This window comes from Balaenoptera ricei, chromosome 8 (genome assembly GCF_028023285.1).
Source record: "Balaenoptera ricei isolate mBalRic1 chromosome 8, mBalRic1.hap2, whole genome shotgun sequence".
NCBI lineage: Eukaryota > Metazoa > Chordata > Mammalia > Artiodactyla > Balaenopteridae > Balaenoptera > Balaenoptera ricei.
Window position 1 is genome coordinate 87679669 of NC_082646.1, and position 554678 is coordinate 88234346.

At 38.5% G+C, this 554678-nt stretch overlaps 7 protein-coding genes, 2 long non-coding RNA genes, 1 other non-coding gene and 1 pseudogene across 22 annotated transcripts; 6 read left to right on the top strand and 5 right to left on the bottom strand.

Annotated features, from left to right (window-relative positions):
* Positions 1 to 12367: 12367 nt before the first annotated feature.
* Positions 12368 to 26230, top strand: PRRG4 (proline rich and Gla domain 4). 2 transcript variants are annotated; one of them, XM_059929635.1, is made up of 6 exons: positions 12368 to 12531; positions 13193 to 13305; positions 18613 to 18776; positions 20172 to 20220; positions 21232 to 21364; positions 25532 to 26230. In XM_059929635.1, the coding sequence occupies exons 2-6, from the start codon at positions 13203 to 13205 to the stop codon at positions 25764 to 25766; spliced, it is 684 nt and encodes a 227-aa protein (XP_059785618.1). In that variant the 5' UTR covers positions 12368 to 12531; positions 13193 to 13202; the 3' UTR covers positions 25767 to 26230. The 2 variants fall into 2 exon arrangements, with proteins under 2 accessions (XP_059785618.1, XP_059785617.1); XM_059929634.1 differs by lacking the exon at positions 12368 to 12531 and adding an exon at positions 12538 to 12799.
* Positions 26231 to 38255: 12025 nt separating this feature from the next.
* QSER1 (glutamine and serine rich 1) lies at positions 38256 to 123290 on the top strand. Of its 5 annotated transcripts, none has more exons than XM_059931343.1 (14): positions 45387 to 45455; positions 47224 to 47322; positions 78647 to 78759; positions 79159 to 79320; positions 82538 to 86236; positions 102866 to 103194; positions 104144 to 104260; positions 104854 to 104987; positions 106371 to 106588; positions 111525 to 111662; positions 113940 to 114037; positions 116950 to 117102; positions 118338 to 118433; positions 119677 to 123290. In XM_059931343.1, exons 4-14 carry the CDS (start codon positions 79224 to 79226, stop codon positions 119815 to 119817), a joined length of 5220 nt encoding a protein of 1739 aa, XP_059787326.1. In that variant the 5' UTR covers positions 45387 to 45455; positions 47224 to 47322; positions 78647 to 78759; positions 79159 to 79223; the 3' UTR covers positions 119818 to 123290. The 5 variants fall into 5 exon arrangements, with proteins under 5 accessions (XP_059787328.1, XP_059787324.1, XP_059787325.1 ...); XM_059931344.1 differs by lacking the exon at positions 45387 to 45455 and adding an exon at positions 46220 to 46505 and having other exon boundaries at positions 47221 to 47322; XM_059931345.1 differs by lacking the exons at positions 45387 to 45455; positions 47224 to 47322 and adding an exon at positions 38256 to 38293.
* Positions 40848 to 41135, bottom strand: LOC132369922 (copper transport protein ATOX1-like). The gene has a single exon (XM_059929637.1). It carries the CDS (start codon positions 41117 to 41119, stop codon positions 40913 to 40915), a length of 207 nt encoding a protein of 68 aa, XP_059785620.1. The 5' UTR covers positions 41120 to 41135; the 3' UTR covers positions 40848 to 40912.
* LOC132369522 (large ribosomal subunit protein eL20-like) lies at positions 67089 to 67607 on the bottom strand (annotated as a pseudogene).
* Positions 123291 to 126551: 3261 nt separating the features above from the next.
* On the bottom strand, positions 126552 to 166013 carry LOC132370742 (uncharacterized). The gene is made up of 3 exons (XR_009504697.1): positions 165849 to 166013; positions 165459 to 165558; positions 126552 to 126615 (listed from the first exon to the last, which is right to left on the bottom strand). It is a non-coding gene; the product is annotated as an uncharacterized LOC132370742 (long non-coding RNA).
* A 151-nt stretch (positions 166014 to 166164) lies between these two features.
* On the top strand, positions 166165 to 184441 carry DEPDC7 (DEP domain containing 7). Its single transcript, XM_059929638.1, has 9 exons — positions 166165 to 166265; positions 175740 to 176130; positions 177740 to 177867; positions 178690 to 178879; positions 181902 to 182113; positions 183208 to 183350; positions 183529 to 183654; positions 183761 to 183839; positions 184159 to 184441. Exons 1-9 carry the CDS (start codon positions 166193 to 166195, stop codon positions 184350 to 184352), a joined length of 1536 nt encoding a protein of 511 aa, XP_059785621.1. The 5' UTR covers positions 166165 to 166192; the 3' UTR covers positions 184353 to 184441.
* Positions 184442 to 189536: 5095 nt separating this feature from the next.
* TCP11L1 (t-complex 11 like 1) lies at positions 189537 to 221460 on the top strand. 8 transcript variants are annotated; one of them, XM_059931350.1, is made up of 11 exons: positions 189540 to 189909; positions 191241 to 191394; positions 192799 to 192982; positions 201342 to 201474; positions 202669 to 202789; positions 203536 to 203756; positions 207340 to 207476; positions 210195 to 210391; positions 214324 to 214505; positions 216217 to 216389; positions 219805 to 221460. In XM_059931350.1, exons 3-11 carry the CDS (start codon positions 192823 to 192825, stop codon positions 220005 to 220007), a joined length of 1527 nt encoding a protein of 508 aa, XP_059787333.1. In that variant the 5' UTR covers positions 189540 to 189909; positions 191241 to 191394; positions 192799 to 192822; the 3' UTR covers positions 220008 to 221460. The 8 variants fall into 8 exon arrangements, with proteins under 8 accessions (XP_059787337.1, XP_059787333.1, XP_059787335.1 ...); XM_059931352.1 differs by having other exon boundaries at positions 191241 to 191354; XM_059931353.1 differs by having other exon boundaries at positions 189540 to 189851.
* On the top strand, positions 203885 to 203988 carry LOC132371198 (U6 spliceosomal RNA). The gene has a single exon (XR_009504818.1). It is a non-coding gene; the product is annotated as a U6 spliceosomal RNA (small nuclear RNA).
* A 5013-nt stretch (positions 221461 to 226473) lies between the features above and the next one.
* CSTF3 (cleavage stimulation factor subunit 3) lies at positions 226474 to 294832 on the bottom strand. The gene is made up of 21 exons (XM_059931347.1): positions 294634 to 294832; positions 281060 to 281161; positions 280842 to 280937; positions 247469 to 247501; positions 246636 to 246733; positions 245388 to 245454; positions 245270 to 245304; positions 245059 to 245185; positions 242820 to 242897; positions 241863 to 242025; positions 239883 to 239992; positions 239152 to 239268; positions 238815 to 238889; positions 237269 to 237412; positions 236748 to 236850; positions 233855 to 233924; positions 230925 to 231120; positions 228613 to 228766; positions 227787 to 227881; positions 227583 to 227643; positions 226474 to 227130 (listed from the first exon to the last, which is right to left on the bottom strand). The coding sequence occupies exons 1-21, from the start codon at positions 294658 to 294660 to the stop codon at positions 226928 to 226930; spliced, it is 2154 nt and encodes a 717-aa protein (XP_059787330.1). The 5' UTR covers positions 294661 to 294832; the 3' UTR covers positions 226474 to 226927.
* A 77452-nt stretch (positions 294833 to 372284) lies between these two features.
* LOC132370746 (uncharacterized) lies at positions 372285 to 375825 on the bottom strand. The gene is made up of 2 exons (XR_009504698.1): positions 375505 to 375825; positions 372285 to 372569 (listed from the first exon to the last, which is right to left on the bottom strand). It is a non-coding gene; the product is annotated as an uncharacterized LOC132370746 (long non-coding RNA).
* Positions 375541 to 470036, top strand: HIPK3 (homeodomain interacting protein kinase 3). Its single transcript, XM_059931357.1, has 17 exons — positions 375541 to 375905; positions 403958 to 405053; positions 442232 to 442355; positions 452437 to 452556; positions 453478 to 453564; positions 454057 to 454241; positions 455313 to 455472; positions 455883 to 456006; positions 460718 to 460839; positions 461480 to 461604; positions 461696 to 461857; positions 462015 to 462077; positions 462375 to 462671; positions 462982 to 463122; positions 464624 to 464859; positions 465143 to 465270; positions 466126 to 470036. Exons 2-17 carry the CDS (start codon positions 403960 to 403962, stop codon positions 466600 to 466602), a joined length of 3645 nt encoding a protein of 1214 aa, XP_059787340.1. The 5' UTR covers positions 375541 to 375905; positions 403958 to 403959; the 3' UTR covers positions 466603 to 470036.
* The last annotated feature ends 84642 nt before the right edge of the window (positions 470037 to 554678 follow it).

Here is a 554678-nt window from a genome sequence, read left to right on the forward strand (position 1 = left end):
GACACTTTTTGTTTCTAATAGAAACCAGCTTTTAAAAAAAGAGGCCCAAAAAAAAAAAAAAGAGGCCCACTTGGAATAGACTTTGATTCCCAAAATCAAGCAGAAAAAGTAATTTGGAAGAGTAAAAGAGAGGAGGGGCAGCAGGGCTAAGTTCTGTGTAGCGAAGGGGCAGAGAGATGAGGATCCCTGCTCAGCACTGTGGAGGAAGCAGAAATGTCTAAGGAATATTTATCAAGTTTACTGAATTTTTTAAAAATTTATTTATTTAATTTAGGCTGCGTTGGGTCTTCATTGCTGTGCATGGGCTTTCTCTAGTTGCGACGAGCGGGGGCTGCTCTTAGTTGCAGTGCGCGGTCTTCTCATTGCAGTGGCTCTTGTTGTGGAGCACGGGCTATAGGTACGCGGGGTTCAGTAGTTGTGGCACTCAGCCTCAGTAGTTGTGGCTTGCAGGCTCTAGAGCTCAGGCTCAGTAGTTGTGGCGCACGGGCTTAGCTGCTCCGCGGCATGTGGGATCTTCCCGGACCAGGGATCGAACCCGTGTCCCCGGCATTGGCAGGCGGATTCTTAACCACCGTGCCACCAGGGAAGCCCCCTCCTGAATGTTTTTCAATTTTTTTTAAAGCCTTTTTTCCATGTCCCCTACATAATCTTCAGTAAACTCAACATTGCTAACTAAATGCTTTTCATGCAGTGTGTTCTCCATGGTGAATTAAATGCCAAGTCCTGGGCTTCCCTGGTGGCGCAGTGGTTGAGAGTCTGCCTGCCAATGCAGGGGACACGGGTTCGAGCCCTGGTCTGGGAAGATCCCACATGCCGCGGAGCAACTAGGCCCGTGAGCCACAACTACTGAGCCTGCGCGTCTGGAGCCTGTGCTCCGCGACAAGAGAGGCCGCAATAGTGAGAGGCCCGCGCACCGCGATGAAGAGTGGCCCCTGCTTGCCGCAACCAGAGAAAGCCCTCGCACAGAGGCGAAAGCCCAACACAGCCATAAATAAATAAATAAATAAAAATTAAACTTTAAAAAAAAAAAAAAAAATGCCAAGTCCTGACTCAGATGGGCTGGTGACAAGAGAAACTGCCCAGCCAGTAACTGGGCTACATTTGTTTTCTAAAATGGCAATGCAATGAACACCTTTGGAGCTACATCTCTGCATATGTTCAGAATTACTCCCTTGGCATAAATTTACAGATACTTAATTAAAAAGAATAAACCATTATTAAGGCTTTTTATACACATTGCCAAAATGTCCTTCAGAAAAGTTGAACCAATGTATCACCATCAGAGTATTAGAGTGTTCATTTCCTCACACCTACATTTTAATCTTTAAGGAATTAATGGGGGAAAAAATGGTAGTTCCTTGTTTTAACATGACTTTATCACCATCTACTAAATTTTTTAGCATTACCCTAACTGGCCTCCTTGTTTCTAACCTTTCTCCATGTCAATGCATTCTGTATGCCACCAGATTAATCTTCTTATAGTAGGATTCCTATGACAATATTCCCCTGTTTGAAAATCTTCAGTGACTCTCGCTGTCTGCTGAATTAAGTACAAACTCATCAGCCTGTCATCTAAAACACTGTGCAATATGGCCTCATCACATATTTCCAATCTTATTTTGGCCTCCACTTTCTTACACATACCCTATGATCCAGTCAAAATCATATAGTCATTGTTTTCCAGAACATGACCCATAATTTCTCATCTCCATAGCGTAATAGTCCAGCGATGAAAATTCGTATCACGAGGTCTTCAAATCTCCCCTCCCTCACCCATGGCAGATTTTGCTAATTACTCATCATACTCTTTCCCACTGAGCTGGCATACAGTATCTCCACACAGTGCTATAGACAGTCACTACCAATGAACTGGAATTGGCACTTGATGTAAAACTAACTTGCCATGCCTGTAATAGTCCTTTCACCTAGTTGGCTTTCACCCCAGCTCCTCTTCTTGAACTTGTTCCCATAAATTAAGTTTCCCTTCAAATATTCCCTTTAGAAAGCCTTTCCTGAATCTACTCTGCAGCTCTATAATCCTCTTAACACATTACATGGGACTTACACTTCTTACTCCATTTCACCTTGTTTCATTATTGTGAGCTATCTTCTGCCCATTCGAACCATATGTGTCAAGGCAATAAGTATTAAAGAGTTCAGATTCTGTAACCAGACTGCCATAGTTCAAATCCTGGATCTGTCCCAACTAGCTGTGGGTATTTGAGCAAGTTTTCTAACATCTCTGAGTTGCTCTCTTCTGTAAAATGGACATAATAATTGGACCAACCACAGAAAGTTGTGAGGATTCAATGAGAAAATGCAAGTCAAGTGCTTACTAAGTGTCACACACATATTAAGTCTTCAGAAATGTTATGTATCTCTCAAAAATTTAAACGTAGTGTTACCATATGACTTAGCAATTCCAATTCTAGGTTGAAATCCAAGAGAATTTTGTTCACATATGTTCACACAAAAACATATACAGTACATGAATGTTCATAGCAGCATTATTTATGAGTCAAAAAATAGAAGCAGCCCAAATGTCCATCAACTGATAAATAAATAAAATGTGGTATATCCACGCAATGGAATATTATTCAGCCATAAAATTGAATGAGGTGCTGATGCATACTACAACATGCGTGAACCTTGAAAACATGCTAAGTGAAAGAAGTCAGTCACAAAAGACCATTATATGAAATATTCAGAATAAGCAAATCCATAGAGACAGAAGTAGATTAGTGGTTGCCAGGGGTGAGGATGAGGGGGAGTGGAGAGTGACTGATTAGGGGTATGAGGCTTCTTCTTTTTTTTTTTTTAACATCTTTATTGGAGTATAATTGCTTTACAATGGTGTGTTAGTTTCTGCTTTATAACAAAGTGAATCAGTTATACAAATACATATGTTCCCATATCTCTTCCCTCTTGCATCTCCCTCCCTCCCACCCTCCCTATCCCACTCCTCTAGGTGGTCACAAAGCACAGAGCTGATCTCCCTGTGCTATGAGGCTTCTTTTTTGAGTGATGAAAATGTTCTAGAATTCGTTAGTGGTGATGGTTGTACAATATTGTGAATATACTAAAACCCACTGAATTGTGCATTTTAACATGGTTAAAATGATAAATTTTATGTTACGTGACTATTATCTCAATTTTAAAAAATGTTATTTATATTACTATTCATCTTTGTATCCCCTAGAGTGCCTAAAGAGACATCATTAAGGAAGTGTGGTTTTTTTTAAGGGAGAGAGATTGAATATGACCTTAAATGCAAAGGTGAAATGATTTGAGCAACTTCTATAAATTACAGTGATTACAATTTGCATGTAGAACAAATCATAGATAAAAGGTAATTTATTGATCTGTAGAAATTCCAAGAATCGACTGGGCCCAACTAAAACAAAACAGTTCCAACAATCTTGGGATTACACTTGGCTAAAATACAATCCAGCAAAAAATATTAATAGGGAACTCAAAAAAAGAAGATCTATAAATATTCACTGAGTATGTTTAAAAAAAAAACACAACTAATTAAAACAAAAAAACTATTTTTAAACCATTTAAAAATCATTTTTAAAAACATTAATATCGGGCTTCCCTGGTGGCACAGTGGTTGAGAATCTGCCTGCCAATGCAGGGGACACGGGTTCAAGCCCTGGTCTGGGAAGATCCCACATGCCGCGGAGCAAGTAGGCCTGTGAGCCACAACTACTGAGCCTGCGCGTCTGGAGCCTGTGCTCCGCAACAAGAGAGGCCACGATAGTGAGAGGCCCGCGCACCGCGATGAAGAGTGGCCCCACCTGCCGCAACTAGAGAAAGCCCTCGCACAGAAACGAAGACCCAACACAGCCATAAATAAAAATAAATAAATAATTTAAAAAAAGAAAACATCAATATCCACTGTTGACAAGGGAAAATTATGATCTTGCTTGTCATTTCCCACTGCATGTAGGTGGGCATATACATTTATAAGCTTTCTGGAGGTTAATTTGACAATGTGTATACTACATACATATATTTATGGCTAGAAAAAGGTCTAAGAATTATGTCCTCCAAGTGGTACACTTGGAGGTGGAATGAGGCAACTTTCTCCCTTGTCCTTATCCCCTAAATTTTTCTACAATAAACATAAATATTGCTTTTGTAACAGAAAATAATAAAAGTATATCTTAAATTTTTGAAAAGTAATGGAGGCAGGAGAAACCAGTTCACTTTGTTGAAGTCAACTTGTTAATTTTTTTAAACTTTTATGAATAAACTAGAACTTTATTGAGGTTGTTAGTGGTATACCTAGAAAATGATAAATAGGTAAAATATAGAAATAACTGAGGAGACATTAGATCTACAATTAGATAGATAACCCATGAGATATTATCTTTACAAACCATCAGTACAAAAGTGCAATAGTTAGGTTGATGAAAATGGACAAGGCAATAATCTCTCATGATGTTTAAGAGCAGAATCTCCACATTAATTGAAGTGAATTACTAAATTGCCTTCTAAAATGGTTATTTCAGTAGTGAACAAAGAATGTCCTTTTTACCACACCCTTCTCAGTACAGGATGTAACTAACAAAAAAGGAATCTCATTTACTTTTCATCTCTTCAATTATTAGTGAAACTGAACATTTTCTAAGGTTTATTTATTGGCTATTCATATTTCTTCTTCTGTGAGTTGTCTGTTCATGTGTATTTTTTAAGTTTTTTTTCAAGTCTTTTTTGAATTTGTTACAATACTACTTCTGTTTTATGGTGCTTTTGTTTTGTTTTGTTTTATTTTGTTTTTTGGTTTTTTGGCCATGAAGCATGTACGTGGGATCTTAGATCCCCAACCAGGAATAGAACCAGCACCACCTGAATTGGAAGGTGAAGTCTTAACCACTGGACTGCCAGGGAAGCCCTGTCATCTCTGTTTTTAGGTGATCTTTTTTTTAAATATAAATTTATTTATTTTTATTTATCTATTTTTGGCTGCATTGGGTCTTTGTTGCTGCATGCGGGTTTTCTCTAGTTGTGGCGAGCGGGGGCTACTCTTCATTGTGGTGCGCAGGCTTCTCATTGCAGTGGCTTCTCTTGTTGCAGAGCACGGACTCTAGGCGTGCAGGCTTCAGTAGTTGTAGCTTGCGGGCTGTAGAGCTCAGGCTCAGTAGTTGTGGCGCACGGGCTTAATTGCTCTACGGCATGTGCGATCTTCCTGGACCAGGGCTCGAACCTGTGTCCCTTGCTTTGGCAGGCAGATTCTTAACCATTGCACCACCAGGGAAGCCAGATCTTTTTTCTTGTTGATTTGTTACAGTACTTTAAAGGGTAAAGATCTTAACTCCTTGTCTGTCATGTATGTTTCAAATATTTTTCCCAGTTTGTCATTTGCTTTTTAACTTTAATGGTGTCTTATAACATCTAAAAATGTTTAATTTTTATGAGGTCAAATATATCAATCTTTTCCTTTATCATTTTTCCTTTGCTTTTATTATTAGAGAGTTCTTCACTCTAGGAGAAGATATTCTCCACCTGTATTTTCTTCCAATTCTTTTATGGGGTCATTTTTTTTCATTTTATTCTTAAAGCCATCTGGAGTTTATTTTGGAATAAGATGTGAGAGAGACAACTCTTAAAAACACATTTTTAAAACATTACACATTATAAAAGAGTCTGTGCAAAGAAAATATTTGCAGTATTAAATGTGCCCAAGGAGTCATCACTTAACATAAAAAAAATTTCCTATGACATAGCATTTAAACAGTTCTTCAGAGTTCACTAAAAAAGGATTGGGCTGTGTTGAAACCTACTATAACAGTTTTCTTTTGGAGCAGTTGTCTTTTTACTAATTAACTTTTATATTATTTGGATGTTTTACAAAGCGTACATATTGCTTTCTTAAAAAAGAAAGAAAAAGTATGCGCTTCATTGCATGAGAAGTTGATGCCACATGTCAGAGACAGATCTTGAATTTCACCTTTTCGTGACTAAAAGAAAACAAAAGAAACTCTTCATGATTCATAGGGCATGAATCATAAACGAAATTACTGAATGATTAAGTAAGTCTAATGACAACGGGGTGAAGTGGAAATCCTATTGGGTAGAAACCACAAACCCTAGTTTCAGTGCTCCCCTTGATTCACTTGCTAAATTTCCTTAAATTTCTTAAAATATCTGCACCTGTTTGTCAGTGCATGAAACAAAGATCTTAGTTGTCAGAAAAGATGGGCTTATGAGTTAACATGTTAAAGTATTAAAAGCATCTTGAACTAAATATCTTCATGAACAAGGTCAGCAATTCTAGTCATCAGCAACTCAGGAAACCTAAAAATTTCCTTATTTAATGTCTCCTCTTCAAGGCTCAGCTGTTCTTTCAGTGTGCATAAATTCTCAAAGGCTCACTGAGGGTAGCGGAATATCAGAGGTGAATGTTTTGGGAATAACAGATATTTCTTGTTACTGTTAATGAGGCTGAAATAGTATTTTAAGAAATCTAGCCTTCCTTTCTATTTCTGCTACTTCTCTTTCAACAGATTTCAGCTTTTTGAGATGCTAATCATATAGATGTCCACAAAAGCTCACAAAAAGACACATGCTCCAGAAATTTACGTTTACTAACATTCATGCAAATATGTATATAATAACACTGATGTGGGTAACCACATGCTTGTGCATAAGCATATCCTCAGGTTTACCCTGAGCACATTAATGAAAAGAACTAATAAGACCAGGTAATGAGCAAATCAGTAAGATTATTGATGATGAAAAATTTCTGACTCCACAACTGGTAAAGAGTTCTCTGCTTAATGTTATCCAGGCCCTCAGAGAAACCAGCGAAAAGAATTTATTTATTAATTCATTCAGCAAATATTAATTGAGCATCTGCCAAGCGCTGTGCTAAGCACTGAGGAAAACTATTAGGTTGAACCACATGAAATTGCTGATAGTCAAGCATTTTTTTTAACTTACAACAATGGCAATTTCATGTAGTTCAACCTAAGAAAATTACAGAAATTCCTTAGAGAGGGAAAGAAGACAGAGTTGAAAATCATGAGAAAAAACAAAATTTTCCAAAATAGCAACTTAGAAGAAATAAGAGGGAATAAAAGGAAAAAGAAAAAAATAGGATTGGGAAACAGGAAAAAGGGAACATGTAAACAAAAATAGAATAGAACAATAAAAACATATGGAGGGCTTCCCTGGTGGCACAGTGGTTAAGAATTCTGCAGGGGACATGGGTTCAAGCCCTGGTCCAGGAAGATGCTGCAGAGAAACTAAGCCCATGTGCCACAACTAGTGAGCCTGCGCTCTAGAGCCCGTGTGCCACAACTACTGAAGCCCACGTGCCTAGAGCCTATGCTCTGCAACAAGAGAAGCCACCACCATGAGAAGCCCGAGCACCGAAACGAAGAGTAGCCCCCGCTCGTTGCAACTAGAGAAAGCCCACGCACAGCAACGAAGACCCAACCCAGCCAAAAATAAATAAATTTCTTTAAAAAAATATGGCAATAAAAACTAATAAATTACTTTTTATTTTTTAAATTGAAATATAATTGACACACAGCAATTAGTTTCAGGTATACAACATAATGATTCAATATTTGTATATACTGTTGTGAAATGATTACCATGATAAGTCTAGTTAACATCCATCGCCATACATATTTACAGAAAAAATTTTTTTCCTTATGATGAGGACTTTTAAGATCTACTCAGCAATTTTCAAATTTGCAATACAGTATTATTAACTATAGTCACCATGCTGTACATTACATCCCCATGACTTATTTATTTTAGAACTGGAAGTTTGCGCCTTTTGACCCCCTTCACCCATTTCACCTACTCCCCACCCGCTACCTCTGGCAACCACCAATCTGTTCCCTGTGTCTATGAGCTTAGGTTTCTGTTTGTTTGTTAGTTTGTTTGTTGAAAACTAATAAATTCTTTCTTTCTTTCTTTCTTTCTTTATCTTTGGCTACACTGGGTCTTCGTTTCTGTGTGTGGGCTTTCTCTAGTTGCGGTGAGCACGGGCTACTCTTCGTTTTGTGGTGCGCAGGCTTCTGATTGCAGTGGCTTCTCTTGTTGCAGAGCACGGGCTCTAGGCACGTGGGCTTCAATAGTTGTGGCACATGGGCTTAAGTAGTTGTGGTTTGCGGGCTCTAGAGCGCAGGCTCAGTAGTTGTGGCGCACGGGCTTAGTTTCTCCATGGCATGTGGGACCTTCCTGGCCCAGGGCTCGAACCTGAGTCCCCTGCATTGGCAGGTGGATTCTTAACCACTGCGCCACCAGGGAAGCCCAATAAATTTGAAATAATTTAATTCATCCAATGTATATTGTGTCCAACACTATGTAGATAATCTCATGGTAGGCACAACGTGTACCTCAAAAGAAAGAGAAAACATTATTCTCCTTAGAGAAGAAAGACAGATCAATGTGCCCCATATTTTAAAATTCTAAATTCTGAGGATAAAAGAGAAAATGAAAAAAATATTGAGGCAGTTGGAGAGCCAAAACAGGGAAAATGGTAGTAGAAATACAAAAAAAAAAATAGATATAAATTCAATATAAATCCAAGAAAAAGCAAAGTTGAAAAGAAATAAAATAGGAGTCCTGATAATAGGAAAAAGATTCTGCAGCAATGTCTCCTGATAACACAAGAATGAAAAGTGTAAATCAAGTTATCAGAGAAGCCAAAGAAAGTAAATTTTAAAATGTTTTACTATCTCTTTTGCCATGTAGAAAATTATATTAACTTCCCATTTTGTACAATTAAGGGTGAACAAATAATAAAATAGGTAATTTGTGTATATAGATAAATTCCAAATTTTATATTTTGATATAATGACTTCATTTGAAATAACATAAATTATATAAAAGCAAATAATCCAAAACTATCCAGACAGGAAAGAATAAATTAGAAAATTACTTAAATAGAGCCCTCTTTATACTTTCATGATTAAGAATGGTCAAAGACCCATACAATTTTAGCATAAGAAGGAGTCTTAGAGTTCATTCACACCAAACCCTCAATGTCTCAGAAGAGGCAGAGAGAGTGATGAGAAGTGATTTGTTCAAAGCTAGAGAGAAGCGGACTTAGGACTAGAACTTATTCCTTCTTTCATTCACTTAGTGGTCAGGAAATCCTGCCATGTGCCCGACAAGGTACAAAAATTGGTGAACTTTGTTCCTGGCTCTCAAGTTGCTGTCAGAGTGGCAGTGTTGAGGGTGGGTAAAAGAGACCCATAAACTCTACTAAAGCTATTAGTGTGCATCAGTAAAATAAACAGTGCTTTAAAACCCACATTTTATATGTCAAAACTCAGTCATTGAGAACTCTCATTTTGAGAGCTTCAAACCAGGGTGGTACATAAAATAACAAAGGAGAATCCTTCACCAAAGAAGGATAAATAGGATCCTAGGTTGTAGATTTCCTAACAGGTCTTCCATATAATGTATGTCTTTAATCAGTACCAGCAACATCAGCACTCCATTATTACCCTTCTTTGATGCAGAATAAATGAATGATTCTCTTTTTCTTTAATATTTATTTATATATTTGGCCATAATGGGTCTTCCTTGTGGCACACGGGCTCTTAGTTTCGGCGTGCAAGATCTAGTTCCCCGACCAGGGATCGAACCCGGGTTCCCTGCATTTGGAGGGCAGAATCTTAACCACTGGACCACCAGGGAAGTCCCTGAATGATTCTTAAACACTGTCAGTTGTATAGCTAAAAATACATGATTTGTCTAAACTCTCTTTTCAAACATTGTGCATGAAAGTATGGTTTTGCAATTGATGCCAAATAAACTTGTGTATGAAAAACAACAACAACAACAACTGTTTACTTAGCACATTATTACCTGAACTTGGGTTTACAAAAAAGAGGCCAAAAAAAATTGTGCGGGGCTTCCCTGGTGGCGCAGTGGTTGAGAATCTGCCTGCCAATGCAGGGGACACGGGCTCGAGCCCTGGTCTGGGAAGATCCCACATGCCGCGGGGCAACGAAGCCCATGCGCCACAACTACTGAGCCTGCGCGTCTGGAGCCTGTGCTCCGCAAGGGGAGAGGCCGCGATAGTGAGAGGCCCGCGCACCCCGATGAAGAGTGGCCCCCGCTTGCCTCAACTAGAGAAAGCCCTCGCACAGAAACGAAGACCCAACACAGCCAAAAATAAATAAATAAATAACTATGCCCTACGGAAAAAAAAAAAAAAAAACACATTAAAAAAAAAAAAAAAAAGGAAAGCACAAAAAAAAAATTGTGCGGCAATCACAGAGTAAGATTATGATGATAAAATGAGTCCAATGAGTGAAAGAACTAATCATAGCTGTCAAAATGCCAAGGTCTGAACAAACAGTGAGAGTTTTGTGACCAGCTATGACACAGGTCCTTGTCACAGGCCCCAGAGGGCAGCTCAGAACCACACTGACTCAGGTTCCTATGTGCCCTGTAAGGACTCTAAGGATTACTCTAAGGATTACTATTTTTTTTTAACATGACATGTAGTTCTCGTTACTAACCACAGCATGGCATAAAATCAGGTGACCAGGAAACCAGATAACCTCTCACACTGTTTTTTATTTTATTTTGTTATTAACAATCATTGTTCTTAAATGATAGAATTAAATGTGAGCTCTAGTCAAAAGTTCCTTTAGAGGGCTTTAAGCAAATGTTTAAAGTAAAAACTTTAACCCCTCTGCCTATTTGTTGAATCTGAAAATACCTGCATAGAGATATATAATCAGCCTTGAACAGTAGGAGTCTTTCATTTTCCACCTACTGATTTTACGGGGATAAATTAAAACAGCAAACAGCCAATGTTGAAATGTCAAGGCTAAAATGTCACAGAAACATAAGTTCAGTAAAGTAGCATCTTCTGTTCTGAGTAGTCTGATGACACAGTTATCGCTGTGCCTTTAAGGATGTGGATGTGACCTTAACATCCCCGAGCTTCGTGGCTGCAACCTTAACATTTCCTGTCACAGTCTTTGAGTCAATCCTCATGCCCACACAATAGAGCGAGTTTCCATTTCATTCTTGAGTTCACACAGGTAGGTGGGTGGGTATGTGCTCAAACTCAGAGATGCATTATCATACTAATCCAAGTCCATTAATCTCATTGCTCTGATTTTTTTTTCTTTCTTTTGAAATGAAATAATTCTTTCTCTCCTGCCCTCCACTGCTTGGTAATAACTCAAAAAAGCACTGGAAAGAGTCAAGAGCTGGGCTACTACTTGACCAGTGACTCTCCAAGATCCTTTACTTCTTCATGCTTCAGTATCCTTTGTAAAATGAGATTCATAATATCTGGCCCAATTCTACAGATGGCCAGAATAAAAGCATTTAAAATGTTTTGGGAGAAAAGCGTAAGAATACTGTGACGTTAAAAAAGCAAATGATACAAAATAAGAAGATGAATACAGCAAATAAATAACAGAAGAAATTGACAATCTTGAACAATGTTGTTACTGACTCTCTCTCTTCTCTCTTTGCTACCTAATCTCAAAATATCTTGCAGCTCCATAGTGGTTGAAGTTTGTGTTCATACTGCCAAATGCTCTAAGTCATTATAGGTGGTGGACCCCAAAGAGCTTTTACTTATGTGAATTCTATCTAATGGTATTTATCATATTACCTGTTAAACTGAGAAATTTTCAAAATATTATTTCAAATCAAGACAACAAAGTGTACTTAGTTTTTGTTGTGTTCCTGCCTAGGCTCAAAGAAAAGCTCAAGATTTCAGATGACTACTTGTTTGAAAAAATGATGTTACAGCTATCCTGCCAGGTATGACTAAAGATAGCGAATAACAGTACAGAAAGCACTAAGAACAAGCAAATTTTATTAATCTCTTTGAATCTCTATAAAAATGTACATATTGATACTTAAACCTACTACCATAGAAAATACTGGAAAACACAATACACATGCAGGCGCCCTGTTAGCTGAGTGATAACATCATTACACGTCAAACAGCCTCTGGAAATTTCCGCTGTATATTCATGAGAGAATGAAAGTGAAAAAGGCACATCATGTCTTTGTACCATAAAGGAAATCATTTTGACCTCGGAGACCCCTTGAAAGGATCTTGGAGATGACCCAGACCTGGGGGACCACGATTTGAGAACCAACGTAATCGATTAATTTTTAAGGTCACTTCCCATTTCACAGTACTTCTCCGATGAATGTTTTGTTCTCCTTCGCGGACCACCCTTTGAGACCTAAGGTGTCAAGACAGAGCCCCTAGCCTAGTGGAACCCAAAGCGAAAAGCCGCGGACGCTCCGTGGGGCGCTCTGCTTAGCTACTGGGAGCCGAACACGCTCCCCTGAGTCGGCGGAGGACGCGGGATCTAGAAACTAGTCCCAAACCTGACCCCGGCGCGCCAAGGCGGGGCCAGAACTGGCTGCGGGCGGCCGGGCTCGCCCAGGGCTCAGGGCAGAAGCTGCGGCGGCAACGGCGACAGCGACAGCGAGGGGCGGCTCCCCGGAGACGCCTGCCAACTGCCCGCCCGCCGCAGGTGGGCCGGCCCCCGGGAGGAGGAGTGCGGCCAGGTACTTCCAAGGAGCTGCTTCCTCCTTTTCCCACAGCTCCGCGGCTTCCCGGGATCAAGGCTGGGCCTGCGCCGCGCGTCCCCGTGCCGGCCAGGGCGGCGCTCCGCGGACCCCAGGCGCTTCCTCGAGCGTGCGGGCCACTCCGGCCCTGTGGAGAGCAAGGCGAGGGTTTTGGGGGCGCCGAGACGGAGGGTCTGGCGGCCGCAGGGACTACCCAAGCACGGGGCTCCGGCCCGGGAGCTGCTGGAACATGCGCCCGGAGCTGCAGGTGCGGGGTCCGGCGGCTCGGCCCCGACGGGGAGTGGGTGACTCGAAGGGGGCCACCTCGGCGGACCGGGTTCGATTCCATCGGAAAGCAGAGGGAGGCCGCGGCGATAGGTGCCCGCTCTGCCGTCGGCGGAGTCCGGAGGGTGGGGTGGGGAGGCGAGGGGTAGGGCGGAGGCGGCATTTGTCCCCGGGCACGCTCTCGGGGCCGCTTTCCGGGCGCGGGTCGGACGCCGGCGACCGAAACCGCGCGCGGGGCGCAGTCGCGCGGTGGCTTTGAGCACAACAGGTAGGTGACTCAGTTCCCACAGGAACTCAAAGTGCTGAGCCGGGGGCTTTTTTGACGTGTTTTTTGTTGGTTGGTTGGTTATTTTGTTTGTTTCGGTTTGTTTGACAGTTGCCAGACTATGTTTACACTCCTGCTGCTACTCAGCCAGCTGCGCATAGTTACCTTCGCGTTTCCTCATGGCACAGGAGGTCCAGAGGAGTCTAGGCATGCAGGAGAAGAAGGTAAGCCTGGCTTCCGGCTCCAAGAAAACCCTCCTGGAAACCCGAGTCGGATTGCAGAGCTCAAACCAGAAAGTGCAGTCTTTGAAATTACATGCCCCCATCAATCATAGAAGCACTAGAATGTCCTTTAATTTGTGGTTTATTTGGTAATGTTGTGGTTTGTTATGTTAAGTGCAATTTATACACATTCATTTCTGTGAGTTACTTTTGGTAAGTATATATTTAAGACCAGGTTGGTGGTTAACTGAATGGAAAACCTATTTCAACTTCTGAAAATCAGTGAGTGCCATTTTTCTAGATGAAGCTATGTGGTAATTATAATGAGCATAATTCTTCCAGTTCTTCCTGGAAAGATGGACAGGGAGACCAGGATCTAGTCCGGATGTGTTAGGAGACTCTGGGCAAGTTACTTAACCCCTTTCAGCTTGTAAAATGATGGGGGGTGGGGAGTGGAATGATCTCTGAGGTCCTTTTTTACTTTTAAATGCCTGGTTATCTGGGTAAAGTCAGAAGGTGTGAGAAGATTAGGTTTGGGGCTTGCTAACCTAGAATTCCATACCTTGTGGACTCCAGGTCTTAGACTGATTCCTGCCCATATTTTGAAAGCCTAACCAGAAAAAACAGAAAAGAAAAAAAAATTGGCTTTCATTTCTCCCTGCCTAGTCATTGTACTTCCCTACTCAGTGCCAGTGCTTTGGATCTACCTCTCCACACATTCCTGTCCCTTATTCATTCTCATCAGATCCTACCCTTTGTTTTCTTTTGGGAAGGATCCGTTACACTAATACTCCTGGATGACTTATTAATGATTAATACAGCTTAGTGTCTCAGACCTTTTAGGAGGGTGTGTGTGTGTGTGTGTGTGTGTGTGTTAAGATAGGGCAATTTCTTAACCTGAAGGAATCAAACACTGACAGCAGAATTCTAGGCAATTGGATAGGCTAGCCAGTGGGATGGGGGAGATTTGGAAGGAAATCCTTCTTGGTGCCTCCCAAGTTGCACCATATATGTAAGTCCACTCATATATAAGGTGGATGATCCATACTCAGCAGGACCAGATGCTGATCTCCAGAATGGTTGTGAGTGTATTCATTCATTCACACGATACAGCATAAAAGACAGTCTCAAGGACATCACAAACTATGGAAGGAATTTAGAGATCATACTTGAGTGCAGAAGGCTGGAGATATCTGTGGGAAACGTAAATGAAGAATCCTGTATATTTAAAAAGCTGATTTGTTCAATAATAACCTCTTTATTAACATATACTATGTGCCAAGCCCTCTGCTAGGCACTGGAGATGTAGAAATGAAAGACTGTAATCCCTGACCGGGAGGACTACTTCATCTAGTGGGAGAGGCAGGGTGTAAACTGATAATCTCCATAAACTCTATGACAGAAGTAAAAACAGAGTTTCAAGAGCAGAGGAAAGAGTGAGTTAGCAGTAACTCTGTCTCCGGAGAGTTGTATGGCACAGAAGCCAGTGCTCTCTATCTGCAAATGAGATATAATAAATGTAGATATGAAAAATAATTAGGGAAATAGAGGACCTTCAGCTGCATTCTGATAAAGCCCAAAGGTGGGGTTGAAATGACCTAAAAAGAATTTATTTAGAAAGCATGGGGAGACAGGAGAGAGGAGGAAAATAGAATATCTCAGTTGGTGGGCTTAAAATAGGGGAATGCACAGGCAACTTCCTAGGATGGTCTAAGACAGGAGACATAGAGATGGAAAGACAATCTGAGGAGGCAGATGCAAAAGTGCAAAGGCCAGTACATCCTCCAGCAATGGCCAGAGGGAAAATAGGAACTCTCACTGGAAGTTCGGGATGCTCCAGGGGCAAGGAAGTTTGCCTCTTTCAATTAAAAGCAAACCCAGGGCTACTTAGAACCCAAATAACAAAGGACAGTATTTCTCCTAAGATCATAAGGGAGGCAGGAAGATGTTTGATAAGGCACTGAAAGTCTAAGGTCAACCACGGACTGATTCAGAACTTTCACACTCAGGGAAGTGGTAAACAGCAGCCCTTCCTGGAGGGCATGTTTTATACACCAGTGAAGACTTTCATTGGCATAAATATCATTTCAGGAACAATAAAAATATTTATGACTCGCTTTTTTATTTTCCTTTTAAGTTGAAAGTCCCATTTGGAGGGCAGGGGCATTTTATAACTCAGATAACTGACTTGAATAGGAGACCGACAATGAGAAATTTGGCACTCCTTTTCTAGCCAATAAAATGTAAAGATCTGGGCGTGTCTGAGAAGTAGCAATACAGAGGCAGATTTCTAATTCTCCATTCTGAAATTAGATTTCATGTAGTAAGTACAATATAGCTAAGTTAGGCAGGCTCAGAGTTACTTCATCACTGGTTTAATATTTTAAACCTATGCCAAGCTGAGTAACGGACTATACCTCTGAATTGCTTCAACTGGTAGAATTTAGGTCCAAGAGTTCCTTCCCACTATAGGAAAGTCAAGTTCATTCATTTATTTTTATAAGTAATTTTTTGGGCACCTCTATGTGTCAACATCCCTGCTTTAATGGAATTTTCCTTCTAGCTAGCGGAACAGAGTGGTAACAAGTAAGTAAAGCATACAGAACACCAGATGGTGATAAGTGCTATGAAGAAAAACAAAGTATAGTAGGAGATGGGGATTGCCAGAGGTGGGTGAGTGGGGATGGGGTTCAAGGTAACATTGAACAAAATCCTGAAGAAAGTGAGAGAGCAGAGTGAAAGAAGAAAGTTCTATTTAGAGGAAACAGCAAGTTCAAAGGCAGGAGAGAACCAGGCACATTGGAAACCGGTGTAGCTGTAGGGGACAAGGAGAGCCCTTAGAGCAGTGGTCCCCAACCATTTTGGCACCAGCGACCGGTTTCGTGGAAGACTATTTTTCCACGGATGTTGCCGGGGGATGGTTCAAGCAGTAATGCCAGTGATGGGGAGCGATGGGGAGCGGAGCGGCAGATGAAGCTTCGCTCGCTGGCCCGCTGCTCACCTCCTGCTGTGCCGCCCGGATCCTAAGAGGCCTCAGACCGATAGTGGTCCGTGGCCCGGGAGTTGGGGACCCCTGCCTTAGAGGGCCATTGCAAGATTCCCAATGAGAGATGATGGAGACTTGGAAAATTTTTCATTCTGTCTCCATTAGGTGGTAGTGTAAAATCTACAAGAAGACTAAGAAGAAGAAAGAACAAAAATATTTTATCACACTGGTCTACCTTTTAGAATATTTCTCAAAACAACTATCACCAATGATCCCATTCTAGCTTCCCCCTTGGTTCAAATAGCTCATATGTGTTATTTCTAACATAGAAATGAATACACTAGAATAGCACTGGCCAATAGAAATAAAATATGAACCACATAAAAAATTAAAAATTTTCTAGAGCCATATTTTAAAAAGTAAAAAAAAAAAGGTGAAATTAATTTTAATAATGTAGTTAATTTAACCTAATATATCCAAAATATTTAACCCAGTATTTCCAAATATAAGCAATAGAAAACATTGAGATATTTCATATTTTTTTAAACCATGTCTTTGAAGTCCCCTGTATATTTACACTTACAGCACATCTCAATTCACACTTGCCACATTTCAAGTGCTCAATAGCCATATGTGGCTAGTGGCTACTGTATTGGACAAATCCAGCTCTGTTAAGATTCAGACCTGCTTGGAAAGGTGATTGATTAGTAGGGAAAATATCTTGGCCAAGGTGTGACTGTTCTCAAAGGCTAAGAATAAATGGCCAACCTGAGGTCACTCTCAAATCAGTATTAGTCTTCCAGACCATGCACTGTCGTCAGTCATTTTTTTTGGCTGCATTGGGTCTTATTTTTGGCTGCACGCGGGCTTTCTCTAGTTGCGGTGAGCGGGGGCTACTCTTCATTGCGGTGTGCAGGATTCTCATTGCAGTGGTTTCTCTTGTTGCACAGCCCGGGCTCTAGGTGCGTGGGCTTCAGTAGTTGTGGTGCGTGGGCTCTAGAACACAGGCTCTGTAGTTGTGGCACAGGCTTAGTTGCTCTGCGGCACGTGGGATCTTCCCGGACCAGGGATCAAACCCATGTCCCCTGCACTGGCAGGCGGATTCTTAACCACTGCGCCACCAGGGAAATCCCTGTCATCAGTCTTGATCCATCTTTCAGTTGCCCACTTTAATATATTCTTCCTTTAGTAATGGTTAGCAGTGAGAAATACCAACACTTTTATTAAATTCTTATAAGCATTTGGGGTAGTTCTCAGAGAGTTTCTGAGTTCCAGTCTCAGTAATATGATCTGGAGCAAGATCGCTTCAGCTTTGTGTGACACCAGAACGAGTTTGAAGTTTTCAGGTTTTGAAAATACTGCCTTGGTAGGATATTTTGGTTTTGTGTCAACCTGTGCTTAGCTATGGTGTTTACCATTTACCTTCCCTACATGCGCATGTAGACGGAGTCTTATAAAGCTTTGTAGACACATGTTTAGGGGCTGAGTGGAGGGAGCTAGTCCTTTGGGAGGGACTGAATGGCTTTTAATTAATCTTATAATTAACTTATGATTTTATTAGCTTAGAAGTTTAAAAATTTTTGGTATAAACCTGATAGAACAATTTTAATATAAATGTATGAATTTATAATTTTAAAACATAAAGAGATCTTAGTTATTATTTAGTTCATATTCCCATTTTCCAAATGAGGAAATGGCAACCCAGGGACTTCCCTGGAGGTCCAATGGTTAAGACTCCATGCTCCCAGTGCAGGGGGCATGGGTTCGATCCCTGGTCAGGGAATTAAGATCCCGCATGCCACACGGTGAAGCCAAAAAAAAAAAAAAACTGTTTCAGGAAATGGCAACCCAGAGATATAAGTGACTTATCCCAGGATATAGCTGATAGCTAAGCCAAATCAAAAAGAAGAGTCTCTGTCTTCTAACTCTTAGTCCAGTACTCTGTCCATTACACCAGACTAATTTTTCTCAGTCAAGATAATAGGAAACCAACGCTTTAGAAATAGAATAATCTGGCCTGTCATTTATTGGAAAAATAATTGTCTAGAGGGAAAAGTGGTACTCAAATAATTTTTATTTATGCTGATAATTTTGGACATAATCTACTCAAGTATGTTCTGGAATTTTGTTAATATCTGTATTTCATAGTTAGCAGGAATTATTTTTACTGATGATATTTCTTTTTGTCAGATTTTAAAACCACACAAGAAAGTTTGGTATAATTTAACCACATCAAAAGAACTATATGCTTTTACCATAATTAAAACAGGAATTTTCTGCCTTATTTTTTATCAGTGTTTGAAATCTTTCTATTTCTTTGCTAGTCTTTACATCAAAAGAAGAAGCAAACTTGTTCATACGTAGACACCTCCTATATAATCGATTTGATTTGGAGCTCTTCACTCCCAGTGACCTAGAAAGAGAATGCAGAGAAGAACTTTGTAATTATGAGGAAGCCAGAGAAATTTTTGTGGATGAAGATAAAACGGTAATTTGGTTGATGATGTTAATTGGCTAGACATCTATTAAATTGTACTTAAGAAAGTGGCACTTTCAGTCAGTAGAGATTATGTGCCTTAAATAAAATTCAGATTGTATACCTGTTATCTCTTTCTACTTTCTTATATTGTAATTAGCCCATTTAGACTTGGCTTTATACTTAACTGGGCTTATAGTAATTAGCAAATTATCAATTATGTCGTGATTTTCTGTGTGTAACATTATGATATTCAAAGACAGTCATGAAGCAGAGCGAATTAAACTTCAGGATATTGTTTGAGTTAGCTCTCTGACTCAGGCTTCAATCATTCAAGACTCAGAGCAATTTTTTCTATTAGGACTTAACCATTTTTGATTACTGTATTTATATTTCAAGTACTTATTGACGACCTACTATGTGCCAAGTGCTCTGCTAGAGACTGAAGATAAGATATATAGTCCCTGCATTCAGGATTTTATTGCTTGGCAATAAACTTTTAGAAGTTCTCCCTTAAAATATAATTAAATCCTATCTGTTAATCCTGAAAAGGTACAAAACAAACAGCCAGCACTGTCCCTGTTATAATCTGGCATATTCTTTAAGAATGACAAGTGACCCAGATTTTTCACTTTTGTAGATTAAATAACCCCAGCTCCTTTTCCCCTTCCTCAAGAATCCCATTTTACTCTTTGGTCAATAAGAACCTCTTTAGGTATCCTTTAAATTCAGGTGTTACTGAAACTTAGTTCTTTTTTCTTCCAAAACTTTGCCCAGATTCCATTCCCTGCTATTATCTGCTGCATCTATTAGAGAAGGGAAAGGAAGTCTACTCTGCTTTGTAGTTGTGCCTGTTGAAATTCTATTGTTTTTCACAAACCCATCTTCTAATTTTATCACAGTTCCTTAAAAATGGCTTCCATTCTCTCAAGTAACACTGAATTTAAACAGTCTCAGGGATGTCTTTCCAAATCAATAAATAACTTTCAATAAAATCTCCTAGGAAACTGAGGGCTCACCTAATGTAGAAAAAAATCAGACTCCTTTTCAAACATGATAATGAGTCCTCTGCTTCAACTTCCACCTCTGCTACTTTCATCGACTCTCTAATGCGATAGCGTCCCCGGATGCCTGAGCGAGGGCTCTGGGCAGGTGAAGGGAGACTATCAGCACACAGTAGTAGAGAGCTAGTGCTGGCAATAATCCCCTGACCAATTCCAGAGTTGGAAGAAACAGTGGTGGGTGGCAGTACTTTATTAGAGTGAGCCACGCCCTCCAGCATGAATGGACTGGTATCTTACCCGTGGCACATGCCAAGCATTTACCACCCCTAGTCTAGGTCATTGAGACCAAATGAAATGACAATAAAGAAATTAAATAAACTTGGAAATTTTACCTTTCTCTTAGATGACATTTTGGCAAGAATATTCAATTAAAGGACCAACCACAAAATCAGGTAAGACAAGAATTGATCAATTTTCATGTTTTTTCCCACCCTCTATCATAGTACATTTTTAGTTTCATTGTTTGAATTTGGTTGTTGCACAACATACATACCTTGTAAAGCCAAGGGAGATTTCTCAGTTATACACTGGGCTATCTAAGACAGAGAAGGCCACATTCATCTATTTACACACTGAAAATCAAGTTTGGTGAGATAGTAAGGAAATGAGATAATAGGCTTAATGCTATTTTAAACAGTTCAGCTAAGTCAAGACTTGCACAGAATAAAAGTAGGACTCTATTAGTTTAAAATAGTAAACTATTTTAATTTTTTTTTCTTTTTTACCATTACAAGTGAATGGAATACTTATGCTAGTAGGTAAATTAGGATTGTTAGGTAGAATTAAGTATCTCCTAGAGAGAGGAGATCCTTTATTTTATCTACATTTATCATCTCTAGCTGCTTTTTAGTCAGGTTTGTTTTGTTTTGTTTTGTTTGTGTTTGCCAGCTCGTTTTTCATTCCCCCTAGGTCGGGCCCCAGCTATAGGGAGACTGTATTACATAGCTACACTGGAATTGCTTACTACATTTATCTTAGTAGTTAATACCAAAATGTGTATAGTTGAACAAAGAACATGTTTATCCCACTTAGTCTTGACTTTCATCCATTTAATATAACATTTAAAATAAATGAAGCTAGGGACTTCCCTGGTGGTCCAGTGGTTAAGACTCCACGCTTCCAAGGCAGAGGACGCATGTTTGATCCCTGGTTGGGGATCCTGCATGCTGCACAGTGTGGTCAAAAACTTTAAAAAATTAAAAATAAATGAAGTCAGAACTAGGGCTTTTAGGAAGTGTATCTAAATTTTTTCTGGTCGTGTCTCTAGCACAGACTTTTAAAAGTAATCTGTATTAATTATTAGATGCTTAATAGCATGCTTACACCCAGCATTAAATTTATTGAAATCATAAGTGGTGCTTTTCAGTTGTTATATTCATGTTATTTTAATGATTTATCTTAAGATGCTAACAGAGAGAAAATCGATGTTATGGGCCTTCTGACTGGACTAATTGCTGCTGGAGTATTTTTGGTTATTTTTGGATTACTTGGTTACTATCTTTGTATCACTAAGTGTAACAGGCAACGACATCCAGGGTAAGTACCAAATAAAAATATTTAATTCACTATTATACGTTCTATACTGTCATTTTTAAATGGCTAAAAAAAATGGCTGCCTTTTTTTAAAAATACACTTTTGATTTTGGAATAATTTTAGATACACAGGAAAGTTACAAAGATAGCACAGAGAGTTCCCTTATATCCTTCACCCAGCTCCCTTGTTGCTAACATCTTATGTTACCATAGTACATTTGTAAAACTAACAAACCAACATTGGTACATTACTATTAACTGAGTTCCAACACATTAGTAAAGCTTCATAAAGGCCATAATTGTTTGCATAATAGAATCTCAGCATCCTTATTAGAATAAAAAGTTATTATCTTCTCTATTATCTGTAAGTATAGATGAGAAAGTGTAGAACTAACCTTATTCGACAAAAAGTACCACATGCGAAACAGGCTATCGAAATTAATGCTTATATATCCCTATGTACACTTTCAAATTCTATGAAGAAGCTAATGATGGTAACCAGGTGATGAAATGATTATGGAAATAGATAGTGGTGATGGTTGTACAACATTGTGAATATAATTAATACCATTGAATTGTACACTTGAAAATGGTTATAACGACAAATTTTATGTTATACGTATTTTACCATAATAAAAACTTTTTCTTTATTGTTAAGGTAAGAGTTTAGGGTAACAGATACGGAATTAAGATAACTCCATTGGAGGATAAAAGCTGAAGCCATGAGAGTAGGCAAGTTCTCTGAGTGTGATGAAAGGACAGAAGGCAAGTGACGGAGTCTTAAAGGATGCCCACAGTAAGGGTGCAGAGGAGGACATGCCAGCAAAGGGGGCAGAGGACAGGGGCAAAGTATAGTGTAATTCTATCCCCAAGCTGGCATTCCTGAGCAACTCCCTGAGGCATTAATATGATCGTGGGCAGGGACTAAGGAGATTGTCTGAGACTTCTGTAAATCCTATAAAATTTTGAAAAGTGAGAGAAGATAAGGAAAATTTTGTGCAATTTTTCTTAAGCCACTATGTTTTAAGCTGAGAGGTTTCCCTTACTTAACAGACAGGAAATGAGCAAGTTCTTCCTGTTTTCTAGGGCTTTTGACTAAGATTTTATTCAGTATGTCTTTCCCCACAAGCTGTAGCATACCTGGAAACTCACAGGTTAATGAAGAAATCGGAAAATATGTCTTTAAAGACTCTCCTTGCCTTTTATCTTTCCGTCTTTTCCACCCCATTTATAGTATTTTCCCCAAGAAGTCCCTGTGTGCCCTCACATTTAATAATTTCCTTCAAGGTCTGTGAGCACAGCCATTGTTCAGTGTCCTCATGCTCGACATTGTCTTCTCTCTTCTTTCCGGTTTTTCTTCATTTTTCTACTTTTCTGCACCACTACACCTTCTTACCTTATGCTTTTTTTCTCTGAAACCTTCTAGCTTCTTTCCTGCATGAGGTTAGAAGCAGAATTCAAAGACACAGGGAATAAAGAGGTGCCATTATTATGCATATTTTCTATGTATGTTATTATAAAATTTTGAAAACCTGGGTATCTCTTATTTTAAAAGTTTTTAAAAAAATTTTAAAAAATAAAAATAAAAGTTATACTTAATGTTAGTACAGTATAATGCTGTACTGTTTACAGGTCACTTTTACATCTACTGTCTCACTTTGATTCTCACAGAAACCCTTTATAGGGGACATTTCAAACTAGGTTAACCAGACATTCACTTGTGTTAAGATTAACTTTTAAATACTTAGTAAAGTACCGTTCAGCAATTGTCCCAAGAAATTCTTGCGGCAGAGTTACGTGTTCTTTTTCTACATTTTGCAAGTCTGGAAGTGGGGGAAGGGTGAGGAATATTTGAAAAAGAAAAGAGTAAAAAATAAGATCATTGTTAGAATAGTTTGTCTCATTCCTCTGTAAAAACATGCCAAGAAATGGGAAACAGGATCTTTTCATTTCTTAGTCCCTATATTTTATGGAGGAAAATAGGCATAATATAATGCTGTCAGCTTATTTGAGATGTTCCTGGTGCATACTTTCTGATTTCAATCATGTAAGAAATCACTGTGGAGACACTTAATGACTTTAATATAATTATAGTGTTCCTGTAACTTAAATTTTGAAGGTCAACATGGAAAAATTCATTTCTTCAAATAAAACATCTGTCTCTCCTGTTTCCTATAAACAAACAAGTAGAACTTTTCGTCACAAGCTAATGAATGTGGCAAGTGACAAGCCTACCGTGAATACATTCCAGATTTCTGACAGAGGAGGAATTGTGTTGACTCCTCTAAGTAAACTTCTGAGGCTATCAGTCACCTCTCAACTATTGAAGGGCTGATTATCCAGTTCCTAGATTTACACAGATTTTTTTCTTTTCTTCTCTCTGCAATTTTCCTCTCTCCTCCCGTCCAATTCCAGATATCATTATAACCTCCAAAGGAAAAGGCATTCTAAGGGGCAAATTGATTGATTTAGTTTGCAAAAGTTTGCAGTATTTTGGGTCTGCTAAGCTGTCTTTTATTGGGAAGAATACTGTAAATATTGACTAGAGGTTGGGGATTACCTATACATTTTAATTATCTTATTAGTCATAACGATAAGAGGTTAATTTATGCATAGATGCTTCATAGGCAGCCAACTTCACAGTCTAAACAGATCAATTTACTAATGTCTAAATTTTAATTTGTAATTCACAAGTGAGAAGGGAAAATGTAGTTTCAAAACACCAGACCTGTGTTGCATTTCAAATTTCATTGGCTGGTGGTGTAGGTGACAGAGTTTTTGGTTTCTGTTTTTTTATTTTACTTTATTTATTTATTTACTTATTTATTTATTTTTGGCTGTGTTGGGTCTTCGTTTCTGTGCGTGGGCTTTCTCTAGTTGCAACGAGCGGGGGCCCCTCTTTATCGCGGTGCGCGGGCCTCTCGCTATCACGGCCTCTCTTGTTGCGGGGCACAGGCTCCAGACGCGCCGGCTCAGTAGCTGTGGCTCACGGGCCTAGTTGCTCCGTGGCATGTGGGATCTTCCCAGACCGGGGCTCGAACCCGTGTCCCCTGCATTGGCAGGCAGATTCTCAACCACTGCGCCACCAGGGAAGCCCGGTGACAGAGTTTTGTGAAAACAGTGGCCATATTGAACTAGGCCATATTTTTTTTTTTAATTAAAAAAAATTTTTTTGTAATTGTTGGACTTAAATCAATGGAGATCAATGGGGAAAAGATAATAATCTGAGAAAGGGAACAATACAGGTGAAACCACAGAGGTAGACCAGAGAATTCATTGCACATACAGAGGAGAGTAAAGAGGCTACCTTGGCAAGAGCAGAGAGCTATAAAATAAAGTGAGGCCAGAATAAGGGAGGCTTTGAAAAGGGAGGCACAGGAGTTAGAACTTGATTCAGTGGAAAGTAGGCTGCAGGTTAGACTTTGCGGAGAAGAATGATATGATAGAAGTCCTGTTTAGAAGGGATGACCAAGGCAGCAGGGATTCAGTGGGGAACAGAGGAGAGAGAGACGGGCATCGCTGTTCTGACTATCTCTGTGGCATCAATTTCCTAGGCTTGGAGTTATGCTGCCTTTCAACAAAGCCTGGATTTGGTTTCACACCATACTTTGAGAAAATTTTAATTCAGGAGCAGGAGAAAAAGGGAATTCACGTGTTTTGAGTCCTTGTTACAGTGTTCCAGACATTGCTTAGATGCTTTACATAAGACATCTTTCTCAATCCACACAAAACATCTCTGTTGAGGTATCTATTATCCCCATTTTATAGAGGAGGAAAGCTGAGTTACGTTACCTTGCCTCTGGTCACATAGCTATGAAATGACAAGATCCTGTTTCTTACCCGTGACTGACTTCAAAGTTCTTGATCTTTCCATTATATCAAGATTCTTTCAGAGTTTATGGGTAAAATAAAACTGTTGTTATATTAATAAGTCAGGTTCAGGGACTTCCCTGGTGGTCTGGTGGTTAGGATTCAGTGCTTTCACTGCCATGGACCGGGTTCAGTTCCTGGTTGGGGAACTGAGATCCCACAAGCCACGCAGCATGGCCAAAAAAATTAAAACTAAAAATAAATTGGGTTCACCTTTATCAAAATGGTTGGATTTTTTAATATTACCATCTTAACCTAAAAATGCTGCTTTTCCTAGACCTCAATGCTGTCTCTGTTTAGTTCTTCAGCCACCTACGCAAGAAGGGGCAGACACACTCCCTCCATCATTTTCAGAAGACCTGAGGAGCCTGTCTTGTCTCCATTGCCACCTTCAGTGGAGGACACAGGATTACCTTCTTATGAACAGGCAATGGCACTGACCAGAAAACACAATGTTTCACCGCCACCACCATATTCTGGGCCAGCAAAAGGGTTTAGGGTATTTAAAAAATCTATGTCACTCCCATCTCACTAAGCCCACCTTGTTGTCTTGGTGATATAGGACATTCACATTATTTAAATGGTTTGTTTTCCCTGAACCAAAAAGACATGTCAATTCAGCCCTTTATGACAAACTGCAGAGAGGAAAGGAGGAATAAGCACGTGTACTATGCCACTGGAGATCTGTCAGCATCCTGGACCTGAACTTGATCATAATCAGCTGGATAAGGAACTTTGTATCTTTGCAGTTAAGAAGAGAACACTTTTTTGTTCCTTTTAATGGTTCAAAAAATCTGTTATGGATGCCACAGCTACAACTGGGGAACTATCTGTATCCTTTGTACAGAAAAAGTTTGTAGATTTGTTGTATTGAATACTAAAAAGGTAAGAATTTCTAATTGTTAGATTATCCCAAGTCATAATATTTGACCTACTCTTTTTTTAGGATTTCTTTTTGGTTGGAAATACTTCACAGAATTTTGCATTTAAATATAAATTGGTGGTCTTTATATAATCACTTGTTTTTTTATTTTAAATTATTGCATAGCATTCACCATATTTTGCACGTTTTTATTGTGAACTCTTGCTATCAGTCATGTTTTATTATGGGGAGTGGGGTCAATAGTTTTCTTTTAAAAAAAAACAAAACAAACACTTGCTAGAGAGTTAGTTCTTCAGAGGAAACAGTGTTGCAATGTTACGGATTTGCAAGGGTTGTTATACCACCAAATAAAGATACAGGCCTCAAATCTAGGAGTGACTAGAACTTGATAAGTTGTACATATTAATGATGAGTAGACACACCCATTTTCATTGCTACATTATCTGTATCCGGCTATAACTATTAATCTGGAAAATTTGTTGAATTTTATAAATAATAGTTTGAGAACCTGGAAGAAGTAACTTACTTTTCTGCTATCAAAATAATATTGATTAAAGTTACCAGCAACCCCCTGTATCTCTTAATGTCTAGACACAGAACACCACAGGTAATCATTTTGACCTATATTTTGTATTTTCTTCTAATTGTATATATGACCAGTCTTCCCTTAAGAACATAGTAGAGTATAAGCTATAAACTACTGGAATGAATGTTTGTGCACAAATTTATTTGAGTGGGTGTGTACGTATATGTGAATTTGTTTCCTCTTTGCAGGAGCTCAAAAAAAAAATACTCCTTGAGAAATAGAAAATTCTGTTCTTTATGTTTTTTGCCAGGCATTGCTTTTTTCCTATTTAAGACCATTTATAAAATTGTATTTTGTTTTGTAATTTTTACAGAGGTGAGATTAAAACTTACATGCATTTGATAATTCCTTCCAAATTAAATGTTTAGAAAATATAAATCATATTATACTGTGTTTGAGTGTATGTCTCTCTTTTAAGACAGCATGATCTTAATGCAGATAAAAGAAAGATCTTAATCATTATAGACTGCTGAAGACTTTACCTTTTATATTTTCAGAGTCTCTTTGGTTGCGTGTTACAAAGAAATCATCTGGCAACATTTAGATATAATTAGGAAGAAGTCTTTTTAAAGCCACCTACATTACCTATAAAAAATTTACTGTTTGTCATACCTTGGCTTACATAAGCACTTCTCCTCATGTAACTTTGCACTTTGCCCTTATTTTAATCCTCTTTAAAGGTCGGAGGCAAACTCTACTCACTTTAGCAATCACACTAAGGCATAGAAGGATAGCTTGACCAAAATCTAACATGTTGGTGAGAGTTAGGTTTAGAATGAGCAAGCACACTTTTCTAGGCCCATCTCATACCTATAGAATTACACTGTCTCAAATTATGAAATTATAAAATAGAGACAATTCTAAGTCTGTATGAGAAATGTATAAACATTTGTCATATATACATAAATGTATATGGGTGCATATATTACATATCTGTATATGTATTCTCACACATGTGTTTCTTAGGATGAATAAAAATACAAGATACGATATATCTTTTATTGAATCACAATTTGAAATATTCCATGAACTTGTTTACTCCCATTGACTCACAAGAATCTAACTGCAAATCTAGCTTCAGAGCCTGTGACAACCCCGTCACCCCCGCAGTAGCCTAGATTTGTCATGTGCCATCATTAAGTGTGAAACTGTTGCTCTGACTTGAACAAATCTAGAATTTATCATTAAGATTATGAAATAACTGGTATTTGTAGAGCATCCAATGTTGAGCTCATATTACTTTAAATATAAAAAAGAAAATGTGATAGAACCATAATCAACAAATACTTATAATAATTAAAAGGAAAATATCAATATAAAATTATTGACACATATTTCTGTCCCATTCACGCTTTTCTATTCTTTGTATACTTTTGGTGGTGGGTTTTCTGGTTTGATTAATTTGTTTGTGCCCTCTGAGTGATTATACAGAGCTGGGTGAAAATTCTCAGAACAATTAAAAACTAGAGCAACAGCGTCCTCTGTGTCTGGTTTCCCGTTTGCCTGTAAAATTCTAATCATTTTTTCCTATTTCTCCGAGAAGTTATGTATGTGTGTACTTTTCCTATATGTGCAAGAGAATTTTTTAGTGAGAAAAAGTTTGTTAGTGCTGTTTAAAAGCTTAATTTCATATTATTCATTTTGCTTTTGTTCTAACTGAATGTGAAATAAATTAGTTACCAGTTTGATTTGAAATGTTGTATGTGACATTTATACTACTAGAAGAGTGTCTAGAATTTCTGTAGTTTTTAAAAAAACTAGATTCTTTTGCAGATCCTGCCTGTGTAGCATTTTGGAACACATATGACATATAATGATGCCTTCAATCTTCTGTATTGTGTGTTTCCTTCAACATTTTTTTGTTGTTTACAAATGTTTCCCTAACAGTTCAAGAATTTAAGGCAATTCAGTACAAATTTATCAGCATTTTCATTATCTGGAAAAAGCAACCCATTTTTGAATGCATATTTTTCCTACAGGTTTGATTATATTTTGGTTTTAACGGATTTGTTATCACAGACACTTTTTATACATGTGAATAAACTTTACGCTAAGTAAATTTTTGTTGCTTGTTTCAATTAAACATTCTTCTTCATATAGTGGCATACAATTATATGAGTTAAATGTGAACAACATGTTGCATGTTTTCAAAACAATGTTTACAGCATGGTATTGCTGTATGTATCTTTCACCCAGTGGTGCTAGCTTTCTATTTAAACAGTTTAGTTGCAGTTGTGAAAGTGCAATATTCCTTAACACAGTTTTAATATTTAATATATTGTTTGAGGCAAATTTATAATATATTACTCCTTAAAACTGAATTTACTTCTGTGACGTATATCTATACATAAATTAAAAATCAAAAAAATATAGTAATGTTATACTAAATTATAGGAGTAATAGTACCTCCAACTTAAGAGAAACACATTAAGTAATACTATGTATCATACACATAAACTCTGATTATTATTAAACATAACTTCATGTTCAACATTTAGACCACCTTCAATTTTTTTATCCAATTGAATAATCCATAAATGTTAATACTTATACTCCTTAAAATTACTTTAATCAAGGAAATGAGAAGACAAGGTAGTGACTAGGAGAAAACATTTGCAAAAGACACATCTGATAAAAGGACTGTTATCCAAATTATACAAAGAAGTCTCAAAATTCAACAGTAAGAAAACCAACAACCCGATTTAAAAAATGGGCAGAAGGGGGCTTCCCTGGTGGCGCAGTGGTTGAGAATCTGCCTGCTAATGCAGGGGACACGGGTTCGAGCCCTGGTCTGGGAGGATCCTACATGCCGCGGAGCGACTAGGCCCGTGAGCCACAACTACTGAGCCTGCGCGTCTGGAGCCTGTGCTCCGCAACAAGAGAGGCCATGATGGTGAGAGGCCCGCGCACTGCGATGAAGAGTGGCCCCCGCTTGCCACAACTGGAGAAAGCCCTCGCACAGAAACAAAGACCCAACATAGCCAAAAATAAATTAATTAATTAATTTAAAAAAAAAAAATGGGCAGAAGACTTGAACAAATACCTCACCCAAAAAGATATTTGGGTGACAAGTAAGCATATGAAAACATGTCCAACAGAGTGTCATTAGGGAATTGCAAATCAAAACAACAAAGAGATACACACCTATTAAAATGGCCAAAATCCAGAACTGACAACATTAAATGTTGGTGAGGATGTGGAGCAAAATGAACTCTCATTCACTGCTGGTTGGAATGCAAAATGGTACAGCCACTTTGGAAGACAGTTTGGCAGTTTCTTATAAAACTAAACATACTTTTACCATTTGATCCAGCAATGATGCTCCCTGGTACTGACCCAAATGGGTTGAAAACTTATGTCCACACAGAAACCTGCATATGGATGTTTATAACAGCCTTACTTATAATTGCCAGAACTTGAAAGCAACCAAGTTGTCCTTCAGTAGGTGAATAAACTGTGGTACATTCAGATCATGGAATATTATTCATTGCTAAAAAGAAATGAGCTATCAAGACATGAAAAGACCATAGTGGAAACTTAGATGAATGTTACTAAGAGAAAAAAGCCAATCTCAAAAGGCGACAAACTGTATGATTCCAACTATATGACATTCTAGAATTGGCTAAACTATAGAGATATAAAAAGATCAGTGGTTGTCAGGGATTGGGTGAGGGGGTGGGCGTGGAGGATGAATAGGTAGAGAACAGAGGATTTTTAGGACAGTGAAACTACTCTGTATGATACTGTAATGGTGGATGCATGTCATTATATATTTGTCCAAACCCATAGAATGTACAACATGAAGAGGGAACCATAATGGACTTTAGGTGATAATGATGTGTCAATGTAGGTTTATCAATTATAATGAATGTACCACTATGATGTGTGGAATATTGATAGTGGGAGAGGTTGTTCATGTGTGGGGATGGGGTATATGTGAACTCTCTACACTTCCCACTCAATGTTGCTCTGAACTGCTCTAAAAAGTAAAGTTTATTAATAAAAAAAATTACTTTTAAGACGAAAAGTTTTCTTAGGACCAACTGAAAGTTTTTTTTTAAATACTTCCTTATATTCTGTTGAAGAGTAGGAAAAAAGAGTGTATTGTTTTAGTTATTATTTTTATGTAATATTTAACTAGGTGAAGTCTATAAGTAAAATTTCAAGAAATTCAAAAATATATCCTCGGACTTCCCTGGTGGCACAGTGGTTAAGAATCTGCCTGCCAATGCAGGGGACATGGGTTCGAGCCATGGTCTGGGAAGATCCCACATGCCGCAGAGCAACTAAACCCATGTGCCACAACTACTGAGCCTGTGCTCTAGAACCCACAAGCCACAACTACGGAGCCTGTGTGCCACAACTACTGAAGCCCACGCGCCTAGAGCCTGTGTTCCACAGCAAAGAGAAGCCACCACAGTGAAGAGCCCGCGCACCACAACAAAGAGTAGACCCCACTCGCCGCAACTAGAGAAAGCCCGCACGCAGCAATTAAGACCCAGCGCAGCCAAAAAAAAAAAAAAACCAATATATGAATCTCTAAAAAAATGTTATAAAATATATGTATATATCTCCTAGATTTTGATTGCTGTGACAAGATAATGAAACACAGACACAAACTCTAAAAAGCTAGGTGGAATAGCCACATTTCATCTAAAGATAGAACTTGTCCTAACAACAGCTTATTAAATATGCTTAAGAAGGAGAATTTTGAGGGCTAAAACCACAGAGATTTGGAAGGTGAGGGTGATTAGAAATGTCCTTACAAAGTTAATGCAGGAGTGTCAAGTCCATTGCTGACTCAGCGTATTTTTCTCACTCAGGGACCAGAAGAAATGATGTCAGGGGCACTGGTAAATAGATTAGGAGGCAGAGTCTAAAAGATGCTATATAAGTCGGAACTCTAGTTGAAAGTCACAAAAACTTAATTCAAACTGGGAAGTCTACAGTTGGAACAGTCCTCAGGGACTTAATATCTCAAGTTCTAAAATTTGCTTCTTTGTGTTAACGCTGTCCTGCTGCCCACAGGCTTTCTCCATTTTCAGGGGAAGGCACAGCCACAGGCTTACATTATACCTGCTTAGTGACTGCAGAGAAGCAATTTTCTCCCATCCAAAGCCCACAGGTTACCACCAAGATTCTAATTGGCCATGCTTGGGTCACATGACCTTAGCTGGGCCAATGAGTGGGCAGGCCTGGTTCATGTGCCCACCCTGTATCCAGAGGATAGCATACCATGATTGGAAGTTGGAGAAAGACAGTTCCCTAAAAGAAGATGATGCTGTTACTAAATCAGGGGTAAGTGGATATTGGGCAGAAAAACTAGCAGCTCTCTACTTCAGACATCAAGAATCATCCCAAGGCAGGCAGCAAGATCAATCAGAATCTCTTGTCACAAACCAGATGATGTGGGGCAGGGGTTAAACAATGCAGAACCAAGAGGATGGTCAGAAAGAAGGTGATTAGACAGTAGACCTAACCTCATTTACATTTCAAATCAATTAACATTTGTTGAGCACTGTAGTAGTTTTCTTTCGCTGCATAACAAATTACCACAAATCTAACGGCTTCAAACAAACACACATTTATTTTCCCACAGTTTCTGTGAGTCAAGAGTCCAGGCACCACTTAGCAAGTCCTCTTCTCAGGATCTGACAAGGCTGCACTCAAGGTGTTGGCCAGGCTGTGTTCTCATCTGCAGGCTGTATCGTGGAAGAATCCACTTTAAGGCTCAGTCAGGTTGTTGGCAAAATTCATCTCCTTGCATCTGTAGAATTGAAGGCCTTTATGGGCTGGAGGCTAGAGGCCAACCTTAGCTCCAGAAGCCACTTGCAGTTCCTAGAAGCCGCCCGCAGTTCCCGGCCACATGGGATTCCTCTATACTGCTGCTTATTTCATCAAGCCAAGAGATAGATTGCTAGAGTGTGTCTGCTAGCAAAATAAAGCCTTATATAATGTAACATAATCACAAGGGAGACATCCCATTATCTTTGCTATATTCTGTTGGTTAGAACAAAGTCGCAGTTTCCACCTGCACTTAAGGAAGGAGATTCTACAAAGCTTTGAATACAAGAGGTGAGAGATCATTGGGGATCACCTTAGGGTGTGTCCACCATAAGGATCTATCATGTGCCAGTCCCTAGGCCAAACGCTTACTTTACAGCAGGGGTCCCCAACCCCTGGGCGGCGGACCAGAACACGAACCTGTTAGGAACGGGCCGCTCAGCAGAAGGTGAGTGGCGGGCGAGTGATTGAAGTTTCATCTACTGTTCCCCGTCGCTCCCCATCACTTGCTTTACTGCCTGAACCATCCCCCCACCCCGCCCCCGACCACCACCATCCGAGGAAGAATTGTCTTCCACGAAACCACTGGTCCCTGGTGCCAAAAATGTTGGGGACCGCTGCTCTACAGGATCTTTCATTTCTTCTGACCATGTTAAAAGTCTTTCAATTGTAAAGTTTTATGTAAACGTGAGTTAACACCTAATAGTATTATTACAGCTTTTGAAAACTTTGTAATGTCTCATTATTTACCATTTTCATTTCATTTCATTCTTGTTCATTTTCCAACAATTCCTAGCATTAAACAGATTAAAGTACTTATATCAGAGATTATAATATTGAGAACAATTTGAGAAATTGGTCCTATTCCTTAGCAGGCCAAGGCACGCCCAAAGGAAAAGTAGTTGAAAAGAGTGGATCAAATCCCTCATCCTTGCATGCCCTTGAATGTTTTCTTTACTCTCACACTTGATTTATAATTTAGCTAAGTGTAGTGTTCTAGGTTAAAAAATCATTTTACTTGGCATAATGTGGATATTGCTCTAACATCTTCTAGCATCTAATCGCCATTAAGAACTTTAACAGTGTTCTGATTCCATTCCTTGACATATTTATTTCCCTCTGAAACCTTTTTTTTTTTTTTCTTAAACGATGGAAATTTATTTTCTTACAATTCTGGAGGCTAGAAGTCTGAGATTAAAGTGTCGGCAGGGTTGATTTCTTCTGAGGCCTCTCTAGCTGGCCTGTGGATTAGCCATCTTCTCTCTGTTTTTGCACGGTCTTCTCTCTCTGCGTCTGTCTTAATATCCTCTTCTTGTAAGGATACCAGTCATATTTGATTAGGGCCCATCCTAAAGACTTCATTTTAACTTAATTACCTCTTTAAAGACCCTATTTCCAAATTCAGTCACTTCTGAGATACTAAGGGTTAGGATTTTGACATCTAAAATTTTAGGAGGACACAATTCACTCATAACACTGGTCTCCCTGTTTTTGTTCTTGTCTCCTGAGGTCTAGTTTCCATCCTCTGGTAACTTGCAAATTTTCTTATCCCTGGTGATCTCAAATTCACAATTCTGGGCCTTGGTTTTCATTTATTGTTCATGGCAACCAGTGCCTCCTTTTAATGTGAAGATCTGTGCCCCGTAATTCTAGAAAACTTTCTTGTATAATTTTTTGCCACTTTCTTCTCCTCAGTTTTCTCTACTTTTTGTATGATTCCTAATGGTTGAATATTGGACTTTCTGGATTGAGCCACTATTTCCAATTTCTTTCTCCAGCCATTCTTCTTTCTGCATAAGTTCTTATACTTTAACTTCTAACTCTATTAAATGAAAAATTTTTAGATTGTCATGTTTTTAATTTCCAAGAGCACTTTTGTATTCTCTGATTTTATTTTTACACATATAACAACTTCATTCGTGTATAATTTACATGCCATAAAATGGAGCCATCTTCACCGAGCAGTTCCACGAGTTTTAACAAATGTAGACACCCAGGTAGCAATCATCCCAACTGAAGAAATTTCCCATCTGCCCCTTTACTATCAATTCCCTGACTCTCCAGCCTCAGGCTACCACCAACCTATTTTCTGTCACTATAGATTAATTTTGCCTATACTAGAATTTTATATACTAAATCAAATAATATGACATATATACTTTAGTGTCTGGTTTCTTTTACTCAGCAGAATGTTGTTGCATATACCAGTAGTTTATTCCTATTTATTGCTGAATAGTATTTCATTGTATTGGTATATCACAATTTGTTTATTCACCTGTTGGTAAGTATTTGTGAATAGAGCTACTATAAACATTCATCTACAAGTCTTTGTGTGGACATATAATTTCAGTTCTTTTGGGTAAGTGCCTCAGAGTAGTACTGCTGGTAATAGATGGGTGTATGTTTAACTTTATAAGAAACTACCAAATTATTTTTCAAGGTGGTTGAACCATTTCACATTCCCAACAGGAACGTATGAAGGTTCAAGTGGCTCCCACATCCTTGCCAACACTGGCTGTTACAGTCTTTTAATTTTATCCACGCTGGTGGAATGTAGTGGTATCTCATTGTGGTTTTAATTTGCATTTCCCTGATGACTGATGATATTGAGTATCTTTTTTTAAAAATTTTATTTTTGTATCTTTTTACATGCTTATTATCCATTTGCATATCTTCTTTTTATCAAGTGTTCATTCAAATCTGTGGCCATTTTTTAATTGGTTAGTTTCTCTTCTTACTTTTGAGTTACAAGTGTTCTTTGTATAGTCTTGATACAAGTCCGTTGTCAGATATGTGTTTGGCAAATATTTTCTCCTGGTCATAGCTTGCCTTTTCATTTTCTTAGCAGTGTCTTTCAAAATGCAGAAGTTTCCATTTTTGATGGAGTCCAATTTATCTGCTTTTCTTTTATGTTCATTATTTTGTGTGTCCTGTCAAGAAATCATTGCCCCAAGATTGTGAAGATTTCCCTCTGTTTTCTTCTAGACATTTGACAGTTTCAGCTTTAACATGTAAGTCTAATTTTTGTGTATATATGAAGTTAGGATTGAAATTCATTTTCCTCCATTCAACTATGCAATTGTTTTAGCAAGATTTGTTTAAAAAGCTATCCTTTCCCCACCTAATTATCTGAATTATCTTGGAATCTTTGTTGAAAATCAATTGATGATATACCTGGGGCCCTCTTTTATGTTTCATTCATCTCTGTCTATCCTTATGCCAGTACTGTACTGTTTTGCTCACTGAAGCTTTGTAGTAAGTCTTGAAAAGAAGTAGTGTAAGTCCTACAACGTTATTCTTTCCCAAAATTATTTTGGCTATTCAAAGCACTTTGCATTTCCATGTATATTTTAGAATTAACTTGTCAACTTCTAAATCAAAATACTTTTGGGAATTTAGAGTTGCATTAAATTTATAGAAAAATTTGAAGAGAATCACCCTCAACAATTATGAGTCCTCCAATCCATAATATATTTTTCAAGATATTGAAAATATCTCTCAGCAATGTTCATAGATTTCTGTATACAAGGATTGCATATATTTTGTTAAATTCATCCTTAAGCAGTTCATGTCTTTTTATGCTATTCAAAATGCTATTTTTAAAATTTAATTTTCCAACTCTTAGGTATACCCAACAGAATTAAAAACACATATTCACATAAAAACTTGTGTACAAATATTCATAGTAGCATTATTCATAATAGCCAAAAAGTGGAAAACCCAAATGTCTACCAACCTATGAATGAATATACAAAATGTGGTATATCCATATAATGGAATATTATTCTGCTGTAAAAAGGAATGAAGTACTGATAGATGCTACAACATGGATGAACCTTGGAAACATTATGCTAAGTGAAAGAAGTCAGACACAAATGTCCACACATACTGTATGATTCCATTTATATGAAAAGTCCAGAACAGGCAAATCCATAAAGAAAGTAGATTAATGGTTGTCAAAGGCTAGGGGGAGGAGGGAATGAGAAGTGTTTGCTATTAGACATGAGGTTTCTTTCTGAGGTGTTATAAGTGTTCTAGAATTAGATAGTGGCGATGGTTGTACAACCTTATGAATATACTAAAAGCCACTGGACTGAATACTTTGAAATTAAGAATTTGTGAATATCTCAATTTTTAGAAATTGTATTTTCCAACTGTTTACTGTTACTATGTAGAAATACAATTGTTTTTTACTTATTGACCTTGTATCCTGTGATCTTGCTAAATTCAATTATTAGTTCTACTTTTTAAAATAGATTCCTTAGGATTTCCTATGACATAAACATGACATTCACAAATAAAGAGAGTTTTATTTTTTTCTTTCTGTTTTCCTCACCTTATTGCTCTGGCCAAACCTCCAGTATGATGTTGAGAAGAATGGTGTGCCTGAGAGTTTGAAAGCAAATGTAGTAAATGTTAGCATTTATGAAATGTTAATGAATGATATAGGATATGCTTTGTATTATTCTTTATTCTACTCCATGTCAAAATAAAAAGTTAAAAAAAAAATTGAAAACTATGTGCCAAGCACTGTTCCAAGCACATACTGTTATTTAATTCTCTTAATACCTCTATGAGGCAAGTATTATTACTAAGTAATAATTTTACAGGCAGGTATTTTACAGAAAAGGAGACTGAGGCACAGAGAAGTAAGTAGTCTACCCAAGTTCACACAGTAAGCAGCAGAAGCAGTATTTGAGTGAATGTAGCCTGGCTTCAGAGTCTATGCTCTTAAGCATTATGCTATTCTGTCTCTCCAAAGAGTATATCTTTAGTTTTTATTTGGGGGGTGGGGGAGGGCATATAAGCTTTTGTTCGGAAGGACTACAGTTTTGTTTTGTTTTGTTTTTTTAAAGACCCCAGCCCACTTGTTTCACCCTTGTATCCATAACTTCTTTGGAATTGTCCCAGTTCTGACCTCTTGAACATGTTTTCAAGATGTAGCTTCTAGCACTTTTAGCAACATTCTTTCCTTCACTCTGCCTTGTCCCCTTAGCCAATCCATAGCTGATAGGAGAAGATTCAATAACTAAGGCTTGGGACAGCTCATACATATAAATTTAAATCACAACACTAAAATTAAGTAGTTATATCAAACACTAGTATAAGACATGTTCTCCCAAAAGCAGAGCAATTTGGGCGCAGGTAGTTTAATTGGGAGGGAGCAAGAATGACAGTGAAGGGAGAAAGGCAGGACAGGAGAACAAACCAAAGGGCATATTATCAAAGTTGCTGTTGTCGGCAGCAGGGGCTCACTTCTGTAAGGACCACTCTCTGAGAAGGATGAAAAATGCCTCCCATAACAGCCCACCTGGAAGCTGGGAGGCTGGACATCCATTCTCCATTGATTGAGGATTTCTCCTGATGGGGAAATACAAACTCCCCCGCATTCTGGGGAGCTCCAGTGAGGCCCAAGAAAGCAGAATGCAGGAAGATGCATGGCAGGGTCGTGGGGTAGGCTGCTATGCACACAAGGTAAGTCAGCACTGTCTCAGAGGTGAGCCAAGGGATGTGATGTGGGCGCCAGAGGAGTCTGCTACAACATGTCATGACCAATGCTTCCTCTGAGTTTTTAACGTTGTGAGCAAGCAGCCACGTTACATGAGTAGCAAAACAAATGAGTATGCATAAAAATAATAAAACTAGTATAATGAATAGTCTGTGCTTTGTTACTTTCAAAAAATGTTCTCTATGAGTAGAGTGTGTATGTGCGTAACTCTATAAAGAGACTGAATTTCGATTTCTCCCTTGAACAGAGAAACAACTCATGGAAGCAGAAGAAACTTGAAGACACGTTGAGCAAGAGACTGTAAGTTTCCCTAGACTTTGCAGAAAATTGTTAGAGGGTTTTGGACTTCCACATGATGTTTGAGCCTACTATATCTGGATCTTAAGTAACGGAGAAATCCCATTTGACAAAATTGAATCTGATACCAGGTAATGATACGCTTAGTAGTTAATATACATATACTAACATTAACATGCACGACAATTAGGTGAAGCCTAGATCTCTCCCAACAAGCTTCCTTTACCACCACCATATCTGGGGCTTTGTGATAAAGGGAACAGAGAAGCAACAAGAGAAGGGAGAGGATATAAACCAGCTATGCAGGGGGATTTCTGCTCAGGCAGAGTGTGCTTTAGTGCCCTACTCTTAGGCCGTAGATGAGAAACTGGAGGCTTGAGAACACATGCTCTACCACCCTTGGTTTGAGGTTCAATCCTCCAGCAGCAAAACCTCTGGAAGATATTTGCCTCAAGTTGTGTTTGCAAACAACCAGAACAGGAGTATAATAGGACTGTCCAAAGTAGTGGAATATTGTTTTCTTTTCTTTTTGTTATTGTTGTTGTTGGTGGTGGTGGTATGTACGTGTGTAAACCTATGAAGGGACTGTACTTCTCATGTTGATACGCTGATGTTCCATCCAGGCTGAAGATGTGGAATGGGGTGGGACTTTGGGAAGAGCAAGGGAATGTTGTCCATAGCTTTGATCATTTACTCCCTGTTTAAGAGATTCACATGGCTCCTTATTGTGAGGAAGTATACTAAAGTAATTAAATGTTTGGGTATTGGGCCAAATATGGCACTATTTGAACATCAAAATAAATAAATATGGTAACAGACTATAATCCTGTGTTCAAGGACTCCCAAGACCACCCTGTATTCAATGATTTGCTATAAGAACTCACAAGGCAGTCAAGTTGTTATACTGATGGTTACAGTTTGTTGCAATGAAAGGATACAGATTAAAATCAATAATGGAAAAAGGCACAGAGTGTAGAGTCTAAGGGAGACGAGGTGCAGCTTGAAGTTGTGTTCTCCCAGTGGAGTCCTGTGGACATTCATCACATGATGTGTTGCCAACCAGGGAAGCTCACCTGAGCCTTGGTGTCCAGGGTTTTTTTTTTTTTGTGGGGAGGTTGATCACATAGGCATGGCTGACTCCCTGGTGGCTGACCTTAATTCTCTAACCCCTCCAGCGGTCAAGCTGATACTGTGTGGTCCAAAGCCCCCACCATAAATCACATTGTTAGCGTAGCTATCTAGTGTGGTCCAAGGCCTCAGGTAAACAAAACCACTCTTAACAGGCAGGATATCCCAAGTGCTTAGAAGTTATGGCCCTGGAGCCTGGCAAGGGCCAAACCTTTCTCTGGAATACACAGGGTTTGGACAACCTGAACCTGCTAAGTTATTTCTATTCTGCACAAATCCATTGAATAAAAAAATTCATGAATCTATACTGAAATAAATAGATAGGTAGATAAATAGGAGATAAAGAAAAGTTCCTTCTTGTAGAAGAATGATAACTAATTATTATAGAAGAAAGGATGGAGTTACAAAAATTACAATTTGGCAACCATAATAATAATTGATTTCATCAAGAATCATCAGTGGATATGCTGTAGTGAGCTGATTTGTGGTTCCCCAAAAGCCATGTCCATCTCCTAATCCATAGAACATGTGAATAAGACCTTATTTGGAAAAAGGGTCTTTGCAGATGTCATTAAGTTAAGGGTCTTGAGATGAGATCATCCTGGATTACCCGGGGGGACTCTAAATCCAGTGACAAGTGTTCTTATAAAGGACAGATGAGAAAGATACCTGGAGGAGAAGGCAATGTGAAGACAGAGGCAGAAACTGGAGTGAGGTAGCTGATCCAAGGAATGCCGCCAAAAGCTGGAAGAGGCAAGGAAGAATTCTCCCCTAGAGCCTCCAGAGGGAGCACACAGAGCCCTGCAGACATCTTGATTTCGGGCTTCTGTCCTCCAGAATTTTGAGACAATAAATTTCTATGGTTTTAAGCCACCCAGTTTGTGATAATTTGTTGCTGCAGCCACAGGAAACTAATACAGATACTAAAACCAGTGGTGAAGGAATGATGCTTCAGGAGTTTACAGTCTTAAAGTACCCACAAAACATTCATCAATTATAAAAGAAAACATAGCAACTCTTTAGTGGAGATACCTGGCAGTAGCACTTTAAACAAGCCTATTGGGTTCTGGAGTCAAACATAGCTGGTTTGAAGCTCCACTTGCACTCTTAACAATTTATATTAGTTTATATGATTTGGGCAGTTAATGTCATTAAGCCTCAATTTCCTATAAAATGGAAATAATAGTGACCAACACCCACATTGTAAGGATATTTTGAAGATTAAATGAGATAAACCATGCAAAGCCCATAGCACAGGACCTAGCACATATGTATTCGATACATATTGGTTATTCTTGCCCACCCACCTCCCCCAGCAAAAGCAGCTGGACTTTATTGCAGGGAAGTTACAGAGGAGCAGGGCAAGTGAAGGTCTCTGCAGGAACTCCCATCACTGAGCAGGATTGCCAGGTCTTAGATCTGTCTGGAAGGCAGGAGAGGATCAGAGTTGTGTCTACGTTGGTCCATCCTGCAGGCTGGAGGCCCAGGCCCTCACTACTTGGAGCCAGGGGAGGAAACAGCCTTTCCTGTTTTCCCCAGGGTCTCCAGCAGAGTGTCCACGCTGTGCTCAGAGTTGATGCAGACCTTCTTGTTGGGCAGGTCAATGTCAAACTGAACTCCTCCCAGCTCACTGAGAACCTGAGTGACTGCATTAGAGCAGCCTTCACAGGTCATGTCCACGGAGAACTCGTGCTTTGGCATGACTGAGGAAGTGATGGCAGTAGCGTTGGTGACACCTCCCCCGCTCTGCATATTGGTTATTCTGATGAGAAGAGCTATCATCCACAGAAACATGTGTAAATTTCCTGTAATCTATTCAGGGAGATAAAAGATATCACTCAGTGATAGACTTCATGATCAGGCCACACCCCTGTCTTTCCAGCTCATACTTAAACTGTGCTTTGGTCTCTGGTCATTCAACCTGGCTTCTTCCAGACCCCTATCAGCTAAGCCAGTCACCAGAGTTCAAGAGATCATCCATATCCGTAGTTAGACCCTTCCTCTACATACAAAATTGATGATCAAGTATGTTTCTTGAAGTTCTCCTCACTGGGAGGAATGTGACTCATCACTGTCTTTCAGTGACACCTGTGGCTTCCAAAGAAGCAGGCTTAAATGCAGCTCTTCTGACTCCATTGCTGTCACCCTGGAGGGTATGATGGGCAACAGAGAGAGCAGCCAAATATGACTGGTATGGTCAAGCCTCAGAGAAAATGATAGTGGGACTTACTTCATTTCTGATGTTTTAATTTAATTTCTGATGTTGACCTAAGAGACTGAAATGAGTTCTCCCCTGGCAAAGACAGGGCTTATAGTTCCCCCTCCCAATGCCAGAAGAGAAAGGAAAAATGGAAAATTAAGGCCCCCTCCCTTAATCAACCCACTTCCCACAAAACTTGACCTTCTTGTATCTTTCTAATTAATGGTTGGTCTATTTGTAACATTGGAATATATAGAGTTACTGACTACATTTCTCATCAGTTAACCCTAAACTCTGCATTTCCCCACAAGCTAATAAACAAGGCTGCCTCAGTGGAGATAGAGTTCCATTACTCCCTCCCCCAACTGATTGCCTCCATCACCTTAAAACAAGCTGAACCCTGGGCTTCAGTTTCATCAACAACAGAATGAGGGTGATGAACTACTCCAAGCTTCCTACCAGTTGAAATACTCAGTGATTTTCTAATGGGATGGAAGGAAGGTTGGGAAATGCGGGGAGAGTGTTCATGGACATTTTCTAAGGCATCACTAACTTCCAGTCAATAAACTCAGAAGGAAGTGAAGATGAGAGTAGGGGAGGAGGAAAGACTCTTTTAAGTGGAGGGTCCCAATTCATCTTGCAACCAAATTGTCTTTGTTTGTTTGTTTCTAGAAAGGAGTATGTAAATGATTAAATGGAATTTCTGAATGGGTATTTAAAAAATAGTATTTGTATTTATTCATTCAATAAATATGTATTTAGAGCCTAATATAATGTCAGGAGTAGTGGTAAGTACTGAGGATACAAGGATGAATTAAACACAACTCCTGCCTTTAAGGAACTCATGATCTGTGAGGGAAAGGGGCAAATACACAACGAATTGCAATGCAACAAGATGGTGTTAAATATAATAAATATAATAAGCACCATAGAGCAATTGAAAAGGAAGCAATTGGTTTTGCCTTGGAAAGTTGGGGAAATGTCATGGAAGACATAACAGTTGACCTGGATCTTAAGTTCCGCAGGCAAAGACTGGAATGAACATTTTTACTTAAAACAAGAACAACAAAGCTCACTGTAGACTTTTGAGGAGGTCTAGATCAGACTTAAACAGTGTGGTTGGGGATTATTTGAAAGAGAACATGAAAAGTTTGCAGTGTTGGGAGTATATTTTCAGTAGGGAAGAAACATTCTTCAGATAATGCCATCAATTTTACCAAAAAGATTTTATGATGTTATTTTGTAGACATGTTGTAACATTGGAAATATACTTGCATTGACTTAGGGTAAACTAGGGAAATTTCACTTAGTGGGCAAAGGAACATCATATATGGTGACAGAGTAATATTATTTATAAAATACTCACTACTTCGCTGTACAGTAGAAACTAACGCAACATTGTAAAACTATACCCCAATAAAAAAATAAAAATAAAATTTACTGTTAAATAAATAAATAAATAAAATACTAAAATTCCCCCTTAATATCTTTTCTCTGATTTATGTGACATAAACTACATAATGGTGTGAGGGACTATAAAGGTTTTATTGCCACTTGTTTGGTATTGCCTGCATAACTCATTCTGAGTACCAGTTGTGGGTATCAAACTAAGTGCCATAAAACATTTATAGCATGCCACTCCACTTCCTACACCTTCCATACAGACAAAACTTTAGTGCTCACAAAAATACTTATAAATGAATAGTTAGTAGTGAAAAAAATTTTTTTGTTTTATTTGGATTACAGATCTCCAGTCTGCAATAAGAAAAGTAAATGTTGTAAGGAAGATTTATGTTACTTCTCTGCAGGATCTCATATTATCTGGCAAATTCCTTCCCCAAAGAAAACCACTTTTCAAAGATATCCTCAGTAAATGCATACTGGGATTAACATAAAATTGGCAAAGTCACTTGGGTCCACACATTTGAATTCATTTGTAAATAACGACTACTCACTTCCTTGCTTCCCCACCCCGGACCAGACTCCAAGCATCACAGGTGCCGAAAGACTTACCAAAAGGAATGAATAGGAACAAAAGGATGTAGGCGTCAGGAGAAAAACAGAATCTCCCAGAACAAAATTAATCTCAGAAGGAAAAGCAGATCCAATACCAGGTATTACCGAAGTTTAAACTGCTTTTTAAATGGTGAGATAATGTATCAAATTTATTACTTCTACTATGCCTGTCTGATTTGCTTAACCTTTATGTCAGGCTTATCTTGAGGGATAGATTTCTCTGCTAAGCACATAAATAGGTGTTAAACCTGTATTGATTTTTTAAGGGTGGTGGTCAATAAACTTTACGGTTTTTTTAAACTTTTACTTTATGCCTTAAGGACCAAATGATGATTTCTATGATCCCTAAGTTTCACTACTCGTGAGTTACTAAAGAAACACAGCTCTGACATACACTAGAAGAACCGCAAATAATCTTTAATTTACCCCCCACCAAACAGCTTGGAGGTCTGACCGGAAATGTCTGGGTAGAGTCCTGCTGAAGTTCCAAGTCTCAAACAAAAAGTCCAACACAACGTGTGCACAGTGAGTTTAAATTTATAGTAATTAAAGTCATCCAGATGGTAGCTGCATTAATCAATGAAGAGGCAGTATTTATCTTGGGACAGACGATTCTGAAACCCAGAATGAGAAAAATCCCCAAGGAGGGGGTGGGGACAGTTAATAAGAGCCCCTGGGAAAAGTCCTTCAACGAGGATTGGCAAATAATACGTTTGAATTGGAATCTCTTTGAATGTAAATCTCCCCTAACAGCAGGAAAAGGGTCCTCTAGCCCACCAAGCTTTGGGCAGGAAGGGAGTAAACGGAACTGTAAAACAGCCCGCTCAGCTGTTTCTGGTTTGGGACGAGGCGCAGAGAAAGGAATCGCGATGTGGGAACTGAGTATTTGAGTCGCTCAAAATAACTAGAAGGGTCAAATAACGAACTGCAGGCAAAGCGCTGACAAGCCTCCCCCTCTGCAGCACCCTGCGCTGGGTTTCCGTTCAACTTCCCCTCCCTCGCGAGGACTAACGGCAGGCGCGGCCCCTTCCCACGCGGGGCGCGGCGAGCGCGGACAGCTCCCCTTGGAGCAGACGAGGGCGGGAAGTCCGCGGCCCGTTGGGCTAGGGCTGGCGGGCGCCCCTCCGCGTTCCCGGAGCCGGCTGGGCCGGACAGGCCTCAAGCCTTCTCCGCCCCGGCTGGCCTTCCAGAGGCGGCGGTGGCGGCGGAGGCCTCTCGGGCTGTCCGCCTGGCCCGCGAGCCGCGGGCGCGGGGCGCCGAGGGGAGGCGGGGCGAGGCCGCGGGGCGGAGGGGGGCGGGAGGTGCATCCTGGGAAATCCACCAACATGGGGCGCAGCGACCGCCGCCGCCGCCGCCGCCGCCGCCGTGAGTCCCGGCCGCGGATGCCGCCGCTTCCCTGACGCCCAGCTGGGGCCTCGCCGCGCACCGCGGCCCGGGTTCCCCCGACACAGACCGGCCAGCGCGCCCTTCGCCCGTCCGCCCGCCGGGGCCATGTGAGGGGGCCAGCTCCCTTCGCCGCCGCCGCCGCCTCCTCCTCCTCCTCTTCCTCCCCCCGCCCCCTCCCTCCCCTCCCGCCCCCCTCTCGCTGGGCCCTAGAGGAGCCCCCGCTGCTGCCCGCCCTCCCTACGCAACCCCCACGATGGACAGGAACTACGCGACCTCCGGCTTCGCCGACCCGCCGCCGCCGTCCGCACCCCCCGTCGCCCCCGCCAACGCCACCGCACAACCCCCCGCCCCCGCCTGGGCCTACGAACCCCGAGCCGCGGCCGCCGCCTCCAGCAGCAGCTGCAGCAGCGGCAGCAGCCCCAGCCTCAAGGCCAGGTAGGGAGGGTGGGCGGCGGGGTCGTGGTGAGCCAGGAAAGGCCAGGGATGCGTTTGGGGCCTTCGCTCCTGTGCAGCCCCGCCCAGGGGTCCGGGCCGGCTGGGAGCCCTCCGCTCGTCTCCTCGCCCTAGCTCTGGCCGGGAGAGACGGCTCATGACTCCTGTGGGGTGGTCTCGGGGTGGGTGCGGGCGCCCAGTGCGGGACTCGCAGCCAGGGCTGGTCGGGGACCGTGGGTAAAAGGGAGGGTTGGGCGGGAGTCGTGGGTCCCCGTCACCTCCCGGGTCCGGGCTCTCACATGGTGAAGTTTGGGTTCGTGGCTGAACTCGGCGATCAGGGAGACTCGGGACTGGTTCCGGGGGTACGAGGGGGGCGCCGAGGGGTTCGGGGCAGTGACATTCCATTGTATTGGAACCGACAATGTGGTCTTGGGGGCCCCGGCGTTGAGTGTGAGGGTGGGGGAGGCGGGAGAGGAAGAGGCGCGGAGCCGCGTCCCTGACATTGGGGGACCCGGGAGGGCTGTGCTGCGGGGGAACCCGGGGGGCGTGGGCCCTAGGAGGGGGCCCGTTGGGGCGCGAACGCTGCGCCGTGGCTGGGTGACATATGTTTGCAGTGGTGGCCAAGATGAAGCTATTTCTCGTATACGCGTTCAAAGTTACTCTTGGGTGTCCTCCTCTTTTAACAACAGCAGGAAGTATGGAATCTCTCTTTGCCTTGGGGTGACTAAAGTTGGGAAGAAATTGGAGGTGAGGGGCGGTCGGTGAAGGCCATAAAGGTTGAAGAACAGAAGCATGCTTCTCCATCTCGGTTTCTGAAGCCCCGGTTCATTATGTAGCGTGGGGTTCAAGAGTTCATCTTTGCTCCAGCATGACCAAGGGAATCTAAAATGTTGACTCTTACTAGATATTTAAGCTCGCGGGAAACGTGTAGTAGTGCCACACTGTGAAACGTGAAACGGTCCATTTGAATGATAACTGGAAGGCGTGGTTTGGTTTGGACCATTCGGGAGCGGGGTGTTTTAAAGACACCTCTGTCGAACAATGAAGAATCTGGTAGGTGCAGCTTCTGATTACAAGGACCAGGGAATCCTGGGTTGCTAATGACTTCATCCTCAGCTACCAACAGGAAGCTTCGTGGTTTTATGATCTCATCAGATTTCTTTATTATTGTCACAACAGAAATGAACTTTTTTTTTTTTTTTACTTTATATATTACAGTATTCTAGGTTATCTTCTTTGTTTTCATAAAAGTTCCACGTTCATGATTTGGAAAATATGTGCGAAGAGTAGCTGGTCTTTGTCTTAGATAGTACCTTGGGGTGATTGTGAGAGAATGAGAAAAAATTTGTTCAAGAAAAGGGAAGTACGCTTTCTTAGAAAATTTTAGGTCCTTTGTTTAAAAGAGATGGGGTTAAAAAAATAATAATGTGATGTGCCAATTTGGAGCTAAATAATTAAATGCTGAGACTTTTCAGAAATAGTCATAACTTTGTATTATATACAGTTAAGACATTTTAAGGAGTTTTATGAAAAATGTATGGCACTTTTCCCTTTTTTTGTTTTTTTTGTGGTTTTTTTTGGTGGTAATTTGACTATCATTTTTCAAGTATCTTTCATCAAATACCATAATTTACAAATTAAAATTACTTTCTCTTCAGGGAACAGCAGTGATAGGTATTTGTGCAGCGTATTTTATGTTTTAAATGACAACTGTTTTATTAGGTACATGAAACAAATGCTATCTAGTTATTTCTGTTATTTCTTTTAGCAGAATACTTCTGAGTCAAGAAACTAAAATCTACTTGTCATATTTTCCAAATGTTATTTATCAAAGTAACAAAGAATGACTTCCCAAACACATTTGAAAACAGTAAGTAGATTTATTTGGAACACATAATCTAAAAGGGATTTATTTTCTGTTTATTGGAAATTACTGATTCTTAAATGCTAAGCCCCTCCCCTCTTAAAATTTATTTTGGGGGTGGAGTTAGCTAAATTATAGCATAGAAAATGCAGGCTTTCCCCCTCCCCCATCAACTTGCTTTGTTAACATCTTGTGTTAGGATCAGGCCATCTGTACAGGGCTACACACACTTCTTAATTGTACCTCATTTTATTCCTCAAACTGTGATGTGCTCGCTCATTTCAGTTCTATAAAAAATACTGAATCTGAAATATGCCCTTTAAGTATTCTGTGCTTTCAGGAGCCTATTCATATTTTTGTAACATTTTAAAAAGCTGTTTCATAATTCGTGTATCAGTTGAATATTTTTGTTCCCCCTTTTGGCAGTTTTTCTTGAAGGTGGAAATGAATACTAGTTGTGATGATGTAGTATGGAAACTTATCCATAAGGAGTTAGCCTGTCACCTTGTTTCCAGTAACATATTCAGAAGCTAACAGATGGTAATGACATTCAGTTGTTACTGACATGGGATCTTACATCCTACCTTATGTCTTTACTTGGTCCTGAAATGAAACATTTTCATCAGTTGATAGGAAACAGCATAGTAAACAATTTTTTGGTATAACAGCTCCATAAGATATTAGGTATTTCCATTGTTTTAACAATTGAAAAATAAAGCGCTAATGGGAAAACTCAAGCATTTTATTGATACCTTAAATAGAGTGTACAGAGAGATTTCTGAATGTTTCTAAAATAGTGCTTGGTACGTATATGGGAAGTTCAGAGATAGGACCTGGTCATATATTGATAAATCTTCATTTATTTGGGATCTTCTCAGTTTCAGGGACCAAATGAGCATACCTTTGCCTATCACCATGTGGTTGGAAATACTCTTTGTGGCGCTAGTTTGGATACTATAAATACCTTTCCATGCTTTTGGAAATAAGATGATCATCAGGAAGCTACAGACCTGCGCCTTTTCTCTCCCTGACATTTATATCTTGTACAGAACAGGAAGAGACAGACTGTTTCATCATGGTGATGATAGATGTTGTGTTTAGTCACACCAGAAAGTGACTAAATGGAAATATTTTGTTTTAAAATAGAATTATATTTGTTTTTTGCCTTTTTGACTTGAAACAGCCTTTTTTTTTTTGCCACCAATTTTTAGAATTTCCTAATATATAAGTTCCTTCTGATTATAGTATGAATGTGCAGTGAGTGTGAGAGGTACCCTTCTGTAAAAGAAAACAATGATTAGCTTCTCTAAAAATGGTCAGCCACTATATTGAGGACTTTTTGAGTAAGTTTTGAATCTAACGTTTCCCTCAAGGCTTTTGTAATGAGACCTGTAAGATCACAATTTATAAGGAGTAGAGACAATCCCAAATTAGTGAAAGGTTATAAACTTCTGTTGTTCAGAAAGTATTTTCCCATAAAAACAATGTTGTAAGTAATAGTAGCTATCATAAACTGACAACTTATTTGTGCTAGCTACTGTTTTAAGTGATAAACACCCACACTAGTTTATTTAATCCTCACAATAGTCTTTTAAGGTAGGTATTATTTTTACCTTCTCTTTTAAGAATTGGAAACTGAGGCATAGTGACATTAATAAACTTAGACCCACATAGCAAGTAAGTAGTGGAGCTGGGATTTAAACCTGGGCATTGTGGATCTAAAGCCTGCATGCTTCATTACTGTACTGCACTGCGTCATGGTAAGATAGTCTAATGCTGTAATCTACCTATGTAATGTGTTAATGACGTTTTTTAACTGGCCTGGAAACCTAACCGTCATTAATATCCTTATTTCAGTGTTCTTTATCACCATTGTCCGTTTGTTTTCCTAATTGAAACATGCTTCCTTTCACTTCCATACCACTGTATATTCTGGTTTTCCTCCCTTCTGGCCCACTGCTTTTTCCTGTTCTTCACTAGTTCATACTCTTCTAATCTCCACATGTTGTTTCCTGGGGGTTGGGATTGATAGGATTTCTTGTCCATTCTGTGCTTTCTCCTGAGGATATCATATCCATGCCCGTTACTTTAAATACCATCTCTGGAGATGCCCATATATGTGTCTAAAGCCCAGACCTCTTCTGAGCACCTAATCGCATATCCATCTACCTCTTTGAGCTTTTACTTGGGTGTATAGCGAGAATCATTAGTGATGCTCATGCTTTCCCCATCCACCCCACCTCTGCTTGTCTAGTGAATCCTTTCTCAGTAAGTCACACCTCTGTCCACCTAGCTGCTCAGGCCAGAACCTGAGAGTTGTGTGTGCTCAGTCACCAAGCCTTGCTATTTTTTTTTTTTATCTCTCAAATATATCTTGAAATTGTCTACTGTCTGTTTTTACTGCTCCACCCTGATCCAAGCCATTATTTTTCACTTGGATAACTAAGTAATCTTAAACCTTTTCTTTCCTTCCTTCAATTCATTGTTTTATTTTTTTATTCTTTATTTTTTGATTGAAGTCGAGTTGATTTACAAAGTTGTGGCAATCTCTGCTGTACAGCAAGGTCACTCAGTTCTACACACACACACATATATATATATATATATATATATATTCTTTTTTAAAATACGGATTGGATATAGTTCCCTGTGCTTTACAGTAGGACCTTATTGTTTATCCATTCTAAATGTAATATTTTGCATCTACCAACCCCAAATTCCCAGTCCCTCCCTCTTCCTCCCCCCCTTCAATTCATTCTCTTCATAGCATTCAGAGTGATTTTTAAAAACACAAATCTGCCAGTTTGATAGTGTTGCTTCTTTGCTTGAAACCTTTCCATTGCTACTCCTACACCTTAAGGTCAAGTTTTTAAAAATCTGGAATGTGCTGTGTATGGCCCTGCATTTACTGGCCAGTCTAAAATTCCTTGAATCATCCTAAATTCCTTTCTACCTTAAAACCCTGATACATGCTGTTACCTCCACCTAACTAATTCTCACCCCTTCCCTACCTCCCAACCTGACTTCTTAAGGTATTTCATGTTAGAAACCTCCTGCCTTCCACCCTCGGCCCCCTGTTATTTTGAGTAATGGTATATGTTTACTGTGCTTCCACAAAATTCTTAGAAATATAACTACATACCTATATGCTATGTATGTAATAGATACCTTCCTCTTTAGAATGGAAGTTCTTTGAAGGACACTATCTGTTTTGCCTGCTGCTGTATACCTGGTACTTACTCTAGTGTCTGGCACATAATAGGTGCTTAATACATACTTATGACATGAAAGCCAGAACTCTGCTTTAGTGTGGGAATTGAAAGCCCTTCTTTTCCTTGCTGCAGTCTCTAGTACCATTCCCCATCTTCCCCCGCTACCCTGTAGTAGGGACCAGGATGAAGGGTTTAGGGCATTTGTGATGGTCATTGGTTGGAAGTATGGAGATGTAGGCTGCTGCTTGCTTGCTACCTTTCCTTGCCATGCTCTCTGGGACAATTTGAGTACTAAAATGTGTATAGCAAAACACAGTCCAGGATTTTTCTTTCATTCATTAAACAAATATTTGAGTGTCCGCTATATGCAAGGCACTGTTGCCTTTATCAAGTATTATATTTCTTCAGTGAAAGCTTGAGAAATCAAATGGCAAACATTCATTCACTCATTAGAATGTACTGAGCATCTCTGAGTTTCTGTTACTAAGCTAAGTTCTCCAGGGTACCATAAAGATGAAGGAGACACTGTCCTGCCTCTGAAAGAACTTGTGATCCAATAGATGGAATGTAACCTTTAAAAATTGTGAATCACTATATTATACACCTGTAACATATAGGTATAATATAATATTGTACATCAACTATACTTCAATTAAAAAAACAACAACAGGGGCTTCCCTGGTGGTGCAGTGGTTGAGAGTCTGCCTGCTGGTGCAGGGGACACGGGTTCGAGCCCTGGTGTGGGAAGATCCCACATGCTGCGGAGCAACTAGGCCCGTGAGCCACAACTACTGAGCCTGCGCATCTGGAGCCTGTGCTCCGCAACAAGAGAGGCGGCGATAGTGAGAGGCCCGCGCACCGCGATGAAGAGTGGCCCCTGCACCGCGATGAAGAGTGGCCCCTGCTTGCTGCAACTAGAGAAAGCCCTAGCACAGAAACAAAGACCCAACATAACAATCAATCAATCAATCAATCAATCTTTAAAACAACAACAACAACAACAAAACTTGTAATCCAGAAGGGTGACAGGATGATATACTTGCTGCCTCTCTACTTGGCTTCTAAATGTTGGAGTGCCCTTCAACAAGCGACACTTGGACCTCCATCCTTTTTCTTCTCTTTCAACTCACCCTCGGTGAGTTGCCATATATATTAAAAGATTTTCAAATTTATATCTCTAGAGTCATCTCTAGGTATCTTCCTGTCATCTGCATTTGGATATTGAATAAGTATTTCAAACATAATATGTCCAAAACATGATTATCACCCTAACCCCCCAACCAAGTCCTCCTTTAATCTTCCCTACCTCAGTAAATAATACTACCGTTTACTTTGTAGCTCATGCCTAAGAGTTTGGAGCCATCTATGATTCATTTCTTTCCTCTCATATCCACTCCCTCAGTAAATCCTGTTGGTTTGATCTCCATATATATAATTTCCCACATGGACAATTGCAGTTGCCTCCTTGTTTCTTGCTTTCCTTGTTTCTACTTTAGCCTTTCTAGAGTTTATTAAACATGCAACAGCCAGAGTTAACATTTCAAAATATAAATCAGGTAATGTCATTACCCTCCTTAAAACCTGCTAGTGTTACTCAGAGGAAAATACAAAGTCCTTATCGTGGCCTACAAGGCCTTGGCTAATTCTCCAACCTCATCATTCCGCTCCCACCACCATCCTTTAGCCACATGGGCCTTATTTCTGTTCCTGAAACATGCTAAGATTATTTGTGTCTTAGGAATTTTGCACTAGTTGTTCTTTTTATCTGAACTTCCTTTACAGGTCTTTGCTTTGCTGCTTCTTCTGGACATTTAGATCTTCTCCCACATGTTACCTCCTCAGCAAGGCCTTCTCTGGCTGCCCTATCTAGAGTAACTTCTCGTCACTGTATTACAGCACAGAGTTTTATTTTCTTCATAGCATTATCACTCTCTGTAGTAATTTTATGGATTTATATGTATCATTTATCACTACCCTTTCCCCATACCACTAACCACCACTAGTAGAATGCATGTTCCATGAGAACAGGAAGCTGTCTTGTTCATATCTGTAGAAGGCAGTTTAGAGAAATGGTTGATAGCATAAGCTCTGAAGTCAGAATTTGGGGGGGTTTATATTTTGACTCCAACACTTGCAGTATGATCTTAAACAAGTTTCTTAATTTCCCTGGGCCTGAAGTTCCCTGTGTGAAAGGAGGAAGCTTTTTTGAAGATTAAATGAGAACACAGAAAAGTGTTTAGAATGGTGTCTAGCATATAGAATAGCGTATAGACTATTAGCAGTATTGGGACTTCCCTGGTGGCGCAGTGGTTAAGAATCCACCTGCCAATGCAGGGGACACGGGTTCGAGCCCTGGTCCTGGAAGATCCCATATGCCGCGGAGCAGCTGAGCCCTCATGCCACAACTACTGAGCCTGTGCTCTAGAGCCCACAAGCCACAACTACTGAAGCCTGCGCGCCTAGCGCCCGTGCTCCGCAATAAGAGAAGCCACTGCAATGAGAAGCCCGCGCACCGCAATTAAGAGTAGCCCCCGCTCGTTGCAACTAGAGAAAGCCGGCGCGCAGCAATGAAGACCCAATGCAGCCAAAAATTTAAATAAATAAATTAATTAATTAATTTAAAAAAATAGAATATTAGTGATATTCTCAGCACTTAGAACAATGGCACATTGTAAGTGCCCGTTAAACATTCAGTGAATGAATGAAATAACTATAGTACTAGGCAGAATATTTGTTTTTTTTTTTTTTAATTAATTTATTTTTATTTTTGGCTGTGTTGGGTCTTCATTTCTGTGCGAGGGCTTTCTCTAGTTACGGCAAGCGGGGGCCACTCTTCATCGCGGTGCGCGGGCCTCTCACTATCGTGGCCTCTCTTGTTGCGGAGCACAGGCTCCAGACGCGCAGGCTCAGTAGTTGTGGCTCACGGGCCTAGTTGCTCCGCGGCATGTGGGATCTTCCCACACCAGGGCTCGAACCCGTGTCCCCTGCATTAGCAGGCAGATTCTCAACCACTGCGCCACCAGGGAAGCCCTATTTGTTTCTTTTTAAGAAGTATGAAAATGTTTGGGGACTTCGAAGGAAAAATTATAATCGAATTCAAGGGGATCAAGGAAGCATTTTTCAGGTGTATTGCATACAAACTGATCTGAATTATTGTTAACGTTGAGTAAATGGAATAAAGTATTCGCAGAAAGAGGGAGCTTCCAACAGCAGGTGTTCCAAAGAGGGAGGAAGTGGAATCTGCTGGACTAGTTAGGGCTGGTGCTTGAACTGGCACAGCATCACTTCTGTCGCAGTCTGCTGGTCAAAGCAGTCTTGGGCCTGGTGAAGAGTTATGGGAGGGAGACTACACAAAGGTGTGTTTCATTGGGGAGGTCACCAGAGTAATATTCTTGCACAGTGTACCAGTACTAGATTTTGGAGGGCTTTTTTTAAAAAATTTATTTAATTTATTTACTTTTGGCTGCATTGAATCTTTGTTGCTGAGCGCAGGCTTTCTCTAGTTGCGGCGAGCAGGGGCTACTCTTTGTTGCGGTGCGTAAGCTTCTCATTGGGTAGCTTCTCTTGTTGCAGAGCACGGGCTCTAGGCTCGCCGGCTTCAGTAGTTGTGGCTCGCAGGCTCTAGAGCGCAGGCTCAGTAGTTGCGGCGCACAGGCTTAGTTGCTCCACAGCATGTGGGATCTTCCCGGACCAGGGCTTGAACCCATGTCCCCTGCATTGGCAGGCGGATTCTTAACCACTGCGCCACCAGGGAAGCCCCTGGAGGGCTTTTGATGACAGGACATGGAGTTCAGTCTCTACAGCCTAGTAGGGAGCTTTGAAATTCAGGTTTTTGAGAAGAATGATGATGATGATGACAATGATGATGATATTAGCAAGAAAAGTGTTTTAATAAGATTAATTTGGCAGTCAAGTACAGAATGGATTAAAATTGGCAGAGGTAGAAAACAGGACACCAAATGAGAGGCAATTCATCAGACCAGACAGGAGGGAGATGGTATCAGGGTTCTCCAGAGAAGCACAACCAATAGGGGATATATAATATAAATATGTCTGCTCTCTGAAGCCTTGAAACCAGGGAAGCCTGTGGTGTAATTCAGTCTGAGTTCTAAGACTTGAGAACCAGGGGAGCTCATGATGTAAATCCTAGTCCAGGGGTGGGAGAAAATGAGATGAGGTGTCCCAGCTCAAACTGAGAGACAGGCAAAAGAGGACAGATTCCTCCAGCCCCTTCATGGATTGGATGATGCTGGCCCACACTGGGGAGGGCAGTCTATTTTACTGACTTCACTGATTCAAATGCTAACTCATCCAGAAACACTCTCACAGACACACCCAGAAACAGTGGTTAATCTGGGCTTCCCATGGCCAATCAAGGTGACACGTAAAATTAATCATCACAGAGGGGATAGGAGACTGGTGGTATATAGAAAGGAAGGAATGGATGTGAGAGACATTAAAGATCAAATTGCCTGAGATTGTTGACAAGGGTACATGTTAAAAAGTAAGAAAAAGGGAAATATCGTTGACCTTTTTCTGGTGACTGGAGAATGATGCAGTGAAGAAAAATACCTAAAATGTTCATTCATTTTGGTCAACAGATATTCCATGTACCTCTTCTAGGCATTGGGGATTCGATGGTAATTAAGATAGACAACATCTGTTGTTGTGGAGTTTACTTTCTTGCGGGGAGTGGGAGTCAGAAAGTAGACAAACAAGAAAATTTCCTGCTTGAAGAAGTAGCATTTCCCTGAAATGTGAGGAAAGAGCACGTGCAGATGTCCTAAGGCTAAAGCAAGTCTGGTAATTCCCTTCTCTGACACAATCTAACCCTAGATCAGTGGTTGTCAAATTTAAGAGTCCTTCAGAATCACCCAGCAGGCTTGTTGAAACACAGGTTTCTGGGTCTAACTCCAGAGTTTCTGAACTAGTAGGTCTGAGGCAGAGCCCAATAATTTGCATTTCTAACTAGTTCTTAGGTGATGCTAATGCTGTTTGTCATCTTATCAGTCTCTTTTTGCCATTATTATCTCTGCTTAAAAATCATCTCTTCATAAAGGTCTTTCCTTACTGCCAAGTCTAAGTAGCCCCACCAAGTTTTCTTTTATAACACTTGTATATTCTTTGAAATATTTGTCCTCAGCCGACAAGACCAGAAAGGTGAATTTAGGGAGTCTGAATAGACATTTGTATAGAGACAACAGTGGAATCTCAGAGGTTAAGGTTTCTGGGAAGGAAGGGTAGAGGACTGAGACCTGAGCCTTAGCTGTTAGTGATAACTAGCAGATCCTGAATGCCTACCATGTGCCAGGCACTGGTCTAATATTATATGCGTTATCTCATTTAATTCTCACAACTCTGTGAGATGGGTAGTGTTGTTAGCCAGTTCACAGACAAGGAAACTGAAACAGAGAGCTCTTACGTGTTCAAGGTCACTGCTAGGCAGTGGCAGAGGCAGGATTTGCCCATGAAGTGTGACTTCAGAGACTGTTGTTAGTCAAGGTGTCCTGGCTCTCGGGGAAAACTTTTGGCTGTGGGGATTTAGAATGAAGTAGAATTGGCAGATGAAAAAAGTCAAAGTCATTCGTGATGGGAAACTTTTCAGAAGGGTGTTGGGGGGGAAAAAAATGTTGGGTCTCTTGGGTGTTAATGTTTGTGCTGGAAGGTTGTACTTTCTCAGTTACTTTAAAAATTAGAATTATTTTCCCAGAGCATACTTTGACCAAAAGTTTTTGGAGAAAACTTGGGAACATGGGCTTACACCAGTTTGAATGGTTGCCATAAGGTATGGGAGTTTTAGAGATGTTTACTGAGCACCTCTCATGTATTAAACACTGCTTTGGGAGCTTGGAATACATCAGCGAACAAAACCAAGATCCCTGCCCTGGTGGAATTTAAACTGGGTATGTGGAGTGAGACAGATGATAAATAATAAACATAACTTTGTGAATTATCTAGTATGTTGGTAGGTGATATGAGAAAACTCAGGGTTACAAAGAATGGAAGGTGGATGGGGGAGGCATTGTAGATTTAAATAGCAGGCTAATTGAAATAGTGATATTTGAACAAAGATTTGATGGTGGTAATCTTCAATAAGAGTATTTTTTTTTCCAGTGATTCAAATGAGACTGCAGGTTTTGTTTAAAAACATATTGCCTGCTCTTTTGCTAAACTTGCTTACAAAAAATCTTAATTCTTTGTTAACTGTTTATGCTTTGTTGCTGCTACTGCGGTTTTAAATTTTAGGAACATGCTAGATAACTTGTTACCAGGCTGCTGCCAACACACAGTTTCTGAATTTTCACTTGGGCCAATCTAGCTAGGCCTTTTCCAGCCTGGGCCTTTTCGCAATCAGTTTTTCTTTTTGATCAGTAGTAAGTATTTGTTAATCATTGTGCCAGCTGTGTTAGAAAATGTGTGAAGATATTATATAATGTGAAGAGGTAAATGGGAGGACATGGACCTGGTTTTAGCATATCCACTCATTTTTCTTTCATTTTTTTCTAGAATCATGACCACAGATTCTCCCTTGCCCTCTGTCTCTTTTATCTCTGAGTGAAACATGCCATTTTTCCATTGTTTCTTGAACAGCAGCGGGAATGCTCTTATCTCGGGGTCTTTGAGCTATTTCCTCTACTAGGACCACTCTTCCCTCTGATTATCTACATGGCTTTCTTCCTCACTGCGTTCAGTTCAAAATGTCACATTGTTAGAGAGGCCTCTCCTTAGTACCCCTGCCCCCATCAATACCCTGCTTTATCACTGTGTTGCCTAGTATCCTGCTTTACGTTTCTTCATAGCACTTATCAGTCCTTGATATTAAATATTTCTTTATTCTTGTTTATTGTCAGTCCCTGTCCATTAACCCTTGGATGTTTCTTAACAATCTAACTTGAGCTGCTTAGTCCTCCCCTCCCACCTTCCCCCTCCCCAAGATATGTCACATAATAGTCTTCAATAGATATTGATTTTAATAAAGAATATATTTAATACTAGAGTATATTCTGCTTTGACTTATTATCTAATATTTCAGAGTTTAAATTTGCCCTCCATAAGTTTAAGGTTCTTTAGGGATCCTGACCATGTAGCCTAACCTATGTTGGTAAGCCTGTAGGCATTTATGGGATATAACTAAACATAAAATAAGGAAATTTTCATATGATTTAATGCCATCATTCTCATTACTGTGTGATCACTGATCTTATTTAAATAACTTGAGACCAGATTTGTCTGACCCAATGAAGCTTGGCAAACACAAAAATGTGGATAAGCTAAAGTACTTTTGCTTGGATCTGCTTAAAAAGATGGCTTAACATTTTAAAACATATCTCATATTGAGCAAACTGCAAAAATGAATATTAATCTGGTAAAAACAGCTGATACTATCCCCACTTAAACAGTAAACTATTGAAGTCAGAGTTTGATTTGGCCAGAGCCACAAAAGGTCTAGTGGTATAGTGCCAAAATAAAAGTGAGCCATTTGGAAGGATGGGATTTAAGTAGAACTGTGGCTATACAAAAATAAAAACTAGAGAGGGTCTTTTGCTGTTAGTTAATATCTTTGTATTTTTTCATTTTTAACAAGATCAAGTTTGGGCTGAATATGATCCTCTTTAACTTCCCGTATTTTTAATATGGCAGAGAAGATGATGGTTCCAAACTTGCTATTAACAGCTAATGTAGTATACCAGCTAATTAACATTTATGTATTGTGCACCTTTTTATGGACATTTTAGCATCCTCCTCCTAAAATATACTTTGGAATGAGTATGTCTGTTATTCACGCTTAACGGACATGTTTATTAAGAAATTTTAAGGTACTTCAGCTTGTAAATTATGGCACTTGAATAACATTTTATGAAATCTTCTTTAACTGTTGTTTCAAAATATATACCTTTTCTCTAATGTTCATTATAATTTCTTCCTCTGCATTAACCTTTGTTGTGGACCAACAACAAATCTAGAACACGAATTAGCCACTTAGAAGTTGATTTTCTCTACTATAAACAACAGCAACATTTTTATTATGGGAAATTTCAAAACAAACACATTTAGAGAGTACTGGTATAATGAATCCCTATGTATCCATTAGCCAGCTTCGACAGTTTCAGCACATGGTCAGTCTTGTTTCATATATGTCCCTACCAGCTTTGTCTCCCTACTTTGTATTTGCTTTGTTTTATTTCAAAGCAGATTTCATGCCATGTATGTGCCTTTTTCAACCATAGTATGTCTCTGAAAGATAAAGGCTTTAAAAATTTTTTTAACGTAACCACAACATGTAGGATATTTTAAGGCAATCTATAAATATTCTACCTGCTTTGGTATCTGAAGTCAGTCTTTTTTTAAAATATATATATAATTAATTTTTTTTAATACATTTCTTTATTTTTTGCCTGTGTTGGGTTTTTGTTGCTGGGGCAGGCTTTCTCTAGTTGCGGCGAGCGGGGGCTACTCTTCTTTGCGGTGCGTGGGCTTCTCATTGCAGTGGCTTCTCTTGTTGCAGAGCACGGGCTCTATGCACGCGGGCTTCAGTAGTTGTGGCACATGGGCTCAGTAGTTGTGGCTCGCCGGCTCTAGAGTGCAGGCTCAATAGTTGTGGTGCACGGGCTTAGTTGCTCTGCGGCATGTGGGATCTTCCTGGACCAGGGTTCAAACCCGTGTTCCCTGCGTTGGCAGGCGGATTCTTAACCACTGCGCCACCAGGGAAGTCCCTGAAGTCAATCTTAAAATAGTATGAATAATATAATACAATTACAATTGTATAAAATACTAGTGGTTTTATTATAAGTCTTTGGTTAATGGGCTTATAGATTTCTGGAAATTTCCTTAGGAAAGCCTTTTGAGCATCTGGAAAATTTCTGATTAATTTTTATTAAAATTTATAGGGAACACCTGAAACTAACACAACATTGTAAATCAACTATACTCCAACAAAAAAATTTTTTTAAAAGTTTATAGGGGATATATAATGGAATATTACTCAGCCATAAAAAGGAATGAAATTGGGTCGTTTGTAGAGACGTGGATGGACCTAGAGAGTGTCATACAGAGTAAAGTTAGTCAGAAAGAGAAAAGCAAATATCATATAATAACGCATATTATTTGGAATCTAGAAAAATGGTATAGATGATCTTAGTTGCAAAGCAGAAATAGAGACACAGATGTAGAGAACAAATGTATGGGTACCAAGGGGGAAAAGGGTGGGGTGGGAGGAATTGGGAGACTGGGATTGACACATACACATTATTGATACTATGTATAAAATGGACAACTGATGGGAACATGCTGTATAGCACAGGGAACTCACCTAGTGCACTGTGGTAACGTAAATGGGAGGGAAGTCCAAAAGGAAGGGGATATCTATATGTGTATGGCTGATTCATTTTGTTGTGCAGTGGAAGCTAACACAACATTGTAAAGCTAACACAACATTGTAAAGCAACCATACTCCAATAAAAATTAATTTTAAAAAATTTATAGGGAAAGAAGAAATAGTACATTGAGTATCAAAATGAATATTAAGCTTTGGATTTTGATTCTCCTGAAAATCTTTTTCCTTATTCTAAAATGTTATTTATTAAGTTCTTATATTAAACCAAAGATGTATAAATGTTTGTCTACAAAACTATTCACAAGTGTGAATTATTGTGATAAGTGTATATCTTTAGAAAGACTTCCTTCCTTAATGCCAGAAATCCTAGACCATGTTAATATTAGTGAACAAAATTGTGATGACTAAAAATTCAGCTCTACTAGTTTCTCAAACAAGGAAGAAATTTAATTTGGTAAGGGAAAGACTAAGCCACAAACAATAAGATGCATTGAAGAAACTAAACTAAAATATTTCATAGCACCTATACATTTGAATCATGGAAATATGGACTCTATTGTGTATTGTAAGAAGTAACCAGCTATGTATTAATTCATTTTCAATAATCTCTTCATAGCCTGAAATGAGAGAGAATCATCCAGGGCCCACGTGACTATTTTTGTCTACCTGTTAAATGAATGTTAATGTCTGGACATTACAGATAGTTAATACATTACTGCAGCAGTTCAAATCACAAAATAATTTGCTTTGACAGACATGTTTCTTTTAAAAGAAAAGTGTTCTAGAAAAATAGTGGGGTTGGGAAAAACTGGACCTGAAATGTTTTCTTTGTTCAATGGAAAGGTCAGTAATACAGGTGATGACAGAAATAAAAAAGGAAGATGAGATGGAACTTTGGAATTGTGTCCAATCCAGGTCTTGGAGACTCTTGTTATCATGCATATAGCCAAGCATATGCCACATCACCAACACATTTCATTTATTTTCTGACAGAACAACAGACGGAAACTCTGAGTAGCCTTGACTTTGGCATTGTCTTTCTTGGGCATCTGTTACAAATGCCAAAATCTCTCTCTCTTTGTTGTGGATAATGTTTGGAACTGGTAGATTGGTTTTTGAATATGTTCTACTGCTCCACTAGGCAGGAAATACCATACTACTCATTTCACCTTGTTAGTGAAAACAAAAACACCTTCTGTTTAATAAACTTAAATGTGTTGTTTACACAAAATGAAGTAGGATTTTTTTTATAAAGATCATTAATGATGTATATAAAATTAAAATACATTTACTTATCTCAAGAAATCATACTTGATTTAACAGTAACTTGTTGGTACAAAATACCAATTGTACCTCCTTTATACTGATTGTCAGTTGGGGGCCTGCATGAAACATAATTTCTCTTAGATGATCCATTTACGGTTACTTTGGTGAAGGGCTCAGTATTATGGTTGGGAGCAGAGTTAAGGGAACCAAAAAGGGATACTGAGACACTGAGTGAGTAGCAGCAGTGTGAAGCCACTTCTGGGCCTGTGAAGGGCCACTTCTGGGCACCAGTTATTGGAGCCCAGAAGGAACTGTAGTTGTGTAGAGATGCAGCATGGCTGGAACCATGGTTGTGATACAGGGAGGGAATGGACAAATAATACTCAGGCTCCTCTCTTCTGCCTTCTGATCTCCTGCAGAACCTACCCCGAATGGCCCCTGAAGCGCCAAGGTGATGCAGTATATAGAAGTTACCTGTGCTGTGAGGTAGTCTTTAAAAAAAAAAAAATGAAGGCCCAAAGAAGCTGTAAGTTGCTGAGGTCCCATTAGAGATAGTGATTCCAGGCCATTTGACTCCTCCGGCACTTTTTTTTAATTAACAGCTTTATTGAGATTTAATTTACATACCATAAAATTCTCCTGTATTAAGTGTACAATTCAATAATTTTTAGTATGTTTATGTCACCACAGTGTCACCACAGTCTAATCTTCAAACATTTTCATTACTCCTGAAAGAAACCTCACTCCCCATTCTCCCTAGGCAACCATAAATCCATTTTCTGTCTCTATAGATTTGCCTTTCCTGGACATCTAATATAAATGGAATCAAAAAATGTGTTTGGCTTCCTTGCCTAGGCATAACGTTTTTGAGATTTATCCATGTTGTAGCATGTATCAGTACTTATAAATACTTATAATGGAATAATATTCCATTGTTTAGATATAGCTCATTTGTTTATCTGTTCACTAGTTGATGGACATTTGGGTTGTTTTCACCATTTGGCTCTTGTGAATAATGCTGCTGTGAACATTTTCATAAAAGTATTTAAATGAAAACATGTTTCACTTTTCTTGTGCACGTACTTAGGAGTAGAATTGTTGGGTCATATGATAATGGTGTTTAACATTTTGAGGAACTGCCAGACTTTTCTAAAGTGACTGTATCATTTTATTTTACATTCCCACCAGCAGTGTATGAGGATTCTAGTTTCTCCACATCCTTGTCAACACTTGTGATTATAGCCTTTTTTTTTTTTTTTTTACTATAGCCGTTAATCTCCTGAAAGGTTCACTATTTTTAACACAGAGTTGTCTCTTCTCACATGATATTCTGCAATCAGGTTCAAGAGAAGGGAGGTATCTTTTACCATCGACAACTTTATTATTTTCACTGTTTTTTAAACTACAGGACATCACAGTGGAATTACTCAGCAGTTGGTAGCCAAGTTCATTAAGCTCTACATCCCTTAACACTTGCTTTTAAAGCAATTTTTAGTGAAACTTGGAGCTACTTACATAGTAATGCTTGTATGAAAGGGCTGTTATGACAATGAAAGGCCTGTTTGAGTTTAAGATTCCCTTTGCTTTCAATTTTAGTTTGGGAACTGAGGGTAAGTTTTGTAGCACATAGCAACTACAGTCACCTTTTAAAAATGTATTTAGTCACTCCCTTGCTTAAAAATCCTTCAGTTGTTTTCCATTGAGCATGGAATAGAATCCAGACTCCTTACTGTACCCCCATAGGTTTTTCATGTTTGCCCCTTGCCTACTACTTTACAGGTGAATGGGTCTCCTGCCATTCCCCCCTTCCCTCGGTACATTTGAAGCATGTTAGTCTTCTTTCAGCTGCTCTATATAGCAGGCTTTCCAACCTCAGGCCATGCATAACTCTTTCCTCTCCTCTTCCTGTGGTTTGGCACAGGGTTAGCTTAATATCCCCTTTCCATGGAGATTTTCGCTGATTGCTGTGTCTTCCAAAAGTAATGTCTCAATCGCTTCTGCCCTCAGCCCCATTTCTCAGGGAGGACACTCTTTTGGCAATTCCATCCATTTCATGACTTCACAAATAACCCAACTGGTAATGATACCCAACTTTTAATTTCCAGCTCTAAGTGGGAATGTTCACTAGCCCTCTTTTGAGTATTTCCCACTTTATCTCTTATGAACACCTTTTAAGAGTTCTCAAATGTCTAACTATTGCCACTGTTCGGTCCTTATAATTTTTTACCTGGATTTCTGCAGTAGGATCTTGGCCTTCCAACTTTTAGGCTTGCTCTTCTTCACAGTGCTTATCAGATTATCCTTCTAAGAGTGATTCTCTCCTCTTGGTATATGGCAGAATTGCTTTAAGAGCTTTTTCAAAGTGACTTACAGGGTCCCATCTTAGAATTACTAATAAAGAACTTCTGAAAGTGAGAACTGGGAGTGTACAGTTTGAAAAAACCCACCGGATGATGCTGATGAGCACCTCTGGTTAAAAACCATTCTTTTAAAATACAATTTAATCATTTAACACTGATTAAAACTCTTTAGAGGCTCTTGATTCCCTTGAATATAAATGTGATTTTGGCATATAATTTTCTATAATCTGGGTCCTGTCTGACTCATAGCCCTATCCCTAGTGCACCCATACAGAATTACTGAAAGGTCTACTAATGTACCATCTTATTTACATTTCTAGGCCTTTACATATGGTAGTACACCCATACAGAATTACTGAAAGGTCTACTAATGTACCATCTTATTTACATTTCTAGGTCTTTACATATGGTATTATCTCTTCCTGAAATAATTTCTTTTTCTTTCCTTGAATACTTTCTCCTCTTTCTTTCAGTACTCAGCTGCATTTCCTAGAGGTAAGCCTCTTATACTATGTAATGTTTGTTTATTTACTTATGCCTTTTTATTTCTGTGCCTTCTAGTGCCTAGCATAATGCTTGGCAGTCAGTAAATGTCAGTTGTATAAATTCAGACCTCACCTTTAGGTGCAGTAATAATAGCACTGATTGAACATTATGTGCCAAACATAGTACTGCGCTAAATGCTATATATATATATATATATATATATATATATATATATATATATATATATATATATATGCCTTATTGTTTACTCTCACTTTATGAATGTGCATGTTACTATTCACCATATTTTACAGTTGAGGAAACTGAGACAGAGAGAGACTATGTGGTTAGCCTCAAGTTGCAAAATTTGTAAAGTACAGAGCTGGATTTGAATCCTGTGGCTTATTTGCAAAGCTTGTGTGTTTTTTTTTTTTTTTTACAGCTGTTACATAGTTGTTTCATGATTCATTAGTTTATTTTTTCAAACTCACAATAAATAATTCCTTAATAAGACCTGATTCTTCTTATGCTTCAGGGGTATTTTTTGTTTTTAATCCTCAGACTACAATTAGCTAAAATAAAATAAAGATTTATATTACTTGACATTTAGGTATGAGTAGGACAGACATGCTAGACAGAGTTCTACATGCAAAGTTAATTCAGTGAACTTGGTGTTACCACTGTACTCATTTTGAAGACAGATTTTATACTGAAGAATACTGTGTGATAGATGAAGTAAAAATATTTAGCTTAACTCAGAATAGTAGAAATATGCAGAACATTAGGCTTCATAAAGAGGAAAACTAGGACTCCCTGTGCTTTGCTAAAAGTCTCGAAGTACGTACATTTGCAGAATCAGGACTGGAATCTGGGCCTTCTAACTTCCAATCCAGGGTTATCTTTCTCAACTCTGAAAAGCTGATAATACCCTAAGACTAAAACAATATTTTCCAAATTTAAAGAAAATTCTGTTTTTATTATAGAATATATATTTTTTCAGTGACCAAGTTCTTTAACAGAGAAGAAAATAATATGACTACTTAAGGCAAAATCATTCATTCAATCTTGGGTAACTTATTACTTGTGTGCAAGTACTGGCTTGTTTACCTGGGATTTAACATATTTCATGGAATTTTTGCTGATTGATTTTAAAACTTGGAATGTGTTTTATTTCTTAAGTATTATGGAAATAAGAGTATGCTACCCAAGGAGAAGATCTGTACATGTTATTAATATCTGGATATAAACCATAAGACAGCTTATTCTCAGTAATACACTCAAAGCATTTTTTCTTATGATCATATGCCATCTTCACTGCACAAATTTGCCATTTTAGATGAGATTTTTGTCACAGCTTTCTCATCTGCCTTAAAACTTAATTTTCTTTGTTAAACAAATTAGATTAAAATTAGGAAAGAAGCTTACGGAAAGAATGTCATACTTACAGTAAACAAGGTAGAGAGTGGTAACTGAATAATCTCTTTTGGTTTGTTTTAATTTTTAGGAAAACATCAGTTTTTAAATTTGGAATTTAAGTAACAGCAGTTGAAGGAAAATGTTACATCCCCCTGCAAAATTCTGACCCTTCTTATCCTCAAGATTCAGTCTGTACCCCACTTTGAAAGTATGGGGAGGGGATGGAAGATGGAAGTTTTGTGCTTGGTTGGGAATCTGAAGATCGACACAACTGTGACTGTTAACCCTTGGCTCCTTCCTCTTCCCTAGACCTTAGCTCCTGTAGTGCTTGGAGTGTGTAGGGGTAGTAAAAGTCCTCTCTCTCACCCTACCACCCATCCAGGCCTTGGGGGCTAGAAAGGGCTATACTACGGTAGGTACTATTATATTAAATAAATGTACATTTATTCAAAGGAGCTCATATTTAGGTATAGGAATTAGAAACAAAGACCATGTTTTGAGGCCTTTTTTTTTTTCCAGGATAAATTTTTATTTTCTTAATCTGGCTTTTGTTTGAAAAAAATAAACAACTTCAGCAAGCCAGTGACCATCAGATTATTTTGAAACTTATTTTAAAACCATAAAAAAAATATATTTTTGAAACTTGTTTTAAAGCCTTAAAAATATTATATACAGATTAACAAAAAAAAAATCCTTATTATATGGTATATGGAGATGGGCCAACCACAGGAGGGAGATTAAATACATGCATGACAGCAAGCCTATCTATAACCACCTTCTTGTTTGATGATGTTGCACACTTCATGAAAAATTACCCATAATCACTAAGTTTGGATGATTGTAACTTTTATTGAGCTATAGTTCACAAATCATATAATTCACTATTTTATTTTATTTTTATTTTTTAAAATTATGTTGTTTGCGAATAAAGACTGTTTTGTTTTTGGCCGTGCCGCATGGCTTATGGGATTTTAGTTCCCCGACCAGGGATCAAACCTGGGCCCTCGGCAGTGAGAACACGGAGTCCTAACCACTGGACCACCAGGGAATTCCCATAATTCACTATTTTAAAATGTACGGTTCAGTAGTAGTTACATGAGACTGTGTAACCATCACCACTATCTAGTTCTAGAACATTTTCCATCACCCCATAAGGAAACACATGCTCATAAGCAGTCTCTTCCTATTCTCCCCTCTCCCTAAACCCTGGCAACCACAGTATCTACTTTGTGTCTCCAGGGATTTGCTCATTCAGTACATTTCATAGAAATGGAATCATACTATATGTGGACTTTTGTATTTGGCTTCTTTCACTTAGCATAGTATTTTCAAGGTTCATCCATGTTGTAGCATGTATTCGTGTTTCATTTCTTTTTATGGCTGAGTAATATTCCATTGTATGGCTGTATCACACTTACCCATTTATTGTTGGACATTTGGATTGTTTCTGCCTTTTGACTGTCATGATTAATGCTGCTTAATTAATGCTGCTGATTAATGAACATTTATGTACGAGTTTTTGTGTGAACATATATGTACTTCCAGTTCTCTTGAGTATATATACCTAGAAATGGGACTCCTGGGCCATATGGTGACTATGTTTAATTTTTTGAGGGAAGCATGGAATTTTTTTTTTTTCCTTCTGGTTTTCCCAATGAGCTTTATTTGGGCAGACCTGGGGATGGGGAGGGCCTGCATTTAAATGAAGGTGTTGGGCCTCTTGGTGGTGAAGTGTGGCTTGTGCTGGTGACAGAGGACCCCGTGGGGCAGTGGGAACTTGATCTTGGAGTCGTGGAACTGCTCGGCTGCTGCTCGGCGGCACTTGTTGGCTGCGATCTCCTCTACCTCCATGATCTGGATCCAGTGGGCCCGGGCAAGGTGCCGGGTGCCCATGTCTCGGTAGCACTGGGTGGTGGTGCCAGCTGCGGTCAGGTCCCGGTACTGCCGGTACATGTTGTGGGGGCCTCTGCAGGAGTCATAGTGCAGCCAGATGCGGAAGTTCTTCAGCCTTGGGAGATTTCTTGAACACCTGTCCACAGTGGACAGTTTCCCCTGAAGACTTCTTCATCTTCTTCAGCTGAGACACAAAGTACCAGAAGTGGGACTTGGCAGCATGATTAGGTGCAAAGATTTGCATGGGACAGAGAGGCGGTGTGGGCCGTTTGGCGGGCAGCACCCCACCACCTTGTACTCTCGAAGTGTGCCCGAGGCCTTCATGGCGCTCCATCTGCGCTCGCTGCCACCCTTGAAAATGCGGGAAGCGTGGAATTTTAACTGGTTTTTAAAAATTCATTGAACTACTGTTTCACTCAAAGCTAATTTTTATATCACGTATAATCTTTATCCCATTGTGCTTTATATATAAGTTATTTTTTTAAGAAAAGCCAATTTATTTTTATATAATTATTGAGAGGATATTTATCTGTTTTGCTCCCTCTATGACGTATGGTGTAGAACATTCTTAATTTGGGCTTCAATAATTAAATCCATTGAATAGTGGCCCAGTTAGAGCTCTACTTTATATTGAAAACTCTTGTACAATGCCTAAAATTGATAGAAGTCTACACGTATTCAGTTTTCTAGAAAGGGCTGACCTACTAGCTTGATCCTTCATTTTTTTATTTTCCAATTCTTATCAGGATGTCTGGCAATCAGGTTAGGTACTCAGTACATATTTGCTTGAGAGGTGATTGAGCTGTAACTTAAAGGTGATTTCTCTTCTGAAACTGAACATAGATTGTAATTATTTATGAGTATCTACAATGTGCCAGATACTATTGGGTTGCCCAAAAAGTTCGTTTGGTGTTTTCCGTAAGACGGCTCTAGCCTAGTTGTCTTCAACTTCATTTAAAACAATTTTGTTCGATTGTATTGTGACAGCTGTCATATCAGCGTGCATTTAAAAAAAAACATCAGGCTTCCCTGGTGGCGCAGTGGTTGAGAATCCGCCTGCCAATGCAGGGGACACGGGTTCGAGCCCTGGTCTGGGAGGATCCCACATGCCGCGGAGCGACTAGGCCCGTGAGCCACAATTGCTGAGCCTGCGCATCTGGAGCCTGTGCTCCGCAACAAGAGAGGCCGCGATAGTGAGAGGCCCGCACACCGCGATGAAGAGTGGCCCCCACTTGCCGCAACTAGAGAAAGCCCTAGCACAGAAACGAAGACCCAACACAGTCATAAATAAATAAATAAATAAAATTAAAAAAAAAAATCAAAATTGGTGAATTTTTGTGTAGCCATTTTAATATTGAAGATGGAAGAAAAAAGGCAACATTTTCGGCATATTATGCTTTATTATTTCAAGAAAGGTAAAAACGCAACTGAAATGCAAAAAAAGATTTGTGCGGTGTATGGAGAAGGTGCTGTGACTGACTGAATGTGTCAGAAGTGGTTTGTGATGTTTCATACTGGCGATTTCTCGCTGGACAATGCTTCACGGTTGGGTAGACCAGTTGAAGTTGATAGCCATCAAATCGGGACATTAACTGAGAACAATCAACGTTATACCGCGCGAGAGGTAGCCGACATACTCAAAATATCCAAATCAAGCGTTGAAAATCACTTGCACCAGCCTGGTTATGTTAATCGCTTTGATGTTTGGGTTCCACACAAGTTAAGCGAAAAAAACCTTCTTGACCGTATTTCCACATGCGATTCTCTACTGAAACGTAACGAAAACATTCTGTTTTTAAAACAAATTGTGACAGGCGATGAAAAGTGGATACTGTACAATAAAGTGGAACGGAAGAGATCGTGGGGCAAGCGAAATACACCACCACCAACCACACCAATGGCCGGTCTTCATTCAAAGAAGGTGATGTTGTGTACATGGTGGGATTGGAAAGAAGTCCTCTGTTATGAGCTCCTTCCAGAAAAACGATTAATTCCAACAAGTACTTCTTCCAGTTGACCAACTGAAAGCAACACTCGAGGAAAAGCGTCCGGAATTAGTCAACAGAAAATGCATAATCTTCCATGAAGATAACACAAGACCGCACGTTTCTTTGATGACCAGGCAAAAACTGTTACAGTTTGGCTGGGAAGTTCTGATTCATCAGCCATATTCACCAGACGTTGCACCTTTGGATTTCCATTTATTTCGGTCTTTACAAAATTCTCTTAATGGAAAAAATTTCAATTCTCTGGAAGACTGTAAAAGGCACTTGGAACAGTTCTTTGCTCAAAAATATAAAAAGTTTTGAGAAGATGGAATTAATGAAGTTGCCTGAAAAATGGCAGAAGGTAGTGGAACAAAACAGTGAATACGTTGTTCAATAAAGTTCTTGGTGAAAATGGAAAATGTGCCTTTTTTTTAAACTTAAAAACTGAAGGAACTTTTTGGCCAACCCAATATTTTGGGTGATGGGGTTATAGCAGTGATGAAAGCAAAGACCCTGTCCTAATGGAGTTTTCATTTCAGTGGCTAATAGGCAAACTAGTAAATAATGTTGAATGTTTATTAGTGCTATGGAGAAAAATAAAGCAAGAAAAGAGGATTAGGCAATGTGTAGGGAGGATAGAGGAAGGATGTTATTTTATATCAGGTGGTCAGGGAAGTCTTCAGTGAGATGAAATTTGAGCAGAGACCTGAGGGGAAATGAGGTGAACCAACTTAGTATGTTTGAGGAAAGAGCCAGGAGACCTGTGTGGCTAGAGTGGAAAATAGATAAAATTGGAGGTTTAAGGGGGCAGCAGTTAGGTCACTTAGTACATTGAGGATTATTGTAAGAACTTTGGCTTTTACTAGGGTGAGATGGGAAGCCATTGGAAGGATTTGAGCAGAAGAGTTTCATGATTTGGCTTTACGTTTTTTTTTTTTTTTAAACATAATTGACCTTACAACACTGTGTTAGTTCCAGGTGCACAACATAGTGATTCAGTATTTCTGTACATTACGAAATAGTTACCATCTGTCACCATACAAAATTATTACAACATTATTGACTATATTCCTCATGCTGTACATTTCATCCCTATGACTGATTTATTTTGTAACTGGGAGTCTGTACTTCTTAATCTCCCTTACCTATTGTGCTCATCCCCCCACCTACCACCTGTTTATTCTCTGTATCTATGAGTCTGTTTTTGTTTCGTTATGTTTGTTCATTTATTTGGTCTTTTAGAGTCCGCATATTTGTCTCTCTGACTTATTTCACTTAGCATATAGTACCCTCTAAGTCCATCCATGTTGCCTCAAATGGCAAGATTTCATATTTTTAATGGCTGAGTAATATTCCATTTTATTTATATATTTGTGTGTGATACACACATTATATGTGTAATATATACACACACACACCCCACATCTTTATCAATTCATCTATCAATGGACATTCAGGTTGCTTCTATATCTTGGCTATTGTAAATAATGCTGCAGTGAACATAGGGGTGCATAGATCTTTTCGAATTAGTGTTTTTAATTTTCAGAAAAATACCCAGAAGTGGAATTGCCAGTTAGTATGGTAGTTCAATTTTTTAAATTTAATTTTTAATTTTAATTCTATTGATAAGGGGTTAAAATCCAAAATATACAAAGAACTCATATAGCTCAATTTTTTAAAAAAAAAATCAACCAGTTTTTAAAAAATGGACAGAGGACCTGAATACACATTTTTCCAAAGAAGACATATAGATGGCCAACAGACGCATGAAAAGATGTTCAGTAACACTCATCAATGAAATGCAAATCAAAAGCACAATAAGATACCACCTCACACCTGTCAGAATGGCCATTATCAAAAAGACAACAAATAACAAGTGTTGAAGAGGGTATGGAGGAAAGGGAGCCCTTGTACCCTGTTGGAGGGAGTGTAAATTGGTGCAGCTACTATGGAAAACAGTATGGAGATTCCTCAAAATACTAAAAATTGAACTATCATATGACTTCATTTTTTAAGAGAGTGACTCAGGCTGAGAATAGGGGGTGGGAGGGGTTAGGGCAGAAGCAGAGAGACCAGTTAGGAGGTTATAATTATTCCTTGCCTGTTAAAGAAGTGGAGTTAGCATGGATTTCTAAGAAGCAAGACAAAACAAAAAACCACCCCTAGAACCTCCTGATATTTACAGTTTATCTTGATCATTATTCTTACTCTTAAAGAGGTTTCAAGATTTGACATGGCTTACAAATTTTTCTTAGTGTAGATTGTATTTTTGAGAGCCTCTTTTGTTTTTTGTGGGGTTTTGGGGGGTTTTTTGGCCATGCCACGTGGCTTATGGGATCTTAGTTCCCCAGCCAGGGATTGAACCCCAGCCCTCAGCAGCGAAAGCATGGAGTCTTAACCACTGGACCACCAGGGAATTCCCTGAGAGCTGTTTTAGATTTACAGATAGTACAGGGTTCCCATATACACCCTCACCCACTTTCCCCTATTATTAAGTTCTTATATTCTTATGGTACATTTGTTACTAGTAATTAACTGATACATTGTAGTCAACTGAAATATGTAGTCAACTGAAATCTGTAGTTTATTCAAATTTCCTTAGTTTTTACTTAATGTCTTTTTTTGGTCTCTCCAGGGATACCCCTTTACATTTGTTTATCTTGTCTCAGTAGATTCCTCTTTGCCATCACAATTTCTCAGACTTTTCTTGTTTCTGATGACCTTTATATTTTTGAGCAGTGCTTGTCAAGTATTTTGTAGAATGCCCTTCTCTTGGAATTTGCCTGATGTTTTTTTTCTCATAATCAGACTGGAGTTATGGGTTCTCCAGAGGGAGATCACAGAGGTAAAGTGTTACTTTCATTACATCATATTAAGGGTATATCTTATCAATGTGATTTATCACTGTTGATTTTGATTTTTACCACCTGGCTGAGGTAGTGTTTGTCAGGTTTCTGCACTGTAAAGTTACTCTTCTGTTGTTTTTTTCCTCCTTTCAGTACTATCCTCTTTGGAAGAAAGTTGCTATGTGCAGCCCATTAAGGAGTGGGGAGTTATGGTCCACCTCCTTCAATGTAGAGTTGCTACGTAAATTATTTAGAATTCTTCAGGGAGATTTGTGTTTCCTCCTCTATTTATTTATTAGTCATTTAATTTTATCAGTATGGACTCACAGATATATACTACTAAGTTTTTTTTGCTCAAAATGTTCCAGTTTTGGTCATTGGGAGCTCTTTCAATTTGCCTCTTTGTCCCTGTGACATATCCCCATAAGTGTAAGGTTTTTCCCCCTCTCTCTTTCTGTTTGTTTGGTCAGGAAGAAAATGCAAAGATGCTCAACATCATTAGATAACTGAAAAAATCAAAACCACAATGAGATACCACTTCACACCTACTAGGATGGGTATTATAATAAAAGTAAAGACATAGGCAATAACAAGTATTGGTAAAGATGTTGAGAAATTGTAACCCATTAAACATTGTTGGTGGGAATGTAGAATGATACAGCCAGTTTGGTTGGCCATTCCTCAAAATGTGAAACATGGAGTTATCATAAGACCCAGCAATTCCACTCCTAGGTATATACCCAAGAGAATTTAAAATATACATCCACACAAAAACTTGTATGTGCATGTTCATCACAGCATAATTCATAATAGCCAAAAAGTGGAAACAACCCAGTGTCCATCAGTTGATGAATGGCTAAACAAAATGTGATATATCTATACAATGGAATGTTATTCAGCCGTGAAATGAAGTACTGATATATCCATGTTTGTAACATGGATGACCATTGAAAACATTATGCTAAGTGAAAGAAGCCAGTCACAAAAGCCTGCATATAATATAATATGATTCCATTTATATGAAATGTTGCGAGTGGGCAAATGCATAGAGACAGAAAAATTAGTGATTGCCAGGGGCTGGGTAGAGGAGGATATATGGGGTGTGATGCTAATGGGTACAGGTTTATTTTTGAGGCAGTTAAGTGTTCTAAAATTAGGTTATGTTGATGGTTGCACAACCCTGAGTATTCTAAAAGAGCTCTGATTTGTACACTTTAAAAGGGTGACCTTTATGGTATGTGAATTACATATCATTTAAAAAAATTTAGAACAAAACAAAAATGAGATACCTAGGGATTTATACTTGTAAGAATCATACACTAAACACTACAAAAGATTGCTGACAGGAATTAAAGACCCAAATAAATAGATATACTCATGGATTAGAAGACTCAATACTCTTTAAGATGGTAGTTTTCCCCAGTTGATGTATAGAGTCATTGCAGTGTTTTTGTAGAAATTGACCGGCTGACTGTAAAATTTATATGGGAATACCTGGCATAGACAAAATAATTTTGAAAAAGAACAAAATTAGAAAATCTGTACAACCTGAATCATTTATCAGACTGTGTGTTATTGGCCTAAGAACAGACATTGATCAATGTAACACAGTAGTTAAGAACAGAACCACAAATATATGGCTAGTTGACTTTTTTGGACATAGGTTCAGATAGTTTCAATAGGTAAAGATTCAGTAGATAGAGAATAATCTTTTTGATAAGTAGTACTGGGATAATTGCATATCCAAATTAAAAAAAAAAAAAAGAATCCCAAGCCTTGCATCACACCATGTACAAAAAGTGCATTCCAAATGAATCATAGACCTAAGTGGAAAAATTAATACTATAAAACTTCTAGAAGAAAACATAAGAAGAAATCTATGAGATGTTGGATTAGGCAAAGATTTCTTAGCTACAACATCAAAAGTACAATTCATAAAATAAAAAATTATTTTGCTCTTCTAAATACATTGTTAGGAGAATGAAAGCCACAGATTGGGAGAAAATGTTTACAAAATATGTATCTGTCCAAGGATTTGGTTCCAGAGTATATAGGCAACTCCTAAAACATTAATAAGAAAACAAACAACCCAATAAAATATGGGCAAAAGATTTGAGTGGATACTTTACCAAAGAAGATTTCTGCATGGTAGATAAACAAATGATGCTCAACATTTTAGTTATTAAGGAAATGCTTATTAAAACCACAGTGAGATACCACTGCACACCAATTAGAATAGCTCAAATTTTTTAAAAGAAAAGGAAAAGAAACAACTTACAAACTTAAAATACTTGGTGCCAGTGAGGATGTAGAGTAACCAGACGAGACGTACATTATTGGTGGGAATGCAAAGAGGTATAGCCACTTTGGAAAACAAGCAGTTTCTCTAAAGTTAACATATTACCATAGAACTCAGCCGTCCCCCTCCTAAGTTATTTACTCAAGTGAAATGAAAACTTATGTTCAGACTAAACCTTAGGCATGTGTTTATAGCAGCTTTATTCATAATTGCCAAAACAGGAAAGAACCCAAAGGTCCTTTGACTGATGAACGGATTTAAAACAACCATCAACCTTTGGTACATCTATATAATGGAGTGCTACTCCACAATAAAAAATAATGAATTACTGGAAGTGGGCACGCTCCACGCCTTGAGGGCATTGGTCTTTTCCCACCTGCCTTGCGCCGCTGTGGGAGATTCTGAGAGTCAAGAGGAAGTCATCTGGGACATCGCCAGGCAGCTCGTCCAAGTAGCAGACAGGATGGAGTGCAGCGTCCGGCCAGGGCTGGTGGGCAACCTGGCCGCGCAGTTTATGAATGGGAGCCTGTCAGAGGAGGACAGGCGTATCTATTTGTTCAACAGATACAAAGGTTTGGTTAATGCAAGATGAGTAAGCTCTTCATCGTTCATGAACAGATCTGCGGTACAACATGGTGCACATAGTTAACAATACTGTATTGTATTCTTTAAGTGGGTGGATATCATGTTAAGTGCTCTTACCACAATTAAATTAATTGGTTAGAACTTCGGCCTGGAAGAAAACATTCACAATACATCTATCTGACCAAAGAAAATGTGGATCCAGACTGTATTTATTTATTTATTTTTAAACATTTTATTATTTTTTTTTAATTTTTATTTATTTTTTGGCTGCATTGGGTCTTCGTTTGTGCACGGGCTTTAGTTGCGGCGAGCGGGGGCTATTCTTCGTTGCGGTGCGCGGGCCTTTCATTGTGGTGGCTTCTCTTGTTGCAGAGCATGGGCTCTAGGTGCGCGGGCTTCAGTAGTTGTGGTGCACGGGCTCAGTAGTTGTGGCTCGCGGGCTCTAGAGCACAGGCTCAGTAGTCGTGGCGCATGGCCTTAGTTGCTCCGTGGCATGTGGGATCTTCCCGGACCAGGGATTGAACCCGTGTCCCCTGCATAAGCAGGAGGATTCTTAACCAGTGCCCCACCAGGGAAGTCCCAGACTGTATTTTAAAAACTTTTTACAACCCAGTAAGATGGCTAACAACCCAATTTTTTTTAAAGGGCAAAATCTTTGAACAAACTTCACAAGAGAAGCTACAAGAATAGTCTATAAGCATATAAGAAGATGCTCCTCATCATTTGTTATTAGGGAAATGCAAATTAAACCACAGTGAGATACCACTTAACCTACCTAGAATAGCTAAAATTAAGAAGACTGAAAAGATCATGTGGTGACAAGGATGTAAAGCAAAACGGAATGTTGATTAATTACTGATGCTAATGTAAAATGGTACATGCGCCTACCTTATCACCCAGTAATTCCATTCCTGGATATTTAACTTAGAGAAATGAAAGTATATGTCCACAAAAGACTCGTATACAAAATGTTCGTAGTACATTTATTCATAGTAGCTTCTAACTAGAAACAATCCAAATGTTCATCAGTAAATGAATGGATAAACATAATTGTGATAAATTCATATAATTCAATGAAAAGGAATGACCTACTTATGTATGCAACAACATGGATGTATCTCAGAAACATTATGCTGAAATGAAAAAAAGCCAGACACAAAAGAGTACAGACTGTATGATTCCATTTATATGAAATTCTAGGACAAGCAAGCCTAAATTTTCATAACATTAGGTTTCTCAGTGGTTGTCTGGGGCGAGGGGTGAGATGAAAAAGATATTGACTGCAAAGGGGCATGAGAAGCCTTCTGTTGTGATGGAAATGTTCTGCAAGTTGGTTGGGATTATGGTTATACTGGTGTGTACATTTATCGAAAAATGTGTACACATTGAACTGTACACTTAAAATGGGTGCACTTTACTGTATGTAACTTACACCTTAAGTTGATTTATAAAGTTTAAAATAGATTTTAAATTAATCCTAAAATTGAATCTTCAAACTAAAACAATCATTTACTTAACTTTCACATCAGTATTCTAACTGTATATACTTAATGGGACATGATCTTGAGACAGAAAGTACTGTGAAGAAATACTTAACTTTACTTGATGGTTTTGTTTTTGAAAGAGGTTGTGTTACAGTATTTTCGGATAGAGCTAATGAGTAAATATGTTGATGTATCAGTAGTTGTGAACTGGGATTCTGACTGTAGGAAAAGGGAAATACATGTGAAATGGAGGAAGGTGAGGAATACTACATTGGATTTGAGTTAGAGTTGTCATTATGAACTCATGTTTTTAAAAAGACATGTATTTCCTAGCTTTGTCCACTTAAAGGGCCTAGAAGCAGTGACACCTCAGGCATTGAATACACCTGACACCCAGATCTTGGTTTCAAAATGCCATTGCCCACTAAAAAACTCCGAGTAGAAATGGTTGATTTCAGGTGTGGTACAGGGTTAAAAAACCAAGGTGAACCTGAAGCATCTTGTGCTAGGAGGTAAGAATGTGTCTGAGCACCAAGGAGGATATGTCAAAAGGAAACAAGATTGAAGGGACACTATAAATTAAATATGAAGAGTCTACAATGATATTTTTTTTAAGCACAACGTATACACATTAAAAAACATATTAGTATATTTTTTATATATTATATTTAAGTATGTATATAGATAAGAGAGAGAAAAGGGGAAAAAATCTAATTTTTATTTTATAGAAGAATGCTAACTTTTAAATATGGAAGGTAGTGTAATTAGAAGACTACTGTTTCTAATCTTCAGTGCAGTAATTGAAATGAAGATCATGAATGCAGGGCGTCTGAAACCATTAGCTGTTGGGACAAGATACTGACACTGTCTTAAGTAACACCTCACAATTGCATACTTATTTCAAAGAGAAGAAATAACTACATTGAGAGATCTGACAGTACCTTAACCACTTCAAGTTTAGCATCACCAGTGAGACAGACTGACATTATGTGTGTCCTCATGAGTGCAATAAGAATTACGAAGCATCATTATGTACTTCTCATGAAGTAGCAATCAGACAAATCCAGAATTTGGGATAGCTTACGTTCAGCTGACTTGGATTCCTCAAAATAAAAAGTCCATGTCATGAAGTCAAGGCAAAAGGGGTCTGGCATTAGAGGCAGAGTGGAGGCACTGTTCTAAATGTAAAGAGACATAACCAAATATAATTGTTGAATTTTGATTGCATCCTACAGAGAGCTTTAAAATATCAAACATTTTGACAACAATTGAGGAAAATTGGAATGTGACCTCTGTATTACATGTTATAATGACAGTGTTGAATTTCTTCAAGTCTAATAATGATACTTGGTTATACAGCTGAATGTCCTATTCCTAGGAGATGCAACTGAATTATTTAAGGATACAGTTTCTTGATGTCCACAAGTTATTTTCAAATAGATTAAAAGAAAGTAGTATATATGTCTGTGTATAAAGATAAAACAAATATAACAAAATGTTAACAGTTGTTGAAACTTAAGTGATGGGTATACAGGTTATTCATTGTACTGTTTCAGTTTTTCTGTGGGTTTAAAATATTCAGAATAAAAATCAAGGGGAGAAAAATATCTCGTTCTGAATTACTCTCAAGATGTATAAGCTTGAAATTTTCTAGGAGAGTTATTGGGAAATAGTGTTAATTATCAATTCATTTGAACTATCTACTATATTCCAGAGACTGTTAGAATTAGAGGGACTTTAGAGATTATCCTATCTGGGTCCCTTATTCATACAGGTGAGGAGATAAGTCCAACAGTAATAGAGTCACTTATTGAAATCACATGGTAAGCCAGTAATAGCACTTGGACAGTGAATTCAGCTCTCCTATTTTCCAGGATATTGCTCTTCCCAATGTACCATGTTACCTCTTCCAGTAAAAGGACTTTGTTTTAGGTAAAGTTGAACTAAGAAAAATGCTGTGTATTACTTTTCTTCCCAGTGTATCTTCAATATGTTCCCCCACATTTTGACAGTATTGTCAGACTGTGTTTGATCTCTTGATCTGTAGGTCAGGAATTTAGTCAAAGACTTATGCTACTTTTCATAATTGCTCTCCTAGAAATTTTTTGATCATCTGGTTTGAGCTGTGTGTTTTTTGTCATTTATTTTTATCATCCTCTAGTTTAAGCTATGAAGAAGGACATCCTTCTCACTCTGAAACAGATCTCCTTCAGAGACAGACTTTTGCAGCCTCTCATCAGCTTCCTGGATATGCTGCCACACCTCAGCCAACCGGTAAAAATTCTCTTGTGAAATATACCACAAATCTGGGTACATTTAGTGAATAAGCAGAAAAATCAATTTTCACATGTTGGGTTATGAAAGTATACAGACATAACAGTTTCATGGGAAATGTTAAAATGAAAATGAGATTAAAAGCTTTGTCTTTTACTGCTAGGGAATATCTGTATAACTAATTAGTAGGGAGATCTTTTTTTCATGCATCTCTGTAGATTTTAAATTATAATTATGCTTGAGCAAATTAATATTTGTTGCTATTCATAATAAAACAGTTTAGGATTGTAGAACTTCTGGCCTCAAATGTCAGAGATTCCTTTTTAAAATAGGATCCAGAATATCATTTTATATTAACATATATTTTTACTTTGGGATACATTTTATCTTCAAATGTAGGTCTTTCTGGAATATTTGATACTAGTGTGAACAATGCCAGCACTAACACTAAAGAATCTTCAGTGATGAATTTTCTCTCTGCTGTTGAATCCCGAACTGCTCAGGCTGCTTCTTCAGGAACTACTCTTTTACCACAATTCAGGGCCCCATCCTGGCAGACAGGTGATTCTTTGTTTTCAGAATTTTTAAGTCCTTTAAAAATATGGATAAAATTTCACTTTTGATAGTCTTGTCATTATAGTAGTGTGGCTGAGAGTGATGTTAATTACTGATTTTCCAGTGAACTTTAAAACCTGGAATTTTTCACTATTTTAAGGTGGACAAAATTCAAGAAATTGTTACTAGCAGAAATTCAGTTTTAGCACTCTGATGAAAACTAGCAAGTTGAAGAAGGCAGGTAATTGTTAAAGATAAATCCTAGATATAAAGTTTTTATCTAGCAATTTAAGTAGTTACTTGTTTACTTGAGAGGAGGAAAGATTAAATTTTTATTTTTATCTTTTTTTCCTATTTCACCTTTATAGAGGTGTAATTGACATATAAAACTGTAAGATATTTAAAGTGTACATTGTGGTGATTTGATATACATTTACATTGTGAAAGAATCCCCACATCTGGTTAATTAACACAGCTATCACTTCACATATTTATCTTTTGTGGGGGGCGGTTGGTGAAAGATTAAATTTCATTTCTTTTAGTGACTTTGGGCTGGATAGGTGTGGTACAGTAAAAAAAACAGTCTTGGAACTGATTTCATCATTAGAGTTATGTAAAGTTATCCTTAACTGAACAGAGTAAGTCAGTCTTTAATAAAAGCCATTAAAAGTTGATATATTATGTACTTTTCTTTTTAAATTTTATTTATTTATTTTTATTTTTGGCTGCGTTGGGTCTTCGTTGCTGTGCACGGGCTTTTTCTCTGGTTGGGGTGAGCGGGGGCTACTCTTTGTTGCGGTGCGCGGGCTTCTCATTGCGGTGGCTTCTCTTGTTGTGGAGCACGGGCTCCAGGTGTGTGGGCTTCAGTAGTTGCGGCGCACAGGCTTAGTTGCTCTGTGGCATGTGGGATCTTCCCCGGACCGGGGCTCGAACTATGTCCCCTGCACTGGCAGGCGGATTCTCAACCACTGTACCACCAGGGAAGTCCTATTATGTAGTTTTCTATTTTATTTTTCTTATTTCATTTTTCAACTGTTTCCCCCCTGCCAAAATTGTTTGTATATTTTTTTATTCTTTGCAGGATGACAGAAAGGTTAGGTTTTTTTTAAGGTTTCATTTTAAAGAATATATTTTTAAGTAATAGCTATAGGAAATAATATTTTACATTCTGATGTAAACTCCATTAATAGAGCTTCTCCGTATGTCTTAGAAACATTTTTTCTGCTTCCAAAGAAACAATGTTTTAGTATGAAATAAAGCAATATTAAAAAACACAATAAGGGACTTCCCTGGTGGTCCAATGGTTAAGAATCCGCCTTCCAACGCAGGGGATGCGGGTTCAATCCCTGCTTGGGCAACTAAGCCCGCACACCACAACTAGAGAGCCCGCGGGCCACAACTGCTGAGCCTGCACGCTCTGGAGCCCACGTGCCACAACTAGAGAGAAGCCCATGCGCCACAACAAAAGATCCCATGTGCTGCAACTAAGACCCAATGCAGCCAAATAAATAAATAAATATTAAAAAAATAAAACTACACAATAGCTTTAATTTTTGCTTCCTGGAATAATTTTACATTACATGTATTTAGTTAGACTTTCTATCTCAGTTTCTATAATTACATTATTTTAAACATTAATTCTAAGCACTATTTATTCCTTCAAGAGTAGCTAGATATTTTCTGTCCTTGTAACGGTAATCCTTTTTCTGTCTGCATTGCGAGGCTTGTGGGATCTCAGTTACCTGACCAGGGATTGAACCTGGGCCCCAGCAGTGAAAGTGCCGAGTCCTAACCACTGGACCTCCAGGGAATTCCCACTTTTTTGACATTTAATGGAAAGAGGTGAAAGAAGAATATTTTTGAAAAGGGCCAGAGAATCTTTTTTCCCCAATTTTGCCAAAATGAAAAAGAATTTTTTTTAATGGAAATTCACTAAAAAATGTGTAAACAGACTTAGAGAACGAACTTATGGTTACCGGGGGGAAGAGTAGAGGGGAGGGATAGACTTGGAGTTTGGGATTGACATGTACACACTGCTATATTTAAAATAGATAACCAACAAGGACCTACTGTATAGCAAAGGGAATGCTGCTCAATGTTCTGTTAATAACCTAAATAGGAACAGAATTTGAAAAAGAATAGCTACATGTATATGTATAATTGAATCATTTTGTTGTACACCTGAAACTAACACAACATTGTTAATCAATGGTGCTCCAATATAAGATAAAATTTTTTTAATGTAAACAATAAAAAAGTGTATAAAATGGAAAGTGATAGTTCCTAATTACAGTCCCCCTTTTTAGAGAAGAGTTAACAGTTTGGTATTTACTCTTCTTTAATATCTTTGTACATCAAAACTTTTTTTGTATATCCACCTAAGCAATGTTTATAGCATCAGTATTATTAGGATATGCCATAATTATTTTACCAGTCTCCTGTTGATGGATATTTAGGTTGTTTCTATCTGTTATTCACAGTAACTATAATGAATATCTTGTTTGAATCTTTGTGTCCACTTATTTCCATAGGGTAAATTTCTAGAAGTGGAACTTTTGGATCGCAAGGGTATAACATGTTTTTACTTTTGCTGTATGTGGCAAGAATGCTGTCCTGAAATGTTAATACTCTCTTCTTGACAGTGCTTTATTAATTTCTGATTAGCTTTTTTTGATAAGCATGCATCTATTGTTATTAGAAGTTGTTCATAGGAAGTCAAAACTTGAAATGCAAGGAATTTTTTAAATGCATTTATTTTGATAAAAGAAACTTTGCACTGTTAATCTCACTATTTCAGATTTATTACGTTAAATGTAGGCAGTTCAGTTTCAGTTTTAATGTTATGAACATTTTAGTTTGTCCATTGGTATTTTGCATTGGGATTTCAAGGGAAATTAATCATTAGAGATTATGTACATTTTTACTGTTTTCTTAATTATCAAATGACCTTATCTGACTATATATATGTATAATCTCATATTTATGTAACAATCATACATATGAATTGCTGATACCTTTGTAATTTTGTTCCTGCCTTATGAAAGCTAGCTATTTTGAAATGTATTTTTGAAAATTTATGTGCAGAACTAATTTGTCAGGCTTTTCAGTTTTAAAGAGATTTTGATGGATTGAAGGTCATATAAGTTTTATAAGTCTGTATTATGAAAGCAGATATAAGTGTTTGTGCTGTAACTGCATGAGCATATTTGTTTTCTTTTCGTAGGTATGCATTCCTCAGCAGCAACTGAGCTGTTTGTTACTGGACCTTTGCCAACCACTGGAGCACTTCCACCCTCTGCCCTCTCTGCTTATCAGCATCCCACCACCTTCAGCAATAGAAACTTTGCCACCACCTCACCTTTGGTGCTTCAGGATTCAACTTTTAACACTACATCAAATGGAATTTTAAATCCTCATGATCCTTTGCTGCAAATCAAGACTTCCCAGGGAACTGTTCCAACCGCTTTGGCATTTGAGCGCCTGGGCAGTTCTGCGATAAGTAACAGCATACCACCTCAGTCTTCAACATACCGCTCAGCTCAAGAGTCTGCACCCCATCTTCTACAACCTCAATTTAGTTTGTTGCCTTCAGCACTTGGAGGAGCCCAGCAAACTCCTCAAGCCTACGGTTCAACTCTCTTTACTAGTTCTACTGCTTCCATTGAAAGAGCTCTTCTTCGAGAATGTAGTGTTATTAAACACCATCAGCGGCCTTCAGGTACCCAGTCTATTCAGGCACAACTGACTGGTTCACAGCATTCCTTACACGGTTATCTATCAAATGCAAGTGTGGTTAATTTTCAGGAAACAAGCAGGCAGTCATCTTTATCCTGTAACCCAATTGGAGATTCTACTCAGGTGAGCAATGGAGGATTGCAACAGAAGACCTCCCAGGTCTCAGTGGAACTTGCTCAGTCCTATTCATCTGCAATTCCATCATCAGGGTATCCTCCTTCTACTACAAAAGTAAAAAGCTGTTCTACAAAACAACCACTAACATCAACCAAGTCCCCCAAACCTCAAAGTATAATTCCTCCTGTGCAAACACTAAGCTATTCCAAACCTTTACATAACCAGAGTTCTGTAATATCAGGCCAAGCACAAATTTATTCTACAGCGCAGCTACCAAGCCTTTTATCAGTTAGTCAGTCTCAAAATTATGGTTTAGTACAGCCACATAATGTGCCATCTATTGTTCATTCACATGTTTATAGGTCCAGCAAAGTTGAGAAGTTGCCATCCTTATATAAAACATTGACTTTTTCTGGGTCATCTCAGACTATAACTTCTGAAAATCCAACACTTAATTATTCTTCTGATCAGCAAGAGGTATTATCTTCAGTTACAAATGAGAATTACCCTGCTCAAACAAGAGATCTATCTTCAGTTAGCCAGTCTCAGAGTTACTCATCTGGTCACTCTCAGGGTTTATCACCAGTTAGTCAGACACAGGTTAGTTATTCATCTCAGTCACAAGTTTTGTCAGTTGTTAGTCCTTCAGAAAGCTATGCTTCAGGGCAGACCCTAACATTAACAGCCCCTTCTCTTTCTTATTCTTCTGCCTCTCGGGCTCAGAATATGCCAGATTCTAGCCCAACTCAGAATTATATTTCTATGCATTCTTCCCAAAATGCTCAGACTCAAGGGTCATCATCTCCCCAGTCCCAAAAGTTTTTGCCTGTTGTCCAGTCATCATCTTTTGCGTCCTCTACTCATTGTCAGACATTACAGAATAACATACCTTCCCCTGATCCAAAGTCTTACGCTGAAAGAAAACTTGACTCAAATGTGTATACATCTTCAAAGCAAGAGGATGATTTTCCAATGCAAGAGTTACAGGTATTACAGCCGCAAGTATCTCTTGAGTCATCAACCCAAAGGCTATCTGATGGGGAAATTAATGTTCCAGAGTCAGCTTATAAGGTGTCAAAGACAGATGACAGATATTCCCAGAGCATAATCAGAAGTAATTCCCATCTTGAAGATCAAGTTGTTGGGATTGTTCTACAAGGGCCAAAAAAAGAAGAAAACATAGTTGGTTCAGTGGCACAGCTTAACCAACAAGTTGGCCAAGTCAATAATGCAGCAACCCTTGATATAAAGAAGACAACTAATTTAATGCAAACTCCACAAATAAGGCTGAATACTAAAGACCTAAACCAGCAGCATTCTCTTATACAGAAGGTACATGAAGCCAAGGTCCAGGAGCAGCATGATCAAATAATTAATGCCTCATCTCAGATTCAAATTCCAAATAATGCTTTAGGGCATGGCCATCAGGCATCTCTTCCTAATACACAGGTCCTTTTAGATTCTGCCTGTGATTTACAAATTCTTCAGCAGTCAATACTACAGGCTGGTTTAGGACAAGTAAAGGCATCTCTACAAGTACAGCGTGTTCAAAGTCCTCAACAAATAGTACATCCTTTCCTTCAAATGGATGGTCATATTATTCAGAGCAATGGCGATCATTCTCAGCAGCAACTCCATCCTCAAAATTCTGAAATTATGAAAATGGACCTCTCTGAGTCTTCAAAACCATTACAACAACATCTAACAACAAAGGGCCATTTTAGTGAAACAAATCAACATGATTCAAAGAATCATTTTGTTTCTCTTGGATCAATATGTTTCCCAGAGGCAATGCTCCTCAGTGATGAAAGAAATATTTTATCAAATGTAGATGATATCTTAGCAGCTACAGCAGCAGCTTGTGGGGTCACACCTTCTGATTTTTCCAAGTCAACTTCAAATGAAACCATTCCTGCTGTTGAAGATGGTGATTCTAAATCTCATTTTCAGCAATCATTAGATGTCAGGCATGTGACGTCAGATTTTAACTCCATAGCTGCTACAGTAGGAAAGCCACCGAATATAAATGATATTTCCTTAAATGGAAATCAAGTTACTGTAAACCTTTCACCAGTACCTACTCTTCAGTCAAAGATGACTCTTGATCCACAGCACATTGAAACACCTGGTCAAAATAAAGCTTCTAAAGTAACTTCACCAGTGGTTGGGCCAGGTCATGAAGTCCAGGAGCAAAGTTCTGGCCCATTCAAGAAACAGTCTGCTACCAATCATGAACCTGAAGAAGATAGTGAAGTACCTGTTGATAGTATATTAAATAATAACAGAAATCAAGAGTTTGTTTCTAGTAGTAGAAGTATAAGTGGAGAGAGTGCTACATCGGAGAGTGAATTCACTTTAGGGGGTGATGACAGTGGTGTGTCAATGAACCCGACTAGGAGTACACTTGCACTGTTGGCCATGGCCCAACCTGGGGAGCCAATCAGCGTCAAGATTGAAGAGGAAAACCAAGATTTAATGCATTTTAACCTTCAGAAGAAGAAAACTAAAGGAAAAGGGCAAACTAAAGAGGAAGACAACAGTAATCAAAAACAGCTGAAAAGACCTGCCCAAGGCAAACGACAGAATCCAAGGGGAGCAGATATATATTTGCCGTATACTCCCCCTTCCTCGGAAAGCTGCCATGATGGTTATCAGCATCAAGAAAAAATGAGACAGAAGATCAAAGAAGTAGAGGAAAAACAGCCAGAAGTCAAAACCGGATTCATTGCCTCTTTCTTAGATTTTTTGAAATCTGGGCCCAAGCAGCAGTTTTCCACTCTTGCTGTACGGATGCCTAACAGGACTAGACGACCAGGAACCCAGACTGTTCGTACATTTTGTCCCCCACCACTTCCAAAGACTGCATCTGCAACATCCACAACTTTAGTGTCTGAAACTGGGGGTAACAGTCCGTCAGAAAAAGCTGATAACGAGCTTAAAAACTCGGAACATTTATCTTCACTTTCTTCTGATGAAGATGATCCTGGAGTATGCAGTCGTGATATTTATAAAAGCACCTCTACTACCTTAAATACTTCGGATGCCACTTCTGATAAAAAGAAGAAAACAGGTAAAGTTTTAAAATTTAGATTCATAATTATGGCTTTCCACTTTAATTTTTCTGGCTCTATACCAAGTTTTATGCTTTCTTAGCTTGAAGCAGGCCAAAATGCAAGGGTAGGTATCTTAGAGACTTAATTTTTTAAATGTTCCTTGCCTATAGGAAAGTTCTGAGTTTTAGGCTGAGTAGTTCTGGTTTTTCTCAGCTTTTTACCACATGCAACATAATTTACATAGTGCACTATCCACACTTTTCTAACCTGAGACATTTTGAAGTGGCTCATGGATATGAGGCATTGTATTGAGGGCCATGTTGTTATATAAACTGGCATATTTTCTTGATATGCTAATTTTACCTAAAGATCAACATTTTACTATTAAATATGGTTCTTTTGTGTGCAGCATGCAGATTAATATAATTAAGTTAAAACTTCTAAAATTTTGTGCTGGTTCCGACGTATATGCCCAAATCCTTGGGTGTGTGTTTCACTTTACTCTGTAGTTAAGGGAACATTTCAAGGAACTGTTTTGAGAAGCACTGCCTCATGTAAATGATTGACAAGTAGTATAAAAGTTACCATTTTAAAGAACATGCTGGGCTTCCCTGGTGGTGTGGTGGTTAGGAATCCGCCTGCCAATGCAGGAGACACGAGTTCGAGCCCTCGTCCGGGAGGATCCCACATGCTGCAGAGTGACTGGGCCCGTGTGCCACAAGTACTGAGCTTACACTCTAGAGCCCACGAGCAACAACTACTGAAGCCCGCGCACCTAGAGCCCATGCTTCACAACAAGAGAAGCCACCGCAATGAAAAGCCTGTGCACTGCAACGCAGAGTAGCCCCCGGTTGCCACAACTAGAGAAAGCCTGCCCACAGCAACAAAGACCCAACAGCCAAAAATAAATAAAAATAAAATAAATAAATTTGAAAAAACAAAAGCTTTAAAAAAAAAATAATGCTAAGGAAAAAAGTACTTATAACAGTAAAATAGCTACCACCTCTGTGCCAGGAACTATTAGCAGTGCTGTAAGATGTGCTTTGTTATCTCCAATATACAGATGATATAACAGACTAAATGAATTTTCCAGGTCTATACAGTCAGTAAATGACAGAGCTGAAATCCAAACTCAGGTTTATCTAGTTCTAGAACCTGTATTCCTGCCTACCTCTTTTTTTTTTTTTTTTTTTTTAATTTATTTTTTGGCTGTGTTGGGTCTTTGTTGCTGCATGCGGGCTTTTCTCTAGTTGCGGTGAGCGGGGGCTACCGTTCGTTGCGGTGCACGGGCTTCTCATTGCGGTGGCTTGTCTTTGTTGCGGAGCACACCTGTGCAGGCTTCAGTAGTTGTGGCATGTGGCCTCAGTAGTTGTGGCTCCCGGGCTCTAGAGTGCAGGCTCAGTAGTTGTGGCGCACGGGCTTAATCGCTCCATGGCATGTGGGATCTTCTCAGACCAGGACTTGAACCCATGTTCCCTGCATTGGCAGGCGGATTCTTAACCACTGCACCACCAGGGAAGCCCCTGCCTACCTCTTTTGTATGAATAGAGTGGTGCTTTATGAGTAAAACCTTGTTTTGTGATGTACTTTTCAGCTACTCTCCAGATTTGAGACTACCTTTTTAACTACTAAAGTAATATGAAACAGCTGGTATCCCAAATATTCTATTAGCATAAATTTCTGCTAAAACATTTGTAAAGAATTCTCATTTTGTTATACAAGGAAATTAGCATAATGGAAAATCATTGTTAGAGTCAAAACATTACAGATGTGGCTAATCCTAGTAAGGTTTTACACTCTATTCCCCCAATTCAGAGTTCTTTGCAATTACTGTTATATTCCCTCCTATGTTCCTAGAGCAAACATTTTATAATCTCTGTTATAAAACATGAATCTAGAACTAGTTTCTTCCAGACAACAGTTATTATCTCATTTTTAGTTAAAAATCACCACCATCAACCCGATCCTTACTAATAGGTCTTTGAAGTTCTCCCTTTACCATCCCCATTGCCTCCTCATCTGTGAGAACTCATCATCTCTTGCTTGGACTATTGCAACAGACTTCTCATTAGAATCCTTCCCATCAGTCTCTACACTAGTCCGTCCTCCACATTGTCATCACACTTATCTTTATAAAAAAGGAAAACCAATTGTTACTTCTCTGCTTTGAAATGCTTCTTGTTGCTCCATGGGAAAAAATTAAAATAATGTGTAAAAATTCTCCCTTTCCATGTTTCACTCTTGCTCCACCCTTTGCACTCCCCCTCTTCTGTGACAACTGAATTTCTCATTGTTCCTTGGACCTGTGAGCCCCTGTCACAATTGTGCTCCTTTTGGGCAGGTTTTTCTCTACCTAGGCCTTCCTCTTGATTTTTTAGCCCAGCAGACACTTAGTTATCTTTGAAGACCATCTTCAAAGTCACTTTGTGGAAGTTACTCCTGGCAGAATTAGTGCTTATATCCTCTAAATTCCCACAGCCCTTAAATATTTCTGAAGGGCAGAAGTTTTAAATTGCAGCAAGGTCTAGTTTATCCATTTTTCCTTTTATGATTTGCACTTTTTGTATCCTAAGAAATCTTTGCCTAGCCCATAGTCACAAAAATTTTCTCCTGTTTTCTTCTAGGAATTTTAGAGTTTTGCATTTTACATTTAAGTCTAGGGTCCCTTTTGAATTTTTTTTTTTTTTTTTTTTTTGGTATAAGATATGTGGTATGGGTTGAAGTTAATTTTTTTGCACATAGAAGTCCAGCTTTTCCAACACATTTGTTGAAAAGACAGTCCTTTCTCCATTGAGTGCTTTTTGCACCTTTGTCAAAAATTAATTGTATGAATTCATATTTGTATGAATCTATTTCTGGACTCTCAATTCTGTCACATTGATCTATGTGTTTATGCTTTCACCAGTACCACACTGTCTTAATTGCTATAGCTTTACAGTAAATCTTGAATGAAATAAGGCAGTGTGAGTCTTCCAAATTTGTTCTTTTTCAAAATTGTTTTGCCTATTCTAGTTCCTTTCCTTTTCCATTTAAATGTTCAAGTCAGCTGTTGGTATCTACAAAAAAATCCTTCTGGGATTTTGATTTCCTTGAATCTGTGGCAATTTGAGGAACACTAAACTGTTAACAATATATTGAGCCTTAATTCATGCACACATGTGATTTCTCTCACTAGTCTTGTGTAGTTTTTGGCATATAGATCCTGCTTTGTTAGATTTATTCCTAAGTTTTTTGGGGTGCTATTTATTGTAAGTGACACTTTCTAAAATTTTCAAATTCCAATTATGCATTAGTAGATTATAAAAATAGTTATTTTTTATACATTGATCTTAAATCCGCACAACTGATTTATTTTAAGATTTTTTTAATGGGAATTCCCTGGCGGTCTAGTGGTTGGGACTCCGCGATTCCACTGCAGGGGGCACAGGTTCGATCCCTGGTTGGGGAACTAAGATCCCATAAGCAATGTGGCATGGCCAAAAAAAAAAATGGTTTTTAAAAATTAGATTCCATAGGATTTTCTATGTAGAAAATGATGTCATCTGCAAATAAGGATAGTTTTATTTCTTCTTTTCCAGTCTAATGCCTTTTTCATTCCTGTCTTAATATACAGGACTTCCTATACAGTGTTTAATAAGAGTGCTGAATGTGGACATCCTGAACATGTTCTTGATCTTTGGGAGAAAGAAATCAATCTTTCACCATTAACTATGATGTTCACTGTAGGTTTTTGTAGATGCCTTTTTTTATTGCATTAAAGAAGTTCCTTATATTTTATAGTTTGCCAACAGTTTTTATAATAGAATGGAGGTTGAATTTTGTCAAATGCTTTTTCTTCATCTATTTAAATGATCATGTAGTTTTCTTCTGTAGTCTGTCAGTATGGTAAATTACATTGATTGTTAAATGTATCTGTGGCCTTGCATTCTCAGGATAAACTCCACTGACTGTGATGTATTATCTCATTTATACATTGATGGATTCAATTTTCTAATTTTTTTGCATCTGTGTTCACAATGAATATTAGTCTGTAGTATTCTTTTTGTAATGACTTTGTCTGGTTTTGGTATCTGGTTATTGCTGACCTCATAAGTGAGTTGGAGAGTATTCCCTTCTCTATTTTCTGCAAGAGATTGGGTAGTATTGTTTCTTCCCCAAATGTTTGGTTGAATTTGCTAGTGAAACCATCTGGACCTGGAGTTTTCTATGAATTAAATTTCTCTGACAGAACTATTCAACTAGTCTATTTCTTCTTGACTGTGTTTCGTATCTTTGAAGGAATTGGTCCATTTCATTAAGTTGTCAAATTTATGAATATAGAGTTGTTAGTAGCATTTCCTTGTTATCTTTTTAATTTCTGTAGGTCCTGTAGTGACTCCCACTCTTAGTCTTTTTTTTTTTAATAAAATATGGCCTTTTTAAAAAAATGTTTATTTATTTATTTTTGGCTGCACTGGGTCTTTGTTGGTGCACGTGGGCTTTCTCTAGTTGCAGCGAGTGGGGGGGCTACTCTTCATTGCGGTGCATGGGCTTCTCATTGCAGTGGCTTCTCGTGTTGCGGAGCATGGGCTCTAGGCATGCGGGCTTCGGTAGTTGTGGCACACAGGCTCAGTAGTTGTAGTGCACGGGTCCCACTCTTACAGTCTTGATGTTGGTCATTTGTGTCTTCTCTCTTCATCTTCGTTAGTCTAGATAGAAGTTTATTAATTTTATTGATCTCTTCAAAAGACCAGCTTTTAGTGTCATTGATTTTTCTCCTTTGTTGACAATTTCACTGATTTCTGCTATTTTCATTAATTCCTTTTTCTGTTTGATTTTGGTTTATTATACGCTAGTACTTTTTTTCTAGTTTCATATGGTAGAAGCCTAAATTGCTGATTTCAGACCTCTATTCTTTTCTGCTTTAAGCATTTAATGTTACAAACTTCTCTCTAAGCCCTGCTTTAGCTATATCCCACAGATTTTATTTTTATTATTTGTTTTTATTTTCTTTTGTTCCAAAAGTTTTAAAAATTCCATTTGGTGCTTTCTTTTTGATCTATGAGTTATTTAGAATCATATTTAAAGATATTCAAATATTTGGGAATTTTCCAGACATCTGTCCTTTATTGATTTCTACTTTGTGTAATTTCAATTCTTTAAAATTTTTAAGGTTAGCTTTATAGCCCAGAATATGGTTGATCTTGATAAATGTTCCAGTGCACTTTAAAAGAATGTGTATTCTGCTGTTGTGTGGATTGTTGTATAAATGTCAATTAGATCAAGTTGGTTGTTAATGCTGTTCAGATTCTTCTCCTTGCTGATTATCTGTTTACTTGTTCTGTCAATTACTGCGAGAGGATTTCCAAAGCTTCCAAGTATGCTTGTAGATTTGTCTGTTTTGCTTTTCATTTCTATCTGTTATTGCTTTGTGTATTTTGACCTCTGTTTTTAGATATGTACACAGTTAGGATTGTTAAGTCTAGCAAATTGACCCTTTTATCAGTATATAATATCCTTCTTTATCCTTGGTAATAATCTTTATTCTGAAGTCTACTTTGTCTGTTATCAGTGTAGCCTCTCCAGGTTTCTTTTGATGAATTGCATGTATATCTTTTTCCATCCTTTACCTTTAACCTATCTGTGACGTTATATTTAATGTGGGTATTTTGTAGACAGTATATAGTTCAATTTTGTCTTTTTTTAAAAAACTGTAATCTCATAATCTCTGTCTTTCAGCTAGTATGTTTAGACCATTTACATTTAATGTAATTATTGATATAGTTCAATCTTCCATTTTATCATTTTCTGTTTCCCCCCTTTTTTGTTCCTGTCTCCTCTTTCCTATCTTTAAAAAAAAATTATTTGAACTTTTTACCATTTTATTTTTAAATTTATCTCTTTTTTTTTTGGCTATATCTTTTTGTATTATGTTTTTAGTGGTTGACATAGTGATTACAATCCACTTAGTTAATATTTTTGCTACTTAAAATGTAAAAACCTAAAAATCATAGAGATCTCTTTACCCTTGCCCTTATGTTATATATATCTGTCCTATATATTACCTCTACATAAGAAGTAATTTTTGCTTTCAACAGTCATATATATTCTAAATAACTTAACAGGAGCAAAATAGTCTATTATATTTACCCAGATAGTTATAATTGCTGTTGCACTTCCTTTATTCCTGATGTTCCAGGTTTCCCTCTGGTATCATTTCCTTTCAACACAAAGAAGTTTTCCATTTTTAAGACTTTTTCTTTGATTTTCAGGATTGTAATTATTTGTCTGGATAAGGTTTATCCTGTTTGGAGTTCATTGAGCTTTTTGATTCTGTAAAATGTATATCTTTTTCCAAATTAGAGAAGTTTGGGGGCGTTATTTTTTTCTGCACCCATCTCTTTCTCTCCTATGGGACTCCAATGACATAAATGTAAAATATTTTTATATTGTTACTCAGGTTCCTGAGGTTCTGTTTATTTCTTTTTCAATCTTTTTTTCCCCCTCTGTTCTTCAGATTGTATAATTTCTGTTGGTCTGTCTTCAAGTTCATTGACTTTTTTGCCTTCTCAATTCTGATACTGAGCCTATCCAGTGAATTTTTTATTTCAGATTTTTTTTCAATTCTAAAATTTATATTTGGTTCTTTTTTCTAGTTCCAGTTTCTCTGCTGAGAACTTACATATTTCCATTCATTTCAAAAGTATGTTCACCTTACCTCAGGGAGCATGATTATGATAGCTGCCTTCAAGTCTTTGATAATTTTAACATCTGAGTCACCTTAGAGTGGCATCTGCCAATTATCTTTTCCCTTTGAAGATTGGTCACATTTTTCTGGTTCTTAATATATTGAGCAGTCTTGGATTATATCCTGGACATTTTGAGTACAATACTGTAAGACTCTGGGTTCTATTAAAATCCTCTGCAGAATGTTGATTTGTTTTGTTTTAGCAAGCAGTCAGACCATAAGTTCTGTCTCACCTTTTGAGTGATGGTCTGAAGTTAGTTCAGTTTTCAAAGCCTTTGCTCTGGTGCTTTGGATCTGTCGGAGCAGTTAGTCTGGAACTTGGGTGGATGGTAGAGTTTGTTATAGTTTAGATCTCAAAGACTTTGCTATACTAGTTTGGGTCTATTCTGCATATGTGCAGTTTAGGCATGAAACTAAGATTTGTGTGGGTTCATGCACAGAATTAGAGGATACCACTCTCCAGTTCTCTCTTCCTTGGGAATTTCCCTACATGCCCAGCTCTCAGGGTTCCCTTTCCCAGACATTTGGCTAGAAAGCTGGAATTTTCCTTGGATTTTTTTTTAGCTGATTATGCTTTAACACAGTTCTGTACAACTAGGACTGCCCTTGGGGCAGCACATTGAGAGAAGAGAAAAAAGGACAGGGAATCCTCCTACATGTTTTCCCCCAACTTTATTGAGATATAATTGACATACAACATTTTCTACTCTCTTCATGCCATAGGAGCCCATGCCCCATCCAGGTGCCTCTGGTACACCAAAAAGACAGGTCTTCTGTTCGGGTTTAAAATGTCAGGTTTACTGCCTCTGCGTTGCAGCTCTGTGACTTGGGTTGCCCTTGGGGCAGGGCTGGGAGAAAGAAAGAGAAGAAAAAAGAAATGACAGTGGCCCCCCACATTCTCACTTTGCATGGGGCTCCTTTCCCCACTCCTCTGTCCAGAAAGACAGATTTTCTTGGAGTTTATGTTGTCTGTGTCCTGTGTAGTTCTGCATAGGGGCCACCCTCTAGTCAATGCTAGGTGATAAGAGAGGAAGGAAAGTGAGGAAACACCTCTATATAAAGATTATTTCAGTTTGGGCTTCCCTCCCCAGTCTGCCTGCAGTTACTAACTTTGCAGAGTCTTCACGTAGTTGCATTTTATGTTTTGTCCAGAGTTTTTATTTGTAATAAGTAGGTCTAGTGGACTTAACTTCATCTTGGTTGGCACCAGAAGCCTTTCATGAATTTTTAAAAATTTATTGTCTTACAGGTTACAGTCGTTATTTCTGATGCTCAAACTGTCCTGTAACGGGCCAGTAGGAGCCTCTTCAATGTTTTGAGATTTTGATTGTGATTACATTGAATTCATAAATTAATTTTAAGGGAGAATTGTTATCTTTACAATATTGTCTTCTCATCCACTTATGGAATGTAGTGTTTTTCTACTTATTCAGATCTCATTTTATGTCTTTTAATATCTTATCATTTTTTCCACATAGATATTCTATATTATAGTTTTACTAGTATTTTAAATATAATTTTCCCCATACTGTTCTCTCATTGGTTACTGATAATATATGGCAATGATTGATTTTTGTGTCTCCATCGTGGGTTTCGCATTTTTGTTGAATTTCTATTTTAACAGTTTTTCCACCTGATTCTCTTGCACTCTTAAGCAGATAATTATATCTTCTAAAAATAATGGTAACTTATCTGTTTCTTTTTTTTTTTTTTTGGTAACTTATCTTATTGGCTCAGGCCTCTGTTGTTTAATAGTAGCAATGATAGCAAGCATCCTGGCCTCCTTCTTGATATTTAGTAAAATATGTAGTGTTTGACTATGAAATATATTTGTCAGTTTCTAGTATACATACTCTTTAAGAAGATATCCTTATGTTTTGAAGTTCTTAAGATTTTTTAAAAATTAACAGTGAGCATTGAATTTTGTCAGATGCTTTTTTGAGCTGTTTCTGATAAATCTGCTTTCTTTTACCCCCACATTCATCTATTACTTGATTTCTTAATGCTAAACCTCTTTGTAAAAATTTCTACCATGAACTCTGCTAGGTCATGATGAATTGCTTTAGTCCACTGTAAGATTTAAGTTGCTAGTATTTTATTTGGGATTTTTACACCTAGATTCATAAATGAAGTGAATGTATAGTATTTTTTGTCTTAATCTTGTTCACTTTTGTATTCAGGAATATGGTGACCTTACAAATTGAATTAGGAAAGTTTTTATATTTGTTTAAATTTGAAAAAGCTTATTATATATAATTGGGATTTCTAAGAATATATCTGGGACTTTCTACTTTTTTCCTGATAGTTTGATCTATCTGGGTCAATTTAAGAATGGCATATTTTCTAGTAAAATCATCTCTTTCATTTAGATTTTAAAATTTGTTGTTATAAAGTTGTACATACTGTTACCTCATAAGTTTGTAGTCTCCTCTGTTTCTGTAGGTATGTTCTCTTTCTTGTTCCAAGTGATTATTTGAATCTTTTTCCTTATCAATTTTTGGAAGATTTGCCTATTTAATGGTTCTTTTCAAAGAACCAATGTACTTTTGTTTTTGTTTTTGTTTTTTTTGCTCCTATCATTTTTTACTCACTTTTTCTTAATTTCTGCTTTTATCAGTTCTTTTTCCCTATCTTCCCTGGGTTGAATATTCTCTTGCTGGCTAGTTTGTTATTTGTTTGCTGTCTAATGAATGGCATTCAAGTTGTAAGTTTCCTTTTTTTTTCACCACACTCTGGCTCTATCCCTCTGGTTTCAATTTTTAATGCTCCCACTGTCCTTTCTAAATGGTTTGTCATTTCATTTGATTTCCTTTTAACCCAAGAGTTATTAAGAATAGTGGGGTTTTGCCTGTTTCCCAGTAGATTTTTGGTTTTTTTGTTGTTTTTGGTATTCCTTTAGTACTAACTTATGGCCCTGTTGTATTGTGGTCAAAGGTATATGGCTTAAGTAATATCTACATTTTGAAATTTGTGGAAATTGTGTTAGTAGCTTGGTAAATGGTCAATTTTTATAAATATCCCATGAGTACCAAGTGCTAATAGGTTTTATTTGTAATATTGTTCAAGTCCTTTATATCTTTTTATTTTTTGTGTAATGTAATAAATGATATTAGGTTATTTAAGAAAATGTATATGTACATGTTACAAGTAAATGATAGGTCTGGAATTTGCCTTAAACTATCCCAGCAAATATAAAAGAGATGACAGAAAGATAAATTTATCAAAATGTTTGTGCTTGTTACAGTTGGGTTATGGTATGTGAGGGTTTGTATACTCTACTTTTATGTATGTTTTAAATCTTTAATAAAAAGGTTTTTTTAAATCCTCCCTATCCTTATTTGTTTTTAGATTGCTTCATCTGTTGATTCTTGAAAACGGTGTGTTAAAGTATACAACTATGTTTTATTGTTTTTCTAATACTGTGTAGTTGATGTTTTGAACCCATGTAATTGGGTGTTTAAAATTTTACTACAGTTAAATTTCCTTTTAGCATAATAAAATCTCTCTTTTTCACATTTAATTTCTCATTTCGGTTTTTAATATTGCCATACTAATCTTTTTGTTATTGTTAGCATTTTTAGTATATTTTCCATATCTCTTCTTTCACATTTTTTTCTTGTGAGATATAACTCACATATGGAAATATGATACACATAAGGAAAACACACAGAAAATTCCCATAAATTTGTAAATGCAGATATTAGTTAAGATATATTCCCTGACCACAGTGCAGTAATTTCATAAAAGAATAGCAGAAAGGAAAAAAGAGACAAAGAAATAAAAGTAAGTTTTTCTTTCTAAAACTTCTAAATAACTTCTGCTAACTTCTAAATAACTCATGGCTTTAAAAGGAAACCAAAGCTGAAATGACAATTCACTTAGGACAGTGGAGCATTATATTTTGGAACCAAGGGGATGTGCCAGGAATGTGTGGGGCAAAGAAGAAAATTTATGGTGTTAAATGCTACTCATTAGAAAGCAAGAAAGTTCAAAAATAAATTGAGTGTTAAAGTAAATCCAGCTCATAATCTGTAGAACTAACCACTGTCTGAGTTGGCTGGTAATCACTTCCTTGCTTTTCTTTTATAAATTTTACCACCTGTGTATGTATCCCTATACTTTTGTTTGGCTCATTTTAAAACTTCTCATAAAGAGCATCATACAGTATTGATAAGTTTTTCCTTCCGCTAATTTGGAAGCTATTCTTTTTATAAAATATTTCCTTAACTTTTTATTATGGAAATTTCAAACATAAAGTTACAAAGATTGGTATAATTAACCGATTTATGAATCACTCAGTTTCAGTAATCATCAATACATGGTCAGTCTTATTTCATTCTTATCTTTACCTACCCTCTCACCCGCCCTGATGATTTTGATGAAATATTTCTGTTCTTTACCTGGAGATAATAGGGATTACAATATGCATTTTCACTTTTCTCAAAATCTATTAGTATCTTACTCTCCTCCTGAATAACATAAAGACTCTGAGCACTAAAACTCCATTTTACCCCCTCCTAACTTTAATGTTACCATGTATTTTAATATTTGCTTTTTTTTCTTTCTGGCCGTGCCACGTGGCTTGCGGGATCTTAGTTCCCCAACCAGGAATCAAACCCTGTCTCCCGGCAGTAGAGGTACGGAGTCCTAACCACTGGACCACCAGGGAATTCCCCCACGTATTTTAATTCTATTCTGTTTTCTAATACTCAACAAGAAATTGTGTATTAAATAGTCAGTGTTTGCTTAGGTTTATTTATATATTTACCATATTGCCCTCCATTCTTTCTTGCACCTCACATCTCCTTGGGATGACAAGCTTATGACTAAAGCATGTCCCTTACAATTTTCCTTTTCTGAGGGTCTGCTGGTGGCCGTATCTCTGTTTTTGTTCATAGATAGCTATGTGATTTGTTTTGCCATGTAACTTAGAGTGTATTTTCAAAATTCAGTGACATTGCTATAATAAAATCCCTTTTATTCCTTCATTCATCCATTATTTATAAGAACAATGTTTCCCAGTTCCTTTATCAATAAAAATGAAGGACAGAAATAAAATTGGTTGTAAAACCTATCTCCATAAGTAATATTCACCCATGAGTCCATAAACGAGTAAGTTTTAAATGCCACATCCACTCAAAAGAAGCATTCTTTTTACATTTACATTTGTTTTACATTAAATTTGAAAAAATATTAATTTAGATCTACGGTATTATAATGTATTATAAGTATTATCATGTTAGAAGTGTTTAATATATAGAGCCTTCCAGTCACAAGACATAAAAAATTGATTTCCATTTATATACATTTTTGAGGCAGAAAGTATGATGTATAGTTATAGTAGCATAAAAATATATTACATTAGGATAAAATTCTGTAATCTAATCTTGAATGATTAGATTATTTTCTCATTCTTACTGAGATATGATTGACGTACAAGCTGTATAAGTTCAAGATACACAGCAGAGTGACTTGATAATTAGATTATTCATTTGTATTTCCTCAACAGGCCTCTCCCTTTGATTGGGAGGAGTCATATAAATGTATGAGGATAGTTTTAATTTGGGATACAGATCAGGTAGGCTGGCTGGTGACAGCTCCTATACCCTCCCCCCCAGCCCCTCCTCCCCCCTAATTAGCTAGAATACGGGAGAGATGTACTCTAGTTGCCAAGCACTGTAGTTCACTCATTTCCCTTGCCTATCTGCTTTTCCATTTTCTTCTGTGTTTCATAGGTCTGGATTTGTGTTGGGCTCTGCTTTGATTCCCTCTCAACCCCTCCTGTAGGCAGGTAGAGTTCACTTTCTTCAGGGAACAGTTTTTCCATTTTGGCCTGTGATCAAGCCACCCCTGCTGCCTACAGCTCAGCATAAGCAAGGGGATCACTGCCCTTCCTGTTTTATTTACTTATTATTGTATATGTTATTATTTTAGTTCATCAGCACTACTCAAAATTACCGCTGCAGTGCTACATGTTCTTTATATTTGTTTCTCAACCTGGAGCTTCTCTATCAGCTCTAGGCTTCAAAGTCCTTTTATAACAGCTTTGTTAAATAATAATTCACATATCATAACATCCACCCATTTAAAGTGTACAATTCAGTGGTTTTGTGGAGTTGTATAACCGTGACCACAATCTAATTTTAGAATATTTTCATCATCCAAAAAGAAACCTATTATTAGTCAGTCCCCACACCCACGCTCACACCCAATGATAGGCAACCACTAATCTATCTTCTCTATAGATTTGCCCTTTTTTGGACATTTCATGTAAAAGAAATCATATAATATTTGACCTTTTGTGACTAGCTTCTTTCATTTAATGTAATGTTTTCAGTGTTTATTCATGTTGAAGCATATATCAGTACTTCATTCCTTTTTATTCCCTAATAATGTGGATATACCACATTTTGTGTATCCATTCATCAGTTGATGGACATTTGGGTTTTTTCCACTTTTTGGCCATTAGGAATAATGCTGCTGTCAACACTCATACAGGTATTTGTGTGGATTTATTTATTTAGAAAGTGGAATTTAGAAGTGGAATTCCTTGGTCACATGGTAACTTCATGCTTAACATTTTGAGGAATGGCCGAACTGTTTTCCATAGTGGCTGTACCATTTTACATTCTCTGCAGCAAGGTACAGGGGTTCTAGTTTCTCCTCACACCTGCTAGCATGTTATTGCCTGTATTTTTTGTAGCTATCCTAATAGCTGTGAGATTGCAATTATCTACTGAAGTTGCGTTGAGCTAAGGACTTATAGTGTTGAACGGCCTTTCATGTGCTTATTGACAATTTTTATATCTTTGGACAAATAGGTCCCTAACTCACTTTCTTTTTTTAAAAAATAAATTTTATTTATTTATTTATTTAGGCTGTGTTGGGTCTTTGTTGCTGCGCGCGGGCTTTCTCTAGTTGCGGGGAGTGGGAGCTACTCTTCGTTGTGGTGCGCGGGCTTCTCATTGCAGTGGCTTCTCTTGTTGTGGAGCACGGGCTCTAGGCCCACGGGCTTCAGTAGCTGTGGCACGTGGGCTCAGTAGTTTTGGCACACGGGCCCTAGAGCACAGGCTCAGTAGTTGTGGCGCACGGGCTTAGTTGCTCCGCGGCATGTGGGATCTTCCCAGACCAGGGTTCGAACCGTGTCCCCTGCATTGGCAGGTGGGTTCTTAACCACTGCGCCACCAGGGAAGCCCTCGCTCACTTTCTAAATTGGGTTATTTGTCTTTTTTATCATTGAGTTGTAAGAGTTCTTTATATATCCTGGATACAAATCTCTGGCAAGTACATGATTTGTAAGCAGTGTTTCCCATTCTGTAGGTTATCTTTCCACTTTTGTGATGGCATCTAATTGCAGCACAAGTTTTTTTTTAATATATAAATTTATTTATTTATTTATTTTTGGCTGTGTTGGGTCTCGTTGCTGCACGCAGGCTTTCTCTAGCTGTGGCGAACGGGGGCTACTCTTCGTCATGGTGTGCGGGCTTCTCATTGCGGTGGCTTCTCTTGTTGCAGAGCACAGGCTCTACTCGCCCGGGCTTCAGTAGTTGTGGCACGCAGGCTCAGTAGTTGTGGCTCGCGGGCTCTAGAGCGCAGGCTAAGTAGTTGTGGCACACGGGCTTAGTTCCTCTGCAGCATGTGGGATCTTCCCAGACCAGGGCTCGAACCCGTGTCCCCTGCATTGGCAGGCAGATTCTTAACCACTGTGCCACCAGGGAAGCCCGCAGCACAAGTTTTAAATTTTGATGAAGTCCAGCTTATTTTTTTCTTTTGTTACTTTGTAGGGTCATGAAAATTTACACCTATTTTTCTTTTAAGAGTTTCATGATTTTAACTTCCACATTTATGTCTATGATCCACTTTCAGTTAATTTTTGTATATGGTGTGAGGTAGACATCCAACTTGATTCTTCATTCCTATCCAGTTGTCCCAGCACCATTTGTTAAAAAGCGTTTTCATTCTTCCCCCATTGAATGGTTTTGGTACCCTTGTTGAAAATCATTTGACCATAAATACAGAGTTTATTTCTGGACTTTAATTCTACTCTTGATCTATATGTCTATCCTTATGCCACTATCACACTGTCTTAATTACTAAAGCTTTGTGGTAAAGTTTTGAAATTTCTGAAATGTGAGTCTTCCAACTTTATTCTTTGTTTGCAGGATTTTTTTTTTTGGCTATTCTGGCTCTCTTGCATTTCCATATGAATTTTAGGAATAGTTTGTTAGCTTCTGCCAAAAATGCAGCTAGGATTTTTATAGGGATTATGCGGATTCTTTTTTTTTTTTTTTTTTTTTTTTTGGCTGCACCATACAGCATATAGAATCTTAGTTCCCTGGCCAGGGATCAAACCCACACCCCCTACAGTGCGGGTGGAAGCATGGAGTCTTAACCACTGGACCGACAGGGAAGTCCTTGATTCTTTTAATCAATTTGGGAGTATTGCCATCTTTACAACGTTGAGATTTCCTATCCATGAGCACAGGATGTTCTTCCACTTATTTAGACCTTTAATTCTTTCAACAATGTTTATAGGTCTCAGAATGTAAACTTTGTACTTCTTTCGTTAAATTTATTCCTAAATAGTTTCTTCTTTTTCATGATATTATAAATGGAATTTTGTTCTAAATTCGTTTTTGGATGGCTCATTGCAAGCATTTCGAAATACAGTTGATTTTTATATATTTATCTTATGCCCTGCAAACTTGCTAAATGTATTTATTCTAATAGTTTTTTAGTGGATTCCTTAGGACTTTCTGTATACAAGATCATTTCATCTGCAAATACAGTTTTATTTCTTCAGACATCCTTCTTAGGGGGAAGCATCTCATTTTTTACCATTAGGTATGATGTTAGCTGTGGGTTTTTTGTAGATGGCCTTTATCAGGTTGAAGAAGTTCCCTTCTATTTTTAGGTTCTTGAGTGTTTTTATCATGAAAGTGTTTAAATTCATGATACTGAATTTTGCCAAATGCTTTTTCTGTACCTATTCTGATGATCCTGTGGTTTTGTCCTTTATTATATTAATATGGTGATTGATTGATTTTCAGCTGTTAAAACCAAGCATGCATTCCTAGGATAAAAGCCACTTGGTTATGATGTATAATTCTTTTATATATTGGTATATTTGCTCATATTTTGCTGAAGGTTTTTGTGTTTGTATTCATAAGGGATACTGGTCTGTAGTTTTTTCATGATATTTTTGTCTGGAATAATACTGGCCTTGAATGAGTTGGGAAGTGTTTCCTCTTATTTTTTAGAGTTTATAATGGATTGGTATTAATTCTTACTTAACTGTTGATAGAACCCACCTGTGTACCCATTTGGGTCTGTGCTTATCTTTGTGGGATGTTCTTAATTTCTTTTATTCCCTTGTTATTGGTCTATTCAGATGTTCTCTTTCTCCTTGAGTTCTTTTGGTAGTTTGTGTCTTTCTAGGAATTTGTCCATTTCATCTAAGTTATTTGTTAGCATACAGTTTTTCATAACATTACTTTATAATCCTTTTTATTTCGGTAGCTTCTACTGCTATTTCAAAGTATTTGGGGGGGGTGCTGTTTTTGTTTTCCACGTCCAGTCAGCTTTTCTTCTTCTAGGAATTCACAGTTTCAGTTGGCTGACCCTTCCTTGTCTTGCATCACTTTTTTGTCTCTATTCTTTTAAAAATATTTTTGTGCTAAATACTTAAGTGGAAGTAGGGGTAAGTTTAGGTCGATGGAGGTTCTCTGTCTAATTGTCATCCAGATGTAATTCTCATCACTTCGGTTCTTGGAAGTTAACAACCATTCTTTAATTTCATTGTTTCAAACAATTTGATGGCAAAAATAATAAGCTCTTTCTTTGTAAACTGTTCAGATTTTACTCAAAGCAAGTAAATGTTTAATAATTTGTATTACTAATTTGCATTTGCTTCATCTAGTTTCAGAAGCCCTACAGGTGGCAACTACTAGTCCAACTGCCAATACCACTGGTACTGCTACTACTTCCTCCACCACTGTGGGTGCAGTTAAGCAAGAACCTCTCTACTCTACTTCATCTGCAGTAAATATCCTGGAAAATATAAACTCTGCAGAACCCCCAAAGTCCATCGAACTTGATGGTCTTCCTTCAGACCAGTTTGCAAAAGGACAGGACACTGTTGCCATAGAAGGTTTTACAGATGAGGAGAACACAGAAAGTGGAGGAGAAGGCCAATACAGAGAGCGTGATGAATTTGTGGTAAAGATAGAAGACATAGAGACTTTTAAGGTGATGTGAATGTTCACAGGTATAAAGGTCATAGCTTAATGGGCGTGCCCTATGGTAGCCTTCATGATGACTTTTAGTACCATGCATCTAGCTTGAATTGTGAAAAGTTATATTTTTGTAATTATTCTGTTGTCATAATTGTTAAATAATGAAATCAAACTAGAGCTGTCAGGTATTTTGAAAAGGAAAATAGCTTAAAATAATTTTAACTCATCTCTGAGTTTTGTGTATTTCTGACTGGTCAGTATATTGCATTTAGCTACTAGTAATTAGAGCAGTTTTGAAATGTTAATTTTTTTCAAAGCTTCCAAGTCATTTGTATTATTAGAAGTTTGGAGAAAATGGTTATTTATCTAATTTAAAAGTTTAAAGAAAATAACAGGAATACAATGTAAAAGTAGAATTAGACTTTTTTCACAATTTCAAATTGCAGAATGTTACAATTTCATATAAGAAATTTTTAGCAGTGTTTAAGAAAACTTATTTTTGGGTTTTTGTTTGCTTGCTTTTGATTTTATTTTTTAATTGGGGTGGAGAGAAATGGTATTAAAAATACAATGAAGAACATAATATTTAAATTATCCATATTCCTTCCATTCACAATTAACTGTTGTTAATATTTTAGCATATCTGTTTCTGGTCTTTTTGAATATGTACATACTGTTATAAAATTGCATAAGTAATGTATGACAATATCATTAGTGGAAAACTTTCCAATAGCTATACAAAAGGGTAATGGGTTACTTTGCATGTTTGTGCTCCCTGTTTCTGGAAGAATTTAAGCAGAGATTGAATAGCCGACTTAAAAGAATTACTGCAAAAGTTTAGCTAGGTAAAAGATAAAAGGTTGAGCTAGGTAGGTCTTTAAGATTCCTTTCAGCTCTGAGATTCTATAAATCTAGAATATGTTGCTAGTTTCTATAAATGTTGTTAATACTTCTTATTACAGGAGGCTTTAAAAGCAGGAAAAGAACCCCCAGCTATTTGGAAAGTACAAAAAGCTTTATTACAGAAGTTTGTTCCTGAAATTCGAGATGGGCAAAGAGAATTTGCTGCTACAAATAGTGTAAGTAAAATGCTTGTTTACATTAACCTTCCTATTTTTTGACAGTGATCCTGGGTAAAATACAGAATGATGTAAATTTAAATGTATTGTTTAATGTATGTATATTGAGCATTTCTGAGATAAAATATTAAAATTGAACTACAGAGTATATGATACTGATTTTAAAATAAAATTAATGTCTAAATACCAGCTACTTAAAGTGCTTAACTTTTTATTTTTTAAATAAAGGAAAGGAATTAGTGTTAGTCTGTGAAGAATTCAGATGGACTCAGAGACTCTTATATTGATTATTCTGCCAGTCAAATATCCTGATTTACCAAGAAGACTTACAGAATTATTTTCTACCTAAGTAATTGTTTAATAGCACTGAGTAAGTGAGCATCTGATGATTAGCCAAATAAGATTGCAGCTATATATGGGCTTGCAGTTAAGAGTGAGGCTGGAATCATTTTTATTGAGGGTACAATTAGCCTGACCAGAGCTGCATGTTGAAAACCTTGAAGGATGGCTCTATGATAGTCTATCAAGACAACAAAGTAATATTTTGTGTACAGAATGTACAATTATGTAATTCAAAGTGTTTCTTTCCTTAGTACCTTGGATATTTTGGAGATGCAAAGAGTAAATACAAAAGGATATATGTGAAGTTCATTGAAAACACTAACAAAAAGGAGTATGTCAGAGTGTGTTCCAAAAAGCCAAGAAATAAGCCTTCACAAACTATCAGGTATTGTAGTAATTATTGGAAGGCTTATTATTGGCAATGTCTTGTACAAAGAATTACATCAATTAAAGAGGCTGATTTTTTTTTTTTTTTTTGCCATTATGTACAAGTCTGAAAATTCAGTGCCTGATGTAATAAGTGATTCTTTTTGAAGTAATGAGATGGGAACTGTAAAGCCCATCGCTATCATGGTGGGATGGGTACCCTTTTCTTCCCTGAGTCCTTTTGGTGTCACCCTAGTATAGTGAAAAAAATTGGATTTACCGTCTAAAGGTTTGAATCCATCTTTTTGTGACCTAGATTAAGATAACCTTTCTAGGGACTTCCTTGGTGGGCCAGTGGTTAAGACTCCATGCTTCAAAAAAAAAAAGACTCCATGCTTCCACGGCACAGGGCCTGGGTTCGATCCCTGGTCGGGGAACTAAGATCCCACATGCGGTGTGGCCAAAAAAAAGGAAGAAAGAAAAAAAAGATAACCTTTCTAAGCCCTCTTTTTTATCCATAAATAAAGTGAAAATAATAATGGAATGTCAAATTTAAAATGAAAAAAATTGAGCCTGTACATTACAAGTACAGTAGAATTGTCATCATGTATTAATGTGACTCTGGGTTGTCTAGAGCGTGAATTTGGAAAACAGATGACCTAGCCATATTCCCTTTGATCTGTATGGGAAAAGGGAGTGTGAACCTTGATATTCTCAATCTAGTGCTAGGAAGATCTAGTTTAATGAAGATTCCAACTTATTGGACACAGCCCACCTTATTTTTATGATGCAATTTTATCCACTCCCTCAAATCTCCAGAACCTAGTATATAGCAAATCTTATTGAGGGGCTCTAGAACAGGTGCAGTTGGGATTCCACATCAAGACCTGGCACCACCAGAGCCTGCGAGAGTTTCTGACGTGACTATAAGTCCATTGCTCATCTGCCGTGTACAGCCTCATAGTCAGGAAAATGAATTTACAAAGGGAAAGGAAGAGTGGAGGGAGAGAGAGAAATAGGGATGGAATTAATATAGTCCCTTATTAAATGAATATTGAATGTCAGTGGTTAAAGAGTATATTTCAAAAGACTTTTGGAGGAACCACCATTGGAGATGTGTAGGACTTAGACTTTATTTCGGAGATACTGGTGAGGTAAATAAACTTTTCTTCACCAGTGTTTCTCGGGTTTTTGTCTAATTTATTTTATTTTATTTATTTTTGGCCGCATCACACGGCATGTGGGATCTTAGTTCTCTGACCAGGGATCGAACCCGCACCCACCCCCCTACAGTGGAAGCGCAGAGTCTTAACCACTGGACTGCCGGGGAAATCCCTTGTCTAATTTATTTTAATTTGACAAGGTTTCAGTGCGTTAATGAAGTCTGTTTGTAACATTGCAGAACTGTTCAGGCTAAGCCAAGTAGTAGCAGTAAAACTTCTGATCCTCCAACACCAAAAACTACAACGACAAAAGCCCCTTCCATGAAACCCAAAGTTAAACAGCTAAAAGTAAAGGCTGAGCCACCACCAAAGAAAAGGAAGAAATGGAAAGAAGAATTTTCATCATCCCAATCTGACTCATCTCCCGAGATCCACTCTAGTAGTAGTGATGATGAGGGTGAGTTCTCCATGAAATGAAAACCTTGATAACTTTAGATTATGTACATTAATGGGGAGGAGCAGTGATGCTGACAATTCAAAATGTATTTAATTTTCCTTAATTAGGGAATTTAGCTACCTAATTAAGTTCTGCTTAGGCATATATTTGCCCATGACTAAGCTAGATAACTGTGCCTTAGTTTCTCTTTTATAAAGTGAAAAGGTTGAAATAGATGGCAGTTATCATACTTTTTGACCTTAGAACCCTTCTACGCTGTTAAAAACTGTTGAAGACACCAAAGAGCATTTATGTAGGCTATATATATTGAAATTTACTTCATTAGAACTTAAAGCTGAGATAGCTGTAAAACACAGCATATACCAGGAAACATTCCATCAGCCATCAAACTTGTGTAATATATGCAAGAAATTTCTAGCAGTTCAGTAGTCTAGAGCAGAAGTAGGCAAACTACTGCTAGTGGGCCAAATCTGATCTGCAGCCTATTCTTGTAAATAAAGTTTTATTGGAACACTGGGATTCATTTACATATTTTCATACAGTTACTTTCCCATTACAGTGACAGATTTGAGTATTTACTACAGAGAGTATATGACCATTAAAGCCCCAAATATTTACCATCTGGCCCTTTACAGAAAAAGTTTGCTGACCCTTCTTCTTCTAGAGCATACATTTGAAGGTAGTCAGGAAAAGACGAAACGATGATGGAAGGCTGCATATGCCATGCTAAAGCTAAAAAGCTTGGGATCCTGCAAGCAAAGGGGAGTCCTTGGAGGGATTTAAGTAAGGGAGCAACATGGTAAAATCTGAATTTGAATTACGTGACATCACAGTTCAGGTATAAATTGAAAGTCTGAACCTAAGTTTCGGCAGCAGGGATGGAGGAGAGAGTACATACACATTTGAGAAATTCAGGATGTAATCTTGGCAGAACTTGAATGATGAATCGGGTGTTGGGGGGCACTGTTGAGGTTGATGTCCAGGATGGTTTCTGACATTGTAAGTATCACTGCTTGGGAGCTGATCTTAGAGATTACTTGGATAGAAACAGAATCATAATAAAAACTCTTCAGTACAGAAGTTTACTTTAAATGTATTGTTTTTAAAAGCTACTTGTGAACTGTTGTTTAGAAGTAGGCACGTCGGAATTTATAAAGAAATTTAGTGCTTTGAGTATGTGTGGAAGGCATTATACGTAATTTCGCAGTTAGCATTTCTGCCTACTGTTTAGAGAAGTTTGGGTTCTGAATTTGCACTCAGTTATTTATACAGCTTCCTCAAATGACAATCAAGGTGAAAATTTTCTTTCATTGGTAACTTGAGTTACCACTAGGTGTCACTAACAGGCAAGCATTTTTAGTACTTCTTAAAAAGAAGGCAAATATTGATAATAAACATAGATTTATAGGCTGGTGATTTTCAAGCTATTTGTTTCAAGACTTCTTTATAATCTTCAAATTTACTGAGGATTCCAAAACACTTTTTCTGTGTGTGTGTGGCCTGTATCTATGTATATCACCAAGTATCAGTTAAAACAGACAATTTTAAGATATTTTAAATAAACCCATTCACATAAGTTTTTTTAAACAATTGTATTTAGTTAGAAGAATAGCATTTTCATATTTCCTTCTGTATTCAGTTTGTTATTATATATTATTTTGGTTAAAGTATATGAAGAATACCCAGCCTCACATTAGCTATGTAGTTGGGAAAGAGAGGAGTATTTTGATTACCTTTTCAGATAATTATGGATTTTTTTTTTTGATACTCAAAGGATTTTATTTGATCAACTTGACAAGTGGTAGCTTCTTCAACTTTTCATGCTTGTTACATGAAAATCTATTGGTTTGTTTTACCCTTTGAGGTATCTTTCATCCATGAATGATTTTATAACATTTTTTGGTCATGTGAAAATACCTGTTAGCTCATTGATGTACATAGTCTATTTCATTTTCTTCCCACATTTTAAAATGTGGTAAAATATATATAACATAAAACTTGCCACTTTTAACCATTTTTAAGTGTACGATTCAGCAGCATTAATTATATTCACACTGTTGTGCAACTGTCACAGCTATTTCCAAAACTTCCTAATCACCCCAAACAGAAACTTTGTAACCATTAGGCAATAACTCCTCATTCTCCCTTTCCCCCAGCTGCTGGGAATCTCTAATCTATTTTCTGTCTCCATGAATTTGCCTACTCTACATATCTCATGTAAGCGTGGCTTATTTCACTTAGCATAATGTTTTTAAGGTTCATCCATGTTACATAGCACATATTAGAACTTACTAGTTTTTATGACTGAACACAATTCCATTGTAAGTTTATCCATTGTATGTTCTTGTTTATCTTTTTATCTATTGATGGACACTTGGGTTGCTTCCACATTTTGGCTGTTGTAAATAATGCTGCAGTGAACACTGGCATATAAATATCTGTTTGTGTCCTTGTTTTCAATTATTTATATACCTAAGAGTGGAATTGCTGAGTCATATAATTATATGTTTAGCTTTTTGAGGAACTGCCAAACTTTTTCCACAGTGGTTGCACCATTTTACATTCCCACTAGCAATGCATAGGGTTCCAATTTCTTCACATCCTCACCAACACTTGTTATATTTTGTTTTTTGATTATAGCTATTCTAGTAGGTGTGATGTGGTATCTCATTGTGGTTTTGATTTGTATTTCCCTAATGACTAATGATCTTGAACATCTTTTCAGTTGCTTACTAGCTATTTGCTTATCTTCTTTGGAGAAATGTCTATTCAAATCCTTTGCCCAGTTCATGTCTCCTTTTGTTCTTGAGTTGTAGGAGTTCTTTATATATTATAGATATTAAACCCTTATTAGGCATATGATTTGAAAACATTTTCTCCCATTTTGTAGATATTTCAGTTTTGTTTTTTTTTTTTTCTTAGTATATGTGCTGCTGAAGTGAGCACAGTATTTCACTTTCTTGATAATGTCCTTTGGTGCACAGAAGTCTGAAATTCTGATGAAGCCAAATTTGTCTATTTTTTTTTCATTGCTCACGTTTTTGGTGTCATATTTAGAATCCATTGCAAATCCAAGGTCATGAAGATTTATCCTTGTATTTTCTTCTAAGAGTCTTATGGTTTTAGTTCTTACATTTACATCATACATTTTTGCAGTATCAAAGAAATAACATTTTTAATATCAACACTGATTTCATCAATGAAGTCTTTAAGTATTGGAATGTTGTCAGGCTCACAGTGGTGGAAACAAGTTTTCCGGAATTCTAATTTTCACTTGAAACCTCAAATTTTATAATTGGCAACAAATACTGTCAGTTGTTTTCCTTGCAGTGACAGGTTCACTTCGTTAAGAAAATGTCTGCCAAATACCCAAGTCTGAATAGGCATAGTGTATCTGTCAGTCATTTTTTTCAAATAAAATTCATATCCCAATGGGGGAAAAGGTGGCTGGTTCATCTTGTAATTCAAACAATTACATGGATGCTTTTCCTGGAGAAAACTGTCATACTTCATAGCAGAAATGCTTTATATGGGGCTTCCCTGGTGGCACAGTGGTTGAGAATCTGCCTGCCAATGCAGGGGACATGGGTTCAAGCCCTGGTCTGGGAAGATCCCACATGCCACGGAGCAACTGGGCCCGTGAGCCACAATTACTGAACCTGCGCGTCTGGAGCCTGTGCTCCGCAGCGGGAGAGGCCGCGATAGTAAGAGGCCCGCGCACCGCGATGAAGAGTGGCCCCCGCTCGCCGCAACTAGAGAAAGCCCTCGCACAGAAACAAAGACCCAACACAGAAATAAATAAATAAATAAATAAATAAATATAAATAAATAAATAAATAAATCTTTATATGTACCTCTTATTTCATCCCACAGAATTTTAAGACATTTACTCAAGAGTAGAGATTTAATACAATTAATAATTATTATTGCTTCATCTAGGATTATTCTTAAGGGAAACTGGTTTTTTTTCCTTCAAATTCATGGCAGTTAGATGATAGTCATGGCAAAGTATATGGCTACTAGTACAGTTTGGTGTCACTGCCTCACTTCAGGCTAGGTAAGGCCCCAGCAGTTTTACCCAACATTACTTTTACAAATGTCAACAGAGTGAAAAAGGTATATAACATCTTAATATTATTAGGAAAACAATTTGACATCAGAGACCCCTGAAATGGTTATGGGGGGAGACGCCGAGGGGTCCGTGGACCAAAGTCTAAGAACCCCTGTTAAAGGCCGTGATAATAGTTCTATACTTGAATGAAAAGAGTCAAAATTCAGACACACCTCTAATCTTGCAGTTCTTGCCATTGAATTTGAGTGAAATTTTCTTTATGCACAGGCTATGTTTACATTAAAATTTTTTTTTTAATATGTGTTGACTCTAGACCAGAATTTTACAGTAATTTAAGTGTAGAAGTAAAAAGAAGAGATATGTATATATTAACTCATACATTAGGTGTTTTATGGTTTCTTTACTAATTAAATACTGTAGAGAAACTATCAGTTTTGAAGTAGCACGACCTGGCAGCAGATGTCTGGTAGGGCCAGGGGAGGAGAAACAGGTTCCTGTGGGGCAGATGTTTCCAAATGCTGGGCTGGTGTTGGGCTTCAGAGGCACCTGGGAACTTTTAAAAAAGTATAACATTTAAGCTTCATCACCACTACCACTATTACCACCCCAGATTCTGTTATTTAATAAGTCCAGCAATCTGGTTTTTTTGTTTTGTTTTAAAAGCTCTCCAGTGATTGTGATGTGCAAAACCACCTTTGAGAATCTCTTACCCAGGGTGTTTTTAAAGGCAGAGTGGGAGAACCTTGAATTTGAAGAAATTTTATTTACAGCCTTTTATCTGCTTATAGGCACTTGCTATAGAGCAGAGTGTTTTTAAAGTCGTCAGGAAGGAGTATTTAATATTTCATCTTTTCTCCCTCCCAGAATTTAATCCTCCAGCTCCCTTTGTCACTCGTTTTTTGAACACAAGAGCAATGAAGGAAACCTTTAAGAGTTACATGGAATTGCTTGTTAGCATTGCTTTGGATCCTGACACAATGCAAGCCTTAGAGAAGAGCAACGGTACAGTCTGCTAAGTAGTAGTTTCTTGGTAGTACTTTCTGGATCTTTTTTATTCTTCTCTGTTAGTTACATGTTTAATATGTGGTTTTTGTATATGTTGTCAGTTAACAAACTGTTGATATATTGATTTTATAAAATGGGGTCATAGCTTTTCATGAATTGTTTGAATATATGAACAATTTTATATTGAATATATTTTTATTGATTTCTACTCATGAGAATATTATGTAACTACCCACTAGTTTCTTTCAATTCTAGAATCTTTATCATCCTCATAACATTTCACCAATTGTCTGAGTTGCGTGGAAGGTCCAGATGTCAATATATTCTGTTTTCTAATAATTAGAAAGATGAACCAGATAATAATGGTGTAAAGATTAAAATTGTATATTCGTGTCCAGTAAAAGATACATCACCGAGTAATTATTTTCTATTCAATTAGTAGTAAAACAATAAATGCCATGGGTTATATTTATTAATATTATTCCTTTTTTACTCTTCCTTTAGTAACTTCTTCTTATGGTAGAGTAGGGATGAAATTGACATATGAAATAAACTGGTAATTTATATATCTAATGTTGCTCACTAACATTTACCCTTCAGCTACTATAGCATTCACCAGGGACAACTAGAAGAGAGAATAATAGGATTAACGAGTCAGTTTCCATTATCCTTCTATCAAAATGAGTTGAACAAGTGTAAGATCAAAAAGATAGTAACAATGAATAATCAGTAACAATATACTTCAACAGCAATGCCTAATAATGTATATTGTTTTATTATTTCCACATACTTTGACATACATTATTCTATATTAATCCCAGAACAACTTAGACAGCCATTTTTTGGGTGAAGACAGTGACGCTCAAAAAGGTTAAGTGACTTGCTTAAGAGCCCACAACTTGCAAGTAGCAGAGAAAGGATTAAATCCAAGGTCTTCTAATTTCTAGTCTTGCTTTTTTGACTATATAATCAGAGGCAGTAATTCATACATCAACCATTGTAGAGCTGGAAGAGACATTAGAGAAGATATTAAATGTGTTTCCTAAAGTTACAGAACAAGTTAGTGGTAGAAGAGCCACAATCAAAACGCAAAATTAATTCCCTAGGTCAGCATTTTTGCCAGTAAACGTTTTCTCTCTCAATCAAAACTCCTTGCATCATAAAATACGCGTTTCTTAGTAGTGATCATTTCTGGGTGGTTGTATTTTAAATGATTCTTTTTCTATTGCTTATCATTTTTTAAAAAATTTTTCTCCATTTAAAATGAGGGATGAAAAATTTAATGGTTATATTTAAAAATAATCTACAAATGTTTAAAACTTATTTGTGTGAAATGTAAATTTTTATAATATTTGAATAGATTTAATCACTGCTAGAAAGATTAAAAAGAAAGCTATCAGGTGTGTTGTGGTGACCTTAGAAAGCATTCCTTACTGAGGACTTTTTCTTCAATTTGAGCAAAGTGTTCTTAGGTCTCTGTGCTTGTGTTTATTCTCCAAATATAAAGAGTCATTTTGTTTAGCTATGAAATTAGTAACCAGATTCTGAGGGTTATATATACATTTTCAGAAAGGTCATTAAAGCTAATTAGTATTATAAAATGTTGTTATGCTGATAAATTAAGAAATAGTTTAGTAACCTAAAATATTTAATACAGCACTAAAAGTAATTAACTTATACTCTGAAAGTGTTTCTCTTAAAAGAGCTTAAAGTTTCAGAAGGGTAAAAAAGAAATCATAATCTTTGGGTAAGAAACCTTCATCATACTTTTACTCTCCCCTTTTCTCAAATAACTATTTTGACTCTTCCCTTGTGTATTTGAAACTAGATTTTGACTATTTTTCTTGCCCTACTTTTTCTTTGCCCCAAACTATAGTGAATTAAGAATATCATACTCAGTATTTTATTAAAAATTTTAATGTTAAATTTATGTTTTGGAATACTGTTATCGTTCACATGGTAAATGAGGTCTGAAGAGATTAGGCAGTTTGCCCACTGGTTGATCAATTCTGGTGGCATAGATGGGGTTAAAACCCAGGACTTTTGATTCTGTCATCACACTATGCTGCTTCTTTCTCACTTAGCTATTTGTAAACCTATTTTTTCAAGGTAACTTTTGTTCAAAAAGCCTCATGCGCAATATTTTAAAATCAATACTTTACATAATCAGTGAATTTAATGTCAATCTATTAATGTTTTAAGAAAAGCTGTATTTCTAACAAGTTTTTTTGTTGATAGTTTATCCTGTCACAATAAATTTTTATCTTGTTTTAGATGAGCTACTTTTGCCTCATATGAAAAAAATAGATAGCATGCTGAATGATAACCGAAAGAGACTCCTTTTGAATCTTCATTTGGATCAGTCATTCAAGGTATTTCCGTCAGGTGGTTTATTAGCAAACTCAGTGGCAATCATAGTCTTAGATATAATAGGAAAGAAAACTTTTGGAAGTCATTCTCAGTTTTATAAGATTTTTCCACCCAACAAAAATTTGATTTTTATTCATTATGAGTCTTGTCTGAGCTTGTCTTTTTATTTTATTAAGTATATTCTTAGTGTTAATCATTTGCTTTTCTCTGCTTAAATTCATTTTTCAGGTTTTTATATTCATCTAGTATTCCTTATATATAATAATTTCCAAATGTTTTCAAAAATACTTCCTTTAAACTACTGTATTCCAATCTTGTTTTTCCTTTTAAACCTCTTTAAAAATTTCACATTTCATATATACTTAAAATTGGCCTTAGCACAGTTATCAAAATTCCCTTTACTTGCCTGCATTACTCAGTATCTGAGGAAAAATTGATCCTCACCTAATGGTAGGAGGTATATACGTCTGTTAACGTTATCTTGGCACTATAAATTGGTTTTTGGTGTTACTAGAAATAGCGAACAAAAAGCTAATCTAAACTCAGAAAATATATCATAGAAGCTACTTAGTAGTCAAAAATTTCCCGGCTTTTCTTATTCAAAGTATAACATGTAACACCTAGAATCATTTGATTATATCTCTCTAAAGAGAAGTTTTTAGCTTTTTAAAAAATAGACTATTTTTTGGAGCAGTTTTAGGTTCACAGCCAAATTGAGCAGGAAGGATAGAGTTTCTGTGTGTCCCCTGCCCCGGCACCTGAATAACCCCCCATTTCCAGCGCCTCCCACCAGAATGTCATGCTGATGAACCTGCACTGACACATCATTACAACCCAAAGTCCATAGTTTACGTGAGAGTTCACTCTTGTACATTCCATCGATTTGGACAGACATAACCACTATCATAGTATCGTACAGAGTAGTTTCACTGCCCCCCCAAATCCTCTGTGCTCTGTCACTTCATCCCTTTCTCTCCCCCAGCCTCTGGCAACCACTGATCTTTTTACTTTTACTCCATAATTTGACCTTTTCCAGAATGTCATATAGTTGAAACCATACACTATGTAGCTTTGGCTACAGATTGGCTTCTTTCACTTACTAATATGCATTTAAGGTTCTGCCATGTCTTTTCACGGCATAATAGTTTCTTTCTTTTTAGCCTGAATAATAATCCATTGTCTGAATGCACCACAGTTTATCCATTCACCTACTGAAGGACTGGTTGCTTCCTAGTCCTGGCAATTACTGCTAGACAAGTCTGTGTGAACTTATGTGTGGACATAAGTTGTCAACTCCTTTGGGCAATTTGTATAGCTTTCTCACATCCCTATTTTATCTGAACTCCACATAAAAGTGAAAATCGACTTCATTTTAGCCAGGTGAAAATTAAGGCTCTGAGATTGATTTAGAGGTTATGGGACACCAAACTCTGACTAGTAGTCCTGTATTCTTCACTGACATGTATTGATACTTGCAGAGGGGAAAGAAAAAGGTCAGAAGCTAGTAAGACACCCCATGCTAAGAATTTGTTCTGCTCACTCCTAGTCCAGTATTTTCTGTTTAACTGCTGTCTTCAAATGAAATATTTTGGGTAGAAATACCATGTTTTCTGCAGACAATGGAATGTTGTTATCTGAATATTTACTAAATCTTAAAAATGACCGGTTTTGGCTAACCATTTTAGAGATGTCAAACCAGTTCTCTAACAACTTGTATTAAAATAAAGCCACCGGGACCTCCCTGGTGGTCCAGTGGTAAAGAATCCACCTTAGAATGCAGGGGAGCCGGGTTCGATCCCTGGTCAGGGAACTAAGATCCCACGTGCTGCGGGGCAACTGAGCCCGTGCACCACAACTGCTGAGTTCACGCACCTCAGCTAGAGAGCCTGTGTGCCGCAAACTGCAGAGTCCATGCCCTGGAGCCTGCATGCCACAACTAGAGAGAGAAGCCTGCACACCTCAGCGGAGATCCCGCGTGCCGCAACTAAGACCCAACATAGCCAAAAATAAATAAATAAAATAAATAAATAAATCTTAAAAAAGAAAAATAAAGCCACCACTTGGAATTTAATAGACTCAGTAGATATTTAAATCTTATGCAATAGTTTATGGGGAACAACTGAAAAATTCATTTTCATATTCTTGTTTTCACAGAAAAAAACACAAAATTTCTAATTTTGAAATTATAGTTATTTAATATAACTATAAATGATAATAGTGATGTCTATGATAGATAGTTTTCATTTATAGCAATTTGCATTTCAAAGCCAAAATATGCACACAGTATTAAAAGTTAGAATGAAGCTAGAAACAAATAGCTCACTATGGTAGGAAATGCCAAAAATTCTATTATTTCTATTAATGAAACAGTTCACTCCTACACTTTTATTTAAAAAATTAAGTTGTTTTAAATGCACTGTTTGAGGGGTCACAATACCAGATGCTTGGGAACCTATACAGAGTTTGGAAAAGAGTGGCCTTGAAGGTTGAAACTGTTTATAAACAGTTGAAGCTTATAAATGTCCTTTCCCCTGCCTTGAAGCCAGAGAGGCATTACTAGAAGGAACACTCTGACTCATTAGGGAGTCCCCATAGTGTCACATGCTGTTGCTTAAATCAGGTCATAAGTTTGGCCCAGATCCAGGGGATGGGGAAATAGGTTCCACATCTTGATGGGAGGAGCTACAGGGAATTTGTGGCCATGTTTAACACCCCACATATGTTTGTGTATGTGTGTATAGATTGTATATATTTACCCCACCCCATCAGTACCCCCCCCACATATATTTTTTGTGTCTATGTACATGTATGAATATATTTCTATATTTTTTAAAAATAAGTTTTGAATAGCTGGAAGTAGTTCAGATCACTTTTCTTCTGATGTCAGTTATTTTTGCTTTATTTTATTTTAAAGAATGCCTTGGAAAGTTTTCCTGAACTAACAATAATTACTCGAGACTCTAAAGCAAAAAGTGGGGGATCTGCTATTTCTAAAATCAAAATGAATGGCAAAGCTTATAATAAAAAAACTCTAAGAACTTCTAAAACAACTACTAAATCTGCACAAGTAAGTATATATTGATTGATGTCATTATACCTTTTCTAGTTGTCAATATAAATCCTACTTCAAACATTGAAACAAGCAAATATTTTACTCTGTTGTTAAATGTGAAGTGTTTTCAGGTAGGAATGAGCAGCTCTGGCCTACAGAATAGGGACTCGTTCTTACTCTTTGTTTTTCTCCATTGCCTAGCACAGTATCTGGCATATGGTGAGTGCTCACAAATTTTCTAAATAAGACTAATAATCATCCCATGCTTATAATTATATTTTTAATATTTTTGTGTGTCACTGGGTACAAATGCATACAGATAAGTGAATGTGCACACATTCCATAAGATTCAGTATTCCATATCTGTAAAATTATTAAAATTGGAATTCATTTACTTTCAAACATAGTCTAAATTATTGCCTTTTCAGAAAGCAGTTTAGCAACATATCAGTTCCCCATCAAAAATGTGTTTTGTAGAATCGTTCACAAATGCATAAAACTGTATGCCTTTGCTCATTGTAGAATTAGTTGTAAGAACAATTCCAGTTACATATCACCAGCATGAGACTAAATAAATAAAGAGCCACCCAGATAATGTAATATTATGTACTTTTTAAAAAGAAGAGATAGATTCATTCATTCTTTCAATTAAAAAATTTGGTACCTATAGTATACCAAATATAGTTTTGAGTACTAGGAATACAACAGCGAAAAATGGTCCAAAATCCTGCCCTCATATAATTTCTGTTGGGAGAGTGGTGCTTAATAAATAGAAAGATATCCAAGTTTTACTTTGGTTAAAGAAAAAGAGTTAAATAAAATTGCAGAACAATATGTATAGTATGATTCCCTTCCCATTACAAAATTAGTGTTATTGATATATGTTATACATATGGAAGCATGCACATGGAAGAATATGTGACATACTGTTAACCTTGTTTACCTCTGAAGCAAGAATTCTTTTACCTTGTAAGTCATCTTCTATGTTTACTGTTAAAATTTTTTGTAATGTTGAACTTTTAAAATAGTGTATATTTATATTCAGGAAAAAAGAATAAAGATTTTAAAATACAATTTAAAATCTTATTTTGAATAAGTCTCTTGTCCATATTAATACATATTAATATCTAGCCATATAAGTCATTTTTAAGATTTCCATTGAGACTTTTGGTCTAGTATTTTCATAAAAGTATTCTTAGTTCAGATGCTCCATGAAATAAATGTATCTATAAACTCTTTTCTTTTTATAGGAGTTTGCCGTTGATCCAGAGAAAATACAGTTGTATTCTTTGTATCATTCACTCCATCATTATAAATATCATGTTTATCTCATATGTAAAGATGAGGTAATTACTTTTTCATTTACTTAAAAAAGAAATGTATGTTTTTCTGAACTTTAAGAAGACTGTAGCTGCAGCATTTATATATATAATTTTTAAAGATTACACTGCAGTTACAGTTATTAACAAAATATTGGCTATATTCCCTGTGTTGTACAATATATCCCTGTAGCCTTACACCCAACAGTTTGTACCTCTCACTCCCCAGCCCCTATATTGCCCCTCTCGCCTCACACTGGTAACCACTAGTTTGTTCTCTATATCTGTGAGTCTGCTTTTTTGTTATATGCACTAGTTAGCTACAGTATTTTTTAATGTTTTAAAGAGAATTGTTAAAAATTGTTTTAAAAAATATGTGTCTGTACTCTAAGCGTTGTGCTCAGAGTAATCTGAGGCTCACCATCACATAGGAGCTGTAAGTGGTAATGTTTTTAAGCTGTTATACTTGCTTTATGTTGCCATAATAAATGGCACTTTATTGCATTTTCTTCTCTCATAATGTATAATGATCCTGCTTTAATTAATTCACGTTAGTCACGGCTTTGAATATCTTGCTGTCCTCCTTATCTGTAGAATGGCCTTATCCCAGTTAATTGCAGAGAAAATGGGAGTTTTGTCCCTTGGCATGAAGAAATGATAATCAAAATTTAATTGTAACTTTTAAGTATCAATTTAAGTTGCTCAGAAATTATGTATGACCATAATAACACTTGGTGGATAGGATGTAAGGATTAACTCAGAGGTTAAATGGTTGTAGACAGTAAGCTTTTTTGACAAGCATTATCAGTTTTTTAATTAAAAAGGGTTAAGTTGGCTCAGGGCTGTACAATCATGTGTTTGATAATGGTCTGGTATGGAAGGACGTTCATAAATCTAACCTCTGTCTAGCAAAGGAGAAAGTAAAGATGGTCATGTAAAGTATGCTGGCTATTTTTACAATGCTCTGAAACGCAGAACTTACCCCAAAATTTGTCATTCGGCTTTTAACACAAATGGAAGTAATTGAGAAAGTTTGAACCACTTTTCCTAGCCTTCCTCCCTGCCCCCATGTAGTCAAAAATGATAGGATTAGACCACCCAAATTTATATGAAATAGTCATTCTCCATGGATGGAATTTTTTTTAAAAATCTGTACTTGTAGGTGAATTTATAAATCCTCTTTTCATTCAGGATATAGAAACAGTAAGCCCTCATGAAGAGCTTATAAAGTGATAAGTATAAACCAATTTGGTATTTCTTTTTATTTTAGATTTCTTCTGTGCAGAAAAAAAATGAAGATTTAGGACAGGAAGAAATTGTCCAACTTTGTATGAAAAATGTAAAATGGGTGGAAGACCTATTTGAAAAATTTGGAGAACTTCTAAATCATGTACAGCAGAAATGCTCCTAACATTTTCACAAAAATTCCATCTATTTTCTAGCACTAATAAGACGGCAGAGGCGGGTGGTCAAAGGGGGTCTAGGGGCCTCAGATAATTGAATGTCAAGCAGTGGTCTCCTGCAAGCACGCCTGCTTTGATCATGAACTTGCATCCTGGCCTCTGCTAAAGGACAGTGGTGCTGCCAAGGAAGTCAGTCCTTTGGAAATGGACCTAAAATCCCACCACGTTTTTATCCTAATGAATGATTTTTCTACTTTGTAAACCATTGGGTAACTGAGTTTTATTTTCAGAAATGTTTTTTGACAAATGATGAAGCATGCACTAAATATAATTTTTCTTTATTGCTAGAGAGATAACACTTAAGTAACATGATTATTTTTTCCTGACTCTGACTAAACACCAGAATGAAAGAGAGATGGCAGAAAACGTATGTTAATATTCATGTCTGACCACAAAACGGAAAGTATTGTACATTATGTAAACCTATCTGGTGTGATGTGACATTCTGTATGAGAACATCATCAGTTTAAAATGTAAAATTCAGAAACTGCATTCTGGTTTATGAACTCCTTTTACTCTTAACATATTCAGGAAACTGGATGTGGAATTGGTGCAATTCTATGACTGCTTTTTGTGTCAAATTATATGGTGATGAAAAAACAATGACATACTATTTTCCCTATCTCAAAGAAAAGTATTTTCCTTTATACTGTTTTTCCTTTGGAAAAATTTTCAATTGTACATTTTATTTCACTAATAGTTGTATTTTTCACAAGGAAAGTGTTGTGGTTATAATTACGTTTGATGTATCTGTACTACACTTTTCATTATTTTCAGTAAATCTTATTTAGTTATATATTGAATTTCTATTGTGAATTCTATCTTGAGGTAACCATTTTTGTTGATACAGATTTGCTTCAGTGTTATCCAGAATATGCATTCAGTACTAGAATTAGTTTAGCTTTATAAATGGGGTTGTGTTAGACACTGCAGGAATTTTCTAATTCATGAAAATAAATTTCTTAGTAAACTAGCACTTGGTTAACTGATTTGTTAAAGTAAAAATTAACCACATTATACATTTTGAAGAATAAACTTTATAATTAGACTACATGCAGTGTTAAACACAGCTTACCCAACTCTTAGAACTGGAAGTGGTAGAGCCCTCCTTTTGGTGCCTTTCCAATACATGCTATTGTAGCTCTCTTTAGTTTGATAGCTAGTGTTTCTTCAAGTAGTTTAGCTGAGACCATGAATGTATTAGGTTCAACATGACCTTGTGTTTTATTTGTGTTTGCCAACAGGATGCCTTATTTGTTTGAGAAAAAGATTTACTAGTGTCCTTCTAAATGATCTCCTTTTTTAGGATTCTAAAGAAGTTGTTAATCATCATACTTTTGTTTATTTTACCACCATTTAGTGCCTTAAGTAAGTCCTATCGAGAAAGCAGTGTTACTGCTCAATGCCCAAATAAGACGTGCTTATGTGGATATTGCTATTGTCTTGATTTTGAGTTAACAGGCCAACTTCTTACACTTAAAACCTTGGTAAACTGGCAAAGAATTAAAAGTAACATGTGACTTGATTTGAGAATAAACATTGTAGCATTGGGTGAAAAATGAGTATTTGAGTTAAGCTTACATATTTATTTCTGATGGTTATCTTATTGAAAGCAATAATCCTTAATCCAACAATCCTTGTACCTGCCATTAGACAAGGTAATCATGGAAATTTCTCAAGGATTAAATGTTCCATTTCTGAGAGTCGCTTGAAAACCTGTTTAGGCAGCTTATTTTGAAAACAAAATAACCTATTAGATTCATTTTGCCTAACTCAAATGAGAGAATATCAGCAGTGAGAGCATCATAAAATTAATTTTGCTAAGTGGAGAAGAGTAGGAAGCAGCCATATTTCTTTCTGATATTGACTCTGGACAGAATTGGTTTCTTTCATTTCCAAAGTGCAGAAGTAGATAACTACATCTCCTAACGTAGTGTTGTAAGTATACACCTTTACGTTATTTCCCCCAGCTTACTTCCCTGATTCATTGATGGTTTAAACACTTTTAAAAGCCATCCTGCACTTAGGTAACTCTTGAAGTAGACGTTTGAAATCACTAGCCACATTTCCTTCATGATAAGACCCATGGAAAACAGAGACCTTTCCTTGTTTCCTGTAGAAAATAACCCATTTCCTTTTCAACTGCAGTTGCCCTTCCAACTGTTTGCAGTTGTATTCATATTAGTCAAATCAGAGGCCAAGTGTGTGATACTGCCTGGAGGAGAGCCAGTTGCTTTGCACCATCTTCTGTCATTTGATCCATATAGCATAGGCAAAGACATCAAACTCAGGCCTTAGTGAAGTGGGACTATTAGTATGACATCCATACACGAGTCCTTTCTTTGTATGAAGTTGAATAAATACCTAGATGGTTAGCATTCACATTCCTTGCCAGGGAGTTTGAAATATATAATATAGGAATAACCTTAGGTTGTAGATAGAGTTCAAGAGATAAAGCACATGTTGCCACAACCCAGGAAAACCTGTTTAAGAGAGATTGGATTTTCCTACCTACAGAAACCTAGAAACGATTTACTCCTTAAAAAAATCACTTTGTATTGGTATTTACTTCTAGTTCAGATTAGTGGTTAGAGAAAAGGGGCCTCCTTATTCCCATTTCATGATGACCCAGTTTCTACTTAATTGATCTTCTAATGAAGTCATAAATTTATAATGATTTATGAATTATAGTAAACAATAGAAACTGCCCATTTTTCTATTATACTATCAGATAGAAAACATTGATGAGATGGAAGAATCTAAATTTAAAATGGCCTAGAAAATATTCAGATTACCTTTAAATTTCTAAATTTCTTTTAATTTCTAAAACAGTGAAAATTATAGATGACTCACATCATTACTGTTTTCAAAGTCTCACTTTCCTTTTAATATACATATTTATTTTTGTTAAAGCAGCTATTTTCCAACCTGTGATTTTGGAGATATACCCATAAAGCTAATATGGCAGCAGGGTTATTGAATCAGCTTTGGGTCCCAGAAGTTGCTTCAGATGTACACGTTGTGAATTTTATTGTATCTATAGAATACAATTTTGTTTTAAACTGTAGTTCCATCTGTTTCTCAGAAATGCTTTTCAAAGAGTGAAATATCCCAGGATAACTGCTTCTGTGTCAATTACACTTGACACATAACTGCACAAATGAACAATGTACACTACTGGTTGTACATTAACTTACACGTACGACTTTTGGCACCTGTGTTCACAAATGCATGTTTTCGCAAATCACTGTTATTTATAAGTGACAATAATTGAAGTTAAGGATACAAAGAAACCTGCATTTGTAGTCCAGAGTTTTTAAGTGGTCCATAATACAATGTATGGAAATGTGAAAGACAATTTTGTATATTTGTTTGTTACTAACTCAGATCATTAAAATGAAAACAATTTTTTAAACAACAAGATCAGAATGTTTTGGGGTTTGGTTTTTTTATTTTTAAGAAGTGAAAACTGAGGTATTATCCATGTATCATCATGTTACAGATTCAACGTACATTATAGAGTCCTAAGTAAAGTTATTAGGTACAAATGGTAAAGGGCCCACCCATCATTTTTTCAAATGTTTAAGTCAATATTTGATGAATTATTCAGCTTCAGCTGACAATATCAGAAAGTATTTAGGAGTTTCTGTGTTAAGATACAACTCTTTTAGCCCTTTTCCTCCTATAAAGAAGTATAAGTTCTATAATTTCTAATTTTTATTTGAAAATAATGCATAGCTAGAAGTAATTGCTGATATCCAGATACTTTTTATCTATATAAACTGTTGAATAAGTAAAAAGGATTTTGTCTTGACTGATCCTTTAATTTTCAGAATAAGATTCTGCCTTTACTCTCATGTAATATGTAAAAATGTTAAGTATTTCAAGTAAAAATATTGTCAGCATATTTGCTAGGTTTTAGTTTTGATTATAAAAGCACTTACTTTTCATTCCTTGATTTTTTTTACACAATACAAAAATAAATCTTTAATCAATGACCTCTATCAAAAAATTTTAAAATTCTGTAACATCTCTGTTTTATTCTCCACTGGCTGCTGAAATTGCTGTTCATTTTAGAAAATGGTCATCATTCATATATTTTAGAAAATAGTCATTATTCAAATTATACATATGGCAAACCTAAATAATAGTACTTATACTACACTGCTTTGTTAATGCCTTGTTACTATATGGTTCTTTTTATTAGCATTTTTTTAAAAAATATACTTTGTATCTCAGAGAAGCTCTCTAAACTCAATTATTTAACGTGACCTTCTCAAGGAAGGTGGGAAAGAGGATACTTCTACTCTTTGCTTTCCATGTGGAAATGTTTTTATTACCAGAAAAATAATAAAGCTACTCATTCTTGTACAAAAAAAAGTCAAAGAATACGAAAAATGTATTTTAAAAAGATATAAATCACTCTCTACTAAGTCTTGACATCAGCCTAGAACATACTGTTAGTTCCCAGTATGGGACGGGTCACAAGATTTAAGCCTGTATGGATTGGCCCATTTCTGTGGTATGGCTTTAAGTAAAGTCCTAAATTTCAGAGACACCCATGTTCAAATGAAAATTGAAAAGCACATTCCTAAGTGAAACAGAAATTATCTGGATCATTGATCATTTTAGGTTACGTATGTATCTGTTCTTCAGTTAGCATGAATAATTTAGAACTGACTGGTTTCAAATAAAAGGAAGATACAATTACCTATTAGCCTTATCTATTTTGTGATGTTAATCAGGAGTCAAGAAATTGCTTTATAAGAATAGCTTATGTTTTATGTAATTTACCTATATGATGTATATAGTTTATTGTTTTCTCTCAAATCAAATAACAGATTTTCTTTTAATTTAGCTCCTTACAGTATTTAGAATAAGGCAACAATGAAAATCATTTAAGACATAGAGTTAAAAATAATGGACATGGTAGCAATGTTTTTCTTAAATTGCAGCCAAAATTATCTTTCTCCTGTCCTTCCCCTCTTCACAACCTTTCCATGGCTTTTCATTGCCTTTAGCCCAGACTCTGTCACAGTTTACAAAGCCCTCTAAGGAATGGTTCTTCTTTCCCCATTGTGGCCCAGGCTTAAGGAACGTGTATGTTTTTTCTTGCCTTCAGATTCCCTCTGCTGAACTATTCTTCATCTCTTAATCTTCAGATTTCACTTTAACATCACTTCTGTTTAATCAGACTAGGTTTTGTGGTTTTTTTTGAAGTATAATTGATTTACAATGTTGTGTTAATTTATGCTGTACAGTACAGTGCCTCAGTTATAGATACATACACATTCTTTTTTATATTCTTTTCCATTATGGTTTATCCCAGGACATTGAATATAGTTCCCTGTGCTATACAGTAGGACCTTGTCCATCCATTCAGCATGTAATAGTTTGTATCTACTAACCCCAAACTCCCAGTCTACCCCTCCCCCACTTCCCTCCCCCTTGGCAACCACAAGTCTGTTCTCTATGTCTGTGAGTCTGTTTCTGCTTTGTAGATAGGTTCATTTGTGTCGTACTCTAGATTCCACATATAAGTGATATCATATGGTATTTGTCTTTGTCTTTCTGACTTATTTCACTTAGTGTGATAATCTCTAGTTGCATCCATGTTAATGCAAATGGCATTATTTCATTATTTTTTATGGCCGAGTAGTGTTCTATTGTATATATGTACCACATCTTCTTTATCCATTCATCTGTTGATGGACATTTAGGTTGCTTTCATGTCCTGGCTATTGTGAACATTGGGGTGCATGTATCTTTTTGAATTATGGTTTTCTCCGGATACCTGCCCAGGAGTGGGATTGCTGGATCATAAGGTAGCTCTATTTTTAGTTTTTTAAGGAACCTCCATACTGTTCTCCATAGTGGCTGTACCAATTTACATTCCGACCAACAGTGTAGGAGGGTTCCCTTTTCTCCACACCCTCTCCAGCATTTATTGTTTGCCGATTTTTTGATGATGGCCATTCTGACCGGTGTGAGGTGATACCTCCATTGTAGTTTTATTTGCATTTCTCTAATAACAAGTGATGTTGAGCGTCTTTTCATGGGCCTTTTGGCCATCTGTATGTCTTCTTTAGAAAAAAGTAATCAGACTAGGTTCTAACCCTCTGGACCAGATCATATGCCCTGTGATTCCTCTCATGTAGGATTTACCACACTGTTGTGGCTGCTTGGTCCTGTCGTCTGATGATAGGACCATGTGTGTTTTCCTCACCACTGTATTCCCAGCATCTAGTGCAGTATCTGTTCTCATTAAATATTTGATGAATAAATGGGTATATGAAAGGAAATTTACAGGGAACATTAAAAAGGTAAAAACAGAAAAGTATACAATGAATTTTGCAGTAAAGGTGTTCATGATCTTAATGAGCAATAGTAAGTGCGACATCAGAAGAAAATGACAATACCAAGAGTTTGTATAATAGGAAAGTTGCTGGTATTTTATGAAGAAGTGAAATGTAGCGGCCATGATTTTCTCCATTTTGCCCTCATGCAGAGAGAGCCCAGGGATGAGGACTTCACATTCCTCTGTCTTTTGGGCTTGAGACCCTCTAGACAGAATAACTAGGGAACAAAGTCCTGGTAAAAATAAATGAATGTTTCTGTTAGATGTACTCACTGTGAGCAGAATACTCGGGATGAGGGTTCATTTCTTGGGGAGGGTCAGGGAAGGCTTCACGGAAGCAGTAATGATCAAGTGGAGCCTCAGAGTTTGCGAGGACTTCTAAACAGGGCTGGATGAAGAAGGCATAATACTTAGTTTGTATTCAGGAGAATGGTTTTGTTTCAGTTCTGTCACTAAACTAGCTCTATACTCAGGCATGTCATGTGAAGCCTAATCTGGATGTTTTCTCATCCCGAAAGTAAGGTAAGAAAGTCTTCTAAAGCTGTTAATCTTCTCTGATTCTGGATAGAGAGGCTGGAATGTTGGGAGAAATGCAAGGTGGTTCAGTTTGGCAGCACCAAAAGAGAGGGACAGCAGAATGGTACAAATGGCCTTACTCCATTATTTACCGTATTTTACTAACTTGCAAGACTATATCACAGTCATTAAGTAGGTATCTTATACACGCACACACCCTAGCAGCACTTAGTTCATCTGTGACACTAGCATAAGATTAAGTAGAATCATGTCTGATGTCACCGGTCAGTTGTGAAGTACTTAAGGTCAGTATCCACATAGTCTTCATCTTGATATCTCCAATAGCATGGAGACTTTTACACAATAGGCACTTAATAGGTATGTGTTGAGTAGATGGGTGAATGGATAAATGGGGGTTTCTTTGGAATCAGTTTAAAGTGTTTTCAGGTTGACCTCTAAGTAGTTCAAAATATAATATTGTCAGTGGCCCATTCCCTGCTTTCTCTTTCTATTTTTAGAAGAAAACATCTCTTACAGAACGCATCCTTTGCATGTCACTGAGTTCTCACTCTGTGCTTACTTCTCAACAGACCAGAGTCCATTCTCTTAATTCTTATGTTTAACTTCCATTTAGTCTATGGAAGTGAATGGGCTATCATCAGAGAGCAGCTGTCTTTAAGCAGTGAAGCAGAGAAATTCAAAACGCTAGTAACAAGCCTAACAGAACCTGGCTTCAGAATGAATTTTTTTAAATTATCCTTGTTTACATAGACTCTTTATCAATGACTTAAAAACTGTTAATGGGCAAATCAGCAGAAGGTCTTTCCAATGCCAGTCCTTCATTGAGTTTATTATAAGATAATGTTATTTGACTAAAGTAGAAGTCAGGAAGTTAAGGTTTTTCACAGCCAATACTAATGCAAATACATTAACATTACCACAGGAGTTTGCAAACAATTCACTATCAAAAAGATTATGTATTAAAGCACCATTCACGCAGCATTGCAAAGCAAAAATTTGCCTTTTTAAGGTATACCCGTACTGCTCATTAACAAACACGTGGCCATCCAAATGAGAACGATGAGAAGTCGTCACTGACTGGAGTCTGAACACCACTGCATTAGTCTTCTCGGGCTGCTATCACAAAATACCATAGACTATGTGGCTTAAACCAGGGAAACATTTTTTCCCAGTTCTGGAGGCTAGCAAGGTCCAGCAAAGTCAGTTGCTAGTGAGGGCTCTCTTCCTGGCTTACAAACGGCTGCCTTCTCGCTGTGTCCTCAAATGGCAGTGAGAGCAGGCTTTGTGGTGTCTTTTATACAGGCATTGATCCCACCATGAGTGCCCCTCACTTCATGACCTCACTTAACTCTAATTACCTCTCAAAGGCTCCATCTCCAAATCCTACCACATTGAAGGTTAGGGCTTCAACATATGAATTTGGAGGGACAAATAACATTCAGTCCATAACAACCACTAACGTATCAACTAAGGCACAGAAAAGGTGAAAATCATCACTGATTTTCTTGAAATTATCTCTGGTCTACCAGGAAGCAAGAACACAGTTTATATACACTGCTCTCATCTGCTATAAGATTTTCAGAGGTTCACAATGAGACTCCCTCATCATAGAGATCAAAGACTTTCATCACTGAGACATATTCTTTGAAATTCACACAGGCAATAACATCCTGTCAGTTCCTAACTAAACCTCACCTTTCCCCAGTTCTCTTCTTCCACTGTCATTTTACTGGTCCAAACCACCATCAACTGTAGTAATGGCCTATAGTAATCTGTGAATTGCTGTTTCCCCCGCTTCCCATCTTGCTTTCCTTCCATCCATTCTCTACAGAGCAGTCAGTGATTTTAAACACCACTGGAAACCCTTCAATGCCGTCTATTGCTCTTAGGATAAAGGCCAAAACTTTACTGGCAACCTCCACTTTCAGCCATGATGGAGTAACAGGGACCAGATGTAACTCTGCTTTATAAAGGAGGACAAAATTATGAAAATGGTTTTCAAACATTTAAACAATAGGCAGCACAGGATAGTAATCTGAGAGAAGGGAAACAAATGACTTGAGCCCTCCAATTGTCGCAGCTCACTATCTGGAAAGTTTCTAGGACACAGTACAGGAACAGTGAACCCAGAGCCTGTAGGTCTCGCTAAATTGAGACAAACTTCAGATTTTGGGGAGGCCTAGACACCTAGAATGTGAAGCGCAGAGTACCAGAGAGGAGAAAGCTGCACAAAAATTGAGTTCTGCAGATCTGCAGAGGGTTCCCCTCAAGACTCCAACTAAGTACTGACTGACCAGCTTACATGTGGCAGGAAACTACCAAGGTCAAGTAAAGGACCACCAGAAAGAGTCAGATAGAACAATCTCCTGACTCACACAGGAACTAGCAGTGTTCATGCTCCCATTAGGCAGATTGAAAAGACTTCCTAACACTGGGCATTAGTAGAATCCTCAGGAGATTTTTGTCTCACTAGTGCAACAAAATTGGGCCTGGAATAAAGGCTGTTCTGGACCCATCTAACAGAGCTTAACAGCAATCCTGAAAAAAATTCAATTGTTTTTAAGTCACTTAATTGCATCCCAGAACAAAGCCCCAAAATATATAAAGAAATACAAAAAAATTTCCAATACCTAACCATGTAAAATCAACTTTGTCATCAAATCAAAAATTACCAGGAATGCAAAGAACAAGAAAATACATCTCATTTGAGAAGAAAAATCAATCCATAGAAACAGAAGCAGAAAAGATCCAGATGATAAAATTAGTCAACAAGGATAATAAAACAGCTATTCTAAATATATATGCTCAAGAAGGTAGAGACAGGGGACTTCCCTCGTGGTGCAGTTGTTAAGAATCCGCCTGCCAATGCAGGGGACACAGGTTCAATCCCTGGCCCAGGAAGATCCCCCATGCTGCAGAGCAACTAAGCCTGTGCACCACAACTACTGAATCCTGCGTGCTGCAACTACTGAAGCCCATGCACTCCAGGGCCCATGTGCCACAACTACTGAGGCTGAGCACTAAAACTACTGAAGTCTGTGTGCCTAGAGCTCGTGCTCCACAGCAAGAGAAACTACCGCAATGAGAAGCCTGTGCACCACACAAAGAGTAGCCCCGCTCACTGCAACTAGAGAAAGCCCACGTGCAGCAAAGAAGACCCAACGCAGCCAAAAATAAAAAAGAAATGAAGGAAACAATAGCAAAGATCAATGAAACTAAAAGCTGGTTCTTTGAAAAGATAAACAAAATTGATAAACCTTTAGCCAGCCTCATCAAGAAAAAAAAGGAGAGGACTCAAATCCATAAAATTAGAAATGAAAAAGGAGAAGTTACAACTGACACCACAGAAATACAAAGGATCATAAGAGACTACTATAAGCAACTATATGCCAATAAAATGGACAACCTGGAAGAAATGGACAAATGCTTAGAAAAGTACAACCTTTCAAGACTGAACCAGGAAGAAATAGAAAATATGAACAGACCAGTCACAAGCACTGAAACTGAAACTGTGATTTAAAAAATCCCAACAGGGCTTCCCTGGTGGCGCAGTGGTTGAGAATCTGCCTGCCGATGCAGGGGACACGGGTTCGAGCCCTGGTCTGGGAAGATCCCACATGCCGTGGAGCAACTAGGCCCGTGAGCCACAACTACTGAGCCTGCGCATCTGGACCCTGCGCTCCGCAACAAGAGAGGCCGTGACAGTGAGAGGCTCATGCACCGCGATGAAGAGTGGTCCCCGCTCGCCGCAACTAGAGAAAGCCCTTGCACAGAAACGAAGACCCAACACAGCCAAAAATAAATAAATAAATAAATAATAATAAAAAATTTTTTTTTTAATTTTTTAAATAAAACAGATTTTTTAAAAAAAATCCCAACAAACAAAAGTCCAGGACCTGGTGGCTTCACAGGTGAATTCTACCAAATATTTAGAGAAGAGCTAACACCTATCCTTCTGAAACTGTTCCAAAAAAATTGCAGAGGAAGGAACACTCCCAAACTCATTCTATGAGACTACCATCACCCTGACACCAAAACCAGACAAAGATACCACAAAAAAAAAATTACAGGCCAATAACACTGATGAACATTGATGCAAAAATTGTCAACAAAATACTAGCAATCCAAATCCAGCAATACATTAAAAGGATCATACACCATGATCAAGTGGGATTTATCCCAGGGATGCAAGGATTTTTCAATATCCACAAATCAATCAGTGTGATACACCACATCAACATATTGAAGTATAAAAACCACATGATCATCTCAATAGATGCAGAAAAAGCTTCTGACAAAATTCAACATCGATTTAAGATTAAAACCTCTCCAGAAAGTGGGCATAGAGGGAACCTACCTAAATATAATAAAGGCTATATATGACAAACCCACAGCTAACATCATACTCAATGGTCAAAAGCTGAAAGCATTTCCTCTAAGATCAGTAACAAGACAAGGACGTTCACTCTCGCCACTTTTATTCAACATAGTTTTGGAAGTACTAGCCACAACAATTGAAGAAGAAAAAGAAATTAAAGGAATCCAAATTGGAAAAGAAGAAGTAAAACTGTCACTATTTGCAGATGACCTGATACTACACACAAAAAATCCTAAAGGGGCTTCCCTGGTGGCGCAGTGGTTGAGAATCTGCCTGCCAATGCAGGGGACACAGGCTCGAGCCCTGGTCTGGGAAGATCCCACATGCCGCGGAGCAACTGGGCCCGTGAGCCACAACTACTAAGCCTGCGCGTCTGGAGCCTGTGCTCCACAACAAGAGAGGCCGTGACAGCGAGAGGCCCGCGCACTGCGATGAAGAGTGGCCCCTGCTCGCTGCAACTAGAGAAAGCCCTCACACAGAAACGAAGACCCAACACAGCCAAAAATAAATTAATTAATTAATTTAAAAAAAGAATCCTAAAGACGCTACCAGAAAACTACTAGAGCTCATCAGTAAATCTGGTAAAGTTCAGGTTACAAAATGAATACACAGAAATCTGTTGCATTTCTATACACTGACAACAAGAGATCAAAAAGAGAAATTCAAGAAACAATCCCAGGACTTCTCTGGTGGTCCAGTGGTTAGGACTCTGTGTTCCCAAAGCAGGGGGGGCCCAGGTTCGACCCCTGGTCAGGGAACTAGATCCCGCATACCACAACTAAGAGCCTGCATGCCACAACTAAAGGTCCTGCATGCCACAACTAAAGGTCTCGCATGCTGCAACTAAAGATCCTGCATGCCACAACGAAGATCCCACACGCAGCAATGAAGATCCCGTGTGCTGCGACTAAGACCCAGCGGAGCCAAAGAAATAAATTAATTAAAAAATAAGAAACAATCCCACTTACCATCACATCAAAAAGAATAAAATACCTAGGAGAAAACCTAAAGAGACAAATGACCTATACTCTGAAAACTATAAGAGCACTGATGAAAGAAACTGAAGATGACACAAACAGATGGAAAGACATACCATGTTCTTGGATTGGAATTATCAATATTGTCAAAATGACTCTACTACCCAAGGCAATCTACAGATTCAATTCAATCCCTATCAAATTACCAATGGCATTTTTTTACAGAACTAGAACAAAAAATCTTAAAATCTGTATGGAGACACAAAAGACCCCGAATAGCCAAAGCAATCTTGGGAAAGAAAAACAGAGCTGGAAGAATCAGGCTCCCTGACTTCAGATTATACTACAAAGCTATAGTCATAAAAATAGTATGATACTGGCACAAAAATAGAAATATAGATCAATGGAACAGGATAGAAAGCCCAGAAATAAACCCACACACCTATGGTCAATTAATCTACGACAGAAGAGGCAAGATTATACAATGGTGGAATGACAGTCTCTTCAACAAATGTTGCTGGGAAAACTGGACAGCTACATGTAAAACAATGAAATTAGATGCAGCACGTGGGCTCCTTAGTTGCGGCACGTGAGCTCCTTAGTTGTGGTATGCAAACTCTTAGTTGCAGCATGCATGTGGGATCTAGTCCCCTGACCAGGGATCAAACCCATGCCCCCTGCATTGGGAGTGTGGAGTCTTATCCACTGTGCCACCAGGGAAGTCCCACCCCCCACGTATTTTAATTCTATCCTGTTTTCTAATACTCAACAAGCAATAGTGTTTTAAATAGTGTTTGCTTAGGTTTATTTCTATATTTACCATATGGCCCTCCATTCTTTCTTGCACCTTACGTCTTCTCTTTGGGATGACAAGCTTATGACTAAACCATGTCCCTTACAGTTTTCTTTTCTGAGGGTCTGCTGGAGGCCGTATCTCTGTTTTTGTTCATAGATAGCTATGTGATTTGTTTTGCCATGTAACTTAGAGTGTATTTTCAAAATTCAGTGACATTGCATAAAAGGGAATAAAATACCTTTTATTCCTTCATTCATCCATTATTTATAAGAACAACGTTTCCTAGTTCTTTTTTTTTCTCCTTTCTTTATTTTTCGTTTTTATTTTATTTTATTTTTTTATTTTTTTGCTATTTTATTTCTTTTTTTTGTTTGTTTTTTATTACAAACCCTTGTGTCAAGGGCTGACTTTCAATAGATCGCAGCGAGGGAGCTGCTCTGCTACATACAAAACCCCGACCCAGAAGCAGGTCGTCTATGAATGGTTTAGCACCAGGTTCCCCACGAACGTGCAGTGCGTGACGGGCGAGGGGGCGGCCGCCTTTCCGGCCACACCCTGTGTCCCAGGACGAAGGGCTCTCCGCACCGGACCCTGGTCCCGTCGCGCGGCGGGGCGTGCCGCGCCGCGCCCCGGGGGACGCGGGCGGTGGCCCGCCGGCGGGGACGGCGGGGGACCGGCTATCCGAGGCCAACCGAGGCTCCCGCGGCACTGCCGTATCGTTCTGCCTGGGCGGGACGTTTCCTAGTTCTTATATCAGAAAAAATGAAGGACAGAAATAAAATGGGTTGTAAAACCTATCTCAATAAGTAATACTGGGGGATTTCCCTGGTGGTCCAGTGGTAAATAATCTGCCTTCCAATGCAGGGGATATGGGTTCAATCCCTGGTTGGGGAACTAAGATCCCACATGGCGTGGGGCAACTAAGCCCGTGCACCACAACTGCTGAGCTCACGCGCCTCAACAAGAGAGCCCACATGCCACATACTAGGGAGCTCACGTGCTCTGCACCCCACACGCCACAACTACAGAGCCTATGCACCCTGGAACACATGCGCCACAACTAGAGAGAGAAAACCTGCACACCACAACTAGAGAGAAGCTTGGTGCCACAACGAAGAGCCCACGCACTACAATGAAAAATCCCACACGCCTCAACGAAGACCCCGTATGCCTCAACGAAGACCCCGTGTGCTGCAACTAAGACCTGACACAGCCAAAAACAACAAAAAACAAAATAAATAAATGTTAAAAAGAAAAATAATATTGGGACTTTCCTGGTGGCACAGTGGTTAAGACTCCGTGCTCCCAATGCAGGGGGCCTGGGTTTGATCCCTGGTCAGGAAACTAGATCCCACATGTGTGCTGCAACTAAGAGTTTGCATGCCACTACTAAGGAGCCCGCAAGCTGCAACTAAGGAGCCCACCTGCTGCAACTAAGACCTGGTGCAACCAAATAAATAAATATTTTTAAAAAATGAAATTAGAATATTTTTTAACCCCAAACACAAAAATAAGCTCAAAATAGATTAAAGATCTAAATGTGAGACCAGACACTCTAAAACTCTTAGAGGAAAACATAGGCAGAACACTCTCTGACATAAATCACAGCAGTATTTTTTTCCATCCATCTCCCAGAGTAATGGAAATAAAAACAAATGGGACCTAATTAAACTCAAAAGCTTTTGCACAGCAAAGGAAACCATAGACAAGATGAAAAGACAACCCACTGATTCAGAGAAAATATTTACAAATGATGTGACCGACAAAGGATTAGTCTCCAAAATTTACAAACAGCTCATGCAGCTTAATATCATCAAAGCAAACAACCCAGTAAAAAAATGGGCAGAAGACCTAAATAGACATTTCTCCAAAGAAGACATACAGATGGCCAATAGGCACATGAAAAGATGTTCAACATCACTAATTATTATAGAATTGCAAATCAAAACTACAATGAGGTATCACCTCACACCAGTCAAAATTGCTGTCATCAAAAAATCCACAAACAATAAATGCTGGAGAGGGAGTGGAGAGAAGGGAACCCTCCTACACTGTTGATGGGAATGTAAATTGGTACAGCCACTGGGGAGAGCAGTATGGAGGTTCCTTAAAAGACTAAAAATAGAGCTACCATATGATCTTGCAATCCCACTCCTGGGCATATATCCAGAGAAAAACATGGTCCAAAAGGATACATGCACCCCAGTGTTCATTGCAGCACTATTTACACTAGCCAAGACATGGAAGCAACCTAAATGTCCATTGACAGGAATGGATAAAGAAGATGTGGCACATATATACAATGGAATATTACTCAGCCATTAAAAAGAATGAAATAATGCCATTTGCAGCAACATGGATGGACCTAGAGATTGTCATACTGAGTGAAGTAAGTCAGGCAGAGAAAGGGAGATATATGATATCGTTTATATGCAGAATCTAAAAAGAAATGATACAGATGAACTTATTCACAAAACAGAAACAGATTCACAGACTCAGAGAATGAACTTATGGTTACTGGGGAGAATGCTGAGTGGAAGGGATAGTTAGAGAGTTTGGGATTGACATGTACACACTGCTATATTTAAAATGGACAACCAACAAGGACCTACTGTACAGCACAGGAATTATGCTCAATATTATGTAACAACCTAAATGGGAAAAGAATCTGAAAAAGAATAAATACATATGTAAAAAATAAAAATAAATCAAGAAAGGCAAAAAAGAAACAAAAAAAATTTGACAAGTTAAAGTGGACAAATTCCTTGAATAGAAACTATCAGAGCTCATTGAAGAAAAAATAGATAACTTGAATTTTTGTTTTTTTGTATATTTGGTTTTTACCCTGTAACCTTGGTGAACATTCTAATCATTTTTTAATGGGTTCCTTGAGATCTTCTATATAAAAGATCATATCATTCACAAATAGGGAAAGTTTCACTTCTTCCTTTACAGTGTTGCTCCAGTTAGGACACCTAATACAATGCTGAAAAGCAGACTTCTTGTCTTCTTTCTGATTTTAGGAGGAAGCATCCAGTCTTTCACCTTTCAGTATTCCGTCAGCTGTGGGGTTGCCCCTCAGGGAAGTGGTATGCCCACAGTCACGCCGAGATGACAGTGGTTTTGGTAGAGTTGTCTTCCTGTCTTTCCTTGAACACACCGGGGGTTAAACTTCACTAATTTCCAGCCGATTGCTCTCTTGTTTTTAATTTATGCCTGGGCATAAATTTCTGTTCAGATTACTCCAATCAAGACTCACTTGAAGGGATAGTTTCTGAGGTCAGTGTTCGATATTTGTTCTGACTCCAGGGGGGTTCCTCCTGCTGCCTTATTTCTGGTTCTCTTCCGAAAATTAACCAGCCTACAGTTTAGCATGTATCTTGAATCTCCTTCCAAATGTTTTTCACCAAAACATGCACTGTCCTTGTGAATGCTCTTAGGCTTGGTCTTCTCCATGCTCTGCTGCAAGTGAAGTCAGTTCCTTCTGAAAGAGATTAGTAGTTATCTTTTTTTATGACCTGCTTCTGCTGCCAGAGATAATCTCGGAGCCAGGCCTCTGAAGCTGGGTGGGGCATGATGGCAAGCTTCTCTCTAAATAACACCCCCATTCTAGGAGCCGGGTGCTCGTGGGGGTGTGGGGGCAGCTGCGTGGGGTCCTCTTGGCTTGCCTCTCCTGGCACAGAACCACTGCTTTATGAACCAGGGCAAGGATGATCAGGATCCCAGGGTTCTCAGCATGTCACACCCAAGGTAGAGCCTACATTCCATGAGTGGGAGCTGGGCAGAAGGGAGTCCCCACCTTTCAACCATACTCAAGGACATAGCCTCAGAAGAGGTAGTTGGGGGCAGGGTGAGAAATGCTGATGTTTTGCTCCACCCAGAAAGTCCTCCCACTGGGAGCTGGGGGAATAGGGAGCCCTGCAGCTGTCTGGAGTGCAGTCTCTGCCTTGCTGAGTTGGGAAGAAGGAGAGAGTGGTCTTGGTTCAATATCATAGACTCGCCTTTCTTACTCAATTTTCATACATTTTCTTGAATAGATGTTTCTTCATTTGTTGTTTGTGCTTAGCATCATTCCTAGAGGCTTTAACTCGTTGGGTTTTTAAAAATAATTTTCACCAATTTCACTGGTGAGTGGGTCAGTGAAGCTCCTCACACTAACATGGAATCTCCAGCTGTTTAAAGTTTTAAATGTAAGTTTTTGTGCAAAAATGCAATGGTCCATGTTTAATATAAGCATAAGAGTCTTTGTACCATGTTTGCATTTGATAAAAATAATAATTAAATGGAATTCCCTGGTGGTCCAGTGGTTAGGACTCCTCGCTCTCACTGCTGTGGGCCTGGGTTCAATCCCTGGTTGGGGAGCTAAGATCCTGCAAGCCATGCCACGAGGCCAAAAAAGAAAAAAAAAGAAACATATAAAATTTGTAAAATATAATTATATATAACGTATGTATAATAAAAATAATTTTTCTAATTTAGATTAGGGTTTTTGAAGGTGTTATATGCATGAAATAGTAAGAAATATATTTTTATTTTATCTTTTGTTGTCCCTTAGTCCTTTGTGTTCCATTTTTTCTTATTATATTATTTACAAATATTAATCTTAATAGAAAAAGGGTTTGTATTTTTTTAAAATCGGAGAACATCAAAACCTTCCTTCAACTGGGATTAAGCATTACTCCAAATACACATGTTGGTATGATTAGTTTTTTATTACATATTAAGACTACAGGAAAGTGATTTACTAACGACATTGCAACCAGTTCTTTAAACAAAAGAAACTGTCATTGGATTTAGAACTGCTTCTTCTGAACTTTGAAGTCACAACCTAACTGTCATCGCACTCATTGTTTATCTAGCTATATATGCTATTAAGGTGCATGCCCTAAGTGCTTTGTGTGTATGTGTTTTATTAAAGTAGATGATTAACTTAGTGGGCATACCCAAATCCCATTCTTCATAAACAATTTTTTTTTGGCTAACTGGCAAACAATATTTATAAATCATCACCTAGTTTATTAAGTACCCACTTTGTGTTAGGTGCTCTGCTTTTGAAATTTACACAGCAATAAAAATTAAGATGAAGATAAGTGAAGATTCCACTAGTAGTAGAAGTACAAATTATTTATTCTGGATGCTTGGGCCATTCATCCTTGGCTCTTTAAAAAACTGGGGCACATAATACAACAGGAATAAGAATGATTTATTAAATACATACTATATGCTAAACAATTAGTTTATTTTTTAAATTAATTTTTATTGGAGTATAGTTGCTTTACAATGTTGTGTTAGTTTCTACTGTACAGCAAAATGAATCAGCTATACGTATACATATATCCCCTCTTTTTTGGATTTCCTTCCCATTTAGGTCATCAGAGAGCATTGAGTAGAGTTCCCTGTGCTATACAGTAGGTTCTCATTAGTTATCTATTTTATACATAGTATCAATAGTATATATACGTCAATCCCAATCTCCCAATTCATCCCAGCCCCATAAACAATCAGTTTAAATAACATACATTTTAATAATGCTTAACTATCTAATATCTCAATCTTTATAACAGAGCTATGAGGCAATTACTGTTATCCTATTTTGTAGGCAAGGAAACTAGAGAAATTAAGTAAATAACCCAAAGCTGTGTGGTGGAGCTAGTATTTAAATGTAAGTCTTGTGACTCCAAAGCTCATTGTCTTAACTGGAAAATCAAGGTCCTAATTCCATAGTACACACAATTGGACAAACACTTGAACAACTCTCAAATAATAAGTACCTAGCATTGAGTGAGTTTGATAATCTACGACAGGAAATGTTGTCGACAATAATACAGACATATCCTTGGAGATATATGTTACACTAGTAATTATCAAACTCTTCGTATTAGAAATCTTATGTAACAAAATAAAGGTGATCAAAATATGGCAATAAATATGTCCTGAAGTCATCTATCACATATATCACTTATATCAAGCACATGTATTTCAAAGTTTTCACTATACAATGATGTGCTTTTAAGAGTCTTGTGAGACTTCCCTGGTGGTCCAGTGGTTAAGAATCCGCCTTCCAATGCAGTGGATACGGGTTTGATCCCTGGTCAGGGAATTAAGATCCCACATGCCGTGGGCAAATAAGCTCGAGTGCCATAACTAGAGAGAAGCCCATGCACCGCAACGAAGATCCCATGTGCCGCAACTCAGACCCGATGCAGCCAAAAAAAAAAAAAGCATAAGCAAATCTACATTACACTTAAAAAAAAAAGTCTTGTAAAGCAACTATACTCCAATAAAAATTTTAAAAATAAATAAATAAAAATGTATAAAAAAAAAGATAAAAGTCTTATAGGGAACTCCCTGGTGGTCCAGTGGTTAGGAAAAAAAAAATAGGTGTCTTGCAAAGTTTTTCTTTTTCAGCCACGCCTTGTGGCTTGTGGGATCTTAGTTCCCCAACCAGGATCGAACCCGGAGCCCTAGCAATGAGAGCGCTGAGTTTTAACCACTGGACCGCCAGGGAATTCCCAGTTTTTTTTTTAATTAAGATATAATACACATTTGAAAAAGTTTACCCTTAAAGCATACAATTCAACAGTTTTTAGTATATTCACAATGTTGTGCAACCATCACCACCTGTGTAATTTCAGAACATTTTCATCACTCTAAAAAGAAACCTCATACCAGTTCCCCTCTCCTCCCATCCCCTGGATAATCTACTTTCTATCTCTATGGATTAGCCTATTCTAAACATTTCATATAAATGGAATTGAAACAGGAGGCAAGGGGGCAGGGCACAACTTTTAAAAGAATGACATAGCCCAAGGACATGACATAAACAGATTAGAACCAAATGGGTCCAAGACGGCAGACATCGACTTCCACTAGACCTTGAGCCTCAGTATACGCTCATTGTAACACATCAGCAAGCTAAATGACACACCCACAGCTACCATGACAGTTCCAAGGCCGACCATAATGGTCAAAAAGTGGGCGGTGGCCCTATTTCTGGAAATCCCCACCCCTTCCCCAAAATAACTGGAAGCCTCCTCTCACTCATTAGCCTATGAAATTACCCACACCTATAAAAACTGACAACCCCATACCCTGGGGCCACTCTCGCCTTCTGAGATGGCCCACACTTTGACTGTGGAGTGTGTTCCTCTCTAAATAAATCCACTTCTTACCCATCACTTTGTCTCTCACTGAATTCTTTCTATGATGAGACATCAAGAACCTGAACTTCATTAAGTCCTGAGACAGGTGTGTGACCTCAGTGAGTTCAAGTCCCAATCTGGGTTTTGGCTGGGTAAGAGTCCCAGCGTGTGGGTTCAAGTCCCAATATGAGTTACATGGTTTCAGAATCATATGATATATGTGATCTTTTGCATCTGGTTTCTTTCACTTAGCATAATGTTTTCAAAATTCTTCCATGTTGCAGCATGTATCAGTACTTTGTTCCTTTCTTTGGCTGAATAATATTTCATTGCATCAATATATCACATTTTGTTTATCCATTCATCAGTTCATGAATATTTGAGTTGATTTCCCATTTTTAGCTATTATAAATAACACTTCTGTGAACATCTGTATACAAATTTTTGGTGGACATGTGCTCTCAATTTTCCTCGGTATATTTTTGGACTAGAATTGCTGAGTCATACAGTAACTCTTTTTTTTTTTTTAAGGTTTCTTTTTTCGAATTTTTGAATTTTATTTATTTTTTTATACAGCAGGTTCTTATTAGTTATCTATTTTATACATATTAGTGTATACATGTCAATCCCAATCTCCCAATTCATACCACCACCACCACCACCACCCCCCGCTTTCCCCCCTTGGTGTCCATACGTTTGTTCTTTACATCAGTGTCACTAATGTTCCCTTGCAAACCAGTTCATCTGTACCATTTTTCTAGGTTCCACATATATGCGTTTATATACGATATTCGTTCTTCTCTTTCTGACTTACTTCACTCTGTATGACGGTCTCTAGATCCATCCAGGTCTCTACAAATGACCCAATTTCGTTCCTTTTTATGGCTGAGTAATATTCCATTGTATATACGTACCACATCTTCTTTATCCATTCGTCTGTTGATGGGCATTTAGGTTGCTTCCATGACCTGGCTATTGTAAATAGTGCTGCAATGAACATTGGGGTGCATGTGTGTTTTTGAATGATGGTTTTCTCTGGGTATATGCCCAGTAGTGGGATTGCTGGGTCATATGGTAGTTCTATTTTTAGTTTTTTAAGGAACCTCCATACTGTTCTCCATAGTGGCTGCACCAACTTACATTCCCACCAACAGTGCAAGAGGGTTCCCTTTTCTCCACACCTTCTCCAGCATTTGTTGTTTGTAGATTTTCTGATGATGCCCATTCTAACTGGTGTGAGGTGATACCTCATTGTAGTTTTGATTTGCATTTCTCTAATAATTAGTGATGTTGAGCAGCTTTGTATGTGCTTCTTGGCCATTTGTATGTCTTCTTCAGAGAAATGTCTATTTAGGTCTTCTGCCCATCTTTGGATTGGGTTGTTTTTTTAATATAGAGCTTCATGAGCTGTTTATATATTTGGGAGATTAATCCTTTGTCTGTTGATTTGTTTGCAAATATTTTCTCCCATTCTGAGGGTTGTCTTTTTGTCTTGTTTGTAGTTTCCTTTGCTTTGTCTTTAAGTTTCATTAGGTCCCATTTGTTTTTTTTTTTGTTTTTATTTCCATTACTCTAGGAGGTGGATCAAAAAGATCTTACTGTGATTTATGTCAAAGAGTGTTCTTCCTATGTTTTCCTCTAAGAGTTTTATAGTGTCTGGCCTTACATTTAGGTCTCGAATCCATTTTGAGTTTGTTTTTGTGTATGGTGTTAGGGAGTGTTCTAATTTCATTCTTTTACATGTAGCTGTCCAGTTTTCCAGGCACCACTTATTGAAGAGACTGTCTTTTCTCCATTGTATATCCTTGCCTCCTTTGTCATAGATTAGTTGACCATAGGTGTGTGGGTTTATCTCTGGGCTTTCTATCCTGTTCCACTGATCTATATTTCTGTTTTTGTGCCAGTACCATATTGTCTTGATTACTGTAGCTTTGTAGTATAGTCTGAAGTCAGGGAGTCTGATTCCTCCAGCTCTGTTTTTTTCCCTCAAGACTGCTTTGGCTATCCTGGGTCTTTTGTGTCTCCATATAAATTTTAAGATTTTTTGTTCTAGTTCTGTAAAAAATGTCACTGGTAATTTGATAGGGGTTGTATTGAATCTGTAGATTGCTTTGGGTAGTATAGTCATTTTCACAATATTGATTCTTCCAATCCAACCACATGGTATATCTCTCCATCTGTTTGTGTCATCTTTGACTTCTTTCATCAGTGTCTTATAGTTTTCTGAGTACAGGTCTTTTACCTCCTTAGGTAGGTTTATTCCTAGGTATTTTATTCTTTTCGTTGCAATGGTGAATGGGATTGTTTCCTTAATTTTTCTTTCTGATCTTTCGTTGTTAATGTATAGGAATGCAAGAGATTTCTGTGCATTAATTTTGTATCCTGCAACTTTACCAAATTCATTGATTAGCTCTAGTAGTTTTCTGGTGGCATCTTTAGGATTCTCTATATATAGTATCATGTCATCTGCAAACAGTGACAGTTTTACTTCTTCTTTTCCAATTTGTATTCCTTTTATTTCTTTTTCTTCTCTGATTGCCATGGCTAGGACTTCCAAAACTATGTTGAATAATAGTGGCGAGAGTGGACATCCTTGTCTTGTTCCTGATCTTAGAGGAAACGTTTTCAGTTTTTCACCATTGAGAATGATGTTTGCTGTGGGTTTGTAGTATATGGCCTTTATTATGTTGAGGTAGGTTCCCTCTATGCCCACTTTCTGGAGAGTTTTTATCAGAAATGGGTGTTGAATTTTGTCAAAAGCTTTTTCTGCATCTACTGAGATGATCATATGGTTTTTATTCTTCAATTTGTTAATATGGTGTATCACATTGATTGATTTGCATATATTGAAGAATCCTTGCATCCCTGGAATAAATCCCACTTGATCATAGTGTATGATCCTTTTAATGTGTTGTTGGATTCTGTTTGCTAGTATTTTGTTGAGGATTTTTGCATCTATATTCATCAGTGATGTTGGTCTGTAATTTTCTTTTTTTGTGGTATCTTTGTCTGGTTTTGGTATCAGGGTGATGGTGGCCTCATAGAATGCGTTTGGGAGTGTTCCTTCATCTGCAATTTTTTGGAAGAGTTTGAGAAGGATGGGTGTTAGCTCTTCTCTAAGCGTTTGATAGACTTCACCTGTGAAGCCATCTGGTCCTGGACTTTTGTTTGTTTGAAGATTTTTAATCACAGTTTAAATTTCATTACTTGTGATTGGTCTGTTCATATTTTCTATTTATTCCTGGTTCAGTCTTGGAAGGTTATACCTTTCTAAGAATTTGTCCATTTCTTCCAGGTTGTCCATTTTATTGGCATAGGGTTGCTTGTAGTAGTCTCTTATGATGCTTTGTATTTCTGCCGTGTCCGTTGTAACTTCTCCTTTTTCATTTCTAATTTTATTGATTTGAGTCCTCTCCCTCTTTTTCTTGATGAGACTGGCTAATGGTTTATCAATTTTGTTTATCTTCTCAAAGAACAAGCTTTTAGTTTGATTGATCTTTGCTATTGTTTTCTTTGTTTCTATTTCATTTATTTCTGCTCTGATCTTTATGATTTCTTTCCTTCTACTAACTTTGGGTTTGTTTGTTCTTCTTTCTCTAGTTCCTTTAGGTGTAAGGTTAGATTGTTTGAGATTTTTCTTGTTTCTTGAGGTAAGCTTGTATTGCTATAAACTTCCCCTTAGAACTGCTTTTACTGCATCCCATAGGTTTTGGATTGTCATGTTTTCATTGTAATTTGTCTCCAGGTTTTGATTTTTTGATTTCCTCTTTGATTTCTTCAGTGATCTCTGGGTTATTTAGTAACGTATTGTTTAGCCTCCATGTGTTTGTGTTTTTTACGTTTTTTCCCCTGTAATTGATTTCTAATCTCATAGCATTGTGGTCAGAAAAGATGCTTGATATGATTTTAATTTTCTTAAGTTTACCAAGGCTTGATTTGTGACCCAAGATGTGATCTATCCTAAAGAATGTTCCATGTGCACTTGAGAAGAAAGTGTAATCTGCTGTTTTTGGATGGAATGTCCTCTAAATATCAGTTAAATCTATCTGGTCTGTTGTGTCATTTAAAGCTTGTGTTTCCTTATTAATTTTCTATTTGGATGATCTGTCCATTGGTGTAAGTGAGGTGTTAAAGTCCCCCACTATTATTGTGTTACTGTCGATTTCCTCTTTTATAGCTGTTAGCAGTTGCCTTATGTATTGAGGTGCTCCTATGTTGGGTGCATATATATTTATAATTGTTATATCTTCTTCTTGGATTGATCCCTTGATCATTATGTAGTGTCTTTCCTTGTCTCTTGTAACATTCTTTATTTTAATGTCTATTTTATCTGATATGAGTATTGTTACTCCAGCTTTCTTTTGATTTCCATTTGCATGGAATATCTTTTTCCATCCCCTCACTTTCAGTCTGTATGTGTCCCTAGGTCTGAAGTGGGTCTCTTGTAGACAGCATATAGATGGGTCTTGTTTTTGTATCCATTCAGCCAGTCTGTGTCTTTTGGTTGGAGCACTTAATCCATTCACGTTTAAGGTAATTATTGATAGGTATGTTCCTATTACCATTTTCTTAATTGTTATGGGTTTGTTTTTGTAGGTCTTTTTCTTCTCTTGTGTTTCCCACTTAGAGAAGTTCCTTTAGCATTTGTTGTAGAGCTGGTTTGGTAGTGCTGAATTCTCCTAGCTTTTGCTTGTCTGTAAAGCTTTTGATTTCTCCGTCAAATCTGAATGAGATCCTTGCCAGTAGAGTAATCTTGGTTGTACGTTTTTCCCTTTCATCACTTTAAATATATCATGCCACTCTCTTCTGGCTTGTAGGGTTTCTGCTGAGAAATCAGCTGTTAACCTTATGGGAGTTCCCTTGCATGTTATTTGTCGTTTTTCCCTTGCTGCTTTCAATAATTTTTCTTTGTCTTTAATTTTTGTCAATTTGATTACTGTGTGTCTCGGCATGTTTCTACTTGGGTTTATCCTGCCTGGGACTCTGTGCATTTCCTGGACTTGGGTGGCTATTTCCTTTCCCACGTTAGGGAAGTTTTTTACTAAAATGTCTTCAAATATTTTCTCGGGTCCTTTCTTTCTTTCTTCTCCTTCTGGGACCCCTATAATGCGAATGTTGTTGCGTTTAATGTTGTCTCAGAGGCCTCTTAGGCTGTCTTCATTTCTTTTCTTTCTTTTTTCTTTATTCTGTTCCATGGCAGTAAATTCCACCATTCTGTCTTCCAGGTCACTTATCCGTTCTTCTGCCTCAGTTATTCTGCTTTTGATTCATTCTAGTGTAGTTTTCATTTCAGTTATTGTATTGTTCATCTCTGTTTGTTTGTTCTTTAATTCTTCTTGGTCTTTGTTAAACATTTCTTGCATCTTCTCGATCTTTGCCTCCATTCTTTTTCTGAGGTCCTGGATCATCTTCACTATCATTATTCTGAATTCTTTTTCTGGAAGGTTGCCTATCTCCACTTCATTTAGTTGTTTTTCTGGGGTTTTATCTTGTTCCTTCATCTGGTACAAAGTCCTCTGCCTTTTCATTTTGTCTGTCTTTCTGTGAATGTGGTTTTCCTTCCACAGGCTGCAGAACTGTAGTTCTTCTTGCTTCTGCTGTCTGCCCCCTCCATATAGTAACTCTTATGTTTAACTTTTTGAGGAACTGCCAAATTGTTTTCCAAAGTGATTGCACTATTTTACATTCCCACCAGCAACATATGAGGGTAAATTTCTCCACATCCTCAAACAAGTATTGTTTTAAATATTTGTGGTGGCCCCCAAGCTGTAAGCTTATTCAGCTTTCTGCTTTCCAGAGAACTGCTTGTCTCTTTCTTGGTATGCACTCCTGACGCTGCGGTATTGAGCGTAAAAAAGGAAAATGGCTTGCGGCCAGTTTCGTTCCAGGTGCCTGCTCTGGATCTAAGAGCCCCTGGTTGTTCCCCAGAAGAAGGACGTGCTGCCCTGAGGAGGAAGTCTGTATCTCCAAAGAATGGCCCATAAGGCATGCTGAGGCATAGACAGTGGCGCATAGATAGTGGCGCATAGATAGTGGCAACAGAATTATGTGGAAATACAAGGTTTACTGATTTATTGTCTAATATTCGTTCTGTACTAAACCTATATATACATTCATGCTCTTTGAATAAACTTGCCTTGCAACCATCAGTTGTCTTGGCCCTTCTGACCCCATACTGGTGCTTTTCAGTTCCTTACCCCTCACCGCCAGGAACTTCTAGCTTTCTGCAGCCGGTCTGCGGCAAATATTATTTTAAATTAGCATATTTTTCTTAACATAGGGAGAAACATTAGTCCAATACTCTGTAAATGATAATAGTACCCCTGATGGATTTCTATTAAATCCTCTGCTAAGTACCAGAAGTAATGACCCTATCAAAACAACAGTCTGTTCAAAACATATTACAAAGCTACAGTAATCAGAGAGTGTGGTATTGGCATAAAAACAGATACATAGACAAATGGAATAGAATAAAGAGCCCAGAATTAAACCCTGTGTATATGGTAAAATGATCTTTGACAAGGGTGCCAAGACCATACAATGGGGAAGGATTTACCTTCAATAAATGATGCTGGGAAAACTGGATATCCACATGTGAAATAATGAAAATGGACCCTTACCTTACACTATATACAAAAAGTAACTCAAATGAGTTAAAGACCTAAACATAAGACCTAAAACTATAAAATTCCTAGAAGAAAACATACAGGAAGTGTTTCATGACATCAAATGTGACAATGACATCTTGACTATAATACCAAAAGTACAGGCAACAAAAATAGACAAATGGGAATCTATCAAACTTAAATTTTTTTCTGCAAATAAAAGGAAACAATCAACAAAGTGAACAGGAAACCTGTAGAATGGGGAAAATAATTGCAAATTATATATCTAATAAGGGGTTAATATCCAGAATGTATAAAGAACTCCTACAACTCAACAACAACAAGCAACCCAATTAAAAAATGGTCAAAGGGGGGCTTCCCTGGTGGCGCAGTGGTTGAGAATCTGCCTGCTAATGCAGGGGACACGGGTTCGAGCCCTGGTCGGGGAAGATCCCACATGCCGCGGAGCAACTGGGCCCGTGAGCCACAACTACTGAGCCTGCACATCTGGAGCTTGTGCTCTGCAACAAGAGAGGCCGCGACAGTGAGAGGCCCGCGCACCGTGATGAAGAGTGGCCCCCGCTCGCCGCAACTAGAGAAAGCCCTTGCACAGAAACGAAGACCCAGCACAGCCAAAAATAATTATAAAATAAATTTTTTAAAAAATGGTCAAAGGACTTGAATAGCCATTTCTCCATATACAAATGGCCAAGAAGCACCTGAAAAAATGCTCAACATCATTGATCAACTGGGAAATGCAAATCAAAATCACAAGGTATCATCTCATACTCATTAGGATGGTCAATATTTAAAGAAAAAAAAGCAAATAACACGTGTTGATGAGGATATGGAGAAACTGGAACACTTGCATACTGTTGGTGGAAAGGTAAGATGGTGTCGCCATTATGAAAAACAGTATGGAAGTGCCTCAAAAACTTAGAATTATCATATGGTCCAGTAATCCCAGTTCTTGGTTTATAGCCAAAGAGTTGAAAGCAGGATTTCAAAGAGGTCATTGCAGTATATTTACAATAGCCAAGAAGTGGAAGTAGCCCAAATGTCCACTGACAGACGAATGGATGTTGAAAATATACATACAATGTAATATTATTCAGCCTTAAAAAAGGAGGAAATCCTGTCACATGCTTCAACATGGAAGAACCCTGAGAACATTTTGCTGAGTGAAATAAGCCAGTTGTAAAAGAAAAAATATTGTATGATTCCACTTATATGAGATACCTAAAACAGTCAAATTTCTGGAAATAGAAAGTAGAATGGTGGTTGCCAGGGGCTGCAAGTAGAGGGAAATGAGGAGCAGTTGTTTGATGGGTATAGGGTTTTAATTTTGCAAGATTAAAACATTCTACAGATCTGTTATACAACAGTATGAATATAGTTAACACTACAATACTGCACACTTAAAAATGGTTGAGGGTAAATTAATACTGTGTGTTTTTTGCCAGAATTTAAAATTTTTAAAAATATTTAGAAAACAAAACTGCCATCTGTTCCCACCACCCTTAGCTTATCACTTTGGTCATCAATTACAAAAGGTCTTGAGCTCAACATATTGATACATAAGTTGAATTCTTGGAAGATTCCCTCTAATTCTTTGACCTTGATTTTGAAAATGTGGATACCCTCACTGTCCATAATTGCCCAAGCTGGAAATACTAGGAATCATCTTTGACTCTTTCCTTTTCTTCTCTGACCATGTGTAATCGTCCACCTAGCTCTGTATATTCACTGAGCACTATACATGTCCATTAGTGGGTGCTCAAGAAATACATGTAGAAGGAAGGAAGGAATCTGTTAAATCTTCCCTTTTTTTCCTTCTATTTCTCCTTCAGTAAAAACTAAGTACTATTTTAGTTCTCATATCTGTATCTTTCATGGCTTCGCTGATCTCCTTACTTCTAGATTCTTAACCCTTCAATCTTATCTCTACACTCTCAGCAGAAACTGGCTTTCTGATCACCTAAGACCCCTCATGATGTAGCCTACCTTATATTTCTTATGTAATCTCCCTTCAGCTCTCCCATCTTTACCCTTATGGACCCTACTCTGTAGCCCTACAGAGCTTTTTATTGCTGAGTACACCATTTAAAAAAAAAATTATTTATTTATTTTTGGCTGTGTTGGGTCTTCGTTTCTGTGCGAGGGCTTTCTCTAGTTGCGGCAAGTGGGGGCCACTCTTCATCGCGGTGTGCGGGCCTCTCACTATCGCGGCCTCTCTTGTTGCTGAGAACAGGCTCCAGACACGCAGGCTCAGTAATTGTGGCTCACAGGCCTAGTTGCTCCGCGGCATGTGGGATCTTCCCGGACCAGGGCTCGAACCCGTGTCCCCTGCATTGGCAGGCAGATTCTCAACCACTGCGCCACCACGGAAGCCCTGAGTACACCATTTTAAGCATGTTATCATGCTTTTACTTATGATATTTCTTCTGCCTGACTGGAAGTCCTGTACTTCCTCCTGTATCAGGTAAACATCTTTAAATGCTCAACTTTAACACAGACCCACAGGGAAGCCTTCTATTTTCCTTCAGACAGAGTCTGATCTTTCTTTTTCTGTGGTCACAGAGAACTCTGCAAATGCTTCTATTATAACAGTACTCACACAGCCATGGAATTATTTCTAAACATCTTAGTTGTTCCCACTAGATGGAACTTAAAAATAGGAACAGTGTGCTATTTCCCTTTGTATATCCTAATCCTAGCACACTCCTAGCAATGTACTATTTTCTTGATAAATATTTATGTACTTTCAACTTATTTGTATCTTTGAATCTAAAGTGTATTGCTTGGGGGAGGAGGGAAATAAAGTGTATTGTTTGCAGACAGCATATAGTTGGATCATGTTTTTTTGTTTGTTTGTTTTGGCCATACCATGTGGCTTAGGGGATCTTAGTTCCCCTACCAGGGATTGAACCTGGGCCCTTGGTGGTGAAAGCAGAGTCCTAACCACTGGACCACCAGGGAATTCCCTTGATTGGACTTTTTAATCCATTCATGTTTATTGTCTTTACTGATAAAGTAGGATTTCCTTCTGTCATTTTTCCATTTGTTTTCTAAATGCTTTATGTCTTTTTTGTTCCTCTATTCCTTCATTATTGCCTTCTTTTGTGTTAAAATAGGTACTTTACAGTGTGCCATGTTAATTCCCTTTGTTGTTTTACTATATATTTTTTGAGTTATTTTCTTAGTGGTGCTCTGGAGATTATAACTGACATCTTAATGTAAAATAATCTAATTCAGATGAATACCAACTTAATTTAAATAATAAAATATTTGCTCCAGTTTAGCTTTGTTCCCTCCCCCTCCCTTGTGTTATTACTGTCATATAAATTCCATCTTTATATATTAAAAGCCCATCAGTACAGTTTTATAACTATTACTTTATGCATTTGTCTTTTTCTTTTTTGGTCACACTGCATGGCTTGCAGGATATCAGTTCCCCAACCAGGGACTGAACCCAGGCCACAGCAGTGAAAGCACAGAATCCTAAGCACTAGACCACCAGGGAACTCCCACAGTTGTCTTTTAAAATCAGGAGAATAAAAGAGTGACAAACAAAAATATATTTATATATTTTTTTATACTTACCTATGTATTTAACTTTACTGGTGCTCTTCATTAATTTATGTGGACTTGAGTTCCTGTCTAGTGTCATTTCATCTCAGCCTGATGAAGTATTTCTTTTTCTAAAATTTATTTATTTATTTATTTATTGGTTGCATTGGGTCTTCGTTGCTGTGCGCAGGCTTTTCTCTAGTTGCGGCGAGTGGGGGCTACTCTTCGTTGCAGTGAGTGGGCTTTTCATTGCGGTGGCTTCTCTTGTTGTGGAGCACGGGCTCTAGGCGCACGGGCTTCAGTAGTTGTGGCTCGTGGGCTGTAGAGCGCAAGCTCAGTAGTTGTGGCCCACTGTCTTAGTTGCTCCGTGGCATGTGGGATCTTCCTGGACCAGGGCTCAAACCCGTGTCCCCTGCATTGGCAGGTGGATTCTTAACCACTGCGCCACCAGGGAAGTCCCTGATGAAGTATTTCTTGTAAGACAGTTCTGCTAGTGACAATTCTCTCAGTTTTTGTTTATCTGAGAATGTCTTAATTTCTCTTTCATTTGACGTATAGTTTTACTGGATATAAAACTGTTGACTGATAGTCTCTTTCTTTCAGCACTTTGAAATATGCTGTCCCTCTGCACTTCATGATTTCTGTTCAGAAGTCATCTGTTAACCAAATTGAGTATCCCTTACTGTTTTTAAGAGTCTCTTTTTGTTTTTAACTTTTGACAGTTTGATGATGATGTGCCTAGGTTTGGATTTCTTTGACTTTACCTTTTAGGAGTTTGCTGAGCTTTTTGAATGTGTTGATTTAGATTTTTCATCAAATTAAGAAAGTTGTTTGGTCATTAGTTCTTCAAATATTCTTTCTGCCATTTCAGTAAACAAAGGATGTTGCAGCCATAAAGTTATCAGCCACTGCAGCTGCCCCTGCAGGGTACATCCTGATGGGAATTCAGGATGGAAAAAAACAGGTTGCTGCCACCAAGCCATCAGCCACTGTAGCTGCCCACCCCCCACTCCCATGGTGTGCCCTGAGGGTAATTCAGGATGGAGAAAAGCAGGGTACTGGCCCTAGGTAGCTAAGATGTATGTCACGGGAATAATTTCAATGAGCAGAGACTCTTGTATCTTCCCATACATAGAAAAGCACCAAAATCATTAACTCGAGATGTCTGTTTTTTGTGATTAGCAATCATCTTTTTTTTAAATGTATTTATTTATTTTTGGCTGCATTGGGTCTTCGTTGCTGCACACGGGCTTTCTCTAGTTGCAGCGAGCAGGGGCTACTGTTCGTTGTGGTGCACGGCCTTCTCATTGTAGTGGCTTCTCTTGTTGTGGAGCATGGGATCTAGGCACGCAGGCTTCAGTAGTTGTGGCACACAGGCTCAGTAGTTGTGGCATGCAGGCTCAGTAGTCATGACACACGGGCTTGGTTGCTCTGCGGCACGTGGGAGCTTCCCAGACCAGGGCTCAAACCCGTGTCCCCTGCATTGACGGGCAGGTTCTTAACCACTGTGCCACCAGGGAAGCCCAGCAATAATCTTTTGATGTTCAACTAAATTTTTTTTTTCCCAGCAAAAACTCCTATATATCCTGGCAACTCCTGGCAACTCTCTTACCTCTTTGGAACAGTTCCTCAGAGCTATCTGAGAGGCTGCTATCCTGGGCTATAGACCTCAGTAAGTAGGCCAAATAAAACATAATTCTCAACTTTTAGGTTGTGCAGGTTTTTTTCTGTCAACAGGTGCTTCAGGGACTTCCCTGGCAGTCCAGTGGTTAAGACTCTGCGCTTCCACTGCAGGGGGCACTGGTTCAATCCCTGGTCAGGAAACTAAGATCCCACATGCCATGTGGTGGGCCAAAAATAAATAAATAAATAAATAAATAAATAAATAAATAAATAAATAAATAAAATTTTAAAAAATCCCCATGCATACAAAGATATGTACACATTTATATAATCCCATGTGCTACTTCGAGATCCTTACCTGGCACTACAGAACTAACTGCTGCTGACTCTTCAAGACTGCTTTTGGGACTTCCCTGGTGGCCCAGTGGTAAAGAATCCACCTTCCAATGCAGGGGACGCAGGTTCGATCCCTGGTCGGGGAACTAAGATCCCATAGGCCGTGGGGCAACTAAGCCTGAGTGTGGGTTCACTACAGAACCCACAGACTACTGAGCCTGCGCACCTCAACTAGAGAGAAGCCTGAGTGCCGCAACTAAGATCTGACACAGCCATAAATAAAATATATATATAAATAAATAAATTTAATTTTAAAAAAAAGATTGCTTTCACTTGTACTTTCCTTTGAAAATAAAATCCTCTAAAAAACAAAACAAAACAAAAACAGTTGTTTCAAATTAGACTTTTTGCCTTATAATTTCCCAATGTTTCAAGGGGAACCATTCTTTCTAGAATTCACTGTCTAGTGCCATAATTTCCCTGGATCTTAATTATGGGATTTCATCATCTATCCATTCAAAAAACACCAGAATGGCAGGTAACAGTCTTTGTTTACTGAAATGGCAGGCAACATTCTTTGTCCACATACATCTCAAGCAGTGAAGATAATTTGATGTCTGCAGCATCTTGCTATTTGGGGTAATGCCTTTTGGTTTTGAAAACAAAAAGGAACTCCCAGAAGAGAAATCAGCTAAGTGGTGACAAATTGAGGGTACTGCTTAAAGCTCTCAGGTACATTTGTAGTCAGCACAAAGTTTTTCAGTCCTAAATATAAGCCTCACTGATGATCTAGCAGTCCCCAAATCTAGCTACAACCTGAAATCATTTAGGGAGCTTATTTCCAAGTGCAAAAGAGATTGAACACTTTTGTACACATCCTACAGGTAATTATTGAATTATATACTCTTGGACTTCCAGGCACCAGTTTATAACAGGCTGCTGCCAAACTACAACTGAAAAGGCCAAAGGAACTTAAAAACAAGGAAAAAAGCTGCATCAATAAGTAGATAGGATCCAAATGCTCCAAACTTAAAAAAAAAAATTCTGGGTGTTGAACAAGACCAGATTGAAGAAAAACACGCCAGAGATGACATTCAACTTCTCTTCCAAAAACAAAAAACAAAAACAAAAACAAAAACAAAAGGATGGTGGTATGGTAAGTAAATAAAGGAGATCTTGGTAGAATCCAACTATCAACCTCTAATTCAGTGGAATAAAGAGTGGCAGAAAGGGAGTTCCCTGGTGGTCCAGTATTTAGGACTTGGCACTTTCACTGCCATGGCCCCGGGTTCAATCCCTGGTCGGTGAACTGGGATCCTGCAAGCCAAGTGACGTGGCCAAAGAGGGGGGGGAGTGGCAAAAAGAATAAGGTCACAAGACTTTAGGGGAGCAGTCCAACTGAAGGCCACATTTAAAAGGCCTTTGAAAGCCACAGCAGTTGGAAGTCCTCAGGGTAAGCACGCCCACACCAAACATAAGCCCGCAGGTGATGTGGTATTTCCCCACCTAGGAAGAAATTGCAATAGCAAAGACACAGAATACAGTCACACAATCTATGTGGAATGGGAGCTGCACCAAATAAAAAGTTAGGAAGCTGACTCTCGTACAGATATTTCACCAAACACAAAAAAGAAACTCTCAGGATGTTGGATTATGGACCTAGTCATGCACATTTACAACAAGGAGCTCTCCCACTTAAAGACTGGAGAGGACATATTCAACCACACAACAGTGTGTAATGTGGCGATCCAAGGAGGATCTCCTTCTTTTGTTTTTAAGCAAACGTTAGACTTAAATAGACCTCTTTTCTTTCAAGAATGAAAAAATACTGAAAAAACTCAAAATGGAACCTATGCGACAATTCTGCAATGTAAATAAGAGAACTTAATAGCAAGGTGGAGTCTATTTTTTATTCTTTAATTCACCAAATATTCATTGAATGCCTATTGTGTGCCAAGCACTGTTGTAGGTACGTGGGATATGTTGATGAATCTTAACCACATGGAGATTACACTGGGGGAGAGGGAAGAAACAGACACTAAACATAGATTTTTAGAAGTTAGTACATGTATTAGAAAAGGATAAGAAATTTGGAAAAGAGAAAAAGACCAAGATAAGGAGGGTCTGGATTGCTGAGGGATAAGTATGAGAGATGAGGTCATGACGGTAGTATTTGAATAGGATTGTTAAGGAAGTCCTCAGCGAGTAGGCGACGTTTGAACCAAAACTTGAATACAGGAGAGTTAGCTGTGGGTTTATTTGGGAAAAGAGCATTGCAGGCAAAGTGAACAACTGTACAGAGACCCCTAAGGTAGGAATGTGACTGATGTGTTAACAGAACAGGTAGAAACTAGTGTGGCTGGAATGGAATGATGAGTAGCCTTTGCAGAGGTTTAATCTGTGGCATGATCTTACTTATGGTTTAAGGACTATTCTAGCTGCTCTGTTAAAAGAGACTGAAAAGGGTGGGGCAAAGAGAAAAGCAAGAAGACCAATTAGGAAGCTACTGTAGTAACCCAGGTAAGAGGTGATAGCAATTCAGGCCAGAGTAGTAGGAATGGAGGTATTGGGACATGGTCATATTCTGGACATATTTTGAAAATAGACCAACAGATTTCCTCATGGATTGGGTGGGTGTATAGTGAGAGAAAAGGAGTTAAGGATGACTCCAAGATATTTGGCCTGAGCTCCTATAGAGCTGGAGTTGCTATTAACTTAGCTGGAGAAATTTGTGTGGAAGAGATTTTGAGGAGGAAAGATCAGGAGTTTGGTTTTGGACATGTTATGTTTGGGATGCCTACCGGACATCCAAGTGGAGATGTAGACCTGGCAGTCAGATAAACGAGGCTGCAGTTTTAATGAAATGTTTACAGTAGAGATATGATTTGGGGAGCCTTCAAATGATTTTTTAAAACACAAGGTTGGCTGAAGGAGTGAATGATTGATAGAGAAGAGAACAAAGACTGAGCTCTGGGACACCTGAACATTATTAGTAGCAGGGAGAAGAGGAGGAATCAGAGGGAGACCGAGGAATAACAACCAGCGAGACAGGGGAAATATTCAGTGTCATGGGCTGGAAACCAAGTAGCAACTTTATAAATTGTGTATCAGATCTTTTCTAGAAAACAGGTTTCAATTCCTTTCTGTTTTCGGTGGCCTCCTCCTCATTTCCCCAACCACTTGGCCACTGAAAACGGGAGTGAATATGAGATGGATACCTTTCCTAAAACACAAATAGTCCACTACAGCAATTTTGGGGAGGGTGAGTCTTGGTTAAGATATGAGCGTGAAGTTTGATTTACCCAAAATTTGAGGTGAAAATTTAAAAATTACACTTTCCATGTTTTAATAGTGAAAAAAATGGCACTAAATTGCTACCTTAATAACAAAGTTTTTTCAAAAACTCCAGAAGATTTTTTTTTAAACATCTTTATTGAAGTATAATTGCCTTACAATGGTGTGTTAGCTTCTGCTTTATAACAAAGTTAATCAGTTATACATATACAATATGTTCCCATATCTCTTCCCTCTTGCATCTCCCTCCCTCCCACCCTCCCCATCCCACCCCTCTAGGTGGTCACAAAGCACCGAGCTGATCTCCCTGTGCTATGCGGCTGCTTCCCACTAGCTATCTATTTTACATTTGGTAGTGTATATATGTCCATGACACTCTCTCACTCTGTCACATCTCACCCCACCCCCTCCCCATATCCTCAAGTCCATTCTCTAGTAGGTCTGTGTCTTTATTCCCGTCTTGCCACTAGGTTCTTCATGGCTTTTTTTCCCCTTAGATTCCGTATATATGTGTTAGCATACTGTATTTGTTTTTCTCTTTCTGACTTACTTCACTCTGTATGACAGACTCTAACTCCATCCACCTCATTACAAATACCTCCATTTCATTTCTTTTTATGGCTGAGTAATATTCCATTGTATATATGTGCCACATCTTCTTTATCCATTCATCTGTCGATGGACATTTAGGTTGCTTCCATGTCCTGGCTATTGTAAATAGAGCTGCAATGAACATTTTGGTACATGACTCTTTTTGAACTATGGTTTTCTCAGGGTATATGCCCAGTAGTGGGATTGCTGGATCGTATGGTAGTTCTATTTGTAGTTTTTTAAGGAACCTCCATACTGTTCTCCATAGTGGCTGTATCAATTTACATTCCCACCAACAGTGCAAGAGAGTTCCCTTTCCTCCACACCCTCTCCAGCATTTATTGTTTCTAGATTTTTTGATGATGGCCATTCTGACCGGTGTGAGATGATATCTCATTGTAGTTTTGATTTGCCTTTCTCTAATGATTAATGATGTTGAGCATTCTTTCATGTGTCTGTAGGCCATCTGTACATCTTCTTTGGAGAAATGTCTATTTAGGTCTTCTGCCCATTTTTGGATTGGGTTGTTCGTTTTTTTGTTATTGAGCTGCATGAGCTGCTTGTAAATCTTGGAGATTAATCCTTTGTCAGTTGCTTCAGTTGCAAATATTTTCTCCCATTCTGATGGTTGTCTTTTGGTCTTGTTTATGGTTTCCTTTGCTGTGCAAAAGCTTTTAAGTTTCATTAGGTCCCATTTGTTTATTTGTGTTCTTATTTCCATTTCTCTGGGAGCTGGGTCAAAAAGAATCTTGCTGTGATGTATGTCATAGAGTGTTCTGCCTATGTTTTCCTCTAAGAGTTTGATAGTGTCTGCCCTTACACTTAGGTCTTTAATCCATTTTGAGTTTATTTTTGTGCATGGTGTCAGGGAGTGTTCTAATTTCATACTTTTACATGTATCTGTCCAATTTTCCCAGCACCACTTATTGAAGATGCTGTCTTTTCTCCACTGTATATGCTTGCCTCCTTTATCAAAGATAAGGTGACCATATGTGCATGGGTTTATCTCTGGGCTTTCTATCCTGTTCCATTGATCAATATTTCTGTTTTTGTGCCAGTACCAAACTGTCTTGATTACTGTAGCTTTGTAATATAGTCTGAAGTCAGGGAGCCTGATTCCCCCAGCTCCATTTTTCGTTCTCAAGATTGCTTTGGCTATTCGGGGTCTTTTGTGTTTCCATACAAATTGTGAAATTTTTTGTTCTAGTTCTGTGAAAAATGCCAGTGGTAGTTTGATAGGGATTGCATTGAATCTGTAGATTGCTTTGGGTAGTAGAGTCATTTTCACAATGTTGATTCTTCCAATCCAGGAACATGGTATATCTTTCCATCTATTAGTATCATCTTTAATTTCTTTCATCAGTGTCTTATAATTTTCTGCATACAGGTCTTTTGTCTCCTTAGGTAGGTTTATTCCTAGATATTTTATTCTTTTTGTTGCAATGGTAAACGGGAGTGTTTTCTTAATTTCACTTTCAGATTTTTCGTCATTAGTGTATAGAAATGCAAGAGATTTCTGTGCATTAATTTTGTATCCTGCTACTTTACCAAATTCATTGATTAGCTCTAGGAGTTTTCTAGTAGCATCTTTAGGATTCTCTATGTATAGTATCATGTCATCTGCAAACAGTGACAGCTTTACTTCTTCTTTTCCGATTTGGATTCCTTTTAGTTCTTTTTCTTCTCTGATTGCTGTGGCTAACACTTCCAAAACTATGTTGAATAATAGTGGTGAGAGTGGGCAACCTTGTCTTGTTCCTGATCTTAGTGGAAATGGTTTCAGTTTTTCACCATTGAGGACAATGTTGGCTGTGGGTTTGTCATATATGGCCTTCATTATGTTGAGGAAAGTTCCCTCTATGCCTACTTTCTGCAGGGCTTTTATCATAAATGGGTGTTGAATTTTGTCGAAAGCTTTCTCTGCATCTATTGAGATGATCATATGGTTTTTCTCCTTCAATTTGTTAATATGGTGTATCACATTGATTGATTTACGTATATTGAAGAATCCTTGCATTCCTGGAATAAACCCCACTTGATCATGGTGTATGATCCTTTTAATGTGCTGTTGGATTCTGTTTGCGAGTATTTTGTTGAGGATTTTTGCATCTATGTTCATCAGTGATATTGGCCTGTAGTTTTCTTTCTTTGTGACATCTTTGTCTGGTTTTGGTATCAGGGTGATGGTGGCCTTGTAGAATGAGTTTGGGAGTGTTCCTCCCTCTGCAATATTTTGGAAGAGTTTGAGAAGGATAGGTGTTAGCTCTTCTCTAAATGTTTGATAGAATTCACCTGTGAAGCCATCTGGTCCTGGGCTTTTGTTTGTTGGAAGGTTTTTAATCACAGTTTCAATTTCAGTGCTTGTGATTGGTCTGTTCATATTTTCTATTTCTTCCTGGTTCAGTCTCGGCAGTTTGTGCAGTTCTAAGAATCTGTCCATTTCTTCCAGGTTGTCCATTTTATTGGCGTAGAGTTGCTTGTAGTAATCTCTCATGATCTTTTGTATTTCTGCAGTGTCAGTGGTTACTTCTCCTTTTTCATTTCTAATTCTATTGATTTGAGTCTTCTCCCTTTTTCTCTTGATGAGTCTGGCTAATGGTTTATCAATTTTGTTTATCTTCTCAAAGAACCAGCTTTTAGTTTTAATGATCTTTGCTATTGTTTCCTTCATTTCTTTTTCATTTATTTCTGACCTGATCTTTATGATTTCTTTCCTTCTGCTAGCTTTGGGGTTTTTTTGTTCTTCTTTCTCTAATTGCTTTAGGTGCAAGGTTAGGTTGTTTATTCGAGATGTTTCCTGTTTCTTGAGGTAGGCTTGTATTGCTACAAACTTCCCTCTTAGCACTGCTTTTGCTGCATCCCATAGGTTTTGGGTCGTCGTATCTCCATTGTCATTTGTTTCTAGGTATTTTTTGATTTCCCCTTTGATTTCTTCAGTGATCACTTCGTTATTAAGTAGTGTATTGTGTAGCCTCCATGTGTTTGTATTTTTTACACATCTTTTCCTGTAATTGATATCTAGTCTCATAGCGTTGTGGTCGGAAAAGATACTTGATACGATTTCAATTTTCTTAAATTTACCAAGGCTTGATTTGTGACCCAAGATATGATCTATCCTGGAGAATGTTCCATGCGCACTTGAGAAAAATGTGTATTCTGTTGTTTTTGGGTGGAATGTCCTATAAATATCAATTAGGTCCATCTTGTTTAATGTATCATTTAAAGCTTGTGTTTCCTTATGTATTTTCATTTTGGATGATCTGTCCATTGGTGAAAGTGGGGTGTTAAAGTCCCCTACTATGATTGTGTTGCTGTCAATTTCCCCTTTTATGGCTGTTAGTATTTGCCTTATGTATTGAGGTGCTCCTATGTTGGGTGCATAAATATTTACAATTGTTATACCTTCCTCTTGGATCGATCCCTTGATCATTATATAGTGTCCTTCTTTGTCTCTTATAATATTCTTTATTTTAAAGTCTATTTTGTCTGATATGAGAATTGCTACTCCAGCTTTCTTTTGATTTCCATTTGCATGGAATATCTTTTTCCATCCCCTCACTTTCAGTCTGTATGTGTCTCTAGGTCTGAAGTGGGTCTCTTGTAGACAGCATATATATGGGTCTTGTTTTTGTATCCATTCAGCCAGTCTGTGTCTTTTGGTGGGAGCATTTAATCCATTTACATTCAAGGTAATTATCAATATGTATGTTCCTATTCCCATTTTCTTAAATGTTTTAGGTTTGTTATTGTAGGTGTTTTCCTTCTCTTGTGTTTCTTGCCTAGAGAAGTTCCTTTAGCCTTTGTTGTAAAGCTGGTTTGGTGGTGCTGAACTCTCTCAGCTTTTGCTTGTCTGTAAAGGTTTTAATTTCTCCATCACATCTGAATGAGATCCTTGCTGGGTAGAGTAACCTTGGTTGTAGGTTTTTCTCCTTCATCACTTTAAGTATATCCTGCCACTCCCTTCTGGCTTGCAGAGTTTCTGCTGAAAGATCAGATGTTAACCTTATGGGGATTCCCTTGTGTGTTATTTGTTGTTTTTCCCTTGCTGCCTTTAATATGTTTTCCTTATATTTAATTTTTGACAGTTTGATTAATATGTGTCTTGGTGTGTTTCTCCTTGGGTTTATCCTGTATGGGACTCTCTGTGCTTCCTGGACTTGATTAACTATTTCCTTTCCCATATTAGGGAAGTTTTCAACTATAATCTCTTCAAATATTTTCTCAGTCCCTTTCTTTTTCTCTTCTTCTTCTGGGACCCCTATAATTTGAATGTTGGTGCGTTTAATGTTGTCCCAGAGGTCTCTGAGACTGTCCTCAGTTCTTTTCATTCTTTTTTCTTTATCCTGCTCTGCAGTAGTTATTTCCACCATTTTATCTTCCAGGTCACTTATCCTTTCTTCTGCCTCAGTTATTCTGCTATTGATCCCATCTAGAGTATTTTTAATTTCATTTATTGTGTTTTTCATTGTTGCTTGGTTCCTCTTTAGTTCTTCTACGTCCTTGTTAAATGTTTCTTGCATTTTGTCTATTCTATTTCCAAGATTTTGGATCATCCTTACTATCATTATTCTGAATTCTTTTTCAGGTAGACTACCTATTTCCTCTTCATTTGTTAGGTCTGGTGTGTTTTGACCCTGCTCCTTCATCTGCTGTGTGTTTTTCTGTCATCTCATTTTGCTTATCTTACTGTGTTTGGGGTCTCCTTTTCACAGGCTGCAGGTTCGTAGTTCCCGTTGTTTTTGGTATCTGTCCCCAGTGGGTAAGGTTGGTTCAGTGGGTTGTGTAGGCTTCCTGGTGGAGGGGACTATTGCCTGTGTTCTGGTGGATGAGGTTGAATCTTGTCTTTCTGGTGGGCACGTCCACGTCTGGTGGTGTGTTTTGGGGTGTCTGTGGCCTTATGATATTAGGCAGCCTCCCTGCTAATGGATGGGGCTGTGTTCCTGTCTTGCTAGTTGTTTGGCATAGGGTGTCCAGCCCTGTAGCTTGCTGGTCGTTGAGTGAAGCTGGGTCTTGATGTTGAGATGGAGATCTCTGAGAGATTTTTGCCGTTTGGTATTACGTAGAGCTGGTAGGTCTCTTGTGGACCAGTGTCCTGAAGTTGGCTCTCCCACCTCAGAGGCACAGCCCTGATGCCTGGCTGGAGCACCAAGAGCCTTTCATCCACACAGCTCAGAATATAAGGGAGAAAAAAACAGAAAGATAAAAAGAGGATAAAATAAAATAAAATAAAGCTATTATAATAAAAAGTAAGAAAAAAATTAAGAGTAAATGTATTCAGAAAAAAATTTTTTTTAATTTTAAAAATAGATTTATTAATTTTTTATAGTAAAAAATAAGAAAAAAATTTTTAATTTTTTAAAATAAAAAATATGAAAAAACTTATTAAAAAATTTTTTAATTTCTAAAAATAGAAAATACGGAAAAAATTATTAAGAAAGCATATATTAGGAAAAAAAAATTTTTTTAAGTAAAAAAAAAAAAAAAAAAAAATGGACGGACCTAACCCTAGGACTGATGGTGAAAGCAAAGCTATACAGACAAAATCTCACCCAGAAGCATACACATATACACTCACAAAAAAAGGAAAAGGGGAAATTAATATATCCTGCTCCTAAAGTCCACCTTTTGAATTTGGGATGATTCGTTGTCTATTCAGGTATTCAACAGATGCAGGCACATCAAGTTGTGTGTGGAGCTTTAATCCGCTGCTTCTGAGGCTGCTGGGGGAGATCTCCCTTTCTCTTCTTTGTTCGTACAGCTCCCAGCGTTCAGTTTTGGATTTGGACCCGCCTCTGCATGTACGTCGCCTGAGGGCGTCCGTTCCCCGCCCAGACAGGACGGGGTTAAAGGAGCAGCTGCTTCGGGGGCTCTGGCTCACTCAGGCCGGGGGAGGGAGCGGTACGGAGGAGGCGGGGCGAGCCTGCGGCGTCAGAGGCGTCGTGACGTTGCAGCAGCCTGAGGCGCGCCGTGTGTTCTCCCGGGGAAGTTGTCCCCGGCTCACGGGAGCCTGGCAGTGGCGAGCTGCACCGGCTCCCAGGAGGGGCAGTGTGGCGAGTGACCTGTGCTCGCACACAGGCTTCTTGGTGGCGGCAGCAGCAGCCTTAGCGTTTCCTACCAGTCTCTGGGGTCCGTGCTGATGGCCGCGGCTTGCGCCTGTCTCTGGGGTCCGCGCTGTTAGCCGCGGCTCGCGCCCGCCTCTGGAGTTCATCTAGGCGGCGCTCTGAATCCCCTCTCCTTGCGCGCCGCGAAACAAAGAGGCAAGAAAAAGTCTCTTGCCTCTTCGGCGGCTGCAGACCTCCTCTCCGGCTCCCTCCCGGCTCGCCGCGGCACGCCAACCCCTTCAGGCTGTGTTCACGCTGCCAACCCCAGTCCTCTCCCTGCGATCCGACCGAAGCCCGCGCCTCAGCTCCCAGCCCCGCCTGCCCCAGCGGGTGAGCAGACAAGCCTCTCGGGCTGGTGAGCGCTGCTCGGCGCTGAGCCTCTGTGCGGGAATCTCTCCGTTTTTCCCTCTGCGCCCCTGTTGCTGTGGGATCCGCGCTGATAGCCGCGCGGCTTGCACCCGTCTCTGGATTTCGTTTAGGCAGCGCTCTGAATCCCCTCTCCTTGCGCGCCGCGAAACAAAGAGGCAAGAAAAAGTCTCTTGCCTCTTCGGCAGCTGCAGACTTTTTCCCAGACTCCCTCCCGGCTAGCACCGAAGCCTGAGCCTCAGCTCCCAGCCCCCGCCCGCCCCGGCGAGTGAGCAGACAAGCCTCTCGGGCTGGTGAGTGCTGGTTGGCGCCGAGCCTCTGTGCGGGAGTCTCTCCGCTTTGCCCTCCGCACCCCTGTGGCTGCGCTCTCCTCCGCGGCTCCGAAGCTTCCCCCCTCTGCCACCCGCAGTCTCTGCCCGCAAAGGGGCTTCCTAGTGCCTGGAAACCTTTCCTCCTTCACGGCTCCCTCCCACTGGCGCAGGTCCCGTCCCTATTCTTTTGTCTCTGTTATTTCTTTTTTCTTTTACCCTACCCAAGTACGTGGGGATTTTCTTGCCTTTTGGGAGGTCTGACGTCTTCTGCCAGCGTTCAGTGGGTGTTCTGTAGGAGCAGTTCCACGTGTAGATGTATTTCTACTGTATCTGTGGGAAGGAAGGTGATCTCCGCATCTTACTCTTCCGCCATCTTGCCCCTACTCTTTCCAGAAGATTTTTATTCATCATTTTTTTACACTTCTAGATTTACATTTCTAGTTTCCACTGCTAGAGAAAATGGTAGTGCTGGTTGTTTGTTTGGGGGTGATTTAGTGTGTATGTGTGTGTGTGTGTGTATGCAGGATTGCACCAGAACAGTTCTGTTTCCTGCCTCTTAACTGGCTTAGACAAGTTAGACCAAGTGAAGTTTTCCCATATGCTAAACATAATATTGACTTGACACACTTGGTTGAGAAATAATCAATAAAAATTATTTTAAAGCACTCTGTTAAGAAAAAAAAAAAACTGTGCAAAAATTACCCAGTTGCACGCTGTTTTATAGCAGTTTTATAGAACAGAAAGAAAGAAAGAGGCTGCAAGCTGTGCAGCAGTGCACTAGATTCATCCAGAAAGGGATGGATGAAACTTCCTTTCATGTCATAAACTGATTGTGACACTCCTAGATATGAAAGAGATTTTTAATGTTTTTTTAACTAGAGGCTCCTAAACATTAAATTTGGGGAATTCCCTGGTGGTCCAATGGTTAGGACTCCACGCTTTCACTGCTGAGGGCGTGGGTTCAAAACCTGGTCGAGGAACTAAGATCCTGCAAGCCCCATGGCGTGGCCAAAACAAAAACAAACAAACAACAACAAAACTAGATTTTTAAAAGCATGAAGCTGATATTTTTAAAAGCTCTGTATTTTAATGAGGATAATCATTACTATATAAGACATCTACTATGTGCCCAACACGACAGATACTGAAAGAAATCTGAGAGGTTAAGATATTCTCCCTGCCCTGAACAGTTTTCCAACTTTGCTAGGCAATCAAGACGTGTGTGCTGAAATAATTAGGTAGTATCAGTACGATGGGGCCATAAAACAGTAATGTATTTGATAAATGTCATGGGTCTGTAGAGACGGAATATATCAGTGTAATCTGGAAAAAATCTGTCCAGCAAAGAAGGTGGGATTTGAATTAGGCCTCCAAGATACATAGAATGCAGACAAGTAAAAGAGAGCATTTCACCAGGTAAGATAGACAAAGATAGCACAGGCTGGTAAAAATTCTTTGAAATGTTATATAAATCATCAAAATAGTCACTGAGGTCACCTGCCTTTTTCAAAAGACCCAATACTAGTGTTTGTCAAGATTTGTTTTCAGAAATAAGATGAGCTTTTTTTTACCCAAGTAGTGGGGATGGACTTGTATGTTCATTCAGTTACACAGCATGGGGTAGACTAAAGTTAATTGGTCTACTGAGTACCTGAAACCCATCCTAAATTATATCTTATCTCTGAGATACAGTAATCAACTGAGAAATGACAAAGGAAATTCCTTGAACAGAGGTGCGGTTGGGTTTTACTACCACCAGGGGGAGAGAGCGCATAAAAAAAGGACAATACTGGCAACCGTTTCTAAATCTTAGGAGCAGCAATGGCCCACGTCTAACCCACTAAACTGGGGTCCCTAGGGTCGCAATTTCTTGGTATGTGTTCTTTGAAATAACCACATGTTTGTATTCTTCTTAGCATTTTGAAGCAACTACGTGTAGGAGCTTCCTCCAATAAGCTAAGTAATGAACTCCCATTTAAAAACCATTCTGAGGCTTCCCTGGTGGCACAGTGGTTAAGAATCCGCCTGCCAATGCAGGGGACACGGGCTCGAGCCCTGGTCCAGGAAGATCCCACATGCCATGGAGCAACTAAGCTCATGCGCCACAGCTACTCAGCCTGTGCTCCAGAGCCTGCACTCCACAGTTACTGAGCCCTTGCACCACAACTATAGAAGCCCACACACCTAGAGCCTGTGCTCCACAACAAGAGAAGCCACCGCAATGAGAAGCCTGCACACCATAACAAAGAGTAACCCCCGCTCACGACAGCTAGAGAAAGCCAACGTGCAGCAATTAAGACCCAATGCAGCCAAAAGTAAAAAAAACAAAAAACAAAAAACCATTCGGTTTATAACCTGATCACACAGGCATCCTCCTTCTAAGAAGACATTTATTGTAGGTACCAAAGGTTTAACATGATTGCAAAATCCCCAAATTTGGAAAAAAAGGGGGGGGGCGGGGTTTAAGTATCTGGCAATCGAATTATCGGTCTCTTACACCACTCATCTTTTCAGAGGTACCCCAGCGCTGGATCCCTGGATTCCCTGTTTTCAACTTCCCCTTAACAGCCCCCTCCCTTCTTTCTTAACTCTGTCCCTACTCACCTGACCCAGAGTTACTTTGGAGGAGGCACCGATTTCCTTGGCAGCCAGCCCCAAGGCCAGCCAGCTGCCCTCCTGACTGTGACCTCTAGACATTGCTCTCCTGAAACAGATAAAGATTTGTTCTTTACAGGTGGGGATGCGTGAAAACCTCGAGGCACTTATTACCATGACATAATTTTAAGCACTTATGTTCCAGACTCAACAACTAAAATACATGAATTGGTTCGTGTAATCTTCATTAAAAAAATTCCGCGAAGCGGATACTAATACTGCCCTCGCGTCACAGGTGAGAACACAGAAGGCCAAGACAGTTAAACAGCTGGCCGAGCCCCAGAACTAATCCAGGGCGAGACGCGGCACCCTACTGGTCTGAGCCTGCCGCGCGCATACCTCTGCCTGCACGTGGGCTGTGCTGACGGCGGGGGCGGGATGCGGGCCGCGTGCGGCCGGCGCGGACTCGCAGGGCGCAGCACCCCGAAATACTTCCCACCTGGCTGCCTCGAGGGCGGGATCCGCACCTTTTCCTCGCCCGCGGGGCCTCAGGTTACAGTCGGCCCCGGCCTGCACGTGACCGGCGGCGTGCGGCGCGCAGCGCGCAACGGCAGATCACCGGGCGGGGGCGGGGCCTGGCGGGAGCCCCGCCCCATCCCGGGCCAGTTAACTGGCGGCCGCGGTGCTGGCGCTCACTTCGCAGTGCAGTGGTCTGGGGCGGCGGTGTCCGCGCGGCTGCGGCCATGGCCACGGTGCGGGAGAAGGCGGCGGCGCTCAACCTGTCGGCTCTCCAGAGTCCCGCGCAGAGGCCTCCCGGTAGGTGCCGAGGACCCGGTCCGGGGACGGTGGGGGTCACGGGGTGGGCGGGGGGCGCAGGCTGAGGTTCTCGCGCGGGCGGGGGATCCCGCCAGGTACAGCCAGGTCCGCGGCCGCCTCCGCGAGCTCCGCACAGCTGTGGCCGCTCGGGCCGGCGCCCCCGCCGGTGAACTGCTGTGCCGGACCCTGGTGCCCTCGCAGCCAGCTTTCTCCTAAGTTACCTAGACTTTAACTTCACCGCGCGCTAGTCTGTGCGCCAGCTGCGTGCCGGGCGCTTGCAGTAGGTCTCCAGACGTGCTCCACATCATTACTGGTTACTGTCTCAGCCACAAACCTTGACTCCACAATATGACCAGGGGCCCAGTGCCTCTGTTGCCCAGTTTGTTGCCCAGACTCTTCCTGGGAGTGGTGAGAGGTTTCTGTTATATTAAGTTCTACCGGCAGGAACTTGGCATAAAAGGCATTTATTAGTTACACTTTCTGGATAAGCAGTATTTCAGTGAATAGAAGTTTTTGCTTTTCCTTTTCAATGGTTGCATGAGATAGGGAGAGACACTGGTGAATTTTGCCAGCTAAATCATGTCCTGGGGGGCAGGTTACTTAGGATGTTAGTATGCTAACATCTTGGTTTCTTTAAATGTCCAAACAATTGAACAGAATCGGATGATCGGTTCTAAAATTCCGATTTTAGCATACCCTACGTCTCAGTTAATAGAGTTAAGGGGTACAGATAATACTTGGCTTTTTTGTTTTCCTTTTAGAGAAGTTACAACTTTCCCCCCTTTCTGTAGCTACAATGTGGGTTGCTGTAGGAATTAGTTCCCTTATTATTAAGCCTTTCATTTGTAAAAGCAAACCAGTGAAACTGTGACTCCTTCCTCAAGGCGACAGTGGTCAGTGGATTGACATAGGACAAATTGGGTGCATCTCAGTGGCCTCAGTTTTCTGTTTAACTTACAATTAGTAATGCTTCTTTTAATCTTCAAAATGCTGATGATAAATTGTGATAGAGAACCACTTTTCATTTGTACTTTTCTAAGAACGATCTTAACATTAATCTTACTCTCCAATTAACAGGATTCAAATAAGCACATGATGGCTACATTCAGAATTTCTCCAGTGTTTACAGTGTGAAGAGAAGGGAAATACTTCATCATTTAGGAATATAAAATCAAATAATATTGGAAACAGTCTTGAGAAGTCTTTAGGCTTACTTTCTGAGTGAAAGAAATTGCCAAATTTTTTTTTTTTTTTAATTTTATAGCTACTTTATTTATTTATTTATTTATTTTTGGCTGTGTTGGGTCTTCGGTTCGTGCGAGGGCTTTCTCCAGTTACGGCGAGTGGGGGCCACTCTTCATCGCGGTGCGCGGGCCTTTCACCATCGCGGCCCCTCCCGTTGCGGGGCACAGGCTCCAGACGCGCAGGCTCAGCAGTTGTGGCTCACGGGCCCAGCCGCTCCGCGGCATGTGGGATCTTCCCAGACCAGGGCTCGAACCCGTGTCCCCTGCCTTGGCAGGCAGATTCCCAACCACTGCGCCACCAGGGAAGCCTGCCAAATTTTATGTGATTAAAAGTCCTGTCTTCTCTAACAGCTGAAATACCTGTTCTGAGCTTTGGTCATTAGTGAACAGGTTCTTCATTCATATAAGGGAATATGTATTCAAAATTAGGTAGATGACTCTCAGAGGGAAGAGTTGAAGTGCTGGTCATCGAATTTGAACCCAAGGAAAGGACCACTGTCTTCTGCACACCAGGTGCAGTGGGCACAGAAGGGCCCACTGCATTTTCTCATCTGTTTTGGTTGCTACAGTTGGAACCCTACCTGTTATCCTATGTTCATCCCCCTTCCCACTCTTTAGTTGCCTTGTCACAGTCCTAGCGAGCATGGTAATGGGAGCCTGTGTTCTTGGTTCCCTGCCATTCTCTTTCTGTGTGCTCTGGCAAGCAGCTTTGTATTTTTGTTTCTCTACCTATTAGTAATTCTTCCATAGTTTAAAGGGGCTGTAACAACCAGGGACCTGATTTATGTAGAAGAAATAAAGTCTGTATGCTAACCTTTAGTAAGTAGTTTGAAGAAATTTGTCTTTTAATATAGACAAGCAAGAAAGTGGTATGTTATCCTGTTATCCCTTTTTACTGTAACCTAATTCTTTGAATTCACCTGGTATCACTTTTCCAGGGAGCTCAAAGTACTTCCCATATGCTATCTCATTAATCTGTATGAATTAAAGCAGGGGTCAGTGCCTACTTTTGTTAATAGTTCTCTAAACATATTCTAAAATTGTTCTTTATTTATTTTACATAGTTTACCTGCAGCCTTCTTTTCAGAGGCAGTGTCAGTCTTCAGCATGACATCTCTAATGCTGTGTAAGAGGAAAACAAACTTTGGATTACCAAAACCAATATGCAGTAAAAGTGTTGCAGTATTGATATTGGCGTATAGGAAGTTTTCCCCACTCAGTAACATCTGCCTAGTTTTAACACTCAAAGCACAGCTCTCTACATTTATCTATTTTCATGAAATTTTGGTTAATGTCCAATAAATGTAGTCCTTTTCCTTTGTCTTAACAATTCTGTAATGTTTTAAAACCTCTTTTGAAAAAAAATAATTCTTAAGTAAAATTCTCTCAAATCCTAAATGATTTAGGATTTTATATACTTGTTATCTTCTGATGAGGAGTTAAATCTTCTGGTATGTGTCACATTTGTCATCTCACCTGCTAGTGGTCTTTATTTGACTGACTACTGTTCAGAGCTTGACATCATCATCCAAGTGGTATGAATAGGTAAAAGGTAAACTCTTTGAGGGAGGGGACTGTGTCTTCTTAGTTCAAAGAAAGGAAGAGAAAGAAAGAGGCCTTCCTTTTTTTTTTTTTTTTTTTTTTACTTTTTAAATAAACATTTTTAGGATAGATTTAGATTTACAAAAAGTCACTAAGTTAGTGCTTAGAGTTCCCATATGCCCTTCACTCAGTTTCCCTTATGATTAACATCTTACATTAGTGTAATACATTTGTCACAATTAGTGAACCGATATTGATAGTCCATGCTTTTACTCAGATTTCCTTAGTTTTTGCCTAATATCCTTTTTCTGTTCCAGGGTCCCATCCAGGATATTACATTACAGTGAATCCACATGTCCTTCGGCTCTTCTAGATTGAGACAATTTCCCCTTTCGTTTTTATACGTCTGTTAATTGCTGGGTACGTGCCAGCCACTTTACATATATATCGCAGATGACCTTCACAATAACTGAGGGAAGTGGAATTAACTCTGTTTTGCACCAGAAAAGTTAGGCAGTTTGCCCAAGATTGCATTATTAGTAGTGATGGAGCCAAGAATAGAGAACCAAGTTCTCTGGGACTCCAGAACCCACACTCTTGTGTTTTTCTATTCACAGAACCTAGCACTGTGCCTGCTGCATTACCACAAGTTTCCATGTCTAAACAGTATTCAATTAACCTAGGGTTTCTGAACCTTGGCTCTGCTGACGTTTTCTTTGCTGTTGCGGGAGCTGGCCTGTCACTGTAGAATGTTAAGCAGTGTCCCTGGCCCCTCTACCCACTAAACATCAGTAGCATTTCTCCCTCCTCAGCTTATAACAACCAAAAATGGCTCCAGACATTGCCAAATGTCTGGGGGGAGTAAAATCACCTACTAAGAACCACTGTGTTAACCCTTCTTTAAAATATTTTAATAGTTGGCAATAATCTACAACTAACAAGTATTGAATAATTTGAACCTCTGTGAAGTATAAGGAAATTTGAATGAAATAAGGCAGTAGCTCACAATTTCTTTAAGTTTTGTGCAAAACTGCCTAACATGAGCTATCTGAATTCTTTTCTTTTGTGTGTGTTGGGGGTGGGGGCAGTGTAATATCCAAAAATGAAAATAAAATTGTTACATATTCATTTAGAAGTAGCATGTTTTAGTAACTCTGTGTGTATGTTTACCTTACATTGGGATCCAGTTTTATAATGTGTCTATTGATCTAAGGAGTTAATATAATCTCACTGATTGGCATGATTATAGAATTGTTTTCACCCTTAAATTGGTTTTCACAGCAGGGCCATAGTTGATGCTGACTGCACAGATCATGGTTGATGCTGATTATCCCCTTGTGACTTAATGAGTAAATGTAATTTCTTGACCTATCTGCCTTATGACTTGATTTTTAAGGAATTATTATTATAATGACTTGATTATTTAGTGTGCCTTTTTAGAAGTAAAGATGATTATTAGTAGTGTTACAAATACACATAAGTTCAATATTAGAAGTTTAACTTTTTTATGGCTGGTAAACTTTTTTGGGTAGATTTCAAATACATGCAGAGGATGGGTCTTTGCTTTGGAAAAATAGCTATTGTTTTCACACAGATAAAGATAAGCCTGCTTGAAAACTGAATGTTAACTAGCCTAGATTTATATAGGGCTCACGAGCATGTGTAGTATGTTATAGATCTAGTTTAAAACAGTTTCTGAGCCTCTTGATAGCTTCTCAAAGCTTCTTATCCGACAGGTCAAATTTGTTCCTATGCTTCATTTCTTACATATTTTGTTTGGTGTTCAATGACCATGTCTAAAATGGAGAGAGATATAATTTTAGTCTCTAAAGTCCTACAAATCAGCAGTTTAGACCTGAAACATACCTTAAACATAGTGTTTAATTCTTGTATCAGTAAATGAAGAAAACAAATTGTAAAAGTTAAGTCTCTTATTCAGGGTTATCGCAGCTGGTCTCTAGACTTTGATCGTTAGGTCATGATGCTTTTGGAACATGCTTAACCAAATGTAAACAAAGAAGCATCAAGATGTAGATAGTGATGAATTTTAAAGAATTGTCCAGCTCATATGCAAGTGAAGTTTGAGGACAAGCTGAAGCTTAAATTCTGATTGCTAGACTTACAAAACATTCATTGTATACTTCGGGTCTCTCGAATCCTGTTTAGAAGTCACAATAATTCATCTTACTGGGCCATGGTCAGCGATACCAATGTTCATTTCAGCTCTTAGATGATGATAAATAAGAAGTTTCAAACCAGCATGTGGGGGATCTGTGTTCAACTGGTGAAGTCAGCGTTAAAAAAACAGGTTATCCTGGTGTGAGTTTTGGCACAGTTAGTCGTCAAGTCCAGGGTAGATTATGTACTAAAATATCTGTATGAACATGAGTTTGGGTCTGTGGGTGGTGATGCTTAAGGGGAAATACTCCAGGATATTTGCAACCAGGATGCAATGGTTGGGAATTAATGGTCAGTGAGAACAGAGGGGACCTGAAAGGGCTGAATTGTATTATGCCTGGAGAACTCTGGAAACATTGTATGGCTCACAGGTGCCTACTATCCTGCTCTAACCTGTTCTTTAATCTTTTATACTGTGTTATCCAACCTGCAAGACTTCCTGATTTTCCATATTTAAACAGCAAGTTAATATGGGGAAATATATTCTTTATTTCTTAATTCCCCTGTGAAGATTAGCCTTTTTCACGTCATTGAGGCTCTCACCCCCATCAGTTGTCTTATTGATCTCAAATTAATAAGTGAGTCAGCCTTATCTTTTAGGGTTTTTATGCTTACTTACTTGTAGCTCAACTGTTATGATTTATGTGTTTCACCTTTAGTATTATTACTAGCCCAGAAGTCTGTTTTGTTGGTACTTAATAGGCAATCTGAGCTCTACAAGTTTGAACCTTGCTTATTTTCCTTTCCTGTGTACTATGGATAGTATATATCATAGAATTTATGATACCTATCTTATTTTAGGAGTAATGACTACTAAGTGTTTTTAAATAGCTTGGTTAAGGATTCACAAATCTTAAAGTTGTTTTTTTGTTTGTTTCTTTAATCTCATTGGCTCACTTAAAGCTCTTTCAGTTAATCCAAGTCTTCAATGAAAGGTTAATGCTAAAACTATCTGCTAACTTTTTTTTTTTTTAACAAAGCTTCTTTTTTTAAAAAATTTATTTATCTAATTTATTTATTTTGGGCTGCACTGTGTGTTCTTGGCTTCGCGTGGACTTTTTCTAGTTGCGGCGAGCGGGGGCTACTCTTCGTTGCAGTGCACGGGCTTCTCATTGCGGTGGCTTCTCTTGTTGTGGAGCACGGGCTCTAGGCACAAGGGCTTCAGTAGTTGTGGTGCATGGGCTTAGTTGCTCCGCGGCATGTGGGATCTTCCCGGACCAGGGCTCGAACCCATGTCCTCTGCATTGGCAGGGGGATTCTTAACTACTGCACCACCAGGGAAGCCCTGCTGACTTACTTTTAATATATTTATATTTAAGTACTAAGAAAAGCTAGTATATATTTACTACCTGTAAAACTGAGGGTAAGTTTGTTTAATTCCCTGAGCCTCAATTTCTTCAAACTAGGATTATTAATAACTATTTTAGAGAAGTTTATCAGGATTAAATGAGAGAAGGCAGAGCTTGTCATATTGTAAGTCCTCAAATGTTAGCTACTATTAATAATATAATGAAGATTTGAAAAAAGACTAAAGAACAGACATTAAGTTCATTTAAATCTCAGCTATAATCTCTGGTATGTTAGGAAGTTAAGAATATTAAGTGCTAATCCTCCTTTGCTGGAACCAGTACAGCTACTCCTAGTTCTGGATACCAGGGGAACGACCTGGACATATTTTGAGATTCCATCCAGTGCATGATTCTGGCTCTACTCAGTAGAGACTAAATACAGTACCAGTAGTAAGTCTAGTTTCAGCTTGATTTATCTAGTTGAGTCTCCATAATTCAGTTCTTAAAACTGCTCACATATTTGGAAAACTAGCATCAATTACTTCTTTGTTTAGTAATGGATTATGAAGTATCTGGAATTTTAAAATATAATTTTGATAATTAAAAACAATCTTCCTGGGACTTCCCTGGTAGCGCAGTGGTTAAGAATCCGCCTGCCGATGCAGGGGACACGGGTTCGAGCCCTGGTCTGGGAAGATCCCGCATGCCACGGAGCAACTAAGCCCGTGTGCCACAACTACTGAGGCTGTGCTCTAGAGCTCGCGAGCCACAACTGCTGAGCCCATGTGTCACAACTGCTGAAGCCCACCCGCATATAGCCCGTGCCCTGCAACAAGAGAAGCCACCGCAGTAAGCCCGCACACTGCAACGAAGAGTAGCCCCTGCTCGCCACAACTAGAGAAAGCCTGCGCACAGTGACGAAGACCCACTGCAGCCAAAAATAAAAATTAATTAATTAATTAATTTAAAAAACCCATAATCTTGCTGATTATTTTAAACTAAGATCATAATAATGGATAGATAGTAAAATTACCCATCTACTTTTGGTATTGGAAATACACAAACAATAAAGGGTTTTCTGTGTGTGTGTATGTTAGTAATTTTTATGGTAGCTACAAAATTACACTATAGGTGAATACACTGTGGTTCACTACACTCCCTATATTTATTGCAGCACAAAAGATGAATTTCAAATGAACCACTTAAAATTTATGACTCTAGTGCATTGAGTGGAGTTTTTTTTTTCTCTCAGCCGCGCCACGTGGCTTGCAGGGTCTTAGTTCCCCAACCAGGGATGGAAACCGGGCCCCTGGCAGTGGAAGCACAAGTGCTAACCACTGGACCACCAGGGAATTCCCAAGTGGAGTTTTAATGTGCTTCAGAAACTTTGCTTTCATCTTACATATTCTATTTTATCTAAAAAAGCAGGAAGGTAATTTCAAGTAGGAGTTTCTTTAATTATAATTCCCCTTATTCGTTATTGTTGTACCGTTGCATATTGTTTTCCTTCTTAGACTACCTTAAGGGATGTAATCAGTTTTCAATTTCTCTGCCAAAATATCTTGGAAATAAAGGAGTTATATACTTAACAAAAATGGGGGCTTAAAAATTAGAACAACTGAATATTCAGAGGGTCATTAAAAGGTATAACACATAAAAAGGCATACTATGTGTTTACATAAAAAGAGAGCAAGCCAGCTAGCCACCAGGCTGACGATTAGCTAGACTTAGTTCCATCAGCTTACTAAAACTTAAGGTCCATTTTTTTTTTTTTTAAGATGTTAGCTATGAGTTTCTCTTTTAATTAATTAATTTATTTATTTTTGGCTGTGTTGGGTCTTTGTTTCTGTGCGAGGGCTTTCTCTAGTTGTGGCAAGCGGGGGCCACTCTTCATCGCGGTGCGCGGGCCTCTCACTATCGCGGCCTCTCTTGTTGCGGAGCACAGGCTCCAGACGCGCAGGCTCAGTAGTTGTGGCTCACAGGCCTAGTTGCTCTGCGGCATGTGGGATCTTCCCAGACCAGGGCTCGAACCCGTGTCCCCTGCATTAGCAGGCAGATTCTCAACCACTGCGCCACCAGGGAAGCCCCCATTTTCTTTTAATTGTTTCTCCTTTTCTTCTTTGTAGTTATGCCAAATATCAACTTAATAAAATGAGGAAAAATATGATGGATCTTTGAAAGCACGTTTTCTAAAACCTTACTTTATTTCTGTGCTTTTCCTATCTTTGCAATAGGCTATAAGCTCCTATTGAACAGGAACCAAACTGTTAGTTCATCCTGTATAACAAAGTACTTAACTCATGAGTCTGCATAATAAGAAGCTTTAAAAAAAATTAGTTTATTCCAACAAGCATTGTGTGTGTATGTATATCTATAACTATACATGTGTCTATCTGTATGTCTGTCTTATCTGACTGATAAATGCTTTGAAATCGTATAGACCGTGAACCAAATCCCAGTACCACCTCTTACAATATAATGTCTGGAGGTTACACTTAACCTCTGTGAATCTGTTTTCCATCTCTCAAATAGAGGTGATGTCTGCTTCATAGGGTTGCTGTTGAAGATTAGAGCATTTATATAGGCATTTAATAGAGCTCTTGTACATAATTGGTAACTGCCACAAGGTCCTGCTTGATCTGCATCCCCCCACTCCAAACCGCATTGTCACTCCTCTCTGATCTCACTTCCTACTGTTCTTTCCCTTGGTCACCTACTCAGGTCATGGCGGCCTCCTTCCTGTTCTCATAGTGGAGTACACCCCCTCCTCAGGGCCTTTGCTCTTTCTGTTCTCTCTGTTCTTTCCCCAGATAACTGCACAGCTTGCCCCCAGGTTTTACGTAGGCTTCTGATCAGAGATCACCATGTCAAAGAGGTCTTTTCTGACCTCCCATCTAAAACAGCATTCTCTTTCTTACCTGGCTTTATTTTTCTTCTTGGCACTGATCTAACATATACATAATGTCTGTATCTTCCCACAAAGAATAAGTCTATAAGAACAGGGACTTTATTTTGCCCACTCTTGTATCCTAGCACATCAAACAGTGTTTAGCATATAGTAGGCACTACATTTTTTAATGAGTTGCTACTAATAATTTCATATTTCAATAACAAGCTGCCCTCATAATTGTTTCTTATTAATAACTTTGGAGATTTGCTTAAGGATTGCTTAGACCTTACTACAAATGAGTGAGGTGACTCTGTGATTTTTCGCATTCCAGGTTTCAGTGTAGCCCAGAAGCCGTTTGGAGCCACATATGTATGGAGCAGCATTATAAACACTCTTCAAACACAAGTGGAGGTGAAAAAACGAAGGCATCATTTAAAAAGACACAATGACTGTTTTGTTGGTTCGGAAGCTGTGGATGTCATTTTTTCTCACCTAATTCAGAATAAATACTTTGGTGATGTAGATATTCCTCGGGCCAAAGTGGTGAGAGTATGTCAAGCACTTATGGACTACAAAGTATTTGAAGCAGTTCCGACCAAAGTCTTTGGAAAAGACAAAAAACCTACATTTGAAGATAGTAGTTGCAGTCTTTATAGATTCACAACGATACCTAACCAAGACAGTCAATTAGGCAAAGAGAACAAACTGTTTTCACCTTCCAGGTTAGTCTATGTTAGATTTTCATTTACTATTGGCAGGGGGAGGGGCCTCTTTAGTGCAGTAGGTAGCGCGTCCGTCTCATAATATTGGCAGGGGGGATATTGGCAGGATTTTGTCTACTTTTTAATGAGATGCTGACTGTCTTTGTTATTTTTGGAACAGTAAATTAGGCTAAAATCTGGGTCTGTGGGTAAATTTGATAAAGTAGAGCAAACTTTTGTTTATTTGGTATCTCCTAGAATTCTTGTTTGTTCATATATTTAGTAGAAACCATCAACAAACTTTGATTTTTCTGCTTCAAGTTACAATTACAGTATAAAAACTGTTAAGAGAGTTTATACACTAAGTGGTATGAGAACAGGAGAGGTGAAGACAAGCAGGTGGGTTGTCACTAGAATCCAGAAAATAGCAGATGTGAAATATGAAAGGAGCCAGTATGCAGAAAGTTTCATAGGACATTGTAAGGAGTTTGCACGTGATCACACAGATGTTGGGGAGGCCACAGAAAGATGTTAAGCATGATGAGATTGTATTTTAGGCAGCTATATGGACAGCCTAATGGGGAGAGGAATCTTGCAATATTGTGGTCTACAGATGAGGGGGGAAGTAGGCAGCAGTGGTGGAGGAGCAGGAATCACTTAAAGAGAGCCTGGGGGACAGAATTGTAGAACCCAGTGATTGAAATGGATGTAGGTGATAAGTGCATAGCTAACTTAGTTATTTGTCATGAGATAAAACTTTTCCCTTTTATTCCCCTCAGCTAAGCTGTGAAGAGGTGACCATGTAATTGAAGCTCTTACAATTCAGATCTGTCCCAAAGTCAGAGTTTTAGTGTATTGACTTTCAAATGTTTTTTTTAACTCTATATTTAAAACATGATAAAATTTACCTCTCTCTGTATAGGAAGGAAGTAGGAGGATAAGGTAGGGCACAGTCAGTACTTTCCAAATGTAGGTCCACGTGCTTTATCTGAAACCTTTGGGAACAGATGCGTTTAGGAATTTGGAACTTTGGAGATTTTAGAAAGGTCATTATGTACATATATCATTTACTAGATAACACTCTGAGAGGGATCTGGGACAGCATCTGGTAATCAAATACATTAGTATTTCTGCAGTGAAAATATTCATACTAACTGGGATAGATAAAGACTGTGATAGTCTCAGAACAGGTTTTGTCACTATATGAATTCTGAATAAGCTTTAAATTTTTCAAAGCTTTTTGGGTTTCAGAATTATGAATAAGAGATTATAGTTATGTATTTGAGCGCTATCTACCAGAGAATGCCCCGGAAAGAGAGATAACTAATAAAACAGTAAGCATAATGAAGTTTGACTGTGTTTGATTATGTTTTAAAATTGGCGACTAACATTTTAGTCATTGAATTACTTAAATCTAAATGCTCAAAGGAGAATTTATGTAGAGTGTGTATATTCAGGCTTGAGAAAGAAGGTGGGATGTTTTTGTATTTCCTTCTACTCTTAGAATTTGTATTTGTTATGTTTTTGCTCTGAAATACATAAACTTTCTAGAAACTCTTAGCTGTCAAATTCAAAAATATTTCTGTAGGCTTACTAATAAACAGGAATTTATGAAATAAATTTATTTTAGGTATGCAGATGCATTATTTAAGTCCTCCGATATCAAATCTGCAAGTTTAGAGGATCTGTGGGAAAATCTGAGTTTAAAGCCTGCTGACTCCCCTCACGTAAATATCTCTGCAAACTTGTCTCCACAAGGTAAGCTAAAGATGATACAGGAAGAAATAGAAGACTAACTTCAAATAAAGTTATTTAAATTTTTTCAATCTTAACCTTTATTAGAATTTAGATATTCAGAGCATAAAGAAAGAGCACACTGTGTATTAAAGCTGTTTATATTAAGTTTTAACAGAGGTCTATTATCTTTAACAAATAGATCAGTGTTGCAATTCTGGAACACTGACTTTTGTCCTATCAGCTGGCAGAGATTCAAATCTGAAATGTTTTACATGCAGATTTTAAAAAATTTATTTAAAATCTGCTCTCAGATATATCTTTCCCTAAGATTTTATTAGGTTAAATAAAAATTTGACAATTATATTAAAACATTAACAGGGTTATATGTTCTTCCTTGTCTGTGGCAATGGAATGTGGTTTTAATGACTGATTTCCACCTTCCCTCCCCCATCCCAGTTGTGGAAACCCTGAGCAGAATAATCTGCAGCCAATGGTTTCAAACCAGTTTTCAGATTGAATGAATCATTCTTTCTTCCAAGGTCCTTATTAACATGTTATATGACTTGATCTCTTATCAAGCCATATTGCTTTTTACAGTACAAAAATGAAAAGAATTCCTGTTGTCCAATGTCTGTTCTCCTACACTTTAAACAAATCTTGAATTGTTTTACTTTGTTATAAGAAACTACTTCATAAAATTGACTCTCTCTCTTTCTTCTTCTTCCTTTTTTTTTTTTTCTTTTGCCACAAGTTTATTAGCTTAGACCTGCCTAGGCAGATATTGTGGTGAGCGTGTAGTAACTATTAATCGTTACTTTTCCCCTTGTTATTTTCCCTGTGCAGTTATTAATGAAGTATGGCAAGAAGAAACAGTTGGGCGTCTGCTACAACTTATAGACCTTCCACTCCTTGACTCCCTCCTCAAACGGCAAGAGGTGGTACCTAAAGTTACTCAACCAAAGAGGCAGCCTGAGTTGGTCAACAACAGGAACTATCTGGATCGAGGGATTCTCAAGGCTTACGGTGAATCTCAGTATGTGGAAATACATATAATAATTTGAGTGTGTTTATAGGAAGATATTAGTTTTAAGATAATCTTTTGACTTGTGTCCATACGATCAGATATGCTTTGTCAGTTGATATTATCAGTATTGGGAAAAATGAACAAAATTACCTTGGTCAAAATTAAGGAGATTTAAATGTCATTATTTTTCATATTCATTTTTGTTTCACATATATCTCACTTGCACATCAAGTGAAGAAAATGATTATGTTCCATCTTCTTTGTTAAAATGTGGGGCTGTCTGCTCTCTTAGAGCTGTCTGGTATTCAGAGGGACCTGGAACAAAATGAACAGATTTGTCAAATTCTTAGACTCCTTTGACTATATATGCTTTTATAGTCTTCTAGAATGTGTATTAAATATGTGTTTTTCGAAATTGAGTTATTTGTAGTGAGGTGGATGGACCTAGAGTCTGTCATACAGAGTGAAGTAAGTCAGAAAGAGAAAAACAAATACCATATGCTAACACATATGTATGGAATCTAAAAAAAAAAAAAAAAATGGTTCTGATGAACCTAGGGGCAGGACAGGAATAAAGACGCAGATGTAGAGAATGGACTTGAGGACACGGGGAGGGAGAAGGGTAAGCTTGGACAATGTGAGAGTGGTGTGGACATATATACAGTACCAAATGTAAAATAGATAGCTAGTGGGAAGCAGCTGCATCACACAGGGAGATCAGCTTGGTGCTTTGTGACCACCTAGAGGCGTGGGATAAGGAGGGTGGGAGGGAGATGCAAGAGGGAGGGGATATGGGGATGTATGTATACATATAGCTGATTCACTTTGTTATACCGCAGAAACTAACACAACATTGTAAAGCAATTATACTCCAATGAAGATGTTAAAAAAAGAAAGAATATATACTTATTCCATATGTATTATAAGTTAAGCATATATATATATATATATTTATTTATTTATTTATTTATTTATTTTACTGCATCACCAACTTCCGGGTTGTTGTGATAAAAATCCATTATTTTATATTGAGTTTACTATACTTTTCATACATGAGTTCTCTTTTAAGAATTAGTTCTGTCATTATATTTAGTTTTACAACCATAATAAAAATAACAATTTAATAAAAATAAAAATTTTAAAAAAATAAGTGTATTTTTAAATTAACTGGTTTTATTAAAGAAACATAATGAAAATAACTCTTGCTCACCTCTGACTACACTCTCCTGATTAAAAATTTGAAGGCTTAACTCCAGGTGCTAAGGGAATTATGATTTTATTTTTCCTTAAGGAGGAGTTCTATATTCCTTATAACCTTGAAACTCTTCCCCTAAGTAAAATTATTAAATGTTAAAATCTTGTATTTTCTAGTTTATTTAATTTTTAGTGATTTTTGCCTTAGCAGATAGTGTTCCAGTGGTTAGGAATATGCAAATGTTTGAAAGGAATACAACTTATATTTTTAGTACTTTACCATTTCTACATTCTAATGAATTATTAATAAACAGTTGAATGTCAAAAGGTAGCTTAAACCCTTATGTGAAAAAATTAATCCTGACATACTACTTATTGAACTCTCTATATAAAGAGGAAGCTTATTATTCTACAAGAATTTAAATTACATTTCTACAATCTAAAGTAACATGTAAAAAAAATTTATGATTACCTTAAATTTTAAGTACAGAATCAGAAATTGACCTTAAAGTTCATCTATCTACATCTTATGATGAAGCTGATGACCAGAGGAGATGACATGACCTGGGTGGTGGCAGAATTAATTGTCCTGAGTCCACAGCAGTGGAGGACATGATTTTTTTTAAACTATATATATTAACAAATTGAATATTAAAAGTTAGTCATTCTGCAGATGAATGGATAAAGAAGATGTGGCACATATATACAATAGAATATTACTCAGCCATAAAAAGAAACAAAATTGAGTTATTTGTAGCAAGGTGGATGGACCTGGAGACTGTCATACAGAGTGAAGTAAGTCAGAAAGAGAAAAACAAATATCGTATACTAACACATATATGGAATCTTAAAAAAAAAAAAAAAAGGTTCTGAAGAACCTAAGGGCAGGACAGGAATAAAGACGCAGACATAGAGAATGGACTTGAGGACACGGGGAGGGGGAAGGGTAAGCTGGGACGAAGTGAGAGAGTGGCATGGACATATATACACTACCAAATGTAAAACAGATAGCTAGTGGGAAGCAGCTGCATAGCGCAGGGAGATCAGCTTGGTGCTTTGTGACCACCTAGAGGGGTGGGATAGGGAGGGTTGGAGGGAGATGCAAGAGGGAGGAGATATGGGAATGTATGTATATGTATAGCTGATTCACTTTGTTATAAAGCAGAAACTAACACACCATTGTAAAGCAATTATACTCCAATAAAGATGTTAAAAAAAAAAACAACTTAGTCATTCTGTTTCTTGAAATGTAGCAATTTTCTTAAGTTACCCAACTGGCATTTTATTAGAAATGGTAATTAATATTTAATTATTTTGAAACTGTACCTTATCTTCCTGTATTCTCTTCTAGCCAAAGTCAGAGATGATAGATCATACACAGAGCTTTGAAGTAAGCAATACTATATTAGAAAAATGCTGGTCTAGGAGTCAGATCTGGGATCTAGTCCTACCTGGGACCCTGAGCAAGCAACTTAGAGTTTCTGGACCTCCATAGTAAATTTAAGGAGCAGAGTTTGAATTTTGATGTCTTTCTCAGGCCTATATTGTAGTGGATGGATTCTGTTTTCACTTAAAAAAAAAAAAAAGACATATTAAACCCAACTTTTTATCTGTGATTCATGATCTAGCTATATATTAAAAAGAATTACACATCTCTTTATCTAGGTGTATAGAGATTTATTCTGGTAGGAAACTTGAAATAGCTAGTAAATTAGGTACTGAGTGTACGTTGGTTATCCTTTGCTTTTTATTTTTATTTATTTATTTATTTTTCTTGGCTGTGCTGGGTCTTCGGTTCCCCTTTGCTTTTTAAAATAATAATTCTTTTCTCCCATAGGGAAGATGAGTGGCTTTCTTCAGCAATTGACTGCTTGGAATACCTTCCAGACCAGATGGTTGTAGACATAAGCAGAAACTTTCCTGAGCAACCAGATAGAATAGACTTAGTGAAAGAACTTCTGTTTGATGCCATTAGCAAATATTACAGTAGTAGGGAACCTCTGTTAAATCACCTATCTGATGTTCATAATGGAATTGCAGAACTCCTAGGTAAGTAAGATGTTACTGGATACAAGAATTTCTCTTTTGGAGGGAACAGGAAAATGTTACTTGTCCTCAAAATTAACCAAAATGGTACTACTTCAAGCTGAGAGTGGATCTGGATTAATCCGTGGAAAGTGTGTTTTTTCCAAAACTTCTAGGCCTCATTTGGAAAGAGGCTTTAATAAGCTCTGAAGTTATTCAGGGACTTCTGGTTGCCACAGGAGAATGCTGCTCTCATTCACTGGAAGCTTAATAAGCATAGAGTAGCAATTCTCTTTTTCAGAAAGTGTTATCAGCACTATCACCATTCCCCCTTCATTCTCTTCACAATGGCAGACACTCTGCTTTGTCTCTGTACCAGTGAGCCAGACTGTTCCATATGGTTTGTTGAAAACAAGTGGCAGGTTTCAGAGAATCCTTTATTTTTCTCAGGTAGAGTTGGATACATCAGTACTGTATACATAGTGTACCCTCGAAATGTAGTGAATTATTGGAAAACATAGGCTGAGAATTCATTTACAAAGCCAAGTTAGATTTAACATCTTAAGATTTGTGTATGACAAGGACTTAGGACTGGCCAATTCGAGTATAGGCTTTCTTTTTTTTTTTTTTAATTAATTTATTGTTTATTTTTGGCTGTGTTGGGTCTTCGTTGCTGCGTGCGGGCTTTCTCTAGTTGCGGCAAGCGGGGGCTACTCTTCCTTGAGGTGCATGGGCTTCACATTGCGGTGGCTTCTCTTGTTGCAGAGCATGGGCTCTAGGCACGCGGGCTTCAGTAGTTGTGGCATGTGGGCTCAGTAGTTGTGGTGCACAGGTTTAGTTGCTCTGCGGCACGCGAGATCTTCCCGGACCAGGGATCGAACCTGTGTCCCCTGCATTGGCAGGTGGATTTTTAACCACTGCGCCACCAGTGAAGTCCCAAGTATAGGCTTTCTTGATGGTATTGGTCATTCATTGTAATTCCTAGTCTTTTTGTTTTGCTTTTGAACATCGTTTTGGATAAGTTTACTGATTAGCGTAAGCTCTAACTTGAATTTTGTTCCCTTTGATATAGTCGTGTCTGGTCAAAATTAAAAGCATTTTTTTTCTTTTGGCTGAAGTGAATGGGAAGACTGAAATAGCACTAGAAGCTACTCAGCTCTTTCTAAAGCTTTTGGATTCCCAAAATAGAGAAGAATTTAGAAGACTACTGTATTTCATGGCTGTTGCAGCACATCCTTCTGAATTTAAATTACAGAAAGAAGTAAGTCTTTTGTCTAAATGTTAATTGTATTCAGTATCTGTAATATTTATAGGATGTATTATTCCATCATCAGCATCAATTATGCTGAAATGGATAGTAGCTATTAATATTTAACATTCCCTTTTATATTACAATTCTTAAAAATATATACTGTTGGGTGTGTGTTTTATTTTTATAGAGTGACAACCGAATGGTTGTGAAAAGGATATTCTCAAAAGCTATTGTTGACAATAAAAATTTATCCAAAGGCAAAACTGATCTTCTGGTACTCTTTTTAATGGATCATCAAAAAGATGTTTTTAAGGTAAAACTCTGAAAGTAGTTAAGTCGAACTTATGTAATAGATCACTAGGTTAAAATGCATTTGAATAATGTTCCATGTTCCTTCTTTTTTTTTTTTTTTTTTTAAGATTCCTGGAACTCTACATAAAATTGTCAGTGTTAAGCTCATGGACATTCAGAAGGGAAGAGATCCAAACAGAGACGCAGGTAATCTGAGAAATACTACTTCCATGTCTCACAAGGATAAATTCCTGGTGTTTATTTGAAAGTGTTTTGCTGTAAAGTAGTTGCACTTTAATTTCAACTAGACTCTAATCAATCTCCTCAGAGCTATCCAGACTTAGCTGAGAGCCTCCTTATGTCAAAAAGCAACTTGACAGGGTTAGAAAGTCAGCAGTGCTTAGCATCTTTACATGCATTTTACAAAATGGGGAAAAATATATAAGTATAAAAGTGTTGCTTGATTTTTCTAGTTAAATCTGAGGAATAGATTCATTAACTGAACTTTTTACTTTTAAACTTTAAGGATATATTTATTGCCAGAGAATTGATCAAAGTGATTATTCTGACCATACAAGGAAGACAACCAAGGATGAGCTAATGAATTTACTAAAAAATATTGATGAGGATTCAAAACTTTCTGCCAAAGAGAAGAAAAAATTGCTAGCTCAGTTCTATAAGTGTCACCCAGACATCTTTATTGAGTATTTTGGGGACTGAGTGTTCCAGTGTCTGTATATAACTTGTGTATTTTAAGAATAAATTATGTATCCTAAAGATCCAATCACATTGTAATATTGGATGTTCTTCTAAATATGAAACTGTACTTAATAAAACTTTTTTGTATAACTTTTTGTGTCTGAAACTGAGTATTAGATGGTGTATTGCTGTTAAGTATTGACCTCTTTTAGGTGGGTTGATTTATAATTATTGTGCACAATACTTTATAGAACATCCTAGGAATTTAAATGATATGACATTGCAGTGTTTATATAAGAAAGTATTAAACAGTAAGGAAGTCTGTAATTACAAGTTAATAGGAGTATGGTTTGTACCTTGAAAGGTATACTTCTTAAAGATACAAGATAGAAACTTAGGCTATGCTAAAGTGAATTTGTCAGTTACCATAAACTGTAGACAAGTCAAAAATTGAACTGTCCTAATGCTTTTGAAAACTTCAACATCTTTTAAAGCTTATTGTGGAAAATTTCAAACATATATAAATAAGGGGAGAACAGAATAATGAACTCTTTTTTTTTTTTTTGGCTGTGTTGGGTCTTTGTTTCTGTGCGAAGGCTTTCTCTAGTTTCGGCGAGCGGGGACCACTCTTCATCGCGGTGCGCGGGCCTCTCACTGTCACGGCCTCTCTTGTTGCGGAGCACAGGCTCCAGATGCGCAGGCTCAGTAGTTGTGGCTCACGGGCCCAGTTGCTCCGTGGCATGTGGGATCTTCCCAGACCAGGGCTCGAACCCGTGTCCCCTGCATTGGCAGGCAGATTCTCAACCACTGCGCCACCAGGGAAGCCCCAATAATGAACTCTTATGTACTCATCATCCAGTTTCAACAGTTGTCAACCCATGGCCAATCTTGTTTAATCTATTCTGTGCTCCCACCTCAGCAAATTTAATATATCTTATCACTTCATCTATTAAATTTCAGTATGAATAGCTAAAAGATAAGGACATTAAAAACATAACCTCAGGGACTTCCCTGGTGGCCCAGTGGTTAAGAATCCGCCTGCTAATGCAGGGGACATGGGTTCGAGCCCTGGTCCAGGAAGATCCCACATGCTGCGGAGCAACTAAGCCCATGCGCCACAACTACTGAGCCTGCGCTCTAAAGCCCGTGGGCCACAACTACTGAGCCTGTGCTCTAAAGCCCACGAGCCACAACTACTGAGCCCATGTGCCACAACTACTGAAGCTCGCACGCATAGAGCCCATGCTCTGCAACAAGAGAAGCCACCGCAATGAGAAACCTGCGCATCGCAATGAAGAGTAGCCCCTGCCTGCTGCAACTAGAGAAAGCCTGTGCACAGCAACGAAGACCCAATGCAGACAAAAATAAATAAATAAAATTAAATTAAAAAGAAACATAACCACAGTGTCATTATTACACACAAAGCCACAATTCCTTAATATCAAAATGCAGTCAGTGTTCACATTTTCTGATCTCAAATGATTTTGACAGTTTATTCAAATAGGGATCCAAACAAAGTTCATAAAGTGCAATTGGTTAATGTGCTTCTTAAATCTTTTACTCTAGAGGTTTTTCTCTTTATCCCTCCTTCCTTCTCCTTTTCTCTCTTTCTGTCATTGAATAAACCTGGTCATCTGTTCTTGAGTTTCCCACAGTCTGGATTTAGCTGATTGCAAGCCTGTACTATCCTTTATCATGTTCCTCTGTGTCCTTCATTTCTTGTAAATTAGAGCTAAAGTCTTCTACTTTTTATCCAAGTTAATGATTACTTTGGAACTACTGCACTGTCAAGATATACTTGGCAAATAGATGTGCAATATAATACTTCTATAATACAATTTTAAATTGTGCATCTTCACAAAAATAAAACCAAAAGATTAAAATGAGGCTGAGGGCTTCCCTGGTGGCGCAGTGGTTAAGAGTCTGCCTGCCAATGCAGGGGACATGGGTTCGAGCCCTGGTCTGGGAAGATCTCACATGCCGCGGAGCAAAGAAGCCCGTGCACCACAACTACTGAGCCTGCGCTCTAGAGCCCGTGAGCCACAACTACTGAGCCCACGTGCCACAGCTACTGAAGCCCACGTGCCTAGAGCCCGTGCTCCACAACAAGAGAAGCCACTACAATGAGAAGCCTGCGCACTGCAACAAAGAGTAGCCCCCACTCACTGCAACTGGAGAAAGCCCACGCGCAACAACGAAGACCCAATGCAGCCAAAAATAAATAAAATTTTAAAAATTAAAAAAAAAAAGGAATTATGACCATTCAAAGACAAAATAATAAAATGAGGCTGAATTTTAAATTTAGACTTTTAATGAGAGGTAGGGAAAACTAAAATGATGTACCAATATGCTAGCATGTCAATCTTCTGTAAGATATAACTGATATTGACTAGTCTTTAAATGGGAAAAAGTTGAGGGCATATCTGTAGTATAAAATACCAGTTCTCCTAATAAAGCCGGGAATAACTATGTCAGGTGGGTTTTTTGTGGTGTGTATTTTGCTTTGTTGCATAGGCAAGAAAGGAAGGCAGCTCTCTACAATGAAGTGAAAGAGAAGATACTTCATAATTTAGGGGTGAGGAAGTTTTTAGAAACAAACTACTGAAAGTGTGGTGAGACCATAGTTGACAGCAACTGTGTGTGTACTACCTGATTTGCAACCTTCATTTTGCACTTCATGGAATAACATGATTATTTGGCAACAAAACTAACACCTCTCCTTCAGGGGAAGGCAGAACTGCCTAGTTATATTCATGGTCCTAGAAGAAGTGGCCTTCTAATAGAATGTTAATTTCATGGAAAATCTAGTAAAACCACAGTTTACCTCAAACTTCATCAGCACAAAGTTTTAAGAAAAATTGGTCATGTTTATGGCAAGCATTGTCAAAGTTTTAAACTACAGGTCTGGTGCTACCCTGAATGCCTTGGACAACCCTCTTGTATCACTAGAACTGTCAATCGTCATTTGCTGCTTGCCCTCATTCACTAATCCATGATGTCCTCTTGGAAAGCCATCCCCACTTAAACAACTGATGCCTAGGTGACTAAGAGCTTCCCCACCACTCTAGCTGAGTAGCCCAGGGCTAAGCACTGATCCAAGGACAGCCTACCTGGAGGCTAATGAGACTGTGCACAAAAATCAGCTTGGCCAATCAAATTCTGTATAGAAAGATCTAAATTTTGAAGGAGGAACGACTGAAAAATAAAGGAGCTAGTCTGTAGTGTAGAGAGGAGTGAAGCCAACTGCAGCAAGAAGCAGAGGTGTGATGAAAGAGATCCTGTGTGTCCTGGGGAGTTGATAGAGTAGTAATAATCTAGAGCAGCAGCCAGCTTGCCTCTTCCAAACCCTAGGTAGCCTGTCAGTGAAATCCCTTTACCTTGAGGTAATTTGAATTTCCAGTTCTTGTAGCCAAAAAGCAAACTGGAACATGTGTCAATGTTTTTAATATTTAAAGGAAACAATTCGAAATATATCAAAAGATTACAAGTGAGCCATCCAAGTCAAATCAGTGGTTTTGGTGGTGTTGCAGCATCTTCTCCACCTGTGAAAATTGTTTATACTCATCCTTCAAGGAAGGTAGAGGGACTCTCGCTAGGGGCGTGGAGGTGGGGGTAGATCTCTCTAGGAAGGTGGTTTTAGCCTGGCTGCCTCTTAGAATCACCTGGGAAGCTTAAAAATTCTTGCCTGGCATCACCACCCACCCCACCCCCCTGAGCTTCAGATGATAGCTTTAGAACCACTGCTCCCCAGGAGATTCTGAGGTGGAGTCAGGGTTGAGAACCTCTAATCTAGAGACTATGGTATATTAGTCTGGACTCAGAAGTGAGAACTGAATGTTTTCTGCCTAAATCTTAGTTCCAGTTAACTGAGTGTCTTAACGTTTTTCACCCCTCTAAAGTGAATCCTCATCTGAGAACTGTGTGTGTTTAAGGGAAAAATTCTTACTTTAATGTGCTAGTTAGTGAATGGTTTGAGGTTGCTGTATTGCAATCAGTCTTCAATACTTTAGGAGTAACTTTCCACGTGTGATCAATTTAGATGTAGTGTTTTTTAAAAATAAATTTATTAATTTATTTTTGACTGCACTGGGTCTTTGTTTCTTCGCCCCTCGGAGGGAGGGGGTCTGGGGGGACTACTTTACATTGCAGTTGTGGTGGCTTCTCTTGCTGCGGAGCACGGGCTCTAGGCGCGTGAACTTCAGTAGTTGTGGCTCCCGGGCTCTAGAGCGCAGGGTCAGCAGTTGTGGCGCGCGGGCTTAGTTGCTCCGCCGCATGTGGGATCTTCCCCAACCAGGGCTTGAACCCCTGTCCCCTGCACTGGCAGGCAGATTCTTAACCACTGCGCCACCAGGGAAGCCCTAGATACAGCGTTTGAAAGCACAAATTCCACTCCATCTTGTTTTGTTCTAGTTACTTAAATTTAGCAGGTTTTATAGGCTGCAGGTAGGAGACTTGATTTGTTACCTTCATTTTAAGGCACATATGTTTGATGCTCAGTCTTAAAGCGTTTTACTAACGAACAGTCAAGAGTCACGTAGCTTTTACTTTTTAAGATTAGGCCCCAAAGCTATGTCTATTCGTTTAGCTTGCTATCTTACTACTACAGGCTGAGAAAAGCATGGTTTTCTAGTTATCCAGCGCCGCGATAGCCACGGCCCGGGTACCTGGGACAAAAGGAAAGGAGGCTCCAGAACAAGCTTGTCTTAACATGGGATGTTTCCTTTCTAGAACACAGACGGTACATAAAATGCTGAGTGCTCACTGTGTTTCTCAACTGTCTAAACCGAGCTGAACCCTCATGGGACGTGTTTGCCCCCTTGCCTTCCATCTTTTCAGGGCTAAAGTCTTGCTCTTCTTGTCGACAAAGTGTAGCAGCCACTTAGATAAAAGAGATGACCCAAACCAAACCGAATCTGTGCCATTAAAATGAGACTTGGCTATCAAGGTGGTGGGCATGCCTTTTTTTCTAACAGCCAAAATGAGGGGAGGGGAACGAACTATATGCTGCTACAAAACGTGAGGTAATATTTAAATTTGAAAACCAGGGCGGGGAAGGCTTTGCAGCTAAACGGCCAACCCTTTTCCGTTACTTGACTGGCTCCACGACCCCTCCCCCGCCGCCCGCCTTTCCGTACGCAAACATGGCGCCGCCCTCTGTGGCGTGGGTGGTGGTGGGGTGCCTCCCGGCTCCGAGTCACTGCCCACTGGGCCCTCTCCGCCGGCATCCGGCCGCGCCTCCCACCTTTCTGTACGGAGACATGGCGTCGCCCTGCGTGGGACCGGCGCCTCCGGGCTAAGAGCTGTCTCCGGCTGTCAGACGCTGAGGAGCGGCCGCGCTGGCCGCTACCCACCCGAGCCGGGCGAGGAGGACCGCTCGCAGCGCAGTGAGGGGTGCGGCCTTGGAGGGGCAGAGGCTGAACCGCCCTGCTCGCCGCGCATCCTCCCCGCCTCCGCCGCAGCGCCGGCCCCCGCCAGATTCCCGGCCGAGCGGCAGGAGGGAGGACGCCGACTCCGCTACAGGTGAGGGAAGCGGAAGCGGAGGCTGGCAGCCCTGCGGGGCCCGCACAGGAGGAACAAGGTCGAGATTACAGTCATTTCTTCTCCTTTTTCCGTCGGTCAGTTCCCCCCGATGTCGGGTGGAGGCGAGGAAGAGGCAGAGACGGCGGGAGGGTTGAGTCTTAGCGCAGCCTTTGTCCCACCCCTCGAGGCCGTCCTCCAGGCGCGCCCCGCTTCCCTCGCTTGCCCCCGGCCCGGCCACTCCCTCGCCGGCCCAAACAGTTGTTTACAACGGAATCCGGACGCTGGGCGTGAGTGGCGCTGAGTGCTAGGGGAGGTGATTCTCGCCGGCGCTGGACAGAGCTCTTTTCTTTTGCTGAAAGACCCTTTCTCCTGGGGAGTCTCTTGTGAGCAGCTTGGGCTCGGCTTGCGGCTCAGATAGACGGTCTTCACGGCAAGAGCGAGGGTCTTCTACCCCTCGGTTCCCTTTTTAGGCATAGCAGGGGGCTTGTTGAGTGAATGAGCACGCTGTACGCAGTTAAATGGTTCCTCGTTGCATCCTGTAGTCCTCTAATTATAGTTACCATTTGTGGGAAGCCTATTGTGCACCAGCTGTCGTTATGTACGCTCTGTCGTTTACACGTCCTCCAAACCCAAGAGGTAGGTAGCTGCATTTTACAGATGAGGAAGTTGAAGTTAACACTGCTAGTAAAGAGCCAGAATTGGAACCCAGCTATGTCTGAGACCAACGCCCATGCGTCCCGTTTAAACTGACATTAAAGAGATGACACAGCTATCAACAAATACTTAGTGGGTATCTGTTTGGAGGATATACTTATATGTGTGGAGCATACGTGGGGAATGTGGTTGGTCTGGCCCTTAAGAAGTTAAAAATCTAGGTGAAGAGTTTTTTAAAAAATAAGAACTTGTAATTTTACCATCTGACCCCAACCCATCTCTCCTTCTTCATCACCTGCTGCTTGTTCTTCTACTTATTTTCTTTTGCTTTCGCTTGTGCCCTTTGAGTGAAATGCTGCCCTTTGAGTGAAAGGCCCCCCTTTTCACCTCCAGATAGTTTTTTGTTTTTTGTTTTTTGTTTTTGGCCACACAGCCTGGCTTGCCAGATCTTAGTTCCCCGACCAGGGATCGAACCCGTGTCCCCTGCAGTGGAAGTGCTGAGTCCTAACTACTGGACCGCCAGGGAATTCTCTCCAGATGGTTTTTAATTGGGTGAAATCCTACTCTTTTCAAAAAGACAAGCTCAAATGTCACCTTTTCTGGGAAGGTTATCTCAACCTCCTTCCAGGCAGAGTTAGTTTCTCCCCCTGCTGTATTCCCCTAGTGATTTCATAATGCCATTAACGCTCAAGTTTCACTATATTTCCTTGTAAGAATGTCTCTCTCTCTCTCTAGACCATGCCTTTTCATCGTTCTATTCCTATTTAAATCAGGATATTTTGAATTGGATTTAAGGCAGTGATGAAAGCCAGATGTCTAATAACCATCCCTACAGGAGTTCAGAGAAAGGTGCAAACACTGGTGAGGTTGGAAAGTGACCTGGGAGGAGGTAGGCCATGAGCCGAATTTTACAAGGATGGGTTAGTTTACTAAACTTAGTATTAAAGACCTGGAAATCCTGATTTTCCTCCTTATTGCACAGAATGCGTTACTTCATCCTTCTGAGCTAATTCCCAGCATGTGAAGAGGATAAAATTAGAAGTGTTTTTGTTGGTCCTTTCTCATAGAATATGCTGGTAATGTTATCTTTTGGGTCTTGGAGCATTTCCAGAGCCAGATAGGATTTAGGACAGAGGAGATGGGTGTCTGGAGTGGGTTGCTAGAAGGTAGAAGGGAACTACAGTAAAGCAACCTTCATATTAATAATACAGGCCTGAAATGTCAATTCCAATAACTTCATTCTGTTTAATGGGGGTATCTGATGTTCAGATAATTATATCAAGTGATTCTTCTCTTCTAATGTACAGAAGAGAGTCTGCCCAAACCTCCTGAAAATAGTCAACATTTCTTTTGATCCCTGGATTAACATCCAGGTGTGTAATAAAGTCTGTTAGTGCTTATGAAAATGTTTTGTGATCTCCAAGTGCTAATAGTACAAATGCTAATTATTTTCAGTATTATAAATGCAGAAAATGTTGTGTCTTTCTTTGCCCTTATTTGGAAACACATTAAGAATAGAGAACTCTAGGGGAAAAAAACTTGACAAAAACCATTTATAGTAATTAAGAGGTTACTATTCCAGGCCTTTATTAACCAGGCCCAAACCAGCGTGTTAAGTGTTACTCCTCTTCAAATCAGCAACTAAGACAATTAAAATCCCTCCCAACCACATACATTATGGTTGTCTGCAACTTCCTACTTTACTCACCATTTTTTCCTGCTGACTGGCAAGGAGTTAATAAAAATAATTTGCCCCACACGTTTTTCTTAAATGCTTCATGAGATTCTGTCTTCTGTTTGTCATCCCCAGGTGTCTTATCCACATAATAGGATCAGGGAACCAACTCCTCAGCCTAGTGTATATTTACTTCGAAGCCCGATGAAAAGCATTATTTCCAGAGTTTTCCTATCACTTCTCAGGACTGAAAGTAAAGAATTTAAGAATTGAATCACTCTTTGATTAAAATAGAAGCAGGCAATTTATAGTGTTACCTCCCAACAGTTTAAGGTCCTGTGTTCTCATGACATGGTATTCAGATTGGGACAGAAGTATTCGAACTTGTTACTCTCTGAGGTACAGGTCCATAAATTTGATAGTTACAAGTGTCATTTTACAGGTGATCTGTTTAATCATTGAAGTAGAATATTATAGCTGGATAAGATTTTAGCAAGCCCTTTGATTTTTACAGATGAGAAATCTGAAAGCCAAAGAAGTTAAATCATTTGCCCAGAGTCACACTGCTAGTTAGTGTCAGAGCAAGAACATTTTGGTTCATTTTCTTTTTCCCCCTAGGAAAGTGAATGAACTTAATTGAGAATGTCTGAAAACCTTGACAAGTCCAATATAAATGAAGAAGGAAAATCAAAATCAAATGATTCTGAGCAAGGCCTTGAAGATGCTGTGGAAGATTCTGATGAAGCTTTACAGAAAATAAAGTCGGGCTCTCCTAGCACCCAAAGAGTGCAAAGACCTCACTGTAAGCACATTTGACTTTGGTTAGAAGCAATATTTTCATTGTTTTCAGATGATATTTTTATTATGCTTCCTTGTACATGTGGCCTTGAACTAGGTTCTAATAATATGATAACATTGCCAATAATTAACATTTTAGCATTAGCAACTGACAGCCTAGTCACTTGTGGGTTTTCAATTGCATGAGAAATTAAAATTTTAGAATAATGTCCAGAATATTCCTGCTTTCCTCCAGCCTCAGTGACATTCCAGTTTGCCTGAAATGCTCTGAGAAATAGGAAGGTTGAGTGCAAATTGCAGCTTTAATTAAAAGAGTGTTTGAAAAGCCCAAGGCAGGTCCCAGCCAGGACTGTGCTTGTGCAGGTTGAAAAAAAAAGTTTTTGACTGTGAGTGAGTTCACCACACCCTAACTTCACTGCCTGGGGGCTTAGTTCCCACGAGGCTGAGGGGATTCACTTTGCTAACTGTGTGTGGTGAAGTCATTTCAGATCCCTGGCAGGGAGCAGGCTTCGTAGATGAAAGGGTGGCAGTTTCCGCATGCATTCCCAGCGGTTGCTCCGACTCATGTCTTTTATTAAGAACACTCAAGGTTTTTGAAGTGAGTGCAAAAATGAAAGTTTTAAGAGGGGGTGTCATAGTCTAAGAATGTTAGTGTTGATGTTATCTCTTTAAAGTATAGATGATCAGTAATCCTTCATATTTGGAAGAAGTACAAACATTTTGGGGTTTAAGGTGTGTTTCTTTTAAAATGATAAAAGCCCCTCCCAGGTAATTTATTAGTCAACAAAGTATTCTTATAGCAAACATTGGTGGACCCCATTTTATTGTGGTTTATTATCACATAGATTTTGATCAGTATACTGCTAGGTCAAATTGTGTTCAGGGAAGGAAACATGCTGTTAATAACAGCCTATCATGCATGTGTTAGGCCTTGTCTCCAATATGTATAGTTAGAAACCATCTGTTTTCTCGTTTTTAAAATGAGGAAAATACACGTTATCTCTTAGGGTCGTTGTAAAGTTTAAATGAATTCATGTAAAGCCCTTAGAACAGTGCTTGGCACATAATAAATGCTCAGTAAACATTAGTTGTTAATACTACTGCTACTAACATGTCATCTGTTACATTTATTTACTTATTATAAAAAAAAAATTTTTTTTTTTTGGCCGCATCACACGCCTTGTGGGATTTTAGTTTCCCGACCAGGGATTGAACCCACACCCTGCGCAGTGAAAGCGCAGAGTCCTAACCACTGGACCGCCAGGGAATTCCCCCATCTGTTGCATTTAAAGATACCGAGGACTGATAGCTGTAATGTGGCTGTCTATGGCCAATATGGTAGTTTTATCACTTGCAGTTTCTGGTAAAGAAGTACCTTTGGTTTAGATCTTCAGTTGTTCTTTGATTTATGTCCTTGTCTTTGGCATCCTGTCAGTTTGATGGCATGATTCCAAATTAATGTCAGGCCAACACTAGACTATCTGAAATTGTATATGGTTATGTCCTTAAGGCAACTTATCCTGGGACCCATGATCAAGAGTTGGGGAACCCAGGAGCAGTCAAAAAAGTGTATCAACATGTGTGTGTATGTGCATTTTTCTAGGAAGAAGGTCATGGAAGCTTTCATTAAATTCTCATAGAGATCGATATCAAAATGAGGTTTAAAATCAATGACCTAAAATATTGTTTCTGGCTTTCTTGCTCTTTCTCCTTGTAGTAATAGGTAGGTATAGGGCTGTGGACTCCAGTGGTAAAACTAAGACCCCATAGTCTGGGGACCAGGTCAGGAGACATCACTGCCTGCATAGAGCATAAATAAGAATTTATAAAATATGAAATTAGCTGTTTGCAGACATTTCTCCCAAACTGAATTTATAAGTAACCATAAAATCACATCTGGGATTCTACAAATTAAAAGCAAAAAGATAGCCTTTAGCCTTGCAAACTATAATACAGAGTAATGTTTTAAGGGTAGAACTGCTATTGGTAACTGTGATACTGTGATTTATAATAGGAAATACATGTTTGGTTTTTGTCCTGTTCCTGGCACAGAGCTGCTAAACTATTGGAATTTCCTAAGTGATGAGAGCTAGAAAGATGGCTTTTGTTATGCTGACTTGGAAAGCACCTAGGTAACCTAACCAAAGGATGGCAGCTTGTTTGCCAGGGGACTCAACCTTGTGATTAGAGGGTTGGAACTTTCAGTCCCACCCACGCACCCCCCACCTCTGGGGAGGAGGGTGGAGCTGGAGGTTGTATCAGTTGCCAATGGCCAATTATTTAATCAAGTTTGCCTATGTAATGAAGCCTGCATAAAAACCCAGAAGGATGGGGTTCAGGGAGCTCTGGGTTGGTGAAGACGTGGAGGTGCTGGGAGAGTGGCACACTGCTTCCCCATACCTTGCCCTATGCACCTCTTCCATCTGGCTGTTTCTGAGTTACATCCTTTTATAATAAACCAGTAATCTAGTATGTAAAATGTTTCTGTGACTTCCATGAGCTGCTCTAGCGAATTAATTGAACGCAAGGAGAGGTTATTGGAACTTCCCATCCATAGCCAGTCTGTCAGAAGCAGAGGTGACTTGCTACTTACTAGCCATGTCATTTTGGTTACTTAACCTCTCTATGCCTATTTCTTTATCTGAATGGGGACAATAGTAATTCACTGTTAGTTCAAAACTAGTTCATGTTACTAGGACTGTTAGAGGATTAAATGAGATACTATTTGTAAAGCATTTTAGAACGGTGCCTGGTTCATAGGAAGCAAAATAATGTGTTTGTTTAAAACAAATAGACTTATTTTGATAACATTTAACATCAGTTTATGGTAAAAACTCTCAGCAAATAAAGAAGAGAACATCCACAAAATATAAAAGGACATTTAGAGACTCTTACAGTTAACATCATACTCAATGGTGAAAGAATGAATGTTTCTCCCTGTAAGTTTGAGAACAAGACATGGATATTTACTCTCATTACTTCTAATTAAAACTGAACTGGAGATCCCAGCCAGGCAATAAAAATAAATAAAAGGTATCCAGTTAGGGGAAAAAAAAAAAGTGACAATCTGTACTTGGGACTGTTGTCTGAAGTGGGGGTGGGGGCAGGGGGCACAGTCTTGTAGGACTGAGCCCTTAACCTGTGGAATCTGATGCTGTCTCCAGGTAGATAGTGTCAGAATTGAGTTGAATTGTACGACACCCGTCTGGTGTCAGAGAATTGCTTGGTGGTGTGGGGAAAAAACCTTCACCCCACTTCCCCTGCATGTAATGGAATTTGGGTTCAGAACTTTTAGTAACAGATACAGAATGTAGAAAAAGGTCAACATCATCATTCCTCTGGTTCTGACCAGTCTGGGGTCTCAGCATGCAGTTACCATCCTCCACCGGGGTGGGGGCCTTAGTTCCTGCAGAACTCAAAGATATGTATCACATTGTTACGCATATCTTACTAAATTACTGAGATCTGTTCAAGAGCAAGCACTGTGGCCAGGCTTACATCACAGAGTGGCTTAGGTCAAAAATGGCTTCTTGGGACTTCCCTGGTGGCGCAGTGGTTGAGAGTCTGCCTGCCAATGCAGGGCACACGGGTTCGAGTCCTGGTCCAGGAGGATCCCACGTGCCGCGGAGCACCTAAGCCCGTGCGCACCTAGAGCCCATGCTCCATAACGAGAGAGGCCACCGCAATGAGAGGCTCGCGCACCGCGATGAAGAGTGGCCCCCGCTTGCCGCAACTAGAGAAAGCCCTCGCACAGCAACGAAGCCCCAACGCAGCCAAAATAAATAAACTTATAAAAAAAAAAAAAAATGGCTTCTTATGTCAAGAGAGTCATGCCTGGTTCTTCTTCTCTGGAGACCACCTACCCTATCTGCTTACAGTACTTGGGGACTATGCAGACATCCTGTTTCTGCTTAAACTTCAACTCACTGATTTTAGCCTTTGCCAATGATCTTGCCTGCACCAATATTACCCTTTTATTCTAATGGTGATTTTTTAAAATTGAAGTATAGTTGATTTACAATATTGTGTTAGTTTCCGGTGTATAGCAAAGTGATTCAGTTATGTGTATATATATATATATATTTTCAGATTATTTTCCTTTATACATTATCACAAGATATTGAATATAGTTCTCTGTGCTATACGGTAAATCCTTGTTGCTTATTTTATGTATAATAGTTTGTATCTGTTAATTCCATACTCCTAATTTATCCCTACCCCTCTCCCTTTCCCTTTTGGTAACCATAAGTTTGTTTTTCTGTGTCTCTGAGTCTGTTTCTGTTTTGTATACAGACTCATTTGTATCATTTTATTTTTTTGGAGTTTTTTTTAATATACTTTTTTAAAAAAATTTATTTATTTATTTATTTTTGGCTGCATTGGCTCTTTGTTGCTGTGCTTGGGCTTTCTCTAGTTGCGGTGAGCGGGGGCTACTCTTCGTTGTGGTGCGTGGGCTTCTCATTGTGGTGGCCTCTCTTGTTGCGGAGCATGGGATCTAGGTGCGCGGGCTTCAGTAGTTGTGACTTGCAGGCTCTAGAGAGCAGGCTTAGTAGCTGTGACGCACGGGCCCAGTTGCTCCGCAGCATGTGGGATCTTCCCCGACCAGGGCTCAAACCCCTGTCCCCTGCATTGGCAGGCAATTCTTAACCACTGCACCACCAGGGAAGTCCCTTTAATATACTTTAATTCTCTGCTCACAATGCACCTTTTGCTCTAGCATTTAATCACCTAGTTGATCAGTAAAAGTTGCCATATTCAGATGAAAAACATCAATTGTTATTCCAGTTAATATTTCCCATTTAGCATTTTAGTTTATTAAATCAGGTCCTTATGAAATTCATTAGATAGATGCGTGACACCGAGTTCTTACCTTTCTAAAGTGCAAGACCAGACTGAATTATGGTGTCCCTATATTTAGTTAATCAGTCAGTGTTGATTGAGTGCACACTGTGTAGCGGGAGTCCAGCAGTGAACCAGGCACACATGTTCTCTGTCCTCCTAGAGCTTGCAATCTAGTGAGGAAGATACTGTAACAAACCATTTCCACACAGTGTAATATGTTCAATAGATAAGCTTTACCCCTTGCTTCACTGTACTCAGTCTATAGTATAGCTCTTTGGGTGACATTTGCCATCTGCCCTCAATAAATGTCCATCCACTTGTGTGACTGGAAGCATCTCTTAGAGTGTGTAGACTTTTCCGGTCCCAGAACCCCTTAGTGAAGAAAGGTGAGAGTAAGCCATTCTGAATTAGACCTTCATTTTATTTTGGAATCTGTTTGCCAGGCTCCCAAAGGGCATGTTTAACTTAATGAGGTTTTCAGTTTCTGTAACAGAGCGTCAGTGCACAAATGCTGTAACAATTTAGCGACAGTTTTTTAAAATATTTATTTATTTTTGGCTGCGTTGGGTCTTTGTTGCTGCGCACGGGCTTTCTCTAGTTGCAGCGAGCGGGGGCTACTCTTCATTACAGTGCGCAGGCTTCTCACTGCGGTCACTTCTCTTGTTGCGGAACATGAGCTCTAGGCACGCAGGCTTCAGTAGTTGTGGCACGTGGGCTTCAGTAGTTGTGGCTCGCGGGCTTTAGAGCTCAGGCTCAGTAGCCGTGGTGCACGGGCTTAGTTGCTCCATGGCATGTGGGATCTTCCTGGACCAGAGCTCAAACCCGTGTCCCCTGCGTTGGCAGGCGGATTCTTAACCACTGCGCCACCAGGGAAGTCCCTACTGTACAGTCTTTTGTATCTGACTCTTTCACTAGGGATAATGCTTTTAGGATTCATCCATGGTTTTGCATGTGTCAGTAGTTTGTTCCTTTTTTATTGCTGAGTAGTATTACATGGTATAGTTATACTACAGTTGTTTGTCCATTCTTTTACTGACACTTGGATTAGTTCCAGGTTTTGAATGTTATGAAGAAAGCTGCTATGAACATTTGAGTACAAGTCTTTACATGGCCATATGTTTTCAGTTTTCTTGGGTAAAGACCTAGGAATGGGGTTGCTGGGTCATGTGGTAAGTGTATGTATGTTTTACTTGATAAGAAACTGAGAGACTGTTTTCCAAAGTGACGCAGCATGCGGGATCTTTTTTTTTTTAGTTGTGGCATGTGGACTTCTTAGTTGTGGCATGCGGACTCTTAGTTGTGGCATACATGCGAGATCTAGTTCCCCAACCAGGGATTGAACCCGGGCCCCCTGCATTGGGAACAGAGTCTTGAACCTGCTGGACCACCAGGGAAGTCCCTCATTTTCTTAATAGAGTCTTCCACAGAGCAAAAGTTTTGACTTTTGGTAAAGTTTAATTTATCAGTTTTTTCTCTTACATTTTAAGCTTTTTGTATCCTATCTAAGAAATTCTGTGTAATCCAAGATCGCAAAGATTTTTGTCTGTGTTTTCTCTTAGAAGTCTTACAGTTTTAGCTTTTATATTTAGGTCTGCAGTTCATTTTGAGTTAGTTTTTATTTATCATGTGAGGTAAGGGTTGAGGGTCATTCTATTATTTATAGATTTCTAATTGTTCCAGCACTATTTGATAAAAAAACTAATCTTGCCTTATTGACCACAAATATACATATGTATGTGTGTGCACCAGTCTATTTTTGGATCCTCTGCTCTGTTCAGTTCGTCTATATGTCTGTCCTCATGCCAGACACACACTGTCTTGATTATTAGCATTATAGTAAGTCTTGAAATCACTTAGTATAAGTCCTCCAACTTTATTCTTCTTTTTCAAAATAGTTTTGGCTTTTCTAGGTCCTGTGCATTTCCATACAAATTTTAGAATCAGTCTGGCAATTTCAACAAAAACTTTGCTGGGATTTTGATTGGGATTGCATTTTATCAGTAGATCATTTGGTAGAAATTGACATCTAAATAATACTGAGAATTGAAAAGATCTGTTGGGCCTTGATTTTAGATATTTATTGCATTTTACCAGTATCCACAAAGCTGATATTCTTTATTAATTTTATTAATATTCTCTGGAAATGCTGAAAAAAATTTTGTGAGTTTCCTCAACTTCCCCTTATGTGAGTAAATAAAGATTTTTACCAGACGGAATATGACCAGCTCTTAGATTTGATTCCTTTTTCTGGTGAGCAAAAGAAAAAAGTAAAAGAAGAGGGAAAATAACTTTTCACTAACCTAGGAAGATCTTTACAACTATTAAACCCGGTGTAAACCAGTGGCATTTTTATCTCATTTTAAGCCCAGATCTTATCACCATTACATAAAATTAATATAATCATCTTCTAGGCCAGTGCTTTTCAAAGTGTGATTTCTGAAACCATCAGTATCAGCTGGAGTCTTATGAGAGATGCAGTTCTCCAGCCCCACCCAGACAGGCTAAATCAGAACCCTGAGAGGGGGCCCAGCAATCTGTCTTCATAAGCCTTCCCTGTGATTCTGATATAAGCTAAAGACCTGCTATCATGGACTTCTATAAAAAAGCAAACAAAATAACCCAGCTTTATTGAGATATAACTGATAAACCAAAAATGCAAGTATTTAATCATAGACTTTTTAAAAGTAGGAATTACCCTTTGTTCCTTGGCTTAGAACACCTGGGGAGATTGGTGAGAACTTTTTTTATGGAAGATAAATCTCAAACTTTATCAAAAGAAAGCGAAGAACAGAGACCAGTTATGAGGCTATTGCCACAGTTGACACAGAAGTAAAATCTGCAGGACCTGGATAGCAGCGCAGTGGAAAGGGAGAAGTCAGAGATGACTCTGAGGTTTTTGATTCAGTGAGCCTGCATTCTACAAATTCTTGTGTCACACACTCTAATTTGTTCCTTTGTCAACTTCAGAATTCTTATATTGTCCTAGTATCCTGTACAGGGTAGTGGTTTTAGCACTGTTTAAACAGCACCTGTCTCAAGGCTATTTTAATTTGGGGAGACTCGTTCAAGGCACAGTGCTAACGATGGAGCAAAGTGTAAACTGCTGATGGGAACAAAAGAGAAGATCCTAAATCTGGTGTCTTTTTTCCATTTAGGGTAGACAGGAGGCATAGGGATTAGAAAATAAACTCTCAGCTTGCTGGGAAGGTGATAATCAGTAACTTTAAAAAGTTTTTCTAAGTCTTAGTTTACTGTAATCATTTTCCATTGACCAGTTTTGGCAAAAAAAAAAAAAAAAGATGTTTTGAGTATTGTAAATGATCTGTGCTTTTAGGATTCTAGGTTAAAAGAAAAAAAAGAATATGAAATAGGTAAAATTCTATTTGAAATTGCCAGAATATTTTCATAAGTAAAGGGATAACTGAAATTTTTAGCTGGTACCAGAACCACTACCTTCTCCTTAATTTAATAGAAATCCTAATCTAGAGGAACAGACCTCTTACACTGGGTTTTTGTTATAGCTAGTCCTCCTCGATTCGTGACAGTAGAAGAACTTCTAGAGACAGCAAAAGGAGTCACTAACATGACCATAGCCCATGAAATTGTCATAAATGGAGACTTTCGGATTAAACCAGTTGAATTACCAGAAGACAGGTAAGGCGGTTACTGAGTTATCTTGTTTGGTAGAACAAAGCCATTTCCCAGTTCTGGAAATGTTTCCTTCACTTGATGTCAATATATTCTAATATATTTTTCCTTTCGTATGTTGGTAAAATATATTCCTTATCCTGGGAATTACTAGAGTTCGATAGTAGATCTCAGGACCACTGATCCTTGACAATGTAATAAAAGGTCTGGAAACCTCCTGTGGAAGTCTTGCGTGTCAGCTTCTTCCCACTCCATAGGGTTTAGCTGCCTCCTCTTGTGTGTTCATTGCACTGTCTCCTTCATTTCTTCTTTGTAACTATCACATTTTACTGTAGTTGTTGGTTTACTTGCATTCTTCACCAGATTGTAAACTCCTTAGAGACAAGGACTATGCTTTATTCTCTATCCCTACCTAGTGCCTGGCACATATCATATTGAATCTAAAATTCTGTTGATTGTAAGGTGCACCTTTTAAAGATGGATTGTCGCAAGAAGGAAAAAACATTGCCCGTTATAATTGTGAAAGTACCATGAAAAAAATCGGGATTCTGTTGACAAAGGAGGAGCGATGGCTGCTGGGTCAGCAAGCTATAGTGTCTCCCGCATGAGGCTTCTGAATATGACTTGACAAACATTTCTTATATGTTCTGCAAGGATAGTACTTTTTCACATTAATCATGAAGAATTAATTACTTGTTTTGCTCTCATGACATAAAGACTGGTTTTCCTGAAATGCTATATATAAGTTGTTATATCAGTAGTTTGGTACCTAATTGAACAGTTGTCCAATATGTCACATGGGAATAGGATAATTTTAGGAAACAAACTTAAAGTTTAAAGTCTTAAACTACTTAATCATAAACATCTTAGGAAACTTGCTGGTATCGGGGAACTTAAATTAACAGATCTGAACTTTCCAGTATTCTTTTTATCATATGGCACTGTTATGGGCTGTTATTTGGACTAACGTCACCTGTCAAATCAGTTAAAAGTTATTCTGTCCAATGAGGTACTCATTGAAATAAATCACTAACTAAAAATAAGTATGTGATTGGTTTAGGTATATCTGGGAAATCTTTCCCTCATCCAAATAATTTAAAAAAATTTTCTTACCCTAAACCTGTAGAATTTGTGCTTTTGAAAGTAGTTTGAGGCAATAATATTTTATTTGCTTTTGCTTTTTTTTCCATTTGCCTCCAGCTTGGAGAAGAAAGTAAAGGATATTGTACATAAAGCTTTTTGGGATTGCTTGAGTGTCCAGTTAAGTGAAGACCCCCCAACTTATGACCGGGCCATCAAGCTTGTTGGTGAGATTAAAGAGGTGAGGCGAAGAGCAAGTCGTGGTGCTTTCTTCGTGTGTTAGGAGTATTTATTCAACCTCTCTGTGTTACTGTGCCAGAAGGCTTTAATGATATTGAAGGATAAGGATTTTAAATTGCTTGCTGAAATGTGGATTTAGGGTATTTGTGGCTTACTGCCCTTTAAAAATTTTCAAAGAAGCTGTGATAACCTGAGGGCATTACTCTTCTAAATGAAAAGAAGGTTCATATTTTTGAAAACAGAATTATTTAAAGAAAACAAGTTATTTTATAAAATATAGATAATTTATAAAAATTTTAATAAACACCTTCAATAAATAATGACCAAAAAAGCGATTCAGTCTTTGGGATAGAGAAGGCATTAAGTGAAAGGTAGAACTGTTTTTGTAACACCTTTAGCAACAGTTTTCCAAAGAAGTAATGTGTCTGTGGAAATTGCCATCTGTCGTTAGCTCACAGGCACACACTAATTAATGTGGGGTTTTTTTTTTTTTCACTTTTAACAGTTTTTTCTTACTGCGTCCAGTTGATTGCTACCTAGAGCTTAAATGGAAGCTTAAATAGCTAGTCTAAATGATTTGTAAACATGTTTTTCTGTCGATTTGTTGAATAAGAGGTTAAAATGTGTGCACCATTACGATAACAGTTGGTAAGCCCTTATTGGAATAATTGTAAATTCCTTTACATATAATCAAAAATGGCTTCTGACTAGGAAGCTTTGATTAAACTTGGCTGTGCTCTCTTGTAGACACTCTTATCTTTCTTGCTGCCTGGTCACACTAGACTGAGAAACCAGATAACAGAAGTCTTGGATCTGGATCTGATAAAGCAGGAGGCAGAGAATGGGGCCCTGGACATTTCCAAGCTGGCAGAATTCATTATTGGCATGATGGGGACACTGTGCGCACCTGTTCGAGATGAGGAAGTGAAGAAACTAAAGGACCTTAAGGAAATAGTGCCCCTTTTCAGGTATGGGCACTGTGTTAATCACCTTCAGGGCACCTAAAATACAGAGCCTATTTTCAGAGTTAGACTTCCTCAAGTGTAGGTATTCATGAATTAAAAAAAAAAAAAAATTAAAAAGCAAATATTTTGCTGTGCTCACTTTGGCAGCACATATACTAAAATTGTAACCATGCAGAGATTAGCGTGGCCCCTGCGCAAGGATGACTCGCAAGTTCGTGAAGCGTTCTGTATTTTTTAAAAATAATGATTATGATAAGAAAAGGAGGGAGGGATGGAATGAAGGGAGGGAAGAGAAAGGGAAGGCTGAAAGGAAGGAAGGAAGGGGAAAAAGACAGTGAACTTGAGACTCTGGGTGAGGTTATAGTCTGTATACTCTTTAACTGGTTGAAGGCAGGTCAAGGTAAAGACTGATAATTAGCATATGTTTTAAAAATGTTAAAATTCAAATCCGTTTTTTACTAAAATCAATATAAATCCAATGAAACAAAAAAGCATGAAATATTTTTAAAAAAGCAAACATTTTGTAAACTGTAGAAAAGGAGAAAGAAGGAAAAAATTCACCCATAATTTTACCACACAAAGGCACAATCACTATTGTCATATTGATATATAAATTTTTTTAAGTTTTTTTTTGCCTCAGCATTTTATTTTGAAAAATTACAAACCTACAGAAAAGTTGCAAAAACAATACAATCAACACTCATACAACCCTTACATAGATCCACCAGTTTTTAACATTTAGTCAGTTTGCTTTATCTTTTTATATATACACTGAGTATGTGCACATTGAGTATGTACGTATGTATGTATATTTTTTCCCCTGAACCTTCTGACGGTTAATGTCAGATATTATGACATTTCACCCTTAACTATTTCAGCAACTACTTCCTAAGAATGTGGATATTCTCCCACATAATCAAAATACAACCAGGACATTCAAGAAATTTAACATTAATATAATCCTATTAACTAACGTTTAGTCCATGTTAACTTCCTTTAGTCTTTTGAATGTTTATTTTTAAATGTATACAATTGTGATCAAATTTATATAATTTATATGCTAATATCGGCAAAGGATTGACATGATGCTGCCTGAGAATTTGACGTTTGGTTAACTGCTTAACTGTTTTCCTGTAAACAGATGAAGGTGTTATGTATCAAAATACTACTAGGTAACATTGCTTATGGGGAAAATGACCTCTAACTGGTAAATTGCATCTAGACAGAAAGAAATGATAATGAACTATAAATACTCGATGGCACATCATACTTGATGCTTCCGTGAGTGGGGAAACTTTTATAACTGGGCATGCCCCCCATAGAGACCCTAGAAGGCATGCTGTGGAGATTATGAGCTTTTAAGTCAGGGTGCTCCCACATTTCTGAGTTGTCTGTTCATGACTGTATTGTAACTCTTCTTGAAGAGGAGTGCTTGGTGCCGCCCCGTTGGCAAGCTGTGTGAATAGATGGTGCCAAACCTGTGGCTTATTGTCGTCTTGTGAGTCTGACTTCAGCTGAACCAAAGAAGACCTCCCGGTGGGCACTGCAAGCCTGACTTTTTTTTGTTAACATTACACCCTAATTATTTCACTTATTTTTTCATTGAAAGTATCATTGAGATAATTATATATTCACATGGAGTTGTAAGAAATAATACAGTACACTTTATCCAGCTTCTCCAAGTGGTGACATCGCAAAACTATCAGAACCAGGGTGTTGACACTGATACAGTCCACTGATCTCTTTTAGATTTCCTGTATACACATGTATATGTTTATGTATAGTAACTTTTATACAATTTTATCACCTAAGTTTGAATATCCACCACCACACTCAAGATACTGAACAGTTCCAACACCACAAGGATCTCTTGCATTGCCCTTTTATGACCAACTTACATTACGTTACTTTTTTAAACTCTCCATAAGCATTTTCAGTGGCTGCAAAATATTCATTCACATAGATATGATTAACTGTTTCTCTGTTAAGATGGACAATTAGATTATGTATAGTTATTTAGTATTTAACCCTGCAGTGCACATCTCTGCACAAAACTTTTTTCTTTATTTTAGGTTATTTCCTAAAGATAGGTTCTTAAAATGGGATTACTGTGTCAGAGGATGTGAACAGTTTTAAGACTCATTGCATGTTACCAAGTTGCTTTCCAAAAGTTTTATAAGTAAAAAAAGTTTAATCTCTAGCCTTCTTGATATCATTATGCTGTCAATGTTCATTACATAGAAAAATGCCCTTCATTGTCAGGTTCCCTCAGGGTTTAGAGAGAGCATGTTGCAAAGACTGCCTAAATATAGTTATTGATTTGTTCATTCATTCAACAAGCTCTTACCTCTTATGTGCTAGGCACGGTGCTAGACATTAGAAATAATATAGTCGGTAAGAGCTCAAAATCAGCCAAGTTAAATGAGGAATTCCTTGGAAGAGAGTCCTCTGGGGAAATAGCTGGTAGCAAACTCAACCTAACTCAGATTCCTACTGGAAAGAGAAGGGACTGGGGAAAGTGGTAACCTGGGAGTATACACCCTATCTGAAGGAGGCCACGGTGGCCGCTTAGTGCCAGCCGACTGTAGTCGTGATGGAGTTTGGGCCCGGGTTGCCAGATCTTTTGATTTTTCAAGAGAAGCTAGAAATCCTGGCTTTTAAAAACACTGTGAGCATAAAACATGATTGTGGGTTACTTCCAGTCAGTGGTCTGCCACTTGGCAGTCTCCAATAGTCTCTGGTTTCCAGTAGGTGGATTTAGGGGACTTTGGGAATGCTCAAAGGAGAGGCAGAACACCCTCCAGAAAGTGGGCTGCCCCACGCATTTGGGAGAGGGACAGAGTGGCAGGCTGAGGGGCCCTGAGTTGTTCCTCAGATGTGTATCCTTTCCCATACATATCACCTTATGTGTGGGTGAATTTATTCTGTCATACGATGTTCAGTCAGTCCCAAAGGGCATCAGGGGACTGGGAGGACATTTGATCCTGTTCTTACCTCTGTGTAGGACTACACCTAAACCTGCACCTTGGGTTCTTATCCACCTTCTGCAAGTAGGTCACTTAGCAGCTCCCGACCTCTGGTAAGAGTGCTGCTGGTATGTGACAGGCATGGTATGGAAGGCATCCTCGGCATTGCGTCACGTCTGCCCATCGGTTACATTCAGAGTGTGAACTAGCAATTATGCCATGAGAGCTAGAGCATAAAACCTGCCGTGAACATGTTAACCTGTGTGAGCATGGAGACCAGGTGGTGAACTCTCTGCTCTTAACCTCCGGTCTGGGGCCGTCCTTCCTTTGCGGCCGCCAAGAGCGCTGACCCAGAGCCAAAGAATGAGCTCTGGGCCTGACAGGCAGTGGGGGAAGTGATGTTTGCCTAGGGGCAAGGGTGGGACAGAGAGCAGCTTAAAAATTTGCAGTCCTTTCTTCTAAATTTGTTTTTTTTAATCTGCGTTCTCATGGCTTCTCCAACTTTTCTTGCCACCCTTTCTGAGATTAAAAAACTGTCTCAAATCAGCTCACTTCATTTTTTTTAACAGCAGTGTTTACTTTTACAAGTGCCCAGTGATAAATCCTTTTATCTCTTTCAGGGCAATTTTTTCCGTGTTGGACCTAATGAAAGTGGACATGGCAAACTTTGCTGTCAGTAGCATTAGGCCACATCTCATGCAGCAGTCAGTTGAATATGAAAGGAAGCAGTTTCAAGAGTTTTTGGAGAAGCAGCCAAGTATGTTTAATGTTTTGTGGTGCCTGTTCGTTGTCTGTGTTTTTTCATTTTAGTGGCTGTAGCTTGCCGCATAATGATATTTTCAAAACAAAATGAGAATTTAGTATGAGAGTGAAACCATGCACCTCAGATTGGGACTTGAACCCACGTGCTGGGACTCAAACCCAGCCAAAACCCACGGTCTTCCAACTGAGATCACACACTTGGTTTCAGGACTTAATGAAGCTCAGGTTCTTGATATCTCATCGCAGAAAGAATTCAGTGAGAGACAAAGTGATGGGTAAGAAGTGGATTTATTTAGAGAGAAACACTCTGCAGACAGAGTATGGGCCATCTCAGAAGGTGAGAAAGCACCAGGGTATGGGGTTGTCAGTTTTTATAGGGGTGGGTAATTTATAGGCTAATGAGTGGGAGGAGTATTCCAGCTATTTCAGGAAGGGGCGGTGACTTCCAGGAATTGGGCCACCACCTACTTTTTGATCCTTATGGTTGGCCTTGGAACTGTCATGGCACCTGTGGATGTGTCATTTAGCTTGCTGATGTGTATACTGAGGCACAAGGTCTAGTGGAAGTGTCCGCCATCTTGGGCCCATTTGGTTCTAGTCAGTTTATGTCATGTCCTCGGGCTATGTCGTTCTTTCAAAGGTTGTGCCCTGCCCCCTTCCCTCCTGTTTCAGGAGTAGTCTAATTTGAAGACAGAAAAGCACAAGATGTTAGGCCCTGAAAACTTAGTTGACAAGCAAGAGAACTATAAGTAGGAGAGGAGAACAGAAATTTAAAAAAAGAAGTCCTAAATTAAATGGGTTTTTATGAAGACACCAGTTTGAGGTGAATTGTATACTTGGCCTTGGTTTTAAAAACATGACAAACTTCTTAGGACTATTTAGCTCACTTTTCTCCCCTCTATGAGGTACGTCAAGAAATTTCACTTTGCTTCTCTTCTATATGCATAAATCTTCTGGTTTCGTACCCAGAAAAAGTCTCATTTTTATGAACCTCTCAGATGACTGCAGGAAACAGATAAATTAGAATCCAAACTATGTTTCATTTCTAGGGTGCTTTTTTGGTCTCTGCACTGGCAGCTGATGTTCTAAGTGAATTGCAGTCTTCAGTTCCAATTTATTACGAGTTCCGTTTAGCCTCTAAGTTTGTGGGTCACAAAATGAAAATGGCAGTCTCTGGATAGATTGTGTTGCCTGACCAGAATCAGGTCAGCAGTTGCTCATCCAGCCCCAGGCAGAGAAGTTGGAACTGGTCCTGAGGGCCAGGAGGAGTCAAGAAAGGGCAGAGTTGAAGGAGCAGTACTAGAAGATTGGTTAGTGTTTACTGTGTACTAGGCTTGTGTCAAGGGTGTACCTGTGTTGCCATAGGTGACCTCATAGTAAGCCTATGAGGTAGGCACTATTTTTTAAACCAGTTTTACAGATGTGGTAAGAGATTTTGAGAGGTTTTTTTTTTATTTTGGCTGTGCCAGGCGGCATGCAGGATCTTAGTTCCCTGACCAGGGATCAAACCTGTGCCCCCTGCATTGGGAGCTCAGAGTCTTAACCACTGGACCGCCACGGAAGTCCCCAGATTTTGAGATTTTTGATCAGAATTGATGACCACACAGCTCCCTTTCTCAACCGGTATTTTACTGCCCCTCAGGAGAAACCAGGGTTGCAGTTTACAGGCTGAAGAGCCTTTGTAGGAGGGCCAGGTGCGGACAGCCGGGGCCCAGGCGCTGAGCTGGTCCGAGTCTAGTGCTTATCTCTCACGGCATGAAAGCCGAGGTTTTCCAGAGCTGGCCGCCTACAGAATGCTGTCTGCAGAGGCTGAAGGGAGAACGAAGCTCGGAACCAAGAGCTCGGCGTGATCAGCATGTGGGCAGAACCAGAGGTGTGTCCTGTTGCAGCGGTGAAGAGTGGACTCCAGCCGTGCCCTCGGCTGCCCGTTTTGTTTTAAGGTGGCCGCCACTGGCAGGGCTGCCACCTATTCCAGGCCCTGTCAGAGGGGTGTTTGCTCAGACACTGTGGACAGAAACCTCATCTTCTCTCTCTCGTGTCCCTCAGAGTCCCTGGTGCGTTATTCAGCTTAGAAAAGTAGGGGAAGCATGCTGGCGGATGAAAGACAATTGAGGTTCCCCCCACCCCCTGCAGTGCTCCAAACACTGCACAGTATGCGTCAAACACGGGACAGAACTTACCCCTCCCCGCCACCGCAAGGCTGAAAGTAAACCAGATTGATACGAGACTAAGATCTAGACAAGGACAAGCCTCATCTTCAGTGTGGAGGATACTTTACACTGGGAAACTCTAGTCAGTGTCTCATCCCATCTGTCTCTGGGCAAGAATTTTTGCATCTCACTGAGCTGGAGCTATCAGAGCTTCCAGCCACGTATCATGCAGGAGTGGCCAGGGTAGGAGAGAAGAGAGTGGAGGTCTGTCGAACATCCGAGGTGGCATTTATATCCACTGTCGTGGTTAGTCCTCACAGCAGCCAGTGAGGTGGTGGTGGACATTTCTTTGTATTAAGAATCTTGATAGTCAGACTGACTATGACGTATCTAAGAACACTCAGCTGGTAACTGGCAATCTTGTGACGTGAACCGAGGCCTATTTGATTCCAAAGTCCGTACTTTATACTTTACCACAGTTCCAGGATGATCTTCCCTAAAGTAATTCTGGGAAGCATCCATCCAGAGCGTTCCAGTAATGTTCGAAGCCTTGCTTTTCACAGATTCTCTGGACTTTGTCACCCAGTGGCTGGAAGAAGCCGCAGATGACCTTATGAATCAGAAGTGTAGAAATGCCCTGCCGGCTGTGGGAGAGGCCTCTGGCTCTGGGGACGGTCCCGGGCCAGATCCTGTTGCTGTCCAGAATTATGCATACCTGAAGCTTCTGAAGTGGGACCACCTCCACAGACCTTTCCCTGAAGTAGGTGCTCCAGAGCAGTCTGACTGCTCATTTCTTTTTTGTGCTGCTGAACTTTAAAAAAAATAATAGTTACAATTCACATACCAGAAAAATCTCCCTTATAAGTTGTATAATTCACTGGTTTTTAGTACATTCACAGAGTTACGCTTCCATTACCACTGTTTAATTTCAGAACATTTCCGTCACCCAGAAAGAAGCCCTGTACCCATTAGCGGTCACAACCCTCCCCCCACCCCCTGGCAACCATTAATCTTCTTTATGTCTCTATGGATTTGGCCTATTCTGGACTATTCGTTTAAACGGAATCATGCAATATTGGCCATTTGTGTCTGGCTTCTTAGCATGAAGTCCATCCATGTTGTAGCATAAATCAGTACTTCATTCTTTTTAAGTCTTTTTTATTGTGTTAAAATATACACAGCATAAAATGTACCATTTTTAAGTGTACAGTTTAGTGGCACTAAGTACGTTCACATGACTCTGCGGCCATCACAGCCACCCATTCATGGAACAGATTGGAACCCAGTACCCTTTAAACACTAACTCCTCATTCTTCCCTCCCCCGGTTCCTCTGTGTTTCTGAACCTGACTACTTTAGCTACCTCATGTGAGTGAAATCACACAGTATTTGTCCTTTTGTGACTCGCTTATTTCACTTAGTATAATATCTTCAAGGTTCATCCACGATGTTGTTTGTGGCAGCATTTCTTTTCAAGGCTGAATAATATTCCATTGTATGGCTATACCCCATTTTGCTTTATTCATTCATCAGTTGATGGACAACTGATGGGCTACTTTTGGGCTGTTGTGAATTGTGCTGCTCTGAATATTTGTGTACAAGTTTTTGTGTGGCCATGTGTTCTCAGTTCTCTTGGGTATGTACCTAGGATTAGAATTGCTGGGTCACGTGGTGACTCTTAAGTTTAACATTCTAAGGAACTGCCAGACTATTTTCCAAAGTGCCTGCCTCATTTTACAGTCCCACCAGCAGTGTATGGGGCTTCTAATTTGTGCTGCCGAGCTTCTGTCCTGTTTTTACTCATCTTGATGAAAACCCTAACAGTGACGGTGCTTTTCAGTTTTATCTAAAGAAACTTCTTCCCCTTCCATGCAGAGCAATATACATATTTTTAAATTTATTTATTTATTTTATTTATTTAATTTTGGCTGCGTTGTGTCTTTGTTGCTGCGTGCGGGCTTTCTCTAGCTGTGGCTCGCGGGCTTTAGGCACGTGGGCTTCAGTAGTTGTGGTACACGGGCTTCGTTGCTCCGCGGCATGTGGGATCTTCCCGGACCAGGGCTTGAACCCGTGTCCCCTGCATTGGCAGGCGGATTCCTAACCACTGCGCCACCAGGGAAGCCCAGAGCAATATTTTTTTGCTTTGTATGTTTTTCGTAGTAAGTGCTTCTAACTGCAGGAGTCCTTTAAGGAGATGACTAACGGGGGATCCCCCCAGCAAATAGCTGGTTTGGCGTCTAGACTCCCCCTCTTTTTTAAGGGCACTCAGGCTTCTTATCTCTAGCCTCAGATCCTGCTACTTCTCTAAGTTTCTTTCTCAGTTCCTTATTTTTCTTTTTGAGATGTTGTGAGCCTAAGGTTTCACCTCTTGCCTCTGAGTTCCCTGTTTTGTGCCAGAGCAGGCTCTAAAGGGGGTATTGAAGTGGGGATGGGGAGCTTCCTTCCTGCAGAGTGACATGCTCTCTCCTCTCTCCTGCAGACATTTCTCTTAAAAAATAGACGTGGGGGACTTCCCTGGTGGCACAGTGGTTGAGAATCTGCCTGCCAATGCAGGGGACATGGGTTCGAGCCCTGGTCTGGGAAGATCCCACATGCTGCGGAGCAACTAGGCCCGTGAGCCACAATTACTGAGCCTGCGCGTTTGGAGCCTGTGCTCCACAACAAGAGAGGCCGCGATAATGAGAGGCCCGCGCACCGCGATGAAGAGTGGCCCCCGCTTGCTGCAACTAGAGAAAGCCCTCGCACAGAAACGAAGACCCAACACAGCCATAAATAAATAAATAAATAAATAAATAAACCCAAAGTTTAAAAAAAAAAAAAAAGATGTAACACTCAAGATTTAAGCTTTAAAAAAAAAAAAAAAAGCCTTGGGGAAAATGGTGTTTTCACTGGGGACAGATGTCTACTCTCAGAATTGATCCTTGGAAATCCTTTGCGTCCTAAACCCAAGTACGGCATACTGCTAGGAGGCCACAAAGCAAGGATGCTGCCCTGTAACAAAATGAAGTCAAAAAAGAGACTGGTAAAGCCTCTCTGTTTAACAATAGAGGAGTCTCCCTTCAAAGATGGTTTTTACTTCTTAGGGAGAATTCTGGGCTAAGGCTCCACATTGTTAATGTCTTGATTTGGTGTGTCAGTTTCGTACAGCAAGACTGGTCCTTAAAGTTTATTTGATTAATCTGTAAAAACTCAGATCAGAAGTCATATCTCCTCAGCCTTTCCACTTCCCTTTACCTCACCCCACACAGGGGACTTTGGCCTGGCAGGGCCTGGGCCTGTCTGTAACACAGGGACGCCGTCATGGAAATTCACTCACTGACTACTTTCCAGGTGTTATCTGTCATTCCTACTTTTTCTACTTATCGTTCATTTTTCTCCTTATCGTTCATTTTTCTCTTTCTTTATTCACGCCCCAGTTCTTGAGAGCCTCCTTTGTGCTGGATACTGAGGGGGATACTGAGGTGAATAAGTGTATTTCTCCCCTCCTTCCCTCCTGTGCCCTGGATGGGGTGGCTGGTTGTCTGGTTGGCCCAGGACTGGGAATGGGAGTGGGGAGGGGGTAGTGTTCACAGGCCTTGGGAGTTTCAGTTTTTAAACCAGGCCACGCCCGGAAAAACTGGGATGAGTTGGCCCCCTGTGTACCTCATTACTCTTTCCCGTCTAATGATGTAATTCCTATTTATTGAGTGCTGGCTCTGCCAGCCACTTTATTATTATCTTTCTTTTTTTAATACATTTATTTATTTATTTGTTTATGGCTGCGTTGGGTCTTCATTGCTGCACGCGGGCTTTCTCTAATTGTGGCGAGCAGAGGCTGCTCTTCATTGTGGTGCGCGGGCTTCTCACTGCGGTGGCTTCTCGTTGTGGAGCACGGGCTCTAGAGCACGCGGGCTTCAGTAGGTGCCGCGCGTGGGCTCAGTAGTTGTGGCTCCTGGGCTCTAGAGCGCAGGCTCAGTAGTTGTGGCTCATGGGCTTAGTTGCTCCATGGCCTGTAGGATCTTCCTGGACCAGGGATCGAACCCGTGTCCCCAGCATTGGCAGGCAGATTCTCACTGCGCCACCAGGGAAGTCCCAGCCACTTTATATACATGGTCTTTTTTCATCTTTCTTTCTTTCTTTCTTTTTAATTTTTATTGGAATATAATTGATTTACAGTGTTGTGTTAACTTTCTGCTGTACAGCAAAGTGAATCAGTTATACATGTACATATATCTACTCTTTTTTAGATTCTTTTCCCATATAGGTCATTACAGAGTATTGAGTAGCGTTCCCTGTGCTATGCAGTAGGTCCTTAATAGTTATCTATTTTATATAGAGTGTATATTGTCAATCCCAGTCTCCCAGCTTATCCCTCTCCCTTTTTTTCATCTTTAAAACAGCACTGTGAAGGAGGAATCCCCATTTTGCCTAGGGCTCAGAGAGTTGAAGAAACCTGCATGAGGTTGTGCTGCTATTAAATGATGAAGTCTGGGTTTACACCCAGTCTGGCTCATGTTGTACTGCAGCCTTCCTAAGGGAGAGGGGCGCTGTGGTGGAAGAATTCACACCTGACTCCCTTATGGCCGGCTCTGAAAGGACTAGAAAATCCTCAGGGGAACTTCAGAGGCCTCCGTATGGGCTGCGGCCCCACTGCCCTCTGCCGGTCACAGCCCGAACCTGCAGCTCAGGATGATTTCTGTTTTATTCATTGCAGACAGTTTTGATGGACCTTTCTCGCTTCCAAGAGTTCCAGCTCCAGCTGGAGCAGCTGACCGTCCTGGGGGCCGTATTGCTGGTCACGTTCAGCATGGCAGCCCCAGGAATTTCCAGCCAGGCCGACTTCGCTGAGAAACTCAAGATGATTGTGAAGATTCTGCTCACAGATATGCATCTGCCGTAAGTGACGGAGAGCTGTGGCGACCAGGGCCTTCAACAGATGGTGGGAGGCAGCGGGGGGCAGGGAGCAGACTGAAGCGGGGGTCTGCGGTGTAAGGCAGAATCGGGGAAACTCGCCAGAGACTGAGGAAACCTGGCAGTGCAGCGCAGGATTTACTCAGGGTCACACGGTCAAGGTTAGAGTCCGCTCCAGGGCTGATTAGCGAGGCTCTAGGACAGTGGCTTTCAAATGTTTGTGACCAGGACGCATAGTGAGAAATTCACCTTCTGTGGTTACGGTGCATACTTGGACACACATGTAACTGCAATAAAAACTTGACAAAGTGAAACTTACCCAACTGTCCTTAATACTTCCTGATATTTCTATTCTATTCTTGTTCCATTAAAAAGAAAAAAAATACTGGTTGCTACCCAGTGAATTGCTTTCATAATCAACTAATAGTTTGGTCAACACAGTCCTAGGGAAAGGTCAAATAAGAAACAAGCTGCATTCCTCCAGAGTGTGTGAATGTGATTAAAGTTTTCTGCCCTTTGCACACTCCTCATAGACATTTTGTACTGAGTGTAAATGGATTATTTATCAACCAGCACCAATCCACACTTGTGTGAGGGCAAGTGCTTCTGCAGTGAAATCAGATTAGGTGATTTACGTGGTTTCCAGCATATAGAATATTTTTGAATGTTTCTAAGTAAACCTGTATCTGACAACGTCCACCTCAGAGGATTCTTCAAGTGGAATGTCCCCAAACCTTCTCCTCCTCCTTACAAAGTGGAAGAATTGGCTGCTGAGTTTGCACACAGCCTGCATGTGTTCAGTGCGATGAGGGGCGTGTCCACGAGTTGTGACCTGGGGCTCAACAGTCTTGACTCAGGCCTGCAGGGTGTTTGCTGAGGCGAGGCCTGGCCTGAGGCCCTTGCACAGGTGTAGCCCTGGGCTGTCACCTAGGTCCCCCTCCAGTAAAACTGCTCTGTCAAAGCTACTGAGGAGGAGGGCCTGTCCGGCGCTTCCTTGGGAGGCCAGCCCTGCCTTGTCCACCCTGGCCCCAGCAGCAAGTCCTGGGGCTCTCACATTTGCTCCCACTCATTCTACTGTACACAGCCTCTAGATCCAGGACCAAGGCAATTGCCTTCTCAGACAACGCCCACCAGCACAAGGGCTCTCCACAGAGAATCCAGGGGAGCCCAGGAGCCCCAGGGAATCGAGGTGTGAATTTTAACTTTTAGATTTCAATTTTATTTGTTCTTTGAAAGTCGTTAATACACTGTGTTTCAAAAGCCTAAAGGGACAAAGTAGTATCCAATGAAAAGTTTCTCTCCCACTCCGTCCCACGGCTACCACATTTCTGGTTTCTGGTGTGTTGCTCCAGAGGTGTCCAAGGTAGTCCTAAGTCAGTTCCAGGGTTATTTCACCACTCAGATGCTAGCAAGAAGTTAGCTTTTAGATTGTTAGACCAGGCATAACCTGAGCCCTCCCCTTGCCACTGTTCTTTCTGGCAGAGAGAGACGGGTAGAGAGACAAAGTCCCCTGAGTTGGATGGATGCAGTCTGAGGGGTTCGGGGCAGGGAAGAGGCACAGTTTTCCCCTTGAACCCATCAGTCTGTGAATTGGTCGCTGTGACTCTCCCCAAGCGGGGGCTGGGAGGGGGGGTGGATGTGCACTTTGTTGATGGGCCCTTTCTTCACTGGCTTCTCCTTCCCTTCTCTGCTCAAGCTCCTTCCATCTGGAGGATGCCCTGACTACCGTTGGGGAGAAAGTCTGCCTGGAGGTGAGCAGCTGCCTTTCCCTGTGCGGGTTCAGCCCCCTCACCACGGACAAGGAGGCCGTGCTCAAGGGCCAGATCCAGGCCGTGGCCAGTCCTGACAACCCCATCCGCAGGATCGTGGGTACGTTTGGGCGAAGGCGGGACCAGGGATATGCCTGTGATGGGCTGGCAGACAGGCCCCTCTGCGGACATCTAGAAGGGTTTGATGGATTACGAGTGCCAGTGAGTGAAGAGAGAGTGATTATTCACCATAGTGCAATCAGGGCGACCCGAAGCTTTGGCCAAGTGACTAGGCAGCCATCACTGTCCTGAGGGCTCTGGCTTTGCAATCACCGGTCTTGGTTCAGAACCCTGCTCCGTCCAGCACTGTGAGGTGGCGGGAAACAATATATTGGTCTCTGCCCCTGGCTCCTGGCACAGAGCTCCTGAAACTCTGGTAGTTTCCTCAGTGGTAAGAGCGCTAGGGGCATCTTTTGTTCTGGTGTTTGGTCTTTGACCTTGGCTCCTGACCCGGAGCTCCTACATCCTTTGGAGTTTCCTGGGTGCTGGGAGTGTCTTGCGTTCTGAGTAGGTGACTCTTGATGGGCTCCTGGGTGGGGGGCTGGTCACCCGAAAGACCAAGCCATGATTAGAAGCTTGGAACTTTCAGCCCCGCCCTCCATCCTCCAGAGAGAGGAGAGGGGCTAGAAATGCCTACATGATGAAACCTTCACAGAAGTCCCAAAAGTACAAGGTTTGGAGAGCTTCTGGTTTGCTGAACACATCCGTGTAGTGGACGGGTGGTGCGCCCCAGCTCTGCGAGAACAGAAGCTCTTGCCCTCGGGACTTTCGCCGACCTCACCCTATGTATGGCTTCTTCCGACTCTTCATTTGTATCCTTTATCAGATCCTTTATTATTTAATAAACTGGTAAACCTAAGTAAGCGTTTCCCTGAGTTCTGTGAGCTATTCTAGCAAATCATCAAAATCCAAGGGAGAGGACGTCATGGCAACCTCCGATTTGTAGTCAAGTCAGAAGTTGTGGATGACCTGGGGGCCTCCTCCTTGTGATTGGCTTCTGAAGTCAGGGGCAGTCTCGTGGACCTGAGCCCTTAACCTGTGGGATCTGAGGCTATCTCCACGTAGTGTCAGAACTGAGTAAAATTGTAGGACGCCCAGCTGGGGTCACAGAGAATTGCTTGGCGTGGGGACCCTTCTCCCCCGGATCTGGAGTCAGAAGCGTTTTGAATGTGGTAGTGGCGCGAGGGTAAGGGAGAAGCATAGCTGTAGTACAAGGCTAGGACGGGTTTTCTTTACAAGCACTTACTGTGTAGCTTGAGCAAGTGACGTGATATTTGAGTTTCATCATCTCTAAAAAGGGGGTAATACCAACACCTGCAGGGTTGCTGAGAGGACTGCAGGTGATAAGATATGTAAGGTGCTTAAGCAGAACCTGGCAGCACATAGGGAGGACTCACTAACGAGTTGCAGCTATTAAAAATATTACTCCAGACTTCCCTGGCGGTCCAGTGGTTAAGACTCTGCACTTCCAGTGCAGGGGGCATATATATATATATATATATATATATATATATAACTCTGCTATATGAGCTGTTACTTTCCATCATCACTGGTTGATTCTGTTCACTACATCTAATATTTAATTTTTACATCTAATACATCTAATATTTAATTTTTTAAATTATTGTCATTTAATTAATTGTAAAGTCCTTCCTTAACTTCTTTATGAACTCAGATAGATGTTCATCTTATAAATAATGAAAAGTTAGCAGGCTTCAGGCAAAAGCAGAATGATCTGTGGTTATCAGATTCTAGGTTGGAGTAGAGGCTGAACCAGTGACATGGGTGTGCTTCTAATGCCATGACTTTTTTTTATTTCATCCCAGGCCCGCGTTAGTCACAGTTTCATCTTCAGGTCCCTCAGGAGGACCCTCCTGATGCTGCAGGGCCCTCGGACTGTCAAGCTCATTGTTGTCAACCGGGGTGGGGATGTGGGGAAGTGCTGCGAAGAGACCACTGGCTACTAAGCTGCTCCCTTAGTCCTGTCATCTAGGTTGTTTAGTCACAGCCAGTTAAGTGTGTTACTGGACTCCAAAGGATGTAAGTCAGTTGCACCTGAGAAGGTTCCCTAGGGCATGAGGTGGGTGTGAAGTTTGAAAACGCTTATTTAATATAAATGCCGCTATTGCTTTTGTAATAAAATCTGCAAGGTGCGGCTTGCACACACACTTTTTTGGCAGCTGAGGGTACACAGGAAAGTGCAAAAATATCATAGCAGGGGGTGGGCTAAAGAACCATCAAAGTAAATGATTCCTCAGAGTAGGACAAGTTGCCCACAACTCCATGGCCTTCATTGCAGGCTTTGGAGAAGGAGGCTTCGGCTTCTTTCATGTGGGCTTATGGGAAAATCTAGATCACAAGCCAATAGTGCTGGAGTCTTCTTTTTTTTTTTTTAAAGTGCTTAGTTAATTAATTAATTTATTTATTATTTATTTTTGGCTGTGTTGGGTCTTCGTTTCTGTGCAAGGGCTTTCTCTAGTTGTGGCAAGCGGGGGCCACTCTTCATCGCGGTGCGCGGGCCTCTCACTGTCGCGGCCTCTCTTGTTGCGGAGCACAGGCTCCAGACACACAGGCTCAGTAGTTGTGGCTCACGGGCCCAGTTGCTCCGCGGCATGTGGGATCTTCCCAGACCAGGGCTCGAACCCGTGTCCCCTGCATTGGCAGGCAGATTCTCAACCACTGCGCCACCAGGGAAGCCCAAGAGTCTTCTTTTTTTTAAATAAATTTATTTATTTATTTTTGGCTGTATTGGGTCTTCGTTGTTGCGCACGGGCTTTCTCTAGTTGCGGCGAGGGGGGGGCTACTCTTTGTTGTGGTGCGCGGGCTTCTCCTTGCGGTGGCATCTCTTGTTGGGGAGCACAGGCTCTAGGCGCGCGGGCTTCAGTAGTTGTGGCTCGTGGGCTTAGTTGCTCCGCAGCATGTGGGATCTTCCCAGACCAGGGCTCGAACCCGTGTCCCCTGCATTGGCAGGCAGATTCTTAACCACTGTGCCACCAGGGTAGTCCCTTTCTCTTCTTTTTTGAACTTGCATTTCCTGCTTTATTTTTCCTCCCACTTTTTATATGATCTTAAACAATGGCTAATGTTGGTCTCAGTGTGCCTTGCTCTTCTGAGAGCAGAACCTGGCAGCACCCTAATCTCCCCTTAATCGTTCATACATTTATCCTTGCTTTCCAAGTGTATTTTGGGCTTTGCCTGGTGGCCAGGCCTCATGGCAGGCACTGTGCTGGGTGCTGGGGAGAGAATGATGAATAAGATGAGCATGGTCCCACCCCGTGGAGCGGACCAGCTTTGTGGCGGTGGGGGGGTGGGTACAGTACAAATGGGATGAATGTTCAGACGTGGGAGGTGCCTCAGGATGGTCAGGGAAGACTTTCCCGAAAAGGTGATGTTTAAGCTGAAAACTGAAGCATAAATAGAAGCTTGTAAAGTCACCCTGACCAAGAAGCAAACAACTGCATTCTTTTCTATCGCAGATTCCCGAGTCCTGACCTTCTTAGAAACCTACCTTGTCTCCAGTCATCAGAAGCCATTGCCCACAGCCCCAGGGGGATTAGGTCCCGTTCAAACAGAGCTGGAGGAAGTTGCCATTAAGTTCGTGCGCCTGGTCAACTATAACAAGATGGTCTTCAGTCCCTACTATGATGCGATCCTCAGTAAGATCCTTGTCAGACCCTAACGCCTCTGCTCCCTACAGCAGCAGTGTTACCCACTGGACCTGTTCTCAGCTGTAGTGTTGCTTTGGAAAATGGCTGCTTAGTACATTTCTGTTTAACAGCACTGATGCCAAAAGGAAGAATATTGTGTATCACTGTTGAAAAGACTTGTTGAAAAATGTACCTAATTCTGTTTTGAGGGTTTGTGTTTATGAGTGCAAGTTTACAAATCAGAGAAGCTTTTTGTTATCGTTAGTTTTGTAGGTAGCACTCAGCTTTTAACGGGTGGATTGCCGTGTGTCTCCACTCACACCCTATCGTGATCGTAGCTGCCTCGTCTCTCCCAGGAGCCTGGGACCTCTTCGTGCCATCTGGCTCGTTTTTCTTTCAGACACCCAGGAGTATCTGACAGCCACCCCAGAGTGAACAGAACCAGGCCGTGATGCGTTTAGACCCTTGCCCCTCTCCTGCCCAGCCCAGCCCTCCTCCTTCCAGGTATTTTGTGTTGGAAGGACTTTATATAGTCTTACTGCCTCCACACACCTCCCGCACCCACTATTTATTGCTTTCTCCCTGCCTGGGCTACCCGGAGCCCCAGAACCCTTTTGTTCTAGAGGAGAGTTATTTGATTTTAAAAAGCTTACTTGTTTGTACAAAATTACTTCTGAGCCTGGATGATAGCAGTTGTGGGATCTAGAGAAAGGGAAATTCTGTGACTTTCACGCTTTGAAAGTCAAGGAGGAATATTTTTTTAAATATATGTTAGTGTAATATATAGAAGAGGACAGATGTCTAAAGTTTTTACTGAAAAGTTCACTCTGATACAATACATAGATGTATTGATTGGATTCGAATTCCAGCATTCGATTTAAGTGTTTTCAGGTAAAATAGCGGTAGCTCACTTATTTCTTGGATAACGAAGTTATAGGAAATCCCTGGTATTTATTGAGGAACTTCAGTGACCAGAATTCCTGACATATCCTGTGACTGAAAGGGTAGCTTGGCTCTCACAGGTGACCTGTTCTGTTAAAAAAAATAAAATGTGCGCACGTGCCTGTGTGTATTTTAGACAGGGACGTTTTGTTAGAAACAGAGCCATGAAGTTGTTGGGCGATCTCCAGTTGCCAGAATCATGCAAGGAATCCCTTCATCCAAGCTGATGAGGGCTGGGGTGGAGCTGGGGACAGCGTTGGGGAAACATCCACCCTGTACACTGTGTAGTGATGTGAGGCTTCAAGAGGAGTGAAGGTTATACTGGGAATGTGATTTCTGCAAGTATTTGCTTCTAATATTTTTACTTGCAGTCAGAAATGTATGCTGGGTTATGGGGTCAGAGGTCATATTAATAAAGTTTAGGCTGAAGGACAAATCCTCCAAGGTTTCAAAGAACAAAATCACATCTTTTGTAGCTTATTCAATGAGGTCACCTCTGGAATTGTTTCTGGAGATAAGGCTGCTGTGGCAGCTGTGCTCACTGGTTGTAGAGTATGAGGTTCCAGGGGGCAGCACTCTTGCTTGCCTCAGCCTCAGTGTTTGGGTCCCTCCTCCGCATCCAAGGATGCTGGAGAGGAGTGTTACCCTCACAGATGCAGGGTGGGTCACCAGCTCCTGCAGCCATTTTCCCTAAATCTCAAAGTTTCTTCATTTTGCTTTCTTTTGTAAGAGTTAACTCTTAGGTGGTTTTTTTCTTTCTTTTCCCTCATGGGTTCCTACATAGACAGAGTGAAGTTTGAACAGTTTGAAATCTTGATGCATATATAACAGGGAGCTTCACAGACTCCTGTGGCCCCCACTACCTCAGTGTCCACTGGTGGAATTCTACAGAAGCCAGAATGAAGATGGCAAAGTTCAGAATCACAATATTCATATTGAATCGTTTTGTTGTTGCTCTTTGAAGATAAGTGAGCTAGTTTTCTTCCTGGAGTCTCATAGGATTATCACTAAGGGCCAGGAAAATTCATTTAGTTCATTTAGTCACTCAGGAAATATTTGCTAAGCATCTACTTAGAACTCCCCCCTACGGCTCTCCCTCCAAGACAAAAATACCTTTGGCGTATAAATTATCCTTCAGAATTGAATTGGGTTATATACTGCATACTGATTGCATTTGATATGGTTTCCTGCCTAACGGGTTTGTGGACAACATGTCTTTTGTGGAAGTGCTAAGTTTATTTGGCACTAGTATTTCACTGTAGGTGGGTAGAACTGATTGCCTTGAGAGTTGGGTTGATATCAGCAGGTCAGTTAGATTTCTTTGATAGTCTCCTGAATGAATGAATGAATGAATGTCCAGAGCGGTAACTGCTGCCTTGTCAGCTCTCAACTGATTGGGTGGATAGTGGGTGGATTCTCACTCTACATATATATATTTTTTAATCTTATTCTAAAGCAAGCTGTAAAATGTGATTGTTTATGTAACCCTTTATAAATATACTTCAGGTAAGAGTTACACTGATATATCTTACTGATTAATGCAGTGGACAGGTGTATAGGAACTTTTTTCTCTGTGAAGAGAAGTTATTAAAAAGTTTGACTCAATAGGCACATAACGTGCACATACTGGCTGACAATTCTGAATGGATTATTTAGCAGTTCTGTTTTTGTGGCTTATTTTACTTTCTCCAAAGTCTTAAGATAGCTGGGAATGGAGCAGCCTACTTTCCTGGTGAATTTCAAAGGGAGGGAATAGGTGTTTGCTGTTTGATTTCCAGTGACATTTTGGCATGCCCTGATTTCTATGTATAACATTTGTATTTCTTTTAATTTTGAGGCAGGGTGGTAGAGTGGAAAGACTGGGAGCTGTCAAGAAACCAGAGTTTTGATCCCATTTCTGTTATGTGATTAGCTCGAGCAAATCAGGACCCATTTCCAATACCTATAAAATGAAAGGACTGGATTTGACCTTACAAGCGCCTTTCCAAGTCTGACATTCTGTAGTAAATCTGACTGGAATAACTTAAGTAGACTGCAGTAGGATTGTGCAGAAAGTTCCTGATTTAGAGGAAGATCTGGGTTGAGTTTTTCCTCTGTTGCCTTCTTGCAAGGTCATGTGATGTTGGGCTAATTATTCTTCCTTGGGCTCCGTATTTTCACCCATAAAATGAGCATACTCCTAACTCACACTTCCTGTGAGGATTAAATTTGATAATGGATGTTAGAATGCTTTGTACATGCAAAAGGACTATGAATGACTTTATTAGCAACAAAGGAGAGCATATAACCCTCTGCCTGTAGGTGCATATCTGTTATCATGACAGATTCGACTGTTGGTGCCCAACCTCCCTTCAGTCAAGCACATTTTACAGGCCTGTAGGGAAGGTTTTCCTCCTGTCCTGTCCCAAGACTGTTATTTTCTTTTACCATCTCTTCTGTGCTAGAGCTGCAATCTTACTTTTCTCATCTGCTGCCGTTCACTCCACCCCAGTGGTTTCTCCCCATTTCCACCTCTATATCATTTGAAGTAAATGAATGCATGAATGAACAAATGAGTGGATGACTGAATGGTAGTGGATGATGGGCTATGAAACTCATGTTAAAAGGCACTATCTCATTGAAAACATAATCTAAATAAAGAATTACAATGATGTTTGCAATTGTGTATTTATATTGGGTTTTATATTGTATACCTATTTTAATGGATTGCCTTTTTATTCACAGTATTCAAAGCAGTTCATGGGATGGGGTAGGGGAAAACCTTTAGGCCTAAAAGCCTCTATTAACCTATCAAATGTTCACTGACACTTTCAGAAAAAGCTAGAAGTGTCAAAAACCTGAACAGGCAGAATTTTACTTAAAACTGCCCCTAGTGTGGGTTTCTGTCATACTGTGTTGCCTTCTGAACTAATCTATAGGCCTGATTTGATGGAATGTCACTTAATTTAGTAATCAGATGTGTCTGGAGTTGGTAGCAATAGTCAGATTTCACCATTATTGTGTTTGTTTTATCTGAACTAAACATTGAGAACCTTTAAGTGCAACTTCTGACTTAAAAGCAACCTTAAAATCGAAGTAACACTTTTTTTTTCCTTTCTAATTCTTGTTGCCTCTGCTTTTTAAAGTACTGTCTGCTGTAAGCTCGAAGCAGAAATTTGGTCAGGGCTCAGACGGGGAAGAAAATTTAGTAAACTGAATTGGTTTTTTGGACTTTTATTCCCAGACACTGGTAAGCTCACTTCTGTTGAATATTTAAGTTTTTACTTAAATTAGTAATATGGTACCTGAGTTTTGTTACTTGGTATGAATTACCTTTCAAGACTTCTGAAATTTTTATTAAATGAAATATAACTTCACTTGCTGAACGTCACAGTCAAGTAAGAACTACCAACTTTAATGAAGTTTGCTTTGGGAACTGAAATGTAAAAACCAAAATTTATGAGAAGCCCGCGCACCGCATCGAAGAGTAGCCCCCCGCTCGCCACAACTAGAGAAAGCCCACGTGCAGCAACGAAGACCCAGCGCAGCCAAAAATAAATAAATAAATAAATTTATTATTTTTAAAAAAAGCATATCCAATAGAGGATTATAAAATTACCAAATAAATTAATAATTATTGCCCAAGGTCAATATGCTGACAAAAGTGGTATATTTTTTCATTCTTTTCCAGTGGTACAATTTGACCAGTTTTATATTTACTAGGTAGCTATAGCCTTTTACTTTACTATGTGTGGCAACATAGATAAAACCTCTCGTTTGAAATTTAGTGCTAAAAGCCAGAGTTTGACTGATTTTTGTTTAGGAAGCATTTATGGTCCTTAAATTTTATCCAGTTCTAGAATTGTGGGGAGATGCTGTCATTGTTTTTATAAAGAGGAAAGATATGGATATCTTTTGGTAATTTCTCTCGGTCCAGCAATATGGATATATGAGAGTCCTTGGACATGTAGGACTGGCTATATATACCATGAGAGTCTACAGATAGATTTCCAAAAATAATTTCAGATTTCTAACATCATGCTACTTGTTCACTATGTTTACAAAAGGAATTATCAAACATTCAGACAAAATCATAATAAAAACTAAAAGTTCATATATATATATATATATATATATATATATATATATCAGGTAGAACATTAGAAAATATTTTCTTAAGAAATAATCCTTTTTAAGTTTAAAGGTCATATAATTTCTAGGGGGAAAAGTCTTAGAAACAAATGTAGTAGGAGCAATTGTAATACACATAATGGCCTTAACAGTCCTTAGTAGCACTTTTCCCCAAGGTAGGTAGGGGTGTGCGTGTGTGTTTCCTTATTACAATGCTAAAAAAAAAAAAAAAGCATTTTCCATAATCAATCAATCACGTGGCTTTCTTTTGTCACATGGGAACACTGTTACAGACCATTACAGGTATTTGAAACCATTTTGTCTTCTTCAATACACTACCCAAAGATAGCACTTCAGGAAAGATTCCATATCTCTATATTTTAAAGTTTCTGCTATATGGTACTACTTATGCCTTTCAGATTGTTTTGTTGATAACCATGATATTAAAAAAACCCACACAGCTTGAAAATGATACTTCTTAGGAAGATAACAAAATCTGAAGTAGAGGCAGCTGACTTTGTTTTGAGGAAATTTTTCTCAGCTTTACTGGGAAAATACTGGAGACATATGCTGTGATCAACTTAGGTAAATATAACCTTGCTATGTATAAATTTATATAAGAAAGTGATTCAAGATAACCTTTTATTATAGGTTTTATAGAAATATTTGAAGCTGATATTTAATCACACTTGAATTCAAATTCTAAATTGTGTACCCATTATGCAAGATTGTCTCTTTATAGCCTTCCCACTTTTCCTCTTTCTTCCTTATTTTTTGCTTTTATTCTGAATCACAATCCTTAGGCTCAACTCGTTGTTGGTCTAGTTTTCTAGAAATGAGTCAAGAGGAGGTAACGTTGCTAAAAAAGAGCAAAACTTAATTCTTCTGGCTTCTTTTAATTTTTATGGTAAGTTTTTGCTCACTGTAGCTAGTTTTTGGTTACTCGGCTGTAGTTTCCTTTAATGCTGTCTTTGTTTAGCTGATGAAAAAAATGTTCTTGAACACTGAGCACTTTTTGAAATATATTTATGTGAGAGCAAGACAGTGAGTGGTTAAAGGAATTCCCACACTTATGTTGCTTTTAAGAGACATGAAAGATAAAATATCTCAATCTATCTCACTCAGATTTAATTTGGGAAAAATGCATTCATATTTGAAAATTTCTAAAATGTTTAATTTGCTTCTTAAAAATGGATCCCTCATGTTTTCAAATAGTAGCAAAAAAGACCAGGAAAGGACAACAGTTAAGTGTATATATAGTAAATACAGGATGACTTTTCCTTACATTGTTGACATTTATTTTTAAACAAACAGTATCGGCTAAATAACATAAGTAGCTATTTCAAATAAAATCTGAATGAAAGCAGCAGCAGGAGACATGACTTTTTTGAGATCCTTTTATTTTTTAAAGGATTGTTTTTTAAAATTTTAAACTACAAAACCGATTCCGTACATTCTGCCATAAATAAAACAAACAATAAGGCAGGACTCTACATAAGCAAACCAAGAACAGCTGTTGTTTTCAGAAAATGTGATAAAATGCTTTACAATCATAAGCCATCCAGTTTTTAAAATAAAACTGTTGAAAACCCACAAGTCTTCAAGTGGTACATACAAGACACCCTTGAAGCGGGAACAAAATGTGGTTCTGCCACTTTGTACTGTTCTCACATTTTTGAAAACCTAATTTTGCTTAGAGCATAGGTCTGTTCCAAATCCTAAAATTCACATAGGTTGGTTGGTTTTTCTCAAGAAGCATATGAATAGAGGCACCAATGACAATACAACTTTGTTTCCAAGAACTTTGTAACAAAGCATTGTCTCTTTTAAACATATGACTTAAGAGGCAAAAGGAATCCTGGATAGGAGTTTTCTTTCAGAGGCAGGTTCTGTGCCTGCTTCACCGAATTCGCTTCTGCTGCCTTGCTCTGTAAATGTCATGAACAGGGGGAACGACAGCTCCCTTTTCCTCATCTTCATCTGAATCTTCGTTGGGCCTTTTGACAGCCTTGGTGAGTACTGCATTACTTTCCACCGGGCCATTGCCTTCTACAGCTAGCTCTGGGGCTCCTCCAGTAATGATCCTCACAGCTTCTTCAACTGCTATTGAAGCAAAACAAAAAGGACTGTTGTTGGAGGATGTTTAAAAGTATGCGACTGTGAAGGAATATGTATGTACTACTTTGGATACTTTATAATTTTGTAGCCTCCTATTAGGAAATTCTGAGATAGTACTACTGATACTATTGAATAAATAGTTTAAAGACAAAAAAGCTGCTGTTAAAATTAATAAAATTATTTTCAGAAGCCAAACCTGATAGTGCATGTTCACATGAACAGAAAAGATAAGCTTTTTATGATGTTTTTCTTAGAAGAATAAGAACATCAACAAGCCTCTCTGTACCAAAGAGGGTCTGGATCACTCCTAGGTGTCACTGTACTTCTGCAAGATGGCTAGCTGGTTTTGGAAACTTCAGTGCCAAAGAATGACAGTCTCTCCCGCCTAGGAAACAGCAATGTGAATTCCACTCTAGAAATGGAGACTCATCACTTACTATTTGGTATCTTGCATCTTCGGAAAATTTCCATCAGTTCATCCACTTGTACAAAAGGACCCTATTTTGATACAAAGAAAATTTAATCCCCAATAATCTGACAAAAGAGCCCTACTTTGTATTTCCCATGATACAAGAGAAAAAGCACACAATTACTATAATTACCCATAGAGCAAATATCTATCATGAAAATAGTGAACAAACCTGGAAACAAATAGGAGGAGGGAGAAGTTTCATTAAAACAACTGCTGCAGGTGGTACTGGGAACACTCCACCCGGGACAGGGTGTAAGCCCGGAGCTGTAAAAGAAGAGTAGGAATCAAATGGGATGGAAGAGTTTCTACACATGTAATGAACTAACGTAAGTAATTTGTACATAAATTACTATGTACAGATAGTCTATGTTGCTTTGTTCTGGACATCTTAAAATGTTTTTAGTGCTTTATATGTTTGACCAAACTCAAATGGGTGAGACAGTGAAAGCAGTCTCAACCCCATGGCCACTGGGAGGCAGAAAAGTAAACAAGTGACTTTGCATAAGGCAACCCAGGGGCTGAGCTAGTCAGTTTTTGTCACAAATCATGCCTAAGCCTCACAAGTCATTTTTTCAGCAATCCCATTTAAAGTCAGTTATACAGTAACATATTTAATCATAAGGGCCTTGTTCAAATAGAATCCAGAGAGGCTACTACCCATTAGTAAGTATAAACGATACCAAATAACATCACCAAAGTAAGTTTCCAGCTGTGCAGGTAATCTGTATGTAGCAGCATTTCTGAAAACTGTCTTAAGTATCACTGCCAAAATGGGTTACTGCAATCTGGATCAATGAGGTTTTGTTTTTTTCTTTTTTAAGACATTTTAAACTCATCTTGGTTCAAAGATTACAGCCAAACCACCTGTCATAGTGACCCTGAGTCTAATTATTAACCTACAATGGAAAGGTCACATTACTTTGCCCCCCACACCTCTCCAGTTAAACCAACAAACAAACTGAGGTCTCAGTACTGGATCTAAAGTCATGGCTTACGTGCTAAATGTCGTGGCTGAAATGGAATCATCTGCTGAGTGTCTGGTTTAGGGTATTCTGGTTTTCTATCCACTTCATCTTTCAGAACAGGCACTATAGAAGGAGCTACAACTGGGTCTGGAATTATAGCTGCTAGCTTAGCACGGGAGACATCCTGAAAATGCAGAACAGAAGAATCCTAAACCTGAAAAAGGGACTTATAGAGTATAACTGCAATTCTACAATCTTGAGGATACACTGTGAATAACTGGGTTAAAACCATAGAGAGAATGGAGAAAGATAAGCGAGAACTTCCATGATAGTAAAGGTTCTTAACAAGGAAAGCTAAAGGGCTGTAAAGACCAGTGTTAAGAATCATTAGACTCAGTGTCGCCAGGTGGGACATTTGTAGGATAGATACAAGCTTTTGTAGGTAATACATACCAGGTAGAGGTGGGGTAATTTGGAAGAAAATCTGCGGTTTTAGATATTTTCCTGATATCTCCCTTCCACTAAAATTGAACATCATCTACCAGGTTCTCTAAGTGAAGAAGCTGGATTAAGTAAGGTGCTGTTTCATGAAACCTAACATAAAGCTTATCATCACTTACATTAGTTCATAAGATTTTGCTAATGAAATGAAAAATTACTCCCAACATACTGTTATAGGGGAGAAGGAATGTTTGTTGAGCAACCACTATTTGTCAGTTTTTGCCATTTATTCCCTCTTTGAGGAGGCAAATAGTAACACCTCCATTTTATAGAAGGGGCTGACACTCAAAAGAAGTTCTGCTGTCTCCAATGTTAGATGGCTAAGAAGTAGAGAGAGGATTTGAGAGCACAGGCCTCTCTGACCTCACACCCATCCAGTCTTCTTTTCAGTGTCCCAGCAATGCCTGCCAGGGCCGAGAGCAACCTTCTGAGATATGTCAAAGGGAGCAACATGCTACCTATTAAAGAGGCCCTATCCCAGAGAAGTTCCTCTGCTACAGGTAACCAGTGTCAATCTGTCTAAAACCAAAAGAGCCTCTTTTGCCACCATCAAGGGATATAAGAGAATTTCATATTCTCAAAATTTGCTCATATGCATTTGGTGGCAAATCTAAATGAGTATGCCTACTGGGAATTACTTTTTTTTCTTTTTTTCCCTCTCTCACTTATGTGTGACACACAAAAGCATAATAATCCTTTCCAAATAAACAAAAGAACAGAAACAGAAATACAAGATGGAAAATTCATATTCAAGAAGTAGTTCTACTTAGATATTTTCATTAACTTCCTTAATTTCCATTTTCATCTTGGCAAAGTTGAAATAGCCTAAAAATTCCACATAATAGTCTTAAAATGTCTTTGGCTTTTCATTAAGAAGTAGTTAAACCAGAAGCAGAACCTGCTGATCCCTGAGCAGTAACCCCTTAGTTCAGAATAGGAACGTGGGGCTGGCACACAACTGGAGCTTCCATTAATGAAAAGGTCTGAAGTTTATTTTAATCTGGTTTAGCCAGTGAGACCCAGGCTAAAAGAGGGTAGTGAGGAAATACAGAATGATGGTGAGGAACATCCTAATGCTGGTTGGCTTAAGGGGACCAATCTAGGACTCTTGTGGATATAGCTTCCCTTTGGATTTCCATCTTAGTCTTTGTTCACATGACACAGAAAAATCAAGAAATGATAGAACAATGGTTTTCTCAGCAAGGGCTATTTCTAGGAGTGTGTAAACATTAATCTTTCCTCTTGGCCTGAATGAGTTCAGGTTCCAGATTTGTTTCCTTATGACTCAGTAGTCCAAACAGAAGAGTTCCATTCCTAGATAAGCTAATTTCCTAAAGGGCCCCACTGAAGGAGCCCTGTTTTAAAGATACAAATCCTTCAAGGAACTTTATGGATTTAATAAGCTATAATGTTTCTTCATTATATCTACAAAATATATAGCAGGAATTACTATATATGATCTCCTGTCAAAACACACACATCAGTCTTAAGAGCTATTAGAGAAAAACTAACCTAAGTGACATTCAGATTTTCTTTTGTTTTTCTTCCTTCACCCACCTCCTCCATCTGCCCACAAGACATAAGATATAACGCATTAACAATTTCCAGGAAAGAAAGTTTGTTAAATCTCATTTTAATTCTCATTTTGTTCAGTACTGTTGATACTCAATATTTCACAAACCCAAGGAAAATCCCTGAACTTTTTTGTATTCTGCAAATCTATTCTAAAGCTAGATTAATTTCTATTTCAGAATTTACTTTAGAGTGAAGTTTATCCATGAACTATTCTAAAACATTAGGAAAGTAAAGACACTACACACATCTTGAGCCCAAGTACATACCTTATACCCAAGCGCTTTTAGTTCACTTGCAGAGCAGGGATATAAATCCATGAACTTGTATCTATCTACCAGTAAAGCTGTTTCTTTGCCTTCATACTCTTCTTTGAATGCTGTAAACCGTCTTTTCTCCACTTTGAGTATACTAGCTAGATCACCAATATTACTTTCAAAAGCTAAAAATCGGGCCCAGATTTCTCTGTAAGAAAATAAATATCATCAATACTTTACTATTCTGGGTTTGGGGCTTAGAAAAAAGCTTTAAGTTCCCTTCCTCCCTTTTTTAAAAAAAATTATACAAGTCTCTCTTTTTATATTATAAAGATTTCCAAACTTCAGAAAAAGAGTAGTATAATGAATACCTATATACCATAACCTAGATTTAATCATTATTAATACTTTGCCATATTTGCTTCATCTTGTTTTTGCTTAAGTATTTGAAAGTAAATTACAGTCATCATAACCCTTCACCCTAAATATTTTCATATTTAAGGCTTTCTTTTGAGTTTTTACTTATTTAGCATACCTTCCTATCCTTTGTGGCCAGTAAGAGAGACATTTACACTAGAGAGAGTAAACTCTAGGTGGAAGAGTTGAAAAAGGAACCTAGACAGATTTCCAGTTTCTCCTGAATGATGTGGCTTCACCATTTTGTAGTGGCATGAATTAAAATGTAGAATACATTCTTGGGGCAATGTATGAATAAAAATATATTTCGAAATCTAACATGCTCTCTATTTTTTCCCATTAATATGGATTGTTGGGGACAAATTTGTGCCTCACCACTTCTCTAACAGCCAAAATTAATTCTCTAAGACTCTACTTAAATGTCAATAAGGCTCATGCAGCTCAATATCAAAAACAAACAAACAACCCAGTCCAAAAATGGGCAGAAGACCTAAATAGACATTTCTCCAAAGAAGATATACAGATTGCCAACGAACACATGAAAGGATGCTCAACATCACTAATCATTAGAGAAATGCAAGTCAAAACTACAATGAGGGCTTCCCTAGTGGCACAGTGGTTAAGAATCCGCCTGCCAATGCAGGGGACACGGGCGTGAGCCCTGGTCCAGGAAGATCCCACATGCCGTGGAGCAACTAGGCCTGTGCGCCACAACTACTGAAGCTGTGCTCTAGAGCCCGTGAGCCACAAGTACTGAGCCTGCGTGCTTCAACTACTGAAGCCCGCACACCTAGAGCCTGTGCTCCGCAACAAGTAAGGCCACTGTAGTGAGAAGCCTGCGCATTGCAATGAAGAGTACACACAACTAGAGAAAGCCCACACGCAGCAACAAAGACCCAACACAGCCAAAAATAAATAATTTTTAAAAAATCTTTTTTTAAAAAAAGAAAGGCTATTCACTCTGTGAAATTTTGGTTCATACAACTCTTTAAAAAAAAAAATCTACAATGAGGTATCACCTCACACCGGTCAGAATGGCCATCATCAAAAAATCTACAAACAATAAATGCTGGAGAGGGTGTGGAGAAAAGGGAACCCTCCTGCACTGTTGGTGGGAATGTAAATTGATACAGCCACTATGGAGAATAGTATGGAGGTTCCTTAAAAAAACTAAAAATAGAACTACCATATGACCCAGCAATCCCACTACTGGGCATATACCCTGAGAAAACCATAATTCAAAAAGAGTCATGAACCACAATGTTCATTGCAGCACTAATTATAATAGCCAGGACAAGGAAGCAACCTAAGTGTCCACTGACAGATGAATGGATAAAGAAGTTGTGGCACATATATACAATGGAATATTACTCAGCCATAAAAAGAAATGAAATTGAGTTATTTGTAGTGAGGTGGATGGACCTAGAGTCTGTCATACAGAGTGAAGTTAAGTCAGAAAGAGAAAAACAAATACCGTATGCTTACCATATATATGGAATCTAAAAAAAAAAAAGGTTCTGATGAACTTAGGGGCAGGATAGGAATAAAGACACAGATGTAGAGAATGGACTTGAGGACATGGGGAGGGGGAAGGGTAAGCTGGGACGAAGTGAGAGAGTGGCATGGACATATATACACTACCAAATGAAAAACAGATAGCTAGTGGGAAGCAGCCGCATAGCACAGGGATATCAGCTTGGTGCTTTGTGACCACCTAGAGGGGTCGGATAGGGAGCGTGGGAGGGAGACGCAAGAGGGAGGAGATATGGGGATATATGTATATGTATAGCTGATTTACTTTGTTATAAAGCAGAAACTAACACACCATTGTAAAGCAATTATACTCCAAAAAAGATGTTAAATAAATAAATAAATAAATAAATGTATGTCAGTAAGCACCTTTGTACTAAAGTAATGCACTGAGTTCCTATTATATACTACGTAGAGGACTATCACAAAATTCCTATACTGGTAGACATTATTGCTACTTGACAAGAACGTAAGGATTGGCAAGGTGAGGAAATCTGCCCAAGGTGTAGTTGCCTGAGCTGGAATTTGAACCCAAGACTCCAAAGCCTTACTACTTTCTGTACCACTATACCATGTTACTTACTGTACCACTATACCATGTTGTTCCTCCTGTAAAACCGACAGAGTCAAAACCACAAATCAGGGATATAATTTGTCAAACAAATTTTCATTTTGTAAGAGTCTTTGCTCTCGAGTAAGAAGTAAAAATTTCAGAACTCTTCTCTAGTTTGTTCATATCAATTTCTAGGGATATATAGCAAGATATATTAAAATATTTAATAATAAATTGCTAAGGCATCTCTCAGTATGCAAAAATTTTTTTTAACAAATCTTAAACAGGTATGAAAATATGGCAAGGCAGGCATTTGTAAATTAAGCTTCAAAAGAGAAGGGAAATTTCTCCTGGAACGTATACTCACAACAAGCAAATGTTCATCCCATAGACCACAATTCAAATATTAGAACGCGACCAGTAAGTTTTCAAAATGGCTTACCCAGACTTCTCAGGTGGAAGACTTCCAGATGTTAAAACTCGTTCAAACAAAACTCGAGTATTATTGTCCTCTAGGATATTAAAGAAGATTTTAAATATTTTTAAAAATGCAGTTTTATAATTCAACAATGCATTATCTCATTTAATCCTCACAAAAATCCTATGCAGAGAGATCTAACTATTATCACACCTAATATTTATAGATGAGGAAGCTTGAGGTTCAAAAAGATGAAGTGAGTTGATGTGGCTCACAGTTATTGAGTAATAGAGCCATAACTAGAAGCCAGGTCTTTTTCCCTCTAGTTTAGCCCTCCTTCTATAGTATAGTGTAGTTGTAATGTCAAACAATTTATAACAGTGTGATATCTGAATCGGATATCTCATTTATGTTTAAATAATGAAAATTACATACCTGTTGACATTATAAGCATCAAACTATTGATATTTTTAAAATACACTGAATGTGGAGGATGACAAGCTCAAATTTAGATATTTGATTTTCTTATTTTGCTGCACCAGGACTACTCTATATTTAACTACTTTAAATTCTTATATAGGTACCATATCCAGATTGGTAGATAAATATGCAAATGGCAAATGAATAAGAATGGTCACCAGAGGCGGATTAAAATTTAAGAGTCTTGGGAGGTCTGTAGCTGGAAGTGGAAAATGACACTTCTTGCTAAGCTCTAAGGGATCTATTAAAATTTAAGAATCTAGTAGTAAGTTTACTAACACTCTTTGAACTGCATATTTTAAATGAGTGCATTTATGGTATATAAATTACGCCTCAATAAAACTGTTAAAAAAAAATCCAACAGAGTAGTTGGTTTTTACTGCTGCAGGGCAGTTACTCAGTTTTACTACATGTCCATAATATGCAAAGTCAAACCAAGAGATGACATGTATTGAACCAAAGAAGATGGCACCATATTCATGGCTTTTATCTTCAACTTAACATACTGTACTTAAAGAAATAAGTAAATCTTGCATTTTATTCTTTTAGCTTTATTCCAAGCTTTGCTCCAGACACACTTTTTGCCATTCCACATAACTTTCCACTGCTTATTACATGCTGTATTCTCCTGGAATAATGCATTTTCCTGTATCTTTAGGAAAACGATTGCTTATCCTTCAAGACCCATCTCATGCTGCCTTCTCTCACCCTCTAGAACAGTGCTATCCAATAATTTAAATTTGCTGCTAGCCACATTTAAAAGAATAAAAACAAACAAAAAACAAAAATAAAAATAAAAGAATAAAAACAGGTGAAATTAATTTTAATATATTTTATTTAACCTAATATATCTAAATTATCATTTCAACATGTAATCAATATGAAAAATTATTAAGATATTTTACATTTCTTTTCTACTATCTCTTTGAAGTCAGTATGTATTTTAACTTACACCACATCTCATTTTGGCCTAGCCACAATTCAAGGGCTCAAAACTTAGTAGTCTAGTGGCTACCATAATTGCATAGCACAGCTCTGGAACTTAGATTACACTCTCCTCTCTGTGCTTCCAAAGTAATTCATTCAGGGCTCTATTATAGAATTTAGCACATGTTTTTCATGATTGCCACCATCACCTTAAATAGTTAACATTTATTGTATGCTTACCACATTCCATATATAAGTCAAATACGTGCAAAAGTTCATTTAATTCTCTCAACAGTCCTATGAAAGGTACTCTTATTATAACCATTCTGCAGATGAGAAATCTGAAACACTATTATACACTTAACCCCAGAATTTATGCCACAATTAAGAATCAAATTATGATGTAATTATGTTTACACATCTGATTTCCCAAGGAGAATACTCTGAGGGTAACAATGGAGTCCTATTCTTGTATTTCCAGACCTTACTAACCAAAGCTACTGAATAAATGATGGGTTGATGAATAAACAAAGACACTGATTTTAGAAGATAATAATGCTGACATCAGAGTTCATCCTCAATTTTAGAGTTCATCCTCAATTTTAGAGTTCATCCTCAATTTTAGAGTTCATCCTCAATTTTAGAGTAAAATATTGTACATCCTAGTAACTATTCTAAAAAATCAAGCAAAACAATATAAAACTGGTGAGGAACATTCATTTCATACAAGAAAATTTCTTTTTAATTAAATGCTCCACTGTCTCACTTTTTGGAGTTAAGTCCTTTTCCAGAGAGTAGAATCACTAAGCTGAAATATAAAATCATGTTTAAGTTTTATTCTTTTCTACTATTTAGGTATACAGAATGCTATATTTTTCTAAAATATCATTAAAATCACTAATATTTACCTGTGATATCTAATTTACATCTAATTGTTTACATGGCACATAATTTCATATTTCTTTCTTAAATCAGTTTTTAAACCAGATCATTTTTAGTCAAGAAATTACATATCCTGGACTGTGGTTAACTAGACTAAATAAGGTACATACATACATACACAGATCCTCTAGCCTAGTGCCTGGTATAAGGCAGGAACTCAATAAAAGATGGTCATTATTATTACAACAAAATAGGAAAATAAAGATGCTCATAAACATAATGTTTCCTTTGAAATATCTTCCCCAGTAGCCTCAAAGCAGTTTACTACTTGGGCATCTTTGAGTTTTTGTGGCTAGAGATTTGTGGCTTTATCCTATTACTGTTGGGACTTTGATGCTAAATTAAAGACCATTCTGCAGAATCGAAAGGCATCAACCATTATGCAATAAGTATAAATTCATAGTTGGCAGGCCACAAATATTTGAGTGCCTATCAAGTGCCTGGTTCTGGTGTGATGACAGAATGTAATACATTTGAGAAAGAAAAAAACCCAGCAACATAATTTCAGAGAATGACATAGATGGCTTAATATTAAGTAATAACCATTACAGATCTAGAATCTACTTACCATTGAGGTGAGAAAGATAGTCAATATAGGCCAGGACGTATTCTGGAATGTCTCCATATTTCTTTAGCCCCAGCTCAAAAATCTTAAAGGCAACAGATTTGTCCTAGAAGTAGAGAGGAAAGTACTGATTTCCATGCAATGTCAAACAAGATACTCAAAGAATATTAAAACTATAACATCTAAATATGACAAGGTATATTAAGAATTAAAATGGAGATTAAAATTATGTTAAGTAAAAATTACAGAGCTAAAAACCATTCAAGGGGATTCAGATTCAGAAATGTGGAGTTCAATAAGGTATAAATTAATAGGCAGAGTAGCCCCCACTCGCTGCAGCTGGAGAAAGCCTGCGCATAGCAAAGAAGACCCAACGCGGCCAAAAAAACCAGATAGATATAAATAAATAAATAAATAAATAAATAATAAAACTTAATGACAGAAATTAGGACTGCCTTTCTTTTAATTAATTTATCTCATATGAAGGAAATTATTTTATCTTTATATTTTATTTGAGGACTTACCTTACTACAGTAATACTCCATGAGTGCTGCAGTAACATAGACATGGTGGCGGGTTCTGGTATCTTCTCTTGCTTTTTTAAATATCATTCTTCCAGATTTAATACCTTCTGCTCTTCTTGCAAATTTCATATATTGGATATATACCTACACAAAAAAAGTATTTGTTTTCTACAGACTAGGCAAAACGTGAACCCTGTAGCATCCAATACAGGTTCACCTTACTGCAGTACTAACACGTTTTGCTGTATAAGGAAGCAATTTTGAATACTCGAGAAATAAAAAAGTAAGATTATTGATAGTGTACTATTTAAATCCACAAGCAAATTTTTTCTGGTATTAAAGACGTGCAAATTAATATTTTAATTGAGATATAATTCACATAGCACAAAATTCACCCTTTAAATGTATAATTCAACGGTTTTTAGTATATTCACAAGGTTTTGCAATCATCACAATTATCTAATTCCAGAACATGCAAATTAAATCTTAAAGAAGGAATAAAAGTTAAAATACTAGAAAACGCTAGTATTTCTTGATTTATTACTTTAAAAGCCCACTACTCTATTTCCTAAAGACCGTATAATGTAACTTTACTGATAAACTATTTGAGTCATTTTATACTTAGCACCTACAGATTGCCCAACACATGATGAGTATGCAATATTTGTTCAATGAACAAACATCTCTGGACTGTACACAGGGTGACTATGAGTAGGGTCCTGATTTGCTCAGTTTTGATGATGTCAAACTACATTGCCCAGTTTAGACAGATGAATAGATGGATGAATGAACTATGAGTTCCTTGAGGAAAGGAATTTTACTTATGTGTCATTATACTGCTGGAATCTAGCACAGTGCATAGCACAGATCAGTTTGCTAAATGAATTTTAAAATGATGACTAAATGCAAGCAATTAGAGCAGTGGAATCCCATGATAAACAAACAAAAAAAGGAGTATAGCTGTAGTTGACTTGAGGCAGAGGGTCTAGAGCCCCACGCATTGGCCTCTCCCCTTCCCCTCCCACTGAAAGAGCTCTGCTGCACTTTTGCAGAAATTCAGGGCTTTGAAAACCACTATTACAGAGTAGAATTCAGGATAAAGTGAGTTCTTGTCCAACTGCTTCCCAGAATGTTGGTTTCTCCTGCCTCCATTTATTTAAAAAGAAATATTTATTAAGCAACTATTACGTGGTATTCAAACCATGCTCACAAGGAAGGTGTTAGAGAAAGCCCCACTGTGGCTGGTTCATAGCGCTGCACTTACAAACAACAACAGAAGAAACGAGCAGAGAGCAGATCTGCAATTGTCGGGACGGGAGACAGGGAAGGGGTGACTACAAGGGGGTCACATGAGGGAATTTCTGTGGGGTGATTGAAGTGTTTTGTATTTTAATTGTGATGGTTGTCCCATAACTCTATGTTATTGGTCAAGATTCATAGAACTAACAATTCAACAAAAACAGTGAATTTTACTTTATGTAAATGAAATTTTTTTTAAATTAAAGCAGACTGCAAAAGTGGGAAGGAGACTTGTAAAGTTACTTACCAAGGTGGGGTCAATATCCTCAATTGCCAGAAGTCTGTTATATATACTGTGAACTTTCTCATACTTCATGCGACTCTAAGGTGGTAGAGAAGAAGTGGATATAAATGTATATTCATAAACAAGCAGGATTTGAGCTCTGAGGAATCCAGAGGCTGCACCCCACAAAGGCACCTGCTTTGAGCATAAATATATAATGAGCTAAGGACTAATAACTGTTCATTCTGCATTATCTCTGTCTTCCAAAAGCAATATGCCTGGCAAAGAAGCAGCCAGAAAAAAAATTCAGTGCTGCAGTAAAAAATCCAATTACAAGAAAGTTCTAAATATTTTAACTCACCTCTTCATAATCTGCATATGCAAAATAAAGAAGCATATTCTTCTTTAATAAAGTGCTTATTGCTCTTTCATATATATTAGCAGCTTCATCACTAAATAATTTGGCATTATTCATATCCTAGGAGAGAAAAAAGAAAGCTCACTTACAATAATTTCAATAAAGCTGAAAGAGAATAAAACACACACTCATATGTATATACGTATGGACACATATGCATTTCTGGATTCTTAAGAAATCCCAGGGACTTCCCTTGTGGTACAGTGGATAAGACTCCGTGCTCCCAATGTAGGGGGCCCAGGATCAATCCCTGGTCAGGGAACTAGATCCCACATGCATGTCTCAACTAAGAGTTCGCATGCCACAACTAAGGAACCCTCCTGCTGCAATTAAGGAGCCCACGTGCTGCAACTAAGACCCAGTGCAACCAAATAAATAAATAAATATTAAAAAAAAAATTCCAAAGACTTCTTCCATTATTTTAACATAAAGAAGAATCATAGAAGTACTCTAAATGATTCATCACTTTAATACATTAAAGAAGAGCCACTATATTTTAATTCTGACTAAGGTAGTCTAATCATATAAGAGGGTCACTAAGATTCATAGTGACATAAGATTAAACTTTTCAATACCTACACTTCATTACCAAAATTCAGTGCTATACTTTTAGCAAATTATTGCTATATCAAAACCATGAAAAGACCAAAAAGGGGAAACAAATAAATACTCACCCCCTTCTCTGCTAACAGTTTACTTGACTGCTCAAGATACTGGGCAGCTTCATACCAAATATCAGGGTGATGGCCCAGCACAAGCAGGCACTGTTCATAAGCAAACATAACTAAGGGAAGACATTTGCAACATTCAATTAGAATAAATATTATTTACAAAACTATCAATACAAGCGTCACAACTCAATTTTTAGGCTAAGACAGGGCCCTCAGTAATGAATGATAATTGGAAATAAAAAAACTTCAGTGATTTCTGGCATTATCATCCACCCAAACCCCATCCATTCATCATTTATTAAATTAATATTTATTGAGTGCCAACTATATGCTAGGGAATGTGAAAGACACTGTGAATATACCAGTGAATAAGACTTCCTATACTCAAGAAGTCTGCAGTATAGTGGGAAGATTGATATTAAGAACGCAGTTATGAAAAGTAATAAGTATTATGATGAGGAAAGTAGAGTGTACTCTTGAAACTTACAGCAGCAGGACTTAACATAGTTTAGAGACTCAAGAAAGGCTTCACTAAGGAACTGACATCTAAGCGAAACCTGAAGAAGGGATAGAATCTGGTCAGATGAGAGAGTAAGTAGAGGCGGGAAGGACAGGAGTAGATACAAAAATGGTGTAAACAAAGGAAACAGTACTTGCAAAGGCCTCCAGCTGAGAGAGCAAGGCAAGATTGAGGAATTTTTTTTTTTTAAGTTCCAAATTCTAGTTCTGACAGTGCCAGAGTAGTCTGTATCAGACTAACTCTCCTGAAAAAAAAAAAAATCATAAACTGAAAAATACAAAAAGCAACTGTTTAAAGGCACTAGAGAATGACCAAAAGAAAAAGAAACTGGAGAGGACTGAGCCCTTAAAAAATTGGAATCACACTAGGTGAGACATATATTTAATATGGCTTTTCCCCTCAAGTGCACACCCCTGTGTGTATAGTTCTGGGATAGCTAGAACTCAAGCCAAATGCTGAAGTCTTACTGGCTTGAGGTAAGTAACATGGAGTTTTGGGTTACAAGAACAGCTGGAAATTAAGGGGGAAGATCCCCCAAAAGAGAGCCACAGAAGGTGGAGGCTGAAAATCTGGGCCTAATGCCCTCAGATCTTCAACTGACTCTAAAATAGACATACACAGGAAAGAATACAAACAGCCTGAGCAGAAAGCAAAGCTGAAAGAGCTGGATAGATATCTCATCAGCTGCCCACTGTAATGGAGACCAAGTCTGGAATCTGAGTCCCATCAAGTTAAGAAAGTCTGAGTAAACACCTTGAACTTTCCATTATATCTTGGGAGTAAAGACTATATCCCAGGACTAAGAGATTTACTGTGAGATAAAGGCCACTAACAGAGACTCATCCTAACAGTGTAAAACCAAGCCTCCACAAGGTCCAGGAGATCTGCCAGTAATTTAACTCCCTGCTAAAAGAAAACTCAACATTCTTCAGAGGAAGATAACAGAATCTAGTCTTTACTATGTACCATTTACACATCTGTACAATGTCCAAAAATTTTTTTTAAATGTCTAGACTTGTGACAAAACAAAAAATGTGACCCATAGTCAAGAGGAAAAGAAATCAACACCACAATGGCTCAGATATTGGAATTAGCAGATGAGTATTTTATAACTATTGTTATAAAAATGTTCAAGGATATAAAGAAAAAGATGGTAACAGCCATGGAATCTTAACAGAAAAAGGAAAACTATAAAAAACATAAAAATTTCTAGAATGGAAATTTATACAACTGAAAAGTAGAATATTTGAAATGAAGAATTCAGTAGATGGGCTCACCAGCATATTGGATATGATAAAGCAAAGGTCAGTGAACATGGAGACAGATCTATAGAAATTACTGAATCTGAAGAACATAAGAGAAAAAAAGACTGGGAGTAAAAAACATCCTCGGTAACCTATGTGATAATATCAAGTGGCCTAACATACACATAATTGGAGTCCCAGAAGGGTTAGTCTTGTTACCTCTTTTAGTTATAAGGGTCTGATCTTCTGTACGAAGAGGGTTGCTCTTTTCCCACTGTATGTACTTCTTCCACATATCTACCTGCTGAGCTTCTTGAGGAGTATTCTGAGGAGGCACTGAGGGAGCATTGCGGTCCAAACCTTTCATTACTGTCTCATATTCCTAGACAACAAGTATTTAGAATTCTGTGGTAAGCTGAGGAACAACTCAGATGTATGAAATGCAGTTGATCTGTTTGGAATACTTTGTTCAAAATGCCTAGTTTTTCCAAATACTACTTTGTTAATATAACCTAAAAACTATTTAAGAGCAGGAATAAAGATAACAGAAGATTACCTACCCAAGAAGAGGTTCCCAGGACTGGGTGAACAGAACAGCCCTGGGCCCTCTCTGCAGGTGATCTAGGAAGTCACTCTTCAGGACAGAGGAGTTGACAGATCAACATGACTGATGATCTGGTGGCACTGTTACTGCCACCTTTGGAGAAATGATCTGTCTTTTAAAATTTCAATAGTTCATAGTCTAGGCTATTTTCCCTAACTTCTAACAGTGTCAACAAATGGAAAGTTACGTACACAAGACAAAACTCGGTCCCCGAGAGCTATGTCATTAGACCACAGATTATTACAGTTTTCGGATATGTATGAGCTGACAGGAGGGATGGATAACAACTACTTGATCAATTCTAGGTAGAACTTTGTCTCTATGACCTCTGTTTCTATATTTTAAAAAATAATTTCTTCCAAACTTGATTTATTCTATTTTGTCCTTTAACATGTCTGTAAAGAGGTAATTTGCTTCAAATAATCATCTGCTCAGACAACGTAATTAATTGTCATTAGTTAAGACTGCTAATGATTGAAAATATTAAGAGTAATACCAGATAGGGAAAGCTCCTGTGTAAATAACATACTCACAACAAACATTATAGTAAGTGGCCTGATAGAATTCCATACCTTTGCTACCCGCCTAGCATTCATGTAATCCCTACTCCGATCTTCAATCATTTTTTTAGCTAAATGAATATTGATACCCTAAGGAAAAAAAAAGAAAAATGCATATTATTTGAAAATTAAGTATATTTTAATGTTAGCATAATATAGTATATTCATTTGCTAAATTACTTTAAAGTGTTTAAGAGGTTTTTTGGTTAGTAAAATAAAGGTTTGATCACATTATATGCTTAAGAAATGAAGGAGGATCTGCCTATGTGTTATGAGATGCAGTAAGTTTCCATATGTCAGGAATTTCTAAAGATAGGGAATGATTTGGAAAGGACCAATTATTTCACATAAAATTCTAGTAATAAAGAATGATATACAGGACTTCCCTGGTGGCGCAGTGGTAAGAATCCATCCGCCTGCCAATGCAGGGGACATGGGTTTGAGCCCTGGTCTGGGAAGATCCCACATGCCGCAGAGCAACTAAGCCCGTGCACCACAACTACTGAGTCCGCGTGCCACAACTACTGAAGCCCGCACGCCTAGAGCCTGTGCTCCACAACAAGAGAAGCCACCGCAATGAGAAGCCCGCACACTGCAACGAAGAGTAGCCCCTGCTCTCCGCAACTAGAGAAAGCCTGCGCGCAGCAATGAAGACCCAACACAGCCAAAAATAAATAAATAAATAAATAAATAAATAAATAAATAAATAAATTTATTAAAAAGAAAAAAAAGAATGATGTAAAGATTCATCTGGGTGACTAGCCATGACTTAGTTCTAAAAGCCTTTTTCTAACTTGGTCTGCATAACTTTAAAAATAAATGCAGGGCTTCCCTGGTGGTGCAGTGGTTGGGAATCCTCCTGCCAATGCAGGGGACACAGGTTCGAGCCCTGGTCCAGGGAAGATCCCACACACTGTGGAGCAACTAAGCCCGTACGCCACAACTACTGAGCCCACATGCCACAACTACTGAGGCCCGCGCGCCAGGTGTCCGTGCTATGCAACAAGAGGAGCCTGTGCACCGCAACGAAGAGTAGCCCCTGCTCGCTGCAACTAGAGAAAGCCCACGCGCAGCAATGGAGACCCAATGCAGCCAAAAATAAATATATAAATAAAATAAATTTTAAAAAATAAATGCAGAGGTAGCAAGGAGACATAAACATTATCATTCATGCCTAGTAGTTCTCAAAGAGTAGTCCAAAGATTCCTGTTCCCCAAGACCCTTCCAGAGGATCCATAAGATCAAAACAATTTTCAAACAATACTAAGACATGATTTGCCTCTCTCACAAATATACAGTGGAGTTTTTCAGAAGCTACATGACATTCAACAGCATAGCAGGTAGAATTTAGAAGCAGATATGAAAATCTACCTGTCTTCTATTAAGCTAAATACCAAAGAGATTTGCAAAAATATGAAATAATGCCACTCTTCTCACTGAATTTTTTCTTTTGGAAAATACAGTTTAATACTATTTATGTTAAAATATAAGGAGTCTACTACTGCAAGCTTTAAATGAATTAATAAATAAGTATCTTGAAACTTTCTCAGTTTTAATTCCAATATGCTAAATATTCATAGGTAAAAGCCACATTAAAATTGTAAGTTCTTTGCAGTCTTTAATACTTTTTAAAATCCCAAGACCAAAATGTTTGAGAACCACTGCTCATGCCTATGAGGGAACAGTTTCAATACCCTACATAGTTCTTCTAAATCACAGTGGACATGTGAGGAACTTTCTTTTAAAGATAGAGCTTACTTGGCATGTATGTTTACATAATGGGCTTATTAGTTCAGTTTGTTAAATCATTTGCTTATGAGACAAAGATCTTGGACCACAGCCCTACATCTCACAATTACAAGGCAATAATCACATCACTGTAACTAGGTGACAGAGGGGCATTGCAACTCATCATTACTACTAGAAAAGCAGTTCTAAAAAGGAACTGTTTCATAAGAGATCAGTGGCAATGTGTGTGTGTATGACTGTGTGGATATGGTTTAGCACTGATTAAAAATGGTTTGGTAAGAATTATAATTCTCCCAGAGTATTCTCTAAAAATAACTCAACAGTAAAATGAGACTCTCAAAACATTAGGAATGGTTCTTTCATTACAATCAATATGAAAACAAACGTATGCAGCACTGATATCCAGGTACCTGATATTAGAAAGGCTAGCCTCCACAAATCCACAGTGCATAAAAATTTAAATGGCTTGGTCATAATAATAAACTACTGTGGCCTAATTTACCTCTTCATACTTGTTATAGTCTCTCCATAGCTGTTCAATGTTGATCATGGGATTAACACAACCTCGTTGATAAACTCTTCGAACAGCTGTTATTCTCTGATTTTCTGCATAAGATCCAACAGCTTCCCTGGCATTGGATAAGAAATACCATCAATTATATTATAGCTAAATCAACTGTTCACACAGAAAATAAAACTATAAAAATACTTACACGCCTTTTAAGAAATTGATGTAATCCACCCAAATCTAAGAAATAAAATAAAATGTTAGTATCTTTCTTAGTAGTTTCAAATTTTTTAAGTGTATGTATTAAAAAAATTTAACTCTACCTGATAAGACATAATTTCCATTCCAATTTTATCCAGTGCAAAGTCATATGCTTGAGCCATTTTTTCTCTGAAATAAACATGAAAGGCATGTTTTTTAGAAAAATTTCATGTTATTAAAATGTATCTACAACTAAAACATAATCATGATTTCTGATCATATGATCAGAACAGCATTTAAACCGCTTATACAAACAAAATGTAAAGACATCTTTGCAAGTATATAAACAAAATGTAAAGGCTAAGCTCTTTTGTGTTTAGCTTGTCAATGTCATTAATTTATGTACTTTGTTTCTTTTACCTACTACTTGTAAGCTTATCAAAGATAGAGGCCATGTTTTATTTATCTTTATATTGTTTATTAATTTTTTAAGACTTTTTTTTTTGATGTGGACCATTTTTAAAGTCCTTATTGAATTTGTTACAATATTGCTTCTGTTTTATGTTTTGGTTTTTTGGCCACGCATGTGGGATCTTAGCTCCCCGACCAGGGATCAAACCCACACCCCCTGCATCGGAAGGCAAAGTCTTAACCACTGGACCGCCAGGGAAGTCCCCTCTTTAAAGCCCTTAAATTGCCTAATCTTATATGTAGAAGATTCAAATGTGGAAATATCTGGTTCTTTGATTAAGAAGGTAAGTTATGTCTGAAGATCTATTAGCTCTGACATAAAATTTAGGGAGAAAGAACTTCTTCAGTGTAAGACAATAAACAATAATGAAGAAAAAGAAAACAAAGATAGAATTCTGGTTATAAAAATAATTTGCCTATTTGTTATATACAAAAACAGCATTTGAGAAGGTCCATTATTTAGATTCAACAAAGATAGATAGGTGAGGGTAAGTCCTAGTGAGGAGGTCAACTATACAACAATACCATTGTCAAAGATGCCTTGGAATACTTAAGTAGCATATTACAATGTAACCTGCCAAGAGTGGTGCCATGACAAGTAATAAGATGCTTTTTATTAAGTTTGTCAACAAGCCTGTCAACAAAGTGCTTTGGAGTTGCAAATGTACAGTGTTTCAATATAGAAGAGGGGCTTGGATAATTCAATTCTCCAGAATAAATCTAATACCAGTGGCTTTCTTTGAAGCATTTTTTTCCATGGTTTACTGACTTCTCAGAGAATCCTGACTTTTCAAATCCTTAAGTTTCTTCACCCTCTGGAGTTAAGAGGTGTGAGTTTCTATGGGGTTGACTGTGTGCCTGGGGATGACCTGCATTCTTAAGCTCCTGATTTAACTTACTTGTAACTTGGTAGTTTACCCTTGGTTTCTCGGACATATGAAAGATAACACTTCCATAAATCAATGTGCAAAACCTTCATAAGGCATCTCTGAAATAGCTGTAAATACAATAAAATATTATCAGAATCCACACTTAAATAAATTTCACATGTACATAGTTGAAATGGAACATTAAAGAAACAAATTCAGCTCCTTTCATGAATTTATCTTCTTACAAATAAATGTCAAATAACAACTCCCACTATTTTGTTTAGATAATCAAAATCATTCTCATAATTTTGGTCAGCAGAGTATAATTATTTTCTTTTCCAAAATTTTATTTTATCTTTTAAAATTTATTTATTTTATTTATTTATTTTTGTCTTGGGTCTTCGTTGCTGCGTGCAGGCTTTCTCTAGTTGCAGTGAGTAGGGCTACTCTTTGTTGCGGTGCGCGGGCTTCTCATTGCGGTGGCTTCTCTTGTTGCAGAGCACAGGCTCTAGGCGCACGGGCTTCAGTAGTTGTGGCTCACAGGCTGTAGAGCACAGGCTCAGTAGTTGCGGCACACAGGCTTAGGTGCTCCGCGGCATGTGGGATCTTCCCGGACCAGAGCTCGAACCCGTGTCCCCTGCATTGGCAGGCCGATTCTTAACCACTGCGCCACCAGGGAAGTCCCCCAAGATTTTATTATGAACATTTTCAAACATACAAAAGGGCTGAATAAGTACAATGAATTCCTATATAATCACTAGCTAGATTCAACAATTGTTAACATTTTACTGTATTTGCCTTATATACATTAAGTCCTAAATTAAACTTCAGCATACATTCAAAGTATACTTAAGAGGACTCACCTTTTCGACCTTGTCATAATTTTTAGCTTTAATCTGCAGAGAAACAGAGAAAAATATAGAATTAACACCATTCTTTTTAGAGTACTATCACTATCTCTGAGTGTTTTGATTAAGCTTGTAAATTCATTTCTACACTTTCCTATTTAATTCTGCCTTTTGAAAATAACAAATAGAAGTTTGAACCCAATATGGATAATATGCATTGTAAATATGCCTTACATAAATTAATTCTATATGGAAAAATTTTTATAAGCTCATTTATGTTGAACTTTCGTGAATTTAAAATTTTATAAAACAGTCACAAGATGAATAAAGAAATATAAACAAGGCATACTTGAATAGGGCTTTAAGTATCTAATGAAGACAAATTTAAAGCTTTATTTTCCCTGAATAGCTACTACTAGAACAATCTGAGTAGGGTAGCAAAAAAGATTTGTGAATTTTGACTACACATAAATTTTAATCACTCAGTCAATCTACTATACTCCAGGCGCTGTGCTAGGCACTGGGGCTACCACAGTGAACAAAACATGCATAGTCTGCCTATGTCCTCATAGAGCTTACAATTTTACAGGGAAAACAAGTGTCAAGATGGGGGAACTACAGGGTGCTATGGGAGCATTTAGGAGGAGCATAAAACTCAGACTTACAGGGTTGCAAAAGATTTCCTGGAAGAAGTGAAGATGTTAAGAATGAGGTGTGAGGTCAGAATGGCTATCATCAAAAAGTCTACAAACAATAAATGCTGGAGACGATGTGGAGAAAAGGGAACCCTCCTACACTGTTGGTGGGAATGTAAATTGGTGCAGCCACTATGGAGAACAGTATGGAGGTTCCCTTAAAAATTAAAAATAGAGCTATCATATGATCCAGCAATCCCACTCCTGAGCATGTATCTGGAAAAGACGAAAACTAATTCGAAAAGATACATGCATCCTAATGTTCACAGCGGCACTACTTACAATAGTCAAGACATAGAAGCCACGCGAGTGTCTATCAAGAAACAATTGGCTTAAGAAGATGTGGTATATGTATACAATGGAATATTACTCAGCCATAAAAAAGAAAGAAATACTGCCATTTGCAGCAACATGGATGAACCTAGAGAATATACTAAGTGAAGTAAGTCAGAAATACAAATATTATATATCACTTATATGTGGATCTAAAAAATAATACAACTGAATCTATATACAAAACAGAAACAGACTCAGAGACATAGAAAACAGACTTATGATTACCAAAGGGGAAAGGGAAGGGGAGAGGGATAAATCAGGAGTATGGGATTAACAGATACAAATTACTATACATAAAATAGATAAGCAATAAGGATTTACTGTATAGCACAGGGAACTATATTCAATATCTTGTAATAACCTATTATGGAAAATAACCTGAAATGTCTATATATATACATATATATACACATATATGTATATACACACACACACACACACACACACACACACTTTGCTGTACACTTGAAACTAACACAATATTGTAAATCAATTCTATTTTAATTTAAAAAAGAGTTGTTAGACTGGTAAAGAAAGGGAGGAGTTATTCCAGGCAGAAGGAGTGGCATGTGCGAAGACAAAGGTTAAATAAATACTATTAGATTTCCCTTTCTTTGAGTCAGATGGTAGGTGAGGTTAGTTATTCAATTGTGATATATCAGCAAATCTTTGTATCAGCCTGACAGGTGAATAATTTGACTGGTTAGAGAAACCTTGGCTTGTGGTTCTTTTCAATCAGTAGTATAGATAAATTTTCCCACTGCTTTCTGGCTTAAGGTGAGGCAGATCAGAACTCTGGTGACAGGCTCTTTTTCTTTTGCTGATTACTTGCTCTTTCTCTCTGGAACTTGTAAGATTTCACCCTTGATCTTCAGAGTTCATAAACTGTAACAGGATTTGCTTAAATATAGGTCTTTGCTCTTTGAGGCAGTTTAGTCAAGGCTCTGGAGTCAAATCTCTTGGGTTCACTTTTTGACTATACACTTAACCATTTTTCCTCTTCTGAATTAGGGGGGATAATAGTACCTATTTTGTAGGGCTGTTTTAAGGACTCAACGAGTTAATAAATGTAAAGCCCTTAGAACACTGCCTAGCAGAGTGAGAACGTAGTAATTGACATTTATTATTATCACCATGAATTCTGCCAGGGACTCAGCATGCCCTTTGAAGCTAGAGTCATGTCTTTCAGCTCAAGACTTTTCCTCTTTTTTAAATTATTGCCTCTCTTCAATCTGTTCTTTTTTTTCCTTATTGAACTCCTATTATACACATTAGGTCTACTTCTTCTATCCTCAGAATCTGTTATTTTTACCCTTTCTTTGCCTTTTGGCTCTAAGTTTAAAAATACTTCTTCCACTAGATTCTCCAGGCCACAAATTTAAGTCTCCATGTTATCATTTTCCTCCAGTTGACCTATTGCTGTAGTTGGTTCAAAAATAATGGCTTTTGGCACCAGAGGTTTTTTTGTTTTGTTTTTTTAAATACTGCAGTTTCAATCTCACTGTGCTCCTATTATTTTGTTCAAGTTATTGTCTCTCTCCTCCAGCAGCTCTATTTTGTTGGGGGCCTGTCCCAACAGTTTGTTTATATTCCTTTCTTGTTGCTGGATCCTTAGATATGCAGTTATTTCTTCCGTCTATTCCCTGATCTCAGAGTTGGCAGTCCCAGTGTTGTAGTTGACCCTTCTCTACCACGAGAGCTGTGTAGCAGGTGTAAACAGCAAGTTGGCTGTTGGTAGTCTTCTGACAAAAAAACAGAGAGAAATCTTTGCTCAAGAGTAAGGAGTACTCAGCCTGCCAGTTCAGCTCCTTTTTCGTTTCCTGGTGGCCAGGCTGATGTCAACATTCCTCTGGGGCAAAAAGACAGTGGAAGGGTGCCAAGTATTTCTGAGTCAGTTTCTTATTCCTTGTCCTAGGCGCTCCACCAGCCCTGTTCTTCGAGACTGCAATAGAATCTGAGGTTTCCTTGCATCCAGCTGCTTGGCTCAGTAAATAGGTTGAGTTGAGAGTAGGAGTGAAGTAAGACAAATTCAAGTCACCAGATTCCCAAGTGTAGATGACAGATTATATACAGTTCTTAAAATTGGCCAGGAAAACCGAAACTATCCTTTGGGAAAATTGGCAAAGAATATGAATAGGCAATTCCCAAAGAGAAAATGTAAATGGTTAAAAATAATAAGTGTTAAAAATAACACTGTTGGTGGGAATGTAAATTTGTGCAACCACTGTAGAAAACAGTATGGAGTTTTCTCAGAAAACTAAAAATAGAATCATCATATGAGTCAGAAACTCCACTCCTGGGTATATATATTCAAAAAAACTAAAAACACTAATTTGAAAAGATACATGCTCCTCAATGTTCATAGCAGCATTATTTATAATTGCCAAGATATGTATGCAACCTAAGTGTCCATCAACAGAATGGATAAAGAAGATGTGGTAAATATATACAATGGAATACCACTCAGTCATGAAAAAGAACAAAATTTTGCCATTTACAGCAACATGGATGGACTTGAAGGGCATTATACTAAGTGAAATAAGACAGAGAAAGACAAATACAGTATGTTATCACTTACATGTGGAATCTAAAAAATACAACAAACCAGTGAATATAACAAAAAAGAAGCAGACTCATAGATATAGAGAACAAACTAGTGGTTACCAGTGAGGAGAGGGAAGAGGGGGAGGGGCAATATAGGGGTAGGGGATTAAGAGGTACAAACTAAGCTACAAGGATATAGTTACAACATGGGGAATATAGCCAATATTTTATAATAATTATAAATGGAGTATAATCTTAAAAATTGTGAATCACTATATTGTAGACCTGTAACTTATATAACATTGTAAGCAACTATACTTCAATAAAAATAAATGCCTCCATTTAAATCCCATTTTATATATATATGTATATATATATACACACACACACACACACACACACAAGTTTACAAAGATTACTAGATTGCAAAGATTACTAGAACTTGCTCACATCTTATTTATTATATTAAAAGTAATGTTATATCAGTTTAAATAACAGGGGTCTTTAAAAAATATTTTTAGGGAATTCCCTGGTGGTCCAGTCGTTAGGACTCTGCTTCCACTGCAGGGGGCATGGGTTCCATCCCTGGTCAGGGAACTAAGATCCCTCAGGCTGCACGGCGTGACCAAAAACAAACAAACAAAAAATTATCTTTAGTCTTTGGTTCTCTAACTTGCAAACAATCATCTCAGGTGACTGTTAAAAATGTAGATTTCTGTTTTTTTTAACAGGAATCCTAAGTTATCCTAATGCGAAAAAGTTTTTAAGTGGTTGGAAATATACCCAAAAATGAACAATTTATATGTTAGTGTGATGGAATGATTGTTTTTTCCAAAGCTTCTAATAACATGGTATATTATTTTTGTAATTAAAAAAATCATTCCAAGAAAAAATTTAGGATAATTTTAATATTTATCCTTCGATATATCTATTTATCATCAAAATTTGTCATACAACTTCAATATTACTTTTTTGATGAATCATTTGAATTTTACCAAAATATGAAAAGTTGTGGTGGAGAAAATGTACTAAATTTTTAAAAATTGTCAGCTGGGAATTCCCTGGCAGTCCAGTGGTTAGGACCCCTCGTTCTCACTGGGTTTGATCCTTGGTCAGGGAACTAGGGTCCCACCAGCCACGTGGCCAGGCCAAAAAAATAAGAAAACATAAAAAATAAAAAATAAAATTGTCAACTTCCTAATATTTTCATTTTATAAAGGGGGAAGATAGTTGGAATTCTAGCAAGATTAATTAAACTTTAAATTTAATTAAATTCAAATGAGTGGTTATTTGGGGGAGAGTGAAAACAAGTATAACACTGAACAAACACAGATCTGTTCCTAACTTTTGAACACTTCCTATTTCGAGTTGTTTGTTAACTTCCACAATTACTTCCCAAGCATTAACTAACATTGTCTTTTGAAACTAAAACTATCCTCTGGGCAGTTATTGGAACTAATGATCATTTACAGTAGATTATTTAATTTTTAAAAGTAAACATTGTCAGAAAAATCTAAAAAAACCTTCATTTAACTGTGGTAATGTTCATTTATAACATAGTTTAGATTAGCTATGCCTTTTACCTGGAACATTTTTATATGAAGATCTAAAGAAGCCACAATATTTCACTGCTCAAAAATAAGTTTTTCATAACTGATGTTAAGAACATATTTTAATATTTCATTGAACAATTTATAAAATGTCAGTATAAGTGTCTATAAAGCTAGCATTTTTCTTATCAGAGAAATAAACCTCTACATGTCAACAGCATTTTGGCTGATTTCCTCAAATTCACTGTTTTTTTTCTTATGATATAGCTTGGGGGAAAAAAACCCACCAAATCCCATAACATCAGAACTTTTTAATGTTATTTTTTAAATTATCAAGTATAAGAATAATTAATAAGCGACTGTATAATTTATTTTGAATGGTTCAAAAACACATTTGACAAGTGAACCCAACTGGCAAGATGACTCTAGAGAGGAAAGTAAATTAGCAAACCAATCTAAAGAAAAAGTAAGTCTCTATATATTTTGTTTAGGTTTTCATATAATAACCATTTGGGGCAAGTCCATACTTGTGTTTTAAGACACTACTGGTCCACACAGCAGAGGCAGAGCTAGGCCCCATCTCAAGCGAGTTAACATGGTAGTTGCTTAGGACAAATGTGATGAATAACTGAATTAATCATAAACCCACATTCTTAATTTGTCCCCTACATCTTTTCTACTCTAAAGCACAGCACATGCACTTTTGTGGAATTTAGGACAACCAATTTAAATTAAGTTTGAGCTGCAGAAGCTGCCTGATTCTGCTTCTCTTATTATCCAAAAAGCTCAGCTCCAATCCTGAAACCTGAAAGCAAATGGAATCCTAAATACAAACCCCATCTTCCATTAATTTACTCTTTCTCACTACTCTTTTCTGTTTTCAATCCGCTATGCCTTGGAAATTATGTCTTAGAAAATTACAAAACGTAAGCAGATTTAACGAATTTGGGAAACATTGAGGAATGAACTCTAAGATCAAACAACAGATTTTTAAGTTGCCAGAGAAGCTGCAGAACATTTTCCTTTCCACCCGGTCCCAATTTTAAAGTAAAGATATCAGGAGAGGAGTATCTGCCAGTAAATTCATTTTTATTCAACAAATAATTGTGTGCCTATGTGGCAGGCTCTTTTCTATCTCTAGAGATACAGTGGTGGATGAAACTAAGTTTTATAGTTCATGGAGTTATATTTTAGTGAGGGAGTCAGATAAATAAACTAGGTAGTTTAAAATGTTTGCTTATCTGTGCTTCCTAATTTTTCCTACAATATACTGTACTATTTCCATAATTTTCCTATTAAATGTAGTTACAAATGTATGCCTACATACACATACATGGATTTACATTTAACAGATTGGCCAAAACCATGTTGTTGTCCCATAAATTTCCAGTTCCTCAAGGCACTTAAAATATGCACAGAAATAACATTTGTTAAATATGAGTGTAAAGTATAGACCACTTATAGTCTCAGTATGATTGACATTAAAATGTGCTAAGCAAAAATATGATTATCTTCAGTTTTGGGTTAAATGATTCTTTGTATGAACCAAATTAGGTATTAATTAATCTTCCACTTTTCTGAACCAACTAAAAAGTATCTGTAGCATGTTTAGGATTTACCAAGTAGATACGGGAATATGGACCTGAACTCTATCAAAGAGCTTATAATCTAGTTAGAATCATAAAATTATTGGAAAGAACACAGGACTAAATTTAAATTATTTTCTACTTGTGCCATGTCTTATAAAATCCAGAGGAATAGGCGTTCCATGCAAATTAGAGTTACCAAGGAAAAGTTTTATTGTTCAGATGGAATCCTGGCCATTAACGAGAAAAAGTTTCTGTAAATTCGTGAAAGAACACAAGTTTCTGTAGAATAATGAAAACATTCAAACAAGAATAGGTATTAGGAAAATAGGTTGGCTAATTGTGGTGGAGGTCCATTACAGGGGGCCTAAAAAGCCAAGCAGAGTTTAAATCTGATACACAAAAATTGGCTGTCACACAATAAGGAAAGTACAGAAACTATGGCTCATCTGTGTGTGGGCAGGGGTGGTTTGAGGGGGTAAAGGTAGGAAAGAAGACAGAGGTGGCTTTCAGTGCCATGGAATGAGGCAAGCAGCCACTAGCTGAGAGGATAGCTAAGAGGCTGTTGCTATCATCCTTAAGAGGGATAATAGTGGCCTGGGCTTGGCAGAGGGAGAACAGGGAGAGCAAAACAGTAATATAGAGCGAAAAACAATAGAGTAATTTTTTCATGGGAACAAAAATGAAAAATGTTATAGTAGTTGCTGTACAATAAAGTTTACTTTTTATTACATTTGCGATGACCATAAATAATTCAGGCAGAAACTGTTTACAGTTAGGAGATAAGGTATTGGTTTTCAAATAAGACAGTGGGATTAAAGATGTATATCTGAGTCACTTGTTTAAAAAAAATTTATATATACCTAGAGCATGTAATACCTAACGCATTAAGTATATTCTCTGAATTAGAGAATATACAGACAAGCAAAGATTAATTTCTCAAAAATTATCCATTATTCAGGCAGAGAAAAGGAAAAGAACTCCAAAGAGTATTTGAGATAAGAGAAAAAGGATAAAAATCACATCAGAGAAGTCAAAGGAGACCGTTATAAGAAAAAGACGTGGTGGATGGTGGGATATGCCACAGGTCAAAAGGAACTCTGGGTATAGGAAAGACCAGTGGATCTGAAAATAAGAAAATTATTGCTTATCTATTACAAATTTAAATTTAAAAGCTGAAACAATTCAACTTCTTAGAAGTCGAAATCAATGACGAAATACTGCTAATACCAACAGCATTTATTAAATACTTAAGGTATGTAAGCACTACTCTCTTACTATGTAAGAGTTTATATGTATTAACTCATTCAATTCTTAGAACAACACTCAAGTAAAGTACTATTATTATTTACTACTTAAAGATGACAAAACTGAGGAAGGTTTAGTAAGTTGCCCAATATTGCACAACTGAGCTCTTAGCTATTACACTACATTGCTCTTTAGCAAGATATAGGTATGAGGATGTTCATTGAAAGAGTGCTTGTGGTAGAGAAAAGTCTGGAAACTTAAATGACCAAAGGCAGACTGACTAAATAAATTATGCTTTGTCTAAACAATGGAATGGATTATGCATATATACATAAAACTTTAAACGCAATGATGTATATTTATAATACTGAATGGAAATATGTCCACAATATATTTTTAAAAGGAAGTGGAATTTTAAAAATGGGCACACATTTGGTATGTTTATCCAATCAACTTATCCTCCTCATCCCACCCCCTCTGTGTCTCTATCTAGAGTGCAAAAGACATAAACTCAGGAGAAATGCACGCAAAACTGTTAGCCAAAACTGTTATCACTGCGAGAATAGAGACTTTTTCTGTCTCAGTTATTTCTGTGACAGATTTTATTTCTATAACACAATTTCACAGCAGCAAAGAGAACTGGGTTTTTGTTTTTTTAAAAGAAAAGAAAGAAAATCATAGCTGACTTGGGGCAGTAAATTCCTCTTCTGAGTAATTCGTTGGTATTTTTCTCTGGTTATAAACATCTCCATTTAAAATTCATTCTTAAATGCTCTCAAATCCTCAGCCAGGCCTACCAAGCTGAAAAAGTTATTAAGTAATTGCTAGCAAATCAGGCAAAATTAATTTCAACCAAGAATGTCAAAGGTAAAACTCTGACCTAAATTTGATTTTGTCCCAATTTATAGGGCATCCGTCAACAATCCTCACTTGACATTTATAGACTCAGCCTATTTCACTTAATGTCTAAACTCTTTGCTCCCAGTAAACACACTTTGTAAACACCATGCCAAATCATTACTTTTCAAAAATAATCGGCAAACTCTGAGTAAGAAAAACAGAGCAGGATATTTCACTTTTTGAGAAGTGAGTAGTTTGATCTAAAGTATCAAAACATCATTCATCTTCATGGCTCCATTGGTTTTGCTACTCTAGACCCCCTACACCACCTCCCCCATGCCACCTCTACATTGATGTATGACATAGATTTTCTTTCTAAATGGTAAATTAAAATTGAGAATGAGAAATGTGTACAATCATTTGAGATCCTTGAGCTACCAGAAATGTCAGAGAACCAAGTTTATAAGCCACTGATCTCAAAAATGGAATCAGTTCTGTACTGCACAACCAGGGAAGTGCTCAAGTAGGTGTGCTGATTCACTTCCCTCAAAAGCCTAATATCAGTTTATTTCTTTCACATCCATTTATAGTCTTCTCTAGCCTGCTACCTTAATTTTTAGCTTTTATGAATTGTTCTCTTAACAAAATAAAAATCCTTCTAGGCAAACTTAAAATATTATTCAATAGTATAATTTCTCTAAGATTACTATGTGAACTTTATACATTGCCTTAGAAAATATCTCACTCTACTCTCATTTTGCTGAGTTAATCTCCCATTAGTATAGTCACACAACTTTTTAACATGTGGTGAAAATTTTTAGAGTAGAAAACCATTTACGATTCATCTTTCACAATACTTCTCACTGCATACATATTGAGAATTGCTATTTTAAAAAAATTAACAATTGAATTATCATTGGGCAAAAGCCTTATTTTAATCACTCCTCTGATCATTCTAGTTTCATAAATCAAGATAATTTCTTTCCCATTTTGATAGATTCCTATCAGAATATCAATTTGCTTGCCTAATTTTCAGTGGCATCAACTGGCATCGTAAGTTTTTCTATGCATTTCTTTGTTACTAATTCTGTGTACACTTTAATACTGCTGAATCAACATGTATACTAGATACACAGTATCATGGGTAACACTTCATCTCTAGCTTTTCTTAAAATCACTTTTCAAAAACAGGATTTAACTTCTACAATGAAGTGGATACAAATCCAGTGGATTACATTTCTCTACTTTTTGAGCAACTTGCCTACTCTTCCAGTATTTCCCTATCAACATAGACTTATGAATGATGATTTCCTCATTCTATGAAAATTACAGTACATTCATTCCTGAGACTAAAATATTATGTTTTTTTCAATGTTTTCAAATACTCTTTAGTTCAGAAATTATAATCACATTCTGTAACTCTGCCTTTGATGTCCTTTTTATTTTATCCAAGAAATTAAAACCTACACCTGTATTTTATGATCCAATTCCAGTTTTCTCAATCCTCTAAGCATAGTTTATTTCTATTTTGTTAACGAAATAACCTAATTTCAGGTTCCCTTTTAAAAAATATTAAATAATCTCCTAATCATCTTTCTCACCAAAATTGTACATTTATTTAATCTTTTTTCTCTCTACTCTTGTGCAAACTATACATTGGCCATTTTTACTTAAATTCTGAAGCAATTAAAAAATATCATGGCCTGAAATTTTTGAAAGATGATGTCAGCAACCTTTGATAGTGAAATACCAAGTCTAAAATATAAATGTAAAGAAGTTATAAATGTGTAAAGATATTTAAGTAAAATTGTATTTGTTAGTTTCACATAAAGCAAAAACTGGAAACTATATGAATGCACCACAATAAAGGACTGGTTAAAAAGCATTTATCTAGGGCTTCCCTGGTGGTGCAGTGGTTAAGAATCCGCCTGCCAGTGCAGGCGACATGGGTTAAATCCCTGGTCCAGGAAGATCCCACATGCTGCGGAGCAGCTAAGCCCGTGTGCCACAACTACTGAGCCTGTGCTCTAGAGCCCGCGTGCCACAACTACTGAAGCCCACGTGCCTAGAGCCCATGCTCCGCAACAAGAGAAGCCACCGCAAGGAGAAGCCCGCGCACCACAACGAAGAGTAGCCCCCGCTCGCCGCAACTAGAGAAAGCCCACGCACAGCAACGAAGACCAAGCGCAGCCAAAATTAAATAAATAAAATAAATAAATTTATTTTAAAAAAAGCATATATCTAAAATGAACTACTCTGGCATATTTAAAAGTGATTTTGTATAGTAAACAACACAAAAGTATGCTATCATGTAAAAAACTTAAGTTACAAAAAAGTTTTAAGATTTTATAGATAGCTACATCTAGAAATGCTAAGTGGTGAAAGTGGGAATATGGATGTTTCTTCTCTTTATGCTTATATTTTTCTAATTTTTCTGCAATAAACATATATAACTCTTTCAAATAATATTTTCCTTTATCAGTGCCAATGTAAAAATGTAAAACGTGTAAGTTTTATAGAAAGCTCATTGTAAGTTCTGTAATTTTTGTTAAAACATTAACTATAAAAACCTCACTTCAGTAAAAAGATTTAAAAAGAATGCTAAGAATTATACTGTCATACAATTCACAATGAAATAACAACAGATAGGGACTGATTAAAACTCTAATATGTACTTTGAAAACAGATTTCACATGGTTTAGATAATTCCATGCAAACACCCAAATCAATTTTATTTTTCATTAATTCTTTTGAATGAAAACATGGTTTTCATTTCCCATGTAACACTGCTTTAAATACTTACTTAAAAGATGAGAAGTTGGAATTTCGAAAATGGAGGTTTAAATAGGTAGACATAGCTAACAAATTATCTTCAAGAAAAGCAAAGAAAAAATTCAGGTAAAAAAATATTAAACTCCAGAAGAATCAGTAAGACTGAGACATGAATCTTCTTCCTCTATGGTAGACATGCTCCAAAACTGAAACTTCGGCTCTATTTTAATGGGTTAAGTCCTACTTTGAAATGTTAAGTACTACCTCCAGAATGTTTATTAAATAATCTAATAGATACTTAAATTTTAAAACTTCTTTTTTCCTAACTTTGTAAGTTCCTAAGTACATTTATTTAAAGGTTTATCAAGAAAGCATGCACTATGTTCTCTGGAATTTGTTTTATATAGTTTGAAATGTTTGGTTTATATTTCACATTTTATCTCCTCCAGATATATGTTTGTGATGACATTTTCCCAAGTGGTTATCACCTGAAGTAAAGAATTAAGTCCAAATTCTATATAGAATACTGCCATTAAGGTTTCAGTAGACAAGACTGCAATAAAGATTACATTGGAATTCCCTCCTTGTGCTGTGACAGAAATGCAAAGAAAGTTGAAGGGGAAAAAAACCCGAAGAGCATACTCTGGATCAAGATGATGTTACTTTAGCTGGTAAATGAAGTCTGGAGGAAGGCTCCTATAATCTAATAAACACATGCCCATTCTTTCTAATGGATCCTAATATACAGGTCTGATTTTGTCCAGGCTTTATGTAACAGGTTAGTGGGGATGTCAGATTATCGAAAGCTGTGACATGTAAAAAATAACAGGAAAATAAAAAATTTCCTAATACTGCTTCTCAAAGAAGTCGAGCTCCTAACAGCCCTTTCCCAAGCACTCCCTAAACCTAAGGGAAGACAGGACAGGGACAAGATCGTTGCTCTATCCTCCTCCCCACATTCCCTCATCATCCTACAATATGCACACAATAATCTAAGGACAGACTTTCAAATTGTTACAGTTGAGATACATTGCTGGATAGGAGGGCATGCATGTTCGAAAACCAGATTTTATGAAGTATTTACCTGACCATTGAGAAAACTAGTTTAAAAATATTTAATGTTAAATGAGTAGTGCAAATATAATCCTTACACATAAGACTCACTTCAAAGGGAGCTATCATTCTTGAAAGATGGCTTCATGATTTTGATGCCTACTATTTTCAGTGACACTGAATAGCTCAAGAAAATCTGTACTGTGAATCAAGATTTTCCTTCAAAAATATAGGCAAATCAACTTAAGGGAAAAAATATATAACTAGCAACAGAAATATACACTTATAAAATCTACTTAAAACTATTATTATTACATATGGGTATTCAAGTCTCCTCATACCTTTCTAATGCTGAGTTGCAAGAATATAAAAAGTTCAAGACATGTATGAGAAAAATAATTTGCAAACGTAATACTTAAGTGGGAAATCATAGAGCTGATCAACTAAATGAAAATCTAAGCACAAAACATTTGAAAGAAAATTATTTAAAGCAAGTCATGAACACCAAAGTAACAAATGTAAGTATTGGTCTTTCACCTCAGAGAGCATATTTATCATTCCTTCCAGTCTGATACTGAGAAAAAACAACATAAACAATAAAGATAACATACTATTTAAATGTTATATCAAAATTACCTGAACTTATAAATAGCAAGTCATGCAAAAGTTAAAAGTTTCCCTTAAGTCCCCTAACGTATAATGTTCCTGCAAATAAGAAAAAACAAAACAGAAAAATGGAGTAAGGAGATCAAGTCTCAGAAAAAGAAATCTAAAGGGACTTTAAATGTATAAAAACAGGTTCAATCTCATACATAAGAGAAATGCAAAACACAACCATACTGATATTATAATTGTTTGCCTATGAATACTGGCAAAAATTTTAAAGTATAATAATATATTGAATTAACAAGTTGTGAGGAAGTGTACTTTCAATATCAAGGATTATTAATGGGATTTCAAATTATTACAACCTCTGCAGAAGGCAATTTGGTTTAAAAAAATCCTTCATACTCTTTGATCCAGGAATTCCTCATCTAGGAATAACCTAGATATATTTACAGATGGAAATGACATGTACACATATATTCAATGCAGTAATGTTTGTAATAAAACAAGTTTGGGAGGAACCTAAATGTCCTTCAGCAGAAGACAGATTAAACAAAATAAGGAATAAGTACTTGTAAAAAAAAAAAAAATACACACTCTTAAATTTACTTTGTTAAGCAAAAAAGAAAAAAAGCAAGGTGTAAAACAAAACCTAACAGGCAATTGTTCATGTAAAAGGAGAGGAAAAAAATAAGCTGAACATTTTTCACTGTGGAGGGGAATTGGGTGACTCAAGGATGGATAGATGAAAAACTTTTCCCTGTAGGTCCCTTTCATATCTTGGGTTTTTGAACCATATTTTAAAATATACAAATATGTATTTTAAAACTCTTTAGGTAATATATAAACTTTTGGGGCTTCTCTCATGTTTAAACATATTTCTGTATTTAACCATCAATTCTTAAAAAAAAATTCCAAATACTCTAAAAATGTATACAAGTAATAGAACATGTATTATGCATACAGGTATTAAGATGTATAATATTGTTAAACTATTTAACTCACAGTATTTTTTAAGGCAAAGGATTTTTGCAACATCTAAATACCTAGTAGAATTTAAGCATTTGTAAAAGAAACAATCAACCATAACACAAACTGATAAAACAAAGTACAGAAGTACTACCATAAAATTTTAACTTATTTAGTCAGATAATTTTCAAACCTAAAAATAGATGTTAACTAATGGAAGAAGACATTGACGTCACTCAAGATTACTTAAAGTGTTTTATAAAGTATTTATAACATTTAATAATAAGATTATTGAAGTAATATAGATGGGTAAACATCTGAAAGTCAACATTTACTTTAACTAACTGTTGCATGTTGGGAAGACTGGACAGCTACATGTAAAAGAATGAAATTAGAACACTTCCTAACACCATGCACAAAAATAAACTCAAAATGGATTAGAGACCTAAATGTAAGACCGGACACTATAAAACTCTTAGAGGAAAACATAGGAAGAACATTCTTTGGCATAAATCACAGCAAGATCTTTTTTGATCCACCTCCTAGAGTCATGGAAATAAAAACAAAAATAAACAAATGGGACCTAACGAAACTTCAAAGCTTTTGCACAGCAAAGGAAACCATAAACAAGACGAAAAGACAACCCTCAGAATGGGAGAAAGTATTTGCAAACGAATCAACGGACAAAGGATTAATCTCCAAAATATATAAACAGCTCATGCAGCTCAATATTAAAAAAACAAACAACCCAATCCAAAAATGGGCAAAAGACCTAAATAGACATTTCTCCAAAAAAGACATACAGATGGCCAAGAAGCACATGAAAGGCTGCTCAACATCACTAATTGTTAGAGAAATGCAAATCAAAACTACAATGAGGTATCACCTCACACCAGTTAGAATGGGCATCATCAGAAAATCTATGAACAACAAATGCTGGAGAGGGTGTGGAGAAAAGGGAACCCTCTTGCACTGTTGGTTGGAATGTAAATTGATACAGCCACTATGGAGAACAGTATGGAGGTTCCTTAAAAAACTAAAAATAGAATTACCATATGACCCAGCAATCCCACTACTGGGCATATACCTTGAGAAAACCATAATTCAAAAAGACACATGCACCCCAGTGTTCACTGCAGCACTATTTACAATAGCCAGGTCATGGAAGCAACCTAAATGCCCATCGACAGACGAATGGATAAAGAAGATGTGGTACATATATACAATGGAATATTACTCAGCCATAAAAAGGAACAAAATTGGGTCATTTGTAGAGATGTGGATGTATCTAGAGACTGTCATACAGAGTGAAGTAAGTCAGAAAGAGAAAAAAAAATCGTATATTAACGCATATATGTGGAACCTAGAAAAATGGTACAGATGAACCGGTCTGCAGGGCAGAAATTGAGACACAGATGTAGAGAACAAACGTATGGACACCAAGCGCGGAAAGCAGCAGGGGGGTGGGGGTGGTGGTGTGATGAATTGGGCGATTGGGATTGACATGTATACACTAATGTGTATAAAACTGATGACTAATAAGGACCTGCTGTATAAAAAAATAAATAAAATTTAAAAATTAAAAAAACAAAACAACTGTTGCATGCCACAATCTTTATAAACTTCTGGCACTAAACCAATCAAATAAGATTTACCAATTTATAAATTAAAATAAAAATAAAATTCATAATCATTTTCCTCAAAAAAATGAAGGTAAAAATATAACATGAATTACAATCTAACAAAAGACCTTTCATCTATGAGAACTTTCATTAGTAAAGAATGACTTTGGAGGGAAAATCTTATTAAGAAAAATATTGAGTAATCTGGTGGATACTACCTAAACAAGAATATTCTTTACATACATATATATATACATATATATATATATCATTTCTTTTAGTTTGAGGAAGTTATATACTATAATGGGAAATGTCAAAAAATACATATGTGGCCTCTTGCCTTCTGAGATGGCCCACACTCTGTCTGTGGAGTGTGTTTCTCTAAATAAACCCACTCTTACCTATCAAAAAAAAATATTTAACCTCGCCTATAATGTCTTTCTTCACCCCTATAAAGATTTTTCTCCTGCATATAGAACTTTTGACAGGTTTGTTTAAGTAAACGGAAGAGGCAATTCCATTGTCTTCTGGCTTCTACTGCTGCTCTTGGGAAGTTGTCAACCTAACTGCCATTCATTTGAAGGCCATTTGTCCTTTTGTTTCCAGCTGCTTCTGAGATGGGTTTGGTTTTCATTGTTTTTCTGTAGTTTCACTCTGTGTCTACATGGGAATTTTTCTTTTTTAAATCCTGTCTGGGATTCATGAAGCATCCTGAATCTGCTGAATTCTTTTAATCACCCTAAAAAAATTCTTAGTATTTATCTCTTCAAATTGTGCTTCTGCCCAGTATCTCTCCTCTACTTCTGGAACTTCAGTTAGACACATTTTCACTCTATCCTTTGTGGTCTTAATCCTTTCATATTTCCTATGTCATTGTTTCTTTAAACTCCAATCTGGATTTCTTCAGTTTTCCAATTCTCTCTTCACCTGTGTCTAATCTGTTATTAACCTAATTCCATCTTAATTCTAGTCTTTGAAGTCTTTGCAGATGTTTCTGCTGTATCTGTTTTTTTATTACATGATTAGATTTTAACAAGCAAACTCCTTTTCCTTGGAAAAATATTCGTGGATATTCTTCTGTGGCTTAGGATGAAGGTGCATTCCTCCAGAAAAAGTCTGAGAAAGATTATCAGGCACCTAGTAGCATAATTCAGGTTGAGGCCACCTTACGCATGGTTCAAAAATTTTTTGAACCACCCAAGTTATGTTTATTTGGACCACAAATCCATGCAAGTGCCAACTTGTTGAAACATCCCAGGACTTCCCCATTCTGCTCTGCTCAGGACCACAGCAAACTTCCTCAGTCTTCTAGGGTTAATAAGGCAGCACAGATTTATTTCTGGTTCACTGTCATCCTGAGTATTACCTACACACAGCTTTAGAGGAAGAGGGTGTCCTGCTGAGCAAGCCTTGGGCTTTGACTTTTGCTACCTGAACTCCTATAAGCATTTGAAATTGAAGCTCAAGTTCTCCCAGTTTGACACAGGCTCTCAGGGTAAAAACAGTTTAGGAACTCAGCTTATCTCCCAGCATTCCTATTTTTGTTTGTGTGTGTGTTTGTTTTCCAGTTAGGTTTTGGCTTGGTAATTCTCCACTATGCTGTCAGTTCTTCAAGACGTTTTAAAATTCTGCCCGGCAGCCTTTGTTTTCAGTGAGACCATTTATCTGAGTAACCAAGCTCACCATATCACCCAAATCTTCTTCAATATATTTTATTAACATCTGGCTTCAAAAGAATTAGGAAAAAATTCTGTATGCAAACTATCTTGAAAAGCAACTAAAAACTTAAAAATCCAATGTTCTTTGAAACACTAAATTTCAAAGGTTAAGAAAATTACAGAATTCAATAAACCAAATGTATTTCCTCTAATGTACTGGAGAATTCCCAAGTAAGTGTAATTCAGTTCTCTGAAATACTTTATAAACCAGCAATTTGAGTTTACCCTTAATATTTGCCATGCCAAAGTAAGTGAAGTTTGGGTGAAAGTTACAAAAACAAAAAGTAAAATGATAAATAACATTTAACACAGAAGTACTGTTTCTAAGGACCAGAACTGGAGTAATTCATCTTTTATACTTGTTCTTTTTAAAATAAATCTATATAAAGTTTATGGATTAAGTTAAAACAGGAACTTTCTATATTTTTAAATATCTAAATGTCTTAAAGAATTTCCACTCATCAACTGGATGTTGGCATTGTGCACATATACATTGGTCCAAGTGAAAATGGGTGGGTAAGAATTAAAATGTTTATGCTTTACTAATTTGACAAACAACCTGTGAACTTTGATAAATCAAGTTGTGAAAACTCCTGTTTTTATCTCATACATACACATACAAATGTCTCAGAAGTTTTACTTCAATATATACACCTAAATCTTTCTTGTAACCAGTCAGGCATTTATTTTCTATATCAGGTTTTAAAGTTTTATCTGAAAGCATTTCAGAATTACAAACAAGCAATTTTTTTTTTAAGGTACTTCAAAATGCTAGGTAAATTAGTAATGCCCTTTTGTAATTCTTTAAAATTGGATAATTCTTTAAAAACCTTTCTTTTAGGTCATACATCAAGATAGAATAATTCTAAATGTCAATGATGCTCATTCTAAAATACTTAAATGGCTGAGGGTGTTAGACAATTCAAAAGGATAGTTTCTTTGTATTTTTAGAAAAACTGTAGACATTTTTAAAACCTATGTTAACAGTAAAGGTATTGGCCACGTATAATTTGATGAAAAATAATACATTGTTATAAATTATGTCACACTCTAATTCTTAGAAATTAAAATTCAAGTTGCAAAATAATGATAAATTCAGTTTTATTTCCCATTGTGCATTTTTCACCCAACAAATATTTAGAGTGCCACTATGTGCCAAGCATTGTTCTAGATTCCTGAAATATATCAATGTATAAAATACAAACTATAATAAACTGTTCAGTATACTAGAAGATAAGCACTATAGGTGAAAAAAACAGAGGAAAGGATGAGTTTTGAGGTGTTGGGAATGGGGGTGGCAATTTAAAATATGGGCAAGAGCAGATCTCACTGAGAAGATAACACTTTTACAAAAATTTGAAGAAAGCAAGGGATTTTGCCAAGCAGCTATCTGGATAAGTATCTTTAGAGCAGATAAAATAGCTAATGTAAAGAAAAGCCTTGAGGTGGGAATGTGTCTAGAATATTTAAGGAGGCCAGAGTGACTGAAGAAGAGACTTTACTATGTGAATTATCTATCATGCAGCTCTATCAAGCACAAAATTTTATACTTAAGTGGGTATCCTAGTATTCACTCCGTACATTTATTTTCTAATAATTATTTAACCTATCTGAATTTATGACTAAGAAATAACTGATTCTTAAACATATAAAAATGTTACTTTACAGATATCAATTCATTAAAAATGTATCATTAAAAAAAACCTATATTCAATTTCTACTTGAAATAGGACCCTGGTTAGTTTTTGAAGATTCCAATCAAGAGCCAGAACTCGCTAATTCAGCGATCAAAATTCCATTCTAATTCTCAACTACTTACTGCTATAAAAACATTGTTTCATATAATACCAATGTCTTTCTAAAATATACAATATTATCATTATTACACCAATACAATTCTTATTAATACTTCCCTCCTCATATTAATTTAACATACTGCCATAGATAGGCAATCTACCCTCCCTAACAGATTTTTGGACTTCACGGAAATTTGAAAATTTAGCGAATGAAATTTACAAACTTTTTCGTCAAAAAGAGAAGTTTGAAACCCAGTTCTTGTGCTTTCACTAAATTTTAGTCAGTCTTTAAGTATTCCCCAAATATTCACAAGACATCAGAACATGAGTTTCAGGTTTTATCCAAAACCAAGTTTCAATCCTCAATACTATAATCAATACAAGTGTAAGTGGTATTTTAAAAGTTTTGTCCCTTTGGTGTAACTGTCCCCTTTAGTACACACTTGCATATTAACTTATGTATTTAACCAAATAAAAGGATAGTGTCCTATACATTTCTTCATTAATAAAATTCATGTAACAGATGAGCAATCTTTTTTGTGTGTGTGCAGAAGCCAATCTGGGAACTATGTTACTGGATAAACTAGACATACTGACAATGTGGTATCCTGGGACTGGCATTTAGTAAAAACAGATTTTATTCATGGCAAAAATTTTTCTAGGAACCAACTTTTTCAAAGTAACTACTCAAGTCTAACCTACCAATAAAACATAACTAATTTTCTCCCTTTGAAAAGGCTTTGTTCCTCCTCCAAAATGAATACTCTGGTCAATTAATGTCATTTTCCTCAAACTATATGAAGGCTACTATAGAGAATAAAAGGTTTCATAGCTTCTTAACTCTATTACTTTCTTACGACTCAAATACAAAGTAAAAATTAGTGAAACCAAGAGAATTTCTAACCAACATGCAATTTTCTTTGAAAATTATAAAGGAAACCTCCCCTCACTTAACTTCTAAATTTCTGTAGGCATCTGAGTTTAAAGAGAGGCCCACAATTATAAATATCACAACTTACGGTTTTCCTAGAGCAAAATTACATTCACATAATTCTAGCCATTATGAAATTTCAGATGTTCATACTTTTTCTCCAGCTCTATTTTCCTAACAGCTTAGCTGCAATTCTAGATTAACTATTGAGCTAGTGTTCTTGTAATTAAGAAAATTTTCATGAAATAGTCACAAGTCATCTGTTTACAATACTGCGAAGGGCTAGAAGCAAAACTTAGCTTAAAAACTATCAAGCTGTTTCAACTTCTCAAACAGAGCATGTTTTTTCTCCCTTAATCATTGAGACCTCGGCACTAGTGCTTCTCTGCCAGGGATTCTGTGTGTAATTTCATACTTCCATTTAGAAAGTCTTGTTCCTCATAAAAAGGAACGAAATTGTTATTTGTAATGAGGTGGATGGACCTAGAGTCTGTCATACAGAGTGAAGTCAGAAAGAGAAAACCAAATACTGTATGCTAATGCAAATATATGGAATCTAAAAAAATGGTACTGAAGAACCTAGTGGCAGGGCAGGAATAAAGATGCAGACACAGAGAATGGACTTGATGACACGCGGAGGGGGAAGGGTAAGCTGGGACGAAGTGACAGAGTGGCATGGACATATATACACTACTAAATGCAAAATGGATGGCTAGTGGGAAGCAGCCGCATAGCACAGGCTCGGTGCTTTGTGACAACCTAGAGTGGTGGGATAGGGAGGTGGGAGGGAGATGCAAGAGGGAGGGGATATGGGGATATATGTATACGTACAGCTGATTCACTTTGTTGTACAGCAGAAACTAACACAACATTGTAAAGCAATTATGCTCCAGTAAAGATATGTTTAAAAAAAGTCTTGTTCTTCTAGAGGATTTCCTTGACCCACCCTCACATACACTACCCCATGTTTTCTCAATCAGAGCACCTACCACCCAGTATTATAATTGTCCCCTACACCAAACTGTAAATTTGTTCACTAATGTGTCCATAGCATCTAAGTGTCTAGCATGCATTTACTCAGTAGATACTTTAAAGTTAATTCCATCTTCCCGATATATAAAATGAAAGAACCTGAAAGAAGGCGTTTTCATGTATGTTTTTACCCGAAGCCATATAAAAATTTATGAAAATATATAGATGGTGTAGGGCCTGAAAATATACCAGATGACTTTTTTCAGAATCCATAAATTCAAGTCAATTGTGATACAGAAAAAGAGTTAACACTTCAGGCAATTTTATCTGAATATAATCCAGGCAAATATATCAATAGGCATCTGTCTTCATTCTACCTACTGTTTTGGATACTTTTAAGGACTCCACATGTAAAATTACTTGCAAAAGGACTTGCTAACAGAATTCTGCATATTTTAATCTGCACAGAATCTCCTAAAAGTTAAAGTACAACTTACACTTTTCTTCCTATCCAAAAAGTATCATCCTATCCAAAAAGAATAAGCATTACAGAATACATGAAATTTCTAGTTCTTCAATTGTGGGAAACTTAGAACTGCTAAATTCTCTTATAAGGTAAGTAATTTAAATTTTGACATAACATTATAATGGTTTATTTAGAATCAACTGAACTGTATCAGGAAGATGCATGAAGATATTTCAGTTTTCAGTGACATAGTCTGGGGAGGTATGCAAAAAGTATGTCTTGAATTTCTAAGTCTGATAAACCACAAGGTTCAAATAACTGGAAATGCTGATCTTCAATAAATGTGATTTTCCCATTAACTATAGGAATTAACACCCTCTTTCACTTTTTCTTAAAAAGGAAGCTAGATATTGTGCTCCCTGCCTTTAATCTTTCATTTTTATTTTTTCATGAAGTTTTGCTTCATAACTTCAAACATTTTAAAGATCTCCCCTCCAAAAAAAAAAAAATCACAATAAAGTACAGACTGACCTATCAGAAAACTTATTTTGCAAGACTTCTATGGAAAGAAAAGTATAGAGATAACCGTTCAGTAAGCAGATTGAAAGGTAACATACTTTACCTAAATTCTAAATTTTGGCCTTGATTTGAGAAAATTCCATCCTAATAAAACTCCTAATTGCTAAATCAGAAACGAAAGGTAAAATTTCTTGTTCTCACATTAATGCTGAATGTAAATAAATATTTAGAGCTATAAAAAATACATTCTTAGAAATTTCTTAAAGGGTCAGAATTGCTAAGATTTCCCGCTTTTGTGTTCGGAATTCCCTTCTACTACTTGAAATCTGAACCAAGTACATAGTGCAGAAAAGTTTAAAAACCGTGAAGGGTAAAAACAGAATTTTGCAAAGTAGAATTTTAGAACTAAGATTTTATACAAACTCTAAGATGCAGTTATGTGTTAGTTATTGTACTATGCCATCTTCCAAAATATTCGTAGCAATTTTATGTGGTTTTGAGTAGTTATACATATTTTTTCAAATGTACCCCCAAATCCTAATAGCTGAATAAGAATGCAAGAAACACTTGAGCAAAGAAAAAAGGAGTCAGTTATGAACCTACTATTTAGCTATTCTACAACTGTGTTTTAGGTCCTTTAGGTTGTTAGTAGTGGTTAACGAGTAGGAGTCCAGACCTAGGAATTAGATTATCTGAGTATAAAGCCTCCAGTTTTCCTATTTACTTCCCAGTAGCTTAAAGTTCAGTATTATCTTAGGAAAGCTATTTAAGAACTCTAGATCTCAGAAAAGCTGAACATTTGAAAAAAATGGGATAATACTTACCTACTTCAAAAGGTAAACTGTGATTAGTCAGATATCCCATGTAAAGTACTAAACACAGTGCCCAGAATATATTAAAGGCCTAATTATTTTTAGCTATTACTGTTTAGGCAAGTAATCAGAATAAAGAAAAAAATCACTATCAATAACAATTGAAAATCAACAATGGATTTTTTAAATGCACTCTTTATTTCTAAACATCTATTCTAGAAAATATTTCACCTCCAAAAATATCATCCTCACACACTCTTCTTTTCCTCAAATAACGTGCACATAGAATTATTTTTTCCATGAAATTTAGTAGTTTTGTAGATCTACACTTAAAATGTGATACAATTGAAAAACACCTGCTTATTTCTAAGAACAAGTGCAATCCTATGCATATTTTGGGTAAGATCCTCAAAACTTTTAACTCACTGCAAATATATTTAAATTTAGAATAAAATAAGTTGCCTTATTTTTATAATAAAAATATAAAAAGTTCCCACCCCACTCTCTAATATCAGGATAGTTATAAAGACAGCTCTTGTCTATAATTGCTACTGGAATATTTACATTTATATCATAATTTACAAATTATTGGAAACAACACTTGAATTCACATTAGTTTTCCTACTGGGAAGGGGAAGGAACAAGAGTGTGAAATAATATGAAATCTTGTTAAATTTAGTAAAAGGCACAGCAGAAGGACCATTATAAGAAGATAAAATACAAGTGATTTCATCCATCATAGAAATAGGGCATTTTAGAAAGAATATGAGACCGTTGGAAAAATATAAACATGAGCCGAGTATGAAATTATATTAGAACACTGTTCCTTTTCAGTGGGATAATGGTACTGTGGTTATGTAGGACAATATTCTTTGTATAGAGAAAGATAAACATGTATGGCAAAACATAACATTGAATCAAGGAAGAAGGTGTATACTATAATACTTATATTATTCTTTTGACTTTTGTTTCATAATTTTCATAATAAAAAATTGGGAAGGGAAAAAAGAGAAAAATTAATGGCTTCCCTAAGGTCACATTGATTCAATGGAAAAGCTAAAAGCAGTAAATCCTAGGTCACCAGATTCCAAATTCTGTGTCATTGCTATTCCTCCACACTATCCTTTGTAGAGTAAAATTTACAAATTCCTTGCATTTCTTTAAATAAATTAACAATTACTTAAACATCCTTTCCACACTAGCAAAAATTATCAGGCCACTGTCTTAGTAATAATGGGGAGAATTCTGACCGTGCCATTGAGACACACGGCAAATAACTACCCCAACTAATTATAAAACATTAAATCACAGACACATATATAAATAAGTTCTTTCAACTTGGAATGTCTGTTCTTTAAGTGTAAATCTCATTAACTATTCTGTGAACTCTGGGAAATTCAAATTCATAACTGAACAGCTTACTTTGGGGAAAATACCACTTCCATGCTGTAAGCACCCTTTAATTGCTAATAGAGAAATTATTTCCTTTAAAGTGTTAACTTTCTAATTTGTACCTCAAACAACGGAGAATTTAAATAAGTACTTGAAAAATATAGCATTTTCAAACACAAATATTTATCCAGATGATCTTTTTGACTCACTTTTTAACCTGTTTTAAAATCAAAGATCTCATGACTTTTAAAACACGTATTAATTCTTACTTGAAATAATTTGCCATTTGGTCAACTAAGTAAATCAATATATTTATTTCCCATAGCCTACAATGATTGTTATGAAAATATACAACCAGTTAAGTTTCTATATGAGTGGGGGAGCAAATTTTTTAATCTTCCCCTTATGATTTGTGAGAGAATTTAAAAGCATTACTGACAGAATATATGATTTTATATTTGGAAAACTTGCTACAATCATAAAATGCACAAATCTTGTAAATCATCCTCTTTTCTAACTATTAGTAAGCTGTTCAAACGAAAACAAAATGAGGGCAAGGAGAAGCTAGTACTTTACAACAGTTTTCAAATACAAATAAGCCTGAACTTTAAGTACGTATTTATATTCAACAATAAATACACTGAAACACCCTAGATAATGTCAGAAAAACATCACTGATTCAGGCAAAAATCGTAATAGATTCAAAATTGAGTGGGCAGTTGTTGAGACACAGGAGTTTTACAGAGACTCAAAATATCTCCCCACTATTTTATTAGTTACAAAAGTAAAATCAGTAACTACACAGTGGAGAAAATGGTCAACACTGACATCATCAATAAGTGGTAAATGAACGTCACGTGCCTCTGAAGAGGACACACAACCATTTGTAGCTTTTCAGCTATACTGTATATAACCTGAATCTAATAAGGAAATATCAAATTTAAGACTGAGGAACTGTTCAACATCCAAGGAGACTGGAGAGGAATGACAACTATATACAATGATCTTGGATCAGATTCTGATTTAAAAGAAAACTGCTCTAAAGGGCATTATTAGATCAAAAATTAAAGAAAATGGACTGCAGATTAAAATTCTATTAATGTAAAATTTCCTGGGTTTCATAAGTTTGTTTACGTATGAGAATATCTTTCTTATTAGCAAATACACTGATGTCATGATGTATGCAACCCAATCCCCTATGGCTCACGAAAAACAGAACTGATAAAGTTTATGTCAGATGTTAAAAACTGGTCAATCAGGTTAAGTGATGGACATATAATTTGAATCTTTAATCTAAAAGAATGATAATCTAAATAATATGTTTTAAGCATTTTCTCACCTACTAACATTCTAATTAATAGAACCACAAAACCTTAAAAAAATCACTTATTACACAATAGTTAAAACTGGTAATCAAAGGAAATGGTGGATGAAAGAATTAAAATAAACGTATAGATAATACAGGAAACCAAGTTATTTTGTTGGCAATCCTCCCCAAATATTTTTAAGCTCTTCTATGACAATCTACACTTTCACCAGCTGTTCTGTTAAGGTAATGTCATTTTTGACATTTAAGTTTTATGAAATTTGGATATTACTTGAGTACTTTTGTAAGTATCATTGGTGGCAAAATTCTCAGTTACAGCTGGAAAGAGCCAACTCTCTTGAGAATAGACATTAACTACAAATACTAAAAATACCATTAAAAAATCACATTTCATTTAAAAACTATCAGAAGCCACTAAGGAAAAATTTTTTTTAAAATAAAGGGACATGAGTTAAACGCACTCATCTGTGTAATGAAAAATTTAGAAATGAATCGAAACTGAACTACAGGAATAGTTAGAAATAATGAATGGTTCTCTGTGACAACAATCCATTTTCACCCCCCAAAAGAATGAGAGTCTTTTATATTACAAAGACTCAAGTACTAATTAAATGAATGGATGTTAGCTAACAATCTGAAAATATGAAGATGTGGTATTCATATGTTTAAAAATTCTCAGGAGTAAGGGTAAGAGTCAGCTATCAAAAAAAGCTGCAGTAATCTTTTTTTGGGCGGCCATGCTGCACAGCATGTGGGATCCTAGTTCCCAGACCAGGGATCGAACCTCCAGGGATCAAACCCGTGCCCCCTGCAGTGGAAGCGGGGAGCTTTAACCACTTGACCCCGGCAGGGAAGTCCCTGCAGTAATCCTTTTAAGCCATAGCTTAAGTGGCCCTCGCTTAACACATGAGACTTCCTTACAAGTTGATTCTTAGAATTTGGCACTTAGGTGATTATATTGTGTTTAAAATAAAAAGTTTATGGAGTTAGAAAATCAGGCTTCAAACCCAGGTATAAAATTAAGTTCAAAAAAAAAAAAAACTGACCAAGTTTAATAACGCAACCACACTGTCAAAAACACTACCAAGCAAATAGTAGATACCTCTAAAGACTACTTCTTGATTGATTATATACTGATTGATAAATCACAACATGGTATAGTCAAAAGAACAATCACTTTATACTCCAGACAAGTACAGGGAGTATTCTGCCAGGTATGAAGTATACTCATGGCAATAAGATTCAATTATTGCCCTCTAAAGAAAGCCTCAATGACCAAAACTGGCTACCAGAAACACCTAAAAATAACAGATCCTACATGTCCATTGTTTGGAGATTGAGTCAGCAATGCAGGAATAATAATTACAAAGCCTGAATATTTTAAAAGCTTCCCAGGTGACACTGAAGTTACGTTATTTGCAAACTTTGGCTCTAAGGGATAACAATCTCTTATTTTACACATGTATAAAACAGGGGGCTAAGCTAAGTCATCTTTCAGCTCTAAATTTGATTTAAACCTAATATTCATTTTGGCTTTAAATATGTAATACATACATAGCCATAGTCTGTTGAATTAAAAAAATTTCAAGAAAACCATCATCATGAAATAGTCAGCACTCTTTTTTTCTTCAAATTGAATATGAAAAAGTTACAGAATCTGTCATCATATAAGACCATTTCCCTTGTTATTATGTGAGGTGATGGATGTTAACTAAACACTGTGGTAATCATTTCGCAATACATACATATATCAAATCATTATGTTGTACATCTTAAACTTATGCTGCATGTCAATTGTATCTCAATAAACTGAAAGAGAAAAAAAAAAGACTTTCCCATATACAGGAATCTTTAGACAAAGACTTATAATAATGTTATCCGCATATGCTAGAGCTAAAACTTTGTATTTAAAAAAAAAGGTTGTAACTGAACATGGTCTGTAACATGAATAAAAAAGTATTAGGAAGATTAAGAATAGCTTTGGGACTTTATCTTTGGACGTTTTTACATTTCAAAGTAATTATTCCAAAACAACATTTCAATACTGTCCTTGACATCAGCCTCTGTTTTCAGAACTATCACTTAACATTTCCAAACAGAAAATTTTTCTTTGGAGGTTTCCTAGCATACAAAATGGTAAAACTTACCCCAGGTTATGCTTTCCTGAGCATTAGAAAAGCCGTTTAGTTTCTCAACAGGTTGTATTCAAAGCAAATATTCACCATTTTGTTGAATTTGCTGCAGATTCTGAATACGTGGGGGAAAATTTTATACAGAATTTATTATGCCATTATACTAACCGATTATTTGTTTTCTGCTCCAAAGTTGCTAAGAGTAAAAATGTTTAGTAATAAAAGTTAAAGTTTAAAAAGGAAGTTATTTACAAGCAAATAAATGCATTCTTGTCCCCATTTAGAAGTGCAGCTTTTCATAGACATCACTAGTATTATTTCAGACATCTTCATTTCTTGGAAATGCCTTGCGCCAGACTCATTCATTTAAAAGGAACAGCTGTTTGCAAGTTGAAAGCACACACTAAACCCATCAGAAAACGCTTGAGCCTTTATGAGGTCTTTTTGTCTTTTAAGAGAAAGTCAATTAACTGCCACCAGGTTCCCTTATGCTCAAAGTTAGAACCAAAACCGCAGAGCACCCTAAAAAAGGCTTTTCATGTTAGGGTTAGTTCTGTTTCCAAATATGGAGGTTTCTAACTCCACAGTATTATAAAAGGCTTAGGGGAGTTTGTGTTTATTCATGGATGCCACATGTTGGAGCCTACCTTTAATGAGTATCTTGGGATGGCGAGGGGGTTGTATAGCAGATTAATCCCCCAAGACCTTACTGACTACAACCCCCGGTAATTTAAAACACTAAGTACTTGGTATTGTATATTACTATGTTATTCCATAAATGCCCAAGAAATTTAGGCTAAACTACTACCCACAGGGAAACCTCAGACTGCATGATCCAATAGCCCTTTATGTTTCTCAACAAATTTTGGAATGTATATACTTAAAAAAAAAATCTGGTTAGAGATGGCTTTTCCAGATTTTCAGAATATACCATAACTCTTATTAGATACACAAAAACAGAATATAAAAAAGCCTGGCTAAAAATTTTAAGAGTCTTTGAAGAGGGGGAAAAAATGAACCTTTTTTCCCAATATTCTTATGAGTGACTCAATGATTATAAATTTGTTCTATAAAGAAATATAAAAATGATCAGGTTGATTAGTACAAGATTTTGCCTGAAAATAAACGGCTGGCTACACTTCACATAAAATAACAAATTACCTAGAAGACATAAAGAATAAAAAAACAAGATTTTTTTTTTAAGAGAAATTTTGTTATCTGAATTAACTACGTCTTTTTGCAAATAGTTTTATTTTGCAAAGCCTGGGGTGAAAAGAAAAGGCTCCAAGGGAAAAAATGTATAGCTCATGTTAGTGGAAGTGACAAAACCTAAACACCTATGCTACAATAATGGAAGGGAAGATGAATGGGATTAGATATTTCAGTAAGACCTAAAATAGAAGTTTACTACTTAAAACAGTAAATGTAAATAGTTCCTTTGTTTTAAAAATAGTATGTAATTATTCATATCAGTTTCAGATATTTGATCACTCAGTTCAGTGTTTGCAAAATTTGTTTTCTTTTATACCCCTACACTACATTTATACATGCATTTAAGAAACTATAGATTAAAAAGCATATTGCATTTTAGAGAACAATCTGAATAATCACACAGACATGGACCAACATTTATTACAAACAGGAAAAGAGCAGATCTATAAGAAAAGAGTACAGATTTTTTTTTAAAAAAAGATTGCAAGCTGAAGTATAGAAAAGAAATCTATATGATAATTAAAATTTTTTTTCTGCATTTAAAAATCACATTGCTCAATATATACAAAACATTATAATACAGTAGTTTAAACTGCTACTTAGAGGAATTAAAACAGTATTGACAGTGGAGAAGTTTATTTCAATTTAGGTCACCCATGTTCCATCCTGAGTTCACTTCGATTTTCCAAGAAGAAAGGTATTTTTAAAAGTCATTTTTCCCAAGTAGAAAGGTTATTTTGAAAAACTGAAATATGTACGTCACAACTCATTATTTATAAGAAAAGGATTCACATTAAAAATTTTTTAATAAAAGGCAATCAATTCTCTACATACTTTTATTAAAGAATTACAGCTTTCACAGACAGCAAGATACATTGTTGCTATTACCAGCAGCATTACCTTCTTCATTTCTCCTTCAGCTAACAAAAAAAATCACCCTTTCATAAGAAAATTTCTTATGAATGTGGCCCAATTCAAAACAACTTACTTCTAACACTAAGTTATTTGTAGCTTACATGCTGTCACATTGATTACCTAGCTACATGAAGAGCTACAGAAACCAAAAGGGGAAAAGCGACTTAAAAAATGTAGCAAAACTATAAATTTGCTAATATTTAGTGACCCTTCTGACCACTCTAAAAAGGGGTTCTTTAAAGAGCACTTAGGCTCTAAATGGGTATTTCACTTAACTCTAGTGTTTAAAAACTCCCATTTCTTAAACTCTAAAATATACTGCACTGCAGATTTAAGACATCTGTATATGAACTAGAGATGTACTAAAATGTTTCCTTTACTAAAACCAAGCAGCAGCAAAACTATTTTCATATCATAACAATTTAGACTCTATACTTATAACTGCCATCACTTTAAGAAGAGCCATACAATTGTTTGCTCTTATGATATGGCTAGTAGCATTTTGGAATTCAAGAAGAAAGCAAAGAATTTCAAGCAGTTGAGGCGAAATGTGATCTCCTATATAATATATACAACATTAAAGTAATTTGGCTTAATTTTGAAATTATGTATGTATTATAAATATATAGATGTTGGTCCTAAAGGAATTTTACCTCCAATAAGCAACAAAAATAAAAGTGGGTAATGAATTAAGGATGACATTTTAAAGTTCAAATTTTACACAAGTAGCTTTTTAGCAACTAGTATTGCTAAATGCTCACTGATATGAGAAAAGGTGATATACTGGCAAATATTAAAAATATGACTGTCATTAACTTCTTTACTAAAAATTATTTATAATATGCTCCCATTTGCAATTGATGTTTCAAGTTTAAAAGTAACCCCCCTACTCCCCAAACCCCTAAAACATACCCCGCTCCTTTGCCACTTTGTTCTTAAGTAGGATTTACAAGAAATTTCTCTGGGGAAGCAAATTATCTCATTTTTAAAGATGTATGTATTTTCTATTAGAAAAGAACTAAATGTATTTGGACTCACACACACTGGTTTAACTGAACATAAACAATTTTCCCACCATGAAGTACTGAGTTACAACAAATGTATTAACAAAACTTTATTTTCTTGAGAGTGCATACAGGATGTTAATGTAAACACTGTTAGTATTATCTTTAAAGACATTCTTATTATTACTTCAGATTTTAATGTATTATAAATATGTGTCTTCTCCAGAAATATTAAAGGCCACATTGAGTGACATGGCCAAAGAAAACTTTAGCCCCTCACAGGCTAAACAAAGTACAAATGTGAAAATAAAGAGCAAATTAAGAAAGAGGAAAACATAGCTCAGGATATGCATTTTTAAAATTTGCATTCAATGTAACATTTTAATTCCTAAACCAGAAATATAAATTTTATAAAATACACATATATATTCTTTACCATTTTTTTCTCAAAAGGTGTTTTATACATACATTCATATTTGTGTGTGTATGCGTGTGAAACTGCAAACATTACCAACTAAATCAATCAGGCAACTGTTAACAGTTCTGAAATATTACATGAAATGAGCCTGTTATTTAGACAACTTTCAGCCCTCTGGAATAACATCTGGTCTCAGAATTTTTTTTTAGAATGCAGTTTGTATTTTTAGCTAGGAAATGGGAGAAACAGACTCACTGTGCTTATACTTACAGAATGGGGTATATAACAGCCAATTTCAGTTTCACTTATGCTATAATAAAATGCATGAATAATACCTGAATATTTGAGAAACTGAAAGAAACTTCTAAAACTCAGAACGTATTACTTCATTATACAAAAACTATCATGTACCAATTATGTTAATTTCTGATGAGTTTGCATATAAGCTAATATGTAAAGTCAAACTGGAATGAAGACCAAGTAAAGGTGATCCTGGCTTCAGCACACTTCAGACAGGCCTATTCACTCACCTGGTGAATTCCACGCCAGTCTACTCTGATGATTAGATATACTAAAGGAAGGAAATGGTCCCAAAAGATAAGTGATAAAACCTTAAGGATATGGTCTTGGTCCAAAACCACAACCAGACTCCACATAAGGTACAATCTCTCTCACACATACAAACACACAAACACACATACCACATACACAACCACACAGAAAAAATTTAACACACACACAATGTTCCTGCTATTGTCCAGTAATTCCCCGCCTCCCAAAGTAATACAATATAAACTACAGCACAAATAAAGTGAGTACACTGTAGCCTCAATTTAAATCTGCTGTTGGTTGGGTCCATTTCTGAGGGACACATCACAGGTCACACTGTGTTGTGTTGAAGTCAGTACTGCTGATGACTAAAGCCCTTTGATAGGTCCAAAACAGACCCACATGTTATCAAATTTCAGCTAGTGTGGAATATGTTATGACGAGGCTGCAGTGTACTTGATTATGTTGAGAATTTATATTACAAAATTAATACTCAAATAAGAATACTTCTTAAGTCATAAAAAGAAATGGATATCACTTTCAGCTTAATGTGTATATCAACTATTCCCATCTTACCCCTTACATCTCATTAATATATCACCTGAAAAATGACTACTTGGTGCCAACTGTTACCGATACATTTACACTTTATTATCATCTGGATTGCTAATTCCGGTCTTCAAAAATGAACATTTCCCTTCTAATCATAACCAAGAATGGGGCCTTTACTCTTTAAAATAAACATGCCTGACTTCAAATTTCAAGAGAGTTAGAAAGAAAAAAAACAAAAACGAAGTATCATTGGGTAAATTATGATTACATAGGTTTGAGTTCATATTAGCGTATTCCTGTATAATGTAAACTTTATCCTATAGAAAAACGTTTCTTTAAATTATTGAAGTGCTTACATTTATTGACAAACCATGCATTTTCACAAAATTAAAATCGAAAATAATTTTCCACCTAAAGGTTTCATTTAACCAGAGACACTCAAAATATCCTATGAAACTAAGTTAACATTTCTGTATTTTCTTATAATACCGTTCATATTAGTTTGTAAATAGGAATAAAAAGAAAAATGAGTTCTAAATAAATGACACAGGAGGCAATAAATTGACACATGACAAGTAAATAAAAGGCTAAAGCACTCCAATACCATTGAAACTGTTTTAATGTTGTTGCAACTCCAAAATGCAACAATCATCAGCTTGTAAAGACCCAAATTTCAAAAATTCATTTTAATTACTCCTTCATACCTATTTTACAAAATAAAGGCAAGAGACATTTTAAATCCTCCTTGTCCTAGTTGTGCTATCTATGTTCCTAATTTGTTTTCTATCACTATAGTGTATGTTGCAATTCCCATCAAAAGCTATGTAAGAAAAAATAAAATAAAATATTAACCTCTGCTTCAATGTACAGTTTCCAGAATCTGCCAGAACTGGGGAACTGGGCAACAAGGCGTTCATAAGTCTTCCGTGCTTTGTCTATAGGTTGATTCTAAAATTGAAAACCAATAAACAGCATTTACAATGTTAGGATTATAAATGTATTATTTACTGCAGAACCAAGTAGTGTGATTGGACCCATAGAGAAGGAAATGTAATCCTATATCACTAAACCTGTGCCTCTCGAATGAGAATGCTCCAAGCGTCAAGGTCATAGGGATTCTCTTCTAATTTCTTTTCGGCTTTCTTCACTTTCTCTGGGACATACTCAGCTGCCTAGGGAGAAAAAAAACAATGAACTGAAGTTACTGTTTTAAAAATCTCAGGCCTAATTTAATTCAAGCACAACATATCAGCCCCCAGATGCAGTATCACAGTACAAAGCATAAAAATGTCCTCTTATAAAAGAGGCCTGTGTTTCCTATAATCTATATATACTATCTTATCATAAATCTCTTGCATAATAACAAAATCAAGTGAACACATACTTTTAAAAAACATTTTTAAAACTTAAATAAACCCATCTTTTACATGAAATAATATAGAGCAGCAGTTCTCAAACTTTGTAGTCTTGGGACCCCTTTTATACCCTTGAGTACACCAAAGAGCTTTTGTTCATGTGGGTAATTTCAGCATTTACCATATTAGAAATTAAAACTGAGAAAAATGTTAGATATTTATTCGTATACAAATAACAATAAAATTATTTACATGTTAACATAAATAACATTTTAATGAAAAATAACTATTTAAAAATTCAGTGAGATTATGTTACATATATCTGCAAATCTATATAATGTCAGACTTCAAAATGCAGCTGGATTTTCTTATCTGCTTCTGCACTCAACCTTCTGCAATATCAACTCATGTAAAAATTCCACTGTAGACTCATGAGATTAACAGTGAAAAAGGCAAATAATGTCTTAAATCTATTATGAAACAGTATGAATTCACAGGTCCTCTGAAAGTCTTGGGAACCCACAGGGTCCCTGGACCAACATTGAGAAACACTGCTATACAGAATTCATCCTGAGCCACAAAGAAAAAGCATGAAATGACACGGAAATTTTATTTTTGATGTGAAAGTTTTAAAAGCATGATTTACAAAGTGTATATACAGCATAATGAAAACTATAAAAGAAATCCATAATAAAACAGATTGAAAAGATTGTACTAAAATATTTAGTAGTCATGTCTGGGTGACAGGTGGTAGAAGTACAGGTGACTTTCCCCCCCTTCTTTTAATATTTTCTAAACTCTTTAATAAGGTAGTTTTATTTTTCTTATAGAAATATAATCTTAAAAAATTAATACCTAAAAGAGTAGCTAGGACCTGAGGCATAAATACAAGTATTACTTCTCAAATTGTTGTTCAGAATACTGTGTGCCACAAAAAGAAAGTGATACTCAAAAAATTCAGATAAATGTTAATTTGTACTGTTTGGTTTTACCTTTTTTGTAGGACTTCTTGAAATCCATAGTAGGGCAATAAATATCAGTAACATTCAAGAGGGGATAGAGAGGGAAGCATTGCCCCTAATACCTTTCTTTTTCCTTTTTTTCCCCCCTTAGTGGCAATTAATATTTCACTAAGCAATTCTGTCAAAATAGCAGTTGGGAAAAAAATTTTCAAGTCTTGTGTCTAGGGGAAAAAAATTACCTGGAAGAAGTATACTTTTCTTTGGAATAAATCAGTTTCCACCACTGATAAGTATACATTTAGAAAGAAAACCATGTTTTAAAAGACTAATATAATTTTGTATCAAAATTAGGATATTCAACTAATACACAAGAGCTTTGTAAGTAGCTTGCTGAAACTACTTTAGTTTAGAAACTAAAACTGGAAGTTTAATAAAGGAGGACCACTGGTCCCACCCACATATTAGAACATAAAATGACAAAGAGTACTGCAATGGTGATAAATCACCAGATCAGGATGGTTCAAAAAGAGGATATATGGAAAAACAGCAAATAATAAAGGTGGCATTTCAAATCAGAATGTTGGGTTATTCAATGCATGGTGCTAGAATAACTGTATCAAAATAAAGTTGAATTCCTATTTTACCCTTTCTACCAAATTAATTTCAGATAGATCAAAAATTTAAACATTAAAAACAAAAACACAAGAAAGAACCATTGGAAAATATACTGAAATGTATCTTTGCCCAGGAAGGCTCTTTAAAAGCCTCTGAAAAGAGTAAACTTAATTCATAAAGTTTATTTACATTTGTGCATGGGAAAAGTATCACAATGACAGTGAAAAGACGAACTTAAAAAATATCCCCAACACACATGGCAAAGTATTAAATTTATTAATATAAAGTCCAGTCACTAAAAATCAGAAACTCAAAAAGAAAATGGGCAAAGTATTCGAACAGTTCATAGAAAAAGAACAATGAACTTTAAACACTCGAAAGCAATACAAATGTAAGCCACAAGATAGAGATCAAGGGTGTTTTTGGTTTTTTTTGAAGATTTTTTTTGATGTGGATCATTTTCTTTTTAACATCTTTACTGGAGTATAATTGCTTTACAATGTTGTGTTAGTTTCTGCTGTATAATCAGCTATATGTATACACATATCCCCATGTCCCCTCCCTCTTGCGTCTCCCTCCCACCCTCCCTATCCCATCCCTCTAGGTGGTCACAAAGTGCTGAGCTGATCTTCCCGTGCGATGCAGCTGCTTCCCACTAGCTATCTATTTTACATTTGTTAGTGTATATATGTCAATACTACTCATTTCATATGTGGACCATTTTTAAAGTCTTTATTGAATTTGTTACAATATTGCTTCTGTTTTATGTTTTGGTTTTTTGGCCGAGAGGCAAATGGGACCTTAAGCACCCTGACCAGGGATCGAACCTGCACCCCCTGCATTGGAAGGCTAAGTTTTAAGCACCCACAAAGGTGTTTTATAATTAACATTGCACTGGCAAGGATCTATATCAATAGAAACAGACATTCTCGAATTGTTGGCAGGAACAAGCAGTAATATTGACCAAAATTTAACATGAATATCTGACCCTGAATTCCAGTTCTGACAACTTACCCTACTCTACACGTACACAAAGATGTACACAGGAGAGTAATCAGCTATGTGGTTGTTTGTTGCTGTGTAAGACTAGGAATAATTTAAATAATCATGTGTAAAAGAACTGGTTAAATAAATTATGGAATCTGTAGTCACTAAAAGGAACAAAGCAATGCAGCTCTATAAACAGCAACATGGAACAATCTCCGTAACAGCCGGTTAAAAAAATAGGAGTGGATGGGGAGACACACACACCACATACAAGTGTACTTCACACACTGTATACTCTTCTGCTGTTTGAATTTTTACAGTTCACCTGAGAAATATTTGTTCAGTGCCCAGTGTGTGCCAGACATTGCTGAATGGGCACTTGGGATACAACAAAATAAAGATTTCTTTCAAACGGTTTACTTCTTGACAAACTTTAAAAATACTTTAAAATAAACTAGGATTCGTAAGATATCAACTATAAAACGTTAACGGTAAAATAAGTAAATCTGATACAGGAACTTTAAATCAGGAATTAAAAACCAGCTAAATTAATCAATGCTAACAATTAGTGTTTCAAAGCAGTCTGATGGGAGGCCAAATCACTCAAATCCACTTGCTGAAAATTAACCTACCAAAATTAGATTATGTATGCCATAATCTGCAAAAGAACAGAGCAACTCAGAAGATAGCATCTAATATCTGACCAGCATAATTGCAGCAAGTATAAATGTTTCCTTACAAAATAAAACAAGCCATTCACTTAGTGATTCTCAACCCTGGCAGCACACCAGAATCACCTGGGGTAAAGGGAATATAAAAAGATGCTCAAGCCTCGCTCTAGATCAATTAAAACAGAATCTCTAAGAAGGAGCCTGGACCATCACTATTTTTAAAATAACTCCCCAGGAGGTTCTCATGTGCAGCCTCAGTTGAAAATTATGGCTCTCTAGGGATTCCAAACTTTTTTTGTGTGTGCTGCTGAAACTTCCTGCAATCTAACGAAGCCTATGGGCCTTTCTAGGGATAATGTTCTTAAATACACAAAATAAACTATGCAGGATTTCAAAGGAAACCAATTATACTGAAATATAATTATCAAAATATTTTTAAACAAAGTTTATATTGTAATAAATACTTAACACATGAAATAACAAAATCTAGTTGCGAGTCTAGTGATGAGTGCCAACAGTACTTTGAATATGTCTGTCCCAGTCACACAGCTGTTGCTAACACTACTAGTGTGGTTTCTTGCCTACATTCGTAATAGAAGGAAAGGCTCAATTTCAGTTAGAGATTAGTGAAAAGTTTTATTTTGCCCATTCAAGTTCAGGGAACCCCGAAAATTCTGCCCACAGACACCTGGGGGAAGAGGTTACCAGGGACCTAAGAACCCCATGGAAAGGATGTTGGATCAGATATAAAAAAAAACATCTATTGAGCATCTACTATGTTAGTCATTAACTATCACTCCTCGTTAAGTAACTGATAACTCCATTTCATAATAAAAAATATAACTAAATTTTACACGAATCTGCCCAAAGTCCAGTTAGAATCCGGCAGAACTATGGCTCAGCTCTTCGCAGAACCTCTTATAACCCTAAATGTTTTCCTCTGGACAAGGATGTAGTTAAATGTTCATAAAACAATCCATTTAGATAATTCTCAATCAACTGAATTAATTAACAATAGAAGGTAACCAAAATGGCCAAGAGTATCCTCTGGTAGTTAAAGGCCACATTTAATTCTCACAATAAAAAGTCGTTCATCGGGCTTCCCTGGTGGCGCAGTGGTTGAGAGTCTGCCTGCTAATGCAGGGGACACGGGTTCGAGCCCTGGTCTGGGAAGATCCCACATGCCGTGTAGCAACTGGGCCCGTGAGCCACAACTGCTGAGCCTGCGCGTCTGGAGCCTGTGCCCCGCAACGGGAGGAGCCGCGATAGTGAGAGGTCCGCGCACGGCGATGAAGAGTGGCCCCCACTTGCCGCAACTAGAGAGAGCCCTCACACAGAAACGAAGACCCAACACAGCCAAAATAAATAAATAAATAATAAAAATAAGTAAATTAAAAAAAAAAAAAGTCATTCATCATCACAGCTATGAACCAACTGGGTAACCAAGAGCATAACATTTTTGTTTTGTGGCCTGGTTACCACACTGCTGTAAAGCAAATGAAAACTGAACAGTTTTCTAGTATCCACAAGGAGACTGAGCCTCCATAAGGAATGGACTTGTAATATTATTTCCTGAATCTGTTGCCAGATCAGAGAAATAGGTCACTTTAAGAAAACTTGTGCCAAGTTTCCAGTGCCCATTTGTAATGGAATGAGGTCAGAACTCTCCTTAGTTATAGCAAAAGAAGAGCCGTCTCATGCTTACATGTCCCAGAAACATTACTATAAAGAAACTCTATCAAAATCCAGCTTTTGTCTTTGGAATATCTGTAATCCCATTATCATTCTTCAGGGGGATGATAATGGGGAGTAGGATGGGTCCCAAATCAAATGAGCGGAACAAAAGCTGGACTAGTTCCGTTCCCAAGGCATGCACGTTTAATGATACTAGTAGGACAGTGGGAACTTCTTTGATTTGCACAATTTTAAAAACCAGAAAAATAACACAACTGTAAGGAGTATACACATACACACCAACATATACTATTTCAAATGGGTACAAAAATCAGAAAAAATTGTGAAGTAGATGACGGACTTTTTTTTGGTGTAAGGCGAAAATGTTACTGAGGAACTACCTCCAGTATCTGTTCTATGAACTGTTTTTCTAGTCGTAGTGTACTGCTAAAATATCAACTTTTCTATGTGAAGAATAACCCATGTACAACTGGCTTAAAGTATGGAGATAAGATACATTATACATGTTTGACCTTTTTTATTTTTAATTATGGCTTTATTGAGACATAATCACATTCCATAGAATCACCCATTTAAAGTGTAAAATTCAATGGCTTAAATTTAGTATATTCACCATCATAATAAATTTTAAAACATTTTTATCACCCTAAATAAAAACCAGTACCCATTAACAGGCAATCCCATTTCCCAATCCCCCTAGCTCTAGGCAACCACCAATCTACTTTGTTTCTATAGATGTGCAGGTATTTCATGTAAATGATATCATACAATGTGTTTTGTTTCTGACTTTCACTTTGCATGTTTGCAAGGTTCATGTTTTATCATATATCAGTACTTTCCTTTCTATTGCTAAGTATTCCATTGCATGGATATCCCACATTTTATTTATTAATCAGTTGATGGACATTTGGATTATTTCCAGTTTTTGAGTGGAATTCGTTTTGTGTTTTCTTTTTACTTAGGTATACACCTAGAAGTGAAATTCCTAGGTCAAAAAGCAAACCTCTGCGTAACATTTTGAAGAACTGCCAGACTGTTTTCCAAAGCGACTGAACCATTTTACAGTCCCATCAGTGTGAGGGCTCCAATTTCTCTACATCTCCACCAACACTTGTTATTATCCATCTTTTTGATGATTATAACCATCCGAGCAGGTGAAGTGGTAACTCATTGTGGTTTTGATCTTTATTTCCCTGGTGGCTAATGAAGTTCAGCACTTTTCATGTTCTTATTGGCTTTTGTATATATTTAGAGAAGGGTCTTTACAGATTTTTTGCCCATTTTTAATTCTTTTTTGTTATTGCATTGCAAGAGTCCTTTACATATTATAGATACTAGTCCTTTATTGGATATATGATATACAAAAATTTTCTCCCATTCAGCTGGTTGTCTTTTTACTTTCTATATTTAACCTTTTGTTTTGTGAAGCTAACTCAGAAACAGAACTTATGACATTGTCTCACAGGCTCCCTGCACTATTTCAACAGTTCTCAAACTTCTTATAAAGAATCGCTTTGCACTCTTAAAAATGAGGAACCAGAGATTTTTTTTAAAATGTGGGGGTTAAATCAACATTATTATACTAAAAATTAAAACTGTAAAAATTTTAATGTGTTAATTCATTTTAAAATAAACTTCTGATTTTATTTTAAAATATTTTCCAAAATTAAAAAAAATTAGTGAAAAAAATGGCACTGTTTTACATTTTTCTGATCTCTTTAATGTCTGGCTGAATAGAAGACATCTGCTTCTGCTTTCAACCTATTGCAATATATTGTTTTTGATGAAGTATAAGACCACAAAACTACAATTATGTAGTTGGAAAAGGGAGCAACATTTTTAATAGCCTTTTCATATAACTGTGGATATGTCATGTAGCCTCTGGGAAACCGAGTTAAGCTGCAAACCACTTTCTTTCTATATGATAGCTTAATTTATATTAGGTGGTTGTTAATGGCGTGGGGTGTGGAGAAGTGACAGACACTATTATATTAATGATTAAATAATTTATAATCTAATTTAATTTCTTCTTTCCATTCCCACAAGTAAAACCTGGACAGGAAAAAAAATGTACTTCTCTTTCTCCAAACAGCTATTTTTGTGGTAAATGGGGGAGGGTGTTATGCTGGAGGTCATATGGAAATTAAGTTAAACTAGAGGTCAGTGAAAATTTAAACCAAGTGATAAACATCAAAAGTATGCAGGGAGGAATGTAGTAAGTTAAAGGATGTAAACCTATATTAGCTTTTTGACCAAGATTTTTGCTGATTTTTGCAACAGAACAAGCAGAGAAGAGTCTCAAAACTAGTTTTGTAATGAGTACTTTCCACTATTAAGGATAACGAGTGACTAAATATAGTAGGAAGAGAAAAATCAGTAAAAATACTATCAAAGGCCTAACCATCCTCAAATAATCTGCAATGTTTTTCTCCATTTATTTTATCAATGTATTCAAAACCAACTTTGAAGGTCCAAGTATCTTCAATCCCTAACCTAAGTGATTTGCAAACTTTCATTTACATAAAAATCACATGTGATACTCATTTCCAATGAAGATTCTCAGCCTCACCTACAGAATCTGTTACATTGATAGTATGTCTGAAATTGAGGTATAGGCACCTATACTTTTATAAAGCACCTAAGTGAATATGATGCAATGGACCATGGACTCCATTCTGAGAAACACCACCTAATCCATCTGTTCTGTAAATATATTTTTTTCCAAATGTTGTGTTTCCTCAAAAATAAAGTGGAATCAGACCTAAGTCATTCCTTTTGTTGTTGTTATTAAAACATTAAGAAAACTGCAAATACATACATTTCAACTCTTAAGTCTGTCTTGGTAGCCTTTTTTCAAAATTAAAAGTAGACTAGGGTAGCACTCTGCAAGACTATCTGCAAGTAATAACTGAGCCGATTCATATGCCTAGAGAATTAAGCATTGTATGTGACAGATGACATTAATACTGGACGCCAGCTTAGTCCTATGTTCCTTTACCAATGCAACAAAACTCTACTAGATGTTTTTTGTGAATGAATCTTAATGTATCCTATATATAATCCATTCAAACCTTCCAAAGACTAAAATCTACTAAACATGCAAACAATTCAAAAACTTAACAAAGAAAAAATAGGCTAATGGTTATTGGTCCAAATAATTATACTTATCATATTTGCTTATTAAATTTGTTTATTCATCCCCCAGGAAACAAACAGCTACAAACTATAAATAAAAATCTTAATATTTTAGAATTTGAAAAATGCAGCTTTAGACCAGGAGTAGCCAAAATATTAATTCACTTGATAAACTAAGTGAAACATTAGAAAACAACAATTAGGACACAGTTTTACCCTTCTGGTTTTATTCAATATTTACTGCTGATTATAACCTATCCATTAATCTAAAAATAGCTTAAACATTTGTTCAACTAAAATCTCTTTTAAAATCAATTCTCACACCATTACCAACTGTTCAGTAAAAACAAAAAAGACTCAAATTCACAACTGGGTCTTGTCTAAAGAGGAATAAAGATTTAGAGACAATGGCAGAAAAGCTTAAAACTATGAACTGTTTTTTGCAATCATCCACTGAATAGGTACAAACATCTGAATAGATTTTGCCATTCTGGAAGGTCTATCTAGGATGTAAATTTCTGTATTCCTAATGCTGAGGGAATGCAATCTCTTCTAACACAATCTCCTGTTGTACTTCTCTGGAAAACCAATATTTCTGTAAACACAGATCAATCTCTCTTAGGAATAATTACTGCCAAACAGAGAATCCTATGTAGTCAGTTTCCGCAAGAAATATTAACAATAAGATCAAATCAAATTTGCCTGCCCCAAACTATTATACTAAGTATCTTAAAATAGGAGGGGGAAAAGTAGGAAAGGCTATTACAGAAAGATTTTGTTAACAACAGATAAGAATAATTGGATAAGAACACACTGTTTTTATAACATATATTCTTTATAACATATATTCTTGGCCTTTCCCTCCCTCTTCTAACCTCCACACACATCCACTTGGGTTTAAAATTGGCACTATTTCCCTTTAACCCCTACTAAATATTAATGGTTACTCAACAAAATAAATCAGGTTTCAACATTGAGTGTTTCGTCTTTCTTTCCTCATTAGTAAGTATATAATAGAACACATATTTTTCATATTTTCTATATCTTCCTAAACTTATTTTTCACCAAAAGCAAAACAATTATTTATGGCCCTAAATTCCCCTCTTTGTTAAGAACTATTGGCAATTAATTTGTGCTCCTTCAAGTCATGCCATTTTTCCGAAGTAAGGATCATTCTTTTTATACTTTAGGCCTTCCTAATTCTAGGATAGGCTATGAATTGTTTGAAAACTGAAATCTTATTCCTAAAACACAAAAGCATAGAAACAGAATTTTAGGGACTTAAAGGTTCATGGGAATTGACTTGGCCAAATACATTTCTTTGGCCAAATACATATAACAAAACTTTAGAAACCATTCACTCTTATGCCCCCAAATATTTTATTTTGTATTAATTATTAACAATAATTATAAGCACCTGTATTCCCAAAAGATACAATTCTTTAAAATTTTGTAACATAGCATATAGCCTGAATGCAAAAATTTATCCATTTATCTAGTGAACACCTTTAATTATCAAAACAAGTGTTTCTAGGTTTTTAAGGTGCAGTGGTGAATAACTAAGGCAGCCTTTCAACTCAAAACCCAGTGGAGGAACTCTAACCAATAGCCTACTAAATGCTGTAGAGGTGGTGCACAAGGTAAAATGGAGTGAAGAATGAGATCAGAAGTCGAATCAAGCAGTAAAAAAAATGTACACGATAAAAATATAGCCATAATTCCACACGGGAACCAGATGTGCTTTTGTTAGCAGGAAAACCTAACAAAACCTATATGCAGGTGGTTCTGTCACCATTAAACTGACAAAAACAGCAAACACGAAGCTCCAGAAGAATACCCACCAAAACTGCAAGGTAATTTAAATAGCCCTCTAAATGTAAAATAGAACTTCCCTACAAGAGTTAAAAAAAAAAAAAAAAAAATCACAATAAACCTTAGCTGTGATTTTGCTTGTCTGCAATCATTTCCCTCTTTCATACAGCATAAATCTACAGATTCAGTACGAAGAAAGGACCATCTATATTTGTGAATAACAAATTTAAGATATTATCAGGTTTACTGAACAAAATTTTTTTTTGAGTTTCAATGCTAACCAGCTAAAAGAAATCTGTAATTCATATCTCACAGGATTCTTTGTCTATCCCACCCTTACCATCTTTCCAAAGCAAATCTATGATTCAGAGTGGTTTTGATGTTTTTCTTATTATTCTTCAGTTTTGTTTAGTCTTTTTTTCCTTGTCCATCATCTCATTTTTCCTCTAAATTTTCATTAACTGTTGTCTTACACATCAAGCAAGCTAGTTGATTCCGATTTTTGATCATGTCACTCTTTAAGGTATCATTTAATTACCATTTCAGTTAAAGTTGAATAATACAGTATCTGCGATTTGCTTCAAGGTAATAGAGGTGGGGAGAGTAAGTGAAAGTATGGAGAAAACAGTATCTGCGATTTGCTTCAAGGTAATAGAGGTGGGGAGAGTAAGTGAAAGTATGGAGAAAACATGTTTCGCTGTGAGTTGAAGCTCTATGATAGAAACATCATACATTATACTATTTTTTTCTTGCATGTTTGAAATGTATCTTTAAAGAGTTTAAAAGACTATATGAAGATAACTCTCTGTTGATCCTCAGATGTCAAAGCATGTCTTACAGACTGATGGAAAAAATATATAGGAGGCACCATAAAGGCTAGGACAAGTTAAGCATTTAAAAAACAAAAAAAGAAAAGAAAAAATAAAGGCTATTGCTGATTTTAACATAGTCAATACAGAGAAACCCCATGAATCCACAGCTATCCTCAATCTTTTAAAAGGAGGAGAAAAGAAAAAAGGAATTTCATCTTTGAGGAAAAAATATGAGCCAGTAAGTAGAGACAGAATAGGATTTTTTAAAAAAACACCATTTGCCACTTTCAAGGAAACAACTGATTTATTTAGGGATTATCAATTGATGATAAATAACTAGATAAAAGGTTATTGAGAAACACAGTTATCAAGCCACAGATTACTAACTGCAAAGGGGAAAATAATCCTTTACAATGAAGAGATCCAGCAGTCATTACCCTAACCCTGACCAAGTGACCAAACTTAACCATTACTAACATTGGAACAACCTAGCATGAAGTGCCTTTTGATGTGATGTTATAACGTATTCTACACAAAAATATTGAACCTGAATATTATCGAAGCTCTGAGTTTAGACATAACCATAATTTTCAGGAAATACAGAAGATGAGGGGACAAGTTAAATGATACCACACACACACAAAAGAAATAAGCCCAGACATAAAATGAGAAGTTCTGCAAGAGAACTGTTCTGGATTCTTCAAATATACAATAAATATCCTAGGGGAGAAAAAAAAACACAGGGACGATTCAAGAGACATAACCAAATGATGCAAATAACCTAGATTAGATTCTGATTTTTTTTTGAATTTTATTTTATTTTTTTACACAGCAGGTTCTTATTAGTTATCCATTTTATACATATTAGTGTAGATTCTGATTTTTAAAATAACAAAACCCTATGAATCACATTCTTGGGACTGATTTTTAGAAATGATATGGTATTGCTATTAATTTTCTTAGGTGGGAAATGGTATAATGGTTATATAACAGTATTAATGCTTTACACTGTATAAGAGAATGCTGAAATAAGGGGGGCTGAATATGTGTCACTTACTTTCAAATAAATATGTACAAGGAGATAAAGCAAATATGGCAAAACACTCAACAACTGTCGATTCTACGTGAAGAACTGTACTGCAGTTGTTCACTGCACTTTTCCTTATGTCCTAAACTTTACACATAAAACTTCTGGGTGAAATTTTTTTCTTTAAATTTTTACCACCTTCTCTCCAACTTAAAACACCACAGTTGTGAAATGAAAGGTCATGGCAACATTTCAGTGTCTTTACACTTTCAGATAAATTTAAAAATTAACAATGAATTCGGGAAGCTTTCAATGAAAACCTCAGTACATTACTCCTCCTCTACTTTCAGGTGACAAAACATGAGCCCAGAAAAAGGGTAGGTATACATAAACAGACTTGACATAACGATTTTAAGACTTGGCATTCTTGGGCATTCCAACAGCATGTAAAATGTAAATACTGTGAAAATTTCAGGACTGAAATCAGTCGACGAGCAAACACAAAATTCAGTTTAGCCAAACTTTCCCGACACAATAAAATTTACAGTCACCCTATTCAATAGGAACACTCCAATTCTGCCTCATCTCTGTCAACCTCCAAGAACAGCCCCCACGTTAAAAGCTGGGGACCTCAAAAACGAAAACCTAAGTGTATTTCGTTGCTATGGCAATGGGAAATTTCAGGAAACTGAGACTGCAGTCTAGCTAGCCTCCATTTTAAAAACTATTTACCTAAACATATCGGACTTGAATCGAAAAATAAATTGACAGCTTTCATAAAACACCAGTTTCCTCTTTCAAAGGTAAATACTATCCTACAAAATTCTGAATAAAGAGCAAAAGAAACAAATCATTTAACTAAAAATCTTAATTTTAAAATACTTAAATGTCACATATCCAGTACTAAAAAACAGATGCTTTTACTTACAGTGGCCCAAACAGACTTCTCATTTCCGATTTATCAAATTCTACAATTATTTGTGTCGTTGGAAAAATGAAAATGAAATGTTGATAGAAGAAAGGGAAGGAGCAGGAGAAAACCACAAAATTCCCAAATCTTAGCATAACGATGCTCTTACTCCTAAACTGCTTCCTTCTTCATTCGCTCATGCAAGAGTCTAATTCTCCAGATTAGTTTCATCTTAAATTACTTCTCAAACCTTTTTCTGGTTGCAGTATATATCGGAAAGGCGGCGGAGGGAACACTGTCAAGTTTTTCGAAAACAGCGAGTACACGTTAAAATAATCAATTCCTAACCCCTTAACACCAAAATGGTATTAAAGGAAAGACTCTCACCGGAGAAGTCCCATGAATCTAAATAGGACGAAGTAGCTTCCCGGCTATTGTCTAAATCAAATATTTGTTCATCTTAACGCCTAAGACAGAGAAGCCAAAAAAGTTTTAAATCTCAGTCAGATCTTGCTCCCCAATTCCCACCGTACTTCTGCACCCTGTCTTTCGGGTTCATTAGACCCTTGATTCCTACTCAAGCGAACATGGCTGGAGAACTCGGACGAACAGAGACGGGGAGAGAGGAGGTCGCCACGAGGCCCCACCACTCTCCTTCCTCACCTGCTCCGTGGCTCCGTCTCCTGACATGGCCTCAGACGACTAGAACGTGCGAACTGGCCCGCGATGCCAAGCTAGAAAAGAAAAATTAAACTAAAAGCCACCCCCAGACAACTAAAATTGCCCCCTGCCCTGCGGAGCCAGACCGCCAACAAGAACCGCCACCGCCCACTCCGATATGAATTAAAATGGCTGCGCCCGGGCCGGCCAAGGAGGGGGTGTGGCTTCTGCATTAACTTCCGGGGCAGCGGGCGGAGTTAAGAGCGCAAAATCATCGATTACTGAACCGCGCAGAAGCAGGAAGATCCCAGGGGCGGGCCCAATGTAAGCGCGGGACGTCACGGCCTGGGAGTAGAGAGGCTGTTGCTGAGCGAGCTGCAACCGGCTGGGAGGCGGGAAACTGTTTTGCACTGGGGCTCGCGCACCTTTCGGAATTTAATTATCAAGCTGTGGAGCGCACCTCTTCACTGTTGAAGCCTGCAAATCGTTTCAGTTCAGGCAAGCTGGCCATATTTTGGAGCAATGCTAAGTGTTAAATGCTTCCTATATTTTGGAGATAAGGAATCTATGAAGTTTTCTATGGTCTCACCTAATGCTCTTCACGCTTTTGCGGTATTAAAGGGACAGATCAAGCCCATGTTAATTTATACCTTCACCGTTTACTCATGTGTCTAAGGTTTGAAGTCAGTAAGGCCCAGCGTTTAAGCTCAGCATCCCACCATGGTTCTTGATAATAGCGCTCCGGCTCTGGAGCCAGCCTGCATTCATTTGAATCCTGGCTTCATCTCTCGCTAGATGGGTAACCGTGGGTAGTTAAACATCTCTGTGCCTCAGTTTCCTTGCCTATAATTACGAGTAACAATAATACCTGCTTTTTTTTTTTTTACCGCTTCACGAGGTTTGCAGGATCTGAGTTCCCCCATCAGGGATGGAACCTGCGCCCTCAGCAGTGTAAGTGTGGAGTCCTAACCACGGGACCGCCAGGGAATTCCCAGTACCTGCAATTTAAATAAGTTATACATGAAAAAGTGCTTGGAACTGTACTTGGCGAAGTCCAAGATTAAGTGAGAGCAGGTCTTCTCAAACTCTTACGTTCAAGGATCATCATAAGACTTATAACACCCTCTCGTCTACAGTGGCCTATGGTCCAACGTAAACTATTCAGCCTTTCCCATACACTCCTTATTCTTTTCAGTCTCCCATGCCTCTGCTCATATTTCCACCTCTGTCCTTTCCAGCCTGAAGTCTTTTTTTTTTTTTAACATCTTTATTGGAGTATAATTGCTTTACAATGGTGTGTTAGTTTCTGCTGTATAACAAAGTGAATCAGCTATACATAAACATATATCCCCCATATCTCCTCCCTCTTGGGTGTCCTTCCCACCCCTCCTATCCCACCCCTCTAGGTGGTCACAAAGCACTGAGCTTATCTCCCTGTGCTATGTGGCTCCTTCCCACTAGCTATCTATTTTACATTTCACAGCCTGAATTCTTACACTTCCAAGAAATCAGACACATGAGCAAAGGGTGTATATTACAGATGTTTATCGCACCATCCAACAATAGAGGACTAGTTAAACACTGTAATCCCTCCCTCTCTTATCCTCTGTAGCTCCCTTATCCTACGTTCCAAGACCCCCAGTGGATGCCTGAAACAGGGGATAGTACCAAACCCTATATATACTATTTTTTCCTGTACATACCTATGTTATCATAGTTCAATTTATAAATTATGAACGATAGAAGATTAACAACAATAATAAAATAGAACAATTATAACAACTGTGGTAAAAGTTACGTGAATTTTGCTCATTTGTGCACGTGCGCTTTATCTCTCTCAAAATATCTAATTGTACAAAGTTAATGCCTTTTCCACCTTAACTAAGCACTTACCACGTACTGTGGCCATAACCTTTGTAATTTGAGGTGCAACAGCAAAAGTAGCATGAATTTATTTTTCCTTCTTCACAATTTCACAGGTACAGGATCTGTTCTTACCATGGATCTTAGCAACCTCAGCACATGATTTTTTTCCTTTCCTTAATAAGGCAAGAACTTTCACATTTTTACTTAAAGAAAGCACTTTACAACTTCTCTTTGGCATATCCAAATTGCCAGCCTCAGTACTGTGGCATTTTGGGGCCATTTCTAAGTAAAATAAGGGTTAACTGAACACAAGCACTGAGATACCTCCACAGTCAAGCTGATAACCAAGACGGCTAAGTGGCACCAGATTTCATCACACTACTCAGAATGATACACAACTTAAAATTTAAGAATTGTTTATTTCTGGTATTTTCCATTTAATATTTTTCAGACCAAGATTGATCGCAGGTAACTGAAACTGGATGGTGGGGAGCCGGGGGGCGGGGTTGGTGGTGGAGGGCAGCGGAGACTACTATACATCATAATTTTTCTCTTTTTATCTGTTTTCTAAGTTTGTCTTAAATGAACTAGTGTAAGAACATCAGTCTTTAAGAATAGTATTCACATTCTATTCTTCAAAGTTTGACTCAAATGCCAATATTTTTTCCCAATATTTTTAATGAAAAACTTTAAAGAGATAAAAGTTCAAAGAACAATACAACGAATACCTGTATACCCATCATCTTGATCCAATGGCTAAATTTTGGCATGTTTGCTTTATATGTATGTATTTACATATATAGTTTGGTTTTTTGCAAAATAATTTTCAAGTAAATCACAGACATCGTGACACTTCATCCCAAAATAAATCAGCTTGTGTTTTCTGAGAATATCTCAGAAATTTCCTTTATACCTGCAATACATATCACACGTAAGAAAATTAACAATTATTTCCTTGTATAATTTACTACTCAGTCCATGTTCAAATTTTCCCAAGTATCCCAAAAATGTCTTTATAGGAGGTTTTTACAAATCAGGATCCAATCAAATTCCAAGCATTGCATTTAGTTGTTATGTCTCTAGTTATTTATCGCCCATCTTTTTATTTTTTATGAATTTTTAAAAAATATATTTATTTTATTTTTGGCTGCGTTGGGTCTTCATAGCTGCACGAGGGCTTTATCTAGCTGTGGTGAGCAGGGGCTACTTCGTTGCGGTGCACGGACTTCTCACTGCGGTGGCTTCTCTTGTTGTGGAGCACGGGCTCTAGGCACAGGGGCTTCAGTAGTTGTGGCGCATGGGCTTAGTTGCTCCGCGGCATGTGGGATCTTCCCGGACCAGGGCTCGAACCCGTGTCCCCTGCATTTTCAGGCGGATCCTTAACCACTGCGCCACCAGGGAAGCCCTATTTTTTATGAATTTTTTAAGAGAGTTCGCCAGTTGTCCCTAGGAATAGTCCATATTCTGGATATATCTGATTGTTTTCTTGTAGTATAATTTAACATGTTCCTCTTTCCCATGTTTCCTATAAACTAAAATGTACGCTAAAAGAGTGATTAGATTCGGGTTACACATTTTGACAAGAATATGCCATAATATAGATATGTTTTTCGTTTTGTATTACACCAGGAGATACATCAAACTACTAGTTTGATTTTAAGTTTGATCACTTGTTTAAGGTGGTGACTATCACATCTCTTTTTTAGGTATATTTCATCCTTAGTAGTTAAGTAGTTGCAGAGTAGGGCTTTGGTACTGTGCCAATTTCCTGTTCCCCAACAAATTTTCACCACGGTTTGGTCATTTACTGATAAATCTTTCCTGAACTAATAATGAAATATCTGGTGATTAAATAATTCTCTAATTCCTACATTAATAGAAATTTCTTCTGTGAAAAAGAACTCTTCCTCATTAACCTTTAAAAAACAGGATAAATGCTTACTTTTTTCCCTATAATGACCAGTTTTCAAAGTAAAGGGTTTGATTTAATATCTACTTCAAGTAGTGGAAAGTGATTTTTTTTTTTTTGGCCTTTTCGCTTTTCGTGTGGATTCACGAGTTTTTTAAAATTTAAGTTGTTTTGGTCGATTGCAATCATTATTCTTTTTCAGCCAGTACAGGTCCCTTCCCTGGGTGAATGGATACTATGTCTTTCTGACATGGTAACAATAGTCTTGGACAACTTTCTGGCCTACTGGCACAAGATGTCCCAGGATCACTTACGTACCTTCCCTATCACAGACTTGGACTCCGTCATTGCTCCAAGGTTACTCTGGTTCCTTCAATTTGGGAATAGAAATTAGAACTAAGATGCCGGCAATAGATGTTCTCTCTGCTACTGGGTGTCATTGCTTCTAGGCCTTTTCAGTGTTCAGCAATAGGAAATGTATTTTTCTAATTTTGAGTTCATACATGGATTTCCCAATTCAAATTAAACATGACCGGTTTTTTTCTTTATTGATTTTACATTTGTCTCTCTTTTCTCTTACACTGAAAATCTTGGTTCCTACAAAATATATTTAAAATTTCTAAATTAAAAACACCAGTACTAAAATATCAAAAACAATACATTTGGGCTTCCCTGGTGGCACAGTGGTTAAGAATCTGCCTGCCAATGCAGGGGACACGGGTTTGAGCCCTGGTCCGGGAAGATCCCACATGCCACGGAGCAACTAAGCCCGTGCACCACAGCTACTGAGCCTGTGCTCTAGAGCCCAAGAGCCACAACTACTGAGCCCGCACGCCTAGAGCCCATGCTCTGCAACAAGAGAAGCCACCGCAATGAGAAGCCCGTGCACTGCAGCAAGAGTAGCCCCCGCTCACCACAACTAGAGAAAGCCCGTGCACAACAACGGAGACCCAACGCAGCCAAAAATAAATAAATAAAATAAATAAATTTGTAAAAAAAAACAAAAACAAAAAAAAAACAATACATTTGCTGAGTGAGGTTTAAGATTTCTTTAAAGTTCTTTTTGTCCTTAGATTATGTCACATTAAGGATGGTCAGTCAGAAAGCCTTGTGCAAAAGTTATTTGAAATAATTCTTATCTCTCTGAGTTTATGTGAGCAATTCAATATATAGTTAGGTTCAATTGTTTGCATTTGTTTTCAATTTTAATGTTTGTTTTTCTAAGATGTAATTTTATTTGAAAATATAAAAACCCTATTATATGGCTCAAGAATCAAAACTTCTACAGAGTTATAATCAGAGAAGTTTCACCTCAATCTCTACCCCCTCCACCCACCTAATTCCATTCCAGTATTTTATAGATAAACATTTTTATTGGTTTTCAGTTTAATCTTTCTAGTATTTCTTTTTGCCTAAATTCACAATGCATGCATTTCACCTTACTTCTTACACAAAGGGCACACTATTCTACACTTGCTTTTTTCACTTAGTACGTTGTAGAGGTCACTCCCTACCATTAAAGTAGGGAGAAAATGATGAAAATAGAGATTTTCATCATTCTTTTTTTAACATTTGCATAGTACTCCACGGTGTGGATGTACCATGAGTTTACCCAACCCTATTGATGGATATCTGTGTTGTTTCCTATCTTTGGCTATACAAATGCTTCAGCAAATAATCTTGTGCATATGTTGTTTTATATTTATGTATAGGTATCTTAAGGGTACATTTGTAAAAGTGGGATTGCTGAATCAAAGAGTAAATAGACCTGAAATTTTATTAGATCTTCCCTTCCATGGGAATTGTGCCACTTTGCACTCCTAAAATCAGTGTACTTATTTTTCCCACAGCTCCTTCAACAAGTGGTATCTCAGTATAGTTTTATTCATATTCCTATTAATTACAAGTGAGGCTATGATCTTTTCATATGTATAAGGATCATTTTCTTTTACTCTGAACTGTCTATTCATGTCTTTTGCCCATTTTTCTATTGTATTTTTGGTCTTCATTGTCTTGATTTTTAAGAATCCTCTCATATTATAGAGATTAACTCTTTGAGTGTTATATAGGTTGCAAATATTTCATCCCCATTTCTCATTTATCTTTTTAAAAAAATTTTTTTATTTTTGGCTGCATTGGGTCTTTGTTGCTGCACTTGGGCTTTCTCTAGCAGTGGTGAGCGGGAGCTACTCTTTGTTGCGGTGCACGGGCTTCTCGTTGTGGTGGCTTCTCTGGTTGCAGAGCATGGCTCTAGGCGCCTGGGCTCAGTAGTTGTGGCTCGCGGGCTCTAGAGCGCACGCTAAGTAGTTGTGGTGCACGGGCTTAGTTGCTCTGTGGCATGTGGGATCTTCCCAGACCAGGGATCAAACCCGTGTCCCCTGCATTGGCAGGCGGATTCTTAACCACTGTGCCACCAGGGAAGTCCCCTCATTTATCTTTTAATTGTGCTTATGGGTTTTTTGGGGGGTTGGGGGGTGAAAGGAAGTTTGTTTCTTTTTTTGTCATGTAAAATAATTTTTTTGAATTGTTATGTAGTAGAATTTATCAATCTTCTATTGCTCTGGATTTTGAGGCCAAGATAGGTAGCCAAAGGCTTATTTCTTCCAGACACTTCATTTTTAATTTATTGAGATATAATGGGCATATAACATTGTATTAGTTTTAGGTGTACAACATTGTGATTTGATATATATGTATATATTGTGAAATGATCACCACAGTAAGTCTAGGTAACTTCCATCACCACATGCGGTTACAATTTTTTTTTTCTTGTGGTAAGAACTTTTAAAATCTGCTCTCTTAGCAACTTTCAAATACAGTATTGTTAACTATAGTCATCATGCTGTACATTACATCCCCAGGACTTATTTGTCTTATAAGTGGGAGTTTGTGCCAAGAGAAATGTTTGTTTTTAAAGTGGGAGAGGCCTTCCCTGGTGGTGCAGTGGTTAAGAATCCGCCTGCCAATGCAGGGGACACGGGTTTGATCCCTGGGCCAGGAAGATCCCACATGCCGCGGAGCAACTAAGCCTGTGTGCCACAAGTACTGAGCCTGCATTCTAGAGCCCACGTGCCACAACTACTGAAGCCTGTGTGCCTAGAGCCTGTGCACCACAACGAAGAGTAGCCCTCGCTCACTGCAACTGGAGAAAGCCTGAGCGCAGTAACGAAGACCCAACGCAGCCAAAAATAAACAAAATAAAAAGAAATAAATTTATTTTTAAAAAAAGTGGGAGAGAGGGACTTCCCTGGTGGCACAGTGGTTAAGAATCCGTCTGCCAATGCAGGGGGCCTGGGTTCGATCCCTGGTCAGGAAACTAGATCCCACACGCATGCCACAACTAAGGAGCCTGCGTGCCACAACTAAGACCCAGGGCAACCAAATAAATAAATATTAAAAAAAAATAAAGTGGGAGAGAGAACAGCAAAATTATATATTGGCAGGAATGATGCAGTATCAAATAAAACATTAAGAGGTAAAACAGAGAGTTGCTGGAGTAAGATAGGCAGAAGGATTCTGAATGTCACACACAAATTGAGGAGGAATTGGCTGGAGATAGAAGCCTGAACAATTCAACAGACAGACGAGTACATGAGTAAAGATGCTGGAACATGGTTAGGTGTGTTGTTGAGTCTTTGGACGTTCCCTTGTGATTACTTCCATTTTCTTGTGAAGTAGGAAGCAAGATCACGAGTTGAAAATAAGTTTTGAGGGTGAGGATTTGGGGGCTTGAGGAGGGAAGAGAAGGTATGAGAAGATAACATGGGAGGACTTCCCTGGTGGTCCAGTGGTAAAGAATCCACCTTCCAATGCAGGGGATGTGGGTTCCATCCCTGGTCGGGGAACTAAGATCCCACATGCCACGGGGCAACTAAGTGCTGCAACTAAGGCCCGATGCAGCCAAAAAAAAAAAAAAAAATTAAGGTAATATGGGAGGGGGTGAGGGTGAGTTGACTAGGGAAACATAGTAGGATTGAGGGGCAAACCATAGAGTCCAGTTGAGGTTTCTGGTCATGGAATTAAAATGGACCAGTCAGCTTGGTTTTATGTTTTGCTTCAGCCTAAGTTCAGCTGCACAATTTCATATGTGGATTGGCAGGGGGTGGGGCTGGGGGGGAGTAGAGGGGACTAGGGGGTGTTGCATTTAACCAGAGGTGTGGTTTTGTCAAATGAGCATGAGCAACCAAATGGGAGAAACATTGAAGTTTCATGCAAAGGAGTGTTTGCAATGATTGACCATGGAGATTAAGCTGTGTAAGGAGGAGAAATGAGGGCACCAAGAGGTGAGCAACAGTAGCATCACCAGATTTGAGGACCTATGGTGGCATTAAAGGGTGTCTAGGATGGGAACTCCCTGGCAGTCCAGTGGTTAGGACTCTGTGCTTTCACTGCCGACATTCAGTGCGGCAATCAATCAGTCAATCAAATAAAGGGTGTCTAGAAGGACTGAGCTAAAAACATAGAAGGTGGGACTTCCCTGGTGGCGCAGTGGTTAAGAATCCGTCCGCCAGTGCAGGGGACACGGGTTCAATCCCTGGTCTGGGAAGATCCCACGTGCTGCGGAGCAACCAAGCCTGTGTGCCACAAGTACTGAAACCCACTCACCTAGAGCCCGTGCTCCGCAAGAAGAGAAGCCACCACAATGAGAAGCCCATGCACCGCAATGAAGAGTAACCCCCACTCGCCACAACTAGAGAAAGCGAGCGCACAGCAATGAAGACCCAACGCAGCCAAAAATATAAATGAAATAAATAAATAAATAAATAAAAAGATAGAAGGTGGTGATCAGAGAACTGGAATGCAGAAAAATGAGATTACAGAGGATCTGTAGTTTTCCATAATGACATAATGACAAGATCTAGGGTGCGACCATAGACGTGAATGGCTGAGGACAAGATCATTGGAGGTGTGCTCAAAAAATCGAAAAGTGTTGGTGTGGGAAGGTTTGTCTAGGCATACATTGAAATGAACAGAGTGGTACTGATGAGAGAAACCAAGAGCCAGGATCTAAAGTCTTTGAGAAATGTAAAGAAAATATTTCCAAATATTAATAACAATATTACTACTGTTCATCACTGTAATGAAGGAAGTCTAAAGTTTTTCTGTTAGAGGTTCTTAGACTTGTTGGTCTCAAGAGCATTATAAACTCTTAAAAATTATTGAAGTCTATATAGAAATTAAAACTGATAAAATATCAACATTTATTTATTAAGTAAATTAAATATAATGATGTCATTACAAGTTAACATAAATAACATACATTCATAAAGAAATGACTATATTTTCCAAAACAAAAAATTAGCGAGAAGAATGGCATTTTGCAAATCTCTTTAATATCTGGTTTAATAGAAACAGCTGGATTCTCAAACTGCTTCTGACTTTAATACGCTTACATGTCATGTAGCCTCTGGAAAACTCCCCTGCATACTCATCAGAGAACAAGAGTGAAAAATGACTTAAACATTATTATGATATATTTTGATCTTGTGGACACCCTGAAAGATCTAGACACTCCCACAGCAAGACGCAGTACCTTCTAGGCCTATCTTAATGAAAGCCCCATTTGCTCAGAGCTCCCCTTCAATCTGGATAGTCTCAGCACACACTAGCCTTGATTTAATTAAAATGTTGCTGGTATTTTCACTCTACTGTTTTTATATATTTTATTTTATTTTTTATTTTTTTAAGTAAGGAGAGGAATTTATGGCTCACCATGGAAAATTTGAACAGCCAAATTATGTGAAAAAGCAGGGAAATCTGGATTTCAGGAAGAAGTGGCATCAAGGGCTTAGTCCCAAGATTCTCTCTGTATTATTTTTCTTAGTATGTTGATGTCATTCTTGCTGATGACCAGCTTTCCCTTTGTATGATGGTATTGGAGGCTATGTAAATGCACCACTCAGATGTCCTTGAGCTGGCCCAGTGAGTATGGGCCTGAGAGATGTGCAGCTGCAGTGAGCTTCATTGACCAAGGGTCCAAGCTGCTGAAATTCATTGCCTGTGTTTTCTCTGAGGCTATGCTTTTCATGAGCTGCTCCCAGCCAAGGACTGAGTGTGTTAGGGATACGAAGGCAGGCCCTTTCCTGGAAAACCAGAACCCCTTGATGACTGATTCTGGCTTGAGGACTTTCCAACAGCTTATTAAATCTTTCTTTGGCTGCATGATAGTCTAGGATGCTACTTTCATCTGTCTTTCACCTGGAGTCAGACTTGCATTGTAGTCTGATGATCCTCCCAGCCTTCCCTGGCTCCTTTCCCTTTTCTCTCACTGGTGACTTGCCTAATAAAATCCTTGAACATTTATTTAATCCTGTCTTAGTTTCTGCTTCTTGGAGGACTAGACTAACAGACTTCTCCAAGAGAGCCTGCTGTGGGGGAGGAGGGTTGACTGAAAGGCCTAGCTGTACCCCTTGTTTTTACAAATTTTAAATATTGATCCTGGCAGCCTCCAGTCACCTCAGGCTGCCTGTCTGAGTGATCCAGGTTTTTGTCCAAGGTATCAATTATTATTTTTATTCGTGCTTGGTTACAAAGTGACAAATTTTTAATGGTCTGCTCTTAACCCTATTTTTTTCACATAAATCCTTAGTTTAAGCATGCAGCTTTTCAGAAGGCCAAGTCTTTTTAGAAAAGTACACATTACATTATAGCAGAAATATGTGTATGTGCATATATCCTTATCCCTCCCCTCTTTATTTCACAGTTTTGCACTTTGCATTTATCATTTGTATTGTAGATAATCCAGAGATCTCTCCACATTAATACACAGAGATCTTCACTCATTTTTACAATTGCACAGCACTCCATAGTATGGACGTACCATAGTTTGTTCAACTTGTTCCCTATTGATAGGCAGGAGGGTTGTTCCGATCTTTTCCTATTACAAATAATGCTACAATGAATAAAAATGTGCATATATTGTTTCTGTTTGTAGAGGTGTCTTCAGCATAGATTCTAAGAAATGGGATTGTTGAGTCAAAGGGTAAATACTTTTGTCGTTTTGGTAGACATATTTCTTTTCTTTTTTTTTTTATTGGAGTAGAGTTGCTTTACAATGTTGTGTTAGTTTCTGCTGTATAACGAAGTGAATCAGCTATATGTATACATATATCCCCTCTCTCTTGAGCCTCCCTCCCACCACACCCCCATCCCACCCATCTAGGTCATCACAGAGCACTGAGCTGAGCTCCCTGTGCTATACCGCAGGTTCCCACTAGCTATCTATTTTACACATGGTAGTGTATATATATCAATCCTAATCTCCCAATTCATCCCATCACCACCCTTCCCCCCCGCGTCCACACGTCCGTTCTCAACATCTGTGTCTCTGTTCCTGCCCTGCAAATAGGTTCATCTGTACCATTTTTCTGGATTCCACAGGTATTTCTAATGTTGTTACCTTGTACCATTTTCCACTCTTACTGCCATATCTGAGTGCTCATTTCCCCACAGTCCTGCCATAGAGTATGTTGTCAAACCTTTGTATTTATGCCAATCTGGTAAGTTCGACGTGGTATCACAGTAAAGATTTGTTTTGCATTACTTTTATTATATGTGGAGTTGCGAAAATTTTCTTATGTTAAAGACCATTTGTACTTTCCTGTGAACTCTATTCCTGGCATTTGCCCATTATTCTATTGGGTGCTCATTCCTTTCTTTTCGATTTCTAGGAGCTCTTAATGTAGAAGGGAGATCAGTCTTCTGTGATATAAGTTGCATATACTTGCCCTCTACCAGGCATTCTTACACGATACCTTAACAGATCAACTGAGCCAGAAACTATCTCCACTTCTAAAATCCTTATAACACGTCTCCATATTGCCTTGTGTTATATTTGCATTCATATTTTCTCTCTTCTGCTAGATTATATCTACTCTCTAGTAGACTACTTTTGAATGAATTGAGAAGCAGTCCATCAAAGTTTTGTTTTAGCTATTGCTTGAAATGTGTAAATCAACTAGAGCTTGGGAATTTGTCCTGTATGATAGTTGTTGTTTAACACTTTTAGATTTATTTAGTTCAAACATTTCATTAACTTCCAACATCATTTTAGAGCTAAAAATAATTCTGATACCAAAATTGTACATAGTTGGCACTTATAACAAATCCTAAGGCCAATTTTACTTGTAAACAAAATTGGAAAAATAAAAAATCAAAATTAGCAAAAAAAAAGAAAAGAAAACAAACAAAAACAAATTGAAAACAGCATGGAGCTTAAAAGAAAATATAAAATACTGGATAGTTAGATTTATCCGTAAGCATAAATTAACATTAGCAAATCTATTAATGAATATTGTCATATTAACAATTGAAAAAAGAAAATCATTATTATCTGATATTTGTTAAAAATTATTTGATAAAATTCCACACACATTAATGATTTGAGAAAAGGAAAGTCTCTAACAAACCAGTAGTAGAAAAACGCTTCCATATTAGATAAAGAATATTTCCCAGAAATCTACAGCAAATCATTTAAAATTACAGATATGCCACTTAATGCCACATAAAGTATAAATGTTGGAAAGTAAGACAAATCTGTTGATATTTTCATAAATATGATTTTCTACCTAGAATATACAAGTAAATCAACTGATAAATTATTAGAAATAATAATAAAATCCAGTAAGGTGGCCCAATAAAAAATCAACTTACAAAAATTAATAGTTTCCTATACTCCATCAGTAATGGATTAGAAAATGTCATAGGGAATTCCCTGGCAGTCCAATGGTTAGGACTCTGTGCTTCCACTGCAGGGGGCACCTGTTCAATCCCTGGTGGAGGGACTAAGGTCCTGAAAGACATGTGGCAGCCAAAAAAAAAAAAAAAAAAATGTCATAAATGAAAAGACATACTGACAATAGCAAGAAGAACCATAAAACATCCAGAAACACCTATGACCTCCCACTTGCCAAATTCAGTGTTCAGCCTTCCGTCCTCTTCATCTTATTTGGTCTATCAGCAATATTTGACAAAGCTGATCACTTCTTTCTTTTGGACATTTTCATCACTTGACATTCAGGATACAAGTTTCTTCGTTTTGCCACAACCTCATTGGCCACAATTATGTAAATATAATACTATTGATACATATGTTGTAATACTTTATGAATTTTGCCACTTGCAGTGGTTCCATGAATCCCCCAGGTGGCAGACAATTTCCACTTGATTAAACATACTTGGTGGGAATTCCGGGCTTCCACTGCAAGGGTCACAGTTTCCATCCCTGGCCCCCTGGTCAGAGAACTAAGATCCTGCATGCCACGAGGTGCGGCCAAAACAAACAAACAAACATACTTGGTAAGAACATTACTTCCTTATTACGAATCAGTTAAAAATACTAATCAGAATTCTAGAGTATAGTCCAAGCATACCTACCAGATGATTAAGGAACTAATTTCTTATAACTTACATAAGAATTTTACTAGAAACATTAATGACAACTGTTAAATTGCTGAGAGATCATTGTAATTAGGCACTCTGATAAATATATATTCCAACTGATCCATCATCTTAAACACTTACAAATGTATCTGCTGGCTATGAAAGCTAATACTGGTCCTTTGTTTGGGATCTGAAAAACTCAAGCATCACTGATAATAAAGCAAAAGCTCTGTTAACCAGCTGATTGGATTTTTTTTAATTCCTTGGAGATTTCTACAGTTATTTCTAATTTTAAACTCATATCTGTTAAAGTTGGTCATAAAAGGCTGGGCATATGTTATACTTGATATAATATACCCACTTGCTACAAATACATTAATCATACCCCCACTTCCTCACCCTCAAAGCTATACTTTCTTAATGTTTCAGTCTGCTTTTTATATTTTGATCTATTTTACAGAAAGTTTAACAGGCATATGATTACAGCTATGTAGAGGGATGGGCAAATATTTTAAAAGCTTGTGTGAGAAGGACACAAATATATCTGGAATTTTATTTTTTAAAGTACATGTAACACTTGCAAGTAATGAATTCTTCATGTGCATGATAAAACTGACTGGAATGACTATTGACTCATCTTGAATTAGAATGTTAATTAATCTCATCTTTTACACATTTCCTAAATTTAATGACTCTACTGCTTGAGTTTAAAATGATTTCAAAAGTAAAAAAGCTGGAGATAATCAGTTTAAAAAAACATATAGGTATTGTTAAATGATACTTATTGTTCTAAATATTTTTAAAACTTTCTTAAATTAGTCAAAGCACTAGAAAACAATATTGGCAAAAACTGAGGGGGGGAGAAATAATTATAATCTTACCACTTTGAAAAACAGTTTTTATTTCACATCGTCCCTTTTTGTATTCAATCATATGCATACACTTCTTCCCTTGCCGTAAATATTGGGTATACTGTGCAAGTTTGATTTCTGTGGAGGGCTATTTTTTGTTTTTAAGAAAGTGGGGCCTGTACTAAGTGATATGACACAGACTTTCTACTGTCTCCTATTGCCTCTTTTTTTTTTTTTTTAATTGGAGTATAGTTGATTTACCTATTGCCTCTTAAAAAAAAGAAGCTAAACCTAAATGCTTTTGTCAGGAATGGGCACCTGAATCAGAATCTACCCAATAGATAGACTCCACACTGATGAATTAAACAATACAACCACATGTACCCTACTTGAAAGTTTGAAGCTGAAAGAAGAGGGACACCAGAAGAAAGAGAGCGAAAGACCATGTGGACACTGGTGTGACCAGTCCGAGAACTGCCTGCTAGGAAATGGCTTAACAATCTTAAACCATCCATGTCCTTACAGTTAACTTCCTTTGTCCTTAAGACTGAATGAACTTCTGCTCTTGGCATTCTAAAGTGTGATACAACCACATTCTGATAAATTATCAGTTTTTGTCCTCTTTCCCCTTCTTTTTCTGTTCCCTCACCTTTTATGTGAGCTTGTTCACCAAATGATTCATCTGAAATAGAAATAATTTTAAAGAACAGATTTTACCATCTCCGAACACAACTTGATGTTGTGTAAAAATAATGAGTATTTTAGAACTTTGCTTCCACAGTTTCATTATCCTTTATCCTGGAAATTGTATAAAAGGTGTATTCATTTTCTAGGAGAAAAATCTACCATATCCATAAATTTACATTATCTAAAATGCCGTGTCTATTTTGAGGACATGAATTTGGCCCACAAAAGACTGTCAGCAAAGTATGTATGGTTCATAATCTTTGGTGTAATAATACTCTGCACTATAGTACAATACTACCACTCTACTCTGTGTGGTGATTTTTCATCCAAGGACTCTTCTAAATATTCCTTTCATGAGGCAACAAGTACTTAGACTTTATGATGGTCATTTCGTTGTTTACTGTTATAGTACACAGAAGGATGGAATGTGCTATCCCTGGCACAAAGGGTTCTGCTGGAAGTTTAGAGAGAATAAAATGTCTTCATCCTTCAGTGACTACAGAGAAAACACTTGTGGAGAAGAGAGAAAGCAAAGTTCCAAGAAGTATGTATTTATTATCTCTGTGCTGGTTAGTTGGAACTCGTCAATGAGGTCATAGTTTTGATCCCAATGTGGCCCATTTATCCTTGCTAGCTTTCTTAATCAGAGCATGCACCCCTAGCTCCAGCCAAGTGCTTGACAAATGTCTCTCTCTCTTTTCTAAAATTTATTTTATTTATTTTTGGCTGCGTTGGGTCTTTGTTGCTCGCGCGGGCTTTTTCTCTAGTTGCGGTGAGCGGGAGCTACTCTTCGTTGCGGTGCGCGAGCTTCTCATTGCGGTGGCTTCTCTTGTTGCAGAGCACAGGCTCTAGGCGTCTGGGCTTCAGGAGTTGTGGCTCGCAGGCTCTAGAGCGCAGGCTCAGTATTTGTGGCGCATGGGCTTAGTTGCTCCGCGGCATGTGGGATCTTCCTGGACCAGGGCTCGAACCCGTGTCCCTCGCTTTGGCAGGTGGATTCTTAACCACCGCACCACCAGGGAAGTCCCCAAATGTCTCTTTTTGATCCAAATTGTGCCTGAAAAGAGAATAACATAATTTGTGTAAATCTACCAGTATAGTTGGAAAAAAATAATTTAAAATGCTTTTCCAATCGACTGGAATAATAAAATTATCATTTTCATCTAGACACTAGTTAGTAGTCATTTAGAAAGGCACTTCCTATATATACAGACAATTCCTAAATGATTCTAAATGAACAATTAATTGATCCATCTAATGGAGATGGGGTTTCCTACATGTGTTTCATTGTGTACCAATCAATGTACAGATAGAGCCTTATTTATTATCTTAAAAAATTTTATAACTGGAAGTTTGTACCTTTTGACCATCTTCACCTATTTCACATCCCCTCACCTCTGGAAAATGCCAGTCTGTTCCATGAATTCTTTTTTTTTAGATTCCACATGTAAGTGATGAGATCATACGGTATTTGTCTCTCTCTGTCTGACTTACTTCATTTAGCATAATGCCCTGGAAGTCCATCCATGTTGTCGCAATGGCAGAATTTCCTTCCTTTTTTATGGCTGATTAGTATTCCTTGATATGCCACATCTTCTTCATCCATTCATCCACTGATGGACACTTGGGTTGTTTCCATGTCTTGGCAACTGTAAATAATGCTGCATTGAACATGGGGGTGCTGATATCTTTTTGAGTTAGTGTTTTTGTTTCCTTCAAATAAATACCCACTTTGAATAAAAAGTTAAATTGCTGGATCATTTGGTAGTTCTTTGAAAAATTTTTTAGGAACTTCCATACTATTTTTCATGGTGGCTGCACCAATCTACATTCCTACCAACAGTACACAAAGATTCCGTTTTCTCCATATCCTCACCAACGCTTGTTATCTCTTGTCTTTTGATAATAGCCATTCTAACAAGTGTGAGATGGTATCTCATTGTGGTTTTGATTTGCATTTCCTTGATGATTAGTGATGTTGACCACCTTTTCTTGTATCTGTTGGCCATCTGTATGTCTTCTTCGGAAAAATGTATTTCATTCTGATCTTCTGCATAATTTTTAATCTGATTTTTTTTTGCTTCTGAGTTGTATGAGTTCTTTATATATTTTGGATATTGACCCCTTATCAAATATAAAATTTTTGAATATTTTTTTCTATTCTGTAGATTGCCTTTTCATTTTGTTGATGGTTTCCTTTGCTATGCAGAAGCTTTTTAGTTTGATGTAGTTCCATTTGTTTATTTTTGCTTTTGTTGCCAATAGAGTCTTATTAAAATGAAGGAAGCAAAGGGTTTTAAAAGATTAGAAATCTGAGCACTCTAGTTTCACATCAAAATCATTTGTTTGAACCACACCAAATCAAATGGTAGCAGAGGAAAAAATAATGATGAATTTTACTCCTTTGGCTACCATGGTCACATAATTATTGGTAAAATAATTTGGTACCATCTGTGTATCAGAAAGGATATGACATATCCCTTACACCTATCTTTGAACTACAGCTATGTGAAAATTGATTGATGATGTTTGCTATAGTACTATTCAACAGTAAGGCAAAGGCAAAATGTGGGGGTTTTCGGTAAAATACTTAATCATGCAATGAATTTTCTCCTAAAGCGAAATTCTAAAAAAAAAAAAAAAAGGTCCACTATGGGGGCCAAACTAAAAATTACATAATTTTTAAAATTGACATATAGTTGATTTACAGTATTGTGTTATTTCAGGTGTAAAACATAATGATTCCTTTTTTTTTGTAGATTATATTCTATTATAGGTTATTACAAGATATTGGGTATAATTCCCTGTGCTATACAGTATATTTTTGTTGCTTACCTATTTTATGTATAGTAGTTTGTATCTGTTAATCCCATACTCCTAATTTGTCCCTCCTCACCTCCCTCTGCCCTTTGTAACCATGAGTTTGTTTTCTATGTCTGTGAGTCTGCTTCTGTTTTGTATATAGATTCATTTGTATTATTGTTTAGATTCCACATGTAAGGAATATCATATAGTATTTTTCTTTCTCTGACTTATTTCACTAAGCACAATATTCTCTAGGTCCATCCATGTGTGGCAAATGGCAATATTTCATTCTTTTCTATGGCTGAGTAATATTTTATATATATATATCACAACATATGTATACCACATCTTCTTAAACCAATTGTCTGTTCATGGGCACTTGGGTTGTTTCTATGTCTTGCCTATTATAAATAGTGCTGCTATGAACACTATTTATTTGGTTGCATGTATCTTTTTGAATTAGAGTTTTTGTTTTTTCTGGATATATACCCAGGAGTGGAATTGCTGGATCATTTGGTATTCTATTTTTATTTTTTTAAGGAAACTCCATACTATTTTTCATAGTGGCTGCACCAATTTACATTCCCACCAGCAGTTTACAGGGGTTTCCTTTTCTCCACATCCTCTCCAGCATTTGTTGTTTGTAGACTTTTTGATGATGGCCATTCTGACCAGTGTGAGGTGATACCTGACTGCGGTTTTGATTTGCAAAAAATGCACAATTTTCATAAGTGGCAAAAAACAATCAAACCTAACCAGCTCTAGCAGAAGTTTCTCATTTTTGGATCAAATTTTTGTATAAGTGTATAATGAAATGCAGGAAGCTAGGTATAATGTATCACTGTATGAGTCTCACCTATAAAATAATTTGCCTTGACATTTCTGGAATCTAAGTCTTGTGATGGGTGAAAATTTGGGGGACAGTTTCTTCTGTCTTCTTACTTCTACTTGCATCAGGGACAATTACTATGGCTCTTTTTAGAAAGAGAAATACTTCTTTCTTCCTCTTGTATCATGGAAGTTCCATATGCCCAATCCTCTACATGTCTGAAGATATCAGAATCGTTTAAAAGTCTCATATTTAAATATTTAATCCACAAACTTTTATGGAGGTCCTACTCTATGCTTTGAATCTACGGCATACTGTAATTCAAAGATAAGTAGGATACAGATTTTGCCTTCCAGAAACTCAGTATGGATTAAAATGTACAATTACTAAATTACCTTAAAAAGTATAAATAAATTCTACACTTCAATAAAGGTATTTAAACATTAGAATGCAACTATGAAAATGATGGCAGGAAGGTCACTGACTATGTTAGACTTATTAAATATGAAGCTGTCATTATCCCCCAATTGATCTATAGTTTCAAAACAATTACAGTCAAAATATAAGCAGGGTTTTTTGAGACCCATACAAGTACAAACAGCTGACTTTTGACCAAGTGTCTAGGTAATCCAACGGAGAAAGTCTAGCTTTTTCAGCACATGGTATTAGAACAATTGGACATCCATGTGCAAAAACGTGTCTCAACTTATACCTCATACCTTATATAAAATTAATTCAAAATGGATGACAGACCGAAGTAAAACTATATAACTTTTAGGAAAAAACAAAGGAGAAAAACTTTTTTTACCTTGGATTAGGCAAAGAGTTTTCCAGATATGATGCCAAAAGCATATTTAATCCGTAAAAGAAAATATTGATAAATTGGACTTTTTCAAAATTAAAAAGGTTTTGTTCTTTGGAAGACATCATTAAGAGAATAAAAAGACAAGCTGCAGACTTTGGTAAAATGTTTACAAAGCACATATCTGACAAAAGAGTTGTATCCAGATTCAAAGAACTCTTGAAACCTAATAAGGAAACAACACAACTAAAAAATGAGCAAAACATTTGAACAGCCACTTGATGAAAAAATAAAAGCAGAAGGCAAATAAGCACATGAAAAGATGCTCAATTTCACTGGTCATTAAGGAAAGGCAAATTGAAACTGTGATAGGTTATGACTACAAACCTATTAGTAGTGGATGGCAAGACAACAACACCTGACAATACCAGGTGCTGATGAGGATGCAAAGCAGCTGCAACTCTTATACTTTGCTTGTGGAAATGCAAAATTGTGCAGACAGTTTTTAAAACAGTTTGGCAGTCTCTAATAATGTTAAATGTATACTTACTGTGTGACCCCAAAATTCCACTCCTAAGTATCAATATTTACCCCAAGACAAACAAAAATTGTTTTCACACAAAACAATATACAAATGTTTATGGCAACTTTATTCATAATCTCTAAAGACTGGGAATAAACCAAATGTCCATGAACTGGTGTTGAATTAATGAACTATGGCACATCTATATAAAGAAATACTATTCAACAATTTTGAGGAACATCTATTGATAAGCAAAATAGTATGGATGAATCCCAAGTGCGTTATGTTTAGTGAAAGAAGCCAGATTCAAAAGACTACATACTGATTGATTCCATTTATATGATATTCTGGAAAAGGAAAAACTATAGGGATAGAGATGGAGACCAAATCAGCGGTTAATTTCACCAGGCAATAATGACAATTCTAAACTTGTATGATCTTCCTTGTTTGTCTCTTTTGCTGAATACTTCTTATCTCCCAAATTTAGAATGCTCCAGGACTCAGTTCTTAGAACTTTCCTAACACAATCTTTTCCTTGGTGGTCACATTTATGTTCCATGGATTCAAATACCAGCTATATGCTAACTCCCAATTTTATTTCTTCAGCCAGTACTTCCATTCTGCACTCCAGACTTCTTAAACCAATTGCCTATGTGATATTTCCATATGGGAATCTAATGGTATCTCAAATTTATGTCCAAAACCAAGCTTTTGATCTTACTTGCCAAACCTGCTCTTCTCCTAGGCTTTACCATCTCAGAAAATGGCAACTACATATTTTTGTTTGCTTAGGCCAAAAGCAATGCAGTCATCGTGCATCCTAGTAGACTAATTTGACTCTGCTTTCTATTCATCACTCCTACAGGCTACACATGACTCTGGAATTCATGTTCAAGGAAAGTAAAAGGAACAATGTCTACTTGGAGAAATGGTTGATTTCAAGCTGGGGCAAGGAAAGACAAAGTAAGTTTGGAATATCTCATTGTATCAGAAAGTAAGGAAGTTCTGAAAAACTGATGGGGACACAGGAGTCAAATTGAGGGGGTGTCCCACTGGTCATATAGTGGTCAAGTTCAGCATCAAAATAAATAATAGTAGGAATTGACTAACAAAAAAGAACCTATCCATCCATGTTATTACAGAACAAAAAAATCACCATTTTATAACCCCCATAGTAATAATTGATTCATACAAGAATCATCAAAATATATTAAAACTATTATGTAAAAGACTGTTGGGGAACAGAATATTCATAGTCTCAAAGTATCACTCTACAGAATACTTCCTAATTACAAAGGGAAAAGATATCTTTATACTAGAGAAATTCGGGAGGAACTTAGTGAAATGAACAAAGTTAACACCAATAATGAAGCAAGCTAACATTAAGACCCCCTCAGGTTTGATCATTCTCTAGAAGGACTCACAGAACTTAAAAAAGCTGTGATTCTCACAGTTATGGTTTATGATAGCAAAAGGATAGCGATTAAAATCAGCAGAGTGAAAAGGAGCATGGAGCCAAATCTAGGAGGAACCAGGAGTAAGGCTTCTGGTTGTCCTCTCTCAGTCACACGGACAGCGCTTAATTCTCTCAGTAACCATGTGTGACAATATGTGTGAAGTGTTGCCAACCAAAGAAGCTGACCCAAGCCTCGGTGTCCAAGGTTTTACTGGGAGTCAGTCACACAGGCACGCAGCATATAAAAACAGGTACTCACCATAAATCAAATTGTTAGCATAAATTATCTGATCAAAATGATACGGATTGCCCAAGGTCGAAGGCATTCAAAAAACACTCTTTCCAGGCAGGATATTCCAAGGGCTCAGAGGTTATCTCCCAGGAGCCAGTCAGGGTCCAATCCTTTCTTTGGAAGGTGCAGAGTTTGAGCAATCAAGCCTGCTGAGTTAACTCTTTATGGCATACCACCTGATAGGAAAAGAGCACAAATCAACAATGTGGTATCCCACAAAGTTTTTAACCTAGACCTAGTCATGAGGATATCCAGACTGATTGACATTTGGCAAAACAACTGTTCTGACTTTTTTAAAATGTCAATGTTTTGAAAGACAAAAAACAAACAAAAAAGATGGGAACTATTCTAGATTAAAGGAGACCAGAGAGACATCACAACTAAACACAATATGTGATCCTTCACAGGATGTCCTTGATCAAAACAAGAGAAAATGAAACAAAACAAACAAACAAGCAAAAAACAGGTATAAAAGACATTATTGGGACAATTGCAGACATTTGAATATAGACTGTTTAGTAGATAGTAATATGGTATCCATGTTAAATTTCACGAATGTGACAAAGACTCTGCTTTGACCTAACTTGAGTCAGGTTCCTCTGAGTCCTCTTTCTGACTATGCCCCTGACCTTGGGTTCTGTCCTTGGCCCATTTAGTACAGTTTTAGCAAGAATCCTGCTGGGTCACTTTTTGGAAAATTTCCCACACTTGGTATCTGACCACTCCTGACATCTGATCAAGTTCCTCATCCCTCATCTTCTATATCTTATCACCCTAGCCTGCCTTCAGCAAGAATCTTGTCAAATGGTTTAGCCAGAATCTCCCTACACTTGATGTTTCCTCTTAGTAATTTTCTATCCACAGACCTTCACCTTGCTCCTTCCTTATAAATTCCCACTTGCCTTTGTTAGTTGAGCTCAATCTCTCCTCCACACTACAAAACCCCATTGTGGTAGTTCTCTCTGAATAAAGTCTGCTTTGCCATCTTTAACAAGTGTCATGGATAATTTTTTTTCTTTAGCAAGTGTAATAATTATATTATGATTATGCAAGAGAATATCCTCGTTCTTAGGAGATAGTCTGAAATATTTAGGAGTAAAGTGTCATGATGTATGCCACTAACTTGTAAATAGCTTAGTGAAATGATTATAATTATATATGTATATGTGTGCACATACATACATATATACATATACATATATGTATGCATGTTAATATATATGTGTATATGTGTGGGGGAAAGACACAGCAAGAGAAAGAAAAAAGTATATGTGACAAAATGTTGACAAATCTAGGATGAGTATTCAATTTATACTTCTTATAAGTCTTCTGGTTTTTAAATTTTACAAAATAAAAAGTTGGAAAAAATAATTCTATAAACCTTGGGGGTAGGAAGGAAAAAGTGTTAGGGAAAGAATTTTGCCAGGAAGGTAACTGTAGCTTTTGGGTTTCTCCCCTTGATAGTTATTTATTTATTTTATTGTGGTAAAAAATATGTAACATTAAATTAACCACCCTAACCACTTTTAAGTATACAGTTCAATAGTGTTAAGTATATTCACTAAGATTTCTTCTAGGATTCTTTCATCTTGTAAAACTGAAACTTTACATCCATTAAACAAACACTAATTTCCCCCTTCCCTTTTCCCCAGCCCTTGCCAACCACCTTTCTACTTTCTGTTTCTATGATTTTAGATACCTCATATAAGTGGAATCATACAGTATTTCTGTGACTGGCTTGTTTCACTTAGCATATTGTCCTTGAGGTTCATCCATATTGTTGCGTATTGTCGATTGCCTTCTTTTTAAAGGTTGGATAATATTCCATTGTATGTATATACCACATTTTTTTTATACATCCATCCATTGATGGACATTTGGGTTATTTCCATCTCTTGACTACTGTGAATAATGCTGCAATGAACATAGGTGTACAAATATCACTTCCAGATCCTGCTTTCAATTCTTTTGCATATATACCCAGAAGTAGGAGTGCTAGATTATGTGGTAATTCTATTTTTAATTTTTTGAGAAACCTCCATAGTTTTCTATAATGACTACACCATTTTACATCCTCACCAACAGTACACAAGGGTTCCAATTCCTCCACATCCTCACCAGTACTTGTTATTTTTTGTTCTTTTCATAGCAGTTATCCTAAAAGGTGTGATGTGATACTTCATTTTGGTTTTGATTTGCATGTATCTTATGATCAGAAATAAGTATCGTTTCATATGTTTGTTGGCCACTTGTATATCTTCTTTGGAGAAATGTCTTTTCAAGTCCTTTGCCTATTTTTTAATTGGGTTGTTTTTGTTGTCATTGAGTTGTAAGAGTTCTTTATATATTCTGGATATTAACCTCTTATTAGATATATGATTTGCAAATATTTTCTCCCTTTTCTATAGGTTGATTTTTCACTCTGTTGATTGTTTCCTTTGAGGCACAGAAGTTTTGAACTTTGACATAGTTCCATTTGTCTATTTTTGCTTTTGTTACCTATGTTTTTTGATGTCATATCCAAGAAATAATTGTCAAATCCAATGTCCTGAAGCTTTTTCCCTATGTTTTCTTCTAGGAGTTTTACAGCGTTAGGTCTTACATTTAGGTCTTTAATCCATTTTGAGTTAATTTTTATATATAGTGTAAAATAAGGGTCCAACTTCATTATTTTGCATTGCATATTCAGTTAGCTATTGGCTTTTAAACTTCTTTTTACTGCATGACTGACTGAGGGCATGATAGTTGTCTTTTCTTTTTTCGTGTTTCACTTTAACTTGATAGGAAAAGTTATCTCAGTTTGATTACATAAAAGCTATGTGTGAATTTTCTCTGTAGATATAATTGAATACATAAGCAACAAGTACATTCTTATACATTTTATAAATGTGTAAAAGGAAAAAAATCTGAGGAATTCTAATGGTGCTTAGCAAGCAGTAATATAGAAAAGTCAGTTGGATAGAAAGAGCAATAACAACAGGAAGAAAGTAATGTATTAGTTAATTTGCTTTGCAAAACTTAAACTGTAATAAGAGGGATCTTGCTTAGAAAAGCAACACTGAAAACAAACTCATATGCACACATTGTGCTAAGTATTTCTCTGGAAAAAAACAAAGGAATGTCAGGTAATATGGTAGTGGAAGATGGGACAAAACAACAGGCATTTGGATTAATTGAATTAGTGTCCTGTTGAATTTAAGAATACAGTGTCCTACACATGCACAAACATAGATCAGTAGTAGATTTAGGGGAGCACTATTAGACTGCACCTGTTGGAGTCCTCAGTGAATCCAGTTCTTGTTTAAGGCTTCCAGTTGGAGCTGGCAGTTGTTGTAGGGATTAAATTATTTAAAGCCTTCAGCTGGCTAGTGTAGGCAAGCAGTGGCTTAGAAAACACTTAATCTATTTTTTAAAATCTGTTCCTAAGTTTGTTTTGCTTAGGCTGTAAGACTACGTGTACCACCCACCTGCCACATTCTAGAAACCTTTTGTCAGAGAGGGGAAATTTATTCAAGAAGAAGAGATTTCAAGGGGATATCTCTATTTTAATACAATATACTTATTTGGAACATAATTTATTTGTAATAAATATTTTGCTAAGCAACTAAAAAGGTATTGTTTAAGTTTATTTTCAAATTGTTATTACCAATTTACTTACTTATTTCAACAGCTATCTTTTAAAGTTTTATTTTTAATTATAGTTAGAGAGGCTTTTGGTAACAAACAATATATGGACCTTTCCAACAGGGACATTTTAAAAAGGGAGCTCCATGTATATTGAGTAATTTGGTAGCCCATTTCGATATACTTAACTTCTTTTTAGAAAACTAGTATTACTTAATAAGCCATACTCTGCCTTGAAGTGACCTAACAAGGAGTTTGGATAAAACCTTCTGGATAACTCTAAAGCAGAGGATAATGGCAAATCTACTTATTTGTAATTAACTGTTACTTAGAGGTCCAGTGTATTTTTTTCACCTGCAAATATCTTCTTTCCTACTAGAAATTTTTAGTCTATGTCTCTATTTGAATTTATTAGATGCATGATAGATTAAAATAATATATTTCTAAAATAAAGAACTATGTTTTTTTTTTTTTTTTTTTTAAGAACTATGTTTTTGACATCATTCACTGCCTAAAATTCTTTCTTGGCTATTTCTAGAATAAAACTGTTATTTTTCCAAATTGTGGGATATGAAATAAAATAACTATGGTGGGCATATACTCTTATTTTCCTAAAATTTGTATGTAGAGTTTTTGAAACAAAAATGGAAACAAAACCCTATGAAATAGGAATAAGGTGTTGAATGTAAAAGTCTAAACTTTTAAATTTACAGGCCTCAAGATCCCTTATTTGTAAAGCTAACAAATTTCATCACCTTCTTTCTTTTCCTCCTTAAGACTTTTCATTACTTTATTTTTAGAAGCTAATTTTGGGCATGATAAGATGAAGACAAAAATTTTAGCTATGTAGCAGAGGAAGAAAATCAATGTAAGACAAACTGTCTCTTAAATAAAAAAAATAATGGTTGAGCTGTTATAGTGCAATTTGTTACTTGACTGCAAGTATACCCCTGCAAAAAAGCTGAATATGATTTCACGCTAAATGGTGGCAGCCTCTGGAGAATCAACTTGGTCAAATCAAACCAAATGACCTAAGTATTTACACCAGCAACGTTATCATGATTTTTATTTAACTAATTTTATTCAATCAGGCAGAATTTCATAGATTCTCCAGTTCGGTTGCTTTAAAATGTTATTATTGGGCATTATCCCAGGACTCCATGGGCAAGGCAGTTAAGTGTCAGCTCTATTCCCACTTCTAGGCCACCCCCCTCAGAGTCTCTTTCTTGTTCTCCGCAGGGTCCCTAGGGATTCAGCACTCATTCCTCTACTACTCACAGCTGTCATCACCTGCTCTATTTCCTGGGGTTCCTCCCCCACCCCATCCCACCTAAGACTGACTGTGGTCTGACCCAGTTTCTTTAGCTTCCCCCCTTCCTTTCTGTCTCTGAAAATAAGTGTGAAGCCTGTTTACACAGTAAGGACACAGAGTCCTGGTATGGAACCTACAATCCAGCTGTCCTTGCCTTTGTCATAAACACATCCTTTGTGGGAGAAGCATCAACTCTGACGTGCCTGACTTCCCCTTAGAATCCATAAAGAATAAAACCGGTGTGTTTATTTAACTTCTCTTTAAGCTACTTCCCTTTTCAGCTAGTACCACTTTCCCTAGAGTGGCTGCTTACTGCATTCGCAATGATTTTTGACATGAAATAAACAACGAAATCCTGAGCTGCTGTCAAATGGTGTCAAAGTAAGCAAGCGCTCTTCACTTTGCTACCCTGACCAGCTACACCCATGTACACCATGTGCAGTCAGCAGCCTGGCCTCTGTAGGCATCTGAGTTTTCCCTTCCTGCCTTAGATCTCTCTCAACTGAATGCTTATCAAGAACAGCCAAAAAAAAAAAAAAAAATTAGCCAATCATGTAAATTTCTACTCTTTACTATTAAAAGAGTACTATCTGGAGTTCAGAAGTAGTGTATTGGAGCCTTGATTTCCCATAGATGGGAAAACAGGACCCTCTCCACATGGGTTTAGCTCTTTAACTCTTTGACTTTTCTTACCACACCCACACCAGAGGCCACTGGTAACGACCTGTGGCCAGTACCTAAACTCTCAGCCAGGTAAGGATTCGAGATCTCTTTCCTTTAGTCTGCTTGGAACCATCTCACATACTAGCTCTCCTCCAGTCCCAAGCTGACTGAATTTGCATTCTGGCTTCCTCTTATTTTTCCTCATTTGGATTTAAGTGTTAGGTTTTAGTTTTTTTTTTTTTCCCTTGGAACTGACCTGGTAATGCCATAGAATACTGCCTCTGGCAATTTCCTTTGACCCAGCGGGGAAATTAGATTAAATTCTTTCAAGAGCAGAGGTCATGATTTATCTCTCTTATCCATAGGGACAGAATAGTGTCCTCTGTATAGCGTGCACTCATTATCAAATTTTGTTGTTAATGATGATGGGGTTGAAGATTATGGCTTTGAGTGCTAGTTCTGCTTTAAGAAAGCACACCATAAGTCTTCATCTTTGCAGTGATATGATAGATTTATAGTCAGCCTAAAGGGGGACAACATGGGGGAGTGACTATGATCATGAACTCTGGAGCCAGACTTCCTGCATTCAAATCCTTGTCACTTTCTAGCTATGTGACCTTGACCAAGTTACTTAGCTTCTCTAGGCCTCGATTTCCTTATCTGTAAACTGGGTATAATGACAATACTTACTTCCTAGGGTTGTTATGAGGATTAAATGAGTTAACATTAGTGATGAACTTAGAACAGTGTCCTGAATTTAGAACATAAGCACAAAACTGTTTAAGCAAAAAGTAATTTTAATTAATTTATTTATTTTTGGCTGCGTTGGGTCTTCATTGCTGCACGCGGGCTTTCTCTAGTTGCAGCGAGCAGGGGCTACTCTTCGTTGCATTGCATGGGCTTCTCATTGCAGTGGCTTCTCTTGTTGCGGAGCACGGGCTCTAGGCGCGCGGGCTTCAGTAGTTGTGGCACGCGAGCTCTAGAGCGCAGGCTCAGTAGTTGTGGCACACGGGCTTAGTTGCTCCGTGGCCTGTGAGATCTTCCTGGACTGGGGTTCGAACCTGTGTCCCCTGCATTGGCAGGCGGATTCTTAACCACTAAGCCACTAGGGAAGTCCAAAAAATAATTTTTAAAATAAACAACTGATCTACTTCTACCATCCTAGGTCGTATTAAAATACTATAATTTGGAACAGGTGGAAAATGTTTTTTTTTTTTGCGTGTGGCTCAACCAGGTTCCAGAATGAATTTAATTTAATTATAATTGCTTTGCTTATTATTGAATGCTTTCAGTTTCAGCTTCCAATCACTAATGACAGTCATACAGTGGATAATTAGGTGTGATGTGGATTACTCTAAAGCTTAGCAATGAGGGTTTTTTTTTTTTTAAACAAAGTTCCTGTAAAAACAGAAATATCAGGACTTCCCTGGTGGTGCAGTGGTTAGGAGTCCGCCTGCCAATGCAGGGGACACCGGTTCGATACCTGGTCCAGGAAGATCCCACATGACATAGAGCGGCTGGCCCCGTGAGCCACAACTAAGCCTGCGCTCTACAGCTCGCGAGCCACAACTACTGAGCCCGCATGCCACAACTACTGAAGCCCGCACGCCTGGAGCCCATGCTCCGCAACGGGAGAGGCCACCACAGTGAGAAGCCTGCGCACTGCAGTGGGGAGTGGCCCCTGCTCGCTGCAACTAGGGAAGACCCGAGCGCAGCAACGAAGACCCAACGCAGCCAAAAATAAAATAAATAAATTTATTTAAAAAAAAAAAAACCGAGTCAGCTCTACCCACCACCAGAGCCTCCCATCAAGCCTCTTAGATAGCCTCAACCACCAGAGGGCAGACAACAGAAGCAAGAAAAACTATAATCCTGCAGCCTGTGGACCAAAAACCACAGTTACAGAAAGATAGAGAAGATGAAAAGGCAGAGGGCTATGTCGCAGATGAAGGAACAAGATAAAACCCCAGAAAAACAACTAAATGAAGTGGAGATAGGCAACCTTCCAGAAAAAGAATTCAGAATAATGATAGTGAAGATGATCCAGGACCTTGGAATAAGAATGGAGGCAAAGATTGAGAAGATGCAAGAAATGATTAACAAAGACCTAGAAGAATTAAAGAACAAACAAACAGAGATGACCAATACAATAACTGAAATGAAAACTACACTAGAAGGAATCAATAGCAGAATAACTGAGGCAGAAGAACGGATAAGTGACCTGGAAGACAGAATGATGGAATTCACTGCCGCGGAACAGACTAAAGAAAAAAGAATGAAAAGAAATGAAGACAGCCTAAGAGACCTCTGGGACAACATTAAACGCAACAACATTCGCATTATAGGGGTCCCAGAAGGAGAAGAGAGAGAGAAAGGACCAGAGAAAATATTTGAAGAGATTATAGTCGAAAACTTCCCTAACATGGGAAAGGAAATAGCCACCCAAGTCCAGGAAGCGCAGAGAGTCCCATACAGGATAAACCCAAGGAGAAACACGCCGAGACACATAGTAATCAAAGTGGCAAAAATTAAAGACAAAGAAAAATTATTGAAAGCAGTAAGGGAAAAACGACAAATAACATACAAGGGAACTCCCATAAGGTTAACAGCTGATTTCTCAGCAGAAACTCTGCAAGCCAGAAGGGAGTGGCATGATATACTTAAAGTGATGAAAGGGAAGAACCTACAACCAAGATTACTCTACCCAGCAAGGATCTCATTTAGATTTGATGGAGAAATCAAAAGCTTTACAGACAAGCAAAAGCTAAGAGAATTCAGCACCACCAAACCAGCTCTACAACAAATGCTAAAGGAACTTCTCTAAGTGGGAAACACAAGAGAAGAAAAGGACCTACAAAAACAAACCCAAAACAATTAAGAAAATGGTCATAGGAACATACATATCGATTATTACCTTAAACGTGAATGGATTAAATGCCCCAACCAAAAGACATAGACTGGCTGAATGGATACAAAAACAAGACCCATATATATGCTGTCTACAAGAGACCCACTTTAGACCTAGGGACACATACAGACTGAAAGTGAGGGGATGGAAAAAGATATTCCATGCAAATGGAAATCAAAAGAAAGCTGGAGTAGCTATACTCATATCAGATAAAATAGACTTTAAAATAAAGAATGTTACAAGAGACAAGGAAGGACACTACATAATGATCCAGGGATCAATCCAAGAAGAAGATATAACAATTATAAATATATATGCACCCAACATAGGAGCACCTCAATACATAAGGCAACTGCTAACAGCTATAAAAGAGGAAATCGACAGTAACACAATAATAGTGGGGGACTTTAACACCTCACTTACACCAATGGACAGATCATCCAAAATGAAAATAAATAAGGAAACAGAAGCTTTAAATGACACAATAGACCAGATAGATTTAATTGATATATATCGGACATTCCATCCAAAAACAGCAGATTACACGTTCTTCTCAAGTGCGCACGGAACATTCTCCAAGATAGATCACATCTTGGGTCACAAATCAAGCCTCAGTAAATTTAAGAAAATTGAAATCATATCAAGCATCTTTTCTGACCACAACGCTATGAGATTAGAAATGAATTACAGGGAAAAAAACGTAAAAAGGACAAACACATGGAGGCTAAACAATACGTTACTAAATAACCAAGAGATCACTGAAGAAATCAAAGAGGAAATCAAAAAATACCTAGAGACAAATGACAATGAAAACACGACGACCCAAAACCTATGGGATGCAGCAAAAGCAGTTCTAAGAGGGAAGTTTATAGCTATACAAGCCTACCTAAAGAAACAAGAAAAAGCTCAAGTAAACAATCTAACCTTACACTTAAAGAAACTAGAGAAAGAAGAACAAACAAAACCCAAAGTTAGCAGAAGGAAAGAAATCATAAAGATCAGAGCAGAAATAAATGAAATAGAAACAAAGAAAACAATAGCAAAGATCAATAAAACTAAAAGTTGGTTCTTTGAGAAGATAAACAAAATTGATAAGCCATTAGCCAGGCTCATCAAGAAAAAGAGGGAGAGGACTCAAATCAATAAAAATAAAAAAAAAAAAAACCAAAAAACCCAGAAATATCTTTCACATAAAATAGATGCTTAGAAAGTGTGTTTATTTAAGTGTGGTAGAAGCATTTAAGGTGTTTGTTTTAAATTTTTTTCTACATTTTTCTTTACAGATTAAGAATTACTAATATATTGACAACACCCTAAAAAGGAACAATTAAAATAAATCATTGTAGCTGAGCCTGCGCGTCTGGAGCCTGTGCCCCGCAACGGGAGGGGCCGCGATGGTGAAAGGCCCGCGCAACGCGATGAAGAGCGGTCCCCGCACCGCGATGAACAGTGGCCCCCACTTGCCGTAACTGGAGAAAGCCCTCGCACGAACCGAAGACCCAACACAGCCAAAAATAAATAAATAAATAAATAAAATAAATAAATAAAGTAGCTATAAAATTAAAAAAAAAAAAAATAAATAAATCATTGTACATCCTTAAAATGGTCTACTATGCAGCTGTTTACAAGAATGCAGTAAATTTATATATATTAATAGGGAACAGCCACCCAGCTACATAAAAAAAGAAAGCGTAGAACAGTATGTATGGTATGCGCACATATGCTTTTGTAAAAATCCTATTAAATGGGTCACGCTCAAAATAAGGTATAAGTAAACAGCAACTTTACTTCTTCCTTTCAGTATCTCTTTAAACCTTGGAGGAAATCTTGTGCAAGATCATAATTTTTTTGGTCACTCAGAAAAAAAAAGTCTCTTGAACGCTTTTATTTCCAATAATAGTTTCATTTCTGTAATTCAGTTGGTCAGTCCAGTGAAATAACTGAAACTACAGACCCCTCTGTAAATTAGAACTTATCCTTCCTCCAGCTCAGCTTAGCTGTAAGCCTGAGGAATGGGCAGGCTGGGAAGCTTCCTAACTTCTCAGCCTTGGGCCACTACTGCCTCTCGCCTGCTTCTCTAAGCTGCTTTGACCCCTCAGGGTTAAAAGAATGGGGAGAAGTAAAGGATGGAAAAGGTCATACCTGACTGATAAACAGGTAATTCTAGTTGTGGCCTTCTAGGAGTAGCAGATTCTGGCTGTGATTCTTTTTTTTTTTTTTTTTTTTAAAGAATCCAGATACTTTTTTTTTTTTTTAATTTTTATTTATTTATTTATGGCTGTGTTGGGTCTTCGTTTCTGTGTGAGGGCTTTCTCTAGTTGCGGCAAGCGGGGGCCACTCTTCATCGCGGCGCGCAGGCCTCTCACTATCACGGCCTCTCTTGTTGCGGAGCACAGGCTCCAGACGCGCAGGCTCAGCAATTGTGGCTCACGGGCCCAGTTGCTCCGCGGCATGCGGGATCTTCCCAGACCAGGGCTCGAACCCGTGTCCCCTGCATTAGCAGGCAGATTCTCAACCACTGCGCCACCAGGGAAGCCCCCTGGCTGTGATTCTTGATCTCTTGTATTGTTTTGTCCGAGATCCCCCATTTAGGAACCTCCAATTGCAATTTCTGTGATGTGGTGGATGCTTTTCTCCAGCAGGCCACTTACACCTCTAACCCTCAGCCCTTGTATGTCTGATGTTTACTCTCTCTCTCCCTCTCTCTCTTCTGGGGTCTCATGCCCCTCCAGGCAGCCCAATTGGGCAATGTTTTTTTTTTTTTTTAATTTTTATTGGAGTATAGTTGATTTACAATGTTGTGTTGGTTTCTGCTGTACAGAGAAGTGAATCAGTTATACATATACATATATCCACGCTTTTTTAGATTCTTTTCCCATATAGGCCATTACAGAATATTGAGTAGAGTTCCCTGTGCTATACAGTAAGTCCTTATTAGTTATCTATTTTGTATTGAGCAATGTTATTTTTAAGCCAATTTCAACCTGGGTTTTGCCCATGAATCCAGTTGGTCCTCATATCAATGCAGCTCACTCCCAGGGAAGCTTGGCCTCTCCATTCTCCGCTTCTTCAGGCCTAAAGCCATAATTTCTCACCTTAAATTCCCCAGGTGTGCATCAGACACCATTCCAACATGCCACCACCCCCCTAACTGTGAGGGATGCTATCCAGCCCAGACCTAGAAGTGGTCTCTTTGAAGGCTTCTTTTTGGGTTAATGTAAGGGGAAACACCATCCTCCTGATACCCATGGACATGAGGAATAACAAAATCCTCTCCAAAGAAAATCCCCCTCTCAGGTCACTTCAGCTTCAAGCCTTTAATACCCTCAAAATTGTCTAAGGTTTGCAAAGCTAGTTTTTGATTCTCACCTTTGTAAGTCCTGTTTGAAAGGTGGCCACTCTCCTTGGAATGTGAATGTATGTGGTAGCTACTATTTTCTCTCAACCTTTGAGGCTGTAGCTGAAACTAAGAAAGTGTCTCATTATAACATCTTACTTAACTTACATATCCAGAGAATACCTCTTCAAGGGTACCCAAGAGACAGGTGCTTGCCTCCAGGAGACTGAGGGGCTGCGGGTGAGAGATACAGAGGGAGACATTTCACAGTATAGACTCTTGTACCTTTAAAATTTTGTACCATGGGCATTTGTTACCTATTCCATATGTATAATAATCTTATCCTAAGATGGTTCCTCTTGTAAAGTCAGAGCAAAAACACACTAAAAAATGATGGTTGGTTTTCTTGTTTAATAAATTTATTTATTTATTTATTTTTGGCTGCGTTGGGTCTTCATTGCTGCACGCGGGCTTTCTCTAGTTTCGGCGAGCGGGGGGCTACTCTTCGTTGCGGTGCACAGGCTCCAGGCGTGTGGGCTCAGTAGTTGTGGCTCGCAGGCTCTAGAGAGCAGGCTCAGTAGTTGTGGCACACGGGCTTTGTTGCTCCACGGCATGTGGGATCTTCCTGGACCAGGGCTCGAACCCGTGTCCCCTTGCATTGGCAGGCACATTGTTAACCACTGCACCAACAGGGAAGTCCCGATGGTTGTTTTTTAAAAGCAAAATTATAACTCAAGGCACGAAGTGAAGAACTGTTGTAATTATATAGATTGCCAAACCAAGAAAGGCAATTTATCTTTAATTCTCCAAGTATCTCAGTTCTGTGTTTTGTTTTGTTTGGACTAATTTATATTGTCTCAATTCTTCACTGCTTATTTCTGCCTTCCTGGTACCACTGAAATGATAAATTATGGTTGATTCAGTTGTACTTAAATTCTGTTTAACATTTGAGTTACAGAAGTGTGAAGTTGGAAGGAAACTTAAAAAGTATTATTTGACTGTTCTTTAAGTCATGAATGAAAAGCTGAGGCCTCCATAGTAAGTAATTACAACAGATACATACTTCAGTAAGTCTTTGGAGTGCAAGGAAGCCTGCCTGTTTTTTGTCGTGTGTGTGTGTGTGTGTGTGTGTGTGTTGTATTTTCTTTTTTATTTAAAGCAAGTGTTGAAGATAAATGAGAGTATTTACTGCATTATATAACCAGTGATAGCAATTGTTCCTGCCTTGTGTTACCCTTAGGGTAGGACTCAGTACTTCCCTTTATATCTCAAAAGAAAATCCATTCTACAAGGCAATAGAAGGAAGGTTTTGTAGAGAAGATGGGGTTGGAGGGTTGCATGATATAACACACAGTAAAATTTAATAAAAATCACCATTAACCAGTTCTGTTCACCCCCCAAGTTCATCTCCAGACACCAGCTACCTTCTCTCCCTTCTAAGTCTTTTTTTGAGGCAGCCTTGTCAGGTGCACCTGGTTATAATCTGCTTTATAGCCCCTGGGATCATCCCACCAAACTCATAAATCTCTCCTTTTTCTCCTGCAGAGCAATTCAGCTCTCTTCTGGTTTCTTCACACCTAAAATCCTGTTCACCTAATAATATACTTCCATTAGAAGAAGGCAAGTAATAAACAAAATTTTAAAATCTTCTTTGTCTCAACACAAAATTTTTTTTCTTGTCACCTTGCAAGAAAGCAACAATAAGTAACCCAGAATCGTGTTTCTACAGTTGAGGACATTGGGTGTCACAAAACCCCAGACTATTAGAGGTAAAAAGGTCCTGATTTCATAGATGAAGAAACTGATACCTAGACCAAGATCCATGAAAGACTGTTAGTTATCCTCCAAAATGTTTCTCCATCTTCCAAAGTAATAGATGTATAGCTTGGTGTGGCCACATGACTAAATTCTTACCGATGGAATGGGAACAGATGTGACTTGTGCAGCTTCTAAATCACAAAAACATCATGATATTCTAAATGTGGTCCTTGGGCTAGTAGCACCAGCATCAGAACTTGTTAGAAAGGACTTGTTAGAGTAAGCCCCACCCCAGATATACTTCATCAGAGTCTGAAGTTTAACAAGATGCCCAAGATATTCACATTTATTTTAAAGTTTGGGAAGAACCACTTAGAAGATAGCGGAGCTACAAGATGGAAGGGATCAGGGTCCCTGATTGTTAAGAGCTGGACCCCCCTAACAACCACCTGCTTTTTCCCTGAATTTTTTTATTGTGGTAAAATACACATAACAAAACTTACCATCTTAACTATTTTAAAGTGTACACTTCAGGGGTATTAAATACATTCATATTGTTGTGCAACCATCACCACCACCCATCTCCGGAACTCTTTTCATTTTGCAAAACTGAAACTCTATACTTCCCCATTCTCCCTTCCCCCAGCTCCTGGCAACCATCATTCTACTTTCTGCTGGATGCACCTACTTTGGAGCTGTTGAGAGAGAGAGAGAAACAAACTTCTAACTTATTTAAGCCACTATGGTTGGGGAGTGTGCTGCTCAGATTCCCCTCCTGTAGGACTGAAACACTCATTTCCTCAGCTGCTACAAGTACTGGCAGATGACAGCCTTAGCTGAGCCTCTCTCCAGAAATTGCCCTTGACTGAAGGGAGATACCTCACCCAAAGGCTTCCCAGGATCAGCCATTCCAGATCCAATGGATAAAACTTGGAATAACTCAGAAAAATCATTCCAGCTACAAAGCTTCCTTGAGTTACTGTGATTGTATAACAGTTCAACTTTTCCCTCTGCCTAATTCTGCTTCCTTTACACCCCCACAGGGTTGATCTCGTGAATACTCCCCAATAAACCCTCATTTATTATCCTTGGCCAGGGATAAGAACTATCATAATGGGGAAAACCATACCTCTAGATCTAGCAGCCAAGATAATAAATAAAAATAATATCGTGTTCTTGGGGGTGATGATAAAGACTGTTGGCTTCATAGGGTCACTTTTTTTTTTTTTTATTAAAAATTTAAAAATTTTTTTGGCTGCATTGGATCTTTGTTGCTGAGTACAGGCTTTCCCGAGTTGTGGCGAGAGGGGGCTACTCTTTGTTGCGCTGAGCAAGCTTCTCATTGTGATGGCTTCTCTTGTTGCAGAGCACAGGCTCTAGGCACGTGGGCTTCAGTAGTTGTGGCACGCAGGCTCAGTACTTGTGGCTCATGGGCTCTAGAGCACAGGTTCAGTGGTTGTGGTGCATGGGCTTAGTTGCTCCGTGGCATGTGGGACCTTCCCAGACCAGGGATCAAACCCGTGTCCCCTGCATTGGCAGGCAGATTCGTAACCATTGTGCCACCAGGGAAGCCCCATAGGGTCACTCTTATGAGACCTAACGGGTGCAGAGGTGGTTGTCCCCGCAATATCTCCATTTCTAAAAACTACCAAAATGTCTTTCAAAGTGTCTGTGCCATTTTATGTTATCATCTGCAATGTTTAAGAGTTCCAGCTTATCACTTAGCTTTGGTCTTGGTTTTGGTTTTGTTTTTTAGCCATTTGGTGCATAGTTGATTTTAAATTGTATTTCCTTAATGACTAATGATGTTGAGCATCTTTTCGTATGCTTATTTTCCATTTATATATCTTCTTTGGTAAAGTGTTTGTTCAACTCCTTGCCCATTTTTAAATTGGACTGTTTACTTTCTTATTAAGTCTTGAAAGTTCTTTGTGTATTTTGGGTACAAGTCTTTTATCAGATAAGTGTTTTGCAAAATTTTCTCCAAATCTGTGGCCTGTCTTTTCATCTTTAACAGTGTCTTCAATATTTTTCCAAAGAAGATGTACAGATGGCCAACAGGCACATGAAAAGATGCACAACATCACTAATCATCAGAGAAATGCAAATCAAAATCACAACGAGATATCACTTCATACCTGTCAGAGTGGCTATCATCAAAAAGTCTACAAATAACAAGTGTTGGAACACATGAAAGGATGCTCAACATCACTAATCATTAGAGAAATGCAAATCAAAACTACAATGAGGTATCACCTCACACCAGTCAGAATGGCCATCATCAAAAAATCTACAAGCAATAAATGCTGGAGAGGGTGTGGAGAAAAGGGAACCCTCTTGCATTGTTGGTGAGAATGTAAATTGATACAACCACTATGGAGAACAGTATGGAGGTTCCTTAAAAAACTAAAAATAGAGTTACCATATGACCCAGCAATCCCACTACTGGGCATATACCCTGAGAAAACCATAATTCAAAAAGAGTCATGTACCACAATGTTCATTGCAGCTCTATTTATAATAGCTAGGACATGGAAGCAATCTAAGTGTCCATCGACAGATGAATGGATAAAGAAGTTGTGGCACATATATACAATGGAACATTACTCAGCCATAAAAAGAAATGAAATTGAGTTATTTGTAGTGAGGTGGATGGACCTAGAGTCTGTCATACAGAGTGAAGTTAAGTCAGAAAGAGAAAAACAAATACCATATGCTAACACATATATATGGAATCTAAAAAAGAAAAAGAAAAAAATGGTTCTGAAGAACCTAGGGGCAGGACAGGAATAAAGACACAGACATAGAGAATGGACTTGAGGACACGGGGAGGGGGAAGGGTAAGTTGGGATGAAGTGAGAGAGTGGCATGGACATATATACACTACCAAATGTAAAATAGATAGCTAGTGGGAAGCAGCCACATAGCACAGGGAGATCAGCTCTGTGCTTTGTGACCACCTAGAGGAGTGGGATAGGGAGGGTGGGAGGGAGACACAAGAGGGAGGAGATATGGACATATATGTATATGTATAGCTGATTCACTTTGTTATAAAGCAGAAACTAACACACCATTGTAAAGCAATTATACTCCAAGAAAGATGTTAAAAAATAAAATAAGATAAAATTCAGATATACAGTGTAAAAAAAAAATTAAATAACAAGTGTTGGTGAGGATGTGGAGAAAAGGGAACTCTAGTACACTGTTGGTGGGAACACAAATTGGTGCAGCCACTATGGAAAACAGTATGGAGGTTTCTCAAAAAATAAAAACACCAAATGATCCAGAAATTGCACTCCTGGGTATAAATCTGAAAAAAATGAAAACACTAATTCAAAAAGATACATGCACCCCAGTGTTCAGAGTAGCATTAATTACAATAGCCAAGGTATGGAAGCAACCTAAATGTCCATCAACAGATGAATGGAGGGACTTCTCTGGCAGTCCAGTGGTTAAGACTCTGTGCTTCCACTACAGGGGGCGAGGGTTTGATCCCTGGTCGGGGAATTAAGATCCCACATGCTGGAGGGTACAGCAAAAAAAGAAAAAAGAAAAAGAAAGCCAGATGAATAGATAAAGATGTATTATATATATACTATAGAATATTATTCAGCCATAAAAAAGAATGAAAGTTTGCCATTTGCAACACATAATATTTCACTATTATGCCTAGTGAAATAATTAAGACAGAGAAAGACAATTACTGTATGTTATCATTTATATGTGGAATCTAAAAAATAAAACAAACAAATGAATATAACTAAACAGAAACAGACACAGATATAGAGAACAAGCTAGTGGTTACCAATAGGGAGGGAGAAGGGGGAGGGACAAGATAGAGTAGGAGATTAAGAGGTACAAACTACTATGTATAAAATAAAAAAGCTACAAGAATATATTGTGCAGTACAGGGAATATAGCCAATATTTTATAACTTTATATGGAGTGTAATAACTTTAAATGGAGTGTAATCTATGAAAATACTGAATCACTATATTGTACACCTGAAACTAATATAGTGCTGTAAATTGACTACACTTCAATTTTTTAAAAAGTGTCTTTTGCAGAGCATACGTTTTTAATCCTAATAAAATCCAACTTAACAGTTTTTTCTTTCATGGATCGTGCTTTGTTGATATTTTCACCTCTTCCCATGAATCACAAATGTTCTTAATGGCATCTAGAATGGTGAATCCTTTCCAGAAGGTTTTCAATTTACTTTGCCCAGATCCATTAGAGGAACCACTATCTATGGCAGCTACAGCTTTATAAAATGTATTTCCTAAGTAATAAGACTTGAAAGTTGAGATGACTCCTTGAATACATGGGCTACAGAATGGATGTTGTTTTAGCAGGCATGAAAACAACATGAATCTCATGTACATCTCCATCAGAGCTCTTGGGTGACCAGGTGCATTGTCAATGAGCAGTAATATTTTGAAAGAATTTTTTTTCTGAGCAGTAGGTTTCAGCAGTGGCCTTAAAATATTCCATAAACCATGTATAGACATATGTGCTCTTATCCAGGCTTTGTTATTCCATTTACAGAGCACAGGCAGAGTAGATTTAGCATAATTCTTAAGGGCCTGGGATTTTCAGAATGGTAAATGAGCATTGGCTTCAAGTCATCAGCTGTATTAGCCCCTAACAAGAGTCAGCCTATCCTTTGAAGCTTTGAAGCCAGGCATTGACTTCTCTTTAGCTTTGAAAGTCCTAGGTGGCATCTTCTTCCAATATAAGGCTCTTTTGTCTACATTGAAAATCTGTTGTTTAGTGTAGCCACCTTCATTTATCATCTTAGCTAGATCCTCTGGATAACTTGCTGCAGCTTCTACATCAGCAATTACTGCTTCACCTTGTGCTTTTATGTTACAGAGATGCCTTTTTTCCTTAAACCCCATGAACCAACTTCTGCTAGCTTCAAACTTTTCTTCTGAACCTTCCTCATCTCTCTCAGCCTTCATAGAATTGAAGAGAGTTAGGGCCTTTCTCTGGCTTAGGCTTTGGCTTAAGGGAGTATTGTGGCTGGTTTGATCTTCTATCCAGACCACTCAAACTTTCTCCATGTCAGCAATAAAGCTGTTTCACTTTCTTATCATTCGTGTGATCACTGGAGTAGCACTTTTAATTTCCTTCAAGAACTAGTACCTGTTTCATAGGGTTGATGCAAAGATTAAATGATATAATATTTAATATGTAAGGTAAAACCCTGGTACATAACCAGCCTCAATAATATTAACTGGCATTATCTTTATTTCTGCATGGCTTCTGGCATCTAAGGAGTCTCCCTCTTTCTTTGCTTCAACTTATCCTCAGCCTTGGCGTCCCATTCAGACTAGGCAACCCTGATTCCTGAGAGTTCATTTTAATCCAATTACTCAAGCTGAAAACCTTGGCTGGCAAATGGAAGGGAGAACACTAGGATTTGCCCTGGTATATATGCCACATAGAGATTTCCTTGAGTCTCATAGGTATTCAACATGTGCATACAGCAATTGCACACATGACTATATAAAATGGAGAACCGTTCATTTGTGCCTCAAGTGTCATTATCACTACATTATCAGGAAGGCAGTTTTTCTTTGAAGGCAGTAGTTCTGAAAGGGTTATCACTGTTTTACAAATACAAATACATCATAACATCTCCTTTGTTATCCTGAAATAAAATTCATTGGTACAATAACCCATTCACACATGTAATTTAAAAAATGAAGGCCCCAAGTTGAATATAAAAGAAAAATGAAGAGAAAGTATTTTATAATAAAATAAGTATTTCAGTGTATCAATACTCAGGCATGACCACATTATGAGACAATGAGGCAATGGGATATTTGCACCTGTACCTAGGATCTTGCGTATAAGAGCTATAAATGCAGGCTGCTGCAGTTGTGTTTAACTAGTGACTTGAATGTTGGGAGAACTGTGATAGTCAGTAATTTTTTTTTTCTGAAACGGTGAAACATTCTTTGTGAAACTCCAAACAAAACAAAACACAGCCTTCCCTCATTTTACCCAAAAGGTGTGTTTCTAGAAAATTCAGTGTGTATTGGAACTGGGGGAAAACTCTGTATTTATATGGAAAATTAAGGTTGGTTCTAGGCTCAGGTAATTATGAGCAGATATTTCACTAATATCTGGAGAGACATCAAAAGTTGTGAGGGGACTTCCCTGGTGGCGCAATGGTTAAGAATCCGCCTGCCAATGCAGGGGACATGGGTTCGAGCCCTGGTCCAGGAAGATCCCACATGCTGCGGAGCAACTAAGCCCATGCGCCACAACTACTGAGCCTGCGCTCTAGAGCCCGCGAGCCACAACTACTAAGCCCTCGTGCCACAACTACTGAAGCCCGTGTGCCTAGAGCCCGTGCTCCGCAACAAGAGAAGCCACCACAATGAGAAGCCCACGTAATGCAACGAAGAGTAGCCCCCGCTCACCACAACTAGAGAAAGCCCGTGTGCAGCAACAAAGACCCAACGCAGCCAAAAATAAATAAATAAATTTATAAACAAGCAAACAAACAAAAACCAAAAGTTGGAGGGACCCAGGACAATTCTTTGAAGTGGACAGCATTCTTGGTAACCATCCATTAAATTCCAGCAGGGCTTCTAATTATTATGAATCTAAAGATGAAGCCAAATGGCCCTGGAGAAGTTCCACCTGCTTTGAGAACCACAGCTTTAAAGAAAATGCTATCATTATGTATGTTTTTATTATGTCAGGACAGGGGCACTGAAAACTTCCCAGAAATTTTGTCTTCACTATAATAATTATTTTACACCATTTGTCACCACTTTACAAATGAGGAAACAGGCTCATAGAAATTAAGCTACTTGTCCCAGGTCACATAGCCAAAGGGGCAGATTTAAACAGTTCCAGCTCTTGGCCTCACCTCACCCTGCTCACTACAACCCCCCACTGGGAATGCATTGAAGAACTGTGGGTCTCTGGCTTGGGGGCCCCATAATGAAATTGCTAGAACTTCAGTCTCCTCCCTTACCTTCATTCCCTGGAAATCTCCTAAATTCTGGTTCCAGGGACTCTGCTGAGCTGTGTTTACCTCTCGTCAGTGACCCTCCCTACCTCATTTCCATGGCCACTGGCTGCTGTTCAGGTTTTCTCCCAGAGTGACCTGGCTGAGGTAGCAGAAGGATCATCCCATCCCTCACCCTCTGTTACTAGGTCACAAAACAGAGAAGACTTTGCTTCCTGTTTCCTGCAGGGTTTCAAGGAGGCAGCTGCTGTCTTATTTGATTTGGTCTTTATTCTAGGTTACTCTCCCTGGGAGTCTGATATGGGCTCCTGAGGCTGTCTTAGAGGCTCTGTGTCCACCCTCACCCAATAATGTCCTTCCCTTCCATATCCCAACCATGCTAGTATGCTCTGCTTCTCTTTTCCCTCCCAGGGACTCCTTGTTCCATTTATCTGACTGTATGGGAACTTAAAAGGGGGATCATTATTCAACAGCTCCTTAGGGGGAATCTCAGCTCTGGTGGCATATTAACCTCATGCTTCTTCAACTGGAGTTGGCTGGCCACGGCAGTAATATCCCTCAAAATATGCAGCGGTGTGATGGAGAAGCAACAGGGTAAAAAGGGAGTATCTTCTGGGACCCTCAATTTTTCTGAATGGTGAGTGATTTAAAATATCTTAATCTTATGATAAATGTGGAGAATAGAATACAAAATATTCTTGAATGTTTGGGATAAAGTTTGTGATGTAGAGAGATTTCTAGCTTCTAGAAGTTCAGTATGCCTATCCTTTCCACTACCCCTTCCCTCCTCCATCTCACCCTCAGACTCTCAGAGCTACACATTCACTTTCCTCTGTCTTAGGGATAGAAACTAGGACAGTGTTGGCTTAAGACATCCATACTGTAATCAGATGTTTATGGCAACTATCTGCTCTTTGCCCCAACTCCTCCATTCTCACCCCCAAATATGTGCATTCTCAGAAGATGCCCTGTTTTGCCATTCATTTTAGGGTGCCTTGCTGTGTACCCCAGGGCAGGGTCTGACCTTACTTTATATTTGTTTCATACTGGAACCAAATGCAGTGCATTTAGTAAATGCTCAATAAGTATTAGTTAAATACATGTATGTATGAATGAATGAATGAATGGAATGCTCTATCTCACCATTAATTCAACGCAAGTTAAAATAAGGGTTGTCAATTACTACCATTTTATTTGGCAAATGATTTTGAGAGGATAAAATACAGTGTTAGTATGGTAGAAGTAGGTCTGCCGTGTAAGGTACTCTGCAGGTACTCTACAGCACTCAGGAGTCCTGAGCGGGGAGGAAGAACAGCATGCTTATATTCATAGTGAGATTGTACATAGTGAGACTGTACTGTATTGCTGAGGGCAATTTGGCAACATGTGCCAATAATATTTTTGTGCTCTTGACTCAATGATTTATATTAGGGAAATGATGAGATATATGTAAAATGATTTGTTGATGGCTGCATTATTTATAATGAGAAAACTTGGAAACAGTCAAGTATACAAAATATGGTACTGATTAAATTAATTGTGGCATAGCCACACAATGGGTTATTATAGAATCATAAAATAGTATCTTCAAAGAATATTTAATGACATGGGAAAAAATTCCATAATGTGTGAAATAGACAGAAAGAGAGAGAGAGAGAGAGTTTTACCTTAGGAGAAAAAAGAGGGATTTGAAAGTAGATAAAGAATGATTTTTATGTTTTGTTTTGTATATTTCTTTTTTTTTTTTTTTTTTTTTTGGTCCACACCATGCACGATTTCAGTTCCCCAGCCAGGGGTTGAACCCGAGCCAGGGCAGTGAAAGTGCCAAGTCCTAACCACTGGACCACCAGGGAACTCCCTGTATATTTCTTTATTGTTTGCATTTTTTACGATAAGGATGTGGTCATATAATATTTGCAAAAGGATATTTTTATTTAAAAAAAAGACGAAAACATTTTAAGCAATAAAGGTATTTTTAAAACCAAAGAAATCAATGAAGTGGCTTTAGGAGGGGAGATAAGATTTAGCAAAATAATAATAATATTTTCTAAAGTAAGAGCTCTGAAGACAAAAAGATCTGATAATATATGTTTGACAGGGCTAGGAACTAAATGTCTTTTTCACTTTCTATAGTGACTTCTAAAAATGAATGTTTTTATAAAGTACATTTAAAGTGCATATGAAGTACATTTTGTTGTGTATGTGTTTATTTTGGAGCCTATTCACTTATTATAATTCTCATGAGTCCACAGTATTTTCTCAGCCATTTCAACAAATAAAGCTTTTTAGTGAACATGAAGCTGATGGCACTAAATATCAGCCATCTAATATTTAGTACTCAAGATACATATTCTGTAAAAATGTGAAACACTTTTTTTTTTAACATTTATTTATTTATTTTATTTATTGGCCACACCGCGCAGCATGCGGGAATCCTAGTTCCCCAACCAAGGATCCAACCCATGTCCCCTGCAGTGGAAGCATGGAGTCTTAACCACTGGACCACCAGGGAAGTCCGTGATACACTTTTAATGGTGTTGAATTATATCAGTTAGGAGACTTTCAGCTGTAGATAACAGAATACTTAACTAAAGTTTGGTTAAAACAGTGTTTCTAAGTATGCTACTAGCATTTGGCAGGACTGTTTCCCCCATGGGAGAATATTTAGCATCCTTTACCTCCAAGCACCAAATGCTTCTAGTCATTGAATAAATCAAAATTGCCCTACACATTTCCAAATGCTCCTAGTTGTGCCGTACAACCCCTGGCTGAGGACTACTAGCTTAAATAGTGAGGACATTCATTATTGTCATATGACAAGAAGCTTGAGAAACGGTAGTTCCAAGGTTGATGCAGTTGCTCAAAGACGTCATGAAGAACCCAGGATCCTTCCATCTTTTTGAACTCTGCTATCTACACTATGTTGGTTTTTCACCTTCAGGTTAGCTTCTCATGGTAACAAGATGGCTGCCTCAGCTCCAAGACTAATGTCCTCAAACAATTGTGTCCATAGGCAGAAAAAGGGCGATTTCTCTTCATGGGTCTCTTTTTATGAGTAAAATAAATTTTCTTTAGAGATCCCTCAACAGACTTCCCAAACAGTCCCATAACAAGGATTGGGTATTTGCCCATGCTCTCCCTACCTGCAGAGTTGGAGACAGGGTGAGTGTTATCTGGCATTTGCTCCTTCACTATAGGGAGGCAGGCTCGGTGGTCAAAGTGAATGGCTATTGGTATTCTAATGTCTTCAGACCTCCTGACTGAAGAGAAAGACAGAATTGTCTTCCCAGTCAAGTAAGTCTTTGTGGTCTGGAAAAGACTAAAGTTCAAAAACTTACTGCTTTTTGTTCCCTTACTTCATTATATTCCCATTTTTTTATAGTCAGTTGGATTCAACAAGAACTCTGGAAGGAAACAGCATGGGGACTAAATGAATGAGGCTTCAGGAGGCCACATTTTAGGCAAGAAGGTTTAATGTCTGCAGCTCATGTTTAACATATTTACTCTAGCTTTATTTTTCTCCCAGGAGTTTGAGCTGGCATAGTTGTAGTAGTATAATAGTGGCTCTGGATTATGCCCTCTGGAATATTCCAACTCTGACAAATGGCGGCAATGTGGTTAAGTTTCTTCATCTACAGGCACTGAAAAAAACCAAATATCTCTGCCCTCCTGGAGCTTACATTTTAGCAGAGAGATATATGTAATATTAAGATAGACTTAATAAAGTATGTAGCACATTAGAAGATGATTACTATAGAAAAAATAGAGTACAGAGATCTGGTATATTGGGGGGGGCAGGCTGCAGTATTGCAGAATGGTCAGAGGTAGCCTTACTGAGAAGGTGACATGTGAGCAAAGATTTGAAGGAAGAGAAGGAGTGAACCATGTGGATATATGGGTGAAGGGTATTCCAAGAAGAGGAAAGCTAGGTCCTAAGGCAAAAGTACTAAGGCAGGAGAGTGACTGGTACTGGTATCAACAACAAGGATATTAAAGTGGCTGTGGCTGGGTGAAGTAATTGAAAGGGAGAAAAGTAGGAGATAAATTCAGAGAAACGAGGGGAGCACAGATGACGTCAAGCCTTTTGGCCATTGTTAGGACTGTAACTTTTATTTTGAGTATGATGGGGATACACTGGAGAATTTTAAGCAGAGGAGAGACATGATCTGACAGGTTTTAAAAGGATCCCTCTGAATATTTTCCATGTGTTGAGAATAGACTGGAGGAGAGGCAAGGGTAAAAGCAGGGAAGTCAGTAAGGTGCCTATTGTAGTCATCTGGGCACAAGATGGCTGGGACCAGGGTGCTAGCAATGGAAGAGGTGAGAAGTGGTCAAACTCTGGACATATTTTGACGGTAAAATTGGCAGGATGTCCTGATAGACTGTATGTATGACTCCCAGGGTTTTGTCCTGAGCAATTGGAAGGATGAAGTTGCCGTCAACTGAGAGGTGAATGTAGGTAGAGCCAGTTTGGGAAGGAATATCAAAAGTTTCATTTTGAACATGTTAGGTTTGAGATGCTTGTAAGACATTCAAGAAGAGACGTCAATTAGCTGGTTGGCTATACGATTCAATAGTTTTATAAATAAGTCTTAACTAAGGATACAAATTGCATGTTGAAGCCTTTAATTCAGTGCCCGGAAAATGGTAAATGCTCAATAATGTTAACTGCAATGATGATGATGATGATATTTTCATCACTCACCTCTGAAGGCATTCTGACTCCCAGTTTAACCATTCCATCCCTTTAATTCAGCAAAAATAAAATTGGGTTTTATACTACTCCACCTTGATTTTTATTTATAGCACAAACAAAAAAGTACAACATTAGAGCAAACTTTAAAAAGAAATGAAAGCCTCAAAATCTCACTCTCTAACCATATTGTTTTTAGTTTTCCTTTTGTCTCATTTTGAAAACATAATTTAAAATAGTTGAATCATGGTGTATGAATACATATGTATCCTGGTTACTTCGAGTAACATTATCCTATAAGCTATTTTGCAAGTTGCTACATAGTTTCCATATTTACGATCTTTAGCAGTTACAAAATAATCCGTATTTACTTGTCCCCTTTACTATTTAATGTTGCTCATTTAGACTGTTAACCTATCACTCTTATAAGGAGGGTATATTGCCAGTAGCAGAAGTACTGGGTCAAAAGCTATGAACATTTTTATAACTCTCAATATATAATACCAAATTGTGAAAGACTTGTACCAATTTACAAGGCCAAAGGTTGGATTTTTGCATAAGAAAAAAGAAAGAGTAAATTCAAACACATGAAACTAGAGTATTTACAAAATAGATTTCCTAATTTCCTTTTAACGAAACTCTATCCACAAATGTTTTCAGCTGGGTTGCACAGGCTAGGCTCATTTTTCTTTGCTGACTTGATCTCTGTGTTACACTTAAATTTTAGCCTCGATTAGAACTTGCTTGCTGCTAGATATGGTGACTGCACTGATATAATCTTTTTGTTACTTATATTAGAATTGATTTAAAAAATCATTTTATAATTAAAAGACTCTTTGTATCATACTCTCTTATTCAGATGTTCTAGTTTTAGGTCTAATTCCAGCTGTTTTAATGCACTGGGGGATAAACAGTGATTTAATCTGGCTCCACCCCACTGCTCGGGCCTAGGTTAGCTATTCAAAGATATTTAAGAGGTAGAAGTAACTGGCTTTGTTGATTAACTGAACATCTAATTCCCCTTCCTCTTTTTTTTTTTTTTTTTGGCAGATATTCATTTTTAATTATTATTTATTTATTTATTTATTTTTGGCTGTGTTGGGTCTTCGTTTCTGTGCGAGGGCTTTCTCTAGTTGCGGCAAGCGGGCGCCACTCTTCATCGCGGTGCGCGGGCTTCTCACTATTGTGGCCTCTCTTGTTGCGGAGCACAGGCTCCAGACGCGCAGGCTCAGTAGTTGTGGCTCACGGGCCTAGTTGCTCCGCGGCATATGGGATCTTCCCAGACCAGGGCTCGAACCTGTGTCCCCTGCATCGGCAGGCAGATTCTCAACCACTGCGCCACCAGGGAAGCCCTTCTTTCTTTTTCTTTTTCTTTTTTTTTAAATTTATTTATTTGGCTGCACCGTGTCTTAGTTGTGGCATGTGGGATCTACTTCCCCCACCAGGGATCGAACCTGGGCCCCCTGCGTTGGGAGAGTGGAGCCTTAGCCACTGGACCACCAGGGAAGTCCCTAATCCCCCTCGCTGGGTACTGAAGTAAAAACCAGACAAGCTGGTTCAGACTTGGGTTAGCTATGCCTCCAGGTAACACTATAAGAGCAGGAACAGTAAAAGCCAGTATACTGGTTTATTCTGGGCACAATAATGTTACTTAACAAACTACCCCAAAACTCAGTGGTTAAATCCCCAATTATTGTCCTCCTCTTCCCTTCTCTTCTCTTCCCTCCTCTTCCCTCTTTGATCATTTCAGTGCTGAAGCTATTAGGTAGGGCTGAGCAAGGTGGCACCTATGCCTGGTTGAGTTGGGGGAAGAAGCCATGGCTGCCAGAACAGGGACTGACCAAGGTGGGTGGTGGAGCCTGAGTAAGGTGAAGAAAGTGTCTGCTTGGGGTGTGGTCTCCTTGGGGAGTCAAAGCCTGAGCAGGGTAAGAGAGCTTCTGCAGGGGGGAGGGGGTGGTGGCAGAGATGGGGGATGGGTTACATACAGAGGGTTCATAAAATAATGATATTGAGAATAATGGGAGAATGGCTTGTTTTGAAAAGGATGGTACAACTATAGAAAGGGAAAAAAAACCCAACTAGAATAAATCCTGTGCTATTGGATTGGGGTTGGATGTATCAATGTGAATTCATGGTTCATATATATACGTAATATATGTTTATATATATGTGTGTATATATATATGTATATGTATGTTCTGGAATTAGATTAGATAGTAGTAATGGTTGCACAGTGTAAGAATACATTATGTTTTTTAAATGGAAAGAAGGAGAAGATTTATTTTTTTAATCATATTTTATATTATAGTTGATTTACGATGTGTTAGTTTTAGGTGTACAGCAAAGTGATTCATTTTTTTTTTATATTTAATTTTTTAAAATAAATTTGTTTAATTTTTAATTTATTTTTGGCTGCATTGGGTCTTCATTGCTGCGTGCGAGCTTTCTCTAGTTGTGGCGAGTGGGGGCTGCTCTTTGTTGTGCTACATGGGCTTCTCATTGCATTGGCTTCTCTTGTTGCGGAGCATGGGCTCTAGGCGTGCGGGCTTTGGTAGTTGTGGTGAGCGGGCTCAGTAGTTGTGGCTCATGGCCTCTAGAGCACAGACTCAGTAGTTGTGGCACACGGGCTTAGTTGCTCCACGGCATGTGGGATCTTCCTGGACCAGGGCTTGAACCCATGTCCCCTGCATTGGCAGACGGATTCTTAACCACTGTGCCACCAGGGAAGTCCCTCATTTATACATACACATATATCCTTTCCTTTTCAGATTCTTTTCCCATATGGGTCATTATAGAATATTGAGTAGAGTTCCCTGTGCTATACAGTTAGTCCTTGTTGACTATATGTTTTATATATAGTAATGTGTATTTGTTAATCCCAAACTCCCAATTTATCCCTCCCTTTCATGTTTCCACTTTGGTAACCATAAGTTTGTTTTCAAAGTCTGTGAGTCTGTTTCTGTTTTATAAATAAGTTCATTTGTATCCTTTTTTTAAATTCCATACATAATATTACATAATATTGAGCAGAGTTCCCTGGGCTATACAATAGGTCCTTGTTGGTTATCCATTTTAAATATAGCAGTGTGTACGTGTCAATCCCAAACTCCCTAACTATCCCTCCCCCACCACCCTTCCCCACTGGTAACCATATGTTCGTTCTCTAAGTCTGTGAGTCTGTTTCTGTTTTGTAAATAAGTTCATTTGTATCTTTTTTGTTGTTGTTGTTCCACATATGTGATATCATACCATATTTATCTTTCTGTCTGACTTACTTCACTCCGTATGACAATCTCTAGGTCCATCTATGTTGCTGCAAATTGCATTATTTCATTCTTTTTAATGGCTGAGTAATATTCCATTGTATATATGTACCACATCTTCTTTATTCATTCAAATTATGGACTATTATTATTATCCTTTCTTTTTGAATTATGGTTTTCTCCGGATGCATGCCCAGGAGTGGGATTGCTGGATCATACGGCAGTTCTATTTTTAGATGTGTAAGGAACCTCCATACTGTTCTCCATAGTGGTTGTACCAATTTACATTCCCACCAACAGTGTAGGAGGGTTCCCTTTTCTCCACACCTTCTCCAGCATTTATTGTTTGTAGACTATTTGATGGTGGCCATTCTGACCCGTGTGAGGTGATACCTCATTGTAATTTTGATTTGCATTTCTCTAATAATTAGTGATGTTGAGCATCTTTTCATGTGCTTTTTGGCCATCTGTATGTCTTTTTTGGAGAAACATCTATTTAGATACTCTGTCCATTTTTTGATTGGGTTGTTTTTGTTTTTGTTTTGCTATAGAGCTGCTGAATTGTTTGTATATTTTGGAGATTAATCTCTTGTCAGTTGCTTCATTTGCAAATATTTTCTGCCATTCTGTGGGTTGTCTTTTCATTTTGTTTATGGTTTCCTTGCTGTGCAAAAGCTTTTAAGTTTAACTAGGTCCCATTTGTTTATTTTTGTTTTTATTACTCTAGGAAGTGGATCCAAAAAAGGTATTGCTGCGATTTATGTCAGAGTGTTCTGCTTATGAAGAATATATTAAAAGCCTTTGAATTGTACCCTTTAAAATGGTGAATTTTAAGTTATATGTACTATATCTCAATAAAAATTATATATGTATATTATAGACAGATAGATGAGAGAGAAATAAATATAGATGTAAATATGTGTACACACATACATACATGTATTGCCCAGCTCTGTCCACTGAGAGAACCTAGTAGCAACAAGCATGTCTAGTGACAAGATCCTGATTTTTAAATAACATTCTCTACTAAAACGAATTAGGGCTCCTTAAAGAAATGGCTATTTCTAGGTCTGGCACGGGGAAATTACAAGATGATCTTGGGATAGCTTATTGTGTCAGAGTAACGAAGTAGCCAAGGAATGTTAGGGACATGTCAAAGGATGCAGAGGCCAGCTCGAAGGGGCTCCCATTGGCCAAGTCTGGAAAAATTTGAGCATCAAAATAAACAATGAAAGTAACAGATTACAATCTATTGAATAAAATACAAAACTGTAAGTCTATATTGATATAAATCATTGAATAAACCATAAGTTTGATGAGGAATGGGACATTTGCATAGTATTCACAAAATACTTACTAGTTATTTAGAGAAAAATAGTAAGTTTATAGTGGAGAAGCCTGGCAGACATCACTTAAATCAAGTGATCAAGTTAACATCATTGGTAATGGGACATATTGAAATCAGGTGTCACTGGACAGGATGAAGTAAGAAGAAAACAGCATCACTTCTGTAATGTTCCTGCCAGAAGGGAGGAGGGCATCCACATGGGTATGTGCCCTGATGGGGAGTATGGAAGCCCTAGTGTGGTGACAAAGGCATCTCTGTAGAGGAAGGCCTGGTGCAAGATGTCAGGACGAGGAGAGCATCAACTTTTGGGGTTGACCTGGTGTGCGGCATCAGGGCCCAAGGAAGGTGCAGAGGGGCAGCCTGAAGTGGGATGTTGGAGCCCAAGTGGGCTGAGGAGGTTGTCCATGCAGGGTGGGTGGCCCACTGTGGAGAGGCAGGACCTGAATGGGGAGGAAGGCTTGTGTGTTCAGAAGTGACCTGGCCCAAGGTGTCAAAACCCAAACGAAGTGTCTACCTGGAGAGGAGTCCTGGTGTGGGGTGTTGGAGCCAATTAAGAGGAGCAAGAGCCATGCCTATGCATTTCATATTCAAACTGCAGAAAAACAAAGACAAAGAGAAAATCCCCCGCCAGAGCAGGGGAAAAAAATCACCTTAGCTATAGAATTATAGTGGAGTTTTCAACAGAAGCCATGTAAGAAAGAATTGAGTGAAGTGAAATATTTAAAGTGTGAAAAAATAAAAAATGAAAAATAAATCTATGAACCTAATGAGTATAGTGAATGATATAGTGATAATATCCAGTGATATTATCCTTCAAAAGTGATGGAGAAATAAAGATTTTCTCAAACAAATAAAAACTGAGGGAATTTGTTGCAAGAAGGCTTACCCTACAAGAAATGTTGAAAGAAAATTCTCAGCAAAAGGAAAACTATATAGGTCAGAAATTTAGATCTACATAAAGAAAGAAAGAGCATTGGAAAAGGAATAAATGATGGTAAAATAAAATATTTTATTTTTCTTTTTTAATTGATTTAATATTGAATAGGTAACACTAGGTTTAAAGCAATAATAGTAACAATGTATTGAGTGGTTATAACATTTAGCCAAGTGAAATGCATAACAGAAATGTCACAAAGAACAGGAGGGAGGAATTAAGAAAACTCTATTATAGGGTATCTGCACTACACATGAAACAGAACAATATGATATGAAAGTGAACTTACATTAGTTAAAAATGTATATTGTAAACACTAGAGCAACGACTAATTTTTTTTGAAGAGTATAATTGAACAGCAACATTCACAAGCAATGAGCACATCTAGTGCCCAAATATTGGCTTCTAAATACCATTCTCCAGTAAAAGGAACCAGAATTCCTTGAAGAAATGGCTGGTTGCAGTGCTGGTACAAAGGAAGTAAAAGATGCATCTGGACTATATTATGTTAAGGAATATTATATTATGCAAGGAATTGTTTGAAGAATAATAGAGACATTTCAAAAAGACACAGAAGCCAGGGTGAATGAACTCCTAATGGCCAAACTGGGAAAAATTAAGCGTCTAAATAAAATAATAATAAAAAGAGATAATAAACCATCGAATAGGGCTTCCACCTACAGGGGACACGGGTTCAAGCCCTGGTCCGGGAAGATCCCACATGCTGCGGAGCAACTAAGCCCGTGAGCCACAACTACTGAGCCTGCACTCTAGAGCCTGCGAGCCACAACTCCTGAAGCCCAGACGCCTAGAGCCTGTGCTCTGCAACAAGAGAAGCCACCACAATGAGAAACTCGCGCACCGCAATGGAGAGTAGCTCCCGCTCACCGCAACTAGAGAAAGCCCACGCGCAGCAACAAAGACCCAACGTAGCCAAAACAACAACAACAACAACAACAACAAAAAACCCCCAAAAAACCAAACCATTGAATAAAATGGAAAACATGAGTTCATATTGTTATAAATGAATGAATTGAGAATTTGGCAAGGAATGGGAAATGTATATAGTTTCAAGAGACTCCTACAACATGTTAATTACAAAGGGAAAAAGAGTAGCTTCACGGTGAAGTCTAGTAAACACCACCTTTGTCAAGTGACTAAAGTAAATATCAACAGTAATGGGAAAATTGAAATTGTGTGTCACCTAATACATTGCAACAAGAAGAACAGAGTGTTATTTCAGTCATATTCCTGCCAAACATGCGTAATCTGAACCGATTTATGAGGAAACATCAGAAAAACACAGTTTGAAGGAGATTCTATAAAATAACTGTCTTGTAATTTTCAAAGTGTCACAATTATGAAAATCCAAGAAAAATTAAGGAACTGTTTCAGGCTAAAGGAGACTAATGAGACATAACAACTAACTAACTATTGTATGAAACTTTGGGGGGAAAAAAAAGTCAATCTGTATCTCTGAAGAAAAAGGACCTAAATTGAAATGACTGAACTTTAAAGAGCTGCTAGTCATAAACAACACTTCTGGCACTCTGAGGCATCCAGACTGCTGGTTTTAAAATATTTTTAATGATAATTTTATATATTAGCTCTCACTGTAGAATGATAATATTGCAATATTGCTTCTGTCTATAGAGTCTGTTTTAATAGTCAGTTAGCCTTATCATAGCAAAGTTCAGCTACCGATTTGTTTTGGCTTTGTTTACTTTCTCTAAGCTTTCCTTCGTAAGCGTTTGGGGATTTTTAAGTACTTGATTCAACAGGACTTTCTTGTATTGTGATAATATAACCAGAGGTGTAAAGAAATCAGTAAATATTTAACAAAGAAAAGAAAATGAATGAGTACACTATTGAGAAGGGCTTATGTTACAAATACTAAGTTTAAATAAAAGCCTAAATTCTTCCCATAACTCCTGATGAGTCCACAAGAATTTAATAATTGTTTTAGGGAAGGATATTACACTGAACTTTGTGTGAATGCTAAACTAGAATTTAAATTGCCTTCAGTTTTAATGAGTAGACATTATAAATGTAAAGAAAAAAATAAAAAGGAAAAAAAGAGGAAGAAGGAATTTAAAAACCATACAATAATGTTGTCTCTCAAACCACAAAGTTGTGCAATTACCTTTTGTTTTTTGGGTTTTTTCAAAAGGAGTGTTGACGACTCAGAGATAATGTGTAGGCAGGGACACAAATTTCTTGAGTAACATATTTAGGGGAGTTTGTTCTCTGAAGTGTTTTAAGTCAAAAGCTGTATATATTTAAATTACAGATGACCATACTAGTTGGAGTCATAAGACTCTTTAAGTCATTGCAGGACCTCATTTCTGGCCCCATTTTTTCACTGGCCTGTAATGACTGTTGCATAAGGCCACATAAAATTCAACATTAACAAAAGATAGCAACAAATATATACATTTAGGGAAACTGTCCAACATGGGAGGCACCTGATGAAAAAGGGAACTTGAGTTTGAGGAGCCATTAAGTTTCTGCTTTTTTTTTAAAAAAAAAAAACAATACAAAATTAGGTGGTAGACTTCTTTTGCGATGTCCAGAGTGCCTAGTACAGCGCTTGGCTCACAAAAGACTCAATAAGTACTTGTTGACTTTAGAAAAACTTCCTCTGATATGTGTCCTTAGGGACATATTTCCCAGTCCTGATTCCCTGAGGTTCGTATAAAAATAGAACATGACCAAAATGTGATGCAGAAGCAAACTTCTGGAAATATGCAGTACCGGGTCATGCTTTTTTACCCTTTCTGCCAATATCCACAGGAAAGCTACATACATGGAATTGCAATTCCACCTTATGTAAGTTTTCACTAACACTCTGGAAACAAATGATCAGTTTAGGCATTTAGTTTTACAATTTTTGAATGTAAGAGTTATCTCTCTCTCACTTAGTAGTGCTTCCTCACAAAAAAATATTCTAGAGAGTCTGGGATTTGACTCTCAAGCTCTAAGATTAATAAGTAAAAGTTTTCAAAAGGATTCTTTAGGCATAGTTTTGTATATTCTCTACAATAAAATTCTATGTAATAGTCATGCACTGATTTAGAGAATAATTTATTCATTCATTATTCAAAGATCTGAGTCTTTAAAGGTTTCTAGTTTGAGTAAACATAATTTTCATTCAGAATAGAACAAAGCACCATTTATTTTTTCCAAGGCACCATTATTTTTATTTATTTGTTTTTTTTTAAAGAATCAATTTTATTTATTTATTTATTTTTGGCTGCGTTGGGTCTTCGCTGCTACACATGGGCTATCTCTAGTTGTGGTGAGCGGGGGCTACTCTTCGTCGCGGTGCGCAGGCTTCTCATTGCGGTGGCTTCTCTTGCTGCGGAGCGCGGGCTCTAGGCACGCGGGCTTCAGTAGTTGTGGCACACAGGCCCAGTCGTTGTGGCGCACGGGCTTAGTTGCTCCGCGGCATATGGGATCTTCCTGGACCGGGGCTCGAACCCGTGTCCTCTGCACTGGCAGGAGAATTCTTAACCACTGTGCCACCAGGGAAGTCCTGGCACCATTATTTATATTTCTACAGCACTGTGGTTCAGACACTGAGCTCCTGCAGACAACTACCTTGTTTGAAGCCCTGGCTTCACTGCCTGCTCACTGTGTTGTGAATTGAGTTATCTATACCTGTTTCCTTATTTCTAAAAAGGGGATAGTTAAATCTATCCTTAGAAAGTGATTGTCAGGATCATATTACTATATACTACTTAGCACAGTGTCTCTGACACAAAGTAAATGCTATGAAAAGTGTGTATTAAACTTTGAGGTGCAAGGAAAAATGGTTCCAGTTTCCAAAGTGTTTGAAATCTTAAATCAACTTGCACTAGCATAATTAAGTGCTAAGCTAAAAGATAACATCTCTGTGTTCAGAATGAACTCAGAGTAGGAAGAAATCTGCAACTGAAGTCCTTGGAAGGGATTTTATTTAGGAGTAGAACCTGCACTGGGCTTTGAAAAATCAGTAAGGATAATAACTTAGGACCTTGTGAGAACAGAAGCAACTTTGATCAAACATTTGTTTAATTTGAGGATTTCTTGGCAGTCATTCATATAAAACTATTCTGATTATTTTGTTTATACCAAATATTTATATATGTTTAAACTGCTTAATTTCTTTATAAATGGTAATACATAATCTAATCAGAGAAAATCCAATTAAATGGTAAATCCTTAGCTACAGTTCTTTCAGATATGAAGAACACACTAATTTACTAACTACTAATGACTTCTCAGCATAGATAGGCCTCCTTCATTCATCTTTATGGAAAACTTGTATCTGTTATACCCCTGAAGCAAGTATAATTGATCTGCTAGTACCAGACTTCACATAAGAATTACAGATGTTCAAAATCAATGAAGATAGTGCTGCAAAGTTCTGTTTAGTGTTCAGTAGGCTGTAACATACTATGAACGTTCAAAATATGTTGTAATTTCAAAAAAGAGACATAGGAACCCAAAGCTGAAAAAGACCTGTTAGCAACGGTTTAGGCTGACTTCAGCCTTCTTTGTGTTAAAACTAGGAAACTAAGTCAGTTCTCCCAAGGGCCTAAATAATCCAGAGAGTTGCATTAACGCTTCCAGGGGTACCATTTGATGTTGTTGCCTTCTTAATCACCAAACCACCTACAAAGTGGGAAAATTACATGTGTCCTCAAATGTGATTCCTAGGAGCAGGCCCACACAAGTTGAGAAACTGGGAAAGGATATTGCCACAACCTCTGTCAAAAAGCTCCAGCTTTTTAAGAACACACTTTGCCCTATTTACGTTCCCCAGTAAGTTTATACAGCTTCCAGAACCATCCCACACTCCCAAGCTTTTCTATCACTGTGACTCTTGTGACTCCTTTCCTCTCCAAGTAGTGCTCTGTGCTTCACACTTTCTGCTCATCAAAACTTATCTGGGGCTTCCCTGGTGGCGCAGTGGTTGAGGGTCTGCCTGCCAATGCAGGGGACACGGGTTCGAGCCCTGGTCTGGGAAGATCCCACATGCCGCGGAGCAACTGGGCCCGTGAGCCACAATTACTGAGCCTGCGCGTCTGGAGCCTGTGCTCCACAACGAGAGAGGCCGTGATAGTGAGAGGCCTGTGCACCGCAATGAAGAGTGACCCCCGCTTGCCACAACTAGAGAAAGCCCTAGCACAGAAACGAAGACCCAACACAGCCATAAATAAATAAAATTTAAAAAAAAACCCCAAAAAACAACTTATCTGTTCTTTGTCTTATTCCTGTAGGGTCTTGCTGCACAAGTTAACTAATTTAATAAAATAATTGTAATAGGAAATCAACAATTGCTTCCCTTCAGTATTTTACTGAAAAGTCTATTGCTAGGAGTATTCAGAACATTGAAAGCAAAGAATGCTATGTCATTCTTAGAAATTTCTCTTCTAAATGTTGACTTGGATAAGTTATTTTACCCCTAGTGAATCATGGGAGGGACAATCACTTTTATAAAGCACCAAAATGCGATGGGGAAGAGAACCACCTAGGCAAAATTTAGATCTGTTGAAATGTATTTTCAGCTTAGAAATCTATTGTTAATTTGCACAACATGTTCTGAGGCAGAATGACTTCCTAAATTTGAACTTGAAGTTGACACAGAGAGAAGCAATCTGACACCTCTGTTGCAACCAGCCTATTTTCAACAGTCAGAAAAACAAACTCAAATAAAACTTATCTCAGAGTTTTTGGTAGGGTACCACTGAAAGAATGATGTCACTTTTCCTTTCTTGTGCTTTTAAAGCTCTATGAGGCCATTTCCTGGGAGATATGTTCCTTTAGTTACAATGAACATGGGCAGGCAGATAGATATTACAGGGATGTCTCAATGTCTGAAAATTTGCAGTTTCTGATAAGAGCCAGAAATTTCTATTTTAAGTGGAGGCTTGGTAAGCAGCCCTGATAAATGTTTACTAAATTGATTTAATTACTGCTGATTTTCACATTCTGCTTTTGAGCTGAATCCTAAATATTTGACAATTTTAGAATGTGGAATTCACAACCAACAAATAAAGAAGCCATCTTTGCAAATTTCTCCAACATTTTACAAAACAGTAATAAGCATTTTGAATTTACAGTAAGCACTTCTTTCAACAAATTGGGCTGTTGTCTCAATGGGAAGAAGCTTTCTGCTAATTGGATGTCTTGGCTGTATCACTTTTTTTTTTTTAATTATTTATTTATTTATTTATTTATGGCTGCGTTGGGTCTTCGTTTCTGTGCGAGGGCTTTCTCCAGTTGCGGCGAGCGGGGGCCACTCTTCATCGCCGTGCGCGGGCCTCTCACTGTCGCGGCCTCTCTCGCTGCGGAGCACAGGCTCCAGACGTGCAGGCTCAGTAGTTGTGGCTCACGGGCCTAGTCGCTCCGTGGCATGTGGGATCTTCCCAGACCAGGGCTCGAACCCGTGTCCCCTGCATCGGCAGGCAGATTCTCAACCACTGCGCCACCAGGGAAGCCCCTTGGCTGTATCACTTTTATGATGAAAAATGGTATAGTGTTTTAGGTATCTTTTGCCAAGAAAATAACTACAGAGTAATACTAAGATGGAATGGACTGTTTGGGAAATGATTCTTCAAAATACAAATGCTTACAGGTAACATCCTTTTAATAAATTAAGTGGCAAAAAAGGAACATACGTATCACTGTGGCTGAATAAGTTGCATAATTTTCAAGGTCCAAACAAGAAAATAAAAAAGAGATGAGTGACTATTATGTGTTTGATGTCAGTGAATTAAAATGTATTATAAAGATAGTGAATATACTTTTAATATGCATATTTCAGCTCCTGTCCTGGGGTAACACATCAAGTGAGAATTAGAAGTGCAAGAGATTTATTAGGGATAAGGCCTGTGAAAGATAAAGGAGAGAGAACAGAAGTCAGCTTGTGATGAAGGTCTGACACCTGTGAGAGGAGGGAGGGAAGAATTGAGAAATGAATAGGAAGAACTTTGGGCTATGGTGCAGCTCTGAGCGTCTTGGCCCTTCCAATGGAGAGCTGCAATACAAAGATTGCCAACTGAGTTCTGTTTCTGTTACTGAACCAAACTTAGGTCTGTTCACCTGATGCGCTGCAAAGCCAATCTACTGGTGTTGGGTTGTCGTGAAGGAAAGCACAGAGTTTACTGCAAGGCACCCTACATGGAGCCAAGTAAGGAAATGGGGCAGCTCATGCTCAAAAGACCGGAACTTCCTGGTGGCTTTCAGGGAGGCTTTTTAAAGACAGTGTGGGGGACTTCCCTGGTGTTCCGGTGGGTAAGACTCTGCATTCCCAATGCAGGGGGCCCGGGTTCGATCCCTGGTCAGGGAATTAGATCCCACATGCATGCCGCAACGACGAGTTCGCATGCCACAACTAAAGATCCCGTATGCTGCAACTAAGACCTGGTGCAGCCAAAATAAATAATAAATAAATAAATTTAAAAAAAAATAAAGGCAGTGTGAGGGAGAAGCTTAAGGGGTGTATAATCAGCTCGTGCTCAATTCCCTGATTTGTTGATGATGAGGTAACAGGATGATGTCTTGGGAATCTCAATCATCAACCTTCTGGTTCCAACTGGTGTGGGGTCTACATGCTGGTGGTCAGCAGGTGGTTAACTTTCTCCACCTGGTAGGGTTTTTGGTATCTGCAAAACAAATCAAGGATATGGCTCCGGATATTATCTCTAGCCCTTGAGGAGGAACTAAAGGTCCTTGACTTTGTTTTATGGTTAAACTATTATTATTTTGTCTTGCATGACTGTTGTCTTTTGTTTCTGCATTTTATCACTTCTCTGATTAAATTTGATATTTGGAACCTGGGAAATGCCTAGGAGGCTAGGAGCTTTTCTACAAACAAGAGGTGGGGGACTTTGGGGTCTGTCCCTGGGAAGGCCCAGCAGGGTCCTGTTCAGTCTCATGTTGGACAGAAATGGCCAGGCTCCAGGCCCCAAGCTCTGCTCAGTCGTTGGCTGCAAGCTGTCTGGGAGAGTGTGCCCTGGGTTTGGATGCCATGACAGATCCCCAAGGTGCTGCAGCTGAAGACTCTTAGCTGATGGCACTCTTCAGCAAGTTCTTTCTTGAAAGGATCTCTGCGCAGTGCAACTATATGGGCGACACAATATGCATTATATCAAACATGAGGAAGAAAATAGAAATCCATCTGAGTCAAGTTTTCCCTGTTGACTAATCAGACATCAATACTATTTTGTTAAATTTGCATTTTTTTCTTTGCCAAGATGTGTGGCTTATAAGCCAACATGATATTCTTTTTTTTTTTTTTTAAATTTAATTAATTTATTTATTTATGACTGTGTTGGGTCTTCGTTTCTGTGCGAGGGCCTTTTCCAGTTGCGGCAAGCGGGGGCCACTCTTCATCGCGGTGCGCAGGCCCCTCACTATCCTGGCCTCTCTTGTTGCGGAGCACAGCCTCCAGACGCGCAGGCTCAGTAGTTGTGGCTCACGGGCCTAGTTGCTCTGCGGCATGTGGGATCCTCCCAGACCAGGGCTCGAACCCGTGTCCCCTGCAGCGGCAGGCAGACTCTCAACCACTGCGCCACCAGGGAAGCCCCAACATGATATTCTTTGATTCAGATGACTTGCTTCATGCTTTCCAACTCTGGTTCTGGTTTTTCATCCTCTTTGGATAAAAATTAATTTGTAATGCAAAGCGTCATTTGTCATCTCATGATAATATCTTATTATAGGTAGATTCCATGATTATTGGATTATGTAAGTTTTGAGTATTTATCTGACTTTTATAATATAAAAAATTGTTATTAGGGATGCAATTTTGAAACAAACTTATCCTAAATCTTTGCATTTCTGAATGAGTTTAATCAAAGAACAACTCAAAGTTCCAATGCACACTATTTAAAAAAACAAAACATAAACAACCTATTACTCCCTGTAACCATATATTTCTGTGATAAGGAATATTGTGGTACTATACAATCAAAACAAAGTATAAAAATTAATTGGAGGAAAAGGCAGATATAAGACAAATGATTATATATAACTTCTGATTTCTGTTTTTCACATTCATCAAAATGGCTTCATTGCTCCTTTTAACTGACTTGATAAAAGTAAATATGAATGCAAATGAGCTTATAAAATAAATGTATGACAAAAATTAAATTTATTCTGCATGAAATATTGACATAAAATTGATTTTACAATTTTAAAATTTGGAGAACACCTCTTTTACACTGTTGATTAAAGGGATGCATTTCTTGGGGTGGAATAGAGAATAGGAGCTTTTTCAGGAAATAAAATATACTGAAAAATAAAAGAGGAGAGCCCCACAAGGTGAAATGGAAATTGACCAGTTTCTTAAAGACTTGCCTGGTTCTCTCCAAGCCATCAGTTGCTGCCACATCCCATCTTTAACTTAGCGGGATTCTCATGTGAGTGGGAATTGTAGCAGGCAGTCTCCTCTTCAATCCTCAAATCAATGCTGTCAATTTTTTGTGAAATCAAAGGCATATCCTTCTTAGCGATTGCTTCAAAAAATGGAAAGGACTATACAATGAAAAGTAAGTCTCTCTTCTTCTGGCCCCTACTTACCCAGGTAATTTCCTGGAGAGAGTACGAAACAAAACCCAAACCAAAACAAAATACAAAAAACAACAACACAACCAAACCCTAAGTTATTAGCTTTCTTGGTACATATACAGTAACTACAAAAAAAATTTCATTTAGAAAATTTTAGTTTCTTGTTTATTCTTTCAGAGATATTCTATATATTTGAATATATACATATACCCATAAATCTTTATCTTGCACACTATTAAGCACATGTTATTCACATTGTTCTAGACCTTGCTTTTTTCACAGTATAGCTTGGTGATTGTTCCAGATTAGTACCTAGAAATCTGCTTCATTTTTATTTCAATAGCTGCACAGTATTCCATTGTATGGATATGCCATAATTTATCTAACTGGATTCCTACTGATGGACATTTCGGTTGTTTCTAATCTTTTGGTATTATAAACAACAGTGCAAAGAATATACTTATATATGCATTATTTCACAAATGTATGAGTATATCTGTAGGATAAATACCTTTCTCTTTTTTTTTCTTTTTCTTGTATCAAGTTGTTCTTTTTCTTTTTTAAAAAATTAATTAATTAATTTTATTTATTTATTTAGTCTGCATGGGGTCTTAGTTGCGGCACGTGGGGATCTTTGTTGCAGTATGCGGGCTCTTTTAGTTGTGGAATGCAGACGTCTTGGTTGCAGCATGCAAACTCTCTTTTTTTTAAATTTATTTATTTGGTTGCACTGGGTCTTACTTGCAGCAGGCGGGTTCCTTAGTTGCAGCATAGGGGCTCCTTAGTTGTGGTATGCATGTGAGATCTAGTTCCCTAACCAGGGATCGAACCCAGGCCCCCTGCTTTGTGAGCACAGAGTCTTACCCACTGGACCACCAGGAAAGTCCCAAGTTGGTCTTTTTCTTAATGATTTGTAGGAGCTGTATATTCATATAAAGGAAGCTAGCCTTCTATGTATAAGTCCCTAATTTTTCAAAGTTCATGTTAAAAGTGGGTTGAGGGAATTCCCTGGCGGTCCAGTGGTTAAGACTTGGTGCTTTCACTGCTGGGGTGGGGTTTGATCCCTGGTCAGGGAACTAAGTTTCCACAACCCGCCTGGCGTGGCCAAAAAAAAAAAAAGTGGGTTGAAATCCTTCTATATTGACTTTTCATTTTCTTACTATGAATGTACACAGTATAAGGGAAAGAGGGAATTGTGTAGATCTCCAGTGAGGATTATTTGGTGAAGTTTCCTTATTTAAAATATTTTCCTTTATAGTACAGTAAATTATTATCTAAAGGATATATAAAATTTTTACAGTGATGGCCCTATGAAATAAAATAACACTTATAATATTTGTCTACTACCTGTGCAAACTTCTTTTCTATTTGATATTTTGTCATTTTCAGTAATTTGTCTCTTTCCTGAATGCCAGCCTTAACAGCATGTTACATTAAGAACTTGAAAACATAGAAACATAAGTAAAGTTGGGCCTTTTGTAACATAATTCCCACAGACAGATGCAAAGGTGTAATACAACCCAGTATTTCAGGAGCAGAGAGAACTATTCTGTAATATTTGATAAGAGTTAAACCCTACTGAACTACAGATGCTTTTGTTGGCATTACAGCAGTTGTGATCTGCAAAATCTTAAAGCAAACTTCCGGTGTAGCAAGTTAAATAATATCTAAGGAGTTAGTTTAGTTTTGACTCAAGATTTTTTAAAAAATGAAACCCTTCTATGTCCAGTGTTTACAAGTTAATTTCCTTTACTTTTCAGAATTTTTTTCATTTTGACAAGAAAAGAATGACAAAATTGTCATGTATTTAAATGGTGCCATCTTCCTATGATGCCAGTTTTGGAGAACTCTTTAAAGAACACGAACCTTTATAAAGTTGCTTATCTACTTGTACGGAACACAACCCACAAGAGATTTTCTGGACTATTCCCTAATTTGTTGGATTTTTATCAAATTTCCTGCATATGCTCATTTACTCATACTTAATTAGTCATAATTCTCCTTTAGAAAGGCTTGTTTTAAGAGAACCACAACAGGGGGCTTCCCTGGTGGCGCAGTGGTTGAGAATCTGCCTGCCAATGCAGGGGACACGGGTTCGAGCCCCAGTCTGGGAGGATCCCATATGCCGCGGAGCAACTGGGCCAGTGGGCCACAATTACTGAGCCTGCGCGTCTGGAGCCTGTGCTCCGCAACAAGAGAGGCCGCGATAATGCAAGGCCCGCGCACCGCGATGAAGAGTGGCCCCCGCTTGCCGCAACTAGAGAAAGCCCTAGCACAGAAACGAAGACCCAACACAGCCATAAATAATAAATAAATAAATTGGAAAAAAAAAAAAAAAAAAGAGAACCACAACAACTGTGAAATCTTTGCATCTTACAAATATCTAGTCTAGGGTTCCCTTAAGCCTGTCATCTGTTTCCTCATTTCAAAACTTAAAACAGCGTTAGGCTGTGTTTTTAAAATGTTGGGTTTGTTTTGCAAATACAAGAAAAGCAACACTTCCTAATTTGCTTAGATGGGTGCCCGTCTAATTTGGAATTATATCAACTCAAGATAAGTATCATTGTTGTAACAATAGGAATGATCATGTTATATGTGTGTGCATACATGTAGATGCCTGCGTGTGTCTGTGGTGTGAGTGTATATAGTTAATCTGATACAGGATTTTAGAGAATCAGTATGAAAGTCAATTCATTCTTTAAATATTGCGACAGAGAGACTGAACTAAAGTGAACATACCTGGTTCTACTAAGCACACTTCCTCTCTTTTAGTTATTGATTAACCTATTTCCCCTAACTGGAAAAGTGGTAGCAATTTTCGATTCTTTAAATCCTTGAGTTAGGATTTATTAATAAGAATATTTTTCATGGGAGCATGTTATTTCCTAAAGTGGTGTTTTAAAATTAGTTACATATTAGTTCAGTCTTTTAGATACTTAATAGTTGCTAATAGTCATCATTTATGTTATAATTGTACTAAAAAATTAGACTATCAATCTAGCCCAAAATTCTATTCTATATTGGAATTTCCCTTATAATCTCTGTGATAAATAGTCAGCTTTCTGTTTTTCTCTTAGTTAAGAGAATGTATGGGAAAGCACCTCGTACTGTTTCTGGTACAATTAATCTTTTTCCTAAAAATATTTTTTATATGAAGACATTTTACCAGTGGATAATCATTAACTTTATACAAAGATTTACCATAAGGTTCTTCATTTCCTGATTGTTTATATGTTTTACTGATTATGTGAGTAAAATATGTTTATTTTTATAAACCCAAACAAAACAGAAAGTTAAAGTGCACTATAATCCCACTTCTCAGTAATAATTACTATTAACAATTACATTAATGTAAAATACATATATATTTGAATACATATACATGTTAATATATTATTTTTTATTTTACAGAAATAAATCATATGTAACAACATTTAAACACAATGTACCTTAGATATCTTTCTCTGTAAATAAAAGTAGATTTTTTTCTTTTTTAATGCTGCAATGTTTCCATTGTATGGCTGTAACACAGTTAGTTATCCAAACTCTCTAAGACACACATTTCTTTTCCACATTTTAACATTTCTGAAATCAGGATGCTGCTTATATTTTATAATCCATGATGTTTTAGAATTACTATCCACTAGGCAGCATTTGTGACCTGGTTGTCTTTGCTGAGTTGTTTTTGTGAGTTTAGTTATAATTGTTCAAACTGCCATCACTTTAATTCAGTTACGTGCATTGTTGGTGCTATAGGTGTTGAGTTTAATTGCTGCTTAAAATGGGAAAAGATGGCACTAGTATTTTTCATTGAAACAAAAATTTATTGACAGAAAGGCACAGACACAGAGCAGCAGGGCATAAATTTGATATTTGGTAAATATTTGTCATTCAGGAAATAACTGTAATTCCATTTTTTTTTTTTTTTGCAAAGGAACAAATTCTTTATGAGATGGAAGAAAGTAAGCTATTCATAAATAATGAAGATATGTTTCAATTTATTATGAAGATGTATGCAAAAAGATTGCCTATCATAAACCAAGCCATGCAAGTGAGAGCTGGAGAACATGCCAAATTACTGAAAGTTGATGAAATATACTTCAGAGTAATGGGAGGCTGGTATGACCAATTCATACATCTCGCAGGACCATTCTTAAGGCATTGTGTCATAGTTTAATTGACAGCAATTTTTCTTTCTTGCTGGCCCATAAAATAATAATGATTGTTTTTTACTATCAACCATGGCTAAGATTAGATGAACCACAGTATCTACAATGACTAGTAGGTTCTGTGCTGAAGACTTCATATAAATTTTCTACAAACTTTTTCTGACTGAATTTTTAAGAATAGACTTTGTTTTTTAGAACAGCTTTAGATTTAAGAAAATTGAAAACATAGTACAGAAAGTTCTCATATATTTCATACCCAGTTTCTCTTATTATTAATATTTTACACTGGTATGGTACATTTGCTACGATTAATGAATCAGTATTAATATATTAACTAAAGCCCATGGCTTATTCAGATTCCTTTAACTTTTAATGCCTTTTCTGTCCCAAGGTCCCACCCAGGGTACCATAGTACACTTATTTATTATGTCTTCTTTGGCTTTTCTTGGCTACGATAGTTTCTCAGACTTTCCTTGTTTTTTTTTTTTTTTTATTTTTTTAAACTTATTTATTTATTTTTGGCTGTGTTGGGTCTTCGTTTCTGTGCGAGGGCTTTCTCTAGTTGCGGTGAGCGGGGGCCACTCTTCATCGCGGTGCGCGGGCCTCTCACTATCGCGGCCTCTCTTGTTGGGGAGCACAGGCTCCAGACGCACAGGCTCAGTAGTTGTGGCTCACGGGCCCAGTTGCTCCGTGGCATGTGGGATCTTCCCAGACCAGGGCTCGAACCCGTGTCCCCTGCATTGGCAGGCAGATTCTCAACCACTGCGCCACCAGGGAAGCCCAGACTTTCCTTGTTTTTGATGACCTTGAAAGTTTGGTCAATTATTTTGTGGGCTGCACCTCCACTGGAACTTGTCTGATGTTTTTCTCATGATTAGACTGGTGTTATGGATTTTGGGGAAGAAAACCACGGAGATAAAGTGCCATTTTCATCATATTATATCAAGGATACACAGTTTCCATGCAATTTATCATTGTTGATGTTGACCTTGTTCACTTGGGTGAGATAGTGTTTGTTAGGTTTCTCCACTATAAAGTTACTCATCCCCACCCTCATACCTTTGGATACTGTCCTCTTGAAAGGAAGTTACTATGTGCAGCCCACACTTAAGGAGTGGGAAGTTGTGGTCCATCTTCTTGACAATGGAATATCTACATACATTTTTTGATTCTTCTGCATGGGAGTTGTCTCTTCTCTCCCACAGTTTATTTATTTAATCATTTATTTACATCAGCATAGACTCACAGATATTTATTTTATACTCTCTTATAGTCCAATACGATTTTATGTATTTTGTTGCTTAAAATGTTCAGGGCTTCCCTGGTGGCGCAGTGGTTGAGAATCTGCCTGCCAGTGCAGGGGACACGGGTTCGAGCCCTGGTCTGGGGGGATCCCACGTGCCGCGGAGCAACTGGGCCCGTGAGCCACAACTGCTGAGCCTGCGCGTCTGGAGCCTGTGCTCCGCAGCGGGAGAGGCCGCGATGGTGGGAGGCCCGTGCATCGCGATGAAGAGTGGCCCCCACTTGCCGCAACTAGAGAAAGCCCTCGCACAGAAACGAAGACCCAACACAGCCATAAATAAATAAATAAATAAATAAATAAATAAATAAATAAATAAAGTTCCAGATTGCCCATTGAGAGCTCTTTCAGTTGGCTCCTGTGTCTCTTTGACATACCCCTCATCAATATGGGTTTTTTGTTTTTGTTGAGCACTTCTTTACTTCTTGGCATCTAACTGAATTCTTACAACAATTCTAAGAGGTAGGCTTTATTATCTCCTTAGTTACAGATGAAGAAATTGAGGCTTAAACAGATTAAGTAGCTTGCCCAAAGTCACATAGGAAACAAATGACAGGATTTGAATTTTGCTCTGTCTGAAAGTTTAATAACTTTTAATATATTATGCTGATATGTTAAATTGTAGTAAATTACATATCCTTTTATGAAAAAGAATTCTGCAATCATAATTTGATGGATACATGCATTACTATCTTTATTTTGGACTAAGAGGGGAGAAATGTATCTACTGGAGTCAAATACATAACTTTTGGAATCCCATAAGCCTGTGGATGTCTAACTCATAGTTCCAGTTACCTATGGCTCAGGGCTTGCCCACCCTCCTGTGGGAGTTGATTTGCTCTTCTACGGAGAGGTGACTTACTGCAAGCCCTTGTAGTAGAGTATGTCAGGCTGTAATGTTGTTGCATTGTCTTAAAGGAATATATTCCTTTCATTCATCTGACAGGGTTTTATGAGAATCTACTGTTCTGGTGGAGCTTACATTCCAGTGAGAGGAGACGAAATAAACATGTATGTAAGCAAATGAACATGATATTTTTAGAGGGTGTTCAATGCTAGCAGAAAGCCAGTGTGACCAGAATGCAGTGATTGAGGGGTATCTGGGAGGGGATGAGGTCAGAGGGGTAGGTCTGTGGCCCTTGGGAAGGAGTATTCGTGTTATTCTCATTTCACTGGTTGGCTTAGGAAGCTTTTGGGAAACGAAGCTCCATGGTCTTTCTGACTACCCACAGATCTTACCTCACACCACTCTTTCCTTGATCTCTTCTCCCTGGCCACACTGGCCTGGCTCTTCCTGAAATATGTCAAGCTCTTTCTTGCCTTTGGGTCTTTACATTTCTTATTTGATCAATCTAGAAGAAAAAAACAAAAATCAAAACCACGATTCCTCCACATAATGATGTGGCTCCCTCCTTCATATTATTATTTGGGTCTCTGCTTAAAGCCATCTCCTTGGATGTCCTGTTTAAAAATGCTTCCCCCCGACCCCTACCATCATGTCTCCACTCCAGTCTCCAGGCTCTCTCTATGTCTTTCTTTTGCTTTATTTTTCTTCAGAGCATTTATTGCTACCTGACATTATTTATTTCTTGTTTATATTCTGTCAGCTCCACTACAATGTAAATGCCACACATGGACACAGAGTTTGTCTGTTCTGTACATCACTGCTTCATACCCAGTGCCTAGAAAATTGTCTAGGACATAGTGGGTAATTTTATTAGTTATCTTTTACCATGGAACATATTACCCTAAAACTCAGTGGCTTAAAAGAGCAAACATTTATTATCTCACAGTTTCTGTGGATCAGGAATTCAGGAGGGGCTAAAGTCTGTGGTTGTGGCTCAGAATCTTTTAGGGGCTAAAGTTATCTGAAGGCTTGACTGAGGCTGGAAAGTCTGCCTTCTAAACTCTTTAATATGTTTGTTGGCTAGGGGCCTCAGTTCCTTGGTTTCTCCAAAGGGCTGCTCTCAACATAGCAGGTGAAAGCCACAGTATCTTTCTGTGACTTAGTGTCCAAAGTTGCACACCATTATTTCTGCTTCATTCTGTTTTTTTTTTTGGCTGTGCTGGGTCTTCTTTGTTGCACGTGGGCTTTCTCTAGTTGCGGGGTGCGGGGGCTTCTCTTGTTTCAGAGCATGGGCTCTAGGCACACGGGCTTCAGTAGCTACAGCATGCAGGCCCTAGAGCACGTGGGCTTCAGTAGTTGTGGTGCATGGGCTCAGTAGTTGTGGCTCGTGGGCTCTAGAGCGCAGGCTCAGTAGTTGTGGCGCATGGGCTTAGTTGCTCTGTGGCGTGTGGGATCTTCCCGGACCAGGGCTCGAACCCATGTCCCCTGCATTGGCAGGCGGATTCTTAACTACTGCACCACCAGGGAAGCCCTAGGATTCACTTCTTGAAGAGAGGAGTATCAAAGAATTTATGGACATATTTTTTAAACAGATGCACTGATAAATTAACATGTATTGAATGCAGGGATATATAAGTTGGGTTATACCTTTAAACAATCACTCTGGCTGCTGTGTAGAGAATGGACTTTAGTGGGGCAAGAACAGAAACAATGAGATTGATGACAAAGATGGCAGCCAATGTTTATGAATTCTTTTTTTGTGCCAGGACTTGTCTAAGCGCTTTGCAGCTATTAATGCATTTAATCCTCAGAACACTCTTATGAGGTGTGTATCATTCTATTGTCTCCATTTTATAGATGGGGAAACTGAGGCACAAAGATATAAGGAACAGTAGTGTAGGTGAAAGATGATCTGATGCTATTGTTACACCAGCTCTGACTGGGAAGATTTCAAATGCCTCTGTGTTCTCTAATTTGTGATCCTAACTCATAAAAACCCTGAGCACAAGGCATTACAGGAATCTCTAAATTATTTGAAGACAATACCACAGACATAAACAATAATAATTATAAATATGTACCATAGATTCTAAGTTTCTTCCAATGATATTAAAGTAGCCCATGATTTATCTCTTTTTTTCAATAATAGAAGTACGTTGTTATGATGAGGATAAAACCGTGGTATTTAAAATTTTATTTTAAATGTTTTGGGGACAAGAAATAAATTTATAAACACAGGAGAGTCATGAGTGTATTTACCCTTTTGCAGATTTTATTTTATTTTTAAAAAACCTTTAAATATTTTTTAATATAAATTTATTTATTTATTTATTTATGGCTGCGTTGGGTCTTTGTTGCTGCGCGCGGGCTTTCTTAAGGCAAGCGTGGGCTGCTCTTTGTTGTGGTGCACAGGCTTCTCGTTGCGGTGGCTTCTCTTGTTGTGGAGCACGGGCTCTAGGTGCGTGGGCTTCAGTAGTTGTGGCACGAGGACTCAGTAGTTGTGGCTCACGGACTCTAGAGCACAGGCTCAGTAGAAATAAAATAATGGTATATTAGTGTCGTTTTTATGTAATTGATATGATAGGAAATCATGTATCATACATAAATCTAGATTCAGAAAAAAAATTCAGGTGATTTGTAGTTATATACTAAGCTCTGAGGCTGAAGATACACTTACTCAAATGTCTGAAAACCCCAAAAAACTTGCCTTATAAAATCTGCAGGGGCTTCCCTGGTGGCGCAGTGGTTAAGAATCCGCCTGCCAATGCAGGGGTCACGGGTTTGAGCCCTGGTCCGGGAAGATCCCACATGCCGTGGACCAGCTAAGCCCGTGCGCCACAACTACTGAGCCGGCGAGCCTAGAGCCCGTGCTCCACAACAAGAGAAGCCACCGAAATGAGAAGCCCGTGAACCGCAACGAAGAGTAGCCCCTGCTTGCCGCAACTAGAGAAAGTCCGCGCACAGCAATGAAGACCCAACGCAGCCAAAAATACATAAATAAAATAAACAAATTTTTAAAAAACCCAAAAAACTATGAAGCCCTGAAAATACTTGAACAGGGTTCAATGTTTCAAGAAAGAAACAAGATTAATTGTTTTTAATTAATTTAACTACATAGTAATTTAGACATATGAGTAGTGAGCAAGTGACATAAATAACTATACTTATATGTATTGAAGGCAAAGCAGACAATTTGGGGGTCAATTGGGGATAAGGTAAATGTGAACTTAGTCTGAGCAGAAATTTCGGTTGCTATTTGATTATTAACTGAGAGTAATCCAGACAGTTAGGACTCGAAACTTTCTGGTTGGGGCATACCCCCAGGATGGACTTCAGAATTTTGCATTTAGGGCAAGACAATTCTCTTCTCTCAGGGAAAATTGCCCCTCTCAAAGTGGAACAAAACTGAAAAGGATGGTCCAGACATAACACTGAATGCAGTAAAGGGAAGTAGAGAGGTTTAAGCTTGGGAGGACCAATCATTCTTGCAGTAGAAAAGAAGAGGAGGAAGGGAGGCAGAGAAAGGGAATCTTGAGGAAAGGCAAACATTTCCTTTTGTAGCTCAACCCTTCCCTTTTTCTCTCCGACTTCTGGGGCTGATCTCAAAAGGGACATAGACTGAGCAATGTAACACTAAGTATGTTCTCCACGTAGCCTGAAATTTTACTAATCAGACATTCTTCAACATTTAGATTCACCTGACGTTTTTTCTTTTTTCTTCCAGTTTTATTGACATATAATTGACATACAGCACTGTATAAGTTTATGGTGTATAGCGTAATGATTTGACTTACATACATCATGAAGTGATTATCGCAGGAAGTTTACTGAACATCCATCATCTCATATAGATATAAAATAAAAGAAAAAGAAAAAAATTTTTTTCCTGGTGGTGAGAACTCTTAGGACTGACTCTCTTAACAACTTTCATATATAACATAGAGCAGTGTTATTATATTCATCATGTTGTACATTACATCCCTAATACTTATTTATCTTATAACTGGAAGTTTGTATATTTTGATGATTTTCATCCAAGGTGGTCACCTAACCTTCACATTGAGCCCACCATATACTGGGTTTGCATAATCTATCTCATTTAATCGTAAACTTCTCTGCAAGATAAGCACTATTATAGCAAATTTAAAGATGAGGAAAAAGACCTGGAAAGGTATGAAATGCACCCAGAGTCACATGGTTAACTTAGTAGTCTCCTGATTCCTCCTTGACCAGTCTCCTTTTGCCACTTCCTGGGAGGGTCAGAGGACAAGAAAGGGAGGCTGTATCAGCAGGGCTGCTGCAGGTGAGGGGTTGGGGTGGAGGGCATGAGTCACACTGCAAACATCACAAATCTGTATGTTTATTGTGATGCCTTTCAGACATATGGCAGAAAAGTGTGCTGCCTCAACAAAATTGATATAGTAAGACAATTTTCTGACAGATGGAAGCAAAACATCATGAGAAGTGCCTTTTCTAATTCCAACAAAGGCTTTATTTGGGCTATTGGCTGCTTTGACTATTTTGAAACATAAAAATTTAAAGGATGGTTTAAATAGCATGCTTTCCTTAAGATTAAACTTGAATTTACTTGGAGGAATGGATATTTTGGTCAAAGAAAGAAGAAGTGAAGCAGCAATCCCACTCCTTGACGTATACCCAGAGAAAACCATAATTCGAAAAGATACAGGACCCCAACGTTTATTGCAGCACTATTAACAATAGCCAGGACATAGAAGCAATGTAAATGTCCATCAACAGAGGAATGGATAAAGAAGATGTGGTATATATATGTATATATATATACATACACACACACACAATGTAATATTACTCAGCCATAAAAAAGAACAAAAGAGGGACTTCCCTGATGGTGCAGTGGTTTAGAATCCACCTGCCAATGCAGGGGACACGGGTTTGATCCTTGTTCCAGGGAGATCCCACATGCTGCGGAGCAACTAACCCCGTGCGCCACAACTACTGAAATCCGTGCGCCTAGAGCCCGTGCTCCGCAACAAGAGAAACCACCGCAATGAGACGCCCACGCACCGCATTGAAGAGTAGACCCTGCTCGCCGCAACTAGAGAAAGCCTGCGCACAGCAACGAAGACCCAAAGCAGCCAAAAATAAATAAATAAATAAAATAAAGGAAAGAAAAGAACGCATTTAGTAAGAAATCTGTGATTTGGGCTAGATGCTTAAGGACAGACAGCTTAATTACAAATCCAGCTCCATTATTTACTGTGCAAACTTGGACAAGATTCTTCATCTCTCTGTGATTCAATTCCCTCGTCTATAAAATGAGGATAGTAATAGTAATCCTTGAGTAATTAAAAGCATTCAAAACAGCATCTGGCAAATGGTAGGACTTAAAAAGTATTTGCGGGGTGCACTTATATCACTTAAGAATAGTATGTTCAATCAAAGCTGTTTGGAGGAGTGAACATTTAACTTTGACTTTGAAGGGTGGTTGGGATTTCAATGATGGGAGGGCAACACTGATGATGAATGATGGGAGGGGAACACTGATGACAAATGGCATGAGCATGGAGAAATAACGGTTATCATTGGGGAAAGAGAAAATCACACCTTAGTAGGGTCACAGGGCATATAGGAAAAATGGAAGAAAGGGTTTTATGGAGTCCAGCTGCAATGTCCCTCAACAGCCAAATTAAGAAATACACACATTTTTAATAGGTGAAACAGTCTGAAGGTTTGTGAGCAGGGAAATGTCAAGATCAGAACAAGATCGACGGTTTATTTGTCTGTTTTGCATTTCCTTAGTTTAAACATTTTTTTCCCAATATAAAAACTATGCTACTCCATTAAATTGTATCATTAGTACATTTAACTTCTGAGAATTAAACTCCAGAAGCTCTGGAGAGGATGGAAAATGTAAACAGAATGGGTGCCGGCAGGCCTTTCTTCTCCAGAAGCTGATGCAATGGATTCAATCAAACTTGAAGGAGAATGCAACTAGAGATTATCATACTAAGTGAAGTCAGTCAGAAAGAAAAAGACAAATACCATATGATATCACTTATATGTGGAAGCTAAAATATGACACAAATGAACCTATCTATAGAAATAATGTGCCAAGGATTTTAAGGATTCTTCAACAAAGGAGACATCATTTGGGTGTCAGGTGAGTGGGTGTGTTAGTGTCTTCACCATCATGGAGGAAGAAATTAAAGATTTAACAGAAAAACTGTAACAAAGAGAGTGATTGCTAGACTCCATCTTAAGAAGATGATGAAACTGGAAAAGCTGAAAATGTATTATCTTCATAAATTTTCTTAAGCGCTCTAAGAGGTGAAACACATGAAACATTTACCTTATGACTACCTACAAATAGCAGATCATTAATATGTACATATTATTGTGTAGGGTTATATGCACAAAACAATGGTTACTATACCTTGGAAATTCACAAATCAAGGTTGAATTTTGCTATATGAGATTTTTGTGCTGACTGTAGTACCAAACTCCCAAATTAAGATGAGATTTGTGGGGCTTCCCTGGTGGCGCAGTGGTTAAGAATCTGCCTGCCAATGCAGGGCACACGGATTCGAGCCCTGGTCTGGGAAGATCCCACATGCCGCGGAGCAACTAAGCCCTTGAGCCACAACTACTGAGCCTGCGCATCTAGAGCCTGTGCTCCGCAACGGGAGAGGCCGCGACAGTGAGAGGCCCGCGCACCGCGATGAAGAGTGGCCCCCACTCGCCGCAACTGGAGAAAGCCCTCGCACAGAAACGAAGACCCAACACAGCCAAAAATTAAGAAAAAAAAAAAAAATTAAAAAAAAAAGAGAGATTTGTGCATTTCCAGATTAAGATGAGGTTATTTTTATCTGTGTTTAGTGGGAACCTTTTTTTTAAAGAATGGAAACAGATCTACGGGCTACAAAGAGTTACCTGAGTGGGTCTTTCTGTCATGCAAATGTAGGCAGCAGTGAGACAATCCAGAAGGAACGTTTTTTCTGATCCCACCTGCCCATCCCTGAGGCCCAGGTACACAAAGCTGATATCAAGGGAGAAAGTTGATTATTTGCATAAAATGGCCAGGAGCTCCGAGGAGGGTGGAGACAGAGGCTCCCTGCTGAACCTCTCCCCTCAGAGATTTGTAGTTGGGAGCTCTTTCTGGTTGACTAAGTCCTCTTCTCCCCACTCCCCACCAAGGCAGGAAAGGATACCTAGGGTCTGGAGGAAGACAGCAACTACAGCAACAAATCCCCAATTTCTTTGAGGAACAGGAATGTGGGTTGATGACTCAGGCTGTGACAAAATTCCAAGGTTCTTTTGGAGAAGTATCAGCCTCATCCCCTAAGGCTGGGGAGGGCCATTTCTGCATATTGGAACCTCTAGGTGCTAAATGAGGAACAGGGCAATGATGAACACAAGGTAAGTCGGAGGAGTGCTGTCCTCCTTTGGAGTAATTTTGGGGTGTGGGGGTTAGGGAAAGACCTGAGAGAGAGAGAGAGAGAGGGAGGGGGAGGGAGAGAGAGAGAGAGAGGGAGGGAAAGAGGTCTTGGATTTCACATTTGGGTGATCTCAAACAACTGTGACTGTTTGCACTCTGAGTTTATGGAGTGTTTCATACTGTTTACAGAGAAAATTCATTTGTTCATTTTACAAATATTATATTGTTACTTTTGTAAGCTTACTGTCTGGGTCAGGGTGAGGAGTAGGTAGAAGAGAAAGAAAACCTATAAAATAGTATCTTAGATCGTGCTAAAACTTAAGGATAAAGATAAGGATAAAAAATGGGGAGTTTATGTGTATAGATAGGTGGTTATTTCTGAGGAAGGCTGCATGGAGAAGGGAAATTTGACTAAGGACCTGAAAAGGAGGTGCGTGGATACTTAGGGAATGTTTCAGGCACCTGAGGTACCGGAATGATCCAGGTACTTGAGAAGGGAGAGTGACTGGCGTCTTTGAGAAATTGTGGGTGGAGTGAGGAGACAGAAAGTGGGAGGTGAGCTCCTTGTGGGCCTTATAGACCATTTTAGGTCCATTGTACGTTTTTTTTAGCTTTTACTCTGAATGAGATTGAAAGGAAAATTTGAAAAATACAGAAAAGTGGAAAGAAGTAAAATAGATGGTTTTGACACCAAAGCCTATAGCTTCTTTGATCATGCTGTGTCTCTCCTTAAATCCTTCAATAGCTTCCTTTGCCAGTAGAATGAAGTCCTAGATCCCAAGCTGGACCTTGCTTCTCCCTCTACCCTCATCTGCTTCTGATTTATCCTCTCACTCTGACTAAAAACTATCAGTTTCTCAAATTTGTACTCTTTATCACATTTTTTTTTCTACGTGACTTTTGCATAAATCTTACCTTCTGCCCTCAAGTGTTCTCTCTTTCTTTGGGCTAATTCCTATATCCTTTAGATCTCAACTTTAATTCAACCTGTGTACTTGCACATAGTCCTGTGCTTAGAAAGTCCCCATGATTGGTTTCACTCTCCTCTGTCACCAACTTGAAATCCTTAATAATTTTGAACAAGGGGACCCACTTTTTCACTTTGTACTGGGCCCTGTACCTGTATGTATATAACTGGTCCTGTTGATCATCTGCTATGCACCACTGCCTCAGTGCTGAGGATACAATGGAGTACAAAAAAGATGTGCTCTCTACTTTTCTTATTGGTGGAAGAGGTAGACATTAATCAAACAACCAGAAAATAAACATAAAATGGCAACTGAGAAAAATGCTACAGAGGAAAGATATATGGAAATTTGGCTTAGTCAGAGAAGTCAGGAGATTCTTCCCTGAGGAAGTGAGCATTTAGTGAGTCCTGGAGGATGAGAAATGAACCAGTCTTTCCATGGCTCCCCACCCCCCTGTCCCCCCCCACGCCCCCCATTTGATTAGATTCTCCTGTTCTGTCCCCTCTTTCCACCCTGTACTTCTCTTTTACAATGCCTGTTATTATTACTAATTATTTGTATGATAGCCAACTTTCTAGACAGAATATAAGCTCACAGCGTGTCTCACTTTTCACCACTGTATTCTCAGATCATAGCACAGTGCCTAGTACATAGTGTTTAAGCAATATTTTTGAATGAAAAGACTATGAAATATTTTGGCTATCATCTTTTTATTCATAAACTTTTTTTCATGTACAATTTAGTAATCTGCATTTTATTTTATTTTATTTTATTTTATTTTTTTTTTACCTTTGCTTTTTTTTTTTTAAGTTAAAGATTTTTATTTATTTACTTATTTATGGCTGTGTTGGGTCTTCGTTTCTGTGTGGGGGCTTTCTCCAGTTGCGGCAAGCGGGGGCCACTCTTCATCGCGGTGCGCGGGCCTCTCACTATCGCGGCCTCTCTTGTTGCGGAGCACAGGCTCCAGACGGGCAGGCTCAGTAGTTGTGGCCCACTGGCCCAGTTGCTCCGCGGCATGTGGGATCTTCCCAGACCAGGGCTCGAACCCGTGTCCCCTGCATTGGCAGGCAGATTCTCAACCACTGCGCCACCAGGGAAGCCCTGCATTTTATTTTATTTTATTATTTTTTTTAAACTATCACAACATTGTTGTTGTTTTTTTAAAATTTTTATTTATTTTGGCTGCGTTGGGTCTTCGTTGCTGGACGTGGGCTTTCTCTAGTTGCGGTGTCGTTGTGGAGAACAGGCTCTAGGTGCGCGGGCATCAGTAGTTGTGGCACGTGGGCTCAGTAGTTGTGGCTCGCGGGCTCTAGAGCACAGGCTCCGTAGTTGTGGTGCACAGGCTTAATCGCTCCGCTGCATGTGGGATCTTCTTGGACCAGGGCTCGAACCTGTGTCCCCTTCATTGGCAGGCGGATTCTTAACCACTGCGCCACCAGGGAAGCAGTAATCTGCATTTAAAAAAAAAACTTAACACAGAAAATTTTCCATTTTTTAAAACAAATTTCATAAACTGGCTAAATCAGAGGCTTTGAAGAATTATCTGGAGGTTGGTGTTCTGCATGGATTGGAGAGGGAGAGATTGGAGGTAAAGAGATTAAGTTAGGAGACAATAGGTATAAAATGGAGGAAGACCTGAACTAATAGTGTTCATTTACTTATTCAGCTATATTTACTAAGGACTTATTATAAATCAGCTAGTGTATTAGGCATTCACAATACAATCGTAAAAAAAAAAAGATGACAGGATCCTTTCCTGGAACTTACTGTGTCCTGGAAAAAAAAAAAATCCTTCCCCTTTTCAGCTTCCTTCATAGATGTAGCAATGCTGTAATAAGGAGAATGGAAACCTTCCATTAGGGGTGACCCAGAGAAATGTTTTGCAAAAATTCTGAAAGTTTGAAGTTCTAGTGGAATATTTTCCTTGTTTCACTGATAGATTTTTCTATTATTGTAACTTTCTCCTTTGAGTCATGTTTTTATCCTTTTTTGGTTCTTTTAACTATTACTTTTTTAAAAAAATCAAAAGTAACTAAATACTAAGTAAAAAGGAATGGCTAATATGCTGCTATCTGAGAGACAGTCAGTGTTTTGTTTTTCTATTTTGGAAACCTTTGCAACTGGTTATCCTAACTTGAAGAAAACTGTTGTTCGAAAATGTTATTTCCTACTGCCTCAGGGCATACTATCCTTTTTCTCTTTTAAAGGTATTCTTCAGAATACTCTTCTCCCAGTTTGAAAAGCAGCAGGGAGTCAAGGTGTGGAATTAAATATGCAGCAATTTGCCACTCCCTTTAGGCCCTGCCTCAGTTACTGCAATAGAAAATGTCTGGGGATAAATCCTTGTGTGGTAGGTTCAATCCTCCTAGTGAAGATTATGAAGGGAACAAAGAGAGGGCACTTCCACTCCTCAGAGAAAGGTGTTCCCAAAAGGTTAAACACTAATTCAGGACAAAAAGAAACGAATATTTAAAAAGATTAACTCTGAATGATACTTAGAAGGTCAGTTGTTTGATAGGTAAGAGAAGGAGCGAGGGAGTGCAGACCTGGGCTTGGCTGTATAACCTTGGGTAGGTAACCTAAACTTCTTTGAACCCCTGCCCTACTTAAAGAGTTTGGACCAAGGATCTCTAACGTTCTTTCATCTCTAAAATTCTATGGTTCTGTGATTCCGTTGTTTGAGATGGGCCATTCTGTTGATTTCCTAGTCTCCATGAGGGAGGTAACTAGTCTCTGGGAGTGGAACTGACTACCTTGATGGAGAATTATCAACGCAGAGGTGGGTGAACTTGATATTTACGGGGGTTTGGACCACAGAGATGCTCTTGGAAAATTTCCACGCGGGCCTTTTCCTCGTTCTTTAACCTGATTTTACCTTAACCCTTAACCCTTGACCCTTTGGGATGGGGGAGCGGGAAGGACCTATTTTAGACTAGGATTGTTCACTTTAAGCATTTCCCCTTATTATTAGACCTTAAAAAAAGAAAGAAAAAAAAAAAAAAAGCCAAGAAACAGATCCCAAAGGGGTGGCAGGGGAAACTATGATTACGGGATCTCGAAAGGCCTGTAAAATCCGCTTCCGCATTTTCAGCCTTTCTTTGGTGTTAGGATCCTTTTACAATATATATTTTTGGCGGAGTGGGCCGAAGACTGAGGTTCGGAACAGTAAAGTGGGCGCTGGCGTGAGGGAGCTCCGGGTCAGACTCCCGCCGGCCGCCAGGCGGGCTCGAAGCTATCAACACAAGGGCGCGGCCGCGGGCGGGCGGGCCCCGGGGAGGGGCTTCACAGAGGCGCCGCGGGCCGAGCCGAGCGGGGCCGCCCGGGCTCGGCGCGCAGAGCGGCCGGGCGAGCGGTGGCGCTGCGGAGGCGGCGACCGAGGCCGGCGGGCGCGGAGGAGGGGCCCGAGAGTGGGGCGGCCGGCGGTAGCCGCCTCCGTGACGACTGCCGGCAGCGCAGCGACCTGAGGAGACCGAGCCGCGGGCCCCGCCGCCGCCGCCGCGCCCTGTTGTCTTCCTTCTCCTCTCTCGGCGGGGGCGTCAGGAATGGGCCCCAACCACCGCGGGCCCCGCACCGCGCGCCGCCCGTAGGCCCCAGCAGTGGGAGGCCGGCCGCCCGACCTCTCACCACCCCTTCGCCCTAGCCAAGCCATCCCCACCCCAAATCCCCGGGAAGGAAGATGAGGGACACGGGCCCGGCGCTCAGCAGCCAGAGCAGCAGCAGCAGCGGTCGGGGGAGGGTGTTTCGCCGTTTCCTCTCAGCCGCCAGGACAAGATGGCAGCGGCCGCGGAGAGGGGCTGAGCCCGGGCTGGGTGGTGCCGCCTGCTGAAGCGCCTGGCTCCCTGTCCCCGACACGGCCCCGCACCCACCCCGGACATGCTCAGGGCTGCGGCCGCCCGAAGAGGGGAGAGCGCAGGCCTCTAGGAAGGTAAGGGAATAGGGCGAGGGGCGAGGGGCGAGGGGCGAGGGGCGTCCCCACCCCGGGGCGGGGGGACCGGCTCCACCGGCCGCGCCTGCGTTCCAGGGGGGGCTGGCCAGCGGGGCCCTCCTCCGGACCCTCGCGGGCCCGACGTCCCCGGAGCGGCCCGCACCCGTTGCGCGTCCTGCACCCCCATCCGCATCCCCGTGCCCTCATGCCCCGCGTTTCCGTCCCGGTCCCCGCGGGGTGGCGGGGCCAGGCGTCTCCCTTGAGGCCGGGGCGCCCCGGGCCCGAGGCCGCCGGACGCGGGGGCCGCGCGTGGTTCCTGCGCGCGGTGGCGCAACCTCGGGGAAGCCGCGCTTGGGCTGGGCCAGGCCGGGCGGCCCCCGCCGCCCCCTGCCAGGGTTGCGCAACGGCTCTTCCCAGCAACCGAAGTTTTGTTTAGTCCCACATGGGGCCTCTTCCCTCACCGCAGCCTGGGCCGTCACTACGGAGACCTCTTGTCTTTCATTAAAGGGGAACAAACACAAACACACGCACGCACGCAACTTGAGCGCCGCGGCCGATGGCTGCGTCCCTGGCTTTGTGGCCCAGTCCCCAGCGTCGCCGAGCGGCGGGTTTGGAGGGTGTCACCTCTGGGGACGTGAGTGCGTGTGATTGTTGGGGAGGAGAAATGTGATCCGCCGCTCCGCGTCCCCCGCCGCGGCCTGAGGAAGGCGTGGCGGCCGCGCGGCGGGTCTGCTGCCGGCGTCTCTCGTTAGGGTGGCGGCCGCCCGCTTCCCTTCGCGGCGCTCGGAGAACTCGCGGAAAGACTTTGGATGAGCGAGAATGTATGTTTTCCTGTCGGGAGGGAGACGACTGTTTTAAAATGGTATGTGGCTCTTGGCCGAAGCCTGTTGTTTCCCAATCTTATCTCTGCTTGAGGAATTGCGCTTGAAGGGTGTGTGCGTAAATTACCTTGGACCTGTTACAGAGTAGTCATAACACGTTCAGTCCTTGAACCGTGTTTTCACAACCTCTTGCTGCCCTGTTAGAATTTATTTTTCCACCTGCCGTTCGCTGCTTCTCATTAAAAGGAGCTTCTTTTAGCAACAGTGAAGTTTTTCAGATTATCGTCTAGTTTACAGGGCAAGCTCATGGTTGGTTCTGTTGTCAGCTTTGATGTCTCTTTGGTCTAGGGCCAGAAAAGTTAGCTGGTAGAGCAGCCTGTGCCTGTGTTTATGCATACCTTCTAGTAGTTTGGAGATGGGGGTGAATTTTTTTTTTTTTTTCTATTTTAGGTATTTGCTTGTTAGGTCTAGCTTCTGAAGTGGAAGGATTTATATTTAAACCATTTCAGTTTATTTCCAAGATTTAATTGCTGGGCGCTTTAAAATTTTAAGAGATTCTCTTGATCAAATTTTTGATGCAAACTTTTAAACAGGATCGTTTTTTGTTTGTCACCCAACCAAAGACATTTTAATCCTGCATTCTCATTTGATTTTTCAGAAGCTAGGCATGCCTCACCATATGTTTGATAAGTCTAGATTCTGCTTATGCTTGCAAGTGCGGTGCTAATTTTATACAGTGAGCCATGATAAGATTTTGATAAGTCATGATTAAACTTAGTATTTAAGTAAACAAAATAAGACTGACCTTTTTTTGAAACATAGTTTTTATAGTTTTGTTGGTTACCTTATGTCTTTATATGCCACTTAAGAGTAATTGAAATGTAACCAACCAAATAAAGTTCCTTACTTTTAAATCAACAGAGTATTTTTTGGTATATTTATGGGTTCATTCCTAAAGTACAGGGAACTCTTATTTATGAAACATAATGCTCAACCTCATTGAAGTTTATTTTTCTTCTATTTTTGAAACTTGTTTTTAATTTGTGTTAAGGTAAAAGTGTGCTGATATATTTGATACTTTGGACATTTCATTGTGCGGTTTTTTTCTGCATTTATGGGAAAATTGAATAATTTGTTCCTTAATTTTTTATACTCTAGGGACTGTATTTAAAAATTTTTTTGTGGAGAGCCTTAGATTAAAACTATGTTTTAGAAAGATAAAATGAGCTTGAAATCTAGAACAGAACCAGCCATTAAATATTTCAGATTTATATTTGGACATTGCTGACCAGCTAAACATGCATATTAGGCAAGCAGATCATAACATGGTGAGCCAGCCTTAGTCTATTGTCATAATATCTTTTCCATTGAATTTGTCATTATATTGCTTAAAAACTAGTCATTGGCTTCTGGGCATGGAGTTTTAGAGTCACATAAAAGTGGATGGTTTTTATGAGATAATTCTTCTTGTAAACATGCTTGAAAAGAAGTTTCAGATCATACTATTTTAATTTTTTGGATCTTCTGTCATGGGGTATCATAAAACGGTGCAAATTACAGAGGTAGATTGCTGTAGTTAGTATGGCAGGGCACATAAGTATTTGTTGAATGCAGGTTATTGAAAGCCCGCCCCCCCCCCCTTTTTTTTTCTTGCAACTTAAAATAGCAACAGCTGTCAAGTGAACTTTTTGATTGAGCTTCGTTTTAAATATTTGATACATCAGCATTGAGGGCATCTATATGTAAGGGTGGAAGAGGAAAATGTAAATTTCAGAGTGCTAAAATGCTGTTTCCCAAGCCTGTTTCACATCCATTGAGTGGAATACTTGTTTGCATGTTATTTTCCATTTGAATATTAGAATGACTTATTCTGGTAACTTTTTTTTTTTTTTAAACATCTTTATTGGAGTATAATTGCTTTACAATGGTGTGTTAGTTTCTGCTTTATAACAAAATGAATCAGTTATACATATACATATGTTCCCATATTTCTTCCCTCTTGCGTCTCCCTCCCTTCCACCCTCCCTATCCCACCCCTCTAGGTGGTCACAAAGCACCGAGCTGATCTCCCTGTGCTATGCGGCTGCTTCCCACTAGCTATCTATTTTACATTTGGTAGTGTAAATATGTCCATGCCACTCTCTCACCCTTTGGTAACTTTTTTTTTTTTTTTTAATGTGAGTTGTTTTTGTTTTGTTTTTTTTTAATATTTATTTATTTATTTATTTTTTACTTTTGGCTGTGTTGGGTCTTCGTTTCTGTGCGAGGGCTTTCTCCAGTTGCGGCAAGCGGGGGCCACTCTTCATCGTGGTGCGCGGGCCTCTCTCTATTGTGGCCTCTCTTTGTTGCGGAGCACAGGCTCCAGACGCGCAGGCTCAGTAGTTGTGGCTCACGGGCCTAGTTGCTCCGCAGCATGTGGGATCTTCCCAGACCAGGGCTCGAACCCGTGTCCCCTGCATCGGCAGGCAGATTTTCAACCACTGCGCCACCAAGGAACCCCCTTTGGTAACTTTTGAAGTTAACTTTTTTTTTTTTTTTTAAAGAAATTCACGGTCTTTTATTTATTTATTTATTTATTTATGACTGTGTTGAGTCTTAGTTTCTGTGCGAGGGCTTTCTCTAGTTGCGGCAAGTGGGGACCACTCTTCATCGCGGTGCGCGGGCCTCCCACCATCGCGGCCTCTCTTGTTGTGGAGCACAGGCTCCAGACGCGCAGGCTCAGTAATTGTGGCTCACGGGCCCAGTTGCTCCGCGGCACGTGGGATCTTCCCAGACCAGGGCTCGAACCCGTGTCCCCTGCATTGGCAGGCAGACTCTCAACCACTGCGCCACCAGGGAAGCCCTGAAGTTAACTTTCTTAATATGCTTTTCTGATTGTAGCAGTTCACCACTGAGGGTGATGATATGGTAGATTAGAATTGCATTTTCGGTGGTTAGTTAATTCAAAGGTTTTAAAAATAGTTTCCATTGAAACTTTACATACGTTTGAATTTGGAGATGAAAATGTCATGGCAATATTTAGATTTAAAGGTATTCCAAGGAACTGTGAAATTTTCCCCATTTAAAAATATTCCTTCAGAATTATTCTTGCCTCTTAACTATTAAAGGACATAAAGTAACTTGCTACATGATTATATTGTTGCTGCCAAAAGAAATCTTCATGTATAATTTCTGGGTTTGCAGCTGTCCTAATTTCCTAATATCTGAAGTTGAAAGTCCCAGTGTGGTATGTTTAAATTGGAAGTTACTTTTTTGACAAATTCCTAGAACTTTGTTAAAATCAAGGAAGCTGTCAGTGTATTTTATTATTTTTGAAAGGGTGTTCCCTCCCGCCCCCCACCCCCACTTGCTGAAAGCTGTGTCATGGGGAACCCTTTCTGTATGATACATATGTAAGTCTAAATAAATTATTTGAAACGTCCTTACTGGTTCTGGATTCAACTGCTTAAAAAAATACATTTTGTCTAGTACCTTTAAGCATTTAACATAAGTTGAATATAGGGAATATAGATTTGGAGTAGAAGTTTTGAATCAGTGGAGGATTTTAGGATAGCCAAAGCACTTATGTGACCGACTTGAGGAAATACAGTCCACTTCTTTTGGTTGGGTTGGTATAATTAAGAGTGATTTGGGGGCTTCCCTGGTGGCGCAGTGGTTAAGAATCCGCCTGCCAATGCAGGGGACACGGGTTCGAGCCCTGGTCCGGGAAGATCCCACATGCCACAGAGCAGCTAAGCCCGTGAGCCACAACTACTGAGCCTGCGCTCTAGAGCCCATGAGCCACAACTACTGAGCCCACGCGCGGCACCTACTGAAGCCCGCGTGCTCTAGCGCCCGTGCTCCGCAACAAGAGAAGCCACCACAGTGAGAAGCCCGCGCACCGCAACGAAGACCTAACACAGCCAATAAATAAATCAATAAATAAAATTGTTTAAAAAAAAGAAAGAGTGGTTTGGGGAAGAACAATTTAATGTTAATGTGCTGCTTCTGTAGCTTTGTCACAGCTGTTGTTTTGGGCTTTATCTTAATCACTGTTAGGACCAAGCTAGAACAGATATTTAGAGGATGTATGTAATGCACTTTACCTAAATGTTTGTTAAATTAGGCCTTGACTGATTTAGCAGATCATGCTGTTCTCCTCAGTTGATACTTGGGCCATGTGTCACTACACAAAGGCAACATATTGCCTAGATTCTGAAGCATACCACTGTATGCTAGGGTGTTAGAGCCTCTGTTCTTACTACTTGTGTGGAAATTAAAAGAACTGGATGAGTATTGGAAATACTATATTTTTAGGGTGGCATTTGTAGTTTGGGGACAGCTAAGTCATTAAACTGATTTACTTTGTGTTTTATATTTAGTAGTTAACGCCAAGTCAATACTTTAGAAAGCTATCTTATTCTAACAGAGAAGTCTTTGAAATGAAACAAACCAAGGATAATATTTTTTACCTGAAATGTATTTTTTTTTGACCCAAATAATTTCTCTAATTTTCTGAGAATTTTTCACTCCTAAGGGAGACTGAATGGGAGGGAAGGTAGGGGGACAGATGAGGTAGAAAAAGCTGGGCTGTAGTGGGGGTGACTTAATTGGATTTGGGAGACTTAGAAATCTGTTTTGATTTAAATGTTCAAGTTGCTAGAAACCAGGGTTCTCTTAGTTATAATGTCAGTGAAATATTGTGGTAGCTATTAGCAGGGGCTAATCTTCATTGTGGTGCATGGGCTTCTCATTGCGTTGGCTTCTCTTGTGTGGAGAATGGGCTCTGGGCGTGAGGGCTTCGGTAGTTGTGGCACGTGGGCTCAGTAGTTGTGGCTCGTGGGCTCTAGAGTTCAGGCTCCGTAGTTGTGGCACACGGGCTTAGTTGCTCTGCAGCATGTGGGATCTTCCCAGACCAGGGCTCGAACCCGTGTCCCCTGCATTGGCAGGCAGATTCTTAACCACTGTGCCACCAAGGAAGCGCCATCTCTTCTTTTGAAGATTAGATTTCCAGATACTTTTTCATGTTGCATTTTCTTTGCTGCTTTGTCTTTTTTTTTTTGTCTCCTTAACCAAAAAGGTTACACCTAAAAGAAGTGGAGATTTAGAGAAGCATAAAGAGAAGTATAATACTTTGCTCCTTTGAGCTCTCCTTTTTCCTTTAGGTAAGGATCTAAATTGTGAAAGACTGATTATTTAGTATAACCCTTGGTCACATTGAAAATAAAGGATTGCCAGAGGTGGTCAGATAAATTCTTTATTTTATATAATTATTAATGCTGGAACACCTTTTCTAATTGGAAAAAAAATAGTTTAGGCTTGATTGATATTGAAATAATCAAATCAACAAAATATGAGTCACTGTCTCCCCCCCTTTAAAATTTTGTAGTCATTTATTATAAACTATATTTGATTACATATGGCTTACCAAGAAAATTGTCTTTAGAATTTGATAGAAAATATAAAACTTGGCTGCATTTGACTAGCCAGTTATTCCCTTTTAGAAATTAAAAAAAGTATTTGATTTACTAAAGACACTAATATTAGTTTTAAATTCAACTTCTTCCTACTTTGTTGTATATTATTCATAAATTAAACAAAATCTGTTGCAGTTTTTAAAAAACAGAATAGTAAACTTCGCAGAAAATAACTTGCTTAGAAAATGTTTTCTCCCCTATAAAGCAATTATTTTAAAGGCGTAAAAATTTCATTTGTGCCTACTTTGACTGTGTGTTATCTGTTTAATAATACAGTAAGAGTCTTGTAGGTTTGGTAGACTATACTACTTTAGATAAATAATGCTACAGTCTTAAATAGTTAATAAGTCAGATGGACTGATAACATATTGAAAATTGAACCTGACTTTCTACAGACATTTTTTTAGAGTATAATTTAATACTTCTGAGGACTTTAAATCTGTAATTTATTACAACTTCTATTGAGATTAAATAGGGTACAGTGACTTAAAATCACAATTGAAATTACAGGTTATATGCTAGATAGCCTATTGCTATGATGCTACGCTTTACTACATTCTCAAAACAAAACAAAACAAACACGTTTTGAGCCAACTTGTAATCAGTTTCATCGGAGACAGTACAACTATCTCTATAGTATATTAGTTGTAGTTTTGTATTTTAAGTTAGATAAGAATAGTATTGGGTTTAAAAGTGTTAGCTTTTTAATCTGGTTAGTATGCTTTAAATATTTTTTTTGTAGCTAGATCACAGACTCTGACCGCAAATAAATGAATTTTATTATGGCAGGTAAAACAATGATAAAATAAGTGTTTGAAAACTATATTATCTAGTTTGAGTGCCCATTAAGTGCAAGGTGTACTGTGCTGTGAATGAAGAGAGTAAGACATGATGATCCCTACTTTGAGGAAGTAAATTTTATTTTTACCAGTTATTTTTACCAGTTTAGTAGTATAATTGCCTTATAGAGACGTGCTGTATGTTAATTTAAATGAAGGAGTTGGTCATTTCTCAAATATGGTTAATCTAGTTCTCTTGTTCTCTCAGGGTTTTTCCTTCTGGACATGCACAATTCTTGCATTGCCTGAGAAAGTTGTTAAAGGTTTGCCTTTTCTAACTATATTATTACCTTCTCAGTTTGGAGTACAGAGATCTCCAAACCTCTCTCTTATGCCACCTGTGGAAAGAAAATAGGTGAAAACAGCGTATAGATAGAATTCCATTTTACGGTACTTTAAAAAATATTGAAATTGCTAGCTGTAACTTATTTTGAAACCACTATTCAGAAGGGATATTATTTGTGTAGTTAATTTGTGTAAATCCAAAGTCTGTTTAACTTGGAGTCCTTAAAAACAGTCGTGCAAAGGGCAAGTATTGTGTTGCTTCTATTATAGTTGTATATGATATATTCTTTTTCTTAAAATAAATAAATAAATTTATTTATTTATTTATGGCTGCGTTGGGTCTTTGTTGCTGCGCGCAGACTTTCTCTAGTTGCAGCGAGTGGGGGCTACTCTTCGTTGCGGTGCGCAGGCTTCTCATTGCGGTGGCTTCTCTTGTTGCGGAGAACCGGCTCTAGGTGCGTGGACTTCAGTAGTTGTGGCACTCAGGCTCAGTAGTTGTGGCTCTCGGGGTCCAGAGCTCAGGCTCAGTAGTTGTGGCTCGTGGACTTAGTTGCTCTGTGGCATGTGGGATCTTCCTGGAGCAGGGCTTGAACCCATGTCCCCTGCATTGGCAGGTGGATTCTTAACCACTGCGCCACCAGGGAAGTGCTGTATGATATATTCTTTACGAGCTTTGACAATTTGGTAACATTTTGATATTTTATATATGTGTATTTAAAATTGAATTCTTGGTTTTTTTGGTTTTTTTGTTTGTTTGTTTTGTTTTGTTTTTGGCTGCACACCCCGCGGCTTGCAGGATCTTAGTTCCCCGACCAGGGATTGAACTCAGGTCCCAGCAGTGAAAGCGCCATGCCAGGGAATTCCCGAAAATTGAATTCTGCATGGAAACCTACTTAGGGTGTTAGGGACTATAGCATAATTGGTTTGCCAATAGCTTTTTTTTTTTTTAAATTGGAGTATAGTTGCTGCCAGTAGCTTTTGCGTAGAAAATAGTTGGAATGCTTGCTTTGTGAGTTGCCCTAAGCCTAGTGTGGCGTTGCTGAAAGTATTTCTAGTGGCTACTTTGTAACTTGTAAAATCTCTTTAAAGTATCTCATATCTGAAGGTATATCTAGCTTGAAATTGTTTCCTATTAATCTGACTGGAAGAAAATGAAATACCTCAATTTATAACCTGTTAAAAGGTAACCTAATACCTTACGTTTTGGGGAAGGGTTACACTAAAAAATATAAAATAGTATCTGAACTGTTCCTTGAGGTCAGAGACCATGTGTTAAAGGTTTTCTTTATATCTCCTAAAGTGCCTAGTTGACATTGGGGAATCAAATATAATTATTATAAAAGTAATCAAATACAGGCATTCTATACTCATATCCTTTAATCAAAGGATAGCGTCTTTATTGAGTAGCTTGACAGGTACCTCACCAAGCAGTTGTGAATGTGTCATAGACACATTTGACTTCCCAAAACTCTCCTCTTCCCCTCACTTCCTTAATTCTAACAGATGAGTCTATTTCTCATGTAGAGGTTAACAGGCATGAATTACTCCAAATTTCCAACCCTCTACCTCTGAGCATAACTTCTACCGGTATACACTTTGTGTTTTCACTACACTCTCAAGAAAAGAAATATCTCCTTCCCTCCAAGATTACTCCCTATTCTCTCTTATGGGTTTCATCCTGAATTGTGTTTTTCAGCATCTTGAACCTGTCCGATAACTTCAATTTCCCCCTTTTTCTTGGCCCTTTTTCTTCAGCCTTTTAAAATGGTCAGGTATCTGGCATCCTTAAGCAGCCATCTTTTAATTGTGCCTCCCCAGGTCTGTGGACCTATCTTCCCTACTCTATTTCTTCCACACTTCGTAATGTGTACTCTAGCCTCTACTTGAATTTCTACTCACTTCTTAGCTCTCGGCAGTGTAGCTCTCTGTCCATGCCACTCTAGTGAAGTCTGATTTCAGGTAATGATAATGGCTTAGTGATAATTTTTACTCTTTGAATTTGCAAGGTTTCTATGAATAAATAATATTTTAAGTGATAACATTGTTATAAAATAACCATTTTGGCATATTCATCATGTATAATTAATATGTAATCATTACTTTTTTTTTTTTAATGGTGAATTTTTACTGTATGTAACTCATATATCCATAAACCTGACTTTTTTTTTTTTTTTTTAATTGAGACACCTGATCCTTGGGTCATTTGCATTCTTAATTTATTTATTTATTTATTTTTGGCTGTGTTGGGTCTTCATTTCTGTGCGAGGGCTTTCTCTAGTTGCGGCGAGCAGGGGCCACTCTTCATCGCGGTGCGCGGGCCTCTTACTATCGCGGCCTCTCTTGTTGCGGAGCACAGGCTCCAGACGCGCAGGCTCAGTAGTTGTGGCTCACGGGCCCAGTTGCTCCGCGGCATGTGGGATTTTCCCAGACCAGGGCTCGAATCCGTGTCCCCTGCATTGGCAGGCGGATTCTCAACCACTGCGCCACCAGGGAAGCCCAATCATTACTTTTATAGCTGAGATTTTATCTAGCCTCTTATGCAGTTGCCTGAAAAATGGCATGAGGTCAGTTTTGGCCAATAAGAAATTTTTAGTTATTATCTGAGAATAAATTTCTCATCAGTAAACTATAACTACTTTTTGGCCATTTTCAAATGATTTAACATGTTTTTCTATATTTTATGCCATGGGATCAATAGCTAGCCTTAATTTTGAACTTAAAATGTATTAGATATTACTTAGGCAACTTCAATCTGAACTAAACTTTCTTTTTTAAAAAATTTATTGAAGTATAGTTGATTTACAATGTGTTAATTTCTACTGTACAGCAAAGTGATTCCACTATACATATATACATATATATAGTGTTTTTCATATTCCTTTCCATTATGGTTTATTATAGGATACTGAATATAGTTCCCTGTGCTATATAATAGGACCTTGTTGTTGTTTTTTAATTTTTTAAAATATTTTTGTGGCCTGCCCATTGATTTTTTAACAGCATATTTTAATCAACAGAAGGTATTAATTGCGATGTTTTGTTTGTTTTTTTAATTAATTAATTAATTAGTTAATGGCTGTGGTAGGTCTTCGTTTCTGTGCGAGGACTTTCTCTAGTTGCGGCAAGTGGGGGCCCCTCTTCATCGCGGTGCACGGGCCTCTCATTATCGCGGCCTCCCTTGTTGCGGAGCACAGGCTCCAGACGCGCAGGCTCAGCAATTGTGGCTCACGGGCCCAGTTGCTCCGCGGCATGTGGGATCTTCCCAGACCAGGGCTCGAACCTGTGTGCCCTGCATTGGCAGGCAGATTCTCAACCACTGCGCCACCAGGGAATCCCCCTTGTTGTTTATTGATTCTATATACAATAGTTTGCATCTGCTGATACCAACTCCCAATCCATCCCCCCTTCCCCCTTGGCAACCACAAGTCTGTTATATCTGTGAGTCTGTTTCTGTGAATTAAACTTTCTTTTTTTTTTTTTTGAATTAAACTTTCTTAATCATCTTTTTATCTTTTTATATGTTTATGGCATTAAAAACCCTCTTTAGCCAGATAAATCTGAATAAGTTTTGTCATTATAATTCTGATACATATAATTGTATAGTATCCTATATGGCAGTGTGGCTTTTTACACCAATATAAAAATTTTTTTTCAGTGTGTTTCTGTGGAGCTTGTAGAAGAAATATTTATGTGACCCTTGCTAAATGCATATAAATCTGCAGTTTTAGTTCACAGCTTATTATATGCAACCCAACAATGTCACTTTAAGAAGTTAATGATTAGTGGTAGTCAGAGCCAAACAGAAGCAGTTCTGATAATTTCTAAGAATTCAGTGTCCTTTCTTAGAGAGTACTTTGTTTTTTTAAAAATTTATTTATTTATTTATTTTTGGCTGCATCGGGTCTTTGTTGCTACACGAGGGCTTTCTCTACTTGCGTGGGGGGGGGGCGGGGTGGGTGGCTACTCTTCTTTGTGGTGCGCGGGCTTCTCATTGCGGTGGCTTCTTTTGTTGCGGAGAGCAGGCTCAGTAGTTGTGGCGTATTTGCTCCGCGGCATTTGGGATCCTCCCGGGCCAGGGCTCAAACCCGTGTCCCCTACTTTGGTAGGGGGATTCTTAACCACTGCGCCACCAGGGAAGTCCCATCTTTGGGAGTACTTTTGAGAAGCTGATTGTTTTTTTTACTCTTTAGGGCTTTATGAATTACATTGTTCTAGTTTTTTCTGGCTTTCTTAAGGATACCTTTTGTGAATCTCTGCCCTGTCCTCTTCCTCAAATTTTTGTCATGAGAATAAGAATGAGATCTTTATTTTTCTTAACATAGTCTCATTTTTGTTCCTTCTGTTGTTTCTCACTTGATACCATAGAGAGTTTCCTGAAGCACAGGATTTCCTGGTGCCATTGTGAAAGATCATACTCAGTTCATAAGGTATATATGACATTTAAATTTTGAAACTCAAAGGTTTCTGCATTTAGAAAAAGGTTTTTGAAGGTACTTCACTAAATTCCTAAAAAAGGGCATTTATATAAAGCGGCATATCTGGCAACCAAATATGAATAGAGAAAACATAATTGTAGGGAAGAAAAAAACAGCTTTGGATTTAGCAGTGTAGGTCACATCATGACCATGTAGGGTCTTAACATAATTTGGAAAGAACAAGTAGTTGAATTTTTTGTTCCAGTTTATTTTTTCAAGTCCTAAAATGTTTTTCATAAAGATTTTTTAAAACTAAAAGTACTAAAATCAGGCTTATACAGCTGTAAATTTTTGTCTTTTCAGCTCTTAGAAATGCAAAACTGTTGTTAGTGTGTGCCTGGTAGGGGGGCAGCTACTGTTACCACTTCACACTGGTTTTTAGACTTCTAATTCTTGTAGCATACATTACTCTGGAGTGATAGTACTCTTTGAGTAGTACTGAATGTAGAATGCTGTACAAAAGGCGAATGTAAAAGTTGTTTATTTAGCATAGCCCATAATTTAGAAAAGTTTTATAGAACTTGACCTTTAATTCTGTAAATATTCATTTAGAACTTTGAACTATTATCTCTTACAAAAATCTTATTTGTCAGCATAATCTTTTCCTTTATATTGCTTTATCAACAGTGGACATTTGATCAAATTATTAATCTACGATTCAGCTTCCTCTGAATTGTTTCAGAGGTGTTTTAGGTTAGGAGATATTCTTCTGGTAAGGATCATTTGACCTTTGCCTTCTTAATCTTTAATAATTCAGGTTCTAGAGGATTTTTATAAGAAATAAAAGTTTTGTGGTGGTTCTTTTGGGACAGATTTCCTACAAAGTAGAAAATAATTCATTTGGCTTTCTAGTAAGGGAGTTGTTCATAACCTAAAGATGTAAAGCTGTTTAATTTTTCTAGCAATCCATTGGTAGGTATTGGTATTGATAGATATTGTGTGATGAATTTAAATAAAGTTTACTTTTGTACATGTTTTATAAACCAGATGTGAGTTATTAATCTTAAAGTTTACTTCAATAAAGAGTGCTTCAGGTGAACTTTTCATTTTTATTCAACTTTTCTGTCGTTTCCATTTCTGAGTTTTGATTTTTATATAGCTTTAAAAAAAAATCTAGAGAATTATATGCTTTAGTAAGCGTAGTTCTTAAGCACTGTTTTTAATTAACTCTTTTCTAGCCTTTCTAAAGTAAAAACTTGTATTAGCAGGGTGAATTCTAGCAGCTTTGAAATGTCCAACAGATCACTTTCTGTTCCAAAAGTTGGAATGTTTTGCTAAGTCAGATGAAGCTTGTTATTTAACATGCTGATTTGTGTTATAGTCAACACATTCCCTAGATGCTTTGCTCACAATACTGCTGGAAAATACCCAAGACTTTAGTGTTTTCAAATAAATGTTTTGTGAGTACCTGAGACAGCAGGTTTATTTTATGAAGCTTTACAATTTGTGGTGGTTCATTTATATGAAAAGGTTTCTTACATGAGATGTTTTAGTGTCAGTAATTTCCTGGATATAATACTGGTAAAATGACCTGTTTAATGATATAGGTATTAAAATGTACAATGAAGAGTTAAACTTAACTATTCACACTAAAAACTTATTTTCTAGTGTACCTTGTCTTTTATTTCTAAGAAGACATGCTGTTTTGTCTTTTATAAATATGCACTTTAAACAAAGTAAGTGAAAAATGGAAGTGTAACTAGATACTGCTTTTTATTGCCTGAATATTGCTAGTCATATAGTTCCATTTTCTAATTTCTATTGTAGAGCCTTGTATAGACTAGTACTAAGGTTCTCTGTCTTTCAAGAATGAAAAGACCTTTTTAGTTGAATTTATTGGACCTAAAATACTAATTTTAGTCTCTGTTGATTGAAGAAATTGCATAATGACCCAAAGCTCCAAAAACCGAAGTGAATTAAGTAATACTTTTTTTTTTTTTTTTTAATTTTTGGCTGCGTTGGGTCTTCGTTGCTGCACGCGGGCTTTCTCTAGTTGCGGCGAGCGGGGGCTACTCTTCGTTGCTGTGTGCGGACTTCTCATTGCAGTGGCTTCTCTTGTTGCGGAGCGCAGGCTTTAGGTGCGTGAGCTTCAGTAGTTGTGGCTCGCGGGCTCTAGAGCTCAGGGTCAGTAGTTGTGGCTCACGGGCTTAGTTGCTCCGTGGTGTGTGGGATCTTCCCGGACAAGGGCTCGAACACGTGTCCCCCGCACTGGCAGGCGGATTCTTAACCACTGTGCCACCAGGGAAGTCCCAAAGTAATACTTCTAAATGAAAAGATTTCCTCTCACTGTTTATGAATACTTTTTTTTTTTTTTTTAATTAGTGCTGGCACATGATCCCACGGACTTGCTCTGTGCCTGAGAATTCTGGATTTTAGGTGATCTGGGCCATGCCTAAGATATTCAGCAGTTCATTCCCAAATGAGTAACCCTTGAAGAGCAGCCTTGTGTAAGAAAAACATTATTTTATGCCTGTCACTCATATACTCTTTTTTTTCTGTTTAATTTGTCACTTGACAATAATTCAGACCTACAGAAAATTTACAAGAATAGTACAAAGAATTCCTCTATATTTTTCACCTAGATTCTTCAAATGTTAACATTTTACCCCATTTGCATTTACCTTTTCTCTCTATATCTGTATTTTTTTCCTTCAACTTTTTGTAAGTTGCAGACTTGACGTCCATATACACCTGATTTTTTTCCTAAAAGCAAGATTGTTTTGTTTTATGTCTATGTTTTCTGTAATCTGAAAAGTTTCTCAGTCTTTGTGTTGTTTCCTGATATTGACATTTTGAAGAATACTGCCAGTTATTTTGTGGCATGGCTCTCAATTTGGATGTTTGTTTTCTTGTGCTTGGAAGTATCACAGTGACATGTATTCCTCTCAGTACATCATACCAGGAGGCACATGATGTCGATATATATCCCATTACAAGTGATTTTAACATTGATCACTTGGTTAAGGTGGCATCTGCTGGTTTCTTCCTTTTGATTCATATGTATCTTGTGGGAATGTACTTTGAAATGTATGACCATGAAGGGTCTTGCAAGCTAAGAAATTAGCCATGGCTGCTGGCAGAAGATAGACTCTGAGGTCAGAGCTAAAGGACTTTCGTACTCAGCGATAGTGGTAGTCAGTGTGTCAGTATTTCCTGTTTCCCCGATTCAGTTCCTACAGGGTGCTGCAAACAGGGCCCGATGACTCCTGCACAAGGAGGAGTTGCGCTCCAGGAGGGGAACCCTAGGTTTAGGAAACTTTTATAAGGGGCAGTGAGCCTGCCTGACATACACCCAAGAAGGAGTCATTATCTTTTATTATCCTGGACATGAAACAACCTGCCCTTTGCTCAGGAGGAAGACGCTATCTCTACCTTCAAGGCTGTTCAGTATACAAATATCCTTGAAAGGAGACTGCAGAACAAAGGCATTCAGTGTCCCTGCTTGCAAGACGTGGAGAAACATGAGCGATCCATGGTGAATTGTCTCCCAACAATAATATCCTGTTATTCTTGAAACTTTCACCCACTAGTTTTTTTTTTTTCCCCCCTTAAATTTTACTGGAGTATAGTTGATTTACAATGTTGTGTTAGTTTCAGGTGTACAGAAAAGTGATTCAGTTATACATATACATATATTCATTCATTTTCTCACCTGCTAGTTTTTGCATCCATTGATAATTCTTGTTTGAATCAATTATTGTGATTGTTGCCAAATAGTTAATTTTTAATTCTATCATTCCTTTATGTTTATTAATTGCTTTTCCCTCTTTCCTGACTTACTCTTCACGTCCCTTACTCATGCCCTCTAGGATAACTTCCCAAGTAAACTACCTGAATGCAGGCCTTTTTATAAGAGTCTACATTTAAGGGAACTTGGGCTAAGTCACAAGGTACCTCAAACTCAGCATGTCTAAAATTGAGTTAATTTTTCCTCTCATTTCTCCTCAAAAAAAATTTTTTTTTGTTAACATTTGGCTATCAGTTTTTCAAGCCAGAAACATGGTTGTATCAATTCCTTCCTTCCTTCACTCGTCACCAAGTTCTGTGGTTCTATCTCCTAGCTACCTATAGCTAACTATTGGTAATCAGTACTCTCTCATTCTATTACTACTGCTTTTGCTCGGTCTCTGATCAACTATTATCTGGATTATTACCCTAGTCTTTCAACTGTTGTTTCTATTTTTTTTTTTTGGCCATGCTGAGCGGCATTTGGGATCTTAGTTCCCCGACCAGGGATTGAACCCTTGCCCCCTGCAGTGGAAGTGCAGAGTCTTGACCCCTGGACCACCAGGGAAGTCCTCCATTATTGTTTCTGTCCAGTTTATCCTTCACAAATTTGCCTGAGTAATCTTTCTAAAATACAAATATGATTATATGATTTTTCTATTTAAAACCCTTCAGAGGCACCTCATAGCTCCTTACTATGGAAGACAAAGTTCTTCATGATCTTTCTTTTTAAGGTTGTCTTTCTTCTTCTCAAGGATCATCTTTTTTCTCCAGCTGCCCTCTCTACTGGCAGCAAGTTATGTTCTAGAGCAGAGCTTGGCAAATTTTCTTAAATGGCTAGATGGGAAATATTTTAGGCTTTGCAAGTGGCATATGATCCCTGTTGCATGCTTTTTTAAAAACCTTTAAAAATATAAAAACCATTCTTAGCTCGTGGGCCATACAAAAATAGTCTGGGTTGGATTTGACTAACCATAATTTGTGGTCTCCTATTCTAGCCAAATATAGCTAATATGTCATATTTTTCATTAGTCTCTGCTCTTATATGTGCTGTTGGTTTGTGCTATTGGACTATCCCTCCTAAGTAGCAGGCTTCTTCCCATCATCCTTCAAAATTTAGCTCAGATTAACTTCTTATTGAATACTTCAGTGCTCCTTCAGGGCATATGTTAATCATCCCCTTTTCTTTGCTGCCTGTGTGCTTCACACATCCTTATGTTACTGCCCTCATTAGTGATGTAATTATGTGTATACATGTGTTTGCCTCTTGCTAGAAGGAGCTCATTGATGAAAAACATACTTCATTGCTAAATCTTCCTGCTCCTAAATGTCTTTACTTGGTTTGAATTGAAAGAAAAATTTAAAAATTGAAAGAAAAATGGGATGAAATAGTGTATGGCTGATTGAATACGCTAATAAAATATATCTAAAATGGTTATATTTTTCTAACTTTTAAAGATACAATCAATTAAAGAGGTTATTCTATTCTCTGGTAGATCTTTTCCCCTTCTTTATTTAAAAATTAATGTAAATTTAGGCTATGAAAGTATAGAGAGTAATAGAACCAATTCCTATGCAGCTGCCACCCTGGGTGCAAAATAGTTCCTGCAGTTGAAGTCCCTCGTTTTCCCTTTCTTCCTGGCATGTTTATCATTTCTATGCATGATTTTATACTTTTACCACATACTTACTATATCTAAAACCGCGGTATCGTTTTGTCTGCTGCTGACTTTAAAATAAATGATACACACTGTTTTGCAACTTGTTTCTTGTTCTACATTGTTGTTTTGAGATTTATCCATGTTGATATATATATAATTTCGGTTAATTCATTTTGTTGCATGTCTTTAATTCTAACATGCACAATTTTTCCCATGTTTAACATCTTTGAAATTGTGATACATCTTAATCAGTGTCTTACCCTTATAATAGGTATTTTTTCTTTTTTGTGGTACATAACTGTATGGTGACTGTGCTATAAGCCACAGTCATTGTGTTATGTAGTATGAAAAAGCCACGCTACTATATCCATCCCTTTTCTGACAATTAGGTTATTTCAAAATTTTGTCATTATGCTGCAGTGAACATTATTTTACATGTTTTGTTGTACTTATGTGTGAGAGCTTCTCCAGGCAGGATATGTACCTGGGAGAAGACTTGCCAGTTATAGAGCACATCCATTTTCAGCTTTGCTTTCTAAAGTGGTTGTACTTCTTACCCTACCTAGTCTGTAAGAGTCTCTGCTGCCCTGCTCCTCTTCAGCATTGGGTGTTGTCCTGCCTTTTGTCAGCCTGATGGGTTTAAAATGGCATCTTCCTGTAGTTTTAATTAGTATTTTTCTTATTACTAATGAGGTTGAAAATTTTTTTTAAAAAGCCTTTTGGCTTGTATTTCCTTACCTGTGAATTGCCAGCTCATACCTTCTACCCATTTTTTACTGTGTTTTGCCAAACACACTATGACTTCTTTAGATCTTTTGTCAGTTATGTATGTAGCCAGTGTCTTCTCCATATCTGTGGCTTATCTTTACTGTATCATTTGATAAATAAATAAAAGTTTTAAGTTTTAATCAAGTCACATTTTCCAATCTCTTCCTCTTATAGTTTGTGCTTTTTGTATCTTGTTTAAAGAAAACCTTCCTTCCTTTCTATCAGAGGTTTGCGATTTGTTAAAAATGTAACATAACTTTTAAACTGAAAGGGAAAGATTCCTCCCCCCCCCCTTTATATTTATCTTCTAGAAGGAAATTCTAGCACCTCAGTTGGAGAATAATTAGAGCCTGTGGGTGTGAAATTGTTTAAATGTAATGAGAGACAAACATAGCATTATAAACTTCTCATGATAAATTCACAGGTGGTCATTATAGGATAAAAATTTGGGAAATCACTAACTGGAGACAGTTTTGTGTCTTGTGTGTGTGTTTTTTTTTTAATTAGTGAAGAACTCTCTTTTTGGATGGGGTAGGGTGAAGTGGGTAAACATACCAAAGTGAAGCAGATAGTTATCTGTTCAGTCCATACAAGATGTAAAGGAGTTATAAATGGCTTTACCTTTGTAGGCTGTACATGTTAAAGAACAAATAAGGAGTGACTAAATTTTGGATAAACCAACTTGATTATTTAAAAAATAGTATCCCAAAATTTGAATGTACAAGTGAAAATTTATGAAAGAGTTTTCCATTGAATTTAATTAACAATTCTTCCATTTCTTCCACAAAATATGATCTGTTTCTTTGATGTTGTTAGAAAAAAACATTGGTAGGTTCATAGGTATTTTATTGTCATAAATTAAAGTTTGGGTACTAATGAAGGTATCTAGACTTTTCTTTTCCTTCAAGTAATTGAATCTTTAAACTTCAAACTTGCAACTTGAGAACGAGGCCAACCATCTGTTGTCAGGGATAAGTATGGTAAAGGTAGAATTAAAATATATGAAAACATTATTTGATAATCACAGTGGATGTAGCTATGAGACATTAAAAAAGTGAATTTGATGTAACTTTCATAGATTATTAACTCATTTATCATTTGAACAATATGTTGAAAATTAGGTCAGTTAGTTAGGGATTTAAACTTCAGCCCAAATAATACAGCTTTTGGTTAAAGGTTTTCATTTGTGGTATCACCATAATTATTTCAGGAGCTGATTTTTTTTGGAAATATATACAACAAACGAACGTTAATTTAAAGTTATATTTGTGAGCTAATCCAAGATAAAATGGTTAAAGGGGCATTACAATAACAAATAGTTGTGCAATTTATAGCTTCGTTCAGTCACTCTAAGTAAAAGTGTGATATTTGTTTTTAACATTCTTCTCTATATTTGATGCCTTTCAGTTTTAAAGCTCTTAAGAAAAATGTCCTTTTATCCCTCAATAAAATGATGACAAATTTTCAGTTGAAACAAATGAAATTCTGATATTGTTTGCATTGTGTCCAGTTACAAGTATCAAAAAAATGATTCTGAATGAAACTTTATTGTAATGTCTTAATATCCTTTGAAAATACTCATGTGCCTGAAAATATTTTAAAAATGGAAAAAATGAAACTTTTTCTAAGTATATTCATGAAAGCAAAATCTTTAAGTCTATGGATAAACCAAGCTGGAACAATCTGTTATTTACATGAAACTAGATTATGGACAGTATTGTTACCTTGAAGATTTCTTTCTATCTCCTTTGATCTCTTTGCTTGTCAGACCTTATGAATCCAAGACATAATCATTTGTACAAACATTAGAGTTGTGATAAAACTGGTGTTTTTAATATCCTATAAAAAATAAGTGAAAAGATTTGAGACTATAATAGCTTGAGGCTTTCTTTATTCATTTAACTCTGTGCTAGACTTTGTGAGGAATGCAGAAGTAGTGTAAGAATGGCATCATTTCTCTTTGGCCCACTACCTAGATGAAGTAGGTTGACCCTGCTGTTTTGCAAAAGATTTTCTGCAGTTTTAAAAAAAAATTAATTAATTAATTAATTTATTTATTTTTGGCTGTGTTGGGTTTTCGTTGCTGTGCGCGGGCTTTCTCTAGTTGCAGTGAGCGGGGGCTACTCTTCCTTGCAGTGTGCGGGCTTCTCATTGTCGTGGCTTCTCTTGTTGTGGAGCACGGGCTCTAGGCGTGCAGGTTTCAGTAGTTGTGGCACGTGGGCTCAGTAGTTGTGGCACGTGGGCTCAGTAGTTGTGGCTCGCAGGCTCTAGAGCCTCAGGCTCAGTAGTTGTGGTGCACGGGCTTAGTTGTTCCGCGGCATGTGGGATCTTCCTGGACCAGGGCTCAACCCCATGTCCCTTGCATTGGCAGGCAGATTCTTAACCACTGCGCCACCAGGGAAGCCCAAGATTTTCTGCAGTTTTGAAAGTCATTCTAATGATGCACAAACCTCCTTTGTTAGAATGACTAAATTACTTCATTTGCGTGTGTTAATAAAAATGCTTTTGTGAAGACCACATTCCCCAAAGTACTTTTACTTCTTTGAAAAAGTTTTGCCCTTTAATACTACCTTTCCTAAAGTGCTTCACTTCTTCAAAGTTCATCATACCTGAAATGTTTCAGGAAAAAGATTGAGAGCTACTGTATTCAGATTTAGAATTTTGGGTTCTTTTGCTCCTAAGCATCTTTAAAAATGTTTTTGTGTGTTACATAAGAGAAGTGTTAATTTTGAATCTATTTTACTAGAAGCAGAGGAACTAGAATTTAGCAAGGAATATTGGGAGTTTGTGTGGTGGGAGATAATCAGAAAGAGATGGTAGATCAAAGGAAGAGATAATATTTTGAGGACAGAATGTGAAGTACTGTGTTGATATTGGCAGGTCAGATCTTGGGGTTTAATTGAGATGAGGGAAGGAAAGAGGATTATGAGAGGTGACTGGATGCAGATAAAGACCAGAATAGGATGATGAGGACTTGGTAGTAGGTCAGGAAGCAGTGGCTTGTGTGTGTGGGGTGGTGGTGTTATAGTTTTGTTTTTTAGCATGCTCACTGAGTTTTTACGAAGTACATTTCAGTCTTTTTGTCTCATGCTAATCATAGCATGCCGAAAGGCAGTTGTAATCATTGCTGAAAGGCAATTAATGTGTATTTGTGTGATTTGACTAAAAACACATTATTCCATTAGTGAATTTAGTACTACTATAGCTGTGAAGACATAAGATATCATTACTGTTTTCACACAGGATGATTTTCTAGCTCTTAGCTTTGAAGCTGGTAGATTAAAGGTGCATTTGTACATTTTACCTGATAAAGGAGTCTCAACTTTTCGTTTCCTGTTACATTCTATCTCCCTTTATAGAGTGGTAATAAGTTCACTTTTGAAAGTGAACTGTACTTGTGTCTACTTATTTTAGTATATCCTGGAAACAGAGTTGATAGGTGTGTTCAGAAAAGAAATCTTAATGCAGGGTTTTTATGTAACAGAATCGGTCGTTTACCTTGAGCTAGTGTAGCTGTTTGCTGATTTCCAGTTGAATGAAAATATTCCCTAAGGTAATGTTCATTGAGCTGACTTTTTTGTTTGTTGTATTGACAGTCTTTTTTTTTTAATTGTGTATTCCTGGCTATATATTTAATGTTTTGGTCTTTTATCTCTGTTTATTATGAGATAATCTTTTAGTGTCCTGAGCCTCTCTTTAGGTAAAGGAAACCTTTTTCCTGTGTTTTTAAAAGGGTTTTCTTTTGTTTTGGTTTATTTCTTCTTGTAGATCTTTAGAAATCTTCAATACTGATCACATTTCCATATTTGTATCTTAATTTAAAATTTGGTTTTCAAAAAAAAATATTTATTTATTTATTTATTTTTGGCTGTGTTGGGTCTTCATCGCTGCCCGTAGGCTTTCTCTAGTTGTGGTGAGCGGGGACTACTCTTCGTTGCGGTGCGCAGGCTTCTCATTGCGGTGGCTTCTCTTGTTGGCGGAACACGGGCTCTAGGCACGCGGGCTTCAGTAGTTGTGGTGTGCGGGCGGGCTTAGTAGTTGTGGTGCGTAGGCTCCAGAGTGCAGGCTCAGTAGTTGTGGTGCATGGACTTAGTTGCTCTGCCGCATGTGGGATCCTCTGGACCAGAGCTCGAACCCGTGTCCCCTGCATTGGCAGGCGGATTCTTTTTTTTTTTTTTTTTTTTTAATAAATTTATTTATTTATTTATTTATTTATGGCTGTGTTGGGTCTTCGTTTCTGTGCGAGGGCTTTCTCCAGTTGTGGCGAGCGGGGACCACTCTTCATCGTGGTGCACGGGCCTCTCACTGTTGCGGCCTTTCCCGTTGCAGAGCACAGGCTCCAGACGCGCAGGCTCAGTAGTTGTGGCTCACGGGCCTAGTTGCTCCGCGGCATGTGGGATCTTCCCAGACCAGGGCTCGAACCCATGTCCCCTGCTTTGGCAGGCAGACTCCCAACCACTGCGCCACCAGGGAAGCCCGGCAGGCGGATTCTTAACCACTGCGCCACCAGGGAAGTCCCTAAAACTTGATGTTTTTAGTAATTTAATAATTTCTATACTTTTCAGTGATGGTCTGAAAGAAGGGGGTTTGTTCAGTAATCACTTGGGAATGGGTTTCTATAGAGCTTAGTCTTAAGTGTAATGTTTAATATTCATCAGTAACTCAAATGAAAAAATACAAAGTTTATGTGTTATAGCTACTGATGACATCAAGCTCTAGGTGTTAGTGTAGCCAGTATTGATGAAGAATTAGATTTAAAAAAATGGAGATTTGAAAACCACAATAAGATACCCCTTCATACCCATTAGGATGACTATTATTAAAAAAGAAGAAAGAAGAAAATAACAAGCATTGGCAGGAATGTGGAAAAATTGGAACCCTTGTGCACTACTGGTTGGAGTGTAAAATGGTGCAGCTGCTATGGAAAACAGTCTAGTGATTCCTCGAATTAAAAATGGAATTACCATGGGAATTCCCTGGTGGTCCAGTGGTTAGGACTCCGCACTTTCACTGCCGAGCTCACGGGTTCGATCCCTGGTTGGGGAACTAAGATCCTGTAACCCGTGTGGTGCGGCCTAAAACAAAACAAAACAAAAAACAAAGGAATTACCATGTAATCCAGCAATTCCGCTTCTGGGTATATATACAAAAGAATTGCAAACAGGGTCTTGCAGAGATGTTTGTACATCCATGTTCACAGCTGCATTAGTCACAATAGTTGAATGGTGGAAACAACCCAAATATCTTTTGATGACTGAATGGATAAACAAAATATGGCATAAACATGCAATGGGAAATTACTTAGCTTTAAAAAGGAAGGAAATTCTGACACATGCTGCAACATGGATGAACCTTGAAGACATGCTGAGTGGAATAAGCCAGTTATAAAAGGACAAGTATTGTATAATTAAACTTATATGAGGTACCTAGAGTAGTCAAATTTGTAGATACAGAGTGTAGAAAGGTGGTTGCCAGGGGCTAGTGGGAGGGGACAGTGGACAGTTGTTTTAGTTTTCAAAGTGGGGGGGAAAGTTCTGGAGGTGGATGGTGGTGATGGTTGCACAACAGTGTGAATGACCTTAATGCCACTGAGCTGTGCACCTAAAAATGATAAATTTTATGTATGTATATTTTACCACAGTTTTTTAAGGAAAAAAAAGTTAAAAAATTGAGATTTAAACAAGTAGAAGAAGAGAGTTGAGTGAGGAGAATGTAAGGCATTATTTACCTTTAATTAAATGTATTTGTGATATCACAGGCTATTTTAAAGAAGAACCTGATCACGTATAGTGCTATGTATAAGTTTGGCAGAAAATGATCCAGAACTTTGATATTGGCTAATTAATTGAATATAAGATAGTCAAAGTATTTCTATCTCTGCTACCTCCCTCCCTTTTCAGAAGGCCTGATATTATGTGTAATAAGAAAAAAAAAAAGAAGAAACCATATCTGTATGGTTAGTGGTGGTTTAGTTATCAACATTGGTTACATTGCTGTTTTGATAATTGTAAAAGGATGTGAAGAATTTGAATAGAATTCAGATGAATCTTAAAGTTTTTTAGAGGCTTGGAAAAATAAGGCCTATTAAAGTACCTGAGATTATTAAGCCTGAGGAATGGAAAGTTAATGGTTACTCTAATGGGAGTCTTTTTTTTTTTTTTTTAATAAATTTATTTATTTTATTTATTTATTTTTGGCTGCATTGTGTCTTCATTGCTGTGCGTGGGCTTTCTCTAGTTGCGGCGAGCGGGGGCTACTCTTCGTTGCGGTGCGCAGGCTTCTTATTGCGGTGGCTTATCTTGTTGCAGAGCATGGGCTCTGTGAGCGTGGGCTTCTGTAATTGCAGCACACGGGCTCAGTAGTTGTGGCTCACGGGCTTAGTTGTTCCACGGCATGTGGGATCTTCCTGGACCCGGGCTCAAACCCTTGTCCCCTGAATTGGCAGGCGGATTCTTAACCACTGTGCCACCAGGGAAGTCCCTAACAGGAGTCTTGACTGTCCTTGGAGTGATTTTATAGGCAGCTCCAGCTCACAAAAGGGTGGTATTTCAAGACTTCATTTCTTAGTCAGTTGGTGAGAACAAATGATAAAGTCATGAAATATAACTGCAGAGGTATAACAGTATATATTGCAATGAAAAGTAATAGGAAATATGTAGTATTGTACTGAATCAGTGTTTTGGACTCTGGACTTCAGCAGCTTCTCAGAGTACTAACTATACTCTGTAAAATCCATAAACACCAAGTATAAGATACTCTTCTCAGGTCATGAGTTAATCTGATGGAGGGTGGGAGAAGGGAAAGACTTAATACCTGTGGTAGGGAGTCACAGTAGTCAAGTTAATTAGTAATTTAGAGTTCTTTTCTTGTGGTCTGTTATAACAACTATCTCCAGCATTACCCCCTCACCCACTTCTTCTTATGTGCTATGTAAATTACATGACATTCCTACCCCGTGTTTATTCTCTAAAGTTTCCTTTGAGATTGGTCCCACAGAGTACAGTGGTTGGTGAGGGGTAATTACTTTCTCTAAGCTTCCTTTAGTTGGCCCTGGTTGGAAACTTTGGGCTGTTTGCCTTCCAGCTTGGCATGTTGGAAAAGAAAAGGTAGGGACAGCTGGATTCAGAAATTGTAGTAGTTTTTTAAAAAAACATCTCTAGGTCAATTACCTGGATCTCAGCTGTTGTTCACATAACACCTTTATTTAACATGGCATGGATTGGCCTAGCGTGGTATGCATTTTATTCCCTAGGACTTCAGCCTGATTTTTCAGACTTGAGGGCCCTGAAGTGGTAGGACTTGAATTTGCCTTGGGTTTTGTACAGATGAGATCATTGGTTCTCAGTAATGTCAATAGTTAGTGTGAATCTATCAGTAAATGGCCTTGGGAACTTGTATACGTACAGATAACTGAACCTCACCACAGATTTACTGAATCAGAATTTTTCTGGAGTTTTAAATATATGTTTACTTAACTTTTTGTTTTTAAACATTTAAAAAACATTATTTATTTACTTATTTTGGCTGTGCAGGGTCTTAGTGTGGCACGCGGGATCTTCGTTGTGGCATGTTTAGTTGCGGTATGTGGGATCTTGAGTACGGCATGCAGACTTCTTAGTTGCAGCATGTGGACTCTTAGTTGCAGCATGCGAACTCTTAGTTGCGCCATGTGTGTGGGATCTAGTTCCCTAACCAGGGATTGAACCCGGGCCCCTGCATTGGGAGTGCGAAGTCTTACCCACTGGACCACCAGGGAAGTCCCTTACTTAACTTTTTATTAAGGAAAAACATATACATATTCAAAAGTAGATAGGATAGTGTAATGAACCCCTTTTTATCCACTATCAAGCTCCTATGATGAATAATTTATGGCTAATTTCATTTTATCTATATCCCCATCCACTTTCTCTGTTATTTTGAAGCATATCCCAGATATATTATTTCATCTGGAAATTGTTTCATCTGTATGTTTTAATAGGTTTCCCAGATGATTAAAAAACTTTTTTGAACAAGTAATACAGGTACATAGTAAAAAATAAGGTGGTAAAAAGGACGTACAGTGTAAAGTCAATCTTTCTCATTGCCCCCAGTATTCTTGTTATTCTTCTCTAAGGCAGAGAAACCTACAACTTCTTTATGTATGTACACATATTAATGTATGTGCAAAAATATAGATAATATAATTCCCCTTTTTAATTAAACACACGTGGTAATATCTGTTGTAAAGTACACATTTTTCTGAATTTTGCCTTTTTCGTGTAACAGTATTATCTTGGGAATCAGGTTATATAGCAGGGTAAAAAGATTGTTTTCATTGTTTTTTTTTAAGACTCTGGTTGGTCTGTGTATCAAAGTGTATCTAACTCATGCCTTTTGGATGGATGCTTAGGTTGTTTCCAGTGTTGTATTTCTTTACAGACAGTGCTGCATGACTATCTTGTACTGTATCTGAGTTATCTGATTCTTGATCGGAGGACATATCCATTTGCAGTTTTGTTAGGTATTGCCAAATGTCTTTCCCACCATCTGTGTATGGTATGTAGGGTTCTCCAGGCTCACCAGTTCCATTTTTAAAATGATTTTCATGTGTCTCCTGTTTATGTTCATGTTCTTTAAATCCATTAGTATATTTATAAGAGCTGTTTTAGAAACTCTTGTTTGTGAGTTTCATCATCTGTCATTGTGTCTGTTTCTATGGGTGTGGGTTACAGAAGTGCTTTGAAATAAGGAGAATCATGATAATGTTAAGTTGTTGAAGATGAGGTTGGGGAGCTTCACAGTGTTAAGTGAGTTAGAGAGTGAGCTTGATATGTTTAGAAGGAGTTTTTGATGTGCCTTTGCCTCATTAAAAAGATGATAAATTGGTGGAGTTTTGAAATCTCCCCTGAGTAAAAGTATAGAATAGATGCCAATAAGATTTTAAGAAAATGGATGAAAAGGTTTGGAACTCCAGGATTTCAATTTACGATTTTCTCTTACGCATTGAACAGCAAATCTTAATTTGTGTAATTAGGTTTTGTAGCTGATTTCTTGCCAAAGCCAGGTCAACTTAGGAAAGTGGTGGGTTGTAACAAGAATTGTTTATGAAGTTGAAGGAGGCATAAATTTATGCCTTTTACCTGAAGGGCCATTGTGTTTTCCTGCTCCTTTTACTACACCCTAGCTATGTGACTTTGAACCAATTACCTAGTCCCTCTGAGCTTTAGTTTCCTTAACAGCAGATTGGGACTAAATAAAATGCTGCAAATAAAGCATTTGTTAAACTGTTGCATAGTAGGTGGTAGCTCTTATTATTTTAAATATTATATATATTACATATAGTTATGGCAATCTGTTGTTTTTGAGTTAAAGAATTGATGTTTGATTTGTTAAAATGGTAGGAGACTGCCCAGAATATGATCCAGATTTTTAAATTGTGGAGAACGGAAATATTTTGAAGTTAATTCAACCAACCAACATTTATTGAAAACCAACTCTATATTATGAGCACTTTGTTTCAGATCTAGTGTGAAAGACTGTTGTATGTGCTGACAGTTACAATGTAATGTCAGGCATGTCATATCATGAATGCTAATTAGAGGAATATGTAAGCTTCTACGAGAGCACTGAATGCCCAATTCTGCCTGGAGGGTGAGTGGTGAGTGTGGGTGTTCCAGGCAAGGGTTCATCAAGAAGGTATTGTACAATGGAATATTACTCAGCCATTAAAAAGAATGAAATAATGCCATTTGCAGCAACATAGATGGACCTGGAAATTGTCATACTGAGTGAAGTAAGTCAGAAAGAGAAAGAGAAATATAGTAAGGTATTGCTTACATGTGGAATCTAAAAAAAAAAAAAGATGAACTTATCTACAAAACAGAAACAGACTCACAGACTTAGAGAATGAACTTATGATTACCAGGGGGGAATGGATAGTTAGGAAGTTTGGGATTGACATGTATATACTGGTATATTTAAAACAGATAACCAACAAGGACCTACTGTATAGCACAGGGACCAATGATCAATATTATGTAACAACGTAAATGGGAAAAGAATTTGAAAAAGAATAGATACATGTATATGTATAACTGAATCACTTTGCTGTAAACCTGAAACTAACACAACATTGTTAATCAACTATACTCCAATATAAAATAGAAAGTCTATTAAAAAAAAAAAAGGTATTGTCTCAGGAATTCCCTGGCGGTCCAGTGGTTAGGATTCAGTGCTTTCACTGCTGAGGGCCTGGGTTCAATCCCTGGTTGGAGGACTAAGATCCCACAAGCCAACAGAAAAAAAATGTATCACTTTGATTTGAATGTAAAGGAGTTTGCTACAAGGGTGGATGTGGAAAATGACGTTAAGTAAAGAGGACATTGTGAAAACGAACTCTATCTGGCTTATATACTTATTTTTACAATTGATTTTTTTTCTCCCTGAGGCAGTTCTGGAGCTTTAGGTTTATGGAATGTAACTACATTTATGTAATATATATTTTCTTTTTTGGTCATTGATTCATAAATGATATATTGGTAATAGAATGTTTTACTTTTGCCAAATGTGTACAGTTTAAGGATCTGTACCTTTTCTTTTGGAGGGAAAATGGTTGGTACAGTTCTTAGGGCATATCTTGGCCATGTAGCTTAGCAGTAAATATTTATTGATTAAATGAATGTACTCAGCTGTTTAGTCCCTACCTTTCATGCAATACACAAAATATCTGAAGTACTAAGTAACTAAAATGGAGCATTGAAAATGTTTTTCTCCTCCAAGGGGAAAAAGTCTTAATGGAATTTAACTATTTTTATAAATTATGGACTTGATCCTTAAATGTTTTCTTCATGAGATTTAAAAAATTAAATTTTTGTAGCTAACATGGCCCTTTTTTTCTTTTGCAGGTATGGCCTCACAAGTCTTGGTCTACCCACCGTATATTTATCAAACTCAGTCAAGTGCCTTTTGTAGTGTGAAGAAACTCAAAGTAGAGCCAAGCAGTTGTGTATTCCAGGAAAGAAACTATCCACGGACCTATGTGAATGGTAGAAACGTTGGAAATTCTCATCCTCCCGCTAAGGGTAGTGCTTTTCAGACAAAGATACCATTTAACAGACCTCGAGGACACAACCTTTCATTGCAGACAAGTGCTGTTGTTTTAAAAAGCACTGCGGGTGCTACTAAGGTTATAGCAGCTCAGGCGCAGCAAACTCAAGTGGAGGCACCTCAGATTGGGGCGTGGCGACACAGGTTAAATTTACTAGAAGGCCCCCAGCGATGTGGATTGAAGCGCAAGAGTGAGGAGTTGGATAATCATAGCGCAATGCAGATTGTGGATGAGTTGTCCATACTTCCTGCAATGTTGCAAACCAACATGGGAAATCCAGTGACAGTTGTGACAACTACCACAGGAACAAAACAGAATTGTACCACTGGAGAAGGTGACTATCAGTTAGTACAGCATGAAGTCTTATGCTCCATGAAAAATACTTACGAAGTCCTTGATTTTCTTGGTCGAGGCACTTTTGGCCAGGTAGTCAAATGCTGGAAAAGAGGGACAAATGAAATTGTAGCAATCAAAATTTTGAAGAACCACCCTTCTTATGCACGTCAAGGTCAGATAGAAGTGAGCATATTAGCAAGGCTCAGTACTGAAAATGCTGATGAATATAACTTTGTACGAGCTTATGAATGCTTTCAGCACCGTAACCATACTTGTTTAGTCTTTGAGATGCTGGAACAAAACTTGTATGACTTTCTGAAACAAAATAAGTTCAGTCCTCTGCCACTAAAAGTAATTCGACCCATTCTTCAGCAAGTGGCCACTGCACTGAAAAAATTGAAAAGTCTTGGTTTAATTCACGCAGACCTCAAACCAGAGAATATTATGTTGGTGGATCCTGTTCGACAGCCATATAGGGTTAAAGTAATAGACTTTGGGTCTGCCAGTCACGTATCAAAGACTGTTTGTTCAACATATCTGCAGTCTCGGTACTACAGGTAGGTGACAACTATTTTTTGGTTATTTGATAAGTGTTGAATTTTTGCTGAATGAAATAATTTTGTGTGTGTATGTGGTGAAAAAGACTGCTTTGGATAAATAGAGATCAAGATAAGTTCAGTTTAGCCTTGAGGTTTTAAAAATCTAGGCATACATAAAAAGAAACGAAACTGAGTTATTTGTAGTGAGGTGGATGGACCTAGAGACCATCATACAAAGTAAGTCAGAAAGACTTACTTTATGGAATCTAAAAAAAAAAAAAGGTTCTGGAATATATATGGAATCTATAAAAAAAATATATGGAATCTTAAAAAAAAAAAGGTTCTGAAGAACCTAGGGGCAGGACAGGAATAAAGACGCAGACGTAGAGAATGGACTTGAGGACACAGGTGGGGAAGGGGAAGCTGGGACGAAGTGAGAGAGTAGCATTGACATATATACACTACCAAATGTAAAATAGATAGCTAGTGGGAAGCAGCTGCATAGCACAGGGAGATCAGCTTGGTGCTTTGTGACACCTAGAGGGGTGGGATAGGGAGGGTGGGAGGGAGACGCAAGAGGGAGGGGATATGGGGATATATGTATACATATAGCTGATTCACTTTGTTGTACAGTAAAAACTAACACACCATTGTAAAGCAATTATACTCCAATAATGATGTAAAAAAACCCCCCACAAACACAAGAGAAGGTAGGAAAAGAAACAAAGGACAGAGGGAACAAGTGAACTCATATTAAAAAGAAAAAAATTTAGGCATAAAATCTGCTCAAGCAGAATAGAAATTCCTACTGCGAAGTTCTGTGCTAAAGACATTGGTTATTTTTATTGTTAATAGAGGACCTGAAGGAATGATAGGTGATCAGTGATGATTAAACAGAAGTCTAAATATTGAGAAAGGGTTTATAGTAATTTTTGTACATATCTTTGGGCATTTTTCAGCACTTAAGAGAACTAGCTTTTTAATGACACATCTTATGTAACTGAACATTTAGAAAAGTTATAAAAATTCAGATTAGTGATTTTAAGATTTAAACACACTTCCATGGCTGCCACAAATGTTCAGACCACTTTTTCATAACAAGTTTTATTATGGTCTTTCCATATATGCTTTAGGTAAATGTTGTTTTGGTGTTGGTGCTATGGGTGGAATTTGAAGAAGAAAATCATTTCTGTGTACTACAGTGTCATGATTAATGCTAGCCTGGAGTACAGTAGATGGTCTTGAGGGTAGCTTAATGATTACTGTGATTCAAAATATCTTCTTTAGTTTGTAAATGTTTTTGAATTCATAGTCTTTTTTTTAAAATTTATTTTTGGCTGCGTTGGGTCTTTGTTGCTGTGCGCGGGCTTTCTCTAGTTGCGGTGAGTGGGGGCTACTCTCCATTGCAGTGCGTGGGCTTCCCATTGCGGTGGCTTCTCTCGTTGCGGAGCACGGGCTCTAGGTGCACGGGCTTCAGTAGTTGTGGCACGTGGGCTCAGCAGTTGTGGCTCGCGGGCTCTAGAGCGCAGGCTCAGTAGTTGCATTGCACGGGCTTAGTTGCTCCACGGCATGTGGGATCTTCCCGGACCAGGGCTCGAACCTGTGTCCCCTTCATTGGCAGGCAGATTCTTAACCACTGCACCACCAGGGAAGTCCCTGAATTCGTAGTCTTATAATTTTGGGAAATTCTTTTCATTTCAGCCTAAATGAGTTTATGATCTTGGTGTATTCTGGAACCCCACGAGCCCCAACAGAGTGGGCAGATAGAGGATCTGCCAGTATTGGCCATTATTAATAAGTTAGTAAATAGATGAACACATGCAGTTTATTGTTGGAAATTGTTAGAACAAGAGGATTATATGTTTAGGCCCAACACGGGGTAGTTATTTTCTGGTATTGCATCTGCCTTTGTACTATATCTCTCACCCTGATTAGCTTTTTGCAAATATATGCCTTGTACCCAGGACAAGATAGAGCAGAAATTAGCTACTACAAAAGTCAGCTCCAAACATATGTTCTACCATTAATAGTTTATCAGAAGGAAACCCACATTTATGTCACTTGGTGATAATTAAGTTTACTAAAATATATGTTGAAATTAGGAATATAGCCTAATTTACCCTTTATATTCCTGATGTTATAATTTTTAGTATTAGAGTGCTAGATACTGTTCTTAAAACCTTTTATTTTTTTCTTAATTTATTTTTTATTTAAAAAATTAAAAAAAATTTTATTAAAAAAATTTTTTTTAAATTTATTTTTATTTTTTGGCTGTGTTGGGTCTTTGTTGCTGTGCGCAGGCTTTTCTCTAGTTGAGGCGAGTGGGGGCTGCTCTTCGCTGCGGTGCATGGGCTTCTCATTGAGGTGGCTTCTCTTGTTGCGGAGCATGGACTCTAGGCACGTGGGCTTCAGTAGTTGCAGCACGTGGGCTCAGTAGTTGCGCATGCGGGCCCTAGAATGCGTGGGTTTCAGTAGTTATGGCGTGCGGGCTCAGTAGTTGTGGCTCTTGGGCTCTAGAGCACAGGCTCAGTAGTTGTGGCACATGGGCTTAGTTGCTCGCGGCATGTGGGATCTTCCCGGACCAGGGACTGAACCCGTGTTCCCTGCATTGTCAGGTGGATTGTTAACCACTGAGCCACCAGGGAAGTCCCTTAAAACCTTTTAGGTGTTTTAAAAGGTATTGTAGTGTGGCACTGTAGTGAGTCTTAATTGACATCTTCTGTAATTAGGTTTATTTGATCCTCTGTGCTCTTGACAATTTGTTTTTCAATTTAATGTAACACAAGATTAGCTTTTAGTTAATTTTTTTCTGGAAAAATTATTTTAATATCTGATTTAACAGCATGAGAGGAATGGTGTTGTTTCTCTCTTGCCTTTGTATTCTGTCTTAGGAGCTTTTAGAAGTCAGCTAGCGTATTATATAAACCCCCAGGCTCCAGCTGCTTGGGCTCTATTTTTAGTTCACTTGTTAGTAAATGACTTCATTATATTTGGGTCCTGCATTATTAGGCATATCAGATTTAGTTATGTGTGATACCTAGACTCCTTTTCTTTATTTGAAATCTTTTGGATGAGAGTAAAAAAGAGCTCTATTTTTTGTATTTGAGATGATCTGTTTATTAAATGTTTCAAGAGAGTAAAGGAAATCCTTTAAAAAGCAGTCTAAGACACTAAATATTTTATGATATTGGTTTTTAGCATTAGACCTTTGCACAAATATTACCCTCTTTTGGGAATGGAAAAATAAGCTATGAATAATTGCTAAGTGCAACTAGTAGTTTCTAATTTGTTTTTATACATACATTTCAAGTAAATAATTTACCTGAATTTCAGAAGCTATACAATTGCTAAATTACAGGTTCTGTGTTTAGATAAAAAAAAAATGAGGCTCTTATTTGTAAAAAGAGTAGTTGGTGTTGCTTGGATAACAAAAATTTAAAAATGGAGTTTGTCAGTTGGATCAAGAGTTAGAAGAGTTTGTAAATATTATGGTAGATTGGTAAAAATGTAATGTAGCCCTTAATCAGCTAGTGTTTTAATGTCTAGTATAATTTTGCGTAAAAATAGCAGGTAACCATTATTTTTCAGTATTTGTACTTTTTATTTGGAGCTTTGTCAATTCTGCCTTAGTTTTTTTTTTTTTAATATTTACTTGTTTATCTATTTATTTATTTATTTATGGCTGCATTGGGTCTTTTTTTTGAATTTTATTTAATTTATTTTTTTATATAGCAGGTTCTTATTAGTTATCCATTTTATACATATCAGTGTATATATGTCAATCCCAATCTCCCAATTCATCACACTGCATTGGGTCTTAGTTGCGGCACGTGGGATCTTTCGTTGCAGTGCACAGGCTTCTCTCTAGTTGTGGTGCGTGGGCTCAGTAGTTGCAGCGTGCAGGCTCCAGAGTGTGCAGGCTCAGTATTTGCGGCGCATGGGCTTTCTAGTTGTGGCATGCAGGCTCCAGGGCGTGTGGGCTCTGTAGTTGTGGTGCAGGGGCTCAGTAGTTGCAGCGTGGGCTTAGTTGCCCCACGGCATTTGGGATCTTAGTTCCCTGACCAGGGATCGAACCCGGTCCCGTGCATTGGAAGGCGGATTCTCAACCCCTGGACCACCAGGGAAGTCCCTCTGCCTTAGTTTTTGTTATAAACCTGATTAGGCAATAAGCAGAAGTGTCTCATACTTGATTTTTTTTTACTCTTTGTTTAAAATAGATTGCATTTAAAAAATGAGGGACTTCCCTGGTGGTGCAGTGGTTAAGAATCTGCCTGCCAGTGCAGGGGACACGGGTTCGAGGCCTGGTCTGGGAAGATCCCACATGCCATGGAGCAACTAAGCCCGCACGCCACAACTACTGAGTCTGAGCTCTAGAGCCTGAGAGCCACAACTACTGAGTCCACGTGCCACAACTACCGAAGCCTGCACGCTCTAGGGCCCGTGCTTTGCAACAAGAGAAGCCACTGCAATGAGAAGCCCGCACACTGCAATGAAGCGTAGCTCCCGTTCGCCGCAACTAGAGAAAGCCCGTGTGGAGCAACAAAGACCCAACGCAGCTAAAAAATAAATAAATTAAAAAAAGAGAAAAATTAAAAATTGCTAAAAAAAAAAAAAAAAGCAGGAAGTGAAATTTACCAAATTAAATATTTTTGAGCTAATCACAGTGGGAATACACATAGCCCAGGTTCCAAAGTAAACGATTTGCATTTAAACACAGGTTCATGTGTTATTCTATTTCTTTGAACTGTGCAACACAGAAGCATAGTAGGGATATCTTAAAATAGACAGCGGATAGTGGCCAGAAATTGTTGACTACTATAGATGGTGAGGCTGTCTAGCTCTTGTAGTGATATAAGCCAGAAGTACATGCTAAGGGCATTGATTTGCTCAAGGTCAGCATGTTCTAAATTCAGCTGCTTGAGTATGGTTTCTGTCAAGAACACGTAGGGCTCTTGAATGCATAAAAGGTTTTAGCAGCAGAAGGTGCTGTATTTATGAGGTGTGGTGGCAACATTCAGGTCATAAATATCTTTTTCTTCTTTTTTAAATATAGAATTTTAGCCTGTGGTTCTGAGTCATTTCAGAGCATAGAGACAGGAAAGTGGGCTGGAAAGTAACCTGTATAGCGGTTGTATTCTTTGCTGCTTATTTTTAGCATTAGTTGTTGTTGAAGTAAATGCTGCTCTTTTCCATGTGACAGATGACAAAGAGATATGTAATGGTAAAAAACAATTCAGGCTTATCAGTTTTGGTTTAGGGCATTCCCAACCCCTCATGCCTTTTTAGACCCTGAAGTATCAAAGACAAAGTTCCTGTAACAAAATTAAGGCACACAGAATGATCCATAAAAAAATAACTAGTATTTTATATAGGGTACTTTATAGTAACAGAAGATTGTGTATGTATACGGCATCCTTTTTTCAAGTGCTTCTACATATAATTCCTAGTTTATTCCTCATGTCTCAATCTCTGTGTTCTTAGATAGACGCTTGGTGGAATTCCTATTTAATAAATAGAAAACTGAGGCTTATACAGTTCACACAGGTCCAAGTTTACAATGCAAGATTAACACAATTTTTGTTGAGCCCTTTTTGTGTACTGGCACTGTGCTAGGTGCTAGGGATACAGATAAAACATGGTTTCATCATTTAATGGAGGAGAAAAATAGTTTGTCTCAAGAAGTTCTAGGGTAGAAGCGTGTGCAGGGTGCTGTGGGAACCCAGAGGAGAGCCCTTAGCCTAATGTGAGGGTTCAGAGAGGGTGTCTGGGGAAAGATGACCCTTGACTTGAATGAGACTTGAAAGTAGAGAAGGAGTTAGTATTGACTAGTCTTTTTTTTTTGTTTTTGGCTTGCGGGATCTTAGTTCCCAGACCAGGGATTAAACCCGGGCCACAGCAGTGAAAGCGCCAAGTTCTAACCACAGGACCTCCAGGGAATTCCCAGGATTGGCTAGTCTTAAGGAGTGTTCTCTCACAAACTCACCCTTACCTTAGAGCTCAGTATTGGCTGAAATTGCTGGCAGCTTCTTCTCTGTATCATAAAAGTTGTTTTTGCTTAAGAATCTTTATTAGACAAATAAAAAGTTGTCAACTGGGTTTCGTTTTAACAGAAGATTCCAAAAGTCTATAATGAAGTGGTTTTCAGTGCCATACATTGTGGTCACAGACATAGATTACTACTATATCAGGCCTTCAAATAAAAATTTTGACAGAGCTCTTAAAGTTTTTTTTTTTAAACACTTTTTTTGAGCTATAAATCACATGCTATGAATTTTACCCATTTAAAGTGTACAATTCATTGTCTTTTAGTGTATTCACAGTTGTGCATCATCACCACAATTTTAGAACATTTTCCTTACCCCTCAAGAACCCCGATCCCTTCTCCCCAGCACTCTTTAGCCATCTTTCCACAATCTTCCCACCTCTAGCCCTAGGCAACAAAAAATCTACTTTCTGTCTCTACAGATTTGCATTTTCCAAACATCTCATGAGTGTAATCATACAGTATGTTGTCTTTTTTAACTGGCTTTTTTCCACTTAGTGTCATGTTTTCAAGATTCATCTATGTTGTAACATGTATCAACACTTCACTTTTTTTGTTGTTGTTGCCAAATAATTCCATTGTATAGATATACCACATTTTATGTATCCATTCATCAGTTGATGGAGACCTCAGTGCAAAGATATGTGAATGGAAAACTCTAATATAGCCCCATGATTAAGTCTTTCATTCAAAATATTTAGTGCCTATAAAGTGTAAAATATTGTGCTGAGTGCTGGTTATACATTGAGGAGCAAAAATATAGACCCTACCATTATGATGTTTACAGTCTAATGTGTAGATAACCAAAAAGTAAAGTAATGGGAAAAGAACAGGGAGAGAGACTAACAGGATACTTACTTTTTTTGTTTTGTCTTGTTTTTTAACTTTTTACTTTGCAATAATTTTAGACATAAAAACGTTGCAAAAATAGTACAAAGAATTGTATGCAGATTCTCCAAATGTTTCAAATAGAAGCATTTTACCACCCTAGTTTTATCACCCATTCTTCTTTTCTTTCCCTTCCTCCATTCCTCCCTCCCTTCCTTCCCTGCTCTCTCCCTTCCTCCCTCCCTTCCTCCCTTCCTCCCTCACTCCCTCCCTTCCTCCCTTCCTCCCTTCTTCGTTGCTGTGTGAGGGCTTCCTCTAGTTGCGGCGGTGAGCAGGGGCTACTCTTCATTGTGGTGCGCAGGCTTCTCATTGCGGTGGCTTCTCTTGTTGTGGAGCACGGGCTCTAGGCACGCAAGCTTCAGTGGTTGTGGCACGTGGGCTCAGTAGTTGTGACTTGCAGGCTCTAGAGTGCAGGCTCAGTAGTGGTGGCGCACAGGCTTAGTTGCTCTGCAGCATGTGGGATCTTCCCGGACCAGGGCTCAAACCTGTGTCTGTGTCCCCTGCATTGGCAGGCAGATTCTTAACCACTGTGCCACCAGGGAAGCCCATATCACTCATTCTTTTTCTGTGTGTGTGCACATACAGATACACAGGTATATTTTTTCTGTTGTTACAGTGTTTGAGAGCAAGTTTTAGATATAAAGCCCCTTTACCTCTAAATAATTATACGTAAGAGAATGTCCTTATGTTTAGGAATACACAGTATTCCTAAACTTAAGGACATTCTCTTGCATAACCCCAGTGCAATAATCAGAACCATCATTGGTTAACATCAGTATTACTGATTTGATGAACTGTTTGAACTGCTCAATACTATTTGATTTGAGGAAATGAAAATCAGTTTAGTACTAGTAGCTTATTTATAGACTTAATTCAGATTTTGCCAGTTGTCTTACTGTTGACTTTTTTCTTGCCCAGAATTCAAGTTCACACATTGCAATATATATATACAGTGGTATACTACTCAGCCATAAAAAAGATTGAAACTTTGCCATTGTAACAACACGGATGTACTTCGAGGGTATAATGCTAAGGGAAATAAGTCAGACAGAGAAAGACAATACTGTATGATAACACTTATATGTGAAATCTAAAAAATCAAACTAGTGAATGTAACAAAAAGGAAACAGACAGATATAGAGAACAAACTGGTCATTACCACTGGGGAGATGGGTTGGGGGAGGGGCAAGATAGGGGTAGAGGGTTAAGAGGTACAAACTGTTATGTATAAAATAAAGATACAGCGATATATTGTAGAACACAGGGAATATAGCCAGTAGTTTATAATAAGTATAAATTGAATATAACCTTTAAAAATTGTGAATCACTATGTTATACACCTGTATATACTATTGTACATCAACTATATCTCAATGTAAAAAAAAATCACACATTGCATTATTTGCCACGTATATCTCTCTAGTGTCCTCTTATCTGGATTAGCTCCTTATTTTCTTTGCCTTTCATGATCCTGACACTTTTGAAGAGTACTGGCCAGTTATTTTGTAGAACTTCCTTAGTTTGGATTTGTCTGATGTTTTCATGTTATGTGTTTTAACTTACAGAACTGATGTCTTGTTCTCACATATCGGGAGGCACATGTTGTCAATTCGTCCCATTACTAGTAATGTTAACTTTGATCACTTGACTGAGGTGGTGACTGCCAGATTTTTCTACTATAAGGTTTTTTCTTTGTAATTAATAAGTATCTTGTGGAGAGATACTTTGAGACTATTCCTATATACTGTTTCTCATCTTATTTTCACAGGCCAATTTTAGCATCCATTGATGAATATGACCTTTAACAGTTATTAAGTGTGGGGTTGCAAAATGATGATTTTCTAACTTTATCATTATCATTCCTCTGTGTAAGGAATTCTCCTGTAAGGAAGAGCTTTCCTTCACTCTGTTTGTTCTTGTATAGACTTATAGATTCATATTCAATGGGTTATAATCTATTACTTGTCATTTGTTTTACTGCACAATTGTCCTAAACTGTCTAGTAAGAAGAGCCTTTTTAAGCTTGCTCCTGTATCCCTTTGACATGGCCCTGTCCTTCCTTGAGAGCTTACTTGCTGACAGCACAAGATGTTCCAGGCTTACTTTGTACTTTTCCTGCTCCATGCTTGGTATTGGCCATTTTTCTAAGGACCGTTGGTTCCTGTTATTGGAGATAATGGTATTTAGGAAACAAGATCTGGATGCTAGTCCCAGATGTGCTCATTGGTACTAGGGTGTTACTGCTTTTAGGTCCTTTGAGAGGCAAAGCTAGAAGATGTGTGTGTGTGTTTGTGTTAGTGTGTATATGTAATTCTGTAATTCTGTATCTATCTGTTTATATATTAAAACAATGAATTCATACTGATATGTTTAGTTCTGACACCTCAGAGTTCATTCTGTCCTCTTCCTTTATTTATGATCTCTTCTCTGACATGAAGGAACTTGGCTCTCATTATCCACAATGTTACTTCTTTGCTCAATTCTAGAATACACTTCAAGTAGTTTTGGAATTGCTAACCCATACCACTGCTAATTTACTAGCTGGAGTATGGATTTATTTATAGTTGGTTTTATTCTTTAGCCTTAGACTTGGAGGATTTATTCAAAGTACTGGGTTCCAAAGTTACTTAGGTTAGTTCTTCCTCAGCTCCCCTTTCCCCCATCTTCAATGTGATTGTTATTTATTTGAAATATAATTAAGTTCATTTCATTGTATTCCATTTTGGGTCCTTTATATCCTTGTTTATTTATTTGACTATATGAAACATTAACATAGTTCTGAAAATCAGAGCAATATTAAAATATTATCTCAGAAGTGTCATGCCCCCTCTTCCATGACTTCCCCTCGTTCTTTCTACCTCATTCCTACCCAACCCCTTTTGGTAATCATAATCATTGGTTTTTTAATTTATTCTGTGTGTGTGTGTGTGTGTGTGTGTGTGTGTGTGTGTGTATGTGTGTGTGTGTGTGTTTGGCAGTGGGTGCAAGTAAGCAGATAAATGTCTCAGTTCCCCTTTTATAAGAAAGATAACATACTGTAGATACCCGTTTGCGCTTGGCTATTTTCCCTTAACAGTGTTTCCTGGAAATCGCTTCATGTCAATTCACAGAGATCTTTCTCATTCTGTTTTGCTACTTAATAGCACTTTATTGTGTGTATTACCATAGTTTATTTAGCCTTTTTTCTTTTTTTTGGCTGCACCACACGACTTGTGGGATCCTAATTCCGCAATCAGGGATTGAACCTGGGCCCTCAGCACTGAGAGCACAGAGTCCTAACCTCTGGACCTCCAGGGAATTCCTAACCACTTTTCTAATTATTGTGTATCCCAATTACAAACAATTGCAAAGAATAACTCTGTACATATGTATTTTTGTCTTGTTGGAGTTGCATCTTCTAGGTAAATTTCCAGAAGTGTAATTAGTCAAAAGGTAAATACATGTGTAGTTTTGTTAAATATTGCCAAATTCTTTTCAGTAAGGACTGTATAAATTTGCATTCTCATCAGCAACGTATGATAGTGCCTCCTTCTCTATTGCCTTGCCAACAGAATATGTTGTCATTCTTTTAAAATTTTGCCAAGCGTGGTATATCTGTGGTATTAATTTGCATGTGTCTTATGAGTGAAGTTAAATATCTCATGTTTAGGGATCATTTTAAAATTATAGGGTGTGTGTGTGTGTTTGTGAATTGCCTATTCATATCTTTTGCCCATTTTTCTATCAAGCATTTGGTCCTTTGTCCCTCAGATTTTAAGATTTCTTTATATATGAGGGATATTAGCTCTTTATGTATGATATATGTTGCCCTTTTTCTTTCATTTTGGTTTCATTTTTTATGTTTTTTGCCTTGTGAAAATTTTGTGTGTGTGTGGTCAATTTTATCAATCTTTTATTGCTTCTGGATTTTAAATCATAGTTAGAAAGCCTTTTTCCTACACCAAGTTTAAAGAAGCATTTGCCCTCTTTTCTTCTAGTACTTATTGAGATACTTTTTTAGCATTTAGATTTCTAATCCATTTCGAGTTTATTCTTGTAATTGGTGTGAGGTGTGGATCTAATGTTCTTTTTCCAAATAGCTAATCAGTTGTAGGGACCTACTTTAGATTGGGTGGACAGGGAAAAAGCTATAAGGACATGATATATTAAACTAAGATCTGATGGGAGCCTGTCATCCACAGTGGTTGGAATGAGAGCCCTAGACAGAGGAAAGAGCATACGTGAAGGCTCTGAGATTAGAAAGGGCTTGGTTAGGTAAAGAATCTGAAAGCCTGCCAATGAGAGTTCGGCCTGTTGGAGTGGGTATAGTAGTAGAGGTGTGACTTGAGGTTGGAGGGTAGCCACAATATGGTTTATGTCTTTATCTCTCTGGCTGCTCTTTCAAGGGGGAAGGGGACAAGAATGAAAGTAGGAGTAGAAAAACCATTAGGAAGGAGGCATTAAAGTAATCAATCCACAGAGAAGAGGCGGTGCCAGTGGAAAGAAATCGATAGATTTTGAGATACGTTTTAGTATTAATGTGTCTATTTTGTTTTTTACTAGAATTAATTTTTTTCCCTTGAGATAGATGCTTTGTTATGGTTGATATTTGTTGACTTAAATTGTGTGTGAGTTTGGACGAACACCTGACTTCCATGGCCTCAGCTTTCTCATTTGTCAAATAGGAATGTCATTATGATTCAGAGTATATTTCTATATATATGCACTTAACCTGGAAAGCTCTACTAGACATGACTGCCTGAATCAGAGGAAGTGAAATAATAGCCTTTAAAAAATTTTAAGCTAAATCATGACATTTTGTTTTTAAAGTTAAGTTATTTTAGGCTGTTTTTATAATTCCCCCGAATCAATGGTTATTGTTTACCCCCTAGAAATGACTACTTTTTCTTATCATATATTAAGAAAAATATTTAAACAAAAACAGTGTTACAGAATACATTGTTTTGCAATTTGCTTTTGGTTAACTGTATATCTTTGGACTTTTTTTTAAAATCTAAGTTTCTATAGAGTAATCTTACTCTATGAAACTATTTAAATAGAAATTTCACGAGTGACCTCCATTTAGATACTAATTGAACACATCAACTGTAAAGAGACAGTTATAAGGCAGTAGAGAAAAATGGGATGTCAGATGATATTAAGGAATTAATGAATTTTTTAATGTGTGATAATAGAATTGTGGTTATTATTATTAAAGTACCTCTTAAAGTTTTATATGTTGAGGTATTTTTAAAAAAAGTTTTCTAGGACTTCCCTCGTGGTCCAGTGATAAAGAATCCACCTTCCAATGCAGGGGACGCAGGTTTGATTCCTGGTCGGGGAACTAAGATCCCACATGCTGCAGGGCAACTAAGGCTGCATGCCACAACTACCGAGCCCTTGCACCTCAACGAGAGAACCCACGTGCTGCAAAGTACAGAGCCCATGTGCTCTGGAGCCTGCGTGCCACAACTAGAGAGAACAAACAAACAAACATACAAAAGCCCAGCACGCCACAACTAGAGAGAAGCCCAGGCAACGCAACAAAGATTCCTGCATGTTGCAACTAACACCCAACACAGCCCTCCTGCCCCCCAAAAAAAGTTAATTTTTTTTTAATTTTTTTATTTTTTACCTGCCCCATGCAGCATGTGGGTTCCTAGTTCCCTGACCAGGGACCGAACCCGTTCCCCTTGAATTGGAAGCTCGGAGTCTTAACCACTGGACTGCCAGGGAAGTTCCCTGTTGAAGTATTTATAAATGTAATATACCTGGGATTTTCCAGCTACCACCTAGTGGGTAGCCATTATAATTTTAGAGTCTTTTTGTTGATGCACTGGTAATTTTTGAAGCTGGGTGGTTGGTAGATGGTGGTTCAACTGTACGTATTTGAAATTTTCTACAATAAAAAGTAAATAAATGCAGTTAGGTCTTAAACACTTTCAAATTAAATGCCAAAAACAGTTATCATAGTTCTTAATATCCATGGAATACACTGGTAGTTTCCTAGAGTGTGGCTTTAATCAAAAGCAGAGTTTTGGGTGTGGGGGAGGGATATAAACTTCAAAGTGTAAGATTCAAAATGTTTGTTTGATTAAATAGAATTGAAATTAGATCTTTTATGCCTTTACCTTGCTGAACTTTTTTTTTTTTTGGCTGCATCGGGTCTTTGTTGCTGTACACTGGCTTTCTCTAGTTGCGGTAAGTGGGGGCTACTCTTTGTTGTGGTGCGCGGGCTTCTCATTGCGGTGGCTTCTCTTGTTGCGGAGCACAGGGCCTAGGTGCACGGGCCTCAGCAGTTGTGGCACACGGGCCCAGCTGCTCCGTGGCATGGGGGATCCTCCCGGACCAGGGCTCGAACCCGTGTTCCCTGCATTAGTAGGTGGATTCCTAACCACTGCGCCACCAGGGAAGCCCACCTTGCTAAACTTTCATGAAGTTTTTGATAATAATATTTTAGTTGCAACTGTGACTAAGTTCCTTTAGTTTCACGATTGAGTGATTTAAGTCACTTTAAATACTTTCAGATCAACGTGACTAGCTAAGATGCTTTCTGAATTTTAGTTAACTCCTCTTTTTTCTTTTTACTTAGTTTTAGACAATTTTCAATTTCTAATAGGTAAAAAATAGAAATCTTGATTATTGATGGGAATTAAAAAAACATTCTTTTACATTTTGTTTTAGAATTATTTTACTGAATTATAATTTGAGATATATTAATATTTAGGAAGGAATGTTAAACATAATTATTCTAAAAATTGCTACATAATATTAGACCACTTTTGTACTTAGCTAACCCCTTTCTTTATGTATTTCACTCTGAAAAATTTTGTCCATACCGCTACCTACATATTAGAAAAACAAATTGATATCTGTGCTATATCATCTTGAGCTAACAATTTGGTGGCCAAAATTATTTTTAATATGGAAACTATTTTTCATTATTTGTTGTGAAAAAACACATAACATAGTATTTACTATCTTAACCATTTTTAAGCATGCGGTTCAGTGGTGTTAAGTATGTTCACGTTGTCGTGAAATGGATTTCTAGAACTTTTCATCTTGCATATCTGAAACTCTATACTCATTAAACAACACCTCCCCTTTTCTCCCTCTCCCCAGCCCCTGGTAACTATCATTCTACTTTTTCTACTTTCTGTTGCTATGAGTTTGACTATTTGAAATATCTCATGTAAGCAGAATCATACAGTCCTTGTCTTTTTGTGCCTGGTGTATTTCACCTAGCATAATGTCCTCAAGATTCATCCATGTTGTAGCGTGTGACAGGATTTCTTTCATTTTTAAGGCTGAATATATTTTATGGTATGCATATACCACATTTTGTTTATCCATTCTTCCATCCGTGGACTTTTGGGCTACTTCCATTTACCCTCCTCCCCTGCTGCCTCCTTCTTTGTTTTTGCCATCCTAATGGGTATGAGGTGATATCCCATGGTGGTTTTGATTTGCATTTCTTTAACTAGTGATGTTGAACACTTTTTCATATGTATATTGGCCATTTGATATCATCTTTGGAGAAATGTCTATTCTTTTGTCCATTTAAAAACTTACTTGTTATTTGTTGTTGAGTTGTAGGAATTCTTTATATATTCTGGTTATTAACCCTTTATCAGATATATTATTTGCAAATACTTTCTACCATTCTGTAGGTTAACTTTCCACTCTGTGTCCTTTGATGTACAAAATTTTTAAGTCTGATGTAGTGCTATTTGTCTGTTTTTGCTTTTGTTGCCTGTGCTTTTGGTGTCATAGCAAAAAAATCATTGCTAAACCCAATGTCCTGAAGTTTTCCTCCTTGATTTCTTCTAAGAACTCTGTAGTTTTAGGTCTTAGGGTTTAGCTCCTTAATCCATTTTGAGTTAATTTTGGTATATAGTGAGTATAAGGATCCAATTTCATTTTTTTTTGCATTTGGATATCAAGTTTTTCAACATCGTTTGTTGAAGAGACTGTCCTTTCCCCATTGAGTGGTCTTGGTACCCTTGTAGAAGATCATTTGATCATATGCTTGAGGGTTTATTTGTGGGCTTTATATTCTATTCCATTGGCCTATTTGTGTTTATACCAATACCGCGTGATTTGACTACCATAGCTTTTGTAATAAGTTTTGAAATCAGGAAGTGTGAGCCCTCCGACTTTGTTCTTTTTCAGAGATGAATATTCGAGGTCCCTTGAATTGTTTTTATTTATATCATCATTTTCCCTCAAATTTGAGGTAACATTGTGAATTTTTTTTACTGATGTATATAATTGATACATAATATTATATTAGTTTCAGGTGTACAACATAATGGTTCAATATTTGTATATACTGTGAAATGATCACCACAATAAGTCATTAACATCTGTCCCCATACATAGTTATAAAAATACATATTGAGAATTTCAATGTTAAAACTACCTTTAATATATGTCACAATTTAAGAATGTAGATTGACCAGTGGGTATAGTCAATACATAATGCATTTTGTCTATGTTAACATTTTGATTCATCTTTCCTTTTCAGCTTTATAGTACAGTTTACCCTCAGAGCATCCCTTGCCTAGTAATAATTTCTGAACATGCTGTGTACTTTTCACTCCTAGTCCTTTGTCAAGGCCTGAATATCCTTCTCTGTTCTTCCTAAGAAAATTATATTCATCCTTCAAGGCTTAACTTAGATGTTACCTCCTGGATAGTCTTTTCCTGAAGTACCCTGTAGTCATTCCTTCTGAGCTATATTTAGCATAGTAGGGTATTTATATGTGGAATAGGCACTCACTGAGCCTTAATTAGGAAATACTTACTCTTATTGTGAATTACTGGAACATAGACTCAAAATTTTAAAGTTGGAAGGGACTTTTGATATCTTCTTATATAATCCCCTACCCATACATGCATAACTTTTAATAGTATCCTAACACATTTATTTGTCCAACCTCACCCTGAACTCTTTTCAGTAATCACAGGAGACTTCCCTTTTAAAACTAGGTCCTGCTTAGACCCATGGGTACTTAAGATGTGTGGGAGTATTTCATATAGTGGGATAAGTATAATAGGTCTTTTTGTGATGTCACTTTTTTGTGGTCTTAAATTTTAAGAAATAAATACTTTTTTGGGGTAATTACAGGTATATTATAGAAACAGATACAGAAGTTCATAGATGTCTTTTAGATGTCTAGACTGTTCTAAGGCCATGAGTTTATTCTTCTCTATGTAGTCTTTAAGTTTATATCGAGGGAAATTTTTTTGGGAATTACATGAAGTAGGCCTCTTTGTTTTCAGGCATCTTTCATTGTTAAAAAAATTTCCCCTTTGGTAACTAGAATTCTAACATATCCTCACCCCCACTTACGTAAAGTAACTGATTCTGCTAACCATAAGAAGCTTGGTTAACAAGTGGATTAGATACATGTATTTTATCTGAGGAACATAAATATATCTCAGTTTAGAATCCTGAACTAAGGCTTCCCTGGTGGCGCAGTGGTTAAGAATCCACCTGCCAATGCATGGGACATGGGTTTGAGCCCTGGTCCGGGAAGATCCAACATGCTACAGAGCAACTAAGCCCGTGCGCCACGACTACTGAGCCCGTGTACCACAACTACTGAAGCCCGTGCACCTAGAGCCCGTGCTCCGCAACAAGAGAAGCCACCACAATGAGAAGCCCGCACACTGCAGCGGAGAGTAGCCCTCACTCGCCACAACTAGAGAAAGCCTGTGTGCAGCAAGGGAGACCCAACATAGCCAAAAATAAATAAATAAATAAATAAATTTATTAAAAAAAAAAAAAAAGAATCCAGTTGCCAGTGCAAGGGACACGGGTTCGAGCCCTGGTCCAGGAAGATCCCACATGCTGCGGAACAACTGAGCCCGTGCGCCACAACTACTGAGCCTGCGCTCTAGAGCCTGTGAGCCGCAACTCCTGAACCCGCATGCCACAACTACTGAACTACTGAAGCCCACACACCTAGAGCCTGTGCTCTGCAACAAGAGAAGCCACCGCAATGAGAAGCCCGTGCACTGCAACGAAGAGTAGCCCCTGCTCGCCACAACTAGAGAAAGCCTCTGTGCAGCAACGAAGACCCAGTTTAGAACAAAGTGTATTAGTATCTTGCTTAGAGGACTGTCCTTGGGCTGTCTGTGCCAAGAGACTATAGTTTAGATAAGGTCTCTTTAAGTACCTAAGGAACTAAACTACTTCAAGAGAGAAAAGAGAATACGACTACTTTGCCTTGTACTAAATTCTGTCCATTTGGAAACAGCTTTGGAATTAATCTAGATATTCTAAGTATTAAATCCTGTAAAGGTTATTTAAGACCCCCTTCAGTTCTATGTGCCTAGGCACTTGTAACTTCTAATTTCATTTCTTCCCAATTTTCTCCTTACTTCCCTTCATCCTTCCTGAAATGAAATGAAAAATAATACGGCATTTCCCATATAATCATTTCTGTATTTTGAAGAGTCCATACTTTATTCTCCCTAATAAACTCTTCTAAGATAATCCCTTACTCAATTCTTTTATATGATGACAAATCAGTGCTTATGATTTCACAAATGATTTCAGTAATAACGAAAAAGAAACAACATGAAAAATATCATAGGATTTGGGTAGAACTAGCAGATTAGGAATTCTGAATTTTAATCCTAATTCTACTACTGATTTACTTAGTATATGTGACTTGTGAGGAGGCTACTTAACTTTATATATTTGCACATTAATGGTTTAAAGCTGTATTATGATCCTCTTGCTGTATATGTGTGATGTTAAGTTATAAGATAACAGTACATGAATGCTAAGTAATACTAGTATGGCGTAGGACAAAATCATTTTGTAAAAGCTTGGTCACAAAGTGAGTTTGTTAATTCTGTTGATTTTAGATGTAAAATATGTAATAAATGTAATGCCATATGAACGGCTAGTCAGTAATTTTATGTCAGATTGGAATGATTGTATTCTAGAATTGACTATAATAGTTATATAGAAATAGAAATAACAGTATAGCAGGTTAAAAAGAAAACTTTTGTGATGGTTTTTAAAATTAAGTTGAATAAAAGCCTTTAATTTCTAAGGTTGTCAGTTTTTCCCCTTGTGCTATATAGCTTTGTTTCAAAGGTGTCTATAGTGTCATGAATGTACTGTAATAGAATGTAATGACATCACAGATTAGATGTCGGTCCTGACCCCACGCACCTCAGAATGCATGTGCCTGTTTGTTTCTGAGTCTTCAGCATTTTCCCATGAATGGAATTCAGCACCCTGGATGTTATTAACAGAATGCCTGCTGCCACAGAAGAGTGCCAGTTCAGTGGCCAGTGAATAATTTAGTCATCAGTTGGTGTGGCAAGATTGTATTACTTAGGAGAGAATTTAATATGTGCGAAACTTTGACATTAAAAAGAACAAATGTGTTTTTCTTTTTGATAGAACAGTGAATTACAAAAAGTTTCGAATATATTTATCTAAAACCAGTGTACTAATTAAAATTTATTTGATTTAATGTTTTTAGAATTATAATAGTTATGGATGCTCACTGTCAGAAAAAATTCAGTAATACAGAAGGCTAAGAAGCAAAACAGGAACAGTTTTCCCCTTTATTGTGACTCTGCTTTATAATTTTTATAATATGTTTTATTCTTTAAACAGTTCTCTATGATGTACATTTCGTTTGTTTTCTGCTAATGCTACCGGGAACCTTCTGGAAGTCCTTGGACACTTGTAGGTACATTTCCACAACATTTCTAGGAGGAGAATTGTTGGGTCAAAGGATATGTATGTTATGCTGCTGGTCACTGCCAATTTCCTTTCAGAAATGTTGTACCATTCCAGTGCACAGTCTTACCAATAATGTGTGAACGTGTCCTTTTCTTCACATTCTTGTCATCACAGGGTATTTCTGGTTTTTCAAATTGGTGGCTGTAAATAGGCAAAAAGCAAAATCATTTAAATTTTATCTTCACTCTTCACTACATTTTAAAAAGTTTTATATCTGTCTTCTCTGTCATACGTTGTACTGGTAGATACTCTTACGTGGGGAATGAGAATGTAAAAGTAAACAGAGTTCATATAAAAGCAGCATTTATTGACTGCTTAGTACCAGCCACTGTGCCAGAAACTTTTCATAATTACCCTTTATCCTTATAGCAACCATGATAAGTGGTAGTACTGTCTTTATTTGACAAATGGGGAATTTGAGATTCAGATATGTTAAGCAACTTGCCCAGTGGTACACAGCTAATTGCAGAGCTGTGACTTGAGCTCAGTTCAGTCTATCCATTTTACCATGCTCCTTCTTCAGAGATTTCCCCTCATCCTCCTGAAACTCCTCTGCTGAAGGACACCGATGACTGGTTTGTTAATCACCAAATTTGGTAGATTTTTTTTTTGTTTAAAGTCCACATCTGGCTGGACCTCTGTCTTTCACTGCTGTTAGTGCTTTATTTTATTGAAATGTTCTGTACTGGTTTCCTAAACACTATACCTTCAGGTCCTTCTTTCACTTCTCTGACAAACTTTCTTGTTCATTTTTTCACCTCTTAAATGAGTACATTCTTCAGGGTTCAGTTTCAACCCCTTTCTCATTCAATATAGTTCCCTCTTGGAGATCTTACTCTCTCCCATGACTTCAGTTTGTTTGCTTAATATGGTAAATTTTCAAATACCTTCTTGTAGCCCTGCTCTCCCTTTGAACACCTAGTTTGTTTCCAGTTATCTCCTTGGGCAGTCTCTGGATGTTACTAACTCATGTTCAAATGATTCATCTTTCTCCCAAAGTTTTCTCATCCTCCCATATTACATATCAAAATTATTAAAGGAACCATTTCCTTTGTTATTTAGTGTTGGCTGTTTCTGTGCTATGTATCTAATCATTGTATGACCAGATCCTATTGATTTTACCTCTGAAATATCCTCATATGTAAATTTTGCCTTGTTCTGGTTTGGCCTTCTGTACTAGATTAGTAATTGATTTTTTAACCTATAGTGTCTGCCTCTTACTCTTCTTATCCTGCATTGTTAGAGGTGTGTTATGGATTGGTTTGAGAGATCACAGATGTGTGCACACACAGATATATTAGAAGACTTTTTTTTTTTTTTTTTAACTACTTTGCTCTTTTTTACCCCTTCAGTTCTGATCAGCAAATGTCACAACCTAATGACCTTTTGGAAACCTAATTGTCGTGGCATCAAGATTATAGCATGCCTTTGTCCTTGAAATAGTTGTATACAATTGGAAGAGGCTGATAAAGTCATCAAAAAAAGGGATTAGAATACTTAAAAATGTGTGGGTAAAATGTTGTACTTAGGAAGCATTTGGTAACTTTCAATAGTTTTTATCATACACCCCCTGATAACACGAACCCTGTATATCTGTTATGTCAGGAGTCTCTCTGTGGTAAGGAGCTGTTTCATATTGTAGCAGAATGCTCCCTGGCACTATAAAATAAACGTGGATTTTTCCCTTTCCTTCCTGTAAGACTAAGTTAATCATCAACAGTTCCTAAAGATAAAAATATTTGTATTAAGGGTGCTGGATGTACAAGCAAATAGTTAGAGGTGGAAACAGCTACATAGACATTTAGTCCAACTTACTTTATAGAAGAGACTAGTGAAATGCAATATACCTAAATGAGATTTGGCATATCAACATTTATAAATAACTCTTTTACATGTATGTAATAGGGGTGTATTTATAGATTTTGAGTAATAACAAAGTAATAATAAATTATTCTTTGAATCTAAGGCTATAGATTCTCTGTAAATGGTAAGACATAATGGAAGAAATTGACAATCAGTGACTGCAAAAGTCATCTGAAAACAGGATATCATTTTCAAGCAAAATACTTTTAGAAGTATTTAGAAGGAATAAACTCATTGAATAAACTCATTTGAGTAATATGATGGTGAAGCTACGTAACATGACAGAAATGTATTTGAATCTTTTAAAGATTTTATTTACTCTAAATTGCTTTTCATTAATATATAAGTCCTTCAGAGAGACTAATATGTCATTGAATTAGTAACAAGATTCTAAACACGATATAGTATTTTGGATATGATGATATTCCTTTTTTAGGGCTTATAAGAAAACTTTATACTTTTTAGTGGTTCATATGAGACACTAAATACAAAGTCTTTCAAAACAAGAAGGGTAGAATTTAAGTAAAAAAACAAATGAAACATTATACTTATATCTGGTGCTAAATAATGCCAAATTATTTATTCACAGGTTCATAATTTCAGCTCTGCCACTTATTGTGTCCCTTAGAGCAAGTTGTTTAACCTTTCTGAACCTCAGTTTACTCATATGTAAAATAATATTAGCTACCTCAAAGGTTCTTATGAAGGTTAAACTCCATAATGCATGTAAAACAATACAAAAAGTCTTGGGACATTTTATAAGTAGAAGCTACTTTAAAAAAAAAAGTGGTATGGTTTAAAGGAAATTAATAATGGTAACAAGATGATAAGGAGTCTCCCATAATTATTCCCTGGTGGCCTGCATTAGGTATATGTGCTGCTTTATTCTTTGGAGTAGAAACTGTGAAATCTTAGAAAAAGTAGTTGAATTTGTGTTAATATTGGTTAATACAGACATTTTGGGAGGAGGGGTGAACTTATGTTGACGTATAAGATACAGTACACAAATTTTAAGTTTACAGCTTAATAAATTGCAGTGTGAACTGACCCATATAACCACTACCCAAGTCAAGTTTATTGACTGTTTGGCTGTTCTAGTTTGTGAAGTTTCTTTTGCCCAATTTTCTTTTTTTATACATTTATTTATTTATTTATTTTTGGCTGCATTGGGTCTTCGTTGCCGCGCACGGGCTTTTCTCTAGTTGTGGTGAGCGGGGGCTACTCTTCATTGCAGTGCGCAGGCTTCTAATTGCGGTGGCTTCTCTTGTTGCGGAGCACATGCTCTAGGCGCGTGGGCTTCAGTAGTTGTGGCACGTGGGCTCAGTAGTTGTGGCTTGCGGGTTCTATAGCACAGGCTTAGTAGTTGTGGCACATGGGCTTAGTTGCTCCGCAGCATGTGGGATCTTCCCGGACCAGGGCTCGAACCCGTGTCTCCTGCATTGGCAGGCGGATTCTTAACCACTGTACCACCAGGGAAGCCCTTGCCTAATTTTCTATTTGCTTGGCTTTCTTATTGTTCATTTGTGGTTTTTAAAGTATATATTCTCTATATGAAACTTTTAGGAGAAAAATAACTTCTTCCATTCTATGGTTTGCTTTTCACTCTCTTAAGGCTGCCTTGGGTGAGTACGTGGACTCTTTTAATACATAATAATCTTATTTTAAAATAGTTTTATTTCTCAAAAATTTCCTTTATAATTAACACCGTTTGTGTCCTATTTAAGGGACCTTCATGTATTCTAGGTTCACTAAGATTTTTTTCTGCTTGTTTTCTTTTAAAACTTTTATTGTTTTACTTTTCACATTTAGCTCTGCTGTTTTTTGGGGATTGATTTTTGTGTATAGTATGAGCTAGGGATTAATGTACATTTTTCTCCACATGGATATCACTTAACTGAGCACCGTTTATTATTCCACTACATGGAAGGGACAGTTTTGTCACAAACCAGGTGACCTTATATGTGTGGATCTGTTTTTGGACTCTTTGTTCTGTTATATTCATTTGTCTATTCTTATACCAGTATCACAGTGTCATTACCATGATTGATAGTATGAGTCCTTTTGCTTATTCTTCAAAGGATTGTTTCTGGTCCTTTGGATTTTTGATGAATTCTAGAATGTGTCAATTCTACAAAAAATACTTTTATTTATTTTTATTTTTAAAATTTATTTATTTATTTATTTATTTAATTTATTTTTGGCTGTGTTGGGTCTTCGTTTCTGTGCGAGGGCTTTCTCTAGTTGCGGCAAGCAGGGACTACTCTTCATCGCGGTGCACGGGCCTCTCACTGTCGCGGCCTCTCTTGTTGCGGAGCACAGGCTCCAGACGCGCAGGCTCAGTAGTTGTGGCTCACGGGCCTAGTTGCTCCGCGGCATGTGGGATCTTCCCAGACCAGGGCTCGAACCCGTGTGCCCTGCATTGGCAGGAAGATTCTCAACCACTGCACCACCAGGGAAGCCCTATTTTTGAAGTATATATATATATTTACCCCTGGGAATGCTTGGGGAGTTATTTTCCTTCAGCACTTTAAAAGATGTTATAGTCTGGTGTCCATTATTTCTATAGAAAATTGGCTCCTTTGATGATGGTATGTTCTTCTTTCCCTTCTGGGTACATTTAAGGTTTTTTCTTTGGTTTAAGCAGTTGACTATGGTGTGTGTGTGTGTGTGAAATTCTGCTTGGCCTTATTTAAATCCCCTCCTTCCCCCGTATTTTATTGTGAAACTTTTCAAACTTAGAAATAATTTGAAAGGATATACAGTGAACATGCATATACTCACCACCTGGATTCTACAATTAAGATTTTGCTATATTGGCTTTATCACAGATATCCCTCTATCTATTTGTCATTCCATCTTTATTTCATGAGGGAATTCAAAGTAAGTTACAGACATCAGTACACTGTACCATTAAGCACTTAGGCATGCCTCTCATAAAATAGCTCAGTATTTATTTATGATTCTTTGTTTGGAAGTACATGTTATATACAGTGAAATGCACAAATCTTAAGCACTATCCCAGTGAGTTTTGACAAATGCACACACCTGTGTAACCCAAATTCCTATCGAGATATAGAACATTACCGTCACCCTAGAAAGTTCCCTCATATCTGTCCCTCCATCTCAGCCCTTTCATTCGTATCTACTGATCTGAGTTTTTTCATGACAAATTAGTTTTTCTGTTCTAGAACTTCATGTCAGTGGAACATACCTTTTGTCTAAGGTTTATGTCTCTCAACATGAGGATTTTGTGATTTGTTGGTATTTTTGCTTGTATCAGTAGATCATTTCTTCTTATTGATGAGTAATTTTTCTGGCACAAGATTTCCAGGCCTACCTTATACTTCTCCCCACTCAGTTCTGGAATCAGCCATTTCTCCAAGGGGCCTTATTAGTTCCTTTTAGTATGGGAATGGTATTTAGAAATCAAGAATTTGTTTTTTTAACAAGTAGATTCCAGGTGTTTTTGCCGAAACTTTCTATCATTTCATTCATTCTCTTGAACTTCTTTTTTTTTATCATTATTTTAAAGTCCCTGTTATTATTTCAATAACTAAGTAACTGTGAGGCTGCCTCTATTGATATTTCCTCCTTTTGTTTCTTTGCATTTGATTATAGTTCCTGTTAGGCTGGTATCTTTTTGTTTGTTTGCTTGTTTGTTTCTTTAGCACTGGACCTTGGGTATTAAGTGTTAGATAGTGTCACTCCTTTGGTATTCCTGCCGAATAGATAACCTGAACCTTCTCATGAGGAAACATTAACTAAACACAAATTGAGGGAAATTCTACAAAATAACTGGTTTGTATTCTTCAAAATGACAGTATCATGAGAACCATCAAAATGCTGAGGAGCACGTTCACTGTTTTCTCCTTATATTGTTGTCCACTCTGCGAAATAAGTATGAGGAAGTTTCACTGTAATTGAGGAAAATTCGCTTTTGGCATTGATTTTGATGATTAAGTTAGGATTCTATGGATGCTGAATTGATATAAAAGGAGAGGATAGGTATTATATCCGAGAGTATCTTTCGCCTTTAAGGCATTGCATTCTTTTTATTTTTATTTTTTTTAATAGCTATAAATGATTTTTTTTTAACGTCTTTATTGAAGTATAATTGCCTTACAATGGTGTGTTAGCTTCTGCTTTATAACAAAGTGATTCAGTTATACACATACAATATGTTCCCATATCTCTTCCCTCTTGCATCTCCCTCCCTCCCACCCTCCCCATCCCACCCCTCTAGGTGGTCACAAAGCACCGAGCTGATCTCCCTGTGCTATGTGGCTGCTTCCCACTAGCTATCTATTTTACATTTGGTAGTGTATATATGTCCATGACACTCTCTTACCCTGTCACATCTCACCCCACCCCCTCCCCATATCCTCAAGTCCATTCTCTAGTAGGTCTGTGTCTTTATTCCCGTCTTGCCACTAGGTTCTTCATGGCCTTTTTTTTTTTTTTTTCCTTAGATTCCGTATATATGTGTTAGCATACTGTATTTGTTTTTCTCTTTCTGACTTACTTCACTCTGTATGACAGACTCTAACTCCATCCACCTCATTACAAATAACTCCATTTCATTTCTTTTTATGGCTGAGTAATATTCCATTGTATATATGTGCCACATCTTCTTTATCCATTCATCTGTTGATGGACATAAGGCATTGCATTCTTGTCTAAAATGGAAAATTTGGCTGATTTGAGAATAAAATGTAATTGAGTATGCAACCATGTGAAGAATAAATTTTATTTTGGGGGAAAAAAATGTTGTGGAGCTCTTCCAGATAAGGGGAACTAAAGAGACATGAGTCTGGGAGTTATTTATTTTTAAGAATTGTTTATTGTAAAAGAAGGCATTATTGAGACAATTGGCAAAATCTGAATAGTAGTATCACATTAATATTGATTTCCTTGTTTTGACGAATACGCTGTAACTATGTAAGAGGCTCCCCTTGTTTTTAGGAAGTAAACACTGAATGAAGTATTTAAGGGTAAAGGGATACAGCGTCTGCATCTTAACTGTCAAATGATTCATAAAAATCATATTTGTGTGTGTGTATAAAAGAGGATAATACAAATGTGGTAAAATGTTAACATTTGGCAAATCTGTTTAAGGGTGTATAAGAATTCTTTGTATTAGTTTTGTAACTTTTCTATAAATCTAAAAGTATGTCAACATAAAATGTTATAAGGAAAAAAGTATGAGAAAAGTAGTTATATCTTTGCTGAGTTAAGTGAAATTTAAGAATTTCACCTTTAAGAAATGGCATGCTCCAGAGTGCCACCAGGTTGTGTAAGAGATCACTCACTTGGTGAGGGATCTAATCTACCTGCTTGTTAATGCATAGGTATGTGGTCTTATGATTAAATAACGCATTTGCAATAGTTCATAAAATAAAATGATCTATCTACATGGTGTTGAGGAGCTTGGATTTTCACTGAGACTGTGTAGGTTTGTTTATAAGCCCTCCCACTTGCTGAGAGAACTTGGAAAGTTACTTCTGTTCTTTAGTTTCCTCTTGGCTACAGTGGGATAATACAGTACCCACCTCAGAGGATTTTGTTAGAATTTAATGAGATAATGAATAGAAAACACTTAGCACAGAATCTGATTCCTCATTAGAGCTCAATAAACATTTTTGTTATTTTCAGTAATTTTGCAGAATTGAGTCATTTACTGCAATTAAATAATTTTTTTGGTCTGATTTAGTTTAAATACACTGTATAGATTATGAACTTCTGTTGGCATCTACTGATGATACATTATGATTTTAAATATATCTCATGGTCAAATAAATTTGAGAAATCCTGTATTGTTTTGTACTTCCCTCCTAATCACCTGTAGAATAAAGATTACAGCATTTGTCTTATTACCTCATAGAATAAAATATTTGAAAGGGTTGTAAAATACAAATGCAACGCAGATGTAAAATATTAATAATATAGTCCATTTATATGATCTGTGATAATTAGACATTGACTTTTCTACATCCAGTAGCATATAAACCAATATATAAAAAACAGACACTTTCAACCTCAGTTGCTGACATGTTTTTCCTTTATTTTCCAGATACTTTTCATATTCCCCTACCAAGCTTCTCTCTCTTGATATATGTTAATAACAATTTCCTCAGTTTTCTCTTCCATAAGATGGAATTTTGAGATCTTGTAACTGTTCTTGGTAGATAAAACATAAAATAAATAGGGCTGTCTGTAAATGAAATAAATTTCTGACTCCTACCTTTATAAAATATTAGCTATTGATCAGTCATAGATGTGCAAATTATTGATGTATACATCTTTTCGGTGTTGGGCTCTAAGCGATACATTTAGCATACTGGTAATGACTATTAAATCTTTGCTATCACCTATCCTCTACCTCTCAGGTTTTACATTTAATAGATTTTGAAGATATTTATTATTACTGCAGTTCTTTGTACTTGGCGCTTTGATCTGGAGGCGCTTTGATCTGGATCATTGTGCAGCATACTTAAAAGATTAAGTGGCCTTGCAATTAGGATATTTTTAATTGTGGTATTTTTAGTCTATGACTCAAGCTACATTTGAATGAGTGTCTATTCTAAGAGCCTGTACTTTGATTACATTTGAACACGTTAATGAATAGTTGCAGTTACAGTCATAAAAGCAATCTGTGCGCATATCCAGTATTCTGTAGCGTTGTTATTGCCTACAGCAACAAGTTTCTTATCATGGTAAACACTCGTGACTTCAAAAAGAAAATATTTCTAGAAGTGATTGATTGGCTCTTTTGAAATTTATTCGCCTTTCTGAGAGTGTTGAAGTTTTGTTGGTTGCTTTAAAAAAGTACCATTCTGCAGGATATTTAAACGAGTGCTGATTAAGCTGGAAGTAAACTCCCTAGTATTTTTTAACAGTCATCCTTCTTTAAAGTTCCAGTTGTACAAATGTTCTTTCATATTTTCATAAATTGTAGTTGCATTATGATTTGGAAGATTCTTGGAGGTATTCCAGTTCCCCTGCTGTACTTAGAGGAGTCTCCTTCGTGATAGCCCCTGCAGACAGTGTAGAGCCTCTCAGGGATACTTCCAGTATTCCTTCTCTCCCAGCGTCAGAGATTCTCAGTAGGAAGTTGTTCCTGGTAATAAAAGGAAATAAAAAAATTGAGTTAACACTGATTATATAGTTTGATGGTAATAATATTAGAAGAAAACACGAAATTCCTGTAAGATTTAGGTGACTGAAAAATTTTAAACATTGGTCTTTTGTTGTATTGTATGAGATGCTTGTTTTAGTAACAAGTATTATGGAAATGTATACTTCTCTCTCCTTTCCAGGTTGATTCCTCAGAGATAATTGCTGATAAAACTTGGGTGTGTATCCTTTGCTAGATTTGCTGTGCTTGTATAAACACATGTTTATTAGTGCCTGCATTTTATAACCACTTTAGGTCTTTGCTGTCTTTTGCTAAGGGCTTTGCCTTGTAAGAATTTATTGAGTGCCTGACGTTATATTTATTAGTAATCACACCTACTGGATGGTCACATCTACTATTGAACTCATTTCCTTATTGCTTTTGTAAAAGGTTGTTGTAGTCATCTTTTGGAACACAGTATCTGCCAAAATAAGAGCCGTATTTTAACTGAGAAGTATCCAGCAGATGTCTGTGTATTTAACATGGAAGATTATTTATGGTTAAGATGAGTAAATGCTTAAAGATCAGGAAAAGGACTTAGTAAAATGTCAACTACAGTTCTATATCTCACATTTCCCGGTTAGTCTAAAAATCAAAGGTGATATGTTGAAAGAGAAAAGAACACATTAATGATAAGTATAGCATCTGAGTGGGAGGACTTCTAGTAAGATAAAAGTCTGATAGTTTTAGTAATCCTAGGAATTATTTATTTTAACACATAGTAGTTAAAGCATGGATCCTGAAGCCATAATACCTGGCTTTAAATCCCAGCTGCTTGTCACACTAGCTGTATGACCCTTAGGCAAGTTGCTTATCCTTGTGTCTGTTTCTTTATCTATTAAAAGGATTGGTATGAATATCAAATGGGTTAATATTTATAAAGTGCTTAGAGCATTGCCTGGTTCATAGTGCTAGGTAACTGCTTGATGTTATGCTGTTATTATATTTATTTTAAAGGATTTACACAGAATGAAAAGTAGGTTTAAAAAATGGCAGTGAAATACTTTGATTGTCCTAGAAAGCTAAAGACCAGTTAGCCTCAAAAAAGGCACAGAACTATTAGAAAATATAGGTCAGTTAGTATTTTCTTATTCTGTGGAAAATAAAACTAGAACATAACTTTAATTGAATTGTTAAAAAATAGGTTCGGTGTCAATTTCTAGATTTTCTGTTAGTTTGGCTTTCTGTGTTTCTTTCAGTTACAAGATTTTATAATTGAGATGGTATGATATAGAGAAAGGCTTTTGGAATAAGGCATTTGAAATCTCATTTCCATCACTTTCTGGGTAACTTCGGGTAGTGTATCAGTTATCTGTTGCTGTGTGACAACTCCAAAACTTAATTGCTTCAAAAACGATTTATTATTTCTCATGATTTTGTGGACTGACTGTACTCAGTTGAGGGGTTCTTCTGTTTTACGTGGAACATTTTGTTTACCAGCATTTTTGATCTCGGAACAGAACAACAATGCTGAAATCTGTTTTTAGAACATTTTATTTAAATGAGCTAATGTGTTAAAAGTTATTTCTGTGATGCCTGGCCATTGTTAAAACTCAGGAAATGGTGTTGATTTTTATTTAATAGTCAAAACAATTCAGCTGTCCCAAATGTAAAGTGGCTAGCATGTAAAAAAAGTCTCTTGGTCGATACTTGTTTGGCTCATGTGTTTGAGTTAACAAAGCTATTCACAGCAGAACTCTGACAGCTTCCACTGGTTGATCAATTCAGTGAACAAATTAATGAGTGAATGCCTACTATATGCCAGACAATGTTCTCAGTGCTGGGAATATAGCATTGAAAGAATTAAAGTTCTTTCCCTCATGGGTTTTATATTTAGTGGGGGAGGGGAAAACAGCTAATAAGCAAACATATATATCAGTTGGTGGCAAGTGCTATAGAGAACACTAAAGCAGGATAAAGGAGGAGAGGTAAGTATATGTGCTGGTGGGGGATTACCCTTCTGTTTAAGGTGGTCAGGGAAAGCCTTTCTAATAAGATCTTTGGGCAGAAACACAAAGTAAGAGTGAGGGGATCAAGTCCTGCTGTTCCCTCTGCCTGGAACCTTCTTCTAGATAAATGTAAAGGTTTTGAGGCAACAACTATGGTTAGAGACAGTAAGGAAGCCAGTGTAGGTGGATGAGAGCAAACAAATGAGATAATGGTGGGAAATACTAGATATAGCTTCGGGCTGAATCACGTATGACCTTGGAGGCCATTGTGAGGAACTTGACTTTACTGTGAGATGGGAAGAAGCTCTTGGGAGGTTTTGAGGAGAAGAGTGATGCGGTCTGACTTGTGTACTAAATGGATCACTCTGGCTGCTAAGTTGAGAGTAGATGGTAGAGGACGGGGCAGAAACAAGAACAGTTGGGGAGCGTGCAACGAGAGATGCTGGTGGCTTGGACTGGGGTTGTAGCAGTAAAGGTAAAGCAGAATGGTCAAATTCTGGATCTATTTTGCAGATAAAGTCAATGGGATTTGCCGATAAATGCAGGAAGTGAGAGAAAGAGGAGAGTCAAATTTGATTCTCGCACAAATTATGGGCCTGAGAAACTAGGAGGATAGAGTTGTCATTCCTGAGGTGGGGAAGGCTGGAGGAGGAGTGGGTTGGAGGGAATTATGAACATGTTTTGAACATGTTCGGTTTGAGATATCTAGTAGACACTCAGTAAGAGATGTTGAGTAGACAGTTGGATACGTAAGTCTGGAGTTGGGGAGAGAAGTCTGGGTTGGAGATACACATTTGGGTTTTAAGAATAGAGGTGGTATTTAACACTGTGTGATTGGATGAGATCACCTAAGGGAAATGAATGTAGTTAGAGAAGATAGGCATCCAAAGACTGAGCCTTGGGGCACCCCAGAATTTAAAGGTTGTGGAAATACGATGGAACTGGAAAGGAATCTGAGAAGGGACTGCAGGTGAGGTAAAGAGAGCAGAGTGGTGTCCTGGCAGTCAGTTGCATACTGTTTAAAGCAGGAGAGCACAATCAACTGTGTCAAATGCTGCAAGTCAAATAAATCAAGGATGTGGCAATGCAATGGCTGATGGTGACTTTGACAAGAGCTATTTTGGTGGAATGATGGGGAAATGAAAGCCTGATTAGAGTGAGTTCAAGAAAGGGGCAGAATTGGAGGCAGCTTTTCTTAACAGTGCTTTCAAGAAGGACTGGTGTAAGGGGGCATAGAGAAACGGGTGATGGCTGAAGGAGAGTATATAAACAAGAAAGTTTTTTCTTTTTCTTTTTTTTTTTCAAAATGGGAGATATGGGATATCATTTTATATATATATATATATATAGAGAGAGAGAGAGAGAGAGAGAGAGAGAGAGAAGGAGGGAGAGGGAGAGAGAGGTTGGTGATGAGAGAGTGGGAAATTGGTGGAGTGATGTACTTCAGTAAGTGAGCATGGGTGCCTTAGATAGAAGCACTGACAGATGCAAGTGGGCTAGTAGATGTGGTGGCGAGAATGTGGAAGTTTCTTTCAAATCCCCCCCTGCCCCCAGTAAAGTTGGATGCAAGGACAGGAGTCAGGAGTGAGGATGAGGGAGGAGGTGATGGTTTGAGAAGAGAGGAGGTGTGAATTAGGACAGTGGGAGTATGAATAAATTAAGAGAATGTATATAATGTTTTACATTTTACATAGATTCTTTTACTTAGTCCTTTGGATACTTTTCAGAGCACGCTACATCAGTAAAACCTCATTTTAAAAATGAAAATACTAAGGCTCAGGTAAATTACTTGCTATTAGAGGGATTGCTAGGTGTCTGTTGAGTGTTTAAAATCTAGCTCTATTTAGATGATTTGCATTATTTGAAGTCAGTGCTTCCTTACCAGACTCCCAAGATTTGTCCTCCCAGAACATTCTGCAGAGATTTTTAAGTACCACTATAGCAAAACATTCTTATGAATGTTTTTACCCCAGAATTTACCCATGACCTGTGGTTGACCCCCAAATGAGAGATCACATGTTGTGCCATTCCATTTGTATGACATGTCCAGAACAGGCAGATCTAAAGAGACAAAAAAGACAAAAAAGAGACAAAAAAAAGAGAGATCTAAAGTGACAAAGTAGATTTGTGGTAGCCTAGAGATGGAGGAGTTTGGGAGAAATGGGGAGTGACTGGTAATGGATATAGGGTTTCTTTTGTTGGTGATGAAAATGTTCTAAAATTGATTGCAGTAATGGTTGCATAATTCTGTGAATATACTAAAAATCATTGATTGTACCATTTGAATGGGTGAATTGTATGGTATGTGAATTATGTCTTAATAAAACTGTTATTAGAAGAAATGCCTTCTGCATCACCTACCTCAAGAGAAGACTGTTCTAATTTTATTATTTTTATCTTTATTGAGTTTACCATTTATTTACCTTTTCCAAGTTTGTGCTGCATTTCTCTGGTATCTTCTTATTGTCAAAAGCAGAGAGAAGCATGTAGCTATACACTTGTATGTAGAGGAGTATCATCAAGAGAAGCCTGGATAGCTGTACCTTTCATTTTTACTGAGTGACATTTCTGACAGAATCATCAGAATCTGGCCCTTAGTTTTGTCATTTCAGAAATTATTTGATCAGTGTCCTAGACTTGACCAGACCTGGGTTCTGTCACTAGATTCTCAAGAAACTGAAATATATCAGCATTATGCTAGTTGATTAACTTTAATGAGAAACGTTAGGCAGACTAAATAATCAAGTTGGCCTAAGCATTATATTCTCTGTATTTGAAAAAATAAGTTAGGAGTCATATTACGATCACTGTTTTCTTGATGGCCATGAAATCATCACATGAGTTCATAGTTTAATGGCATTTGCAGGGATAACCCAGGGCATCTTTCTCTTATAAGAATATAATTGTTCCTAGAACTTGACATATTGAGTTCCTGAACTGAGACATCCCTTTTCCTAACACGGCTGGGTTTCTCTGCCAATAATTGAATTTTCAGCTTAAAAAAGTAAATAAAAATGAAATAAAGTAATGCCATTAATAGTTATCTTCTTTTCTGAGTGACGGTATTTCACTGTGTTCTTAATTGAACCATCTACTGCTAACATTCTTTTTGAGTTCTCTAGCAAAAGACCCACAAACCATTCAGAGTTCAGTTTACCCACTTAAAAAAAATTTTTTTTTAGCTTCCCCACTTTACCTGTATGTTATATCAGTGTTTCAAGGTTTTAAAAAAGTAAAAAAGGATTTGGTCTTAATGAATATTGATAAATTTTATTAAAGTCATATAGCAAAAAAAGGAAACATGGCATTTTATATGTAGATTGCCTTTGTTACCATATAACCTAAATTTTTGAGTTGGTTTGTGGATTTGACACTTGCCTTCTAATTGTGAGTTATTATTTATAGAGTGGTGAACAACAGGTTTAGTTATACTCTCGGTCCAGTGGACATGTTTAATGTGTGCCTTGCCTGTCTACAAAAGTACAAATGATATCTGTTCCCTGCTATATCCTTAGCACCACCACATTATAGGTGCTCAGAGGGGAGTTAAGTTAGATGAGAAAAGAAGTAGAAGAATTTCCTTTAGGTGTAGAACAAAAGATTTATTTTTAAGAGTGGTCCATAAATCAGAATTTCTGCTGTGGTCATTTATATACAAAAGTATATTTAGCCCAGAGGAATAATTTGAGAGCCAATTAAGATACAACCAGAAAACTAAGCATTATTCATTACTGACAGATGGATATATTATTCTTTAGTGCATAATTTGATTTTAAAAGTTTATTGTATTGTAAGACTGGCCAGCAGAGCTCTGACAGCTCTGGCAGTTTTCATCTAGACTGTAAATGCTTAACGGTATTGCTTTCCCACCTTTTTACATGTGATGATACATATAGAAAATATAATGTTTTATGGCATGCCACGGTAAACTGGAGAGAATTTAGGCACATTTGACTCAGACTTGGTAAAGGAATTTATTACATTTTCTTTATGATATGTAGTATTATAAAATAAAATACAAAAGCTTTTGGGAAGATAGTTGTGGCAGCCTTGGAATTGTGCCATTCGGATCCACTTCAAGAGAACCTCCTGTGAAGAGCGGTTAACTGACAGCTTCCAGCTGTTGTGCCTTTAGGTAATGCATCAGTGCTCAGAGAGGCCCCTTTGCTGCTGGGCTGCTCTCAGCCAGTGACCAAACACAGTGGGGGTCCTAGAGCTGCGCTGTTCTAGTTTGTTGGGGAACTAGCCTAGCAGATAATTTTTGCCTGGGAACTCCCCATTGACCCTGCCAAGATTTTCTCTTAACAGCACTCCTGTTGGAGGTTCTTTCCACCCAATTCTTCCTTTGCACCTCTTTCACAGGTGTCAGAACTGCTCAAGGTCTGAGGCTCTCTTCACCTATTCCTTCTTCCTCTCCCTGTGTATCTTTCAGAGACATTTTCCCCAAGAAATTTCTTGCATATCTTATCTGCTTCTCAGAGGATTTAAACTGATGCAATAATACATAATGAATTTGTATAAAACTTGCAGTTAAAATTCTTTCATTTTTTAAAATGAGAAAGTTGAGTTTGCTTCCATAAATACAACTTTTGAATCGTAGATTTTTATTTGAAGTGGTTTTATACAATTCCTAGTCAAGAGTTTGAAAAGATAACTCTATATTCTTGTCACTGTCAACTAGAAACTTGGCTCATTCATTAAATGGTAACAAATGGCAGAAGGAATTCATCACTCTTTGTCTAGTTGACAGAAACTCTTCTTAATTGTTAACCAGATTTCAAATAATTTTGGTCTCTTCAAGTTGAATATCCTAGATACTATCATTTTGTTAATTTTCTTTCATTACCAAATGCAGTGTTGAAGTTTTCTACAGTAGCCAATTTCAAGTCCCATGAATTTTTTATATTAATTATTTCAAAATAATCATAAAGCTCTTATACGCAGCTATAGCTCAGTCTTATTAATAAGTCTTTAGGATTCAAATTAGTACATGATTAAGTATCACTAGTGAATCTCATTTACTCCATACTTTTGAAACAGGCTGCCTTTTGCTTTGAACCTTTTAAAGTACAGATTAGTATATACCCTTTATAAACTCTTGTGTCCATTTCTCTTTCTTTCTGCCTAGACTTCTATTCTTTGAGGCCTAGTTCAAACCCACATTTCACACTGATGCTTTCTTTCCTTTGTGTGAATCAACCTGTGTTGGCATGACTTATCCGAGAAATGTTTACTGAGTGCATATTCTCTGCTACGTTCTGCGTATAAAATAGTGAACAAAAAAGGATAATATCTCTATATTGTGAATATATAAGATTGATAATTTAGTGTAACCTATTTTTTTATCTTTCTACAATACAGTTTAGCATTTGATTATAGCTGAATATAACTCATGTTTGTACATCTACACACTTACTGAGTTAAGTATTTCGTCAAAAGAATGAAGACCTTTTATAACTATGTTTTAAGGTTCTTTTATGCCTCGTAACATCTCCCCATGACACTTACTTGTTTTTCACAAGTACTTGTGCATTAAGAGTCTACTGAATCTTAAGTATTAATTATAGCAGAGGTGTTTAGGAGTAGAGAGTCACTGGACAGATCTCAAATCTATGGTAGAAAACAATTTGTTTATTATCCTTTGAACTTATTCTGATCAGAAGAGTTGAAGGGAGGAGATGGAATAGTTTTCCCATTGGGTTTAACTACTTGAGTCTAGTGCTTTGGTTCTCAACTTTGGCCATGTGTTGGAATCACCTGGGGAGCTTTAAAAACTACTGATGCCTACCTCCCATCCCCAGAGTTTCTGATTTAATTGGTATGGGGTGTGGCCAGGACAAAGGGATTGTAATGTGCAGCCAAGATTGAGAACCACCGCATTAGGAGAGAGTGACAATCAGCACTCTCAGTTAAAAAAAATTAGCAGAAGGCTTATTTTTTTTAACTGTATAAAATATACACTGAGAGATCCTGGGAACAGTGCCATCCCAATAGTAATGAGGACCCATAGCTCATTGAGGGAGTTCTGACTGGTCAAGTCTGGGAAAATTAGAGCATCAAAATAAGTAATTATAGTAATGGATTATAACCCATTGAATAAAATAGGAATCCATTATACTTACGTAGGTAAATAAATGAATAAATTGAAATTGGATTATTTGTACAGTCTCAAATTGAAACTCCACAAAATACTTCATTACAGAGGGGAAAGGAGAAACTTGATAGTGGAGAAATCTAGCAGATACCATGTTAAGTAGTCAAAGTGAATATTATCAGTAGTGGAGCAAATCAAAATTTTGTACCACCTGATAGCATATAATGAGAAAAAAACCCCATCACTTTTTAAACATTTCTCCCAAAGATCTATAACGCTCGCCTAATTACAAGAAAACATCAGAGAGACCCATACTGAGGGACATTTAACAAATAACTGGCCTGTAATATCTTATGCCAGGGTCATAGCAATCAAGGAAAAACTTGAGGGACTATTCCACATTGGAAAAGACTGAAAGAGATATGACAACTAAATGCAGTGCATGATTCAGAATTGGATTCTTTTTCATAAAGGACGTTATCAGTGTAATTGGCCAATCTCGCAGTCCAAGGCTTAGATGGTGGAGATGTATCAGTATTTGTTTCCTGATTTTGATGATTGTATTGTGATTATGTAGGAGAATATTCTTGTTTGTAGGAAATACGAAGCATGCCATTATTTGGCAAATTACTCTCAAGTGGGTTAGGAGAAAGTATTTATTGTACTGTTCTTATAACTTCTCTGTAAGTTTGAGACTGTGCAGGATAACTATGATTGTATGACTTTGGATTTAGAGAACTCTTAGAATGTTAATTTTCTTATGGAAAAGTCATGTGAAGTAGCAAGATAATTTATCGGGGAATTGTATCTTTCATGAAATAATTTTCCAAATAATCAAAGCTCTTCAAGTGCTAAAATGCTTTTTTAACTGTTTTGATGTATCCTGTACTTTTCTTCCTTTTAAGGCTGAATATATTGAACTTGGTTTTATCTGTTTTGGATAACAAATAGCCCAGTTTTTATTATTATCTTCTGAAGTAATACCCACGTCTAGATCCATGGTTAGCCTTTGGGGTTTTGTTTTGTTTGGTTTGGGTCTTATATTCCGGTGTCTGGCTTTAAGTTCTGTTGGTGTCATGGTGCATGTATTTTTAATTTGTCAGTTCTCTTTCTAGTGTGTTATTTCTAATCTCCTGTAGTCTCAAAAACAAGATCTATGCTTTTCCTTTTTTTACTGTCATGTTAGTAAAACTCGAATTAAGTATAGATATTTTATCATAGCAATGTTGTACTCATAGCACCCCTTGAAGTTTAATTCAGGATTATGGCTAGGTTTCAACAAGTTCTGAAAAATGAAGACTTACTATAAATAGTAGATGATTTCGCTCTCATTTTACAGACTTCTCTTAGAATATCAGATGAATCGGATAATTTTAAAAGAAAACTGCTCTGATTGATTGATTGATTATTATTATTTTTTTAAATTTCAGAGCTCCAGAGATTATATTGGGGTTGCCATTTTGTGAAGCCATAGACATGTGGTCACTGGGATGCGTGATTGCAGAATTATTCCTTGGATGGCCTCTCTACCCAGGAGCCTTGGAGTATGACCAGGTAGGTAATAGAACTGTCGTGATAACCCAGTAGAATTGGTAGAATGTAAAGAAAAATAATAGACTTACAGGAATGCATTTTCCCAGGTATACAATACATGTGAGACTCTTTTTAGAATAAATTGGCAAAACCTGGGATCTAACGGAATTTAAATTCAGGATCTCAAAACAGAACTTGATTTTTAAAGTGTTTTCATAAACAAGGGTATAATCCACAGGCCTGAAAACCTTTTGGGAGAATTTTTTTGGTACCATTTTTATATTATAGATATATAAAGGGCTGGACTGTGTCCATTTAAATGATAGTGCTTTGCTTGGGTGACAGACATCACTTGGGTGATGACGGCTGAAATGTCAGCCTCTCCCAAGGAATAAAAGTCATCATAGCTGCTGGTCTTGAACCAACAACCTTTACTGGTGGTCTTAAGTACCTCAGTCACCCTAACCCTCTTTAGTATTTTTAGCTGTTTTTGGTGGTGCTAAAAGTCTAGCTTAACATTATTGAAATGACTCTCAGTAGAATCCAGCAAATCACCTCATTACACACTTTTCATGGTAGTTTTCAGGTGTGTTCATTAGTCTCTCTAAGCTACTAGATAATGTTGTTTGCTATTTACTTGGTTTTTAATATCAAGATTCTTTTTTGGGTAATTGTTACCTTCTTCACTATTATTTGAAAGTTTCATAGCATCTCCCTTATTAGAGAGATATATACTCAACTCATATTTTAGTAGAAAATGTTAGTCAGAATTAACAGTGGTTACATATATTTTGTCTGGCTTGTATTTTTATTTAAATGATATACTATTTAACTTTTAAACATGAAAAAAATAGAAAACAGAACATTTTAAAGCACACATAACTTGTAGCAAAATGCCTGATTTTAGCTTTCTATATAAAAGGGGATATGAGAGGTAATTTAGTGACTTAAATGTTGCTGAGATGACCCTAAAAGTCATTTAATATTAATTATTAGGTTAGATGTTATCATTAACTTTAATCTTATCCTCTTCCAATGACTTTCTACCCATAAAATTTCTTTTAGGCCAGGTTTTTTTTAAATATTCTCTACTTTCCCCCTCCATGTTCAGCATACCTCTTAAAAGACCACTTCCATAAAAATTTCCGTACATTCTAGCTTCCTTCATCTTTTTACCCAATCATTAACTTCGATGCAGGTGCCAAACTGTTACTAGTTTTGAAAGAGTTAGTGATCTAGTTGGAGAGTCCCATAATCCCTTAGCTGCTGAAGTACTGAGGTACCTGTCAAATTCTAGAAATATACCTTTGGCTTTGTGGACCACAATTTATGACATGCATAGTACTCTGGAGCAGGACACCATCTAGTGGCAATATAAAGGTCAGTTTGCTATTGTACTCTGGATTTGGACTTTACAGTTATAGTGTTGGACAACTAATGTTGATACTGAAAAGGACCCTACAGATTATCTAGTTACTACCCCTTCACATTTATAAAGGAGAAAACTGAGGCCTGGAAAAATGAAATGACTTGTCAAACGTTACAATGGTAATTTAACACAAAGTCCTGACCAAAGCTCAGTTTTTCTAAAATCTATAACAGATTTTTTTTTTTTAAACTGGGAGGTGTTATCTGATCCAGATCAACAATATTTTCAGAATGTATATTACTTTAATTCCAAAAGGGTACAGTAATTGAAAAAAGTTATTAGCATACAGCATAAATAGCCACACAGTTATCAATTCAGTGTTTTAAAAGGTATTTTCCAAGATATATGAATGCAAACGAATAGGAGTGATGTGTTTTTTGGTTCCAGTCTTGGACTTCATACTCATTTTCAAATATGATGCTTGCTGTATAGGTTTTGATAAATGTCTGTTTTCAAGATAAGGGCTATCCCTTTATTCCTAATTTTAAGGTTTTTTTAAAATCCTAAATTGGTTTTGGACTCTGAAATGCTTTTGTGCATCTATTAAAATATTCACGAGTGGGGTTTTTTGGGGTTGTTTTTTTACTTTAGTCTATTTATGTGGTTGAATTTCATAAAATTTCCTCAACTCCCTGGATTATGATCAACTAATTAGGATGTGAAAGGGCATGCCTCTGTCTGTTATCTGTTTCCTATTCCGGGCATCAGCTGCCATGATATACTTGGATACCCAATTGGGGTGTTGTTGCTATTTTATTTTTTTAACTTATTTTTTGCCTTACAGTGGCAGTACAGTGGGCAATAGTAGTAACATTACTAATTAGTACTTATCGAGCTCTTTTGTGTGCCTGGAACTGTCAACACTTTAACTCATTTAATGTTCACAACAACCCTATGAAGTTTTATAGATGAGAAAGCTGAGGTGTGGGGAAGTTTAATAAGCTTGCCCAATAGTCTAACACGGGCAGTCTGAATTTAGAAGCTATGCTATTAGCAGTAGACCACCTCTACACTACTTCATGGATAATGATACTTTCAAGACACTAAAAGAGTCCAGCTGAACCCTGCCCTAGTCTGCCCTAGCTCCCTGGCACTGGCCCTCTTCCAGACTCCACCTCTACCCTACTACCACTGTCAATCTGCTATTGCTTGAAGAGGGTTTTCACAGTCTGTATATTAGTTATTCAGATTCATCAACCTCCATTGTTACTCTGTCTCCAAATTTGAGTTCTAGGGAAGGAGCCAGCAGCCTATGCTAGTTTATCGTTTTGTCCTGTGATAACTTTTTATTTTTAATCAGTCATCAATTTTATACACATCAGTGTATACATGTCAATCCCAATTGCCCAATTCAGCACATCCCCACCCCACCGCGGCTTTCCCCCCTTGGTGTCCATACGTTTGTTCTCTACATCTGTGTCTCAACTTCTGCCCTGCAAACCGGTTAATCTGTACCATTTTTCTAAGTTCCACATACATGCGTTAATGTACGATATTTGTTTTTCTCTTTCTGACTTACTTCACTCTGTATGACAGTCTCTAGATCCATCCACATCTCAACAAATGACTCAATTTCATTCCTTTTTATGGCTGAGTAATATTCCATTGTATATATGTACCACATCTTCTTTATCCATTCGTCTGTCGATGGGCATTTAGGTTGCTTCCAGGACCTGGCTATTGTAAATAGTGCTGCAATGAACATTGGGGTGCATGTATCTTTTTGAATTACAGTTTTCTCTGGGTATATGCCCAGTAGTGGGATTGCTGGATCATATGGTAATTCTATTTTTAGTTTTTTAAGGAACCTCCATATTGTTCTCCATAGTGGCTGTATCAATTTACATTCCCACCAACAGTGCAAGAGGGTTCCCTTTTCTCCACACCCTCTCCAGCATTTGTTGTTTGTAGATTTTCTGATGATGCCCATTCTAACTGGTGTGAGGTGATACCTCATTGTAGTTTTGATTTGCATTTCTCTAATGATAAGTGATGTTGAGTGTCCTTTCATGTGTCTGATGGCAATCTGTATATCTTCTTTGGAGAAATGTCTATTTAGGTCTTCTGCCCATTTTTGGACTGGGTTCTTTGTTTTTTTAATATTGAGCTGCATGAGCTGTTTATATATTTTGGAGATTAATCCTTTGTCCGTTGATTCGTTTGCAAATATTTTCTCCCATTCTGAGGGTTGTCTTTTCGTCTTGTTTATGGTTTCCTTTGCTGTGCAAAAGCTTTGAAGTTTCATTAGGTCCCATTTGTTTATTTTTGTTTTTATTTCCATTACTCTAGGAGGTGGATCAAAAAAGGTCTTGCTGTGATTTATGTCAAAGAGTGTTCTTCCTATGTTTTCCTCTAAGAGTTTTATAGTGTCCGATCTTACATTTAGTTCTCGAATCCATTTTGAGTTTATTTTTGTGTATGGTGTTAGGGAGTATTCTAATTTCATTCTTTTACATGTAGCTGTCCAGTTTTCCCAGCACCACTTATTGAAGAAACTGTCTTTTCTCCATTGTATATCTTTGCCTCCTTTGTCATAGATTAGTTGACCATAGGTGCGTGCGTTTATCTCTGGGCTTTCGATCTTGTTCCATTGATTTATGTTTCTGTTTTTGTGCCAGTACCATATTGTCTTGATTACCGTAGCTTTGTAGCATGGTCTGAAGTCAGGGAATCTTGATTCCTCCAGCTCCGTTTTTTCCCCTCAAAACTGCTTTGGCTATTCGGGGTCTTTTGTGTCTCCATACAAATTTTAAGATGATTTGTTCTAGTTCCGTAAAAAATGCCATTGGTAATTTGATAGGGATTGCATTGAATCTGTAGATTGCTTTGGGTAGTATAGTCATTTTCACAATATTGATTCTTCCAATCCAAGAACATCCATATGTTGGTATCATCTTTAATTTCTTTCATCAGTGTCTTATAGTTTTCTGCATACAGGTCTTTTGTCTCCCTAGGTAGGTTTATTTCTAGGTATTTTATTCTTTTTGTTGCAATGGTAAATGGGAGTGTTTCCATAATTTCTCTTTCAGATTTTTCATCATTAGTGTATAGGAATGCAAGAGATTTCTGTGCATTAATTTTGTGTCCTGCAACTTTACCAAATTCATTGATTAGCTCTAGTAGTTTTCTGGTGGCATTTTTAGGATTCTCTATGTATAGTATCATGTCATCTGCAAACAGTGACAGTTTTACTTCTTCTTTTCCAATTTGTATTCCTTTTATTTCTTTTTCTTCTCTGATTGCCGTGGCTAGGACTTCCAAAACTATGTTGAATAATAGTGGTGAGAGTGGACATCCTTGTCTCGTTCCTGATCTTAGAGGAAATGCTTTCAGTTTTTCACTGTTGAGAATGATGTTTGCTGTGGGTTTGTTGTATATGGCCTTTATTATGTTGAGTTAGGTTCCTTCTGTGTCCACTTTCTGGAGAGTTTTTATCATAAATGGGTGTTGAATTTTGTCAAAGGCTTTTTCTGCATCTATTGAGATGATCATACGGTTTTTATTCTTCAATTTGTTAATATTGTGTATCCCATTGATTGATTTGTGTATACTGAAGAATCCTTGCATCCCTGGGATAAATCCCACTTGATCATGGTGTATGATCCTTTTAATGTGTTGTTGGATTCTGTTTGCTAGTATTTTGTTGAGGATTTTTGCATCTATATTCATCAGTGATATTGGTCTGTAATTTTCTTTTTTTGTAGTATCTTTGTCTGGTTTTGGTATCAGGGTGATGGTGGCCTCATAGAATGAGTTTGGGAGTGTTCCTTCCTCTGCAGTTTTTTGGAAGAGTTTGAGAAGGATGGGTGTTAGCTCTTCTCTAAACGTTTGATAGAATTCACCTGTGAAGCCATCTGGTCCTGGATTTCTGTTTGTTGGAAGATTTTTAATCACAGTTTCAATTTCATTACTTGTGATTGGTCTGTTCATATTTTCTGTTTCTTCCTGGTTCCGTCTTGGAAGGTTATACCTTTCTAAGAATTTCTCCATTTCTTCCAGGTTGTCCATTTTATTGGCATAGAGTTGCTTGTAGTAGTCTCTTAGGATGCTTTGTATTTCTGTGGTGTCTGTTGTAACTTCTCCTTTTTCATTTCTAATTTTATTGATTTGAGTCTTCTCCCTCTTTTTCTTGATGAGTCTGGCTAATGGCTTATCAATTTTGTTTATTTTCTCAAAGAACCAGCTTTTAGTTTTATTGATCTTTGCTATTGTTTTCTTTGTTTCTATTTCATTTATTTCCGCTCTGATCTTTATGATTTCTTTCCTTCTGCTAACTTTGGGTTTTGTTTGTTCTTCTTTCTCTTGTTCCTTTAGGTGTAAGGTTAGATTGTTTACTTGAGATTGTTCTTGTTTCTTGAGGTAGGCTTGTATAGCTATAAACTTCCCTCTTAGAACTGCTTTTGCTGCATCCCATAGGTTTTGGCTCGTCGTGCTTTCATTGTCATTTGTCTCTAGGTATTTTTTGATTTCCTCTTTGATTTCTTCAGTGATCTCTTGGTTATTTAGTAACGTATTGTTTAGCCTCCATGTGTTTGTGTTTTTTACGTATTTTTCCATGTAATTCATTTCTAATCTCATAGCATTGTGGTCAGAAAAGATGCTTGATATGATTTCAACTTTCTTAAATTTACTGAGGCTTGATTTGTGACCCAAGATGTGATCTATCCTGGAGAATGTTCTGTGCGCACTTGAGAAGAAAGTGTAATCTGCTGTTTTTGGATGGAATGTCCTATAAATATCAATTAAATCTACTGTCTCATTAGTGCTTTATGTATTTGATTTGACTTATATTTGCTGGGAAATATCAGTAACATTCTAGGAAATAAAATAATATTTTTATGGATGAATGGACAGTATTTACTTGGTAAATGTTGTTTGCTCTTGAAAAATGTTTGTTAGAGTTTAGGTAGAATCTTATCCAGAACAGCTGAAAGCCTGAATTTATATTCAAATTTTATTATACTTGGTAATATCAAATTATATCTTATGTAAGAAGAATAAAGCTCACTCCAGGGGTGGGGGTGGGAATCTTCAAAGAATTCTATTTTGTCAAGCTATTCAGGTCTCAAAGAGACCTTCTCAAGTTGACTCAAGGAAGAGTTCATTTATTTATGTGTGGACTGTCCAAAAATCCAAGAATGAGCTTTATTATGACTCGATTTTGTGAAGTCTGGAGTTGAAGGTGCTTTTAGATTCAAGGCAACACTTAGAGAAATTAATAGGCTTTTGTAGAATTTCACTCTGGGGCTCGATCTTAAGTGTAACTTAGCTGCTCTTTAAGTGCTTTTATCTGTTCTGATTCTAACTTGCTACTCAGAATTTCTGCTCATTCTTAACTCTGGTTATGTTAACATGGTCATCAAACTCTAGCTCTGCCTTATAACTCTTCAGCTCATCCTCCAACAGTATCTGGAATTTCTTAGTTTGCGTTTCCGACACTGTAAATCTGATTTGCTTAGCTTAATTCTAGTTGAGTTCACAAGGCAAATTTATGAATTAATTGCTTCTAGGTCAGGTCTGCACCCTTCATCCACTGGAGACAGGAGGGGCATACAGATGGACCAAGTTCTTTTCAAATGACTGGCAGGCATTACGACCAAAAATAAACTTGGCAGGTTCATTTGCCATTTTGTTTTTTCAGTGCCATCTCAACTTCTTAGGTATATTAATTGCTCTATTGTATTCTCTTAGCACTTTGTTTTCTTCTTTATAATGGCATTTCCTAGTTTAATTGCAGATTATGTGCTTAAATATTTATTCTACTGAATTTTTTGAATAAATTTTGAAGATTGGCAACATATTTTATTGTTCTGCATAGCTTTAGCATCTGACACATAATAAATGCCCTGTGTATGTTTGTTGAAATTGAATTGTTGAGCACCTTTCTTACCATCTGTGATACTCTGATGCAACATCGAGGTACTAAGCTCTTAGTACTTTTCATTTTCTGTTTGCATAAAACAGGGAACTCAGGCACTTGGGGGATGTGGGGTGAGCGGGAGGTACTGCACTTTAATGTAATGAAACTAATTTGTAAGGTGGAGATTTTAGTTATCATTTCATGTAAAATTGGGGATACAAATATGCATGAACATAGACTCTGTTGTTAGGAGGGGCATAGTCTAGCAGGGAAGACTGACATGTAAAAATAATTGTAATGTAGTGTTATAAATGCAGTAAAATTGTTATGTTCTAGGTGTGATGGTAGCACAGAGGAAGGTGATTGCCTCTGTTTTGGATGGTTAGGCCTAGCTTTACAGAGGAGAAGTTCTTGAATTGAGTCTTGAAGGAGGAACAGTAAAATTTGCCACATGGATTTGGTGAAGTGGCAGGGAGGGGAGTAAGGAGGGAGAGGAACAGGGATGTTGATAAGTAGGGGTTAGAGAGCAATCTAGGAAAGAGAAACTAACCCATGCAAGGTTTAGCAGGTGCTAGAGGGGGCTGGAGTACAGGAGCATGTAAAGAGCCCGGAAGAGAGAAAGCTGGAGGGCCTGTGTGCCATGTTTAGAGATTTGGAATCCATCCTGTAGGCAGTAAAGTAATTTTATACAGTGGAGTAATAATCAGATTTGCATTTTATTAAAATGGCTGTTAGCAATTTCTTGTTCTTAGCAATGTGAATAATGAATTGGGAGTGAGTGAGTGGATGGGGTCATTAGGGAGGCAGGTAGACTAATTAGGAGGCTTGTGAGATTGTATAACTCAGAATTGAAGAAGACCTGAAAGAGGAATGGAGAGGAGAGACAGTTATGAAAAATACTAATGAGGTAAAATTGTTACGGTTTTGGATGTTGGGTGATGAGGGCGAGGTAATTGTTGGGCATAAATTTCAGGTTTCTGATTCGGGTGGTTGGTGGTGGTCTCCAAAGGGGGAAATACATGAGGATTAACAGGTTTAAGGAAAATCAGTTTAGAATATGTTCACTTCGAGGTACCTGAAGGCCTGCCAGATGGAGAGTATCAGCAAGCAGTTGGATCTACAGCTCCAGAGCTAGAGATAAATATTTAGACATAGAATTAGAGATAAAACTATGGGCACATGGGGCTGGTAGAGGGAAAGAAGATAGATAAAACTCTAGAATGCAATGCCATATAACAAATGGAGGAAGGCAATTAAAGAGTGCCAAGAAGTAGGAAGAGAAATAGAAAAGAATGGAACAGAGTTTTCAAGTTATTCACTTGAAAATAGCCAATAGCGTTGAAGTAAGATAAGGATTAATATGGGACTATTAAATGTGTCAGTTAATAACAGGACAGTATCATTTCGTGAGAGTAATAGTAAAATTCCAATTGTTGTGTGTTGAGGTTAGAATGGAAAGTAAAATATAGACCACTATTTTAAGGCTTTTAACTGAATGAGAAAAGTGTTTTAAATAGTTAAGGGAGTTTTTTGGGGTTTTTTGTTGTTTTTAGGCTGGAAGATATTAAACATTTTTGTAGATAGAGGGCAAAAATCTCATACAGAGGAAGAAATACAAGATGCAGGAGAGGATGGACTAGTTGTACTTGAAGTTTAAAAAAAGAATCCTGTGTTCTCAAACACAATTTCAAGGGGTTAAGCCTCTGTTTATTCCCTGTGCTGCCCAGTTGTTGATCTGGGGAACAGATATTTGAGGGCCAACTATGTACCAGACACTGTCATGGGTGTACGTGTAAGAAAACAAAACAAAGTTCTTCCCTTCATGAAACTTAGATTCTACTGCAGAATGGGTAAGAAAATACAAAGTAAATGTACAGAATATCAGATGATAAAAAGCACAGTAGAGAAAAATACAACAGAATAAGTAGAGATAGGGGTACTGAGCAGGGGAGAGCTTGTTCGTATTTATTAGTGGGGCATGAAAGGCCTCATGAATAAGGTAACATTTGAGCTGAGAGCTGAAGGAAGTGAAGCACTAGCCATACAGATGTCTGGGGGAACACTGTTCAAACAGAAGGATGTTAAGTTCAGAGACCCTGAGGCTGGAGCTTTTCAATGTCCTCCTGAGAGAGCTCATCTACACCTGTGTCCTCCTCTACTGACTCAAGCACACATATGCTAGTGACATAGACGCATCCCCTCCAATGCTCCTATAACCCTAATTCACCACGTCAGCTTGTCACTAAGTCAAGTAACTTGTCAGTTGCCTGTGTAGATTTCTCCAGTTTCTCCGGTGGTTTCCCAGTATTACCTCTCGGAGTAAAATCCAGACTTCTTAACCTACTGATAAAGCCCTTTGCCTGCTAGATCAATTTCGTCTCTTGCCATTTCTCCCTTAGTGAACTTCAGTCTCTGAATGTGTGGATGTATTCTTTTTATTTTCCATATTTACTCATATTATAACCTTAGCATAAATCATAACAATTCAGATTTTTTCCCATTCCTTCAGGGCTAACAAACTGTTCTTTTTGACCCAACTTGAGCATCACCTCATCTGGAACTTTATATGACTACAATTATTTTATGTGTCTCTTCTTTGCCTTTCCATAAGGCATGTATTTATTATACCTGTATTATATCAATATATATTACACTGTATTATAATTGCTTACTTCTATGTTCCCCACTAGACTGATTTCTTAGGGCACACACTGTACCTCATTTAACTCTTGACCTAACATCTAGCTTAGTGTCTGATATAGTTATTCAATAAATATCTTAATGACTCTTCTGTTTTGTAAATTATTTTTCAGATTCGATACATTTCTCAGACTCAAGGTTTACCAGGAGAACAGTTGTTAAATGTGGGTACAAAATCCACAAGATTTTTTTGCAGAGAAACAGATATCTCTCATTCTGGTTGGAGATTAAAGGTAATTCATTAAAAAAAATATTTAGAAAAACATTTTCTAAGATGCCTCATGTTCACAGATAATACACTCTGTGCCTATTTTTCTTTCATTGCACTTTTTTCTTCTTTTGAATTCTCATTTTTGACAGTCCCCCTCCCCACCCCCCCTTTTAACGAGGAGAGTCCTTTCTGAATACCTTAGCTCATTCTCTAACCTGGCAACACAATTATTAACTCATTTTAAATAGTTAAAAAAATTTTTATGTGTATCATTTTGTGTTTATCTTCCCTACCCAGTTCTACATTTATTAAGCTTTATAGGACAGGGATTGAATCTAACCACTTACTACATAACCCAAATACCTAATTTATTCCTAGGATTAGTAAATCTTTAATGATTAACTTTAGTTATTTTGTTAAGGAAATTTATCTATATGTGTAATATTTTTTGATCTGAACCTGAACTTCTCATTTTTTGTATACTTCTAAAAACTTACATTAAAGAAAAATTTTATTTTATTTATTTATTTTTGGCTGCATTGGGTCCACTCTTTGTTGCGGTTAGTGGGCTTCTCATTGCAGTGGCTTCTCGTTGCGGAGCACGGGCTCTAGGCCTCTAGGCGGGTCGGCTTTAGTAGTTGTGGCTCACGGGCTCTAGAGCGCAGGCTCAGTAGTTGTGGCACACAGGCTTAGTTCCTCCGCAGCATGTGGGATCCTCCCGGACCAGGGCTCAAACCCATGTCCCCTGCCTTGGCAGGTGGATTCTTAACCACTGCACCACCAGGGAAGTCCCAAAATTACATTTTTGATAGTTATTCTTTTGAAACTACTACTTGCCTTAGAATATTCAATATATTAGGCTAAATGTGCCAGAATTGAAGAAATAAAGAATTTACAAATGGTGGGTAATAAGATATTTTCCTTCTCTGATATATTCGATAAGACACTGGAAGAACATGAGGCTGAGACAGGAATGAAGTCTAAAGAAGCCAGAAAGTACATATTCAACAGTCTGGATGATATAGTGCATGTGAGTACCGCAGTCACATTTGTCAATCTTATGCTTAAGTTGGTGGACTTGAATGCCAAGAATGCCAAAACACGTTAATCATTTTCTACGTGACGTAGAGTGCTTGCTGTTTTTAAGCTTTTCAAACAAAATTGATTCTAAGGTTTCAGGAACTAAATTGCATTCATCTTTATCAAATATTTAATTTGTATTATTCAAGTATTTTCTTTAAAAAGGAAAACTCTAACAGACATGTTTCTTTTCCTTACATCTCTCTAGAAGTGGCTATTTGTTTAGTTAAAAAAATTTTTTTTTCCTGCTTTGAATGCTCTTTGGTACCTCAAAATATTTTTGAGGATTTGTTAACCTCAATTGTTCTTTCTTATTTCAAAGTAATTGTAGTTCTTTGTTCTTTCCTGTGTTGTGGGCTTTTTTTGTAAACTGTGAGGCTTTAACATATACTACCTTGTATGGCTTATTTTTATTCAGTGACTTGAAATTTTGATTTTGCAGGTGAACACAGTGATGGATTTGGAAGGAAGTGATCTTTTGGCTGAGAAAGCTGATAGAAGAGAATTTGTTAGTCTGTTGAAAAAAATGTTGCTGATTGATGCAGATTTAAGAATTACTCCAGCAGAGACTTTGAACCATGCTTTTGTTAATATGAAACATCTTCTAGATTTCCCGCATAGCAACCAGTATGTTACTCTAAAATCTTTTAAAATGATTCTGGAGAAATGATAATGCTGTTTGTGGTAAACCAGTGTGTTAGAAAAATGATTCAATTTCTTCATTAAATATAAGTAAACTGAGTAAAAAGAGGTTAAGCTAACTTGGCCAAGTTCACATAGACAGTAAATTGCAGAGTAGAAATAGAATGCAAATCTAAATCACATTCCAATGTTCTTTTTCCAGAATAGCATACTGAGAATGACTGAGTGATGTCGTTTTACATGACATTCTTACCTTAATAACCAGGCATATTTATAGTTAAAGGAAGTGTTAAGTTGTTCCTCCCTCAATTTTGAGTCCTGCAAACTCCATTTTCAATTTCCTTTCACAGCATTTGCTTTTCTTTTCCCCCTTCTTTCCCCTCTGTGTTGTGGAAGGAAAGGAGGTTTTTTTTTATGGGTTAGTAGAGAAGAGTATATGCCCAAATTGAGAAGGACTTAGAAGAGTTACCTTAGGCAAATCTTGTGAATTCTTTGAACCCCAGTCCTCTTTTTTATAGGCTGAAGAGAGTAAAGTAAGTGACTTAAAATAGCTTCTTTTAATATTTTAAAAATATTGAATGAAGGAGGTAAAGGAACAAACTGATATTCGTTATTGTGAATTACAATTAAAATAGATGTTTTTATAAAGCCCAACTAGTCTCCACACCCCCAGTACTTAAAAATGTCTAATGGTTTCTGTATATAAGCACTTTGAAAATAAAGTAGTAACCACATACATGGTGCCATTAATTTAGGGATGTGGAGATTTAGAAGTTTAGAAAAAAACTGTTTAGGGTAGGGGTCATAAAATTATAACCAAAAAGTGCCCACTATTGCTTTGCTGTCTCAAGAAAATATTCCAGATACAAGTATATACTTCTGCTTGCTTTGAAATTTGATCTTACAGGATTTCCTAGTAGAAATACTATTGGAAATATGCAGATTAAGTGTAAGCCATAGACTTTTTTTTTCCTTTTAGAAATAATTTTTAATCTTAAACTACTCTAAACATTAAAAAAATAATATTACAATTACCTTTCGATTTTTCTTTTGCAGTGTAAAGTCCTGTTTTCATATTATGGATATTTGTAAGTCCCATCCGAATTCATGTGACACAAATAATCACAATAAAACTTCACTCTTGAGACCAGTTGCTCCAAGCAGTACTGCTAATCTGACAGCAAATTTTACTAAAATTGGCACATTAAGAAGTCAGGTAAGAACTTATAGTATTTGATAATTTATGCTCATCTTTTTTTTTTAAATGATTGCTCATTTGCTTTTGAAATATGCAGAAGTTTCCATGTCAGCAGTTAGAAGTTCCAGTGCTGATGAAGTCTTACTATGGCTGTTCTGTTAAATCTCTAATATTTCAGGGTAACAGTTGGAGCATATCTACTCAAATCCATTTTTTTCCTTCACCTTTTATTCTTTCAGTATGATCTACCTGCCCTTCTATGTCTCAACTCTACAAAAAGTAGACTTCAGTAAGATCAATTTCTGGGTCCATTTTTATCATAGAATTATGATTTTTTGAAATGCATTTGATTTCTACTTATAAAGTATGTGTACAGCAATTAGAAGCCTGCTCTGTATAATGAATGCCATGTACGTCTATCGTTTCAGGCATTAACCACATCTGCTCATTCAGTTGTGCACCATGGGATTCCTCTGCAGGCTGGAACTGCTCATTTTGGTTGTGGTGATGCTTTTCAGCAGACCCTGATTATCTGTCCACCAGCTATTCAAGGTATACTTTTATTTAAATTACACTTTGAATTTAGGCATGCATTACTTTAAAATAAGTTTAGGCATCTATTCATTAAATATACTGCATGGGTTTTGCTACATTTACTGCTACATTTGAATTTAATTTAAGCAGGTCAGTAGCCTTTCGACCAGTGATACTTCTTGACTGCAACTCCACTGTAGTCATCATTAACAAAATGGACCATATGACAGTTGTATTTCCTGTAGAGTCTAGCATGATAACATACCTTAGTGGAAATTAATGAACTTGGAAAGGTATGGATTATCCTATACTGGGTATAACTGCTCCAGATGTTCAAGTAAGTACTTATCTGCATGTCATCACTGGACATTACAGTGATTGAGAGCTCAGTTCTTTAAGTTTTGGCCAGAGGATTTCTTTCCTAAAATATTGTAGTCTTGTTCTTTACCCATAGCTTAGTTTGTTTGTTTGCTTGAAGATTGATTTTGATCAAATTGCCCTTATTTAGATAAAAATATCAAATCAAATCCTCAAGTGAGATGGTGACAGAATACCTTTGAAGATGCCATAAATTTTCACACTGAGGAACTTCTTAGTGGTAAAAGGGTGATAGCAATGAACTTTTTGACTGGAATAGCTAGCATAAAGCCCTCTTTCCTAGGTCCTTTGGTAGCGTTTTGTCCTTGCTGGGCTGTAACATCTAGTTATATCTTAAAATCAAGAGATTGATTCCAAATGGGCCTGAAGTGACTCTTTGAAGCGTGGTGGTAATGCTGTATAGTGTTAAGTGAGAGCTCTTGGTGCTAAGTGGGCCTGGGATCTAGTTCTCTTTCTGCTATTTGCTCTGCCATCCCAGACAAGTCTGTTAACTTGCTTCAGCCTTTGTCAAAGAAAACAGACTGAAGAGATACTATCTTGATCGTTTCCAGCTGTAATATTTCTGGATTCTGAAGGTTACATTTGAAATTTTTATTTCATTTAAGGATGTGAGCAACTTTTTTAAGTTTTTATTTTAATCTTCCCCACAGTGCCTAACAAAGCACCAAGAATATGTTTGTTGACTTGCTTGGCTGGTAATGAGAGATGTGAAAACATGGCAGCTCTTTAGCCACTTTGGTTCTACCAGGGTAGCTTTGGTCTGTTATCTGTGACAGTGACCCATGGCTGGTTTGGTAATAAAAATACCTATATCATATTGTCAGCACTCTTAAAGATGCTGTTGTGTTTCTTTGTTTTTCTTCAACTGTTTATTGTAAAAATTTCAAACATATAGAGAAGTTCAAAGAATAATAACGTCCTTTCTCCTAGATTCAACAAGTATTAACATGTTATATTTGTTGTCTGTCTATTACACATACACATACTGTTAATAGTAAGTCATAGACATTTTACTTCTAAATACTTGAGCATGCAAGACTGATGCTTTTTTGTTTTTCAATCAGTTACTACGTAAGTGATATCTTGACAAATACATTTTCACTTAGATGAGTTTTTAATCTGTACTAGTAGATTCTTAGGTTCTAATGATCTCTTCTATGTACCAAAATGAGTTTTGGGGTCACCTACCTACAGTGTGGTATATTTCATCAAGATTTGGAGTAGCAGGGAATTCCCTGGCGTTCCAGTGGTTAGGATTCTGGGCTTTCACTGCTGTGGGCCCGGGTTTGATCCTTGGTAGTAGAACTAAGATCCTTCAAGCAGTGCGGCACAGCTTAAAAAAAAAAAAAAAATTTGGAATAACGATTTTTTATTTTCAGAGCTACCTTCTGTTTGTACCAAAAGGCTTTGTGGACACATTTCTAAATACAATTGAGCATCATTCTTAAAACATTCAATGAGGTTAGGCAAATCTTTTATCTTTTTATGTACCTTATAATTAATAAAACGTTAGTAACCTTTCTGTACATATGTTAACAACTGCACGTGGTTCCTAACAAGGATAACAGAAAGAAAAGAAGATACTTTCAGGCTCATTAACTCATCAAATGTGAAGAACAATAGTTTTAGAATTAATAGTGAGAGAAAGCAAAATATTTGTTGGCTTAAAGAACTAACAGGTGCAGTTGCAGCAGCATAACAGGCAGGCTCTGTAATATGTTGTCTCACTGTTTCTTATCTTAGTATAGTGTCTGCTTAGAATGAAAGCTTTCCCTCTAATCCATTTTGGCATCTCTGTAGAAAATCCCATTATTGACCTTCTTACCCCTTTACCCCATCATGTGCCAATCCATTTCAAAGAAACATATTTAAATGATTATTGGGTAGCAGTTATGGTACCATTATACTTTGTATTTTAAAATAAAATTTATGTCTGTTGTCCTTCACTTTATGTTTTTTACCTTGGGTCTACACTGTTTAAGTTCATCATGCGTTTCATATATTTTAGATACTATAGATATAACGTGTAGGTATAGCTATATGGATGCCACATCCCTAATATATTTTTTTTTAATTTATTTATTTACTTATTTTTGGTTGTGTTGGGTCTTCGTTTCTGTGCGAGGGCCCTCTCCAGTTGCGGCGAGCGGGGGCCACTCTTCATCGCGGTGCGCGGGCCTCTCACTATCGCGGCCTCTCTTATTGCGGAGCGCAGGCTCCAGACGCGCAGGCTCAGCAGCTGTGGCTCACGGGCCCAGTTGCTCCGCGGCATGTGGGATTCTCCCAGACCAGGGCTTGAACCCGTGTCCCCTGCACCGGCAGGCGGACTCTCAACCACTGCACCACCAGGGAAGCCCCCACATCCCTAATATTGTGCCACGTTTAAGTACAGAAGACTTAGACAAGCTTTTACTTAACAAATTTGAGTGTAGGTTGTTGTATTTACTAAACAAGCATTTAACATTATTTGGCAATCTGAAAAGCTACTTATTCATCCCCTCTGGATGAAAACTGCTATTTTAGAATCAAATGCATTCCAGCAAAATTCTCCTCTGTTGTACTAGAACAGTCTTTAAACGTTTTGTGTCATGCTTTCCAGGTATCAAGCAAATGTAATCAAAGATAAAAATTTTAGCTAACCTAATAAGCGTATAGAAAATTGGGATCTGAACCTACTTTTGAATTTGATTTAAAAAAAAGATTATAGGAGAATTCTTGTCTTACGGCATTGATTACGAGGAGAATTTAAGGGCAATCTGTTTTGTTTGGGATTTAAGAATTTGCTCTGTGATTTCATCCTTATCAAAGTGAGGATGCTTTTTTCTCTGATGAGATTCTCTATTGCTGCAGTATATCTACACAGCCTGGGTGTGCTTATATTCCATTCCTTGGAGCATTTGCTGATCAAGACATGCTTTTTGGAAAGGGTTAGAAGGTCAGTTAAAGAAAATAACTCACAGATCTTTGTAGATCTAATTCACATGTAGCTCTTTTTTTTCTTTTTCTTTTTTTTTAACTTTTTTTGGCCATGCGCTGCAGTACGTGGGATCTTAGTTCCCTGACCAGGGATCGAACACTCACCCCCTGCATTGGAAGCACAGAGTTTTAATCACTGGACCGCCAGGGAATTCCCTCACATGTAGCTCTTTAGGTGGAGCTCAGAGGGTAGAACCTCCTGCCAGTAGGATAAGCACCTCTGTGAAGAAAATAAACACAATAAAATTCTCCTTAGAATTATCACTTACAAATATTTGTATTTGTGCAATAAAAAGTGTAAGGTTATTTTTCAGTAGGAAAAAAAAACAATTGTTTTTTTAAATTTTTTTTTAAATGGCTGATCACACAAGGTCACTTTTATCCAAAAACTGATTATGTTTAAATAATCTGCCAGCCCATATTGAAAGTAAGTGCTACAATAGACTGGAATTATGAAGTAGTGAATTTATTCTAGTAACTCAGCTTACTAATCTTAGGAGATATCCCTAAAATCTTGTTAGTCAAAGTTCTTAGTTGGTGTAATACTACTTTACTCTCTTAAAGTTTAGTACCATAAGACTTAATATTTGCAAGGTGCTCTTGCAATGTATGACACGGACATATTAATATTAACAGGATTAACGTGGGTAGTAATCCTGCTTTCTAATTTTCCTAGGGGGTAAGCAAAATGGAACATGTTTGTCCTGGAGTTCCAGTAGCTCTCCACTAGAAATACTAGTAGATTAAACCACAATGATAAATGCTTAGTTGTGTCAACATATGAGGCAGAAAAGTTTGTTGTTTGCTTTTCCTTTAGAGGTTGAAATGAGTGTGTCATCCTGAATTTTATTGAATCATGTAAACCGTCATGGCCATTGAAGTTGAAGTTGTGATACATTCCTCCTTTGGTGACATGTATAAGATCCTATCATAGTTTTAAAGAAGAGAATACCAAGCATAGCTAAAAGTTTGTATGAAAAGATGAACATTTACCTGCTAGAGGATAAGGATGTTGAGCCAGATTCACCTTTCCGTGTCTTACCAGTGGCAGAACTTTCTAAAAGGAAAGTAAAGCTATAATAGCAAACTTTAAAAGGAATGGGAAGTTTCAAAAACAAATCATTCAACTTTGTGCATTTTAAAATGGTAGAAAGAGTAGCTCTATAATAATTTTTGGAATGATGTACCACAAGGTAGATAGACAGTATCTCACTTTCCAAGTAGATTGCTTTCTAATATTATGAAAATTTTATGCAGGGGATTTTTTCATAATCTTAATAAGAATTTTAACAATTCATAAATTTAAGAGTTTTATAAGGTAACTCAGAGAAAAGTTTTTTCTTTTATTTGAGAACTGTTCTTTTCTATTTCACAGGTATTCCTGCAACGCATGGTAAACCCACTAGTTATTCAATACGGGTAGATAATACAGTACCCCTTGTAACACAGGCCCCAGCCATGCAGCCACTACAGATCCGACCAGGAGTTCTTTCTCAGGTTGGTAATAATTCGTTATTTTTACATATGTGCTGTCCTCCTTTTACTCAGGTAGAGGCACTAATCCATTTGTAATATATCAGCTGGTGCTGTTGGAAACAATGAAAATAACCTAGATGGGGATTCGATCCTTGTAGATTATTGACTTTAACTTTTATAATTATTAGAAGATTGTTACTTTTTTTTTTAATTATTGAATTTTTAAATTTTTTAAAATTTTTTAATTTTTTTAACATCTTTATTGGAGTATAATTGCTTTACAGTGGTGTGTTAGTTTCTGCTTTATAACAAAGTGAATAAGTTATACATATACATATGTCCCCATATCTCTTCCCTCTTGCATCTCCCTCCCTCCCACCCTCCCTATCCCACCCCTCTAGGTGGTCACAAAGCACCGAGCTGATCTCCCTGTGCTATGCGGCTGCTTCCCACTAGTTATCTATTTTACATTTGGTAGTGTATATATGTCCATGCCACTCTCTCACTTCGTCCCAGCTTACCCTTCCCCCTCCCCGTATTGTCAAGTCGATTCTCTAGTAGGTCTGTGTCTTTATTCCCGTCTAGAAGATTGTTACTTTGAGTTAACTTGTATCATACTAGTTTTTCTTTTGTTTTTGGTTTTGTTTTTTTGCTGCAGCAGACATGGTCTGGTAGAACACAGCAGATGCTGGTACCTGCCTGGCAACAGATAACACCCATGGCTCCTGCTACTACTACATTAGCTTCTGAGGGTATGGCTGGTTCACAAAGGCTCGGAGACTGGGGGTAAGTTAAAAACAAGGGTACTTCTTTGTAAATAGTTTGCAAAATAGATATGGTAAAGTAGGGATTCAATTTTTCTAAATTTTCTCCCTAGGAAAATGATTTCACACAGCAATCATTACAGCTCAGTGATGCCGCAACCTCTTCTAACCAATCAGATCACCTTATCAGCCCCTCAGCCAATTAGTGTGGGCATCGCACATGTTGTGTGGCCTCAGCCTGCCACCACCAAGAAAAATAAACTGTGCCAGAACAGGTTGGTATTGATATTTTAACTTTCCTCTGCATTTTGAAAATTAATCATTAAAATAAATTTTGCATGTACACCAAAGGGTCACTCTTGTTGTATTCAAAATGACCTCTTTGATAGCTTTGTTACAAACACTAAGCCAGCTCCCTTCTCAATTTCTCAGAGGTATTTTGGTAAAACTAATGGAATGGGAGCCAGGAAGAGAGGAAATAAATGCTTTCAGTTGGTAAGATTGTCTTTATTGCCCTTTTGATTTATTATCTACCTATAATTTTAGACAATTTTAGATACTCAGATATCACATTTACCAAAAAAAAAAAAAGACCATTTGAATATATGTAAATGCAATCTACACTCATATTTCTAGAGGTATTTTATATATCACAGACTCATGATCTCTATGTTAGTGTGTTATAATCTTAACAAGTGAAGGTTTGCATTGTTAATTATAACAAGCTGTCTTAGAAAAATGTCATGTATATATTTTGATTATAGAAATGATACATTATTCCTTTGATTGCAGGAGTAATTCATTGCAGAATACCAATATCCCACAATCAGCATTTATTTCTCCAAAGATAGTAAATGGGAAAGATGTCGAGGAAGCAAGTTGCATAGAAACACAGGACAATCATAACTCAGAAGGAGAGGCAAGAAATTGTTGTGAAACTTCTATCAGGCAGGACTCTGATTCATCAGTTTCAGATAAACAGCGGCAAACCATCATCATCGCTGACTCCCCGAGTCCTGCGGTGAGTGTGATCACCATTAGCAGTGACACTGATGAGGAAGAGACGTCGCAGAGACATTCGCTCAGAGAGTAAGTGCCAAAAGCACTTTCCTGTGGTTTTCCTGCATCCTTAAATAATGATGATGGCACCCTCTGCTGCAGTGGAAAAGAAAAAGCTTTGTGATTTATTACTTGTCTGTTCATGTCCTTCAGAGTAAACTTCCTGAATAGTGTTTAGCCATGATTACTATAGCATTTTTCCTGTATTATGAGCTTTAGATTTTTGTCCATGTAGGTCACTCTTAACTGTTTCATATCCTTAATTAAATAATGTAAATTTTGGCTACTTGGGGAGTATGTTCTCATTTTTGACCCAATTTTCCCTTCCCTCTTTACTTAGATGCAAAGGTAATCTGGATTGTGAAGCTTGCCAGAGCACTTTGAATATTGATCGGATTTGTTCATTAAGTAGTCCTGATAGCACTCTGAGCACCAGCTCCTCAGGACAGTCCAGCCCATCCCCTTGCAAGAGACCGAACAGGTAAAGGAATTTCAATAGCAGTACATTATAAATATTAAGTCCACTAAAAAGCCTGTGTTTCTTTTGTTGTTGTTTAAATTAGTAAGTACCTGCCAGTTTACCACAGTGACTTCCCTCTTGATCATAATTTTTGAACTAGATCATCTTTTTATAAATTCAGATTTTAAGTAGTAATTTTCTTTACTATTACAGAACAGATCTAAATGAAAAATTGAGGTTCTAATAAATGATTTTTAAAGAATCATTTGTTTTTGAAAGGGTGAAAAAGCTACATTATCAACTCCAGCTCCACAGATTACTATTGTAATTTAAATTTGGAATAAGAACATATACTTCAGCAAAATAAAAAGGAATATTTTGCATAATAAAGTAATGACCCACTGTCAGTAGAGTATTTGCTGATTTTTTTTCTCTCATAGTGATTGATTTGCATGGTTTCATGTGTATTTCCTTCCTACCCTTCCCTTTGGCCAGGGACATGCGTTGCCACTAAAGTAGTGAGCTTCTCCTAACCTGCATGATGTACTAACGCATTGAGAGATGAGCCATAAAAATTTCAGTGAAATACATTTGATTTTAGCTTTTAGAAATTCTTTTTTTTAGTGGAAACAAAATTTGAAAAATTTCAGCTTTAATTTTGTTCGTTTTCTCTTTTTTCCTTAGTCAGGAAATATGGTTTTGAATAGTTTGGTTATAACTAAGCTCTGTGGAAGCATAAAGAAGTATTAACACATCTTCTTCTTATAACTTGTTTATAATGTGGTTTTGAAGTTGATATTATACATACGTATATGTAAATACACACATACATGTAAGATGTGTATATATATAAATAAGATACAAAGATAAAAATATATAATTAAAATATACATATAAAAAGAGATGCTTCAAATTGTTAAGTATGAAGTGAGTAGTAAAACAGAATATAAATGCTGTAAAAATCCCAAGGAGTTGGGGGGTGGTGGGCAGGGCCCAAGGGTCAGGGCGAAAAGAGAAATAGGACTCCGGCTAGACCTTCAGAGAGGTGGGAAAGACCTTTCAGGTAACTGATTAGTTATAAAAGGACCCAAATTATCACTAAAGGCACGTATATAACATTAGAATTTAATCTGAAATATGCAAGTTGCATGCTTATATGTTTATACATTTTGTTTCAGTTATCCAGAACAGTACTTCTTTTGTAGTGTCTTGATGAAATCTTCTGTAATTTATAAATGGGATTTTATGAACTGCTACTAAGGATCAAGTAGGAAGGGAAAGGAGGGAAAAATAAGTGCCAAGAGGGTGTTCCTAGACAGACAGAATTAGGGTTAGCAGTCTGAAAAGAGAATTAATGTGAGAGTCTAGGAAATCTATGAAAAATGTTTTTTTGATAAGAAGTTGTAATTAGGTATGAAATAGTTGAATAAGATTCTTGTCAATTTGCTGGGAGTCTGGAAATTATTTAACTTTAGATTTAATGTTGAAAAACATTGTTCATAAAAATACTTTCTTGTTGTAGTATGTCAGATGAAGAACAGGAAAGTAGTTGTGATACTGTGGATGGCTCTCCAACATCAGACTCTTCAGGACATGACAGTCCGTTTGCAGAGAGCAGTTTTGTGGCGGATACTCATCAAAACACAGAACTGGTAACCTCTGCTGACACAGAAACCAAACCAGCTGTTTGTACTGTTGTGGTGCCACCAATGGGACTAGAAAATGGATTAAATGCCGATGAGCATATGGCAAACACAGGTAAACTGAGTCCTCTCTGTTTCCCTGATTGTCCCTTAAAAGGTCTTAATTTAGGAACATTAGAGCCAAAAGTCATCTCTGAATTTCCAACCAGACGCTGCCAAATCTGTTGTACAAAGGAGACATCTTCTAATATCACCCAGTCCTTGGAAACCATGAGATCTTTTCTTTTTATTTAATTTTAAGGTTCTCAAATCACTATTGTGTAAAATATCTAAAGACCTTTCTAATTTTTATATAAGAAGGAAAAAGCAGCTACTCTCTGATATTTTGTTGTTGCCAGATTCTGTATGCCAGCCATTAATAAAAGGACGATCTGCTCCTGGAAGATTAAACCAGCCTTCCGCAGTAGGTAATCGTCAGCAGAAATTGACATCAGCATTCCAGCAGCAGCATTTGAATTTCAGTCAGGTATGTTTGTGAATTTATGAGTCTTTGGGATTCAAATTCAGCAGTTTTCTAACTGGGGGGAAAAAGATTCTCACACTGTATAAAATCTTAATAAATTTTTCCCTTTTCATTATCCCAAGTGACTTAAAAAGTAATTGGCTTAATAATAGGATAATTATCAGATTATCCACGGAACTTGAATTTTTCAGAAAGATTAGGTTCTTAGGTTCTCTTAAAGTTTTTTAGTGTGTTTGTTGTCTTAGACCCTTTAAATCAGAATGCACACCAATGCATTGATAGTTACATTTCTTGTGTGTTAGTTGTGGTGATGGTGAGAGATGTCTTACTGAGTACTTGCCATCTGGTCAGCACTGTGCTTGGCAGTTGTGTTTCACTTGGGGGAAAGAAAAGACCATAGGTATTGGAGTCAGACCTGCGTTCACATCCTGGTTTTCCCAAATGCTATGTATAGTACCTTGACCAGGTCTCTTCAACAAGTCTGGACCACAGTTAATGGGAATGATAGCTATATAACTATAATTAGAATTAAATACCGTCTCGTATGTAAAGTGTTAGTCTTACATATAATAGGTGCTCCACAAATGGTAGCTATCAGTAGTGGAAGGAATAGTGACACTACTAGCAGGGGTAGTGGCAGTGTTAATATTATAATAATAAGCAGTAATGCATATTAAAATGCTAATACTAATATCTATATAAAATTGATCGATATTTTTCTCCACTCTATTTATACTTAGTATAAGCTAAGATCTGAGAGATCCTCTGTGGGTTATCAGTCACAGAGTATCTTGTAATTTCCCTTTCTTTTTGACTTATAAAATATGTAATTAATCTTTTTGTTTTGTTTTTGGATAGGTTCAGCACTTTGGATCTGGGCATCAAGAGTGGAATGGAAACTTTGGACATCGAAGACAGCAAGCTTATATCCCTACTAGTGTTACCAGTAATCCATTCACTCTTTCTCACGGAAGTCCTAATCACACAGCTGTGCACGCCCATCTGGCTGGAAATACGCACCTCGGAGGACAGCCTACTCTACTTCCATACCCATCATCAGCTACCCTCAGCAGTGCTGCACCAGTGGCCCACCTCTTAGCCTCTCCGTGTACCTCAAGACCTATGTTACAGCATCCAACTTATAATATCTCCCATCCCAGTGGCATAGTTCACCAAGTCCCAGTGGGCATAAATCCCCGTCTGTTACCATCCCCAACCATTCATCAGACTCAGTACAAACCAATCTTCCCACCACATTCTTACATTGCAGCATCACCTGCATATACTGGATTTCCACTGAGTCCAACCAAACTCAGCCAGTATCCATATATGTGAAAATTCAAAAGAGTATATTGAGGAAGCTCAATGATATAAACATTTGATTAAAAATAAAACATGGTATTTAATAAATATTAGCCATGGCACAAGAAAATTATTTTTGAATCATGTAGACTTGGGTGCAATTTAAACAACTTTGAGCTTTAAAAAAAACTCACTTTTAATGTGTTTTGCACATTTGGTATAACTTGTCTTTGGTCATGTTATCTTCTTATGTAGTAACTCTAGGCAGGTGACTTATGGGAGCAGAAGTCCAGTTTTGCTCCCGCTATTTTTTATAAAATTGCCTTCTAACTAGTGCAAGACACGTCTATATTTGGGAAGCCATTCTGTGTACAGATTTAGAGCAACAGATGCACATATGTCAGAATTACAGCATACAAGTGAATTGTATTATCTGTGTCTTAGTGTATAAATGTTGGATCACTTACCTAAGAAATTGAGCTATTGTTCTTTACATTTGCATGTGTCTTTGCATGGGCACAATGTTGCCTAGACTTTGCTCTTAAATGTTGTTCTAATAATCTCAGCTGCATTGTAAACCGTTCCCACACATAGTGCCTTAAATATTTGAGGTTGTTAATGTTATTACTATATATAAATGTTGAGGACTGCAGCACTTAAAGTTCAGACTTTTTAGTTTCCTTTGATGGAGTAATGTTCATTTTTGGTTTTGTGTGGTATGATTTCAGGTTGTAGCTGTTTTTTCCTTACTAAGAGGGCAGCATGTTTGCTATAGCTGAATTCTGCTGTCTGATTTTTCAGAATGATCTAGCTTCAAGAAAAGCAAGCAGGTAGTAGTGCTTAAGAAAAATTGATTCAGTATCTAATGGATAGTTGATACCTGTCACAACACAGCATTTTATATACTGTTAAGTGAAACTGCAATACAATCTAAGTTTATTTTGGGAGTGTTTGCTGTATAATTGGATTTAATAAAATGTTTAGAGATGCAGTAGGCATGACTTTGAGTAGATAATGAAAGAAAATGCAAAATGCTCATTGATTCATGATGTGGTTTCATCCTAGCTTGGGCAAACCATGCAGTATTTAATAAATAGTAGCAGAATATTTACTATTGAAGCTTGAAAAGATGTGAGTTCTTTGTGTGCAATTTTTCATTTATGCATGTGAGAGGGTTTGTTTTGTTTTTAAGTATTTTTACATTGTAGTACTTGTTTTGCTTGTTGGTGGTGTTTGCTTATTTAATACATTCCGTCAGGGACAGAAATTACATGCTTGTTTTCCTAGGAAGTGCGTCTTGGGTTTTTCCCTCCTTTTTTTTCTTTTTTTTTTGGGTGGTGGTGGTGGTGATGTTTAAATGAAGTTGCTTTTACAGCACCAAAGACTTAATCATCCATTTCCTATATAAAAGGTAGCTACTTTTTGCATAGACCTCAAGTATATTGTAGTGTAGAGGTGGAATTTAAAGGAAGGTATTAAGCAGGCTGTGTTTTAGCTTATGGGCAAATAATAAATTGTATCATTTATCTTGAATGTATCATAGATAAGCTGCTATATAACGATTGCCACTTCAGATAGCTGTGAAATTAGGTGATTAACTAGTTGTTATTTAGCCTTCTAATTTCTGTATAAGTCTAATTACATGAAATAGAAGTTGGGGTTTTGATTTTTTACTTTGCTTTTCTGTTTGGAGTGTCATTGTAACTACTGTATTGTAAATGATGGGAAAAAATTGCATATGTTATTTTGGGGTGTGTTATTTGCATCAGTATTTTATCTCTAATTAATGTTTGTGCTCATCACTGCATATAAAAAAAACTGGGATGTATCAATGTAACTTAATTTTTAATTTTCATACTGGCATTGTAGACACTTGAGAAAGCTGTATCTTGCAGGCTTGACTTAACTTTTTTTCCTTAAAAATCTGGAATATAATCTTATAGCATTTACTGGAATAAACAGTACAAAGCATTTGAGTGTAAAACTCCAGCTGTTTTGGATTTACAGCATTTCTTTGATAAATGAATTGCATACCACTAGTACAGATCTAGTACAGCGTTGACAATAAGCTAATAATGGATAAACTTTTCTTTACTCCATTAATACAAGCAGTGTTTTATTTAATAATCATCAATGAAATAAATGTGCCTGAAATTAATTTTAAAAATTACAGTATTAGATCATAAGATAAAAACCAGCAGTACATTTTTAGTCACACTGAAAATGAAGGACTTAATTTTCCCCACAAGTTTCAGTGTTTTTAGTGATCAATTCTATGCATTTTATATAAATAGAAATATATATATATATTACACATAAAAAGGAGTAGCCTAAGATTAATTTAAAAGATTATTTACAGATGGCAAATTTATGGAGTCACTATTTAAGTAAACTTGCTGCCCTCCACAGCCTTCTAATTTTATTTATCTGGTCCAGCAGTTTACTGGTATCTGCTCACTTGTTGGAGAAGAATCATTGCTGGCAGCGGATGTTCAGAAACACCAAGTGCAAAGGATTGATTGATGTTTGTACCAGGTACAAAACTGGCGCAGTTTTCTTTCTGTTCAGGGCCATGTTCACTACCCTGAAACATCGTATTTTCTGTATTTCTGTTCCAAGACTGAGATGTCTTGTTAAATTGATGGTGAATGATAAACTTCAGTGTTTTCGTAATATAATAGTCCTGTTTGATAAGGGCGTACCCAAGTTAAGTACACTGCTCTTAACTGATTCTAATCACGTGCTTTTTATGTGTTTAAGAAGATAAAAAAAGATCCAAGATCCTGCTAAAGTCAAAATCTAGCATACTGACAAAAGAATTTGTACTCTCTTTAAAACCATTTTTACCAGTTTTCTTTGGTTTTACTGCTTTCTTAAATAAAACACTGCATGACTTCCAAGTTGCGTATTTGCATACTACTTTAATTTACAAATTATTTTTTAATCAAATATCGTGATATTTCGTTTCTTTTCCTTCAGGGTGTTTAAATATGTTACTGTAGTAGCAAAACTTTTTCATTTTAAAAATCTCTACTACTAATTTTAAAGTTGGTTTGTGTTAAGTAAAAGTTAAATCATACACTGCAAGGTGTAGGAAGATTTGTTTTAAAGAACCCAATGATATAGATTTGATTACTAAGTTTGAACTGTTAACTGTTTAACAGTTTTAGACTTGTGGCTTTCTTTCTTTGGTTTGTTTTTGCTTTTACTTCTATGCTACACTAGGTTGCCATGTAGCAATTGCACTGTGCAATATTACAATAAGGACTGGGAAAATTTTTATGGATGTAATGTCTATTACGGTTTGCGATAGTATTTCTCTCTAGTTCTCAGTGATTTAAATGTGACCAAGCCTTCTGTACTTTGTCACAAAAAGCGGGTTTTCCAGGTGACTATTTTGGTGAGTGTCAAAATAAGAATTTATGGTGTATTACTGTCGATTCACTTTGAATTAAAATATATATATTGCAGCAAACAGCTTGTTGATTTTTTTTCCACCCCAGTACTACTTACAGGGTAGGGAAGGAAAAGGTTAGGAGCATTGAGTTACCTAACTTAACATCGTCGCATTTAATTCTCAAAACCACCTGTGAGATATAATACTATCTTCATTGTGTAAATGAAGAAATAGGCTCAAAATATCTAGGTAAGTTGCCCAAACTCCTGGCACTAATGAGACGTGAACCAGGCTGTCTAACCAAACCAGTCTACTTTCCAGCAGTTCTTTTTTAAACTGAAGTCTAAGGTAGTGTGCTACAGTACTGTAACCACAGGATAACCAGGGCCTGCTTCCCTTGAATATTGTTTTCTTGAATATTTTTTGAGGTAAATATTTCTGTTCAATATGCATAGATGAAGAATAGGGAATTCACAAGTATTTTTAAGATATAAAACATAAGGCTTCAAAAGCATGTGGTTCCAGTAGGCCAATTTAGGCTGTGCCTTCAGACACCACCTCATACTTCCAGGATTTAACTTTAGAGAAACATCGGGAGGAAGGTTTCTCAGCGCCCCGCCAGAACATACCAGTGAGAATATGTATTCTCAGTCTCTCTCAGTAAACTTTTACTCGATGTATATGCACTTGGGTGTCTGGCTTCTTTTCGTTCAACATTTTATTTCTAAGATACATCCATGTTGTATGTAGTTGTTGATCATTACTGTATAGTATTCATCTGTGTGCATATGTAATCACTTATCTGTTTTGTTGATAGACATTTGAGTTGTTTTTACTTTTTGGCTATTAGGAATCGTGCTACTACAAACATTTTTGTTCATATCTTTTGGTGAACACGTATGCATTTCCTTTGGGTATATATGTAGGCATGGAATTCCTGGGTCATAGGGTATACAGATGTTTCACATTATTAGATACTGCAAACAGTATTCCAAAGTGGTTAAATTAATTTACACTCAATGCAGTGTATGAGAGTTCTAGTTACTTTACATCCTCACGCGTATTTTTTGTTTCTTTCCATTTAGTCATTCTTACGGGTGTGAGTTGTTAAAAATTATGTGACCATTCTAGCCCAAAGTACTGATCCCACATATAGGTGAAATCCAGATTTTGCAATTTACTTGAAGGTAAATTGGCTTCTTGAGTGTACTAGGAAGTATTTAGCTATTTAAATGGATCTAGGAATTTAAAATATTTTTTTCTAAAGAGATTAAAAAGTCTTTGACCAACACACGTAAACCATTCAGCCAGTACCTAGCAGAGTGCCTGTCACAGCAGGTATGTCAGGAGTCATTCAGTAATATTTATGAAGCATCTACCATGTTCCAAGCATTCCATGCTAGGCATATGTCAGTGGACAAAGCCAGAAGATTCTTTTGCTCCTACAGATCTTTTTGTGGGAGGGAAAGATTGAAAGTAAATTAAGTTCAGTTAGGGTAAGCAGAATGAAGAAAATAGCCTGTTTAAGTGACCTAGAAGGAGTGTGTCAGGATATGCCTCAATGAGAAGGTGACATTTGAGTTGTGACAAGAATGTCACAACTAGTGACATTGCTAGTCAGCCACGCAGGGGAAGAGTATTTCTGGTAGAGGGAGCAGCAAGTACAAAGGCCCTAAGTCAGGGATGAGATTTAATATGGACAGAACAGGAAAGTGGCTTGTGAGGTCAGAGAGGAAGCGTGTGAGTGGGGAGCAGGAGCTAGAAGACAGAACCAGAGGGGTGGGAATGCAGGCCTTTTGCCAAACAAAGGAGTCTAGATTTTATTGTGTTACATTCATGGGAAGCAAACACCATGAACTGGCTATCGTGGAGAATGGTGGCAGGGCCAGAGGAGCAGCTGGAAGACCAGAGGAGGTTGCTGAAGTAGTCCAGAAGAGATGCTGGATACTAGTCTTTTGTCAAGACGTTTGTATTACAAATATTTTCTCCCAGTTTGTGGCTTTTCTTCTCATTTTCTTTACAGGGTGTTTGGAAGAGCAAAAGTTTGGAATTTGGATTAAGTCCAAGTTATTTATTTTCTTACAGTTGATGCTTTTTGTGTCCTAAGAAGGCTTTGCCAGTCCCAAAGTTGCAAAGACTTTCTCCTTTGTTTTCTGCCGAGAGTTTTAGGTGTTGGCTTTTATTAGCTCTGTGGTCCACTTTATGTTAATTTTTGTGTCAACTTTTTGTTCTTATTTTATCTTACCGAGAATCTGTACTTTTCCCTAAGTGGAAGTATGGTTATTTGAAGTGGGAAAATAAGATGTTAATAATTAGTATTTTTCAATCATAAAAATAACACCTGATTACATTGTACTTGGAAAATGCAGAAAAACAGATTTTTTTTAAACTCAAAAATGTAAGTGTTGACGTGGTTAAAATAATGTAAGCAATTTTAGATCCTGATATTTTCTACTTCAATTTATAACATGAGCATTTTGCATGTTTTACAAACTTCAGAAATATTTTGAATGCCCAAATGTGGAATTTAGAGAGGTGATCAGCTTTGTTCTACATTGCTTATTTCCTCGGTGACTATGGAGAATCCAAAGAATTCACTTTTTCTTATCACATCGAATGTTTATACTTACTATAAACCAATTTTTAATTAGAAAAACAAAAAAAATAGTATAACGAACACACACACAACCTACACCTAGATTCACCAGTTAACATTTGCCACATTAACTTCATCTCTCTATATGTAATTTTTAAGTTGAACCTTTTGTGGATAATCATGACACTTGGCCCCTAAGTACTTAAGCAAGCATGCATCTGTTTGTAAGAATAACATTCTTCAGCTAATCACAAAACTGTGTAACACCTAGCAAAATTAACAATTTTATAACATCTAATTTCCAGTCCATATTCAAAATTACCCAGATGTTTCAAGAGTGTCTTTTATAGCCATCTCCCCATTCCCCCTGTCTAGGAGCCAATCAAGATTCACCCATTGCCATTAGAGAAATGCAAATCAAAACCGCAATGAGGTATCACCTCACACCAGTCAGAATGTCCATCATCAAAAAATCTAGAAACAATAAATGCTGGAGAGGGTGTGGAGAAAAGGGAACCCTCTTGCACTGTTGGTGGGAATGTAAATTCATACAGGCACTATGGAGAACAGTATGGAGGTTCCTTAAAAAACTAAAAAGGACTACCATATGACCCAGCAGTCCCACTACTGGGCATATACCCTGAGAAAACCATAATTCAAAAAGAGACATGTACTGCAACGTTCATTGCAGCACTATTTACAATAGCTAGGACATGGAAGCAACCTAAATGTCCACTGACAGATGAATGGCTAAAGAAGATGTGGCACTTGTATACAATGGAATATTACTCGGCCATAAAAAGAAATGAAGTTGAGTTATTTGTAGTGAGGTGGATGGACCTAGAGTCTGTCATACAGAGTGAAGTAAGTCAGAGAAAAACAAATACCATATGCTAACACATGTACATGGAACCTAAAAAAATGGTACTGATGAACCTAGTGGCAAGACAGGAATAAAGATGCAGATGTAGAGAACGGACCTGAGGGCACGGGGGGAAGGGTAAGCTGGGACGAAGTGAGAGAGTAGCACCAACGTATATACACTACCAAATGCAAAATGGATGGCTAGTGGGAAGCTGCTGCATAGCACAGGGAGATCAGCTCTGTGCTTTGTGATGACCTAGAGGGGTGGGATAGGGAGGGTGGGAGGGAGATGCAAGAGGGAGGAGATATGGGGATATGTGTATACGTATAGCTGATTCACTTTGTTGTACAGCAGAAACTAACACAACATTGTTAAGCAATTATACTCCAATAAAGATGTGAGAAAAAAAGATGTTGCGAATAAGTGTTTTCCTTTTTCTTTAATTTTTGAATTTAATTTATTTTTTTATGCAGCAGGTTCTTATTAGTTATCCATTTTATACATATTAGTGCATATATGTATATAAAAAAAAGGATTCACCCATTGCCTTTGTTTATGACATGACTCTGACTATTTCAAATTCAGAAGTCTTTTTTTTTTTTAATGACATTTTTTTGAAGAGTTCAGGCTAGAGTAGTCTACATTCTGTGTTTGTTTCTTCATGCTAATTGTAGCATGAATTTCTGTGAAGTACAAGTTGGGTCTAGTGGTTTGATCAGATTTAGTGTTTGCTCATTTGCAAGAATTGTAGGAGTGGTTGTGCCTTATTGCTTCACATTAAGGGGCGCATAATGTCAGGTTGTCCATTATCGGCTGTGACACTAAGATAAAGAGGTTACTAGCAAATCTCTCCATTGTCGTCTGTGGGGTTGGCACTGTGGCAGTATCAGTAGCATTTTACTCATTGGCTTTAGCGTCCATTGATGATTGTTGTCTGAATCAGTTATTACATTGGGGGTTGCAAAATGGTGATTTTTCCATTATATCGTTCCTTCTACATTCTTTACCTGGCATCATTCTTCTAATAAAGGCTTTCTGCCTTTCTCCCTGTGCTCCCTTCAGTTTTTCCCTGTGTCTCTCACCACTATGGATTCATGGATTTTGCTTTATTCAATAAGTTAAAATTATTAATTATCTTCAAGTCTGTCGAATCCTTTTGACATTATTGCATTAATCTCTGGATGTTTCCTCATTTTCTGGCCTAATAACGTGTCTCATGCTCACCTTGTATTTTTCCTGCCTTGGATCTGGAGTTAGCCATTTCTCCAAAGAGCCAAGGTTTCAAAGGACCCAGGTGAGTAATGTTTATGATACAGAGGTAGTTCGTTTGTCTTTTGTAGTACTGTCCAATTATGGTATCATAGGTATTGCTGACCAAGAGAAAAGACTGATCTTTTCTCTTAGTTTAGCTTTGATCCTGTATCCCCATTACTCAAGCTCATACCTGACTCCGTTTTTGCAGAGAGATGTTGTTTGTCCAGCAACTACAGCCTACCTTCCTTAACCATCTTGTGACTCTCAGGCTTACACTCTGGTTGCAGTTGACCTGGGAGGAAGATGAGTTTTCCCATGCATGGGAAAATTCATCTAATAAATGCCATGTTTACTGCTGTTTCCCCATTGTTTAGCCCTTGTGCCCAATGGATTTTGAGTAAATGTGGACCCTAGGATTTGAGGACCTTATTTAGTAAATCATGAAAATGGTTGTGTTATATTCATGATGATGATGACGAACTTGAAGGAGGTGATGTAGTGAGAACAGGAACTGTGCTGCTGCTTCATCATAGTCCCCATATTCTTTCATCACTTTCATCATATTTCTTATAATTATCTTGATTGCTTTTCTCACTAACTAAAACTCTGAATGCAAAGGCCGTTTTTATCTTGTTTGTGCCATGTCTTTGACTCTATGTACCTGCCCATAGCAGGCACTAAAACATTTGTTAAATAAATGAATGAAATCAACAAAAATCTGTTGCATGGAATTTAGGAGGCCCAGTTTTATTACCTGCTTGGCTACTCATTTAGGTGGTCTGGTTTTGAGCAAGTTTGGGCTTCCCTGGTAAATTGAGAGAGAGAGAGATTGGGCTTTCAAACTCAAAGGCAGCAAGGGCTGGGCAGACTACACAAGTAAGTGAAGCAGACTGAGTGGGGACTGTGGCCAAGCAGGGCGTTAAGTCCAAAGGGAGGAGGACACGCATGTGGCATGGCACACCCAATGTCTACCAACTTCTAGTTTTCTGAGAAAACAAATATGGATGTCAGTGAAATATTGACAACTAATGAAACTTTAAAAAAAGTTATGTTTGTTTTAAACATGGCGTAGGCCAGACACAAGTCATCTGCAGGCCAGAGTTGGTTTGTGGGTAGCCGGTTTGCTGGAATAGTTATTCTTTGAGTTTCCTTTCAGTTTTGACATTTGATCATTCCGTTCATTTCATTATTGCTATATTGTAGTATGGCCAGCAGGGGGAGAAAGAGTACTCTAATTTTCTTTCCAGTTTGGTGGGCTAACAACATTAAAGAAAATAACAAAGTAGAGATGGGGCGGGGTAGGCTATGTCCCACGAACACTGATAATACAAAGTGAGAAATTTCTGACTTTTGTAAATAGAATTTGAAAAAGTGAGAAAGGATTCCAAGCCTCAGTGAATCCTTGAATTAATAGACTAGTTGGTTTATCATGGAATCAAAGGGAGATATCCATTCATCCCTCCATTCCTCTGCTGCCATTTATACCTGCCATGTAGTCCAAAAATGTGTGGATTATTTCATCTCCAGCAAAGGAAATCAACCTTAGAGGGTTTGCAACTGGAAGGGGAAGGAAACGGTAACAGGAAAAAGTGACTCAGTACCTAGTTTTTACCAGAGCCTTTTATGTACATTATCTTCCTCATGATAACCCTTTTCCTGTGCCAAAATCCCTCTTTATTTTTTATTTTTTTATTCTGCAGAAGAAAGAAAAGGCTTAGAGAGGCTCAGTAATTTACTAATAAAACAACATAGAAAAACAATGCTGAAAACAAGCCCCTGTTTGACTCTGAAGCTTTTGGATGTTTCGCCTCACTACATTGTCTAAAGCCAGCGTGGTAACTATTTAATAGCTGCCTGGGGGTTGTATGCATATGTATGTACATAAGTGTGTTATAACCTTTATTAATATAAATAATGTGTGGCACACAACTGACAAATGATAAAATATACAACACTTTTTATTATAAATCTCATATAGTCAATTGATTCTCACAGAAGGCTTTCACTGAGTTTTGCCAAACTCTTATATGGTTATAATTCAGCCACAACTTGACAAAATCAGGCTATGAATAAATGCTTTATTACTATCTGATTTAGCAAAGAATTGCTTATGTTATTGATGAACAAGGGTGGTTCTGACCTGAATGTTCACTGTTATTTTCTTTTACATTTAAGACCAAAGTGAAACAACAAAGATATACCTTGGTCATATATCATCATATATACACTGTTGGTCAATGACATGAGTGAACTCTTTGCTCAGTCTGATGATAGTTTTCAAACACTGGGAGAATATGCTTTCCCTCAGTTTTTTGGTGCTATTTATAACGTACAGCTACACACGATATACTTTTAACTGCATTAACATTTTCTTCATCACTTAAGTCTAGAAAATCAACAAAACAATAAACTAAACTCTAATTTGTAGTTGAGTTTGTAGTGTTTGCCTATTTCCGTGCTATAAATATTCCCGCCATAGCATTTCAAGCTACCTACATGATGTCACTGAACATAAAGTTGGGAAGAGATTTGCACCATTAGACAGTACTTCCATTAAATAGTTACAATAGACATAAATAACATCAAGAGCACAGATAATAGCAAAATGTAGTGAAATAATGAGAGGTAAGTTTTGAAAACAAGCAGTTCTCCCTTTGCACAGTAGTGTGGGACCATAAAAATGACCATGCAAGCTGAAACCATGCAAAGTGATCTTAATAATCAATGGGAATAATTACAATTGTTCCCTCACCTTGAATATTTTTTGTTAAAGCATTACAAACTCTCTGCTGCTGGTTATAAATGTATATAGGAAAACGAAAAAATAGTACGGCTAATATAATACATAATTTAAGACATTAGAAACATTGAGAATTAGAGTTTTAAAGTTTTATTTCTTTGTAAAATACTTATCAAGAGTTTAAACAGTGCTTGCATTCTTCTCATTGTATAACTTATGATGCATCTTTTCTATATCTTGGTGAATTGTCGTACTTTTCGATCATCTTCCAACATTTTATCCTTTGCGCTTTGAAAGTCATGAGATATCTCTGGTAACTCCTCTAATATGAATTCTGTTGCTGGCATCACTTTCTCTCTGGGACATCGTCATCCTTTTTGTCACAACACTTTGCTAGTTTATGTTGATGAGTTTGCCTTCACTAAGTTCCTCTGGCTGTATATGTACAGTCTCTCAAACAGCGGCGTGTCAGGCTTCTCACAATCAGCTTTGTCTTCTTTGGCTCCATTTACATTTGATTCAAATTTGACTTCCAGCATTATCATTTTCCATTTCTCTGCTGCACTTTCATCTTTTTTGGCCAATTCCCTCTTTCCATTATCCATTTTTGTAAAATGTCACGTGGGTTTATCACAGGAAGACAAGAAGGTAACAAAACTACATACTCTGCTGTCTGCATGAACTGATGAACAGATGCGCAGTGATCAATCACCAACAGTCTTTGGAAGAGGCGATGTGATTGGTCACTGATCATGAAGTGCGTTCATTATTAACCTAGTGATTTATGGACTGAAGAGCCAACAGCAAAGTTTACAATTTATGCCTTCACTCATAGTAAATATACTGTGGTAACTAAAATTTGGACCACATTGTTGACGGACTGGTGTTATTTAACTAAACTGTGGTAACTGAAATTTGTGTGTATCGGAACCATATAAAGTGAGAGCTGCTTATATTTATTACTTTTGTTTTTAATATCATTTAATTGTAAGTTTATGAAATTCAGTTTTTAATAATGAGTGTGTTTAACAACTGGTTCGCAAAATAGCTGAAAATTTCTCAGCTGACTTTGGTACAAGCCAGATCCAGCACATCATTACGTAACCCCATAAAGCATTTAGTACTTCCACTTTCCCCATTTATGTGAACAGCAGAGGGGCTGTTTGTTACTTGTTCAAGTTTATAGGCAGAATGACATATCCAAGGCTGCTATTCTTTAAACTCTCCTGATAACTTGCATTCAAATGATCTCAAGGTTTACTATAAGCCTCCAACCTCATTCTATGTCTTCTTGGTATCCATAAAGAGGATATATAAGAAAAGTTAATAACTTTAAAAAACGAAACATTTATTTTAGCTCTTCTATTTCATTCCTAGCCTTGTTTCTTTCCTTAATAGCAGAGAGACTATTATTAGTCAACTTTCACTAGGTTATACTGCAGTAACAAATGACCCCCAACATCTCAGTAGCTAAAAGCAATACAGCCTTATCTCTTGCTCTTGTTATACATAGGTCCCAGGTTGGTGGTAGCTCTGCTCCTAGCTACAGCCTATGTATAGTCCATGGATTTTCTTCATGTTTGTATCTGGACTAAAGGAGTAATAAATATTGGACATGTTCTCCTAATGGAAGAGGGAAAAGACACAGAATTGGACCTTGCAATGGTTCCTAAAGCTTATGAATGGAACTGGCACGCGCTCACTACCGTCACATGCCATAATCCAAGAAAGTCATATGGCCAAGCCTCGTATCAATAGGGAGGGAAAAATTATCAGGACAGCAAGACTACAAGTCACACAGTAATGTGTGAGGAAGTATAATCTTCTTACATGGAAGTAAAGAACAGAAGCAAATCTGTTTTTTTTTTGTTTCAACTTGTGAGAAGACAGGAATAGTTTCTCAAAAATTACCAAAGGTCAGGAATTTGATTTCTAAAAATTCATTTGTTGAGATAGGATTAAGCCCTGTGTTCAATGACCTAATGTCTTGTTACTCCAAGTGTGATCTATCAATCAGGATTAGCATCACCTCAGAGTGTTTTAGAAATGCAGACTCTTGGGTGACCTCAGATCTACTTAATCAGAATCTTCTTTTTAACAAGATCTACAAATTTATGTACACATTAAAATGTATGAAACTTGGGCCTAATGGGCATCTCTACCTGAATGCCCTTTCTAGCTCTTGTTTTCTTTTCCCCAAAACCTCCCTTTCCTATATTCCCAGATCTTGGTTAATGACATCCTCAATCACCCCAGTCCAAAGGCTGAATGTTTTCCTCAATTCCCACCCCCGTCCTCCTCCTATCATTAGTTAACCCTATCAGATCCACTTCATCCTTGGCTCAGGCCTAGGAACTTGTCTAAACTAACGCTCTTATCTGACTTCCTTGCCTCCAGCCCACCATCCTCTCCCAGCTCCAACCAACCTCCTTATTACTTGCTGTGGGGTCTTACTAAAATTCAGTTCTGATTAAGGTAGTAGCAGTGGAGATGACAAAAAAATGCTTGGGCAAGGGAGGCAGTGCAAGTAAATATCCAGTCTAACAGCATACTATTCATCAATAAAAAGGAACAAAGTTCTGAGAGCAGAGTTCTGCCTATCAAATTCAGTTTCAAGGCAAGTTCTTGACCATTTCCCCCCGCAAGCTCCTCATGCAGAAATCCTGGAGTTGCTATTGCATGCTAGCCTGCTTTAAAATTGTGACTATCACTTTTAGGGTAATGTCCAAATCTCTTAGGGGGAGATTCTCTGTGATATGTCCTTGGTCTGCCTCACCAAGAGAATCCCTCATTGCTTTCCTCCCCGTACTAAGCAGCCATATCAGCATCCTGGTCTTGTGTGAAGGTACCTGTTGATTTATAATACCATACTTTGGCACGGCTCAGATGCCCTCTCTCTTGCCCCCATTTTGTCTGCCTGACATGTCCCAGCTCAAGTGTCACCTCCTCTGGCATCCTTCCTTGACTCAGGAAGAGATTTCATATCTCCTTCCTTATGTCATTTTTCACCTATGGCATAAATCATTGTTTTATGATTTAATTTATCCATTGCTATATCCTGAGACCCCTGAGGGCGATGGATTTTGTCTTGCTCATCTTCATAGTCCCAGTGAGCACAATGTTGGGCACATATTAATAGTAGAGATCAATAAAGGTTTATTGAATGAACGGAGGAGTGAAGAAAACATGATGGTTTAAATCAGACATTGTGAAGAATGATAGGATCGTGTTAACATATAGAAAGTCTCCACTCTCAGGCACTTAACAGGTACTCAAGAATGCAAGACATTATTACTGTGCATGTTGCCTTTATTATTATTTGGACGTGCTGTGCGGCCTTGGGGATCTTAGTTCCCTGACCAGGGATTGAGCCCATGCCCCCTGCAGTGGAAGCGGGGAGTCCTAACCACTGGACCGCCAGGGAATTCCCGCAAGTTGCCTCTGAAGGGGTGATGGTTTCATCTGGTCCGAAGATGCACTTGATTAGATTTTCTAATAAAATAGAAGTGTTTTTGGCAAACAAAAAGGGGCATTGGTTGGTTGGAGGAGTTGGCATTTATTGCTAGTGGGCTAATATCCTTGTTAGGATATGTACTGTTTGTATTACACTTCTTATAGACCTTTGAAAAATGATAGAGCTTTAAAATGAAATTTTAAATGTAAATATTCTCTCCTTTATGTGCATTGAGAAAGACTTTATATAAAAATAACATCAAAGATTTATTGAGCACTTTGTGCCAAGCTTAGTCTTTTTTGGACAGCTTTATTGAGCTATGACTTACATAACATAAAATTCACTAGTTTTAAGTGTACAATTCAATGAATTTTGGTATATTTACAGAGCTAATCGTCATCACCACGACCTAATTCTAGAACATTTCTGTCACCCTAAAAAGAAAGCTTGTGCCCTTTGCAGTCAGTCACTCCCCATTTTTCTTCCCTCGGCCCCCCGTCACCACTGTGCTACTTTCTGTCTCTTTGAGTTTGCCTTTTCTGGACATTACGTATGTGGAATCATATAATGTGTGGCCTTTTGTGACTGACTTCTTTGATTTATCATAATATTTTCAAGGTTCATCCACGTTGTAGCATGTTTCAGAACTTCATTCCTTTTTATTGATGAATAGCATGCTGCTGGAGCACATTTTATCTGTTCACCAATTCATAGAGATTTCGGTTGTTTCCACTTCTTGGCTTTTATGAACAATATGCTGCTACAAATATTTGTATTTGTGTGCACATTTGTTTTTATTTATGTTGGGTAGATACCTTGATATCTTGGGTAGACATGTCCAATTTTGTTAAAGAGGAATACTGAGGCACAGAGAGTTTAAAAAATTTTCCCAAGGTCACCAGTTATTAGGTGATAGAGTTAGGACTGGAACTCAGGTTGTGAATCAGTGAGATTTTCAATGGCCAATGCTAGTTGCCATCCCATAGGGCCTGAGGAAAGGGCTTAACCTAGCTAAGCTGGAACATGAAAGCAAAGTGTGCAGTGGAAATGAGCTAGCCTCAGAGTGCCAACGCCTGGAGCATATCCCCGCTCTGCGATTGGACGAGCCCCCAAAGCAACAAATATTAACAAGACAAATTAGCCCTTGACGGTTGAAAAACTAATTTTCTCCTCCCACTGGAGGATTTGGAGAGCAATTAGCCAGAAGCCGGGGAGCTGAAATGTCATTAATGGAAAACCAGTTCAAATCAACAAACACTGAATCTCTAGGCTGCGGTAGGGGCCACGGCGAGGGCTGAGATCAGCATCACCCACCTGGGCACGTGGGGTTGGCCCTAGTGGGTGCTGGCATCACCTTGTTGGGCCTGTTGTGCTGGGCCTTAGAGTGAGTTTTGGAAACTTAGAAACATAGGTTGAGAGATGAGCGAAAAGGGAAACCAAGGTGATCCACCCTTCTGCAACAGCCTCCTTTCAGGTGGCCCCTTCTCTCTAGTCTCATGCCTCCTCTAGCCCATTCTACCGGGTAGCTCCTCTCTCAGGTCCCCTCTGCGTGTGCCCACAGCACTTGCCAGGCGAGGCAGACTTGTGTGTTTACTTGTCTCCTTCACTCCAGGATGGGGGCAGCGCCTTGCACACCGCAGGTCCTCCAGGACCTAACACAGTTTTGGGCACAGGAAAGAAGGGCTTCACAGTGTAGACCTGGGCTTTGTACCAGCAGGGAGTGTCAGTAACAGAGATTAGAACTAGAGGAGAAATATCTGCTTATTGCCAAAAGAATGAAACAGGCCCAGGCGTTCCCCTCCACGGCAATGGTGGAAATGTCAAGTTGAGGGCCTAAAACCACTGCCCAGGGATTGATCTCCCCACCCCCCGAACCCAATCCCGCCTCATAAATGCTTTGCACAAAAGACACTGACTTTATAAAGCTACATAGCAAAAAATTCCCACATAGGTTAAGTCCAAAAGCCCTGTTTAAATAGACTAAAATTAACAAGAGGGTTTATGGTTTAAGAGGGTTGCAAATGTCATATTATATATAACAGATAAGATTGATTGAGTGCTTACTGTGTGTCAAGTGTACTTCTAAATGCTTGAAATGTATCAATTCAATCCTTAACACAACCCAAAGAGGTAGGTGCTCTTACTATTTCCAATGTTATAGATGAGATCTATAGAGATTATGGGATTTGCCCCAAGTTATACAGCTAGTAAATGGTAGAGGCAGAATTTAAATCTAAGCAGTCAAGTAACAGAGTCTGTACCCTCACCCGTCAGTCAAGGACTGGGATCTCATTAAGCTTCCTGGGCCTGCAGAAAACCTCTCCGGAGCTGTTCCTACTGGATGAGGATAAGGTACAAACTCAGCCTCTCTACATCTGCCTCCAGCTTAGGTCTCCGGCCTTGAAGCAGGATCTCCTCAGGTCCCCTCTGTGCTGCCCTCACCAGATACTTTACTTTTCCTTGAAAAATGCTGCAAACTCTCATGCCTTTCTACCTCACCTTTTGTGGTGCCAGCAAACTCCAAGTTTAAATGTTACCTCCTTTCACCTCTCCTCTCCCTCCAGGCAGAAATAGCCAGCCCTCACCCATATTCTCGCGATGATGGGTGACGTGCATATATGCCTCTAGCGCATACTCACTGCATCTCTCTGAGGCTAATGCCGTATGTGTCTGCCCCCTAACTAGATTTGAGACTGGGGGCTTCTTGAGGATAAGCATTGTGTCTGCTCTTGAGGCCAGCTCATCAGAGACAAAAATTCAATGAAACATCAGTCTAACCACCAAAAACACTGACAAGTAATTTATACCTTATCTAACTCTGGCAAATAATGTTGAAGGGAAAATCCCATTTACAATGCAGAGGATATACTTCGCTATCTCTCAGCCCCAAATCTCTGTCCCCCAAATCTCTCTCCACTTTCTCTACATGCTCACGGAGAACCCAGCTTTGGTTGGGTTTTGCCTGTCTTGCCTCATAGCCTCTCCCCTTCTGGATCTTTTCTATCTCTTAGGCCAGCAACGTTCTGTCCTTTTCCATGTGAATTCAGTCAGCCCCTCTGGCTTCCTCAGTCCTAGCCTCCCTCTCTATTCTCTCCCCACTGCAAGGTGCAGAAAAGGACTGGGTTTCGTGGGGTGGGGCGGGGGAGGCTATGACTAGTAAAGGGTTTATATTTCTCTCCATCACACCTGCCTGTGTGTCCTCAGCTGTTAACTCAGAGCCCGCACATCACTGGTGCTCCTGAGACTGACTTTTCTTCCCCTTTTCCTCTCCCTCCCTTTGGGAAAAAGCCCAAATGTGTCCAAAGCCTTCCACAAGTTGGTCCCAATATTCCTTCCCCTCTCTACCTCCCACTTCTTCCTAACAGAGTTCTTAGCTTCAAACAAGCGGCCCCAGGGCTCCATGCATGCATTTTTCTACCTCCCTGCCCACTTTTGCTGTCTTTTCTCTTTGTCCTCTTTTCCCTCCATACTCCCTGCTCCTCAACACCTCTGCTGCTCCAGACCTTGGTATCTTTCAGTCCAACTTTGCCTGGACTGCTGGCACCATCACGCCCCACCCCGCTGTCCCTGGGATCACCCCTTGTGGCCAGCACCATGCCTCCTATCTTATGGTGTTGTCTGAATCATGGCTTTCTCATTAGTGGCTCAAAATGATTTTTTTGAGCTTTTTTATTGCCGCAATTAGACTGCAACTTTAAAAAAAACCCAGCAGAAGTGATTTAATTGAACAGCAAGCTTAAATAATAAGAACCCCAAGAAGGTATTACTGTATGTCAACAAATTTTAGGTGCATGATAAGACACATCTGACTTGTGAGAAGTTAATATGTGAAAAAATGTGTGTCTTAGATGAAATATGGTGTTATTTCTATCCTACAGATGCACAGTAAGTGAGATTTAACACTTTTCCAGGCCCACTGGCTGGCTTGCTGTACCCTGAATGCCCCAGCCAGCTGTGCTCCCGGGTTTTCGCCCTTGCTGCCCCTTTTTCCTGGCATGCTCTTCCTGCCAGGCTTATTCCCTCACGTCCTTCAGGTCTTTGCTTAAATGTCACCTTCTTGGTGACACCTTCCTTCCCCCTATTTAACATTGCAACACTCCCTCCCCGATTTTTTCTTTCACACTGATTTTTCTCCATAGCTTTTATCACCGGCTGACATTTTATCTCTTACTTATTTGTTTATTGCCAGTGTACTTCCACTAGAATGTCAGCTCTAAGAGGGCAGGGATTTTGTTGGTGGCTGTTGTCTTCAGTGTCTAGAACAGTGCCTGACACATAACAGGCCGTCAGGAAGTATTGTTGAACGAATCGAGCTGGAGCTTCATCACATCAGGGACTGTGTTTTTGCTCATCACTTAGATCCCTGGTGCCTCGCATAGTAGCTGGCAAGCAGTGGGCCCTCAATAAATATTAGTCAATAAATAGGGGATGTGTGAAGCGCCGATGAACTAGGTAACTTGCTTCAGGACATCCAGCTTTGCAAGGGGAAGAGCAAGGAGGCCAGTTCTGCTGATTTCGGGTCCTTGTGTCCCACCGGATAGTGACTAAGTGTCCTATTTTCAGGAAGGGGCTTTTATTAAGAGACTTTCCCCTGGCCTTTCCAATGCGCACGGCTTTGCACATTGTGTGGCTGCAATAAATATTTACAATGCGTTTTAACCCAGAGTGTTACTGCAACTAGGCCACAGGCGCTTCGGTTCCTCAGGGGTAAAACGGGCATGCGGGTGTCCGAGGGCCCCTCAGAGAAGTAGTGAACAAACAGCACAAAGCGCTTCCCCCATCTAAAGGGCTTTCCCAAACCCAGGCCAAAGGGCTTTCTGACCTCTTCAGCACGTTGACCACGACTCTTTACCTCGCTTTTCCGGGCCGGAGGACCTTTCCTGCCGATCTCCCCTCCTCTAGCCGAGGGACTGGTGGGGAACGCGAGGAAGGGAAGCCCGCCCCTCCACCGCCCTGTGCGGATGTCCGCGGCGCGCGAACAGCCGCGAGGGGTCCCCCTCCCCAGCACGGAGCCCGGCGGGGCGCGCGGGTGCGGGGGGCGCGCGGTGGCTCCACGCGGCGATGCGCGCGCGCGCCTGCCTCGCCCGCCTCGCCTCCCGCGCCCGCTCGGGTGGCTACGTGCTTTCTTTGTCAATGAGGCGCCGCTCTGAGCTGCAGTAACACTCTCGGCCCGGGAGCCGGAGCCGCAGCTGGAGCCCGAGCCCGAGAAAGCGAGCGAGGAGAGCGCGGCGGAGAGGCTGCAGCCGGCGGCGGGAAGGAGGGCCCCGAGCGCGCCCAGCGGCTGCCGGCCCCCGCGGCTCGCAGCCTCGCCCCCTCAGTCTGCGGGAGCCCGCCCGGGGGTGGGGGCTCCGGGCGGCGCCCGTCCCACCTTCGCTGCCCCGGGCGCGCCGGCGCGCGGCGACGGGCACCGTGGGAACCCCGGCCCGCTCCCGCCGCGGCTCCATGCGGCCCCGGCCCCTGCGCGAGTGAAGCCGCGGCTCCGCGGAGCTCGCTCCTGGCACGGCAGCACGAGCCAGCGAGTCGCGCCGCCCCGCGCCCCCGCCCTCCGGCGCCCGGGCCGTGGCCGGAGATGCCCGGTGAGGACCGGGGCGCCGAAGGCTGGGCTCCCCGGAGCGGTGCGGAGCGAGGCAGTGGCCTGGATGAGTGAAGCGTCCCCATGGCTCGGCAGGAGGCGAAGCCCCAGGGCCCGAGGGAAGATGGGCCGGAGGTGCGGAGGCGCAGGGGCCGGATCCGGGCGTGCGGGCTCGGCCGGGCTGGCGGGGGAGCCGCGCGCTGCCCGGGCGTGAGGGGCCCCCGGGCTGCCGGGTCCCAGGATGCGCCGCCGCTGCCGCCGCCGCTGCTGCTGCTGGGACTCCTGCTGCTGGCGGCCCTCCCGGAGCACTGCCTGGCCGACTCGGGTAAGCACTTGGCGGCTGCTTTGTGCCCGCGGAGGTTTCTGGAGGAGCGGGGCTGCCCGTCGGGGCCGGCACCTGACCGGGTGGCGGTGGATGGAGAGGTCTTTGCAGCACCGGCGCTAGGATTTTCCCCGCCCTTTGCTGCTGCAACAGCAGGCGGACTGTCAGAAATCTGTCTACCGGGAAGGCACCGTTGGGCGGGGAAGTAAAAAGAAGTGCATTCGCATCTTTCTTCTGGACAAGTGGCAGGTCCTTCCTAGTGATCCCCAAGGCACGCTTCATTTAGATAAAGATATGCTGTGTTTAGGACACCTGAAAAGGGATGTGTTTTAGTAGAACACACAAAGTGGGGACGTCTACTATGTTTTGGGTTCCCTGACGGTTGTCCACTTTGTTTTAACTGCACGAAATGACCCAGAGAGTTTTAGGCAATTCCCGTGTCGGCGTTTTCCTCTCTGTCTTGACAGGAGACTCCTTTTTCTTTTGGGATAGAGGTACCTAAAATAATTGCTTGCATCTTGCAAAGGGATCGAGTATATAATCCACTGTTTGCAGGAGGTTAGTTAAAAATAACCACGCTTGGCTCTTTTGACTCCCAAGAATCCTCAGGAAATAGATTTCTGTAATTTCTTGGGCGGTTTTAAAAAATCTGTTGTAACTATTTAGGGGGAATTATTTGGCTAATGTTCTTCAAAACTTCCTGTGGGGTCAGCAATTGCCTTTGAAATAAGAATGATTACTATGGCACTTGTGAAGGGCAGGCTTTGTTTGTGAAATTCTGGGCTCTTGGTACATTTCATTTATCAAGGAATATAGCCCTTGCTTCAGCCAGTATGCTTCTGTACTTCTGTGGTTTTTAGCAAGGATTGAAGAGGACTGTTTTTTTCCCCAGTGTGCCTCGTCCCCCAAATTAGATTAAATCTCCTAATTATGAAGGAGTTCACACTGTTTTAGATAAGAGGGTTTCAGGTTAAAAACATTTCCTGTCTTCAACAGCTTCATTCAAAGCCCATTTTCCTTTGATTCACTTACAAGGTCACTGACATGAGGTGTCTATGTGTGCAAGTTGCTCTCCAGGAATTGTCTCTTGTGATTATAGTGGTGAGAAAGTTCAGTAATCTTTGGATGTGTGCCCGAGACCCGGGAAAACCTCCGAAGAACTTTAGCCCCCAGTTTTTATGCCTCTAGCAGTTTTTAGTGATGTGTATTTGATGGTTAAAAGGTAAGTTCTGAGTCAGACACATGTAATTACCTTAGTATTCACTAGATCAGAAACACTTTGAGTTTTTATTTAAAATGAATGAGATCCTTAATAGTTTTGTAAACAGTTTCTGAGATACCAGCTTTTGGATGTTCTTCATTTGAGTGCAGATACCAAAATCTGTTCAACCATTTGTAATATGTGAAATCTAGATTTTATGTATTTATTCTATTCGGCCTGATATGTCAGATGATTTCCTCTGATCAGCTTTGAATTTCTGACCTCTCTTCTGACCTTTGTACATTGCCCCTTCTCAACCTCTGTGACTTTTCTTGGCTCTTCTTTCAGACTACCAGAGCCTGACTTAGGGGACTTCTGTTCTGTATCTTTTATTTTTAGCCCTGATGTCCTTTTCCTTTTTTCTCTTAGTGTGGTGATCCTGGGGTTCGCTAGGAAAGATGCTTTGATTTAAATGATGGTAAAAACCAGTAGTCCTCTGTCTTCTTCCTTCTCATTGGACTGACTCGTTGCATCCTCTGTGCTTTTTGGGTGTTCTTTCTGCTGTCACTCTTGATGACCAATTTCCCGTGGTCCAGCTCACCTGTGGATCCAGAGTCTACTACCGGTTTCCATGGTTTCCTGTGTGTTTGCCTCTGATTCAACTACATGACTTGTTTCTCTCTCAATGGAAGAGTTAACGTTGGACTCCCTATCCTGCCTCCTGCCTGCTTTCATTTGTTCTCTGATTTCTACCTGAGGCAGCTTTACTGCAGGGTGAGTGAGTCCTGGACCTGATGCAGGGAGTCCCAAGGGGTTTGTGGAGGAAGCAGTGTCAGGAGGGAGGCAGGAGAACAGCTGACATTTTCCTGAGACCTTTGACTTTCAACAGACTCCCTGGTTTTGAACTTTTTCTGAGGCACAGCTGCTGCTTGGTGCTGCCACTCGCTGTAGAGTGAGTCTGAAGCCGGGTTGCATGAGAAGCCAAACGCTAATTCTAAGATCCCCCTGAATGTGCTAGCTTGCTACAGTCATGTCATTTGCATGGTTGCTGCATCTTGTTTTCTAAGCAAGTCTAAGCCAGACATTTACCTTGGCTGACAAATAGGTAAAAATAGGTTGGTTTCTGGACAGTGCTATAGGACCTTTGTGTCCTGGAGCCCCTGCAGTGTGTCCCCAGCCCACCTCCACCCGCTCCACCCCAAATTCTTTTGATTTAATATTCCCGAGGAATTGGGGTTCCTTCTCAAGGCTGCTGTCTTGAATGTCCTCTCTCGGACTTCCTCTCCTAACTTCCATCTCCAGGAAACCCTTGCTCCCTGACTTCTATTTTGCATGTGGGAGACTGGTGTGGAAAAGAAGGTTCTTTGCAGAAGCAAGCTCTGACATCTCCCCATTCTCTTTTGCCCTCTGAGGCTCTGGGCAGGTTTGGTAAAGTTCAAATTTGACTTCCCGATCTTCTTAACTACTGATCTTCCATTCAGTTCATGTCAGTAAACATTTCCTGTGTGTCTTTTAGGTGCAGGTGCAGTGCTCATTCCTTAATGTGACCTGGCCTCTCTGGGCCTCAGTTCTCTTGTCTGTAAAATGGGGATAATAATAGCTCCAATCTGATTGGGTTGTTGTGAAGATTCAATGAGTTAATATATCCGAAGTGTTTAAAACAGTGTTTGGTACATAGTAAATGCTCTGTGAATGCTAGCTGTTCTTATAAAATTGACTGAACATTTACTCTGTCCAGGTGCTGTGCTGGGGCAGGGGATACAGACATGCATAAGGGTCAGACAGTTTGTAGAAACCCCTCATGAATAGGGTGATCCGCATCCTTGAACTCTGATACTGTGTGGTCAGAGCAAATAAAATGAAGGCACAGTTAATTCTGGAAGACCGGGAGCTTTGGAGGATGAGTAGGTGTTGGCAGGGTTGATGGTAGCATTTCAGGCAGAGGAGAAGTAAAGGGTTCTTTACTTCTGTGGCCAGAAGCACAGGATGCTATAGGGAGGAGTACCCTGGACTCTCTCACTGCCCTTGAGCTTTCTCAAGCCCTCCTCACAGGCGCTCCACCCGCCTGGCCCTCCTCTGCTTCTCCCACCAACTTATAAGTTCCTGATTTATCTTTGTTTCCCTCTTGCCTGTTACAATGCCCAGGACAGAGTAGGTACTCATTAAAGTTTCAGCCTTCTTTCACTCCTATTCCCTTAGTTTGGCTGATTCTGTTAGATGTTAGAATAATTATCTCATCTAAGTAATCCACAGCAAGTTGTTAATGACTGCTTTATTCAGGGAATGTATTTGCATTTTGAAAGAATCTCTAATTGAGCACAATATATGGGGGATAATTTTGACCTAGGATGTCATTTTTACCCCTCTCCAACATTTTGTACATCATCAGATTGGAGTCCCATTCGAAACAGGTGCAACAGTTCATGTGTTCATTCATTCATTCATCCATCCATCCCTCCATCCATCCATTCATTCAATGTATCTTGAGTACCTCAGCTTTTTGAGGTTACAGTAATGAAAGAAAACAAGCTCCCATTCTCATGGCAGTTAGGAACTAGCCCAGTGCTTTCCAGACTTTACTGTGCATGTGAATCACTTGAAGATCCTGTTGCAGATTCTGATTCAGTAAGTCTGGGATAAGGCCTGCGGTTCTGCATTTCTAACAAGCATCAGGGTGATGCTGATGCTGACCCCACTTTAAGTAGCAAATGAAAATAAACGAATAAATGTAGGTTGGATGGTGGGAAGAAAAATAAATCAGGGTAAGAGGATAGCAAGAGGCTGATGTCTATGTGCATGTGTACCCTCACGCATGTGCTTGGTTATCTAGAGTGTTGGGGGATGTCCCCCATGTTGAGGTGACATTTGAGTAGGTACCTAAAAGTGGATATCTGGGGAAAGGTATTCAGGCAGAGGGGAAAGCAACTGTAAAGGCCTTGAGGAGAGACTGTGTTTGGGATGGTTGGGGAACAGCAGGGAACATGTGGAATTGAGTGAATAGGGGGAAGGTGGTAAGAAATGACGTTGAAGTGGGAGCTGGGCCCACATCATATAGGACTTTTTGACAAAGTGAAAACTTGGTATTTTACTTTGAATGAGATTAAGCAAGAGGTGACATGATCTGACTTCAGTTTTAGAAAAATGCCCATGGCTATCATGGGGACAAAAGACTGTAAGGTCGGGACTTCCCTGGTGGCACAGTGATTAAGAATCTGCCTGCCAGTGCAGGGGACACAGGTTTGAGCCCTGGTCTGGGAAGAACCCACATGCCACGGAGCGACTAAGCCCATGCGTCACAACTACTGAGCCTGTGCCCTACAGCCCAAGAGCCACAACTACTGAGTCCACATGCCACAACTACTGAAGCCCACATGCCTAGAGCCCGTGCTCCACAGCAAGAGAAGCCACTACAATGAGAAGCCTACGCACTGCAGTGAAGAGTAGCCCCCCGTTGCTGCAACTAGAGGAAAGTCCGCATGCAGCAATGAAGACCCAATGCAGCCAAAAATAAATAAAAATTAAAAAAAAAAAAAGACTGTAAGGTCAAGGGTGGAAATGGGGAGACCAGGTAGGATGGCTTAGACAGTGGGGAGAAGTGGTTAGATTTTGGACATCTTTTGAAGATGGAGCTAATAGAATTTTCTCATGGATTAGAGGTGGGGTGGGAGAGAAAGAGAGGAACCAATATGGCTCCAAGGTTTTTGGCTCAAGCAACTGGAGGTTGAAGTTGCCATCGAGATGGGGAAGGTTGCAGGAGGCTCAGGATTTGGGTAGGAAATAAAGAGTTGGTTTTGGGTTTGTTAAGGTTGAAATGTTTATTAAACATCCAAGTGGAGATGTCAGATAGCCAGTTGAACAAAGTAGTCTGGAATCCCAGGCCGATATTGGGTCCAGAGATATAAATTTGGGAGCCATCAGCATGCAACTAAGCAAGAAAGTATAGAGAAGGGGGAGAGCTCAGCAATGACACCTGGGATACTTCAGCATTTAGGGGTTCAGGAGACGGGGGACCAGCAAAAGAGACTGAAGAAGGCTAGATGGGGACTAGCAATGGATGTTGTATTTAGAGATGTGGAGATGTTTGGTGGCCCTAAGAGTGGAGGGGACAAAAGTCTTGCTACAATGGGTTCAAGAAAGAAAGGAAGAAGAGAAATCGGAGACAGTAAAAAAGACAACTCTTTTAGTCTTTTTTATAAAGGAAAGCAGAGACATAGGGGAGGTGGGTCAAAAGAGGGTTCAGATGGGTTATAATTACATTATATTTGTACTTTCTCATTTTTTTTTTCCAAAAGGAGTTTATTTATTTATTTTCTTTTGAAGTTTTGAATTTTATTTTATTTATTTTTTTATACAGCAGGTTCTTATTAGTCATCCATTTTATCCACATCAGTGTATACATGTCAATCCCAATCTCCCAATTCATCACACCACACCGCCCCCCGCCTCCGCCGCTTTTCCCCCTTGGTGTCCATACGTTTGTTCTCTACATCTATGTCTCTATTTCTGCTCTGCAAACTGGTTCATCTGTACCATTTTTTCTAGGTTCCACATACATGCATTAATATACGATATTTGTTTTTCTCTTTCTGACTTACCTCACTCTGTATGACAGTCTCTAGATCCATCCATATCTCAACAAATGACCCAATTTCATTCCTTTTTGTGGCTGAGTAATATTCCATTGTATATATGTACCACATCTTCTTTATGCATTCGTCTGTCGATGGGCATTTAGGTTGTTTCCATGACCTGGCTATTGTAAATAGTGCTGCAATGAACATTGGGGTGCATGTGTCTTTTTGAATTATGGTTTTCTCTGTGTATATACCCAGTAATGGGATTGCTGGATTGTATGGTAATTCTATTTTTAGTTTTTTAAGGAACCACCATACTGTTCTCCATAGTGGCTGTATCAATTTACATTCCCACCAACAGTGCAAGAGGGTTCCCTTTTCTCCACACCCTCTCCAGCATTTGTTGTTTGTAGATTTTCTGATGATGCCCATTCTAACTGGTGTGAGGTGATACCTCATTGTAGTTTTGATTTGCATTTCTCTAATAATTCGTGATGTTGAGCAGCTTTTCATGTGCTTCTTTGCCATCTGTATGTCTTCTTTGGAGAAATGTCTATTTAGGTCTTCTGCCCAGTTTTGGATTGGGTCTTTTGTTTTTTTAATATTGAGCTGCATGAGCTGTTTATATATTTTGGAGATTAATCCTTTGTCCGTTGATTTGTTTGCAAATATTTTCTCCCATTCTGAGGGCTGTCTTTTGGTCTTGTTTATGGTTTCCTTTGCTGTGCAAAAGCTTTGAAGTTTCATTAGGTCCCATGTGTTTATTTTTGTTTTTATTTCCATTACTCTAGGAGGTGGATACAAAAATATCTTGCTGTGATTTATGTCAAACAGTGTTCTTCCTATGTTTTCCTCTAAGGGTTTTATAGTGTCTGGTCTTACATTTAGGTCTCGAATCCATTTTGAGTTTATTTTTGTGTATGGTGTTAGGGAGTGTTCTAATTTCATTCTTTTACATGTAGCTGTCCAGTTTTCCCAGCACCACTTATTGAAGAGGCTGTCTTTTCTCCATTGTATATCTTTGCCTCCTTTGTCATAGATTAGTTGACCATAGGTGCGTGGGTTTATCTCTGGGCTTTCTATCTTGTTCCATTGATCTATGTTTCTGTTTTTGTGCCATGTACTTTCTCATTTTTTAACATTAAAGATGTATAGCAAGAGTGTTTGATTGGGTGGGCTTTTTTTTCCAGGTATAGATAATCCAATAAAATATATTTAGACTTTTTACTCTCAATATTAATTATTAGTGCTTCAAAGATACTTGCAAGATGTCCCAAACTTGCCTCCCTTTCCTTCCCATCCCACACACGAAGTAAAGAAGAAGATTTTGGGACTAATGAGTCTGTGCTTTTAATATAGACATCAAACAGAAGTCAGATGTCCCCTCCTTGCCCCTCACCCTTCTCTAAAACCGAACATCACTGTGGAAACGGAGATACTGAAATTCTTCTGAGAGAATCTCTCAGAAGCCTACTTATCTCAAGTCTTGAATTACTAGAATATGATCTGAGAATATTCAAAATGAATGTGCACTTTTCCTTTTTCATTTTCATTAACCTTCAAGCCCTTATTGAAGGCTTTCTTGTGGTTTTCTTTCTTTCTTTTTTCTTTTTTTTAAACAAACAACAACTCCACTCTTCTCCAGACAAAAATGAATAGTTGGAATGACCCTAAAACATTTTCGTTGCTTGACAACACATTACAGGGGATTTCTAAACGCACAGAGGGACACATTATTCTAGGTCACGGGATGGCTGCCTTGGATGGTGGCTCCCCGTGGGGACTCCAGGACCAAAGGAGCAGCTGGCAATCCAGGTATTGGAAATGTCAGTTATTGTAGCCGATAGGATGGTGACAAGTGAGTCACACTGATTTGATGGTATTTATCAAGCACCTGGCATATGCCAGGTCAAACTCTTCCCTAAATCCTGGAGGTATAGTGGAGACCAAGCCAGGCCTGGCCCCTGCCCTCAAGCAGCCTGTAGCCCAGGACAAGAAATCCTTACTCAGTGGCAGGTTGGTAAGGTACCTCTGGGTCAGGAGGGAGGATATGGCGAGACAGAAAGTACCTGCCTTGTCCAAAGAGGCGGTCTCTGCCCAGCTGCAATGAGGCTCAGGGTGCCAAAGTTCTGACTTCTCAAAAAAAGCCAGATCTTTACTTCAAATCTTGTTTTCAAATGTCACCAACGAATTCAGAGTTTTGAAATGTCATGCTGTACGAAAAGCACACCCAGGAGCCACCACTCGTCTTTTTTAAAGTCAAGTTTAATTAAGGTGTAAATTACATACAGTAGAAGTCACCCTTTTTAGGCGTTCTGCATGACGGGTTTTGACAGAAGCATACACTCACGGTTCCACAACCACAATCCAGATATAGACCATTTCCGTACTTTCCAAAAATTCCCTCCTGCTCCTTTGCAGTCAGTCTTCTCCCCCAACAATCGAGTACCTGGCAAGCACCAATCTATTCTCTGCCCATATAATTTTGCCTTTAACTGAAGGTCATATAAATGGAATCATACAGTATGTAATGTTTTGTGTCTGGCTCCTTTCATTGAATGTAATGCTCCTGAGAATCATGTATGTCATTGCACCTCTGGTCCTGTCCTTTTTATTGCCATGTAGTATTCCATTGCACCACAGTTGCTTATCCACTTGCCAGTTGATAGACATTTGGGTTGTTTCCAGTTTTGGGCATAAAAGGCTTTTGTGTGGGCAGTTTTCATTCTCTTGGGTAAATACCTAGGAGTGTGATTTCTGGGCCATATGTTAGGTATGTGTTTAACCTTATAAGAAACTGCCAAATCCTTTCCCGAAGTGGCTGCATAATTTTGTATTCTTATGTATGTGAGTTCTAGTTGCTCCTCTGTATCCTCACGGGCACTTGGTTTTGTCAACTTTTTTTAAAATTTAAATTTCAGGTATTCCAATAATTTTTTAGTGGTATCTCGTTATAATTTTAGTTTGCACTTCTCTAATTACTAATGATGTTATTGTCTCATATCTTTACATCTTCTACGTGCCATTTATATTTCTACTTTGAAGTGCCTATTGAAGTCTTTTGCCTATTTAAAAAGATGGATTGTTTGTTTTCTTATTACTGAGTTTTGAGCTTTCTTTATATATTCTGGATACAAGTCCTTTATCAGATGTGGTTTTTTGCAAATATTTTCTCCCAGTCTGTGTGGTTTTTCTTTTCATTTTATCAACAGTGTTTTCCAAAGAACAGAAGTTTTAAATTTTGAGTAGTTCCAGTTTATGAACGTTTAAATTTAAGGCTTGTATTTTTTGTGTGCTGGGATAGAAATATTTGCCTATTCCAAGTTTACAAACATTCATGATTTCTTCTAGAGGTTTTATAGTTTTTGGTCTGTGGTCTGTTTCACGCTAATTTTTGTATATGGTGCAGGGTAAGAGTTGAGGTTAATGTTTTTTTCATTTGGATGCTTTATTGTTCCAACACCATTTATTGAAAAGATTATCCTTGCTCCATTGAATTGCCTTGGTACCATATATTTGTGGGTTTATTTCTGGACTCTAGTCTAGTCCAGTGATCTATACTTTTCTCCTTATGCCAGTGCAACAGTGTCTTGATTTCTCTAGCTTGGAGTTTCTTAACCTTGGCACTACTGACATTTTGGGCTGGGTAATTCTTTGTTGTGGGGGACTGTCCTGTGCACTGTAGGATGTTTGCAGCATTCCTGGCCTCTGCCCAGTAGATGCCAATAGCTACCCCCCCATCCCCAGTGTGACAACCAAAATGTCTCCAGACATTGCTAAATGTCCCCTGCAGGATAAAATTTCCCCCCGTTGAGTTCCATTGCTCAAGCTTTATGGTAAGTCTTGAAATCAGGTAGTATGAATCCTCTAACTTTCTTTATTTTCAAAATCTTTTTGGATATTCTAGGACTTATGCTTTTCCATATAGATCTTAGTATCTTCTCATCCATCTCTGTAAAAAAAGAGAATTTTCATTGGGATTTCATTGAATCTAGGTCAATTGGAGAAGATTGATAGCTCAACCATATTGAATTTTTTGACCCAGGAACATATCTCTCTCCATTTATTTAGGTATTCTTTCTTTTCTTTCATCAATGTTTTATAGTTTTCAGCATATGAATTTTGTACATATGCATTTCATGTTTTTCAATGCTTTGGTAAATAGTACTTTAAAAATTTCTTTGTTAGTATATAGAAATATGATTTTAAAAATATTAATCTTGTATCATGTGACACTTCTAAACTCACTTTAGTTCTAGTAGCTTTTTATAGACTCTTTGGGATTTTTCTAAATAGAAAATCATGTTATCTATGAATAGAGAGTTTTATTTCCTTATTTCAAATCTGTATGCCTTTTATTTTTTTGTCTTGCCTTATTGCACTTGCTAGAACTTCAAGTACATTGTTGAATAGGAGTGGGGAGAGTGGACATCTTTGCCTTGATCTCCTAGTCTTGGAGGGAAAACATTCACTGTTAAGTATGGTGTTAGCTGTAGTTTTGTTTTTGTTTTTGTTTTTTTGTAGAGGCCCTTTGTCAGGTTGAGGAAGTTCACATCTATTCCTAGTTTGCTGTGAATTTTTATCATGAATGAGTATTGAATTTAGTTAAATGTAGAATTGGTAGAATTGGTATTATTTCTCCCTTTAGACCTATGGTCTTAAAAATGAGAAGATTCCTCAAGGGTTTCTTTAGTAAAATAAAAAGTGTCATGTACCTCTAGTACATTTCCTCATTTTCGGGGGTGCCAGTGGACACTTCCTAGACATTAGAACAGAGTTTGGTTTCAGGTCTAGAATGGCCTGGGTGAGGGGAAATTGTGTTGGATGAGTTCAGGAAATGGGTCACCTGTCGCTGACTGTTTGCTGTTTGTCAAGTCACTTTTTGGGGCCTTAGTTTTCACATCTGTGAACAAAAACCTCAGGATCTTCCCTTCTTCCGTCATTACCCTGGGTATGTGTTTATGAGCCCTAAGCAGATGTTTTGGTGGGTTATACCAAGCCTTTTCTTACCTCTTCCTATATTAGTGGCAAGCCAAGTCACGGACCCTCATTCTGCAAAGGGAAGAATTTTCCCATGGTTTTCTGTCATGGTTCCAACCTGAAGCTCAGACAAATGTTGGCTTTTTTTAAAAAATAAATTTATTTATTTATTTATTTATTTTTGGCTGTGTTGGGTCTTTGTTGTTGCGTGTGGCTTTCTCTAGTTGTGGCGAACGAGTGCTACTCTTTGTTGTGGTGCGCGGGCTTCTCATTGTAGTGGCTTTTCTTGTTGCGGAGCATGGGCTCTAGGTGAGTGGGCTTCAGTAGTTGTGGCACGTGAGCTCAGTAGCTGTGGTGCATGGGCTTAGTTGCTCCGCCGCGTGTGGGTTCTGACTGGACCAGGGCTCAAACCCATGTCCCCTGCATTGGCAGGCGGATTCTTAACCACTGCGCCACCAGGGAAGCCCCAAATGTTGGCTTATCTTTAATCTTCATTGGCTTTTAAAAATTGTAAAAGTAATATACACAGTACTTTATTAAATTCAAGTAATGCACAAGGTATGTAGCAAAATGAAAAAGGCCCTGTTGGCTCCCTTGCTATTTCCGAGAGTCGTGTTGTCAAGCAAATATGGTAGGTCCTTCCAGATCTTTTTTCATACAAATATTTATATACATATCCTCACTTAATTTTTTTAAGATATAAAGGGTATAATATTTAATACCTTTCTCTTTTCATTTACCACTGTATTGTGGCCCTCTTTCCATGTGAGGTAAATTTTGTCATAAGAGAATTTGAACTTCTTCCTGAAACACAGAAAAGCCCTTATTATAAAAGATAACAATTTTAAAACCACAGATTGGATTCAAACCTACAGAGTTAAAATGTCATCATTAGGCCATTCTTCCTCTTTTCTCTACTCTTTGGCTTCCTTCCTTTGAAAATACTTCCACACATGTTTAAGGAAAATCATGGACCCTTTTAAACACTGAATAGAACGGGGATAAACACTGTGTATAAATCAATTAATGCAGATGTAAATCGGGCCAAGGAGCTGCCTCAAGCTTCAGCCCAAGGTCATTGCTGCACCTGCCATCTGTCCACTCAGGCGAGACTTTGCCTAATGCCTCCTAACCACAAGAGGGGAATTTGATTTTGATTTAGATTTATATATGTTAAATCTATTCTTAGCTTGAAAGAAAACTTCCTGACATCAGAAACACAAAATGGCTTTGGTATTTATGCAGTGCCAGTAAATAGGAAGGTCTAGGATATTTCTCACTTTACTCTTTCGACGTGAAATATGGAATTAAGTGCTAGAATGAAACCAGGACTCCTGGACCTACCCCTCTACTTCTGTCCCTGCTTGTGAATGCTGCTCCTCAGTCACTTGTCTTTTTGTTTACCAAACGTCAAGAGTGAACCAAGGGAGCCTGAAGAAAAATGTGTCTGAGAAGAAAATGTGTTGCAATTAATAGTGCAGCTTGTGTCTGAGAAGAAAATGTGTTGCAATTAACAGTGCAGTTTCTAAGTCCTTGTTGAAAAGAGCTGAACCAAAATATCTCTAAACCTGCAGACATTACTACTACTCACATTATCAAATGTGAGTCTTTGTTTTGAAAAGGGCAAGAGGATCTGGATTATGAGCACTTTTGGAATATAATTGACCTGGATGGAAGTGTATTACAAAATCACTGCCACAGAGCTGTCTTTGGCAGTTTCCTCTTATTTTAGTAATACTGGAGGTGAACACACGAATCAACCTGGTGAATCCCAGGGAAATTAAACCTTTTTTTGAGTGGGATGGAGAATGAGTTCTTGTCTCTAGTCCAGCAATAGAAATGACACTCGAAACGAGTGTTTCCCCATTCTTATGGCTAACGTGGTATATTTACTATTCCCTACGGGGATACTCATCCTCAGAGTTTGGTAGAGCACGTCACAGTTGTAGAAGTTTTCATTCTTGTTTCCTGTTTGAATCTCATATCACTCCTAAGAGAGGGTTGAGGAAGTAATTTGCTAAAGGTCACACAGTGGTCCAGGGATTTTTTTCATTAGTCTGTGATTTAGGGGACAGATTACCTAGCTACTCAACTAAAACTAGCTCAAGTATGGGGCTCCAGGCCACAGGGAAATCTCATGTGACAGATTTGGAATAGGAATGAAATACAGCGGGGTCACGTGGACAGTATAACTCATTGATAGAAATAAGAGCTAACATTTTTGAGCATTTACTCCTTGTATCAGCTCATTTGATTTTCACAACAACCCTGTGAGGTTGGTTCTGTTGTGACCCCTGGGTTTCAGGTGCGAGGAGTGAGGCAAAAAGCAACTTAACGGTAATGTATTCAGCGTCGCACAGCTAAGTGTCAGAGGTGGGCTTTGAACCCAGGCAGTTTGATTCCATGGCTCTCACTCCACTTCATTATGTTGCCTTTCTTGACAGTGAGAGGCTGAGGTTACTGGCTTTGTGTCCCTGGACCCGGGGGCCTCTCGTCTCTCTTGTCCTGCAGGCTGGGTCTGTCCATCTGCCTCTTTCTGCAGACTGGCTTTCTCTGCTTACCTGCAGCTTCTGGGTTCCCCCGTAACTAAACTTCGCAGGCGGCTTCGCTTGCTGTGGTGCTCCCTGCAACCAGAGCTGACAAGCCTTTTCCATGTAACTGCCCACCCTCCAGTCTCTGTCCCAGGTCTCTATTTCCCAAGAGGGAAAATCAGGCTGCCGTAGTCTGGCCAAAAAAAGTAAGGAGTCTACCCCTCATCTGATCAGCAGAGGCCAGAGGTGAAAAGGCTGGTGGTTCAAAAATGCCCTCCTAGGCTGAGCCCTCCTTCAGCCTTGGCAGCGGGTAGAGCGCAGTTTTAAATGAGGTGTATGGATAGGGCAAACTTCCCCAAATTCGTCTCTTTCCTCATGACAGTAGAAAGAGGCTCATGTGCTGGCTTTTATGAAAAATGACAATGACAAGTGGCCTGATTGATAGAGTTGACCAATTTCCATGGTATAAATGCTGTCACCGTGGCTGATTTCAAGCTACCGATGTGACAATGGATTTGGGAAGAGATGCTCATGGTTGGCTGAGCGCCAAGATGATCCTTTCCATCTACGGACTGGATGCAGGACGGCTTACACAGTAAGTGCAGGATGTCTCCAAGGAGTCTGAAGTGTAGGCTAACCAACTAGGTGGGCTTATAATTATGTAACAGGGAAGAAGATTTCAAGGAAGAGAGGGTGGAAGTTAGGTTTGGCTCAGGCAGCCTGAAATAACTTGTTGCCCTAAGTGTGGCATCTGCTAGGCACACGGGGATGCTTTCTAAAAAATTGCAACTTCCTTTGCCTGCAGTGTCTCACTTGTGACATATAATGAACGCTTTCACTGATTTTAAGATGCCAGACCTCATTTTCTTGGAGGGGCATTGGTCTAGCACCGAAAGGTATAGTTTTTCCTTGCTTCTCTAAGTCAGCACTTCCACCTCGTTTGCTGGTGTCATTAATGGACTCCTTTCTTCCACCTTCCAAACCTAGAGATGCCGAGTCCACATGGTGGCCCCTTAGACATCTTTCAGCTGCGTACACACTGTTAGTTTCGATTGGAGGCTTTTATTTATGACCATAAGGTCATCTCTCAGGTCGTGTAATTATGCTAAAAGCCAAGACCGGCTGGTGACTACAGCCTCTGAGAGCATGTCAGATGCCGTCACAGATCTCAAGGCCCGTCTGGGTGGCTCTTTCCCTTGCACATCTGGAGAGGGGGTTGGGAGTCTTGGCTTTGGTGCACTACTTACAATTCCCCCATCTTTCGCCCGACGAGGCTCTGTTGTTAACCCTGGCCCGCTCTCACAAAGGATGGTGGTGACCACTGGCAGATGAGGCAGGGGGTGTGGACAGCGTAGATCTCTCCTCAGCCATGGAGTTCCAAGTGTCCTACTGATTGATGGAAGGTCATCGTCTTTACCTATAAAAATAGCACAGTTAATTTATTCTTTTAATTTCCCCAGGGATGTAGCAAGGGAGAAATTTTACAAGATTCTTCTTTTATGTCTCATTGGAGGTTTGCCCTAGTTTGTGGATATGTTGACTTCTGAATAAGAGGACTAACATTTACGACACAGCTACTACTTGTTAGTTGGGAGATCAAGAGTTTTGTATAATTTAATCTCACAGTGACACCGAGAGAACGTTCTTGTCCATTTTGCTTGGAGAAAGCTAAGATTGAGAGAACATTTATGAACCTGACTTGCCTAAGGGCACTGTTGCTTGGAAGTGGTGGGGATGGGATTTGAAGCCAGATTAGACTACAAGGTAAATATATTTTCAGCTATACTCTGCAGGCCGTCCCCCCGCCCTGCCCCATTATATTAAATTTTCAAGCATACAGAAGAATTGAAAGTACTGTACAGTGAACAGACATATACCTACCAATTCGATGGTACTGTGAACATTTTGCTGTATTTGCTTTATAGTTTATCTGTCCTTCCTCTATCCATCCATCAGTTCATCTTATTTTTTGATGTGTTCAAAGTAAGTTGCAGACATCAGTACATTTCACCCCTAAATATTTCAGCATTCATGCCATTGATGACAGTTCAATATTTGTTTATAGTTCCTTTTTTTTTGAGGTAAATTTTACATACAGAGAAATACAGAAATCCTAAGTATATATTCCCAAGTTTTGACAAATGCATACACAAGTGTAACCCCAATCCCTGTCAAGATACAGAACATGACCGTCACCTCGGGAAGTAAGTTCCCTCTTGCCCCTCTCCAGACATACCTCTCCCTACTCACCCCCAACCCCAGACATCACAGTTTGATTTTTCTTTTCACCATGGTTTAGTTTTATACCATGCAGTCTTAAATGATGTTGCCTGTTGTTTTCAAATTGACTTTTCATTGTATGTATTAAGTCAAGACAGTATTTACTGAGCCCTTGGTATGTGGCAGGCGCAGTGCTGGTACAAGGCGCACAGTGGGCAGGTAAAAGACATTGGCTCACGTGGAGAAAGAGACATTAATCAGCTCATCACAGGAATAAGTACCCTATTACCAGCGGAGGTGAGTGCTGAAGGGGGAGCCCAGGGTGCTGGGGGAGGCTTGGTGAGTGGTGCGGAGGATGGTCAGGAAAGGCTTTCCTGAGGAAGTGACGTTGGAGCCAACATCAGAAGGATGCATACGAGATAACCAGGCAGGGAGGTGTGGCAAAGGGCAAAGTGGATACTGTCTTCTCTGGTGGGAAGAAGTGTGCTTTCTTCTGGAACTAGAGAGAAGGTGGATGTGTTTGGTGGGCAGGAATCGAGGGTGAGAGTGAGTGGTGGGCTAGGCAGAGAGCTAGCAGGGGCCACATCACACAGGAGACAGGCCTTGGCCTCTAGCCACCATCTTAAGCCATTGCCTGGTTTTAAGTAAAAGAGTGACCTTGACATTCAATTATCCAGCCAGTTGAGTTGGATGAAGGGGAGATATGGACCGTATGTTCTGGAATCACAGCTAAAATTAAGTATCATTGGCATGAAGCGTCCAGATTTTAGGAGAACACTAATTTGCATTATGATCCTATATAGATCTTCAGATGCCGCATATGAGTTTTCTCCCTCTTCTGCCTGCCCAGGCAATGGTGGTTACTAAATAAAGATCCAATGTACCTCTGGCTCTTGCTTGCTCTTTCCTCCCAGTCTCCCTGCCTCCATTTCATTCTCTCTCCCTCCCTTAACTAATCCCCTTTCCATCACCTGCTCCTCCCTGAAACGGGCCCTCCTAGAGTCACCAATGACTCCCTGATTTCTTAATCCTGGGGCGGCTGTCAAATCCCCTTGGCTCTGTCATTCTGTAGACCGTCCCAGGTGGCTTCATCCAGACTCGTGGCTTTAACAACTGATTATGTACGGATGATGCAAAAAACTCTTGACTCTCTCCTGAGGGTGAGATTCCTACACCCACCTGTTGACTGGACATCTCTACCCATGGCTACGGACAGCCCGACATTTCCCCCTTAAAGTGAGCTCATTTTCCCTGGGGTTTTGCTCCCCATTCTGTATTTCCTATTTCAGTGAGTGTGCCCACCACTTATCTGTGGAGCCAGAAATCTGAGAATCATTCTAGATTCTTTTCTTTCTCTCCTTCTCTTCATGTAGTTGACCGCTAAAGTTGCTACTTGTATTTCTGAACATTCTCATAATTCTGTCCCTTTTCTGTCTCTGCTGCCTTATTCCAGACCCTCCCTCTTTCTGGTCTGTGTTCTTGTCAAAGCCATGCCTCCTAACTGGCCACCCAGCCTCTAGTCTTGGCCCCCTTCTAAGTAATCTCATCCTCCATACAGAGATTTTCATAAAACATGAATCCACCCAAACCCTTCTGTGGTTCCCTGTAAGTCTCTTCCTCTCCACTGCTTAGCAGTCTGGGTACTTTATGGAAGAGCCACCTTCGACATGTACCTGCCACCATAGCCAGACTTGCAGTCCCCCCAGAGCCCTTGCATGCCCCTTACGTTTTATTCTTTCTGCCTGGGAAGCCCTTCCCAGCCCTGCCTGCTTGGTTAGCAGCTGCACTTCCTTCGAGACTCAGCTCAAGTATTAACCTCCTTCAGGTAGCCTTTCCGGGCAACCACTCTGCCCTCCACCGCGCGAGGGAGACGCTGTCCTCTCTACTCCCACCCTCCGTGCCCTCTGTGATGGCCTTTGGCCTGTGTCCTCCATCAGACTGTGAGCTCCTTAGAGCAGGTGTCAAAAGGGGGGTCCCGGAAACCCTTTCACAGTAACTATGATCCATGTGTAAAAACTGTTTTCATTATAACGTGGACACACAATGTTACAGCCAAGTCTATTAGAAGGAACAATGAATTAAGTGGCTAGTGAGACAACTTGCTTAGAGCAAGAGGGAAAAATGTAAACTCATACCAGCGCCGAGGACAGCCTGGGCTCTGCCTCCTGCACACATGGCGGGAGACCATGCTGCCAGGGCAGGAAGTGGTTCTCCTTAGTACACTGCTAACCGGTGGGATGACTCTGGAATCGGTTTAAGTTCTAGGGTGAAAGTGTGCAGACAACCCCTAAAGTTTGGGAACCCACCGTCTCAAAGGCTGGGGTCATGTATTTGTCTCAGCACAGGCTCTTACACATACATGACAGACAGGGGATGGGTGTGGTGTGTATACAGGAAGGAAGAGAATTTCCTGGTATGTTCTTACTGTACTTACAAAATCCTGGTCTATTATTTCTGGTCTTAAAACCTTTCTTGACCATTCTGCCAACAAACGTATTTGGATAGCATAACAGTAATGGTGGGATGGAGTGCAGGGGCCACAACCCAGAGGACTGACTTCTGTCCACAGATGTGTTTTCAAAAATTAAACACTTGTCAACAAAAATAAAAATCATTGAAAAATCGGGAGCTTTTCCATACAAATCAGGATTTCCAGGTTCTCTTGAAACAGTCAGAAGACTGACTTCACTGGTCCCGTATTCTAGCGTGGCAACAACTGGCTGCAGTTGAGTGGTGGCATCTTCTTTAGATGGGGGGCATCTGTCACAGCCCCCACCTGTCCCACTTCAGTCATGTCTTGGCTGAGATGGGTTTACTGTGGTAACAACCCAACCCCCAAGTCTATAATGGCTTAAAGCCCTGGAGTTTTATTTCTCACTCACATAAAGACGCAGTGAATACTCCTAACTGGCCAGGAGCTCTCTACCAAGCGGTGATTCAGGGTTTCAGGATCCTTTCTTTGTGTTTTCTCCATCTTCAGTCTGTGGCTTCCAAGGCTGCTGTGCTTGTCCGCATCCAGCAGATGGAAGGGGAAAGAGAGAGGGGAACAGGTCTGAAAGGGCGGTGCATCATTCTGCCCACTTTCCGTGGATTAGGGCTCTGTCACCTGGCCACGTCTACCTGCAGAGAGAGGCTGGGAAACATCGGGTGGCCCTGAAAGAAAAGAGAACAGGTTTGGTGAACAGCCAGCTAGTATCTGACCCAACTCTTTTATTTTACCTGCATGACCTCTTTAGGCATGTGAGTTTGCCTAAAAGCTGGTTTAACAGCTACAGGCTTTGGAGATAAGGAAACCTAGGTTCAAATCACTGTAATCGTTGTAATGTAATGTCAGCAGGACAGGGACTTAATCTGTTTTGGTCACTGCTGTGTACTCAGTGCCTGGCACACAGTAGGTGTTCAACAAACTTTTGTTGGACTCATGTACAGAATATATAAAGAATTCTCAAAATTCAATAATAAGGAAATAAACAAATATAAAAATGGTAAAAGACTTGAATATTCTTCACCAAAGAATGAATTAAAAATAAGCACATGAAAAGATGCTTAACATCATTTGTCATTAGGGAGATGAAAATTATTACCACAAGCTACCACTTCACACTAAAATAATCGCTAATATTTTAAAAAAAATTAAAACTAACAGTGTCAATTGCTGTTGAGGATTTGGAGCAGTTGAACTCATATATTGCTGGTGGGATGTGTACAGCCATCTAGGAAATAATTTCTTATAAAGTTAAATATGCATTTACTCTATTACTCAGCAATTCCACTCCAAGGCATTTATCCTAAAGAAATGAAAACTTATGTTCACACAAAAATACAAATATTTATAACAGCATTATTCATAATCACCAAAAGTTAGCAACTCAGATGTCCTTCATCATATAAATGGATAAACAGACTGTGGTACATCCATACAGATTTACTGTATGTAAGTTTTTTTAATAATAAAAATATACCCCTTTGAAAATAAAACAAACAAAAAAAAAACCAAGCCTTTGTTGATTAGATGAATGAATTCCCCTTCTGCCCTGGGCAATGATAATAGCTACCGTCTACTTAGTGCTTTTCAGGTGCTTACTTCTGTTAGTAGGCTGGGTACTGTCTCAGGGAAAAGGTGCTAAGATTTGGACATGGATGGTGGCCGCAGGATTAGAAAGAAGAGTAAAAGTCAAAATTTCTTTTTCTCTTGTCTCCCACTTTCAGTATTTTTTGGAGCTCCCTTTCATCTATATACTGATGAGGAAATTTAATATATTTTCTTATTGGCTCACTGCTAGGGTAAAAAAATCTGCTATTTTCAACCTCTGTAAGTTTTGGAAGACAGATGGTTGCTCCTTAAAGTAAGATTTTCCTTCCTGTATGTAAAACAAATTCTGATTATATTGTACTCAGTTGTACTTCAGATGGATCGTGATCAGCTGTCTTTCGTTTGTCAAAAAAGTTAGTGTCACTTTTCAAAGTCACGTTGACTTCTTTTAGCAGAATACAGCATAGAGGCCAGAAGGTCTGATAGTTTTCCTGTGGTTTGAGTTTTTGATTGTGGTACATTTGAAGTAATTTTTTTTTTTTTTTTTTTTGGCTGTGTTGGGTCTTCGCTTCTGCGAGGGCTTTCTCTAGGTGCGGCAAGTGGGGGCCACTCCTCATCGCGGTGCGCGGGCGGTCTCTCCCGTTGCGGAGCACAGGCTCCAGACGCGCAGGCTCAGCAATTGTGGCTCACGGGCCCAGCCGCTCTGCGGCACGCGGGATCCTCCCAGACCAGGGCCTGAACCCGTGTTCCCTGCATTGGCTGGCAGACTCTCAACCACTGAGCCACCAGGGAAGCCCTGAAGTAATTTTTTGTTGTTATTGCTGTGACTCATTTATTTGGGAGTAGGTTTGAGGCTAACTGGAAGGAATTGATTGTATTTTTTCTTTTCCCATAGGAATACGAGTAAAATCCTCCATATCTTGTTATCCCTGGCACTGCATCTTTGCTAGTTATTATGGGACTATACAGGCTAAGGACCTCACCTAGAGCAATTGAAACATTCTGGGCAGCAGGAAGTGTAATTACCTTTGTGTGAAGAATACCTTATCCCATGACCATGAGGGCATTGGAAACCCACCTTTCCACTCACTGAAGGGGGCTGCCAATGGTGCAACAGCTTAGCTGCGAGTCTCTGTTTCCCCAGACTCTAGTCTTTTGTCAGGAAACTATCCATAAGAAGATGGAAGGATGTAATAACAATAGAGATGTATAAACATGTAACCAAAAGAAGTAGATCATTAGGATATTTACGGAAGTATTGTGAGAAGAGAGGATTAACGTGGGGGCTGGTGGAGTATCTGATGAGTTGGGTTTATCCAAGGGAGGACCTTGAACGAATGTTGAAAGGAGGAGTTTGGGTGATTTCTAGTCACAGTGGGCCCCTCAGGCGACACCTAAAGCAGATTAATGAGAGTGAGAGAAGGGGACTCAAACTCACTCATTCTTTTTGCTCCCTTTAATGTATCAATCTTACTCTCTTTCTTTTTTCTTTTAGAAACTTCAAGTAATGAATTAACGTTGGTTTTTAGGTCTTCCCCATTTTCCTGAATTTCATCACAATTTCTTTAAAAGTTAAGACATTTCCCTCCTATTTAGAAACTGTGTTGCAAGGCAACCTTTTAATAATAATAAAGGAAAGTTTGGAAAGGAGAAGTCACTCACAGAATCCCTCTATTAATGCCTCAGACATACAGATTTTTATCTGGTTGGAACAAAGTTCCAATTTGGTGGTGGGTCATGTAGTAATGACAGACCCGCATCCTCTCTGCACCTGTGTTATTGGTCCAGGCTACTTTTCACTGGTCTGTGGTGAGATAAGTATAGGCGCTACAAGTGTAGAGACTTTTATAGCAATTAGACATCACTGAGACATCCAGGGCACTTGTCCCATAGAACAAGAACTAGACCAGTTTGGGTGGGATTGAACCCACACAGTGAGTCCCAGATGGCATAAGCTGGAGAACCACGAATTGATAGAGGATGGATTGGAAGGTAAAAACAAACAAAAAAACAAAGCAGGGGCTTCCCTGGTGACGCAGTGGTTAAGAATCCGCCTGCCAATGCAGGGGACATGGGTTCGAGCCCTGGTCCAGGAAGATCCCACATGCCGCAGAGCAACTAAGCCCGTGCACTACAACTACTGAGCTTGTGCTCTAGAACCCGCAAGTCACAACTACTGAGCCTGTGTGCTGCAACTATTGAAGCCTGTGTGCCTAGAGCCTGTGCTCCGCAACAGGAGAAGCCACCACAGTGAGAAGCCCGCACGCCAAAATGAAGAGTAGTCCCCAGTTGCTGCAACTAGAGAAAGCCTGTGCGCAGAAACAAAGACCCAACACTGCCAAAAATAAATAAATAAATTTATTTTTTATAAAAAGTAAAAAAACAAAGTACTAGTCCCTTGCTGTGGATAGCGCTCTACGCTGCTTGCTATTGTGTTATCACTCACTCTTCTTCCATTCATAGCCAAGTTAGAAGAAGAAGAAAAATTCACCCATAATCCCAGCAATCTAACACAACTATTTTTAGGATTAGTGTCTTTTTCTTTCATCCTTTCTTTCTTTCTTTCTTTTTAAAAATTTTTTAAGGTAATTTTAGTAGAGTTGTCTCATTCACCTAGGGCAGTTTAACTCTTAGAGGTGGCAAGCTCTTTTTTTTTAATAATTAAAGCAAATTTATTTTATTTATTTATTTATTTTATTTATTTATTTTTGGATGCATTGGGTCTTCATTGCTGTGCGCAGGCTTTCTCTAGTTGCAGTGAGTGGGGGCTACTCTTCGTTGTGGTGCTCGGCCTTCTCACTGCGATGGCTTCTCTTGCTGCGGAGCACAGGCTCTAGGTGTGTGGGCTCAGTAGTTGTGGCATGCGGGGTCAGTAGTTGTGGTTCGCAGGCTCAGTAGTTGTGGCTCACGGGCTTAGTTGCTCCACAGCATTTGGGATCTTCCTGGACCAGGTCTCAAACCTGTGTCCCCTGCATTGGCAGGTGGATTTTTAACCATTGTGCCACCAGGGAAGTCCCTTTCATCCTTTCTGTGTGTATGTGTGCTGTTTACAAATATAATTGTAACCATAATCCACCATGGTTTCCAAATCTTTAGATTCAGGTTGATAGTTGCCGTATTATGGACAATTTTTGTGTTTCATCTATAGTCTGAGTTAAAGACTTAGTAATCAGTTATGTCTCCTAATTGTTTCTCTTTTTAGGAATTTTTCAGCTCCTTCAGTTCCAGTTAGTGTTTATAATATCTTAAGAGTTTTGGTGTTTTTTGTGGGGGGGCGGTGAGGAGGGAAACTTTTCTTCTCTATTCTAAATATTGTTTGTTTCTTTTCATGCAGCCAGAGAACTGCTAGAAAATAATTCAAATGTCTTTACCTTTCTAGTATTCTATTCTCATTAATCCCAAGGGTTACAGAAGATGCTCTTTTTATCCTCTGCTAGTTTTCTCTGTTAAGGTGAGGCAGAATTCTCTCAAGTCACCAAGCTTAGCTGGTGGTTGAGACTCCAGGCGGTGAGCTGGCCATCTGGTGAAATGGACATCACCTCCTACAAATAGGCATCTCCCATGGAGGAATGGCATCCAGAGGGCCATCGTTCTGAATCCCCCAGGCTCCATCCACTTCCCGCTGGCCATCTGTTCTCCCCTAACCCAGGGTTTATTTTGGCTTTGCCTGCTGACATATGAGATCTCTTCTGAGTCAACTGTGCCCACCTTGGTCTTATTATTATTCTTTAAAATCCCTTCCTAAACCTTGGAAATGGTTTCAGATTGTACTCACTCGGTTTTGTGAATTCAGAATGACAAAGATAAGGAAGCAAGAAGGATGTGCCCATGTTTTCGTCATAGGCTGTGGCATTCCAACTCCTCTTATGTGGCTTATCTGCCTGTGGGCTCAGCTTTTTGGCTCACAGCATCATAAAGCCAGCCCTTGCTGGAAAGAGCTAGCCCCACTCGTGCTAATAGGAAACCGACTTTTGATTCCTCACTCAAATCATCTTGAGGAAGGATGTTTAATAATTAGTTCTGGGGACTTCCCTGGTGGCGCAGTGGTTAAGAATCCGCCTGCCAATGGAGGGGACACGGGTTCGATCCCTGGTCCGGGAAGATCCCATATGCTGCGGAGCAACTAAGCGCATGCGCCACAACTACTGAGCCTGTGCCCTAGAGCCTGTGAGCCACAACTACTGAGCACACATGCCACAACTACTGAAGCCCGTGTGCCTCAGCCCGTGCTCTGCAACAAGAGAAGCCACTGCAGTGAGAAGCCCGCGTACCGCAATGAAGAGTAGCCCCTGCTCGCTGCAACTAGAGAAAGCCCGTGCGCAACAATGAAGACCCAATGCAGCCAAAAAAATAAATAAATTAATTAAAAAATAATAATAATTAGTTCTGAATTTGGTATTAATAGAAAAGTAATTTCTATGATTTTGACATAATATATATTTTAACAATAATTTTGACCGTCTTATTGGTTTCTGGCCTTTAAGAGTCAATGCTATTTACAAATATGAAATTTTTGCAAATAGAAATCAACCAATCAAATATTTAAAGAACATGCACGTTGTTCTAAGTAAGGCCAGTGCTAGGGGAGGTTTTCAAAGTGGTACCAACAGTGTTTTTAAGGAATATACATGAGAACACAGTTGCATGAAAGTAGCTAATTGAATATGGAAGGTACAGTATCCAGGCGCAAAATAAGCAGTATAGGCAATAAATGTTCAAAGAATTTATCCATTTTCATTCTTCATGGACTGTGCTGTCGAACTCAGCATGTACTTTGCTCTGGGTTACAATGGGAATGAACTGGTGGGTCCCTAATGCTAAGAACCTGTCTGAAACAGCAGTGGTTGCTGAGCATCTGTGATCTGGAACCCCATGGTCTAGGATGGTGCTAGAGGTCCTCTGGGAACTTCCAAGTTGTTGATTTTCCCTAGAGCAGGTCTTACAGAATCATGCACAGCAACAGAATCTTTAAAAGAGAAGCTGGCATTCTGCTTCTGAAATATATTCTCACTACAGACAGTGGGAATTGTGGAATAAAATTACCTCTAAACTGTTCTTACTTGAATTACCTTTAACTGGAGAATATCTTTACTGAACAACTCTGTGACGTGTAAGTTACAGTGAAAGTAGTAGTTTCCACTTATTCTGTCAGCACTTAGTATGTTCCTGACACTGTACTGGGTACCTGACATGCTTATTATGGCATTGAATCTTCACAGTCATTTTATGAGATGTGAACTGTAATTATTCCCATTTTACAAATGGGGAGGCTGAAGCTGAGAGAGATGGTGTAACTTGCCCAGGACCACAGAGCATAATGATGTTAGATCTGTACCTCTGCACCCAAGCCTGTGCTCCCGTCTGCTGCTTTGCTTAATGTTCTCTGTGATTGTACTTGCTCCCTCTCTGCCCAGCGAGCTGTATCCCAGCCCTGAGGATGAAATAAAGCAGTTTTACTTGATAGGCACATCCTACATGCTTTACATAGGACTTTCACATCTGCCATCTCTGCTGCAAAGAGGGTTTGTGGCTCTTCATTTCAGATTTCACATACACACTAAATGATATTTATTTCCAGGCTCTTATTATTGGGGATGATGAGAATTGACTAGATTGTGTTTTGACCCCCGTAGTGCTTGAAATTCAAGTACACTGGCAAGAATTCTAAAGAATTTTATGGAATTCTTAAAAACTCACACATGCAGATTGAATCAATTGTGCTTTTGGTCTTCTTTGGGCCCTTAAAAAATGCACAGGCCTGAGTCACACTGTGGTCACATCTAAATAAAATTTAGATGCAGTTGGATATGGTTCTGAATTTGCCCTTTGAGCTTGGCGAATTATGAATTTGTCTTGGAGACTCATCAGTTTCCCTGCCCTCCGTGACCACTACATTTCTCATGCTGGCAATATTGAAAAGAATGTTTAGGTTTTTAGCTACCTTTTGTGGAATTCACATACATTTATACCAGACAGTTGGATCTGAGATGGATATTGAGAATTTCCTGCATCTATACAGATTAAAAATGTTCAGTTAAAAATGTTCTAATAGATTTCTTATATCATCCATCTATTCAACAGTAATTATTGAGTGCCTACCGCGTGCCATGGTCTGTGCTCTCCTTGACCTTGAAGTCTCACTATTGCTCTTGTCCAGCTCATTTTTCACAGTAGCTGCTAACTACATCTGAGTGACCTTCAGCACTCACCTGTTCACTAAACATTGGTTGGAAGCCAGTTATCTGTAGAGATTGTTGGGTGTCAGGGCATGGCCATAAATGTCTGTAATATGGTAGGCTGAGGCTGGGGGGATCTCGGTCAAAGAAATGCCACTAGGCATTGAAGCACAGGGGGAATCCCTCAGAAGCGAAGAATCAAACAAACAAAATACATAAATGCTGGGTAGACAGGTAACAATCATTTAGTCCATCTCTCTCATTTTACAGATGAAATATTGAGGCCTAGAGAAGAGCCATTTGGTCAAATTAAGTAACCCGTAATATTGAAGTTTCATTTTAGGATTTGGCAACTTCCTTAGCTTTAAACTCCTCCAACAGGATTAAGGAATAAAATTGCACTTTGAAACGTTTTCCTGCGTTTTCTCTGGCACTACGTGCATCATGGGGGTGGGACGCTGTTTTGAATTGCTCTGCGTTTCTCTGCTACCTTTATTCTTTCACCCTCATAACAAAGCTTCCTCTTGTGTTGAGATTCCTGCCGTCCCCCTCCTTGTTGCTGTCACCTTCTGACTTTACAGGCACCTGGCTCCTCATGTATCGAGGATTTGACGCTGCTCAGAGTCTTTCCATGCCAAGTCCTGCCATCAGTGCCAGCAACATCAGGCTCCACGAGGATAACCCACCGTTTCCTCCCCCAGCTTCAAAGCTTCCGGACTTCTCAGTTGGAACCATCTTTATTTTCACTTCAGTTCAGCACCCTCCCCTACGGCCACACCCTGGACCGCCCTCAGGAGCTTGTGCCCCCTCTGAAATCTCAGACTCTAGTATCCACCTCTCCGCCCACCACCCCTTAGTGTTCCGGTGCTCACTCGCTTGTTCCCACTGTCTCTACTCTTTGGCCTCTCTGAGGTTTCAGCGCCCTCCACCTCTGACTTTCATCTTAGTCCATCTCCCCCATCACGCTTCTTTTTTCTTATTCAGCCACCCAAGCCCCATGCATGTCTCAGCCCCCTTGTCCTTCTGCCTTTTTCAACCTGTGTAGCCTCAGCCTTGGGATAGTCCAGGCATTCGCTGCCTCTGCTTCAACCCACAGGCTGCTGGAATACATAACAAATACAGCTGGTAGTTTGGTGTTCTTACGATTCTTGCTTCCAGCATCCCTGTAGTCAGCTGGTCCAGCGGTGCTCATCTCTGCAAGGTCTTCCTTGCCAGTTGCAATCCCTTCACGGGTTCCTCATCAATTCTGCTTCTCATTCCCCATGGCTCTCCTGGAGCCTTCTAACCTGATTCCAGCCTCAAGTCTCCTTCTCAGTTAGATGACTTTTGTGGTACCGTCTACATTTGTTCATCCCTTAAATGTGGGCGTGCCCAAGCTTCTTCCCTAGTCTTCAAGCTTCAATGTCTAGGTGGAGATGACTCACATGACGCATCGCCAGCATAGTTTCTGCAGCACGCCAGCCCTCTTCTCGCTCGTGGACGCTTCTGGTTAGATGCCCTCCAGTCACCTTGCACTCAGCCGTTTCCCAGCCTAATCTCCTAGCCTGGTCCTCCTGCTCTATTCCCTGTCCCGCTGAGTGGAGCCTGTCTGCCTCGCCATGCAAGCTGGGAACCAGTCATCCTAGACTCTTTCCTTTCAGTCTGCACATCTTTGGTCCTGTCAGTTCTGTGTCCTTAATATTTCCTGTGTCCGCCCCCTTCTCCTACAACCTTTCCTCGAGCCCCTATGACCTCCCATCTGGATGATTTCTGTAGCCTTCTATCTAGCCTCCCTTCCCCCCTCCCACCTCAATCCATCCTCCACAGATCTTTCTAAATCATAGAACAAATCACATCTTCTTCCTCAGCCTAAGGCTGAAAACAGCCCACAGATTTGTTTGATTTGACTGACAGTGTGGGCCCGCACCATGTTTAAAAACAATTTTCTTTTGGCTTTTCTTGTCTATATTAAACAGCAGAAAACTTCACCTGAGATCTCCAGGTTTCTGGTTTGTCTTTGAAAACCAGAAACCCTGGCCCCCTGGCTCCTGCATTCCCCCAGGGCCTGCTGGCTGGACAGAGGGACACTGTGCCTCTTAGATGGGGTGTGCCCTCATCAGTTAGTCACAGACTCACCTTCCCAGGTATGTTTCACTCACTCATTTCACCCACCTGGCTCTTGCATCCTTAGTCGGTGGCCTTTGGTTTGCGGAATGAAGTTGTGTCTCCTCTAGTTGCAAGGGCCCCACTGTAGTCCTTGTCGTCTGCACCCATTGAGCTTAATTTCTTGGAGTACCTCAAATTCGGGATTCGGTTTCACACCTCTGTGTTGGCATGTATCCCTCTTCTGGTTAAAAATCACATGAGAGGCAATAATCTTTCCTGAGGATCTTGGCAACCAGCTAAGATGACAGTTTCATCCTTAATCATCTGGACCAGGGGTGGTCCATGAGTCCATGAACCCCCTAGAGTATTCTTTCCTAAATTCACACACACACGTGCACACACACCACAACTAAAAAAAAGTGCCAGGAAATAATACTTCCCATTACCACTCTGCCTCCTTCCTTCCCTTTTCCTCTTCTTTTCCCTTCATTTCCCTTCTTGCCTCCCTTTCATCCTTTTCCTTCCAAGCTGGTCATGACCCACCAAACTGATTTCATGATCCACTAATGGATCACAATCTATATGTTGAAAAACAGTGCCTTGGGGGTGGTGTCTATACATCCTTAAGATTACATGTTTAAATCTATTGTATACCATACCTGTGTTTTTCTGGGAGAGAGGAAACTCCTTAGCATTCAGCTTTCCAAGGGGCCTGAAGAAACATTTCATAACCACTGATTTAGATATTTTATTTTCAATGGGATTTGACATTGCCACTTTCATGTACCCAAGCATCGAATTTAGTGATAATTATTTTGAATGTGGGCCCTTTGTGTCAGCTCTCTGACATGTCCTGTATTGTTTGTTGTTAAATGAAGTTAATATTTGCAGGCTCTCAGGGAGGGCGAAATGGATCCTTTAAATCTCTTGTTCACATGGGAAGGTGGAAAGCTGGGCAAGGCACCCTAAAAAGGATTTACTTGGTGAAGGAGGTTTAATAAAACCTTCATTTAAAGTCAGATAAAATAACAACCCAGAAAACTTTTTTTTTTTGGTTGATGTCAAGTCATTTATTCAACAACTGCCCTTGGTAATGGGAATGAAGAAAACAGTAGTGAATAGAATACTGTTCTATTCAAATTCAAATTATGGCATTTGAATAGTATAGTGTATACTCTACTATTCAAATTCTTGCCCTCATGGCTCTTTCAATCCAGAAAAGAAGAATGAGAAATAAAAATGGGGTAGCAACAAAGCATTGAAGTAAACAGAATAAATATCGTAAACGCATTGATGCCAAAAATATATATTAGAAAAACCTAGGTTTGTGGAAGGGATTGTGTAGGGAGGTAACAGAAAAGACATTACAAGATGACCAAAATTATTTTGAGCTACAAAATTATTTACATAGTGGTTTTGAGTAAAAATTCAAATGGAACGGCCATAATAAATTAACAAAAAATTTTCCTGATTAAATATCTTCTGGTAATGTCTTTTCTGTTATCTCCCTCTATGGTTTTTTTTTTTTTTAAAGCACCAAAAGCTGCATTGGGAATAGTATCTTATCTGTGTTCTAGGTGTCACTGGCCCTGTTTTTAGAAGAGGAAGGCTATACGTCAATAGGCTTATGGACCTGGCCTGCTATAGAGAAGCTTAATGTTTCTCAAGTGGGCTATTTATTATGACCGGTGTGTACCACTTCTCTGAGTGATTCCAGCAGTCGGAGCAAAACAAACTCATTACTACAATAGTCAAAGAATGAACAATGACCACTGTGACAAGTGTTCCTTTTCTTTACCTTTAGTAACACAATTACAATATTATTATAATGTTTTGTGTGAATATAACAAAACCATGTTGCTCCCCCCAGAGACGCCTGCAGAGAAGAGGGAAGAACATAATCCAGAATCCCACGGACCCCAGCACACTCGCTGTTGGTGTTTCTGTTGGTAACTGAGTGCTGCTCTAATGCGCTTGGCTCGCTTTCAGGATGGCCGGGAGGGCAGGGGGCCCCTGCAGGCTCCCACTTAGGCTTCACCCGCCCACTGGCCATAGGGCGACACGGCTGTGCGTGTGCAGAGGAGGGGACGGCTGCCGGGACACCCTGGCTTTCCATTTGGTGTCTCTGTTTTTTCAAATGATCTTTGGTCCAAATCCTGTGACCTCCTATGTCTCCCAGACAGGTGGATGTGGTCGGGGGAGGGGGGGTGTGCTGGAAGCACACACTTACCCTCACTGACGCTGTGTTGTCATCTGGTAGGGAAATCTCAGCAAAGCTCCCCAGAGCCCTGATATTCCCGGAGGCCTGACATTTGCTCTCTGCCCTGCACGCTTGCTTGTTTCTGAGGGCCCCCTCACCCCTGCATGGAGGGGATTATCTCCCACTTTGTTCACAAGTCTAATTGAAAGGCATCGGGCACCTTCCAGGGAGCAGTTACTTTGCTGCTGCTGCCTCTTCTTTTTCTTCTTCTCCTTTTCCTTTTTCCTCTTCCTCCTCCCCTTCCTCTTTTCCTCCACCTTCTCCTCCTCCTCTTCCCCTCCCCACCCCCACCCCGGGGTAACCTTCACTTTCATGTACCCAGGTATCAGAAGAGGTCTTCTTGCCCCTTAAACCCTACTTGGCTGGGCTCCAGCCCCCCCTGTGGCCGCTGGTGGAAGTACAATGCTCTAAGGTTCCTGCACATTCCTCAGGGGCCGTATTCTTACCCTCAGTTTTGCCTCTGAGCTTCTGCTTCCAGCGAATGAGCTCAGATTAGGGGCTCTCTACCCTTGTTCCTCACACGTGCATCCTTAGTTTCTTCAAACAACCCACCTGGACTAAGCATTTGCAAGTACACAGAAGACGTTATTAAAATTTTTTTTTTTAACATTACATGCCCAGAATTTATCTTATAACTGGAAGTTTGTACCTTTGGACCACCTTCATCCACTTCCTCTACCCTCCACCCCCCACCTAGCCTCTGGCTCTGGAAACCAGCCATCTCTTCTCTGTTTTCGTGTGTTCAGTTTTTAAAGATTCCACATATAAGTGAGATCATATGGTATTTGTGTTTTTCTGTCTGACATTTCATTTAGCATAATGCCCTCAGAGCTCATCCATGTTGTCATAGATGGCAAGATTTCCTTCCTTTTCATGACTTAGTAATATTCCATTGTATATATGTACCACATCTTCTTTATCCTTTCATCTGTTGATGGACACTTAGGTTGTTTCCATATCTTGGCTATTGTGAATAATGCTGCAATGAGCAGGTGGGTACAAATATCTCTTTGACATAGTGATTTTGTTTCCTTTGGATACATACCAAGAAGTGGGATTTTTTGATCATACGGCAGTTCTATTTTTAATTTTTTGAGGAATCTCCATATTGTTTTCCATAGTGGCTGTACCGATTTACATTCCCACCAACAGTGTACTAGGATTCCCTTTATTCTGCATATTTACCGACACTTGTCATCTTTCTTTTTTTTTTTTTAAACTTATTTATTTATTTATTTTTTGGTTGCATTGGGTCTTCGTTGCTGCGTGCCGGCTTTCTCTAGTTGCAGCGAGCAGGGGCTACTCTTCGTTGTGGTGCACGGGCTTCTCATTGCGGTGGCTTCTCTTGTTGCGGAGCACAGGCTCTAGGCGCGTGGGCTTCAGTAGTTGTGGCACGTGAGCTCAGCAGTTGTGGCTCTCGGGCCCTGGAGTGCAGGCTCAGTAGTTGTGGCACACGGGCTTAGTTGCTCTGAGGCATGTGGGATCTTCCTGGACCAGGGCTCGAACCTGTGTTCCTGGCACTGGTGGGCGGATTCTTAACCACTGCGCCACCAGGGAAGTCCCTGTTATCTCTTGTGTTTATGATGATAGCCATTCTGACAGCTGTGAGGTGATATCTCATTGTAGTTTAGATTTGCATTTTCATGATGATTTGTGGTGTTGAGCACCTTTTCATGTACCTGTTGGCCATTTGTATGTCTTCTTTGGAAAAATGTCCATTCAGTTTCTCCGCTCATTTTAAAATTAGATTCTTTGTGTTTTTGCTATTGAGTTGTGTGAGTTCTTTATGTGTTTTGCATATTAGCCCCTTATCAGATTTATGACTTACAAATATTTTCTCCCATTCCATAGAATGTCCTTTCATTTTGTTGATGGTTTCTTTTGCTATGCAAAAAGGTTTTTAGTTTGATGTAGTCCCACTTGTTTATTTCTGCTTTTGCTGCCTTTGCTAAGAAGACTTTAAGGAGGATTGTGGAGTCCAAAGGATTTGCACTGCAGCAAGGCAAACGGCTTTAAAAAGTTCATGCTGTGTCCTTGTTCTGAAAAATTCCCCAGCAGACTCTAAAAACCCTCAGCCTTCTACTCCTTTCTTTCTGTCTTCCCTCTTCTCTTTCATCCCCAAACTCCTCATCAGTTTTTGCTCAGAGCTGTCAAGCTTTTCTTTGGTTGCTTCTTACTCTCAATGACCCCTGCCTATAGGGTCTCACGTTCTAAGCCCCAAAAGCTCATCAAGATTTTCTTCCCCCTCCTAAACAAGAGAATTCCCTTCTTAAAGGCTGCTAAGATAATAGAAATTTCACCGTGTCACTAAATTATCTACTTTCTAGAGGAAAAAATAATATCAATGAATTCTACTCTTCTGAAATAAGGAATAGATATTTGTTGTACACACAAAATAAAGATTGAAAAGTGTCTTTTGTAGCACCTTCTTTTCTAAAACAGGCAATAACTGGGCTAATATGTTCTGGAGGTAGAAAGGAAGTTATTTCAACCAGTTGGGGGCCTGGGGGGCAACAGGGAATAGAGAACTAAATTATGAGCTGGAAGTGAAATGCAGGGGACTTTGCTACATATCAGCTGTATATATGGCCTTAGCTTTGGGCCAGTGACTCCCCTTCTGTTTCCCTATCTGCAAAATTAGATTCAATGGTTTCTAATGTTTTCCAACTCTAAATAAATATATGTATGTATAAATAAATACATTTTAGAGCTTCCTAAACCTTTAGGAAAGCTTTCTATACACAGATGCCTTGGGTGAGCAAGTTCTTCGGCATCTCCGTGTCCCAGCTCTGCATGTCCAAGGTGATACAGATTTCCCTCTGTTAGAGGGTTGGTTGCCTCACCTCTGACCCTGTCCTTGAGATTAGGTGTCCTGCCCTTAAACTAGACTCTAAAAAAAGGCCAGAGCTGCTTGCATGGGAAACGTTTTCTCCTTTAAAATAACACAACAGTCAAAGGTTAAAGTGTAACTGATGCTGGGGGATTCGGGGCAGGGGCAGATATCATAGCATCTGTGTTTGTTTCTTTTGGTGGGGGAGGGGTTTGTGAACCTTGGAAAGAGTCTCAAAACTGTTCCTCTGTCTGAAACCAAATCATGTCAATGCCAACACTTGTGAAACCCCAGACTTTTTAAGGTCCTGGTGCACTAAAGTTTGATGGTTTGATGGCTTTGCAAAAGTCTTCATCAGAGGTGAAGGTGGTGATTCATAATTGATCGTTTTCTAAAGCGCTTTTTGTAGGAAAGTAAAATGGATGACATTTCCCATTCTGAAAGTTTCCTGTAAGTTCTCTTTTATTTTCTTGCTGGTTTTCCCGGTGATTAAAGGAAGTAGCATTTCTTCCAAGATATTTCTCTTCTCTTTTGTGCTTCACCGACATTTTTGTTAATCCACTAATTTCACTAAGGGTAGATTCTAATGTCACATTTTGATTGTGACTTCTCCCAGAATCAAGGAAGAAGGTGAAAGAAAATCAATAAAGATCAGTTGCTAAATCAAGGTCATTCTGCTTGCTCTTTCCTCTCTGTTCTCCTTACTCATTTATTCTCTTTCGTTGGAAAACACCCCTTTGGAATGACTTCATTTGATCATTATCATAATCTCCTTTCTCAGTTTAAAATGAAAACCCAAAAGCTTGCTTTTCTAGTGCGTTCTCACCTCTTTTTTTTTTTTTTTTCCCCTGTACTTTTATTTCCATAGTGGTTTTCTGTAAGCCCTCAGCGCATTTTGGGATAAGATTTGGAAGAAAAACTCAATACAGTATAAAGTTACCTTACACCCATCTCAGAGTGGGTAAAAGACTTAAAACAGCCAGGAAAAAACCCAAGGGAGTTTGGGCTAGTGGGGGCCACAAAGGTCATTTTGTCTTTTCTCTTGTGCCTCTGTCTATTATCGCTGCCTTTCTGTCTTTTATTTCTCTTTGTTCATGGCCCTCTGCTGTGTCTACTTTTGCCTCCTTCTCCTTTTTCATAGAACTGTGGGATGCTAGGTTTGGAATGTGGATCATGGGAATCACTAAGACAAACCTCCTCGTTTTTTGGAAAAGGAAGCTGAGGCTTAGAGAAGGTACCATGAAAGGAGGCAGTGGATTGTAGCGGAGAGATTTCTCACAAGCTTTGGAATTGCAAAGGGGAGGGTTTAATCGCTAGCCATTCACTCCCGGGTACTCTGGGGCAAGTCTCTCAACTGCATTGCTGGTGTGCACTGCATTTGCCAAAGAGGGACAGTAATATATTCCTCATGGAGTTATGAGGGTTAGATGAGATAATGAATTTCGTGTTCCCAGGCAGTGCCTAGGAAATCACCCCCAAAATGGTAATTATTATCACAAACTAGTTAGATAGAGTCAGTACCTGGATTTGTTCCTGTTTCAGGTTTCTTACCGTTATGGACATTGTTAACTGTCTTGGTTCTGAAACACCTGCCTCAGTCCATCTTGTGCTCTGCTTTCCTAGGTTTTCAGTCTTCTTGGCTTTTGACTTTGAGGTTGGCTTTTCTGCTTATGACCTCATCTCACTCCTTGAAATGAATACTGCATTTTAAATTCTACTAGGTTCCCTGCCCTGCGGACCCACGGATGGGCATAGGGAGTGGGTATCAATTGACTGTGTCCTAGATTTAAGATTGGTGGGATTTGGGTCTATAGACAAGGTGGAAGGGAGTTCCAAGAAAAGGAAGCAGCATGAGCAAAACTAGAAGCAAGGATTTGCAAGACATGTTTGGGAAATAGTGAATTGCTTGGCAGGCTAGGAAGAAGACAGTTTCGAGTAGGGGAGACCAACCCCCTGTGTGAAATGCTGCAAAGATGTGGAGGTAGGAGAAATGAGGAAAAGTGATTGGATTTGGCTACACAGGATTCCTTTGTGAACTACGAAAGGGCTACTTAAGTGGAGTGGAGAAGGCGCAAGCCAGGTTGTGAGAGATTACAGAGTGAGGGATGGAGAAGTGCAGTGTGTTAGTGTGGACTGGATATCCCCGAATGCTGGTCCATAAGCTTTTCAGCCGAGGTTGTTAGAAGTGAAATGAGAAATGCAAAGTTAACGTAGTATGTTTTTCATAAGCCTAATTTTATTTACTTTTAATGGCCATTCTGTAATCTGAGATTATAGCCTTACTTTTTTGGCTTTAAAATGCCCTTTCTTTTATGGAATGATGGTGGTTCTCAACCCTGGCTGCGCATTAGAACCACTTGGGGAGCTTTTAGAAACAATGGAGTTCTGGTTCCACTTCAGACAACTGAATCAGGATCCTGGGGCAGGCCTGGTGCTGGTGTGGATTCAAAGCTCCCCACATGATTCTGTTGTGCAGTCAGGATTGTGAATCTGCTAGTGAATGATAGGATTTTTGTTGTTGTTTTCCTTTAATTTTTAAAAGGCCTTATTAGGCAGAATTAAACATTGGAAACCCTTTGTTCTATCACCTGTTTAAAACAAAAAGATAAGTGGTTCAACCAGCAAAATCGAGTTTATTTGGGAATAGCAGAAGAATTACAATTGGGGGCTTGCAAACTGTGGTGGACCCTAGGCAAGTCTGGAGAACAAAGGAAGAGTGTTCTTTTATAGAGGAAAGCGGGGAGTTGGGAGGGGCTGTTTTTGAATAAAAGTCCGTTGGAGAAGAGCCAGAGTTCAGAGGTTTGGTGGCTCCTTATTGGCTGAGTTGTCCTGACTTCTCATTGGCTGGGCTGTTGCTGGGTAAGGAGAAAATCTTCTTTATTCCTGCGAGGTGTGTAAAGTAAGCTTCTTCCTTTTGGGGAGATACAAGGTAAGGCGGTGAGTGGTGGTGCATGTGAGCTCCCCTTCCAGGGCCTTCCGACTCCATTTTAAATGAGGTTTCCTTTATTCATTTTCACAGTTCATTGCCCCACCTTGTTTGTTTTGTTTTGTTTTCATTTGTACTTGTATTTAATTTTTGTTTTACTGACTTGTGAAGTTCAAATGGCAGGGACCCAAATGACAAGGGAGAGCTATAGCTGTCCTTTAAAAGAGTTAGCTCTCCTAGTGCTTTTGACTGGCATTCAGTGTATTCACATTTTCAGGATCATTGCATTTGTATGAAGTAAAGCTCACTTTTGTTCTCAAGCACACATTGAGTATCAGGATTATTGAGAGAGCAAGTCGGAGGCTTAGATTGATGGATGTAAAGAACACAGAACATTCTCCATTTGAGTCTTCTCTTGCCTCTCTTGTCAGGAGCGTGGGGGGGGGGGGCGGTTTCTTGTGTTTCAGCTGCGCCTTTTATTCTAGCTGCACACAGGACATTCTGTCCTTTCTGACCTTGAAGGTGAAAATCTTTTTACTTAAAACTGCAGCTCTGAAATGTAGTACCAGATAAGTGAAACATTCTCCTTTCTGCTTTCTGGTGCTTCTAGTTATTTTAATGTTTAAAGGTCAGAATAGGAAACATCTTAAATGCAAAGCATTTAATTTCCATTAGAGTTAAAGTTTTCTAAGCTTGTGTTACAGCCAATAAAAATGATGATGTTTAAATCAACTAATGTTTTAGTTCTTACATGAATATTTTATATGAACTACACAGGCAGAAAAGTCTATATGTTTATCCAACGTTATGTCCAGTGGCTATTGGAAGCTTGTCTTCTTGGGTTATTATATGAATAACTCCTGTTTTATATATCTATATCTATATCTATCTATATCTATATATATCTCCAGATTATAAAAAGAATTACATGTATTGTTTTTAGGGCTTGTTTTGTAGGGCTTGTTTTGTAGACTATTTTAGTATTTGGGCTAAATCTTGCTAATAAAGGCATTCCCTGAATTACTAACACCCTTATAGACTTGCTATAAATAAGACTATGTGGGCTGTGCTGTGCTGAGAGAGTGGCTAGGTTCTACCTTGGGGCAAGAAATGGTACTTCTGGGTGCTGCCTTGCCCTAGTATTAGTACTGAAGTACATAGAGTCTTATAGTAAAGAGTGTCTTAACAGCCCTCCACTTAACCAGCTGGCTGCATTAATCAGTGCTGGTCGTTTGCTCTGTGACTGATGGCATAGCATGCTGATAGCTCATGGTTAGAAAGTTGGTACCTTCTCCCACCAGGGGAGGATCAGTTGTGTTTGTTCCCAAATCTGTTGATGTCTGTTCGACTTCTTGTTGTAATTTCTTAATTTATTGAAATATTATATAAACCGATTAAATATCAGTACATTTTACATAGTAATCTACTATGAGATAGGTGCTATTTTTCTCTCCTTTCTACAGACAAGGAAACTGAGATACAGAGAGCTTAAATAACTTGCCCAAGCTAGTAGGTGACAGTGACAGGGTTTGAACCCAGGTAGTTCAATTCCAGCTATAGTCTTTTTGTAAATTTATTTATCTTATTTATTTATTTTTGGCTGCGTTGGGTCTTCGTCGCTGCACGTGGGCTTTCTCTACTTGCAGTGAGTGGGGGTTACTCTTCGTTGTGGGGCGCAGGCTTCTCATTGCAGTGTCTTCCCTTGTTGCAGAGCACGGGCTCTAGGCATGTGGGCTTCAGTAGTCGTGGCATGTGGGCTCAGTAGTTGTGGCTCACGGGCTTAGTTGCTCTGTGGCATGTGGGATCTTCCCGGATCAGGGCTCAAACCCGTGTCCCCTGCATTGGCAGGCAGATTCTTAACGACTGCACCACCAGGGAAGCCCCCAGCTATAGTCTTAACTGATCCACTCTACTGCCAGGGTAATACATAATCCTGGCGTAATTGAAGGCTTTCAAAAGGGGAATATGAACAAGATTTTCCAAACTTATTTGAATATGGAATCCTTTTACCAAGAATACCTATTAATATTCTGCAGAGTAAATGGTCTATGGAACATGACTTTTGTTGGATGTGGATTTAGAATAATTAATTTTAGGAGAAGATATGTTCACTTAACAATGCTCAGTTAGGATTGCTTTGCTATCATTTAGCACAATATATATATATCTTTAAAACTTCTTATGAGTTTGGTCTTTTAAATTTTATATTATAGTACGATCTATACAGTTAATTATTCTTATTTATTGCATAAATTATAATTTATCCTTATTAACAAGCCAGGAACAGCTTTGGGCACTGGGGAAACAAAGAAAATGACAATTATAATGAAAAATTTAGCAATTCATCTGCATGAACTGTTGGCGTGGACTTCTGTGCCATACCGAGGTCCAGATACTACATGCAGAGCAGTCCTTTTAGACTGTCTTGTTGTAGAGAGTAAGAATATTTGAATATGTCTAGAGTCTCTAGTTAAGGTGTTCACATTTATGAAAAGGAAATCAGAGCAGAGTTTGACGAAGAATTTGTGTGTGAGGATATGTAAGACTTGCAATCTCCAGCATCTGGATGTTTCTGGAAACAGAATATTTGAAATTCCCTGGAAATGCTTTGGAAAACCCTGAGATAGCCATTGGCAAAGCATTTTTTGATGTTATAATTTCTTAATTCAGTAAATGTACTACCTAGTATTTTTATTAACTACTACTGTCAGCACACAAGCCTAGAAGTCTCTTAAAATTGTAATTGGTAGTCATGAAGATCATCACTGTAAATGTGTTCTGCAACATCCTTCAGAATCACACAAAAATTAAGCTTTGTACAGTATGGATTTAGCATGAAGTATATTCTGTAATAGGATAATTTATGAAATAAATAATCCATGGATGATTAGAGACTCTTGTAAAAGAACTTTGAAAAGTTGTGATGAAAAGGACAAAACATAAAATTTACCATCTTAATAATGTTTAAGTGTACAGTTCAGTAGCGTCGTTAAGTATATTCATATTGTTTTGAAACAGATCTCCAAAACTTTTTCATCTTGCAAATCTGAAACTCTACACCCACTAAACAACAGCTTTCCATTTACCCCTCCTGCCAATCCCTGGTAACCACTATTCTATAATACTTTCTGTTTCTATGAGTTTGGCTACTTTGGATACCTCATGTAAGTGGACTCCTACAGTACTTGTCTTTTTGTGACTGGCTTATTTCACTTAGCATAATATCCTCAAGGTTCCTCTATGTTGTAGTATATAACAGGATTTCCTTCCTTTTAAAGTCTGGATAATATTCCATTGTATCTAATACATTTTCTTTATTCATTCATCAGTTAATGGACATTTGGGTTGCTTCCAACTCTTGGCTAATGTGAATATTGTAAAAGGACTTAAAAAATTATGCATAGTTTCTATCATAGGCTAGTAATACTCATTTACCAACCCTTCTATTGATGGATTTATAGATGACTTCTGTTTTCCCCTACCATAAACATCTTTCACATAAGTCATTGGTCACATCTCTGATTATTTCCTTAGAATAAATTCCTGGAATAGAGTTATGGATCAAAAGCAGTGTGCACTTTAAGGCTTTTGGCACAAGTTGTCCAATTATCTTCCTTAAGTGTTTGAACAGTGAAGGAGGGAACCCATTTCTCCACACCCTTGCCAATGTTGAGCACTGTCATTAAAAAGCAAAACAACAGAATACCTTTACCAATTTGATAATTGAAAATGGTATCATATTGTGGGTTTAATGTGCATTTTTTGATTACCAGCAGAGAGGTTGAACTCTTTCATGTGTTTATAAGCTATTTGTGTGTGTGTGTGTGTATGTGTGTATGTGTAGAGTCTGTTCACATCCTTTGCTCATTTTTCTACTAAGGTACTGTGTATCTTTTCCTGTGTATTTTAAGATCTCTTTATAGAGTAATAGAATTAAGTCTTTATCATATGTTGCAGGTATTTTCCCCAATTTTATATCATTTTCCTTTTAATTTTTATAGTGATTTTGACATCCGATATTTAATATAGCCAAGTCAATGGGTCTTTTCCTCTTTGATTTCTTTCCTCTGTGCATTACTGATAAGACTGGTGAAATATTAGGCAAAGCGAGTGTACTTTTCCCTGCTTCCTGCTCCAATTCAGAAAGACAAATGAAGTTGTAGCCATATTAGGTTAGTGCAGGGCATTGTACATTTCATATTCAATCATTCATTCACTTATTCATTAAAAAATATTTATCAGGTGCCCACCATGTTCTAGGCACTGTATTAGACACTGGATTGCACAGTATGCAGCTGGGTTGCATGAATAAGATGCACATACATAACAGATTTTCACAGATAGTCCCAATTTCAAAGATTCCACCCCATTGTCAGTTTTAGATATTAGACTACCTGTTCTGAATTTGGCTTCTGAATGTATGGATATACTGTCCTTGAGTAACATGCTCGTTGGGGATCCTTCTTTGTCTGCCTGCACCTGGACCCAGAAGGCAAGTACATCATCCATGCTGCAACTGGAAGGGGGCCAAAGTCCTGCTGCAGGTGAAGGTGTGAACTCGAGGTGAGCATAGCTCCTTCTGGTTCTCAGAAGGAGTACCTTCCATTGAGGTAACCAGTGGAACAGCCAAGACCCTGTCCTCACTCCCTGGCCCACACTGCTCATGCTGGCACAGTCATTTCGCCTTTCTAAGCTACAGAGCAAGTCAAAGCCTGGGATGGGACCCTCACATCCATAGGCTCCTTTCTTTACATCAGTGCTATGGGGAGAGCTGAGGTGAAGGAGCTGAAAACACTGATGATTCCCCAGCATGTAAAAGACCCCCTTCAAGCAGAAACCAGCCCCAGATACTACATGGTGAGGATCTGTTTTGGGGTGGGGTGACCACTCCTGAACGAGATCCCTGAAAACCCTCCGTGTGATATATCACACGGCTGCAGGACTTCTGATGATAACACTAATTGATAATCATTAGAGTCCCACGTGGGAATATTATGCCTTCATTGGATTTGGTTTCAGGCCTTGCTCAGAGCCAGGAAATGAATTTGTAAAAATCACACTGTCGTGTTATAATTGGTCAGCTGCCTATTCCTGAAGTGCTCGCCTTTGGGATTTTGTAGTTTTTTCCCTAGTACGTCCTTAGAATTCAAAACAAACACTGGGTAGTTATTTATTAATAGTGACTTTATGGAGAAGAAGATTGAGGCAGCCGTGCATATGGCTGGTAGGTGTCAGGGTGATTTTCAGTATATTTTGGTTTTATCTCCAGCTGGATGCCAGCTGGATGCCAGCTGGATTATGAGACAATATAAAATCAGAGCCTTCCATTCAGAAAACCCATTCATCTGATCACCCTGGACACACTTGTAATTCTATCAGGTGACATTAGAGAGGTCACGAAACTCAGAGAACCATCTAGAACTGTGCTTGCTGAGAGAACTTCCTGTGTTCTGATGGAAATATTTTATCTCTGCTCTGTCCAGTACAGTAGTTACTGGCCACATGTGTCTGTTGAGCACTTGAAATGTGGCTAGTGTGACTGAGGAACTGAATTTTAATTTTGTTTAATTTTTGTTAATTTAAATTTAAATAGCCACATGTGGCTGGTGGATAGTGTATTGGACAGCATAGATTTATAAAGTACTACATTCATGGTTTTCAAACTGTTCGATTGTAATTCACTATGAGAAGCACATTTTATATTGTACTGCAGCACAGACACATGTGTGTGAACACACACCCCCGCCCCCTGGCGCTCCCCCCCTCGCCCTGCCGCCATCACCAAAATTTCACCAAACGATATTTGGCCTTACTACAGGCAGTGCACAATGGTATTTTCTTTTTAAAGGTGCTGGTTATGACTTGATCAGTTGATTTTGTGACTCATGAGTGGGTTGTGAGCCCCCAGGTGAAGAACATTGCCTTACATTATCTGCCTCCCACCTCTAGCCATTTCCTCTATCTCTTTTCCTGTCTCTGCATCTGGCCCCCTTGCAGGGTCTTTGCATTTGCTGTTCCCTCTGCCTGGCGTGCTTTTCCCTATACCATCTCATGACTGCGTGTCTTACATCCTCAGATTTCTGCTCAGATGCTCACTGGAGATTTCCTCTTGTAGCCGCCCTACTCTGGGAAGCTCCGCATCCCTCTTACCCTGACTTGCTTTTCTCTGTCGCAGTGTTCATCACCTGATGTATACATCATTTGTTTATTGCCCGCTTTCCCAGCTAGGATGTCAGCTCCACAAAGGCAGGGACTGTTTTGTTTGCTGGTATGTCCCAGTATCCGGAAGAGGCTTTCAAAATAACTGTTAGTTGAATAAATGAACAGACATGGCCCCATGACCTTACTCAGAGTTTTCCTTATGGCTTGATATACTGAGAGGTTTGTGGAATTGTTCATTCGTTCCTTTGGATATATTGAGTTGATGCCAGTGGCCTGGCTTGTGTTATGGGCGCTGGGGATAGATATGCTGGAGGAGAAGGGAGACAAGTCTCTGTCCTCTTGGAAATTTTAATTGGCTTTGGGCCTCTGCTGTGTGTGGGTCCAGGAGTGTTGTGCTGGAGGTTGTCTGGATATGTACCAGACAATCAGAGGAGTAGGTGAAGATTTTGTATTTTTTAAAGTACAAGCAGCCCTTAGTAAGGCTGCTGAGAGTTGGGGACAGCACCGCATGGAGGTCTAGGAAAATAACCGCAAACAGAATTTTACATGGAAACACTAGGGTCCTGGCGATGTGGCCTGTCTTAGCTTATGTTGTGGACTCTGAGAAAGTCTGAGACTAGAATTCAGGTCTCTTATCTTCCATGCCAGAAGCTCTCTCTGCATCTCTTTATGGTTGTCTCTTAACATTTTCCTCTCAACATAGGATTAAAAATGGCTAACCTAAAAAAAAATTATTATTGCTTCAGGGCTGAGTGGCAAGCTTTATGAGAATTGAGTAATGGGTTTAGTGGATAGCTATCTAATTATAATCATACCTTGAAATTTTTATTAGCCAATCTTTATACTTGATGGTTTCTGCTTACACTACGGATATGCTGGTGGTTCTTGAATCCATTTTGAAGGCACAAAGTGTTTCTATTCTCGGTCTGTTTCCCCTCATCTTTTCCTTACAGTCAGATTTATTATTCCTTAGTCTTTTCCCCTGTCCTTCATAAGAGAATCATCAGGATGGTGCCATTTTATTCTCCTCTGTTGAGTGTACACATTAAATATAATTTGTTGAATGGCTTTCTTTTTTGCAACAGGAAGTCTTCAAAAAGAACCTATTGTAATATTAAGGCTCCAAGTAATAAACAGTAGAGCTGGACCAGTAAGTTCAAAACATCTGAGCAATCTCTTTATTGTGTACACTCGAGCTTTTAGCTGCATAAATTTTACAGTACATCATCTGACACTATTTGTGATAAATATCCCCCAGTGATTAAGTCATCATTTTATGATCTCATGCACAGAAAGAGCATCCACAAAGCTATTTACTCCCCATTCCTCGAGCTCAAATGTTAAGAATCCTGGTTTGTATCTGAGAGATCTTTTGTTGATTTTAGTCGAGCTATTCTAAAGAGGTCATGCGGATTTTTACAAAATAGTTTTATGTAAGAAGTACCTTTTTAGGGAGGGACAGAGTGAGTTGGGGATAGAACTGCCTGGTAGGGAAAAACCAGAAAATGGACCCTGAAGTAAAAAAGAAGTGGTGTCTTAATGGCTGTGGTTAATAAATGTTTACAGCGAAGTCTTGAGCTGCAACTCTGCAGTTTTGTTAACATAAAGGTTCCATAACCACAGCATGTTTGATGAGCTCGTGGGGCGGGCGACTGGTGCCGTGTGCGCAGAAGGAACCGGGCTCCCACTTGTTAGGGAGGTGCTGTCCGCAAGCATCGTTTTTTTCAGAGTTAATGCAGTGGTCCCAGCTGGGATTTTGACTGTTCTCGACTGATGGAGCTCCCGGGAGGGTGACCAGGGCCCCCTCTGGCCCTGAGGAATGACTGTTGATTTGCAGCCTCAAATGAAGCTACAGCCGATAGCTTATGTTTTTTTTTTTTTTTTAAACATCTTTATTGGAGTATAATTGCTTTACAATGGTGTGTTAGTTTCTGCTTTATAACAAAGTGAATCAGTTATACATATGTTCCCATATCTCTTCCCTCTTGCATCTCCCTCCCTCCCACCCCTCTAGGTGGTCACAAAGCACAGAGCTGACCTCCCTGTGCTATGCGGTTGCTTCCCACTAGTTATCTATTTTACGTTTGGTAGTGTATATATGTCCATGCCACTCTCTCACTTTGTCACATCTTACCCTTCCCCCTCCCCATATCCTCAAGTCCATTCTCTAGTAGGTCTGTGTCTTTATTCCCGTCTTGCCACTAGGTTCCTCATGACCTTTTTTTTTTTTTTTTCCCCTTAGATTCCATATATATGTGGTAGTATACTAAGTGTCCATCATCGGATGAATGGATAAAGAAGATGTGGCACATATATACAATGGAATATTACTCAGCCATAAAATGAAATGAAATTGAGTTATTTGTAGTGAGGTGGATGGAGTTAGAGTCTGTCATACGGAGTGAAGTAAGTCAGAAAGAGAAAAACAAATACAGTATGCTAACACATACATAGCTTATGTTTTAAATAATGGATAGTTAGCTCTGCGAACAGACGAGCCAGATCCTGCCTCCTGCCAATGCCTTCTGGAGGTGCCTGGAGAGGGCTTGGGAAGTGTACTAACTCCCTCCACTGGCTTGAAGGGCACAGAAGGTCCCTCTTCTCACTCGGGGGACTGTACCTATGGAAGTGTTGACCCACTGGCTGACTAGGAGAAAGGGAGGACACAGGGAGTGTGGGGAGAGTGGGCAGGGGCGCTGCTGCAGCAGATCACGGGGTCTGAGAGCAAAGTCCAGCTGGTGCGGAGATGGTGTCCTACTCCAGGGGCTTGGAGATGTCTGGAATCATGTAATTTCTCGCTACTCGCAGTGTGGTCTGTGGACCAGTAAGTAGCACTAGCATCACCTGGGAGCTCGCTCGAAATGCAGAATCCTAGGCCCTACCTAGACTTACGGATTCAGAGTCTGCACTTGAACAAGATCTCCAGGCGATGCGTATGCACATTAAAGTTGGAGAAGGACTGACTGAACACTTTCATTTAGTACCTTTACAGACCCGTGGTCAAGCAGTCAGTGTTCGTGGACTTATAAAGCAGATGAGTAAGTCATTCAGATACACGCTGCTTTGCAGCCCATCTTGCATGTTATAGGGAACTGAATAACAGCAACAGCAATACTAACGTGAATTTGGCTGGGAGTGGAGGTGGTGGGAATTTTGATTCAGTTTCGGCCAGCACACGTCATTGCCGGCATGAGCTCGGAGCAGAGCTCTTCAGACTTGAGCGTGCCATCCCAGTCAGCGGAGGGCATGTTAAAACACACATTCCTGGACCCCACCCCGGAGTTTCTCATTTGGTAGATGTGAGGCGATCTTTGAGAACTTGTGCTACTAACAGGTTACCAGGCGCTGCTGCTGCTGCTGGTCCGGGGGCTACGCTCTGAGAATCACACTCTTCGGGTATAGTCAGCTCATGGCAACTGCGTGGTGCTTGTCCCTGTGATCCCGCCCCCAGCAATGCCGTGCTCTGGAGCTGCCTTGGCCGCCTCTCCTGCCAGGCCTCTCACCACACCTCGTTATGACATTCTCGGAGTGTCATCATGATCTACCTGTACCTGCAGATTCCCAGGACCTTCTGAATCAGAGCCCTGGAGGAGCACATGATGGTTCATTAGCATCTCAGGGTCACTATTAGGCACACATAAATAAACAATTGCCCTGTGTGTTCCTTCCCCAGGGCATTACATCTTAGTTTCTAGGGTATGTTTTGCCCTTTTTTTGGCCCTTTGTCATTTTGCTTGGGCCACTGTTGCTCTAGAAATGGCCTCTCACACCTACTCACCTGCTAGGATTCTCCCCTCCTTCCAGGTCTTCCTACGAAGGTGCATCCTCCTTGAGACTTTCCCTAGCCCTTCTAGCTGGATGTGATCCCTAGACCATTCTTTTCTTTTAAAATAAGCTTTTATGATGAATTGGGTGATTGGAATTGACATGTATACACTGATGTGTATAAAATTGATGACTAATAAGAACCTGCTGTATAAAAAAAAATAAAATAAAATTCAAAAAATAAAATAAAATAAGCTTTGAAAAATGAGATTCCAATCTTTATATTTTGATCAATTGTAAGATGCCCTTTTTACCCCTCCCCATACCCCCTCCTCTTTTTTTTTTTTTAAATATTTATTTATTTATTTATGGCCGTGTTGGGTCTTCGTTTCTGTGCGAGGGCTTTCTCTAGTTGCAGCAAGTGGGGGCCACTCTTCATCGCGGTGCGCGGGCCTCTCACTATCGCGGCCCCTCTTGTTGCGGAGCGCGGGCTCCAGACGCGCAGGCTCAGTAGTTGTGGCTCACGGGCCCAGTTGCTCCGCGGCATGTGGGATCTTCCCAGACCAGGGCTCGAACCCGTGTCCCCTGCACTGGCAGGCAGATTCTCAACCACTGCGCCACCAGGGAAGCCCCCCCCCTCCTCTTTTTGAGTTGAATTTTCAATATATGGCACTTGTGGCTTATCGTGAGGTGTATGTCAGTGGACGTTGCTGTGAAAAACAAGGAAAAGAATACCAAAAGCTTATGACTTTTTCAAAGTTAAGTGTCAAAAACCCAGTGGTACATCACACGAAACAGCATCGGCTGTTAGGTATGTGATTATAGCTCCTACTGATTATAGGCTCCTGGACAACTGAGACTGTCTTATATTCATCTGTTTGGTTCCCCATATAGCTGGCTTATAGTAAGAGCTCAATAAATATTAGTTGAATGAAGTGTGATTAATTTATCTGTGGGTGAAGTTGACACCCTTCCTTTTCTGGTTTGGCCTTTTGTTTATGTGTAGAAATATGTACCCTGCTCTGGATACTGATGAGAAGGGCAAACAGGAGAGATTCAACCAGGAGAATGATGATCTTCATTCGAACTCTAAATACATAGTGACTCCCCGCCAAAGGCTGGCCTACTTCTGTAGAGTCCTGGGTGTCTGTGGGACTCGGGGTGGGGAGTGGGTGGGAGATAGGGCTGAGGGGAGTGCTGCCCTTCTGGACTCTCTGTATGCAGGGCGTGGGGAAAGCCTAAACTCCTCCAGTCTGGAGACCACGGGCCTCCAGTGTCTCTGTATCCCCAGCTCTTAGACTAGAAAACAGGCAGGGGTCAGTGCTTGTTGAGTGAATGAATGAATGAAATCTTGACTTTGAGTCTCTGGCAGGTATCAAATCTTGACCTCTTTATGTCTCATTTGCTTCATTTGTGGGGTAAGGATGTTAATATGTGATTCAACTCTATCTCAAGGAACTTTCGAGAGTCCAAGATGAATTAATTGATCCGAGGGCACTTTTTAAAGAGTTACATGTGTGTTATTACCTAGAGCAGAAGAGAACTCTCTCTGTTTCTTATAAACAGCTCTTCTTCTTGGTCCTCAAGGCCTATTTAAAAAAGTTGTCAATTAGGGGACTCTTGGTTCTCTTGGTTGGCTCATTCTCTGATGATTTGCAGCAAATGAAGGGCAGGCATTGCAAGTGTTTCCGTGTCACCATGTGTGTCAAGGGATCCTCCTGCTAGACCTTGTTTCTCTGACAGATATGTTTCTTACTTTGTACTACAGATTTCATTGAAGAAACGCCAGGCTTAAAGGAATGATTTGTTGTGGCATTTCCTTTTGGAGCATAAGCTTTGAAACGAGGTAAATATATAGGAGTCATCTGGGTGTAGCAGTGAGAGTGGGTGGAAGACAGCATTTGAACTCGGATCAAGTTTAAGTCGTGACTCCGCCCCTCATTTGCAGAATGTGTGCTCTTGGGCATGATAGTTGCTTTTTCTGATCTCTGTGAAATGAGGTACATACTACCCATCTTGTAGCTTTTGTGAAATTTAAAAAGAAAGCATCCAGGGAAGGACCACATACCCGCCGTATAAAGAGTAGTTGTTACTATGACAGGATTACACTTTTTTGTTAGCACTGGGCGGCGGGGGGCGGGTTCAGCGCCAGGGAAGCTGTTTTCCTCCCACGTTGATCAGACTTAATTTTGCTGTGTCAGGAGGCTGAGCGTCAGGTGGCCTTGGTTGGGTTAATTCCTGCTCTACCATTTACTAGTTTTAAGATATGGGGCAAAGTACTGAAAATCTCTTAGCTGTCCTCATTCTCTCAAATGGGGTTAATAACATTTATCCTCAAAGTTGTGAGGAATAGAGATGATGTATGTAAAGAGCCTTGAATGCAGTGGTCACCATAGGGTTGATACTCTTTTTCGTTGGTCCTTTGGATACGTGAGTTCTCAGATGGGACTTGGGGGCACTTAGGTGGTGAAGGGATTCTGGATGTGGCTGAGTGAGCAAGGGCCAGGTGGTTTGAGTTGGGCATGTAACTAAAATTCTTTTCCTCATTTAAGCAGTTTTGGGGATAAAATAATCTAGAATATGATTAAAAGAAAAATAAACCCTTTGGGTGCCGAGCATGATTACACTTACTGGTATACAGACAGATGCTGGAATGTGGATGGAAACGTCTATTTCCATCATGATCAGGGAAAGGCTGGAACTCTGTTTCACACTGAATCAAAGATGATATGAGAAAAAAAAAAAAAAAAGATGATATGGGTGGAGAAACCCAGCAAACACCACCCGAACCAAATGATCATAAGTGACAGTACCAGTAATGAGGTATATGGACATGTACCCCTCTTTTGATGCACTGAGATGGATAAAACAACACCTCTGGGAGATTTTTTACTAAAAATGCACAAGCTCACTCTAATCAGGAGAAAACAGCAGACAAATCCAAATCCAGGGACGTTCTAAAAAATACCTGACCAGTTCTCTTCGCAGATGTCAAAGTCATGAAAGACAAAAGACTGAGGAACTATCACAGGGCGGTGGAGAAGGAGACTTGAGAACTAAATGCAATGCGGGGTCGAGGATTGAACCTTGCAGGAGAAAAAGAACATTAGAGGCAGCGCTGGAACATTCATATAAGGTCTATGGAGTGACTAATAGTACTTGATCAGTGTTATTTTCCAGGTTTTGGCAGTTGTATTATGGTTATGTAAGAGGTAACATTAGAGGGAGCTGGCTGAAGGGTACTGAACTCTCTGTACTGTTTTTGTAATCTTCTGTAAGTCTAAAATTTTTTCAGAAGTTAAAAACATGATACTGGGATACCTGGCAGCTTTTGTGAAATGTGCCGTTTTGTAGCAAGCGGAGGGAGCTTCATTTGCTGCGTATGAATTTGGGAGCTAGAAACACCTGTTTACTTTTGAGCTAAAGCAGTTGAGTTATATCTTGACTGATGAAGTTCCTGGCTGTCAGTTGAAAGCCAGGTGCGTTAACAGATCCGCAGAGGCTATCCTGGTGCACAGGTGTTTGGGTGCCTGGAGCCAGTGGTGTTTTGGCTGTTTCACCTTTCACTTGGTTGATCTGGTAGAGCTGACTGGCTAATAATGACGATTACCCCCTTAGATTGGATGCTGTTGTGTGCTAGAAACTGAGTGCTAAGTGTTTATCATCGTCAACCCTCATAACAGCCTTGAAAGGCAGACGACAGTTCCCCCGTTTTATGATACATCTCCGAGCGATTCATTTGCCCAAGATTTGCTGGAGTGGAAACCTGCCTCCAAAGCTCAGACTCTGACCGCTGTACTGTTCTGCTCTCCTTCCTCTTAACCGGTGCTCCCCTGACCAGCCTAATACCTGCTCTCCCCTGCGGGCCCTCCAGACCTGGCCCCTCTGTTATCATTTATGCCTTCAATGGATAGAAAAGAGGAAAAAGGTGGGTACCAGTATTTTCTATATCCCCTAATTGTTTGAGCATAGATTAGCATTTTATGTAGGCTCTTTGGGGCTGTTAATAGGTTTCTGTGGTCAAATATGTTAGGGGGGAACTTAGGGATAAATAAATTAAATAGTTGTCTACCTTTACCCAGGCAACTGAATGTGGCTGGAGAAAACCACTCAACCAGGCCAACTGGTCCCATCATTTAATTACCGCTAACATCAAGCGGGCTGTTGGAGCTGCCAGGCAATGCTGTCCTGTTGCCCCAGCCCACGTCCCGCCCACTCCCCAGGATGACTGCATCACACCTCTCCTCCCTTATAAATCTCCACCTTTCCCCAGAAAAAACAACGAGGAGAAAGAGGATTTCCAAAAGCCCCCACCACTGCCGTGACCAAGCTGCCTGAATCCTGCCTTCTTTCCTGTTAAGGATGAACCATCTGATTCTTGTGGGAGATGGACTCACAAGGTCTTTGTGCTCGAGGACCTCCCACCGGCATCTCTCCTCCTTCCCGTTGCAGATTGGCATGTCAGTCTACCTTCCATTTGAGAAAAGCCCTCCCTTGACCACACACGCTCCTTCAGCTGCTGCTATACGGCCCTGTTCCCTTTTCAGCAAATCTCCTTGAAAGAGTTTTCTTACAGACTGTCTCCAATTCCTCTCTTCCCATTCTTGCTTCTTTTAAAAATTGAGGTGAAATTCACTTAACATGAAATGAACCATTTTTATGTGTTAAAATGTATAATTGAGCAGCATCTAGAACATTCACAGTGTTGTGCAGCCGCCACCTCTGTCTAGTTCCAAAACCTTTCCATCATCCCCAAAGTAGCTCCCAGTACTTCTTAAGTAATCATTTCCTATTCTCCCCTCCCCCTGGCCTCACGCAACCACAAATCTGTTTTCTGTCTTTATAGATTTGCCTATTTTGTATATTTTATATTAATGGAGTTGGACAGTATGTTGATCTTATTTCACTTAGCATAATATTTTCAAGGTTCGTCCATGTTGTAGCATGTGTCAAAGTTTCCATTCCTTTTCATTGCTTAGTAATATTCTATTTTATATGTATAGCACATTTTGTTTATCCATGCATCCATTGATGGACATGTGGGTTGTTTCCACTTTTGGGTATTGTGATTAGTGCTACTATGAACCTTCAGGTATAAATATTTGCTTGAGTGTCTAGTTTTAACACTTTGGGGCAGATCCCTAGGAGTAGAGTTGCTGGGTCATCTAGTTCTGTGTTTCACTTTTTGAGGAACTGCCAGACTGTCTGGTGGCTTGGACAACTGGCTGCACCATTTTACATGACCACCAGCAGTGTACAAGGATTCCAATTTCCTTACATCCTTACCAACATTTGATATTTCCTTTTTTTTTCATAACCGCCCTAGTAGGTATGAAGTGGTATCTCATTATAGTTTTGATTTGCATCTCCCTAATGATATTGAACCTTTTTATGTGTTTGTTGCCCATTTCTATATCTTTGGAGGAATGTCTCTTCAAGTCCTTTGCCCTTTTTTCATTCGATTGTTTTTTTGTTGCTGTTGTTGAGTTTCCCATTTTCTCTTGAATCTACGTGAATCAGGCTTTTCTCCTTATCATTCCACAAAGTTGCTCTTATCCAGGTCACCAATGGTTTCCCACTTTGTCAAATCCAGTGGCCCATTTTCGGTCCTTATTTTTTTTGTCCTCACAGCAGCATTTAAGGGAAGAGCATGCCTTCCTTCTTGAAATGCTTTCTTTACTTGGCTTCCCAGATACTATTATTTCTTCCTTCTTTTCAGCATCCTTTGCTGGTCCCTCCTCATCTTCATGACCTCTAAACATTACATTTTCCCAGGGCTCAGCTTTCATATCTTCTCTCTTTCTGTCTTCACTTCCCTGGGTGACCTCATCTGTTGGAGGATAGAGGAACAAAAAGTGCCCACTGAACTGAAAAGGTATCTTGAGACTGAAAATGAGGCAGGCAGCTCCATATAGTCAATGGATCCATTTATTATTGGGTAATTTACTCACAGGGTGGGATTGGGATCAGGTGGATGACGATCTAGAAGCATCACAGCTGCACTCTGCACTGCTGAGGGGCCACTGGGACAATTTTATAGTTACCCTACGGTACGGAGGTACATGCTTGGAAATAAGATGTGCATTCCTAAGTCAAGATTTATGACGGGTTACTAGTCTCGTGGGCACCAGGAATGCGTCAGGGAAGGTTTTCATCATTGTTTGGTGACTAGAGAGCATAGAGGCTACCTGGTCCTAATGATTATTAAACAGCATCTATTAACTGCAAAGCCCTTGATGACAGAGAAGTGATTTATTGCACAGCACAGTCCTGGGTAGGGTCAGTGGAAGGACAGGAGAAACTGAACGGGCCCAAGATGGTGTCAGTTATTCCAACAGCCATACACCATCCTTCCAGTTGTTCAGGCCAGAAATCTGGGGGTTGTCCTTGACCTCTCTTTTTCCTCCTCCACTTGGCTCTACCTTCACAATATACTCAGACTCTGATCATGTCTCACAACCTCCAGTGCAGTCACCCAGATCCAAGCCACCATCATTTGTCAGCTGGAGTTTTGAAGTAGCCTCCTAATTGGTCTCCCTGCTTCTCCCCTTGCCCACCCCCATCTATACTGTGTGAAACACAGCAGCCAGAGAAATCCTGTTAAATGGTGAGTCAGATCATGTTACAGCTCTGCTCTGAAAGCTCCAGTTGCATCTCATTTCACTTGGTTTGAGCCAAAATCTTTAGCCTTGGCTTCCTCTTCCATCTTGTCTCCTGTCACTGCCCCCACAACCTGCTCATACCACTCCAGCCAACGCTATCCTCTTTGCTGTGCCTTATACCTGCCAAACACACTCCTGCCTCAGGGCCTTTGCACATACTGCTTCCTCTGCTTGGAGTACTCTTCTTCTTCAAAGTCACATGGATTTCTCATTCCTATCTCTGCCCAGTGTCACTTGGTCAGCGAGGTCCCCACTGACCACCCTATACATAACAGCAATGTCCTCCTCCCTCTTCTGATCTTCCTTACCCTGCTCTGCTTTTCTCCTTTTCACTTATTTATTGCTCCGTATCCTCTATTAGAATGTCAACCCCATGCAAGTAAGGACTTCTCGGTTTTTGTTCACTGCTTTAGTCCCTATGTTTACAACTATGCCCAGTACAGCAACATAGATAGTTAGGACTTCTCCTAGTTTGTAATATGCTACTATTCGTTAACAATCTCTAAGGAGAGGATATTTTTGCAATATTCTCCTTACCTCCTTTCTTTCTTTCTTATTGATTTATTTACTCATAGGGTCTATTTTTTTGCAAAATATTTTTGGGAAATGCTGGAACAGACTCTTATTTGTGATAGGTCATGTTTGGGGGTGATGTAGGTAGGGTGAGTGTTATATAACCTGAGTCTTTTTTTCCCTTGACTAATAAAACATTTCAGCGTGTGGGAAAACCGTACTTCCAAAAGGCCGGAATTTATCCTGAGGGTGTGTTTTGATAACTCACTAGGTGTGATCTGGCTAATTAATTCTTCTTTGATTTTGAAAAGTGGTTTTACCTTTGAGTGTTTTTGCATAGTTTCATGTTTATAAGCAAAGTGTGGCGTAACTTGGAAGCAGTTTCTCCTAGAGCTGTTCACCCAGTTCATACTTGTCCTTTCTCTGCTTTTGTCTCAATTCCCCAGATGATCTCTGCTGTGCCCTTTGGGATGTCAGGATCCTGCAGGGTCCCATAGGCGGTGTCTGTAATTTTCTAGCCCCAGACTTCTGTCAGAAGAAGCTCTGAGAGGGCAGGGGTTATTTCTGTTTTGTTTACCACTGTAGATCCTAATGCCTAGCACCATGCTGTTCCCATAATAGGTGGTCAATTAACATTTGTTGAATGAAACTTTGAAGTAGCACATTCACTTGACCTTGCCTCATGATGACTTATTTTTAGGGCTCAGGTTCAATGGATTTTCTTTGAAAATTTGCTTAAGAATGCTGTCCCAATGGGTTTCGTAAACAGAACATTTTTGTGTAGTTCCTTCTGGGCACAATGAGAATTTTGTCCTCTGCAAAACTGCTGAGATTCTGAATGGAAATCTAAGTACCTTTTCCTCCTAGTTGCATGATCTCAGCTCACAAACAATAATATGGACATTCTTGGAAAGATTCTTTAGGTAGTTTGAATAGTTTGTAGTAAATAGATTTGAAAAAAAGATTCTGTTTGGGTATTTAACTTGAAAGCCACCATAATGTAAAAAGCAGCTTGTGTGATTGACATTCCCAGAGGAAAGTTGCTCTGAGGACCTGCCCATGTCATCTTTTGATTTTGAAAAGGTAAAAGGTACGATGTCAGCCCACGGTGTAGATGGGTTGGTATTTTATTTCTTAGAAATGGTCAACAGAAAAGCTGTACTCTTTCTGGAAATTGGAAAAATAAAAGCTTACTTGGAAAAGCCCAAGATTTTTGTCTTTCAGCCTGCTCTCTTAAGCGCAGAATGATGTGCCCTTCCCTTTTAGCTTTTCCAAGGGTGTTCTCTGATTTGCACAGTAAGAAGAATTGCACTGTATCTGGCTAATTAACTCTGAGTGCTAATGTCTGAGTATTAGTGTCTTAACTTTCTCTAATTAAGTTCAGCAAATTCAAAGTCCACCTGAATAGGGATGGGATGGACATTTGCTTTAGAAAGAGGCAATACAATCAAAGGTGAGGAAGCCAATGGGGCTGTTTGGTAGTTTTTCGTAGATGTCACCATAGTCACAGTGTCTCTGGAAATCACACGTATATTCCAGCAAGGAAAATGAAGAGACCTGTGGTTGCAGGTGAAGTAACCTGAATCTTTACAATTCTGTAGCTTTTTAAAAAACCATTTGCTTCTACACATTTTAAGGTTTTTTAAAAAAAGGCTCAGAGGACTGGGGTAGTAAATGTCTATTGGTGAAATATAATATTTATTGAGGTCTTACGCTGTGCCAGACTCTGTCCTAAGATTACTGTCTTAATTCTAAAGTAACCCTGAGGTGTTATATTAGTCTGGGCTCTCCAGAGAAACACAACCAATAGTGTGTGTATCTATACTATACTATACTATACTATACTATACTATACTATACTATACTGTACTATGTCTATCCTTTATCCTCTAGCTATATCCATATCTATATCTCTATACCTGTACCTAGAGAGATTTATTATAAGGAAATGGCACACCCAGTTATGGAGGCTGAGAAGTCCAAGATCTGGCAAGTTGGCAAGCTGGAGGCCCAGGAGAGCTGATGGTATAAGTTCCAGTCTGAGTCTGAGTCTGAAGGCAGGAGAAGACCGATGTCCCAGGCAGACAGTCAGGCAGAGAGAGCAAATTCTTTCGTACTCAACCTTTTATTCTATTCAGGCCTTCAACTAATAGGATGAGGCCCACCCACATTGGAGAGGGCAATCTTCTTTATCTGGTCTACCAATTCAAATGTTATATCATCCAGAAACACCTCCACAGACACACCCAGAATAGTGTTTAACCAAATATCTGGGCACCCGTGGTCCAGTCAAGTTGACACCTAGAATTAACCATCACAGATAGGTACTGTTTTTGTTCTTTGTAGAGATGGGGAAATGGAGAGAATGGTATAGGTAACTTGTCCAAGGTCACAGGCTGGTAATGGCGGAGGCAGAACACAAAACCCAGGCAGTCTGGCTCTCCAAATCCTCTCCTTAATTGGTATAACAAACTGCCTTTCAGAGGAGTAAACTGAGATGGGGGAGGAAGGGTGGGGAGGGGGGAAGTCAGGGGGTCTAGTAATGTGCCTAAGAGCTGCCAACTAGTTAGAGGCAGAGCTGGGATTTGAACCCAGATCTCCTGACCCCGGACCCAGCCCCCAGGGAGTCCTTCAACTCCAATATGACTTATCCTCTGTATAACAGACAACTTGTTTGTGAAAAGAAAAAAGTTAACTTTACTCCTGAATTGTTGACTTAAGCACTCAGTGTAGTGTAGTAGTTCCAGCCGTCTCACCTTTTCAGCATTATAATTTGTGTCTATAATATTCCAGTCCTAAAATACTCTCAGATGAGTTAGCCTACGTGGACAAGTATGGTAATTATTTTTAAAACACTACCTTCCATTTTAAAGCAAGTCAGGCTTTTTAGAGCACTCTCAAATATACACATTATTTAAAAAATGGATTAGCTTGACAAAGTGGATTTATTCTGGGGTTGTGGCCTTTTGTGGATGTGAATGGAGAAAAGGCTTTTACCTCCTCTTAGCCAAGATTAGAAAAGAAAAAAATGAGTTGTGAGAAGATGCTGGAAGAGAAAAGAGTGTTTATTCAAGCAGAATGATCATTGGCAGGCAGCTCTGTTGGAGATTGAAGAGCCCTGGAAACGTAGAGTCATAGAAACTATGGGTATTGAAGCCACACAGTTCTGGGTTTGAATCTTGGATCTGCTACTTACACATTGTGTCGCCTCTCTGGACCTTTCCTCCTTTGTGAGATGGGAATTACGCTTTGTACCTTACCAGATGGTTGTAAGAATGAGAAGTGCTTGTTCAGTGCATGGCACAGTAAGCCCTCGATAAATAAGAGCTATTGCAAATCCCCCCACCTCTACTGGTAAGGCCTACCTTTACCAACCCTGAGAAGACCTTCAGTCTGCCTGCTCTTTCCCACCTAGAGTGGCCACATCTGACTATTTATCCCCATTCTTGTCCCTGCCAGTGGGGCAGCTGTGGACTCATCCTGCTGCTCTAGGCCAGGTGTAGTTGGAGACCACCTGTCCGTCAGCCCCTTTGTGTGTGTCCAGCTGGATAAAGGGGCCTCTTCCCCGGTTCCTGGCTTGCATTCTGCATCCCTTCTGAACCTGGCCTGCCTGGCTGGCCCACTACCAGTTGCCTATCCATCTCCAGCCCTGTCCTGGCCTCTTTCCTCCGAGCTGTCTCTGTCCCTGTTTTACCACTGTTGCTAATAACTGTTGGTGTCAAACTGCGCAGATTTTTTTTGGACAGAAAATTGTTACACATGGATTGTTTTAGAAGGAGCTACACCATTTCAAGAGAGACAGTAGATTTGGTCCACTGAGTCAAATTCCTGGTCATTTCTGGGGGAAAAAATCAGTTAAGCTGGTGGCTTACTGACTCCATTGGCTGGTGGCTTTATTAAACTGACCGGCCTGTTTAATCAAAACAGTTAAGCTAGCGACCAGTTTAGACACAGACATAATGTCCCGTTCCTCCTGGTTTTTACCCTGGTTTCTCCTTACCTTGTGCCTGGAGTATAACAGCAGAACTCCTTTGAAGATCTTTGCTTTGCTTTTGCTGGAACTGCCTTGAAAGGGTCTGGAAGCTTCCATGTACGGGAGCCAAGGCTGAAGAGGTCTCAGGTGCTGTGCTGACAGGTGACAGGTGGAGGGCTGCTGCTTCCAGCAGGAGCCCCCTGGGGGCTGGACCAGAGGTCATGCTCGCCAGCGTGCCCAGGCCAAGAAAAGGCAGGGACGCAGGGGGCATCTGTGCCTTTCATGCCAACACAAAGGCAGTTCATTAAAGCGGAACCCACGACACCCGTTATTTGATTGCATGTAACTTTTTTTTTAAAAATTATTTATTTATTTATTTATGGCTGTGTTGGGTCTTCGTTTCTGTGCGAGGGCTTTCTCTAGTCGCGGCAAGTGGGGGCCACTCTTCATCGCGGTGCACGGGCCTCTGACTATCGCGGCCTCTCTTGTTGCGGAGCACAGGCTCCAGACGCGCAGGCTCAGTAATTGTGGCTCACGGGCCTACTTGCTCCGCGGCATGTGAGATCTTCCCAGACCAGGGCTCGAACCCGTGTCCCCTGCATTGGCAGGCAGATTCTCAACCACTGCGCCACCAGGGAAGCCCCGCATGTAACTTTTTAGAATTACTATCATTCGAACTTTTTAACTGGATTCAGTTCCAGAAGCATCACTCAGGGCTCCAGGTACATGAATCTCCACTTTGAGTCAGAAGGCACCCAGTACTTTACTTAGGCTCTGGAAAGCATCATTTATGGGGTAAGAAGTGTTCTTCCTCTATTGACATTTTCCCTTTCAGCTCCTCTGTGATCAAAGTGTAGAGATTTGAAAGTCCTTTAAGATGTAACCTTGGAAACGGTGATTCTTGTTTGGCACAGATCCGTCAGATCCATCAGATGCTGGTGACTCCGCTCATTCCTGACCATGTTCTGCTCGGTTAGTGATTTAGAGCTGAAAAGAATCTCCACGCAGTCCTTCTCGGCACTGGCTACATTTCCGACTCTTCCGGTTTCTCCCCCTCATATCTGAAATGGATCCTAGCCCTGAGAAGGAAAGTCTTCGTGATTTAGTTTGTGGGCCTGGGAAATCCAAACCATCACGTGCCAGTCTTTTGTGAGAGAACAGTCTCAGATTGAAGAGACTCAGAAGGTGGAAATTTTTGAACAAGACTTTTATAGAACGGGGGCTAGTAATTAATAGTCTCTCACAAAGGATTTGGCAAAATTACCATTCCCTTGAAAATCTTAAATTTCTGTGTCTACCCTGAAAAATTTGATTTCAATTACATGTAGAATTTTCTTATCCTGTGGATTTGTTGTATTAAATTACGGCAATTATAGTTTACGTGAAAATGAAAGAATAAGTTATGTCCAACGTTCCTCAGTTGAGCAATTCATGACTAGTCTGTCCAGTTTATCACTTTCATGAGTAATAAGCCCCTAGCTGGCCTCCCCTTTCTGGAATAGTTTGGACACGTCTCAAAACTCAACCAGGGTGGACTCAGAGTCCAAATGTAAGCATTGACACTTAACTGCTTCAATATTCCTTCTGACATCTCAGATCTTCCTTTCAAATCACTTTCCTTCTGAGTATATTCTTTAAACATTTCTTTAGTGAGGATCTGTTAGTATTGACCTCTATCCAGTCTTGTTTGCCTGAAAATGTCTTTATCTCACCCTTGTCTGGAGAGAGAGTTTTGCTTATTCTAGATTGACAGTTATTTTCTCTTGACTCTTTGAAGGTGTCATTTTACTTTCATTTTGGATGCTGAGAAATCAGCTCAGTCTTTGTCAGTGATCTGTCTTTTCTCACTGTCTGCTTTTATTTTCTTCTCCTTGATTTCGGTTTTTCGATTTCACTGAATGGTGAAATTTTTCATGTCTAGACACTGATTTCTTTTTATTTATTCTGCTTGGGATTTATTGCACTCCTTCAATCTGAGGTTTCATGTCTTCAATTAATTTTTAAAAATTCTTAGCCCTTATTTCTTTGAATATTGTCTCTACTTCAGTCTCCTTATTTTTTTCCTTTCTGAAAATCTGATTAGATATATGTTAAACATTTTCACTCTGTTCTCCCTATCACTTAACTTCTTTCATGTACTTTAACTTTTGTCTCTCTGTGCTGCATTCTGGGTTATTTCTTCAAGACTGTCTTAAGGTTCATAAATTCTGTCTTTGGCTAGGTCCAGTATTGTACTTACCTGGTTTCTTTTCATGATTATATTTCAGAAATTTTATTTATATTTAAAAAATATTGTTAACTCAGTTGTCATCATCATATTATTTCTTTACACACGTTAAACTTATTCTATATTCTGTATCTGATCATTGAAATATCTCCTGTTTTCTGATAACTTTCACTCACAGTGACTTGCTTACTCTTAGTTTTAGTGATTTTTTTATTGTGAGCTTATGTTCCGTGAAACTTTTTCTGTGGGAATTATTAGAGACCTGTGTTTGAAGAGCCATTCTCTAGAGAGAAAGGATTTGAAATTTTCCAGCCATGGGGTAATGACAACCAAGGGCTGCTTTAATCACATTTTCACCTCAGTGGTGGTAGTTGGTATTCTTCTAAGTCACATTGGTAGTATGAGTTCTGGCCCTAAACCTATGTAAGTGTGGGCTTTTAGTTAGAGATTTTCAAGAGAGACTTTTTTTTTCTTTTTTTCTGCCTCTCTAAGAGCCAAGGCCAGGATAGATAAGTCTTCTTCTAAAGGACAGTTGTTGTGGGTTTTTTTTTTGCATCATGATCTGAAGTTGCTTCCATTTGACTATTGTGGTGTTTTGGAAAGCGGTGTTTGATCTGGCCTGTGACCAGGATCAGGCCCCAGGCTTTGTTCTCAGGTCCCCATACTAAAGCAGTGTGTAAAAACTCAGGCTCATGGGTTAGCACGTGTACTTGGAGCAAAGGCCAGCAGCTCTGCATTCCATAGTAAAATTACACTTTCTTCTAGTTTCCGGCTTCCAGCCATTTTCCTTACTTTATTGCAACCTTAGCCATGTTTTAAAACAGATTTAAAAGAATATTTTATCCCTTTCTTAAATGATCTGTATTAGAAGAGGCTTCTCCACCCATCTAGTTGCAGAAAGAAAGGTTCTGCATGTTCTAGGCAGTGTTTTAGATGTTTGGGATACAGCAGTGAATGAGCAAGACAGTAAGACCCCGTTTATCACTTATATTTAAGTGGTGGTGGAGAGAAGAAACAAATAAAAAATACCTAAATTAGTTTCAGATAGTATTGAATACTATCATCTTTTAAAATATTCACAGTGACCCACGCACGGGATTTGGTCCTGTATCTCTTTATGTGTTTGTGTATTTAATCACTCCATCATGGTGCTGTTAGATAAATCTACCCATTATTCCGTGGGAATTGAATAAAACCACCTCATTATTAAGTGATTGGTTAATTTAGTGTTAAAGACAGCATGGTAGAGAAGCCCTTGAATTTGGGCTCAGAGGTAGATTGCATCCACATCCAACTAAAGCAGTTGCCCTAATGTGATTTGTTAAGATAGGTATGAGATTGAAAATGACTTTTTAATGACAAGCTGAGAGCAATCTTATAAGGCATGAATGCAGCTCTTCTCTGCAAGTAAACATTTTAAAGTCATGTTTTCATTAACAAAATATTTTGCCTCATTTTTATCAGTGATAAAGACAGATTAAGGAATAACAAATAATTAGTACCTTCAAGCACTAATCCATACCTCTTTAAAGTGGAAACATGGACAGGAGAGAAAAAGCTGAACATGTATTTTTCTTAAATAATGAGATGATCAACACATCTGATAATAAAGTTGATGAAAGAGATTTTGATCATCCAGCGATCTGCTTTGGGGTCAAATGCTGTTTGAGAGAAAGCTATTTTTTATAAGAAATGTCTCAAAATATCAAGTCAGGAAACCAGGAAGTGAGCTTGGTTTACCAAGCCTCTTTCGTTTGATTTAGAAACAGGCGCCACTAATGAGAAATGTCAAGAAATTTTCAGAGGTGTAAACGGCAAATGGATGAAATGTTGCACTTTTCAAAGTAGTTGATTTTGCTTGGCACCCCCAAATTGATTTTAATCTGCTGGTAGTCAGAGAGTCTTACTTTTTTTTGGTGCCATGGTCCCCTTTGGCAATCTGGTGAAGTTTATGGATCCTTCTCAGAATGATAGTTTTAGTACTTAAAACAAAATGCGTAGAATTAAAAGGAAACCGCAAATATTGAAATATAGCTTTATTCACAGACCCTTAAGAGATATCTAGATTATTAACCTCTGTGACATTTTAAAATTACCTCTCTATTCTTGATGGAAAAAAGTAATTTGTGACATGACTGATTTCCTCAGTTTTCTTAAAAGCGGAAATGGAGCTGGTATAAAGAGGCACTGTTAAGTCTTATCACATCTATTTGAATAAAGCATTTCTGCTGTGGTAACAACATGGTCCCTTGGAAAGGAACTTCCTAAGTTTCATACCCATATGATTTCTGTAAGATAAGAAATGAGTCAAGACCAGTGCTACCTAGGGCTATTGACATTATATGTTAAGGATGACCTCAGAAAACAAGGGCTTCCCTGGTGGCGCAGTGGTTGAGAATCTGCCTGCTAATGCAGGGGACACGGGTTCGAGCCCTGGTCTGGGAAGATCCCACATGCCGCGGAGCAACTGGGCCCGTGAGCCACAGCTGCTGAGCCTGCGCACCGCGATGAAGAGTGGCTCCCGCACCACGATGAAAAGTGGCCCCCGCTTGCCGCAACTAGAGAAAGCCCTCGCACAAAATGAAGACCCAACACAGCTAAAAATAAATAAATAAATAAATAAAGAGTAGCTATTAATTTAAAAAAAAAAAAAAGAAAAAAAAAATTCAACAAGGGAAAAACAAAGAAAACAAAAAGGAAAAATAAAGTCAGTTTATTTGGAAAACTGTGATTTATTTATTAACTGCCACAATAGAATGAAATATTGTTTATTCATTGTTCTTTTCAGTATCAAAGAAAACATTGAAGTGCTTTAAAACATTGGAAGCAATCTAATTGAACATCCTTACAGGATTGGCTTATTATGTCATATGCATACAATAAAATCCTATGCAGCCATTAAAAAGAATAGAGATACATGTACTCTCATAATGAACTCTAAGATAGGTCATTAAATGGAAGAGGAAAGGTGTAGATGAGTGCACTGTGCATTGTCATGTGTTAAGATCTCGCCATTGATAAATCCTGCGATGTTTCTGCAAAGAGGTACCGGTAATTGGTAACGATTATTTCTGGGAAGGGAACTTGAGGTCTGGAGAGTAATGGGGAGCTTGACTTTTCTTTGTGTATCTATTTGTATTGTTTGAATGTTTTGCCATGTGCTCGTATCAGCAGTTCTAATTAATTCATTTAAAAAATGAACTGTCCTTACTTCTAGCAGCTATTGATATTGAAATGCAATTAAAGCATATAAAGAATATGTACTAATTAAGCCTGTCAAATAACACATTTCACTAACTACTACACTATCCTGTGCACCAAGAAGAAAGTCTCAACAATTAGGCCTGCTCCAAATAAGACCGACTGGTTCTTGAGTTCAGGGTTCAGAAGGCGAAGCCCATGGTTCAGGGTTTCCCCAGGCCCTCTTGAGTGTCCTCCTGGGGCCTGTTGTCTTCCTTAGACCTCTCACAGACAGCTTTATAGCTGTCTAGTTCTCTTCCCCTCTCCTCCTTGGTCTGTGAACTCCTGGAGCCACGTGTCTCACACAGCGTGGTGTGGAGCAGGCCCACAATAAATGGTGAACGAATGATTCACTCTTGATCTTGCCAGGAGTGAAGTCTAGGGATGCAGAAATAAGTAGTAGGCCCCGAGGCTTCCTATAGTGGAGCACGTGGCAGTCAGACCCCATGGCTTGGTGGTTGTCAGCTGGATGGGTGGCAAAGGGAAAGGTGGAGGCGATGAAGGGGAGCCAGGAAGAACTGAGTCTGGTGAGGAGGGCACCAGTCCTTGGCATCCCAGTTTTATCCCCAGACCTCTGTTGTGGGGCTGGTTGCTGGTGGAGGAGACAAAGCCAGCAGAACAGTGGGAGCAGAAGGTGGGAGCGAACCAGAGAGAATTTGGATAACAGCAGTTGTTCAGTGAAATTTCACAGTGCCTTTCAAGCATGAAATTCAATTTATATTTAGAATTTGATTTTAATCCAGAAGGAGCACGCAAACTGGTTGATACTAAGACTCTGTAAGAAATAATTTTTTGTGTCAGTTATTGAAAGGATTAGTAATCAAGTGTGACAGGGACGACTGGTCATGCTCATTCATTTATTCATTCATTCATTTATTCCCTATTTAGTGTTGAGCCATGGTGCCCCACGAGGGACACAGAGATGGATTAGATAGGTCCTCTTCCCTAAGTAGCAGATCATCAAAACATAATTTTGCATAATGATTAAGAATGATATGTTGAATTCAAGTTCCTGGGTTCAAATCCTGGCTCCATTACTTGCCACCTGTGTGACCTTGAGCAAGTTGTTTAATCTCTTTGTGCTGCAGATTTCTCATTGTTAACATGATAGTAGCGCCTATCTCATAGGATTAAATAAACTACTACTCTCTATGTAGTTTGTGAAACCAAAAGTTTCTTACGAGGTAAGAAAAGTATCTTCCGGTAGTTGCTTTTTTTAAAAAAAATTAATTTATACCCCCTTCACCCATTTCTTCCATCCCCCACTCCCCACCCCTGGAAACCACCAATCTGTGACTATGTGCTCAGTTTTTCTTTTTTCTTTTTAGATTCCACATATAAGAAAGATCATACAGTGTTAGTCTTTCTCTGTCTGACTTATTTCAGTGAACATAGTGCCCTCTAGGTCCATGCATGTTGTCTCAAATGGCAAGATTTCATTCTTTTTAAATGGCTGATTAATATTCCTCTGTATTCAATTTCTTTATCCTTTCATCCATTGATAGACACTTAGTTTTTTTCCATATCTTGGCTGTTGTAAATAATGCTGCAGTGAACATGGGGGTGCATATATCTTTTCAAGTTAGTGTTTTCGTTTTCTTTGAATACATACCCAAAAGTGGAATTGCTGCATCATGTGGTATGTACTTATGGATACAGGCTGAACCTCGTTGGTGGGAGTGTGAATTGGTACAGTTTTTTTGTAGGAGACTTTAGCAATGTTCTGACACTTTGACCCAGCAAGTCCACTTCTAGAACTCTACTTTATAGCTATACATGCACATGTGGCCATGGCTCTCTGGTCAGTCACGGGAATCTCCATACTGTTTTCCATAGTGGCTTCACCAATTATGTTCCCATCAACAGTGCACAAGTGTTCCCTTTTCTCCACATCCATGCCAACACTTATTTCTTGTATTTTTGATGATAGCCATTCTAACAGGTATGAGGTGATACCTCATTGTGGTTTTGATTCGCATTTTCCTGACGGTTAACGATGTTGAGCATCTTTTGACATAACTGTTGATCATCTATATGTCTTCTTTGGAAAAATGTCTGTTCAGATCTTCTGCTGTTTTTTAGTTGGATTGATTTTTTATTTTTATTTTTTTTGCTATTGCTATTGAGTATGAGTTCTCAATATTTTGGATGTTAACCCCTTATCAGATATATGATTTGCAATTTTTTTCTCCCATTAAGTATGTTGCCTTTTCATTTTGTTGATGGTTTCCTTTACTGTGCAGAAGCTTTTTAGTATGATATAGTCCCACTTATTTATTTTTACTTTTGTTGCTTTTGGAGTCAAATTCAAAAAATCATTGCTGAGACCTATGTCAAGGAACATACCACCTATGTTTTCTATAGGTGTTTTATTGTTTCAGGTTTTATGTTCAAGTCTTTAATCCATTTTGAGTTAATTTTTGTGTATGGTGTAAAATAGTGGTCGAGTTTTGTTGTTTTGCATGTGGCTGTCCAGTTTTCCCAACACCATTTATTGAAGAGACTGTACTTTCCCCACTGTATATTCGTAACTCCCTTCTCATAAACTAATTGACCATATATGCATGGGTTTATTTCTGGGTTCTCTATTCTGTTCCATTGACCAGTGCGTCTCTTTTTATGCCAGAATTTTATTATTACAGCTTTGTAGTTTAGTTTGGAATCAGGGAGTGTGATGCCTCCACCTTTGTTCTTCTCTCTCAAGATTGCTTTGGCTATGTGGGTTTTTTTGTGGTTCCATACAAATTTTAGGATTATTTGTTCTATTTCTTTAGGAAATGCCATTGGAATTTTGATCGGGATTGCATTGAATCTGTAGATTGCTTTGGGTAGTATGGACGTTTTAACAGCATTGCTTCTTCCAATCCATGAGCACGGAATATTTTTCCATTTATTTGTGTCATCTTCAGTTTCTTTCATTATTGTATTGTAGTTTTCAATGTACAGGTCTTGTGTCTCCTTGGTTAAATTTATTCCTAGATATTTTATTTTTTTTGATGCAGTTGTGAACGGGATTGTTTTCTTTATTTCTCTTTCTAATAGTTCATTACTAGTGTATAGAAATGCAACAGATTTTTGTCTATTGATTTTGTATCCTGCAACTTTACTGAATTCATTTATTAGTTCTAACAGTTTTTTGATGGTGTGTTTAGGGTTTTCTATACAATACGTTATCTGCAAATAGAGACAGTTTTACTTCTTCCTTTCCAATTTGGATGCCTTTTATTTCTTTTTCTTGCCTAATTGCTCTGGCTAGGACTTACTTTTATATAATGTAATCTATATAATTATATAGTAATTCATTTTTTTAAAAGCACATCAGAGGAGGCATCCTTTGCAGCTGTCAATATTTCTAAACTTAAAACTCCACTAGTTGATAGATGTTCTTGTGTTGTGGCTGTAAATGAAATATGACTACCAGAGTTGCATGTCCTTCCTATAATTGAACTTTTTTCTCAATTCTGTATGCATTTATCTCTTAAAATATATTTCCTTGCTTCAATGGCAATACCTTTAGTTTTCCCTGTAGACTTGACATGAAACGTCTTGACTTGAAGATGTTTTCATGTCACATTGGTACTAGATAGAGCCACAATCCAGGATATTTTACAGTGAAGGAGGTTGCAGGTCTGTGATGAGGGTAGGTTCAATCAGATATTGTTTATACTACTGTACTCTAGGACCAGCTTGAGACCTTTTTTAGGTTATTATTTTCTCAGTCTTCTTCTTCAGTGCAGAAATGTTGGTATGCCTGCAGGTGCTTTCTTGTGGCCCCCTGCTTGTCCCTTGTCTGTGAACTTTAGGAAACAGCTGTACAGAGAAGACTGAAACCTTTATAGATTTCCAGGTACTACTGCATTTATGAAATTCTCCTCAGTGGCCACCATGCTCAGGTAATCTGATAGTATGAATACCTTTGAAAAACATTTCAAAAGAAGCAACTTGGCCCCAAGGATTTTCTCTGGTCCCCGTTTTTTTCTTAGTAACTCACTTTGATTTTTTTTCTTGTTATCCACCTCTACTCACACTTAGCAATGTAAATGTTCAGTATCAAAGAATAAGCCTTAAATGTTACAGAGGCAATTAATCTTTGGTTCTACTGAAAAAGTGGAACTCAAATTTGATCTTAAATTGGAATAAAAAGTTAACAGTAATTGTCTCTGGGTGGTGTGATAAGGGATATTTTTCCTTCTTTCTACTTTCATTTTGCCCTCAAAATCTCAAAAATGAACATGTACAATGATTTTACTGTGGGTTTAAAGCCAAGACACTTGGGAAAATTTGCTTTTCAACATTTGCACTATATGTGATCTCTAGGCATTCTTTTTGCAGAATGGATCCCGATTCCTCACTCCTTTTCCTCTTCGGAACTTAGTTTTCAGTGTCAGTAATAGTGGATTGAGTGATGGCTTCAAACAGCAGAAGAGGATTCTCATTTATTAACTAAAATTTGCCTGGAGAAGGTTAGCAGGGCAAGGCAGAGCCAAGCAAATGAGACCATGGGGTCACCGGAGACTGGGGCGAGCCACCAAGGAGGAGACATTTATTGCCACCCCATTCCTCTCATTTCCTATCAAGGAAGTTCAGAAACAACCATTTTTCTGTGACTCTCTGTTGCTGATCATTGGGCAGTTTTACCCTGGCACATGTCTGCCAGTCTGCTGATGTGCCTTTCAGCTGGTGCTTTTGAAAAACCATCTCCTGACCATCCCCTCTGAACTCAACGGTCACATTCTCCTCCCACCAACATCACAAACATCAGGTGGTTTGTGGGCACACTGTCTCTGCCTGGCCCAGGGTAACCAGATGACTCTGTGATATGTCAGATAAAGTCCTACTCTGGAATAAAAAAAAAAAAAAGTAGTGAATTTGAGCAAAGTAAGACAGGCTTGAAAACAGGTCCTAAATATTTGACTGGCTCACCAATTTTCAACTCCTTTGCTCTGATTCCTGCAGAAAGCACGTACAGGTGACAAAAATAGATGAAATCAGCCTTCCAGCCAACCCACCAGGCATAATATATTACTGTTTGTCTTGAGCAAGTAGCTATTTGCAAAGCTGCTTCAGTGTGATGTGCCTTAATGGTACACTTGTAGCTTTTCCTTGGATGAGGATTTCAGAAGTTACTCAGGGAGTCTGATAACTGGATACCTCATCAAGTTATAACTTCAGAAACGTCTTTACCTTGAAGATGAAGAAAGATATAAGAAAATCCCCTGATACACAACCACTTGGGATGAAAACGGGCAAGTAATGGGCTTTCAATCCAGGCGTGAGCAAAGAAACCATCCTTAGAAAACCCTGAGGGGAGCTCTCTGTGCCGTTTCTGAGTCACAGGCTGTGGTTCTTTGCTCATGTACAACATCGCAAAAATCTCCAGCCCTGCAGAGTCTTAATGGTGCATCCCTGATTTCTGTTTTCCAGAAGTATACCGGACAGGATTATAAAAATTGCAAACTCTCTCCGAGAGGGAGTTCTTAAACTTCAACAATACGGAACTGGCTGTCTTCACAAAGAAACGGGACCCCTGTGTCCTTGACTACACGATGAA

Coding starts and splice junctions, on each gene's coding strand:
- HIPK3 (XM_059931357.1), top strand. CDS start 403,960: ATGGCCTCACAAGTCTTGGTCTACCCACCGTATATTTATCAAACTCAG. Junction 442,356..452,436: donor GAGCCTTGGAGTATGACCAG/GTAGGTAATAGA, acceptor ATTATTTTTCAG/ATTCGATACATTTCTCAGAC. Junction 460,840..461,479: donor GACCAGGAGTTCTTTCTCAG/GTTGGTAATAAT, acceptor TTGCTGCAGCAG/ACATGGTCTGGTAGAACACA.
- CSTF3 (XM_059931347.1), bottom strand. CDS start 294,660: ATGTCAGGAGACGGAGCCACGGAGCAG. Junction 281,162..294,633: donor GAGACGGAGCCACGGAGCAG/GTGAGGAAGGAG, acceptor TTTTCTCCCTAG/GCAGCTGAGTATGTCCCAGA. Junction 228,767..230,924: donor TAAAAGCGCTTGGGTATAAG/GTATGTACTTGG, acceptor CTGCATTTTCAG/GATGTCTCCCGTGCTAAGCT.
- LOC132369922 (XM_059929637.1), bottom strand. CDS start 41,119: ATGCCAAAGCACGAGTTCTCCGTGGACATGACCTGTGAAGGCTGCTCT.
- DEPDC7 (XM_059929638.1), top strand. CDS start 166,193: ATGGCCACGGTGCGGGAGAAGGCGGCGGCGCTCAACCTGTCGGCTCTC. Junction 178,880..181,901: donor AAGGCTTACGGTGAATCTCA/GTATGTGGAAAT, acceptor TTTCTCCCATAG/GGAAGATGAGTGGCTTTCTT. Junction 182,114..183,207: donor TGGAATTGCAGAACTCCTAG/GTAAGTAAGATG, acceptor TTTTGGCTGAAG/TGAATGGGAAGACTGAAATA.
- TCP11L1 (XM_059931351.1), top strand. CDS start 192,823: ATGTCTGAAAACCTTGACAAGTCCAATATAAATGAAGAAGGAAAATCA. Junction 201,475..202,668: donor GTTGAATTACCAGAAGACAG/GTAAGGCGGTTA, acceptor ATTTGCCTCCAG/CTTGGAGAAGAAAGTAAAGG. Junction 210,392..214,323: donor TCCACAGACCTTTCCCTGAA/GTAGGTGCTCCA, acceptor TATTCATTGCAG/ACAGTTTTGATGGACCTTTC.
- PRRG4 (XM_059929635.1), top strand. CDS start 13,203: ATGTTTACACTCCTGCTGCTACTCAGCCAGCTGCGCATAGTTACCTTC. Junction 18,777..20,171: donor TTGTGGATGAAGATAAAACG/GTAATTTGGTTG, acceptor CCTTTCTCTTAG/ATGACATTTTGGCAAGAATA. Junction 21,365..25,531: donor AACAGGCAACGACATCCAGG/GTAAGTACCAAA, acceptor GTCTCTGTTTAG/TTCTTCAGCCACCTACGCAA.
- QSER1 (XM_059931341.1), top strand. CDS start 45,274: ATGGACAGGAACTACGCGACCTCCGGCTTCGCCGACCCGCCGCCGCCG. Junction 79,321..82,537: donor GGCCCCATCCTGGCAGACAG/GTGATTCTTTGT, acceptor TTCTTTTCGTAG/GTATGCATTCCTCAGCAGCA. Junction 106,589..111,524: donor TAGTAGTAGTGATGATGAGG/GTGAGTTCTCCA, acceptor TCTCCCTCCCAG/AATTTAATCCTCCAGCTCCC.